A 487,587-nucleotide genomic window follows, 5' to 3' on the forward strand; every position below is an offset into this window, starting at 1 on the left:
TAACCTATAATATTGTGTCTAATTTTAAGTGTCATTAAAATCAAATGTTTTTAACTTAATAATTTTAACATTTCTTAATTTAAAACGAAACATCTTCTATTATATTAAGTTAACAAATTTCGAAAAACGACACCGACCCCGTGACCTCGACACCGTCCTTGAAAAATCTATTTTCAATTATTTTCAAATAAATCAAAATACTTTGCATATATGCTGTTAGAAAATCTTACAAACTATCTTTATGTAACATCTTTTTTCAATTTTAACCCGAAAAAGGTTTATTTTTCAATTTTAACCCGAAAAAGGGTTATTTTGCAATTTTAACCCGAAAAAGGGTTATTTTGCAATTTTAACCCGAAAAGGGTTATTTTGCAATTTTTTAAGAATTTTTTGATTTTTTCAATTTTTTATTATTATTTTTTATTATTTATTGTTGTTTTTTCAATTTTTAGTTAGTAACCTATAATATTTTGTCTAATTTTAATTGTCATTAAAATCAAATGTTTTTAACTTAATAATTTTAACATTTCTTAATTTAAAACGAAACATCTTCTATTATATTAAGTTAACAAATTTCGAAAAACGACACCGACCCCGTGACCTTGACACCGTCCTTGAAAAATCTATTTTCAATTATTTTCAAATGAATCAAAATACTTTGCATATATGCTGTTAGAAAATCTTACAAACTATCTTTATGTAACATCTTTTTTCAATTTTAACCCGAAAAAGGGTTATTTTTCAATTTTAACCCGAAAAAGGGTTTTTTTTCAATTTTTTAAGAATTTTTTGATTTTTTCAATTTTTTATTATTATTTTTTATTATTTATTGTTGTTTTTTCAATTTTTAGTTAGTAACCTATAATATTGTGTCTAATTTTAAGTGTCATTAAAATCAAATGTTTTTAACTTAATAATTTTAACATTTCTTAATTTAAAACGAAACATCTTCTATTATATTAAGTTAACAAATTTCGAAAAACGACACCGACCCCGTGACCTCGACACCGTCCTTGAAAAATCTATTTTCAATTATTTTCAAATAATCAAAATACTTTGCATATATGCTGTTAGAAAATCTTACAAACTATCTTTATGTAACATCTTTTTTCAATTTTAACCCGAAAAAGGGTTTTTTTTCAATTTTTTAAGAATTTTTTGATTTTTTCAATTTTTTATTATTATTTTTTATTATTTATTGTTGTTTTTTCAATTTTTAGTTAGTAACCTATAATATTGTGTCTAATTTTAAGTGTCATTAAAATCAAATGTTTTTAACTTAATAATTTTAACATTTCTTAATTTAAAACGAAACATCTTCTATTATATTAAGTTAACAAATTTCGAAAAACGACACCGACCCCGTGACCTCGACACCGTCCTTGAAAAATCTATTTTCAATTATTTTCAAATAAATCAAAATACTTTGCATATATGCTGTTAGAAAATCTTACAAACTATCTTTATGTAACATCTTTTTTCAATTTTAACCCGAAAAAGGTTTATTTTTCAATTTTAACCCGAAAAAGGGTTATTTTGCAATTTTAACCCGAAAAAGGGTTATTTTGCAATTTTAACCCGAAAAGGGTTATTTTGCAATTTTTTAAGAATTTTTTGATTTTTTCAATTTTTTATTATTATTTTTTATTATTTATTGTTGTTTTTTCAATTTTTAGTTAGTAACCTATAATATTTTGTCTAATTTTAATTGTCATTAAAATCAAATGTTTTTAACTTAATAATTTTAACATTTCTTAATTTAAAACGAAACATCTTCTATTATATTAAGTTAACAAATTTCGAAAAACGACACCGACCCCGTGACCTTGACACCGTCCTTGAAAAATCTATTTTCAATTATTTTCAAATGAATCAAAATACTTTGCATATATGCTGTTAGAAAATCTTACAAACTATCTTTATGTAACATCTTTTTTCAATTTTAACCCGAAAAAGGGTTATTTTTCAATTTTAACCCGAAAAAGGGTTTTTTTTCAATTTTTTAAGAATTTTTTGATTTTTTCAATTTTTTATTATTTATTGTTGTTTTTTCAATTTTTAGTTAGTAACCTATAATATTGTGTCTAATTTTAAGTGTCATTAAAATCAAATGTTTTTAACTTAATAATTTTAACATTTCTTAATTTAAAACGAAACATCTTCTATTATATTAAGTTAACAAATTTCGAAAAACGACACCGACCCCGTGACCTCGACACTGTCCTTGAAAAATCTATTTTCAATTATTTTCAAATAAATCAAAATACTTTGCATATATGCTGTTAGAAAATCTTACAAACTATCTTTATGTAACATCTTTTTTCAATTTTAACCCGAAAAAGGGTTATTTTGCAATTTTTTAAGAATTTTTTGATTTTTTCAATTTTTTATTATTATTTTTTATTATTTATTGTTGTTTTTTCAATTTTTAGTTAGTAACCTATAATATTGTGTCTAATTTTAAGTGTCATTAAAATCAAATGTTTTTAACTTAATAATTTTAACATTTCTTAATTTAATACGAAACATCTTCTATTATATTAAGTTAACAAATTTCGAAAAACGACACCGACCCCGTGACCTCGACACCGTCCTTGAAAAATCTATTTTCAATTATTTTCAAATGAATCAAAATACTTTGCATATATGCTGTTAGAAAATCTTACAAACTATCTTTATGTAACATCTTTTTTCAATTTTAACCCGAAAAAGGGTTTTTTTTCAATTTTTTAAGAATTTTTTGATTTTTTCAATTTTTTATTATTATTTTTTATTATTTATTGTTGTTTTTTCAATTTTTAGTTAGTAACCTATAATATTGTGTCTAATTTTAAGTGTCATTAAAATCAAATGTTTTTAACTTAATAATTTTAACATTTCTTAATTTAAAACGAAACATCTTCTATTATATTAAGTTAACAAATTTCGAAAAACGACACCGACCCCGTGACCTCGACACCGTCCTTGAAAAATCTATTTTCAATTATTTTCAAATAAATCAAAATACTTTGCATATATGCTGTTAGAAAATCTTACAAACTATCTTTATGTAACATCTTTTTTCAATTTTAACCCGAAAAAGGTTTATTTTTCAATTTTAACCCGAAAAAGGGTTATTTTGCAATTTTAACCCGAAAAAGGGTTATTTTGCAATTTTAACCCGAAAAGGGTTATTTTGCAATTTTTTAAGAATTTTTTGATTTTTTCAATTTTTTATTATTATTTTTTATTATTTATTGTTGTTTTTTCAATTTTTAGTTAGTAACCTATAATATTTTGTCTAATTTTAATTGTCATTAAAATCAAATGTTTTTAACTTAATAATTTTAACATTTCTTAATTTAAAACGAAACATCTTCTATTATATTAAGTTAACAAATTTCGAAAAACGACACCGACCCCGTGACCTTGACACCGTCCTTGAAAAATCTATTTTCAATTATTTTCAAATGAATCAAAATACTTTGCATATATGCTGTTAGAAAATCTTACAAACTATCTTTATGTAACATCTTTTTTCAATTTTAACCCGAAAAAGGGTTTTTTTTCAATTTTTTAAGAATTTTTTGATTTTTTCAATTTTTTATTATTATTTTTTATTATTTATTGTTGTTTTTTCAATTTTTAGTTAGTAACCTATAATATTGTGTCTAATTTTAAGTGTCATTAAAATCAAATGTTTTTAACTTAATAATTTTAACATTTCTTAATTTAAAACGAAACATCTTCTATTATATTAAGTTAACAAATTTCGAAAAACGACACCGACCCCGTGACCTCGACACCGTCCTTGAAAAATCTATTTTCAATTATTTTCAAATAAATCAAAATACTTTGCATATATGCTGTTAGAAAATCTTACAAACTATCTTTATGTAACATCTTTTTTCAATTTTAACCCGAAAAAGGGTTATTTTGCAATTTTTTAAGAATTTTTTGATTTTTTCAATTTTTTATTATTATTTTTTATTATTTATTGTTGTTTTTTCAATTTTTAGTTAGTAACCTATAATATTGTGTCTAATTTTAAGTGTCATTAAAATCAAATGTTTTTAACTTAATAACATTTAATTTCAAATCATTTTCTTTTTAATTTCTAAACGTAACATCTTCTATTATATGTAAGTTAATTTCAAATTGTCCTGAAAAAACTGATATACAGAACACTGCACGGCGCGCCGTGCTTCATACAAGTGCCAGCAATACTTGACCTAACACAATGCTTTTCCTATGATTTAGAAACGGAACATGCAAAGTTATTTATGTCAAATCTGATCTTTTAATTAGAAACAAATTTCTTTGAACAAAAAAAGTGTTGAAATTTTAATGCGTTTTTCTCAAAATGACATTTTCCAAGTCGTGACCACGATTACTCGAATACATTAAACGATTTTTTAAATTTAGTGTGCTTCATTTACAATATATCTAGTTCGTGATCGAAATTTTTTTTTTTAATCAAAACTTTTTTTTATAGCTGAAAATCGACGTATTTTTTTAACGAAAATCATACTTTTGACTTGACAGGTCGCCATTTTGTCAAATTTTTTTTTTTTTTAAATCCTTCGATCACGAACTAGATAATCTTATAATAAATGTAAATCAATTTCATTTTTGTATTTCAGACGAAGTATACTTGCAGAATGCTGTCACCGCAATTCGCCTTTTTTCTTAAGACCCACTTCAATGGCTTATATCTCCAAAAGTTTTTTTAAAAAAATTTTTTTTTCTTTTAAATTACAGCTTTTTACATTATTTTAATTATTAATTAGTATTCTTTAAAGATTCATTGTTCTTTTGAAAATATTCTTGAAAAAAGCATTATTTTTTGAGTTAATCAAATGTTTTTAACTTAATAATTTTAACATTTCTTAATTTAAAACGAAACATCTTCTATTATATTAAGTTAACAAATTTCGAAAAACGACACCGACCCCGCGACCTCGACACCGTCCTTGAAAAATCTATTTTCAATTATTTTCAAATGAATCAAAATACTTTGCTTATATGCTGTTAGAAAATCTTACAAACTATCTTTATGTAACATCTTTTTTCAATTTTAACCCGAAAAAGGGTTTTTTTTCAATTTTTTAAGAATTTTTTGATTTTTTCAATTTTTTATTATTATTTTTTATTATTTATTGTTGTTTTTTCAATTTTTAGTTAGTAACCTATAATATTGTGTCTAATTTTAAGTGTCATTAAAATCAAATGTTTTTAACTTAATAATTTTAACATTTCTTAATTTAAAACGAAACATCTTCTATTATATTAAGTTAACAAATTTCGAAAAACGACACCGACCCCGTGACCTCGACACCGTCCTTGAAAAATCTATTTTCAATTATTTTCAAATAAATCAAAATACTTTGCATATATGCTGTTAGAAAATCTTACAAACTATCTTTATGTAACATCTTTTTTCAATTTTAACCCGAAAAAGGTTTATTTTTCAATTTTAACCCGAAAAAGGGTTATTTTGCAATTTTAACCCGAAAAAGGGTTATTTTGCAATTTTAACCCGAAAAGGGTTATTTTGCAATTTTTTAAGAATTTTTTGATTTTTTCAATTTTTTATTATTATTTTTTATTATTTATTGTTGTTTTTTCAATTTTTAGTTAGTAACCTATAATATTTTGTCTAATTTTAATTGTCATTAAAATCAAATGTTTTTAACTTAATAATTTTAACATTTCTTAATTTAAAACGAAACATCTTCTATTATATTAAGTTAACAAATTTCGAAAAACGACACCGACCCCGTGACCTTGACACCGTCCTTGAAAAATCTATTTTCAATTATTTTCAAATGAATCAAAATACTTTGCATATATGCTGTTAGAAAATCTTACAAACTATCTTTATGTAACATCTTTTTTCAATTTTAACCCGAAAAAGGTTTATTTTTCAATTTTAACCCGAAAAAGGGTTATTTTGCAATTTTAACCCGAAAAAGGGTTATTTTGCAATTTTAACCCGAAAAGGGTTATTTTGCAATTTTTTAAGAATTTTTTGATTTTTTCAATTTTTTATTATTATTTTTTATTATTTATTGTTGTTTTTTCAATTTTTAGTTAGTAACCTATAATATTGTGTCTAATTTTAAGTGTCATTAAAATCAAATGTTTTTAACTTAATAATTTTAACATTTCTTAATTTAAAACGAAACATCTTCTATTATATTAAGTTAACAAATTTCGAAAAACGACACCGACCCCGTGACCTCGACACCGTCCTTGAAAAATCTATTTTCAATTATTTTCAAATAAATCAAAATACTTTGCATATATGCTGTTAGAAAATCTTACAAACTATCTTTATGTAACATCTTTTTTCAATTTTAACCCGAAAAAGGGTTATTTTGCAATTTTTTAAGAATTTTTTGATTTTTTCAATTTTTTATTATTATTTTTTATTATTTATTGTTGTTTTTTCAATTTTTAGTTAGTAACCTATAATATTGTGTCTAATTTTAAGTGTCATTAAAATCAAATGTTTTTAACTTAATAATTTTAACATTTCTTAATTTAAAACGAAACATCTTCTATTATATTAAGTTAACAAATTTCGAAAAACGACACCGACCCCGTGACCTCGACACCGTCCTTGAAAAATCTATTTTCAATTATTTTCAAATAAATCAAAATACTTTGCATATATGCTGTTAGAAAATCTTACAAACTATCTTTATGTAACATCTTTTTTCAATTTTAACCCGAAAAAGGGTTTTTTTTCAATTTTTTAAGAATTTTTTGATTTTTTCAATTTTTTATTATTATTTTTTATTATTTATTGTTGTTTTTTCAATTTTTAGTTAGTAACCTATAATATTGTGTCTAATTTTAAGTGTCATTAAAATCAAATGTTTTTAACTTAATAATTTTAACATTTCTTAATTTAAAACGAAACATCTTCTATTATATTAAGTTAACAAATTTCGAAAAACGACACCGACCCCGTGACCTCGACACCGTCCTTGAAAAATCTATTTTCAATTATTTTCAAATAAATCAAAATACTTTGCATATATGCTGTTAGAAAATCTTACAAACTATCTTTATGTAACATCTTTTTTCAATTTTAACCCGAAAAAGGTTTATTTTTCAATTTTAACCCGAAAAAGGGTTATTTTGCAATTTTAACCCGAAAAAGGGTTATTTTGCAATTTTAACCCGAAAAGGGTTATTTTGCAATTTTTTAAGAATTTTTTGATTTTTTCAATTTTTTATTATTATTTTTTATTATTTATTGTTGTTTTTTCAATTTTTAGTTAGTAACCTATAATATTTTGTCTAATTTTAATTGTCATTAAAATCAAATGTTTTTAACTTAATAATTTTAACATTTCTTAATTTAAAACGAAACATCTTCTATTATATTAAGTTAACAAATTTCGAAAAACGACACCGACCCCGTGACCTTGACACCGTCCTTGAAAAATCTATTTTCAATTATTTTCAAATGAATCAAAATACTTTGCATATATGCTGTTAGAAAATCTTACAAACTATCTTTATGTAACATCTTTTTTCAATTTTAACCCGAAAAAGGGTTATTTTTCAATTTTAACCCGAAAAAGGGTTTTTTTTCAATTTTTTAAGAATTTTTTGATTTTTTCAATTTTTTATTATTATTTTTTATTATTTATTGTTGTTTTTTCAATTTTTAGTTAGTAACCTATAATATTGTGTCTAATTTTAAGTGTCATTAAAATCAAATGTTTTTAACTTAATAATTTTAACATTTCTTAATTTAAAACGAAACATCTTCTATTATATTAAGTTAACAAATTTCGAAAAACGACACCGACCCCGTGACCTCGACACCGTCCTTGAAAAATCTATTTTCAATTATTTTCAAATAAATCAAAATACTTTGCATATATGCTGTTAGAAAATCTTACAAACTATCTTTATGTAACATCTTTTTTCAATTTTAACCCGAAAAAGGGTTTTTTTTCAATTTTTTAAGAATTTTTTGATTTTTTCAATTTTTTATTATTATTTTTTATTATTTATTGTTGTTTTTTCAATTTTTAGTTAGTAACCTATAATATTGTGTCTAATTTTAAGTGTCATTAAAATCAAATGTTTTTAACTTAATAATTTTAACATTTCTTAATTTAAAACGAAACATCTTCTATTATATTAAGTTAACAAATTTCGAAAAACGACACCGACCCCGTGACCTCGACACCGTCCTTGAAAAATCTATTTTCAATTATTTTCAAATAAATCAAAATACTTTGCATATATGCTGTTAGAAAATCTTACAAACTATCTTTATGTAACATCTTTTTTCAATTTTAACCCGAAAAAGGTTTATTTTTCAATTTTAACCCGAAAAAGGGTTATTTTGCAATTTTAACCCGAAAAGGGTTATTTTGCAATTTTTTAAGAATTTTTTGATTTTTTCAATTTTTTATTATTATTTTTTATTATTTATTGTTGTTTTTTCAATTTTTAGTTAGTAACCTATAATATTGTGTCTAATTTTAAGTGTCATTAAAATCAAATGTTTTTAACTTAATAATTTTAACATTTCTTAATTTAAAACGAAACATCTTCTATTATATTAAGTTAACAAATTTCGAAAAACGACACCGACCCCGTGACCTCGACACCGTCCTTGAAAAATCTATTTTCAATTATTTTCAAATGAATCAAAATACTTTGCATATATGCTGTTAGAAAATCTTACAAACTATCTTTATGTAACATCTTTTTTCAATTTTAACCCGAAAAAGGGTTATTTTTCAATTTTAACCCGAAAAAGGGTTTTTTTTCAATTTTTTAAGAATTTTTTGATTTTTTCAATTTTTTATTATTATTTTTTATTATTTATTGTTGTTTTTTCAATTTTTAGTTAGTAACCTATAATATTGTGTCTAATTTTAAGTGTCATTAAAATCAAATGTTTTTAACTTAATAATTTTAACATTTCTTAATTTAAAACGAAACATCTTCTATTATATTAAGTTAACAAATTTCGAAAAACGACACCGACCCCGTGACCTCGACACCGTCCTTGAAAAATCTATTTTCAATTATTTTCAAATAAATCAAAATACTTTGCATATATGCTGTTAGAAAATCTTACAAACTATCTTTATGTAACATCTTTTTTCAATTTTAACCCGAAAAAGGGTTTTTTTTCAATTTTTTAAGAATTTTTTGATTTTTTCAATTTTTTATTATTATTTTTTATTATTTATTGTTGTTTTTTCAATTTTTAGTTAGTAACCTATAATATTGTGTCTAATTTTAAGTGTCATTAAAATCAAATGTTTTTAACTTAATAATTTTAACATTTCTTAATTTAAAACGAAACATCTTCTATTATATTAAGTTAACAAATTTCGAAAAACGACACCGACCCCGTGACCTCGACACCGTCCTTGAAAAATCTATTTTCAATTATTTTCAAATAAATCAAAATACTTTGCATATATGCTGTTAGAAAATCTTACAAACTATCTTTATGTAACATCTTTTTTCAATTTTAACCCGAAAAAGGTTTATTTTTCAATTTTAACCCGAAAAAGGGTTATTTTGCAATTTTAACCCGAAAAAGGGTTATTTTGCAATTTTAACCCGAAAAGGGTTATTTTGCAATTTTTTAAGAATTTTTTGATTTTTTCAATTTTTTATTATTATTTTTTATTATTTATTGTTGTTTTTTCAATTTTTAGTTAGTAACCTATAATATTGTGTCTAATTTTAAGTGTCATTAAAATCAAATGTTTTTAACTTAATAATTTTAACATTTCTTAATTTAAAACGAAACATCTTCTATTATATTAAGTTAACAAATTTCGAAAAACGACACCGACCCCGTGACCTCGACACCGTCCTTGAAAAATCTATTTTCAATTATTTTCAAATGAATCAAAATACTTTGCATATATGCTGTTAGAAAATCTTACAAACTATCTTTATGTAACATCTTTTTTCAATTTTAACCCGAAAAAGGGTTTTTTTTCAATTTTTTAAGAATTTTTTGATTTTTTCAATTTTTTATTATTATTTTTTATTATTTATTGTTGTTTTTTCAATTTTTAGTTAGTAACCTATAATATTGTGTCTAATTTTAAGTGTCATTAAAATCAAATGTTTTTAACTTAATAATTTTAACATTTCTTAATTTAAAACGAAACATCTTCTATTATATTAAGTTAACAAATTTCGAAAAACGACACCGACCCCGTGACCTCGACACCGTCCTTGAAAAATCTATTTTCAATTATTTTCAAATAAATCAAAATACTTTGCATATATGCTGTTAGAAAATCTTACAAACTATCTTTATGTAACATCTTTTTTCAATTTTAACCCGAAAAAGGTTTATTTTTCAATTTTAACCCGAAAAAGGGTTATTTTGCAATTTTAACCCGAAAAAGGGTTATTTTGCAATTTTAACCCGAAAAGGGTTATTTTGCAATTTTTTAAGAATTTTTTGATTTTTTCAATTTTTTATTATTATTTTTTATTATTTATTGTTGTTTTTTCAATTTTTAGTTAGTAACCTATAATATTGTGTCTAATTTTAAGTGTCATTAAAATCAAATGTTTTTAACTTAATAATTTTAACATTTCTTAATTTAAAACGAAACATCTTCTATTATATTAAGTTAACAAATTTCGAAAAACGACACCGACCCCGTGACCTCGACACCGTCCTTGAAAAATCTATTTTCAATTATTTTCAAATGAATCAAAATACTTTGCATATATGCTGTTAGAAAATCTTACAAACTATTTTTATGTAACATCTTTTTTCAATTTTAACCCGAAAAAGGGTTATTTTTCAATTTTAACCCGAAAAAGGGTTTTTTTTCAATTTTTTAAGAATTTTTTGATTTTTTCAATTTTTTATTATTTATTGTTGTTTTTTCAATTTTTAGTTAGTAACCTATAATATTGTGTCTAATTTTAAGTGTCATTAAAATCAAATGTTTTTAACTTAATAATTTTAACATTTCTTAATTTAAAACGAAACATCTTCTATTATATTAAGTTAACAAATTTCGAAAAACGACACCGACCCCGTGACCTCGACACCGTCCTTGAAAAATCTATTTTCAATTATTTTCAAATAAATCAAAATACTTTGCATATATGCTGTTAGAAAATCTTACAAACTATCTTTATGTAACATCTTTTTTCAATTTTAACCCGAAAAAGGGTTATTTTGCAATTTTTTAAGAATTTTTTGATTTTTTCAATTTTTTATTATTATTTTTTATTATTTATTGTTGTTTTTTCAATTTTTAGTTAGTAACCTATAATATTGTGTCTAATTTTAAGTGTCATTAAAATCAAATGTTTTTAACTTAATAATTTTAACATTTCTTAATTTAAAACGAAACATCTTCTATTATATTAAGTTAACAAATTTCGAAAAACGACACCGACCCCGTGACCTCGACACCGTCCTTGAAAAATCTATTTTCAATTATTTTCAAATAAATCAAAATACTTTGCATATATGCTGTTAGAAAATCTTACAAACTATCTTTATGTAACATCTTTTTTCAATTTTAACCCGAAAAAGGGTTTTTTTTCAATTTTTTAAGAATTTTTTGATTTTTTCAATTTTTTATTATTATTTTTTATTATTTATTGTTGTTTTTTCAATTTTTAGTTAGTAACCTATAATATTGTGTCTAATTTTAAGTGTCATTAAAATCAAATGTTTTTAACTTAATAATTTTAACATTTCTTAATTTAAAACGAAACATCTTCTATTATATTAAGTTAACAAATTTCGAAAAACGACACCGACCCCGTGACCTCGACACCGTCCTTGAAAAATCTATTTTCAATTATTTTCAAATAAATCAAAATACTTTGCATATATGCTGTTAGAAAATCTTACAAACTATCTTTATGTAACATCTTTTTTCAATTTTAACCCGAAAAAGGTTTATTTTTCAATTTTAACCCGAAAAAGGGTTATTTTGCAATTTTAACCCGAAAAAGGGTTATTTTGCAATTTTAACCCGAAAAGGGTTATTTTGCAATTTTTTAAGAATTTTTTGATTTTTTCAATTTTTTATTATTATTTTTTATTATTTATTGTTGTTTTTTCAATTTTTAGTTAGTAACCTATAATATTGTGTCTAATTTTAAGTGTCATTAAAATCAAATGTTTTTAACTTAATAATTTTAACATTTCTTAATTTAAAACGAAACATCTTCTATTATATTAAGTTAACAAATTTCGAAAAACGACACCGACCCCGTGACCTCGACACCGTCCTTGAAAAATCTATTTTCAATTATTTTCAAATAAATCAAAATACTTTGCATATATGCTGTTAGAAAATCTTACAAACTATCTTTATGTAACATCTTTTTTCAATTTTAACCCGAAATAGGGTTATTTTTCAATTTTAACCCGAAAAAGGGTTTTTTTTCAATTTTTTAAGAATTTTTTGATTTTTTCAATTTTTTATTATTATTTTTTATTATTTATTGTTGTTTTTTCAATTTTTAGTTAGTAACCTATAATATTGTGTCTAATTTTAAGTGTCATTAAAATCAAATGTTTTTAACTTAATAATTTTAACATTTCTTAATTTAAAACGAAACATCTTCTATTATATTAAGTTAACAAATTTCGAAAAACGACACCGACCCCGTGACCTCGACACCGTCCTTGAAAAATCTATTTTCAATTATTTTCAAATAAATCAAAATACTTTGCATATATGCTGTTAGAAAATCTTACAAACTATCTTTATGTAACATCTTTTTTCAATTTTAACCCGAAAAAGGGTTATTTTGCAATTTTTTAAGAATTTTTTGATTTTTTCAATTTTTTATTATTATTTTTTATTATTTATTGTTGTTTTTTCAATTTTTAGTTAGTAACCTATAATATTGTGTCTAATTTTAAGTGTCATTAAAATCAAATGTTTTTAACTTAATAATTTTAACATTTCTTAATTTAAAACGAAACATCTTCTATTATATTAAGTTAACAAATTTCGAAAAACGACACCGACCCCGTGACCTCGACACCGTCCTTGAAAAATCTATTTTCAATTATTTTCAAATGAATCAAAATACTTTGCATATATGCTGTTAGAAAATCTTACAAACTATCTTTATGTAACATCTTTTTTCAATTTTAACCCGAAAAAGGGTTTTTTTTCAATTTTTTAAGAATTTTTTGATTTTTTCAATTTTTTATTATTATTTTTTATTATTTATTGTTGTTTTTTCAATTTTTAGTTAGTAACCTATAATATTGTGTCTAATTTTAAGTGTCATTAAAATCAAATGTTTTTAACTTAATAATTTTAACATTTCTTAATTTAAAACGAAACATCTTCTATTATATTAAGTTAACAAATTTCGAAAAACGACACCGACCCCGTGACCTCGACACCGTCCTTGAAAAATCTATTTTCAATTATTTTCAAATAAATCAAAATACTTTGCATATATGCTGTTAGAAAATCTTACAAACTATCTTTATGTAACATCTTTTTTCAATTTTAACCCGAAAAAGGTTTATTTTTCAATTTTAACCCGAAAAAGGGTTATTTTGCAATTTTAACCCGAAAAAGGGTTATTTTGCAATTTTAACCCGAAAAGGGTTATTTTGCAATTTTTTAAGAATTTTTTGATTTTTTCAATTTTTTATTATTATTTTTTATTATTTATTGTTGTTTTTTCAATTTTTAGTTAGTAACCTATAATATTTTGTCTAATTTTAAGTGTCATTAAAATCAAATGTTTTTAACTTAATAATTTTAACATTTCTTAATTTAAAACGAAACATCTTCTATTATATTAAGTTAACAAATTTCGAAAAACGACACCGACCCCGTGACCTCGACACCGTCCTTGAAAAATCTATTTTCAATTATTTTCAAATGAATCAAAATACTTTGCATATATGCTGTTAGAAAATCTTACAAACTATCTTTATGTAACATCTTTTTTCAATTTTAACCCGAAAAAGGTTTATTTTTCAATTTTAACCCGAAAAAGGGTTATTTTGCAATTTTAACCCGAAAAAGGGTTATTTTGCAATTTTAACCCGAAAAGGGTTATTTTGCAATTTTTTAAGAATTTTTTGATTTTTTCAATTTTTTATTATTATTTTTTATTATTTATTGTTGTTTTTTCAATTTTTAGTTAGTAACCTATAATATTGTGTCTAATTTTAAGTGTCATTAAAATCAAATGTTTTTAACTTAATAATTTTAACATTTCTTAATTTAAAACGAAACATCTTCTATTATATTAAGTTAACAAATTTCGAAAAACGACACCGACCCCGTGACCTCGACACCGTCCTTGAAAAATCTATTTTCAATTATTTTCAAATAAATCAAAATACTTTGCATATATGCTGTTAGAAAATCTTACAAACTATCTTTATGTAACATCTTTTTTCAATTTTAACCCGAAAAAGGGTTATTTTGCAATTTTTTAAGAATTTTTTGATTTTTTCAATTTTTTATTATTATTTTTTATTATTTATTGTTGTTTTTTCAATTTTTAGTTAGTAACCTATAATATTGTGTCTAATTTTAAGTGTCATTAAAATCAAATGTTTTTAACTTAATAATTTTAACATTTCTTAATTTAAAACGAAACATCTTCTATTATATTAAGTTAACAAATTTCGAAAAACGACACCGACCCCGTGACCTCGACACCGTCCTTGAAAAATCTATTTTCAATTATTTTCAAATAAATCAAAATACTTTGCATATATGCTGTTAGAAAATCTTACAAACTATCTTTATGTAACATCTTTTTTCAATTTTAACCCGAAAAAGGGTTTTTTTTCAATTTTTTAAGAATTTTTTGATTTTTTCAATTTTTTATTATTATTTTTTATTATTTATTGTTGTTTTTTCAATTTTTAGTTAGTAACCTATAATATTGTGTCTAATTTTAAGTGTCATTAAAATCAAATGTTTTTAACTTAATAATTTTAACATTTCTTAATTTAAAACGAAACATCTTCTATTATATTAAGTTAACAAATTTCGAAAAACGACACCGACCCCGTGACCTCGACACCGTCCTTGAAAAATCTATTTTCAATTATTTTCAAATAAATCAAAATACTTTGCATATATGCTGTTAGAAAATCTTACAAACTATCTTTATGTAACATCTTTTTTCAATTTTAACCCGAAAAAGGTTTATTTTTCAATTTTAACCCGAAAAAGGGTTATTTTGCAATTTTAACCCGAAAAAGGGTTATTTTGCAATTTTAACCCGAAAAGGGTTATTTTGCAATTTTTTAAGAATTTTTTGATTTTTTCAATTTTTTATTATTATTTTTTATTATTTATTGTTGTTTTTTCAATTTTTAGTTAGTAACCTATAATATTGTGTCTAATTTTAATTGTCATTAAAATCAAATGTTTTTAACTTAATAATTTTAACATTTCTTAATTTAAAACGAAACATCTTCTATTATATTAAGTTAACAAATTTCGAAAAACGACACCGACCCCGTGACCTCGACACCGTCCTTGAAAAATCTATTTTCAATTATTTTCAAATGAATCAAAATACTTTGCATATATGCTGTTAGAAAATCTTACAAACTATCTTTATGTAACATCTTTTTTCAATTTTAACCCGAAAAAGGGTTATTTTTCAATTTTAACCCGAAAAAGGGTTTTTTTTCAATTTTTTAAGAATTTTTTGATTTTTTCAATTTTTTATTATTATTTTTTATTATTTATTGTTGTTTTTTCAATTTTTAGTTAGTAACCTATAATATTGTGTCTAATTTTAAGTGTCATTAAAATCAAATGTTTTTAACTTAATAATTTTAACATTTCTTAATTTAAAACGAAACATCTTCTATTATATTAAGTTAACAAATTTCGAAAAACGACACCGACCCCGTGACCTCGACACCGTCCTTGAAAAATCTATTTTCAATTATTTTCAAATGAATCAAAATACTTTGCATATATGCTGTTAGAAAATCTTACAAACTATCTTTATGTAACATCTTTTTTCAATTTTAACCCGAAAAAGGGTTTTTTTTCAATTTTTTAAGAATTTTTTGATTTTTTCAATTTTTTATTATTATTTTTTATTATTTATTGTTGTTTTTTCAATTTTTAGTTAGTAACCTATAATATTGTGTCTAATTTTAAGTGTCATTAAAATCAAATGTTTTTAACTTAATAATTTTAACATTTCTTAATTTAAAACGAAACATCTTCTATTATATTAAGTTAACAAATTTCGAAAAACGACACCGACCCCGTGACCTCGACACCGTCCTTGAAAAATCTATTTTCAATTATTTTCAAATAAATCAAAATACTTTGCATATATGCTGTTAGAAAATCTTACAAACTATCTTTATGTAACATCTTTTTTCAATTTTAACCCGAAAAAGGTTTATTTTTCAATTTTAACCCGAAAAAGGGTTATTTTGCAATTTTAACCCGAAAAAGGGTTATTTTGCAATTTTAACCCGAAAAGGGTTATTTTGCAATTTTTTAAGAATTTTTTGATTTTTTCAATTTTTTATTATTATTTTTTATTATTTATTGTTGTTTTTTCAATTTTTAGTTAGTAACCTATAATATTTTGTCTAATTTTAATTGTCATTAAAATCAAATGTTTTTAACTTAATAATTTTAACATTTCTTAATTTAAAACGAAACATCTTCTATTATATTAAGTTAACAAATTTCGAAAAACGACACCGACCCCGTGACCTTGACACCGTCCTTGAAAAATCTATTTTCAATTATTTTCAAATGAATCAAAATACTTTGCATATATGCTGTTAGAAAATCTTACAAACTATCTTTATGTAACATCTTTTTTCAATTTTAACCCGAAAAAGGGTTTTTTTTCAATTTTTTAAGAATTTTTTGATTTTTTCAATTTTTTATTATTATTTTTTATTATTTATTGTTGTTTTTTCAATTTTTAGTTAGTAACCTATAATATTGTGTCTAATTTTAAGTGTCATTAAAATCAAATGTTTTTAACTTAATAATTTTAACATTTCTTAATTTAAAACGAAACATCTTCTATTATATTAAGTTAACAAATTTCGAAAAACGACACCGACCCCGTGACCTCGACACCGTCCTTGAAAAATCTATTTTCAATTATTTTCAAATAAATCAAAATACTTTGCATATATGCTGTTAGAAAATCTTACAAACTATCTTTATGTAACATCTTTTTTCAATTTTAACCCGAAAAAGGTTTATTTTTCAATTTTAACCCGAAAAAGGGTTATTTTGCAATTTTAACCCGAAAAAGGGTTATTTTGCAATTTTAACCCGAAAAGGGTTATTTTGCAATTTTTTAAGAATTTTTTGATTTTTTCAATTTTTTATTATTATTTTTTATTATTTATTGTTGTTTTTTCAATTTTTAGTTAGTAACCTATAATATTTTGTCTAATTTTAAGTGTCATTAAAATCAAATGTTTTTAACTTAATAATTTTAACATTTCTTAATTTAAAACGAAACATCTTCTATTATATTAAGTTAACAAATTTCGAAAAACGACACCGACCCCGTGACCTTGACACCGTCCTTGAAAAATCTATTTTCAATTATTTTCAAATGAATCAAAATACTTTGCATATATGCTGTTAGAAAATCTTACAAACTATCTTTATGTAACATCTTTTTTCAATTTTAACCCGAAAAAGGGTTATTTTTCAATTTTAACCCGAAAAAGGGTTTTTTTTCAATTTTTTAAGAATTTTTTGATTTTTTCAATTTTTTATTATTTATTGTTGTTTTTTCAATTTTTAGTTAGTAACCTATAATATTGTGTCTAATTTTAAGTGTCATTAAAATCAAATGTTTTTAACTTAATAATTTTAACATTTCTTAATTTAAAACGAAACATCTTCTATTATATTAAGTTAACAAATTTCGAAAAACGACACCGACCCCGTGACCTCGACACCGTACTTGAAAAATCTATTTTCAATTATTTTCAAATAAATCAAAATACTTTGCATATATGCTGTTAGAAAATCTTACAAACTATCTTTATGTAACATCTTTTTTCAATTTTAACCCGAAAAAGGGTTATTTTGCAATTTTTTAAGAATTTTTTGATTTTTTCAATTTTTTATTATTATTTTTTATTATTTATTGTTGTTTTTTCAATTTTTAGTTAGTAACCTATAATATTGTGTCTAATTTTAAGTGTCATTAAAATCAAATGTTTTTAACTTAATAATTTTAACATTTCTTAATTTAATACGAAACATCTTCTATTATATTAAGTTAACAAATTTCGAAAAACGACACCGACCCCGTGACCTCGACACCGTCCTTGAAAAATCTATTTTCAATTATTTTCAAATGAATCAAAATACTTTGCATATATGCTGTTAGAAAATCTTACAAACTATCTTTATGTAACATCTTTTTTCAATTTTAACCCGAAAAAGGGTTTTTTTTCAATTTTTTAAGAATTTTTTGATTTTTTCAATTTTTTATTATTATTTTTTATTATTTATTGTTGTTTTTTCAATTTTTAGTTAGTAACCTATAATATTGTGTCTAATTTTAAGTGTCATTAAAATCAAATGTTTTTAACTTAATAATTTTAACATTTCTTAATTTAAAACGAAACATCTTCTATTATATTAAGTTAACAAATTTCGAAAAACGACACCGACCCCGTGACCTCGACACCGTCCTTGAAAAATCTATTTTCAATTATTTTCAAATAAATCAAAATACTTTGCATATATGCTGTTAGAAAATCTTACAAACTATCTTTATGTAACATCTTTTTTCAATTTTAACCCGAAAAAGGTTTATTTTTCAATTTTAACCCGAAAAAGGGTTATTTTGCAATTTTAACCCGAAAAAGGGTTATTTTGCAATTTTAACCCGAAAAGGGTTATTTTGCAATTTTTTAAGAATTTTTTGATTTTTTCAATTTTTTATTATTATTTTTTATTATTTATTGTTGTTTTTTCAATTTTTAGTTAGTAACCTATAATATTTTGTCTAATTTTAATTGTCATTAAAATCAAATGTTTTTAACTTAATAATTTTAACATTTCTTAATTTAAAACGAAACATCTTCTATTATATTAAGTTAACAAATTTCGAAAAACGACACCGACCCCGTGACCTTGACACCGTCCTTGAAAAATCTATTTTCAATTATTTTCAAATGAATCAAAATACTTTGCATATATGCTGTTAGAAAATCTTACAAACTATCTTTATGTAACATCTTTTTTCAATTTTAACCCGAAAAAGGGTTATTTTTCAATTTTAACCCGAAAAAGGGTTTTTTTTCAATTTTTTAAGAATTTTTTGATTTTTTCAATTTTTTATTATTATTTTTTATTATTTATTGTTGTTTTTTCAATTTTTAGTTAGTAACCTATAATATTGTGTCTAATTTTAAGTGTCATTAAAATCAAATGTTTTTAACTTAATAATTTTAACATTTCTTAATTTAAAACGAAACATCTTCTATTATATTAAGTTAACAAATTTCGAAAAACGACACCGACCCCGCGACCTCGACACCGTCCTTGAAAAATCTATTTTCAATTATTTTCAAATGAATCAAAATACTTTGCATATATGCTGTTAGAAAATCTTACAAACTATCTTTATGTAACATCTTTTTTCAATTTTAACCCGAAAAAGGGTTATTTTGCAATTTTTTAAGAATTTTTTGATTTTTTCAATTTTTTATTATTATTTTTTATTATTTATTGTTGTTTTTTCAATTTTTAGTTAGTAACCTATAATATTGTGTCTAATTTTAAGTGTCATTAAAATCAAATGTTTTTAACTTAATAATTTTAACATTTCTTAATTTAATACGAAACATCTTCTATTATATTAAGTTAACAAATTTCGAAAAACGACACCGACCCCGCGACCTCGACACCGTCCTTGAAAAATCTATTTTCAATTATTTTCAAATGAATCAAAATACTTTGCATATATGCTGTTAGAAAATCTTACAAACTATCTTTATGTAACATCTTTTTTCAATTTTAACCCGAAAAAGGGTTTTTTTTCAATTTTTTAAGAATTTTTTGATTTTTTCAATTTTTTATTATTATTTTTTATTATTTATTGTTGTTTTTTCAATTTTTAGTTAGTAACCTATAATATTGTGTCTAATTTTAAGTGTCATTAAAATCAAATGTTTTTAACTAAATAATTTTAACATTTCTTAATTTAAAACGAAACATCTTCTATTATATTAAGTTAACAAATTTCGAAAAACGACACCGACCCCGTGACCTCGAAACCGTCCTTGAAAAATCTATTTTCAATTATTTTCAAATAAATCAAAATACTTTGCATATATGCTGTTAGAAAATCTTACAAACTATCTTTATGTAACATCTTTTTTCAATTTTAACCCGAAAAAGGTTTATTTTTCAATTTTAACCCGAAAAAGGGTTATTTTGCAATTTTAACCCGAAAAAGGGTTTTTTTCAATTTTTTAAGAATTTTTTGATTTTTTCAATTTTTTATTATTATTTTTTATTATTTATTGTTGTTTTTTCAATTTTTAGTTAGTAACCTATAATATTGTGTCTAATTTTAAGTGTCATTAAAATCAAATGTTTTTAACTTAATAATTTTAACATTTCTTAATTTAAAACGAAACATCTTCTATTATATTAAGTTAACAAATTTCGAAAAACGACACCGACCCCGTGACCTCGACACTGTCCTTGAAAAATCTATTTTCAATTATTTTCAAATAAATCAAAATACTTTGCATATATGCTGTTAGAAAATCTTACAAACTATCTTTATGTAACATCTTTTTTCAATTTTAACCCGAAAAAGGGTTATTTTGCAATTTTTTAAGAATTTTTTGATTTTTTCAATTTTTTATTATTATTTTTTATTATTTATTGTTGTTTTTTCAATTTTTAGTTAGTAACCTATAATATTGTGTCTAATTTTAAGTGTCATTAAAATCAAATGTTTTTAACTTAATAATTTTAACATTTCTTAATTTAATACGAAACATCTTCTATTATATTAAGTTAACAAATTTCGAAAAACGACACCGACCCCGCCAGGGATGCCAATATAATTTCAATAATGGCATCCACTAATGGACCATTAATGGTAAAGTCATGGGCAGTCCACGCCGATGCCAATGATTGGCAACCATCATTGGCAAATTATTGGCAACCAATAATTAGCCAATATTAAAAATTTTAATATGTAATAATTTAAAAAATCAATTATTTAAAATAAATTTTTTTTATTTTTATTATTTTTTAATAGTTATTTATTTATTTATTTATGTAACATATTTACGGTTAGTACCCTTTCGTACAGTTTTACTCATAATAGAAGATTTGAAAATTAACAAAGTATAAGTATATTTCATTTTTAATCTTCTATTATATTAAGTTAACAAATTTCGAAAAACGACACCGACCCCGTCACCTCGACACCGTCCTTGAAAAATCTATTTTCAATTATTTTCAAATAAATCAAAATACTTTGCATATATGCTGTTAGAAAATCTTACAAACTATCTTTATGTAACATCTTTTTTCAATTTTAACCCGAAAAAGGTTTATTTTTCAATTTTAACCCGAAAAAGGGTTATTTTGCAATTTTAACCCGAAAAAGGGTTATTTTGCAATTTTAACCCGAAAAGGGTTATTTTGCAATTTTTTAAGAATTTTTTGATTTTTTCAATTTTTTATTATTATTTTTTATTATTTATTGTTGTTTTTTCAATTTTTAGTTAGTAACCTATAATATTGTGTCTAATTTTAATTGTCATTAAAATCAAATGTTTTTAACTTAATAATTTTAACATTTCTTAATTTAAAACGAAACATCTTCTATTATATTAAGTTAACAAATTTCGAAAAACGACACCGACCACGTGACCTTGACACCGTCCTTGAAAAATCTATTTTCAATTATTTTCAAATGAATCTAAATACTTTGCATATATGCTGTTAGAAAATCTTACAAACTATCTTTATGTAACATCTTTTTTCAATTTTAACCCGAAAAAGGGTTTTTTTTCAATTTTTTAAGAATTTTTTGATTTTTTCAATTTTTTATTATTATTTTTTATTATTTATTGTTGTTTTTTCAATTTTTAGTTAGTAACCTATAATATTGTGTCTAATTTTAAGTGTCATTAAAATCAAATGTTTTTAACTTAATAATTTTAACATTTCTTAATTTAAAACGAAACATCTTCTATTATATTAAGTTAACAAATTTCGAAAAACGACACCGACCCCGTGACCTCGACACTGTCCTTGAAAAATCTATTTTCAATTATTTTCAAATAAATCAAAATACTTTGCATATATGCTGTTAGAAAATCTTACAAACTATCTTTATGTAACATCTTTTTTCAATTTTAACCCGAAAAAGGGTTATTTTGCAATTTTTTAAGAATTTTTTGATTTTTTCAATTTTTTATTATTATTTTTTATTATTTATTGTTGTTTTTTCAATTTTTAGTTAGTAACCTATAATATTGTGTCTAATTTTAAGTGTCATTAAAATCAAATGTTTTTAACTTAATAATTTTAACATTTTTTAATTTAATACGAAACATCTTCTATTATATTAAGTTAACAAATTTCGAAAAACGACACCGATCCCGTGACCTCGACACTGTCCTTGAAAAATCTATTTTCAATTATTTTCAAATAAGTCAAAATACTTTGCATATATGCTGTTAGAAAATCTTACAAACTATCTTTATGTAACATCTTTTTTCAATTTTAACCCGAAAAAGGGTTTTTTTTCAATTTTTTAAGAATTTTTTGATTTTTTCAATTTTTTATTATTATTTTTTATTATTTATTGTTGTTTTTTTAATTTTTAGTTAGTAACCTATAATATTGTGTCTAATTTTAAGTGTCATTAAAATCAAATGTTTTTAACTTAATAATTTTAACATTTCTTAATTTAAAACGAAACATCTTCTATTATATTAAGTTAACAAATTTCGAAAAATGACACCGACCCCGTGACCTCGACACCGTACTTGAAAAATCTATTTTCAATTATTTTCAAATAAATCAAAATACTTTGCATATATGCTGTTAGAAAATCTTACAAACTATTTTTATGTAACATCTTTTTTCAATTTTAACCCGAAAAAGGGTTATTTTGCAATTTTTTAAGAATTTTTTGATTTTTTCAATTTTTTATTATTATTTTTTATTATTTATTGTTGTTTTATCAATTTTTAGTTAGTAACCTATAATATTGTGTCTAATTTTAGGTGTCATTAAAATCAAATGTTTTTAACTTAATAATTTTAACATTTCTTAATTTAAAACGAAACATCTTCTACTATATTAAGTTAACAAATTTTGAAAAACGACACCGACCCCGTGACCTCGACACCGTCCTTGAAAAATCTATTTTCAATTATTTTCAAATAAATCAAAATACTTTGCATATATGCTGTTAGAAAATCTTACAAACTATTTTTATGTAACATCTTTTTTCAATTTTAACCCGAAAAAGGGTTATTTTGCAATTTTTTAAGAATTTTTTGATTTTTTTAATTTTTTATTATTATTTTTTATTATTTATTGTTGTTTTATCAATTTTTAGTTAGTAACCTATAATATTGTGTCTAATTTTAGGTGTCATTAAAATCAAATGTTTTTAACTTAATAATTTTAACATTTCTTAATTTAAAACGAAACATCTTCTATTATATTAAGTTAACAAATTTTGAAAAACGACACCGACCCCGTGACCTCGACACCGTCCTTGAAAAATCTATTTTCAATTATTTTCAAATAAATCAAAATACTTTGCATATATGCTGTTAGAAAATCTTACAAACTATTTTTATGTAACATCTTTTTTCAATTTTAACCCGAAAAAGGGTTATTTTGCAATTTTTTAAGAATTTTTTGATTTTTTCAATTTTTTATTATTATTTTTTATTATTTATTGTTGTTTTTTCAATTTTTAGTTAGTAACCTATAATATTGTGTCTAATTTTAAGTGTCATTAAAATCAAATGTTTTTAACTTAATAATTTTAACATTTTTTAATTTAATACGAAACATCTTCTATTATATTAAGTTAACAAATTTCGAAAAACGACACCGATCCCGTGACCTCGACACTGTCCTTGAAAAATCTATTTTCAATTATTTTCAAATAAGTCAAAATACTTTGCATATATGCTGTTAGAAAATCTTACAAACTATCTTTATGTAACATCTTTTTTCAATTTTAACCCGAAAAAGGGTTTTTTTTCAATTTTTTAAGAATTTTTTGATTTTTTCAATTTTTTATTATTATTTTTTATTATTTATTGTTGTTTTTTTAATTTTTAGTTAGTAACCTATAATATTGTGTCTAATTTTAAGTGTCATTAAAATCAAATGTTTTTAACTTAATAATTTTAACATTTCTTAATTTAAAACGAAACATCTTCTATTATATTAAGTTAACAAATTTCGAAAAATGACACCGACCCCGTGACCTCGACACCGTACTTGAAAAATCTATTTTCAATTATTTTCAAATAAATCAAAATACTTTGCATATATGCTGTTAGAAAATCTTACAAACTATTTTTATGTAACATCTTTTTTCAATTTTAACCCGAAAAAGGGTTATTTTGCAATTTTTTAAGAATTTTTTGATTTTTTCAATTTTTTATTATTATTTTTTATTATTTATTGTTGTTTTATCAATTTTTAGTTAGTAACCTATAATATTGTGTCTAATTTTAGGTGTCATTAAAATCAAATGTTTTTAACTTAATAATTTTAACATTTCTTAATTTAAAACGAAACATCTTCTACTATATTAAGTTAACAAATTTTGAAAAACGACACCGACCCCGTGACCTCGACACCGTCCTTGAAAAATCTATTTTCAATTATTTTCAAATAAATCAAAATACTTTGCATATATGCTGTTAGAAAATCTTACAAACTATTTTTATGTAACATCTTTTTTCAATTTTAACCCGAAAAAGGGTTATTTTGCAATTTTTTAAGAATTTTTTGATTTTTTTAATTTTTTATTATTATTTTTTATTATTTATTGTTGTTTTATCAATTTTTAGTTAGTAACCTATAATATTGTGTCTAATTTTAGGTGTCATTAAAATCAAATGTTTTTAACTTAATAATTTTAACATTTCTTAATTTAAAACGAAACATCTTCTATTATATTAAGTTAACAAATTTTGAAAAACGACACCGACCCCGTGACCTCGACACCGTCCTTGAAAAATCTATTTTCAATTATTTTCAAATAAATCAAAATACTTTGCATATATGCTGTTAGAAAATCTTACAAACTATTTTTATGTAACATCTTTTTTCAATTTTAACCCGAAAAAGGGTTATTTTGCAATTTTTTAAGAATTTTTTGATTTTTTCAATTTTTTATTATTATTTTTTATTATTTATTGTTGTTTTATCAATTTTTAGTTAGTAACCTATAATATTGTGTCTAATTTTAAGTGTCATTAAAATCAAATGTTTTTAACTTAATAATTTTAACATTTCTTAATTTAATACGAAACATCTTCTATTATATTAAGTTAACAAATTTCGAAAAACGACACCGACCCCGTGACCTCGACACTGTCCTTGAAAAATCTATTTTCAATTATTTTCAAATAAATCAAAATACTTTGCATATATGCTGTTAGAAAATCTTACAAACTATTTTTATGTAACATCTTTTTTCAATTTTAACCCGAAAAAGGGTTATTTTGCAATTTTTTAAGAATTTTTTGATTTTTTCAATTTTTTATTATTATTTTTTATTATTTATTGTTGTTTTATCAATTTTTAGTTAGTAACCTATAATATTGTGTCTAATTTTAGGTGTCATTAAAATCAAATGTTTTTAACTTAATAATTTTAACATTTCTTAATTTAAAACGAAACATCTTCTATTATATTAAGTTAACAAATTTTGAAAAACGACACCGACCCCGTGACCTCGACACCGTCCTTGAAAAATCTATTTTCAATTATTTTCAAATAAATCAAAATACTTTGCATATATGCTGTTAGAAAATCTTACAAACTATTTTTATGTAACATCTTTTTTCAATTTTAACCCGAAAAAGGGTTATTTTGCAATTTTTTAAGAATTTTTTGATTTTTTCAATTTTTTATTATTATTTTTTATTATTTATTGTTGTTTTATCAATTTTTAGTTAGTAACCTATAATATTGTGTCTAATTTTAGGTGTCATTAAAATCAAATGTTTTTAACTTAATAATTTTAACATTTCTTAATTTAAAACGAAACATCTTCTATTATATTAAGTTAACAAATTTTGAAAAACGACACCGACCCCGTGACCTCGACACCGTCCTTGAAAAATCTATTTTCAATTATTTTCAAATAAATCAAAATACTTTGCATATATGCTGTTAGAAAATCTTACAAACTATTTTTATGTAACATCTTTTTTCAATTTTAACCCGAAAAAGGGTTATTTTGCAATTTTTTAAGAATTTTTTGATTTTTTCAATTTTTTATTATTATTTTTTATTATTTATTGTTGTTTTATCAATTTTTAGTTAGTAACCTATAATATTGTGTCTAATTTTAGGTGTCATTAAAATCAAATGTTTTTAAGTTAATAATTTTAACATTTCTTAATTTAAAACGAAACATCTTCTACTATATTAAGTTAACAAATTTTGAAAAACGACACCGACCCCGTGACCTCGACACCGTCTTTGAAAAATCTATTTTCAATTATTTTCAAATAAATCAAAATACTTTGCATATATGCTGTTAGAAAATCTTACAAACTATTTTTATGTAACATCTTTTTTCAATTTTAACCCGAAAAAGGGTTATTTTGCAATTTTTTAAGAATTTTTTGATTTTTTCAATTTTTTATTATTATTTTTCATTATTTATTGTTGTTTTATCAATTTTTAGTTAGTAACCTATAATATTGTGTCTAATTTTAGGTGTCATTAAAATCAAATGTTTTTAACTTAATAATTTTAACATTTCTTAATTTAAAACGAAATATCTTCTATTATATTAAGTTAACAAATTTTGAAAAACGACACCGACCCCGTGACCTCGACACCGTCTTTGAAAAATCTATTTTCAATTATTTTCAAATAAATCAAAATACTTTGCATATATGCTGTTAGAAAATCTTACAAACTATTTTTATGTAACATCTTTTTTCAATTTTAACCCGAAAAAGGGTTATTTTGCAATTTTTTAAGAATTTTTTGATTTTTTCAATTTTTTATTATTATTTTTTATTATTTATTGTTGTTTTATCAATTTTTAGTTAGTAACCTATAATATTGTGTCTAATTTTAGGTGTCATTAAAATCAAATGTTTTTAACTTAATAATTTTAACATTTCTTAATTTAAAACGAAACATCTTCTATTATATTAAGTTAACAAATTTTGAAAAACGACACCGACCCTGTGACCTCGACACCGTCCTTAAAAAATCTATTTTCAATTATTTTCAAATAAATCAAAATACTTTGCATATATGCTGTTAGAAAATCTTACAAACTATTTTTTTTTTATAAGTCCAAAAAAATTAGGGATTTAGAAAAATATTGATTTTTTTATTTTTAATACTTAATTTTCATTTACAATAATGTAAAGTTATAATATGTTTTAACTTATTCATCGCATCCATTCTGCAATTTTCGTGAGTTGTTTTATTTCTTATTAATTTTTAATTTAATTTTTTATAATTTAGTTTTATATGAGTGATGTTATTAATAAATTATTATAATTTATTATATTATTTTCTTTATGTTACGCAGCCGTTACTACTCAGCGCAGCCAGTTTACAGTTTTTGTTATTACTTGATTAAATTTTATATATTTTTGTTAATGAGGGAGCATGTTTTATATATTTTTTTCTTTTAAATGGTTTTTTAATCCTTTCTATGCGATATGATCAGTATAATAATAATTATAATATTTTTTTATGGCGCTGACGTTACAGTTCAGCGCATCCATTTCCAATTCAATGAATTAATTTATTTATAAAGTAGAGTTAGTAGATTTCTTCGTAGTCGATTTTTTTTAAAACATTTGTTAAATATTATTATAATATTTCTTGGTAAACAATGTTTCTTACATAAATTTCTTTTTCATTGCCTATCTTTTTTTTATTCCTTTTTCGCTATGTGTAATACTTGAATTTTTATATAATAATACTTTAAGATTATATTTTGAAGTTACTCTTGATAAAGCAACATATAATTGTCACGGACTAAAAACATGTGAAGGAAGGTATATGCCTACTTTTTGGAAAGATTGGCCTTGAGATTTGTTGATTGTTAAAGCAAATCCAAGCCTTATTGGAAATTGCTTTCTTGACATTTGAAATGGTATTTCTTCGTTAGACGGTGACAATGTAATTCGTGGCAAAATTACAATCTCATTTTTCTAATTTCCCGTTATTACTTGTGCATGAATAGAAAATCTACCCATTTTAATAACTTTTAGTCTTGTTCCATTACAAAGACCTCTTTCTAAATTAATATTCCTTAAAAGTATCACAATTGCACCAATCTTTAATATTAATTTGTGAGGAGGAAGTCCATTTGGAGTTAAACTATTTAATACTTCAATTGGTATTAAGTTAGTTATTGTGTCACACTAGTAATATACAAACTAGTAATATATGTAAAATCAAACAAGAATCTCTTTATAACGGTTTACTATAGATAATAAAAATAAAAACCGATATTTTAAAAAGTATTTCGATTTATTACGAATATTTTTCTCAAAAATTTGCAAAATCTACATGTGTTTGTGGGACAATTTACATCAATATAATATAATATAATATAATTTAAGATAAAAAAAATATCTTATAATATAATATAATTAATATTGTTGTCATAATTATAATAAAAAAATCTAATATTTAACAATTGTCATTTCATCCTTCAATGAAACTGATCAAAATTAAGATAAATTTTATACAATATTAATAAGATATTAATTTAAAACATAAATTATATCTACCTATATTACAAAAAGATATCGCCGCCAACGCCGCCGCCGCCGCCGACGCCGCTGTTCCAAGACTCTGAATATAGCCGCAAGTAAAGAGAAGGGGGGTAGAAGAGAAGGGAGGGGAGGGGACTTGCGGCTATATTCAGAGTCTTAAAACGATATTAACCTCTAAATTTAGGGTGGGGGGAGGAGAAAAGGAGGGGAAGAGAGGAGGGGGAGGGGGGTGGGGGCGCGAAGCCGCTGCCGCCGCTGTTCTAAGACTCTGAATATAGCCGCAAGTCAAGAGAAGGGGGGTAGAAGAAAAGGGAGGGGGGACTTACGGCTATATTCAGAGTCTTGAAACGATCTTAACCTTTACATTTAGGGTGGGGAGAGGGGAAGAGAGGAGGGGGGATGGGGGTTGGCGCGCGAAGCGCGCAGGGGGCATAGACCCCTAGTATATAATATACATAAACTACAATAAGTAAACAACAATAAGTACAATTTTAACCGAGCGTGCGTTAGCGAGCGAGGAATACATCGCTAGTAATTAAATTAAAATAAAAAAATGGTCATCACAGTATTAGTGAAACCACCCGTGGAGAAGTTTCCCTAAGTTTCCTTATCGAAAACTAAATTTGGTAAGTTTCTGATAGGGAAAAATGCAGAATTCTGGTTAGGTCCTGACGTTTTTGGTGACGCTTGTTTTTCTCAAAAATTAGTTTTAATAGTTAATAGTGAGAAGAATAACAAGAACCCTACGATTACCCTATGAGAACTTTCTATTTAACTTTTATTTAACTTTCAATTTTTGATTAATTATAATTTCAGGTTATATTATTAGGTTATTATAGGTTATTATTCTTTATAAAAAATATAATTAAACTGTAAAAAGAAAATTTGTAGTTTATATAATTCATTAGAAAATATAATGAATTTAAATTATTAAGAATGTGAAAATTATTTTTAAATATGTAGCAATCAATTCGAAGATATTAAAAAATAAAAATGTCTTATTTAATGGTAAAATCTCCTTGAACTTTGAGAAATTATTTTGTATGATGTTTTTGTAATACAAAAATTATTTTATTAAACGTTAATATATTACCAAATAGGGTATAAATGCTCCAGTCATTGACACTTTCTCAGTGGTTGGCACCCTGCTTGTTTTTTTAAATAAAAAGTAGTACTTATTTCAATACTCGATTTTTGTAATAAATGTTGTAAAATTTAATAATCGTCTGCAAAATATGCTAGTTTTTTCGTATTGCTTAATATTATAGAAGGCCGCCAATGACTGAGGCAATTACCTTATATTAAAGTAATTACTTTTCAAAAAATGATAAATTACAAACTTTTAATGAAAACAGGTAAGCTCGATGATACATGCTAATTTAAGGCTACATAAAAAATACACAGTTTTGAAAGAGAAAAAATTTATTAAATAACTAACTTTTTAACAAGCAAAAGAAGATTTAATTTAATATTATTTATTTACTTGGTTTATACACCTGTGCTCAGTCTTACATACATACAATAATCGACAGTGCACATTAATATACCTCGACGTCAAACCTCCCGCTTGATATATTACGAAAGTAGTGAGAAAACACCGGGCTATAGCGAGAATCGAAGCGCGGTCACCAAGTACTAACCTTGTAGTCTGGGCTACTTAACCTCTACGATCGCAAGCCACGGACTCTCACCACCGCGATATACCATCGGTTTTAATTGAATATTATAAAATACAAGTAAAAGTAATTTTAAGTGACAGTTGCAAAAATGATAAGAAAAATTGACTTGAATATTGAACCGAGAGTAATAAATTTTTTCAATGTAAAAATGGAATGACAAACAATTCTTCTTGTTCTTTTGCTACAAATGATAATTGCAATCTGACAAGTTTTTGAGAAATTGAAGTAATCGGGATTGTTAAGAATTTATTTAATGGATTTATGTTCAAATTCCAAATATTAAATTTTTCGGAACTACTGGGATATAGATACACCACATCCTTTTTTTTCCAACTTTGGCATTTAAGCATTAGATTGTCATCATCATCCATGTACATTTCCTTTATGCTAAGTATATTATTTTTCAACAGAACCATGTTATTTGGTGAATATTTTGTAAGAGTGTAGTCCTTGTATTTAATTTTTTCTATTCCACTGTTAGCAGACGAAGACAAAATTTCTAAAGTAAGTGGTATTGTTGCTTTATGGTTGATCTTTGCTGTTCGATCTTCATACAGCCTTCTGCATACTTGAGCCAAGGGTCTATTCGGAGTGCTTAGTTTTCTTTTCAATTTTCCTAAATAACTTTCAAATTCAAAAGCCGAAATTTTATTTAAATCACAATTCATATTTGTAACATCATCACTAACATGAATTAAATGATGTGCATTCAAAGTTTGAAATTCTGGACCATATAATTCTTTTAATCCTGAAAAATAATTTCTCAAATAAACTTTTGCATGTGCATTATACTTTTGACACAATTTTTCAGAATACAAAATCCTTGCAGCTACGTGCAGTAATAAAAAATGGTTGTACAACTTTTCATTTAAAAGATGCTTCAAGACAATTGGTCCAGCGTAAAGAAGGAAGAATCTTAGTTCTGTTGCTTTCCACTTGGCTATGGTCGCTGTTGCTCTAGTTTTCCTTTGAAATTCGAGAGGTACTTGCGATGTTAAATGCTCCATGCGTCTATCCAAATCTTTTCTAAAAGTCACGCTAAGTCTTACTTTTTTGTTTCCGTTTCTCCAATTATCAATTAAGTTCTTTGCCGCTCCTTCCAAAAAAAGATGCATGGGATCCAAAACAAAGATGTTGATCATATTAACAGGAGGACTTATTTTTAATATTGATGAAGGCCCATGATGATGTCTAGCTTGTCGAAATTCTCTAAATGATTCATCCGTTCTTTTAGCTTCATTCATCGATGGAAAAACAGTTCTACGCTCTACAGTTTCACCAACAATTTCACATCTTTCGCAGGATTCTTTACCTTTATGCCCTAGAGTATTTTTCAGAAAAGCTCTGGCTGGTGTATCACATATAAAACACATCAATTTCACATCTAAATGTACTCCACAAATAGTTATTCCACTCCCAAGAAGTTGATTTATTTCTGTAATGAATTCTTCTAGGTATTCATCAGCGCTTTTCGGTTTTGAAGGACCAAAGTATATTGCAACTGCAAATACCTCATATATATTAGGTTCCAAAAGAACTTTAGCTGTCAGAGGCCAAAAATGAGTGTTATTTGACTTGCTTAATGGTAATCCATCCACACTAATTTGCAAGCAGATTTTTTTATCTTTGTGCAAATCAGGATTAATATAAGCTTCCAATCCTTTTTTTAGACCCAAGTAAACAAATTGACCAGTTTTGCCATTAGCATCCTCCATTTCAATTATATTATATTGCGCATCTATTGTTCTTAAAAATGTTTTTGAAGATTTTGGCAGTGCAGGAAGCAAATTCGGTCTTAAAATACAAAGTAAAGCATCCAAATCTTTTTGGTTTATCCTTCGTCCAAATTCACGAAGTTCTTCATATTCAACAGGAGCATTGAAACTTGGAACGTCTACGTCATCCAATTCATTTTCAGAATTATTCGAGGAACCTGAAGAATAATCAATCGAAGAATTTGAATCGCTATAGTCTTCATTTTTTTCTTCCAAGTTCAAATCAACAGAAGTATCATCTAAAATCGGAGTAAATTCGTAATATTACTTTTCGTAAAATAAACACTTATTAATTTCATCTTTAACCCTAACAGCAATGGATATTACAGGATATCCTAAGGACGTTCTAATCATATCCGGGAATTAGGATATCTCTAGGGTATCCTTAAGATAACTCAGACCGTTCCTGGAACATCCAAATATTAAGGATATCCCGTGAACGTTCAGAATATCTGGATGCTCTTAGAGCAATATTAATTAATCAAGATGTAATTATAATAAAATTAATAAAATTATTTGAAAGCTGTAGTGAGCATTTTATAAGCAGGCTTCGAACTCAATAATTAATTTTTAAAAAGTAGTAAAAAGTATCCTTAAGAATAAAAAAAGTAGTAACAAAGTAATTGCCGAAAAATTGAATATAAATTAAATTAATTAATAAATTTCTGCAGTTCCTTGATTTTTTCCTTATTACCATAACAAATTTTATTTCTTAGCCTCGTAATAACATCAATTTTAACACTTGTTTTTGATGGTTTCAATCAGAACTTTTAAAATTTTTAATATTTTTAATTGAAAGAACGATTAATTATTTCTAAAAAATTTTTAAATAATTATATTTTTTGTGGAATCATTTTAAAACTGTATAAAAAAATAATTGAATCTTTTTTAATCATTTCATTAAAATTTGAAAGAATAATAAAATTATTTAGAATAAATTTATTAAAATCGTAGAATTAAAAAAATTTGAATTCTATGGTTTAATGTTATTATTTTAAAAAATAATTTAATTTTTATAAACAAATTTTATCAAAATTTTTGAAAATAATTAATTTCTTTGAAAATTTTTTTTAAAAAATTATATTTTCAATAATTGAATTCCAGTGAAAATTCTATTATTCATGAAATTAATTTAATTTTTGTAAATAATTTTATTACAATTTTTTAGAAATAATTAAATTCTTTCGAATAATTTTATTAAAATAGAAGATATTAAATATAAATCAATTTCATTATTTATGAAAATAATGAGTGCGAAGCCTGTAAGTCGAATTATATCAGTTAATTTTTTATTTGCTTATAACAATAATACCTTCATAATCATCCACATCACACATTGTTTCAAAATTGAAAACTTTAGATGCACTCGATAAAACTGAGAAATCTCCATATTTAAATAAATCTCTTGTTTCTTTCGATTTTTGGCTGATGATTGAGGAAGTAGAAAAATCATCTAGGATGATCAATTGAATTATTAATGATTGATTATTGATTATCAATCCTTAGGATTGATAAAGTTTAAAAGAATAAATTTTTTGATAAAAATTTTTTAAGGGAAAGAATTGATAAAGAGCAATTAAGACTATCGTCAATATTAAAATATTCTGTAAAATCTACTCAAAAATTATTTAATTTATTATTTTTATTATTATTTAATAATAATTATTATTATTTATGATTATTTAATTTATATTATACCACCAGTTTTATTAGAATCGCCAAAATTTTCGATATCTTTTTTTATTTCAGATTTCAAGATTTTCATTTCGCGATATTTTTTAGTTCTTATCCGCGTCTGTTCACTAATTTCCATTTTTCTTTTGCTCATCACAAATTGTTTTCTAAATCATTTATTTATTTAGAAAAATTGTCAATGTCATGAATGTCATGAAACTTTTGCAGTTCAAATGCTAAGTTCGGAGTGAACAATTTCTACATAATAAAAGAGAGTCAATTTTTTTAAAAAAAAGAAAAGTCTTGACAGTGAATGAAAAATCAAAAGTGCATGCCAGTCTAAAACTTTCAAAACAGTTCAGTAATTATTTTCAATAAATAACGAGGTAAGTTTCTTAATATTTATAATTTTTATATTCTTTTTGTTATTCTCTGTTCACCTATAATAATCTATAATAAATAAATTAAATATAATAAAAATATATAAAAGTTAACCTGAAATAAAATTCGACACATTTAATAACATTTTATTTCTTTAGGCATATTATTTAATATCTACAGAGATGTGTGCAAAAAAATTAACTGTCAAAAAGAAATTAAAAGAATATCATATATTTGAATTTTTATACCCTGACGACAACGAATCAAAAACTAAAGAAATTGAAATTTCTCCAAATAGTTGGATCAGTTTCAATGCAGAAGAAGGACAGCTGTACGTTAAATTTATGCCTCCACCATATAATTTAAAATCCCGAAAGGTCTTGAAACAATTAATTTTGTTGAAAGCCGATGCTCCACAAGAATGGCCTAAATATCAAATAAATTTACTTGGGCATGCTGGTAAATATAAAATTTTGAAATTGAACGTTGCAACGAATATTTTTTATAAAGAAATAATTTTATTAAGATTTATTTTTATTATTTATTTATTATATTTATATATTTATTTTTTTTATTTATTTTAAATTTTATCAATCCTAGATGATTCTTCCATATATATATTATTATTATTATTATATTTATATACTTATTTATTATTATGCATGATAAAAAATATTTTGATTACTTAAACAAATTAAATATAATATAAATATCATATTTAATATAATTGAAACCAATTTGTTCAACACTAAATATAGAATTGTATTGCATAAAGAAATTTCTTGTAGAAACGTATGAGGAAGCTTTAAAAGCAGTAAAAAAGCTTTCAAGAGAGGAGTATGCTTACTCTACAGCGGATGAGTATACGCCACAGGAGAAAGCGGAGGAAATTAAATGTTTAATTGCAAAAAAATCTTCTGAACACGTGGACGTTTTAATTGTTCCAACAATGGATGAGGAAATTGAGGACCCGGATACAGTAACCAATTCTCGCTCATCAATTATAGTTCCAGAAACAAGTAGGAAATCAAATTTTAATTTGCCTTAAAAATTTTTTTAATAATTTTCTTAAAAATTAAATTTAACTCAACTTTATAGCAATATCTTTTGATGCGTTTAAAATACCTCATGATGAAGAGAATGACTTGGACAACAATTTCAATGAAAACAACAGAGAAATTGATCAAAAAGAAGCTTCTTATCCAAGTATACATTTTTTAATTTATTTATTGACTAATTTATTTCAATAAGTGATAAAAAAAACTTTGATTTATCTTTGCAGGTCCATTTTTTAATAATATTTTTGCTGGTGATGAAGAAATCGATAATAATTTTAATCATTTTAAAATTGGAAATGAACAAAAAATTGTTCATGAACCAGATAATTGTTCAAGTAAAATTTAATATTTTTATGTTGCAAATAACGTATTAGAAACCTATATAATTTTCTAAAAAATTTTCTGAAAGTAATATCAATTTTGGAATAAAGTTTTTAACGTTGACATTGGAATTGGGATCTGAAATACTGCGATACGCCATCTGGTGACGACCTCGTTGTGTCAGCCATTTTTCGTTTCATCCTTTTTAAAATATATGTAGAAGAAAGAGATAAAAAATCAAGATGGCTGACCCAACGAGGTCAGTTTCCCCATAATTCCCTATGATTTCAGATCCCAATTATCGCAAGAATTTTAATAATAAAATTAAAATACTTAATTTGAATTTTTTATAAATTTAATTTCATCATTTCATGTAATTTAGTATTTGTTTATATTCATGAAATTCATATTGGCAGATCAGTCTTTTAATACTTTTAAAGTACCTATTAATAAAAATCATGAAGTGAGTAATTTTGATTTGGCCAAAGGTACAGGCATGGATCTAAGTAATCGAATAATTACAGAAAGAATACAAACTAAAAAGAGAAATTATCCAAGTAATGATGTCAATGTGATTAAATACTGAAATATGTTTTTTTCATTTTTATTAAGTACAAAAATTTAAATATTGACAATAAATCTGTGATTATAGAGTTCTATTGTTTCAGCTATTCGAAGCGTTCAAAATTTGGAGAGTAAAAAAATTAAACTTATTTCGAAAGAAAAATCTAACCCTGGTAATAGACATTATTTATAAATTATTAGTATTATTTAACAAATTTTTTACTGTTTTTAACTTTAATAATAATATAAATTCTAATTAAAATTTTAACCTTAAATTCACTTAGTTAATTAAATCAAATAATTACATTTTATTTAAATCATTCAAAGATTTAACATCAACAGTTTCTTGTGAAAAAACACCTGCAATAGAAAATTTAAATAATTCTTTGGAAGTGAAAATTGGTTAGTAAAATTAAATTAGATAAAACATTAGTAATTTATTTAATGAAATTAGTATACTTAAAAAAACTTTAACGCTTTGTAAATTAATTTTCTTTAGATAAACTATTAAATATTATTACAACTATAAACGTAAATGTAAAAGAAATCAGAAAAGAGTTGAAGATTCAAGGCAATAAAATAGATTATTTATATAAAAAGTTGTGTATACCAATCCCTGAAACACAACAATTTTTTGAGAAAAATAATTTAAACTTGCCAATTAAAGATTTGATAGAGTTTGATCAATTTGAAGTTAAATTAATGGATATTAATTTCAGAAACAAATTCGTAATTATATAATCAAAATTTTTTAAATATACAATAGAATATAATGAAATTTTTATTTATAACAAATTGTTTTCTAGACATCAGCTTTAAATATTTACTTTGATCCGAATTTAAATGTGCGAAAGAGTATTACGAATATATTGAAAAAACTTATATGTAAAAATGTTGCGCTTCAATTTGTAACATCAAAAAAAAAAGATGACAAAAAAATTTTCAAAGATACTTTACTATACTCTTGTCTTCTTTGTAAGGATAATTGTAATTTATATAATTTAAATGCTTTAGCCACAAAATTTTAACAAATTATGTATTAATAACTTTGATTAGTTCTACCCACAAGGAAGAAAATACTGCTGTGACAGAGAAATCATTTTTGAAAGAATTAAGCGCCGTTCTCCCAAATGCTAAAGATTGGGATGGGGGACGTAGCAGTCGAAATAATAAAAATATTCCAAGAGATGTAACAGAGCGTGATATTGACGAACGGAACGTTTTTGAAGGACATGAAAATATTTGAAAATAATACATTATTTCGTTAAATTAAAATATTCATTTTCAATTACTGTTTTTTTACTTTATTGCTCCGTTTTTTAATTAAGTTGTTCTTATTGAAATTCCATGAATAAATCGATTTTCCAAAGCTGTAATTATTCTATTTATTACATACATCTATTAAATCTACTTATTTAACATTACTAATAATAAAATTAAAAAACCATATTATATATTCAAAATAACTGCTTTTAAAAAATACATTAAAATCATGCTAGTATATATATATATTCTTTAAAAATTATCGTTATCATTATTATTGTTAATTATCTTAACGATATTCCCAAAGAAAATGTTGTTTTGTACAACTGTTAACAGTAATGATTTTAATCATTTAATTAATTAAATTTATTATTTAAATAAATAGTTAAAAAGTACTTAGTGAAATAAAGTAAAAATTAAATATGTCGGCGAAGTTCACAACGTTTTTTATAAATGATTAAAAGAAAAAAAAATATTTTTCTTGACAAAAACAATAAAATATTTTGTTTATAATTTTCTCTTTTACAAATTATTGATCGAAAAATTAAGTAAAATAGTTTTTATGCAAAAATATGTAAACATTTAAATAGAAAAATATTTGTTCTTCTAAATCGTTGATTAGAAACGTTGTGAATCTCACTAAAGTAATTTATTAATTATTAGACTAACTATTTGATTTCAGCACATTCACAAAATAACAATATTTCTGGTAGCACAATATAAAAATCTTAATTGTAAGTTTCCTGTTAAAATGATACTGGTCCAAATTTTCTACTATTTATAATAAATAATATAACCTTAAATTATCATTCAATAAAAATGATAGTAAGTTGAAAGTAATCGAAAGACGGTCGTAGGGTTCTCATTATTGGGTACTATGATTCATTTTTATAAAAAATCAAGCGTCACAAGAATCCTCTGGGCCTAATCAGAAATCCGCATTTTTCCTCATCAGAATCATACAAGTAATAGGGAAATATTACAAGGCCCTTACGATTTCCCTATTTAAATTTTCGATCACTGCTTATATACCAATGTAATGGCACATCAACTGCGAGAAACAGTTATGATGTTCGCCCTCCTTGTGGCGTTGAGCGAAATAAAGTTCAGAGCTGAGCCATCAGCGCAGCGCGGGAACATTTGAAAAATTCGATTTGATTAGATATTTTATTTTATTTTAAATATGACAAACAATTAATTTAATGTATAATTATTAATAACATAATGTCAGACTTAATAATTAGTTAATTAATTTTTTTCAACGAAAATTTGCCAAAAAAAATTTGTGGCCAAAATAAATATTACGATAAAGAAAATAATTTTTTTGTTAAATTTTCGTAGTAAAAATAATTTTTTCAAGACAATTATTTGTGGCCTAAAAAAATTTCACGATGAGAATATAATTAATAAAAAATATTAATCGTAGCACAAAAAAAATTTTACGATTAGAAAATAATTTTTTTAAATTTTCTTTGTAAAAAAATTATTGGTAGCTCAAAAAAAATATCACGATGAGAAATAATTTTTTTTGTCAAAATTTCTCTGTAAAAAAATTAATTAACTAATTAGCTTAATAATTAGTTAATTAATTATTTTTACTACGAAAATTTAACAAAAAAATTATTTTCTTTATCGTAATATTTATTTTGGCCACAATTTTTTTTGGCAAATTTTCGTTGAAAAAAATTAATTAACTAATTATTAAGTATGACATTATGTTATTAATAATTATATATTAAATAAATTATTTGTCATATTTAAAATAAAATAAAATATCTAATAAAATCGAATTTTTCAAATGTTCCCGCGCTGCGCTGATGGCTCAGCTCTGAACTTTAGTTCGCTCAACACTACAGGGAGGGCAAACATCATAACTGTTTCTCGCAGTTGATGTGTTATTACATTGGTATATGGCTCATTTCATTTAAATGGTTTAATAGTTTACAGAAAACTTCATGATATACTAATAAACAAATCTCTCACTCAAAGTTCTTCCGATTCAAAAGTTCCATGCATATTTTTTGTCGCTGAAGTTGAGAATCCCTAATTATTGACATGTGTCAACTTTTATTAAAAAATAATTAAACAACTAATTTTTTTTTTTAATTATTTTATCAGCTTCTATGGACCCAAATACGTTAGTACACAAAATCTCATTTAATTTCATAAAGATTTGTTCAAGATAGGACGATTTATGTTTTAAATTTCAATGAAATTGATAATGAAAAAAATTTCAGTTTTTCTTTATTCCTATTAAAAATAATAATCCTACAAAAAAATGTCAAAGACAAAAAAGTTGCGCATTTTAGTCCTCTACATGGTAGTGCGTTTAAAAATTTAAATTTCCAATTTTTTTTTACTTATGAACGGTCTTGACTACCATTGGACCGTGCCTCCGAGCGTCAGTCTAGTTATTTGATCGGGACCCTCAATTGGTTTTCCAGGTTCGTGCTATCAGAACTTTTTTACAGAGTAGTAAATCATAAGCGATTTTCGAAAAATTCGCCAGCCATATTCCATCCGCCATTTTGAATTTTAAAAAACAAACGTCTGATTCGTAATCTGAAACCGTGCAAACAGCCGAGTAACTATTTTCAGATGAATAAATTAAGTTTTTTCAAAAGTTGTCTGACATATTGGATCAGACATTTTTAATTTCTAAAAACTGACATCGGAATCTTAATCAGCGACCCCGAAGATATTTTATAAGAGTAATGTTATAATTATTTCCACATTAGTAATCTACAAATATTCAAAATTACTAACCTAGTATGAATTTTCCGCTAAACACTTGAAAAATAATATTATTCACAATATGAACTGTCATTCTCACAAAAAGACATGACATACGAATGAGAATTTAGTACTATGATGTGTATTTTAAGCAAAAAATATTTTTTCTTATCGGCATCTTTTTAATGCTCCAATTAAATCCAGTAAAAATTCCCTCATTTCTAGAATCAACCATACATTTCGTATAGAAAAGTCTCTTCTTCTAATCTTTCTATAACAACCCAAATAACAAAATGCTTGAATAGTGCAAACATAAGGAGTCGCATACGTGCTAATTAATTCGCACTCAATGATCTCATAGTTGCATACTGATGCATCATCCATGGACGATCCTATGCGTCTCTTACATGAGTTCGCATTCAAGCGAGTTAAATGCGATCCTTGTGCTAGTATATTTGAGGTTAGAAACATCAATTGATCGTTTAATACTTGTTATATAATACAATAAATATTATATTTCTGTTAACATTTCTTACTACTCTAGTTTTTTATTAAAGTGAAGAGACATATTTATATTTTTCTTCTTCTAAGCCAAACTCAAAAAATAACCTAAAATTATACATGCACATGACCACCACTGTTATCGAGGCCACGATTGGATCCTTAATCTTATCAATAAATGTTGATTAATCGAACTTACCTCTATAGATCACAACACAAAGATATAAACACATTAAATTATAAATACGCACGATTTATATAAAAATATGATATTATTCTTACCGTTTCTTATCTTATGAATTAGTTGACATAGTCATTTTCCGGCTGTCAGCTGACTCAAGTGCATTACGCGCCACCTACATTCGGAAACGTGAATCAGACGCGGGAATTTTAATCTATTCAATGAATTAAAAATATCTAATTGGAAAGGAGGCATCAATTACTTAATTGATGAAATCGACATAGGCCGAAATTGATTTCTGATACCACTCAAAACGATTGCTACTGGAATTTTATATATTCAAAGAATATACAAAATTTTTCACGGACTTTCATCACAGGAATTTTAATAAAAATATATAAATTCATAAGTTTGTTATAAAATTCTCATATTTTTAAAAGTCCATTTCATATAAATCTGATCAACAAACTTTATTATTATTTTTTTACTAATGAAAAAACTAAATGATTTAGTAACAATTTAACTAACATTTAGTGAAATTTTACTAATTGTTAGTAGAATTTGACTAAAGAATTAGTCATTCCGCCTTATTAACAGTCAATAAAACAGTTTGACTAATTTATTTAGTCAGTCAGATGACTAGTGATTAGTGAAATAATACTAAAAAATTAGTGAATATTTACTAAAAATTAGTTATATTTAACTAACAAAAAGGCGAAAAGTCATATATTAGTCAAATTTTACTATTTGTTAGTAGTATTTCACTAATTCAGATTTAGAGAGTAATAATTACTTTCTTATTAACTTTTATTAATTATGTTTTCAAGAGAGAATTTTCATCTTAACATAATATTACGCATGTTTTAAGCTATTTAAATTAAATAATTTTTATTGTAATTCGCATACTGTGTGAGTTCATTGAAGGCGCATTTCAAATGCATTGTAGGAAATCGCATACGTGAAGGCATTAAGAGAACTTCTTGCTAGCATGAATGCGACTGTAAGCGCATGCGTCGCATCAGCATACTGCTTTTGCATGCACCATAGGAGAATCACTAAGTGCGATCTTAAATGCGCGCATTATTGTTATCTGGAGAATTGAAATCTGTCAGACAGAAGTGCACTTAAAGTGCGCCAAAATCTGCGGACTCTAGTACGAATGTCCGAATTGTGACTCAGACAATTTAGCTTAGAGCTGGATTTATTGTTAATTTCTTTTAATTAATTATAAAATAACTAATCTCTTATTAAATAAATTAGATTGGAAAATTAAATAATTCCCGTTAAAATTAATTTTCTTACAATATACTGGTTTTACTGCAGGTTTGCATGAATTACACGTGGTTTTAATACCGAGGTTTCCCTCTAGAGGCGCAAGTGTAATTAGATTGGTGAAAACTTGAGAACTGTGAATACCGAAAACAGGGCTACATTCCGTTAGAACCGGCCATAGGTGATATGTCTCCTTATACTACCCTATTGAAAAAAAACACGTATAATTATACGTATAATAATACGTATAATTATACGTATAATTGTACGTATAATTATACGTATAATTGTACGTATTATTATACGTACAATTATACGTATAATAAGACATACGAATTTGAAACAAGAATTATACGTATAATAATACGTATAATTAATTATACGTATAATAATACGTATAATTATACGTATTATTATACGTATAATTATAATTCTATTAAAAATAGAATAATAGAATAGAATAGATTAATTAGTAGCAAAATTGCGCTGAAAATTTTAAAAAATTTTAAAATGCAAATTAAATTTCACGAAAAAAAATATCGTCGAATGTCAATTCAAGCAGTCACCCATCCAAGTACTAACCGCGTCCAACGTTGCTTAACTTCTGTGATCTGATGAGAACTTGTTCCTTCGCCTTGGTGTTTCCGCTGTCTTGTCTTGATTAATAACTTTGTCGTATAAGTATCACTAAAAGTGAGGTTAGGTGCGATACAATACTTATACGACAAAGTTATTAATCAAGACAAGACAGCGGAAACACCAAGGCGAAGGAACAAGTTCTCATCAGATCACGGAAGTTAAGCAACGTTGGACGCGGTTAGTACTTGGATGGGTGACTGCTTGAATTGACATTCGACGATATTTTTTTTTCGTGAAATTTAATTTGCATTTTAAAATTTCTAAAAATTTTCAGCGTTATTTTGCTACTAATTAATCTATTCTATTATTCTAGTTTTAATAGAATTATAATTATACGTATAATAATACGTATAATTATACGTATTATTATACGTATAATTAATTATACGTATTATTATACGTATAATTATACGTATAATTCTTGTTTCAAATTCGTATGTCTTATTATACGTATAATTATACGTATAATAATACATATAATTATACGTATAATAATACGTATAATTATGCGTATAATTATACGTATAATTATACGTATAATAATACGTATAATTATACGTATTATTATACGTACAATTATACGTGTTTTTTTTCAATAGGGTACTTCGTGGCTAAAAGCGATGAATTAGAGGTAATGCTTTAATTACTGAGTTAGGTTAAATTGAAACTTGAATATAATTAATTTAATAAAATTTGAAATGGGCATCTTTAGTGAATGTAATATCAAATAACATTTGGATTAATTTTTAAAGTCATATTGTAACAGTTTTATATTCTCAAATAGTAATAGTTTTACTAATTTTATAGAAACCGCAGTAATTGGGCATGTGCAGTAATTGATACATTTACCCATTTAACATGGGATCATTTCTTTCAGTGTAAGGTTGTGGTAAGCTTGCTGTAAAGTTACTGAAGTCAAAACGAAATTCGAAAACACTTTTATTTTAATTCTAATTAAGATATCGGAATAAGAAGTCAAGTTTGTTCAGTTTTGATTTCGAAATCAGAATCAAAAGTCAGTTTTGATTCTGGTTCATTTAAGTTTTGATTCCGAAATCAGAATCAAAAGTTAACTTAGTTTCGATTTAGTTTAGTGAACGAAACGAATGTAGAATGTACTTTTGATTTCGTTTTTTAAAGGAAACAAAAGTTTGTCAGATTTTTTTTCGGTTTCTTTCAGTTCTCTAACTGAATCAAGTCATATGTCTTAAGTGTTACGTTTTAAGTCTCAAGTTTAGAGTAACATAGCGATGGATACTATCGGAATCAAAAGTCAACATTATATTTTTCTTTCGATTTATTAAACCAAATCAAAAGTACCTTTTTTACTTTCATTTTGTTTACCAAACCGGATCAAAAGTCAGCCATTGACAACTACTGCGCATACATATTAATTTTTATTTATTAATAAAATTATAGTTTACAGTATTTAATAATTTCTTGCTTTTTTCCTTAAAGAATTATTTTTTTTTCCAAAAAAGCCTTGAATTACTAAAAGGAATGATAATTACGTACACACAAACATATTATGAATTGAATTATAGTAAATTTTTATTACTATAATCCTTCACATAAATTTATTTCTCGATTTTTATCAATATATTCTATTTAAATATTTTTATACCATTTTCATCTTAACGTAAACCTTCATTGTTAATATAAACAGATCTCTCTAAATACTCTTCTTTTTGACATTCAGAGATTTAGCAAAATTATGCGTGTTGATTCGTAAAGTGGTTTATAATGAATGAAATGTTGGACACTTCATGACATAGTAGATGTATGTTGCTTAATGAGTAAAAAAAAGTGAATGTCAGGACGAAGCGTTTCAGTCTCTTAGTAACTCCATCTGATGCGTCGTATAAGTTAAAAATCATTTTTATTTTTATTTGATTGTATAAACATAAAATAAACAATATAAAATATAATTTCAAAAAACTTGAAATAAAGTTAGTTATTTCATAAGAGCCAAATTAGTTTTGAAGAAATTTAATTATTATACAAATTTATTTCAATACTTGTGTGTCACGTGAAAATATAAAGACGTAAGTTTAATAATTGTGATGAATAGTGAGCTCAGTAGAATGAATCAGGATAAATACACATGCCTTTTTAAATCTGTGATCACGTAAGAATATGTATTTTGAATTAAAAAATATGCTTTAATATTTAAAATAAATTTTGATAAATTGGATGTTTGGTCACAAATAATATGTTACTATTTATAGAAATTTTTAATTTGAACAAAATTATGTATCTCCAATTTAAATTAAATTAATTATATATTATTATAATTATATAATAAATATATTTTTTTATAAATAATTATAACTATTATATTTATTATTATATTATTTGTTTACCTTTCAAAACATTAAATAAAAGTTACCTGATGTAATGAGTTACAAATCGTAAACATTCATGAAATAGAAAATATAACCGTTTTTTTATTATTTCTAAAAAAAACTTTAGAAATTTGTTAAAAAAAATTGTGCAAAAAATATAGAAAATAATTAAATTTTTTTCTTTTACTTTTACAATAAAATTTTTTTTGAAAAAATATGATTGTTAATTAGAAACCATGAAATTTTTTCCCTTCATATTTCCAAAAAACTTCAGAAATTTTATAAAAAAAAATTGAGCTGGTATTTTTTTTTATTTTTCAATTATAATATTTTGAAAAGATTCTGTTTTTTTAGAAATGAAGGATGAAAAAATTTAGCTTATTTTGTATTTCTCTATCATAAGTTTCCTCAAAACAAATTAAGCTTAAATTTTATTTAACATTACTTTTTTCTTAAAAAGTGGACGCTTTTTTAAAAAATCGACCAACATACTAAGCATCCTTGTCTTTTAAATTTTTAAAATCCGAAAGATATTTTTTTCATTAAAAAAAACAATTATGATGGAGAAATATTATAATTATTTCAAATGTGGATATTTATAAAATTATTATTAAATAATATTTAAGGAGGAATACTATATTATATTATTTTTTTAAGATTTTTTTTAATTGGTTAAAAAAATAACTTAGACCTCCGGGCATTTTGGAATAATTTTGTATATATTTGAAGTATTTTGAAAAAAATGTTGACAAAAAATATTTTTAAAAAATAGACAAGTTAAAATTAATTGAGCACCGGATATTAAAACGACACATATTTCTACAGCGGTATTCGATGGCTCCTGGCACTTTAAAAATCAATTTTTCCAAATTACTATATTTTAGGAAATTTCCTGGAGCATCTTTTTCTTCTTATAAACTTTTTTGTATTTGTAATCATTTTTGAGAAAAAAGCACATTAAAAATGTTTAAGAAAAAAGTGTTTTAAATCATTTTCGTTCATCAGTGAATAAAATGTATATTTAATAGTCATAGAAAAAAGTGAATATAATATTTACATAGCAGTTTTTGTACTATTTTAAAATTCCAATGTAATTTCAAACATATCTTAACAACGATAAAAAAATTTTATGTTATCAAAATATAGCAGTGATGTAAGCAGGTTAAGACACGTTCGGACATGCAGGTTGAGACGCAGAGAGTCACTAGACTTTAAAACAAAATTTTCTAAAACAAAATTTTTTATAAAATTCCATAAATACTAGAAATCTCGTAGAATATATTACAATTACTATCAACCCTAAAAGTATTAAAATCAACTGTTAACGATCATCCCCAACTAAACATTTCAATTAATTGTCAATAACTATGAGACAAATAAACCAAAAATTTTTATAAGCTCTGAGAACATTAGAAATTTTCAAGAATACTTTCCAATTACTATCAACCCCAAAAGGATCAGATTCACCCACTAACAATCATTCTCCAATGAACATTTAGATAAAATATAAGTAATTGTAAGAAAAAAAACGAAAAAATGACAATAGGTTTTACTAAACATTTGAATAAATGTAGGACAAATAAACTAAAATTTTTTTATAAGCTCCGATGATATTAGACATTTTCAAAACAAAATAGTGACTCAAATTGCCAATTCTGACAAAAATTAATAAACTTTTAAACTTTTTTATTCTTCAATACCTTCAACGTAAATAGATAAATAAATAAGAAACTTTTAAAAAATGATGTGATTATTTATTTTCTTTTAATTATTTCACAATTACTAGGTGTGTCTAAATCTACATGTCAAATTATCTTTTGAACAGAAATACCATATTCGGAAAATTAGACGTAAATTTCTTATTTCTGAAAAAATTACTACTTTCTTAGGCAATGTTGTAGCCCTGGATAGTACTTTTTGAACTGCATATAAAACTTTTTGTTAAATGTTTTTTGTTTCAAAATTTTCCTTAAAATCAAAACCTGTCTAAACCAGCATACATCATTCCTACAATTAGTTACCATGAGAGTCCAACACAAACTTAAAATAGCTTCAACGTTTGGAAACCCTGGCGGATTGTATGAATGCAAATTCTCCACGAAATTCGCGGAGCATTCGTGGAACACGAGGATGAGATTGAAATTTTGTCTAAAATGTATTAAAAATGATGAAATTGATAATTTAATTTTTAAAATCAATAAGTTTTATGCATTTTAAGATAATTATTGTTAAATATTTATAAAAATTTAATGTTTTTATTAATTTTAATTTATCACAGTTTATTATCAACATTTGTCGATAAAATCAATACAGCCGCGCTTTTTAGCAGGTAGATGGCAGCACTCTTTTTTTCTTTCTTTAAATTTTTTTTGTATTTTTTTATCAATAGCAAAATTATAATTTGTTAAACGGAAATATTTGTAAAAAAATGTATTATTTTATCAAAAAAATTATTTTTTAATAAAAAAAAATAGTGGTGAAAAATGAATATTTTTATTAAAAAAAAAAAGTTGAAAAAAATGAATTATAAACGGAAATAATGATGAAAAAAATGTACTATTTTATAAAAAAAAATTAGGTCAGAAATATTGGTAAAAAACAATTTTTTTGTCATAAATATTATTGAAAAAAATTAATTTTAAACGGAAATATGGGTGAAAAAAAATTTATTATTTAATCAAAAATAATAGTGACAAAAATTAATTTTTGGGTGAATTGCGTAAACTGCTACTGTGGATTTTTGTCGAAAAATAACCACTTTTGGTAAAAAATGCATACAACAAAAAATGTGTATTTTTTTGAGACCTACAACTTTTATTTATAACATTTTTCGAAATTTTGCATTTTTTACGCGATAATCGTAAAAAACCACGATTTTATGGCGTTTTTTATGATTTTTACCATGATAATTACATTTGCGCCAATTTTTACTATCATTTTCGTAATCAGGGCACCAAAATAGGTTAGTATACCAAGTTTCATTAAGATCGGAGGTGAGACGCTTTCGGAACTATATCCTAATTTTTTTAACAAAAAAAAATTTGAAAAAAATTAATTATAAACGTAAATAATGATCAAAAAATTAATTATTTTATTAAAAAAATTAATATATGATCCAAAAAAAAAAATATATATATATTGGTACGTGTTCATTTATGTCTTTTAAATTAAAAACTTTAAAGGCTGCGTAGTAGTTTTCTTAAGCCTTTAAAGCTGCGCAATAATTTTTAGCATTTCACTTTTTCTGATAAAAAATCATTTTTTTCAACAAAATTTTTTATAAAAATAATTCATTTTTTTAACAATATTTTTTATAGAAAAAATTAATTCTTTCAACCTTTAAAATTATTTCATTCCTCTAAAACTTAATTTTTTATACCAATATTTCCGTTTAAAATTAATTTTTTTCAACAATATTTATGATAAAACAAATTGTTTTTTTACTCATATTTTTGATAAAATAATACATTTTTTCACCATTATTTCCGTTTAAAATTCATTTCATTTCATAAAGCATTTCATGAGATATTTTCTTTTTTCCGAATGATGATTTTTTACATACAAATTAAGTAACAATTTATTCACCAAAAGACATCGTAAAGCTGAGTTTCCTGAATTGGAAGAATGCTTGTTGACATGGTTTCAGCAGTGTCGTGACAATAACATTAGTGTTAGTGGGTCAATCCTTCGCGAAAATGCAGAATCATTTTCGAAATCATTGGGACATAATTCTTTTCGAGCCAGTAATGGTTGGTTGGGGAAATTTAAAAAGCGCCATGAACTTGTTTTTAAAAAAATTTGCGGCGAAAGTGCAAGTGTAAGTGATAAAATATGCAACGATTGGAAGATTGAACTGCACAGTTTATTAAAAGATTATGAACCGAAGTATATCTTTAATGCCAACGAGACTGGACTTTTTTTTAAATGTTTACCTGACAAAACCCTTATTTTTAAAAATGAAAAATGCTATGGAGGTAAGCACAGTAAAGAGCGACTTACCCTATTGCTAGCTACAAATATAATAGGTTCCGTATAAACGTGCTACATGCGGTTAGATTTATAGACAAATCTTGGAGAAATGTAACTTTTATTACAATTTCTAACTATTTCAAAAAATGTGGTTTTGTTGTGCTTTCCGAAGAAGCAGTAGAAGTCACTTTTGATCGAGACGTGAACTTAGAAGCTGATTGGAACAGACTTGAAAATGTAGACGTTCAATTTGAGGATTTTGTGTCATGTGATGATGGACTAGCGACTACTGGAACACTATCTGATTCTGAAATCCTTAACGGAGTACATCAAACTGAAGAGGATGACAACATTGATGACGACGATTCATTAGATAATGAACCGCAAGTATATCGAATAGACAGGCCAAACAAGCTCTGCACATACTGCGAAGCAACATTGAAAAATGTTCTAATTTTAAAGATCATGTATTCGGTTCATTGTTTGATTTAGAAAAGATATTGATAAAGAATTTCTTAATTCTGTGACGCAAAAAAATAACTAATTTTTTAAAACTTTTTTTTATCTCATTATTATTCTGCTTAACTTTATTTTTCTTGCTTAAATTTTTTTTAAGCATTCTAACTTAAATTATTATTAACTTTTTATATCTCTTAATTATTACTTTAAGACATTTAAGTCGAATTTATATTTCATATTACTCTACGAATCGAAAAATAGACATAATAATTATGCCTTTGTAAGTCGAAGTTGTGGTCAATAAATCCTTTATATCTCGAAATCCTCGTTAAGTTGAAAACTCGTTAGCTCAAAGTTTTTAGCGTTCCCCTTGAAGTTCGAGTTATCGAGGTTCCACTGCATATATTTAAATTAACAACACTGTTTTTAAAATGATTCACTAAAATTGTATATTTACAAGGTTACCTAGGACCGAAATTTGTATGCATTTATCAAAATTCTTCCTGTGAAAAATTCCAAACAAATTATTATTTATTATTAACAAATTTTATTACAAATTATGTAAAAAACAAAATGAATATTAACAAAAAGAACTGAGTGATTTGCAATTGTCCAAAAAAATATATTAAAAGTAAGATCTAATTTTAAATACAAAATCAGTATTTTTATGTTATAAACGAATTGCAGACGTTGCGTCTCTTACCCGTTTCGTTGTCTTTATCAAATATATTTTTGATTAAGTAACCAAAACGAAAATTAACGTGTAAGCCTTTGAATAACACTAATTTATCTTATTAATTTATAATAATCGATTGAACTATAATTGAAATAAACATTAGCTGTACAAACTATTTTCATGTTAATACTGATGCGCCATGTTGATTTTCTGATACCAGCTGATCAACATAGTCGTGGCAGGGCTGAGCTATCTTGGCGAGTAAGCTTTGAAATACCCAGTAAAAAAAATTGGGAGTAAGCTAAAAGAATTGGTGGTAACTTAAGCTGAATTCGGTTTGCCGAAAAAACCGAACTGGAACGTTACGGTGAATTATTTTTTTCTTACCGTGAATTCTTTTTTCTTGAACAGTTAAATTGACGTTTGTTTATTCGAGTTTGCATTATAAATGAATAGAATAAATGTTTCGAAGTGTAAAAAAGCGGATTTGGAATAAGTAATATATAACATTTTTAGCATACTCTGAGAACATTTTAAGAACGTTTTTTTTTACATTTCGGGGATATTTTTAGGACATTTTGGGAACCTTCTGAAGACGCATTTAAGGCATTTTGGGGACAATTTCAGGACATTCTTAAGACGTTCTAGAGAGTGTTCTAGGGAAGACATAGAATATACTTTGGGCGTTTTAAAGTCGTCTTTTTCATATCTTTGAAACATTGGCACAATATCTTACGACACTTTAAAAGATAACTGTCGAAAAATTAATTTCCTTCGTTGTTGAGGTAGAGGATGAATGCTTGAGCGTGTTTTCTTTATGCGTTAGTAATACCTGTTTAAAGAAGTGAAACATTTTTTAAATCTTCTAATTTGACTTTCAGTCAAAGTCGAAAGTCTAATAATTTTTTTACAATAACAGTCAAAAACTTTAACTTGCTTTGTTGTGTAATATTTGATCATTTTAGCTTCCGAAATCTTCATTCCTCTCGGTTTTTGTAAAACTTTTAGATAAACCTTGAAAACTTTTTTGTAGTCTTGCATCAATTCTGCAACATTTTCTACAAGCGGAGAGAAAGTGAGAGTAGGCACGTAATGGAAATGAGTTGTTCCAATAGAGCGCTGCCTCCTCGCGGCAAGAAACGGTACTTAGGGATGAAATTTTGAATTCTTGTCGTTCGCGCCGTGAGTTCCTCCCTAAGTCAGTGAGACGCACACATATGCAGAACGCCGAACTCGACCGAATATGCTCGGAAATTCTCGGGCGCATTCGTGTTGACTTCGACCACTAAATCCAATGCGAGCTGAATCGAACTTTTTACGCGATCAAGAATTTTGGTAGCGGCCGGGTCAATAGATTGAAAACATTTACATTTTATTAAATTAAAAATTATTATATTAATATTGTTCTTACTATTTTATTTTATTTAAAAAACGAATAAATTAAAAATTAAATTGTTTAATATTTTACATATTTTCCATATTTTACGTAGATTTTTAAGAATGAAATTGTTGAGAATAATGACAAAATTGTACATAATTAACATTAATTATGTAATAATTATACTTATAATTATATAATAATATAATATTATTATTAATAATAATAATAATAATATATTATTATTATTATCATTATTATTATTATATTATTATGTTTTATTAACATTTCATTAACAAATAATATCAACAATTATTGAGACTAAAAAAATTTGTTAACCAAAAATAATTTTTAAATACTTCATTCTTTAAAAAAATGCCTTTTTTTGCTTTTAAACTCGGTACATTGAATTTTTAGAATTCTTAGTAAACTAATTTGACAAATATGTAGGAAAAAATTTTTATTCAAATAATCAATTGGCTATTTTATTTTATTTTAAATAAAAAATTTTAATATTTTATTATTAATAAAAATATTTTATTTATTTGCTTTGAATATAGTTTACTTTTCAAAGAAACATTATTTGATTAAGTTAATATTTGCTTGATAATAGCCAAATAACCGATTATTTTGAATGAAATAAATTTTTTAAACGCGGAAAAAAAATTTCGTCTACTTATAAAAAATATAAAAATACGCATTCCTGTTTTTATTCAAAAATAAAAAAGAAAATTTTTCACCGAATTTAAAATGTGGATTACAATATTTTTCGTGGAATCGAACACAAATTAATAACCTTTTTTTATTTTTGATGATTTTATTATTTTCTTTTATGTAAAATAAAAAAATATCTTTTTAATCTTGAAAATTTTGACATGAGTCGATAAGTCAGATCTTTATTTTTATCCATTAATCTGCCGTCGAATTCGCGATCGCTTTTTGTTTCAAGAAAGCAGTGTGCATAGAAAATTGTTTCATTTGCACTTTGCTACACGTGATATATATGATTTGGATTCCTTTTTGTAAGCAATGAAATATATAATATTTTGGGAAAATTCATCAACCATTGTAAAACTTTTTTGATACTTTTTTTCAAAAAAGGCGTGAGTGCCGTATGATCGTAAAATTGAGAAAAGACTCATTGAATACATTTACGATTTACTGGACACGTTTTCTTGTGGCGAAATTGTGTTAGTGTATATTTTTTTGAAGTGATCAGTGTATTCGTGCTGGAAAAGTAAAGAAAATTAGTGCCTTCAAAATGTAAATCTGAGATAGGACTCAATTGCGATATTGACAAATACATTAGAAACTGTATGCGTTTTTATAGAAATTGACAACGATTCATATATATGTGCTTTACCGAATTTAAAATTATATTAAATCATTGGCTATCCATAATTAACAACTTAAGCGTCATGGCGTGACAGTAGCATTAAATATTCATAAAGGGCGGTCCTACTTATATTCATTTTGTAAAGTCTGTGGACATAGTTATATGTGACCGTCCACGACAAAACAAGGCTTAGCTCCCAAAAAATCAATTTTGAGTTTTTGATGCTAATCGATAGATTTTAAATTGCTCTTTCACATGCAAAGTCAGAAATTGTTTATGTCAATTACTTTTGACACTATAACGTTCTAAAGATGGGCATGTCAAGCGTGTTCCTTGTTTCTGCTTCTACTTCAATCGCTTGCCCTGTGAAATTTACTTTTGGGAGCTAAGCCTTGTTTTGTCGTGGACGGTCACATATAACCAAAACGTATTTTTCATATTTTTTGAGATCAAGGAAGAAGAATATGCAACAAAAAATTATTTTTTTAAACATTCAAATGGTTTTATTGAATTTTAAAGTCGAATGAATGAATCATGTGCTGTACGGATTCCTTGATCTCAAAAAATATGAAATATACGTTTTGGTTTTTTAAATATGTCTACAGACTTTACAAATTGAATACAAGTAGGAAAGCCATTTATGTACTTTTGACGTTTCTATCACCGCCACTAGCGATGCCAATTAGAACGCCATGACGCTCAAGTAGGGGAGAGTGGGGCAAAACCGGGTACCTTTTTGGAATTCTTGGTTAACAAAGAATCTGTCAAATAAATTAAATCAAATCTCGTTGAAAATTCTTTCTTGAACATTAGAGAATGAGAAAATAAGGTCGATGGCATGAAAAAACATTTTTTGATCAATTTAAACCAGGTTTTTCAAAGAAATGCAAAGTACCCGATGGTGGGGCAAAACCGGGTTCTATCAGGAAAGTATATAAATCATGGAATATTCTTTAACTTTTTTTCCAATTATTATTATATATCACTTACATCATAGAAAATAATTAATATTCAATAAATTTAATCAAAATATCCCCCACAGCACCGAAAATTTCCTGAAAATTTCCTAAAGATTTATTTGTAAACTTCGGAAACTTTAATTGCAAAGTTTAGAGAAAATTGTATAAAGATTTAAATGTCCAAAATGAGTAAATGTTTGGCGTAAAACTTGACGGAAGATTTAAATTAAATTTTCCAGAAATTTTCGACGCGAAAATTGAGTGAAGATTTAAATTAAAGTTTCGTGAAATGTTTGGCGTAAAAGTTGACTAAAAATTTAAATTAAATATTTATTAAAAATTTATACCGAAAGTTGAGTGAAAATGTAATTTAAATATTCAGTCAATTTTTGTGACGAACATTTCCTAAAAATTTAAATTAAATTTTCAGAAAAGGTTGGACGAAAATATTTGTAAAAAATACAAAAATAATATTTAAGAAGTATTAATATTATTATTAATAATAATAATAGATAGATAGATCTTTATTATTATTATTATTATTATCAATAAAAAAAATTTACTATCTGGGATTAACAATAAAATAAATAATATACAAACATTGTTGCTCTGCTTTGATTCACATTGAATCAAGCACTGCATGCTTGTTGAGCAAGAACTTTTGAAAACAAATTATGGGGTGCTGGGGATTGAACCTACATTCGCCGCGCGATAGCTAAAGACCCTAACCACTACACTACAGATATCTGGCTGAAAAAAAAAATCTTCCACACACTCTACAACTTTATATTATCGACTTTTGAGTCGATAAGTAGGATCACTTGTCTATCAGTAAGTTGTATAGAGTGTGTGGAAGATTTTTTTTTTCAGCCAGATATCTGTAGTGTAGTGGTTAGGGTCTTTAGCTATCGCGCGGCGAATGTAGGTTCAATCCCCAGCACCCCATAATTTGTTTTCAAAAGTTCTTGCTCAACAAGCATGCAGTGCTTGATTCAATGTGAATCAAAGCAGAGCAACAATGTTTGTATATTATTTATTTTATTGTTAATCCCAGATAGTAAATTTTTTTTATTGATAATAATAATAATAATAATAATAATAATAAAGATCTATCTATCTATTATTATTATTAATAATAATATTAATACTTCTTAAATATTATTTTTGTATTTTTTACAAATATTTTCGTCCAACCTTTTCTGAAAATTTAATTTAATTTTTTAGGAAATGTTCGTCACAAAAATTGACTGAATATTTAAATTACATTTTCACTCAACTTTCGGTATAAATTTTTAATAAATATTTAATTTAAATTTTTAGTCAACTTTTACGCCAAACATTTCACGAAACTTTAATTTAAATCTTCACTCAATTTTCGCGTCGAAAATTTCTGGAAAATTTAATTTAAATCTTCCGTCAAGTTTTACGCCAAACATTTACTCATTTTGGACATTTAAATCTTTATACAATTTTCTCTAAACTTTGCAATTAAAGTTTCCGAAGTTTGCAAATAAATCTTTAGGAAATTTTCAGGAAATTTTCGGTGCTGTGGGGGATATTATATTAATAATGAATAACAGCAGTTAAATCTTTTAAAACGAAATTTTTAATATTTTTATTAATTTTATATCGTTTATTCATCGATATGGTAAAAAATTGATATATCGAAAGTTAAACATCGTTCTCGAAACATACATGTCGATTTTTTTGAGATAAAATTTTAATATGAATAGTGTAATGTATTTAAATATATCCGGTTTTGCCCCACCGTTTGGTACCCGGTTTTGCACCGCACTGCATTTTTTTAACAAAATGTAAAATTCTCAGCTTATTGTTAATAATTTAACAATTACTTTTAAGGAAAATTACTCGTAAATAAAGGCTGAAAAAGATGTTATACTTGCCGAAACGAATATATCGACACAAAAAGATTTATAAGTGATTTACTTTCGATAAAAAATTGATTTTCTTTTGATCTAAAGTTTAAAAGGCGCATAAAATATAATAAATGGGTCATTCCATTTTATTTCACCTATAGTCGTTGCGGCCTATTTTTAGAAAAATTTGATATTTCGTATTAATGACTTTGAATATCCGTACAATTCATTTTTGACAATTATTTTATAAAAATTTTTTTTATTTACGTAAAAATTTAGTTTTTAACTTGAGTTGCATGGAAAATAGGTTAGTTTGACAGCTTTGGAAATTTTATAAAAAAGGACAGAAATAATTTAGTTAGTAAATTTTTTTTCATTGATATTTGTTGAAAATAGTCTAATTTACCAATGTTAATTGATAATTGTGTAAAAAAGGCCAAAATACTACGTGAAAATTAATATTAAAACTTACCTGTAAAATGTCAAAGTTTGTCACATTTTATTTATATTTTCCAAGAAAGTTTATCAATATTTTAAAATTTATTACTACCTTGCAGTAAGTACTTTCCATGTACTTTCACATGATATGTTGGTTTTTTATTTTTATAATATAGAAATGTTAGAAATTTTACCTTGAATGTTGAACTTTTCAGGATTTTAGCTGATTTTGAACAATTACATCTTCGCAGGCGATTAATAAAAAAATCCCATTTAGGTTTTAAAATTTAATTTAAATCTTCTTTATTCATCTTATCAAAATTGGGTGATGGAGAACGAGCTCCTTTTCATTTTTATTCACTTTAAAAAATCCACCTTAAAATACGAATTTGAAGGTTAAAAAACAAGTAATTAACTATAATAATCTTTGAATTCATTCCGTCCATTCATTCATTCCGTCCGGACCCCTGCTGGGTTTTCGGTGACAGAGAAAAGAACAAGTTATGGAGAGAGAAAGATATATCTTTATTTTGCAAATGAGGGTTCACTTGACCTGCAATCTTTTAAAGAGGATTAATTAATAACTCTGAGGACCCAGGTAATAATTTCTTTCTGTCTTTATCACGTAAAAAAACTATAAAGAAAGTCTAAAACTAAATAGGTAACGCATACCTTTCTTTCTTACACCAAGGAATATAACATAAGTACTTCTTCGTTTAACATTGCGTTTCTCTATCTAGACAATTCAAAATGGCATAAGAATATCTTCGTCTAAAATCTTAATCTTCTTCCTTTTTGTTTTGAAAATAAAAATAAATATATATCTATATATATATATATGTGTGCATACCTGTATTAGAGTCCCTGAAAATTTTAATAAAAAAATTTAAAAATTATTACCTAAGTTCTCAGAGTTAATTCTTATCAACAAAGGTTCTATTGTCTAAGGGTATTTTTCCATGTAATAAATGGGAGAAAAGAAATTATTACCTGGGTCCTCAGAGTTAATTCTCATTGATTATTTAACAAAGGTTCTATTGTCCAAGGGTTGGTTTTTTGTGGTAATTAATCCGGGGTTTTAATACAAGTGTATATATATGTATATATGGTATCTGTAATGAACTACTGATTAATCATATAAGAGTGTCCTTTTGCACTTATTGGCTGATCAGTAGTTACTCATTCATAGTTCTCTCATTCTATTGGATATTGGTAGTTGTATTGGATAAAAGGCAAAATTTGTTATATTGAATTAAAGGCAAAATTGGTTATATTTAATAAATGGCAAAATTTGTTATATTGGAGAGAGTGAGCGAGAGGATTAAAGATATTTAGATTTTCATGAATCAAAAATAAAATTAAACGAAGTATACTATGGCCAACATAAAAGAGTATGTTATTTTGAGTGATGAAGATTTAAAAATTGTTAAAAATAGAAATAAATTGTTAAATGACATGCATATGTACAAATTTGAAGATTTATTAAAAAAAGATTCCAATTCTTTTTTCAATATGCAAAGTACTTATACTTTTATAGCCTTAATGAGGGGTGTTTAAATGTGCATCAAATGAAATATTTAATTAGATTGTTCCCTTTTAAACCAACAGTAGTTTTTGTAGTTGTTGATCAACAACCTTTTGGTAGTGTTGAGTGTGGAGTATATGCAATAGCATTTGCAACATCTATATTTTTTAACGTAATGTCAAACAGCGTAAATTATGAAACTGATAATAACAGAATGAGAAACCATTTAAAGTCAATGTTTGAAAATAATCGCTTAAATCATTTTCCGTCAATAAGAACGTCTCACAATAGGAATTCGATAATAGAGAATGATTGGAACCGTCTTTTCATAAATCGAGCTCAGGAACTTAAAAATAATATTTTGAACCCTTGTTCTGTTTTAATACTTTTCCCAGAAATAATATTAACAGAGTTCTATTAACACAATATTTAGAAATTAAACATTCTCTAAATGACACTAGTGAAGAGAAAATAATTCGTACAACTAATAATAATATGAACAAAATTTCACCACTTGAATATTCAGAAATGAAGTATTTTCTGAGTGAAGAAATTGATAAAAAGATAATTCTAGGAATTAAAGAAAAGGGAAGGCAACGCGCGAAGTTACATATGAACAGAAAATAATTAGACAAGAGAATGGTAGATTGAGAAAACGTAATCGTAATGAAACAGAAACAGAAATACAAAAGAAAGAGCGCAAAAAAAATTTGACATGCAAAAAAAGAAATTATCTATAGAAACTAAAGATGAAAAGAAAATACACAAGGATAAAAATTTGGCATGTAGGAAAGAAAAATATCAATGGAAACTCAAGATGAAAAGAAAGTGCGTCAAGAAAATAATTTGTCATGTAAGAAGAACAAATTTTCTACGGAAACGGAAGATGAAAAGAAAGTGCGTCAAGAAAAGAATTTGGCATGTGAAAACGATAACCGAAATAAAAAAGTGTAGGAGATGCAATAATGTCTTAAAGTTTTCAATGAAAGTAAGGTTCCTCAGAATTATTTAGGTTTGATGAATGTAGAATGTAAGTTTTGTTATGCGTTACATTTTCTGTGTGAGAGACCGTCACATAGATTATTTAGTAGTTGCTGTCATAAGGGAAAAGTAAAGTTAAGCGCCCAAGTAGTACGGAATATTGGTTGAATCTAACATTGATATCAAGTGGGAATATTCCTGTGACATTCAGGCGATATCATAATGTCTTCACGGGGACATTCCTCGGTGATATTCACGTGTGATTCGTATGATATTGAGGGAATATTCCCGTGAAATTTGTGTGATATTGAGTGAATTATTCCTCTGATATTGAGGGAATATTCCAGTGATATTAATAAGATAATTTATAAAATTCTAACAAAATTTCAATTTTTTTTCATTGATTTATTTGTTTAATTAAATATTCAAAATAAACAACATTTTAGAATTTTCTAAATTACAGGAATATTGTCTCAATATCACAGGGATATTCCCTTAATATCCCAGGAATATTTTCTTAATATTGCGTGAATTTCACGGGAATATTCCCTCAGTACCATACAAATATCACGCGAATTTCACAAGAATATCACCGTAGAATGTCCCCATGAAGCGGACATTATGATATCGCCTGAATGTCACAAAAATATTCCCGCTTGATATCTCCTTGACATTCAAGCAATATTCCGTGCTCCTTGGATGGTAGATTTAATATGAAGAAATTTTTTTTAAATTTCTAATATTAAATTTTTTGAAAAAAAAGAAGTGAATAAAGATATGGTTAATGCACACGAGCAACGTAGTCGGCCGCTTGCGGACAACAAAGTTGCTAGTTTTATAAATAAAATTCATACAAATAAATCTATATTGAGAAAACCAACTTCAGTTTTATAAAATTACTTGTTAGGGTTCCGTACTCGGTTCGGAACCCTATTAATATCGGTTTTTTTGAAATCGTGTACCCCCCCCCCCTAGCGGCAACACAAATTTATCTGGAGGGCTGAAAATTAGTACACATATGTATTTTCGCGTGTAGATTACAGGAAAAATATAGCGAACTTGATTGGAATTGATTAACATAGCGTTGTCAAGGAAAAACCATGAATTTTTACGAAAAATGCCTAAAAATGACTATGTACCCCCCCCCCTAGCGGCCACATCTTTTGACATAAAGAGCTCAAATTTGGTACACTTACGTATTTTTACGTGAAAATTACAGGAAAAATATAGCGAACTTGATTCCGATCAATTTACATAGCGTTGTCAAGGAAAAATCAAAAATTTCGAAAAAAAATGATTTATTCTCCCTAGCGCACACAATATTCTACCCAGACAGTTCATATTTAGTATACAAATGTATTTTTACGGGAAAAATACAGGGGAAAAAAAGCGGTCACGATTAGAGTTGATGATTAACTTTTTATCAAGTTTTTCAAGAAAAAATGACAATTTTAGGAAAAAAATGTATTTTTCCACCAAAAACGAACAAAATTTTATTTAAAGGAAATTAAATTTACATATTTTAACGTATTTTTACGTGTAGATTACAAAAAAAATATAGCGAGCATGATTGGAGTTGATTATCATAGCGTTGTCAAGGAAAAACCATGAATTTTTACGAAAAATACCTAAAAATGACTATGTACCCCCCCCCCCTAGCAGCCACATCTTTTGACATAAAGAGCTCAAATTTGGTACACTCACGTATTTTTACGTGAAAATTACAGGAAAAATATAGCGAACTTGATTCCGATCAATTTACATAGCGTTGTCAAGGAAAAATCAAAAATTTCGAAAAAAATGATTTATTCTCCCTAGCGCACACAATATTCAACCCAAATTGTTCACATTTGCTGTAAAACTGTATTTTTGCGTGAAAAATACAGGGAAAAAATGTAAACGCGATTGGAGTTGATGATCAATTTTTATCAAATTTTTGAAGAAAAATGATAAATTTAATAAAAAAATGTATTTTTCCGCAAAAAACGAAAAAAATCGGACAAGTGCGAGTTACACTCGCACTGAAATCGAGGGTTCCGTACTCGAAGCGAACTTATATATGTGATACAAAAATGAAAAATTTTTAAAAAAAAATTTTTCATTTTTGTATCACATATATTATTTAATACACAACACATATTTTTTAAACATTTGTTTTTATACCAAATAAGTTCGCTTCGAGTACGGAACCCTCGATTTCAGTGCGAGTGTAACTCGCACTTGTCCGATTTTTTAACCTTCAAATTCGTATTTTAAGGTGGATTTTTTAAAGTGGATAAAAATGAAAAGGAGCTCGTTCTCCATCACCAAATTTTGATAAGATGAATAAAGAAGATTTAAATTAAATTTTAAAACCTAAATGGGATTTTTTTATTAATCGCCTGCGAAGATGTAATTGTTCAAAATCAGATAAAATCCTGAAAAGTTCAACATTCAAGGTAAAATTTCTAATATTTCTATATTATAAAAATAAAAATCCAACATATCATGTGAAAGTACATAGAAAGTACTTACTGTAAGGTAGTAATAAATTTTAAAATATTGATAAACTTTCTTGGAAAATATAAATAAAATGTGACAAATGACATTTTACAGGTAAGTTTTAATATTAATTTTCACGTAGTATTTTGGCCTTTTTTACACAATTAGCAATTAACATTGGTAAATTAGACTATTTTCAACAAATATCAACGAAAAAAATTTTACTAACTAAATTATTTCTGTCCTTTTTTATAAAATTTCCAAAGCTGTCAAACTAACCTATTTTCCCCATGCAACTCAACTTAAAAACTAAATTTTTACGTAAATAAAAAAAATTTTTATAAAATAATTGTCAAAAATGAATTGTACGGATATTCAAAGTCATTAATACGAAATATCAAATTTTTCTAAAAATAGGCCGCAACGACTATAGGTGAAATAAAATGGAATGACCCAAATAAATTTTTATATAGCTGTTATATCATTAAAATGATGTTGGTTGTAATATAAAAGATATATGTAATGGGTGACACAAATGGAAATACTTATCATTGAAAACTGGGGGTACCCCATTTGACCCGCCTACCCGGTTTTGCCCCACTCTCCTCTAGATAACTACTTTGCTGACAAAGCAAAGCATATGGCAAATGACGTTTCAAGTTGAAAAAGTAAAAATTTCAGTTCTAACATTCAAACCAATTTTTAAGAGTGTAAACAATTTTGATTTACCACAACAAAATAATTCTATATTTTACAAGTTAATAAAATCGAATCGAAGTATTGTTAAGATTTTTCAAAAACTGTAAGATAGTTTTTTGAAAAATTTAAACAGTGAATTTTTGAAGACTTGTTATTTTTAAACAGAAAGATGAAATAAAACTTGACCTATATCTTTTCCAAAGGTATTTTTGTGCTCTTTCGATTGGTGAAAAAATGTTCAAAATTTTACCTTATTTTTAAAAATCAAAATTTTTTTGCCTTTATTTCAAAATCGGTCTTTTTTTATTTTTCAAATTTTTTTAGAAAGTTTAAAACTTAAACTTTCAACAAAAAAAAATAGGGAAATGTCCTTTTTCGCTGCCTTTGAGATATTAATTAATTAATCCTAATAAAAAATTATATATTTCATAAACAAATAAAGTTATCGTAATTCTGACGTTACTAAATGAAAGTTGACAGAATTCCGCATTCAACGAGTCCTATATAAAGTACTTTGGATTAGTGGATTGTTAATAAACAATTGGCTAACATTACAATTGTTTATAAAAAATCTTCTAATCTTCTAATAAAATAGTTTAATTTTCAAAAAAATGGTCAAATTTTGAATTTTTAAAAAAATTTTACACCATTCGAAAGAGCAGGAAAAACCCTTTTGAAAACATATAGGTTAAGTTTTTTTTCATCTTTCTGTTTAAAAGTTAAAAGTCGTCAAAAATTCACTGTTTAAATTTTTCAAAGAAATTCAACCTATGTGCAAGTTACGGCCCGATCCTATCAACTTTTTTTTCACTTAGTACACTACAGGAATTTTACCCCATAAATATATATAAATTGACAATTTAATACGATTTTAAGCATGGCGTTAAACTTTAACGTTAAAAAATCATTTAAAACAACAAATAACAAAATTATTATTGCATAATCATTTTCCTTGACCCCTAAACAATAAATATATAGTGTGTTATGATAAATTAAAACTGATTAAAAATGGATTTAATTTTTAAACGTCATTTTCATTTTTTTGTCAATTGTGTCAAAGCAACGTAGAACGTAGAAATCGATGCGGATTTATTTCAGAAGAAGGTTACAAACCGCCAAACGGATTTCACTAGAAATTCGGGTATAATTATATTTACCTGGGTATGCCCTTTCTAGAGATTTTTTCAAGCAGGGATCCTTATAAACTAAAAAAAAATTATATTTTTGTAAATTCGTTTTAGTTCAAACGAGCTGTTCTTATTGTATTAGCGTTCCAGCATCGTCTGTGCTTATAATTTTGTAACGCTTATATTAATGTTGGAAAGAAATATAATTATTCTAATAGAATTTTTTTAAATTAAAAACTCAACGAAAACGTTAATAAATCTATTTTAAAAATATACAGCTTTTGTATAATTACTTCTCTTTTAAATTTGAGAAAAATTTACGACTCTTCTCAACATTGGTCTTAAAAATTTCCAAGATATCAATTACAATATTAAAAGTGTTAATAAATTATCAAAATTATTAAAAATATATATATATATATGATATAAAAAAATTTCCACTATTCTTTTTGTTTCCTACGTATTTTCCTATTAGGATCCAACGTAGTTTCCTACGTAGGATACTATCCCAAATCCCTAAGTAGTTTCCTACCTAGGATCCTACGCTGATTCCTATATAGTTTCCTGAGTAGTTTCCGCATTAGGTTCTTATTACTTTCCTATTAGGATCTGACGCAGGATCCAATGTAGTAGGATTTTTTAATAGGGATATAGTTTACTTTTCAAAGAAACATTATTTATTATTAAATATCAAAATTTTTCCTGGAGTGAATTAATAGCAATAAAATTTCTAATAAAATAATATAATATAATTTCATAGTATTATGAAAAATTAATTGGAGAATTATTAATTTATGAATAATTTATCATATGTAAATAATTGTTTAATTTATTTCAAGTCGTATTATTTACTAAATGAATTCACTATACATTTAGGCTTTGGACTATTTTTAATTTTACAGAATTCAGTTTCTATGGAAGTTTTATAAATTCAAATAAAGTCATTTCGGTTGAAAAAGAACAGAAAAATGCAACCTTGTATTAAATATATTTATTAAGCTCTCCATTATTTATTAAAATTAAAGGGAAAATAAAATTGGAAAAAAATATTGCCATTTTGTTTTATAAATTATTTACCATGTGGTATCTTACTAAAAATTAATTATTCAAAAGTGAAATTACAACGAAAAATAAGTTTCAATTTGTGATTTATATTTCTTTTTTTATTTCTTTCTTCATGAATTAATTAAAAGTGCAAATTGAAATTTTGAAAATATTTGTATATTAAAAACACAAAGAAATCGTTTTTTTGGGTTGGCATAAGTCAAATAAAAATATGTTTCTTCAGAGTCTAATAATTATTTATTTTAAATTAAAAAATTATTTAGTGCAAAAGAAATTTTTATATAAGCCATATAAATTTTATCTGAAATAAATGAATATTGATTAGGCGCTTATATATTTTGTTTTGGTAAACCTTTGAAGATTTCATGAAAAATAATAGATATCTATTTTTTACCTTATTGATGAATCACATTTCTTAACTTTCGGCAATGATTAATAGGTGTTTTGAACATTGAATGTTTTCTTCCTCTAGATCTTTGATTGTTTTCCCGAGTTTGAGCATGCACTTTAATCATATACAAATAATTTAAGGCCTCTGTACGATGTTTCGCACAAATTCCGTTGCTTTCATCGAACCATTCCGGACAATATTGTTTCGTAAATTTTATGCCCTCTTCAGTTAAATTTTTTAATATTTGAAGAGAAGACCAATACTGGTGACAGTGCTTTGAAAATGCAACGAGTTGAAGTGCAATCACTTTGCTGAATGTGACTTTCGTTCTCGTGAGCTTCTTAACACCCTCTTTGCTTCCATCTTTGCTTGGATATTCGCGAAGTTCAAGGTAATATTCGTTATCACTCAAAGGTTCTGATTCTTCCTTAATCAGTGACAGTCTGCAATCATTGCACTTACATTTTTTTTAACATGTCGGGCAATAACTCCCGCAAAATAAGTTATTGCATTGCTTTCGTAAATACCCATCTCATCATTAAGGATTATTTTAATTCGATCCATTTCAATTGTTTCTCTCTCCTCATAATCGTTTTTATTAAATTCCAAATCGGTTGAGATTTCTTGATCCTGACTTTGACCGATTTCCATCGCATCTTCGCAATTCTCTAGTAAATCCACCAGTTGATCAATTTCATCGATTTCAAAATTTTGCTGTTTAATTCTGCCTGAGCTGTTCGCGATCTCTGCATCCGAAATTTCGGATTCGTTAACTTCTTGATCAATCCGGGCGTTTGCCAGTGCCTGCGACACGATGGTGACTGGAGAAATCAAAGAAGGTGAGGATTCACAACGAACATTAGCCCTATCGCTGGCCTGTATTATTCCGCAGCCGAGTATATGCGTCAGATTTAACCTGAATGATCGCGCGGAGGGATTTAGGTTAAATCCTCCTCGTTGTCGAATTTTTGAAAAAAAATGTTCTAATGAATCCTGATTCGCGAGACCACAAGCCAATTCAAAGTTGGGAAATTCTTCTCTTGTTTTTTTTATAAACTGCAGTGAGCCCTTTCACAGTCATTGGTAGACCTTGGAAACATGGTGGCCGCGACATTTTTGGTCCTAGATTTTTTTTTGGTCTTCCTCGTGTTCTCTTAGCTGGCTGAGAAACTTCGGCTTCAGCATTGGGTTCCTCGTAAGGCTTTACACTCCATTTTGAAGACCATTCCACGAAATCAGTTAAAATTATTTCTACTTCCGGATTTTTTGGAGACAACGGTTTTTTTCGCGATTCCCCGTACTGCAAATGATATGCATTGCAGCAATCAATCACTGTATCCAATTTTTCAGCGAATTCTGCTGAATTGTCCCACGTTGAACTCTTGATTCCATTTGGATCCCGACCTGCAAGTCTAATAGCAGACGCAAATCTCCTGCTGAAAACCTGCATTGGTCGCAAAACGTTCATACTCTCAAAAGCATTTGGGTTGAGATGAGCATCAGTAATGTGTGACAGCAATCTTGATGAACTCATTGTTCTATCGAAATTTAGTGCATCGATAAAATCCTGAAAGCAGACAATCACTTGTGTTCCAATGTAGATTTTTCCATGAGTTTTTAACATCGCAAATAATCGTTTAATTAAATGGGGAAAATCAGCCAATCCTCAATACAATTTTCCATCCACTTCGAACCATGGATCACTTTCACTAATGCCTAATAACTTGAAAGCACTTTGATTGTTCGTACCTTGATCAGATGTTAAGATTTTGACATCGGCACCAAGTTCTGTCAGTTTTTTCAAACATAATACGACAATTGATTTCAATTGCTCGCCATTCATCCCACTTTTTCCTGGAAGAAAATAAGACAGAGTCTGTCGCCATCTTTTGTTTGAATTTAGGCTATCAAGACAAAGAACGAAAGCAAATTTCGCTCTTTCTTCTGTCCTTCCGAGAGGTCCAAGATCTACCAAGCCTTCAACGCAATCTAATCCTTTTGAATACTCTTCATAATCTTTGATGTGCATTTCGTCCATTTTCAATGCACAAATGCGTTCTTCGCTTGGAAGTTTAACTATACATTCTCTGACTTTATCAAACATTTTTTCGCAAAATCCAGGTTTAATATCGACGACACTTAATCATTTTCCTACTGTTCTTTCGTGAGGTAAAGAACAACCAGCTTTTCGAAGTTGTTTGTAACCAGCTGTTGAATGGTATAACATGTGTTTTGCTAGTTCTTTTTCCGCATCTGAGTAAGGCTTGAATTTTTTATGTAATTGAAGATGAATCATGGTTCTTGATACTTTATTTTTACAATTTTGCCGATCTAAAAATTCATCAACAGTTTCCTTCTTCAGATTTTTTAACTGATCACCATAAGAATTTCTTTGAACTGTAGTTAATTTCAATTTTCGGTCCATTGATTTCAATGCTTGTTTCAAGCGACAAATTTCTTTTTTCAATGAATTTTCTCTTGATACCATTCTTTCTTTTTCCGTGTAAACTTCAAAAACGTCAAAAATTTCCTTATTTACTGTAGGCGGTTCAATTGTCATCCACTCCATTTCCTCATCATCGTCAAGAAACTCAATCGACGGTTTTGGATAAACTCGAACATTTGGAACATCATTCTTATTTGATGATTCAGATTCCATTTGTTGATCATTTTGAATTCTTGATTCGCACTCCATTTGTTGATCATTTTGATTTCTTAATTCGCACTCCATTTGTTGATCATTTGGAATTCTTGATTCGCACTCCACTTCTCGATCATTTGGAGTTTTTGATGTAAAATTTCTTAATTCGTCATTCTCAACCAAAGGTAAAAATGCTTCCGGCACAGCATCCATTTTTAACCTAAGATAAGATTTTTTACATTTTGTTTCCGAATTGAACATTTCTGACTTAAAGTGATCTCCGCATAATCCTGCTTTGCGCATACTGGAGTCTGCCCATTTTTGAAGAGCTTCCTTCCTTCCTATATTGAAAAATTTGCTTTATCAACTAAATGCTTAATTTTTAAATTAGTTTAATTTTATATAGAAATGCTAAAAAAACGAAGTTTTATTTTGTTCTTTTTTATAAGCATAAATATTACTGTAGTTCAGAAAATCGATAATAAAGCTTCTGCAAAATTTATTTATTAATATCTAATTTATGTCCTCTAAAACTAAATGAGTAAAAATCTGCAGATTTTTCAGTCACACATTTTTACGATTTAAAAAGTGAAATTTGATTAAAAATCAGTAAATATGACTCAGTTTTCAGCAATTTTTCACTGATCAGCAAGATAAAACTGTTTAATATTAATTATTAAAATTGTTAGTAATTTTTAACTGATAAATTAGTGAAAATTTTCGATTTTTTTTATTGATGGAAAACAATCTGCAGACTGTCCTGCGTTGATTCATGCGTTTGTCACATTTTTTTCGTAATTATATATGAGTAATAATTTTATTTTTAAATTTTTATTAGGATGTGAGCATGCAGACGTCCATATTTAATTATAATTACAGGTTTTATTTTGCTGAATTTATTATAATTTTATTAAATATTTTTTGCGAAAGTCAATACTATTTAATTGACTCAAATAAAAATTGTTTGATTCAAGTAAATATTTATTAGAAAAAAATTAAAGTAAAAGTAAAAAAAAAATTTAACCGATTATTTCAATAAAATATATTTAAATAAAAACATAATTTACCGCATCTTTGCAACCACTCTTCATGTCGTGGTGTACCTCGCGGTGGAAAAAAATACAGATGACAAGGTTCTTTACCATACCGATTATTTGTGCAATTTCTATATTGACAACCATCAAAAAATGATGGATATTTCTTTCTTTCATTAGTTGATGTCATTTCGGGGGCTTAAATAACCTGAAACAAACAAAATAAACGCCTCCCCAAACTCCCCCGAGAAAATGCGCCGGCAACACGTGGCCACGCGCACCTTCAAGAATAATTATAACTTTAAAATTGTAAATAAAATTGAGTCCTATCTCAGATTTACATTTTGAAGGCACTAATTTTCTTTACTTTTCCAGCACGAATACACTGATCACTTCAAAAAAAATATACACTAACACAATTTCGCCACAAGAAAGCGTGTCCAGTAAATCGTAAATGTATTCAATGAGTCTTTTCTCAATTTTACGATCATACGGCACTCACGCCTTTTTTGAAAAAAAGTATCAAAAAAGTTTTACAATGGTTGATGAATTTTCCCAAAATATTATATATTTCATTGCTTACAAAAAGGAATCCAAATCATATATATCACGTGTAGCAAAGTGCAAATGAAACAATTTTCTATGCACACTGCTTTCTTGAAACAAAAAGCGATCGCGAATTCGACGGCAGATTAATGGATAAAAATAAAGATCTGACTTATCGACTCATGTCAAAATTTTCAAGATTAAAAAGATATTTTTTTATTTTACATAAAAGAAAATAATAAAATCATCAAAAATAAAAAAAGGTTATTAATTTGTGTTCGATTCCACGAAAAATATTGTAATCCACATTTTAAATTCGGTGAAAAATTTTCTTCTTTATTTTTGAATAAAAACAGGAATGCGTATTTTTATATTTTTTATAAGTAGACGAAATTTTTTTTCCGCGTTTAAAAAATTTATTTCATTCAAAATAATCGGTTATTTGGCTATTATCAAGCAAATATTAACTTAATCAAATAATGTTTCTTTGAAAAGTAAACTATATTCAAAGCAAATAAATAAAATATTTTTATTAACAAAATTAATATTTAATAAATACTGATAAATATTAATTTAATTATTTTTATTAATAATAAAATATTAAAATTTTTTATTTAAAATAAAATAAAATAGCCAATTGATTATTTGAATAAAAATTTTTTCCTACATATTTGTCAAATTAGTTTACTAAGAATTCTAAAAATTCAATGTACCGAGTTTAAAAGCAAAAAAAGGCATTTTTTTTAAAGAATGAAGTATTTAAAAATTATTTTTGGTTAACAAATTTTTTTAGTCTCAATAATTGTTGATATTATTTGTTAATGAAATGTTAATAAAACATAATAATATAATAATAATAATAATTACATATAATAATCGTGAATATCTTTCGTTCATTCTGTCCACACCTGAAGTTAGTATTTGTTATAGGTTTTTTGTTTTTTTTAAATGTGTTGTTTGACATTATTTTATGTTGGTTAAAATTTTTCAATGTTTTGACATTGTCATTTGTGCGGTCGTATTTTAATTATTAAAAATTATAAAATTGTTAGAATCGTGCAAAAAATTTGTAAGGATTGTGAGAAAAATTGATTCGATTGCTGTTAGAGTAAGCTGTATAAGTTGATGGTAAGTTTAATTTAAAACATATAATAATTTTATCAAATTTCAAAAATTTATTTAATTAATCACGATAATTTAATTAATTTTAAAAATAATAAAAAAAATTTTATATTATTTATTTATTTATATTATATTTATTATTTATATTATATATTACAAATTAAATGTTTTTTTTCACAAAATATTTATTTATTTTTGTTATTATAATTAAAAAAATTTATATTATATATACATATAAATTTTTAATTTTGACTAAATATTAATTTTTTTTAATAATTTTTATTTTTAAATATTAACTTAATATAAAATTTTTTAAAATAATTTTTATTTAAAATAAAATTTAAATTATTATATATTATATATATTTATATATGTTACATTAATTAATTAATTAGGAATATTGAATAATATATATTAAATATTAAATTTAAATTAAATAATTTATAAATTATTTATTTATTAATTTAAATTTATTAATAATAATAATTATTATTTATTATTATATAATAATAAAAAATAAAAAATTCCATTTAATAACAAATATTTTTATTATTTTTTGGTTATAATTTTTTTTGCAAAATATTTTTTTTTATTATAGGCAATTGAAAATTTATATATTTCATATAATAGATTAATAAAAATTATTATTATTTATTATTATATAATAAAAAATAAAAAATTTTATTTAATGATAAATATTTTGATGATACGAAATTTTTACAAGACCTTTACCGATATATGTTATATTAAAAATTATCAATTTAAATTTTAAATCGGAAATTTTCTTGAAGAATTTCTGAAAAATTATCGACAGATGTTTAAATATAAATTTTTATTAATTTTTAAAAAAAAGCAAATCACGCGTGCATGATTTTAGACGGTATTTTTGTTCCAAAATAATAAAATTATTTTAATTAATAAACATTCTGCCAGACATACAATAAGACTTAAAAATTTTCAATCAGATCATTAATGATTAAGATAAAATCATTTTTTCTACCTTTAATGTAATAAAACTTAATAAATAAAAATTATTATAAAAAAATTTATTTTCTTAAAGTTTTTAAAAATTAAATTTTTTAGAATCTTTGATAAAATAATTTCCTCGATATCATGTTTGAAAAATTATGGATTTATAAAAAAATAATTGAATTTATATATTTAAATATGTAAAATTTTGATTAAAAATAAAGTTGTTTTTCTACAGATCCTCCTTATATTTCGATCAACGATGTCAGCGACATTAAAAAACTGGAAAAAAATGTGGACAATGAATATTTGCGCAAGGGAATTGAGAGAGTTAAAAAAATGAAGAAAAAGAAGATGATTCAGAAAAAAAATTAAATTAAATTTAAAAAAAATTGATGTTGTTAAATATTTAAATAGAATTTAATTTAAGAAGCTGAAGTATACAACGTTTATCAAGAAATTTTTTTTAAAAGTTGTATATTAAGCCTAAATTACATATTAAAGCATTCTTCAAATAATTATTCCGCCTATGTTAAATATATGTAATTTAGACGTAATATTTAACTCTTTTAAAAAAATGTTTTTATTGATAAATGTTGCGTACTTCAGCTTCGTCTCAATTCTATTAAATATTAATTATATAAAAATATAATTTTCATTATTATTATTAACAATGTAATAATATTATAATAAATTGAAAATATTATTGATAATATTAATTTTAATTTCTTTATAATAAACAATTAAATCCCTAATTTCGCGCGCTTGCGCGCGTTTAATTTTGCTAGTATTAATAATAATATTATATTATTATATAATTATAAGTATAATTATTACATAATTAATGTTAATTATGTACAATTTTGTCATTATTCTCAACAATTTCATTTTTAAAAATTTATGTAAAATATGGAAAATATAAAAGAATTTAATTTTTAATTTATTCGTTTTTTAAATAAAATAAAATAGTAAGAACAATATTAATATAATAATTTTTAATTTAATTAAATGTAAATGTTTTCAATCTATTGACCCGGCCGCTACCAAAATTCTTGATCGCGTAAAAAGTTCGATTCAGCTCGCATTGGATTTAGTGGTCGAAGTCAACACGAATGCGCCCGAGAATTTCCGAGCATATTCGGTCGAGTTCGGCGTTCTGCATATGTGTGCGTCTCACTGACTTAGGGAGGAACTCACGGCGCGAACGACGAGAATTCAAAATTTCATCCCTAAGTACCGTTTCTTGCCGCGAGGAGGCAGCGCTCTATTGGAACAACTCATTTCCATTACGTGCCTACTCTCAATTTCTCTCTGCTACAAGGTTGAAGAGAGGATTTCGTGCATGTCTATAATTAAATAAAAATATTTTTTTGCTATATATATATGGTATCCAAAAATCCCTTTTTTAAAAAATGTCGTTCCGCGCGTGTGTGTGTGGGTGTGTGTATATATATACACTACATTTTCTTAAATATCTCGAATACTATAAGATCTAAAGGGATACATTTTTTTTTAAATTGTAGGTCTGACTGGCGGACAAATAATAAGAGTACTTTGAGAAATATTAATGAAAATTAACTATTATTTATTTTCATTTGAAAATTTTTAAAAAATGGTTTTTTGCCCATAACTTTAAAAAAATATTGAAACACCTATGAATATCTTTCTTTAATTTTGTAGAGTTTTTTAAGACGCATCTTTTGAGATGTTAGCGAACATTCTACTGATATTCTATCAAAAGTTATTGAATTGCTTCCTCGTAGGAAGCTTTATATTGATGACAATTTTCGAACTTCCTAAAATCAATTATTTTAATAAATTTTTAACTAATATAGTTATATTTCGACATGAGGAAAAAATGTCCGGATGTATGTGTGTGTATGGCACCGCAAAGTTGTGTACAAATTATCTCAAACAAATTTTGACGGATAGCCCTGAAATTTTGCATGCTAATTCTACTTACTAATACCAAAAATGGGACACAAGGATTTCCAAAAATATCCACACAATTTTTTTGGGACCATTTTTTCAAAAAGTTAAAAATACATTTTTTGATAAAAAAGCTTTTTATTATAAAAATTTCACTTTATTTATTTTAAAAACGTATTCTTTGCGTTAAAACTAATTTTTTAACCTATATTAAGTTTATATTTTACCTAAATTTATAGATGAAATCATTATTTTTTTTTTCAAAAAATTTAAATTTTTTATTTTTTCAAAAAAATTTTTGTTTTTGTTAAAAATTTTTAAAAATTTTACGCAAAATTGCATTCCTTACATAGAAACTAATTGATTGACCTATATATTTTACCTTTTATAAAATTAATCGTTATTTTTAACGTCAAAAAACGTTAATAAAGTCGAAATAAATTATTCGAAAGAACTTAAGAAAAAGAAAAATTTAAGAATTAACAAAAACTTCTTCAGGAAATGCAAAATCGAAATTGAAATAAATTAAACTAAAAGTATTAAAAAAATTTTTTTTAATGTTAATTAAATTATATATTTTCTGCGAGGAAGCATAATGTTCGTGAAATGAACATCACATTTATGTAATATAAATGTCCACTCCTTCTTGTTTTTAATAATTAAAAGAAAAACGTTTTTTGCCCATAACTTAAAAAAATGTTTTGAAACCAATAGATATTTATCTCTACTTTTGTAGAGTTTTTCAAGACGTATCTTTTGACCTATTAGAGAATATCCTACTGTTATTTTGTCCAGAGTTATTAACATTTTGAAATTGACAAATTTTGAAAATTTTGAACACCAATTCCATTAATATTGAGCATAATAAAAGAAGATATACCGCATTTAGTCGAAATTGATGATAATTTTTATTACGTACCATTTCTGAAAAATTTGGAGTATTTATTACGAAATAAAGAAATTTGTGAAAATATTAATCAACAGAATGTGAGTGATGATGTACTTCGAACGGTATTAGGAGTATGGAGTAAACGGAGAATCTCCTTTGTCAGAAATTATTGACGTCACACAATGCATTCCTCAAGATGGAATGCACTTGTTTCCTGATGGTGAATTAGAAGTATCTACTAGGGCTCTTCTTCGACGTTATATTATTGATGATGAATTTTTTTCTGTTGAAGAGCTAAATGAGAAAATCCGAAGTTTCGATTTTGGTCACTTTAAGGACAATAAACCGGGAGAAATTCTTCGTGATCACCTAGAAAGGAACTCAACCTTAAAGCAAACTGCATCTCAAATGTTAGCGCTGGCACACACTCTGCCATTTTTAATTAGTGAATGGATTCCAGAAGATGAGGACAAATTGGAACCACTTTTATGTCACATTCGAATGTTACAAATTGTTAACATCTGCTTTGCTTATGAAATACACACGGATAAAACATACCTCTTAGAAGGAATGATCGAATTGTTCATTATCAAATTCAAATAAGTATATCCCGGATGGATAGTCCCAAAATTTCATTTTATCGTTCATGTACCTCGATATATTAGCTTGTTTGGCCCTGCTCGTCAGCAATGGTGTTTTACATTTGAAAGAAAACATGCATATTTTAAACAATTGGTTCCGGTTATCAAAAATTTTTAAAATATGCCTTTGTCATTATGTTACCGACACCAATCGAGACTTGCGGTGCTTCTAGCCACGTACCCTGGAAACGAATCGAAAAAATTTCTATACCAAGGTCACGAAATACTGTTCGGTCAAAAAGTATTGTTGAACAATTTTGCTCATGTTAATTTATTTCTCAATTTGATCCCAATCGAAGAAAGGGAAACAGTGACAATTGTGCGATGTCTAAGAAACACATAGAACGAAATATCATCCGGATTCAATTATTTTACTAAAATGCAACGAGGATTATCTTCCCACATTTGGAGTTATCGAAGAAATTGTCGTTTTTCAAAATGAAATATATTTTATTTATATGGAATTCGAGACGGTTAACTACGCAGAAACTTTAAATATTTACAAAATCCAGAAACCCATTATTAACTCTCGAAACGTAATTTTATTAACAAATTTATTATTTCCGCATCCAATTCCTCAATTTAACCATGAAGGTGATAAACATGTCATCTTACTATATCATAAACACACTGAATTCATCGCGTAACAATGATTTTTGTAAACATAAATTAATTAGGAATTTTTTTTACGCCTTTCAGGCAATAATTGAATTTAACATCGGTTTTAAATGGAAATAAATAAATTTAGTTAATTGTTATATCTAATTTAAATTTGATTAAATAATTTAATTTTTTTAATCATTTAAATTATTGATGATAATTCATTTCATACTCAATGTTAAATTAAAATTTTTTTAAATATGTAATAAATTGAATTTTTAGACATAATTAAATTAAAAAATTTAATTCTTTTTTTGAATTCGCATTTGAGTATTTTTTTCAAATTCTTAAAAGAAATTAAGTTGTAAAGAAGATTTATCTAAAAATTTAAGTAATTAAATTGGAATAAATTAAAATTTTTAAAAATCTAAATTGCTTAATGATTTTTTCACAAATGTTTAGCAATAATTAAGTTGCCAAAAATTTTTAATAAAAAAAATTTCCCTGATAATTAAATTTTTTAAGAACATTATAGTTTTAGTGTAGTTTCACTTATTGTTAATATAATTTATAATATCAAATTTTAAGTTTGATGAATGAAAAAAAAGGAAAACATTTAAATATGAATAATATGTTACAAAAATATACTTGTAGTTCATGTATGAGTTGTTTATAAATGTTTATTTATAGTTTCAGTAATTTTTTATAATAAATAAACTCAGTATGTTAAAATAAACGAACCATGTCGTTGTGCTTAACATAAAATTTTAGTAATAAAAGAAATTTTTAAATTAAAGACTAACAATACTTATAGAAGTAATCAACTTAACAAAATTACATTTTCAGTCGTAAAAGAGCAATTATTTTTTCCGAGATAATATTTAAAAAACGACGTCATAGTAGTACCTATTAAATAGTTAACTTTTTTGTAGATATTTAGTGTACATCTGAGATTTCTATTAACGCAAAAATTAAATATTATAATTGTAAACTTTAAATAAAATTCTACTAAAATCACATTTATTAATTCGTAACTGCAGCTGATGTATTCGAATTTGACGAATATTCTACGTCACGAATGAATTTTAAAATTCTTTTTTATTTAACAGTTGTCAAAAAAAATACTTTTTGTGCCGTTGGTTCTGGAATGAAAACTCTAGCTCTATCACAAACTACAAAAGCTTCGGCGATCCTTCGTTCTGCTAAATAAAAAACCAATCTCGGAGACGAACCTTCAGCTGTTAATAGATCTTTTGTAGTTTTTCCTGCCTGTTTGAAAAATACAAAATTAATAATATATAAATTTTACTTTCGTATATATAAATAAATAAATATATATATATATATTACCTCTCGAATTATGATTAGCGGTTCATTTATACTCTGAAATTTTGCCAAAGTCAAATTTTCGTGAATATTTTACAAAACATTAACTTTATCCTCTTCAGTTTCTCTTTCAATTTTAAAATGAATAGCACATTTTCTTATGGTATTATCAATAGATTCAAATAAATTTTCCAATGTTTTGTGTTAATGTTGTGATAATTCTTTTTTTCTTTAATAATTATTTTTATCGTATTTTCTATAATTATAATTTATTATGTTTAATTAAATAACAATAAACGAAAATTAAAAAGTGATGGAGATAGAGTTTTCATTCCAGAACCAACGGCACAAAAAGGATTTTTGTACCTGATTGCTGTGTATTATGTGTGGCATCGTATTTTTCCTACAGCTTATCTAAATACTTTACTGTACTTTGACTTTCAAATTCTAGGGTTGACAACAGTTAAATCAAAAAGAATTTTAAAATTCATTCGTGACGTAGAATATTCGTCAAATTCGAATACATCAGCTGCAGTTACGAATTAATAAATGTGATTTTAGTAGAATTTTATTTAAAGTTTACAATTATAATATTTAATTTTTGCGTTAATAGAAATCTCAGATGTACACTAAATATCTACAAAAAAGTTAACTATTTAATAGGTACTACTATGACGTCGTTTTTTAAATATTATCTCGGAAAAAATAATTGCTCTTTTACGACTGAAAATGTAATTTTGTTAAGTTGATTACTTCTATAAGTATTGTTGGTCTTTAATTTAAAAATTTTTTTTATTACTAAAATTTTATGTTAAGCACAACGACATGGTTCGATTATTTTAACATACTGAGTTTATTTATTTTAAAAAATTACTGAAATTATAAATAAACATTTATAAACATTTCATACATGAACTACAAGTTTATTTTTGTAACATATTATTCATATTTAAATGTTTTCCTTTTTTTCATTCATCAAACTTAAAATTTGATATTTTAAATTATATTAAGTGAAACTACACTAAAACTATAATGTTCTTAAAAAATCTAATTACCGTGGATGTACCAGTTACTGTCCATGTCCCAGTTTCCGTCCATTTTACAAATATCTCGTATAGTAATTTAAATTATTTTTTAACAATAATTTATTCCTTTTGGCACACAATCGACTTATTAGTTTAAGTAAACAAATAAAAGAAAATAATTTTTTTATAAATGTTATTTTGAAAATTAAACTGGACGAAAACTAGGTCTTAGGTGGACAGTAACTGGGACATCCACGGTATCAGGGAAATTTTTTTTATTAAAAATTTTTGGCAACTTAATTATTGCTAAACATTTGTTAAAAAATCATTAAGCAATTTAGATTTTTAAAAATTTTAATTTATTCCAATTTAATTACTTAAATTTTTAGATAAATCTTCTTTACAACTTAATTTCTTTCAAGAATTTGAAAAAAATACTCAGAAATTCGAATTCACAAAAGGGATTACAAATTTTTAATTTTCTATTTAATTAAGTCTAAAAATTCTATTTGTTATAACTTAAAAAAATTTTCAATTTATCATTGAGTATGAAATGAATTATCATCAATAATTTAAATGATAAGAAAAATTCAATTATTTAATCAAATTTTAATTAGATATAACAATAAATTAACTAAACTTATTTATTTCCAATTAAATAAAATTCGATAACTCCAAATGTGGGAAGATAATTCTCGTTACATTTTAGTAAAATAATTTATAAATAATTAATACATGATCTATAAGTTTATTTTTGTAACAAATAATTAATATTGAAATGTTTTTTGTTTTTGATTCCTCAAACTTAAAAATAATATTATAAATTACATTAAGTGAAATTACACTAATACTATAATGTTCATATAAAATTTAATTTTCCGGAAAATTTTTTTATTAAACATTTTCGACAACTTAATTATTGCTTAACATTAGTTAAAAAATATTGAACAATTTAGATTTATAAAAATTTTAATTTATTCTAATTATTTTGTGATTGTTAATTTGAGCATCTCTAAAATTAAATTATTTTTAAAGTTGTAACTAAAATACTTTGTTGAATCACTTGTTTAAATAAAATTATAATGTAAAATTCTCTTAACTTAAACTATTGTAAAAAATGTTAATGGTTTGCATTTGAAACTTAAAATAATTTTTATTATGATCATTTTGAAAGTTTAGTTAAACAAAATAACTGTAACTTTAGAGAATCAACCAATTTGTTAAAAAATTCAATCATCTCACTTCAGCATCTTGATGCAATAACTAAACATAGCCCATTAAAATTAAATGCGCTATGTCTGGTTTTTCTATCAAGGTGCTCAATTGTTCTAATGACTTGCTGTACTGACAGTCGTATTTGACAGCTGGTTAACCTAACCTCTTCATCAGAGAAAATTATAACTTTAGTAGAGTGGAAGGGTTACGTTTTTGTTAAATTGCTGTTTCTAAAATTGACCGCTAGTAGTCGCAACGGTCAATAAGTAAATAACTATATGTTTCGGATTGTGTATTTTTCATTTATTGAAAAGGTGGGAATACGACACATGTAATGTCTTACAAAAAGATACTTTTAATGTTTTAAATTTAGATGCTTTAAGTATCTTAAAAGTGGCTACCAAACCATCTTGAAAATGCTACCAAAACATCTTAAAATAAGATACTTGTTTTTGCAGTGTTGATGTTAAAATTCTATCTCTGCAAATACTCAAAAAATACATCTTAACACTTTCTTAAAATTATTATAATACCAAATAAGTTACCATAATTTGATCACAAAAAATCTCCATGGGGAAGCAATGTGTTCATTTTATGAACACAAAAAGTTTATACTTCAACTTGGCAGCGGTTTTTTACTTATCTGAAAGCTTTTGACGAACACAGTTTTGCTCATGATAAAACGATGCAATTGCAGGCTGCAAATAAGTAGCAGCATTATTCTAAAATAAATAGGCTTATCAAATTGACAATATGTAATTAACAATAAGTATTTTTCAGGCAAAAATGTAATTAAATTTAATTCACCTATGATGAGTCCCCACTCGCCATTTGTCATCATTCTCGTCAACTACCGCATCTTGCTCTAGTGATAATTTAGTGACTTTATTGTTATAATTAAAAGGTAGATACCATAAAGTTACTAAATGTTTACTACACAGAAAATTAAAAGGCATTAAAATAAGCTGCATCGCTTATTATTTTAATTCAATTTTGTTAATTATCTGAGCCAATAATGACAGCACGATTCTGATAAAAGATATTAAAACACTTTAATGAAATGAAAAGAAACTTGTTTATTATTAGAAACATTAAAATTAGTATAAAAGCAAAAAGCACTCTCCGTGCGCACTCGTCACGAGACAACTAGTTTTTATAGATAAAACAATCGTAGTACAGAAACTACTTAGCGACGACAGCGCCATTGGCTGTTCAGTAAACTGATTCAAACAAATGTCAAAATACTAAATTGCATCTTTTTCAACACTCCGCCTCAATTTAGTAGAGATAAAATCAAATATGTCCACATAATAATGATAAAGTATTACAAAGAAAATTTAACCATATTTAACTTTCACACAAACACAATTTAGATCGTAGTTTACCAAACTGACTTGCAGGCAAACCTTTTGTTAGAATGTCTGCTACTTGATCCTTCGTTGAGACATACTTCACATCAATTACTTGGTTGTTATACAAATCCCTAACAAAGTTGTACTTAACGTCCATGTGCTTTAACCTACGATGTTCCCACTTGTCAAGCAAATGAATTACCGACTGATTGTCTTCATAAATCACAATAGGCTTTGAAAATTTAATCCCTAAATCAGCAAGCAAATTTTTTAACCACACTAGTTCCATAGAAGCACTGGCTAGAGCTACGTACTCTGCCTCCGTTGAGGACAAAGCTACAGTAGTTTGTTTCCTCGTTGACCAACAAATGACACTACCAAAAACCTTAAAGAAGAATCCCGTCGTTGATTTCCGGTCCTTATCCCCGGCCCAATCCGCATCTGCAAATCCAATTAAGCTTTCTTCAACATTCTTCCGGTAGAGCAATCCCAATTTCAGTGTCCCTTGAATATACCGCAGTATTCGTTTTAGACCAGTCCATTGAGCTTCAGTGGCATTACTTTGAAATCTACTGTAGTAATTAACAGCTGTACTTAAGTCGGGTCTTGTTGTCAACATAACATACATCAGGCAACCAATTAGTTCCCTATAAGGTTTTGTCTCGATGATACAAACACCTGAACAGTCCTCTCGTGCTGGATTGACTTCCAATGGAGTTTTTGAAGGATTACAGTCTTCCATACCAAAGCGTTTCAAGAGATTCCTTAGATAGACATCTTGACTCAGAAGAATTCCTTCCTTGCTCCTTTCAATTTTTATTCCAAGAAAGTAGTGAATATCTTCCAAATCTGTCATAGCAAATTCCTTCATCAGATGCTTCTTAATGATTTTTAATTTTGTTTCGTCGTTTCCCGCTAAAATCATATCGTCGACGTACAAAACAAGATAGATTTTTATGTGTCTTTCCTCATAAACGTAAAGACACTTATCTTCTTCTGATCGAATCATCCCCAAACTTCTGATGTAAGAATCGAATTTCTCGTTCCAAGCTCGAGGTGCCTGCTTTAAACCGTAAATAGTTTTCTTCAATTTGCACACTAAACTTTGATCTCCCTTTAATCCCTCTGGCAATTTCATATATATGTCTTCTTTAAGATTTCCATGCAGGAAAGCACTCTTCACGTCCATTTGGTATGCAATTAGATCTTCTTTGCTAATTATTGCTAGCAGTGTTCTTACCGTCGTCGAACGAGCCACAGGTGAATATGTTTCGTTGTAATCATAACCTTTTTGCTGCGAGCACCCTTTGGCAACTAGTCTTGCCCTGTAGCGATCCACTTCACCTTCTTTATTTAATTTAATCTTGAAAATCCACTTACTATTAATTACCTTTTTACCTTCCGGCAAGTTAGTCAAAGTCCACGTATTATTTTTTTCAAGAGCCTTTATTTCATCGTCCACTGCAGTATACCATTCTTGCTTATCATCTCTTGTGCCAATGTCTTCAAAGTTTTTAGGTACGTCCTCGAGATATGTTTCTGCATTCAGGGCCAAAGTTGTATAATCTTCCAGATATTTAGGTCTAACACTTTCGCGATTACTTCGTCGACAAACTAGAGTTGCCGAATTTTCCGGTTGAACTGTTTCTTTTATTTTTAAATTTTCACTTTCATGATTCTGCAATTCAATTCCATTATTGTCAACTCCGCCTGAAGTTGAGATCCCCGACGACATATCTTCTTCTTCCTCGTCGGAATTTGAATTCTCCATATACTGATTGGCGAACGAAAAACGCGACTCATCAAATACAACATCTCTTCCAGGTAACACTTTCTTCTCTTCCGGACACCACAGACGATATCCATTAGGACAATATCCAACCATAAAACATTTCTTAGATCGAGTATCGAATTTTCCGGAGTTTATTTCCTTCGGAAGATGCAAGAATGCTACACATCCAAAAACTTTGAGTTTTCCGAGATTAGGCTTCTCTCCATACCACACTTCCGCTGGTACTTTATTCTTCAACGCACTTGTAGGACTTCGATTGATGAGATAGACTGCCGTTAACACTGCTTCCGACCAAAACATTTTGCTCAATTTTGAATTTAACAGCATGCATCGAGCTTTCTCAATGATCGTTCTGTTCATCCTCTCAGCAACACCATTTTGCTGAGGGGTGTACCGAATTGTGAGTTCGAACTGAATTCCACGTTCCTCAAAATGATTTTTTATTTCATTCGAGATGTACTCCCCGCCATTGTCACAACGGAAACGACTAATCTTTAAGTTGAAATGAGATGTTACCATAGCTTCATACATTTTAAAATATCGAAACACTTCAGACTTGGCGGATAAAGTATATGCAACTGTAAAATGAGTATAGCCGTCAATAAACGTCAGGACATACCTCTTGCTATCATGCGATTCAACATTGATTGGACCAAATAAATCACTGTGTACTCGTTGAAGCGGACGATGAGTCTTATTTCTTTCCTGTTGGTGAGGCTGCTGTGTCTGTTTTCCTTCAATGCAGTCTTGACAGAATTTTGAGACAGGTTCTTGTACGTTCAGATTAATTCCATCAACTTGATTTCTGAGCTTCTTTAATCCGTTGTTGCTAATGTGTCCCAAAGGTCTATGCCACATTTCAGCTGTTCCAAATGTTGAGCAAACATTTGCTTTTTCGCTTTCTGTAAAAAAATCTAACTCATACAATTTATATTTCCTGTGAGCAATAGCAACGATTTTATTTCCCATAAGAATAGAACCTTTTCCATTTTCGAAAAGAATTTTGAATCCATTCATGTCTAGTTTTCGAATAGACAACAAATTAAACTCCAAATCGGGAACCAACAAAACATTTTTAATAGATATTAGTCTCTTAACATTATCAACAATTGATGATGCTCTAATATCTCCAGTTTTCGTCGATTCAAGAATTTGTCCAGTTTTTGCTACTTTAATTTTCACTGGTTCCTTTAACATTCTTATATTAATCAAAAAATCATCTTTGCTCACCATGTGTTCAGACGCACCTGAATCCAAATACCACGATATAGAATCGGACTGGTTACCTCCCGAAACAGCAGAAAAACAATAATCATCCTCGAGTATAACTGTTTTATTAGGATCCATTGATTCTTCTTTTTTATCGACAACACTAGAAACGTAATTTCGCGCGACTGTCAAAAAAGAAAATTCTTCTTCACTACACTTTTGCCCCACATGCGCAGCAACATTTGCGGACTTAGTATTCTTGCCTTCTTTATTTATTGATCCCTTAGATGTACACTCCGAACGTTTATGGCCACGTTTTCCGCAATTGTAACACTCAAAATTAAACTGTTTTTTAATTCCGTTCTCATGCACTTTATTTTTCCGAAAATTATGATTTTTTGAATTCACTTGATTTGTTGGTGCCACAAAAGCTGTTGACGACTGAATTCCTTGAGAACTTTTCACATTTCCTTTACGTTTCGATTCTTCATCCAGCAGACGATTCTTGACAAATGGCAAAGTCAAATTTTCCTGAGACAAAGTTTCCAGTGCCGTAACCACAACATTGTATTCCACTGGTAATGTCAAGAGCAAATGACACACCACATCCGTTTCTTCCAGAGTTGCCCCCGTTGAACGTAGATTCCGCACCAATTTGTCAAAATTCAAAAAATGTGATTCCATAGTCTGAGATGATGCATTGTACTTCATGGTTAATAATGCTTTCCGAAGTAACAACTGACTCGCAATACCTTTCCGTTCAAAAGTGTTTTTTAGAATATTCCAAATCTCAAACGATGTTTCCTTGTCTTTGACGTATTCCAAGTGACTGTCCGCAATCCTTTGCACTATTTGAGATTTGCACTTTCGATCTTTCTTTCTTAAATTGTCTAATTGTGTTTGCTTTTGTGTTTTCACTTCTTCCGAATCTGTTTCAAGTATTGTAACCGTGCTCGTATAATCTTCTTCCACTAAACTGAGCAAATCACGCTCATCTAGCAACGTTTCCATACGAAATTTCCAGTTACTAAAATTTGTTCCGTCAAAAAGCGGAATTTTATATTTTTCTTCTTCCGCCATTGTGTTTAACCTCACAATGCACATACACAATCAAGCACACACGTGTAAAACAATTTCCTTTTCTACGATTCACGCAACTGGGCCCATAACCTGTTAATTATCTGAGCCAATAATGACAGCACGATTCTGATAAAAGGTATTAAAACACTTTAATGAAATGAAAAGAAACTTCTTTATTATTAGAAACATTAAAATTAGTACAAAAGCAAAAAGCACTCTCCGTGCGCACTCGTCACGAGACAACTAGTTTTTATAGATAAAACAATCGTAGTACAGAAACTACTTAGCGACGACAGCGCCATTGGCTGTTCAGTAAACTGATTCAAATAAATGTCAAAATACTAAATTGCATCTTTTTTAACAAATTTTGCTTATTTTAATCCATTTTGGGATAAAAATAAGCAAAATCGATTTTTTTGGAAATCTAAACCAGAATGTCTCCTTAAAAATATTTTTAATTTTATTCAATTAATTTTTTTTCTTTTCGAATATTAGTTGCTAATTTTCTTTATTGGCACATTTTTTCTACCATTCTGTAAATTGTATGCAAAAATATTAAGAGCATTTGAACCTTCGTGACGTCACAAATCATGGCGCATGACACGCAAACTTCTCAGGTATGTGAAAAGCACAATTTTGAATATTTTTTAAAAAAAACCTTTTGGAAAATGTTCAGAATAACATAGACTCTGTCTGTTATGTGCGAAAAATTCAAAATTTTGCGTTTAAAACGTTTTTGCTTCCTCGTGGAGGAAGCTATGTAGTCCTTTCGTTTATAAACTTTTTAAAAATGGTGAAAACAAATTTTCCTCTATATAGAAACATGTTATATGAGATCCTGATCAATTGTCCGGATGTATGTATGTGTGTGTGTATGTGTGTGTGTGTGTGTGTGTGTATGAGTATGTGGATCGTTTTTGTGAACACGATATCTTTAACAGGTTTTAATGGATTTGGATAAAATTTGGTAGGCTTATTTAACACATTAATCTTTCAAAAATGACGAGAGGATTTTTAAAAATACCCCCAAAAAAAAATTTTATCGTCTTTTTTCCAAAAATTTTTTTTTAATTGAAAAAATTTTTAAATCGAAAAATTTAAGGTAATATATAATATAATCGTCTTCTTTATGTCAAGATGAATCGATTGATATATATAAAGTATAGATTTGATTGAAATTTAAAGAATTAAAGAAAGTTAAAAAATCAAAAATTCTCATTTAAGCTAAAAAATAATGTGTTTATTTAAATTCATGTTTATATATGAAATAATTTTATTCCCTGCATTGAAACGAATTGGTTGGTATATATAAAGTATAGATTTGATTTAAAATTTGAGAATTAATAAAAATTGAAAAATCGAAAATTCATATTTTAGCTAAAAAATTTTGTGTTTTTTTTAAATTCAAGTTGATGAATAAAATAATTGTATTCCTTGCATTAAAACGAATCGATTCGTATATATAAAGTTTATGTTACACTCAAAATTAATTAAAATTTTCTTTATTTTTCAAAAAATTTAATTAGTTTAAAACATTTTTAACTCGAAATTTTTTAAATCAATCAATTGAATTGGACAAATTCATTGCTTCCTTCACGAGGAAGCGAATTTTTTGCTTCACACAATGAGGAAGCATAATGTTTATGAAATAAACATAAAGGACCCCCTCCTTGTTTAAACAATGTTAAGGTCACAAATCATGGCGCATGACACGCAAACTTCTCAGGTATGTGAAAAACACAATTTTGAATATTTTTTAAAAAAACCTTTTGGAAAATGTTCAGAGAAACATAGACTATGTCTGTTATGTGCGAAAAATTCAAAATTTTGCGTATAAAACGTTTTTTAAACAATGTTTAAGTTGGTTGTCACAAGTAAGGAAAAATACACGAATTGCTTATATGTAGGCATTGTTTAAAAAACGTTTTAAACGCAAAATTTTGAATTTTTCGCACATAACAGACAGAGTCTATGTTATTCTGAACATTTTCCAAAAGGTTTTTTTAAAAAATATTCAAAATTGTGCTTTTCACATACCTGAGAAGTTTGTGTGTCATGCGCCATGATTTGTGACCTTAACATTGTTTAAAAAACGTTTTAAACGCAAAATTTTGAATTTTCCGCACATAACAGACAGAGTCTACGTTATTCTGAACATTTTCCAAAAGGTTTTTTTAAAAAATATTCAAAATTGTGCTTTTCACATACCTGAGAAGTTTGCGTGTCATGCGCCATGATTTGTGACGTCACGAAGGTTCAAATGCTCTTAAGAACTTTTCATTTTAGAACGAATTAAAGTAAAAGTTTTAATTAAAAGTGATTTTAAGAAAAATTCCCTACAAGATAGTAATTTGTAAAAAAATATTTTCCAAAATTGAGTTTTAATGTGCCATGGGCCAACGAATACCGCTGTAGAAATTTTATGTGTCATTTTAACCCTATTGAAAAAAACTTGTACAGAATCTTGTGCATGATCGTGAACCGATCTTGCACATGTTCATTCACCAGCCCTGTAATTGAACGATAGTCGTTTTCGAACTGAACCGGCGTTTCTTGAATTCGAGAAAAACAAATTGACGCATAGGACCGATTTCTGAATTCAGAAATTGTGTTTGTCCAATTCGTACAACTTTTTAAGTGTGAAAATAAAGAAAATTAACCTGTAGATAAACATAAATTAATTAAAATTAAAAATAATCATCAAAAAATTTTTAATTGAAACGTGATTCGTATTGAATAATTGATTTATTTTTATTCATTAAATAAATTTATTAAAAATATTTGAATAATTCAAATTAAATTTATAAATATTTAAATTGAATAAAAATTAAATATAAGGTAAAGTTAAAGAATAATTGAATAAATTATAAAAAAAATTGAATATTAAAATAATAAAAAACATAATATAATATTGTTGAATATTGTTACGTAAAATTAATTAAAAATAATAATTCTATTATATCAAAGAAATTAGAAATTTTGAAATTTTTAAAAAATGCTAGTGTTGTAGGTAGAATAAAAAATGCATATATTTTTTATCATAATAATTTCTCTCACATAGGCTCTGTCGGTAAGTAAGCACTTTTTGTTACCTTTAACGTAGATAAAATTTTCTGTCAGCGAATTGGACTTCATCATTTCTCGAATTGGAATCACGTCACATTTTCAACACTTTTGCTTCCTCGTGGAAGAAGCTTTGTAGTCCTTTCGTTTATAAAACTTTTCAAAGTGGCGGAAACAAACTTTTCTTTATAGAAACATGTTATATGAGATCCTGATCAATTGTCCGGATGTATGTATGTGTGTGTGTGTGTGGATCCCTTTTTTGTTTAGAAGATAACTTTAACAGGTTTTAATGGATTTAGATAAAATTTGGTAGACTCATTTATCATATTAATATCTCAAATCTGACCAAAGGATTTTTAAAAATACTCAAAAAAAAATTTTATCGTCTTTTTTCCAAAAATTTTTTTTTAATCGAAAAAATGTTTAAATAGAAAAATTTAAGGTTATATACATATTCCTTACGTCAAGGCGAATCGATCCATATTGATACATGTCACTGATGGGGGTAACGAGAATTCATGAAGAATGCAAAAACTTTGCTACATCTTCATGAATTCTTGTCCTTAGCTGAGTCATTGGTAACGTGTTTTTCTACATTTTTCCAAACATCCTATCGGCGCGCCCCTTTACACTCCACGCTTTCCACTCTTCTCCCTATTCGCTCTCTCCACTTTCGCCTTACGGCCCATCTCTATTCATCCTTGCACCTCCCACTCTCAACGCGACAGGCCCTTTGCTTTCCTCGCGCCACTTCTTTTAACTTTCTGTTCGCCGGATACTTTTCCGAGCCGAATTTTCAATTATTTATTTAAATAAAAGGTTATGTTCGAAGTTTGATGTGTTTTTATATCTTGTAGATCATTTATAGCATAATTTATTATAAATAATTATTGTATCATAATAAATTATTATTAACTAATTATTAATTATAATTGTTATTACAATAATTATAATTTGTTAATTGTTAATGGTGGTTATTATTGTTATAGTGATTTATAATTTATAATGTTATATATATATATGTATATATATATATATATATATATATATATATATGTGTGTGTGTGTGTGTGTGTTTAATACGAATAATATTATATTGTTAACTTATAGTAAATATATATTATGTTACACATACATATCTGTATTTGTAACATATTATATTAATAAACTATATTTTAATATAATAATATTATTATCATATATCACACTTATTAAGTAAGATTAGTTATTAATTAGGTTAATTAGGAATGGTTAAGCAGGGATGTGAGAGAATTTCGGGGATAGAGGTGAATCTCGCGAGAAAACGCGCGACTTGGCTCTTGACTCGCGGTTTTCCGCGGGTCAAAAGTAAGAAGTGCATAGACGGAAGATTTGCCCCTCTCTTGGAAAATTCTCCCACTATTTTCGTCGTTTTGGAAGAGTCGTGGGCTATAAAAGCCGATGCACTGGACCAAAACGTCAGTTCTGTTGCAGAGCTCACTCAGGGTTGGTTGCCTTCCCTGCCTAGCCTACCCTATACTACGCAACAGCTTCCTACTTAGAAAAATTTCGAGTTAGTGGACTTAGAAAAATTTCTACTTATTCGTACTTAGAAATTTTTCCGAGTCTTGGACTTTGAATTTTTCTTCGCCTTTCGAACTTAGAAATATTCTACCCTTGTGGGACTTAGAATTATTTCAACAAAGTGTACTTAATGAAAATAAACGATCACTTGTAAATTGACTTATTTCATTCACCCCCCCCCGGCACTAACTTGAATTTCGATCACCACCATTATTGAGAATAGTTGCTGTTCTCAATAATCGAGGTACTTGCCATAATAGAAGAGTTGCTTTTCTATTGTGGGGTGGTGAATCGACTCACGAATATGATACTTAACCTATAAACTACTTTTGGACTGCATAGTTTCCACACTGTCAGTCGCCATTTTTTTTAGAGCTTTGTATCACCACCATTATTGAGACTAGTTGCTGGTAACAATAATTGAGGTGCTCGTCACAACGGAAAAGTTGCTTTTCTCTTGTGAGGTGGTGACTCTCTCTCTCTCTCTCTCTTCCAAACTTTAATGAAATTAAAGTTACTCGGCCACTATTTTGCTGTACCTTTGAATGCTCCCCATTGGCTATAAAAGTGAAATAGATTTGGCCTTTGGCCCGGTGGCTCCCTCTACAGTGACCGGTGTCAAATTGGCGCCCAACGTGGGGCCCGAAGACTTTCTTTCGTGTCTGAACGGATGTTCGGATGGACCACCCATTAATAAGCGGTCTCACACTCTTTGCTGAGCTAACCAAACCCATGTATCAAATAGTTTACAAAATGAAGTAGACTAACTTTTCAGTTTTCTTCCCATCACTTAAGGGGGGGGGCAGTCTTGTGGGACTGACCCCATTAACCCCACTCAGTTTCAAGAATACACTTCCGGGAGTGTTCACTAAAACCCGGTGGCGCCCAACGCTTCCCCTCTCTCAACTAAAAAGCTTCTCCTCCAGTCGGAAAGGCTTTCACCATTCTCTCAACCCAAAAGCTTACTCTCAAATCAGAAAAGCTTGCACCTCCATCTCAACCAAAAAGCTTCTTTATGAAAAGCTTTCACCTCTTCTCAACCCAAAAAGCTTCTTTATGAAAAGCTTTCACCTCTTCTCAACCCAAAAAGCTTATTCCCAAATCAGAAAAGCTTTCGCCTCTTTCTAAACCAAAAAGCTTACTCTCAAAAATCAGAAAAGCTTTCAACTCCGTCGCAACCAAAAGCTGCTTTAAGAAAAGAGCTTTCGCCTCTTCTCAACCAAAAGCTTATTCTCAAATCAGAAAAGCTTGCATCTCCATCTCAACCAAAAGCTTTTCCCTTTAAAAGCTTTTCCCTTCTATCTGTTACCTCAACTATAATTTATTTTTAAAAATAGCTTATCTATGCACACACTATGTACCCACAGCGCCTTTTGACTAATTGGGATACAGTCAGCTCGAAGCCATACCGACTGATTTCTCTCATACAGGGGGCGCTGCTGAGCAAGACAGTTAGACCATATAGTATCCTAACTCTCGAATCCCAACCTTTTCGTGCACTCAATCCTGACACATTGATGTGCTCAGATGAAGAGTACAAAAATCTTGATCTCTTCACCATGCGTCAAAGAACCCTAGCACTTAAATCTCACATTTTCACACTCTCTTCTCATCATACCTCAACTCAAGTTTCTATACCCAAGCAGGCGGGGGTAACCTTTCTTCTGGTAACCCCATCTCATACGTCTGTGATTGAAAAACTTCGCGCTACCCTGACTAATCATCCTCAAAGGTACCTTTTTCCATCAACTTCGGCAAAAGGGGGATATCGCCTACACGGCTCATGGCCAAGCGAAACAGTCCGATCGGAACTTTTCCTTGCACGCCAGCTTGACGTAGCTATCTCTACTTTTCCGTTGGGCCAAGCATGGTCCATACTTCAATAGGCACAATGAACTGAACAAGTTCGATGACCTATTCACCTACGATGACTGGACACCAGGAGCCGGATAGTTCAATACCAGATAGTTACCAACAATTGAGTCTTCTGCTGACTACATCTTCTTTCTCCGATTTCAAAAAACCGTTACTACGAACGTTCTTATTCTTATTTCCTGAACAAGGAACGGATAGAGAAGGCTTCACTAGTGACATTCAGAACACTAGAACACTTACCATAAAAAGCACAGATCGATCCCACTTCTATAATCTACTAACGAGTTACGAACCTTTCATAAGGTTTCGTCGACGGCCAAATTACCACCATTACGTTGTTACTCCTGCTAGAGTAATTTTCTAAGAGACTCCATCAAAATTGAGGGGGATGACAGATGACCCGGACGGGTATCTAATCATGAGGCTGAACAAGCCTAAGCCGTCAATCCTCACAATTTTCAAGCGCCTCTACTCCTAGTTCTCAGCCTTAGACTGCGGGTCGACCCTTTCCCCCTGTCTAAACCGGGCCAACTCCTGCCCCAGCCAGCGCAGTTGCCCATCACACAACACTAGGATAGAGCAGCTTTCGGTCCCTCGGACGAGGCGACCATTGCAACACATGCAGCTGAACAAGCTCGTTGCACATCTCAAAACAAATTCCATTACCCACCATCATGGAAAAGGCCGAACAACGCTCTCTTGAGGGGGATGACTGCAGCGATACCTGTGGCTGAACAAGCTCAGCTATCCAACAGCCAACCACTCATCATCCATCCAGCGGATGCAGAAAAGGATCAACCACTTTGTAAAATCTTGTACTCATCAAAATCATGTTTTCTAAAAAAAAAATTATTATGTAACATCGACATCACTCGAACTTCGAACAACCTTTAGTAAATTATAGTAACCAATCGTGACCAATGCCTTCCTAAGGGGGGGATTGATACATGTCACTGATGGGGGTAACGAGAATTCATGAAGAATGCAAAAACTTTGCTACATCTTCATGAATTCTTGTCCTTAGCTGAGTCATTGGTAACGTGTTTTTCTACATTTTTCCAAACATCCTATCGGCGCGCCCCTTTACACTCCACGCTTTCCACTCTTCTCCCTATTCGCTCTCTCCACTTTCGCCTTACGGCCCATCTCTATTCATCCTTGCACCTCCCACTCTCAACGCGACAGGCCCTTTGCTTTCCTCGCGCCACTTCTTTTAACTTTCTGTTCGCCGGATACTTTTCCGAGCCGAATTTTCAATTATTTATTTAAATAAAAGGTTATGTTCGAAGTTTGATGTGTTTTTATATCTTGTAGATCATTTATAGCATAATTTATTATAAATAATTATTGTATCATAATAAATTATTATTAACTAATTATTAATTATAATTGTTATTACAATAATTATAATTTGTTAATTGTTAATGGTGGTTATTATTGTTATAGTGATTTATAATTTATAATGTTATATATATATATGTATATATATATATATATATATATATATATATATATGTGTGTGTGTGTGTGTGTTTAATACGAATAATATTATATTGTTAACTTATAGTAAATATATATTATGTTACACATACATATCTGTATTTGTAACATATTATATTAATAAACTATATTTTAATATAATAATATTATTATCATATATCACACTTATTAAGTAAGATTAGTTATTAATTAGGTTAATTAGGAATGGTTAAGCAGGGATGTGAGAGAATTTCGGGGATAGAGGTGAATCTCGCGAGAAAACGCGCGACTTGGCTCTTGACTCGCGGTTTTCCGCGGGTCAAAAGTAAGAAGTGCATAGACGGAAGATTTGCCCCTCTCTTGGAAAATTCTCCCACTATTTTCGTCGTTTTGGAAGAGTCGTGGGCTATAAAAGCCGATGCACTGGACCAAAACGTCAGTTCTGTTGCAGAGCTCACTCAGGGTTGGTTGCCTTCCCTGCCTAGCCTACCCTATACTACGCAACAGCTTCCTACTTAGAAAAATTTCGAGTTAGTGGACTTAGAAAAATTTCTACTTATTCGTACTTAGAAATTTTTCCGAGTCTTGGACTTTGAATTTTTCTTCGCCTTTCGAACTTAGAAATATTCTACCCTTGTGGGACTTAGAATTATTTCAACAAAGTGTACTTAATGAAAATAAACGATCACTTGTAAATTGACTTATTTCATTCACCCCCCCCCCGGCACTAACTTGAATTTCGATCACCACCATTATTGAGAATAGTTGCTGTTCTCAATAATCGAGGTACTTGCCATAATAGAAGAGTTGCTATTCTATTGTGGGGTGGTGAATCGACTCACGAATATGATACTTAACCTATAAACTACTTTTGGACTGCATAGTTTCCACACTGTCAGTCGCCATTTTTTTTAGAGCTTTGTATCACCACCATTATTGAGACTAGTTGCTGGTAACAATAATTGAGGTGCTCGTCACAACGGAAAAGTTGCTTTTCTCTTGTGAGGTGGTGACTCTCTCTCTCTCTCTCTCTCTCTCTCTTCCAAACTTTAATGAAATTAAAGTTACTCGGCCACTATTTTGCTGTACCTTTGAATGCTCCCCATTGGCTATAAAAGTGAAATAGATTTGGCCTTTGGCCCGGTGGCTCCCTCTACAGTGACCGGTGTCAATATATATAAAGTATACATTTGAGGTAAATTTAAAAAATTAATGAAAGTTAAAAAATTAAAAATTCACATTTTGGCAATAAAATTTTGCTTTCTCCACGAGGAAGCAAATTTTTTTGCTTATCGTAAAGAGGAAGCATGTAATGAACATCTGAATTTACAACTTGTTTATTTTATTTATTATTGACAAAATCACTTAACAGACAGTATTCTTCACCTTTATTGGTAACCATTATCACATTTCATTGCTTTTTAGAGCCCTGTACAGGTTAATTTTCTTTATTTTCACACTTAAAAAGTTGTACGAATTGGACTAATACTATTTCCGAAATCAGAAATCGGTCCTATTCGTCAATTTGCTTTTCTCGAATTCAAGAAACGCCGATCCAGTTCGAAAACCACTATCGTCCAAATCTTTTTTTTAACAGGGAGATGTACAAGTACAGCAAGTGAACATGTAAAAAGAATTACAACAACGTTTCTGTACAAGAACACCCTAATATTGGATAATTTGGATAATTGGATATCCTTTGGATAACCCATGGATATCTGAGGATATCTTCTGGATATCTCTATAGACTTTCATAAATGTCCTCCAGATATCCCATAGATATCGTCAGGATATCCCACAGATATTTTTAGGATATTCTCAGTATATCTTCTGGATGTCAAGAAGATATTCTCAGGATACTGTTTTTAAAGTCATTATGAGACTACAAGTGAGAATATTCTGTGAATTAAATTTTATATAAATAAAATAAAATGCTACTTGTTTTTCGAGAAAGTTGTTTAATTTGAAAAACTATTAACTAATTTTTTTCTCATTCGTGATTCATTCCTTTATTCATATGCTTAATATTGTCAGAAAATAAATTGGCTATAAACAATATAAATTCTTCCCCGCAAATAATGAAAAACTATTAATATTAATTATACATTAAGTGCATGAGTTTATTTAAAAACTTTGAAAAATGCGTTTCAAATCTTCATTTAAAATAAATTAGAAGCTCATAAGATTTTTGTTTTTATTATGTTATTCATTATATTAGACAGACCGGCGGTTTGGATATCCTAGCGATATCCCAAGATATCCTGGGACCATTCTAGGATATCAACCATTGATATGGATATCTTAGGGATATTGTTGAAGGATTATAATTTTAAGCCGAGTTTTATTGCTTAAAAAATTTGTAAATTTAATAACTCAACTTTAAAAAATATATATTGAGATTCGTTAATATTCCCAGGTTATGAATATCTAAAATTTATCAAAAAATAATTACATTTAAAAAAGTTATAATTTATCTCGTATACCTTACGTTTGATAAAAAAATGGACATGTTTGTATGTGTAATTTTTGTTAGTATGCGAACATATATATGTAAGTTAGGTTAGGTTTTGAAAGATTTTTTCTCCAAAAAATTTCCCATTTCCCATTGTGTTTAAGTGCAGAATAGAATAATTTGTTTTTGGTAAGTTCCAATATCTACTAACGAACGTCAGTTGACTGACCCTATTGTACTGCTTAATACAGACTTTACTAATAGTAATTTATAATAAAACTAAGGTTTTTTTTATTTGTAGCTGATTTAGTTTGGAGTCAAGTATTGTTATAACATACAACCAATAAATATTCAACTTGATAAAGAAGACATCAACTGTTTTGAAATATGAAGACAAGATATAATCTTTTACACATACAGTGGTATGTACTTTTTCAACTTCCCTTCCTTCAAGGTAAGTGCTCATAATTTCTTAAATAGTAGACACGATCTAGTATAAAAAAACTTCTACTATATGTTCAAAAGCCAAGTTTAACTCCTAGTGGCTTAGGCCGTTCCCGAAATGAGCATAATTGCATACATTATTTTGCATATTATACTTGCGAAGTATACACTTAACCATCCTTGTTCAATGCATGTCCCGGCTGAAAAAACTTGTACAAGAAAATGTAGAAGTTCTTGTACATGTTCATTAATGAACTTGTACATTTTCTTGTACATGTTCAAGTAATGTTCTTGAACAAGTTCAGCATCCGGAATTGAGACATGTTTTTGTACCAGAACTTGTACAAGATCCTGGACAAGAAAATGTACATGTTCTTGTGCATAATTTTTTGTGCAGGTTTCATGTACATTTTCTTGTACCAGATGTGGAACAAGTTCTTGTACATGTTCATTTATGTCTTTTAAATTAAAAATTAAAAACTTTAAAGGCTGCGCAGTAGTTTTCTGAAGCCTTTACAACTGCCTAATAATTTTTAGCATGCATAAGTGAAGAGTTTTAATAATTATAACTTATTAAAATTTCAAATTTTTTTAAAAAAACATTTTTAAACCAATGTTCTTGTACAAGAACATAAACTTGTTCATGTAAAAGTACTTGTACATGAAACCTGCACAAAAAATATGTAGGGTAAGTCCGGGGGAGTTGGCCATGCGGGAGAGATGGCCAATTCAAATATTTTATAGAATTTGCTGCTAAGTATCGTTTATTAAAGATTAGTTCGCTTTATTTTGTGGCAAAGCACAATTAAAAGAAAAAACTTCACGAAAAATATTGAAAAAATAAGTAAAAAACTGATTTGTTATTTTGACTAGTTCTGATAAAAAGTGATGAGTTTACGTTTCACACTGGTGTTATGTTCTTTTATAGAATAATTTTGAATTTAATTTTTTTATGTAAAGTACATGACCCAAGCTTTGTCATAATTTTATATTTATTCAAAAATTTTATTTATTTATTTAAATTTTAGTTGTGTCAATTTGTCTCCTGACATTAGGAGAGATGGCCATGTTTTTTCGAGGTGAGATGGCAAATGACATTTTACATGACATATATTGCAACAAGACACTCCAAAAAAGATTTTCAAATTTAAATATGATCAAATAAAATAATCCCTATTGTGTAATTAAATCTTAAAAACGTTTATAAACAATCATAACACAGGTCTACAAAATAAGACTTTTTTATATAGATATCAGAGTGGTTTTCAATGTATTTTTATGTGCTGAACACGATCCCGGGTTCCAAAATTGCGTATCACGTCTGGATTTTGAGTAAAGTGGGGGTAAAGTCTCCAAGAACCGTGTTTTTGAGTGTTTTCAGTATTTTTTTTCTTAACCTGACGTGATTGAGACTTTTATATAGGCTTAAATTAAAGCTCATATCTTACACTTTAAGACACATAGGTATGCGCAAGATAAAAAAATTTTGAAATTTTGATTAAATTGGGGAATGACCCCAAAAATCTTTTTAAGTGACTTGAACCTAATTTTTTCAAAATTTCAGTTTTTTTTTATCTTGCGCATACCTATGTGTCTTAAAGTGTAAGATATGAGCTTTAATTTAAGCCTATATAAAAGTCTCAATCACGTCAGGTTAAGAAAAAAAATACTGAAAAGACTCGAAAACACAGTTCTTGGAGACTTTACCCCCACTTTACTCAAAATCCAGACGTGATACGCAATTTTGGAACCCGGAATCGTGTTCAGGACACAAAAATAAGTTGGAAACCAATCTGATATCTCAAAAAAATTCCTTGTAGCCTGGTTGTGTTAGTGAGACAATGATTAGTTCGAAATGTAGTCAGAACAAGAAAAAAAGACTTTAATCCCTTTAAATTAAAAATTTTGATAAAGCGAAAAGCTAAAGATCCTTCCTCCCACAACTGCAAGAGCACTTTTATTTTACCATAATTAATTAACTCCTTCCTCCCACAACTGCATGCCCCAAAAATGCCTTCTTAATGCTCCCTACTTTTTTTCCTTCCTCCTTGAAACAAAACACACTTATTGTCTTAATTAAGAGTAAAAATTGAGCCCTCTGCTTCAACTAAATTCACTGCTTGTCCCAATTAATAGTACAATTCACCCCACCTTCCTAATAAGGACGTTTCTTGTTCAAATTAAAAGTACAAGCACTGCAAGAATCAAGATATATAAACAAAGTTATTCCTTTCCCGTTTTCCAAGTTCAAAACTCAGTGTCACATTCCTTTTTTTCCAACGGTATTGAACATGTTGAAAGACAAAAGAACCCAATTTCCATTGTCCAACGATTTTCCACATGTTAAAAGACAAAGAGAACCTCATTCCCCTTTTTCCAACGTTATTCAACATGTTTAAGAGATTAAACGAACCCCATTTCCCTTTTTCCAATGGTATTCAACGTGAATTAATAGAGAAAAAACACACGCTATTCCCGTTTTCCAATGCTATTTAACCTAAAACAATTTCAAGCGTCTAAAATGATTTTTAAACACTTTTTCTGAATCACCCTGTATGCAATGCAAACTTGCAATTTGGCATTGCAAACTTGCTGCATACATTTGTGCTATATGAGAGTGACAACTGTCGCATTTAGCTTTACTTGACTTTTTGTAGAAGCTGCTTAATGAGTCCTTTACAGGCGTTATAGAGACATCCCTATTATGCAGCCAGTTTTTATTCCGTCTATCTTTTAACATATGTTTAATCAAGATGGCTACCGCAAGTGAGTTATTCTGACCATGATTCCCTATAATTTCTGATCTCAATTGAAAATTTCTGTTTAAGATTTTGAACAGAGATTTTTAATAATAGGGATGGACTTCAAATAGGGCAAAAAGATATCTTGACTGTATCTGAATTTATTGGTTATAGTGCTACAATGTGAAAATTTGTAACAAATAAAATCGTGTGCTATCCCTATTGAAAATTTACACGTGTAATTACACGTGTAAATACGCGTGTATTTACACGTGTTTTTACACGTATCGATTTGGACATGGATATACACGTGGATATACACGTGTATAGGGGCATTATTACTTTCAAAGATATTTTGCCAGACTCTCTACGTGGAGATACACGTGTATTTGGGACTTAATTTTTTAACAGAGATTTCCACTCTTCCTCCACGTGTATATATACATGTGTTTTCATGACATAATTTTTTTTTAAAGATATTTTTCCATATTCTCCACGTGTATTCGGGAATTTATTTTTTAACTTATATTTCGACCATACCTCCACGTGTATATACATGTGTTATCATGACTTAATTTTTTTAGATATTTTTCCATATTCTCCACGTGTACTCGTGACTAAATTTTAATAAAAGATATTTCGACCATATCTCGACGTGTATATACATGTGTTTTCATGACTTAATTTTTTTTAAAGGTATTTTTTCATATTCTCCACGTGCCTGTACACGTGTACTGGGGACTCAATTTTAATAAAAGATATTTCGACTATATCTCCACGTGTATATACATGTGTATTTAGGACTTAATTTTTTAGATATTTTTCCATATTTTCCACGTGTATGTACACGTGTACTGGGGACTCAATTTTAATAAAAGATATTTCGACCATACCTCCACGTGTATATACACGTGTATTTACATGTGTTATCAGGACTTAATTTTTTTAAAAGATATTTTGCCATATTCTCCACGTGTATATACACGTGTACTCGTGACTCAATTTTAATAAAAGATAGTTTGACCATACCTCCACGGGTATATACACGTGGAGAATGTGGAAAAATATCTTTAAAAAATTAAGTCTTGAAAACACATGTATATACACGTGGAGGAAGAGTGGAAATCTCTGTTTAAAATTAGAAAAAAATTACACGTGTAATTTATACTTTGTTATTTTTCAAAAAATTACACGTGTAATTACTTTGTTATTTTTCGAATATGTTTCAAAAAATTACACGTGTAATTTATACTTTGATATTTTTCGAATATTTTTCAAAAAATTACACGTGTAATTTATACTTGAAATTTGAAAATTATTTTCAAAAAAATTACACGTGTAATTTCATGTTGCCTAATCTACACGTGTAATTACACGTGTAATTTATACTTTGATATTTTTCCAATATTTTTCAAAAAATTACACGTGTAATATATACTTTGATATTTTTTAAATATTTTTCAAAAATTACGCGTGTAATATATACTTTGATATTTTTCAAAAATTTACACGTAAAATTTCACGTGTAATTTATACTTTGATATTTTTCGGATATTTTATAAACTGTAACATGTATAATTACATAATGTTTTACCGGTTTTTTTACACTTCGAAACATTTATTCTATTCATTTATGATGCAAACTCCAATAAACAAACGTCAAATCAAATGTTGAAGAGAAAATGATTCACGGTAAGAAAAAAATAATTCACCGTAACGCTCCAATTCGGTTTTTTTGCCAAACCGAATTCAGCTTAAGTTACCATCAAGTCTTTTCGCTTACTCACAATTCTTTTTTTTACTGGGTAAAGAACAATATTTAAATTGCATAAAAAATTATAATTATTTATAAATAATGGGAAATAAAAATATAGAGCGCGTATTAGGATAAAAAACTGTTAAATATGATGTTAGTCACAACTCCCCATTTTCTACATTTTTAAAATAGTCATAGAATAATTAACACATCGAAAGTTTATGAGAATTTTTTTTATTTGTACGTCGAAAGTTATTAATGACAGCTAATTTTTATGTATTAAACATTGTGATCACTTTTAAAAAATTAGTGGAAATGGCCTAAACATAAAGAGCCCAGTAAAAAGAAAAAGATAAAAGAACCGCGGATTCCGGTTACAAGCTCAATATCTGGTAAACGAATCCATGAGAATCTCGGATACCAGCACTTTTCGGTATCTATTTCAAAAGCAATCCAAAATTATTTAATTAAAAGGGAGAAAAAAATTGAAATGAGTACTGTATTATTAAGTTTAATAATAATATTGTGATTATTTTAAATTGATTCTGCAATAAGAAAATAGAAAGAAACCTCGTTAAATTAATATCCAACGTCGGTAAGGTAGAAAAGAATATTTTCCGAATAGCAAGCTAAAATTACCAACATTAATTTTTTTTTTAATGCAGAGGTTAGAATAAGTAAGAATAATTGTTTTTTGTTTAAATGTACGTTTCTTTAATAAATTATCATTTATTTTTGCTTCTAATTTAATTTCCCATCGTTTCTGCATCCATTTAATTGCTTTTTCTTGATTAAAAGACCTACAAAAGTTGTCCGTTTCAGTTAGTTTACAAGCTTATATGAGCATTTCGGATACCGAAAAGTGCTGGTATCCGAGATTCTCATGGATTCGTTTACCAGATATTGAGCTTGTAACCGGAATCCGCGGTTCTTTTATCTTTTTCTTTTTACTGGGCTCTTTATGTTTAGGCCATTTCCACTAATTTTTTAAAAGTGATCACAATGTTTAATACATAAAAATTAGCTGTCATTAATAACTTTCGACGTACAAATAAAAAAAATTCTCATAAACTTTCGATGTGTTAATTATTCTATGACTATTTTAAAAATGTAGAAAATGGGGAGTTGTGACTAACATCATATTTAACAGTTTTTTATCCTAATACGCGCTCTATATTTTTATTTCCCATTATTTATAAATAATTATAATTTTTTATGCAATTTAAATATTGTTCTTTACCCAGTAAAAAAAAGAATTGTGAGTAAGCGAAAAGACTTGATGGTAACTTAAGCTGAATTCGGTTTGGCAAAAAAACCGAATTGGAGCGTTACGGTGAATTATTTTTTTCTTACCGTGAATCATTTTCTCTTCAACATTTGATTTGACGTTTGTTTATTGGAGTTTGCATCATAAATGAATAGAATAAATGTTTCGAAGTGTAAAAAAACCGGTAAAACATTATGTAATTATACATGTTACAGTTTATAAAATATCCGAAAAATATCAAAGTATAAATTACACGTGAAATTTTACGTGTAAATTTTTGAAAAATATCAAAGTATATATTACACGCGTAATTTTTGAAAAATATTTAAAAAATATCAAAGTATATATTACACGTGTAATTTTTTGAAAAATATTGGAAAAATATCAAAGTATAAATTACACGTGTAATTACACGTGTATATACACGTGGAGGTATGGTCGAAATATCTTTTATTAAAATTGAGTCCCCAGTACACGTGTACATACACGTGGAAAATATGGAAAAATATCTAAAAAATTAAGTCCTAAATACACACGTGGAGATATAGTCGAAATATCTTTTATTAAAATTGAGTCCCCAGTACACGTGTACAGGCACGTGGAGAATATGAAAAAATACCTTTAAAAAAAATTAAGTCATGAAAACACATGTATATACACGTCGAGATATGGTCGAAATATCTTTTATTAAAATTTAGTCACGAGTACACGTGGAGAATATGGAAAAATATCTAAAAAAATTAAGTCATGATAACACATGTATATACACGTGGAGATATGGTCGAAATATAAGTTAAAAAACAAATTCCCGAATACACGTGTATATACACGTGGAGAATATGGAAAAATATCTAAAAAATTAAGTCCTAAATACACATGTATATACACGTGGAGATATAGTCGAAATATCTTTTATTAAAATTGAGTCCCCAGTACACGTGTACATACACGTGGAGAATATGAAAAAATACCTTTAAAAAAAATTAATTCATGAAAACACATGTATATGAGAGATTCTTTTTCAATCGCCCCAGCCCAAAAAGTCAATGTTCTGGGATTGGCTTCATACTTTGGTAAATTGTTCTCCTATATGATAGTAATAAATCCCTAAAATATAAACTCTTAAAAAAAATATTTGTAGAAAGTAGAGGGGGTTGAAGTTTTGACGTTAAGGGTAACATTGTCATTTTCAAATCCGTATAACTATGACAAAAGTTTAAGGATTTTAAATTATCAATAATGAATTTTAATGCATTTTTCACGTACTTTTCAAAAATGTATACGAAATTTAAAAAAAAAAATTTTTGACCTCTTTTTTTCAAAATCAACCCTTATTTTTCGATTTTCACCCCTTCGGGAATTTTTTTTTTTTTTTTTTTTATTTTCATTGGAAAGCTGAGGTTTTTTCCGATGAGCTATGTAAATATGAAAATGGGACAACAATAATTTTGTGAGAAACAGAATATTAAAGTAGGCGGTGCCGATAAGGGTGCCGTTAAGGGTAACATTGTCATTTTCAAATCTGTATAACTATGACAAAAGTTAATGGATTTTAATTTATCAATAATGAATTTTAATGCATTTTTCACGTACTTTTCAAAAATGTTTACGAAATTTAAAAAAAAAAATTTTTTGACCCCTTTTTTTCAAAATCAACCCTTATTTTTCGATTTTCACCCCTTCGGGAATTTTTTTTTTTTATTTTCATTGGAAAGCTGAGGTTTTTTCCCATGAGCTATGTAAATACGAAAGTGGGACAACAATAATTTTGTAAGAAACATAATATTAAATTAGGCGGTGCCTACTTAAATCCTCAAAGATGATCTCCAGGTATACCCCTTATCGGCACCGCCTACTTTAATATTCTGTTTCTCACAAAATTATTGTTGTCCCATTTTCATATTTACATAGCTCATCGGAAAAAACCTCAGCTTTCCAATGAAAATAAAAAAAAAAAAAAAAATACCCGAAGGGGTGAAAATCGAAAAATAAGGGTTGATTTTGAAAAAAAGGGGTCAAAAAATTTTTTTTTTAAATTTCGTATACATTTTTGAAAAGTACGTGAAAAATGCATTAAAATTCATTATTGATAATTTAAAATCCTTAAACTTTTGTCATAGTTATACGGATTTGAAAATGACAATGTTACCCTTAACGTCAAAACTTCAACCCCCTCTACTTTCTACAAATATTTTTTTAATGAGTTTATATTTTAGGGATTTATTACTATCATATAGGAGAACAATTTACCAAAGTATGAAGCCAATCCCAGAACATTGACTTTTTGGGCTGGGGCGATTGAAAAAGAATCTCTCATATACATGTGGAGGAAGAGTGGAAATCTCTGTTAAAAAATTAAGTCCCAAATACACGTGTATCTCCACGTAGAGAGTCTGGCAAAATATCTTTAAAAGTAATAATGCCCCTATACACGTGTATATCCACGTGTATATCCATGTCCAAATCGATACGTGTAAAAACACGTGTAAATACACGTGTATTTACACGTGTAATTACACGTGTAAATTTTCAATAGGGTATGCATTGGATAGAAAATTACATTTATTAGTTATAAATTTTCACCTTCAAATATATTGAGCGGTAATATCTAGGTATTAATATTAAATATCAATCTTTCTCCGTAAAATACTAATACACTCAATGAATTTCGCTCTGTGAATTCTTAGAAGCGTCACTCATTTAAATAATAAATTTTAGAACAAATACGTAATAATAAAAGTTAAACTTATAACTTATTAATATAAGTTTAACTTTCAGAAATTTTATCGACAACGTGCATAACACCTCTTCAACAATCAGGAGAGTGTGTTCAGATAAGAAATTGTCCAAGTCTCTTAAATATTTTACGAACCAAAGGAGAAGCTGCTGGAGATTTCTTACGTAGATCCGTATGTCAATACGAAGGAAAAAATCCTATAGTATGTTGCCCTGCAAAATTTAACGACAATAATAATAATGGAAACATAAATCCTGATACTAATAAGGAAACACAGCATCTTTTTGACAAATATAATTCTTTACATCCTCCACAATGTGGTTTCAGTAATATCAGTTACTCAAGAGTAGTTGGAGGAGTTCCTGCAGAAGTAGGTAAATATAACAATAAGTATTTAACCAAAAAGCAATTAAGGGGTTGCCTAATCGCTTCAATGAAAGCAAAAAGAGACATTTTTCGGTACAGGTTTCTCAAAAACTATTTAACTTATCGTTTCGGGTCTTGTTGCATTCAATTACAGATATGGTCAAGAATTCAATCAAATATTTACAAAACTTCAGGGTAACAGAAAATGTTTTTATAAGTGCTCTTCTGTAAAATAAGATTTTTTTGAACTTTCGGTACATGTCTCTTTTAAACCAATGAACCGATTTCAAAAATTTTTGTTTTTTTAGTAAGGTTTCAAAATACTAAACAAATAGTTTGACATGATTCTGATTTGTTTTGAAAAATAAATACATATAAACATGAGAAAAAGTCGCAGTAATTTTTTTTATCAGTGGGTTTAATAAGGTTAATATGGTTTCTTTTTGCATTGATTTAAGGTGATTAGGCATCCTCTTAAATTTGCAAGTTTAATTAAAAATGTATGTTTTACCTTTTTTCATCCCCGTTAAGAAACAACGAATGTACAAATATTGCAAATTTACAAAATTGTTTACAAATATTAAACAAAAGTTGATAGTTTTTAATTCTTCTGAATACACGAATTTACATTTTTACCCGATTCCCCACTGAACATTAAGATACGAAAAAAAATAGATTCTATTCTCAGTAGGGATAAAGTAAATAGAAAATAATCAGACATCTTATATTCCACAATGCACAAGTTTTAGTTAAATAAAATTCAATTTAAATGAAATTTAAAACAAATTGGAGAAAATAGAAAAAATATATCATTCGCAGTCGCATTCATTTATTGACGTTTATTTGACATACTTGCGTTAACGCATTGTAGTTACCTTGTACAGTATGCCTATTCAACAAAATGTTGTAGTCGTTACAATAAATTTTTATCAATGCCCAGACAGCATAAAAACTTGCAACACCCTTGCAGCAACGCGTTTTGAACGGAATAGCGTTGAAACACCGTTGGGAACACAACGGTCACTAAAAATGTTATTTAAACAATAAAATATAATAAAGTATTTATTGGTATTTGTAGAAAAAGTGTTCACGAGTAATTTAAGAGCATTTGAACCTTCGTGACGTCACAAATCATGGCGCATGGCACGCAAACTTCTCAGGTATGTGAAAAGCACAATTTTGAATATTTTTTAAAAAAACCTTTTGGAAAATGTTCAGAATAACATAGACTCTGTCTGTTATGTGCGGAAAATTCAAAATTTTGCGTTTAAAACGTTTTTTAAACAATGTTAAGGTCACAAATCATGGCGCATGACACGCAAACTTCTCAGGTATGTGAAAAACACAATTTTGAATATTTTTTAAAAAAACCTTTTGGAAAATGTTCAGAGAAACATAGACTATGTCTGTTATGTGCGAAAAATTCAAAATTTTGCGTTTAAAACGTTTTTTAAACAATGCCTACATATAAGCAATTCGCGTATTTTTCCTTAGTTGTGACAACCAACTTAAACGTTGTTTAAAAAACGTTTTATACGCAAAATTTTGAATTTTTCGCACATAACAGACATAGTCTATGTTATTCTGAACATTTTCCAAAAGGTTTTTTTAAAAAATATTCAAAATTGTGCTTTTCACATACCTGAGAAGTTTGCGTGTCATGCGCCATGATTTGTGACGTCACGAAGGTTCAAATGCTCTTAAGACCTTATTTGTATCAATTTAATAGAAAATAAGTGAAATAAAAGATCAAATATGGAGCACTGTTATATTAGGGTATTCTGTCAAATTTTTATATAATTCAATGAAAAGTATGTTAGATATGATTTTTTAATAAAAAAAACAGTGAAAAAGTATTAATTTATTATTTCAAAGCATTTGAAAGGGTAATAAATAGTAAAAATTAAACACTAATCGAATTCTCTAAAAGCTCGTTACTCGGGGTTTTTTTCCGGTCACTGATTACGAAACTGATATTAGATTCTCAAAATTCAAAATATCGGGTTCGTTACCTAGGGGTTTTTGGTGTCGCTGATTCCGAATCTAATATTATATTCTCAAAATTCAAAATTGCAGATCAAAAAAATTAAATATTAATCGAATTCTCTAAAAGCTCGTCACTGGGTGTCTTTTTCCGGTTCCTGTTAACGAAACTGATATTAGATTCTTAAAATTCAAAATAGCGAATCAAAAAAATTGAATATTAATTGAATTCTCTGAAAGTTCGTTACTTGGGGGTTTTTAGGGTCGCCGATTACGAATCTGATATTAGATTCTCAAAATTCAAAATGGCGGATCAAAACAATTAAACAATAATCGAATTCTCTCAAAGCTCGTTACTTGGCGTGTTTTTTTTGGTCACTGATTACGAATCTGATACTAGATTTTCAAAATTCAAAATGTCGGGTTAATAAAATTAAACACTAATCGAATTCTCTGAAAGTTCGTTACTTGGAGGTTTTTAGGGTCGCTGATTACGAATCTGATATTAGATTCTCAAAATTCAAAATGGCGGATAAATACAATTAAACAATAATCAAATTCTCTCAAAGTTCGTTACTTGTGGTGTTTTTTTGTCACTGATTCCGAATCTGATATTAAATTCTCAAAATTCAAAATTGTGGATCAAAAAAATTAAATATTAGTCGAATTCTCTGAAAGCTCATTACTCAGGGTGTTTTTGCGGTCACTGATTACGAATCTGATACTAGAATTGCAAAATTCAAAATGGCCGATCAAAAAAATTAAACACTAAACGAATTTTCTGAAACCTCGTTACTTGGAGTATTTTTCCGGTCACTGATTAGGAATCTGATATTAGATTTTCAAAATTCAAAATGTCGGGTTAATAAAATTAAACACTAATCGAATTCTCTGAAAGTTCGTTACTTGGAGGTTTTTAGGGTCGCTGATTACGAATCTGATATTAGATTCTCAAAATTCAAAATGGCGGATAAAAACAATTAAACAATAATCGAATTCTCTCAAAGCAATTAAAGTAAGACACTTCAAGCATCGCTTACCAACAGTCTTTAACAATTTAGAAGATTTTTTTTCTTTATTTACTGCATTTAAATTTCCTTGTTTTGATCTAATTTCATTACACAAAGTACACTCACATTCTTTACCTGACTCTGATCCACGGGTTTTTATTTTAAAATGATACTTTGAGTAGTCCGGCATTTGAATTGAGCTTTTCAAACTTACATTTGAATTAGCCCTCAAAATTTTGTGCCTACAAGCACAACAAACAACAGCAGGTAACCGTAAATCCTTTTCATTAAAATCAGGAAATAGCACTTTGATTTCAGATTCTATTTTACCTGTAGTTTTAAAATACTAATTTTTCGGTTTCTTTTTGCATATCAAGCACATATTGTGACGATTCTGTTCATGGGTTCTGGCAGATTTACCTTGAAACTCCATCTTTAATGATTGCTATTGCAAAATGAAGATATGATATAATAGGTTAAATAAACATTTTTAAAGGAAGGTAATAGTTGATATTCCGCTAATTATACTTACACAGCCTTTGAATAATTTTTTATAATCGATTTATGTGTGTTAAATACATTATTTTTTCATTAAGTATTTTGATGTAAAAAAACTATACGTCGTTTCACAAACTAGAATGGTTAATCAAGATTATTTTACAATGACAGATGTATTCTCAAAACTGTAAAAAGCACCGACTTCAGAGTAAACAACTATTTGATCACTACTATAATATATATATTTATATGTAGAATTAAAATATAATTAATAATTCTATGATTTATTATAGTTTTTATACATTAAATAAATTTTGGTTCCTCATAAAACACTATTTTTGCAATTAAACTAATTTTTTTTAAATCCGGCACGTAAACTGATTTTAAAACCTATTAAAACATGTTTTTTATAAATCGAATTATCATAATCAACAAGAATTTTTGAGTGCCATTTAACTTTTATTTAAACCCCCTTCGGGCGCACCATGGATCATTAGGCCCACTCCAAAACTTATTGCAAAATTTTATTCTTATTTTCATGTGTGTAAAAATAAAAAAAAATCACGCCTAAATTTAAAAAAATTTAATTTGTTTATGAAAAATCGCTGTTTTTTATAAACAAATTCAAATTTTTTTTTGTTAAGTTATTTTGAAAGTCGATAAAAAACTGAAACTTTTTTGTATGTTGGTCATAATTCCTAAATTCAATACTTTTAGAGTTACATGTCATTGAAATTAGGTGTATTTCAAAAAAACTTGAAAAAATCAGATTTTTAAAAATTCATAACTCGTAAATTTGAGCACTTATAAAGAAATAAAAAAAAATACGTAAACCTTTTTTTTCTACAAAGAATAAGAAAAAAATATATTTAGATGAATTTAAGGCCAGGTCCAAGTGAGGCAGCGCCATCTACATTGATACTAAAATTTTGGAAAATTTTCAACAGTCTTTTCTTGAAAACAAGATGGTAAAATGCTTTTTCCTTTATAGATAATTGATTATTGACAAGATATACACCAGCTAAAACTTTTTTTGAGTTAAAATAATAAAAAAAAATTCATGTCAATAAATTAAATATGAGCACTTTTTTCACAAAAACTGTAACAGTACTTTCTCAGAAATTACAATCAAAAATGCAATTTCCATTAGGAAAATTAATAAACGCTAAAAAATACACGACCTAAGATTTACCAATCAAGAAAATAAGAAAAAAAAATTTAATAAATATTTAACATATTGATACTGATTTACTGATTGTGACAGCCCTTTGGTAGATTATGTATTTCAGGTGGTTACCAACAGCGCCAATCTCCTCCTTTCGGCAAAACTGCGAAACGTCTGGTGACATATATAACCTGCCAAACGGCTGTCATAATGAGTAAAATATGTTATGTTAAAATACTTTTTTTTTTGTTATTTTCGTGATTGGTAAATCTTAGGTGGTGTATTTTTTAGCGTTTATTAATTTTCCAAATGGAAATTGCATTTTTGATTGTAATTTCTGAGAAAGTACTGTTACAGTTTTTGTGAAAAAAGTGCTCATATTTAATTTATTGACATGAAATTTTTTTTATTATTTTAACTCAAAAAAAGTTTTAGCTGGTGTATATCTTGCCAATAATCAATTATCTATAAAGGAAAAAGCATTTTACCATCTTGTTTTCAAGAAAAGGCTGTTAAAAATTTTCCAAAATTTTAGTTTCAATGTAGATGGCGCTGCCTCACTTGGACCTGGCCTTAAAAGGTCATAAGTAAATCTCACGTGGAATCGCCCATATATATTTGTGACTTCGAAAAATCATAAAACATTATAGAAAATAATTATTAGCATGGTTGCTAAATTTTTCATTAGAACATTTTATAAAACTTCTAAGAAAACATTTTCAACATTTTTTGAATTATTTTTTTTCAATATTAAAAACATCACAAAACTTCGAAACTTTGGTAATTTTTAAATTCAATTTTAATGACATTTTAAAAACCTCATTAACATCACAGGAAAATTTCAGCCTCATAGGAACCTTGTAGAACACATTGACAACTGTAAGTGCTTTTTTTTATTTGACCCCTTAAGAACCTACAAGTAACACTACCCAAGTGCCAATCGCCGATTGACTTGAGTCTTTGCGCATTTTTTAGAGGAGCTAAAAATATTTGATACGTACATTTTTATATCGGCAATGAAGATGTTTTAAGGGTGGAAAACAGGGGTTGAAAAGTCATATTTTGAGTGGCAAAATATACATATCATGATCATTAAAGAAAGTTTAATTAAAATCATTATTTCATTATTTAAAAAATGTTTGACACTTCTTTCTTGATTTCCTAAAAGATACTGCTCGGTAGAAATTACCGTTATAAACCTTTTTGAATGGGGTGAGTGAAACCTTTAACCCTTTAAGAACCAAATATACAAAATTTTTGCATGATTTCACAACCAATTTTTCAAAGTGATTTGAATCGCTTGAAACTTGTTACTCGGGGGTTTTCGGGGTCGCTGATTACGAATTCGATGTCAGTTTTTCAAAATTCAAAATGGCGGATCCAATATGGCGGAAGACATTTTGAAAATCAACTGCAATTTGATTGAAACTTGTTACTCGGGGGTTTTCGGGGTCGCTGATTACGAATTCGATGTCAGTTTTTCAAAATTCAAAATGGCGGATACAATATGGCGGAAGACATATTGAAAATCAACTGCAATTTGATTGGAACTTGTTACTCGGGGGTTTTCGGGGTTGCTGATTACGAATTCGATGTCAGTTTTTCAAAATTCAAAATGGCGGATCCAATATGGCGGAAGACATATTGAAAATCAACTGCAATTTGATTGAAACTTGTTACTCGGGGGTTTTCGGGGTTGCTGATTACGAATTCGATGTCAGTTTTTCAAAATTCAAAATGGCGGATCCAATATGGCGGAAGACATATTGAAAATCAACTGCAATTTGATTGAAACTTGTTACTCGGGGGTTTTCGGGGTTGCTGATTACGAATTCGATGTCAGTTTTTCAAAATTCAAAATGGCGGATCCAATATGGCGGAAGACATTTTGAAAATCAACTGCAATTTGATTGAAACTTGTTACTCGGGGGTTTTCGGGGTCGCTGATTACGAATTCGATGTCAGTTTTTCAAAATTCAAAAATGGCGGATCCAATATGGCGGTAGACATTTTGAAAATCAACTGCAATTTGATTGAAACTTGTTACTCGGGGGTTTTCGGGGTCGCTGATTATGAATTCGATTAAAAATTGGAAAATTGAAAATGTCGGATTTAATATGGTGGGCGAAAAATTGGGAAAGGGGTGATTAAAATTTCGTAACGAAACTCATGTAGAATAGATAAAAAATAAATTATCTGTGAATTTTTAAGGTTCCTAATTAGGATTCTAAAACCAATTTTCAAAAAAAACTGACATCGAATTCGTAATCAGCAACCCCGAAAACCCCCGAGTAACAAGTTTCAATCAAATTGCAGTTGATTTTCAAAATGTCTTCCGCCATATTAGATCCGCCATTTTGAATTTTGAGAAACTGACATCGAATTCGTAATCAGCGACCCCGAAAACCCCCGAGTAACAAGTTTCAAGCGATTCAAATCACTTTGAAAAATTGGTTGTGAAATCATGCAAAAATTTTGTATATTTGGTTATTAAAGGGTTAAAGGTTTTACTCACCCCATTCAAAAAGGTTTATAACGGTAATTTCTACCGAGCAGTATCTTTTAGGAAATCAAGAAAGAAGTGTCAAACATTTTTTAAATAATGAAATAATGATTTTAATTAAACTTTCTTTAATGATCATGATATGTATATTTTGCCACTCAAAATATGACTTTTCAACCCCTGTTTTCAACCCTTACAACATCTTCATTGCCGATATAAAAATGTACGTATCAAATATTTTTAGCTCCTCTAAAAAATGCGCAAAGACTCAAGTCAATCGGCGATTGGCACTTGGGTAGTGTTACTTGCTAGTTGAACCTTGTTAATTTCTCATTGAAACAAAAACCAATTAAAAAGATACTAGAACCTACTTCACAGTCAATTGTGTTTCTACTTTTTTAATGACTTTAATGAGGCTTTTTACCAGGGCAGAAACCTTTGAGTAACAAGTTTCAAGCGAAGTTGATTGAGTTTTAACTTTCAGTCCACCATATTTTATCCGCCAATTTGAATTTTGAAAATCTAATGCCACATTCGTAATCAGCGACCCCAAAAACTTCCAAATAACGATTTTGGAGCGAATCCGTTAAAATTTTAATATTTCGAACGTCGCATATTGGATTCGCTATTTCGAATTTTTAAAAACCAACAGAAAATTTGTAATCAGCGACCTCAAAAATCCATAAGTGACGATTTTCAATCGGATCTGATCAATTTTTAAAAATAATGTCTGCCATATTGGATCCGCCATTTTGAATTTTTAAAAACCATTAACGGAGTCGTAATCAGCGACCTTGAGAACCCCCAAGTGATGATTTTCAGGCGAATTTTTTAACTTTTTCGACTTTTGGCCAAAAATCGGTGTTTCTGGCCCACTGTGCGTTTTAAAGACACCCAAAGTATGTTCTATGTCTTCTCCAGGACCGTTTCTAGAACGATTTGAGAATGTTCAGATGATGAAAACTATGATTTAAGGAAGTGTCTCGCCACTACCGACGTTCTTTTGTGTCGGTAGTCGCGGGACATTACTATAAATCGTTAATTAATCGTTCTTTTAAAGACCTGTGGTATCTATAAATTAAATTTAGATATATTTTATATAGAAATACTATATTTATCGCTGATTAAGAATTTTGAAAATTACGAAATTGAAGAATTCGACTTTATCAGCAAAGTGACATCTATTAGATGTCATTAAAACTCCTTGGTTCAGAGTTAGGTGTTTCATGTGATAATTATATCGATATGATTTGTCGACAAATAATTATCAATTTTTGAATTAATTTTGATCTGAAAAAATAAGCTGCGTGCTCGAGTACACTGTGCATCTGTGAGGACTCGAACCTCCTTAGTTGCTGCCTAACGCGGGACTTCTGCCGACTAATGCACCATGCCAACACAGCCTGAACGACCAAGCCTCTTATATTCTCAGATCAAGCCCATAACTAGTCAAGAGCTATAAATTAAATTTGTAATAAAAAGTCCTACCTGTCCGCCGATAAAGATACAGAGATGATATTCTTAAAAATATGATTCCTACACAAAAAAAACAAAGCGTGTACCGCGATTACCGACTCTTCCCTATTATTTTATTTTTATTATTTTCAGGTGATTGGCCATGGATAGCTGCTCTTGGATATCAGTTTAAAAAATCTAGTGAAAATATTAAATGGCTTTGTGGTGGTTCTTTAGTTTCTTCAAAACACGTTTTAACTGCAGGACATTGTGTCTATAATCGTCCAGATTTAATATTAGTGCGCTTGGGAGACTTAGATTTATTCTCAAATACTGACAACGTTCAACCACTTGATGTTCTTATTGAAAAATATATTTTACATCCTGAATACAGTGCAACTACCTATACAAATGACATTGCTATTTTAAAATTAAAGGATAATATACCCTTCTCAGGTAAGAATACATAGTGCAATGGTTTAAAATATACCATAAAATACACTATCTGTAAAGATTTAGAAATAAATTATACCATTCACTTTGAATAATAGTGAACTTAAAAAAAATATCACGCACTACTTAACTGATAAGCAAACATCATAAATTTTACATTTTTATAATTTATTAATTATAACTTATTTTATAACAAATATTGTGAAAATATATTATGAATGAATAATTCCACTGTTCATTCTAATAGTTTATTTAAACCATTTTTATCGATTTAATACAATATATTGGCGCGCCACGAAATTGACACAAATTCTTTGCATATTCGTTTCATGACATTAGCCAATTCAAACAGTAATGTAAAATAATATTGTTCTGTAACAATAATTTGAAACTGTTACAAATATTACATTTCTGTACGTAACAAAGATTGTACAAATAATAAAATTCTTATTATTCACAATCAATACTAACGTCTTACATCGGTCTTCAAGAAAAAAGATATGCAACTGAAATGGATAAAAAATTCGTTTGACTAAGAAGATTTTGTTGTGCAAACATGTAGCAAATTTGGTGCAAGCAACAAAATGTCCTCTTGTGGCAAGGTATTTAAGCAAGCTTGCAGCAAACTTGCAAAAAACTTGCTATAAGCTTGTATAATACTTGTTGGAAATATAGCGAATAATATGAGCCTAAATATTTCTCCCTGAATGAATCATCCTCAATGTCATATTTCCCTAAACACATTAATATAGTCAGTCGTCTCTTGACCACACAAGAGGTCTGTCGCGTGAATTGTATCTACCACTTATAGTAATAGAATTAAAGTTACTTTTGTTAATAGAAATAAACTCCTTTTTTATTTCACCAAATCCCAACAATACTAAAAAAAATATTTCGAAACAATTTGCTACCAAATAAACATAAAGGGCACCTTGCTTTAGAGGTTAAGAAATTTATTGCGCAGCCGTAAGAGCTTCCGTTTACAACTGCGCATCGTATTAAGTTTTGCAAACTTACAGCAAGCTTGCCACAAGAGGACATTTTGTTGCTTGCACCAAATTTGCTACATGTTTTCACTCGAATCTTGCACATCTTCCAAGGCAAGCTTCTTGCAAGTTTGCTACAAGTTTTCGTGTTGATTGGGATAATACAAAAACTTTATATCCAAACGGATTTTAGACCTATTTTAGTCGAATTTCTTTTTGTTTTAGACCGGTGAGATGTAATTGTAGGACTTAATAAGCTTGTAAGTACTGAATCAAATTCTAAGTGTTTTATTTTATGAATTAATGAATAGAAAATTTAAGAATATAACTTTTATTTTTCAGCTTTAATTCATCCAATATGTCTTCCATTAGCAGACGACATTCGAAAGCGAGATTTTGCCCGCACCTTTCCTTTTATTGCAGGATGGGGCTCTATTTATTTTAGTAAGTATATAATATTATTTTCAATTCAGGAAACTAAAAATTCCTATACATAATCCTAAAAGTATCCCTAGAGGTTCCTACATAGGTTCCTTAAAGATTCTCTGCTGGATCCTGTTAAGAATCCTACGCGCGATCCCACTAGGATTCGTTGTAGGATATTGGTACAGGGATCCTGTACAAAATCCTGTGTAGGGACATTAGTTTCTAAGGTTCCTTTACAGATTACAGAAAATGTATAAAAATAATTTCATGCTAAGGTTCCTACACAGGAACACTCGCTTGATCCTGTAAAGAAAAATATTTCACTTTCTTTTCATGCTAAGGAACATTTGTAGGAACCATTAAAGGATCCCAAGTAGGATTCAAGGAGGATTTTTTTAAATACAATAAAAAAATTTTAATCTTGTGATTAATGCATATTGATGCACTTATTTAAAAAAAATTCTTTGCGCAGATGTTCGAACCATAAAAACTTACTGCGCAGCAAGTAAAGTTGTTAACATTCAGAAACAAAGGTTCCTGCATGGTATCCTGTGAAGGTTCATGTACAGGAATTTTTATTTAAAAATTTATTTTAAACTTTTATGGAGCATTTACTCCTTTGATAAAAAAAAATTTTTTACTTTGATTTTCCGAAATGCAAAAATCTGATTGGTTGTCCATTATCAATCAGATTGTGAACAACCAATCAGGTTTGTGTATTTCGGAAAATGACAAATAAAAACAAATTACCAAACGTGTAAATGCTCCATCAGACAAAGGAACCTGCAAAGGAACCTTAGGTAACTAATTCTCCTGCACAGATTCTTCTACAGGATCCCTGTTCCAATATCCTGCGTAGGATTCTTAACAGCATCCCTCAGGGAACCTTTAAAGATCCTACACGGAGAAAAAAAGAGTAATAATTGTAACATTTTCTATTAAAAATTACTACTTTCAAATAGTAATTTGGGAACTGCTCAAGAAATAATAACATTTATTAAAAGCTGAGTAATATTTAAAATGTCCCGAGAAATTAATACTAGGAGGGAAGCAACTTTTATTATGAATCGGAGCAGTTATTACTATTTCCTTAAGATTTTTACTAGAAAAAGTATTAATCCGTACCACTTCAACGACGCGCCTCACACCGACGGGAGGAGGGAATGCCGACGCGTGTGCAGCTGCGCGCCTGCACGTTTGTCACTAAAAACGTTTATAAAAAGAACTATATATTTTCTTGATTTATTTTAATAAATTAAAAATATCATTATGCAACATAATCTTTAAGATCTCAATTTTATTTTTCATTTTTGAAACTTAAAAAATGTTTTATGGTTCCTAAAATATGTTAAAAAAGGTCCGAGCACGTTAATCGTACCGACAATTTCCGACGGTACCCAAATAGCACGGAAACTTGCAGCAAGTTTGCAGTGCAAAGTTTGAAAGGTAAGTTTGCAGCAAACTTGTGGCAAATATTGAAATGTCCTCCCTTGGCAAGTTTGCAGCAGAAACTTTCTGCAAACATGCTAAGCAAAATTGTCGAAAAGTTTCAAGAACAATTTGTAGCAAAATTGCGCTGAAAATTTTTAAAAGTTTAAAATGCAAATTAAATTTCACGAAAAAAAATATCGTCGAATGTCAATTCAAGCAGTCACCCATCCAAGTACTAACCGCGTCCAACGTTGCTTAACTTCCGTGATCTGATGAGAACTTGTTCCTTCGCCTTGGTGTTTCCGCTGTCTTGTCTTGATTAATAACTTTGTCGTATAAGTATTGTAACCGATTCTCAATAATTAAAAGAATTATATGCTTGGATAAGAGATGTATATGACATGAAATATTTTTTTGGGGGGTTTCATAGACAAGCTCACATTCATTCCCACGAGAAATTTCTCGTGGGAATGAATGCTGATAGGATGTTTGTGCACCAGCCATCATCCATCTTGGCTTTCCCCCACCCAACTTGAATAACCTTATAGAATTAGAATAGTTAATAATAATCTAAATAAATGGCGGGAAAATTTGAATATTTAAATAAATAAAATAATATTAGGTTAATGAAGATTTTTAACTCAAATTAAACTGGAATATTACAGAAACACTTCATCAGCAATTGCAACATTTTCTAATAAAAGAATAGAAAAATTTGGAAGTAATCGATTTAAGAGATAAAACAAAATGCGTAAAAAGAAGAAATAACAAGCTAAAAAATTATGAAATAAAACGTAAAATGACAGTTGATTTGACAAAAAATAGGGAGAAAATCTATTTTTAAAAATAGATTTAGAGAAAATGCGAATATTAATGGCGTAAAAAAGTGTAGATGTTTACCATAAAAAACGAGAGAAATTACACGACAAATGCATTGATTTTCGCGTAAACACGTCTCATGATTGGTGAGGACGGAACTGAAAGGGTAAAAAGTAAGAATGTCATTAGAAAATAGAATAGAAGAAAGGGAAAAAGGGACTTTTGACATAAGTGGGAAATGTCTTTATAAGCAAAAATCAAGAGGTAGGGACCAGATTTTTGGCGAGATATTAAATTCAATTTGCGTAATTGATCTCTATAGAATTTTCTTAAAATTGTGAAAGTGGGACTTAGAGTAATTCGAGAAATAAAACTATAATTATTTTTCGAGTAAAACCTTAAATAAAAAGGGTAATGTGAAAGGGACACTAAACACTAAAAATTCAATCAATAAAACAAATAAAATTATTGAAATGTTGAGTTGATAAAATTAATTAATCATAATTAATATTGTTAATTATCGAGACTCAATTATTCAATTTAACTTGAATAAATATTAATATATATATATATTGACAGTGTTTTATTGAATTAATTAACCTTTAATAAATAAGTGAAATAAATAATAAAATTAAAAACAAGTAAATCCTTTCTAGCACGCTTGCTTAGGCTTGCCCATAGGCGCTTCCGTAGCATTCGCATCATACATTCCGCCAGGGATACTTTGACGCCGGGCTACGAATACGCCCCCCTCCTCTTATATTTTAATGTTAAATATAATATAAAAAATTAATTGTGTCTAATAAAATTTAGGGTACACTGAAAAAACAAAAAAAAATTGTATGTATTGCTTCCTCATGGAGGTAGCCTTGTAACACCGACATTTTTCGAACTTGATTTTTTATGTATCTTTATGTTTTTCGACCACAGGTATCCAAAAGTTCCTTTTTTAAAAAATGTCGTTCCGTGTGTGTGTGTGTGTGTGGGTGTATATATACACTACATTTTCTTAAATATCTCGAATACTGTAAGATCTAAAGGGATAATTTTTTTTTTAAATTTTAGGTCTGACTGGCGGACAAATAATAAGAGTACTTTGCGAAATATTAATGATTAACTATTATTTATTTTCATTTTAAAATTTTTGAAAAATGGGTTTTTGCCCATAACTTTAAAAAAAATGTTAGGACACCTATGAATATTTTTCTTTAATTTTGTAGAGTTTTTTAAGACGCATCTTTTGAGATGTTAGCGAACATTCTACTGATATTCAATCCAAAGTTATTGAATTTTTAATAATTAAAGAAAAACGTTTTTTGCCTATAACTTAAAAAAATGTTTTGATACCAACAGATATTTATCTCTGGTTTTGTAGAGATTTTCAAGACGTATCTTTTGACCTATTAGCGAATATCCTACTGTTATTTTGTCCAGAGTTATTAACATTTTGAAATTGAAAATTTTTGAAAAACCTGTTTTTTTGCCTTATTTATTAAAAAATATATATTTATGCATCTTTAAAAGTATTATGAACAACTTGGAGCATATTTAAAAACAAATCAGTTGACCTATTATTGAACCTTTTATTGTGAAATATTACGAAGTTATTGATGTTAAAATTCTATCTCTGCAAATACCCAAAAAATACAACTTAACATCTTCTTAAAATTATTATAATACCAAATAAATTACCATAATTTGGCAGCGTTATTTACTTATCTGAAAGCTTTTGACGAACACAGTTTTGCTCATGATAAAACGATGCAATTGCAGGCTGCAAATAAGTAGCAGCATTATTCTAAAATAAATAGGCTTATCAAATTGACAATATGTAATTAACAATAAGTATTTTTCAAGCAAAAATGTAATTAAATTTAATTCACCTCTGATGAGTCCCCACACGCCATTTGTCATCATTCTCGTCAACTACCGCATCTTGCTCTAGTGATAATTTAGTGACTTTATTGTTATAATTAAAAGGTAGATACTATAAAGTTACTAAATGTTCACTAGAGCAGCGTGCCGCAGTTGACGAGAATTATGACAAATAGCCAATCGGTAAGAAAAATTAGAAAAGCTGTTAAAAAAATGTAAAAAAAATTTTTGCATCATGAAAATTTTGGCGCCCCGGTCTGTTGCCCGGCCGTTTGACCGCTCCTGTACGGATTACTACTTTTTCTAGTAAAAAGTTTGATCTGGAATAGTAAAAGTTCTTTCTTGCAGAAGCAATTTTTATAATTCGCAGTATTACTTATTAGAATTTTTACGCCCTGGCGGAATAAAATCACTCAACGTCCACTTTGTAAAGTAGACATTGAGTGGACATTGGGTAGAAACTTGGTAATTCGAAAAAATAAATGTTAAAATGACAAAATATGAAAAAATTTGAATTGCAAAAGGTAAATAAATATCCAGAGACTCAATTCTAGTAATAATTGCGTTAAATAAAGCATTAAATATTAAAAAATTAATATAAATTGTGCAAAGTAACTTGTCGCATGGTTACATTCTATTGGTTTTTTTAATATTTCCAATAAATTAATGTAAAATGACGTAGAATTTTACACGTAATTTTAAAAAATGGTTAAATTCATCAAATTGATGTATTTTTGAGGTTAATTAATTAATAAAAATAAAAATTATATTTAATCTCAATAGTGTTGTGAAATACTATAGAAATTGTATTACCGACCACATGTGATAATAAAAAGTTCGATTTCACGGTAAGTAAAGTTATAGTTATGCATAAATACGTGGTTAAATTACTCATTCCTAGGGCTAAACTATGTGCAAATTACAGCCCGATCCGATCAACTTTTTTTTCACTTAGTTTGCTACAGGAATTTTACCCCATTTATAATATATAGTCGCGTCCTGGCATCAACTTAAAATAACGGTCATCATGTCATATTCAATTCAAAATCTATATTCCAGCAGAAGCATATTCAAGGTGACTATAGTGACATCTAAGTATTTATGCATAACTATAACTTTACTTAAAGTGAAATCGAACTTTTTATTATCACATGTGGTCGGTAATACAATTTCTATAGTATTTCACAATACTATTGAGATTAAATATAATTATTATTATTATTAATTAATTAACCTCAAAAATACATCAATTTGATAAATTTAACCATTTTTTAAAATTATGTGTAAAGTTCTACGTCATTTTACATTAATTTATTAGAAATATTAAAAAAACCAATAGAATGTAACCATGCGACAAGTTACTTTGTACAATTTATATTAATTTTTTAATATTTAATGCTTTATTTAACGCAATTATTACTAGAATTGAGTCTCTGGATATTTATTTACCTTTTGCAACTCAAATTTTTTCATATTTTGTCATTTTAACATTTATTTTTGCGAATTACCAAGTTTCTACCCAATGTCCACTCAATGTCTACTTTACAAAGTGGACGTTGAGTGATTTTATTCCGCCAGGGCGACTAATATTTAAAAAGTGTCGAATGTAAAAAGTAACCCTGGCGGATCTCGAAATCGGAATGTACGCTGAATTCGTTGTGTTAAGTATTTTTGAATTCTAGTGCAAGTGGCGCCTTTTTTGTTTTATCATGCGATTGAAGCGCCATCTTTATCAAGTACATTTTTGCGTCATTTTGACTATCTTTTTCAGTACGCTCTGAGAATTCATATCGAGCATTTTAATTCAGTTTGTAACAATATATTTTCAGTGTTCTCGTATATTGTGTTTTATTTTCCTCAATCTACTTAACAGGTTATGGGCCCAGAGCTCTCGGGTATAACCGTGAATTATGTGTAGATGAATTTTGTGAAGTAAAATACATGTGAAATACGAACGAAAAGAAAACTGACTCGAGACGCCATGGAACAGGCGAGTGGAAGTACGCTACGCATTCCCATTTTATCGAAAACTAATTATGACACGTGGAAATTGCGGATGCGTGCCGTAATGGTAAAAAATAAGACATGGGGTTATGCTAGTGGAGATAAAGTGAAACCTGCAGCGGAAGAAGTGAATAATCTGGAAACTTGGCTTGAAAACGACGAAAAAGCCAAGGCGGATTTATTCTTATCAATCGACGACGCGGAACTAAAACAAGTGAAAGACTGTAACACTTCTCGCGAAATTTGGTTGAAACTTGAATCGATCTTTGAATCGAAGGGGCCAGCCAGGAAAGCATCATTATGGAAACGTTTAATGAGCCACAAACTTCAGGAAAACGGCGACGTTAAACAACATGTGGACAGCTTTTTCGATATAGTCGGTAAACTCTCTGAATTGCAAATTCAAGTGAGTGAGGAACTACAATCAATCATGCTCCTTCATAGTTTACCCGATAGCTTCGACAACTTTCGTTGTGCTATCGAGTCTAGAGACAACTTGCCGGAACCCGAATCCTTGAAAATTAAAATCCTGGATGAAAATACGACAAGGAAACAACGAAATCAGGAAGACGACAGTGCCATGCTTGCGCGGAAAAAGTGGGAAGGTAAACCGAAGTGGAAATATACCGATAAAACAGGAATGAGAGATAAATCGGAAACCGACAATGTTGACAGAAGTTTTAAGTTTAGATGTCATCGATGTAGGGAACTAGGGCACAAGGCCGCCGTGTGTCCAAACAAGAAACTAAGTACAGCGATCGCCGAGGATGTGTCATTTTTAACGACAGATAATTTTTCTTTTCAAGCGGAAAATTCTGGAAGAAAAAACAACTGGTGTTTGGACAGTGGAAGTACGTCCCATTTATGCAACGATAAATCGATTTTTGATAAAATTTGTAAATCGGAAAGTGTCAAAGTGAATTTAGCGAGTGATGCATGCACGGAAGTGAAGGGAAAGGGAAGTGTCAAAATTTTAGGGACAAACGGAAAAGAGAGTCGTTGTATACATTTAGAAAACACTCTCCACGTGCCTAATTTGAGGAGCAATTTAGTTTCGGTTTCAAAAATTGCTGACGCCGGGAACAGTGTCACCTTCACGAAAAATCAAGCTACTATCAAAAACGACAAAGGAGACGTCATTTTAATCGCTGATAGGATCGGAAATCTTTACTTCCTTCGAGAAATCATTGAGGCAAATGCTTGCACAACGTCAAGCGAAAAGTTCAAGTTGCCGATAACAATTTGGCACGAAAGACTTGGACATCTGAATCGCGAAGATCTTGTAAAAATGGACAAGAAAGAAATTGTACGTGATTTTGCTCTCGGAGACAACAATTTACCCCCTTGCGAAGTTTGTTCAAGTGCCAAACTGACAGCATCACCCTTTCACAACACACATCGTAGGAGTGAAGAACCCTTGGAAATCGTACACATGGATGTTTTTGGACCTACAAAAGTGGAATCAAGAGGAAAAGCAAGATATTTTGTCAGTTTTATCGACGATCATTCTAGATGGACGGAAGTACGATTTTTACGAAAGAAAAGTGAAGTGATTCAAGTGTTCAAAGAATTTAAAGCGTATGCGGAAAAACAAACCGGTAGGAAATTAAAGTGTATTCAATCAGACAACGGTGGTGAATTCTGCAATAATGAGTTGGATAAATTGTTAAAAGAGGAAGGAATCACTCGTCGATTAACCGTGCCACACACCCCTCAGCAAAACGGCGTAGCGGAGAGGAAGAATAGGACTCTCGTGGAAGGTGCTCGGTGTTTACTCATACAATCAGGTTTTCCAACTTCTTTCTGGGCGGAAGCTGTTTCGACGTCCAATTATGTTCGAAATCGTTGCGTTTCTAGTATATTGAATGACAAGACACCTTTCGAATTATGGCGAGGTGAACGCCCAAGTGTCAAACATCTTCGTGTTTTCGGAGAAATCGCGTACGCGTTGAACAAGGATCCAAAAAAGGACAAATTCGATCCACGCGGAATTAAGTGCAATTTTTTGGGATACGATGAATCGTCCAAAGCTTATCGAGTGTGGGTACCAAATCAACAGAAAGTGATTGTGTCTCGCGATGTAAAGTTTCTAAATTATTTCGAGAAAGTTGAAAAATGTTCGAATTCGAATTCAATGAAAAACAATGCGGAAATTCTTCAGGAAAGTGTTGTGTCAACAAAAGCTAAAGAAATTCTCGTCGAATTGGAAATTTCAGAAGATAACAGTGAATTTATCGAAAGGCAAGATAACCAAGTCGAGGATGCACCACAGGAGCCAGCGAACACAAGAGGCCCTGGAAGACCACACTTCGAACGAACAGGAAAACCCGGACGTCGTAGAAAAATATACGCACTTAGAAAGCAGAACGCAAACGATGCGGAAATCAACGAAACGATCGAAGAGAATGATATCAACGAAGCAATCGAGGAAGATGATAACGAAACAATCGAGGAACAAGATATCAACCATGCAAACAACGAGGAATCATCAAACGAAGTTGAACCCGAAATTGAAATCGCAAATTTAGCTGAAACTCCTTGGAAGCAAGCAATGGAAGGAGAAGAGTCCGAAGAGTGGATGGATGCAATCAGCGAGGAATTTGTATCCTTGATCAAAAACGACACATGGAAAATCGTCAATCGACCAAAACAACGAGATGTCATCAGTTGCAGAACAGTTTTGCGGAACAAATTCAACGCCGACGGAAGTGTCGAACGTAGAAAAGCCAGAGTCGTTGCTCATGGATTCAAGCAAAGAATTGGAATCGACTATCACGAAACATTTGCACCAGTCGCTCGCCTGAGCTCCATTCGCCTCTTACTAGCTCTTGCCGTGAAACACGATTTAAAAATACGTCAACTCGACATTGCTACTGCGTATTTAAATGGATCAATTGAAGAGAAGGTCTATATGGAATTACCTAAATTGCTCAGGGAATCGCTTCAAAGGATCATTCAACGAGAAGAAGAACAAAATGTGATCAAGACTCGTGCATCGAACATGTTGAGAGATTTGGAATCTGGTGATAAAGTCTGCCTTCTACAAAAATCTCTTTACGGTCTGAAACAGGCGGGTCATCAATGGAATAAAAAGATCACTGAAATTTTGAGAAATCTGGGATTTATTCCAAATGAAGCTGATCCATGTGTATATCATCGCATTCGAGGAAAGAATTACTTGATTATTTTGGTGTACGTGGACGACATCCTTGTCTTCTACCGGATCGAAGCTGACTTGAAATATCTTCTTTTGGGACTTTCGAAGGAACTTGATGTCAAGGACCTTGGAGCTGCTGCGTACTGTGTCTGACTCGAAATCTGCAAAGAAGCTGATCGCATAACTATCTCACAATCTGGTTATGTACGCGACATTCTGAAACGATTTGGAATGGATGATGCAAAAAGCGTCTCTACCCCCATCGAAGCTGGAACCAAGTTTACGAAGGACGACATCAACGAAGACAACGAATCGAAAAGAAAACCTTATCGGGAATTGATTGGAGCGTTAAATTATCTCGCAGTCGCTACACGCCCCGATATATCCCATGTCGTGAGCTGCTTAAGCCAATTCAACGATTGTCATCAAGAACAGCATTGGAAATCAGCAAAAAGGGTGCTCCGTTATTTGAAGGGAACGTCGAATCTCGGAATCATCTACGAGAGGAATGGATCACGACTTTTTGGCTATGTCGACGCTGACTGGGCTGGATGCCCCATCGATCGACGGTCCTTCACTGGATTCGTTTTTCTGTTAAGTGGTGGACCCGTGACCTGGGAATCAAGAAAACAACGAACGGTTGCATTGTCATGTACAGAATCAGAATACATGGGATTGACCGAAGCCGCCAAAGACGCCTTGTATCTGAAAAAGTTTTTATCAAGTTTGAATTTCGACGATGCTCAAATAGTGAAAATAAAAAATGACAACCAGGGAGCTCAGCAATTAGCAAAAAATCAGGTGTTTCACGCCAGAAGTAAACACATTGACGTGAAACACCATTTCATCAGAGAAGCCTTGAAATCCAATCACATCGAGATCGAATATGTGCCTACAGAAATAATGGGAGCCGACATCCTCACCAAGGGTTTACTGAAGGGAAAACACCAACGATGCCTGCAGATACTCGGAGTGCAACCAGTGTAAATTTTTCTGAATGACGCTTCAGTCGAGGGGGAGTGTTAAGTATTTTTGAATTCTAGTGCAAGTGGCGCCTTTTTTGTTTTATCATGCGATTGAAGCGCCATCTTTATCAAGTACATTTTTGCGTCATTTTGACTATCTTTTTCAGTACGCTCTGAGAATTCATATCGAGCATTTTAATTCAGTTTGTAACAATATATTTTCAGTGTTCTCGTATATTGTGTTTTATTTTCCTCAATCTACTTAACACGTTGTACAATCGTTACACATTGGTTAAACATTTAGTTGGAGTGAAAATTGTGTAGAAACCCAAGAAGCACGTAATATATCCTCTATATCAAGGTAATATTACACGTGAGATTCGTAATATAACGCTGTAATATTACAGTAATCTTACAGTGATCTTAAAATGTCCACCTCAAGGTAATATTACCGGGAATATTACTGTAATATTAACGGTAATATTACAGTAATATTGCAGACTGATTTGAGTTATTCATAAAGCATAAAAAACGTAAATATATTATAAGTCAATTTGGCTTGTTGGTAAAACTCTGGACTTGTGTGCTTTGAGTTCGGGATTCGATTCCCTGGATGGGTAGATTTTTTTCGTAAATAAATGTTCCCATAATATTACTGTAATATTCTCTTGTAATATTACCTTAATATTACGGTATAATATTACTGCAATATTACTGTAATATTACCTTAATATTAGCGCGTAATATTACAGTAACATTACCGGTAATATTACCTTGAGTTGGACATTTTAAGATCACTGTAAGATTACTGTAATATTACAACGTTATATTACGAATCTTACATGTAATATTACCTTGATATTGAGGTTATATTACGTGCTTCTTGGGAACTGAGTGGAAACTGTGGAAAAGTGTAATTGAATTGAATAATAAAAGTATTTAGTGATAGATTTGTGCTGTATTTGTGATAAATTAACGTGTTATTATTAAATAAATAAAGTTTAAAGTGTAAAATGTTCGCGTAAGTGAGTTTGACAGGCTAGGGAAATTTCTAGTGACATCCAACTTGATAGTCGATAAAGAAGTTGAGCCGCCGACTTTGCACGGTAGGTGGCAGCATTCATACTTTCGCCTTTTTAAAAATTCTCTTTTTCAATTGTAAATAGAAAAATTAATTAATTAATAAGATATATAGTTTCTATGTTGTCATTTTTTTTAACAATTGAATTTTTGAAGATTGTTTAATGAGATAAATTAAACTTGTATAATAATCGATGCAAATTGTTGTTTTTTAATTAAATTCAATTAAATTAATTTAATCATAATTTTAATAACGAAAACTTTTTTTATCTTTCTTTATTTTATTATTATTTATTTTTAATATAAATGTAATTAAAAGAAAAGATTTATTTAAAAGTATTTTAAAAACAACAATTTGCATCGATTATACAAGTTTAATTGATCTCATTAAACAATCTTCAAAAATTCAATTGTTAAAAAAATGACAACATAGAAACTATATAACTTATTAATTAATTTTTCTATTTACACTTGAAAAAGAGAATTTTCAAAAAGGCGACAGTATAAATGCTGCCACCTACCGTGCAAAGTCGGCGGCTCAACTTCTTTATCGACTATCAAGTTGGATGTCACTAGAAAATTCCCTAGCCTGTCAAACTCACTTACGCGATCATTTTACACTTTAAACTTTATTTATTTAATAATAACACGTTAATTTATCACAAATACAGCAGAAATCTATTACTAAATACTTTTATTATTCAATTCAATTACACTTTTCCACAGTTTCTACACAATTTTCACTCCAACTAAATGTTTAACCAATGTGTAACGAATGTACAACGAATTCAGCGTACATTCCTATTTCGAGATCCGCCAGGTAATACAAAATTTAATAAAATTTACAATGGCGTTATAAAATTTAAAAATCCTAAAGCAATTTCTATTACATCTGTAGCAATTTTTAAAAGTGACCACTGTAATAATTACTATTAGTAATTTTTACTACCAGAAATAGTATTATTTACTTATGCGAAGTACATTTTACAGCAATTAATAGTAATTTTTAGTAGAAAAGTTTAATTATTACTATTCCATAGGAATTTTTACTAGAACCTCAGCACCATTTTTCTCCGTGTATGTAGTAACTTCTAGGGATCATTTAAGGATATTGTACAGGAATTTTTAGCTGGTTAAGCTTTAAAAACTTCTCGCGTTCTTTTTGATTGTCTTGTTATCTATGTCAGACGGAATCAAACTTCTTCTGCTGCTGACAGTAGAGATGCTTGAAGCGTTTTCATGGGGGAACTTAAATCTTAAGAAACTGAGAGCCCCACTGTAAACGTCTTTACTTAAGAGCATTTGAACCTTCGTGACGTCACAAATCATGGCGCATGACACGCAAACTTCTCAGGTATGTGAAAAGCACAATTTTGAATATTTTTTAAAAAAACCTTTTGGAAAATGTTCAGAATAACATAGACTCTGTCTGTTATGTGCGGAAAATTCAAAATTTTGCGATTAAAACGTTTTTTAAACAATGTTAAGGTCACAAATCATGGCGCATGACACGCAAACTTCTCAGGTATGTGAAAAACACAATTTTGAATATTTTTTAAAAAAACCTTTTGCAAAATGTTCAGAGAAACATAGACTATGTCTGTTATGTGCGAAAAATTCAAAATTTTGCGTATAAAACGTTTTTTAAACAATGTTTAAGTTGGTTGTCACAAGTAAGGAAAAATACACGAATTGCTTATATGTAGGCATTGTTTAAAAAACGTTTTAAACGCAAAATTTTGAATTTTTCGCACATAACAGACATAGTCTATGTTTCTCTGAACATTTTCCAAAAGGTTTTTTTAAAAAATATTCAAAATTGTGTTTTTCACATACCTGAGAAGTTTGCGTGTCATGCGCCATGATTTGTGACCTTAACATTGTTTAAAAAACGTTTTAAACGCAAAATTTTGAATTTTCCGCACATAACAGACAGAGTCTATGTTATTCTGAACATTTTCCAAAAGGTTTTTTTAAAAAATATTCAAAATTGTGCTTTTCACATACCTGAGAAGTTTGCGTGTCATGCGCCATGATTTGTGACGTCACGAAGGTTCAAATGCTCTTAAACATTTGCTTTCTATATCTCTTTTCCCCCTTACCTTACATTTTGGTTTTTGGATATCCTTTAGTGAAAAGCCCCACCACCACGACAATGTCTACCAAGAATAGAGGTTTATCAATGGAGGTCCACTACCAAGAATTTTCTAACTTCTTGGTAGTGGACCACTACACTATGCGACAAAAAAATGTTTAACTTAATTTTTTTGTTTTTTTCGCTAAAACTAATTAAAATAAGAATACCATTTACTGGATTTCTTGATATTACAACCCTTTTACTTTTTTATGCGTTTATAGGTCTCAAAAACATGTATATTAGCATATTTCAAAGTTTTAGAACTATACATACTACAAAAGATTTTTTCGTGTTTTATATTAATTTTTTCATCTTTTATATCTGTTAATCAGATTCTGTAAATAAGTTTGTGTATTAGTCTTTTATGTTCATTGCTACACAACATTTTCCCTATCCTTTAATGGAGAAAAGCGGTTTCTCAGAAATAAAATTGTTCACGTGATACTCACCAAATTGAATGAGAGTCCAAAAATTTCATAGAACTATGAAAGAAAAGCAATTCTTTTCAAATCGGCAAAGTTTTGACTCTAAGGGTGTAAATTTTTAAAAATTTAAAGTGGCGGATCTAATATGGCTAATAAAAAAATTTTTTGGTTGATATACTACTATCTAGTTTACTCTATACAGTTTATTACCATACTTTATTAACAAACATCAATTCTTTAATAGATGGTCCTTCAAGCAGTCATCTTCAAGAACTTCAAATTCCCATAGTTGACACGTATCAATGTCAAAAAGCTTTTAAGCAATTTAAAACATCAACAATTGATGAACGAACAATTTGTGCTGGTTACGCAAGAGGTGGAAAAGATGCATGTCAAGTAAGATTTTTTCAAAAAACTTACATTATTACTATAGAAAAATATAATATGTATTTATTTAACTATACACTAAATTGAAAACAATCCCAGATAACAATCGTGCGACGAACGTTAAGCACTTGACGTGCGAGTCAGTTAATGCGTGTCATAACGCACGCATGTCGCATTCACATAGTGATGGCTGCACTAGTGCATGTGCAGTAATTAATATTTGGGTTTCACTCATGCGAGTGGGTTCTCGCACGTGTGAAGGTATCATGTGGCTACGTAAAATAATACATAGACATTTCTCAAAGTTGTTTTATACTAGTTGGTTTGTATACACAGTATAGGCGGGTCTAGATATTTCATACAAGTCACCCCGTAAAATCTCCCGTGTTGAAAGTGTCAAGAATCTTGACTAAGCGCCGATGGTGGCACTGGTTGTTCTCTAGGCCGATGTATATAGAAAATACATTGAGCACATGGCTTCTTTACTAATAATAGTTGTTTTTTATTATTAAAATAATGGTGGAAGTTAATTTTTAATAATCTAATTACACTATTGCGTTTCGTGAGTTAAATTATAAATAAAATGGTGTATAAGTGCATATGCGTTGACTGCAAATCCGGATATAAGTCTTGCTCCGAGAAAACTCATTTTTTCTCTGTTCCAAAGGACAAAAAAAGTATCAAACAATGGCAAATTTCTATATTAAGGGATGACATAAAACTTAAAGGAGGTGAAGTGGTTTGCGAAAAGCACTTTCACCCTGAAGACATACTTTGGGAACGTAAACTCTACGGACCTGATGGTGTCACAATTGTAGGAATAGTAAGTACATGAATTCTAATTTGTGTTAATGTGTTTTGAATAAACGACTTTCCAAAAGGACAGCAATATTTCAAATAAAGAAAACAATACAATAATAAAATAACGAAATAGAATACGAAACATAAGCAGTAGAATGTAAATAAATGAAGTAAATTACAAAATAAAATATAAAACGAATTAAAAAATAAAATAAAATTTTTTCAAATATTACTTGTTTAAACAAATATAACATGTAAGATAAAATTTTTAAAAATACATTAAAAAAGTTTGTGCTATTTATCTTTAAATCCAATGTATATTTAATTTCTAAAAATGAATCTTTATTTTTTAGAGCCCTTACAAAAAACCTACACTTCGAAATGGTGCCTTGCCCTCTCTGCTATTAGGCAAACCAGAGAACCCGAAAAGCAGTATAAAGCGGAAAAACAGAACTGAGAACCCAGTAATTCCAAACAAAAAACAGAAAATAGATGAACCAGATAGCATAAATAAATTTGATGAGACTCAAAGTGATTTAAATTTTTCGAAAGAGCCATTTAATAGTTCCGAGAAACCAAATCAATCGGAGGATTTGGAGAATTCGGAAAGTATGGAGAATTTATTTAACCGTATTTATGAAAGTGAAAATAAAAGTTTTTCTTTGCCGATGTCTTGGGGAAAAACTAATTTTTCTTGGGGCAAAGATAATGAAAAGGCTATTTCATTTCACAAATTAATTGGCCGAAAAACTAATCAAATCGAGTCTCTTAGTGAAAGAGAGATAACAATAAATAAAAATATGACGTTTCTTTTAAAATTAAATGGTCGAAATATTGAGCCTGAAGTCTTTGGAATTGAAAATAATAATATCACGTCAATTGATATGTTGCAAGAGATAATAAAAAAATTAGATGAACGTAAAATTTATGAAGGTTGTTCAGAGGTCACAAGAAATTCCTCGACCAAGTACCTTTTGGATTCTTTTACCTCCATTGATAAATTAGATATTTTGCGACATAATGAGTGTTCTTTTGTAATGACGGTCGAAAGTGGTAAAAACGTTTCTTGTAAATGTTGTAAATCTGTTAAAAATTTATTAAAGAGGAAAATTATCCGTAGGCAACATGCTAAAGGAAAAAATTACTTAAAATTACAATACTTAAGTCCGAGAAGGCAGGAAAAAATTTTAAAATTAAAAAAACAAATGCTGTCTCAATCAAGAGCTAAGCAGCGGTCACAAATAAAAAACCGTTTGCTAAAACAAACTGTGGCTAAATGTCAAGATGAAATGGCAAATTTGACGGAACATTCACTCGGGATTTTGCTTGATAAGCATGAAAAATTTAGTACAAACGAGAAAACAACGATTAAAGAAATTTTGAAAGCTTCAAAAGCGAAAGGTCCAAGTGGTAGGCGATACTCCGACAATTGGCTTGTCTTATGCCTACTTTTACATATGCGTTCACCAGCTACGTACCGTTTAATTAGAGACTTAGAGATATTGCCTCTTCCCTGCGAAGGAACAATTCGAAAGTAATTATTCATTACAAAATATTGTATCTTAACATTATTTTATTTAACAAAATTTATTCTCGAACTGATTTTTTATATAATTTATTTTTAGGTATTTGTCTCAAATGGATTGTTCGTCTGGATTTGATCCTAAGTTTTTCGAAATTATCAAGGAATATTTTTCAAAAAAGAGCGGAAAAGAACTCCATGGTGTGTTGTTGCTAGACGAAATGTCAGTTAGAAAAAGTTTACTGCTTGATAAGAAATCAATGACATTTAAGGGAGTCGAAGATCTCGGAGACAATAGTTCTGAAAATACAGACATGAAATTGGCAGATCATGGCTTGGTCTTAATTTTCCAGTCATTATATGAGGATTTTTCACAGCCAATCGCAGTATTTGCGTCCAGCGGTCCTACAAAAGGTGACGAATTAGCCAAAATTGTATTGGAGGCAATAATTTTGCTGGAAAATTCTGGAGACAAAATTCACGGTGTTGTTTCCGATGGAGGTACTCCGAACAGGAAAATGTGGACCGTATTAGGCTGCAGTGGAAAATTTAATGAATTTAATAATTTTTTTCTACACCCTTTAAACGAAAAAAGGAAAGTCTTTTTTTCTGGGATACTCCTCACTTGCTGAAATGTATCCGAAATCGCTTGGCAAGTTCTGGGCAACTAAAAGTAAATTTCAATTATTTTTAAAAATGAAATGTTATTCTCTCTTAAAGATAAAAATAATAATAATATAATTATTTATAGATTTTTCCATCTGAGGATCCAATAAAGTGGGAATATTTTGCACTTTTATATGAATTAGATAAATGGCAACCAGCAAGTGTAAGATTATGTCCAAAGATTACTGATAATCATATTAATATATCAAAAAAACCTTTTCTAAAAATGAGAGTGTCTTTAGCTGTTCAAGTAAGTATTATTGTTATGGATAGTTTACGCATTGAAAAAGAAATAAAACTGTTGACTAATTTATGCAATGGATTTGTGGTCGTATAGTTGTAATATATAACTATTTTTTTATTAATAATAATAATTGTTAATGATTAAAGGTTTTCAGTAAATCAGTTGCCAGGGGTTTAAGATTTTATAAACCTTATGAATCAAGGCTTGATCACAGCGAAAGCACGGCACAATTTTGTGAAAAAATTAATGATATGTTCGACGCTCTAAATAGAACGTGGAAGAATAGCAAGACAGGACTTATACTTGATTGTGAAGATATGAAGGTGTATATTTTATTTCTAAAATTTTTTATTTATATAAGTTACATAAAAATCACACAGTTCCATCCTGCTCAGTTATATTTTGGCAGGTTTTAGAGAATTCTTTAGCATGGCTGAATGCTTGGGAAGCACGAGTTACTGACGGTCTCCTAAATCCTGAAGACTTCCTAACAACTGACACTGCCGAGGGACTTAGAATGACTTTGAGCTCTACGATAGATATTTCAAAATATTTAATTAAGGATTTTGAAGTGGATGTAATTTTTACAGGACGAATAAACCAGGATTCTCTGGAGGTACATTCATGAATATACGTAAATAATGTTTAAAGAAGTCAATTTGTATATATAAGAAAGTTGTGTGCTCAAATCGTAAAGAAAATTCATCAGTGATCGTCACTGAATTAATTATCGTCATTTTAAAAAACTATTTTCTGCAAAATATTTTTTATTAAAAAAATAAAATAAAATCAGTTAACTATATATGAGTAAAAATAGTACTTAGAATAAAATGTTTATATCTATTAAAAATTAAAATTGATTGTCATGATTTTAAGTTAATATTTTAATAACAACAATATATTGTTGTATACATAATCAATTTTTATTTATATCTACTAAATATTTTTTATTTTCATAAAACAAATTGGAAAAAAATTATATTTTGTATCAATGGATTTTTATGAGTTTTACTCGATGAATACTGATAACGATAAATATATTTATAAATGTAATTTTTATAAGTTCTCCATTACTTTTTAATAAAAATATAAATTTTTACAAAAGATATAGTTGCTTAATATAATCATGGTCATTTTCCTAATCCTTTTCTGGAATATTCCTGTCTTTTGTAGAGATTTTTTGGGACGATACGATTCGCTGCTGGGACAAATGATCATCCGGCTACTCCAACTTTTCTTCAAATTTATAAAATTTCGACGTTCTTTAGCATCTTAAAACCTCCGAAATACGGAAATTGCTCAGTTCAAAATATCAAAGCCTCGGAACCGTTGATTTCTATGAATAAAATCAAAGAAATTTTTTTTTCAAAATCAAAAAAAAACAACTTTTATTGAAGAAATAAAAAACAAGCTTAATATAGTCATTAGCAATGAAGACGGAGATTTTCATGATTTTACCAACGCTGTAGATCATGATTATGATTTACCGCCTGTTATTGAATGCTTAATGTATTTTGTGACTGGAAAAGTTTGCAAAAACATTTTAGAATTCACAAAATGTGAGGTATGCCGAAGAGGTTTTTTTTATTCGGAAGAGCAATCAATTCAAATTGAAAATTATCCGTTTGCCAAAATTGTGACTCTGAACCATGAAGTAGAAAATGACAACGGAATTTTGCACCCTAATCGACGATTATTTTATTTTTTAACAAAGATCGAAGCTTCATTTACGACTCACTGCAAAGGGAACCATGTTTTTGAATTAGTAATAAATGATATAACCGGAAAACAATTAGAACATCCTTGTTCAGAACATGCTGAAGAAATTTACGCTTATATCATTTATTTTTACTTAGAAAATAGAATGCGACAGTTTGCAAAATCTTCTATGATTGAACTAGAAAAATCTAAATCAAATATTTCAAAGAAAAAAGCAGCTAGACTGACAAATTTGTGACCTTTTGTTTATTAGTTTCGTGATTATAGGTATTATTATGATGTTGTACATGATAAGTATTATAATACCAAAGAATATTTTAAGAAATTATAAATATAAGTATTATAGTACCAAATAAGTAATATAATACCAATGAATATTTTATAAAATTAAATTATTTAAATGTTTTGCATTAACATAAAAATGTTTATAACTGTTTGTTTAAAATAACACTTAGAAAAGTTTTCTAAATATATATAAGATAAAAGAAATATATATATATATAACATATAAAATATAAAAAATATACATATATATAAAAAGTCTTAATTTCTTATATTTCTTTTGATTACCAATACAGACACTTCACTACTTAATTTAAATACAAAATTATCAATTTTTACTTTAAAAACGATTTACATACAATTTAATATTTAAATTTCTAATTGATTTTTGAGGTTTACAATAACTTAGATATTTCTTATGACCTGTAAATATATGAATAATGAATAATTTATATAAATTTTAAATCGCATATATACATTTTTCTGTATTATATAAAATTAAAATATTTAACATCATTTTTCATCAGAAATTGTATTTAAGTTTTTAATTAAAAGTCAATAATTTCCTCTGTTTTAATAATATAAATTAATTATAAATATTTCTAATACCTTAAAAAATTATTAGTTGTTTAATGCATTAAATAAAAATCATTTCATTACAAAAATATTCAAATTCTATAAATTTTCTCTATATAATAATTTAGGCCTAGAGAACACTCAGCGCCACCTGGAGTCTTTAGTCAACTTTCATGACACTACAACCCATGCAAAAGTACAGGAGATTTTACGGGGTGATACAAGTGCAAAAGAATTTGATAAATGTTGTCTATTCAAATGGGGTAACAGTAAGACGTCTTTTTGTGAAAAATGTTGTAAAATTAATTATCAAAACAATACAATATTAGTCATTTAGTATAAACATTTTCATTTTCCGTTTAATGTCAAAACATAACCTCAAAATTTCATCATTGAAAACTTTATTTATTTTTTGTAAAATCATTAAATTTTACTAAGATTACTAACCCAAGTAGCACTTAATATTAAAATGTCCGCCTCATGTTAATATTACCGGATAATGTTACTGTAATATTACACTATTACAGTAACATTACAGTAATATTATACCTTAATATTAAGGTAATAATACGCGAAAATATTGCAGTAATATTAGAAAAATATTATTCCACGAAAAAAATATACCTAACCGGGGAATTGAACCCCGAAGTCAAGGCACACAAGTCCAGAGTTTTACCAACAAGCCACACTGACTTACAATATATAAATGATTGTGATGCTTTATGAGTAACTGAAATCAATCTGTAATATTACTGTAACATTACCATAATATTACAGTAATATTACTCCGTAATATCACCATCAGGCGGACATTTGAATATCACTGTAATATGCCAGTAATATTACCGTATAATGTTACTGTAATATTACAGTAATATTACGTGCTATAGTAGGGAATTAAAAGTATCGCACGATAACAAATATAAATTGCTTAAATGACAGACTGACTTTAACCAAATTTAAATCAAAGTTTGTGTTTTTTCCAAAACAAGTTATTTGTAGAATTCGCGTATATGGCACCGAAACTATTGTGGAATGCGCAGAAAATTTTTCCATGTAGGTAACATTAATCTTATACAAATTCTTGTATAAGTTACTGCGGTCAAAACGCGTTTTTTATTTAGAAATCTGTAACTGTTTTATAGTTGACAGTTTAAAGTTTACACTAAAAGTATAATATTAAGTCTAATAGTCGAGTTTAACGACAATTTCTAGATTTCAGCATTACGTAATATATAATACTTGTTTTAACTTAAATTAGTAATAGAATATGATCTAGACTTATTTTACCATCATGCATGCGACTCTCATGCGTCGCATATGAGGACGCATCTGTTTGGTCCAGTGAGAGCAACATGTGCGAGCTACATGTCTGACACTGTGGCGCATTTTGCTATCTGGGATTGAAAATAAATTTTCAGTAAAATAAATCATGTCTCTTAATCATGTTACCTAGATCGAAAATTGTTTGACTTTGCGCTAAATGTTTTGTTTAAGTAGGCAGGTTAGACATATTGAAGAAGAGATGTCAATTTAGAAAGAAATATTTTTAAAATGCGTAGGTGTGCGTGTTTTTAGAATTTACGGGTTACAGACGGTATATAGACGGAAGAAGTTGGTAGTGGAAAAAAAGATTTTTTAAATTTCAGATTTTTTCTTTAATTTTTTTTACAAAAATATTATATTCCAGTACATTTATCATCTATATGTTATTTTTATAATTTTTAGCACGAAATTTACTCAACAACCCGGCTGAAAAAACTTGTACAAGAAAATGTACAAGTTCTTGTACATGTTCAAGTAATGTTCTTGAACAAGTTCAGCATCCGAAATTGAGACATGTTCTTGTATCAGAACTTGTACAAGATCCTGGACAAGAAAATATACATGTTCTTGTACATATTTTTTGTGTGCAGGGGTGCAATTATGTAATTTCATTTTGACATTCACATCGACATTGACTTTCATAATCACTTTCAATTTCATTTTCACTTTTACTAAAATTTAATTTTTATTTCAAAAAATGTGGTGTGTGGATTTCACTGTTTTATTTGTCCATCTAAGATGCTAAGTCGGAAATTATATGAGAAATTATGTAGGAAATTATATAGGAAATTATATAGGAAATTATATAGGAAATTATATGGGATATTCCAATTTAGATGTAGATCATCATAGTTCCACTCTTACGCCGCCAGATGGTGATATTTTTTTTTCTCACAGTTGAGATCAGTCTTGAATACTATAAAAGCTGACAATGAGAGTCTAACTCAGAAGGTGTATTGCAAAGCACAATTTTTTTTCTTTTCAGATGAATTGCAGTAATATTATTTGATTTTTAATTAAATAATTTTTATAAATTGCCGTCTGCCTACTGAAAATTCCTATATGAAATCCTATATTGTTTTCTTTATATAATTCTATGTGAAATCTTAGATATAGATATTTCAGAATCTACATGAAATCCTATATGATTTCTTATGTTCAAATCAATCATATATATGATCCCACGTGAGTATTTTTAATATGATTTTATGGCAGATTTTTTGTAATAATTTTTTATTCAAGAATCGAATAAAGATTTGATGTATGATTTGATATAGGAAAATTTCTGGTTAAGGATTGAGCAATGAATTTTAGTAATTTTTTTTAATGAGAAAACACGAAGGAAATTGACTTAAGAAATTGAAGGAAAAAATGGGACTAGAAAAAATTGTAGGATTTCACATAGGAATTTATATAATTTATTACTTAAGAATACGTTTATAAGAATTTACATCGAATCCCACTTCAAATCATGTCTCAATTTCCTATATGATTTTTCATAAGATTTTAATATATGAATTTATGTTAGATCCTATATAAGATCCTACATGAGAATTTTCAGTAGGGTATAAATTCATTTATTCCGAATTTCAATCAATTCAAAATTAAAATATTTCGAATTTTATCAAATTAAAAATTTAATTATTCGAATTTTAATAAATTTACAATTTAATTATTAAATTCTAGTAAATTAAATATATAATTAGAAATTGAGTTGTGTCTGGGCTGTCGAGCCGAACGGACGTGTTGTATAATTGTTCCCTATTGCTTTGAAAGTTTTGTTTACATTTATAGTTTCAATAGTATCTACATTTAATCAGTGCGAGAATTATAATATTTCTAATTTCGTGTCACTAACGTGAACTGTGAAAATGACCACTAACGACGATTTGAAATCTTTGTTAATTGATATTAAAAAAGAGCTTAGTGGTAAACTTGACACAGTTGAAAGTGAAATAAAAGTGCTGGTGAAGGAAAATGCTGCCCGTACTCTGGAGATCTCACTCATGGTTAAGAAGGTCAACAAACTCGAGACAAGAAATGATTTTTTGGAAAATAAAATTCTTAACTGCGAATCAAAAATCGACTCCCTCCTTAACAGAGAGAGGGCTAAAAATGTCATTTTGTTCAAGGTTAAAGACACGATTGCTGAAAACGAAAATCTGCTCAAGACGGTTCGAGATATTTTCCATACCGCTAAAGTTACTTTGGAAATGAGGGACATTGTGGCTGCAAGGAGACTGGGTAAAGTTGCTGGTGCTAGACATATCCTAGTTACTTTGACTAACCAGGAATTCAAATCGATGATCTTCCAAAAAGCTGTAAACTTTGGTAAAAATAATATTGGACTCTCGAATGATCTTCCTAAGGAGATCAGAGAAAAAAGGAGGAAAGAACATAGAGAGCTTCTGGATTATAAACAACTCTTGGAAAAACAGGAAAAAGTGATCTCTATCAAAGGCAGATACTTGGTAATGGATAACAAATTCTATGATGCAGTTACGGTCTCGGAATATTTATCCTCAACTAGTGAAGATACCATTGTAAACGAAGAGGATCAACAAGTGAGAGTGTCTAGTGAGAGTGACGATTCCACCCATGATTCCACCCCCAACCTCAATAACAAAAGATCTAGAACACAAACAAACAAAAAGAATGGTGATAATAAGAAAATTAAAAGTCAACCGGTTCGAGATACCAGAGAAAAAATTTCTTCCTATCTTAGTAAGCCGATGCGAAATAAAAACAAGAATGAGTCAGAGGTGTCATAGCGGTCAGTGAACCCGACGAGGATTGTATTTTGGAATGCCAGGGGATTGCGAAACTTGCCAGATATACTACCAACGATTAATAAGGCGGATATTGTATGTATCAACGAGACTTAGGCAGACTACGATCCAACTTACTACATGGCATCTTACCTCAAGGGTTTTAATGTTATTTACAGCTTGGCAACAAGAACAGCACTAAGAGGGAGAGCGAAGGGAGGACTCATCGTCGCCTTTCATAATAGTAAATATGTCGCCGAAAAACGTTATTCTACAGATGATTGTATTTTTATTAAATTTGTAAATAAGAATTTTAAATTTATAGTAGGTTTTGTATATGTTGGCCCTAATGCTGATTTTGCTAATTTTTTAAATGCTCTTGACGATCAAATTAATATTGATATATCTCAATTCCCGAATCTGCCATTGTACATAGGAGGAGATTTTAATTCTAGAGTGGGGAGATTGAATCAATTACCACATGAGTTTTTATCGAAAAATTTATTTATTGATCACGAAAGAGATAGTTTAGATATAAAACATAATAAAAGGGGAGTTAATTTAGTTACTGGTATGGAAAATAGTGGCCTCAGTCTTGTTAATGGCAGATCCCGGAGTGACAACCCAGCAAATTTTACATTTGTCAGCGGTGTTGGTAGATCTATAATTGACCTGGTATGGTCGAACCTTAATGGTTTGGACTTCATAGTTGATTTGCAAGTGATCACTATTGTTTCGAATTCGGATCATTTCCCAGTTGTTATTAGTCTCTGTAATAAAGTCAAGCTATCGTCCTCAACCTCTGGCCTCAAGTGGAATAATAATCTTTTAGATGAGTTTTCCGAGCTTATGCAGTCTTGGAAATACCAATCGGCTGATGTCGATATAGGCTCAAAAGATATTGATTTTATTGATGAATAGGGAAATAATTTAATTAATGTAATTACTGTAAATGCCAGAAAATTGGGAATGGTTAAAAGGGTGCATGGGTTCGGATTTAATTCAAAGCCATGGTTTGATGACGAGTGCTTCACTAAGAAAAAATTACTAAAAAATACTCTTAATATGTGTAAAAATAATGAGTTCAAGGTGATAGAGGAAGTGCGGAGGTACTGTGGACTGAAAAGGGAATTTAAAAAGCTTATAGAATTAAAAAAAGATGATTACAATAACTCCATATTAGCTCAGCTCTCAGTAGTAAAAAACTCAGCTTCTTTTTGGGAAATAATAAACAGGAATAGATTCAAGCCTCCACTAGTGGAACATATTGATTTAAAAACTTGGCAAGAATATTTTCAAAAAGAGCTTTCAAATCATTCTCATACTGCGTCATTGATACGCAATGAACTTTTTGCTTGTGTCAGTGTCGGTGACCCACTCCTTGAAGCACCCATCACAAAGTGGGATGTCATTCGCAGTCTCAATAAATGCAAAAACCATAAAGCTCCTGGGTTGGACGGTGTCTCTTTTGAATTCTTAAAGAACCTGCCTGATAATGGTATTGAATATTTAACTTTGTTATTTAATCGGGTCATGGAATCGGAAAGGGTCCCGACCTCTTGGTCAAAAGTTTTATTAAAAATGATTTTCAAAAAAGGCGATTTAAAAGATCCAAATAATTATCGGCCCATTGCTCTAGTAAATCACGTAACTAAAGCTTTTACACAGGTTTTGCTAAGTAGAGTTAATGAATTGGCTGAAAATAATTCACTCATACCGGAGTATCAGGCGGGTTTTCGAAAGAATAGGAGTTGTGTTGATCACATATTTACGCTAAATGCGATCATTCAGAAACGGTTAGATATGCCTCGAGGAAAGTTATTCGTCCTGTTCGTGGATTTCAGGGGCGCCTTCCCGTCGGTCTCTCACGACTTGCTGTGCAAAAAGCTTTATAATTTAGGACTAGGTAAAAAAATTACAGGAATATTAAAAGATCTTTATTCTAAGGCTACCATAGCGGTTGGGGGATCGGCGGGGATCTAGGGGCCGGTGAGATTCACGAGGGGTGTCCTCCAGGGCGAGGTTATGAGCCCGATTTTGTTTACTCTTTTCATCGCGGACATCGAGGAATTCTTAAGGAAAGAGGGTATCAGGGGTGTGTCGCTGAATCACTTAACTCAGATTATCCTTTTGGCCTTTGTAGATGATATAGCCCTGCTCGCGGATTCAGCTATTGAAATGAAAAAAATTTTGAGAGCTCTTCATAAATATTGTCAATTAAATAATTTGAATATTAACATTAGCAAGACCAACATAGTAATCTTCAAAAAAAGAGGACACGGTCATGACAAAAAATATGACTCGTTTTTTATTGAAAAAGATAAAAAAAAATTCAGATAGCCTCGAGCTATGTATATTTAGGTATTCCCTTTTCGAATTCTGCAGTATTTCTGAACGCCAGTAACAATGCGGTATCCAAGACTAAATTAGCACTGAGTACAACGACCTCGTTGATCGAAAAATTAAAATTAAAAAACTGGTACCCAGTCAGAAAACTTTTTATCAGTTTGGTCATTAGTGTTTTAATGTATGGGGCATTTATATGGACGTACGATTGATTTTTCGACACATGAATTTATTATAAATGTAAACTATTGTAATGTCGAACAGCCCGCAGAAGTCGTTCAGCATAATCCGGGTGATTTGGTGACCCTTTACTCATTTCCCAAGAAGACTTCAAGAAATCAAAATGGACCGATTCTATAGCCGGCTCGCTAAAAAAACCGAGTCCTTTGTCAGCATATTCACAAAACTGCTGGACATGAATTATTATTTGCTTGCTATGCTCAACATGAAATTACATATGGAAGTCCTGCCTTCAAAGACAATTCGTGTAAAAATCTGTTGGACCTTTTACGTAGATGAAACAATTTAGAAATACCGAAATACGTACAAGTTTTCCAGGATTTTAAAAATGTTGTTTCTGCATGTTTTAGGTCATACCTTGATTGTAATTATAAAGCATATTCATCAAATTTTCTAAAAAGTTAAACAATTTTTGATGTTGGAATAACGCCTAAGATTCATGCAGTAATATTTCATGTCCAACAGTTTTGTGAATATGCTGACAAAGGTCTCGGTTTTTTTTTAGCGAGCCGGCTATAGAATCGGTCCATTTTGATTTCTTGAAGTCTTCTTGGGAAATAAGTAAAGTGGCACCGAATCACCCGGAATATGCTGAACGACTTCTTCGGGCTGTTCAACAATACAATAGTTTACATTCATAATAAATTCGAGTGTTGAAAAATCAATCATACGTACTATATCCTGCAATTGAAAATTTATATGTATATTACCCTACACTTAATTCCCATATGAGATCCTGTATAAGGTCGCTTATGGTTTATTATGTGAGATTCTATACGAAATTTTATAAGGATATCTCGTAAGAAGAATCTCATCAGTGTCCATACAGGATTCCATATAGGATGCCATACGGGGTCCAAATTTGAAAAATAAAATTTGTAAATATCTCAAAAACGGTGAGAAATACGCAAAATCGGACAAAATTTTGAGTTCATTTTATATAAAGCAAAAATATTTTGTGTTTAAAACCTAAAATATGTCTCATAATTTATTAAAAAATAACTACTACATATGAGATTTATCTCATGAGTTTCCATATAGGATTATCGTAATATCTCATGTAGTATCTCATATGAGAAACCATAAGTGATCTTATATGGGAATTTACAGTAAGGTACTATCAATACTAAAGCTACCCTATATTACTTTGTTGAGTAAATTTCGTGCTAAAAATTATAAAAATTGCATATAGATGATAAATGTACTAGAATATAATATTTTTGTAAAAAAAATCAAAGAAAAATTCAAAATTTAAAAAATCTTTTTTCCAAAAATCCCTAGATGAAGGATTTTTATTTTTGGTTTTATATGATCAAACAAAAGGATATCCCTAGGATATCCATAGGATATTCATATCAATGGTCGATATCCTAGAATGGTCCCCAGGATATCTTGGGATATCCCTAGGATATCCAAACCGCCGGTTTGTGGGACATCAACAGGACATCCATAGGATATCCACAGGATATCCCTAAGACATCCACAAAATATCTATTGGATATTATATCGCAGGATATCAATGGGATGTCCGTGGGATATTCTTAGGATATTCACGGGATATTTAATATATCAACATACATTTTTAAAGGTTAAAATTGTTAAGCTAATATAATGAATAATAATATAATAAAAACAAAAATCTTATGAGCTTCTAATTTATTTTAAATCAAGATTTGAAACGCATTTTTCAAAGTTTTTAAATAAACTCATGCACTTAATGTATAATTAATATTAATAGTTATTCGTTATTTGCGGGGGAGAATTTATATTGTTTAAAGCCAATTTATTTTCTGACAATATTAAGCATATGAATAAAGGAATGAATCACGAATGAGAAAAAAATTAGTTAATAATTTTTCAAATTAAACAACTTTCTCGAAAAACAAGTTGCATTTTATTTTATTTATATAAAATTCAATTCACAGAATATTCTCACTCGTAGTCTCATAATGACTTTAAAAACAGTATCCTGAGAATATCTTCTTGACATCCAGAAGATATACTGAGAATATCCTGACGATATCTATGGGATATCTGGAGAACATTTATCAAAGTCTATAGAGATATCCAGAAGATATCCTGTGGATATCCTCAGATATCCAAAGGATATCCAAACCGCTGATTTTTTGGATATCCTTAAGAGATCCTTTTGATATCCATAGGACATCCCTAGGATATCTGCGGGATATTATCAATATATCCCAAGATATCTTGTGTTATTAGGGTGAGTTCAAATAATCTTCTTTTGAAAAATTGAAAATCAACACCAATGGAAAGCTTCCTCGAAGAAGCAAAAGTGTATTAAAGTAATTAAAAAAATTAATTTAGCGAAGAATTTTAAATAAAATTTTTAAAAATAATTGATTTAAAAATTGAAATTGAAATTTTGTAAAAATTATATGAATAAAAATTTAATTTTAAAGAATTAATAATTAAAAGAAGTTTTATGCAATTGAATTTTTGAAAAACTTGATTAAAAGTTGTAAGAAATAATTAATTCAAAAAGAAAATGAAGTTATAAATTTTGGAGTAATAGTTAAAATTTTTGGAACTAATTGAATTTCACAAGATTGTAAATTAAAATTTTCGTAAATTGGAATTTCTGAAGATATTTTATAAGCTTTAACCCAATAATAAATTAAACTTTAGAGAATTTTGAATTGGAAAATGTTTTAAATAATTGAATTTTCGAAAATCTTCTCTAAATTAATTCTAACAATTTTTATGAAATTTTTCACAAATTTAATTATCTTAAACTATTTTTCAATTAAAAATTTTATAAACGTTAATAATTCTTTAAAATTTTTTAAAATTAGCAATTAAAATGACTAAAAAATTTAATTCAAATTCGCCTTGAAATTCAGTTATTTTCAAAAATTTCAATTTAAAATCATCTAAAAGTTACCCAACTTTTTTTTTAAATTTTCCATCTAAAACTTTCTGAAATTTAATATAATTTTAACTATTAACTCTTCCAAAACTCAATTGTTTTTAATGATTTTCAAAATAGTCTTCGAAAATTAAATTATCTGAAAGCATTTTTCAATTAAAAACTTTGAAAGTTCAATTTTTGTATGTAATTTCTAATAAATTTTTCAGCAACAGAAATCACTTGAAATTTAAACAAAAATCACTTCAAGTTCAATTAATTTCAGAAATCAGAATAGACCTTTTCATTTCAATTCGGCAGTTGATTTTGCGCATGTCTGTTTTTCACTTTTTTCGGCATCTGTCTTCTTTGCTCTTCTACTTAGAGCCAAAACTTTTGGCATCTGCACACTAAAAAGTAATTGAAATAAAAATGTCTATTGTAAATTTTCAAAAAATTCAATTTTTTTAAACGGTTATCTGAAATTATTTGATAAATTTTTTTCAATTCTGTAAAATTTAATTATTGTCTGAAATTTAACAAAATCTTTTGAAATTCAATAATATCCCAAGACATCTTGTGTTATTAGGGAAAAACAATATATATTTTAAGAATTTAGCAAGAAATTTCAAGTGTGACAACTTTTTATTTAATTTCGTTCAAGACCACCGAGGTAAACCTAAGCAATGTCGGATATACATATTTGTCAAAAAAAAAAACAAATTGGAATAAAAAAGTAAACAAGGAGGGGGTCCGAGGGGGTCCTTTATGTTTATTTCGTAAACATTTTGCTTCCTCATTGTGTGAAGCAAAAAATTTGCTTCCTCGTGGAGGAAGCTATGAATTTCTCTAATTCAATTAATTGATTTAAAACATTTCGAGTTAAAAACTGATTTAAATTCATTAAATTTTTTGGAAAATTAAGAAAATTGTAATTCATTTTGGGTGTAACATATACTTTATATATGAGAGATTCTTTTTCAATTGCCCCAGCCCAAAAAGTCAATGTTCTGGGATTGGCTTCATACTTTGGTAAATTGTTCTCCTATATGATAGTAATAAATCCCTAAAATATAAACTCATTAAAAAAATATTTGTAGAAAGTAGAGGGGGTTGAAGTTTTGACGTTAAGGGTAACATTGTCATTTTCAAATCCGTATAACTATGACAAAAGTTAATGGATTTTAATTTATCCATAATGAATTTTATTGCATTTTTCACGTACTTTTCAAAAATGTATACGAAATTAAAAAAAAAAAATTTTTAACCCCTTTTTTTCAAAATCAACCCTTATTTTTCGATTTTCACCCCTTCGGGAATTTTTTTTTGTTTTTTTTTTATTTTCATTGGAAAGCTGAGGTTTTTTCCCATGAGCTATGTAAATATGAAAATGGGACAACAATAATTTTGTGAGAAACATAATATTAAATTAGGCGGTGCCTATCTAAATCCTCAAAGATGATCTCCAGGTACACCCCTTATCGGCACCGCCTACTTTAATATTCTGTTACTCACAAAATTATTGTTGTCCCATTTTCATATTTACATAGCTCATCGGAAAAAACCTCAGCTTTCCAATGAAAATAAAAAAAAAAAAAAAAATACCCGAAGGGGTGAAAATCGAAAAATAAGGGTTGATTTTGAAAAAAAGGGGTCAAAAAATTTTTTTTTTAAATTTCGTATACATTTTTGAAAAGTACGTGAAAAATGCAATAAAATTCATTATAGATAAATTAAAATCCATTAACTTTTGTCATAGTTAAACGGATTTGAAAATGACAATGTTACCCTTAACGTCAAAACTTCAACCCCCTCTACTTTCTACAAATATTTTTTTAATGAGTTTATATTTTAGGGATTTATTACTATCATATAGGAGAACAATTTACCAAAGTATGAAGCCAATCCCAGAACATTGACTTTTTGGGCTGGGGCGATTGAAAAAGAATCTCTCATATACGAATCGATTCGTTTTAATGCAAGGAATTCAATTATTTTATGTATTAACTTGAATTTAAAAAAACACAAAATTTTTTAGCTAAAATATGAATTTTTGATTTTTCAATTTTTATTAATTCTTAAAATTTAATTCAAGTCTGTACTTTATATCCTATACTAATCGATTCGTTTTAATGCAGGGAATTCAATAATTTTAGGTATTAACTTGAATTTTAATAAACACAACATTTTTTAGCTAAAATGTGAATTTTTTATTAACTTTCATTAATTCTTTAAATTTCAATCAAATCTATACTTTATATATACTAATCGATTCGTCTTGATGTAAAGAAGATGATTATATTATACATTATATCCTTCGATATAATATCCAATAGATATTTTGTGGATGTCTTAGGGATATCCTGCGGATATCCTATGGATGTCCTAATGATGTCCCACAGACCGGCGGTTTGGATATCCCAAGGTATCCTGGGGACCATTCTAGGATATCGACCATTGATATGGATATCCTATGGATATCCTAGGGATATCATTTTGTTATGAGGGAATTATGACGTCAAAATCAAATCAAAAAATGAATTTCTCGAATTAAATTTGACTTTGACTTCAAAATAAATTTGAATTTTACGTCAGAATTAAATCAAATTACATAATCGACACCCATCAGGATCTATCGATTGGTTGGTTCGTTTTGTTTGTTAGCCTCTTGTCTCCAAAGCCGAAGCCGAATAGTCATTTTTCCTTATATAGAAATTTTAATTAATTGTTATCATTATGAGTCAGATAAATGGTCATAAAATGAACAACTTGTTTTAACACTACAATTATATGTTCAAGGGAATTTTCATATATTTCATAATTGTATATTATGTATTTTACAATTATTGATAATAAAGAAATATAAAAAAAAAACTCGGTTAGTTAGGTATTGCGTTAGCGTACGCTCCCCGGTCCCGTTAAATTTATTTTAAAAATTAATTTCGTTGTTAAAAAACGAAATGATTTCTAAAAAATTATTTGGTCGAATACAAGTCCCAAAATTTAAGAAATTAATTTCTTTCATTTTTGAAAAATTAAATTTCTTAAATCAATTTATTTATTAAACTGCGATTCAATTTCAAAAATATAATTACCTTTATTATTATTAGGTATTATTATTATTATATTATTTTATTTTAGTTATCTTTCTCTATTTTTTATTGATGATCTTATAAAAGCATAATACATAAAATAAATTAAGAATTTTATTTTTAGGGAGACAGTGGAGGACCTTTAATGTTTCCTAAAGAAACAACATTTTATCTGATTGGCATTGTATCATTTGGATTTCGATGTGCAGAACCTGGATTTCCTGGAGTATACACTCGAATAACGGCTTTTTTGGATTTTATACAAACGAATATGACATAAATGTACTCTCAATGTTTAACCCTATTGTCATGGTATAATGACAATTCGTCGATATAATTATATATAAGTTCAATTGCTTAATATAAAAACAAGAAAATAATAACACTTTTTTTGAATTTAAGGGATTTAAGTGATTGAAATCATGTTTTACATTTTTTATTTTTTAAACGTTAATAACGTTGGATAAAATAATTCTTAAAATATTCGTCAATAGATCGGTCTCAAAAAACTTTACAAAATGAAAGAAAAACATTTATAAATGTGAAAAACACTCATTGCAAATCAGCTTATTGCATAAATTTACACCGTCCGTCGATAACCACGCTATCTACTTTTCCGATTGACGATAAATAGCTTGGAATTCTGTATTATAATAATAGTTTGATTCCTTAATTGAGGCCCCGGCGCCTCTTCTTTAAAATAAAATAATTAAAAAGTTGACTTTTTTAATCTAAAAATTGTAGGTAATAGAGAGATTTAGAGATGAAGAAAATTACAAATTCAAATGCGAAAATTTTAATTTAATTTCTCTTTTTACATAGTTTATCAGATCATGTACAATTAAATGTTTATTTTGAACAACCTTTATTTTTAAATGACTAATGAATCCTTTGGTTTTAGCATTTGCTTATAACAAAAAGATAATAACATATAATATATCAAACTTAATTAATGATATTTGAACCTTTGTTCACACAAAAAATTATTATAATAGACATTTTTGTTTTGTCAGTAAATTTGTCGTCACAGATTAAAAAAATAGATCATTTTACAAAATTTTTAAATTCATCTTAAGTTAAAACTTTTATGATTTAAGAATGAATTATATTTAACGTTAATCATTTATTCATAGCATTTAACTTTGAAATTTTTCATTCAAGATTCATTCATGAATTTTAAATGTTAAATTTAGTGATGGTCATTTTAAAGACAAAACGTAATGTCTCTATTTTTAAAATATTCACTAAAACAAAGCAATTTTAAACAATTTTTAATAATGAAAAAAATATTAACCAATATACTGATTCGCATTAAATGATATATATGTATATATTTCATAAATTTCTCTAAACAAAAACTCTGTTGGTAGAAAGGCGATTACAACTTCCTTTACATTATAAAATGTTTTACATGTTTTGTACTTTTTGTGCAATACTCATACATTAGCAATTGTTACTATCCATATTAATCAAAAGACTTTTTTTTTCTTCTTTTTTCGAATTTTGAGATGTGTTCCTTAATTTCGGCTCAAAACATGGCTAAAACATAAACAGGTTTTAAGATCAATATTGAACATCCAACATCTTTTTAACTTAATTTTTCTATTCAACTTTATTGTTATAAACATTTTTTTGCTAATTTAATATTAATTTTTTTCTATTGATCTATACACAATAAATTAATTATTTTATAATTTGTATTTGTAATTTCATAATTTATAATTCTTCAACAGTTTCAATGGAATTCTTTTTAAAAATTCAATTATTTTCAAAGTTTTCAATCAAATTTTACGAAACTTCAATTACTTACAATTTTGTTAATTCAATATATTAAAAAATCCAATTATTTTCAAAAATATAATTTAAATTATTATTATTTAAAAAAAACTTAATTTATTCATAATTTTGAATAAATTCTTTGATAATTGAATTATTTTTGGAATTTTTAGTTTCAAATCTTTTAAAAATGTAAAAAGTCAAAACTTATAATTGCAACTCTTTCACTACTGAATTATTTCTATTGAATCTAATTGTTATTTATAAAAAAAAAAGTTAACTTGAACTTTTTTCAAATTTTATCATTTTCAAAAAATTCAATAAACTTCTGCAATAATTTAATTATTTAAGCAATTACGAAATTAAAATTATTGCTTTTAACACATTAATTTTAATTTTCTCAAAAACTTATTTATTTGTAAAAAAGTTATTATTATAAATTTTTGAAAAATTTTGTTATATTATTAAACCTTGATTACAGCTCTTCGAGATGTCAATTATTTTCAAACATTAAAATTTAATTTTTTAACAAATTTGCATCTATAAAGTTTTTCAAACTTCTAAATATTTTTCAGATTTTTAATTTTATAAAAATTTTTAAATCTTTTTTTTTTAATTTTCAAAATATGACTTCAAATTTGTAAATTTTGAATTTTTTATCTGTTTATATTACTCGCGGGTTTTTAGAGTCGCTAATAACAAATCCGAAATCAGTTTTTTAAAATTCAAAATGGCGGACTTTTTTTTAAATTTGATCAAATTCGCCTGAAACTTATTACTTGAAGGTTTTCGGGGTCGCTGATGATGAATCCTATGTCAGTTTCTTAAAATTTTAAACTTTGTTAAACTTTACAATAAACAAATAAAAAATTTAAAAATAGGGTTCGACAAATCTCTTCAAAATTTTATAATCTTCAATTCAAAAAAAAAATTTGAATTAAATTGGTTCAAAAATGTAGGCTATAGACTTTTTTTGAACAGTTAATTCCATTTTCCTCTCACTGTGCGCCGTCTCATGTTCATACAATACTTATTGAAATGCTTATGTAATATTCCTATTTAAGATTTAATAAAGCCAATAAAATGCAAGCAATAATTAGTTTTTTATTTAAAGAAAAAATAGAACTTACTGTTTCACAGATATTCATGTTACAACAATTTTCTATTGTAATTTCGCATTGAGTATTCGAAATTTGTGGTCTACTAGTTAAAGGAGTTGTTCCTTCTTTGCTCACTATAAATCGCTTTCTTATTCTTGGTCTGCGTCGTAATTTGCTTATATAGTAGAATAATATAACTACTAATATTAGCAGTAATACAACAACTGACGATAGAATAGGAATAGCATTATCACAATTGAATACTCCGTTAATTGACGATAGTTCTTCATAAGTAAGGTTTGTGCCCAAACATCTGCAGAAAAAATGAAAATTTTTTAATACATCGACAATGAAAGTTGATTATAAAAAGTTAGAATTCATTATTTAATAATATTTTAAATACAATATTAATGCATCATAACTTACTTAAAAGTATTAAATTCTATGTTATTTACATTAGGTTCTATAATCCTTTGGCTGGATGAATAATTTTTAAAATTTTCTAACTCGCATCGACTGCCCTTGAAGGTTTTACAATCACAGATTGGCATTCCATCTTTTATTGTACATTCTCCATCATTCAGACAATAATTGTAGCAGACATTTCGTTCACATCTTAAGCCATTAAATGTACTATGGCACTGACATGTAGGTAGACCTTTGGAACTAATTGTGCAAATTCCTTTGAGACAGTAATTATGGCATACAGAAGTTTCACAAGTTGTACCCTTAAATCTTCATAGAAATTAAAAATTCTTCATTAATTTTAGTGCAAAATAAATTAGTTGACTAATTTTTGTAATAAAATTATCTACTTACCCTGGTTTACAGTAACAAGATTTCTCTATTTCATTGTACAGTCCATTATTAAGGCAGTGTATAATATTAATTCGATTTAAGTCATTTTCCTCTATGCTGGCAGTAAGATTATTAAATGATGTAAGGGAAGTTACATTTGCTATGGGAAATTGTGATTTTTTTTCAGCAAAAACGCTGCAATTAATTATTCCACTATTATCACGAGTTATGACGCTAACTGCATAAACATCCTTAGATGATTCATGGTAAGATTTAAATTTTATTGGGATGTTTCCAGACTTTTTATTTTTATTTATCATCCAGGCTGCATTGTAAACCCAATCTATCCAGTAAATTCTATTAAAATCAACTGAAATATGAACAGGCTGCTGATGTTCACCATGAAAAATTAATTCACGATTCAATCCATCAAGATCACTTCTTTCAATTTTATAATGAATACCCTCCTCATCATCAATCCAATACAATTTTCCACTTGTGTGATCTACAGTTACTGCTACTGGCTCATAAAGATTTTCTTTAATTATTGTCGTTTTATTACTACCATCGAAATTTGATCGTTCTATGCTTTTTGTATTCGTATTCCCCCAATAAAGATATCTAAAGTCAAAAGTTGGTAATAATATATCAACAACAATTTTAAACATATAATATTGTTAAATATGGGACATTCTCTGTCAACGGGAGACCGCCTCCTGCCAAAAATTGGTTCAAGTATTTTAAGACATATGTATATAGAAATAAAAGCTAATTAACCTTACTTTCAAATGCCGTATGGCCTTTTTGAAAAAACCAATATGGCGGACCAATATGGCGGTTATAAGTGCTATAGGTCACTCAAAAAAGTAGTTTATCGTGTTTTAAAATTAAAATAGTCATCCTAGAACATCGGGAAAAGCATATTTTCGTGTAAGTTTTATCGATAAACACGATTGTAATATTTATTTTACCTGAAAAAATTATCTGTCGTCCCTAACCTCAAAAAAAAACGAAAAATGCAGTTTATTGTGTTTCACGATTAAAAAAGTCATCCTAAAACATCGGAAATAGCATATTTTCGTGTAACTTTTATCGATGAACACGAATCTAATATTTATTTTAACGGAAAAAATTATGTGTCGTCCCTAACCTCAAAAAAAACACAAAAAAGACGTTTATTGTGTTTCACGCTTATAAAAATTCATCCTAAAACATCGGAAACAAGTTGTAAATTCAGATGTTCATTACATGAACATTTTGCTTCCTCTTTACGATCAGCAAAAAAATTTGCTTCCTCGTGGAGAAAGCAAAATTTTATAGCCAAAATGTAAATTTTTGATTTTTTAACTTTCATTAATTCTTTAAATTTACCTCAAATGAATACTTTATATATATCGATCGATTCGTCTTGACGTAAAGAATACGATTTTATTATATATAACCTTAAATTTTTCTATTTAAAAATTTTTTCGATTAAAAAAAAATTTTGGAAAAAAGACGATAAAATTTTTTTTTTAGGTATTTTTCAAAATCCTTTGGTCAGATTTGAGATATTAATATGATAAATGAGCCTACCAAATTTTATCTCAATCCATTAAAACCTGTTAAAGTTATCTTCTAAACAAAAAAGGGATCCACACGCACACACACACACACATACATACATCCGGACAATTGATCAGGATCTCATAAAACACATTTCTATAAAGAAAAAAATTCGTTTCCGACACTTTGAAAAGTTTTATAAACGAAAGGACTACAAAGCATCCTCCACGAGGAAGCAAAAGCATACTTTCGTGTAACTTTTATCGATGAACACGAATCTAATATTTATTTTAACGGAAAAAATTATGTGTCGTCCCTAACCTAAAAACACAAACAAGCCGTTTATTGTGTTTCACGATTAAAAAAGTCATCCTAAAACATCGTAAAAAGCATATTTTCGTGTAACTTTTATCGATGAACATAAATTTGATATTTATTTTGCCGGAAAAAATTATGCGTTGTTCCTAACCTAAAAAAAACATGGATTAATCAGTTTATCGTGTTGCATGCTTAGCAAAGTCATTACGAAACATTATGAATAGCATAATATCATAAAAGTTTTATTGATTAACATCATTTTGAGATTGGTATCAAATTGAGTAAATAACAATCTTCAAGTTACTCCATTTGAGACCGCCTTAATTTCAAATTTTTAGGTTGGTATTGAAATGGTATTTTAATAGTCAAAAGTTTAATTATAAAATTGTTATAAATTATTTGGAAAATTATAAATTAATAAATATTAAAAATAAAATTATATTGAGAAATAAAATTAAAAGTATATACCTAAATTGAATTTCTGGAAATAATAGAAAAAGAAGTTAGATATAAATTCGAATTAAAAAAATTATGAAATTAATTTAATTTAATGAATTTGAAATAATAAAGAATAAATAAAGATTATTTTATTGCTGAAATTAATAATAATATAATAAAAAATTTAAATCATTTAATTAATTTTTTCTAATATTTGAATAATATTAAATAGATTCTTAACATCAGTGCGAATATTTAATATTTTTCAAGAGAAAATGACAAATAAGCTTTCCAGAAACTCGGGTGAATATGAGACGCGAAAAACCCCTTCTTGGTTGTTTTTTGAAGATCTGGCCAACACGTACCATTTTCCTGATGAAGAAATAACAAATTCGTCTTCACTGATAAAAGTTAAGCGAAAATATGATTTTTCCGATATTTTATTATGACTTTGTTAGGCATAAAACACGATAAACTTTCTTTTTTGTATTTTCTTAGGTTAGGGACGACACATAATTTTTTCCGATAAAATAAATATTAAATTCATGTTCATCGATAAGAATTACACGAAAATATGATTTTCCCATTGTTTTATGATGATTGTGTCAGGTGTGAAACACGATAAACTGCCGTTTTTCATGTTTTTTTAAGGTTAGGAACAAAGCATAATTTTTACGGCAAAATAAATATCAAATTTATGTTCATCGATAAAAGTTACACGAAAATATGCTTTTTCCGATGATTTATGATGACTTTTTTAAGCGTGAAACACAATAAACGGCTTTTTTGTGTTTTTTTAGGTTAGGGACGACACATAATTTTTTCCGTTAAAATAAATATTAGATTCGTGTTCATTGATAAAAGTTACACGCAAATATGATTTTTCCGATGTTTTAGGATGACTTTTTTAAGCGTAAAACACAATAAACTGCATTTTTCGTGTTTTTTTTGAGGTTAGGGACGACAGATAATTTTTTCCGGTAAAATAAATGTTACAATCGTGTTTATCGATAAAAATTACACGAAAATATGCTTTTCCCGATGTTCTAGGATGACTTTTTTAATTTTAAAACACGATAAACTACTTTTTTTGAGTGACCTATAGCACTTATAACCGCCATATTGGTCCGCCATATTGGTTTTTTCAAAAAAGCCATACGGCATTTGAAAGTAGGGTTGATAAGCTTTTATTTCTATATACATATGTCTTAAAATACTTGAACCAATTTTGGGCAGGGGGGGTCTCCCGCTGACAGAGAATGTCCCATATTTTTATTAACTAATATTTAATAATTTTGAAGACTTTAGAGATCTGTTAAATTACAAATTCTGTTAAAAATAAATTTAATTAAATAAAATACTGTTAAGTGAATATTCGGATAAATAATTCGATTAAAGATTAATTTTGTTGAATTAAAATTCTGTTATTGCGAAAATTTAAATAAATATAAATTCTCTTATACGAAAATCTGCTTTATAAAAGTTTGGCTAAATCAAAATTCTACGATATAAAAATTCGGTTTAATTTATAGTTTAATTCTGTTAAATATAAATTTGATAATTTTGAATTGCCGCAAAAATTTTTATAAGTTCAATGTACCTATTACAGGAATCAATAGCGATGGTTCGTGGCCTATTTCCTCTAAGGTCAACAACGTTTTCTCTATTTCCAGGGGGTTTAATCAAAGGAATATGCATTTTCATTATAATTTGTTTTACGGCGTCAAGCCAAAAAAGTGTACGAGATATAGAATCAAAAGTTAAACCTACAACGTAAGTTCCATTGGTAGCTAAAAATAAAAATAAATGATTATATTCTTCAAAAGGACCCATCTAAAATGTTAAAGTATAAATATAATTTAATAGCCAGATTATTATTAATCAGACACTCGATCAGACATTTAATTTCATCGTAAACATTCCCAGACAGCACAATTCTTTCCTGGAAGTTTCCAGGAAACTACCGCTGGTAAGTTCGGAAGTTACCACGGGTAACTTCCCGGAAGCTTCCTGGAAACTTCCCTGAACTTGAAAATGTCTTAGGTTCGGTAGTTTCCCTTGGTAACTTCCTCGGGTAACTTCCAGGAAATTTCCCGGCAAAGTCCAGAGGAAAGTTCATAGCATTTTAAATTGGTAGTTTCCAGGAAGTTTCTCTAAAATTATTTTATGAGAAAAAAATTTTTAAAAAAATATTTATTTCATTCTTGCCTTGCCTTCTGCTTATGTATTTCCAACATTAACGGAGAAATTTTCGGAAATAAAATTGGAGGGACTGGGGATCGAACCCGGGTTCGCCTCGCGCTAGCTAAATACCCTGACCACTATACTATCCAACCTGACTGAGAATCAATGACTTTTTCATCCTCTTGAGGTGCAAGTGATTTCATTGATTGGCACATGGTTGACATAAATGGCGGGGAAATTCAAAAATGGTTTCAATAAAACATTTAAATATTCAATTATCATATAATCTCTAATAATTAAAATTTCATTCAAATAAATTTTTTTAGAATTATATTAAACTACACTTTAATTTATTTTTTAAAATAAATAATAATAAGTGTATTTAGCTAGCGCGCGGCGAACCCGGGTTCGATCCCCAGTCCCTCCAAATTTATTTCCGAAAATTTCTCCGTTAATGATGGAAATACATAAGCAGAAGGCAAGGCAAGAATGAAATAAATATTTTTTTAAAAATTTTTTTCTTATAAAATAATTTTAGAGAAACTTCCTGGAAACTACCAATTTAAAATGCTATGAACTTTCCTCTGGACTTTGCCGGGACATTTCCTCCGACAATTTCCTGGAAGTTACCAGGAAGTTACCAAGGGAAATTACCGAACCTAAGACATTTTCAAGTTCAGGGAAGTTTCCAGGAAGCATCCGGGAAGTTACCCGTGGTAACTTCCGAACTTACCAGCGGTAGTTTCCTGGAAACTTCCAGGAAAGAATTGTGCTGTCTGGGTTGTCTGTTTTTACTTTTTTTACTTCTATTATATAATCATTACATTAGTTTTAAAACAATAATAATATATCTTACCCTTAAATAAACATTCTGGTTTGATGTTTTTATCTAGAGTATTTATTCTGAATATAGAACCATTATTATTTTGATTATCACTGAAAAATAGTGTATGAGTGATATCATCATAGGCAACTCCCTTTAAACTTTTAACTTCAGGAATTTTTATTTCTCCAATTAAAGTCCCATTTTTAGTTAGAAAATCAATTCCGTCACCAACTGCTATCGCCATATCTGTGTAAAACAAAAATTTTTTTTGTAGGAATATTTTTTTTAAATGCGACTTTTATCGTCTTCTTTTAATAAATTGCTAATTTTTCGATTTATTTTATAAAATAAAATAAAATTTAATTAATTAAATCAAAAGTAAATTAACTAAGACTTTTTTCAGTATAAAGTGTAGCTTTTTCCAAAATTCAATCATTTTGAAAATTTATACATCTAAAAAGTCATTTATTTCATCATATTCCATTAATTTATTACAATATTTTACCTCGGACCAAACTGGACTGAGTTTGGATTGAACTCAGTCCACACAATACGCCAGAAATTTTTAAAAATTCTCTTGAACTCGATTATTTGCATAAAATTTCTTTGCAAATATCTCTATTAATTAAAATTTATGAAATTTTCAATTCAAAATCTTCTGAAATTTAATTTATTCTAAAAATCTGAACTGCAATTGCAATTCAATTGTTATTATTATTATTTATTTAATATTTTCTAAAATTAATGGAGGGATTTTTTGAAATAAATTTTGGAGGGACTGGAGATTGAACATGGGTTCGCGCGCAAAAAGAAATAACCTAACCAACTATCAGAAAGGAAACTCAGTTTCGGATCCTAATAAGCTGCAAGTGATCTGATTGGTTGACACGTGGTTGATGACATAAATGGCGGGCTAATTTGAAATCGGATCAAAAGAAATATTCTAATATATGCTTTAAAAAGGGAATCTAATAATTTAAAGTTCATTCAAATAATTATTTGAACACTGACTTTTTTTAAAACAATTATAAAAAGATTATAATATTAAAAAATTTTTATAAAATATTTTTATATAAACTTATTTAATAATTAATAAAATCAAATAAAAAATTTATCATAATAATTATTGAATTAAATATTAACTAAACTAATTAAATTAGTTCATTTAATTATTTATTTTTATTTTATTTAAATATTTCTGCTATATAAAAATTATAATTTTTGTCGCCAATGTTCATTATAATAAATTATTTTAATAATTTTTTTTTTGGTTTATTTTTAATAAAAATTGTTATAATAATTTACCTTACAATTGTTTAAATCAGTAACAAAATGTTGGTCAAGATTAAAAATTGCGCTAATCATCTATTTGCAAATTTAATTTGAAGTAATAAAAAAAATCTATCAAATCATTCAAGAATTGACCATTGCAGAAGATTTTTAAAAGTAAATTTCCATTTCGAACGTCATTACATCTGAAAGTAAATATATATTTCAGCAGAATTCTAACAATTTATATTAAAACTGCAGAAGCATTAAGTAAATTTAAAAAGACTATCCAGGGCGAGAAAAAATAGTGATAGGAGTATAATGAGTGTCAATAAATGGAAAATTAAAGAAGAATCATATAGACTAATAAGATTTTAATAAGGATAAAATTAAAATTGAGAACAGCATCAGTGGAAATGGCGCATGAAATAAAAGGAAATGAACGAGAATTTCGAAAGTCCAGTCTTCTAATATGTGGAAGCATGCAGATAAAAACAGGTTTAATAGTAAGCAGTGTCTGATTCATAATGATCTATGAAGATGGTTAAAATTATTAAGCCAGAAACTTCACTGGAAAATTACCCTTATGCTCCAAAAAAAAACTTTTGTGAATTTCAGTTGTAACGAGAGAATCTCAAGACAACTTCCTTAACATACTACAGAAATTCTTGAATAATTTTTGTAATTTTCTGTAAGTTTTGTAGAATTTTTCTCATATCCTCAGTTCTTGAACAAATTCAGAAATGATTCTTAAATCTGAATTTTAAAAATTTTTACCGTAGATCGAACAAATTACGATTAAATTATGGACAAAAACTTTCAAAACGCCAAATGAATTCTTATAGGAATTTATAACATGAATTCTAAAAGGAATTTTCGTGCGAATTATTTCCACCTGGGCATAGTTTATCAAATGAATAAACAAATTTTTTTAATCATGTTATTAAGTCAAAGAAATAAAAGTAAAATCTTAAAGGATTTAAATTTAAATTCCACCTACTCACAAAAAAAAGGACTTTAAATAATGGCCTTAAAAAGACAAGATAAAGAATAGATTCAGATAACTAAAGCAAGATTCAAACTGCACCTATTCACAAAAGGCAAAAATTTAATAACATAGCACTAAAAGATAAAATGGAGAATAGAATCTGCCAATGAAAATCGACATCAACAGTTCCAAAAACAAGTTTCAAACTTCACCTGTACTCATAGAAGTTGAAGCGCATGATTATTCCATGAAACAAAAAAATTTTTGGTAACTTTTATTTATCAAAATTTTTATTTTACAAAATTTCTTTTTATTAAAATTTTGTTTATTTAAAAAAATTCTAATTTAATTTGATTTTAATTTAGCATAATTAGCTTAACAATTTTAACCTTTAAAAATATATGTTGAGATATTAAATATCCCGTGAATATCCTAAGAATATCCCACGGACAACCTGAGGATATCCCGTGGATATCCTGCGATATAATATCCAATAGATATTTTGTGAATGTCTTAGGGATATCCTGTGGATATCCTATGGATGTCCTGTTGATGTCCCACAGACCGGCGGTTTGGATATCCCACGATATCCTGGGGACCATTCTAGGATATCGACCATTGATATGGATATCCTAGGGATATCCTTTTGTTATGAGGGTTAAGATTCTAATATCCTTATCAAATCAATTAATTAGTTAAGCAATGTGTGATTTTCAATAATTAATTCGATTTTTTGAATATCAGAAAATAATACAATATAAGTTAATTGTAATATATTTTAAAAGATATATTAATATGATTCTTAAAAAATATTATTTTAAAATTATTGTTATTATTATTATAAAATAATTAATTTTACAGTAATTGCCCTGGCGAATTGTATGGATTTAATTTGGACTGAATTCGGTCCACACAATCTTGTTTTTTAAAAAATAAAATTTGAAGAAACTTTATATTAGAAGTTATATAAAAAATTTTATTATAAAATTATCCAAAAAGAAATTTTTTAATTTTTATTAGTTATTTTATATGTGTACGAAACTCCTTTAGTATTTGCATTTTGCAATAAGACAAGTGAAAATAAAGAATATATATATATACGTTTTTAAATACATAGTTTTGACAAAGGTTTCGTTAATATGTTAAAGCTTCAAAAAGTCATGTTTTAACAAATTTTTAATTTCCAAAAGGTGAGATTAGACGAAATGTAAAAAATATAGTAAATATAAATTTTTTTTATAATTTGATATATTTAACTGTTAAAAATTGTTATTTCAAATAATTTTTTAATTTGTCTATTAATAAAATGTTAATGAAAAACTAGGTTCTTCATCTCCTATGTAAAATTTAATTATCGCTGATAATTAAAGATAGTTCAACACAACCCTAATAACACAAGATATCTTGGGATATATTGATAATATCCCGCAGATATCCTAGGGATGTCCTATGGATATCAAAAGGATCTCTTAAGGATATCCAAAAAATCGGCGGTTTGGATATCCTTTGGATATCTGAGGATATCCACAGGATATCTTCTGGATATCTCTATAGACTTTGATAAATGTTCTCCAGATATCCCATAGATATCGTCAGGATATTCTCAGTATATCTTCTGGATGTCAAGAAGATATTCTCAGGATACTGTTTTTAAAGTCATTATGAGACTACGAGTGAGAATATTCTGTGAATTAAATTTTATATAAATAAAATAAAATGCAACTTGTTTTTCGAGAAAGTTGTTTAATTTGAAAAATTATTAACTAATTTTTTTCTCATTCGTGATTAATTCCTTTATTCATATGCTTAATATTGTCAGAAAATAAATTGGCTTTAAACAATATAAATTCTTTCCCGTAAATAACGAATAACTATTAATATTAATTATACATTAAGTGCATGAGTTTATTTAAAAACTTTGAAAAATGCGTTTCAAATCTTGATTTAAAATAAATTAGAAGCTCATAAGATTTTTGTTTTTATTATATTATTATTCATTATATTAGCTTAACAATTTTAACCTTTAAAAATATATGTTGAGATATTATATATCCTGGGGACCATTCTAGGATATCGACGATTGATATGGATATCCTAGGGATATCCTTTTGTTATGAGGGAAGTGTACACCTTAATTCACAAGTTATTTCCCCTCGTATTTCGCATACATTTCTGAATATAAAACTGTTGAGAAAAAAAATAACATTCAATTAGAAAAAACTTATTTAATAATAATTATTTATTTCTAGGTATAATAATTCAATAATAAAAATAATTTAAAAAAAAATATAAATTATAAATAATAATGTTTATTTATAATAAGTTAAACGCTACTCGTATATCATTTTCAATAAAGAATTTATTATATCATTATATCTATATAAATAATTAATATATATTGTTTCTGTTTCATTTGAATAAGATTTTTTTAATTGGGTGTCAGTTTTTTTTCAACGAATTTATTCTTGAAAATCTTTATGCGATGTAAAATACTTTAAAAATTTTTCTTAACACATCTATGCTCCCATATTTTTTGCATGTTTTCATATTAATTAGATGTTTACAACCATGAAACCACATCTTGTCTTCGTTTACTACATACATCTCAGTCACGTTTTCTCAAATGTTTAATTAATTATAAACTTTTTTTTTGTTTATAAATTGTCCAATTAAATATTGACATTTTTTTTATGTAACCACAAAAAAATTATTTTCTTTTTCACAGTTATTTTCAATAATTTAAAACAAATTCTTCGAAAATTACATGACTTAAAATAGTTTTCAATTGGAAATTCACTAAAATTCAATTATTGTCTTAAGTTTTTAAATAAATTTCACTAATTCAAAATAAAAGTTTCAATTAATAATCTCATGAAATTCAATTATTATTTCTAAAAAATTTTACTCGAACTATTCTAAAATACAATTATATCTAAATTTCTAAATTCTAAATTTATCAAAAATTCTTTGTTAAATAATTTAATTTTACTAATTTTAATCAAGATTTTTGAAAATTAAATTATTTAAAAGATTTTCCAATTCAAAATTCTCAAAAGTTTAATTATTGTTTAAAGCTTATAAAATATCTACATAAATTCCAATTTACAAAAATTTTAATTAACAATCTCCTAAAATTCAATCAGTTCCAAAAATTTTAACTATTGTTCTTTAAATTTTAACTTCAATTATCTCCAACACTCATCGATGGATTGTCTTGAAATTTTGTAGGCTTATTGCAGTCATCAATATTTAAAATCATGCACAAGGATTTCCAAAAATAATTCAAGTTTATTAAAATTTTAATTGAAAATTTCAAAAATCGAAAAATCCAATTTTTTGAAACATTTTTCAATCGCAAATTCACTAAAATTCTCAAGAATTCAATTATTTCTAAAAAATTTAAAATTCTTTGCTAAATTAATTTATTTAATTACTTTAATAGTTTCTTAAGAGCATTTGAACCTTCGTGACGTCACAAATCATGGCGCATGACACGCAAACTTCTCAGGTATGTGAAAAACACAATTTTGAATATTTTTTAAAAAAACCTTTTGGAAAATGTTCAGAGAAACATAGACTATGTCTGTTATGTACGGAAAATTCAAAATTTTGCGTTTAAAACGTTTTTTAAACAATGCCTACATATAAGCAATTCGTGTATTTTTCCTTACTTGTGACAACCAACTTAAACATTGTTTAAAAAACGTTTTAAACGCAAAATTTTGAATTTTCCGCACATAACAGACAAAGTCTATGTTATTCTGAACATTTTCCAAAAGGTTTTTTTAAAAAATATTTAAAATTGTGCTTTTCACATACCTGAGAAGTTTGCGTGTCATGCGCCATAATTTGTGACCTTAACATTGTTTAAAAAACGTTTTAAACGCAAAATTTTGAATTTTCCGCACATAACAGACAGAGTCTATGTTATTCTGAACATTTTCCAAAAGGTTTTTTTAAAAAATATTCAAAATTGTGCTTTTCACATACCTGAGAAGTTTGCGTGTCATGCGCCATGATTTGTGACGTCACGAAGGTTCAAATGCTCTTAACGATTCAGGAAAAAAAAAAGTTTTTTAATTAAAAATACTCTAAAATTATATTATTCTTTAAAGTTTCTAAAAAAAATTTTACCAACTAAAAAATTAAATAATAATTAATTAATCAATTAAAATTTATAAAAATTTAAATTAAAAAACTTCTGAAATTTATTTCCTTCAAAAAAATTTTTAATTTGAACTCTTCCAAATTCAATTAGTAATAGAATAATTAATTGAATGTTAATTCAATTAAAAATTTTTTTCCAAATTTGTATCTACATAATTCTTTGTCTAATTAATTATTTTAACAGTATTAATTCAATTTTTCTAAAATTCAATTATTTAAAAATCGTATTTTAATTAATGTTTATATTTACAACAAAATTATAATTTTTGAAATCTCAAAAAATACAAATTTCTTAAAATCGTAACTGTAACTCCACCAAAAATCAATTATTTAGAAGTTATTTCAGTTGAAAATTCTCTAACATTCAATTATTGGCAGAAATCTGTAAAAAAAAAATTTCATTAATTTAAATTTATAAAATTTTCAATTAAAAATCTCCTTAAATTCAATTATTTTTAAAAATTTTAATTAAAAGTCTTCTGAAATTCAATTATTTCACAATTTTCATTCAGAATTAATTTTTTTTAAATAATATTTTAATGAAATTCTTGGAAAATTTAAGTATTTAAAACATTTTCTGAAATTCTGGATTCGAATAATGTGCATAAATCAGACTTTAAAAATTATTTTTTTTCTATAATGTAACTTTAAATTATTTTTGAAAATTTGTTCTGAAACTGAATCGAAATCTTGAAAATTTGTCTCAGTTTAATTCGGTGGTTTAAAAAGAAAAATTCTTGAAAATATTTCTGTGAAACAGTCTTTTTAAGGAATTAATATATTTGATTTAATTTCTAATAAAAAATTGTTAATAATTATAAAATATTTATCAACTAATATTAAACATATTGAAAATAAAAAAATGGACTGTTTAGACTTTTCTTGTAATGTAAATCAACTAAAATGACTTTTTTAAAACAATTTCGATCTGAGGCCTACAATTATAACCCTAAAAACACAAGATATCTTGGGATATATTGATAATATCCCGCAGATATCCTAGGTATGTCCTATGGATATTAAAAGGATCTCTTAAGGATATCCAAAAAATCGGCGGTTTGGATATCCTTTGGATATGCCATGGATATCTGAGGATATTCACAGGATATCTTCTGGATATCTCTATAGACTTTCATAAATGTCCTCCAGATATCCCATAGATATCGTCAGGATATCCCACAGATATCATCAGGATATCCCACAGATATTTTCAGGATATTCTCAGTATATCTTCTGGATGTCAAGAAGATATTCTCAGGATACTGTTTTTAAAGTCATTATGAGACTACGAGTGAGAATATTCTGTGAATTGAATTTTATATAAATAAAATAAAATGCAACTTGTTTTTCGAGAAAGTTGTTTAATTTGAAAAATTATTAACTAATTTTTTTCTCATTCGTGATTCATTCCTTTATTCATATGCTTAATATTGTCAGAAAATAAATTGGCTTTAAACAATATAAATTCTCCCCCGCAAATAACGAATAACTATTAATATTAATTATACATTAAGTGCATGAGTTTATTTAAAAACTTTGAAAAATGCGTTTCAAATCTTCATTTAAAATAAATTAGAAGCTCATAAGATTTTTCTTTTTATTATATTATTATTCATTATATTAGCTTAACAATTTTAACCTTTAAAAATATATGTTGAGATATTAAATATCCCGTGAATATCCTGAGAATATCCCACGGACAACCTGAGGATATCCCGTGGATATCCTGCGATATAATATCCAATAGATATTTTGTGAATGTCTTAGGGATATCCTGTGGATATCCTATGGATGTCCTGTTGATGTCCCACAGACCGGCGGTTTGAATATCCTAGGGATATCCCAAGATATCCTGGGGACCATTCTAGGATATCGACCATTGATATGGATATCCTAGGTATATCCTTTTGTTATGAGGGAAAAATGTTAGACAATAATTTTTAGAAGCAAAAGTTTGAATTGAAAATTTAAAAAATTATAATTTTAGTAGAATTTTTGTACTTTTCATAAAATTCCCTGACTTTTCTCTGATTTCCCTCCGCAAACCGTTAGTATAACTCTACTTAAAATTTCAGTTGTTAATAACTAGAAGTAAAAGAATAATATATATCATTGAAAATTTATTTTTTTATTTTTAGGTTATCTGTTAAAAAAATTTTGACTAATTTTTCTTAATAACAGGAGTCATTTCTCAACATTGAAGAAGTAAAAATTAAACTTTCTCTGTACTTAATTCTATTTTCTTCTATTTTCACAAAAATTAAATTTCTAAATGCACTTTAAAATAACACATCAGCGGAAATAGTATCTGCATATTTTCAAGGCTAAAGATGTTTTTTACTACAAACACAAAAAATACTATTTTTTAAAATAAGAAAAAAATTTATAACGTCTTGGCTTTAAGTAAAGAAAATTTTCTTAATTTTAAAAAGAAATCTTTTTTAAAAAAAAGTAAAAAAGAAGAACATTTTATTTTTATGTGTATCTTTTTTGGTTTTTTAAAGTGATAACTTCAAAACATTTGTTTCTATTTCAATTTAGTAAATTTCCTATTGTAAATTATTATTCAGTCAACAAAATTTAATAGTTTTTGAGAAAAAAAATGCTAGAAATAAGTAGAAAATCGGATGATAAAAGATGTTTCATTTGATCATAAATATTGAAATAATTTAAAAAAATGGTTGTTTTCCTATTTAAAAAAATGTGTTTCTTAAAAGAATTAAGAAAATGTTAATTTTTATATTATGACATAATAAATAATTAAAATAATAAATATTAAACAAATTTTTCAATAAAAATTTTTGCACTTTGTTAAATATGTTGGATTTATTCATTAAAAATTATTGCGCAGTCGTTGATACAAAACTGCGAATGAATATTTACTTTTATGCACATAATGCGGTGTAATATTACTTGAATATTAGAGTAAAATTACAATGAGGCGGACATTTTTATATAATTATAAGATCATCAAAACGTTGAAGTATATTGAAGTATAATATATTAATTATACATACAGGGTGATTTTTATATTCCAGACCCGTTAAAAATTTTATTTTAATTCAACTTTTTTTTTGTTTAAAAAAACCAAAAAAATGATATAAAAAAAATTTAGGGATCCTGCATATTATAATAAATATATTTTGCATTTATGTATTGTATTGGCTTTAGGATCCAAGAATATAAAAATCCAAGAACTTAAAAAAAATTTATTTAATTAATGATTATTATTAAATAAATATTTCTAATAATAGAAATAATATTAAAAAATAAATAAATAAAAATAATAATATTAATATTTATAATAAATTGTAGGTAATCAAAACATTAATTCATTTTAAACAAATAATATTTAGTTGACATAAATAATAATTACTTAATAGAAATAAGTATTTATTTAATAATTGAATATTTATTTAATGCACTGAAAAAATTTATTAAATTCAAATAATCAGTTACTCGATTATTGTCAAACAAATATATTTTGTATTAAATAATTACAGGCCTCGGATCGACTTAAAGGCACAAAAAAAGTCATTTTAGTCGATTTATATTCCAAAAAAAGTCGAGAAAGTCGATTTTTTTTATTTTAACAAAAATATTTTACAGAATTTTAAATAAAAATTTTTTTTTCAAATAATAATACTTTTGGAATAGTTAAAGTTGAAATTTTTAGAAAAAATTGAATTTTAAAAGATTTTGTTAATTTTCAGACAATAATTAAATTTTACAGAACTAAAAATAATTTATCAAATAATTTCAGATAACATTTTTTAAATGTAATTGAATTTTCAAAGATTTACAATTGAGATTTTTAAAATTAATTGAATTTCAAGTGATTTTTAATTAAAAATTTTTGATGATTTCACTAAAAAATTTATTAGAAGTTGCGGACAAAAATACAATAATTTGAAAAACATTTTTCATTGAGAAATGGTTTCAGATAGTTGAATTTTCAAAGAAAATTATAAAAACAGTTAAAAATAATTTAATTTCCTTAGAGTTATAATAATTGAAATTGTTAAATTTCAAAAAATTTTCAATGGAAAATTTTAGAAATAATTAAATTTTAGAAGCTTTTAAATTCAAATTTTTGAAAATAATTGAATTATAATTGAAATTTTTGATAATAATTCAATTTTAGTTGATTTTTTATTGAAAATTTTGATAATAATTAAATTCTAGAAGCTTTTAAGTTCAAATTTTTGAAAATAATTGAATTATAATTGAAATTTTGGATAATAATTAAATTTTAGTTGATTTTTGATTGAAAATTTTGATAATAATTAATTTTGAATTGAAATTTTGGATAATTATTTATTTATTTATTTATACATATTTCCCTGCGGTCATATTCATATTATTCATATTATTGAATTTTAATTGATTTTGAATTGAAATTTTGGGTAATAATTAAATTTTATCTGATTTTAAATTGAAAATTTGGAAAATAATTTAATTTTAAAAGATTTTGAATTGAAAATTTTGAAAATAATTGAATTTTCTTTGATTTTGAATTGAAATTTTGGGTAATAATTGAATTTTCTTTGATTTTGAATTGAAATTTTGGGTAATAATTGAATTTTAGTTGATTTTGAATTGAAATTTTTGAAAATAATTGAATTTTATTTGATTTTAAATTGATTTATGATTTTGAATTAAAATTTTTTGGTAATTTTATTTTTGTTATTTTTTTAAATTATAAACAATTGTTAAATTTTATAAAAATTTTAATTGAAAAATAATTTGAAATAATTAAATTTGTGATGAATTTCATTAAAATTATTAAAAATAATTAATTTAGTAAAGAATTTTTGTTAAATAATTGAAATAAGGAAAATATGAAGAAGATCTGCATTTTATACTAAAAAAAAATATATTTTTTTAAAAAATTTTTTAAAAAATATAAAAAAAGTCGAAATAGTCACATTTTATTAAAATAAGTCGAAAAAAGTCGTATTTTTGAAAAAAAGTTGGAAATAGTCGAAAAAGTCGTATAATCTGAGGCCTGTAATTATTATTTCAGTCAATTTGATTTTTTTAAATGTTCCAACAGTTTATATTACTTTATTATCAAATAAATTTTTTTTTTTTATTGAATTTTTATTATTTGAACCAATTAAATTTGTTTTGAATTGAATTAATTTCTGCGCTTGAAATACAGAAACCGTTGGTTCGAATATTCATATTGCTTATTTAAATTAAATATTACTTACATAGTTCAATTAAATATTTATATTTGATAATAAAGTAACTAATTATTTAAATCAAATTAATTTTTTGTTTTAAATTTAAAAATGTTTATCATGTCAAAACACGTGTTTATTTTCCGTATTAATGATAACAAAAATTTTAGGTATATTATATATTGAGAATAATTTTTATGAAATATATTAATTAGAAAATCAAATATTTATTTATTTACTTCTACTGTCAGAAAAAAAAATTATAAAATTCTATTAATCTTATAATATTTTTAAAAAATTTTATTTATAAATAATTATTGCATAAAATTGTTTTCAGATAACCTTAAGATAAACTTTTGAATATTTTTTTTGAATTGTCATGTAATAAAATTAATATAAAATACCGGAACTTTTAGATACATTTGGCGTACGTGACATAATATACTTCATAAATGGAGCCAACATATACAATATATATGTATACACTGACATTAAAAATTAAGGCACCGGGTTAATTTATCGAGAGCTTACCCCACGTTCTGCCGCTTATAAATGTAAAAAAAACTGTAAATAATACAGTTGACGCGAGAAATCGCAAATCAGAAGACATTATGATCTTCCTTCATTGATAAATATTTGAAATTGTCATGTTCTCAAAAAGCAAGACACGCGGGTTATATGGTTACAAGTGAGACTACACTCAATGTGCACGCAACCTATCTTCCACAATACTAATACAAAGATGATTTTCTGTATGTGCATCAAGTGAGAACTAAGTTCAGTAGTATAGCAATAGGTAGGAAATCGAGTTTGCGCAATATAGTTTCTGACAATACGAAAGACATGCTGCGCTTCATTTGAAATATGTACATAATATACGTATACATAAAAGAACAAAATTTATTTTATTTTTTTTCTAAACTTTATTTTTTTACAAATATATAAGTAATAAAGTTAAAGTGTTCTTAATTTTATTATTATTTGTCAATAATTTAATAATCATTAAAATATTATTGTAAATTATAAATTCAAAAATAATATTAAATTCCGCACAGCATGTATAAGTGTACCACGTGGTCTAATTGAGGTTATAAGATTATATTAAACTCAGGATTGCCACGGGTCAGAGAAATCACGGAAAAGTCAGGGAAAGTGAGATTTGTCAGGGAACTTTATAAAAAGTACTGGAAAAAATATCAAATTTCTAAAAATGCTTCTAAAATTATCATTTTTCAATTCAAACTTTTGCTTCTAATAATTATTTTCATACATTTTTATACATATTTATTCTAGATGAAAATGAGTTCAAATATAATCTTCTTTTGAAAAATTGAAAATCGACACCAATGAAAAGCTTCCTCGAAGAAGCAAAACTGTATTAAAGTAATTAAAAAAATTAATTTAGCGAAGAATTTTAAATAAAATTTTTAAAAATAATTGAATTAAAAATTGAAATTTTGTAAAAATTATATGAATAAAAATTTAATTTTAAAGAATTATATAATAATAAAATGCTTGGTCTGTACTTTCTGTCCTAACTTGAAGTTAGCCTTTTCTGATTTCACGTGTTTTTTTGAATAGTAATGTTATAACGTGTCAAATTTTGACAATTCTTTTTCTCATTTTTGCCAAAGTTGTATAATTGTGTTTCCAAATTTCCAAATAAGTTTCTTTAAAATTCCAAATTCGAAAATTCAATTCACGAAGCTGAAGTACACAACGTTTACCAACGAAATTTTTTTTAAAGTTGTATATTGATTCAAAAATTGTATACAAATACAAAAAATTTATGATGCGCCAGGAAATTTAATACAAGATAGTAATTTGAAAAAAATTTATTTTTAAGGGTCATTCCATTTTATTTCACCTATAGTCGTTGCGGCCTATTTTTAGAAAAATTTGGTATTTTGTATTAATGACTTTTAATATCCGTACAATTCATTTTTGACAATTATTTTATGAAATTTTTTTTTATTTACGTTGAAATTAAGTTTTTAAGTTGAGTTGAACGGAAAATAGGTTAGTTTGACAGCTTTGGAAATTTTATAAAAAAGAACAGAAATAATTCAGTTAGTAAATTTTTTTTCATTGATATTTGTTTGAAATAGTCTAATTTACCAATGTTAATTCATAATTGTGTAAAAAAAGCCAAAATACTAAGTGAAAATTAATATTCAAACTTACCTGTAAAATGTCAAAATTTGTCACATTTTATTTATACTTTCACAGAAAGTTTATAAATATTATAAAATTTATTACTACGTAACAATAAGTACTTTTCATGTACTTTTACATGATATATTGGCTTTTTATTTTTATAATATAGAAATATGTGAAATTTTACCTTGAATGTTGAACTTTTCAGGATTTTATCTGATTTTGAACACTTATATCTTCGCAGGCGATAAATGAAAAAATCCCATTTTGGTTTTAAAATTTAAGTTAAATCTTCTTTATTCATCTTATCAAAATTTGGTGATGGAGAACGAGCTACTTTTTATTTTTATTCACTTTAAAAAATTCACCGTAAAATACGAATTTGAAGGTTAAAAAACAAGTATTTTTATAAATAAAATTCATACAAATAAATCTATATTGAGAAAACCAACTTCAGTTTTATAAAATTACTTGTTTTTTAACCTTTAAATTTGTATTTTACGGTGAATTTTTTAAAGTGAATAAAAATAAAAAGTAGCTCGTTCTCCATCACCAAATTTTGATAAGAAGAATAAAGATGATTTAACTTAAATTTTAAAACCAAAATGGGATTTTTTCATTAATCGCCTGCGAAGATATAAGTGTTCAAAATCAGATAAAATCCTGAAAAGTTCAACATTCAAGGTAAAATTTCACATATTTCTATATTATAAAAATAAAAAGCCAACATATCATGTGAAAGTACTTGGAAAGTACTTATTGTTAGGTAGTAATAAATTTTATAATATTTATAAACTTTCTTGGAAAATATAAATAAAATGTGACAAATTTTGACATTTTACAGGTAAGTTTGAATATTAATTTTCACTTAGTATTTTGATCTTTTTTACACAATTATCAATTAACATTGGTAAATTAGACTATTTTCAACAAATATCAATGAAAAAAAATTTAATAACTAAATGATTTCTGTTCTTTTTTGTAAAATTTCCAAAGCTTTCAAACTAACCTATTTTCCGTGCAACTCAACTTTAAAACTAAATTTCAACGTAAATAAAAAAAAATTTCATAAAATAATTGTCAAAAATGAATTGTAAGGATATTCAAAGTCATTAATACGAAATATCAAATTTTTTTAAAAATAGGCCGCAACGACTATAGGTGAAATAAAATGGAATGACCCTTAAAAATTTATTTTTAAGGTACCAAGGGCCAACGAATACCTATTAAATATTAATTATAAAAACACAGGCCTCGAATCAACTTAAAGACACAAAAAAGTCGTTTTAGTCGATTTATATTCCAAAAAACAAGTGGATTTGTTTTTTATTTTAACAAAAATATTTTACAGAATTTTAAATAAAAATTTTTTTTTAATAATAATCCTTTTCGAAGGGTTAAAGTTGAAATTTTTAGAAATAATTAAATTTCAAAAGATATTGTTAATTTCCAAACAATTATTAAATTTTACAGAACTAAAAATAATTTATCAAACAATTTTTGGAAAACATTTTTTAAATTTAATTGAATTTTCAAAGATTTAAAATTAAGATTTTTGAAATTAATTGAAACTTTAAGTGTTTTGTAATTAAAATTTTAGATGATTTCACTAAAAATTTATTAGAAAATGCGGACAAAATACAATAATTTGAAAATCATTTTTAATTGAAAAATGGTTTCAGATAGTTGAATTTTCAAAAATTATTATTAAAATAGTTAAAAATAATTGAATTTCCTTAGAGCTATAATTGAAATTATTAAATTTCAAAAAAAAAACTTTCGATGGAAAATTTTAAAAATAATTAAATTTTAGATGCTTTTAAATTCAAATTATTGAAAATTCAATTAATTTTGAATTCAAATTTTTGAGAATAATTAAATTTTATTTGATTTTAAATTGAAAATTTTTGAAAATAATTGAATTTTAATTGAAATTTTGGATAATTTAATTTTAGTTGATTTTAAATTGAAAATTTGAAAAATAATTGAACTTTAGTAAATTTTAAATAGAAATTTTGAAAAATAATTGAATTTCAAATTAAATTTTTTGAAAATTATTGAATTCCACTTGAAATTTAAGAAAATATTTATTTTGAATAGAATGCTTGGAAAATAATTGAATTTTAGTTGATTTTGAATTGAAATTTCAATACACTGTCAATTGAAATTCAATTATATAGAAAAGTTTCAATTCTAAATCACTAGAATTCAATTATTTTCCAAAATTTCAATTCACAGTAAACTACAATTCAATTATTTTCCAAATTTCAATTGAAATTCAATTATTTAAAAAATTTTCTATTCAAAATCAACTGAAATTCAATTATTTTCAAAATTTTCAATCCTAAATCAACTAAAATTCAATTCTTTTAAAAAATTAAAACAATAATTTAAAATAAACTGAAAATCAACTATTTTCAAAAATTTAAATTTGAAATTCAATTATTTTTCAAAATTTTAATTAAAATTCAATTATTTTTAAAAATTTAAGTACAATTCAGTGAAAATTACAATTTTCAAGAATTTTAATACGAATTTGTAAAAAACGGACAAAAATTTTAATTATTTTCAAAGATTTTGGTTCAAATTTTTCATAAATTTTATTATTTCTAAAAAATAGTTTATTTCCTTTTAAAAATACCATTATTTTCTGAAAAATTCAATAAAAGCTCAAAGATTCAATTATTTTTCAATATTTAAATTATAATTTGTGAAAAAATTATTTTTTAAAAAAATTTCAATAAAAAATAGGCAAAAATTCAATTATTTTCCAAAATGGCATTTGAAATTCAATTATTTAAAATGTTTTAAATCAAAAATCAACTAAAATTCAATTATTTTCAAAAATTTCAATTTAAAAGCTTCTAAAATTTAATTATTTCTAAAATTTCCCATATCAAATTTTTTGAAATTTAATAATTCCAATTATAACTCTCCTGAAATTCAATTATTTTTAATTTATTCTTCGGCAAATTCAACTATCATAAACCGTTTTTCGCTTAAAAAGTTTTCAATTTATTGTATTTTTGTCCGCAATTTCTAATAAATTTTTTAGTGAAATCATCAAAAATTGTAAATTACAAATCACTGGAAGTTTAATTAATTTAAAAAATCAAAATCACTGAAAAAAATTTAGGAATATTTTAATTAAAAATTTCGTAAAATTCAATTAGTTCAAAAAATTTTAATTATTGCTTATTCTAAACTCAATTATTTCTAAAAACTTTAACTTCAATTTCTTTTTCAATTAATTATATCGAATTAACGTATTTTTTTCTGTTTCAAGACAGTAATTTTTATTATTGTTATTTTTGGATTAATTTTACAAAGTAGGTATTTTCAATTTAAAATAATTGGATTTTTAATAGATATTTAAATTGAAAATATAATTGAAAATAATTAATTTTTTGTGATTTTTATATGAAAATTTTGGAAAATAATTGAATTGAGAATAATGAAATTTTATTTGATTTTAAATTGAAAATTTTTTGGAAATAATTGAATTTTAATTGAAATTTTGGATAATAATTTAATTTAAGTTCATTTTTGATTGAAAATTTGGATAATTAATTTTGAATAGAAATTTTAGAAAATAATTGAATTTTATTTCATTTTAAATTGAAAACTTGGTAAATAATTAAATTTTAAATTGAAAATTTTGGATAATTATTGGATTTTTAATTGATTTTGAATTAAAATTTCGGGTAATATTTGAATTTTAGTTTATTTGGAATTGAAATTTTTGAAAAATAATTCAGTCGTATTTTTGAAAAAAGTCGGAAAAAGTCGTATAATCCGAGGCCTGTAAACATATAATTTTCATTATTATCATTTAATGTGTAATAATATTGTAATAAATTAAATTATAATTGATAATATTAATCTTCAATTTCTTTATAACAAACAATTAAATACTCAATTTGGCACGGTTGCGCGCGTTTAATTTTGCTAGTTAATAATTAAAAGAAGTTTTATGCAATTGAATTTTTGAAAAAATTGATTAAAAGTTGTAAGAAATAATTAATTCAAAAAGAAAATGAAGTTATAAATTTTGGAGTAATAGTTAAAATTTTTGGAACTTATTGAATTTCACAAGATTGTAAATTAAAATTTTCGTAAATTGGAATTTCTGAAGATATTTTATAAGCTTTAAATCAATAATAAATTAAACTTTAGAGAATTTTGAATTGGAAAATGTTTTAAATAATTGAATTTTCGAAAATTTTCTCTAAATTAATTCCAACAATTTGATTCCTCGTGGAGGAAGCTTTGTAGTCCTTTCATTTATAAAACTTTTCAAAGTGGCGGAAACAAATTTTTTTCTTTATAGAAACATGTTATATGAGATCCTGATCAATTGTCCGGATGTATGTATGTGTGTGTGTGTGTGTGTGGATCCCTTTTTTGTTTAGAAGATAACTTTAACAGGTTTTAATGGATTTAGATAAAATTTGGTAGGCTCATTTATCATATTAATATCTCAAATCTGACCAAAGGATTTTGAAAAATATCCCAAAAAAAAATTTTATCGTCTTTTTTCCAAAAATTTTTTTTTAATCGAAAAAATTTTTAAATAGAAAAATTTAAGGTTATATATAATAAAATCGTTTTCCTTACGTCAAGACGAATCGATCGATATATATAAAGTATACATTTAAGGTAAATTTAAAGAATTAATGAAAGTAAAAAATCAAAATTTCACATTTAGGCTATAAAATTTTGTGATTTTTTAAATTGAAGTTTATATATGAAATAATTGTATTCCTTACGTCAAGACGAATCGATCGATATATATAAAGTATACATTTGAAGTAAATTTAAAGAATTAATGAAAGTTAAAAAATCAAAAATTGACATTTTGGCAATAAAATTTTGCTTTCTCCACGAGGAAGCAAATTTTTTTGCTGATCGTAAAGAGGAAGCAAAATGTTCATGTAATGAACATCTGAATTTACAACTTGTTTATGAAATTTTTCACAAATTTAATTATCTTAAACTATTTTTCAATTAAAAATTTTATAAACTTCAATAATTCTTTAAAATTTTTTTAAAATCAGCAATTAAAATGACTAAAAATTTTAATTCAAATTCCCTTGAAATTCAGTTATTTTCAAAAATTTCAATTTAAAATCATCTAAAAGTTACCCAACTTTTTTTTTAAATTTTCCATCTAAAACTTTCTGAAGTTTAATATAATTTTAACTATTAACTCTTCCAAAATTCAATTGTTTTTAATGATTTTCAAAATAGTCTTCGAAAATTAAATTATCTGAAAGCATTTTTCAATTAAAAACTTTGAAAGTTCAATTTTTGTATGTTATTTCTAATAAATTTTTCAGCAACAGAAATCACTTGAAATTTAAACAAAAATCGCTTCAAGTTCAATTAATTTCAGAAATCTGAATAGACCTTTTCATTTCAATTCGGAAGTTGATTTTGCGCATGTCTGTTTTTCACTTTTTTCGGCATCTGTCTTATCTTTGCTCTTCTATTTAGAGCCAAAACTTTTGGCATCTGCACATTAAAAAGTAATTGAAATAAAAATGTCTATTGTAAATTTTCAAAAATTCAATATTTTTAAACGATTATCTGAAATTATTTGATAAATTTTTTTCAATTCTGTAAAATTTAATTATTGTCTGAAATTTAACAAAATCTTTTGAAATTCAATAATTTCTAAAAATTGCAAATGAACCTCTTCTAAAATTAAATTATTTTTAATATTTCTTTAAAAATTTAATTATTTAATAAAGTTTCAAATAAAAACTCTAAAACTGAATTGTTGTCAGAAATTAAAAAAAAAAACTACAGCAGTTTTAATTTGCAGATTTATTTCAAATTAAAAATCTTAAAATGAATTCAATATCTAATTTTTAACCAAAAATTTTTTACACTGTAAATATAATTTTTTTGTCAAAAAACCTGAATTCTCGCATTAAAACAAATTGATTAAACTATATAAAGTCTATATTTTACTTAAAACCTATAAATTATATCATTTTTTAATTTTTGGAAATAAAATTTTTTTCGTATTTTTTGAAATAACTTTCATTTTCATGAAAATTTTTAATAAATTTTGTCAAAACCGTATTCCTGTCATGAAAACGAATCGATTGATGTACATAAAGTTTAAATTTTACCAATATTTGTAAAATTGATCGCTATTTTAGTTGTAATCCTTCTTTTAATCTTAAATATAAGTGTATCATGATGAGGAAGCTAAATGGTCATGAATTGATCACCTTGTTTTTATTGCATTTATAGACAGCAAAAATTCAAATAGTAGGCGTTGTCAGGGAAAACTGATAAAATGGACCCAAAATTTCAAAAAAGTCAAAAAAATTTTTGGGGATATTTTACTAACAGGTAGGACAACAATTTCCCCAAGTTTCACTTTTTTTTGAGAAATCAATTTTTCAACTTAGGACATTACACGTTAAATGCCTTAAAATTAATCCGAGGCTTGTTAATGTTAAAAAATGGAACAAAAATTTTAATTTGTAACGTAATTACGATTACTTACATATTTGGAGGATTTCACGTAAAGTAATCAAATGGGAAAAATGTGTCTTTTTTTCTTGTAATAATTTTTTTTCTCTTTCTCATTTTGTAGACCTGTGTTATCAATGTTTAAACATTCTTGTCCCACTTTTTCAACTATATTTTTTTTATAAGAAAAAACCTCAGCTTTCAATTAAAAAAAAATTTGTTAAAATTTCTAAAAACAATTTTTTAGTAGACTACGACAATCGAAGGCTTATGAAAAAATGTATAAGAATCATATCTGAAAAATTTTTTTTAATCTTTTTGATTAAGGGTAACTCTAAGTTGTAAAATGTAAACAAACATGAAAATGTAATCAACTATTGATTAATTTGTGACAGCATATTTTTAACACAAAATAAAAATTTTTCTTTCTCTTTGTTAAAATGGAAAATTGATATATAAAATTATAAAGTGGCACTTTATTTGAGTAATAACATGAAAAAATAAGTATAATTATAATCAAATGAAAAATACACTGAAACAGCAATTTTTTCAAGGTTACAAAAAATTTAACCACCTCCTATTCCGCTATAATTCATAAAATTAAAAAATACTTGTCTGATAAATTACTAACGTATTGGACAAGTCATAAAGAAATTAAAGATAGATTGGACCATATTTTTTTTGACGTAAAATACATAAAATTGTATTTTATTCTCTCAATCTAATAAAAAAATGTTATTTTTGAAAGATTTTTTAAAAGTAACAATAATCAAGAAATTACTTATTTTGGGTTTATTTTTATATGGATAATACTAATAATCTTCTATTATATTAAAATCATAATTCTGAAATTTTGTCGGAATTTTCAAATTTTTGTTTTTTTTTCTCTATTTTTTAACCGTTTCTTTTTATATCGCTATGTCTCATAGATTTCAAGAAAATCTATCAGAAAAATCGTCATAATACTGGTTTTTTATCCTAATACGTTTTTTATTCGAATTTCACAGTTTTCGTGGACAATTTCGAAATACAAAACAAATATTTTAATATAATAGATGATATTTGAAAAATTTTGAAATAACGATAACTTTTAAAAAAGTTGTAAATTCAGATGTTCATTACATGAACATTTTGCTTCCTCTTTACGATCAGCAAATAAATTTGCTTCCTCGTGGAGAAAGCATTAACATTCAAATAAACATACATAAATAATATAATAATATAAACATTTGAGTACCTATACATTTGAGTTAAATTAAAAGAATTAATGGAAGTTAAAAACCAAAAATTCACATTTTAGCTGATATTTCTAAAAATTAATGAAAAATAATATATAATTTATAATTATTTACAATTATATCGATTTGTTTCAATGCAAGGAACACTATTATTTTATATTTAAACTTGAATTTAAATAAATACAAAAATTTTCAGCTAAAATGTGAATTTTTTATTTTTTAACTTTCATTAATTTATTAAATTTACCTCAAATGTAAACTTTATATATACTAATCGATTCGTTTTCATGCAAGGAATACAATTAATTATTTTCAATACCAAAATTCAGAAGGCAGCGCTACAAATAATCAGCAGCGCCTTTCAAGTAACATATTATTTGTAAAAAGTAATTAATATCACAAATCATATTTTTATTTAATGTAAATATTTTTAATAAACAAACAAAGGGAGACAAAAAATTATAACAGCATATTTATAATATAATATAATAATAAAATATCTATTATTATGTTATTATTATATAAAAACAAACATCGGTTGTAAATATTTTTTACATTTTTATATTTATTTCTTAACCGTTACATTAAACGTAGAAACGTAACGAAATTTTATAAATTCAGTACGTATCATATGGTTAAACTTGGCCCGAGCGAGCGAGGAATACGTCGCTAGTTTGTAATTAATTTTTTGATTACGGGTATCAATAAAAAAAGTAGTTCTCAAAATAATTAAATGTCAAATAATGACATATTTAATAAAAATGTTTAGAAAATTTTAATAGCAATTAATAAATGTTAATAACAATTAATAATTTTGCTACTATATAATAAAAACTTTTATAAAATTAATAAATATGACATACGGTATAAAGTAAACAAAGTTTCTTCTATCTATAAATCTGATTGTACTTTTTTTAAGAAAGATAAACATATAGTATGTACAATAACATATATATATATATATATATATAATGCAGATAGTTAATTTTTTAAAAATATACAGCAAATAATGTGTTAAAAATCGTGAATGAATTCCGTGAAGACATATAAGGGGAAAAGGGTGTATAAAAAATGCTTACATGCGGGAAGTGCAGAGAAGAATTTCTTACGTATAAGAATATACGGACGAAGAGCGTGGTCAAAATCGCTACGTTTACATAAATGAGGGATCACACGTGAAATGCTAAAGTTTCAAAATTTTTTTTCTCCGATCACGCTTAAACTCGGGGCATTTGTAGTACTCATAGATGTTAATCTTTGGTAAAAATATTTTTTCATTTAGTCCAATAGTTTCCGAGGGGGAGGGGATGAAAGTTTTTGGGTTTTACGTTACACCGCATGTTTTAAAAATTTTTTGTCTTAAATATCAAAATAAAATTTTTTTATCTATATCAGTTTCGAAAGCTTCTTTGAAGCTCTTTCGGTTGGTATGCATTTTTTTAAAAAAAAATTTTTGTCAAAAAAATTGAAATTCAAAAATAAATTTCACTTTTTTTGGGTAAATGGTACAATTTTTTTTAATTGAAAGCTGAGGTTTTTTCCTACAAGAATGTTTAAATATTGATAATTAAAATTTTTTGCTTTTTTTTACTATTTTTCATAATTTTTTACTATTTTCCCAAATTTTTGTTGGACTGAAACAATTTTTTTCGAATTCTATATAAGAAAAAAAGGTGTTTTTTATTTGGTGAAAATTACAAAAGTTATGATTTTTTTCAAGTTTGCCATTTCAGAAGTAGGTGACTTTTGAAACGCATTTTTCTCTTTTTTACTTGAAGATTAAAAATAAAATAATATATGAAAATTATTCTTTTTTTCTTGAACATTTCAAATATGTAATTAAAAAATAACGTTAATTAAAGGGAAACATTTGAAAAATTAAAATTTAGTCTAAAAAGTGAATTTTCTCAAAACCGAAGTAATCGATTTTCGATTTTTTTCTTTTATTAAATTCATTGACAAATAAGGAACATGGAAAGAAGATTCAACAACGAAAGACTGTGCCAGATCTTACACTTTGAAACAGTCTGCCGATGCACAGTGAAAAGCAGTGTAGACACAGGATTTTACTGTGTCGGCATAGAGAATTACAGTGTCATTATAACGAAATACAGTGACACTACAATAATTCAGTGTGCCTCGCACTGTCAAATTGGTCGGTACCTATTGCAGCACCTTGATTTCATGTGTCTACAGTCTTTCATTGTTGAATCTTCTTTTTGTGAAACTTTTCTCGATTATGCGAAAGTGGCATTCTTTAGAGTTTAAATGATGTTGAAAATTGTTTTAGTCGTTGCACATAATTTACATTGTTACGTCTCAAATAGAGAAATAACTAACGAAATATTACTTTATTTTATTTATGGCCGCTCGGTGATTCAGTGAATTCCTGTTTCATTTACAGAGCAGAAGGCTCTGAACTAAGGGTACAGGAAAGAAAAAGAATAGTGATTAATTTTATAATTAGGTTACAATTTATTTAGACAAGTATTTTTAGTTACAACAATTCGTTCTTATGAGAGAGAGGGAATCTCGAACCAACCAATCCAGGAAATAGAGTTCAGCATTCAACTGAAATAAGGAATGCAATGGTTACTACAAATAAACGACAAGTTTAGAAAAGTTAGGAGTGAGAATATAAAACACTTACCTTAAAAGTCAGTAGTAGGTGTGTTGAAAGAAAAAGGACCACTGCTGTGTCCTTTGTTGGTACCACCGTGAGTTTATAACGTCAGGTAGGTTGACGGGCCCAGGTATAACCGCAGGTCCGGAGTTCTATTAGGCGTGATGAAACTCCCAATAATGAGTCTCTTCCAAATAAAGGAAGAATGGATAATTGCCCAATATAATGAGAAGTAAAGATCCTCGTTTAATGTAGAGGGTTTTCACACTTGATTTTAACTTTCGTATAAGAAAATTATGCACTTGAACTAGAAGACGTCAACTGGTACCAAAAATGAGCTTGATGATATACGTATGAAGATGATTTCAGAACTGATCTCTCCGTGAAAATGTAGTCCTTTTATACTGATTTTTCGTAAGAGAATAGTTAAAATTTTATTGTCGTACTATATATTTTTCACCCTTATTTTGGAAGCCAAAGTTGAGTCGTAAAAAAGGGGGGTGTGAACCATTCTAATACAAGATAGAAAGAGTACGACTACGGTTATTCGCAGCTGTAGAAGAGTGTTTATGGTCTTTTAATGTGGCGATACCACAGGGGTTTGTCACATAGGAAAATTAGAAAGAGAGCATTTATTACATCGTCTAATTTTAGCACATAGGGAAAATTAGAAAGAGAGCATTTTGTTTTGTGGGGGTGTGAGCTGTTCTAGTGTCATAAAAGATTTCTCGCTTCTATTTGCATGTTTTAGAAATATAGTATATAGACGTAGAAGGATACAAAACGCAGGGGTCTTTTATATATAAAAGAAAGATGTTTAGTTGCGCGAAAAAAGGGTGGAAATTTAACATTTAAGAGAAAAGTATTTAGATGCGTAACAAAAACACGGGTGTTTGTTGCAAGAAAAACGCAACTCGGTATAGATTTAAGAATTCTTATAATATGAATATTAAAGTTACGGTGACGTGACAACATAATGAAATTAAGAATTAAAATTTCATTAATATGGCATTTGTTTTGTTTTGTAATTAAAGATTATTTTTTTAACAAGTATAAAATGAAAATTCGCAAATTTTTATTATTTAAACTCGATTACTTCAACACAATTTTTCTATTGCTGTTGCAATCCTTTTAAATTATGTTACAAAAAATTGATGTGCGATAAATGACCAACTATTTAATAAACTTTCGACAATAAATTAAAGATATATTTTGGTTAATAAATCGAAAACATGTTATGATTGTAGAACAAAAATTAGATTTTATGAAATGTTTTCAATTTATACAGGACAGTAGTTATTATTTGATTGCCCCATTTTAAAATTTTTTTTCTATTCGCATTTACTTTTCGACTTTAGCGAAACTAATTTAATTAAAAATATAATTTATATAATAATAATAAATATATTTTTTAACGCAAGTGAACATACTAAACTTATTTAATTAGAAATTTTATTAGCGTAAGAGATACGCAAAATCGGACAAAATTTTGAGTTCATTTTATATAAAGCAAAAATATTTTGTGTTTAAAACCTAAAATATGTCTCATATTTTAAAAAAAATAACTACTACATATTCCCATGTGGGTCTAGAATAAACCTTTATGATGAGATTCCCGTTTGAATTTTGAATTTTAATATTACTCGTTGTCCGGAATCAAGTGCACCAAAAAAGAGGTACCTTTTGAAGACGCCACCCACAGCTACGAAATTGAACTATACACACTAAAACATATATTTTTTAATTTTCTCTACGTAATGTTCAACAATGTCCAAAAAAAAATTATTGCAATTTCATTAATACTTTTCTTACAATAAAAGTTTTAGAACGTGTCTTTTTTGTCAATTCTAAACCAGAAAATCCCCTTCAAAACATTTTGTTAAATTTAATAGAATATTTTTATAAAATAATTTAAATTATATCATTTCATTATTGTTAAATCATCTGGTTACTTAATTTTCTAATATTTTATGTAATAATAGTTGAATAACACAGCCCTGCAAATTTGGACTTTTTTTGCGCAAATAAGATGGCTCCATGTGTTTCCGAAGGCATTTTGCGCGCTGAACACGAATCTGGGTCGATGATAATATTCGTGTTTTGTATGAGATGAAATTTTCTCAACAATATTTAAGGGCAAATATGCAAAAAATTTCATTGAGTAATTCAGAGAGGGAAACGGTGCTTCTACCGGTACATTTCGTATTGAAAGTGTTCCGCCAATTACAATTTCAATAAAATAAATATTTATTAGGCTCTGAGACAAATACATCATTTCTCTGGGTGTGTGTATATTACATATGCAAATAAATAATTAAATAAATGAAATCAAACATAAAATTGTATGTTAATAATTCTGCAAATAGTACAGAAATAAATATTTCAATATTATAAAAAATTTGTTTGTTGCTATTTTCAATTAAAATTTGTCCACTTCATAATTCCTTACATTTGTAATAAAGGCCCTATTGAAAATCCCTGTACAAGGAAATGTACATGTTCAGCAGCTGAACTTGTACCTGTTCTGGTGAGAACATGTACACGATCTTGTACAATTTCGGCACCAGAATTTGGAACAAGTTCTTGTACGAGAACTTCCCTTATGAAAATTCCTTATTAGAAAATAATGTTAAAGCTGAAATGTTTTCAGTATAATATTTTCGCGATTATAGGTAATTTTTTATAAGAAATTCATTATAAAATTTTTTTTCTCAAATAATTATAAAAATATAATTATTAGAGACTCTGTAATGAAATCATTACAATTTTATAATTATGAAAATGTAATTATAGAAAATAAAATTTTTCACGTGCAAAAATTAAAATATTATAAAATTAAAATTATAAAAATTTAATTACAGAAATTAATTAATTTTGTATTTTACTGATAACTATATATATTTATCAGTAAAATACAAAATTACAAAACAAATATATTTAATATTTGTATACAAGAAAATGTATACTTTTCTACAAAAAATTACAATTATTACAAGAATTACACGTGTACGAAAATAGCGGATGGAATTAAAAATTTTATTAATTATATTCTATTCACATTAAAATATTTTGTCAACATTAGCTAATACTTTTTTTGTTACGATCCATCTATACAAACACACGTGTTTTGGAGAAAACGGATCTCAATATTCCATTAAATAAATAATTTTTTAAAAATGGTTATCTACAACACATTTTTATTGAGAATCGTGCGATTGCAATTATTCAAATTTGCAATGTGGAAAAAATACTGGAAATTTTACTAAAGAATAATTTTTCAATTGTCAATGGTCAATTTGAAATTTTCAAATTTTTTATAGGTTTGAAAAATGTGTTCTAAAAATTTCCTTTCGATATCTATAAGTAATTAATAACAAAATATTTGTCTAAAAATTCAAATATTTACGACTACTTTTATAATATAAAAGGCAATGTCGATTGTGACATATTTAGATATAAAATTCAGTTACCTAGAAGTCGTCGAAAAGTGTGTACCCAAAAAAATAATCTATTCAAAATAACATAGAAAAAATTTCTGCATATAAAAGTTTTTTCACTTTTAATCAAAAAGGTATGTTTTAATTTATTTTTTGTAAATCTAAAATTTTTTAAATTAATATTTAAGAAAAATAATAAAATTGCTCAAAATCTACTAAATTAAAAATAATTTTTAATTTAGTAGAATTGGAGTAATTTATAGTTAATAAAATGCAAAACACAGATTTCACAGTGGTCCTTAACACACTTTAATCCATAAGTTTCACTGTAAAATTTATTTCATATTTTGAATCTGGACACTTTTCTGAGTATCACTATTATCCCAAATAAAAATATGAAGACAGCTTGAATAGTTTTTTAACCTAAAAAATCAATTTTTTCAAAAACGGCTCGATAAAAGATATTTAATTTTTTTGCAAAATACTCAGAAAAGTGTCCAGATTCAATATATGAAAAAAATTTTACAGTGAAAGAACTTTTGGGTTAAAGTGTGTTATGGACCACCGTGATTTTAGATATTTAAATTTTAAAAAACGTTTATTTAACAGATTTATGAATTTATAAATTAAAAAATGGAGATGACAAATTTTACGACACCTATGCAAGCTGTGCAAACAATTTCAATGTTCAGTTATTTAACAACTCTCAGCGATTTTTTAGTGGGGAAAAATTTATTAAATATTAATAATCAATATCAACCAATTCCAGTGGTAAATAGTTTATATCATTATTTTCTCTACAATACTGGCAGAAAACAAAAAAATGTTATTGAAGAACGAAAAATACGTTTGGCTCGCAAATTAATAAGAGGCACAGATCTTTATGGTGCAAAAGAAAATGAAATTCCAGATCCAATTTTTGTTGATTCACTATTTAGACATATAATTACAACACTTGTGTTTGAAAAATATAAAAATATTTATGGATTTCTCGTAGAAATTGTTCGCAATTCCAAGGATTTAGAAATAAAGACAATAAACGAAAATATTTTTACCACATTAACAGAAGAAATATTTCTTAATGAAAATGGAGAATATTCAAAATTAGAAATAATTTCAATATTTAAAATTCAACAAGATTTTATTTACCCCCTGTTTCCAAAAATAACAACTAACATTAATTTACTATCAATTGATTATATTTATGCTCAAGCTGGTGCAATGTTTCATTTGTCACAAAATCCATCACCGTTAATTGTACCAACAGTATACAATCATAAGGATCTAATTAATCCTAGTGCTAAATTTAATGAATTTGTAACCATAGCACATGCTATAGAACAATTAGTAATCGCTGGAAAACTGGAAATCAAAGTTATGGCAATTTTTACACTTCCTTCACTCTTTTTTTACATTTCCACTCAAAAAGAGGTGCTTAAAAATGTAAGTACGGAAAAAATTATGATGAATTCGACCTTAGGTGCCGAAGCCTACAATATGTTATTTACATATCTAAATAATAAATTTGAAGAATTGAAAAACGCTAAAAAAAATGACTATCGATATCAATTTTATTTGGCTAGAGCAAATTTTAAAAATCGTACAACACTTGCTAGAGAAATTATTAGAAGTAGATGTCTCTTGATTAAAAAAGAAGATTTGGAAGATGAGGTCACAAATTACAAAAACAATCCTGATGCTTATCAATGTAATACTGGAATATGGACAAAGAAGATTCAAATATTAGCTGATTTAAATCTTCTTTACCAAGAAGAAGTGAATAAAATAACAAATAAATACTTTATTTACCAAAAGAAATCAATTATAGATGCTTTTGGTGAAGATTTTATAAAATCAATGAACAATCAAAAAGTTAAAATCTACAGAGGATTAATTGACGATTATTTAGAAGGTTATACGGTAAGACAAATACAATATGTTAAGAAAAGTGATGATTTTTTTAAATTCTACTTTCCTGAAACTAATACCACTGTTTTTTATGCTTTAATTCGTGATGATAAGAAATTTACAGCAATTCAACAAGCTAACGATAAAATTAGTTTTACTTGTAATCCTTCTACTAATACTTCGAATACTAATGATACAGTTAGTGTTAATTCTACACCAAATAAAATCGTAATTCCACAATGTTCGGTTATACAGTGTACTGCTAATGATTTTCGTCAAAAATTAGGAATGCCAACTACGATGATATTTCCAGATTATCTAATGACAAGCGTAGAAAAAGAAGTACAGGAAAATTTTGATGATTTTATAATTAAAATCGCTAAGGAAAGAGCTGGGAATTTTAATAAAAGTCTTAGAAACGAGGGATATGATGAGACAAAACAGGAATGGTGGGAAGATTTTGGATTATCACTCATCCCATTTTACACATGTGTTGATGGATTTCAAACGAATAATGACAATGAATTATCATCATGTCTACTTGATGTGGTATCAATGATACCATTTATAGGCGACCTAGAGCTAATTCTCGAAAAATTTACAACAGTTACAACGAGATCTTTGCTATCAATAGCAGGTACTACATTTGCTTCATTTACACTCAGAGAAAGTATGCGTACAACTTTAGAAAAAATTGGTGAAGTTATAGCAAACGAGGCAGTAAATTTTTCCGAATTATTTACTAAGGAAACATTTAAAGGTTTTGGTATTTCACTATTTCGTTACGTTGATCCGGGGTTTGAACTTATTTACGACATTGGCCGAGGAGGAGTGAGGGTGATGAGAAATTTAATAACGGAACTAAGAAAATATTCCCTCTCGTTCGACTCATTGAGGACAATGTTACGAAAATGTGAGGAAAAAATTTTGAATACATTTACTAAAATTAATAACAAATTCTCCGAAATGGATGTCTATGTAAATTCTTTGTCGAAAAAAAATTCTGGCTATGGTTATAAATACATTGAGTATACTGATGAACGAGTTCTTCAGATTAGGCAAATTGAGGAAGAGGGAAATAGGGAAATGGTGGTTCAACTAATTTCCGGTGAGAGGAATCTTTGTATGGCTTTGGATATGAAAAAGGGTAAAATAAGAAAAAAGGTGCTGCATGTTAAAAACGAGCATATGGAGAATGAAAATTCTGAATTTGTAATAAATAGTTTTCATGATAGTGAGCAGTGTGGAAAGCGGATTCGAAGAACTCCGACGGAATATCTTTGTATGAGAAATACTCTAAAGGATAAACGGGAAAAAATTGAGAAAGCGGCATTAGATTACGTTCGAGAATATGGAGTACTTTCGGAAGATGTTGTACTAAAGGAACTAAGAAAGTATGTATTTCCAGGTACAGGTGAGAAACAATTGCAATTCGTTAAGGATTGGAGAGAAATGATCCAAAATGGTCACACGGGTTTACCAGCTTGGAGTAAGGAATACAAAATACAGGATCATAATTATTTTCAACACATAATATACTCGGATAGTATGGACAAGAAACAAACAACTTACAATGAAGCATACGAGAGATTGAAATCAATTTATTTCCAAGAATATCCAGCGACTGGGACATCAGTTTTGCTACATACTTTCGAAGCACAAAAAGCCTATGAATCCGTAACTTTTGAGGATTTTGCTGCAATACACAATTACATGGGCAGTGGTTACAGTAGAATGGATGAAAATACAATAGAAGCGAGATCAATGCGAGCAGCATTATATCGATTGGCCATTAGACAAGCAGAGGATCCTATTAAAGAATTTGCAAAAATTCTCTATCGTGGTGAAACTAGACCTCAGGAAGTAGTTGACAAATTGTTTCAATCGGGTAAAGAACTAGAATTAAATCGATTTACATCTGCAACGACAATGAGACACATTGCATACAGATTTCAGTACAGTTCAATGGAGAATGTTAAAATTTTATATGAAATGAAATTTTCCGAACCATATCTAAGAGCAAAATTGGAACCAATGGATAGATACAATCATGAAAGGGAAACTGTTCTTCTACCGGGTAGTAAATTTCTCATTGATGAGGTGAAAATAGATAAAAATAATTGGAAAGAAATGTTAGTGGTTAAAATGACTTTTCTTCATGATAAATTTCCAAAACACAAATGTTACAAGAAGTATATGAACGAATTGGAGAAACTAAAGGAAAAAGATGCTACTTTATTAGAAACTCATTTCCGTTAAATTTGTTCACTTCCAAATTCATTAATAATTGAATACCCGGATCAAATAACTCGACCGACGCTCGGACGCACGCTCTAATGGTAGTCGGGTAGCAGTGAGCCACCCACAGGCTGTCACTGCTACTTGACTGGTAATAGAGCGTTCGTCCGAGCGTCGGTCGACTTATTTGATCCGGGTATTCAATTTTTCTCCAGAAATATAGTAAAATTTACTATTTCCAGAATAATTTTTACTATTTCAGTAGTAAATTTTACTAGTTTTGGAGTAAAGTTTACTATTTCTGGAGTAAAAATTGACAGAAATGCGCAGAAACTGCGGACAGTTTCTGTTTTACTTTTAAAGTAGTAAAAGTTACTTTATACCTTTTTCCATTTTTCTCCGTGTGTAATTTGAAATTTTGTAATAAAGAATACACAGAATAAAAATGAGTGTAAAATAAATTTCATTAGAATAATTATTTCTCTTCTTTAATGCTTAAAAAAAATTTCTTCGTAAAACAAATTTTAATTATAATAAAAATTTGAGAGATAATGATAACGAAAGGAACATTCTTGATATGAATATGTATAAAATTTCTGAAAAAAGTAAAAAATTAGGCTGATAATTTTTATATATCTTTGAACAAATGCTTAGTTCTTACAGTAAGTCTTTGAAAAAGTATACATAAAAATATGTATATTTTGTGAAATATTTGTATTAAATAAAAACGAAATAGGTATCTTCATTATACACTATTGGATGAAAAAGTCCTTTATAGCATTTTTTTAAATAAAGTATTTCATAGAAAATCGTTCCAGAAGGCTATATAATACAACTTCATCCAAAAAAATGTAACAATTTGAATTTCTGATATATCATAAAAAATTATATGGAACGAAATTGAAAAAAAATATATATAGACGTTAATCTGAATTTTTAAATGTGAAAATACAATTTAACACTATATTTTTTAATAAGAAAAATAAAAATTATAATAATCACAGTACAACAAAAAAACACTATGCGATAAAAAAATGTTTAAGTTAATTTTTTTGTTTTTTTCGCTTAAAGTATAATTAAAATAAGAATACCATTTAATGAATTTGTTGATATTACTACCCTTTTATTTTTTGTATGCGTTTTAAGGTCTCAAAAACACGTATTTTAGCATATTTCAAAGTCTTAGAACTACATACTATAAAAGATTTTTTCGTTTTTTTAATTATTTTTTTCATTTTTTATATCTGTTAATCAGATTCTGTAAATAAGTTTGTGAATTAGTCTTTTATGTTCATTGCTACACAACATTTTCCCTATCCTTTAATGGCGAAAAGCGGTTTCTCAGAAATAAAACTGTTCACGTGATACTCACTAAATTGAATGAAAGTCCAAAAATGTCATAGAACTATAAAAGAAAAGCAATTTTTTTAAATCGGCAAAGTTTCGACTCTAAGGGTGGAAGTTACACTTTTAGAGGGGGAAGAAGGCTAAAAATAAAATTTTTTAAAAACTAATAAATTCCCTTGAGATTTGCTACACAAGGGTTTTAGGGCTCGCTGATTTCGAATCCGAAGTCAGTTTTTCAAAATTTAAAGTGGCAGATCTAATATGGCTAATAAAAAAATTTTTTGGTTGACATACTGAATCCGCTGTTTTGAATTTTCAAAATTATACTTTATTTTCGTAATCAGCAACCCTAAAATCCCCGAGTAGCAAATTTCAAGCGAATTCAAATAAAAAATTATGTTTAAATTAATTAATTTTATTATTCGTAAACTAATAGCTGAAACCTATTAATTAAACACCAAAAACTGCAAAAATCACAAAACTTTACATTAAACAAAAACGCTTATAAGCGTTTTTGTTTAATGTAAAGTTTAATAATGTAGATAATGATATGGATTTTTTGGCATATTTTATGTAGGTTTAAGGAAAACAATCAAGAAAGTCACTTAAACAAAACTTTTTTAAAATTTTGTCGCATAGCCCTGGCGGATTGGTTCAAGCGTATTTTGAGCGATTTCGCTTAGAAATCGCTTAACTTCGCTTAAATTCGCTTAGAGTGAAAATTTATCGATAAATTGTTAAAAAAATGATATAAAAGTGAAAAACAAAAAGATAAATAATAATTTTTGTCAATAAATTATTACTTATAATATTAATTGTAGTAATTTTCGCCCTTATTTAGTGTTAAAAAAGCTTATAATTGTTTAATTTTTCATAGTGTATTTTACAATGTGTGATTTTACCGGTTATGTAGCTGTGTTGTGAAATGGGGATCGATATTATCTGCAACACGATTGCCGCGCGAAAGTTCCGATAGATGTCGGGCCACAATTTAGGCCTATAGCTTTATTGATATCAGCATTTAATAAATGATAAATGAATTTTGTACCTAATTAACGCATTATAATTAATAAATAATTTTTAAAAAATTAAAAAACAACTTTTCCGTTTTTTTTTAATTAATAAAGAAAATGTTTTTACCTATTGAAAATTAATGAACTTGCAGAAAATTTTTTTTCAGTAAATAATGATTTTTTAAAATTACAAAATTAAGGATTTTCTTTTTCTTATATAAGAAAAAAAATCCTATCATTATTTGTACAGCCTTTAAAAAATTTTAGGTTATCTTAAATTAATTTGGGTATAAAAGAGTTAAAAAACAATTATTTATATTATGTAAAATATAAAAAATTAAGTATTTATTGTTAACAATATTTTTACATTCTCATCACATGAGAAGGTATTATAATTGGTCGAAAATTGACTTTTACTATTTCCATGAAATCTTTACGTTTTGAGGTGCCCTGAGTCGAAAAAACATGGTCCGGCGAAAGTGTCTGTCTGTGTGTCTGTATGTATGTATGTATGTATGTATGTATGTACGTATGTACGTATGTAGACACAAAATGTTGTTGACACAATAACTTTTGTAAATCGAAACAAATCGTTTTGCAATTTTGCATACACAAAGTTAGTATTAAAATACAGGTTAAGTTCGTTAGCCAGCCTTTTTCATCAAAAAATGCAAAAACTGCGGGATTTTCAAAATTTTGAAATTTAATTTTTTTAAAAAAAAAATTTTTTTCACTACACAGCATTACAGTCCAGGAAAAAGAAAACATTTTTTTTAAATAAAATTTTTTGATTAAATTAAAATTGTAAAAGTTACAGTGGTTTAATTGGCGAAAAACACCTAAAAAACGCCAAAAAAAACTTTTTTTATGAAAAATTTAATTTTATTAATGGGGTGAAAAAAATCAGTCCATAAAATAGACACATTCTCATCATAATAGACTCAGAAAATATGATACAAGTGAAAAAAATATCAATTTAGAAAAAAACCACTCTATATACATATTATTTATATTTTTTTACACAAAAATCAGAATTTCTGATTCAATTATCTTGTAATGTATTTATCTTGGCATAATGACCCCAGAGACTTTTTTCTTCAAAATTTTATCAGCTACAACTTTCCCATTAAACATTATTCTCTATCTCTTTACGTTTTTAAGATTTTAATGAAAAAAGCATTTATTTTTACATTCTCATCACATGAGAAGGTATTATAATTGGTCGAAAATTGACTTTTACTATTTCCATGAAATCTTTACGTTTTGAGGTGCCCTGAGTCGAAAAAACATGGTCCGGCGAAAGTGTCTGTCTGTGTGTCTGTATGTATGTATGTATGTATGTACGTACGTATATAGACATAAAATGTTGTTGACAAAATAACTTTTATAAATCGAAACAAATAGTTTTGCAATTTTGCACACACAACAGTCACAAAGTCGCAAACAAATACACTTGCATGTACCTGTAAAGGTTCATGTACTTTGTTCCAATTCTTTTTACAGGTTTGTTTTCTGCTCTTGTACAAGATCACGCGAATGTGCAAGTACTTGAACTTGAACAAAAAAATGTACATGATATTGTACAAGATTTTTCAACTGGGAATAGTATATATAACCCTTACTTTTATGTATAACAAGCTTGAAGTAAATAAAATAAATTGTTTAATTAAAAAAACTATTTGAAAAAAATAATGGAGATGAGATACTAACCCCTTAAATGTATTCGTTTGCTCAAATGTTTCATATATTTAAATAATAAAAAATCCAAATACTCAAAAACACTTCTAATTCCGCATCATACATTCGAGCGTGAAACGCGAGTGCCATGATGAGAATGTTCTCCTTAAAGTCGAAGAACTTTAAGAAAATTAATCCTATATAATAATAATAAAATTATTGTATATAATTTTTATATTAAAATATTATAATATAATATTAAATGTAGAGTCAGCATAACATTTGGAGCGCGTAGCGCGACGGAGTGCTCTTCGCGCCCCAAGGCGCGCTCAAACCCGCGAGCGCAGCGAGCCCCCCCGCGCGAAGCGCGGATGAGAATGTGTCCGCTACCCCGAAGGGGGAGCGCGCAGATTTTTTTGTATTACTTTAAATGATTAATAATTGTTAAATAATAATTTATTGTCATTTGTTTAAATTATTTTAATAACAATTTTGATATTATAGCTACTTGCAAAGAAAATGTATGAAGTCTACGAACATATTTTCAAATCTAAATAATATTAAAAAAAACAAGTTTCCATTCTAAAGTAAAAAATATTGTCCAATCATTTTTTGAAAAAGATGAGAACTCTGCTCCGGCATCAGGGAAGAAAGAAACAATCAAGAAATCTGGTAAGATAATGCGAAAAAGATATTTGCAAGATACGGTAGATAGTTTATACTCAAAATTTGTAACAGATATATCCATAAAAATTTCACGTTCAACCTTTTATAAACTACATCTTTTCTGGGTTGTTAAACGCAAAATGTCAGGGCGTGATACTTGTTTGTGCAAAACACATGCCAATTTTGATTTTATGTTACAAAAGTTAGCTTCTTTGAAAATTTTGCCAACATCAAGCTCACAAAATTTCACAAGTTCTGTTATTTGTAACTCAAAATCAAAGACATATAGACAATGTAATGATTGTAAAGATAAACATGTTTTGTTACCTGGTAATCATTCACTAACAACGTTTTATTATCAATGGCCTAATAAGACTGTACATCGACCTGGAGAAAAAAATTTAACTTACCACGTAAAAATAACTTCTAAAGAAAAAGTCGAATGTAGCGTTAAAGAGTTAGTTCAGGAATGTAATTTACAAACTCCAGTATACTTAAGACATGTCTATGACACTGGACATCAATACAGAGCTATTGAAAACATTAAAAACAATTTGCATTCAAATGACAGGGCTCGGATCGACTTTAAGACTCAAAAAAAGTCGCTTTAGTCTCATAAATTTACAAAAAAAAGTCGCAAAAAGTTGCATGGAATTTCAGAAAAAGTCGCAAAAAAGTCGCATGAAATTTTAGAAAAAAATTACAAAAAGAGGCATAAAACTGTAAAAATGGTAAAAAAAAGAACAAAATTTTAATGAGGTATTATTATAATTAAGTGTAGAATGCAACAAATTATTTTTATAAAAATTATTTTATGTAATATCTTTGAAAAAACAAATGTAGTGATAATAATAATTTTTTAATGTAACACAATACTTCAAGAAATATAGAATAGTTGGTTTAATACTGTCAGTATAAATAATCACAGTTCTCTATGGCATATAGGTTAATTTGTTATAATCATTCTAGTTTTAACAAATAAAATCTTTATGGAAGATAAAGTTAATAAGTTATTTTTTTCATTTTCTAACTTCTTCATAATCGCAAATAAACTCGACAGTCGAACAAATAATTGACGATGGAACGTAGTTTTTTATTTTGTGATGAAACACAAAAATAATTTTTAATCGCAATTATTTTTTAACGCATAGAATTATCGGTTTAAAACTGACAATATAAATAATCACATTTAGAACACATACGTTAATTTTAATAAATTAAATCTTTATGGAAGATAAAATTAAATTATTTTTTCGTTTTTCTCTTGTCAACATTAATAAAATCGACTCTTGAACGAATAATTGCCCATAGAACGTACTTTTTTTGATTTGCAATGAGTCACAAAAACAATATTTATTCTAATAATTATTTTTTAATGTAACAAAATACTTATATGAATTTAAAATAATCGGTTTAATACTGTCAGTATAAATAATTGCACGAGAACACATACGTGACTTTGTTAAAACAATCTTTGGTTTTAATTAATTAATTGATTAATTAACTAATTTTTATAAAAGTTCTGAAGTAGTTAAGTTTTTTTTAACTACTTTGGCAACATGAGTGAAAACTACATCTGAACGAATAACTGAAGGTAAAACAGCATTTGCTGTAGTATTTTTTTTTAAACAATAAATTGAAAGATTCAACTGTAGTCAATTTAGTCGAATTTTCGTTTTTCTCTATTTGTTGCGACACTATCTTTCTTTCCTTGTCCAGATTTCTTTCTTCTTCCCTTTTTTCTTCGCTGCTTCCATCATTGCCTGTGCGACGTGTATAGCGTTAAAATCTTGTTTTTTAAGTGCTTCTTTCAACTCAGAACTAGCTTTCATCATAAGCACATCCGAACTTTCTTTCTTAGCATCCTTTTCTTTTTCAATTTTTTTTAAATTTTCCTCTAATCCTTTAATGTCTTTTTTCATGCGATCTAATTTCTTCAAATTTTCTTTTTCCTCTTCAAGACGTTTTCGATCTTCTTCTTCTAATTTAGCTTTTTCTTCCTGTTTTCGTTTCTCATTTTCCAAGTACGTAACGTATGACTTATTAGCATTTCTACCTTTTGAAATTAATTCTTTCGTTATGGGAATGAGATGAACGTTTCCTTTAAATTGTTTCGTAGCTTCGTAGACTGTCAGGCGAGCATTAAGTGTTCTTTCTTTCATGGAAGTCTTATCATCCGTCAAAATAAGTTTGGATTTCGAAAAACCTCTTTCGACATCTGCATTTCCATGTGATATAGTTAAGGTCAATTTAATAACCCTATTAATTAGAGGATACTTTGGATTGCCATTCGAATTTTTCGTTTAAAACACATTTTTTTGCCAATAGTGATCAATACGTTCTTCTTTTTCCAAAGCAAGTAATTCTTCCAACTGCAGAACTCTCTACTCATCCGAAAGCAACAATTCGGAAATCTTTGGAATGAGCAAATGGTCTGCAACTTTTAATATATCTTGGAGACTTTTTTTATGGCGAATGCGTTGTGGTTTCAAGCACCTGCAGGCGTACAAAAAATCGGAATGGGGGTACGCTTGTAAAGATTTTTTCAAAATGTGCAATCCTCCCTCTTTATAATGATCGCGAACGCGTTTTAAAAATTGTAATTTTTCAAGTTCAGTAAACTTTTCATTTGATTGGCAAGATTATTATCGAGTGTTATCCGTTCGACACTCTTCAAATGATTTGCACTGAAAAGTTCCTTTGTTTCAAGTTCTTTTTGAATTTTTTTATGCTTTCGGGTTCAATGATACGTCCCGCCAAAGTCAAAACGAGGAATTCAATCTTGTCATATAAAACATGAATCAAGGGTTCATTTTTTTGAAATTCCAAAGAAAATTGTTCAAATAAAATAGCACTTGAAACGACGAAATGCATTTTGGCCAAAATATCAATTCTTTTCAAATAACTGCATATTGACGCGTACTTTCTTGTTAGTAAAAGGTTTTTACTAGCTGAATCTTTAGCTAGAAAATTTAAGAAATATTCCTTCAATCCAGGCCATTGTTCAAGAATACGCAAACAACAATCTTTTAATGATAGCCACCGAGTTGAAGACTGTTCCAAAAATTTGTATTCTGGAAGTTTTAATTTTTCTTGGATCAGTTCGTAACTTTCCCAACGAGATGGCCACAGATGAAAAAAATTATATACATCTACCGCAAAGTCACTGACCTCTGAACCGAATATTTTAAGAGATTGAACAAATGCATTATGGAAAATATGCAAGTTACAGGTACCAATATTAAGAAGTCCTTTTTGACGAATATCTAAAACCTTGGAGTTTATTATCTACCAAACAGTTTTATTGACATTTGGACCATCTGATGCAAGCTTAATTAATTTTTTCAAGCTAAAATTTTTCTTGTTGCTTTTCCCAAAAAGCAAGTTTCAAGATGACTGTCAACGACTTCATCACGCATTTCCGAAAAATACTTGATACGCACTTGTAATTCCTTTTTATTCTTCGAGTTCGTCGTTTCATCAAATGAAATTGTATAACCATTGCTTCGATTAACATCATCTACAAGCATAGAATTTTTTTAAAATTTACTATCTGCACGGAAAGAATATATATATATATATATATATATATATATATATATATATATATATATATATGTGAAGACAATTAATTTTGATAATACTTCTCACTTCATAAAAATTATTCACTATTCACATTCAATGACTTTTAATTAATTTATAACATAAATATTGATATGGAAACATATAAAACAAAAAGACAAAACTGTGTTAAAAATAAAATTTATTTTTAATTTATAAAAAGAAATAAATCTCTCATATAAGGGAAAATCTCTGGAACTTTTAACTATTATGTCCCTCGCGTATATTTTGTTAATTCCAATGAAATTTTACCTGGTTTTTGTTGGAAAAATCAATACTTGATACGAGCAATCATTTCCAACAGGTTTCACATTAATTTATTAAATAAATAAATAATTATTTAATTTTCAATGCACGATTTTCAACAATTTCTACTTGTCCCTAACCATACTTTGTAGTGCTTTAAACGATAAAACTTTATTATTAAAAAAAATTACCAGTTCTAAGATACGTCATTTTAAAGTTAATTAAACGATGAACACATTTTCGCAAGAAAATTAACATTTTGTAAATTGTAAAAAAAGTTATAAGCTTTTAAAAGTTGTCCCTCACTTTTAACCTTTTTGACTGCAATCCTCTTATTTAGCATTTTTCTTTGATAAGACAATTGGCACACCAAAATAACTTATGAGAAATTAAAGTTCAAGTCATTAGAATTATTTTGAGACATATTAAATTGATGTGCCTCGTGTCTTAAAAAAATTATTGTAATTTTAATAACAGAAAACACGTGTGTACAAAATGAGAATTTTATTTTAAATAAATGTTGAAATTATTAACCAAATTTTATCATTTTTAAAAAATTGTAACTTCACAGTAATTTCCTTTCCATTGTTTTTCATTCCAAAATCAACCACCTGTTGAATACTTTTCTGTTTTAGGTTAACAATAATTTGCAATTTTAAATAATTAATAACTTTTTTAAGACAAAAAATTTTATCTGTCCACTTATATAATTTGAAATCTTCGTACTTGAAGTTTATGTTGACAGAGTTTCAATACTGTGCTCGAAAAAAAGAATTTTTTTTTTCCTTTATTGAAAAGTTAAAAGTTCCAGAGATATGCCCATAAATATTAAAATATGTATTTTATGTACAAGAATTTTATTCTATAATTTTATAACACAGTTAGATATTTTTAAAATGTAATTGATTTTGTTTTAATAAATTTTAAGGCTGCGTTTAGTAGTCCGTCTAGACGGATGAATTTAAATTGTCCGTCTATAGACGGATAATATAAATTGTCCGTCTAGTGCCAGTATTTACTGGCACAGTAGACGGATGAAATATTTTTTGTTAAAACTGTCCGTCTACCCGTATATATTTATATAAATATACATACATATAAACATTCAGCGCGAAATTCAAACTCTTTAAAGTTTAAATCGAAATTTTTTTTCAAATGATATTACATACCATTAAATTTTGAAGTTATAAAGATGAAAAGTCATTTTTCTTAATTGACGTACTGATCGATTTTTTCAAAAAAACTACTTCCTTTTATGAAAATTTTAAGCCTAGTCTGATTGTGGGCAAACAATTTTTACAATATTTTCGTAATTTTTCAAAATTTTTTGAATATTTTTAAAATATTTTTGGTTTTTATACTACGTACTTTTATGTATTTTGATGCGCTGATTACTAAAATCTTAGTGACAATACCCGAAAATTTGATTTTTATGGTGAAAACCATAAAAAATGTCCTAAAGTTTATGGTTTTTTCCTTTATTGGGTAAAATATACAAAAAATTTAAAAAAATTCATAAGATATAAAAAAAGTATTTTAATAAGATCTATACCTTTTGTCGGGTAAGGATACTACTAAGATTTTCGTAATCAGCGAATCAAAATACCTAGTCTTAGTCCACGATCAGACTAGGCTTAAAATTTTCGTAAAAGGAAGTAATTTTTTTGAAAATTTTTGAAAAAAATCTATCACTACGTCAATTAAGAAAAATGACTTTTTATCTTTATAACTTCAAAATTTAATAGTAATATTATTTGAAAAAAATTTCCATTTTTTTTAAAGTACGTTTAAAAACATACATTTTGAAAAAAAACTTTTAAAATTGATGCATTTTTAAAGAAGTTATGAGCATTCAAAAATTAAAAGTCATGAAAATTCTGCAATTTTGAAAATTTCATAACTCAAAAATGGCTAGCTAAAAAAGATTTTTAAAAATATAAAAAAAAAATTTTAAAAGCTTCTATAGATTTTGAATTACAAAATAAGAAAAAAATTTGGTTTTTTGTTTTAAGTCAAAAACTGAAAAAGATTTTCTACCGGCCTTACACTTCTGCATAAAAAAGGGTTTTTGTAGATCGACTGTCTTTGTCGCAATTTTAATTGTTTTACCTTATGAAAATAATTTTTTAATGTATTAAAATTAAATTTTAATATGTACTTAAAAATAATATATAATTGATTTTTTAATTCTGTTCTTGAAAAAAAATCTTAAAAATGGGTCTGATTTTCGGTCTTTACAGTGGTCTAACCCCTTAATATTTTAATTAGTAAAATATTCAATTTAATGTATATAGTTTTGATTTTTTATAATAAAATTACCTTTAACGGTTAGCAGTAACTGTTTCTTATGAATATTTCTTTTTTTATTTTGAATCCAATTGGATGAGTTTTTTACAGGCGCGTGGCAGGACCTTGTTAGTTGGATCGTGACTTATTATTAATAATTATTTTCTTAAGAGTAGACGGACAAATTTTAATCCATTTATTTCATCCGGATACTGTCTGATACTTTTAACAGTAATGCCAGTATAATAGACGGACAAAAATATTTATCCGTCTAGACGGACGACTAGCAGTAATTTCGTATCCGTCTAGACGGACGACTAGCCACTTCGTAAAATTTTAAATTTGTTTTAAACAACTTTTAGTGCACTCTTATGTGCTATTACAATATATATTTTACTTTGAATTTATCTGTACCTAATATACGAATTTAATCAACAATGAATTTAAAAATAAAAGTAAATACATTTAAATGTATTAAAAAAAAGTGAATACAAATTTATCAAAATATTTTTAATTTTCTTATATTATTAATATCATCCGTAACAATGTTTATTTCAATAAGAATTTGATTCTTAATTACTTAAAGTAAGGTACTTTTAATGGAAAAAAATCACTTTTGACACTTCTAAATAGCATCTATAGTTAACATAACCTAAAAAACGCGTGACACACGCAAACGCACGATCCTCATGCGAACGAAACTTCTCTTGTCTTGACTTATGCACATGAGACGTGCATTTTTTCGAGACAAGTGATATCCCCCACTTTCATACATCTGTTCGCACGATTTCTGTATATCAGGTGACTGGGACTAGAAGTACATGTCATGCGCGGTAAGCGACATAGCAGACGTCTCGAAATTCTTTCCGTGTGGGAATAAAAATAAAATAAATAATATACAAACATTGTTGCTCTGCTTTAATGCTTTGTTTCATATTAAATCAAGCACTGCATGGTTGATTGAGCAAGAACTTTTGAAAACAAATTTTGGGGTGCTGGGGATTGAACCTACGTCTCCGCGCGCTAGCTAAATACCCTAACCACTACACTACAGATATCTGGCAGAAAAAAAAATCTTCCACAGGCTCTACAACTTGCTGATAGACAATTAATCCTACTTATCGACCTAAAAGGGCGGGCTCATTTGAAAATGTTTTTCACGGAGATATTTGAATATTCTGAATATTCACATTGCAGGTGAATATAAAAATTAAAAGTGTATCGAAATAATGCTGTAAAACCATGACTGAAGGTCATGTGAAAAGGTTTTAATAAAATTAATTATTTTTTTAAATATTATCTATTAATTAAAAATTCACAAATTTGCGAAAATTAATTTAAAAATTTTTTTTTATTAATAAACAATTATATTAGTATTGTTAAAGACAAGAAAAAGCGTTTTAAAAATAATTAAGAAAATAATTTCAATATATTAAAATAAGAAATGAAAGTGAACACACAAATTCTATTTTTTAAACATTTAAATCAAAATTATTATTCAAAAATTATTTATTATAATTAAAAATGTATTAATTAATGAAAAATTAATTTTTAAATATGTATTTTATTTTTTGTAAAAGATTGCGGCCTTTACAAAATGGTTTTTAAAGTTGAAATAAAATTTTTTTTAAATTAATATTTCGATTCGAAATAAAATTGACTAAATAGACAGAAAAAAATGCTTGTAATATATTTATTTGTGACAATTTGTAAAATTTAATTATTTTCAAAATGTTGAATTACAATTCTTTAAAAATTCGTTTTTTTTAAATTTTACTAAAATTAATTAAAAATTAATTATTTTTGAAAATTCAATTATTTTGAAAAACATTGAATCAAGGCGCTCTCACACCTTTTTGGCTGCCTGCAGGTTACCATGGCAACGCATGAGAGTGAGTGCGACAGAAAATTTAAAAATTTGAATATTCAAATTTTCTGTCTCACTCACACTCGTGCGTTGCCATGGTAACCTGCAGGCAGGCAGGCAGCCAAAGAAGGTGTGAGTGCGCCATTAAAATATTTTTTAAAATCTAATTTTTTTAAATACATACTTTAAATAAAAAAATTTTAAATACATACAAAAAAATTATATTAATTAGAAATAGGATAAGTAAATTAAACAATTAATATAAACAAATTTATTATAAAATTTAAGTAAACACAAAAACATATAATATAATTATAAATGATGAAATAAATAATGAAATAAATGATATCTCAAGTTCAGGTCACCAGAAAAATGAAATTCGACCAGATTATTAAAAAATAAGCTTGTCTTTATTGATATGAGCTAGAATTTTGTACATAGGATAAAAATAAAAAAAAATGTCTGACTTTTCATTTTTGACATTTTTTAAAAATCTTTATAGTTAAAAAAGTAGACGAAATGTTAAGAAATAATTATCTACTTTTTTTTAGCACTAAATACATATTTTTAAAAAATGTCAAAAATGAAAAAAGTCAGCCATTTCTTTTATTTTCATCATATGTACAAAATTCTAATCAATAACAATAGAGACAAGCTTACTTTTTAATAATCTGGTCGAATTTTATTTTTCTGATGTCCTGAACATGAGATATCATGTCCACCACCCAGATAACAGAGGTCTCCGGCCCGCCCGGCACGCTGCGGCCGAGACACCGAGTGTAAGCTGTGACGCTGCGATTTAACTAGCACTTGCTGGCGCACTTGTTGTAGATCAAGCGGGCTAGCAGTGGGCTGGAGAATTCGCTTACACATTATCTAGACCGTGAGCTCGCTGAGAGCCAGCAAATGGCTAGATTTTATTAATCCCAATTTATTAATTAAATTATATGTACTTACAAATAAAATAAATATATAATAGGAAATAAAGTTAAAATAATAAAATTTCAATGTTCACATAAAAATGCGTTAGTCAAAGAAATGTTTTGTATTTGTTCTAGAATTTTTATTATAAAAGAATTTTTTTCGTTATGAAACACACTATACAAAAATAATTATTGTTTAAAAAATTTTTTGCTTTTAATAATTTTTCAAATTGATTATTTATAAAATGTTAATATAAAATTATATTCCTTATGTCCCATCAAAAATTAAAAATTTGTTTAATATTTCACGTACATTTTTAAGTATAAAACACCCAAGAAAAAATCTCACTGAATAAGAAATAGATTATTATTAACAGAAATTACTTATCTCTAAAATTTTATAATTATTATTAATATTAATAAGTACGCAAATTAGAGGTTTAAGGTTAAACGCTATAATTATGCACAATTTTAAAAAATAAAATTAATTATTATTTTATATTCAAATGTTATTGTATATAATTAAATAATTAATATTGCTATTAAATTTCTTTCTTAATCAGTGGAATTTTTTTTCTCAACGGTTTTATACTTAGAAATGTATGTGAAATATAAAACATTTTTTAAATTTTTGATTGGACATAAAAAAACGAATGCATGAAAATGTACGTTGCTAATATAAACATAAACATTTTATAAAAATTAAATTGGTAATCGTTCTCAGTTTTCCGAATGTATTGTGCGTTAACCTTAGGAAGTGTGAATTGGAAAATATTGTGTGCTGACCTTTATTTGTTTTCACGACACGCGCACGCGCCATTGTTCATGGTGTACAAACGGCTCGATCAGGTGAAACGCGACCATTGACCAATATCATTGATTGTATCCATTGCTTGCAATGAATGTTTTTGGCCTCGTGGTGGAGTAAAGGTGATAAATATGTGTGTGTGTGTGTATGTCACCAATTCCTTGTTTTCAAAATATCTCAAACACGTTTTGAGGGATCAGCCTGAAATTTTGTAGGGTTATTGCACTCACCAATATCTAAAATCAGACACAAGGATTTCCAAAAATATCCATGCAATTTTTTTTATGCCTTTTTTTCGAAAATCGAAAAATAAATTTTTTTAAAAAAATTTTTTTTCTCTTGTCCAATCAATTTTTTTACTGAAAAACGTATTCCTTGCATTGAAATGAATTGATTAACTTATAAAAAGTCCATATTTTACCTAAATCTAGAGATTAAATGATTTTTTTTAATTTTTGAAAAAAATCATTTTTCATATTTTTAAAAATAACTTCTTTCTCGATTAAAATTTTGAGAAATTTTTGTGAAAATTGTATTCCTTGCAGGAAAACGAATCGATTCATGTATATAAAGTATGTATTTTATCAGAATTTATGAAATTATTTGCTACTTTAATTTAAAAAAAAATCGTTTTTCTTATTTTTTGGAATAACTTTTTCTGTATAAAATTTTTAATATAATGTTGTCAGAATTGTATTTCTTGCATGAAGTAAAAAATATTCATGAAATGAACATAATTTTCTGCTTTTTTAATTTTTGAAAAAAATTATTTTCGTATTTTTCAAAATATTTCCATTGAGATTATTATTTCCATTTATGAATAACGAATTTACGAATGATCAGTGATTTCTTTGAAACTTTCTTTGAAAAAGAAATAAATTCTTTTGATTACAGATGATAAATATTGTTTTTTTCTCATTTTACCTATTTTCATTTAAAAGAATTATATTTTAATACGTTCGAATAATGTCGACATCAAGGGTGTGCAGCCTGCCGGCACGCGGGTGCCTGTCACACGGGGCGAGCCATATGGCTGACAATGGCGCGCACAAAACGCTGCGTTTCGGCCTACACCCCGGTCCTATCAATCGGACCCCGGGCTAGAGCAGGGCTAGGCATTAGCCTTACATTTTGTTATCTGGGTACATTGTGTCAACAAGGCGTGCAATAACTAATTACCCATTCTGGTGGGGATTGTTTCTGCTCAATTGTGCGACGAGCTATGGAAAACCAGTTTCTGTCGATTAATCACAGGATTAACAGTTTTCGCGTGTTTCTAAATCTGTGTTGAAAGTTGTTGTATTCAGCGCGAATGTTTAAGAAATATGCCATGCAATCCTCAAAACATTGAAGATTTAAAAGAAATTCCACAAAAATATCAAGAAACTCTGGCAGGTGATACATTTCTATTATACGATTCATTTCAAGATGCGAATTTGATTTACGTTGCGGTCGAATTCTAATATTTTGCAGTAAAGACAATTTAAGAGCCCTTGCCACATCAGAAGTGTGGTATGCCGATGGAACATTTCAAACATCTCCTGTGATTTTTTATCAATTATTTGTGATAATGGGATCGGTAAATCATGTACAGCAAGGCATACAAGAAACTGTTGCTCTCCCATTTGTTTACGCTCTTCTCGAAAGTAAATCGCAGGAAGCATACACCAAGTGTTTGAAGTTGTAAATGCATCTTTTCAAAAGTTTGAAATTAACTTCACTTTTCCACAATTTATTATGACCGATTTTGAAGTTGCTATTATAAATGCTGTAATTGCAATTTTTGGTAATATTGTGCACTGTTGTTTATTTCATCTATGTCAAAGTGTATTCCGACGAGTACAATTTGAAGGGTTGCAAGGGCAATACAATAACGAAAATGATCGCAGTATAAAAGCAGCCACTCAGATGTTGTGCGCATTAGCATTTGTGCCACACGAGAACGTATCCGAACACTTTGATACATTAATGGAGGACATTCCTGATGATTTTATCTGTGTAGCTGATTATTTTGAGGTACGACATGTAAAATGGAATTCAATATATAAAAACATATCTCTTTTAAAAGATTATTTACAAATTCTTATTTACAGGTTACCTACGTTCGAGGGAAACCCGCTCGAGGAAGACGGAAAGCAGTTGCTCCACGTTACTCCCCTGAAATTTGAAACCAGTACGATGCTGTTCTTGGAAATATGGCCCGAACTAATATAATAACGCGTCTGAAGGATGGAACAACCGTTTTCGAATTATTTTTTTTTGCGGATGAAAATCAATTAGAAGTCCGGTTTATATAAAAACTCATTCAAATAGTAATTCAAATAATTAAATTGTTTTATAATTGTTTCACTTCTTTTCAGATGCGAGCCGAGTGGAATGGAACAAAGAATTGACGACTTCAATTATAAACGTTTATTCAACACTCTCCGTAAATAATAAAAACTTAAATGGTGACAAATTTTGGAAAAAAAATTAGCAATGTTTTTAAAGAAAATGGTATTTCAATACCTCACTATAAATGCAAGTCAAAATGGGATGCGTTACAACGTACATATAAAACTAATTTAAAAAAAGTTAATGAAACCGGATCAAGTCCAGTTAAATGGCCGTACTTCGAAGAAATGCATTCCGTCATGTATTCCAAGCCGAACATAATTCCACTGGCTGTTGCTTCAAGTATTAAAGGGTATAAAAAAAGGATTGCCCCAAAAAGTGTCGTCCAAGATAATTTGCCTAAAAGACAAAAAAAAAGGAAGAAAAAAAAACATGTAACAAAAGAAGAGATTCTTGAAAAGTAAGTGAAAGGTTGGACAAGTTTGATGAAAGATATGAAAGAAAGATGAAGAAGGACGACACACTGATCGACGCTGTAAAACTTTTAACAAATATATTGGCGAAAAAAAATTAGATTCTCGATGCCGGATTATCAGATCGATAATTTTTGTTGTTGATAATTTTGAATTTAATTATAAACTTTTTTAATCACTGCCTTTTTAAGAACCTTTTAAGGAGTTAACTTTTTTTACGTACTGTCTTTTAAGTATTATTACTTTTTAAGTAATAAACAATAATATTAATAGTGAGAAAATTACCGAGTTCTCTGATAATAATAACAACAATAACAAAACGAGGAAACATTTTTAAATTCGAAAACTTGTTAATTAATCAACGGCTATAATGCGCATATAATATTTATCCTTTGATTCGCCAGGAATCATTATTTGTACCTATTGATTTGTCTAAAAATTTAAAAATAGCGATACTGTGATAAAGTGGAATCACTTAGGTCAATTTAGATTTAAGATGAACGTGATAATTCAATAATGATAATCTCAGTATTACTAGTAAAATTATTATTTACAAAATAAGCAGACATGGAATATAATAAATATACTAATGACAGCGTGAGTGACGTTGGTCACTTGGCTGATTTTTTCTTTTATTGCGCTAGCGATACAAGCAAAAGAAAAAAATTTTTTTCAAATATGGCGATGACAATCAATTTGTAATAAAAATTTTTTAAAAGAATTTGATAAACCTTGAATATGGTTCGAAAAATTCTCTTTCACACAAACGTATGACTGGATTTATTGGTGAAATTATAATTTGTTTATTAGATTTAGTCTTTTAAGAAAACAATTGCAATTTACTTTTTCTTTATTTTGTTCCGGGGAATAAATGCAATACAAAAAAGAGTATTTTCATTTTGCAATTTTAATACTAGTCATTTCCCTAAAGATTAGAATTGTTTTCTTAAGAATATTTATTTTTAATCCTCTTTTTGAGATACATAATATATATATATTAAAAGTCGAAGATTCATAAAACTTCAAGAATTTTTATGACTTATTTTCATAATTTAACTCGTTTACGAACCAGATTATAGAACGATTTATGTTTTTTCGATTAGTTAAAATATTTTAAGCGAAATAAAATTGAAAAAAAACATTTTCTCCTCTTGCAGTTTTGCAGCAATTAAAAATTTTGCTTCTTTGAAGTTTGGCTTTACTTACGCAAACTGACAAAAAAAGAAATGATTCGACTTCAAGAAATAAAAAATTTCGATGATTTGCAGATATTTTGCTACATTTTTTTTCTAATTTTATTGATATTTTTTTTATCCTCAGCGAATCGTTTTTGCATTTATGAAAACGTGTAAAATAAAATTAAACGTTAAACTACAAATTTTTCCTTAAAGACCCAATCGAAGACTGTAACTTAAAAAAAATGAATTTAAACTTTGGATGAATTAATTTTAATACCTAATTAATAATTATTGAAATTTGGACCCATTGAATTTGAGGTTAATTAAAATTTAGATCGTTTTACATTTGGATGAATTAAATTTAGAGTCGATTAAAATTTTAATTAATAAATGTTTTGATTAATAAATATTGAGATTTAGTGGAATTTGAATCGAATTAATTTGAAGTTGATCGGAATTATAAGAATTAGAAATTTATATAGTTTAAATTCTTGAAAATAAGTTTAATTTAAAAATAAATTTTTTAAAATTATTTAAAATTATTGTTTGATTAAAATTTGAAATTGACTTTTTAATTAAAATTTAAATTAATTAAAATTTTAACTAATTACCTAAAGTCTGAACTAATTTAATTGTTAATCGATTAAAACTTGAAACTTTTAGTTAATTAAAATGTGGAATAATTGAATTTTTATTTAATTCACTTAAATTTGAATAAATGAATTTTTAATTAATTAAAATGTGGATTAATTAAATTTTTTAGAGATTAACGTTCAGAGTAACTAAATTTTAAATTGATTAAAATTAGGAATAATCGAATTTTTAATTGATTGGAATTTAGAATAATTGCATTTTTTAATAGATTGGAATGTGGATTAATTGAATTTTTAATTGATTAACGTTCGAAATAATTGAAACTTCAATTAATTAAAATTTGAAATTGAATTTTTATTTATTGATTAAAATTTAAATTAATTGAAATTTCAATTGTTTATCTAAAGTTTGTAATAATTGAAATTTTAATTGATTGGAATTTGGAATAATTAATTTTTTAATTGATTGGAATGTAAAAGAATTAAATTTTTTAATACATTAAAATGAGGAATCTACAATAATTGAGATTTTAATTGATTGAAATTTGGAATAAGTGATTTTTCAATTGATTGAAATGTGGATTCATTGACTTACTAATTGATTAACATTTGGAATAATTAAAAGTTAAATTCTGGTTAAAATGTCGAATAAATGAATTTTAATTGATTAGAATGTTAGGATAATTGAATTTTTAATTTAAAAAAAAAATAAATAAAAAATTTTTATTTTTGTATTAATACAGAGGTGTGCAAAAGCTCTATTTTTGCATGGGCTCGCGGTTCGAATAATATTCGATTCGAGCCCATATTAATTCTTATGGAGCGACTCGAATTCTGAAAATTTGCAGACCTCTAATTAATATTAAAAAAATTCCCTGACTTTTGATTAAATTCCCTGACTTTCCCTGACTTCACTGACCGCCGGACACCCTGATTCCAGGAAACTTCCACGAGGGAAAAAGATTGTTTAATCTATTTATAATTATTGCACTAATCTCAAATTGTACAAATTGTAATTAAAACAAAGTTTTTTGCCTACATAAAACATTTGATAAAAATTTTATCTAACTATAATGGAATTTATAAGAATTATTATACTTATGAACATAATTTTGTTCAAACATAAATAAAAATAAAATCAAATTTTTACAATTTATAGAGTGCTCAGTTAATTTAAAAAAATGTATGGCCTTTAGAACGGTTTTTAAGGTTTAAAATAAATTTTTTAAAGAATTAATATTTCGATTAACTCTAAAATTAAAATAAATACACAGAAAAAATGTAATATATTTATTTGTGAATAACTTCAATTGAGACTCTTTATAAAATTCAATTATTTTCAATATTTTTAATTAAAAATCTTAAAAAACTCGATTGTTTTAAAAAATTGTAATAAAAGTCTTTAAAATATTTAATTCTTTTCAATACAATTTCACGAAATTCGAATCATTTAAAAATTTTTAATTAATTATTTTCGAAAATTCAATTATCTTGAAAAAATTGAATTAACATTTTTAAGAAACCTAATTTTTTTAAATACCTACACTGAGAGACCTTTTACACCGTAACAGACTTTCGACAGACGGCTGCGGAGCATTCTAGCGGTCAGCTATGAAACTACGTTTTTGGTCTGCGGCCGAACAATTTTTGGAGCGTAGCTGTCCAAAAAATTGACGGCCGAAAGGTTCATTTTCATTTTTGGGCAGTCACGATACAAAATTTAGAATGCAGCGCACAAAAACCTATAGTGGCGCTGCAGTCACACACGAAGTTTTGATGCGGTGCAAAAGGTCTCTCAGTGTATGTATTTGAATAAAATTCTTCAAAACTTCAATTATTTTTTTAAATATTTCATTTTAAATCTTTTCTAGTGCTGCCCACGATACCGAGACTGGTCTCGGTCTCGTCTCGTCTCGGTTTTTCGAGACGAGACCCATCTTGGATAAAACGAGACGATACCGATACTAAATTTCACGAGACCGAGACTCTCGACGATATTTTTAAAAAATTAAAGAATAAATTAAAATATTATTATGAGACTTTATATATTATTTTTAATTTAATTGATTAATTTCTATAATTCATTAACAGACAAATATCTTTTAACTAAACATTTTTATATTATATTTTTTATTTAATAGTTTTCTTGAATTTAAATGTTACGCCAAAAACTAGTAATCAATGTACTCACGTTTCCAGTGGCGCTACTGTCACAGATTACCGCTCAGCTCAGCTGTGCTGTTTCAGTTTTTAATAAAAACTAAGTAAACACGTCAATATCGATTATATTTTGATTACAAATATTTTACTGTTTTTCGTATAAATTCTTATTATTCGCATTGCTTGAAAAGTAGTTCTTTCTGCTTAAAATGGCTGAAAAAGAATCTGGTTGTTCGACAAATCCTCGAAAAAGAAAGTGTACAAATTCGGCATCAGAACATAACCTCCGTGATTCGAACGAAAATAACGCTTTATCGAATGAATGTTCTACTACAGCTCCTGTTTCTTCATCGAAATTTGCGAAATATTATAGATTCGAAATGCGTAAAAATGAACCGGTAGGTATTTGCCTTGAGTGTGAGAAAGAAAAAAGACCTGAGAAAGTTGTCAAAAGAACTGGAGGAAACACATCAGGAATGAAAAAACACCTGCAAAATATGCATCCAAAAGTATATGGTGAAAATAACAATGTCAAAATTTCTGGTCAAAAAACTATTGATCAAATGTTGCAAACTAATGTAAGTACGAATTAAATTAGTTAATCAATTTTAATTAACTACAAATATACAAAAAAAACTTTTGATTGCCAATGGGATGTAAATGTTATATTTAATTTATTGTAGTTTTCGTAAAGAAATTTTTTAATAAAGTTGAATATTTTTATTGTATAACTAAAAAAATAAAACAAATTTTACTTTATATTTATTTTCTTCTTTTAGAATGTAAATCATATTTTAATTCTAAACAATATAGTTTTCCACATACAAAAAAATTGATCATTTTGAGGTTAAAGTATTATATTTTTAAATTTTTTAGAAAAACTTTACACAGGAAGTTTGGGATTCTCATATTGTAAAGTGGATGGCATTCAAGAAATTGCCTTTTAATTTCTTTGACGATGAAAAAACACAACGTTTTTTTAATTATTTAAATCCAAACGTCAAAATGCCATTACGTACAGCAGCTCGAAGGAAAACAATTAATGCATATAAAGAAACCAAAGCAAATTTAAAGCAACTTTTAAATGATCACGACGCTAAGGTGTCCTTCACAATCGATGGCTGGACTAGTATCAATTCTAAATCTTATTATGCTATTACAATCCATTTGATTACATCCGATTGGAAACTCCATTCTCTTGCTTTAGATTTCATTCCAGCATGTGGAGAACATACAGGCCTCTCAATAGCAAAAATATTTTTTGACTGTCTTAAAGAATTTAATTTGTTAAGCAAAATTCAAGGCATTACCGTTGATAATGTTGCCTCAAACACTACGTTTGTAAAAGAATTTCAAAAAATTATGTTACATAATGGGTATGTATTTGACTCAGAGAATCAGCGCTTCAGGTGCTTTGCTCACATTTTGAACTTGGGTGTTCAGGATATTTTAAAAATGATGAGAGTGAAGGAAACGGACGACGAATCTGAGGATTTTGAAAATGAAAATAACTGTGGCACAGATGATTTGGGTGATGCCGAAGTAGAAGTTGATCCATCAGTTAACAATGCGTGTGAATTATCAGAGGATGATGATGATGAAATGTCTGAAGATGATACCTACACGAAAGACGATCTCCATCCTGGCAATGTTATTACCAAATTAAGAAATACGATTATTAAATTACGCCGCTCAGAAGACAAGCAAATAACATTAAAGAATCTTTGCTCTGCTTCAAGAATACCGTACATTAAACCAATTTTGGATACCAGTACTCGTTGGAATTCTACCGATAATATGATAGAAGTTGCTATTAAAATGAAAGTAGCCCTAAATTTGCTTTGGCAAACTTGTCCTGAAGTTTCTCATTTAAAACTTACTGAAGATGAATGGTCACTAATAACTAGAATTCATCAATTTCTCAAGAATTTTAAAATTGTATCTACCATTCTTGGGGGTGATAAATATATTACCCTTCCTCTCGTTATTCTTGCATTTAATCTTTTATTAAGTAAAATTGAATCAACTATTTTTAGTTTAGATGATAAACCTGAAAGAACTGCAGTTGATGAAATGTTATTATTAGCGTTTCAAGCGGGACGTGACAAAATGCTTAAGCATTATTATAAAACGAATTGGCTTTACTTCGCATCTTTAATTTTGGATCCTCGACACAAGACGGAAACATTTTCGCTGACAGATTGGGGACGAGAGATGCAAGATATGTCTATAAATTTTTTTGAAAAAATGTACAAAAAGGAGTACTATGAACCTATGTTAAAGGAGACAAACAATGCAAGTAAAGAAGAAGACCAAGCAGACAATCCCGATGATTTGGATTTAAGCTCTCTTTTTGAAAATTCATACCGTTTTAAAGACTGGAAAGACGAGTTAAATACCTATTTAACAATGAAAAGAGCTGATAAAAACCAAAATATTCTAGACTGGTGGAGAATACATCAACCACAGTTTCCTACTCTAGCGAAGATGGCAAGGGATATTTTTTCAATAATGGCTACGTCTGTCCCTGTGGAAAGGTTGTTTTCCTTGGCAGGATTAGTGATAACTAATCGAAGGAATTCGCTGGCTGACAACTCAATTCGGGCGCAGTTATGTTTAAGTTCCTGGACGAAATGTAGTTTGAAAAAAAATTGGGTCTAGCATAAACCTAATTAAGCATAATACTGTCTTTTATGAATATTAATCATTAAGTTTTTGTTAATTACATTTTTAATATTTAATTTAAAAATAATTATTAAAGTGATTAATAAATTAAACAAAATTTACATAATAATAAATACTATTTTATGCACATTTTGTATAACAAGTAAACAACAAAAATAAAATTTAATAAAACTGACATACAATTTTTAATTTTTATTTGAAGCTAGTTAAATAAAAAATTTATAATTTAATTTTTCTTTTTTAACTTTTGATACTTTCTATATCATTTTCTTTAACTTAACTCTGAATTATTCGCATTACGGCAAGTAGATGGATACATCTACTTGCGAGACCGAGATCGAAATCATGTTTTCCGAAACTGCTGAAAATTCAACGAGACCGAGACCGAGACCGAGACCACACCTTCCGAGACCGAGAACGAGACCTGAAATTTTAATATTTAACGAGACCGAGACGATACTATGTGAAATCTCGTATCGTCTCGTCTCGTGGGCAGCACTAATCTTTTCACATTTAACTAATTTCAAAAATTATAATTGTAACTTTTCCAAAATTCAAGTATTTTTAGAGACAATTAGAATTTTTTGATAATGCTTTTAATCCTAAAAATGTAAAATTCAATTATTTATCAATTTTTAAATTGAAATTCTTAAAAAATTCGATTATTTTTAAAAACTTTAATATAAAAATCTTTAAAGATTCTATAATTATATATATATATAATATATAATCTTTTTAATTTTTTATAATTATTAATCTGTTGACTAAATAATTTTTTATAATTTTTTAACCTTTATATACTTAATAATTAATAATCATTATCAAGTTTTTAAATGTAGTTTGAAAAGACAAATTGAATTGAAAAACAATATAATTGAAATTGTATAAAATATTCATTTACTAAGTTAATTTACGAATTTTTTATAAACATATTAGTATTCTAGGTTATCAAAATCAAAATACATGTATATTAAAATACGTACCAATTTAATTATGTAGAAGAAATGTATTGTATTATATATTTATATATTATTTATATATTGTATTATATATTTCTTGTTAAAAACAAATTACATTCAAAAGGAATATGTATTTTAAAGACTATTTGGAATAAGAATTGTCTTGCACTAACCTTTGAATAAGCATCATATTGCTCGCTAACTTCAGTAAGTATTTTATTGCACGCGATTTTAAATAAGAATTGTTTTGCACTGTCATTTGGATAGGAATGATATTGCACGCAAATCGGAATAAGAATTGTCTTGTTTTTTGAATAAGCATTGTATGAACGGGAGGCGTCGATATGAAAATTTCCATTAAAAATTTCCTAAAATTCAATTATTTTTAACAATTGTAACTGCAATCATTTAAAAATTTAATAATTTTTCAAATTTTTAACTGAAAATCTTTGTTAAATTATTTATTTCTGATAACTTTAATCAAATTCTTCAAAAATTCCATTAATAAACACTTTTCTCAATTAAATTTTTTTGTTAAATTCAATTATCTTCTGAAATCAAAAAATCCAAAAAAAATTTCCTCAATTCAAATTTACCAAAAATTTTTTTGTATATTTCATCAAATTTTAATTATTTCAAAAGACTTAAATATATCTTTTCAAAAGTTGTATCTAAAATTCTCCGCTAAATTAATTATTTAAATCAGTTTAATTCAATTTTTCAAAAATTCAAAATTTTTTTGTTAAAAATTCTGAAAAATTTAATTACTACAATATTTAAAATTTTGTCAATAATTTTCAGTAATACAAATTTACAACAATTTCAATTAATGAATTAATTTTTTAAAAATAATATTTCAATCAATTTCTCTGAAAACTTTATTATTTAAAACATTTGCCTGAATTAGATCTAAACTGATTGCTTTTTTAAGATCGATAAAAGATTCTTGGTTGTACGAGGTCCACTCCTACTTCCATTTTGTCAGATAAATCTGATGAACCTCCTTCATATATTAGGAGATTTTTGATTCTCTATTGAACTCATCCTTTAATGATGTGACGAAGTGGTCGTCAAGCATCCCCCGTTTAAAATGACGCGCTCGAATCTCGGGCCCGGGAGGTGGCGCCGCCGATCGGAAGAAGGAGTGACTAGCCGCCGGGACGCCGAAAATCACATGTTCGCGTCGAGAGACTTAGCGTTGAGACATTGTGTAGTACGAGTGTTGCTTATATATTGGGAGTATTTGGGAGTAAGATTTTTGGTCGAGAGTTCGACAGTTTTTTTTTGTAAAGAATTGGATTTTGTTAAGCAATTGGTCGAGTGACCAAGAGTGGCTTACCTTTGTTAAATTGGTGGAGAATAAAGGAAAAGTTGACGAGAATATTGATCGATTTATTTAATTTGACCCGACGAGGATCCTTGATTTGATCGATTTGTGACGAGAGCTGTGGGTAAGTGGAAATTTGTTGTTTCTGTCGTATCTCAGAAGGTCTTTTCCCTTTTTTTCTGGATGGTCTTGACGGAATCTCCTTTGAGATTATTTTTGCGGAATTATGACGAGGTTTGTGTATTGAAAATTAATAAAGATTAACATTTATGATTGGTTTGTCCATTCCACACTGAGAAAAATAATATCGTAATAATAAGAAAATAATTTAGTTAAGCATTTTTAGTTGGCCTTACTAAAGTATGGTTGGCACAACAGAAAAGAAAGTGGCAATCAATCGAAAAATTTAGTTTGCTCTACCAAAAAATATTTTTGAAGGTTTCATGTCTACGAACCAAACAGTTTGGTTCTCCGTACTAAATCGCTGGCACGCAGAATTGCGCACGCGCTGTTCTCGTAAATGTGGCGTCAGTCGTGGACCTCTTCCGCGTTATGCTTATCCGTTCATTTATGTCATGTGTTTTTATTGTTCGGCTGGTCTATTATCGTAGCAGTGTCATTAAAGTTTTATAAATATTTATTTTTTAAAAGTGTACTGAAAGTGTTTCTTTTATTTCGAAAGAATGGCTGACGATGTGACAAAACGTTTGCTAAGAGAATGGGGGTTAGAATGCCTCGTGGCAACATTTAACATATGTTAAATCAGTATTTATTTAAATTTTTTTGGAAAATGGATTTATGTATCAACTTTTGAAAACTTGCTCCTCAATTTTATGCGATATCATTTTGAGATATTTCATGAAACGCGCGTAGTGTGTACTTACGGGAAGATAAATTATTTTTGTAATGTCTAAGCATAATGAATTTAATAAAGTTATATTATTAATTTCATCTCTCTTGAATTAAAATACCTTATTTTTTATGCAAAATCGTAAAAATGACCAAAGAAACTATTTTAGATAAAATAAATTATTAAGTTATTTCTACAAAAAATTTTTTTTTAATCAACGAAAACAGTAAGTTGAAATAACTAAATTTTATTTACGTCAAGAGAACATTTTTTTTCATTCTAATAAATGTATTTATTACGTAGACTAAATTATTTGGTTACACCTACTAAATAATTCAATTGAGCGAAATTTAACGGTTGGACAAAAAAATTTAGTACTCCCAACCAAACGGTTTAGTTGCACATATATCAAATAAAAAATTTGGTAGGGAAAACCAAACTTTGATACATGATACCAAACAGTTTTCTCAGTGCAATAAAGATTGACTGGCGTCTAACGATTCACGTTTGGGTTTTCTTTTTATAACACATGAAAAGGGGAGGTTAATTAATAAAATTTTGATTATTCCAATATTAACGTTATAATGATTATAAAAGTATATTTATTGTTGGATCTCATGATCTAATTAGGGATTTATCAGGTTCCAGTTAATATATTCCTTCTATAAATATTGATTTTTCAGTTAAGCTTACTGATATTATGATTGCGGATTGATGCGAACTGTATGGTATATTATCTGCGTTAAGGTATGTTAGATCAACTCAATTAAGCAAGGTCATTATTATCTCTGCTTTTAGACTTTCGTTGAGTAGTTTAAAGGATAAATTTTCGATTACTAATTCCCATCCTATTATTTTTAAGATTGTTAAAATTGTTTTTGGTTTAATTGATGAGGGTCGCATCGTTCAGTTTTTTGGGTTTCCATCACATAGAGGTATCTGTGGAAATGAAAGGGCTGATAAATTGGCTAAAGGGGCTTTTAAGGTGACCATTGAAAATTTTTTTGGTGCTCCTGTAAGAGATATTTTTACCTTATTATAGTCTGATTTGAGGTCTTTGTTAATTAAATTGTGGCCTTTTTTAATTATATTATGTGCGATTCCAAGTGAGATTTTGACTTTTTCGGAGTAGGTTAACCGATTGCAATGAAACTTTGGAATTTTGTTATATATAGTAAGACTAATCTTTAACGTAAATTGCAACTAAAAATATTTGTTAGTTTACGAGATTTGCAATAATAACAAAAAATTTAAAACTGCTATATCTTCCGTTCTAATAAACGGATTGAGGTCTACTTTTTTTTAAAATGTCAAGGAAAATGAGAGGAATAAATCTCTTTCAGAACATTTTTTTATAATTTTACAACTAAAAAAATTATTAAATAATAATTGAATAACTTTCGCGCGACTAACTAAAATTCAATCACTTAAACGCTAAAATGATCTTACCTGTGTTTTCTTTAATGTTCCAAAGGATTTTTATTGTAAATGTAAGTTTAACTTAAGAAATTTTATTAATTTATTAGTATAAACAATTGAGATTTCTGCTAGTTGACGTGCAGACGACATTGCGCACGCAGCATTCTCACATAGCTAATTTAGTCCACGAATCACGTCAGTTGGCTATGTGAGAATGCTGCGTGCGCAATGTCGTCTGCACGTCAACTAGCAGAAATCTCAATTGTTTATACTAATAAATTAATAAAATTTCTTAAGTTAAACTTACATTTACAATAAAAATCCTTTGGAACATTAAAGAAAACACAGGTAAGATCATTTTAGCGTTTAAGTGATTGAATTTTAGTTAGTCGCGCGAAAGTTATTCAATTATTATTTAATAATTTTTTTAGTTGTAAAATTATAAAAAAATGTTCTGAAAGAGATTTATTCCTCTCATTTTCCTTGACATTTTAAAAAAAAGTAGACCTCAATCCGTTTATTAGAACGGAAGATATAGCAGTTTTAAATTTTTTGTTATTATTGCAAATCTCGTAAACTAACAAATATTTTTAGTTGCAATTTACGTTAAAGATTAGTCTTACTATATATAACAAAATTCCAAAGTTTCATTGCAATCGGTTAACCTACTCCGAAAAAGTCAAAATCTCACTTGGAATCGCACTTATATAAATGAACAGCTTATTTAAAAAATAAATTATTTTAATTTTGATATTCAATTGTATTAATACTTACCATCATCAACACTTTCATCGATAAAATTATCGAAAATGGAACATATTTTTATCTCTTATCTGCTTGAATAAAACCATAGTTTAATTTATAGGAATAAGTTTATTTTATTATTTAATAAATTACCTATTATAATCAGAGATATGTAATAATATCGGTTCAATTATATTTACAACGTACATAATTAACATTGGAAAACAAAATAGTAGGTATATAAAATCGAAATTTAATTTATTTTAAATATTGTAAAACAAAATATTTTAAATATTTATTAGTAGAATATAAAAATTATACTATGATTCTTGATTATCTTTGAATCCAATTTGGGATAAATGTTTCACAATATCCACCCAATTCCAACCTCGAGGATTTTCACTCTTTCCATCCGAACGATTCCATAACTTTTTCTTTTGTGATTTTGTTAATTGTTGTTTTGGCTTCTTTCCAATCTCACTCTGTGGAATATAAATTATAATTACAAGATATTACAATACCATCATAGGTTATACTTTTGTTTGTTCGGAAAAAAACTCGATATCATATCAATCTTCGATTCAAAATCCTGTTTTTCCTCACATTGAAAAGACACCATATTAAACTTAGTATAATAATGTATTAGGGTCAACCGGGGTAAATCTGAATGCTTTTAGTAAGTTTCAACAATAACATAAATTTTTTCTTTAAAAAAAAATACTTCCGGTATTCTGGTGCATGAAGTTGTTACTTTACTTCCATAGAACAATTTTATGGGGTAGCAAAAATTTTTGATAAATTACAATCGCAGGAAACTTAGCGTTTGTATTTACCTCGATACTTTGCAACTTTCCTAAAATACCGGGGTAAATACGAACGCCACTGTATTTCAGTAAAATCTTAGGGAAAATAAATTTAAAGTATTGCAATTGTTAAACTTATATAAAAACTCAAAAAAAATACGATAATAAACCTATTATATAATAATGCATCATATATAAATACAAAAATCAAACAGGTTAAAAAATTAAAATGCATTACACAATTAAAACCTTCAATAACTTTATCAAATCATAACGGATTTTTGCAAAACTTGCTACAGAAAGTATTTTGGAGTGATTGAATGTAAATACAAAAATAAAAGTCAAATTTTTTAAATTCAAAATGGCGGACTTTCCTAAAACTTATTTTTAAAAATGATGAAATTTGCTAACTCCAAATTCGTAATCAGCAACCCTGAAACCCCCCGAGTAACAATTTTCGAGCGAATCCAATGAATTTTTTAATTCTCGTCCGCCATTTTGAATTTTGAAAAACTGACTGCAAATTGGTAATTAGCGACCCCAAAAACCGTAGAATACCAAATTTTATTAAGATCCTGAAAAACTTTTTTCAACAAACCATTTGGCAAAAAAATTGAAACACTCCTTCGAGAGAACAGAGATTAAGTTTCTGCTTATTAATTACTAACGAGGATACGTATAGAAGGAAAAACTTTTTTCTATGTACTTTTATAATGTTAAAATAATAGTGTAATGAAATAAAAACAATTTTGTGTGGCTCTGATGTAAAAAAAATTATTGAAAATACCGTTCGGATTTACCCCGGTTTTCCAATTTTCCTGGGTAAATACGAACGGTCTGATATTATTAATAAAATTTTACAGAAGGCAAAAATCAAAAATAGTTTCTGTTCTAGTATTCATAACAAACAATTATAAATAATAAAATAAATTTTTAGCTTCTTTTTCTTCAAATACGAGACACAATACTGAAAGAGTGTCATCTTTGATTTTCAATCTTTTTTGCAATACTCGTTATCTTTGTTTATGCTGTTGCTAATTAACAAACGAAAAATGGGATAATACTTAGAATCTCTTGAAGAGGATCTGAGGTAAAAATTCTCATATCGAACTTATTTTTAAAAATTTTAATTAAGCTGAAATAATTAGCGTTCGGATTTACCCCGGCTGACCCTATAATTAATTTTTTGTAAATTAATTTTGTATTTTTGTAAAACTTCGTTTCCGATTCCTGTTCCTATTTCCTGAGTCGACGTGGGATATTATTGACTAAATTAATGGAGCGCCGTGAAGCTAGCGACCCGGCAGCAGTCCGTTCTGTATTAATCGTTTCAAATCACCCTGCTACCTACAATATTTCAAACAAATGTTATTTGTTTGAAATCACACAAATTTTGCGTTAAAATTTCTACATTTTTTAACAAATTGTTTATTCATTAACAAGCTTATTATAAACAAATTCTTCAACTCTTTGCGTTATATTGGGTCTCTCAAAGAATGACTTATATTAATCTCGTTTTAAAATTTACCAATTGATCGGATTCGCTTGAAACTAGTTACTCGGGGGTTTTCAGGGTCGCTGATTACGAAAATGACATCAGTTTCTCAAAATTCAAAATGGCGGATCCAATATGGCGGACGACAAAATTAAATTTGATCGGATTCGCTTGAAACTAGTTACTCGGGAGGTTTTCAGGGTCGCTGATTACGAAAATGACATCAGTTTCTCAAAATTCAAAATGGCGGATCCAATAAGCCGGAAGACAAAATTAAATTTGATCGGATTCGCTTGAAACTAGTTACTCGGGAGGTTTTCAGGGTCGCTGATTACGAAAATGACATCAGTTTCTCAAAATTCAAAATGGCGGATCCAATAAGCCGGAAGACAAAATTAAATTTGATCGGATTCGCTTTTAGCTAGTTACTCGGGGGTTTTTAGGGTCGCTGATTACGAATATGACATCAGTTTTTCAAAATTCAAAAAAGGTTTTTGAGTATTTAACATCTACTTCGAAAAATCCATTTTTTGAACTTATTTTTTCAACTTTTGAAAACGCACTAACCAAATACATTCAACGAAAGAATAAACGTGTAATTGATAACATTGAAATTGATTTTGACCAAAATGTAAGGGAGTGCGTTATTCATGTTTTCAATAAAATGACATTAATTGAGTACTTAGAATTAATGTGGTTAAAAATACACACAAAAAATGTTAATATCCTCATCACATTTGATGATGTAACTATTGTCCATAGTTGTTCATCTCGTTTGATTTATGTTGCTCAAAAAAATATATCAAGAGAAAATTACAAAAAAAAGTTAGCATTTGAAAAGAATAAATTTTTACAAAGACAGAGAAATAATGGAATTTGAACTGCAACTGCACATTGTATAATGCCCAATTGCGCCAAGTATAAATTTCGATTTGATAATAAAGAATCAAAAGATAGTACAATTAATATTAACATTTATGGAATAGGAGAAATTTCACATAACAGTGTAAATGTAGATGGCAGTTTAACTGATTTAGATAAAATTGATGATAAAAATGGATATTTCTTTCTGGAAGTTGATTATTCATATATTCGGAATTAAACGCGACACTAATAATGCAGTTGAAAATTGGATGGGTTTTGTTAAAAATATTGAATTTGGAAAAAAGTTGAGAAATCTCATTCCGCGATTCATCCAAAGGCATGAGTTGACCATAAATGGACGATATAAGGAGGTAATCTATGGATTGGTAACTACAAGACAAATTACTAAACGTAAAAGAAAAATAGACCCAAATATTGATATCAATTTTGAAGAAAATACAAGTGCAATACATTAAAAAATAATTGTTGACTCTGTCAACAATATAGCTCCTTCAACATCGTCCGAAAAAAAGTCTGTCCAAAAAAGTGCAAAACCGTGGATCGGTACTGAATTTAATAATTATTTAAAAAAAAAGGAAATAACAATAAATAGCATTATACTTGACAGTATAAGTCTTGAGAGCCTTTTATCTCATCAGTGTATGGACAATTTTGTAATTGATGCCTATCTATCAATCTTGGCCCATAAATACCATACATGAATTTTGAATTTCCAACAGACTTGGTAAAAATTATAACAAATCCAGCAGAAAATGATTCTATACTAGTCAAATACACGATAATAAACAGTATGGAGCTGGTCACTATTATTAACAGTATTCGACCAAAGTACTATTGTTTATTTCGATAGCTTACATGGCACACCTAACAACTACTGGATTGTACGAATATGTTCATTGGTGAAAAAATTAATGAATAAAAAAATAAATTTAAATTGGCCTGAATGGAAATTATATGCACCAGATGACATTCCAAGCCAGGGAACAGTAAAAGGAAGTTCAAATAATTGTGGCGGACATTTAAGTTCATAGGGATACACAATTCATTCCGGAGAAAATGTACAATTTCAAGAAAAAGAAATGAATCAAATCCGTTTATGGATAATGAGTACAATATTGAATACAAAGAATTCAAACAACAACAACAACAACGGATTTACAACAACCAATAGTGACCAAGAAATTGTTTTGGAAAATGTTAATATATCCAAAATAACTATCAGTAGAGAACCTCCAAATTTTTTTACAAACACATTCGAATATGCGTCATCTATTCAGGCGATGCTATAAAAAAATACAAAAATGATTACAATTTATTTTAATTGTTGAGATATGGCAACTCTGTAATTGAATGAGCATTGAAGGGATGAGTAGTATGAGTGTTGAGTCTTTGGTGAATCGCCCTCATGGCTGGATAGTTTTAGTATTGTTTAATAAATCTTTTATATCATTTTATTACACGCGAAACCTTTAGTTGTTTACTTTCCCATACTGCTATTTTATCAGGTTATGGGCCCCTTACATGAATAACCACTTAAATATGAACTGTTGAAATCGTTTTCGTGATTCGGTAATAGTTTACGCTGTGTAGATGCGTGGCGAAAAATGGCTGACGGTGAGAAGTATAAAATTCCGTTATTCGACGGTACGAACTTTGGAAATTGGAAGTTCCGGATGGAAACACTTCTCAGCGAGCTGGAATTAACAGAATATACTGAAAAATCACATACGGAAATGGTTGTGATTTTGGACACTGATTCAGCTATGGAGAGGGCGATAAAACAAACGCAAATCGAAACACATTTGAAGGCAGATAGAAAATATCGTTCGCAGATCGTACAACGTATAGCAGATAGTCATCTGGAATATGTAAAAGATAGTGATAGTGCGTTTGCGGCATGGAGCGCTTTACTCGCTAACTTTGAACGGAAAGGAATTGCTGGCCAACTACTTCTCAAGAAAAGACTCTTATTGATGAAATTTAATTCGTCAAAGGTGAGTTTAGCTGAACATTTTCTAAATTTCGACAAAGCGATTCGAGGGTTACGTTCAACAGGTGCGAAATTAGAAGAGATTTGGTGTGTCATCTTTTGCTTACAATGCCGGAAGAATACGATCACGTGGTCACAGCGATAGAGACACTTTCTGGGGACGCATTGACAGTGGCCTTTGTCAAAAACAGACTGATGGACGAAGAAGCAAAACGTGATGACGTAGGGAGAAAGAAACATTCGTCGTCGAAACAACCTACTGCTTTTTCAGCACATCCAAACAAAGGTGGTCCGTCTGGAAATAATAATAAAGGCGGAGCAAAAAAATTTGGATTTCGGTGCTACAACTGTGGTGGAATAGGACATAGGCGGAAGGAATGTAAAAAGAAAAACATGCAATCCAACAGTGCGAATCATGGAAATGTGGCTGTGAGCGTGGACGAGGATTCCAACGATCTTACTGCTTTCTGCTTTATTGCGAGTGGTCGGGGTGATACTTCGGTTGATTTGGTGCTGGATTCTGGCGCCACGGAACATCTCGTAAGTGACAAGTTACCAGTGAAAAATGTGACAACTCTGAAGACTGTCACAAGGATTAAAGTGGCAAAAAGTGGAGTAGTGACAACAATCGTGAGAGGAAAAGCGGTCCGTATACTTGTCAAAGATGTATTGATCGTATCCGAACTGGAATACAATTTGCTTTCGGTACGAAAACTGGAAAAAATCGGCTTTCGCGTAGTGTTTGAAAATGGAATTTGTCGAATCGAGAAAGATGGTGTTGTCGCAGCCGAGGCGAAGTTGAACGAAAGACAGTTATATGTGTTAAATGTTTCAACCAACGAAACGTGTGCTTTGTTATCGTTTGAAGCTGAACTGTGGCATAAAAGGTTGAAACATATGAACCCAGCTATGATTAATCAGCTGACAAATTTGACTGATGGGGTGAAAGTGAACTCGAAAAATGCTCCGCAAGGTGTATGTCGTGTGTGTGTGTTGAGGGTAAACAAACAAGGCTGCCATTTAAGCAAACGCGTGTTCGTGCTACAAGACCACTACAGCTTATGCACAGTAACGTGTTTGGTCCGATTTCCCCTGTGTCTTATGACGAAGGGAAATATGTGGTAACCTTCATTGACGATTTTACACATTTTACGGTAACGTACGTGATGAAAACTAAGTCGGAGGTATTTCATTACTTTAAAATTTTCGAGGCAATGGCTACATCTCATTTTAATTGTAAGCTGAGCAGATTCTGGTGCGATAACGGAAAAGAGTATCTTTCCAATGAGATGAGGGAACATTTCGAGGAAAAAGGTATTGTATTCGAATTTACTATGAGATACACACCCGAACATAATGGTGTTTCCGAGCGTATGAATCGAAGTATATTCGAGAAAGCAAGGTGTTTACTTCTAGGCTCGGAAATACCAAAACAATTCTGGTCAGATGCAGTCAGAACTTCAGTCTATTTGATTAATCGCACTCTAACAAGTGCGTTGAAAGGTAGTGTTCCTGCAACTGAGTGGTACGGTATCAAACCCGATTTAGGAAAACTAAAAGTGTTTGGCTGTTTGTCATATTTGTGTGTACCAAAGCAACTCGTGAGTGACAAATTTAGTACCAGGACAATACAATGTTTGTTGATCGGCTATTGTGTCAATGGGTATAAATTGTGGAGTCCGGAAGAGGGTCGTGTGTTTTATGGCAGAGACTTCAAATTTGATGAAACGAAATTTAAAATTTATTCGTCGGAAACAAGTTCGTGGCTCCCGGAAGAAGTGTCAAACAATCAGGAGAGTGTGAAAATCGATGAATCAAAGTCGAATGATTCAGATTCTGACGACCTTGAATTTAAGGACTCGGAATCGGTCCCTGATGTTCCAAAAATTACTTTGGAGGAAAATTTGGTTGAAACACCAAGGCGAAGTACTCGAGAACGGAAGAAACCAAAGTGGTTGGACGACTATGGTGTCATCGCATTCAGTGCAGAAACGTACCTGTGAAATTCGAGGATATTGCTCAACGTGGCGATAAAGAAGAGTGGATGGAAGCCGTCGAGGAAGAATTAAGTGCACTAAGAGATAATAATACGTGGTCTGTGTGTGATTTGACGGAAGGTAAAAAGCCAATTGGAAATATGTGGGTTTTTACAGTGAAAAACGACGAGAATGGTGAAATCGTGCGACGTAAAGCGAGACTTGTTGTGAAAGGTTATTTACAAAAACACGGGTTTGACTATACGGAAACGTACGCACCTGTCGCGCGGCTAACGACGTTAAAAGTATTGTTATCGGTGATCAACGAGAAAAATTTGTGCGCTTCTCAGATGGATGTAAAGAATGCATTTCTTCACAGCGAGCTAAAGGAGGAGGTGTACATGAAGGTATCTAAAGGTGTTTTAGCGGGAGAAAATAAGGTTTGTAAATTAAATAAAACGTTATATGGCTTAAAACAAACACCAAGGGAGTGGAATAAAACCTTTGATGCCTTCATGGGATTTCTTGGTTTGAAAAGCTCTGCATCTGATCGTTGTCTGTATAAGGGTTTGCAAGAAGGTTGTATGGTGTATTTGTTACTGTATGTAGATGATATTATTGTTGCATGCGAAAAGAAATAAGTTGTCGAGAAAATAAAAGCTGCCTTACACGAGAAATTTAGTATGAAAGATTTGGGAAATTTAAATACATTTCTGGGAATAAAAATTTCGCGGGAGAATGGAAAAATGTTTTTCAGTCAGCGAGTGTATCTAGAAAAATTGTTAAATCGTTTCAGTATGAATGAATGTAAATCGTCAACAACACCCATGGAAACTAAATTCATTTCTGAGTCAAGCAATGATTTGTTTGATAAGCCTTATCGCGAGCTCATAGGGTGTTTAATGTACCTCACTCAGACTACGAGACCCGATCTGAGTTTCTCCGTCAATTTCTTTAGTAGATTCCAAAGTAATCCTAAAGAAGAACATTGGTCGGGACTTAAAAGAATTTTACGATATATACAGGGAACGAAGGATTTTGGTTTATTGTTCGTGAAGGGAAATGTCGAAGAACCTCTGATTGCATTTGCGGATGCTGACTGGGGGAATAGCGAGGATCGAAAATCAACTTCAGGTTACTTGTTTAATTTGTTTGGAAACACAGTGTGTTGGCAAACGAAGAGACAACATACTGTAGCGCAATCCTCCACAGAAGCAGAGTTTTTTTCTCTTGCTATGTGTGCGAGCGAATTTTTGTAGTTGAAAAATCTTTTATCCGAATTTAAAATTGTTAACGCGGATACTGTTACGATTTTTGAAGATAACCAGTCATGTATTCATTCGCTAAAACGCTGGGAACATAAACGCATGAAACACATTGATATCAAATATAATTTTCTACGCGATTTGGTCGATCGAGATATACTTCGAGTCAAGTATGTGAGAACTGATGAGCAGATTGCTGACATTCTTACAAAATCATTGAATGCAAGTAAGTTTGTGTATTTGCGAAAAAAACTCGGCGTTGTGCAGAGTTGTATGGCTGTTTAAAGTAAAATAAAATTGTCGAGTTGAGGCGGAGTGTTGAGATATGGCAACTCTGTAATTGAATGAGCATTGAAGGGATGAGTGGTATAAGTGTTGAGTCTTTGGTGAATCGCCCTCATGGCTGTATAGTTTTAGTATTGTTTAATAAATCTTTTATATCATTTTATTACACGCGAAACCTTTAGTTGTTTACTTTCTCATTCTGCTATTTTATCATTAATTAATAGTTTTTATGATTTATTTAGTTGAAAGGAATAGTCATCAGACTGACATGAAATTCACCAGTCAATGTTTCCTATCTAGATAGCTATTTTAAACTTGTTTAATTTAAGTCGTTCTTTGAGAGACCCAGTATGACGCAAAGGGTTGAAGAATTTGTTTATAATAAGCTTATGGATGGATAAACAATTTTTTAAAAAATGTAGAAATTTGAACGTAAAATTTGTGTGATTTCAAACAAATAACAGTCCGTTTTTGAAAAAAAAACAATTTATTCCCGAGAAACCAGTTATTTAAAAAAAATCGGATACTTCCATACAGCTGGTTATTCCAAAATAACCAGAAAACGGTTAACAGTTTGTTAAAAAATTTCATAACCGGTTATGGGAATAACCGGATTTATACCCGATTAACCCCACAAGCCTAATTTTTTACGGAAAAATAAGGTTTCCAAGCAGCACCTTTTAATATTGTATAATCGACAAAATGCATATTAATTTTTTTTATTTGTAGTCTAATTCCATCAGTACGGAAAGAATATTCGAAATTATTTTTGTAATTCATTATTAAGAAATTAATTGTGTTTTCTTTATGCGCTTTGTCTTAGAAAGTGCACTGAAAAAATGGTTTGGTATTGAAAAGCAAACGTTTGGTTGGTATTAAAGCAACCAACATTTTTTTGTTGAATCAACAAAATTTTAATTGTCTCAACCAAAATTTGTTTGACACAACCAAAATTAGAAAAAAGGATTTTTGTTGTTCTAACTAAAGTTTTATTGGGACAACCAAAATTTTGTTGATTCAACAAAAAAATTTTGGCTGCTTAAATACCAACCAAACGTTTGGTTGTGAATACCAAACTCTTTTTTCAGTGTGAATTAATGCAATGCACCTTTAGTATTTCTATAAAAATGCGTAACTATATCAAACGAAAAAACTTCCATATATATATAAATTACCTTTATAACAACTGGAACATTGAGATTAGACGTTGAAGGTTCCAGTCGAGTTATAGCAATAGGTTGGTCAATTAGTAATTCCGGAAGATTCTCTTGTACTGATTGAAAAAGAGTGTAAGTCATAGCACTTCCTAACCACTGTTCAGCTTCGAACTCAATATGTTTTACTATTTTATCCTTAACTTCTTGAACTCTGTAAATTAGAAATATTCAATTTTAATTCATATCTTACATTTAAGGATAATAATTTATTCTAACAAAGTTTTTAAAAAATAAATAGTAATTTAAAAAAAATAAAAGTATCTGTGTAGCTAATAAATATGTTCTGAGTGTAATTGTATTATGTTTAAATCCCGTCAAACGAAACGTCCTGAACTAAATATGGTAATCATGCCCGGATTTTAATTAATCTTAATAAATTTATGAATATATTGAAATTTAATATAATTATTTATATCTTAATTATTAAATGAGTTATTCCAATAGAGAATCGTCACTTGAAATTATTAGAAGCACATTGAAGAGTTATTCCAATAGTCAAAAGATTAAATATATTTAAATGCATATAAAGAAAAATATAGAGTATCATATAATTTCAAAAATATAACGTTTTATTTTGGTATATATATACATAGGTAAAGGGAAATATAAGAAAGGAAAATACTGTTTTCATGAGTACACTTGCACTCAGGAGAACGAGTATATATATATGTTACGGTTAAAGTGCGAAGTCCGGCGAATGTGCACATTAACCGGTCAATATGCACATTCACCGGGCATTTTGGTAAAAGTGAGAAATCGGACATTTGGGGAAGATATTATGTACATTTACCAAGTAAATTGGTGATTGTACACATTGACCAGCCTTGGTTGGTAAATGTGAAAATTTGAAATGAGTGAATTGTTAAATAATTTTTTTATGCAAATAAAATGTGAAAATGTAATGAATATTATTATTAATAAATTAATAAGTTAATATTAAATATAAATTGTATTAAAGGAATAGAATTAGAATAAATGACAATGAAAATTATAAACAGAAGTAGGAAGACAAATATAAATAGAAGTTCAAATGTAAATAAATATATTAATTGATATGTCAATTGTATATGAATCAAACTTTTACAAATAAGATAGATTTGTAAGCGTTAGAAGTGTCATGGAAGTGGCCCCTGCAAAAATAAATAAATATATTCTTCCTACATAGCTATATTTAAAGTTAAAATTTTTTAATCCCAAAAAATCTGTATATTATTGAAAGTTCAACATTTTCTAAAATACTTTATACTTTAAAAATAGCAAAAAAAATGTCAAATTAAACAAAATTTCATGGAAGTCGCCCCTACAAAAATAAATAAATATATTTTTCGTACGCAGCAAAATTTATTTTGATCAAAACGATTTGGGTGAATGTGTACATTTACCGGTTAAAGTAGCAAAACATCAATACTATAATATTTATTTTTAACTTTAACCAAAATGATTTGGTGAATGTGTACATTTACCGGTTAAAGTGCACAAAACAAAGAAATTCGTATGCTATTCTCACAATCACCTACCTACTGATGCCCAATTTGGTCAATGTGCACATTGACCGGTTAATGTGCACATTCACCAACTTCGCACTTTAACCGTAACATATATATATATATATATATATATATATATATATGTGTGTGTGTGTGTGTGTGTGTGTATATGAATGTCTAAATTATACACTAATATAGAAATTCTAAAAATGTAAAAGTGCATAGGAATAATAAATTTAATGTTTAAATACTATAAAGGAATATTAAATAATTAATAATATATAAATAAAATATCCTTTAACATTAATTTAAATATTGATAAATAAAATAATAAAAATTATTTTATTTTGTAAAATTTTTATAAAAATAATCAATTATTTAAAAGAAAAGTTATAAATTATTTATAAAAATCAAAGAAAAATAATATTAAGAAATAAATTTAAATCTAGAGAAATAGAATGTCAGAAATAATAAAAAGAGATAAGGGGCCATCCATAAAGCATGTGATGCTTTAGGGGGTAGGGGGGGGGGTCAGAAAAATATCACACTACATGTTAATCGTAAATGAAAAAGCATCACAAGGGGGAGGGGGGGGGGGTTAAAATTTCGGAAAAATGTATCACATGCTTTATGGATGACACCATAGAAGACATTCATAGATAACACTATAGAGAAACATACATAAATAATAGTAAGAGAAGAAAGATATAGTTTCGAATAAAAGGAAATTATTAATTCAATATAAATATAAATATTTATTTTTTTATTAACAATATTAAAAATAAATATAAACTATAATTAAATTAATTAACCATATTTTTCATTTTTTTTATAAAATAATGCAAATTATTTTATTTAATTGCTTAAATTAATTATAATAAGTAAAAATTATATGTCATATAATAGTAAAAATTATTTAAAAATTAATGGTAAATGTAAAATCATTGTCAAATTATTATTTTTTAAGATATCAAAGATTTAAAGAAATTATATTAATAATAGAAAAATGATTGACAGCTGGACAATGGCATTGTTCTCTGTATACGTTACAACGGAATTAGAAAGAGAGGAATCGCTCTGTCCTTACCAAAATAATTTAAATACTATTGGCTAAGAAAATAGGACGCCGCGAAAAATGTGATTAGAGGGAAAATTTGGCGGTAAGAAATATACAGTAAAAGTATACGAAGAAAGGTAGAAAGGAAAACCGCGGATTTTCAAGCAATCAGCCGTCAGAATATCACTTACACACTTACTAAATTTAAACCTACACGGGATAGAGAGAAATTTGGGGGATGAAGCGTCTTCTCGAGTTAATAAATAGAGAAGGAGACCCAAATTCGGGCATTCTCTGAAATTTACTCAGGCTGATTGCCTATATCTACATATATATATATATATATATACATTTCAATTTTGTCAGATAGTTTTTGTGGATTGTGGTTAAATTATTTTGTGATTGGATTTTACAATATTAAAGTAAATTGTAAACAATAGAAGAACAAGTGCTCAATACAATTTTTTCTTATTATTTAAAATATTAAATTTTTTTGTTATTTACATTTTTTTTATCTTTTTATATAATCTTATATAATGTCTGAGAGGCTGGTGTAACAACTGTTCCAACTCAGAATTATATAAGAAATAAACGTTTTAAACAAATTATAAAATTAATATTTAAAGTCAAGATTAGGCAAGTAGAAGAAATAAAAAGTGAATAGTCACTTTAACTTAAACTACAAAATTCTCTAAAGTCAAGCCATGGTGAAAGACTTAAGGGTTTTCTGGTAACTCGGAGTACCACCTTATTATCTGGATCCTTAAGTGGTAACAAAAGCAAATCGTAAGTCTCTTGAAGATACATATATCTCAAATTCTTTGCAATAGGCGATCAATTTGTTAATGTGTAAGATTCAATTGATTATGAATCCCTGCCCTCCAAGTAATCAGTTAATTTAGGAAATAAATAATTTACTTAAGTTATTTATTTATTTTGATTTTCAGAGAAGTAAATGAATTTTTCATTTATTTGCTACTAAGAAATTGAGCATTTTAATATGTTGTAAAATAAATAACATATTAAATAAATCAAAGTCTAAGGGAGAAACTTGTCAAATTAATTTACTTATGATAGATTAATTAATTTAGGGAATAGATAACTTGACCTTGGTAGTTGATAGGCATTGACAGATTTCTTTTATTTCTTTAAAATTTTATTTTATATAGATAAGCTTATGAGCAATTTTTGAAATTCAAATATAAATAAGATTTCTTAAATTATTCTCATATCCTCAGTTCTTGAACAAATTTAGGAATGATTCTTGCACAAAGTTTTTCCGTGTGGGAATATGTCAGACATATGAATTAAAATTTTTATTTTTAAGGTGAAAAATTGAAAAAAAGTTTAAAAAAGATCTAATTAATGTAATTTATACTTACATATGTTTATTGTAAAAAGTATTCATGTTGATAATTGGATTTTCTGTAGGATAATTAGTACTCCATGAAATTTCGAGTAAAAAAGATTGGTGATCATTATCTTCTCCATACTAAAAAAAATGTTAAACACTTATAATATTTAATTATACCAAAATTAGCTGTTATTAGTTATATAATATTATAGAATAGTGAATCTCCCAAAAATACTACTTTTGCATGTGATTAAGTTAAAAATAATTAAATACGAATTATTCAAAATGTAAATTAAGTCATATAACATTGATTGCGACAATCAAATTTAGATCATTTGAAATTTGAATAAAATTTATACGCCTCAAAAATTTAAAGTTATTAATTCAGAATAGACACAAAAATGTTAGTTTGTTTTTCTCTGATTTTTCCTTGATTTCCAGTCAAAATTAAAAATTTTACCCTGACCCTAATGAAAATATTTCAAAAGGTTTTCAATAACAGGCCTCGGATTGCACAACTTTTTCGACTTTTTTTTATTTTTTAAAATTAAATTATTAAAAAATATGTTAACTTGAATTGTTTGAAAAATCAATTATTTTCAATAATTTAAAACAAATTCTTCTGAAATTGCATGACTTAAAACAATTTTTAATCAAAAATTCACTAAAATTCAATTACTGTCTAAAGTTTTTAAAAAAATTTCACCAATTCAAAATGAAAGTATCAATTAATAATTTCATGAAATTCAATTATTATTTCTAAAAATTTTAACTTCAAATCTTCTAGAATACAATTATTTCTCAATTTTATATCTAAAATTCTTTCTTGAATAATAATTATTGAAAATCTTAATTAAAATTATTGTTGGAATTTAAATTTATATTTTTTTTCCTCCATCCAGTACGACAGCGCCATCTGCATTCTGTCGCGCACAACGCCCCACAGTGGGCCAGATTGCAAAAAACCTAGTCAAAACCCCTAGATGTGTTTATACCTGCCTGAAATTTGTTACTTGGGAGTTTTTTGGGTCACTGATTACGAATCTGAACTTAGTTTTTCAAAATTCAAAATGGCGGATCCAATATGGCGGACGACTATATTAAAAATTGATCTAATTGCTCTAAAAAAAGTATCAGACAGTATCCGGATGAAATAATTTGCTTCATATTTGTCCGTCTACTTTTAAGAAAAAAATTAAGGGGGTCATCCCGTGTGATGGGTTCAAAAAATCTATTATTTTTTTTGCATAAATGAAAAGTTTTCTTTTTATACGACAAAATAGACACAAAAAATCGTGATTTTTTGAAAAAAAAATTTCAAAACCGCATAAAAATTTCATTTTTAATATTTTCAAATAATCCTAGTTCAGGCGATAGCTACAGCCCTACAGATTAAAATGCTATTTTACTTTTTGATTTTCGATCAGTCCATCAGCCGGAACTGTCAAAAAATCAAAGTTACTTTCTTGTATTATAAATCGAAAAGATTAAAGTATTTTTACTTGAAATAATTTGTACTTGTTGTTGAAATGTCATTAAATGTCCAGTAAAAAATTTTAAGTTCTATGTTTTCATAGTTTTCAAAAGAAAATCACAAAAAATGACAAAAAAAATTTGTTATATAATAATAATAGAAATTGTATAATATTAAAATATAAAAGTTTCAATTAAAACAATTACTTATGACAAATAATCGAATATTTGATTCAAGAAAATTTTTAGTTGTTTCAAGAAAAATATTTTATTAATGCAAATAAATATTTATTTGAATCAAAAAACATGCAGTATTGAATGAAATAATTTTCATAATTGATTCAAATAATTATTTATTAGCTTTGAATATTCCATTTATTTGATTTGAATATTTTGTATTTGATTCAAATAACTATTTATTTGATACGATAAAATAAAATACTTATGTCTAGTAAATATTTATTTGAGTGGAATAATTTTCATAATTGATTCAAATAATTATTTATTAGCTTTGAATATTCCATTTATTTGATTTGAATATTTTGTATTTGATTCAAATAACTATTTATTTGATACGATAAAATAAAATACTTAGGTTTAGTAAATGTGTATTTGGTTCAAATACATATTTATTGGATAATAGACAAGTAAATGATGTATTTGGATCAAATACTTTTTATTTGATCCAAATAAATTTTTTTTTCAGTGTAGTACAATAGATTAAAAAATGTCCCAAAAACACTTCCATCGTTGACGTTAAATTTCAAAAAATCATAACTTCCTTCATTTTTACCAAATAAAAAAATACGTATACCTATCCTTATTTTTCATATAGATTTCGAAAAAAAATGTTTCGGGGAAAAAAAAATTTTCAATGAAAATCTCCCGTGGAATTTAAAAAGAGCTTCTTTACACACACTTTTCGGTGTGTAAAATTTAACATTAGAGGTTACTGATGCAAAAATACATTATTAAGGTCTAAAATTTAAAAATTAAAAAAAATTTCTTGGTTGTACAGTAGAAACTTTTTATCTTTATAAAAAATACATGATCTTATTTTCAAAATAAAATATAAATCTATTTATGAATTTATAATTTTGTTGTACAATTCGAAAGTAAAAATTATATTTAAAACGTGTGTACAGTGACATTTATAAGTAAATGGAAAAACTGAATAAAAATAAAAATAAAAATTTTAAGGTTAAAACAATAATTAGATAAAATATTATACCTTGTATTGATACGTAGTTGCATTTAATTGTTTAAATGCTGAATCTCCATCATATATTGATAACAAAGCTTCTCGTTCCTCTTCTTGAGCTTCAGCATCACTCATTTTTACAGAAATATTTTATCTACTTCAAAATTTTCACAGTAGCATGTCAAGATCAAAGATAAGAAAAACATAAACAGAACAAGGTGGATACTTTTCAGCAGGGATGTGAACGTAACATACTTGAAGCTGATTCTTCAACAACTTTTTTTCATAAACGTGATCAAGTTTGGTGGAGGAAATCAAATATGGCCGTTTACTGGTGAACAACTTAAAATTAGCTCTTATGTACGGAAGCTTCTACGCGCCACCTCGTAACGAGACAAAATCAACTTATGCTCGTTTCATATATATATATATGTTACGGTAAAAGCGCGAAGTTGGTAAATGTGCACATTTACTGGTTAATGTGCACAATTACCAATGCAGTTGGTAAAAGTGGGAATTGTCTGTTTTAAATTAAAAATTTCGTACATTTACCAAGTAAATTGGTAATTGTGCACAATCACCAACAGAAATTGGAAAATGTACGAAATGTCTAAATTGAATCAAAGATTTCTCACTCGTACCAACTACCTTGGTAAATGTTATTATTGACATTTACAAAAAAATAAATTGGAAAAGTTTTATTTATTTATTTATATTGTTATCACGTCATATCGACGCAAACGTCGAAAATCAGCACTCGTTTTCTTTTTTATTTTTAATTTCGCATCACACACTTCTTTCAACACCTTATTATACTCTACTTCCGACAAATAAACAGAATTATTTTTTTTCCCTTCTATAATCTTTGTTGCAATTTCATAAAAATTTTTTTTCACTTCGGAAATTACAATTTCTTCACTCATTTTTACAGGCAAAATTTAAAATATACTCGCAATTTCACTGTCGAAAGCGAACTAAACGAAATACTGAGGTTAGCAGAATAAACATTCTATTCTAATTATTCTGTTTCCTTTATAGGCATTTGATTACTATTTAATTGAAATATAAACAAAACAAACTATCTACATTTACCAAGGTAGTTGGTACGAGTGAGAAATCTTTGATTCAATTTAGACATTTCGTACATTTTCCAATTTCTGTTGGTGATTGTGCACAATTACCAATTTACTTGGTAAATGTACGAAATTTTTAATTTAAAACAGACAATTCCCACTTTTACCAACTGCATTGGTAATTGTGCACATTAACCAGTAAATGTACACATTTACCAACTTCGGGCTTTTACCGTAACATATATAGCATACAGAACATCGATGTTTCAATTAAGGTACGATCACACTATCTCATGCATGCACTGTGCATGCATGCAGAAACATTTGGCCGGTCACACTTCAACAAAATCTAGTAAATGTTTAGTAACTTTCTAGTTACAACCGAAATTTTTAGAAAATTACTAGAAAGTTACTAAAGATTCACTAGATTTCGTTGAAGTGTGACCGGCCAAATGTTTCTGCATGCATGCATGAGATAGTGTGACCGTACCCTTAGGCTGTGACAGTTCATCGAGATATTTCGAGTTCAAAATATGACGTCAGAGGCCTGGATGGAGCTTCTACAATAGGTCCGAGAGGCAAGTCCAAGTGGCTCGGACTTTGTTGCGCGCGCATCGTGTTGACTTTTATTTTTGTAAGATATTTGATAATAAATAGTAATTAATTAATAATTTAACAATTAATTAATTAATAATGAGTAATTACCATCAATTATCTTAAAAAAATAAAAATTACACGTTTCGCGCGCAACAAAGTCCGAGCCACTCGGATTTGTACTTGCACTTTACTTTCGGACCTATTGTAGAAGCTCCAGGAGGGACACCGGATGATGCAGCGGTCACACCTCGCCTGCAGGAGCAGTTGCCAATGGCAACCGTGTAAGAGTAAGAGAGATGGAAAATCTTCTATTTCTCTTACTCTTACACGGTTGCCATGGGCAACTGCTCCTGCAGCCGAGGTGTGACCGCTCCATGACACGACCATTAGTTTTCTGTATACTATGTATCATGAGTTTTAAAAATGACCACCAGTTGGCGCGCATAGTAACTTTCTCCTACTCTAGTCTTATACATATAAAAGATGCAAAGAAAAAAAAGTATAAAACAATTATGAAATAAATTTTTAAACGTAATCTTGATTTTTATTTAATAACTAATTAATAAATATTATATTTTAATATCCTATTACATTGAATTATTGTTTATATATTATTTATTTTTAAAAAAGAGATAAAATAATTTGTATAATTATTAATAATAAATCAATTAATTAATCAATTATTAAATTAATAATAATTAATTAATTAATAATTTCTTTTTTATGGTAATTTTTAATTAACACAATTATTAATTAAATAATCATATATTGTTAATTATATTTCAGACTACTTACTTCTTTTATAATTTAATCTACACAAATTTAAAAAAATTGCATTTTACATAAATAAATTATATTATAAATTAAATTATTATATTTATAAATTATATTATTACCTTTTACACCTTATTTATAAATAAGGTGTAAAAGGTAATTTTTTTTAAATTTGTATAGATTAAATTAGATAAAAAATAATTAAAAATAATAATAAATAATTAATAAAATTAAATAGTTATTATATTATATTCCTTAAATTGAAAGCATTAATTTTAAATTTTATTTTTTCTCTTTAAGTATATTTTGCAAAATAAAGTAAAAAATTATTTAAGTTTTATTTAAAAGTTTCATTAAAATCTAATTTATTATTTAACCTGAAAATTAATTTCGATAAATTATTATTATAATACAGGAATTATTGTTTATTACATTTAAAAATTAATAATAAAAACATTTTTGAATAAATAATTAATTTTTTACTTAATATATTTATTGTGAATTACTAAAGACTATTTCTACATTTTAAATTTCCCGCGCCAAAAACCAATCGACCGCCGGTAAATGCATGCATAGTAATAGTATCTAGCGAATAGAGGAAAACGAAAAAGAGGCTCATATACAGGAAATGTATGTGCATGTGTTAGTGTGCGGATAAAAACATCACACTGGCCGAGTTGCACTTTTCGCAATTCCTTTTTTTCATCTTTTCACAAATCTGCCCTGTTATAAAATACATAAGACAATCCACTACGTATGGAAGATCATAATCGTGATCGACAGCATCTGTAAAATCAGAAAAGTCGCCATCCTCATTCATAATTACATCATTTAATTTACTTTCTACTATTTTTAAAAAGTCTTCTTTCTTTTTCGTTTTATAGATCGTCTTTCAAGACACTATAAAATGTTAGGATTTTATATATCTGAAGGAAAGTAGGAGTAGCAGGATTGTCATTGGTTCCATCAGCTAACCGAATCGTTCCAAAAAACCTCTGTTCACAAAAATAGGACAAACACAACACAAAAAGTTAACGATTAGTAACACATAGAATTTGTAAGAAAATTATAAGGTGAAAGACCTGTGAAATTTCAACCTATCAAAATTCATATTACACGTAATTAAAGGTGTCAATATTTTATCTGACAATATTGAGTATTTAAAATTAAATAATAAAAAATAAAAACAATTAGTTATTATTATTAATTATTATTATTATTAATTAGTTATTTTTTAAATAAAAGTCGAAATTCTGTAAAAAAAAATTTGGACTTCTATCCCAAGTTTTATTTTTCATTCTAGAATTTTTTATATGCTTTTTTCATAATTCTCAACAATCAATCGTATCCCTCATAACAAAAGGATATTCCTAGGATATCCATATCAATGGTCGATATCCTAGAATGGTCCCCAGGATATCTTGGGATATCCCTAGAATATCCAAACCGTCGGTCTGTGGGACATCAACAGGATATCCATAGGACATCCACAGGATATCCCTAAGACATCCACAAAATATCTATTGGATATTATATCGCATGATATCCATGGGATATCCTCAGGATATCCGTGGGATATTCTTAGGATATTCACGGAAAATTTAATATCTCAACATATAGTTTTAAAGATTAAAATTGTTAAGCTAATATAATGAATAATAATATATTAAAAACAAAAACCTTATGAGCTTCTAATTTATTTTAAATGAAGATTTGAAACGCATTTTTCAAAGTTTTTAAATAAACTCATGCACTTAATGTATAATTAATATTAATAGTTATTCGTTATTTGCGGGGAAGAATTTATATTGTTTAAAGCCAATTTATTTTCTGACAATATTAAGCATATGAATAAAGGAATGAATCACGAATGAGAAAAAAATTAGTTAATAATTTTTCAAATTAAACAACTTTAAAAACAGTATCCTGAGAATATCTTCTTGACATCCAGAAGATATACTGAGAATATCCTGAAAATATCTGTGGGATATCCTGACGATATCTATGGGATATCTGGAGGACATTTATGAATGTCTATATAGATATCCAGAAGATATCCATGGGATATCCAAAGGATATTCAAACCGCCGCTTTTTTGGATATCCTTAAGAGATCCTTTTGATATCCATAGGACATCCCTAGGATATCTGCGGGATATTATCAATATATCCCAAGATATCTTGTGTTATTAGGGATGAATTTAGAAAAATTTTAATTTTTTTGAAAAATATAATTTTGAAAATGGTCAAAAAGAATTTTCTATTTAATTTTAATAATATAGAATTATTTTATATCCCAAATAATGCTAGAAGAAAATTGGCACATGTCAAAAACGTAAAAATCGAAGGGTTGAAACAAGGAAGTCTTCTTGGGTTGAAATTACACTGCTCCCTTTTCTTAAATATTTTATTCTAAAATAATAACGTCCTTTTAAGAGAAATGGAAAATAGGAATGTTAAAATTATTAGTCCATTAATGGAAAAAAGTATGATTTAGGAATAAAAATTTTGAAATAATGAGTCTTTCTTATTTTGATAATTCTTAACATTTTACATGCGTCAGTAATTTATTATTTATTATTATTACTTACAACTTTTTTTATGTCCCTAAAGTTCTGAACGTTCAAATGAACGAAATATTTTTTCTGTTTAAATATTTTATAAAATTACTATTCTAAAATAAAAAATAAAATAAATGAAATATTTATTAAGCATAGAATTTATCTTTTTTATATCCATAACAATATTTTGTAATAAAATTGAAACTTAAAGAAGTACCAAAAAAATCGTCGTTCATTTGAACGTTCAAAACTTTAGGGACATCTTTTTTTGAAAATTTGCTTATATGAATAACTGATTTTACTTTCTCATAGTTTAAATATTTAGAAATAGGAAGATGATTATGAGATAGCATTTTTTAATTTTTTTACTGTACTTTTAAACAATAGTTTTAAGGGTGTAGTCTGGTGTTTAGGCCTTTTTTTAGGAGCTTATTTCAGAATTTATTTTTATTATTAAATAAAATATAATCACACCAAATCTTTTTACATCGCTTTATTCTCCTTTTGAAGTGTTGAAAAAAATTATAATCGATTATTTTTTACTAGACATTGTTATTTATATTTAATATTAATGTTTATATCAAAAAAATGCTGGCGCAGGTGACTTACAAAAATTTGTTCGACCGATTGCTTCAATTTTTTTTTAGCTTATTTTACACAAGTATGGCTGTGGCCCGTACTAGAATTACGCAATTTTAATGATAACTTTTTTTTATTTTTAACTTTTTGTCAATAAAAAAGAGACAATTTTTGAATCTTTTTGCTTATATAGTCCGCTATTTTGTTATTTATTAACAAAAATGTTTTATTCTAGTACGGGCCAGAGCCATGCTTGTGTAGAATAAGCTGTAAAAAAATTGGAGCAATCGGTCGGATAGATTTTTGTAAATCATTTGTGCCAGCATTTTTTTGTTATAAACATTAATATTAAATATAAATAACAAAATCTAGTAAAAAATAATCGATTATAATTTTTTTCAACACTTCATGATAAGAATAAAACGAAGTAAAAAGATTTGGTGTGATTATATTTTATTTTATAATAAAAAAAATCCTGAAATAAGCTCCCAAAAAGGCATCGAAACACCAGACTACCCCCTTAATAATTGAATGAATGTAAATGAAAATTTATGAAGGTTTTGAACATTGGATAGAAACTTTTGTTTATCTTCGATAACGATTAAACATATATATACATATATCACAAATCGAAAGTTTTTTTTAAAACGAATTATGATTTTGTAAAATTAAAATTTTTTGCGCATAATTGATGCAGAGTTTTTTAATTACATGATTCCATATAATCGAGCATAAATTTTTAGTGCTTAATTACTGGGTATCAAAATGCATAATTTGTACTATCTGTATAAATATTTTATCAAAAGTTGTTAATTTGGTTTTTTGTTTTAGTACTTTTACGTTTCGGGAAATGATAGGTACATTAAAACTGGCCGACAAAACTACGAATTTCTTGGCTATTTTTAAATTTCGTTAAAGATTATTATCAAAAGTAAATTTGTTTCTTTATATATAATGTTTGCAGAAATTTTACAAGATATTACAAAATTTGAGGTTCTATAATAATAAATTTAAACAAATAAATATAAAAAATAAACATTTGAAGAATTATTTAAAAAGTTAATAAACTTTTCTAACAATTCGAAAATTAAATTAAATTTAGTTGAAATAATACCAAATAAATGAATACCCAGGAGAAAGCAATTTTGTCGGTAGTTTTATACTTACCTCTAGAGGATCTTGATTAATTCTACCAGTCAATACTTCCTTGTATTTTTTTACTTTTAGCAGATAATTTGCCAATGATATTGTAGAATAAATTGTCATTCGAATACCATTAGCTGTACTGTCAATTAACATGTATTGAGAATCAATTTCATTATTTTCAACACTTATCTCCCTGCTGGAAGTAAAGAGATAGAAAACTGATCTCTTTTTATATCTTTTTATCTCTAAGATAGAAAGTGATAGAAAAATTGTATAATTTTAAATCTCTGGTCTATATTCTTCTATTGCCTCCTATCTCTATTCTAATCAACTTGATGTTTTTCGTTTTTAATAATCCCTTCTCTATCCCTTTCAATATCCCGTCTTTACCCATCTATCGCTTTCTATCTCCATTCTAATTAACAAGATGATTTTCGCTTTTAATATCCTTTTCTTTATCTCTTTCAATATCATTATATCGCTTTCTATCTCTATTCTTATCAACAAGATGTCTTTCGCTTTGAATAACCTTTTCTTTATCTCTTTTAATCTCTAATCTATACAATGTATCTTAATTCAATTTGCTTAGAAATTACTTTAGAAAACTTTATCAAAAAATATAAGTAAGTTCTTACATATACCCACAACGTTAAAATTTTAAGTCACTACTTCTTTTACTCAGGCTCCTAACTATTTAAACTTTACTGTCTAATTTAATTTTTATTTATTATAATTAATTTAATACGTGACAATTTTATTTTATAAAATTTCACTTAATTTTTTTAATGCTTTTTCAAAAACTAGTTTTTAATAACTGCACTAAATATAAATTATGCTTATTTTTATTTCAAGTTTTGTGGATGTATGAATTCAAAAATAATTTATTTCATAATTTTCTATGTATGATAAACAAATATAAGAATTGTAACAATTATTATTATAAATATAATAATTTTATTATAATATTGCGAAGGTCACAAATATAAACTTCATAACCTATCTTATAAATCTTATGACAAGATTTCTAATAAAACAATAATAATGATACAAGACAAAATTTAAATTTTGATAATATAAAAAAAAAAAAATTCAAAAGTATAAGCTGAGAAGAATTAGAATTATTCTGAGAATTATTTATTTGTCGATATACAAAATGTTTAAATTTAAATGTAAATATTTTATGATAAATTTTATGTATTCATAATCTGAAAATATTAACGAATCTCAATAATTATATATTTTTATATTATCCCGTGTGGAAAAGTGATGTGGGCCCCCAGTGGGGGCCCTTATGGATCGCCCTCATGCCATGAGGGGCGCATATGGATGATCCATAGGGGCCCCTCATGGAAACGACATGCTCATCGATGAGGGCGCCCTTATGGGCCCTCACGTTTCCCCTCAAGTTTGCCATAATGTTTTTTAATCAATAATATTAATAATAAAAGTTAATTAATAATAAATAAGCTTAAGTTATGAATAAATAACATATTTATTTAATAATTATTCAATTTTAAATTAAATTCTTACTCAAATTGAATTTATTAATTAACGTTCTAATTAATTAACTGTCCGATATAATTAAAAGTAATAATAAATTAATTAATTAAAAAATTAAAAAATATGTAATTTATGCATACTATTAACGGATATTTTCATTTTTCAATTAATTCATACATAGAATTAATGATTAAACGCAAACCTGAGAAATAAATAAATCTAACGCATGGGGGGAATCGAACCTACGACCTACAGACTATGAGTCTAACGCTTTACCAACTACGCTACGCACGCTACTTCAAAACGAATGCTAACTTCTTGATGCTATTTAAACTTAAAAAATACCTAACAAAGAAAAGTGCTTAACATCATTTAGTTAAAGTTAAGATATTAAATTATATTTTCCAATCAAATGCAATTTATAAAATATAATTAATTATATGCTTTATGATTATTATCATGAATCATCTCAGGTGAATTTTCAAAAAAAGTGTAAATATATTTTTATTAAAAACGCGTTTTTCGTTGTTTTGAATCATTGGAAACATTCATTTTTTGTTGACGAAAAAATATTTGAATTTTGGACTTAGAAAATTTTGCTAATCGATCATGAGGGCGATCCATGCGGGGCCCCTACGTTGCCCCTCATGGATTCGCCATATGGAGCAGCCCTCATGGGCTCCCGCCGGGGGCCCCGAACTCTTGAGGGCCAGATCGTGGCTTTTTCCACACGGGATTACAAATTTTAATAATTTTTATTTTTTTTTACTAATAGTTCAAAAGATGCATTTTAAAAAACTCTACAAAACTAGAGATAAATATCTATAGGTGTCAATAAATTTTTTTAAATTATGGTCAGAAAACGTTTTTTTTTTAATTTTTAAAAATTTAATAACTTTGGATAGAATAACAGTATAATGTTCGTTAATAGCTAAAAAAATGCGTCTTAAAATACTCTACAAAATTAAAACAAAAAAAATATTCATAGGTGTCCTAACATTTTTTATGTTTTGGACAAAAAACGATTTTTCAAAAAGTTTTAAAATGCAAAAAAAAATTAGTTAATCTTTATTAATATGGCTCAAAGACTCTCATTATTTGTCCGCCAGTGAGACCTACAATTTAAAAAAATTTATCCTTAACTCTTATAGTATTCAAGGTGTTTTAAAAAATGCAAGTAAATCCGCTTAACATTATTATTTTATTAAATAATAAAAAATTATTATTCATTAATAAGATTTTTTTCAGTTGTATGTGAAAAGGAGTGTGAGTGGTAAAAAAATGGAAACAATCTTCATTTTTACAGCTGTTAAACGTTAACCGTTCAAGAATAAAGATTCATTTTAAAAAATTGACTTTATTGGATACTAATAATAATAATTATATAAATAAACATTATATATCAAAAAATTTATATTCATCTTATATGAATTTTCATAAGTGAGAAGTGTGTGTAAATTGGACATAATTTTGTCTAATTAAAAATTTTTTTACATTAAAAACAATGAAAATTTCAATTAAACTTTCATAAAAAAATGTTCTTTTTCCTATTCTCTTTTGGATTTAGAAAAGAAAACTTAGTTTCTAAGTTTGTTTGTTACACCTAATTTTATAAATTTAAATTAGTCAATTAATTAATTAATTAATCGACTAATAAGTTATTAAAAGAAATTTTATTCACCATTTGAGAAAAAATAATAATGAAAAAAATAAAATAATCGCAATCCTAACCCGCGATCAAAGTAAGACGTATTATTATTTTATCGTCCATAAAAATATAAATCAAATAATTATAACATTTTAATATTATTCGAATAAATAATAAAATTTCATTGAAAATAAAAGAGAATTGCAATTAAAATAAAACAATTTCCTTTCATAAAATTTTAGTTTGTTATCTGGTTTTCTATATATTTTTCTTAATTTTAAAATATATATGTTTCTTCTTAATAAAATATCTATGAATATCATCAAAACTGAGAAATAAAAAAATCGTCCTACTTACACTCACTTCCCATCAGCTTTCAATGCTTTCATTGAATTTGAAAAATTTTTCAACAGTTTACAACTTTGTTTTATATTACTCCTTCACAATGATGATTTGAAAGACAAAAAATTGAGAATAAAAGAAAATGTTATACAGATGTTAAGATAAGTTGATAGAAATTATTTCACAAAAAAATACTGTTCTATCCATTATTAACATAGAAAATAAACTATTATTTTTGTCGGATTATTTTTAGCTTCACCTCTTCAACAAAGGGGGATAAATATATTTGCTAAAAGTAAATCGAATTCTGATTAAATATTCAGATTATTATAATATATTACATTAAATGTTTGTGTGTTCAATGGATTGAAGTCTAGTTAATAACTTCTACGTGATTAGCAGGAAATAGACCGTATGTTCCATCTGGACCGAGTCCTTGCCACCAGCCTTCGTCAATAGCGTCAATATGTGTAATAATATCACCCGGATCAAAAGTAATTTCAGTATCATCGGCAGCTTGATAATCATAAAGAGCTCTCGCTTTCATTCCTTCATTATTAGGATCTAGATACAAATATTCTCCTTCTAATTGACTATATAATTGATTTTCTGCTTCTTCGACAGTAGTTGACGATTCTTCATTTTGTAATTTTGAAACATTTGTTCCTTTCTTTATCTGACTTTCTATTTCACTTTGAGGATTAACAGTTTCTCCATGACTTTGTTCTGAATTAAAACATTCATTTTTCTTTAATTCTTCATTATTTATTTGTGGTTGACTTAAACTACTTGAAAGTTCTTTAGATTCTTCTTTTCGTTCACTATCTTCAGTACTTTTAGTAGTAGCAGTAGTAGTACTAGTAGTATTTCTTGATATGTCTACATTGTTGCTTTTTTGTTCTACTGGATAATAAGTACAAGGTGTTTTTAATTGACCAGCACATGTGTTCTGTTCAAATATAGCTCGTGCATTTATTGTTCTTTGAGCAATTAATTTCTGAGCTTCATTATTTCGCTGTTGACGCAATTCTTCACTTCGAGATTTTGTATCAACTTCAGAGATACTGTTCTGAGAGTTTTGAATTGTTTGTTGATTTCGAATATTTTTTAATTCTTCAGAACAGTGTTCCACAGTTCGTTGGCTTGTAGTTTTCTTCACAATAATCTGAAACAGATGCAACTTTATTTTATTAGGTATAATAAAATGAGTCCTATAGGACTCAATAGTATTGATCTACATTGATTTTCTCAATTAATAATATATTCTCATACATTTTCCTGCCTATTATTAGATATTAATTCAATATTAAACTTTATTTAAGGACATGTGATGGAGAATGACGTGACTGGCATAGAAAAATTTGGTCAATATAAAACGGGTTTCTTACGAGAATCATTAACTCAAAATCATGATAGCTCTTTGAACTTTGGTCAATTTGTTAAAAAGTGGACTATACTGGATTGCATAAAGATTTATAGGAAGCCTGGACATAATTGATTCCAAAAACTTATATGAAAATGTCCCTTATCTTTTTAAAAGAAAAAAACATCTGTTTATTTAAAAAATCATGTTCTTTCTTTTTATTCACCGACTCATAATGTATCTGTTTTTTCTCTTGTTTTCTTTTTGAGCAAATAATGAAACGTGTAACCTTAACTGGTCAACATATACAGAATGCACTTTTTCCAAAAATCTTAGAAACCGAAACATTCGTAAACAATAAAGTTACAAAATACAACCATAAAAAATTTTCTGTACTCTACAAGTGCATCCTCCAGATGTCGACCGCTGGGGTCCTTTTCCTTTCATTTTCGTTTTTCTTACGACAGGTCCGAGAGTCCCTGTCGCCAAGATTTCCTTCTGTTTGTAATAAAATTTGTCTAGGTTCCGAAAATATATATTATACTAAAATTCACACACACATATATAGTATGAATGAATGTATAAAATATTTTACAAATTTGTTAAAATTAACAATAATTATAGAAAATTATAAATAAATTAAATCTAAGAAATGAATTATTCTTAAAAATCGTCGTAGAACCAAAATTCAAAAAAGGTTATGTAAATTAAGTCAAATAATAATTGTTAATAACAAATTATAATAAAAACTATTATTGTTTATAACAAAAATTTAATCTAATTGTAAAAAGATGCAAAATATAAAAGATCTCCCTTTCTTTGAGATTTTATCCCTACTTTTTGGAAATCTGTTTCTTTAAGGGACAACCCACAAAAAGTCTAAATTTCCTCTTAAAAACGCATGTTTGCGTAAGTCAGTAACTCATTCAAAAATTTTACAGTCATTCAAAAACTTATTTTCAACATTCAAATTTCTACATACAAACTCAAAAGAGTCATTCGAAAGTCATTTTCCACCTTCAAATTCACATACACTAATTCAAATCAAAATTCTAAAAAGTTATTCATTTATTCCAAATTCTAAATTTATTCAAATTTTATATTTTCAAGTTTCAAAAGTTTAGTGATTTTTCTACAATTATTACCGAATCAGAAATTATCAAGGAAGGACGATTAATCTAATATATTTTGCATCTTCAGGGAAAATTATCTTTGATAAATAAAAAAGTAAGCTTTAAAATTATAATTACTATCTTTACTTTATTTCTTTTTGAAAACTTCTTTCACATTCTAAAAATCTTTCACAATTTCCCAATTTCAAAGAATACTGCCGTATTAAAGCTGGCGGTTATTCTTTAAAATTGTATAATTTTACCTATGTGATTCCAAATTATTTTAACCTTTGATTCCAAAATTTGTTAACGTTACTTTATATAGTTGTGACTAACAAATTTTACTCCTTATATTATGTATTTCCTTAATTTTTCATATATCTATAAAAAATTCAATAGAAATAAAATAATCAAAATCAATTCCCAAGCTAATGGATGAGAATCCAGGCTTAAAATTGTAATAAATTTTTATAACTATAATTTTAATTTAAAATATAAATATTAAATTATTATTATTTGTTATGAAAATTTATAAAATATTATTTATGTTACATTACGTAACAATAAATATGATTGATTTGAACATAAGAAATCATATAGGATTTCATGTAGATTCTGAAATATCTATATCTAAGATTTCACATAGAATTATATAAAGGAAACAATATAGGATTTCATATAGGAATTTTCAGTTGGCAGACGTCAGTTTATAAAAATTAAAAATTATTTAATTAAAAATCAAATAATATTACTCCAATTCATCTGAAAAGAAAAAAAATTGTGCTTTGCAATACACCTTCTGAATTAGAGTCTCAGCTTTTATAAAGTATTTAAGACTGATCTCAACTGTGAGAAAAAAAATTATCACCATCTGGCGGCGTAAGAGTGGAACTATGATTATCTACATCTATATTGGAATTTCCCATATAATTTCCTATATAATTTCCTACATAATATCTCATATAATTTCAAACTTGGTATCTTAGATGGACATTTTTTTTATTAAATTCATTACTACTGTTTTTTTATAATCCTTGAAAAATGATATTTTAGAAGTTTTAAAAGGTGAAAAAATTTCCGATTATTCTTTAATGAAAAATTAACAAATGTTTTGAAAGGCATAGTAAAATCTTCGAATATTTTTGTACTGAACCGAAGCGTCATAATCTTTTAAGAAAAAAATAATATGTGGAAATGGAAATGTATTTCATGAAAAATTCATTGGTAATGAAATTTTAATTGTACCTGAAGCGATGAAAGGAATGTATATTCCCTTACGAAAAACATGTCACGCGAAGGTGGTTTTCGTTAAATTACTCAAAAACTACATTTCTAAAAATCTGCAAAAAATATATGTTAAAGGGGACATTATAAGATGTTTTAAAAAAAATTAAGAGTGGCCACTTTACAACACCCCCGCCCAAAAAAAAAGTTTGAGAATTGCTTTAACTTTATTTATAACATATCCAAAGCATATTAAAATCGGTTCAGTAGTTTTCGAGAAAAATAGATTTTTTGATTTTCCTTTCCCCCTTCATAACTCTCCCAAAAATGCGTTTTAAGGATTCATACTTGTAGAATTTTTTGTTCATTGGGTTACCAATAAATGGTATTTTAGGATCAGCCTGTTTCTAAAAGTACGATTTTTCTTCTTTTTAATTTCTACATCTAAAAACAACATTTAAGTCGAGCTTATGACTCAAGGTGTTACAATAAACATATTTCTAAATAAAATTTGTGCTATAAATACCTTTTCTTCTCGAATTTGATTTTCTTTTTCTTCGCGCATTCTAATTTCTTTCTCTAATTTTTGTCGGTTTTGTTCACTTTTAATGCGTTCTTGTTCCAATCGTTCCTTCTCTTCTATTTCTTCCTTTTGCCAAAATTTATCGCGTTCAGTAGCATTAATTTCTTGCTCTGGATTCACTCTAAATTATATTTAACATTAATATTATTTTAGAATTTTTCATATATAAATAAAAAAAATAAAAGGTATTAACTTTTGTTATTCATTTAATTTACCTTCGATAAGTAGTACCAACAGGATTCTTATGACTTCCATTCTCACCTCGTCGTTCATTAAATTTATATGCAGATCCTGTAGCACGAGCAAGTTTTTCCATTATTAAATCGACTTCAACTTCTTCTTCTGATCGTGCAGTTATTGTAATATGCACCCCTTTTAGTAGGCGTTCTATATCTCGTATATGATTTGCACATGTTCCCTTTCTTACGATAGGTGCACCATCCCCTTGCTAGAATTAAGAAAAAGTTATAATTGAGGCTCCCAATTCAAGTACCGGTCGGACTCTCGGGCTGGCCGCCATAAAGCCATTCAGCGCACAAAAATTTCAATAAAATTTAAAATCAAAATTCGTTGACTGGCTTTATAATGGTCAGCCCTCGCGTGCGACCGGTTCTTGAATTGGGAGCCTCAATTATAGCATTGGAACATTTCACGAATTATTTCTGCTCGTGTAAGATTATTCTAATTTTCAAATTTTTGTTTTCATTTCTGAAGTTAAGGTTTTGTATAAAATTGAAATAGTGAAAAACTTTTAAGTAATTATTTTAATCCAGAAATAAAAACAAAAATTCAATGAAAATTAGGGTAACTTTATATAATTATAGTATTATTAATTACAATTAATTATATTATTAATTTACATATTTTAGTAAAATAAGATTATAATTTCAATAATCACTAAACTCTAAAGGTTTTTGAAGATTTTACTTTTCTCGATAAAAGATATTCGAATAAGAAGGTCAATTTAGCACTTTAACTGAGTTTTCGCAGTCGTTGTAAAATGGGTTATGCAACATATTCAATTTCTTAAATAAGGCTTTCTTGTAATTTTAATGTAATTGACAGATATTCCTAAAGTGACTGTTACGGAGTAACAAAATTTCAATGTAAAAGAGAAATCTGTTTGAAATTTATTTGATTTTTTTTGTGACAAAAATTTGAGAAATATTGAAATTCTTTTGTAAATAAAATACTTTACGACTAGGTATCGATGTAGAGATTTTAAAACCAGATAGTATTTTTTGGACTCGACAATTTTGTCAAATATGTTTAGGTTTTTGTACTTCTATATACTTGAATTTTGTCGCGTTTTTGAAGATTTTATGATTTAGCAGATGTCCCTAATCCTACCGTCCCAAGTTTATTACTTTATGACGTCAAGCCTCGATCCTTTTACCTGCATTATCTCCATTACCAAACCTAATGAAAACAATTTACCTAACCTTCATCTTTTCCAAAAATCCATAGTTGCCAGATATCTTAAATAATTTAAATACAATGTTGCCAAATTTTCACGAACTACAATGTACCTACGATGTCTATCTTGTAACAGAATCAAGGTAACAGTTTTGAGAAATATCACAATAAATAATTAAGTTTGTTAATATTTTAATTATTTTTCAAATTTATTTCTTTTCCTGCACCATCATAATTCTAAACAGACGTCACTTTGATAGGAGATAACTTTAAAATCACTTAATATTTTTAACTTTTCTTTTTTTTAAATTCAAGTTTAATATATGTACTTTTAAATAATAAATCGATATTTTGAAAAAATTTAATGGTGTTGGAGAAAAAAATTCATAAAAAAGGTCTGTTTTTGGCGCTACAACTGCGAGTGCCCCTTAAATTCAAGTTTATACATAAAATAATTTTATTTCTTACAATGAAATGAATCGATTGATATATACATATAAATTATATGTTTTACCCAAAATTAATTCAAATTCTAATTTTTAATTTTTCAAAAAATTAATTTTGATTAATTTAAAACATTATTAAACTCGAAATGTTCTAAATAAAACAATTAAAATCAATCAAATAAATTAAAGAAATATATTGATTTCTCCACGCGGAAATAAAATTTTTGCTTTACATAATAAAGAAGCAAAATGTTCATGAAATTAACAAAAAGGACCCCCACCTGTTTTCTTGATATTGTCTGTAGGATGCTTGACTATAATTATATGCCCAAAAAGAAAAAAAACGCTCAAGCCGTTTTTGATAAACCTCATTTTTTTGAAAATTTTAGTTAACTTTTTTTAAATGAATAAAAATATGCATTTTATTGACTTAAGTTATTTAAATTGTCATTAAAAAAGGCTGAAAATATTCTTCACAACTTAATTTTTTGCATATTACTCACCCTCGGTATATATAACTCCATAAATATGTACACAAAAGCTAAAGCCTATAAAATTCTCTGCAAATTAAAAGACGGTATGCACTTCAGAAGGTGATGACTAAAATATGCTTTTAAAACAGCTCTAAAATCCACGAATGCCTTCACATACTTCAAACATCCTATGTATGCACGTAATAAATCGAATTTTTTCAGCAGTTGCTTACACGAATTTCCTTTAAATCCTGAAGCTCCATGCGTTGTTCCACGTTGAACGTTGCATGACTCGGCCCATCGATTAGCTTCAGTATCGAATTCAATTAACAATTTTGAGGAGAAGGTATTTACAACACCCAGTAGTAGATGTAATTCTGGTGAAGGGTTAAATTTTAGAAATGATTTGTCCTCTTTCAATATGTAAAAGTGTCAGGTGAATGAAATTATAATATTGTTTGGCTGTTTTTTCTGAGACCCTGCTTCACACTAATTCATGTAAATTTTTGGAAAGATGTCCCACGTTCATGGAGATTGACTTTTAACGCATAACACCAAGTACACGGATATGAGCTGCTGTGTGGCATTATGCTTACAATGATATTTTAAAGTTTTAGACAGCTGCAATAGTGCTCTTAAAGTTATGAATTTGCATTGAAGACTAAAGAAGTGATACATTCTGGTAATTTTCTTAAGTACACTGTGCTAATGATAAGACAAGCAACTTGTTAACATTAGTCTTTAAAGCGTTTAGCGGAAATTTCCTGTCTTTCAGTAGTTTGGATAGACAGGCAAACTTTCAAGAAACCTCCTTCTCCATGAATTTCAAATTTTTAATAGTATTTAGATACTTGCTACTTTTCTTTAATAAACTTTATTAAACCCTCTAGATCGGTGCAATAAACAACTGTTTTGAGCTTTTTCGAAGACCTCATTAGATTTAACTTTGTCAAAATCAAACTTTGTGGTATAAAAATATTGATCAACACAATGGATTTGAACCGATAACTTTTTCTATAGATAAGGTTTAACAATTTTTTTTATTCTTTGTACCGACACAAATAGCCACAGCGATCCCAATAATTTTGTTTTTACTTAAATGAAAATTATTTTGATTTTTCAGAAAATCTTCTGCATTCAGAACTAACTCCCTTAATGCATTTTTAGTTGTATCTTGGCTGACAGTGATGTGAAGTTTCTGACTACCCCGAGGTTGAATCAGTAAATGTCTTGTAATTTTTCCTTCTTCTTTATCTAATTTTCGTCCTAAGAGCGATGATGTAACTTGTTCTGTAACTTTTTCACCATATTCTTCTATAGACAGTCAGATTTTATAATCGAGTAGTGAAATTGCATTTATAACAATTTCTTAATTAGCATTCTAGTTTGATGAAAAATAGTTTAAAGAATTACTGAATTACTTGAAGTTTGTATATTCAAAACAAAAATGGAAATTATAGACATTAGACACTCTTACTACTTAATCTCATCCTCCTTAGGGATTTAATATTTGAAAAACTTGGTAACTGAACGATATTTCTGGAATTGTCTTCTAAAGTTCTATATATATCTTTTACGTGTAGAGCGTAATGCATTGGCTAACCTGACATCATCGGTATCGTATTCGACAATATTCTTTACATTAACTTCCAGCTTATCTTCTATGGTAACCATTTTCTTTGCTTTCACAAAACATAACAATCATAACTTATAAAATTTTTGAGACAAAAGGTTCGATTTTTTATGATTTGCAGAGAATTTTATAGTAACTTTAACTTTTGTGTACATAAGTATGAAATTACATTTACTGAGAGTGAGTAATATGCAAATAACTGAATAATGAAAAACTTTTTTTAGTTTTCAAAGAATTTTTGCAGGTTTGAGTAGACGTAAGAAATTTAGTACTTATAGCCTCTTTTTGATGCCAATTTAAATAACTTAATTTAAATAAATTGATTAATTGTGTAAAATTTAACTGATTTATTTGAAACATTTTAAGATTAAAAATTATTTAATTAATTCAAAATAATTTTTTGAAAACTTAAAAATTAATATTTTAATTAACTTCGGGTAAAACACATAATTTATATGTATATGTCAATCAATTCGTTTCATTGCAAGGAATACAATTATATTATGTATAAACTTAAATTTAAATAAAGACAAATTTTTTTAGCTAAAACGTGAATCTTTTATTTGCTAAATTTTCATTAATTATTTAAATTTTGCTATTACAAATTTTGTTTTATTAAAAACAATTTTTTGCAAAAAAAACTATAAATTTTTTTTAGTATTTATTGAAATCCTTGTGTCCATTAAAACCCGTTAAAATTATCGTGTTTACAAAAAACGGGATCCACATACATACATCCGGGAATTTGATGAGGGACTTATATATTATATTTATGTTCAACCCCATTTTCACATAAGGCACACGCGATATTTGAGATGAAAGATTTTGACTTTCCCCGCGGAATCATAGTGAATTCACCAATTATGTAGAATGCTCTTCAATTTTATTTAAATGACTTTCGTCGCGTAATCATAATGTATTCGGCATTTTTTAAGTTGTACAATAATAGAATTTCTTTTATTAGTTTATATGAAAATAATAACAGGGATGCGGGAAATATATCTTACGAAACAGCAAACAGTTTTGCTCAATGATTATTACATCTTGACACAAGCAATGAAGCCCTCACATTGACAGTAAGATTACCGATAAATAAAACACCAGCAGTAAATCGTATGAAATTAGAAATTTTAAATAAAATAAATCCCATTAATGATGAAAAAAAAATTAGAATGCAAAAAATTTATATTCGCTATCTGTAAGTTTAATTTAATGAAAGTTAACTAAAATTTAATTTATTTAAAACCTCCATAGATATCTCTTCATTATAAACAATATTTAATTTAGGAAACAAGAATACGTTATCACTGCAACAAGGCGTGGGGATGGAATAATTAAACTGGACCAACTAAACCATAGCTCTCAGTCACCTTCACGATCTGGGTCACCAGCAGACTCTCGGTCACATTCACACTTTAGGTCACTAGCACGCTCTGGGTCACATTCAAGATCTTAGTCACCAGCACCAAAAAGGAAACGAAGGAGACGAAGGTGTGAAAATTATAAGCAAGAAATAAAGTTGCATAGTCTGGTATGGGCCGTACACAGTAATGATCTCAAATTGGCACGAATTGTGCAATAGAAAGGATCATCAAAAAAGAAATCTTCGGTTAAATTCTTCAAAAATGAAAATTTTAGTGATAATTAAAATCTTTATGTCTATTTTGAGATATTAATGTGATAAATACGCCTACTAAATTTTCACACAAATCCATTAAAACCCGTTAAAATTATCGTGTTCACAAAAAACGGGGTCCACACACATACATACATCCGGACATTTGAACAGGGACTTAAATATTATATTTATAAATACAAAAAAATTTGTTTTATGCATTTTAAAAAATATTTCAACTTTAAGGCCTACATAGCTTTCTCTATGCGGAAGCAAAAACTTGAACTTAATTCACACTCACCGTGGCATCATTCAATAAAATCGTATTATGTATTTTATAATATATTATATACATAGTCTGTTGTGGGATAAATTAAATAAAATGAGGGTGGGAAGTTAAATTATTAATATATTAATAAATCTATAGTCTAAGGCAAGTATGGCTGTGAAGGGATTCTCTGGTATCTCAGACTACACTAAGGTTACACGAGGAGTATTGCAGGGTGAGGTTTTGAGCCCTTTACTTTTTTCATGTTTTATTGCAGATTTTGAAGATTTTTTAAAAGCGGAAGGAATTAGGGGAGTCTCATTAAGTCACATTACGGAAATATTATTATTTGCTTATGCGGATGATATTGCAATCCTTGCCGACTCTTACGTAAATATGAAAAAAATTATAAAAGCTTTAAAAAAATATTGTGTTGCAAATAATTTAGAAATAAATATAAATAAAACCCAGATAGTAATATTTAGAAAGGGTGGACATTCACATAATAAAAAATTTGGAGCCTTTATATATGATGATAAGCAAGAAATTGAAATTGTATCAAATTACGATTATTTAGGAGTTACATTTTCTAACTCGGCAACTTTTTTAAATGAAACAAATAATGCAATCCGCAAGACAAACATGGCTCTTGGAGCTACAATCGCATTAATTAACCGTCTAGATTTAAAGAATTGGAACTCTGTTAATAAACTTTTTAATAGCCTTACAGTAAGCAACTTGATGTATGCGATACATACATGGGGAATAAGATATTTAGAAGATATTGAAAAAATTCAAATGTCATTTTATAAAAAACTTTTACGTTTACCAGAAAATACTCCTGGCTATGCGGTGAGATTAGAAGTGGGGGTGCCAAAATTAGCAGTATTAATTTTCAAGTCTACTCTGAACCTTATTGAAAAAATTTTGTTAATGGAAAATGACCGATACCCGAAATTATGTTTTTTGCGATTGAAAGGTTTATCCCAGAATAATTATTGCAATCATAAGTTTAATTGGTGTAAACAAATAGGAGCTATATTTGATTTTATAGACGAAAAAACGGAGTGGGAGAACCTCGATTTAATTCAATTACAAACAAAAAAAAAGATGTGGACTGATAAGTATGAAGGTTATTTATATGCAGAAGACTTAATAAGAATGAGAGATTCCCGTTCACTGCAGATTCTTCCTCACTTAACACTGCTTGTAGGACCGCAAAAATATTTTCAATATAAAATTTCTCTAAATTACATTAGAATTATGTGTCAAGTACGTCTTTTAAATAAAATAGTAATCAGATTTTCAATTAAAAAGAAATTCTATAAGATGAATGTGAGTGGGACCTGTGGTGGATGCGGAGAAAATACTTTAGAAATGTTTTACCATCTTTTAGTTGAATGCCCTTTTCTAACGGAAGAAAGAAAAAAATATATTTGTAAGGATCAAAACGAATTTACTATAAAGTGCGCCTTTCTGGATATGCTAGAGAAACCTCAAAACAAAATTATGATGAATTTGTATTGTTACATTAGAGATTTAAGTGAAAAAATGAAGACAAGATAAAGAAATAAAATTGTTAACGGCGGCAACCCTTTGTATTGGCTTTGGTCATAAAACAAATAAATTATCTATCTATCTAATATATTATATTGGGTGTATTGTATATTGTATTGTTTGCTTCATTATTATAAAAAATAATTTTGGAAAATGATTTTCAGGAAGTTATTAAAAACTTTTTTAAAAAAATTATTAATTTATTTAAAGAAAACTGATTCAATTTATAAAAGTAATTAAGCGTAAAGTTTCATTAAATGAAAATTATTAAATTAATCGCTTAAATTACATAAAATATAATTTTTACTTTATAAAAACAGGATTTCGACATACCGAGTAACACCGAGACATCAACTAACCTGGCTGCCTAACCATGCGTCGAAAATCCGACGATTACAGTAGTGTCATGTGGCACACGAACTAAGTCCCTGTTGTGCTGAATCGAAGGCTGCTCCGAGGTCCACCAGCTACTCTGAGCATTCACATCCTGAACAGACGAGAAGGTTGACGAGACTTGACTCTGAGTATTGTTACCTAAAAATAGGTGAACGAAGTTGGCCTATCCCTCATTGAAAACTCATGCAAAAATGTCGACAACAAAGGAAAATAGTTCCAAAACGTCACCAAACCCCTCCGGGTTCCTAGACAACTCTGCCATATGCCGGTCCCAAGCCCGGAAACATACTACAGTATGAAAGAGGAGGGTAGCGTCCCAAAAACCAAAATGGTGTCAAAGTGAAGAAGCCAAACTGGTATAATGGTAATGGAAGTTCTACTTCTCAGCGACCGTGGTGCACTGATTGGTAAATGTGTGGGTTGAGCGTGAAGTGTTGGGATTGTTGTCACCTAACCGGATCTAGAGGGTACCCTTCAAAAAGCAGGAGCTCCCCTTCGGATGAGGGGGGCAGTGCAAGCCTGCGCCGCGTAATAGTACCAGGGCCCGAGGCAGATTAGCCACCTGCACTTGGCTGCCCTGTAGCAGTGCGTGAAAAATATGTCTGTTGTCCTGCCGCTTGCGGTACACCTCAGAGTGGCTTCTGAATGGGGGGTCGATAGGAAACGGCAAATGCTGATTTAAGGCCACTGGAACTGGAAGGGTGGCAACACATGATCCGGACGCAGAACGCGAAATGTCACTTATCAATGGTTAATACTCGAACATACAAAACACCACAAAACAAAAACTATGAATTATGTCTAAAATACAAAAATATGATCAAGTTGCACAAAAACTAGGTTCCTTAACCAAAAGCAAAACTCTAAAAAGTAAATTAAGTAATAGGGATAAGACCGATCCCAAAAAGAAACACTCAACTACAGCTTCAACCGATTCAATATATAAAGGGAGTTAGGATTTAAAACAGTCTGAGAAACCGAATGAGAAGGAGTCGGGTAAATTTTGCAAAGCGCCTGTAAAGAAAGATGCTGAGGGATATGAAATTGAAATTGAACAAACCCCTCAAAAACGAAAGCACGAAGTAAAGACACCAAATACATCTCCGATCTCTAAAAAGGAAAAATTAACTGAAGAGCCAAAGGACTTACAATTAGTATTAACTGTGGAAGATTCCCCCACAGTTCAGAAAGGTCCAAACTTTAATAAGATTCCGAAATATATACAAGAAGATCTTAAGATTATTAGAAAAGCAATTAAAGATAATGAGGAAGCAGAGGATAGCCTAGACGCCCTCGCTTCTGTGCTCTACCAATTTCAAGGTAGAGTACATCATTTATCTGGAAAATTGGAGGAGAGAAGAATGAAGACTGCGACGTCTTCTTCTTACGCAGCTGCTGCTGCGGCAATTCCTCCGCAAAAACTGTCCGCTCCAAAAATGCTTAAACAAGCGGCCATTAGGCCACCACAAAACGTTGTCTTCGTTAAATCGAAGACAGCAGACGAAACAACAGACGAGACAAAAATAAATTTGATGAAGTGCTTCAACCCACAAAGGGAAAAAGTACAAATCAAAAATATTAGAAAAACCAGAAATGGCTTACTAATAGAAACCACAACACAAGAAGGACTGAAAATACTTGAAAATCACACTGCACTAAATGAAAAATTTAACATTCAAAGACCGAAAAAGAGAAACCCTAGGATCATTATTTATGATGTCCCGAAGGATCTCTCAGAAGAACAGCTCACTGAAGCTGTTCTAAATCAAAACCCAGACATAACGAATAAACCTGACGAAACATTCACGCCTCGATTCAAAACGGGGAAAAGAAAAACAGACACAGTAAACTGGGTCGTTGAGGTTTCTCCGGAAATTCGAAACGGACTCCTGAAACTTAGCCGTGTGTACGTGGGATGGCTTGCATGTAAACTGCACAACTTCATCCTTGTGACGAGGTGCTTTAAATGCCAAGGCTTTGGCCACATTTCCAAGCACTGTGAAAAGGAGTTATTCTGCTCCTCCTGTGCCGAAAGTGGTCATAAACACGATGACTGCCCAAACAAAGAAAAGCCTAAAAAGTGCATTAATTGTAATAGACGTAATATAGATCACAATCGTGATGTGACAGATAAGAAATGTCCTACATATAAAATAGCCTTGGAAAGAACCATAAACTTAACAAATTATGGACCATAAATCGGGCTCTATCAATACACATCAAAACACATAAATAAACGTGGTGCAGCTAAACTGTCGTAGATCAACCAAAGTTCTTCCAGAACTAAGGCAAAAAGCGGTGGAAAATGGCATTGACATAATGCTATTGCATGAACCGTACTCAAGCGATAACAAACTTATAGGCTTAGGAATGGGAACAAGAATAATAAAAGATGACTCAGAGCATCCATGGGCCGCAATTGCTGTCCTTAACCCAGAGCTTCAAGTTCTAAAACTTTCACACTTGTGCTCCCCGCACATCGCGGTTGCACAAGTGAGTAATGGATCATGCAATTTCTACATTGCAAGTGCTTACTTCCAACTAAGCCACGATATAGAACCACACATTGAGAACCTTGAGCAAGTGCTCATAAGCCTGGGCGGAAGGAATACAATTGTTGGCATTGACTCCAATGCTAAATATCCATTCTGGGGAGCTAGAAAAAGAGATAAAAAAGGGAAGACTATTAGAAGACTTTATAGCAGAATGGAGTCTTATCGTTGTAAATAACAATAATGACCTACCAACAACCTGCAGTGAAGTAGGCGAAGGAGATGTCGATGTAACACTAACAACAGCAAGTATTACAAGCAAATGCTTTAACTGGAAGGTCAGGGATGGATAGACTTCCAGTGATCACAGAGCCATAACTTTTGAAATAAAAAGCACAAATAAGCACAAACTTGCATCAAAAACATCTGAAAATCGACTAAAGTCCTACGCAACATCAAAAGCCAACTGGGATCTCTTTGATAGCAAGCTATTGGAGTCTTGGAATGGCCAAGAACATTACATAAATTCAAGGAATGACGTTATCCTAAGAGTGAGACAATTGAATCAGTGCCTACGAAAAGCGTGCAGTGCAGCAATGCCACGAAAACACAATGCACCAAAAACAGTTCCATGGTGGGATGGTAATCTTTCCAACTGACAGAAAAAGGCATATAAAACAAGGCGGGCCTTTCAACGAGAAAAGGACCTAGCCAAACGACAAGAATAGCAATCATAAACAAAATGAAGCCTGGAAAAGCCCCTGTGCCTGACAGCTTCACACTAAGCATAATAAAGAGAGCATTTTCAGTACTCCATACTGGACTTCTAGATATTTATAACAATTGCCTAAAATACTCAGTCTTTCCCAATGAATGGAAAATTGGTAAAGTAGTAACAATCTTAAAAGGGGAAGACAAGGATCCTACGGACCCTAAATTATTTTGACCAATCTGTCTCCTACCCATCTTGGGAAAAATGCTGGAAGCACTGATAATGAAAAAGCTTAATCAACAACTAGAACCGGCACTTTCACCAAGGCAATATGGCTTCAGACGTGGAAAATCCACTGAAGATGCCATCACAGAATTCAGAAAGCATATAAACAACTCTAAAGCAAAATATGTTATTGCAATCTTTCTAGATATAGAAAAAGCCATCAGGGATGGCTGCCATGAAATAAGCAAAAAAGTAAATAAAAGATGTCCCCAAGGTTCGGTCATGGGTCCTGCTCTCTGGAATATAATCTTCGATCCGAATTTAAGAGCACTTGAAAATCTGGACTGCCAAGCGTTTGCATATGCAGATGATGAGGTGATACTGATAGAGGGTGACTCTAAGAAAGAACTAGAAACAAAGGGACAACTTGCAATCAATACAATAACTAAGTGGTGCGATACAAATAAACTAGCGCTTGTCCTAGCAAATGCGTACAGCTAATGGTAAAGGGCTTTCTAAATAAGAAAGCACCACCCATAATCAAAATAAACGATAGAAAAATTGGAAGAGTTGAGAAATTCAAATACCTTGGCATTACATTTGGATCAGCCGGAATAAACGGCATTACTGTAACACATCATATCGAGGATGTAGACCAGAGAACAAGGAAACTATTTAATAATTTATCTAGACAAGCCAGAGACGAATGGGGACCATTAACGAACAAGACTTGCCCTTGGAAGGAGGAAAAAGCTTACCAAGAAAGAGTCGAAGATTCTCACAAGCCCTGGGAAGGTTAAATCTCAGGCTTCAGAAACACTCAAGCCATCCGTGAAGGACGACTTGGCTTCTTCGGTTTCCCTTGAAAGGGAAACCGTCGAAGCAATGTCGAAAGTTGAGAGGAAGGAGCAGAGCCAAAGGTTGAAGGCGAAATCAACCAAAACGGCCCTCCTTAACCTTTTGAAAGAGTCTTCTGAAGTCTCGAAAGACGTCAGCTGCCAGGTGATGGAGCACGTAGAAGTGCTCTCTAACATCATCAACAAGCTGATGTGTGAGAATAACTACCTAAGGAGAGTGTTTGTCGGAAAAACGACAAACAGTGAACTGATGACCGAGGTTGCCGTCAAGAAAGCTCTTGAAAATGCAACCCCGATGAAGAAAACTTATGCCGGAGCAGTTAGTAGCGTTAAACCCGCGAAAGCTAAACCGGTATAGAACTTGAGTGGTGGTGTCAGGAAGGCACCACCACAACTCGCCAAGTGAGCGAGTTCTCGAGCTGGTGAACCCAGCCAAAGAAAAGCTTCAAGTTCGAGGGGTACGCATGATGCGTGAGGGAGGAATTGCCGTTGAGGTGGTCACTGACCAAGACCTCAACAAAATTCTATCAAACGCAATGCTGAAGTCTGACGGATACGACGTCAAAAAGGCAGGTCCCGTCAGATGTGAACGAGGACGAAGTTTCTGCTGCCATAATAGAGCAGAACGAATCAACGTCTGCCCTAAACGCAGCACAATTTAAAGAGAACTTTAAATGGAAGTTTAGGATGGGAAAAAAGAGAAGAAGCTCTCACGAATTGGGTTGCAGAGGTGACCCCTGAAATGAGAGGTCTACTCCGTAGTACCAACCGATCTCGAGTGTACATCGGCTGGTCCACCTGCCGGGTAGAAGATTTCACGGCCGCGACACGGTGTTTTAAATGCCAGTGTTACGGCCATGTGCAAAAATTCTGCACGGAGAAAGAGCTTTGTTGTAACTTCTGTTCCAAACAGGGTCACAAAGCAAATGAATGCCCTGATAAGGCTGCAAATAAATCGCCGACTTGCCCTGCGTGCAAGAAGGCGAAGAAAAAGTCTTACCACCGAGCTGGAAGCAAAAACTGTCCAGCTCAAAAGGCTGCAGTACAACGGGAACTAAGCCGAACAGACTATGGCAACACAACCTAATCCTATTTCGATACGTGGCTTGCGTTTGATGCAGATAAATGCTGGCCGTGGCAAGAACACTAGTTCTGCCATACGCCAGTTGTCGGATAAAAATGGAATTCAAATAGCTCTCGTTCAAGAACCTTACTCTGCAAAAGGCAAAGTTTATGGTTTTGGTCTCAATCAAGGCATTATCGAAAGAAGAAGCGAAAGCAGAGAGACTACGACTAAAGGAAATGGCAATTGATATGGCTCACTTGAATCTGGAGGACCCAGAACTAGACAATGCTTTCCAAATTGCATTTATTTCCGAGCCCAGAATATCGGAAGCGGCGCCGGATTTAAATGACAATTTTATTAAAGCACTAGCGATGTATTCCTCGCTCGCTAACGCACGCTCGGTTAAAATTGTACTTATTGTTGTTTACTTATTGTAGTTTATGTATATTATATATATAATTTATGTTTTAAATTAATATCTTATTAATATTGTATAAAATTTATCTTAATTTTGATCAGTTTCATTGAAGGATGAAATGACAATTGTTAAATATTAGATTTTTTTTATTATAATTATGACAACAATATTAATTATATTATATTATAATATATTTTTTTTATCTTAAATTATATTATATTATATTATATTGATGTAAATTGTCCCACAAACACATGTAGATTTTGCAAATTTTTGAGAAAAATATTCGTAATAAATCGAAATACTTTTTAAAATATCGGTTTTTATTTTTATTATCTATAGTAAACCGTTATAAAGAGATTCTTGTTTGATTTTACATATATTACTAGTTCTCCGGAATAATGATGTATTTGAATTAAATAATGATGTTGTTAAACGAATGACGAATCTCTGTAGGTGCTCCTGCGAGAGTATGCGAGTATGACGTCATTTCCAAGAACCTAGAGTACCGTCTTCGCGACTTCTCTGTGGGTGCTCCCGCGAGAGGACGTAGAGACAGGTACTTCCTTTTTCGTTCACCGCCCCAGGTGAGTAGAGGGGCAATCTCTATCACCTGGATGCGAAGCTCAGGGCCGTATCTTTAACTCAGGGTGCCCCCTGGTCTAAGATATTTCCCAGAGATGTTCCTTAATATTCCTAGTTCACGTCAGGCAAGAGTATCAGGTACATACCTGATTCTTCAACCCAATCGTTTCCCTTCTAGTTTTCTCTGGAAACGATTATCTCAGAGTGCACGTTCTAGTTTTTGTTTGCCGTGAATGCTTAACTTACATTTTGGATTAATACGGGATTAACTCCTGGTGAACGCGATCGCGAATATTAAAGGTACCTTTGTATCATTTCAGACAAGAAACTGGCCAGAACAATAAGATAGAGGGCGGTGCTGTCGAGCCACTCGAGAGATCTGGATGATCTACTCATCCTATTTTATTTTGCATTATATCGAGTCATTTTGGATTATTTATTGTTTTATATTCTTTATATATATAGTTTCTTTTGTACTTTTATTTAACTTCCTTTATGTTACAATATATCATTCTTTCGAAAGTTTCAAATAAAGACTCGTTATTGACTACACCTCTCCTCTGAATCATAGTACGCAATAGTTCCATAAAGCTAAATAGATGGCGCTTCACGCCACAAGTAAGAATTAAGTGAACACAAGGACTCGGTCCCCATCTGGGGAGCGAATCCTTTGGCAATTAAAATATAGATCATTACAAGTTCATTCACGAAATGAACCTCTACGTATTAAACGAAATTGACCAGCTGAAAACTTTCTCATCTACAACTGGCGAGAGCAACATTGATATATCAATTTGCACGAGCCAAGTTGTTAGACACGATAAAGAGTGGAGAGTAATTGAAAATTGATGTGAAAGCGATCATCGACCTATTTTTATAGATCTCGTATCTGTAAAGAGGAATGATGATCTTGAACGAGAACACCTAGGAGGCAAAAGGTTTAATACCAATAAAGCTGACTGGGAAAAGTTCACTAAAACACTTCTTGACAACCGTCAAGAGCTCGGCACGAAGTGTGAGAATAGAATGGACGTCATAAATCTTGCAAAGCAAATCAGAAGGATTATCACCCTCGCGGGAAAGTAATCCATGCCAATGCGTAGAGACAAAGGCCCTGGTGTCAGGTGGTGGACACAGGAGCTAACAGATCTTAAGACTGCTACGAACAAGGCTAGAAGGAAATTCCAGAGAACTAAAGAGCCTGAGAGTAGAAATAGACTTAAAATTGAGTACAGGAATACATGGAAAAAGTTGAAATGTAGAATGAAGGAGACCTCGAAAGAGAGTTTTAAAAACTTCATCTCCGAAACGTCGAAGGACCCATGGGGGTTTGCCTACAAACTTTCTTGTGGGAAACTCAGAACACAAAGTGCGATGAATACAATCAGAACAGTATCCGGCGAAACCCAGGACTGGAAAGAAACAGCTGAAGTTCTTCTTGATAATCTCTTTTGTTATGATACGGAAGAAGGAGAGTATGAACTTCAAAGTCTTAATAGGAGCAGAATGCGTGAACCGAGTGAACTCTCGGGGATCCAGGACGCTCCTTTTACAGGCAATGAAGTGTATAGAGCAATAAAGAAACTGAAAAACGGAAAAGCTCCCGGTTGGAACGCCATTGAAGTTGTAATGATGAAGAACTCATGGTCCGTGTTGAACGAACAGCTAATTGCTCTATACAACGGCTGTCTAAAACATGGAATATTCCCTAATGAGTGGAAGAGTGCAAACGTTGAAACTCTACTCAAATCGAACGATAAAGATCCGATGGATGCCGCATCCTACCGACCAGTATGTCTTCTTCCTATAATGGGAAAAATACTGGAAAGCCTTACGTTAGAAAGACTAAAAAAGGTTGTGGAACCTAAGCTACCCGAAATGCAGTTTGGTTTTAGGCCAAACCGATGCACGAAGGATGCTATTCGATCGTTTTTGCGCCTTAACAGCGAAGTGGTTGAAAAGCACGCCGGCGCTATCTTCATTGATATTGTCGGTGCATTTAACAACCTGTGGTGTCCTGATGTTATTCATGAATTAAAGGAAAAAGACTGTCCTCCGGGAGTGCTTGGATTCATTCAAAATTTCTTAAATGGCAGGAGAGTCAAATTCCAGACCAGAAATGGTCACGTTGAACGTGTAGTGAATAAAGGTGCAGCACAAGGTTCAGTGCTAGCTGGCATGCTGTGGTACACTGTGTTTGATGGTTTGATATTAGAGGTCAGAGAAGCGGGCTTTGAAATTGTCGTCTATGCTGACGATGGCGCCGTCCTAATCCACGGAAATACGAGACGAGAAATTGAACGAAAGGGAGAACAAGTGCTCAGTATCATTGAGAAATGGTGCAACGAGCATAAAATGAAACTGTCACTATCGAAGACTGTCATAATGTTGACGAAAGGAAACTTAGACAGGAATCGACCTTCGAGAATTCTCATGTCTGAGAATCCAGTCAAAGCAGTGAAAAACTTCAAGTATCTTAGAGTTACACTAGCTACTGACGAGAAGCGTATCAAAATCGATGAACACATTAATTCCACGGTATTGAAATGTAGAGTTCTATTCTCTCAGCTACGGAGATTGGCGCGGAGAGACTGGGGTATAAAGTTTTCAGCGATGAGAATAATATACAAAGGTCTTTTCGTTGCGATAATCACCTATGGGGCTGCAGCATAGATAGAAATGCTCAATGCTAAGCACTGGAAGCAATTGAAAGCTCTCCAACGATTTATTTTAATCGGTGTCACTGGTGCATGTAGAACGTCACCAACCGAAGTGTTACCAGTGATGGCAGGTGTACTGCCGATAGAACTCGAGATTCAAAAGAAGCACTATTCATACATGATTAGAAAGGGTATGAGCTTCAAATTGAACGAGTTTGAATTTGATCCCGAAATTTTCGTGGACAATTCAGACAGATGGATTCAGCGATTAAAAGCTGCATCCATCAGATCAGTCGTACGAGAACTCGAATTAAACTGGCAGAGGGAGTGGAGGCAATTCCCTAGGGTTGCCAGAAAACTCCTTCCAGATGTCAGCGAGAGACTCAAGTACACTTGGGTACAACCGAATCATTATACGAGCCAGTTCCTCACGGGACATGGCAAATTTGCTCAGAAACTAACTCAATTAGGTTTGAAAGCGGACCCGAGTTGCGAATGCAACGAGCCGGCCGAAACAAGTGAGCACGTATTGATGGAGTGTCCTAAGTGGAACGAACTTAGAACGAACCTCAGACAGATGCATGAGCAACAAGGCCTTAAATGGCCATTTGAAATGAAGCTCCTAATGTATAAAGAGGCGTACGCACTGTTTGAATGTCTGGCAAAGGATATAATCCGAGCCAAAGAGATTGAGGAGTTGCTTGTCAACTAGTTTGCGGGCAACTCCTCAGTTTGCCGTGTAGACATCGGTAGTAGAATAATCCTAACGTTGCCCTCTGCACATGTCGTAGAAGGCGACTAACAAGGAGGAAGGGGCGGTCAGGCTCTAGGATTAGATAGAATCCTCAGACTGATACTCGCACCTGAGTCTAATGGTACCACGGGGATCGGGTGCCCACTTGGACTTGTTTTTTGCTCCGGTAAATTACTTGTCCTTGGCCGGTCATCTGGTGTTGGACTCGTGGGGCCGTCGTTAATAGCTTACATCGCTTAGAGCTAGATGATGGAGAAGAAGCTGAATCAACGTGATCAGATTTCTTTAAAATTGTCGACGTGTGAGTTGTGGTATAACAACTCGGGCAAGAACCTGCATAGTTCCTAGGGATTGGAAAGGTCCCGCCCTTTGTCGGGGGTCCGTGATGTCCTATCTAGACTATCGGAAAACGGCCGCTTTATTTTACAAAGTGAGAGTCAGTGCTTTAGAACGATGACTATGTTGAACGAATGTTTGAACGACGATATACAGTGAGAGTCACGAATCATCCTGCGAATTTCTGAAGAAAGAGATAAGTTGAACGAGGACTAACGTCTATAGGAGTCAAACCGTTGGTAAGTCGAAAGACCAGGTACAACGAACCACCCCAAATTCTTTTTCGGACGAATTTTTATGGATTAACGCAATTCCCGCTGTCCCGGAGGAGGAGGGGTATCAGGGGCAAGCTGATATTTTATTATCTTATGGGTTTGGCGCTCCCAGTACTCCTGAACTGGGTACGAGTAAACGCTGCTCGTATCCTAATACCGTAATCAACAGGTGTACTTCAACGACCACTGTTGGGCGGGGCAGTGGAACGTTGTACATCTGTTGACCGGGGACTTGGCTTAATCGCCTGGTCGCGAGATGGGGACCCTCTATATGGTCCCCCCCAATCCTAAGCTTGAGCCGTGCGGCGAGGGGATGCGTGGTTGAGGGATGTCAATCGTAAGCACGAAAGCTGCGTTTAATGTTTAAAATGTTCATATTTAACCTTCTCCCACTTAAGGGTGGTGCGTTGGTGGGATTGCGTGATGAGTGTGGGAACCTACTTTATTTTATTTTCTTTCTTCTTTTCTATCCTATCCTATTTTATCCTATCATATTCTATCCTTTCCTATTCTATCCTATCATATTCTATCCTAGCCTACCCTATTCTATCCTATTTTCTATCTATTTCTCCTATGCTTGTTCGCAATTCTGTTAACGACAAAACACTGTCTGATGAGTGAGAGGTAAGAACCAGATGATGTCAAGAATTAAAAATAGCCTCGGAAAAAAACAGAAAGCTGAAGAACTGGAGGGAGATGCTACAAGTGATGGTAGTGAAGAAGCGCGTCCTACTTCTCGCTCAGCTTTGCGTAGTCGTAATGATCGGGAGGATCTTGTTGAAAGTGATGCACAGGGAACAGACTGTGAATCCGCGAATGTGAGTCAGTTGAGTAAAAAGGAGATGAAACGGTTGAAGAGTGAGAGAAAAAGAAGAAAGTTTTGACAGAGAACAAGAGAGAATGAGAAAGTTGAGGGATGATGAGTTAGGTAAGGAGGAAACTGAAATGGATGTGGATGTGCCGCAAAGGAATTATGCTGTGATTGTTAGAGGTGCAAATGAAGATCTGAGTGCAAGGGAAGTGAGAAGAAGGATGAATGAGGCAATTGTGGATGAGGTTGATGTTTGTGTTAAAAAGGTAAGACCTGCTAAAGATGGAGTTGTTGTGGAGACGGCGACGGATCGGGACAGGGGAATCCTTACGTCCTGCTCTAATTTTAGAGAGGCTGGTCTGAGAGTTGAAAAACCGAAGACCATGGATCCCCGTGTCTTGATCTTTGTTGTCCCAAATGACATGAGTAATAAAGAGTTCATGAAGAGTATGTATGAAAAGAGTTTAAGAAATGAAATTAAGTTTGATGAATTTAGGAAAAGAAGTAAAGTGGTGAACAGGATGAGTAAAGATGGTAATGAAGTGGGGAATGTAGTTGTTGAGCTGCCTTTGAGATGCTAGGAGAAACTGGTGCGTGATGGACGTGTGTATGTGGGATGGCTGTCATTTAGAGTAAAAGTGTGGGAAAGAGTGCCAAGATGTTTTGGATGTTTGGGATATGGACATAGAGTGACTGAATGTAAGGTTGAGAGAGTGTGCTACAAGTGTGGTAAGCCTGGACATGTTGGAGCATCCTGTAAAGCCCCGGAGGACTGCCCCAACTGCAGAGCGAAGGGACTTGATTCCAGAGGACATCGAGCCACTTCGCCGAGCTGTCCTGAGTATATGTGGCGATTGAATGTGTTGCGTGCAAGATGTAATAATGGCTGAAAATGTAAGAATGAATCGTGTGAATCTGGAGATCCTGCAGCTGAATTGTAATGGTGCGTATGGGGTGATGTGTGATTTGAGTAGGTACGTTCTTGGAGAGTAAAATTTGAAGATGGTGTGTGTGTGTGGATCAAAGGTGCGATTGGTGAAATGTATGTGGTATCTTTGTATTGTAAACCGAATGGTGAAATGAATGAATGTGTTCAGTATCTTAATGATGTGTTGCAAATGGTGAATGGAAAGCGTGTACTGATTGGAATGGATGCAAATGCTGCCTCCGACCTATGGCATAGTAAGGTCCTGGGTCGGAGTTGGAGAACTTTGAACAGGGGTGAACGATTGGCTGACTGGATCTTGTGGAGAGATGTATCTGTGTTGAACATGCCATCGGCCGTCTATTCATTTAGTGGGCCGAATGGCCAGAGTGACATAGATGTATCTCTCTACAAGGGAGATGAATGCTTGTTTGAATGGGATGTATTGGATGATGAAGGGTTGAGTGACCATAATGCGATAAGAATGAAAATGATTGTGAATGAGAGTGAAGCTGAAACGCAGGTGATTGAGTTGAAGAAATGGAATGACAAGAAGTGCGACTGGAGTAAGTATGAGGTCCTAATTGAGTCCTCTGCCTCTGGCTTCGGGTACGATAAGTACCTGTCTCTTGGGGCCGAGGACAAAATGAAGATGATGTATGAATGGATTGAGAATGCGAATGATCAAAGTATGGCTGGCATGAATATGAGAGAAAAGAAGGTTCCTGGAATCCGTGGAACCGAGTGTATAAGTTATGTATGGGTAAGCTTGATAGGTATGGTTTGGCTGGTTTGAAAAGGAATGGTAGGAATACGAGAACATGGGTAGAGAGTGCGAATATGTTGATGAATGATTTCTTCCCACGAGTGACCAGGATGTTGAGACATGTGTTTTTTGCTGTGCCTGAATATATGAAAAGTTTGTTTGATTCCTGTTTGAATGAAGGTGTCTTTCCCAGAGAGTGGAAGAAAGCGAGAGTGGTAGCGTTATTGAAGAATGGAAACAAGCCAAGATCGGACCCGGAATAATACAGACCTATTAGCCTGTTGAGTGGTCTGGGTAAGATCTTGGAAAGGTTGATGGTTGAGAGAATGTTAAGATGCATGGATGGAAAATGTAATGGATGAAGTTGTAAGAATTTGTGAGAGAGGTTGCCCACAGGGGTCCGTCTGTGGACCTTCTGTGTGGAAGTTGGGTATGATTGAATTGTTGAATCTATTGAATGCATTGGGTGTGAAAGTGCTTACGTTTCCGGATGATTTGATGGTGATTGTTGAAGGAGATACTAGAAAGGCTGTGGAAGGAAGAACGAGTATAGTGATGAAACCAGTTTATGGTACTTAAGGGCAGTTTGGAAATGCTGAATAGAAGGATATATGTTGAGGTGAGTGAGGATAAAAAGAGAAAATTAAAGTTTGTGGAGAGTTTTGAATATATGGGTATGTTGATGAGTGTTGATATGAAATTTAGAGTGCATGTGAATAGAAAGAGACAAAAAGTGAATGGTGTTGTTGGTATGCTGCGTCGTGTGCTAAGGAAAGACTGGGGATTAAAAAGGTGTGTCATGAAAACGGTTATGAGTGGGATGATGGTGCCTGCGACTATGTATTGTGCGATTGTATGGTATGAATTGTTGAATCTTAAGACTGTGTGTGTGTAGAATTGAATAGATGTCAGCGTGTTTGTTTGTATGCGTGTACAAGAGTGTGTAGAACGGTCTCCAAGGTGGCGATGCAAGTTATCTATGGATCGCTTCCGTGGGATCTTGAAAGTAAGAAGAGAGCGAATTGGTATAAGGTGAGGAAAAGTATTGAAATGAATGAGATGGATCTGATAAATGATGATGATATGAACGATGATATGAATGTGATTGAGAGAAAGGAGTTGGTAAATGATAGAGCGCATGATGTATGGCAGGAAAGATGGAATGCTAGTGATAAAGGTAAAGTGACGTTTAAATGGATAAGTGATGTTAGATTTGTGGGTAAATGTAAACTGTTTAATCCAGGTCTAAAGGTGACCTACTTGCTGACAGGACATGGGAGTCTTAATGTGTGATTGTAATATGAATGCGAGATTTAGAGATTTGGAGAGTATGAATGTAACTGGAGGACCTGGAGAATGGAATGTGAGTGGTGTGTTGAGTAAGAAAGAGTATTATGATTGTTTGTGTGAATTTGCAGAGCGAGAGCTTGAGTAATTGCAAATGTGTGAATGTGGAGATAAATGTGTGAATGATTCAAGTGTGTATATGTGAGAAAAGCTGTTTGTTCCGTATGTATGAATAATGTGTGTGAATTTAAAGTGTGTGTTGCACTTTGCTGACCGACCGGTGCTGGGAATGGTAAGATTCCCGACCGGGACTCTTACCAGAGTATAAACGGTACCACGGGGACAGGTGCCCGCGGAGACTTGTCTCCGTCCGGTCATGGGTTGGACTCGTGGTGGCCGTGTGGGTATACCTGTATAGGGAGATCCTGCACGTAAAACATTAAAGGCTATGTCCCTATCTACTTCCCCCAGGGTGGGAGGACCTGTCCTCCCTACGGGACCTAGCGCTCCCGGGGTACCCGAGCTGGCAGAGCTGTGCCGCCCCGCGGGCGTTCCAAAAGTCTATAGGTGTCAACAGTGAAGAAACCGAGAGACATAATGGTAATGGACGTTGACTTTGAGGGAACGCCTTTAAGGGTTACCTTCTTAACCCCATGGATTGGGACATGCTCACAGAGAGCCCTGTCGAATCAAACTGGAAATCTGGAATGGTAGAATTTTCTCTTGTCCCAGTGAGGATACAGAGTAGAAACAGGATATGACGTCCCTGGGTGGCGTACAGTATACAGGCCCGGCTTTTCTTATCCGGCTAACCTGGCTGCCTGACCATGAGTCGAAAATCCGACGGTTACAGTAGTGTCGTGTGTCGCACGAAGTAGGTCCCTGCTATTCTGAATCGGGGGGCTGCTCCGAGGTACACCGGCTACTTTGAGCATTCACATCCTGAACAGACGTGAAGGTTGACAAGACTTGACTCTGAGTTTTCTTACCTTGAAATGGGTGAACGAAGTTGGCCCATCCCTCATTTGAAAACTCATGCACAATGACGACTACTAAGAACGACTTGACTTCTTCGGTTTCCCTTGAAAAGGAAACCGAGGAAGCAATGTCGAAAGTAGAGAAGAAGGAGCAGAGCCAAAGGTTGAAGGCGAAATCAACCAAAACGGCCCTCCTTAACCTCTTGAAACAGTCGCCTGAGGTCTCGAAAGACGTCAGCTGCCAGGTGATGGAGCACGTGGAAGTGCTCTCTAACATCGTCAACAAGCTGATGTGTGAGAACAGCTACTTAAGGGGAGTGATACCAACCGATCTCGAGTCTACATCGGGTGGTCCGCCTGCCGAGTAGAAGATTTCACGGCCGCGACACGGTGTTTTAAATGACAGTGTTACGGCCACGTGCAAAAATTCTGCACGGAGAAAGAGCTCAGCTGTAACTTCTGTTCTAAACAGGGTCACAAAGCGAGCGAATGCTCTGATAAGGCAGCAAACAAATCGCCGACTTGCCCTGCGTGCAAGAAGGCGAAGAAAAAGTCTGATCATAGAGCTGGAAGTAAAAGCTGTCCAGCTCAAAAAGCGGCCGTACAACGAGTACTAAGCCGAACAGACTATGGTAACACAACCTAGTCCGATTTCGATACGTGGCTTGCGTTTGATGCAGTTTAATGCTGGCCAAGGCAAGAACACTACTTCAGCCATAGGCCAGCTGTTAGACAAAAATGGAATTTAAATCGGTCTCGTTCAAAAACCTTACTCTGCAGAAGGCAAATTTTTTAATTTAATTGGTTCGAAGAACGACGAGCAACTACGGTCTGCAATAGTTCTATTTGACAAGAAACTGACTGTCATGACGCTATGCCAAGTCAGCATCAGTCTGACGTGTACGTGGTATCTGCAATACTGGCGAGAGCAATATTGATATATCAATTTGCACGAGCCAAGTTGTTAGATTCATTAAAGAGTGGAAAGTAATCGAGAACTGGTGTGAAAGCGATCATCGACCCATAATTATAGATCTCGAATCTATAAAAAGGCGCGATGATCTTGAACGAGTACTCCTGGGAGGCAAAATGTTTAATACCCATAAAGCCGAATGGGAAAAGTTCAATTAACACTTCTTGACAATCGTCAAGAACTCGATGCAAAGTGTGAGAATAGAATAGATGTCGTGAATCTCGCAAAGCAAATTTGAAGGATTATTACCCTCGCTGGTAGAAAATCCATGCTCATTCGTAGAGACAGAGGCCCTAAAGACTAACAAAAAAACTAAACATGACTATACTTATAGGTCCAATGAATACCGGCAAATATGTATGAGAGAAAATGTCCGCCCACTGTTATTTCTTGACATTAATGCCGAACACGTAACCTTTCATGTTCCGGACGAAGAGGATGTCGCTGCTATGCAGCGAGTTCGGAAGAGAGAGGAAAATTCCACCTAGGACAGTTGGAAGTCGATTGCAAGATAAGGCCGTCGCAGGCGACGAAATATGATTCACAATTTACTTCGCAACACCGGCGACGAACACGCCAGACTCCGCCTCGTCACAGCTAAAACCAAAGCCGCACACCGCGAAAACCCACAAAGTGCCCACCAGGAGAATCACCCTTCCATAGTTTTTTGCTAATTCTACCGCCGCAAATTGTTGCTCACCGTCTGGTAAGGAGTGAATATTCCCTGACAAATGCAGGGAGTATTAAGTCGAACGTCAGACGGACAGACATAGTTTGGGTAATTGTCAGAAAGCAAACGAATGGAGAGAAAATAACCGAGGTTACGTTAAGGAAGTTCTTAAAACGCAACCACGATGAAATCATATGCTAGTGTGACTATTAGGGCGAATAAATTAATAAAACCTTTCGCTCCTTTTAATTGTCAAAACTATATTAGATAATCGCAACTCGGAGCTCAGTTTAATATATAAAATTACTCGAAATATTAATAACACTCAATATAAAAAAGTGCGATTTAAACGATCGCAATACTGAGTAACAAAATTTACAAAGAAAGACCAGAAAAATTTGCAATTAAAAGTCAAGTTATTTTATGGAAAATAACTAAACCAGGAAAAAGTTAAATGAGGGCTCCCATACAATAAGGGGACGATCGCTCGGCGAGTTACTTTTTTGCCAGTCAAAGGTATGAAAATGTTCATAAAATTAAAATTTGAAATTTTGATTTTTGAAAAATACTACCTTATAGTAAATAAGAAGGCGCATCTTTTTTTCCTTTAACATTTTTTTGTAGAACGAATATTTTATTTAATAAAGTTAAAAAACTGTAAATATTTTATTTACAAATTTCATTGAATTTTAAAACATAAATTGTCGTATCTTCGACAATAATTAAGGAATCGTTTTGGAATATTATAAATATAGAAATGTCTGCTACGACGTTTTCTTGTCTTTGCCGAAAGAAAGTCTGCGGGGATGTTTAAAGTTAAAAGAACTTCCAGTGAGTCACTTGTTTATTGGTATATAAGGAAGTTTTTTTTAAAATTGCAGAAAGATTCCTTGTTTAGTTTTTGAAATATATTAGTTTAAACAAATAGCGCGCGGCGCGTTGAAATGGTATTTCAATAGTATATTGAATAATAAACTAATATTAATCTAATAATTCTATAATTTTTTATGTTAACGTCTTGAGATAAATAAAGTCTAAAAATTGAAATCTAAATAATTTATTTAAAATTAAAATTATTTACGTTAAAATGTTTCGAGTGGGAATTCACCAAATTTTTTGGAAAGCTTTTGAATTGTATTTATATTTATTTGCATTAATATTTATTTACGCGTTTTTATGCATGATTATTTTTTATAAAATAGTAGTGTACAAACTGTCACTTAGTTGATTCAATTCTGTTTCGTGATCATTAAAACAAATCGTGTTTATGATTAACTAAATTTTGAGGTATGCTACAGTGATATAACATATCATAAAATTAGTATTATCATAATTATTATTGATTAGAATAAAATAACCTTAAATTAGTAAAATATGCATGCATTAATAAAAATTCTACATATTTTTTTTATAGCCAAAAGAAAACTTTTTTTTATTTTTTTTTCTATAGATGGCATTAATTATAAAAAAAATTAGGCGACGAGCACTGTGTGCGATGGCGCAACAGAAGAGGCAGGCCCTCTATCCATCTCTGCCAGCGACTATCAAATCATAATCATAAATAAAATAATAACAACTGAAGTAGCCAATAAGGCTACACAAACCAAAAAAGAAAAAATAACAACAACAACAAAATTTGATAAAAAAAATAAACATATATAGAAAAACAACATCTTCCATATAATTTATAAATTTTTAATAATCCCTAAATTTACACTCAATATAGCACTTAGCGATATATGTCCACCGCGCCGTGAGATTTGGGAGTCTGGAACTAATTCCAGATTCCAAGCCTTCATAAAAGATATGGCGGTAGATTTCCATATAAAAAAATTCGTTAATAATCATTATGTGGGATGGGCGAAAATAAATCAACTGTACTCACTTGACGATTGGTTATTAGAAAAAGAACTAGCCGTAATTAAATCAGACTCATATGAATTATTCTTGAATCACGATGAGGTAGAAGAAGATTATGAGGACGAATTTGAGGATTTTGAGCCCCAGGAGCATAATAGCTCAGCATTGTAAATATCATAAATAAATTTTTTTTCTCTTTATGATCGAATAAATTTATTCATAGATTAAGAAATTCATTCGTTTAGAGGGGCATTTTGGAGTCAAATTTTGCAATTTTTCTTTAAAAAAAAAAAAAAAAATTTCTTTCTCTCCTTTTGCCAATTCAAATTAATTTTTTTTTAAAACAAATAAAATTCTTTTTATGTTAAAAAAAATTCATTTGTTTAAGGGGGCATTGAAATGGTATTTCAATAGTCAAAAATTGTATTATAAAATAATCATAAATTTTTATTAATTATAATATGAAATATAAATGTTTCTTACATATCTTTAGCAAATTTAAATATGGGAAATGTACTTCAAACATCTGAAGGAAATACATATATGGATAACGATAATGACATCAATGTAATGCAACAAACTATTATTTTTTTAAATGACACTACTGAATTAAATATACAAACAGGTAATCTCTATATATAATATTATTAAATTATTTATAACTATTTTATTAAAGTAAAGTTTACGATATACAATTATTTAATTTTAAATAATTTTTAAAATATTATATGGTACTCAATATTGTGAAAGAATAGATGATCAAGAATTATCGGAAATGAATAATATGAATGTCGTCGAAACTACACAAATAAATTTATCACAAAAAATTAATTTCTCATTAAAGGACATGGAAGAATTAAATCTGGTGACAGGTAAAATTTATATTTCATTTAATTAATTAATGTATTAGTAATATGAAAAATTTTTATTTATGACAATGTACAATATAATATAAATTTTATTAAAAAACATTTAGAAAATTCTTAACAATATGAGGGAACTGACAGTCAAACATCTGGTGACACAGTTATTATGAATGTTGTAGAAGAGAATACTTTCAATTTAAAGCAAGCAACAACTGTTTCCCTGAATGATAAAAGTGAATTAACAATAGAAAATGGTAAAATTGATATCATTAATTATTCAATTAATTTATGTTACATATATTTAATTTAATAACATGTAATATAATAATCATTTCTTTAATAAAAATTAGCACTTACAAAGCAATCTCAAATAAGAGACGATCAACAGTTAGAGGAAACAACAAATATTGAGGAAAATCTAACAATAAAAGAAACAAATAATACATCATTATCAATTGGAAAGGAACTGACATTAGGAAATGGTAATTATATTATAAAAATTGTATAATTAATGTAACAATATTGAATAATGCAATAACAATATATTTAATGTTATGAATTAATAAATAATTATATTAATAATCAACAGATACAATGACGGTTATACATTTTGATATTAATGAAGACAATTGCAATGAAGGAAGTAATGTCGAACAAAATGTAGATGATTCTGCCACAACCGTAACACCTGCACAAGAACATGATGATTCCCAATCAAGTAATAAACAGTCATTTTTTAAATTTAATATTAATATAATTTAAAAATAAATTTCATTGTACATATTTAACGTTTTGCTAATGTTCATAACAATCAACTATTCTATAAATTTCAATAAATAAATAAATTACCCCCATTATGACTTCAATTATGACTTTATAGTTTAAAAAGTATAAGTTATATTTCATTTAATTCATTTTTGTATTACAAATATTAAAAATTTTCATATATCATAAAGCAGAATATAATATAAAATTTATTAACAAAAATTTAGAAAGTACAAAACCATGTGAGGTTACGGGTAGCCAAAAATCAGAGGAAACTGGGATTATTAATGTAGTGGAAGAAAACGCATTAAACTTAACCCAAGCAACAATTGTATCTCTAACTGAAAATACTGAATTGACTATACAAAATGGTAAAATTTATATGATTTATCATTAATTATTCAATTATTATATCTTCCATATATTCAATTTCATAACATGTAATATAATAATAATTTGTTTAATAAAAATTAGCAATTACAAAAGAATCTGAAATAAGGGATCATCAGCAATTAGAGGAAATAACAAATATTCAGGAAAATGTTACAATACAAGAAAAAAATACTACATCCTTAACAATTGGGAAGGAAATGACATTAGGAAATGGTAATTATATTATAAAAATTGTGAAATTAATGTAACAATATTTAATATTGCAATGACAATATCTTTAATGTTATGAATTAATAAATAATTATATTTAAAACCATCAGATACAATGACGGTTATACATACTCGCACATTTTGAATTTTACTTACCCCAGAAAATTAAAAATAGGGACGCAACTATATAAGCCAAGTAAATGCGTGTTCCTGTCTCTTTTATCTGAACAGTTTTAAACTGGTAAGAAAAAGGATCCTTTTTTATTTTAATATAAGGAAATTTCAGAACAACAAAATCTTCTAAGCCAAGTCTTTTAAACTTGAGAAGTGCAGATTGTTGGGGGCTTTCTAACGGTCTCTACCTAAACGATCTGCATCTCTGGGCGAGAAAGATAAAAAAGATTAAATCGTAATTAAAAATTAAATTTATTTAAAAATTGTTAATTTTGGGAGACCAATTGTTAGGCGCTCTCTAACGATTTCTACCAATACGATTGGTCCTTCTTAAATTAACAATAAAAAATTGGCGAAGAGGAAAGCCTGTTGTCAGGAGCTTTCGAAAGATTTCTACCAACACGACTGACATTCCAAATCTGCAATAAAATAAATTATTATTTAACAAAACAACAAAATAATACCAACAAACAAATCTTCAAAGTCAAGCCACGGAAAATCAATGGTCAGGGGCTTTCTAACGATCTCTACCAACACTGTTGATTGTCCAAGAGTGGTAAAAAAGATTAAATCGTAATTCTTGTTTAATATTCTTATATGCCATGTGCATTGCTGATTTTGTTATTTGATTTTTCTAAGATTTAAAGTAACATAAATTAAGTTTCTGAATCAAGTCATTTTGCATTAAAGTTTGAATCCAATTTCGTCCAAGTTAGTAATTTTGATAATTAGTATTATTTGTTGTTTGTTATAATAAAATTTAAAAATCAAGTTTTAGGGTAATTTTAGAATCGAGAAAAATACGTTACAATTTGGCGCCCAACGTGGGGCAACACGTTTTACATCCCTGATAAGAGAGTTCAAATTTTGTGTAAAAATCTTTATATTCAAGTTCAAAAGTATTTTGTTGAAAGTTCTTACTTAAGGGGTTAGGGGTAGTCAGAGGCACGAAAAAATGAGAATTTTCAGTATTTTTTTTGCTATTAAATAATTTTATTTTACAAAAGTAGTAATATGGTATTATTAAACAATGTTTTGACTTGAAGTCACGAAAATTTAAAAAAAAAAAAATTTTTATTTCCGAAGTTACAGCTGTTTGTGTTAACCCAGTTCCAAAAAAAGGTCCTTGCGGTGACAATCATAAGTCCTTGGAGATTAATCAGAAATCAATCGGATAAAAAAAATTAGTTTTATAAATAAATAATCCTGGGCCTGATCGAAGGATTTTTTTTTTTTCAAAAATTAACAAAATGGCGGCCTCAGGAAATTTTTGTCTAGATTTTTGGGAAAAAATCAACAGTTAATTGGTCTTAAAAAATCGAAATTTTTCAAAAAAAAAAAAATCCTTCGATCAGGCCCGAGTTTATTATGTATTCTAAAAGCTGTATAAATTTCATTAAAATCGACTGAGCGGTTTTCGAGTTATAGTTGTCACCAGTTCAAAAAACATAGTTTTGAAAAAAACGCGTTTAGTTTCACACTAGATTTACGTACAAAAAAACGAATTATTAAATTACTTACACCGAGTCATCTATTCCTGGGCCATATTAATTTAGGTACTACTACATATACCCAAGTTTAAGTTCATCGATGACAATAGAACCCTAAAAGCCGATTTCTTGCAGCTGACACTAGCTGCAAGCGCTCCCGAGCGCTTTAAAAGGCCCGAGCTCTCTTTGTTATTTGTCGAATAACTTAAAAACGAATTATCGGATTAACTTGAAATTTTCAGAGATTATTTTTAAGATATTTTACTTAACGAAAATGCAAAAAAAAAAATTTGATTTTTTGAAAATTCTGACTACCCCTAACCCCTTAAATGCTACAGTTATTTTGACCTATGGTTTGTATTAATTCCAATTGTTTAGTTAAAATATTATAAAATTTTTGATTGTTTAATCTATAATAGTAAATTGAGTTTCAATTAATAAAAATTCTCTAATCACCTCGTGTGAGAATAATTCGCTACAGAAGGTTGGTTACAGAGAATAAATGTTTAAGGGAATATTAAATTACAGATTATTATTTTTGTTAAAGTTACAGATAATCGTCATCAACTTCCAAATAATTTATTATGAGGAGGTTGATTTCGATTCCAAATACACAAAAGTGTGTTAAGAAACTAAAAATTCGCGAAAGTTAAAAACTTCAAAATTATAGAAATAAAAATTTGTGAATTTGTAAAATAAAAACGAAAAATTATTGAGAATTGATAAGTGTGAAATTAAAAATTTTAAGTTAAGGATTTAATAAAATATTTCGAAATATTATTTGCTTTTAATAATTTTATTTCGATAATAACTTGTTGTCATGTTATTGTTCATTTAATTAAATTTTATTTTCAGCTTAAATACAAGTCAATATTATGGATAATACCATTGTTCCCTAAAATTCTAATTTAATTATTTGTTTTGAAAGACAGTATTTCTCAATTTTCAACAATGCACAGTGGCCGATTTCTCGAAAAACCTGGCCAAAAATCGAAAAATGATATGATTTCAACCAAAATTGGTATACCCATGTTTTTTGGGCTTCTCAATTCAAATTTTACATTGGTTGTGTCAAATTCAAAATGGCGGATCCAAAATGGCCGTTTAGATTTTAAAAAACTTTGATGAAAATCGAAAAATGATACGATTTCAACCAAAATTGGTATACCCATGTTTTTAGGGCTTCTGAATTCAAATTTTACATTGGTTGTGTCAAATTCAAAATGGCGGATCCAAAATGGCCGTTTAGATTTTAAAAAACTTTGCTGAAAATCGAAAAATGATACGATTTCAATCAAAATTGGTATATCCATGTTTTTTGGGCTTCTGAATTCAAATTTTACATTGGTTGTGTCAAATTCAAAATGGCGGATCCAAAATGGCCGTTTAGATTTTAAAAAACTTTGCTGAAAATCGAAAAATGATACGATTTCAACCAAAATTGGTATACCCATGTTTTTTGGGCTTCTGAATTCAAATTTTACATTGGTTGTGTCAAATTCAAAATGGCGGATCTAAACTGGCCGTTTAGATTTTAAAAAACTTTGCTAAAAATTAAAAAATTGTACGATTTTAACCAAACTTAGTATACTTACGTTTACTAGGTTTCTGAAATCAAATTTTACATTTGTTTTATCAAATTCAATATGGCGGATCCAAAATATTTGCTGGTATTATAAAATTGCGTAAATGTGTTAGAGCTTATTTTTTTAAAATTACAGACAGTACTTAAATTTTAGTTTAAAGCGAATGCGAATGAAGAAAAAGTCAGTCTTTCACGTTCAGTTGCACCGCCGGCCGGTGCAACGAGCTGTCGGTAAACCGCGCTTAGTGAAATAAAAAGTGATACCAAAACTGCAGGGGCAGCTTGGGGCAACTGATTTCAATTAAAATGAATTAAAAATATATTCTAGTTTATGATAATACCAGGTAGAGCGCGGATATCGGTAGATTTCACAACTCTTTTCATGATTTACGTTGATAAAACAATACAAAAATCGTCGCCATGAATAGCGATGTTTAATGTCATTTTTTAAAAACTGTACGTTTTAAATGTGATTATAAATACATTCAACATATTTCATACACCTTTGTTAATAATTCCCAAAAAAAGATATTCAAAAATCTGCTGTATATTAGTATATTTTCACTATTTTAACTGTGACGAAAATTTATAGTTATGAAACGTTCTGAGTAAATCTCTGGCAAAGATCACTTTTACTTGTTCACATAATAAATTGGTGATAAAAAAAGTGTAATTTTTTTTCGCAAAATTATGCAGTGAACCCTCCTTTATAATATTCAACAATAAAAAGTATAAATTTCTAAAAAAAATTTTTTGACTTTTGGCCAGGTTTTTCGGGAAATCGGCCACTGTGCAATGGAGTTGATTAAAATTCACTATTTCTGTCAATCAAAATTTTAATTTTGCCTTTTCGTAAATATAAATGTTGCTTTCCAAGGTTAATTGGATTTTGTTTTTCTTTGGAAATATTGACTTCTATTTTCGAAATATTAATTTTCTTTCATCGGTGGGGAAATGAGTAAGGGCCACCTCCTTATCTATTTTCCCCACTTATGCTAATTTTGGGGGAAATTGATTAGGTGGGAAAATCGCCCCTACAATGAAGAGCCTAGCTCCGTGAAGACGCTTGACCATCTGATCATTTGTTTCCTGGATTTCTTTTGAATCGGTCTAACCATCATAAGTTTTCAGCAAATATTTTCGTTCAACTTTGATTAATTCATTGTAGTGCATTCATTGTGAATTTTTTTTTGTAAAATTTTTTCTTTTCCGTTGTTCTCTTTGGCTACAGAACCTGTGCAGTGGTGGATACAGATTTATTTTCTTTTTTTTTGTGAAAACTTTGACTTTCTGGTTGTGTTGCTTGGAGGATTTGGTTCTCCCTATTGTGCACAATTGGTAAGTCGATAATTAATTGATTTATTATCTGATTGTTCTATTTCGTAATATTATTTAAAGTGTAATTTATTATTTCATTTCTTTTTAATTTTCCTCGCCATGTGCCTTTAATTTATATGTGTGAGTAATACTCATCGGTTGTAGATTCACGTAGATAGTTACAGTGTATTAGTGTGCGTAATACATTATAATATATTCCCCTTTTTCCAGTGGATTTACCCCTCACGCGGTCATATTAGTCTCTCGCTCGTACATATAGCGCGTTCTCGATCCTTGCGCGTCTCTCCTTTGTGCGGATCTTCGCCTAACCGTAGCAGTGTACAAGTGATATACTCTCTTCGTTTAACGCATTACTCTCTCTCGCTCTAACTCAAGCAATACGTTTTCTTCGTTCGACACACTGTTCTCTCTCGCTCAGGAAGTGATCGCGAAGATGCAGCTGAAGCGCAATCTGTTAAATCAGAATTTTCTGATATTCCGGGACTCGGACCATTGTTACAGGATTGGGAATTTCCCAAATCAACGCAAGTTACAGAAAATTCACGCGAGTTACAGCACCAAAATACAGGAACTATAAAGAAAAATCCGTTACACTGCAATAATAATAGCCGCTCGCAGTCAAATGGTGATTTCGAATCCACTCGACACCCAAATGTTAATCATTGTCGCGGTAATTATGAGTTTAACAATCAAAAGGAGCGTCAAGATGATAATCGTCGCGTTATCGCACCAAATCCGGAAGACTATCAACCCGGTATGCGCAATCGTTACAGTTAATCAACTAATTATAACACTCGAAATAACTATCAATCGGGTAGATACGCAGACGCGGATGCAAGAACATCCTTACCTTTAAGTCCTCACGCGTTATTACAAACAGTGCAACGATGGAATTTACAATTTAGTGGTACCAGGGGGGAAGACGTGGAAAATTATATAAATAGAATTGATGAAGGTCGCGCATTATTGGTCATACGTGAAAGTGATTTACTAAAAGTTATACCTTTTACATTAAATGATGCTGCTCTAACATGGTATAGAGGGCGTGTTAATTATTTCAGATGTTGGCAAGACGTAAAAATTGCCTTAAGTTCGCGATATGCAGATCCAGATTATCAATTAGCCTTGCGTGAAGAAATCGCTAATCGCACGCAAGCTAATAACGAACCCGTCAGTGATTATCTCGCATGCATGAATGGTCTTTTTGCCCGTACTGACCCAAGTTGGTCACAATATGAATGTGTCCGATATGTTCATCGAAACATGTTACCGACATTTAAGTTAGTGATCCCCTTCCATAGAAACCTTTCTATGGAAGAATTAGAAAATTACGCGTCTCGTCAGGAAAGAGCATTTAATAGTTTAAATCAGTACCGTGCACCCCCACTACCTGAAGATTCTATGTGCCCAGCATATGCTTTCACAGGACCTCGTAAACCAACAAATCAAACATCGCGACCGTTGCGCCCTCTAATGAAACCCGATCAATTACATGCCTTGAGCGATAATTCTATGCCAACGGAAAATATTTAAGATAGTTACAGTGATTTACCTACAGATTTATTAGACGCTTTGTTAATGAGACAACAAAATAACCGATCAAATAATTATAAATCATCAGTGCCCGAAAATTGTCCGAAAGCTTCAAACAATTCCAAAGTTACAGAAAGTTCAGAAACCAAACCACCTACAGTAACGACAACAAAATTAGAGCGTAATAATGAATTTCGATGTTGGAATTGCGAAAAGGTGGGACATCGCCACATGTTGTGCCCAGAACCGAGAAGACGATTCTGTTACGGCTGCCGCGCTTCGGGCGTAACCAAACGCGAGTGCCCACATTGTAATAAGGGAAACGCTTAAAAGTGAACACTAATCCGGCAAGTGTATCACTTACGAAAAAAGAGTCGGAAATTCCCTTACAATCATTATTACAGTTTATGAAACGCGAAAATTTACAGAATACGGAAAATTCGTTACAGTTTAAAGAACAAGCTACAGAATTACAGGAAAAATCGGAAGTGTTTGATTTCGCAAATTTGTTAACTAACTTAAATGACCATTCAAAACAAGTAGCGTTCTTTGTCAATTTTACTATTGCGGGTCAAAAAATAAAAGCCTTAATCGATCGGGTGCATCGAAATCATTTCTAGGTCCAAACGGAATCCAATTGTTAAATAATTTAGGATTAACAACGAAACAAGTTCCTACTCGAAGAGTAATTGTTGCCAACGGTGACGAATTTCGGATTGAAAACGCGATAGAAACAACAATAGTGCTAGAAAATCGCAAACATATTGTTAATTTATACCTGATGCCAGTGTTAGCACAACCTTGTGTTTTGGGGTTAGATTTCCTCTAAGCCGCAGGTTTAATAATCGATTTTGCAGCAAACAGCTGGTATTATAGGGATGATCCAGATTCTAAATTCGTGTTTACACCGGAAAACGTTACAGACCATGTTACAGAGTGTTACGGGATACAATTATTAGATGAAGAACAATCAGCTATCTTAAAGGAATTTTTGGACAAAAGAATCTTACCACAACCAAAAAAACTACCGATCACACCATTGACCTTCCATGATATTGATGTTGGAGATAGTGAACCAATCCGACAAAAGGCATACCAAATGACACCTATAAAACTGGAAGCATTATGGACAGAAACAGACGAATGGTTAAGGCAAGATATCATAGAACCATCTCAAGCAGATTGGTCAAGCCCACCTGTATTAATCAAAAAGGCTAATGGAAAATGGCGACCGTGCATAGATTTCCGAAAGGTCAACTCCTGCACCAAAAAAGACGCTTATCCGCTTCCGAATATGATGGGGATTTTGGATCAGCTTAGGCAGTCTAATTACATTACGACCTTGGACCTCACTTCGGCTTATTTACATGTACCATTAACGGAAAGAGCGAAACCGATCACCGCATTCACTGTGCCCGGTAGAGGTTTGTTCCAATTCAAGAGAATGGCTTTCGGCCTAACCAACGCACCTGCCACCTTCCAGAGACTAATTGACAAAATAATCGGTCCAGAAATGTTTCCCCACGCCTTTGTTTATTTGGATGACATCATCATTGTAACAAAAACCTTCGAAGAGCATCTTTATTGGCTTGACAAAGTGTTAACAAAAATTAGAGAGGCTAATTTGGTAATTAACAAAGAAAAGAGCCAATTTTGCTGTGCCGAGTTGTGTTATCTTGGATTCCGTGTCAATAGTGAAGGGCTACAAATCGATTCCGACAAAATTTCAGCGGTAATAGATTACCCCCCACCACGGACAGTAAAACAACTGCAACGCTTCTTAGGAATGGCATCCTGGTACAGAAGATTCGTTCCAGACTTTGCTAAATTGGCTGCGCCGCTTTACAAACTGGTTAAGAAAAATCAACCTTGGGAGTGGAATGAAGCTCAAGTAAATTCCTTCGAAACAATGAAGATACAATTGACTACCGCTCCGACATTAGCATGTCCAGATTTCAGTTTACCATTTACATTACAGACAGATGCAAGCTCAGTAGGAATTGGAGCTGTACTCACTCAAAATATCGATGGTTCAGAAAGAGTTATCGCCTACGCCAGCCGCGCACTGACCGATGCAGAAAAGAATTATTCAGTGACTGAACTCGAGTGTCTCGCCGTGATCTGGGCAATAAAAAAGTTTCGATGCTACCTTGAAGGATACACTTTTACCGTCATCACAGATCACAGTAGTTTACGCTGGTTACATAACATGAAGAACCCGACTGGCAGACTCGCGAGATGGAGTTTAGAACTTCTTGAATATAATTTCACAATTATCCATCGAAAGGGTGCGCTCCACCATGTTCCAGATGCTCTGTCGCGTATACCTGAACATGCTATTGACCACATCAACCAAATTGATGTAATCGAGGACCGCTGGTATCTTAGACGCTTCCGAGAAGTGGAAAACTATCCTGACAAATTTCCGAATTGGCGAATTGAGAACAATCGACTTTATTATCACAAACCAGAAAACTTTCCAGAAACAGAAGTCACGGATTTAAATGCCTGGAAATTAGTGCTGTGCCGAGAATCTCGTCTACGTGTGTTACAAGAAAACCATTCAACACCACAGTCCGGACATCTTGGAGTTGACAAGACACACCGACGAACCGCTCTCCAGTACTATTGACCTAACATGTTTAAGGATGTAGTCTCTTTTGTTCGACACTGCGAAACGTGCCAACGAACCAAGGTGGAACAAACACGTTCTGCAGGATTCATGGGAAAGAAAACAGTCGAAGAACCTTGGACAGTAGTAGCTACGGATATTATGGGACCACTCACGCCAAGCTCCAGAGGTCACGCCTATGTCTTAGTCATTCAAGACCTCTATACCAAATGGATCGAGATACAGCCACTGCAGAAAGCTACAGGCCTAACAATATCAACAGCGTTACAGGATTTAGTTATCAATCGTTGGGGGGCCCCAAAAGTGTTACTTACAGATAATGGTACAGAATTCATTAACAATAACATGAAAGCTCTAGCGAATAAAGTAGGATTTAGACACATGACAACGCCACCTTACCGACCGCAGGCAGACCCTTTTGAAAGAGTGAATCGCGTAATTTTGACAATGATGGTAGCCTTTATACAAAATAGTCACCGCGAATGGGATCTACACCTCCCAGAATTGCGATTCGCCCACAATACCGCTCATCACACCTCAATTCAAAACACGCCAGCATTCCTTAATTACGGTCGCGAACCAACAGCTGCGATATCCTTGCGTCGAGAACTAGAAGCTAATATAGAAATAGTACACCAGCCAATACCTACCTGGACCGAACGTATGCGACGAATAAACGAATTAAGGAATAGTATAGTTCATGCCCTAGATAGCGCGTTCCGCAAACAATCCCAATATTACAATGGTAAAAGGAGAGATCAGCGCTACGCGGCTGGAGAACTAGTGTGGAAAAAACAACGCGTATTGTCCTCCGCGGAAAGACACTATATGGCTAAACTGGCCGATGCGTATCATGGGCCATTTGTCATCACAAAACGTATTTCAAACGTGATGGTCAATTTCTAATAATCAAACACAAGTTACAGTCTTATAAAATTACAGTATAAGATGGAGGCAGACAGCACCACACCGCCGGAGGAGGACTTTAACATCGAAGTCCTCAATGTCTCAGAGTCGGAAGAGGAGTGTCACGATGTGGAGGAATGGTAGGATATCCTGCTGGCGGATCCTGACGATGAAGTCCAAGTCCCCGCTAGTCCCAGCCCCTCGACCAGCTCAAGCTCCTCAAGCATTGAGATACTTGACTGGCCGGAAGCTGTAAACGGGGATATGGACATTGAGGAGGCACCTCGAGCACCGTCACCATCCGAATCAGAGGCCGAAACAGTGGAGATGGAAGATCCACGGATCCCCACACCTCCACCGTGGAACCCGCCACCACCAGAACAGAATGGACCTGGAGGAATTCCTGGACCACCGGAGGAAGTTCAGGTGAGGCTGGAGGAGGACCCATTCTGGGACCCGATCCGGCCGTTCATTCCTTTGCTGGTCTGATTGGAACAGTACCGTCCTGGCCTCTTCAGGGCGATTCATGAGATGGTGGCTCCCTACAGCCATCGCGACAACCAGGAGTGTCCGATCCGGTGGAGGACTGATCTCGCGGGACGCTCGGCCCTACCGACCGAGATTCTGGAGTGGCCACTGGCAGAGCCGACGATGGTGGACCAGGACATACAGACGGAGTTCGTTGCCATTGAGCGGTCAACTCAAACGACTTCCCTGACTCCCGCACCAACAGCACCACCATCGCCAGCACCAACATCGCCGGAAGCAACTCAAGAGCCCCCGGCCTTGATGGAATTGGATCCAGTGTCCTCGGCTTCGGAGGATACACCGGAAACGGTGGATCCGTTCGGACCCTTCCCGAAGCCTAAGGTCCGACCAGAAGAACCCCAGTGGTGGTCAAGTCACTCCGAGGAGAGCTACCACCACGAGCGATGCTATCGGAGACCAAGCCGCCGAAGCAGGAGTCGCGACGGCAGACTCAAACCCACACCTGGGACGAGTCGCAGCCGTCCAGAGGAGCCGACCTGCTTCGTCCGTTGGGTTGATGACAGTTCCGAAGACGAAGCACCGGGAATGTCATCGCACCCTGCTCCCCCGCAACGTCTGTGCTGGAACTGTCATCAAGAGGGGCACACGTTCAGTAGCTGCACACAATCCAGGCGGAGGTTCTGCCAAATGTGTGGGAGGCACGGGCACACCACCAGAACGTGCCCACGCTGCAGCAACAGATGGGAAGCGATGGGACCGTACGTCCCCAGATACGGCACAAACGTTCCTCGGGACCACGACCACCATCGCCATCACCCTTACTGAAGACAGCGGCGATCGCCACTACGTAAATATTTTCACCTTATTTTTACCTTATTATCACTTCATTTATTTTCACTTATATCTTCACTTATGTTCACTTATTTTCACTTATAAAATTCACTTTATATTAATTTATTTTGACTTTATATTAACTTAATTTCACTTATTTTCACTTTATAATTCACCTTATAATTCACTTTATATTTCACTTAATTTCACTTACTTTACTTATGTTTAACTTTTATGTCACTTATTATTAATTTATAATTTCACCTAATTTTTCGAAATATTTCACGTAAATATTATTCACTTAATTTCTTATTAAACTAATGGTTGTTGATTGTCGACGATTTTAAACCAAAAACGTCATTGTCATTCACTAAAAATGCCAATTTATGCGCATAATGGCATGGGGCTGGTACCCTAACGGTTTTACTCGTGTTATAGTACAAGTGGGTTAATCGGAAGGAATCGGTTCATAACAATATCATTTTTAATCTATCACAACATTTCTTGAATATCACTTTTACTAGACACAGGAATATATTTTCACTCCCTTAATTTTTTTGTGTTAATTGAACCGTAAATCGTTGAATCATCTCAGGCCTTAATTTATTTAATTTTTCACTTCGTTATATTTTTTTTAACAACTTTCATTTTTACCACCCTTCAATCAATAACCCTTAACTTTTCACTCCATTTCATTAGTCTTCACCCATTCTATTTTTGAATAAAATCTTAGTTGGAAAGTTTCCCATTCAGTTTTAAATAACCAGTTAAGAGTTTAGTCAATAATTTCTAGATCAGTCTTAGGTCTTTCGAAACATCACTTCCCTTGTTGGTAAGAGTTTAAAATTTTGTTTATCTCCAGAGCACTAGCTCGGTATCGGGAGTACACCTTGTATAATAGTCACGATTAATAGTTTTTTGAAAAATATTTTGGCATTTTTGGTTAAAGTTCAGTTAGTTGGTGTCCCGATTTTAGAGAAATAAAGTAAATAACATTTTTTTTGTATCTTCAGTAATCTTTTTTGGTTGGGGCGAGTTGTGACGTTATTTTTTGTGATTGACGTCACAATTGCACCACTCGCATTTAAAATTTTGAATCATTCTATTTTTGAGTTTTGTTATAAATAAAATTTGATGTTTACTGCATTTAAAAATTTCCTATACTTGACACAAGTCCAGTTGAAATACTGGCGCTCCATTTTTAAGGAATTCTGCATTAATTTAGTTTAAGTTAGTTTTAGGTTGGCAGGCTTTGTCGAATTTCCGGTATGACAGGTTCCAATATTCAAGTTATCGCGGGCTTGGGTATTGGAAAAGTCACTTAGTAGTATTAGGAACTCAGAATTCTGGGAGAAGTAAGGTAGGAAAAGGTTTTGATTGGTTTAATTTAAAGAAAATCGTTGCGTCATCTAGTGTCAATTTAGAGTGTATTGAGAATTTTTAGTTTTTAAAAACACTCTCTTGCCATCAAACCCCCATCGCGTCAACATGTTTAAGTTTCAATAGTTTTCGATCATGTTTTTTTTAAGTTACAGTCGGTTGTGGTTACAGTTACATTAATAAATTTTGAATTAATTCTAATAAAACATTATCAAGGTTTAATAACAATAAGTTCAATTTACTTCAAATTATTTGCAATAACTCGTTTTTCTACCATGGGTCCAACCAGCATCATGCAACATAACTGTAAGTCAAATTTTATATAATTGTTTAGTGAGAATCTTCATTACTCGATTAAATTGTTATTACCATTGTTATAAAATAATAAATAAAATTTCGCAAGAGTAATTTAAATTGTTGTAAGGAAGTTAATTAATGATAATGTTAATGTCAACGGTTTATTTAATAAAACGTAACATTTCTTTTATTTTTAATTTTGTTTATGAATTATTTATTGTTATAAGGAACTCTCTTATTATAAAAACCCATCCCTCTCTCCACGACCTGCATAACTGACTAGCACCGGCACGTGCAGAAGACTTATTTAATAATTATTATTGGTCGATCTTAATTAATATGTTATTAGTTATAAGTTTAAGATTTGTTTATTTGAGATTTGGTTTATAGTTTAGTCCGGTTGACAATACCGGCGATAAAAAAGTTGTCTGGCGCCCTTCCATACCGGGGATCGTCCATAAGAATAAAAGTTAAGTCGCACAGTAACGTTTTGCTTATTTTGTTATTTGATTTTTCTAAGATTTAAAGTAACATAAATTAAGTTTCAGAATCAAGTCATTTTGCATTAAAGTTTGAATCCAATTTTGTCCAAGTTAATAATTCTGATAATTAGTATTATTTGTTGTTTGTTATAATAAAATTTAAAAATCAAGTTTTAGGGTAATTTTAGAATCGAGAAAAATACGTTACAATATATATATTATAATTAACTAATAATATACCTGAATATTCTCAAGGTATTGATTCTCGGAAAATTCCCTAGAAAATCCCGGATTAGTATCGGAAAAATGGATTCCCGAGTAATTTTCGTAAAGTTTCTTGCGAATATTTTTATATAGAATTGAATGTCACAAATATTACTTTTCCGATTTTTCATATACTAAATTTGCTGCTTTGTAATAATGAATATGATTTTAATTTCGCAAGCTTATGACATAATTCTTCAACAAAATCTTTAGAAGAAATTGAGTATTTTAATCAATTTGCATCAACTTTAACTGGTATTTACACAAGACATTATTCTGCTATTAATGTCGCTTTCATAAAATTCAATACAATTTCATACTGTTGCATTCGTTGATTATTGGCGTATCTTAGTATTATTTTTGCTAAAATCCTTTTGCATTCATTTACTTCAGACTCGTAATCAGCGACCCCAAAAATCCCCGAGTAACAAGTTTCAAGCATCTCCAGGCACTTTTTAAAAAATTGTCAGCCATATTGGATACGCCATATTGGATACGCCATATTGAATTTTGAAATTCTGACTTCAGATTCGTAATCAGCGACCCTAAAAACCCCCGAGTAACAAGTTTCAAGCATCTCCAGGCACTTTTTAAAAAATTGTCAACCATATTGGATACGCCATATTGAATTTTGAAATTCTGACTTCAGATTCGTAATCAGCGACCCCAAAAACCCCCGAGTAACAAGTTTCAAGCGAATTAAATTAATTTTTGAAAATTCGCCCGCCATATTTCAGCCGCCATTTTGAAATTTCAAAAAGTGCCATTCGGCATTTAAAAGTATTCCTTTTTAGCTAAATTTTAAGCCTATGCCCGATAATTTAAACATAAACCATTTTTGGAGAGCAGGGGGGTCCCGTTGACGAAGAATGCCTCTGATGCATACCACTGAAACTATTAATCGTTCGAAAATTACTACCAAAACAAAATTTTATTCAAAGCAATAATAAATAAACAATTATCCGGTTCCTTTTTCCATCATTACAAATTATAAACAATGATTTTGAATATAATTTGTAATTATTGATTAGAATTGATTATTCTATCAGACTGTTTGGTTTTAAAAGTGTAAACGTGAAAAGTTTAGACGTTTTATAATTGTGATAAAATTTTAACGAAATTTTATTAGAATTATGGAGTTCGAAAAAGGTCGAAAAAGGCTTCGAAATATTGATAAATAGAAAAGAAATATGAGGATATATTCTAGAAACAAGGTAGTTAATGTTATTTAATTTTAAACCAGTTTTAGTACAAATAAAAAATTTTAAATTAGAATTTTTATATTACTCTAAATTCTTAAGTAAAAAGATTAATTTACAATTAATTATTAAAAACAAATGGAATAAAATTTTATATTCCAGACGGTAATGTAATGTTTTTATACTATTAATACTAAAAAAAATTATACCTATTAATAATTCTATAATTTTTCATGTTAACGTCTTGAAATAAATAAAGTCTAAAAATTGAAATCTAAATAATTTATTTAAAATTAAAATTATTTACGTTAAAATGTTTCGAGTGGGAATTCACCAAATTTTTTGGAAAGCTTTTGAATTTTTTATATTTATTTGCATTAATATTTATTTACGCGTTTTTGTGCATGATTATTTTTTAATAAAATTTAATAAAAAAACTAACTTAATTTTATTACAATTGAATTATAAAAAATCGGAATGGAAAAAGTAATTTGTTTTCAACAATTTTATAAGTTTTCATTAAAAATATAATTGTGTTTTTTATACAGTAAAATAAATTTTTTAGCGACTAGAATATACTTCTGAATCCGGGAAAATAATTCATCAAAAGATCTTTACATCTGTAGAATCTTGTTGCGAACGCCTGTGTTACTTGAAAATGGAAGCATTCGAGCAGCAAAAATTGCATGACCATTTTTGGAACATAGGAGATTATTTAGCTGGCAATGTTTTATTAAGTTCATTATTAAACATGCGTCATCCGAGTAATAATAATACAACAGTAACAAGATGGTTATATCACTTTAAAAAACCAGTGAGAGGATTGATGTCTGTAAAACGTTCTTTTGTAATGTATTCAATATAGGGAAGCGAAGAGTTGAGACGGTTCAAAAAAAATTATTATCGAATTCTCCGTTACATGACAATCGAGGGAAACATAATAATCATGCCGTTAAGTTAAATAGTGAAGTTAAAACTCTTATTAAACTACACTTCTTTCAAAATGCCACAGACAGACGTATGTAATGTGTGCTCGGGGGCCCAACGATTCGGACGAATCACTCCAAGGAAGACCGGCCAGCACGCAATCTTACGTTTCTCCGCGACGGAGACCGCAAAGGAATGTAAGATCCAATTTCCTGGTGACCGAAGACATCCTAGTCCCTCGCGAAGGAAACAACGGGGTGCTTCCAAATAGAACAATTATTAACAGTATGGAGATTGGCGACATAGTGTGGGGAAGTTTGGCTGGCCAAAGCAACCGGCGCTTCCCGCACTCCTCAGTCGTCAGCCGCGGTCGAGCCGGGAAAAATATCGTGTCTGCTTCTTTTCGAGTAGTGACATTACTGTGGATTCAGCAAAATGGTCGGTGTTTAAATGCTATCCCTTTTTGTACTACCGAATTGTACATGAAAATTTAATTGTAGGAAACAAACGACTCATTGAATTTGTGGAATATTGCACAAATTTAAAGACATCTTTGGAAAACGAAAATTCCTGGGTGGCAATAACTCTACCGGCAACGCACATTTAGTAAGAAACATGCTTCACTACTACCATAAATTGGGATGTAACATGAGCATTAAAGTTCATTACCTTCACAGTCATTCAAATGAGTTTCATCGCAATATAGCTGATTTAAGTGAAGAACAAGGGGAGCGTTTTCATCAAGACTTAAAAGTTATGGAACAGAGATACCAGGGTCATTGGGATGAACATATGATGGCGGATTTTTGTTGGAATCTCATGCGTGATTGTCCAACGATATGGCATTCAAGAAAAAATTATAAACGAAAGTTTGTAGATACTGATTTTAACTCTTAGAATTTTATTTTTTGTTGAAATATTTAGTTAAATAAATACAATTAATTAAAAGAAATTAAACCAAATAAATTGAATAAATTTAATTTAAACAAACAGTAGAGTTTTTTGACGCAAAAATTTAAGTCTCGTAATTTTTTATATTTTTGCGTAAAAATGTATTTTTATAATCTTTAGACATATTAAACCTTAAAGGGCTCTAATATTTGGTTTGGATGTCGGACACCCAGAGTGCGGTTTAAGGGTTATAATACAAAATGGTATCTTTGAGGTTAAGGTGTTGGAATTTAATTTTCAGAGATTTTAGTTTAAAAATTAAACTTTATTTTAAGCCCAAATAAAAGGTTCTATAACCTTCTTTCTTTGCTAGAGGTACGCGCTCAAACTTTTACAAAATTAATGTTTGCGAATCAAAAATGGATTATAAATGCCTTTAAGGTTATGGTGCAAAAAAGGTGATTTTTGGGGATTTTAGTAGAAACATAAAGCTTCAATTTAAGCCCAAGTGGAAGGTTCTACGACCTTCTGTTTCAGTGCTAGAGGTACTCAAAGTTAGCCAGAAACGCGATTTTTGGACATTTTAAACACATTTTACTCAAAAACTAGAGCTGATAGGAACTTTTCGTTTACGGATTCATGTTCAGCATGAAAAACCTATCAGAAACAGGTCTGACATTTGCCGCACCAAAAAAATTTGATAATTTTGTTGGCCTGTGTAAGCTCTATAATTTCCAAAATATTCCGATGAAATATTTATGCAACGTAACGCAGAAATATTTCTTATATGCGGATATTTCTCTGATTTTAACAATATTTCAAGTACTTCCCATAAAATCACAACTTAGTTCTTTCGACACTTCGGCCGACTCTTTTAACAGATCGAGCATTAACTCGATAAGCAATTTAATTGCTTTCACCAGCGACTGCTTTTTCTTGTCCTCTTTCAACATAGCTTTTTAAGCTTCCTTTTTAAGAGAAGCTGCTTAGCTGCATTATCCACTTTCGTGTGGATAGATAGATAACTTCAAATCTCAATGTTCGATTGTCGAATAAAATTATTTCATACCATTACAACTCATCATTCTTTGAAATAATTGTTGTTTTAGCAGTAAGACCAAAACCATAAACTTTGCCTTTTGCAGAGTAAGGTTCTTGAACGAGGGCTATTTGTATTCCACTTTCGTCCGACAAATGGCGTATGGATGAACTAGTGTTCTTGCCTCGGCCCGCGTTAATCTGCATCAGACATAAGCCACGTGTCGAAATAGGATTAGGTTGTGTTACCATAGTGAGTTCGGCTTAGTACTCGCTGTGCAGTAGCCTTTTGAGCTGGACAGCTTCTGTTGCCAGCTCTATGATCTGACATCTTTTTCGCCTTCTTGCACGCAGGGCAAGTCGGCGATTTATGTGCAGCCTCAGGGCATTCGCTCGCTTTATGTCCCGGTTTGGAACAATAATTGCAGCAGAGCTCCTTTTCCTTGCAGAATCTTTGCACGTGTCCGTAACACTCGCATTTAAATCATCGTGTCGCGGCTGTGAAATCTTCGTCTCAGCCAACGGACCAGCCGATGTAAACTCGAGACTTTTGGGTACTTCAGAGTAAGCCTCTCATTTCTGGAGTTACTTCTGCAACCCGTTAGTGAGAATTTGGAGTCTTTTTCACATTCTAAACTTCAGTTTAAAGCTTTCTTTAAACTGAGCTACGCTCAGGTCGAACTTTATTTCGTTCTGCTCCAAAATGGCAGCAGAAACTTCATTCTCGTTCAATTAGGACAGGACTTCATAGAGAAGAATTCTCGGCTTTGTAGCTCCTGCATTCTTAACGTCATATCCCTCTGATTGCAGCATTGAGTTCGAAAGGATCTTGTTGAGGTATTGGTCTGTGACCACCTCAACAACGATTCCTCCTCCACTCATCATTATAAATCCTCGAACCTGAAGCATTTCTTTAGCTGTGTTTACCAGCTGAAGTACTCGCTTCTCAGTTTTTCACTTTTCTCGCCGTTATTGACTATTAGGGTTTCTTATGAGAGCCACCTTGGCGAGCTGTGATGGCGCCTTCTTGGCACTACTACGCAAGCTGGTCGTCGTTACTGGTTAGGGTTTCGCGGTTTTAGCGCTACTAGCCACACTAGCATAAGATTTCATCTAGGTTGTATTCTTAAGAACTTTCATGACCGTAACCTCGGCAATTCTTTCACTATTCGTTGTCTACTCTACAATTACTCCCCTTAAGGAATTTTTCCCGCACATCAGTTTGTTCATGAAGTTATACCACACTTCTACGTGCTCCATCACTTGATAGCTTTCGTCTTTCGAGACTTCGGAAGACTCTTTCAAGCGGTTGAGCAGTGCCCTTTTGGTTGCTTTCACCTGCAACCTATGACTCTGCTCTTTCTTCTCGACCTTCGACATAACTTCTGCAGTTTCCTTCTCAAAGGAAGATGCTTCAGCCAAGTCGTCCTTTTAATCGGGCGGCTTTAGAGTCTCTAAAGTTTGAGAAACATCTTTCACAGGGTTTGTTATTGTCTTCGACACTTTCTTCGAATGTCGCTTTCTCCTACTCGACGTAGTAAGTTCGAATCCGTCGGTATCAAACGTTAACCCTGACTAGTCGACGCTTGATCTGTAGGTCGAGGGAATATTCATCTTCTTCTTTTCACTTCGAGATTTCATCCCGATTTCATTTGGGTCTAGGAACAAATCTCAGAGTCAAATCTGTTCAACTTTCTTGTCGGATTTTCGACGTATGGTCAGGCACATGACCGGACGCAGAAGGTAACGTTGGAATTATTCTCCCACCGATGTCCACACGGCTACACCAGTAACACCTCAATTTCCTGGGCTCAAATTGTAACCCATGTCAAGCATTCAAACAGTATGTACGCCTTTTTGTACATCAGCAACTTTAATGCACTTTCATGCATCTACCTGTGTTTCGTTTTAAGTTCTCCACTCAAGACAAACTATTAACACGTGTTCACTTGTCTTGGTCGGCTTGTTGCATTTACAACTCAGACCCGATGTCGATCCTAACTGAGTTAGTTTTTGTAAAAACTTGCCACGTCTGGTGAGGAATTGGCTCCTGTAATGTTTGGGTTTTACCCAAGTGTACTTGAGCCTCTTGCTGACATCTGCAAGAAGTTTTCTGATTATTTTAGTGGGTCTCATCCACTCCTTCTGATCCCGAAATTGTCGTGGACAATTTAGACCAAACGCTTCAGGGTTTAAAAGCTGTCAGATAAGTCGTACGAGAACTTGAAACAAACTGGCAGAAGGAGTGGAGGAGATTCACTAGGATAACCAGAAAACTCCTTCCAGATGTCAGCGAGAGACTCAAGTACACTTGGGTAAAACCGAATCATTACAGGAGCCAATTCCTCACCGGACGTGGCAAGTTTTCACAGAAACAAACTCAGTTAGGATTGGTAGCGGGTCTGAGTTTTAAATGCAACGAGCCGACCAAGACAAGTGAACACGTGTTAATAGTTTGTCTTGAGTGGAACGAACTTAGAACGAACCTCAGATAAATGCATGAGCAAGAAGGCCTTAATTGGCCACTTGAATTAAAGTTGCTGATGTACAAACAGGCGTACGTACTGTTTGAATACTTGGCAAGGGTTACAATTTGAGCCCAGGAAATTGAGGTGTTACATGCATACTAGTTCACTACATACTCGTAAGTTAGCCGTGTAGACATCGGTGGGAGAAAAATCCCAACTTTGCCGTCTGCGCGTTGTAAGAGACGACTAAAAAGGAGGTAGGGTCGGTCAGGTTCGTGGTTAGGATAGAATCCTCAAACTGGTACTCGCACTTGAGTCTAATGCAAGCCCACTTGGACTTGTGTTTGCTCCGGCAAATACTTGTCATTGTTCCGATCATCTGGTGTTGGACTCGTGGTGGAAGTGGTTAAAAGCTCACATCGCTTAGAGCGAAACATTAAAGAAGAAACTGATCCAAAAGTGGTCAGATTTCTTTCAAACTGTCGATGTGTGAGTTGCGGCATAACAACTTGGGCAGGAACCTGCCTATTTCCTAGGGATTGGAAAGGTTCCGTCCTAAGTCGAGGGTCCGTGGTGTCCTATCATGACCGTCGAAAAACAACCACTTTAATTTAAAGTGAGTAACTATGTTCCGCGTATACAAAAAAACGTCGGTAGCGCGAAGGTTAAAAGTAGGTGAATAAAATTGGCTCATCTTTCAATTGAGAAACAATACGTAATGACGAAAACCAAGGAAAACAGTTCTAAAACATCACCCAACTCATCAGGGTTCCTTAACCCAAATGAAATCGTAATTAAAGGTCGTTCAGAAAAGAGGAAACTAAGTACTCCATTTGCAAGACAATCGAGCGCCGACTCGTTAGGCATAACATGTGACACTAACGGCTTCGAAGTCGCAGCATCGAGAAGGAAGAAGCACACAAAGAAAGTGTCGAAGAATTACAAAGTAATTCTTTTTTTAATTCTTTTCCGAAGCCAGAGAAGGCTGTTTTTCAGGCTTCGGATACTCTTGAGTCGTCCATGAAAATGGACGACTTAGCTGAAGCATCTTTCCATAAAAAGGAAGCTGAAGAAGCATTGTCGAAGGTCTAGAAGAAAGAGCAGAGTCACAGATTGAGGGCGAAAGCAACTAAAACGGCTCTGTTTGATCTCTTTAAAGAGTCTCCCGACGTTTCGAAAGACTTGAGCTGTGAAGTGATGAGACACGTAGAAGTGCTTTCCATTATTATTAACAAGCTCATGTTCAAGAAAAACTACTTGAGGGAAGTAATTGTCGAAAGGCAAACGAATGGAGAGAAAATAACCGAGGTTGCGTTAAGGAAGTTCTTAAAAACGAAACCCTGATGAAATCATATGCTAGTATGACTAGTAGGGCAAAAACTGCGAAACCCAAACCAGTGACGTTCAGCGTGAGTGGTGTTTTTGACAAGAAGGCACAACCACAGCTCGCCAAGGTGGCTCTTATAAGAGCCTCTGAAAGTTGAAAGGGCGATGCAAGCGTGGAATCGAATATGAGAGTTTTGAGGCTAGTAAATCCAGCTAAGTAAGAGCTTCAATTAGGAGGGGTGAGGACAATGAGGAAGGGAGGTATTGCCATGGAAGTGGTCACTGACCAGGATTTCGAGAAAATCCTGTCGAGCGCGCAGCTGAAATCTGGCGGATATGACGTCTCGTCAGAGTTGAACGAAAACGAAATTGCTCCAGAATTGAAAAACGTCCTCCAAAGTATCAATAGATGTCGCATCTATATTGGTTCGTCCGCCTGCAGAGTGGAGGATTTTTTCGGTTGCCACACTGTGTTTCAAATGCCAGTGTTACGGCCACGTACAAAAATTATGCAAGGAGAAGGAGCTTTGCTGCAACTACTTTTCCAGCTCAAAAGGCTGCTGTACAACAAGTACTAAGCATAACCGGATATGGAAACACAACCTAGTCCAATTCAAACAGGTGGTTTACGTCTGATGCAGATTAACGCTTTGCGGGGCAAGAACACTAGTTCAATCATATGCCAACGGTCAACAACAGCAACACAGCAACTTCTCTTCTCGGTGTTAATGAGATCAATTAACATTCAATAATATAATATCCGCGACCCATAATCGATACGTGGCCGTCGGTAACGCAACTTCCTACACTATCCGATGTTAAATTCGTCTTCCTAATGTTCTTGAATATTCGGGACTCACATCCGAATATATACACCAGGAAGCTCTTCCCTTGATGACTTTCAATTTCAATATCCTCAACGCCTTTGTAATCCGTCTGAGAATCCTAAATACCTCGCAAGAATTTTCATAATAGAACGAAAGGACAAATCAGAGCCGATTTTATTAATTACGACAAAATTCCGCGTTACAATTCATCAAATTGTAAAAGGCGTTTGTTTTAATATTTTTGCACTAAATAAATTCAGTTCAACATAAAACGATATTTTTGCATTCAAACTGAACTTTTTTTAAATTAGCCACATAAAATGATTTTTAAAATCTACTTAAAAATACAATGGAACCTCGATTATCCGAACTAATCTAGGCAAGGCCGGGTTCGGATAATCGAAAATTCGGATAATAGAGATTTTAATTTTTTTTATAATTAAAGTAAAAAAATGGACAGTTGAACTATATATTTAACTTAATACATATGTTTTTAAATATACATAAGTATATACATATATGTAAATATATATTAATTAATAATATATTAAAAACTCAGAAAATTCGGAAATTTTTAAGATTTTATTGGCATAAATTTGGTTATTTTGCTTTGAAAGATAGCATCTATTCGTTTTTTAGATGCCAAATCACGCATTCTTCTCAGAAATGAATGAATAATAAAATAAATAGAGAAAATAAAATTTAAAATTCGGGAGACCAAAAAATAGTTCGGATAATAGAAGTTCGGATAAAATGTTTTTCGGTTCGGATAATAGAGGGTTCGGATAATCGAGGTTCCACTGTACTTTTTATTCATCTAATAACAACATATAAAGCTGGAGATTAACTTGGACACTCGATTCAGACAGAATTAAGATTAATTAATGATTAAATTGTGACTAATTAATTAATTTCATGAGTTAATTGAATTAAATCATTGTCCAACTATTGGGTACGATATATATTTATAAGCAGCAAGTTAATTTGGTCACCAATTTTAGAGAAATTGTATTATATACATATTCTTTTGGTCCTACACTGTAAAAAATTTTGGGAATTATCACCAACTTTTTTTGGTGAATATTTCATATTTTTGGGGAAAATGTTTTCCCCAAAAAAATTAGTTATTTTTTCTCTAAAGTTTTGTGAAAATTTCCTAAAATTCTAATGTATATATTTTCCCTAAAAAAAGTTGGTGAAAATTTCTCAAAATTCCAATGAATATATTTTTCCCCAAAAACAAGTGGTGAAAATTCCTCAATTTTTTTGAAATCCTTCTTCAAAAAAGTTAAACTTTAAACTTACTTAAGTTACAAAAAGTTATTTGTAACTTGTAATATAATTTATTCATTTCATAGATAAGTTAATTATAACTTAACTAAATAAGTATTTTTAAGTAGACAAAAATTTATATTTCTAAAGAATTAAATTAAAATTTAATCAATATTTGTTTAACAGATCTTATTTTATTTATTATATAACATAAGTCACAACTATTTTCAACGTTTGTTTCCTTTTTTTAAAGTTACAAAGCATGTTTACATAGTTTCATCTTATATATTGAAATTATCATTTTATTTTCATGAGCCTCCGTGGCGTAGTTAGTAAAGCGTTAGACTTCTAAATCTCTCCTAATGACGCTTACGTTCGAGACCTCATGATAATATTTGATAATTTTCAAGAAAACAAATTTTCAACAATAGGTACCAATAAATAATGTAATTAAGATATAAATGCTACATGAATCAAATTTTTAAATTTTTATTTCAATTTTTTAAACTATTGATATTAATTTTTGGGAAAATTCACTAATATTTGTGGAATATTCCCTAAAATTTTAGGGAATTTTCCACAAAATGCCCTGCAAATTTGCGTCACTAGACTTTTGGGGAATTTTAACCAAAAAATTTTTTACAGTGTACGATTAATAAATTTTATTCTGCCTAAAAGCTAATTATCTGAAAAGTATACCAATTTTTTTTACTTAATTTGGAGGCTATTTTAATTTCTTTTTGGTACTATACATCTATTGGATCTAAATTTGGTTTGTCCAGATACTAGTGCTTTTACCTTATTTATTAACCTTTATTAATATTAGTGTAAGCTTATACGAAGCTTATGGTAAGGTTAAAGAAAAGTGTTGCAGAAAAAACAAAAAAGGTCAAAAAGATGACTGATAAAAAGATAGTTAATTTAACTGATGAAAATAACAACACCTAAGAGTTTTTTTGTGTTGGTTGCGTAATATACATTTATGGTTTCTGATATATCACGTAATTTTTTTGAAAGAGAAAATGCAAATAAATAAAAGACAATAGCAATAAATAGAACTTACCCAATTAATAAGCAAACATTTTGGTAAACTTGTTTTATTGTCGATCACACGACAAAAAGCGTACATTATAAGACCACTATTTAATTCTTCTATCATTTCTTCCAAACCTCCTTGACCAGTAGAAACTACTTTTAAATTATTTGTTTGTCCTTCATAACTAAATAAAGCCCTGAAACAAGAATAATTTTTATTTTTATAATTATGGTGATTTAAATTATATCATTGGACTCCTAAATAAAGCATAAAAATAGTAAAGAATAGTTGAAAATTATTTATTAATATTAATCCGGTAAAAAAGAAATAAAAATCCGCTGCCAAGACATTAGAAAACTTAACCCGAAAATTGTACCTGTTTATTTATAGAAGATTCATCCCTTACTAGGGGTAATTTTGTTATGTTTTCAAAAGACTTGTTTTTTAAGGATCAGAAAAAAGGTTTAAATTATTTTAATGTTTTTTATTTGTGTGAGTGTATTTCTAGGACCTCATATTCTAAGTATAAGTGATTTAAAAAATGGCGTATAGAATATGAAGGACTACTTTTTGAAAATTCAATGCAATTCGCTTGAAATTTTTTACTCGGGGGTTTCGCGGTCGCTGATTACGAATGTGAACTTCGTTTTCAAAAATTCAAAATGGCGGACGACTTTTTGAAAATTCAATAAAATTGAATTGTTTTTTACATTGCATCTGATTTACGTAAAACTTGTTACTAGGGGGTTTTCGCGGTCGCTGATTACGAATCTGAACTTCGGTTTTAAAAATTCAAAATGGCGGATCCAGAATGGCAGACGACTTTTTTAAAATTCAATGAAATTCGTTACGTGGGGGTTTTCCGGGTTGCTGATTACCAATCTGAACTTAGTTTTCAAAAATTCAAAATGACATATATTTTATATAAATCTGATAAAATTTAAAAAACATGTCCGACGTTTTGAATTTTTGAAAACTAAGTTCAGATTCGTAATCCGCAACCCCGATAACCCACAAGTAACGAATTTTAAGCAAATTTCATTGAATTTCAAAAAGCCGTCTGCAATTTAGGATCCGCCATTTTGAATTTTTGAAAATGAAGTGCAGATTCATAATCAGCGACCCTGAAAACCCCCGAGTAACAAATTTCAAGCGCATTGCATTGAATTAGCAAAAAATCGTCTGCCATTTTGAATTTTTGAAAACTAACAACGGGTTCGTAATCAGCAACCTCAAAAATCCCCAAGTCGCAAAATTCAGGCAACTTCAATGACATTAGGTCAGTTGGGCACTTATTGACCAAAACTTTCACATTTCATTTTAGATTTGACGCCATATTGAGTCCGACATTTTGAAATTTTTAATTTTACTTTACGTTTCTCGAAAGTATACAATTTTTATGCACCTACAGTTGAGAATAGAATTTTTTTCTCACACTGTTTTAGGGTAAAAAAATTGCCAAACTTAAAAAAATGAATTTTTTCGTTTTTTTAATAATACCGCCATATTTAACGCATTAATGCCTGAATTTTTGGTCTGTTTTCAAACCCTGATATTTCTTTAAAAACTAGACTAGTTTTTTTTATGTATTAATGTGTCCTCTATCCAAATATGTTGTCAAAAAATAAATAAAAAATTGTTTCACAATATTTTTTTGCATATAATTAAAAAATTGCACGATTTTTTCATAACTTTTTATTAAAAATCCTTAAATTTCGATAGCAAAAAATTTATTTAACAGCTGGCATGCCTATAAATCGTGCACTCGATTGCCAGACTATAAAAAAAAATTGCGACTTTTTGAATATGAACTTTTCTTTCTTCAAAATAGCACCTGAAAACTCAAAAAATTATGAAAATATTTAATTCATGGTTCGATACATAATTTTTTTAAAAAGTCTTTAAATTATTTTCTCGGGGATTTTTGGGGTCGCTGCATACGAATATGCTATCAGATTTTTAAAAATTCAAAATGGCGGAAAAAGTTAAATTTCATTCAATGCTTTTGAAAATGCCTACTGGGGGGTGTTCGAGGTCGCTGATTACGAATCTAATATTAGTGTTTCAAAATTCAAAAGGGCGGATCCAATATGACAAACAAAAAAAGTTAAATTTCATTTAATCCTCTTGAAAATTCCTACTCCGGGTTTTCAGGGTCACTGATTGCGAATCTGATGTTAGTTTTTCGAAATGGAAAATGTCTGATCCAATATAGAGAACAACGTAGTTAAATTTAATTGAGTTTTTTGTAATTGATCGTTCGTGTAATAAGATTCTCGTTGATCATCTACCTTCACGCAGTCAGAATTGAAAACATCAGTATAGTAACTGATAGATAAAGATGTTAATAAGAATTAAGAAGATTCGGCAACCTTAAAATCCACGAATGATCAATTTAAAAAAATCAATTAAATTTAACTATGTTGTTCTTCATATTGGATCAGACATTTTAAATTTCGAAAAACAAACATCAGAATCGTAATTAGCGACCCTGAAATCCCCCGTGTAGGCATTTTCAAAGTACTTTCAGTAGTCTACACTCGTGGGATGCGCATTTTAGTTCCTTCAATCCTTAAAAAAAGATTTGATCGTTAATTAATTTTATTTTTTTAGGAATTTCAATATATAATTATAAATAATAAATTAAATTGAAATTCCAAACATTAATATTAAAGAAATATTTTGAAGAATTATTTAAAATTATTTAGGATTCACTAATTCGACGTGTGAGATACTATTTAAAAAAAAAGAAATAAAACAGACTCTGTAACCTGATATTTTTTTTATAGTTTTATGACTAACATATGTAATTTTTGATGGTAGAAACTCTTGGACTTTCGTGGGAAAGTGATAAGATAGGAAAAAGACCCCAGCAGTCAACAGCTGGAAGGATGCACTTTAGAGTTTCTAAAAGATAAAAATGCACCTCTGGCAGTCCTGGGCTGGGGTAACGAACGTCTGGCAAAGGGTTAAACCATCAAAAAAATTGAAAAAGTCAGTCTCATTTCATACCGATTAAAGCCTACACGGAGAGAAAAAAATCTATCATAACTAGATACCCAAGCAGTAACTGCCTGAGTGAACAAAGCAGTAGCATTAAAGCTAACACAACTTGAGTCCCAAGCAGTTTATCAGATAAATTTTATATATTGATAAAATCATTGGAAAATTACACATCATGTTTAATTTTTTCTCTCTATTTTAAATGTGATTTGTGAGGTTTATGATAATATTTATAAATTATTATTGCTAAAAGTAGGGGAGGATGGGGCAAGGATAGTTAGGTAAGACCTTTTCAAATCTAGCGGCCAAACCTAAATATATATCAGCAATCGAATAGTATCTTCAGAAAACCTGGTTATTTGGCTATAATTTTGCTATACATTATTTTGCTGTAGAGTGCAATCCCTACGAGATACGAATGAAAAAGTAAAAAAAAAATTTCAACTATCCTTGCCCCAGTACCGGGGCAAGGATAGTTAAAAGAATCCAAATGCTAAAATTGTCATAGAAAATCAGTAAATTTTCGGTTTCTTTATTTTATTGGATTTAGACTATTTAATATTGATATATCAAGTATTAACAACATGTTTTGAACATTTTCTGAATATCAATTATTGCATTAAAATTCGTCTGAACTAAAATCTGAGGTTTAACCAATTTTCTTCAGATGATCACCAATTTCTTGGTCAATAAGCTTCTTTTTTCGTATATAATTACGTACCATTATGTATATCAACATAAAAAGAACAATTAAACATTTTTTTATAATTTGCAGTCGCATTAGCAGGATTTTATCGAGCCGTAATAGTCCTAACTATCCTTGCCCCATGAGCCCATATTTCAGTTTTTTCTAAATTTTAAGGAACGACGTTAATTAATTTGAAAATAAATACGATATTCGTGTCCAGCAGGAAATTTCACTCCGGAAAACACTTACGAAAATATATATTCGGAAGCACTAATATAGAAAACAGTATGATAAACACTACGTTGACATTTTAGCAAAACAGACTTTTTACAAAAATAAACTCCTGACTTCGCAAATGGTGGCAGATTGACTTCCAATTTTTACTATCATCTATTGGTGTTAAGACGCAAATATACCATGAATGACGCGAATTTTGAGCAAGCCGTCTAAACATAACAGCAACTAACTATCCTTACCCCTTAACTATCCTTGCCCCATCCTCCCCTATATTTTAAGTAATATTAATTATAAAACAGGTGTCGTTCACTGTTTTTAAACAAGCATTTTTAAATTAATAAGAAATATAGTTTCAATAACATATAAAATTTATAATTTTACGCATAGAATTTAAAATTTGAAAACCTAACTTTTTTCTTATATATTTCAAACAAAAGTTTTAAATAAATACGTTTTAATTATAAAAACCAAAAAGGTTTGACTGAAGGTGTCAGTTACTGAACTCGTTACTCTATTTTAACATTTCTTTATTAATCCATTAAGGCCCATAGGTTACACAGCTACTGAACTCGTTACTCTATTTTAAAATTTCTTTATTAATCCATTAAGGCCCATAGGTTACGCAGCGTTCCTAACTTTAAAAATATTTAATATTTTTAACTTTTTTTTTTAAATTCATGTTCAACATATGTACTTTTAAATAATAAATCGATATTTTGAAAAAATTTAATGGTGTAGGAAAAAAAAGTCTATTTTTTGGCGCTACAACTGCGATTGTCCCCTTAAAGTACGTCACTATTACTATATAAGAGTATAACTATTATAGGGTCATTTGGGGTAAATGTAAACGGATTTGCTTAGTTTCGACAATAACGTAAGTTTTTTATTTTAAAAAGCAATACTTCCGGTTTTCTACTGCATGAACTTGTTACTTTACTTCCCTAGAAACATTTTATGAGGTACAAAAAAATATTGATCAACTTGAATCGCTTAAAACTGACTGTTTACATTTACCCCGAGATTTTGAAATTTTCCCGAAATTCGGGGTAAATGTAAACACCCCTGTAGTTTAAAGAGGTTTAAAAAAAAGTTATCCCAAGTATACTACTGTGTAAAGGGATGTAAAAAAACTGAAAAAAAATTCTTGGTAGATGTAAAATAATTGAACCAATTGATTGATATGCAACATATAAAATAAGCAATCATTACCATAACAAAACTAGTAATGCAAAAACTTGAATAACTTCAATAAATAATAGATTTTTATTCAACTTGGTGAAAATAAGTTTTTAAGGTTGCTGAATAAGATTCTAAAATCGAATTTTTAAATTTCAAAATGGCGGATCCAAAATGGCGGACAAACATAAAAATATTGTTAAAAATTGATCAAATTTGCTTGAATCTCGCTACTCGGGGGTTTTTGAGGTCACTGAATACGAATTTGAAGACAAATTTAAAATTTTCAAAATGGCGGATCCAATATGGCGGATGAACCTAAAAATATTTTTAAAAATTGATCAAATTTGCTTAAATCTCGCTACTCAATCATCGAATCAATCCACCAATCAATCACTCAATCAATCAATCCACCAATCAATCACTCAATCAACCAATCTATAATTCAATCAATCACTCAATTAACCAATCTATAAATCAATCATCCAAGCAACCAATCTATCCACCAATCAATCCAATCCACCAATTACTCAATCAACCAATCAATCCATCAATCAATCTATCAATCAATCAACCAATCAATCACTCACTCTTATTCTAGGATTCCTACGTACCTGAGTTTTATTCACCAATCGTGAAGAATCGCTTTCCTATATTTTAAACACGTAAATGCACTATGCAATACTATGCAGGTCTATACCTGCAACTGACTAACACGAAGGAGATATAAAAGAAGATCCAATTTCGTTTTTTATGTAATTTTACAGGGCCAAAATAATGTAATTGTGAAATAGAAGCAAATTTATTCAATTATTTTCTTTTAAAATGCAGCAGAAATTCTGTTTACATTTACCCCGAGTTTTCGAATTCTCGGGGTAAATGTAAACACTTAATTATCTATTAACTGAATTGACGAAATTAAAAAATCAAAGTCAGCTTTTGTTAAGGGATTCATAAGGAATAATTAGAAATTTTAGTTTGAATTTTTAGTTCATTTTTATTCAAATGCGAGACAAAATACTGAAACAGTAAAACTTTGATTTTCAATCTTTCATGCATTAAGCGACAAATTGGAGTATGGCTTTGACAATTGTCGAAAAAAAAATTGGTAATACTCAGAACCTGTTGCAGGTGAGCTGAGGTTAAAATATTGGGGTCGAACTTAATTTTAAATCTGTAAATTAAGCTGCAATATCTGCTGTTTACATTTACCCCTTGTTTACATTTTCCCCAAATGACCCTACTTATTTAGCATGGAAATACTTTACGCTAAAAACACATTATTTCATACTTCGATAGGTAAACGAAGTTACATACTATGAAAGGATAAAGCAGTTTGATGCTAAAATGGTAATTACGTTTTTTCCGTGTAGAGCAAAAATAAAAATGGCATAAAATTACATCGGTGACATTTTAATTTCTGCTCTGGATTTATAGAAAACTATAGCAAAAACAGCAATTACAGCGGTAAAATTTTAATTTCTGGTCTAGTTTTTTTTGTAAAATTAAAATAAAAACGGCACTATTTTAATTTCTGCTCTAGTTTATTGTAAAAATAGGACAGACTTTAATCCTTTAAGGACCAAATGTACAAAAATTTTGCCTAAAGTTTGGCAATTTTTTAAACCAACTAAACGCATTAAGACAAAATTCGCAATATACGTTTGTTATGGTCCAGGAACTGCTCTTTCAAGTGGTGCATCTAAAAAAACCGTAAATTTAAAATTAAACAAATTACAGATAATTATTTATAAAAAAACATGAATTTTCAAGGTTTTTTTTTACTTAAGAATTTTTTTGGGCAATGTACCATTTTAAAATATCTTCCCGAGATACAAATATCGCGTCAAAAATGTTCAAACTTTGACATGGTGGCATAGATTTAAAAAAAATACTAAATGTCTAAATAATATTGTTAATTAAAATTGAGATTTTAATAACAAATACGCAGCTATTGTCAAATAATTTTAAAACTCATCAGATCCACTCGAAAATCGTTACTCGGGGGTTTTCGGGGTCGCTGATTACGAATCTAAAGTCGATTTTCAAAAATTCAAAATGGCGGATCCAATATGGCGGACGAAAAATTAAAAATTCATCGGATTCACTCGAAAAGAGTTACTCGGGGGTTTTTGGGATCGCTGATTAAGAATCTGAAGTTGATTTTCAAAAATTTTATTATTCAAAATGGCAGATCCAATATGGCGGACGAAAAATTAAAAATTAATCGGATTCACTCGAAAAGAGAAACCCCGAGTAACTCTTTTCGAGTGAATCCGATGAATTTTTAATTTTTCGTCCGCCATTTTGAATATTAATAATTAAAATAATAATAATATTAATATTAAACGAATTTTATTGCTTTTTAAAATTATAACCCCTTAGAAAATTTCCTTCAACTGTTTTTTATCCTAAAAAGCAAACACCTGTTGAATATTTTTTTGTTACAGGTTAAAAATAATTCTCAATTTTAAATATTTATAACTTTTTGAAGACAACTTGTTTTATCTGTCCACTTGTATAATTGGAAAGCTTAGTTCTTGAAGTTTATGTAGACAGAGTTTCAATACTGTGCTCAAAAAAAAAATTTTTTTCTTATTGAAAAGTTAAAGGTTTCAAAGATATGCCCATAAATCTAGAGGAGAAATTAAGATATAATTCTAACCATTACGGACGAAGGGGTAGGCCACAGAGTTTGAATTGAAAATTTCAGAAACATTTTTAAAAACTTTAATATTTTTCTAGTACTTTTCAAAAAATTCTGTGACTTTTCTACGATTTCCCTGATCCATGGCAACGCTGTTCACATATTAAGTATTTCTCGTAATATTTTTAGTAATTTCATGGTAAATTTTTATTTTATGTAAAAGTGTTACTTTCATAAAAAGATTATATTCTTTACAATGCCTACATATTTTACCGAATTAATTCATGAGCACCGAAATTTTGTTCTAAAGGGAAAAAAGACATTTTTTTATTTTGATTTTATTAAATATTTAATAGTATCTCATAGCCCTTAAACTTTTTCATGTATTTTAAATGTAAAAAAAACCCTTCGTAAAATTGCTATAAAAAATTTAAAAATCAATATTTTTTGACCGGATATTATTGTTTCTCTTCTCAAAGGTTCAAAGAATGACAATAAAAAAAAATTTTATAAAATTTGTATTGTTCATTATTTTTTAAGACTTCCACAGAATCTCATAATAAAAGCAAAAAATTCACATATATATTTCTTTAAAATCGCTTACATTCTCTTGTTTTTTTTTAACTACAATTTTTAATCCTGATTAAAATAAAAATCAGATATTTTTTATATATTTAAATATTAATTTTCAATTGTTTAAACAATTTATGATTTTTATTGCTCAAATATTTTATAAATCCCTTGAAGGCAAAGTTTATGGTGCGTTGAAAGTTTCGAGAACTAATTGTGCTTTGACTTTTAGTTTGTCTGCAATTCGTAAATAATAATAATAATTATTATATTATTAATATAATAATATAACTAATCATTATAAAAGATATGAATAAGAACTATAAGATTAGAATTCTCTCTGCGCAGGGCTCAGAACATTTGCAGTTGTTATCACATCATGGCGATTTTAAAAAATTGATTAGTTGCTGCAGCTTTATTATTTATTTAAAATTTATAAAATTTACTTAAACAATTGTTTTTTTATTTAATTATTATTTTCTTTTTACACTACCGAACGATAAAAACTTACCAAATTACAACGTAATTTCGTTAAAGGGATTTAGAAATATTTGAGCAATAAAATTATAAATTATTTAAACAATCTAAAACTAATATTTAAATATATAAATAATATCTGATTTTTAATTTAATTAGGATTAAAAATTGCAGTTTAAAAAAAACAGGAGAATGTAAGCGATTTTAAAGAAATACGTCAATTTTTGCTTTTATGAGATTCTGTTGAAGTTTTAAAAAATAATAAACAATAAAAATTTTTATTAATATGTTTTTAACTACCATTCTTTGAATCTTTGAGAAGAGAAACAAAAATATCCGGGCGAAAAATATTGATTTTTAAATTTTTTCAGGGTGTCCAGCGAGAAGTACAAAATAAAATTCCCTGACTTTCTCCTAACGTTTTTCCAACTTTTCTTTAATAAATATTTAATATTAAAAAAATGAAAAGTATCAAATACAGGCCTCGGATTGACTTTAAGACACAAAAAAAGTCGTTTTAGTCGATTTATATTCCAAAATACTATATTATATCACACTATATTATATGAAACTGTTACATTTCAAATATTTTTCTTTTAGGGTACGGTCACAGGACTTTTGGAAAAACCATTTTTGTCATTCTCTCTCCTATGACAGAGGCATAAGTTTGTCTCACTTTGCATTTTTCCGTTTTTGGTAAAAGTAAGAAAATGCAGAATGAGACAAACTTATGCCTCTGTCATAGGAGAGAGAAAGACAAGAATGATTTTTCCAAAAGTCGTGTGACCGTACCTTTATATATGTGTTCATATATTCAACTACTTATACTGTAAAAAAGGTGTATTATGCCGTTAACAAACTAAACTAAACTACAAAAAATCAAAAAAGTAGATTTTTTTTATTTTAACAAAAAAGTTTTACAGATTTTTAAATAATAATAATTTTGGAAGAGTTAATGTTGAAATTTTTAGAAATAATTAAATTTCAAAAGATTTTGTTAATTTTCAGACAATAATTAAATTTTACAGAACTAAAAATAATTTATCAAATAATTTTAGATAAAATTTTTTAAAAGTAATTGAATTTTCAAAGATTTACAATTAAGATTTTTGAAATTAATTGAACTTGCAGTGAGTTTTAATTAAAAATTTTTGATGATTTCACTAAAAAATTTATTAGAAATTGCGGACAAAGATACAATAATTTGAAAACCATTTTTAATTGAAAAATAGTTACAGATAGTTGAATTTTCGAAGAAGATTATAAAAATAGTTAAAAATAATTGAATTTCCGGAAAGATATATCTAATTGAAATGATTAAATTTAAAAAAAATTTAGAAGCATAATTTTAGAAATAATTAAATTTTAGAAGGTTTTAAATTGAAGTTTTTGAAAATAATTGAATTTTAATTGAAATTTTTGATAATAATTTAATTTTAGTTAATTTTGAATTGAAAATTTTGATAATACAGTGAAACCCACGTACACCAAATTTCAAGGGACTGGAAAATAATCCGATGTAAGCGGGAATCCGAATTATGCGAGTCCGATATACGTGAATTTCACTGTAATTAATTTTGAATTGAAATTTTTAATTAAAAAGTTTGAAAATAATTGAATTTTAGATGATTTTGAATTGAAATTTTTGAAAATAATTAAATTTTATTTGATTTTGAATTGAAAATTTGGAAAATAATTGAATTTTTAAGGATTTTGAATTGAAAATTTTGAAAATAATTGAATTTCAATTGAAATTTTTGATAATAATTGAATTTCAATTGAAATTTTGGAAAATAATTGAAGGATTTATTAGAAATTACACACAAAAATTGAACTTAAAAATCTTTTTAATTGCAAAATGCTTTCAGATAATTGAATTTTCGAAGAATATTATAAAAATCATTAAAAATAATTGAAATTTTTGCAAATAATTAAATTTCAAGTAATTTTGAATTTAAATTTTTTGGTAATTTTATTTGCTAATTTTTTTTTAAATTCTAAACAATTATTAAATTTCATAAAAATTTTAATTGTAAAATAGTTTAAAATAATTGAATTTGTGATGAATTTCATTAAAGTTATTAAAAAATAATTAATTAAGTGAAGAATTTTAGTTAAAAATTTGTTAAATAATTGAAATAAAGAAGATCTGAAGAAGATCTGCATTTTATACTAAAAAAAAACGTATTTTGTTTAAAAATTTTGTAAAAAAAAATGAAAAGAAAAGTCGAAAAAGTCGCATTTTATTAAAATAAGTCGAAAAAAGTTGGAAATAGTCGAAAAAGTCGTATAATCCGAGACGTGCAAATATTTAAAGTATTTTTCAGAAATTTAAAATATTTCATTTTATTAGTATTATAAATTTTTTCTTGCACCAAAAAATTTGAAAAATTCATAAAAATGTTCATTTTTTTGCAAATTATTAAAAAGTTCCAAGACTTTTAATTAAATTCCCTGACATTTCCTGATTTTTCACTGACTAAAATATTTCCCTGACTTTCCTGGCCGCTGGACACACTGTTAAACAATCTAAAACTAATATTTAAATATATAAATAATATCTGATTTTTTAAATTTAATTAGGATTAAAAGTTGCAGTTAAAAAAAAAATGTAAGCGATTTTAAAGAAATATGTCAATTTTTGCTTTTATGAGATTCTGTTGAAGTTTTAAAAAATAATAAACAATAAAAATTTTTATAAATGTTTTACTGCTATTCTTTGAACCTTCGAAAAGAGAAAAATAAAAATATCCAGAAGAAAAATATTGATTTTTAAATTCTTTATAGCAATTTTACGAAAAAGGGTTTTTTCCCATTTAAAATACATGGAAAAATTTGAGGCACCATTAAATATTTATTAAAATCAAAATAAAAAAAAATAGCTTACTCTTTTTTTTTTACTGTATACTGTATATACTAAAATGCAATTAATTCTTGACAGTGGTTAAAAAAGCCGATAAACAAAAATTGTATACATTAGGGTATAGATAATTTTGTTAAAAATAAAAAATATTATCCATAAAGAATCAATAATGTAAAACAAAATAATGAAAAACTTTTTTACCAGTTGGTTAATGACTTATCGTCAACAACATTCTTCCATGCCGCGATCAAAGATTCCTCATTTTTCTTAATATTAACAGACATTTTGTGATAAGAAATGATTATCTATACGTTAATTTCATTAAATTATTGAATATTTTTTATATTAAATGTAAGAAAAATATACTTTCACTAATATATTTTTGACAATAAAACACTATACTGTTAACGCCCAATAATTAGTCAATATGTTTTGAACACAGAGTTCTTGTGCTTGTGGATTAGAAATATATTTTTATAATCATAATTTATTTAATATAACTTTGTTTTTACGAAAACAACTTCATATACTTGTATATTTTTCCATGAGAAAATGTTTTATAGAGTTGATTAGAAAGATAGGTACACTCGTGGTCAGATATGCCTATACATTTTTGTTCTTTTCTAACTCATGTGTTATCATGGCAACACGTGTGTTAGAAAAGGACAAAAATGTTTAAGCATATCTGGCCACGAGTGTAAGTCGTCGATTTCCCATCAAATTCGATTCTTGCAAAAAATCGATTCTCGACTCTTGAGAATCGACTTTTTAAAGGTACGGTCACACCTCGGTAGATTAGGCTTGTTGGAGGGACCGCTGAAATTTCAACCTTTTAAAATTGAGGCTGTTTTAGGTTGTCAATTTTTTTTCAATTAATATTGAGTATTTAAAACTCTAATATACTATGGAAAATTGATAAACAATTAATTTATTAATAATTTTTAAAATAAAACTCGATATTTTCAACAAAAAAAAACATTAAACTGTAGTCGCAATTTTTATTATTTTTTATCGGTAATTTTTTTGTAGGCTTCTTTCATGATTCTGAACAATCAATCGTATGGATTTAAAAATTTTTTTTTTGATTTTGATAATTCACAATAATTTTAGATCCAAAATAATGCCAGAAAAAAAATTGACACAAATTGACAACATTAATTTCGATCAGTTGAAATTTCACCAGTCCCTCTCCTTAATATACCGTCGTTGTCCCAGTTATCGTCCATTTTTACAAATATCTCGTATAATACTTTCAATTATTTTTCAACAATATTTTATTCTTTTTAGCATGCAACGGACTTATTAGTTGATGTAAACAAATAAAAGAAAATAATATTTTTATAAATGTTATCTTCAAAATTAAAGTAGACGGAAAAAATACCATGGCATTGTTATGCAATTTAATCGCTGTAAAATTTAGTAGTGTACAATTTAATAAAAGAAAGTTAATTAAAAAAAAAGAATTTTAACAGTGATAAATTTTGATGTATAAGGTTTAAAATAAATATTTCTCATAGAAGTGTTTTACAATTATATTTTAAAATGTACAATTTCCCAGTGTAAAATCTAACCAATAAAATCGCCCCAAGATTTATATAATTTAATCAATTATATATTTTAAAAAAAGCTAAAAATCTTACATTAAAAATTAATAACACATTTCAACAAATTTCTAAAGGAAAAATACACCGTTTTAAACTATTCTTTTCTCGTTTCAGTGCACGTGGTCATTATCACACTTTATAACCTAAATTAATTTTATTTTACTATAGTTGACTGGACAAACATATATATTTATATCAAATGAAAATCTTACTTGTATCTTCCTTGATTAATAAAAGTAAACTAATTTGATATATTTATCGAATGATCATGTTCTGCTTTTTAACAAATAAAAAATAATAATGATAACAATTTTAAATTAGACTTTTTCCAGGTTCTCAACCTGTTTATAAAAGTATAGTTTAGTTTCATTGATTATAACTTTAAATTAAAATTAACATTAAACACTTAATTTTAACATTTCAAAAATTTCAACATTAAACATTAAATTCCATTGGTTCCACTCTATAAATCTCGAATGCTGTCTGCTATTGAAATGAAAGTCGCGAGCCAAGATATATACATATACCAATACATATACATTTTTGTTGCCTTGTCAAGAATTACTGAAACTTGTATAAGGTTATTCAAGTTGGGTGTGGGAAAGCCAAGATGGATGATTGCTGGTGCACAAACATCCGGCCTATCAGCCTATCAGCATTCATTCCCACGAGAAATACGTGGAAATGTGTGCTGATAGACCGGATGTTTGTGCACCAGCTTGGCTTTCCCCCACCCAACTTGAATAACCTTATGTATTGGTATGCGCAGAAGTCTACCGCACACTCTGCCTTTCTCGAAAATCCGCCTACTGCAACTACCAATTTCATACGTATACTTACCATACCCCCACTACCTGAGTTAGACCTCCTTATTCTAGTCTTTTTGCGCTGCGCTCTAATCGCATAAAGGTCAGTTCATAATAATAAAGGTGTTTACATAAAAGAACCAGTGTAAATCGTATTTTTCGTAACTCAGGATAATGATAGAAAAATTATTTAATTATTATTATTTATTATATAAACATTATTTCTGGACCGTGAAAATGCGTGAAAAGTCATTTTCACGGCGGGTATTTTTCAATTGTTTTAAACAAAAAATGTTTTTTTAAGAAATATAATATTAAATAATTGTTTTAATATGTAATAACACTTTCAAATAGTGATAGAAAGATGATTTGATTGAAAAATTTAGCAAATTTTGCTTTAAAACGTTTTCTGCTACAAGAAAGTGTAAAATGACGATGTTTGTGAAATGGTTTGTACAGTGCTTCTTCCTTGTGAGTGTCTCTCAGAGTTTTGTTTATGTTATGTCGGTTCTTTTTAACCTGTAATAAATAATGAGTACTGAAAATAAATCGGTAAGTTGAAATGATTATTAAGTAACTTTAAATTCAATTACTTGATTCGAAAATTAATTATAATTACTTATGAAAATCATAAGTAATTATAAAACTTGATATTTAAAAACACAAAACGTATCTGTATGAATTTGAGGTTAAAAATCAATTTTCCACGCATCTCTCAAATACTTTCTGTATATTAAGTTTCTTTCAGTTATTCGAAACAATTAGTTGAATTTAAATTTATTTGATAAACATTTCAACTTACCGATTTATTTTCAGCACTCATTATTTATTACAAGTTAAAATGAACCGACATAACATAAACAAAACTCTGAGAGACACTCACAAGGAAGAAGCACTGTACAAACCATTTCACAAACATCGTCATTTTACACTTTCTTGTAGCAGAAAACGTTTTAAAGCAAAATTTGCTAAATTTTTCAATCAAATCATCTTTCTATCACTATTTTAAAGTGTTCTAACATATTAAAACAATTATTTAATATTATATTTCTTAAAAAAACATTTTTTGTTTAAAACAATTGAAAAATACCCGCCGTGAAAATGACTTTTCACGCATTTTCACGGTCCAGAAATAATGTTCATCTGATCGAAATTTAAGGTATAAGAGCACCTTTATGTTTCTCAAAATTAGCCTTATGTATAATACACATGTGTGACGCTCCACGAGAAAAGGGACCTAACGCGACAAAAAATTAATTTCCAGTTTTATATGCGAATCAATAGTATTTGAGTTGCTCTTTCATATAGAAATGTCAAAAATAATATTTTTCTAATTACTTTTTTTGTAATAAAGCTTTAAACATGACCATATCAATCGCGTTCCAGCACGGACTACGGAAACCATCCCCACCACCACTACTACTAGTATACTTGTTGTATCCGTGAGACGTAGGAACAATGTAGTAGTAAGATAGTGGGGCTGATATTCGCTGGCGCCTCTCAGCCAATCAGAACGTTCGACTTTAAACGCCTTTCCTGTATAATTCTGTTTTGTCGCGCTAGGTCCCTTTTCACGTGGAGCGTCACATGTAGAGAAAACTCATGTATTATACGTGTATATTACACGTAAAATATCTTGTACTATACTCGAGGTTTCCTACGTACCCATCTCTGCTTTAGGGTACGGTCACACTATCTCATGCATGCACTGTGCATCAGAGATGGGTACGAAGAAAACCTCGAGTATAATACAAGGTATTTTACGTGTAATATACACAGTGATGGGTTGTGACGCGTCACACGAAGTTTTGTACGTATAATACGTTTTCGACGTAATATACGTATAAAATGTATAAAACCATGTAGAAAACCACTGACATTTTGACATCTATATATGATCCTCTGATTTTTGCCATAACGAATTTTTCTTATCATTCTATTTAAATTAAAGTCTTAAAATAAAATAGAAATGGTCAGAAAAAGTAAAAGAAAATCTTTTAAAGAGGGTTTGCCCTGGGAAAGTGTAATGAATGATGTATTTTAATGAAGAATTTAAAATTGCCGCTCTTAAATCACGTGATCAAATGTAATATACATCGTGTAGAAAACTTGGCACGTAATATACGTAGTATTATACACGTAGAAAACCACGTATTATACGTCATGTATTATACGTCATGTATTATACGTACCCATCACTGAATATACACCTATAATACATGAGTTTTCTAATTTTGAGAAACATAACCCTAAATCTGCTTGTTTCGAATTTCCAATTTTCAAAAGTTCTGATATTGGCAAAAATTAATTATCGATGCTTTGATAAAATTTAAATTATATTAGTATTTCTCTTCAAAATTGAGAACGGAAGAACATTTAAAATGTTAAAATTTTTTACGAAATTATTGCAAATAAGAAACTATTATTTAACTCAACTGAAAGTTCTCATTTGACCAATATTTAAATATTTTATATAGTAATTAATACTTATTTATCAACAATAAACCAGAAAGTAAATAACAAAAAGAGGTTATGTTGTCATTGATGCGGCTACAATGTCGAAAACCTGGTTTTCTACAGTATTATACGAATAATACGTCATTTATGTATTATTGGCGATTCAAACAGCTACACTATCGCCACAGTTGAACTAACGTAAGCGTGACTCGCTCTGAAACAGTCTCTGTTTTGACAGTTTATTTCAAATTATTTAATTATTCTGATATTTTTATTCCGTTTGTAAAATAATTTTTAAGCGTTAAATAAAGAAAAATAATTTAGAACACATTGAGTGATACAAAGCAAGTTACGCTTACGTTAGTTCAACTGTGGCGCTAGTGTAGCTGTTTGAATCGCCAATACGTAGAAAACCTTCAGAAAAGCACTTTTACTTCTCTGCTGTGCATGCATGCAGAAAAATTTGGCCAGTCACACTTCAACGAAATCTAGTGAATGTTTAGTAACTTTTTAGTAATTTTCCAAAAAATTTTGGTTGTAACTAGAAAATTACTAAACATTTACTAAATTTTGTTGAAGTGTGACCGGCCAAATTTTTCTGCATGCATGCACAGCGCATGCATAAGATAGTGTGAACGTACCATTATTGTTAAAATTATAAGTTACTATAAAGTTACTAAATTTTTATTAGAGCAAGGTGCAGTAGTTGACGAGAATTATGACAAATGACGAATGGGGATTTTGTCCAGTGAGGACAATGGAAACCAACCAAACATTAAAGGAGGTTCTTTAAAGGAGCTTCTACAATAGCTCCGTTTGGCAACTCCAAGTCCAAGTCGGTTGGAGTTGGTTGCGCACGCATGGTGTTACCAACTGTCGCCGAGTTGAAAATGAAAAAAAAAATTGTGCGTGATCTCGTGCTCACGAAATAGTTGAGGTTATGTACCTTTGAAGCTGTAAACACGCTGTAAAGTTTAATAAATTATTTGTTGTTGTTGCTGTTGATGTTTCCGCCGTCTCATCGTTTTTAAAGGGAAGAAAAATATAAATTAAATTAAATTTTTCTTTTATAAATAACAAAATTTTTTTCCCCGAATAATACACACGCATGCAATGAATTTAATATTTGTAATATATAAATATAGTAATAAAGAAATATGCAATACATGAGATGAACTGTCAATACAAAATTTTTTTTATGTTTTATATTGACATTATAATAACAGTTTTTTATCATTTTGATTTCACAATATATTAAAAAGGTATTGTCATGAACATAACCTTACAATATTTTTTGCTTAAGAGAATGCAGATAATTTTCAAAGTTTAATATTTTATGAATGAATTTTTTCGTCTAAAATTCATTGAATATAATTACTATATGTGATAATTCTTTAAAAAGTTAATTTCTTCATGCGTTGCCATAATATTTTTGTAATCCAATTTCCTGAATTCTCCATTTTTCCATGTAAATAATAACTTTTTCCCTGACATACAGATTTCTTATTAAAAGAAAAAAAAAACATTTAAGACTCTACAAACATTTTAAATACTATAATCTAAATACTCTAATCTGAATTTAATTCTGAAAATTACATTAGAATAATATAGTAAAATAATCTGTTAATGAGAATAATGTAATCTTAAGATAAATTATTTTTAAAAATCGTATTTAATTAAAAATATAATAAATATGTCAACGCACGTTTTCCATTATTTTTCAAATATTTTTAAATTTAATTATTCCATTTTATGATTACGCTCTTCTCATGTGATAAAAAGTAAAAATATTGTAAGGTTATGTTTATGAAAATACCTTTTTAATATATTGTGAAATCAAAATGATGAAAAACTTTTATTATAATGTCAATAAAAAACATAAAAAAAAATTTGTATTGACAGTTCATCTCATGTATTGTATATTTCTTTATTACTATATTTATATATTACAAATATTAAATTCATTGCATGTGTGTATTATTCAGGGAAAAAAATTTTATTATTTATAAAAGAAAAATTTAATTTAATTTATATTTTTCTTCTCTTTAAAAAACGATGAGACGGCGGAAACATCAACAGCAACAACAACAAATAATTTATTAAACTTTACAGCGTGTTTACAGTTTCAAAGGTACATAACCTCAACTATTTCGTGAGCATGAGATCACGCACAATTTTTTTTTTCATTTTCAACTCGGCGACAGTTGACAACACCATGCGTGCGCAACCAACTCCAACCGACTTGGACTTGCCAAACGGAGCTATTGTAGAAGCTCCTTAATATGTGCAAAAGCCAAGTGCAAGTCCATGAAAACCATAATTGCAAGAGAGACTATCTGTCTCTCTTGCACTCATGGGATTTGCCTTTGGACTTGCACTTGCTTTTTGCAGCTATTCTGGAACCGCCTTGGAGTTTAAAGTTGATTCTACAATAAGCGCGTCGGAAGTGGACGCGACGTGAACGTGCTGAAGTCACCCATTTGAATAAAGTCGGTTCTCCAATGGGCACGTTTGTAAGCGAACGTGAACGTGTACGTGCTAACGTCACAATGTTGTGCAAGTGGGTAACGTCAGCACGGTACGTACACGTTCACGTACAAACGTGTCCATTGTAGAACCGTCTTAACATTGTGACGTTAGCACGTTCACGTCCGACGCGCTTATTGTAGAACCAATTTAAGGCCTTTCTCCAATAGGATCCTAAACTCTTGCGTTGCGTATGCATTGCGTCGGTTGCTATTGGCAACCAATGCTAAAATCAACGCGTCAGTTACGCAACGCAAAAGTTTAAGGTGCTTATATACCTCAAATTTCGATCAGATGAACATTATTTCTGGACCGTGAAAATGCGTGAAAAGTCATTTTCACGGCGGGTATTTTTGAATTGTTTTAAACAAAAAATGTTTTTTTTAAGAAATATAATATTAAATAATTGTTTTAATATGTAAGAACACTTTTAAATAGTGATAAAAAGATGATTTGATTGAAAAATTTAGCAAATTTTGCTTTAAAACGTTTCTGCTACAAGAAAGTGTAAAATGACGATGTTTGTGAAATGGTTTGTACAGTGTACATGTGTACATGTTTCTTTCAGTTATTCGAAACAATTAGTTGAATTTAAATTTATTTGATAAACATTTCAACTTACCGATTTATTTTCAGCACTCATTATTTATTATAAGTTAAAAAGAACCGACATAACATAAACAAAACTCTGAGAGATACTAACAAGGAAGAAGCACTGTACAAACCATTTCACAAACATCGTCATTTTACACTTTCTTGTAGCAGAAAACGTTTTAAGGCCAGGTCCAAGTGAGGCAGCGCCATCTACATTGATACTAAAATTTTGGAAAATTTTCAACAGTCTTTTCTTGAAAACAAGATGGTAAAATGCTTTTTCCTTTATAGATAATTGATTATTGGCAAGATATACACCAGCTAAAACTTTTTTTGAGTTAAAATAATAAAAAAAAATTCATGTCAATAAATTAAATATGAGCACTTTTTTCACAAAAACTGTAACAGTACTTTCTCAGAAATTACAATCAAAAATGCAATTTCCATTAGGAAAATTAATAAACGCTAAAAAATACACGACCTAAGATTTACCAATCACGAAAATAAGAAAAAAAAATTTTATTAAATATTTAACATATTGATACTGATTTACTGATTGTGACAGCCCTTTGGTAGATTATGTATTTCAGGTGGTTAGCAACAGCGCCAATCTCCTCCTTTCGGCAAAACTGCGAAACGTCTGGTGACATATATAACCTGCCAAACGGCTGTCATAATGAGTAAAATATGTTATGTTAAAATACTTTTTTTTTTGTTATTTTCGTGATTGGTAAATCTTAGGTGGTGTATTTTTTAGCGTTTATTAATTTTCCAAATGGAAATTGCATTTTTGATTGTAATTTCTGAGAAAGTACTGTTACAGTTTTTGTGAAAAAAGTGCTCATATTTAATTTATTGACATGAAATTTTTTTTATTATTTTAACTCAAAAAAAGTTTTAGCTGGTGTATATCTTGCCAATAATCAATTATCTATAAAGGAAAAAGCATTTTACCATCTTGTTCTCAAGAAAAGGCTGTTAAAAATTTTCCAAAATTTTAGTTTCAATGTAGATGGCGCTGCCTCACTTGGACCTGGCCTTAAAGCAAAATTTGCTAAATTTTTTAATCAAATCATCTCTCTATCATTATTTTAAAGTGTTCTTACATACTAAAACAATTATTTAATATTATATTTCTTAAAAAAACATTTTTTGTATAAAACAATTCAAAAATACCCGCCGTGAAAATGACTTTTCACACATTTTCACGGTCCAGAAATAATGTTCATCTGATCGAAATTTGAGGTATATAAGCACCTTTAGGTTCCTATTGGAGAAAGGCCTTGAAGGGTCATTCACAAATATGACAATTTCGTTGGATCCTGTTGCAGTCTATTTCGTCAGTGCTTTTCATTTAAAGTATAATTTCATTCGGGCAAGTCCGTTTAATGTTTTTGAATAAAAATGAATTTGTTATTTTTTAATTAAAAATACATGTAAAAGATTACATTTCAGTGTAAACAAATGATATTGAGATCTTTATTAATCTTAAATATTCATAAAAATATACTTTTGATTTTAAAAAATAAAATCCTCTTCATGTATTTTAAATTAAAAAATGACAACATAACCAAAAAATCTTATTTTTATTCTAAACTAAGAAAAAACTTCCGCTTAATTCTTAGTGGAATCCTTAGTTTAATAATATGTATATTTACGTTTGGAAGGAGTATTTATGTGTGAACTATAAAAATTTTGTTCGATGACATTTACTAATATGCTAATATTACTAATATCTTAAGGTGCTTTTATACCTCAAATTTCGATCGGATGAACATTATTTCTGGACCGTGAAAATGCGTGAAAAGTCATTTTCACGGCGGGTATTTTTGAATTGTTTTAAACAAAAAATGTTTTTTTAAGAAATATAATATTAAATAATTGTTTTAATATGTAAGAACACTTTAAAATAGTGATAGAAAGATAATTTGATTGAAAAATTTAGCAAATTTTGCTTTAAAACGTTTCTGCTACAAGAAAGTGTAAAATGACGATGTTTGTGAAATGGTTTGCAATGTACATGTGTACATGTTTCTTTCAGTTATTCGAAACAATTAGTTGAATTTAAATTTATTTGATAAACATTTCAACTTACCGATTTATTTTCAGCACTCATTATTTATTACAAGTTAAAAAGAACCGACATAACATAAACAAAACTCTGCGAGACACTCACAAGGAAGAAGCACTGTACAAACCATTTCACAAACATCGTCATTTTACACTTTCTTGTAGCAGAAAACGTTTTAAAGCAAAATTTGCTAAATTTTTTAATCAAATCATCTCTCTATCACTATTTTAAAGTGTTCTTACATATTAAAACAATTATTTAATATTATATTTCTTAAAAAAACATTTTTTGTATAAAACAATTCAAAAATACCCACCGTGAAAATGAATTTTCACGGTCCAGAAATAATGTTCATCTGATCGAAATTTGAGGTATAAAAGCACCTTTATAAAATTCATTTCTTCTTCTTCACATGAAATTGAAATGAAAAGCACTGACGAAATAGACTGCAACAGGATCCAACGAAACTGTCATATTTGTGAATGACCCTTAAAATATCCACTTTTCACAAGTGGCACGGAGTCTGTCCAACAAGTGGCACGAACTAACGAACTTGCCACAAGTTGGACGGACTTCGTGCCACTTGTGGTACGAAACACCGCCACTTGCGTCCGAGACGCTCGTGAGCCGTACAGGCTTCCGTACATTATTGATAAAATGTATACTCGGGAAGTTTGAAGTGTCCTTTTCTTCGCATGGAAAAATAAGAACACTGCCTACTTCCCGAGTATACACTTTATGAAGGCCTTTCTCCAATAGGATCCTAAACTCTTGCGTTGCGTATGCATTGCGTCGGTTGCTATTGGCAACCAATGCTAAAATCAACGCGTCAGTCACGCAACGCAAAAGTTTAGGTTCCTATTGGTACGGAAGCGCCTACGAGTCACCAGCGAACTATCTTGTTCGCGTCACATTTTTAGCTGTGAAACCGAGGAACGCGTTCGATGGTTTCGCTGTTTCCTTGTTTTTGAGTGACGATAAAACACACTATACGGTTCGATAGTTCGATGGTTCTCTGGTTTTACTTAGTTCTATCGTTATCGAAGTCTAAATTTTGTATTAAAAAAATAAATTTAAATTTAAAAACCGAAATATAATAATATATTTAAATTATATATTTGAGATATATCAGATATCTTATAATGTGTGCCTAAAAAATTATTTTATTTAAAAATAATAGTACAAAATATTATTTTGAAGTAAGTTGATTTGTTTGCATTTTATATTTGTACTATACTATTAATATTTTGTACTATTATTTTTAAATAAAATAATTTTTTAGGCACACATTATAAGATATCTGATATATCTCAAATATATAATTTAAATATATTATTATATTTCGGTTTTTAAATTTAAATTTATTTTTTTAATACAAAATTTAGACTTCGATAACGATAGAACTAAGTAAAACCAGAGAACCATCGAACTATCGAATCGTACAGTGTGTTTTATCGTCACTCAAAAACAAGGAAACAGCGAAACCATCGAACGCGTTCCTCGGTTTCACAGCTAAAAATGTGACGCGAACAAGATAGTTCGCTGGTGACTTGTAGGCGCTTCCGTATATTGGAGAAAGGCCTTAAAAATTGTGCCAAATATCCTAATTCGGAAACGGATAAATATATCTGTACTTTTTAGTGTATACATTCCGTTCGTAAACAACTTTCGCAAAGCTATTGTGCGTTGGCCCTAATCACACCCTCACTGAAGGAGTCGATTTCGTAATCGAGTTATCTAGAAGTCGATTGAATCGATTGTTGGAAAGAATTTAAATCGACTTTCCCATCCCCTATATGGTTTAATCACCTGTCAAAAATCAGTCTCTGCATGTATATTTACATTCACTACTGCTGTGTTTTGATTCTAAATTTTGTAAATTAAGAAATTTACAATTTTTGCAAAAGGATTAAATCTCTTACCTGTACATCTAGATAGTTATTAATAATAATGGCTGATCCTAAATATGCTAATCTTCCAGGCATTGTAAGTCAGATTGTTTTTTATACTGATTTTAATGTATTTCTTTAATGTAAACTATGGCCTACTTCTCCCGGTTAACGTTTATTTGTTTTTATAATACACAGAATTGATATGTCTTATAAATAAAAATATATTTTATTCTTTATGACTGTTATGAAAATATTGTATAGGTTAAGGAGCTACAAGGATCACAGAATGTCATCTTTTCACCTTATTTTAAATTTTGTTACCAATTTTTCTAATTTTCAGCCCTCTTTAAATTTCCAGGCCTCGGATTATACGACTTTTTCGACTATTTCCGACTTCTTTCGACTTATTTTAATAAAATGCGACTATTTCGACTTTTTTTACATTTTTTAAAAAAAATTTGTAAATAAAATATATTTTTTTTTAGTATAAATTGCAGATCTTCAGATTTTCTTTATTTCAATTATTTAACAAATTTGTAACTAAAATTTTTCACTAAATTAATTATTATTACATATAATAATCGTGAATATCTTTCGTTCATTCTGTCCACACCTGAAGTTAGTATTTGTTATAGGTCTTTTGTTTTTTTTAAATGTGTTGTTTGACATTATTTTGTGTTGGTTAAAATTTTTTAATGTTTTGACATTGTCATTTGTGCGGTCGTATTTTAATTATTAAAAATTATATAATTTTTAGAATCGTGCAAAAAAATTGTGAGGATTGTGAAAAAAATTGATTCGATTGCTGTTAGAGTAAGCTGCATAAGTTGATAATTTTATCAAATTTCAAAAATTTATTTAATTAAATCACGATAATTTAATTAATTTTAAAAATAATAAAAAAAATTTTATATTATTTATTTATTTATATAATATTTATTATTTATATTATATATTACAAATTAAATTTTTTTTTTATTTTCACAAAATATTTATTTATTTTTGTTATTATAATTAAAAAAATTTATATTACCCGTGTGGAAAAAGCCACGATCTTGCCCTCAAGAGTTCGGGGCCCCCGGCGGGGGCCCATGAGGGCTGATCCATATGGCGAATCCATGAGGGGCAACGTAGGGGCCCCGCATGGATCGCCCTCATGATCGATTAGCAAAATTTTCTAAGTCCAAAATTCAAATATTTTTTCGTCAACAAAAAATGAATGTTTCCAATGATTCAAAACAACGAAAAACGCGTTTTTAATAAAAATATATTTACACTTTTTTTGAAAATTCACCTGAGATGATTCATGATAATAACACAGCCCCACAAAAAAAAAAAAGTGTCATGTACTTTTGACCGGAATACCCTAACCCTATGTATTTTGACGCGCTGAACACGAATCCGAAGTCCGTTTTGCTCCATCACGTCAGGATTTTTTTCTAACCTCAAAAAACATGTCGGATTTTGAGAAGTAGGCGATTTTTTTAAAAATTGATGTATTAACTTCAAACTTGGTATCTGGGGGTTTTTTGTGTCGCTGATTACGAATCTGAAGTTAGATTTTCAAAATTCAAAATGGCGGATCCAATATGGCGGACGAATTTTGAAAAAATTTTAAGATTTACTTCAAACTTGGTATCTGGGGGTTTTTTGGGTCGCTGATTACGAATATGATGTCAGATTTGAAAAATTCAAAATGGCATATCCAACATGGACTTCTATCGGACATATTAGATACGCCATTATCTGTATCTGGGGGTTTTTTGGGTCGCTGATTACGAATATTTTGCGGAAAAACAAAACATACGTGTCAAATTGTTTTTAAAAAACTACAAAACTGCCAAGTTTCAGAAAAATCGTCGTATGGCACTTCCCTAGTGTTACTTGTCAGCAACTTAGAAAACCTGTAGATACCAAATTTCATAATAATCTGACAATTTTTTAAAAACAATTCCTTAATATTGAATCAGACATGTCGAATTTCGGAAATCTGACATCAGATTCGTAATCAGCGACCCAAAAAACCCCTAGATACCAAGTTTGAAGTAAATCTCAAAATTTTTTCAAAATTCGTCCGCCATATTGGATCCGCCATTTTGGATTTTGAAAATCTAACTTCAGATTCGTAATCAGCGACACAAAAAACCCCCAGATACCAAGTTTGAAGTTAATACATCAATTTTTAAAAAAATCGCCTACTTCACAAAATCCGACATGTTTTTTGAGGTTAGAAAAAAATCCTGACGTGATGGAGCAAAACGGACTTCGGATTCGTGTTCAGCGCGTCAAAATACATAGGGTTAGGGTATTCCGGTCAAAAGTACATGATACTTTTTTTTTTTGTGGGGCTGTGTAATCATAAAGCATATAATTAATTATATTTTATAAATTGCATTTGATTGGAAAATATAATTTAATATCTTAACTTTAACTAAATGATGTTAAGCACTTTTCTTTGTTAGGTATTTTTTAAGTTTAAATAGCATCAAGAAGTTAGCATTCGTTTTGAAGTAGCGTGCGTAGCGTAGTTGGTAAAGCGTTAGACTCATAGTCGAGTCGACGACAGCCAGTCGGTGAACTCGGAACTATATCTATTTTCACACTGTGAAAATTGAATTTAGTTATTAATTAGATAGTGTAAAAAGAAAAATTCGGCAAGGAGGCTGGCATTCTTGAAATATTTTGTCAAGAATAGTACTAGTGCTTCTGCAGCCCTATCCAGTTTAATTAGTGATTTGTTGCTCTGATAGTTGAAAGATCATTACATAAGAAAACGTGTTCGTACTAAGTGCTGCGAGATATGAGAGTTTGCTCATTTAACAAAATTTTATTAAAAAGTGAAAAAATAACTAAACAAAAGTGGTAGTGTAGATCACAATAAAAAAGGATTAAGTGTATATGGGAGTGCATAATCAACAACCATCTCGAAATCTCTGGTAAAGGAGGAAGTGAAGTGGAAAGATTATATATATATAGAGGAAAATGGCGGCAAAACTAAATTCAACATCGTCAAAAAAGCTATCCCTACCCACGAAATCTACAAGATGCACCATAAAAAAAGATAGAGCAAAAATATCAAAAAACATTAAAGATTTATCAGCACTATCAGTGGACACAACAATATTAAAAATGATATTAAATAAGCTAGCACCTGAAAATTCGTATAAATTATCGAAACCAGCGTTAATACAATCTAAGGAAAAAGTGACGACTTTCGACCTTCAACAGGCAAAAACAATATCACTGGATACAATACCAATGGAGATGGACAATGGTGAGGAAAGACCAGCACCGAATAATATAAATAAAATATTTGAATCGACAATGCTGACAAGCAACTTGACAACGGATGACACATCCCGAAAAACAAAAACAATTGACGTATCCAACGAAATATTATTAAATGATATAGATGAAAAAAATTCCGAGTTTCACAATCAAAATAGTCAAAGAGATCGAAATAAGTTTAATGAAAAATCTGATAAAAATGGAACAATACAAATAAATAATAATATAGATAAAAATGAGGATCTGAAGCACGATCCAAGAAAAAAGGCATTAAGTGAAAACAAGAAAAATGAAACGGAATCTGCGGACGAGGATAAAGTAGAGTCACCGAGGAAGGAAAATGATAAGAAGAGAAAGAGGGAGGAGGATAATTCTATAGTGGAAGAAGAAGGGGATTTCGGAGCAACGGAGGACGCCATCGAGGAAGATTCGGTCGGAGAGGACGAAATAAACAACGTAACAGCTAAGGGTAAATTCCGCACACAACTACCACCGTTTATAGTGAAGAACAGTAAGTTAAAAACAATAGCAGAAATTTTAACTAAGGTCATTGTAATACAGAATTTTATTTTTAAAAATTTAAGCGAAAACAAACTAGCCTTATACGTAAACTCTTATAAAGATTTTAGAACGGTCTTCGATACTTTAAGAAACAATAAAATCGAATTTCATACAAAGGCTCCGAATGAAGAGAAAGTTTATACTTGGTTATTGAAGGGAATCGCAGAGGGGTTTGAGGGAGAAGATATAGAAAACGAATTAAATCAATTAAAACTGAAAAAAGTAAAAATTTTAAGTATAAAAAAAATTAATTTGAAGGATTTTTTTAAATCAGTCAGGGGGGGTTATGCATTTTTTGTAAAAATAACAGGGGAAAGTAATAACTTGGAATTAACTGCGATTAAGCGTAGAGCGAATCAAATGGTACGTTGGGAAAAAATAGTTCCAAAGAACACAATACAATGCTATAATTGTCAGCGCATCGGCCATGTTTCAAAATATTGTAGTATGAAATACCGCTGTGTTAAATGTAGCGAGGACCATAAGCCGGGAGAGTGCAAGATCCATCAGATTGGCGTTAAACAAAAAGATAGCTTATATTGCGTAAATTGTAAAAGTAAAGGCCACCCTGCGTCCTATAGAGGTTGTCCCGCGTTATTAGAATCTCAACAAAAATACGAGGAGAAAATTAATAATATAAAATTAATTAGAGAAAGAAAAATTAGACATTTGGAAAGGTTAGTAGATCCTTCAAAATCATTCGCATCAGTCGTCAAGAATATTAACAATAGTACTAATCAAAAAATTATACAAATGATACCACAAATCGAAAATCCGTTAAATTTGTTAAATAATAATAATAGTTCAGAAACACATCGAGGAATATTAAATGAGGAAATAGAAAGAGACGCATTGTATAGAGAGCCAGTTGAAAATATAACATCGAAATCCGTGTTACAAAAAGACAATAATAAGATGTTGATAGTATCGAGCGAGATTAGAGAACAAACAAAAAATATAGTAAATAATTATGATACAGAGGAGATAACAGATAATAATAAATCGTTAGCAGGAGATCTAAACGTGATCTTGGATTCGTTTATGAATCAAATGAAAATGTATATGTCCCTCCAGCTAGGCGGAGTCAAAGAGGCCATAAATAAAAATTCCAAAAGAATCGATCTATTGTTCCAGAAACTTGATAATAACAATGGCAGTAAATAATCTAGATAAAAAAATAAAAAAAAACTTTTAAATTAAATAAAATAGGAATAATTTCAATCAATGTCAATTCAATAGTGGCCAATCATAGAAGGTATAGTTTGTTGCACTTTTTAAATTCTAAAAAAGTAGATATTGCTTTATTAAATGAAACTAAATTAAAAGAGATGCACAAACTATACTTTAAAAATTACAATGTTTACAGGAATGATAGAATCGTGGGTAAAGGAGGGGGAACAGCAATATTGACGAGGAAGCAAATAGCAGTCAAACATGTGAATCTGATTTGTCAAACAAAAATGAAAACAATAGAAACCTCAGTATTAAAAATAAAATTACAAAACAAAAATAATTTATTTATAATAAGTGCATATGCACCAGGGAATATAAAAGAAGCTTATATTAATGATCTGAATCTAATCTTTGAAGAACTAAATTTGAATTTGCCTAATAATTATTATATACTGGCAGGGGATTTAAACTCGAGGCATACAGCGTGGTCAGATAGAGTTATAAACAATCGGGAAGCGAACTTATATAAATGGCATTTAGATAGACAAATCCAGTATAGAGCAGTATTAACAGGGCCACAAGCACCCACTTATCCATCAGCTAATTCGCATCTAGATTTGGCATTATATGATTCAAGAATAGAAATACTAAATTTAGTTAATGACAAAATAAAAATACTTCCATATGACAGTGACCATAAGGCCTTATATATGATCGTCAGGATAGAAAATATGGATAGGTTTCTGTTCAGTCAAAATGAAAGTACAGAACATTTAAATTTTAGAAAAACAAATTGGATTAAATTTCAAAAAAATATTGAGAAAATAGATTTAAGAATTCCAATGAACAGAAACTTGTCAAATCAAGAACTTGACGATTATATATCAGGCATAACGGCAAGTATAGTAAACGAATTGAAGAATACAACTCCTTATCATAAGCAAGGAGATTCAATAGAACGCTATCTGAATGCTGAGATAAAAGGATTACAGCTTTTAAAATCTAGACTTCTCTCGTTGTTACACAGATTAAAATATAGAGCATTTTATAACGAAACCTCATTGGATATTCTTAAAGTATTACTTAAAAAAGTAAAAAAACAATTGCAGGATAAATTCAATAAATCAGTGAATGACTACTGGCAAAATAAAATCTCAAAAATAACACCGCACAGTAATGAAAATATGTTTCCGCAGTTAAATTCGATTTTTAAAAAATACAATAATAATAATACATTTTCAAGTTTGTTAGTCCCTATAGACAATGAAATAGTAAAAAAGAATTTAAATTTAAATAATAATAGTCCTATTTATGATAATAAATATATATTGACAAATCTAATAGATAAGGCTAATGCATTAGCCAATTATTTAGCTAATGTAAACAACAGGGAGAGAGTATCTAGTAGAGAAGGCTTAGAAAGAATTGTTATCAAAATAACAAATAAGTTCCGAGAGGAAAAGGGACTGAATGATATTAATTCTCCAGCATTAGTAGAATTCAGCAGGAACAATCTCGCCACAGACCCAAAATTTGACATAGATAAAAACTTTTTTTGCACATACATAAAGTTAAAGACAATCTTAAAAAAATTAAATAATAAAAAATCCTCAGGCATTGATAAAATCCCAAACATAGCGTTAAAGAAGTTACCCTCAAATTTTGTATTAAATCTAGTGTGTGTATTTAATAATTTATTAAATAACAGCTATTTTCCAGAGAAATGGAAAGTGGCGAAAATTGTACCTTGGCTGAAAAAAGATAAGGATCCGAGTTTAGTATCGAGTTATCGTCCTGTCAGTCTACTCCCAAACTTAGGAAAACTATTTGAAAGAATAATAAATATAAAAATCACAGAACATACACTGACAAATCAGATTGTACCGTTCGAGCAATTTGGTTTTCGTAGCAAAAATTCGACGATTCACGCGATAACTAAATTTACTTCTGATATAAGTGAAGCGTTGGCTGAGAAGGAAGTCGTGGCCGCGTGTTTAATAGACCTTGAGAAGGCGTTTGACTCCGTGTGGTTGGAGGGCCTTTTGTTTAGATTGATAATGGAGCACTATCCAGCTCACCTGATTAAAATAATATATAAAATGATAACAGATAAAAAAATGTATGTGCACTTATCAGATGAAGCTGTTAGCGCCGAGCATGTTCTCCTAAATGGTCTTCAACAGGGGGCAGTGAATTCGCCTATCCTATTTAATGTATATATCTGTAAAATTCTTCAAGCTTATGGTCTAAATGTGAGTATAAATGCAAAGGGCATAGGATTCGCCGATGACCTAGTAATTTATATGAGACATAAATGTATGTTTGCCGCTCAAGTAGAACTGCAAAAAATGTTCAATAATTTTTGTAGCTTTTTTAAAGCATGGAAATTAACATGCAATACAGAAAAGTGTGAAACGATACTATTTCGACCATTGACAGAGGAGTGGGATAGGAAATATTTAAAGGTATGGCGCGAGTTTAAAATTGAGGATTCTGGGGGGAATAATGATTCTCTGAAACACAAAAGATTAGTTAAATATCTGGGCCTATATATAGACGATAGACTCAGGTTTAATGAGCACGTGGAGAAGGCACTGCAGGGGGCGCGAGCCGCCTTCTTTAGTCACAGGAGATTGTTCTTCTCCTCAAGATTGGCACCAAGAGTCAAAATAATATGTTATATGTTACTAGTGAGGTCCATTCTGACCTATGGGTGCCAGATATGGTATGGAATATCACCCTCAACTATGGAAAAAGTAAGAAAATTTGAGCGTAGTTGTTTACGGGCCTGTCTCGGAAGGTATAGAAGCGCTGAGTCTGGCTATGAGAGGTATATATCTAACGCAAGGTTGTACGGGATGGCAGATGTAGCTGTAGTCGACGGATTTATTGTTAAGCTCATTCGAAATCATATTTCGAATGCTTGCAAAAATCCGGCTAATCCGCTCATCTCGTCTCCCTATGCGAAGGATATGGGATGTTTAAAAAAGTTAGTCACGGCAGGATATCTGCCACCCGAGACATTTATCTATTTAGATAAAAATGGTTTTATTCTAAACTCGGAAAGGGTACCTATTCTGTATCATGTCTTACCCTGTTGAAAATTCCGACCTCGTTTACGACGTCGTATTCTAAGTAGTTTGCGACGTAGTAAACGACGTAGTAAACGACGTAGTAAACGAAGTAGTAAACGACGTCGTAAATGAAAGCGGAATTTGGGATAGCAAACTACGTCGTTTACTACGTCGTTTACTACGTCGTTTACGATGTCGTTTACTACGTCGTTTACGATGTCGTTTACTACGTCGTTTACTACGTCGTTTACGATGTTGCAAAAATTATTTTAATATTATTTATTTAGTAATTTAGTAAGTCCAATATCCAATATTAAAAATTTTAATAATAATTTAAAAAATCAATAATTTAAAAAAAAATTTATTTTTATTATTTTTTTATAGTTATTATTATTATTTTATTTTTAATATTTAAATTAAAATAAAAAAATGGTCATCAAAATATTAGTGAAACCATTTCTTCCAAAAAAGAATTTGTCTCAAATCCAATAAAGGAGAGACATCGGGCAGAAAAAAATTTCGACAAAAAAAAAATTTTCGATCACTGCTTATATACCAATCTAAAGGCACCTCAACTGCGAGAAACAGTTATGATGTTCGCCCTCCCTGTGGCGTTGAGCGAACTTAAGTCCAGAGCTGAGCCATCAGCGCAGCGCGGAAACATTTGAAAAATTTGATTTTATTAGATATTTTATTTTATTTTAAATATGACAAATAATTAACTTAATAAATAATTAATGTCATAAATAATTATTAATAACATAATGTCATACTTAATAATTCGTTAATTAATTATTTTTAACGAAAATTTGACAAAAACAAAATTTGTTGGCCAAAAAAAATATTACCATTAAAAAATAATTTTTTTGTTAAAATTTCGTAGTAAAAAAAATTTTTTCAAGACAATTATTTGTGACCTAAAAAAATATCACGATGAGAATATAATTAACAAAAAAAATTACTCGTAGCACAGAAAAAATTTCACCATGAGAAAATAATTTTTTTTAAATTTTATTTGTAAAAAATTTATTGGTAGCTCAAAAAAAATATCACGATGAGAAAATAATTTTTTGTCAAATTTTCTCTGTAAATAAATTAATTAACTAAATAACGTACCGTAAAACGGGGTTATTTCGCTCATTGCGGGTAAATTCGCTCACCCACTTTTATGCTTTATTTCAGCTTTAAAATAAAGTTTAATACCTATATTAGCAGGTTAAATTTTCGTAATAAAAAAATTAATTAATTTATTATTAAGCTAACTAGCAAAATTAAACGCGCGCAAGCGCGCCAAATTGAGGATTTAATTATTTGTTATAAAGAAATTAAAGATTAATATTATTAATAATAATTTAATTTATTAGAATATTATAACATATTAAATGATAATAATGAAAATTATATGTTTACAGGCCTCGGATTATACGACTTTTTCCGACTTTTTTCAAAAATACGACTTTTATCAACTTATTTTAATAAAATGCGACTTGTTTTTTACATTTGAAAAGAAAATGTAAATAAAATACATTTTTTTTGGTATAAAATGTAGATCTTCTTCAGATCTTCTTCAATTCAATTATTTAACAAATTTTGAACTAAAATGATTCTTCACTAAATTAATTATTTTTAATAATTTTAATGAAATACATCACAAATTCAATTATATCAAAATTATTTTTCAATTAAAATTTTTATGAAATTTAACAATTGTTTATAATTTAAAAAAAAATATCACAATAAAATTGAATTATTTTTTAAAAATTTCAATTCAAGATAAACTAAAATTCAATTATTACCCGAAATTTTAATTCAAAATCAATTAAAATTCAATAATTATCCAAAATTTTCAATTTAAAATTTAATTATTTACCAAGTTTTCAATTTAAAATGAAATAAAATTCAATTATTTTCTAAAATTTCTATTCAAAATTAATTATCCAAATTTTCAATCAAAAATGAACTTAAATTAAATTATTATAAAAAATTTCAAGTAAAATTCAAGTATTTCCCAAAATTTTTAATTCAAAATGAACTGAAGTACAATTATTTTCCAAATTTAAAATCAAAATTAAATTTCATTATTCTCAAAAATTTTAATTCAAAATTAATTGAATTTTCAATAATTTGAATTTAAAAGCATCTAAAATTTCTAAAATTTTCCATCGAAATTTTTTTTTTTGAAATTTAATAATTTCAATTATAACTCTAAGGAAATTCAATTATTTTTAACTATTTTAATAATATTCTTTGAAAATTCAACTATGTGAAACCATTTTTCAATTAAAAATGATTTTCAAATTATTGTATTTTGTCCGCATTTTCTAATAAATTTTTAGTGAAATCATCTAAAATTTTAATTACAAAACACTTAAAGTTTCAATTAATTTCAAAAATCTCAATTTTAAATCTTTGAAAATTCAATTAAATTTAAAAAATGTTTTCCAAAAATTGTTTGATAAATTATTTTTAGATCTGTAAAATTTAATAATTGTTTGAAAATTAACTATATCTTTTGAAATTTAATTATTTCTAAAAATTTCAACTTTAACCCTTCGAAAAGGATTATTATTAAAAAAAAATTTTTATTTAAAAATCTGTAAAATATTTTTGTTAAAATGAAAAACAAATCCACTTTTTTTTGGAATATAAATCGACTAAAACGACTGTTTTGTGTCTTTAAGTTGATTCGAGGCCTGTGTTTTTATAATTAATATTTAATAGGTAATCGTTGGCCCCTGGTACCTTAAAAATAAATTTTTTTCAAATTACTATCTTGTACGAAATTTCCTGGCGCATCTTTTTTCTCATTATAAATTTTTTGTATTTGTATACAATTTTTGAATCAATATATAACTTTAAAAAAATTTTCGTTGGTAAACGTTGTGTACTTCAGCTTCGTGAATTGAATTTTCGAATTTGGAATTTTAAAGAAACTTATTCCGAAATTTGGAAACACAATTATACAACTTTGGCAAAAATGAGAAAAAGAATTGTCAAAATTTGACACGTCATAAGATTACTATATTCAAAAAAATACGTGAAATCAGAAAAGGCCAACTTCAAGTTAGGACAGAAAGACAGACCAAACATTTTATTATTATATAATTATTTAATTAATTTTTTTTACAGAGAAATTTTGACAAATAAAATTATTTTCTCATCGTGATATTTTATTTGGGCCACAAATAATTTTTTTATTGAGAAAATTTTAAAATAAGTAAATTTCTCATCGTAATATTTTTTTGTGCTACGTATAATTTTTTTGTTAAATTTTTTTACAGAGAAATTTTTACAACAAAATTATTTTTCATCGTGATTTTTTTTAAAAACACGAATTTTTTTTTTCAAAGGAAATTTGAAAAAAAATTATTATTTTATCATTGTGATATTCTTTTGTGCTACGAATAAATTTTTGGTAAATTTTTGTAGTAAAAAAAATTAACGATTTATTACGGTATTTAGTGAATTAATTGTTTTTAAGAGAAAATTTGACAAAAAAGTTATTTTCTTATCGTGATATAATTTTTTTAGGCCACAAAATATTTTTTTTACAGAGAAAATTTAAAGATAATTAAATTTCTCATCTTGATATTATTTTTGTTCTACAAATATTTTTTTGTTACATTTTCGTAGTAAAAAATTAAGTAACTATAATAATTACCGTAAAACAGGGATATTTCGCTCAGTGCGGGTAAAGTCGCTCACCCATTTTTTTGCTTTAAATTTGATTAAAAACTAAAATTTAGTATTTCTATTAACAAATTTAACATTTTTACCTGCTAATATAGGTATTAAACTTTATTTTAAAGCTGAAATAAAGCATAAAAGTGGGTGAGCGAATTTACCCGCAATGAGCGAAATAACCCCGTTTTACGGTACGTTATTTAGTTAATTAATTTATTTACAGAGAAAATTTGACAAAAAATTATTTTCTCATCGTGATATTTTTTTTGAGCTACCAATAAATTTTTTACAAATAAAATTTAAAAAAAATTATTTTCTCATGGTGAAATTTTTTCTGTGCTACGAGTAATTTTTTTTGTTAATTATATTCTCATCGTGATATTTTTTTAGGTCACAAATAATTGTCTTGAAAAAATTTTTTTTACTACGAAATTTTAACAAAAAAATTATTTTTTAATGGTAATATTTTTTTTGGCCAACAAATTTTGTTTTTGTCAAATTTTCGTTAAAAATAATTAATTAACGAATTATTAAGTATGACATTATGTTATTAATAATTATTTATGACATTAATTATTTATTAAGTTAATTATTTGTCATATTTAAAATAAAATAAAATATCTAATAAAATCAAATTTTTCAAATGTTTCCGCGCTGCGCTGATGGCTCAGCTCTGGACTTAAGTTCGCTCAACGCCACAGGGAGGGCGAACATCATAACTGTTTCTCGCAGTTGAGGTGCCTTTAGATTGGTATATAAGCAGTGATCGAAAATTTTTTTTTTGTCGAAATTTTTTTCTGCCCGATGTCTCTCCTTTATTGGATTTGAGACAAATTCTTTTTTGGAAGAAATGGTTTCACTAATATTTTGATGACCATTTTTTTATTTTAATTTAAATATTAAAAATAAAATAATAATAATAACTATAAAAAAATAATAAAAATAAATTTTTTTTTAAATTATTGATTTTTTAAATTATTATTAAAATTTTTAATATTGGATATTGGACTTACTAAATTACTAAATAAATAATATTAAAATAATTTTTGCAACATCGTAAACGACGTAGTAAACGACGTAGTAAACGACGTAGTAAACGACATCGTAAACGACGTAGTAAACGACATCGTAAACGACGTAGTAAACGACGTAGTAAACGACGTAGTAAACGACGTAGTTTGCTATCCCAAATTCCGCTTTCATTTACGACGTCGTTTACTACTTCGTTTACTACGTCGTTTACTACGTCGCAAACTACTTAGAATACGACGTCGTAAACGAGGTCGGAATTTTCAACAGGGTAAGGCACTCATGGGACAGAAAAATTATATATAATGAAAAGGACGTGCAGGAAAATCCTGACATTTTAAAATATTCGGTAGTTAAGCCAAAGAAAAATTATTTTGTTAATAAAAATTCTAAGAAGTACGATTATTGGTGGCTAGGCTAGTGCTCAGTAACGGCGAAAGTGAGAACTATGAAATTTTGTTCTGTAATTGCTATTCTCTCGTGTTAAAATGTTATCGGAGTTTTTGTCGAAGCATTCTTCTTCTTTCTCTCCGAATGATTATATTACTGTATAAGGAAGGCACGTTGTTATGTGATTTAAAATTTAATAAAGACTGATTTAAGAGTTAAAAAAAAAAATCCAGGTAGTCGACGAGTATCATTGACTTCGGTCCGTTGCGACAACGAATGTTTTGTTAATTGTAAGAAGTTTTATTTTTGTTTGTACGTATAATGTATTATAATTGTTCCAAATAAACGAAAAAAAAAAAAAAATTAGACTCATAGTCTGTAGGTCGTAGGTTCGATTCCCCCCATGCGTTAGATTTATTTATTTCTCAGGTTTGCGTTTAATCATTAATTCTATGTATGAATTAATTGAAAAATGAAAATATCCGTTAATAGTATGCATAAATTACATATTTTTAAATTTTTTAATTAATTAATTTATTATTACTTTTAATTATATCGGACAGTTGATTAATTAGAACGTTAATTAATAAATTCAATTTGAGTAAGAATTTAATTTAAAATTGAATAATTATTAAATAAATATGTTATTTATTCATAACTTAAGCTTATTTATTATTAATTAACTTTTATTATTAATATTATTGATTAAAAAACATTATGGCAAACTTGAGGGCAAGATGAGGGCAAACGTGAGGGCCCGTAGGGGCACCCTCATGGATCGCCCATGCGGGCGCCCTCATCGATGAGCATGTCGTTTCCATGAGTGGCCCCTATGGATCATCCATATGCGCCCCTCATGGCATGAGGGCGATCCATAAGGGCCCCCACTGGGGGCCCACATCACTTTTCCACACGGGTATATATACATATAAATTTTTAATTTTGACTAAATATTAATTTTTTTTAATAATTTTTATTTTTAAATATTAACTTAATATAAAATTTTTTAAAATAATTTTTATTTAAAATAAAATTTAAGTTATTATATTTTATATATATTTATATATGTTACATTAATTAATTAGGAATATTGAATAATATATATTAAATATTAAATTTAAATAATTTATAAATTATTTATTTATTAATTTAAATTTATTAATAATAATAATAATAATTTATTATTATATAATAATAAAAAATAAAAAATTTTATTTAATGATATATATTTTGATGATAAGAAATTTTTACAAGACCTTTACCGATATATGTTATATTAAAAATTATCAATTTAAATTTTAAATCGAAAATTTTCTTGAATAATTTCTGAAAAATGATCGACAGATAATCAAAAAAAATCAATAAATATTTTTTTTTATTTGATAAAAATTAAGGAATTATTATTAACAATGTAATAATATTATAATAAATTAAAAATATTATTGATAATATTAATTTCTTTATAATAAACAATTACATCCCTAATTTCGCGCGTTTAATTTTGCTAGTTAACTATAATAATTTCCGTATTCATTCACTCATTCATTCCGTCTGTCCACACTTGAAGTTAGTCGTATTTTGTTTCTTTTGTTTTTTCTAAAATTTTGACAATTCTTGATTTCGTAATATTTTATGGTTAACGCGACGGATATTTTTATTCATCGTCATTAATTAAGTCATATTGGGATCTGAAATACTACGATACGCCATCTGGTGACGACCTCGTTGTGTCAGCCATTTTTCGTTTCATCCTTTTTAAAATATATGTAGAAGAAAGAGATAAAAAATCAAGATGGCTGACGCAACGAGGTCAGTTTCCCCATAATTCCCTATGATTTCAGATCCCAATACTAAGTGACAGTTTAAAGTAAAAAAAAAATATTGTTCATTGTGTGCAGCACCAGTTTATTTCCTACTTGGAATTTATAGAAAAAAAAGTTTCAATTATTATTATATAATTTTTATTATTATTTATAAATTTATTATATTATATATACATTTTTTTATATAATAATTATTACAGATAATTAGAACATTTTAACTTATAATTATTATTTCTTTCATTATTTTTTCATTATTCATTATTATTTATTTTATATTATTATTCATAAATTTATTAATATTAATTTGTTTTTATTATTAATTATTAAATTGTTATATTTTTTTATCTGTAAACAATATAAAAATAGTTTGCTTTTTTAAAAAATTTTTAATTTGATTTTAATTTTTAATTTAAGTTTAAAGTTTAAAACATTACAAAGTATTTTTAGGTTTTATTTTTTCAAAATTCTTAAATATTTTTTAATTGCTTAATACTTTTTAAAATACAATTCATAATTTTCAGTTAATTTAATTTTCTTTTTGATTACATAATTTTTTAATATTTAATATTTATTAATTATCAGTTAATTAAATTTTTTGAAAAAAAACATAAATTTAAAATTTTCATTTGCAACAAAATATTTATAGAAAATACAAAAAAATATTTAGCAAAACTAATTTTTTATAATTTCAAAGATTATAAAAAATCATCAAACATTGTCTAAATTACATATATTTAACATAGGCGGAATAGTTATTTGAAGAATGCTTTAATATATAATTTAGGCTTAATATACAACTTTTAAAAAAAATTTCTTGGTAAACGTTGTGTACTTCAGCTTCTTGAATTAAATTCTATTTAAATATTTATCATAATCAATTTTTTTTTTAATTTAATTTAATTTTTTTTTCTGAATCATCTTCTTTTTCTTGATTTTTATTTATTTTTTTAACTCTCTCAATTCCCTTGCGCAAATATTCATTGTCCACATTTTTTTCCAGTTTTTTAATGTCGCTGACATCGTTGATCGAAATATAAGGAGGATCTGTAGAAAAACAACTTTATTTTTAATCAAAATTTTACATATTTAAATATATAAATTCAATTATTTTTTTATAAATCCATAATTTTTCAAACATGATATCGAGGAAATTATTTTATCAAAGATTCTAAAAAATTTAATTTTTAAAACTTTAAGAAAATAAATTTTTTTCTAATCATTTTTATTTATTAAGTTTTATTACATTAAAGGTAGAAAAAATGATTTTATCTTAATAATTAATTATTTATAAAAAAACGTTTGTTGATCTTTTTGAAAGATTATAAATAAATATTTGTATGTGATTTTAAAAAAAAACAATTTATGCTCTCACGATATTTTGTTTAAAAATAATAAAATTAATAATGCAATGTTTAAAAATTCTGTCAGTCATAAGTTAAGATTAGTCAATTTTTAGTCGGATTAATAAAAAAAACATTCAAAAAATGGTCAAATATCAAATTAAAAAATTTGATGTTACGGAGTGAAGTTTTAATACTAGTTTTCATTCAATTTTCTTTAATGATCTGATTGAAAATTTTTAAGTCTTATTGTATGTCTGTCAGAATGTTTATTAATTAAAATAATTTTATTATTTTAGAACAAAAATACCGTCTAAAATTATGCACGCGTGATTTGCTCTTTTTAAAAAATTAATAAAAATTTATATTTAAATATCTGTCGATAATTTTTCAGAAATTCTTCAAGAAAATTTTCGATTTAAAATTTAAATTGATAATTTTTAATATAACATATATCAGTAAAGGTCTTGTAAAAATATCTTATCATCAAAATATTTATCATTAAATAAAATTTTTTATTTTTTATTATATAATAATAAATAATAATAATAATTATTAATCTATTATATGAAATATATAAATTTTCAATTGCCTATAATAAAAAAAAATATTTTGCAAAAAAAAATTATAACCAAAAAATAATAAAAATATTTGTTATTAAATGAAATTTTTTATTTCTTATTATTATATAATAATAAATAATAATTATTATTAATAAATTTAAATTAATAAATAAATAATTTATAAATTATTTAATTTAAATTTAATATTTAATATATATTATTCAATATTCCTAATTAATTAATTAATGTAACATAGGTATATAAAATATAATAATTTAAATTTTATTTTAAATAAAAATTATTTTAAAAAATTTTATATTAAGTTAATATTTAAAAATTAAAATTATTAAAAAAAATTAATATTTAGTCAAAATTAAAAATTTATATGTATATATAATATAAATTTTTTTAATTATAATAACAAAAATAACTTTTAAATATTTTGTGAAAAAAAAATTTAATTTGTAATATATAATATAAATAATAAATATAATATAAATAAATAAATAACATAAAATTTTTTTTATTATTTTTAAAATTAATTAAATTATCGTGATTAATTAAATAAATTTTTGAAATTTGATAAAATGATTATATATTTTAAAATAAACTTACCATCAACTTATGCAGCTTTATCTAACAGCAATCGAATCAATTTTTCTCACAATCCTCACAATTTTTTTGCACGATTCTAACAATTTTATAATTTTTAATAATTAAAATACGACCGCACAAATGACAATGTCAAAACATTGAAAAATTTTAACCAACATAAAATAATGTCAAACAACACATTTAAAAAAAACAAAAGACCTATAACAAATACTAACTTCAGATGTGGACAGAATGAACGAAAGATATTCACGATTATTATATGTAATTATTATTTTAAAACAACCATTGAATCCAAAGTTGGACGCGCGCTTGCGTACATGTAATTTTGCTAGTTTTTAATAATTTTAATGAAATTCATCACAAATTCAATTATTTCAAATCATTTTCAATTAAAATTTTTATGAAATTTAACAACCCGTGTGGAAAAGTGATGTGGGCCCCCAGTGGGGGCCCTTATGGATCGCCCTCATGCCATGAGGGGCGCATATGGATGATCCATAGGGGCCCCTCATGGAAACGACATGCTCATCGATGAGGGCGCCCGCATGGGCGATCCATGAGGGCGCCCCTACGGGTGCCCTTATGGGCCCTCACATTTGCCCTCAAGTTTGCCATAATGTTTTTTAATCAATAATATTAATAATAAAAGTTAATTAATAATAAATAAGCTTAAGTTATGAATAAATAACATATTTATTTAATAATTATTCAATTTTAAATTAAATTCTTACTCAAATTGAATTTATTAATTAACGTTCTAATTAATTAACTGTCGGATATAATTAAAAGTAATAATAAAATAATTAATTAAAAAATTAAAAAATATGTAATTTATGCATACTATTAACGGATATTTTCATTTTTCAATTAATTCATACATAGAATTAATGATTAAACGCAAACCTGAGAAATAAATAAATCTAACGCATGGGGGGAATCGAACCTACGACCTACGGACTATGAGTCTAACGCTTTACCAACTACGCTACGCACGCTACTTCAAAACGAATGCTAACTTCTTGATGCTATTTAAACTTCAAAAATACCTAACAAAGAAAAGTGCTTAACATCATTTAGTTAAAGTTAAGATATTAAATTATATTTTCCAATCAAATGCAATTTATAAAATATAATTAATTATATGCTTTATGATTATTATCATGAATCATCTCAGGTGAATTTTCAAAAAAAGTGTAAATATATTTTTATTAAAAACGCGTTTTTCGTTGTTCTGAATCATTATAAACATTAATTTTTTGGTGATAAAAAAATATTTGATTTTTGGACTTAGAAAATTTTGCTAATCGATCATGAGGGCGATCCATGCGGGCCCCTACGATGGCCCTCATCTATATTGCCATAAGTGTGAGTGTTATTTTCAAAAAAGTGTAAATATATTTTTATTAAAAACGCGTTTTTCGTTGTTCTGAATCATTATAAACATTAATTTTTTGAAATATTTGATTTTTGGACTTAGAAAATTTTGCAAATCGATCATGAGGGCGATCCATGCGGGCCCCTACGATGGCCCTCATCTATATTCAGAGATGTGAAGTTACGCGCAACTTCAAGTTTTCTACGTATAATACGTATTCTACGTATAATACGTAGAAAACTGTATAAAACCCAGTTTTATACATGTTTATGGTTAAAGTGTCAACATAACCTGCTCACAGCATTTGACAGCATATTAAACGTACATAAACTTAGCGAAACAACTTCAAAAACCAAAAGTCTTATATAGACCAAAATTTGCCGCTTTTTAGTCGCTAATTAGTTGTGAAAAAAAAAATTTTGTCGCTCTTCAATTTTTTTTAAAATAGGGTGCTTTGCTAAGTTTACATAAAGTTAGCGAAGCACCCATTCTAACTCCGTTGTTTACAAAGATTCACAAAATTCTTCTTGACAGAAATTTGCCGTTTTTTTGCCGTAACAAGACCAAATAATTCATTTTCCAAAAACCCAAAAAATTAATTAAAAAAATTTAAAAAAAAAAATTTTTTAATTTCAAAAAAAAATTTTTTTAACTTTAAAAATTAAATTAAGAAAAAAATTTTTATACGAACTGTAAATGAATGTAAATTAAACAACTGCAGATGAATCACATAAGTACAGTAAAAAAAATGTAATTCATATAGAAAAAGAAAAACTTATTTGTTAAATTTTACATTAAACTAAATTAAATTATTTCATAAAAATTTAAAATCTATGCAAGAGAAAATACATAATCATAAATTATAAAAAAAAATTAATCAACTACTCATACGAAGAACTACTCAAACAAAAAAAAATATTCTTAAAAAAAATTAATTTCATTACCTCATTTCACTTACATATAACTAACTACAAAACTTTCATTAAAAATGTTAATTGTTATTAAAAATCAATTTTTTACTTCATTTTTGACGTTAACTTTTTTAAAACAGTATTTATCAATTTTAATTTGTCACGACAAAATCGAAACCAAATGAAATGATCTTAATAGTCAAAGCGACAAATTCCCCAAGTAAAATTTGAATTAAAAAAGTTAATTGATATTAAAAATCACATTTTCAATTTCGTTTCCGACTTAAAATTTTTTTAATCACTATTTATCAATTTTAATTTGTCACGACAAAATCGAAACCTACTTGAATACACTTAATAGTCAAAGCGACAAATTCCCCAATTAAAATTTTCATTAAAAAATATTAATTGTTATTAAAAATCACATTTTCAATTTCGTTTTCGACTCAAAATATGTTTAATCATTATTGATCAGGTTTAATTTGTCACGACAAAATCGAAACATAATTGAATACACTTAAAAGTCAAAGCGACAAATTCCCCAAGTAAAATTTTCATTATAAAAGATTAATTGTTAATAAAAATCACATTTTCAATTTCGTTTTCGACTTAAAATTTGTTTAATCAATATTTATCAATTCTAATTTGTCACGACAAAATCGAAACCTACTTGAATACACTTAATAGTCAAAGCGACAAATTCCCCAATTAAAATTTTCATTAAAAAATATTAATTGTTAATAAAAATCACATTTTCAATTTCGTTTTCGTCTTAAAATTTGATTAATCCATATTTATCAATTCTAATTTGTCACGACAAAATCGAAACCTACTTGAATACACTTAAAAGTCAAAGCGACAAATTCCCCAAGTAAAATTTTCATTAAGAAAAATTAATTGTTATTAAAAATCACATTTTCAATTTCGTTTTCGACTTAAAATTTTTTTAATCCATATTTATCAATTTTAATTTGTCACGACAAAATCGAAAACTACTTGAATACACTTAATAGTCAAAGCGACAAATTCCCCAAGTAAAATTTTCATTATAAAAGATTAATTGTTAATAAAAATCACATTTTCAATTTCGTTTTCGACTTAAAATTTGTTTAATCAATATTTATCAATTCTAATTTGTCACGACAAAATCGAAACCTACTTGAATACACTTAATAGTCAAAGCGACAAATTCCCCAATTAAAATTTTCATTAAGAAAAATTAATTGTTATTAAAAATCACAATTTCAATTTCGTTTTCGACTTAAAATTTTTTTAATTCGTATTTATCAATTTTAATTTGTCACGACAAAATCGAAACCTACTTGAATACACTTAATAGTCAAAGCGACAAATTCCCCAATTAAAATTTTCATTAAAAAATATTAATTGTTAATAAAAATCACATTTTCAATTTCGTTTTCGTCTTAAAATTTGATTAATCCATATTTATCAATTCTAATTTGTCACGACAAAATCGAAACCTACTTGAATACACTTAAAAGTCAAAGCGACAAATTCCCCAAGTAAAATTTTCATTAAGAAAAATTAATTGTTATTAAAAATCACATTTTCAATTTCGTTTTCGTCTTAAAATTTGATTAATCAATATTTATCAATTCTAATTTGTCACGACAAAATCGAAACCTACTTGAATACACTTAAAAGTCAAAGCGACAAATTCCCCAAGTAAAATTTTCATTAAGAAAAATTAATTGTTATTAAAAATCACATTTTCAATTTCGTTTTCGTCTTAAAATTTGATTAATCAATATTTATCAATTCTAATTTGTCACGACAAAATCGAAACCTACTTGAATACACTTAATAGTCAAAGCGACAAATTCCCCAATTAAAATTTTCATTAAGAAAAATTAATTGTTATTAAAAATCACAATTTCAATTTCGTTTTCGACTTAAAATTTTTTTAATTCGTATTTATCAATTTTAATTTGTCACGACAAAATCGAAACCTACTTGAATACACTTAATAGTCAAAGCGACAAATTCCCCAATTAAAATTTTCATTAAAAAATATTAATTGTTATTAAAAATCACATTTTCAATTTCGTTTTCGACTTAAAATTTTTTTAATCACTATTTATCAATTTTAATTTGTCACGACAAAATCGAAAACTACTTGAATACACTTAATAGTCAAAGCGACAAATTCCCCAAGTAAAATTTTCATTAAGAAAAATTAATTGTTATTAAAAATCACATTTTCAATTTCGTTTTCGACTTAAAATTTTTTTAATTCGTATTTATCAATTTTAATTTGTCACGACAAAATCGAAACCTAATTGAATACACTTCCCAGACAGCACATAACATTGCGGCAATGTTTTGGCAATATTGCTGGGCATGTTTCGCAATATTGCCGTGTAACATTACAGCAATGTTGCCACAACATTAAAATGTCCCACCCTGCTCAATATTGCACAGTATGCTTGCCACAATTTATGTCAAAGTTGCACCACAAGCTTGCTGCAATGTTGCACGGTTACATTGCCGCAAGATTGCTCGGCAAGTTTGCATCGTAAGCTTGCTGTAAGATTCATGTAAGGTCGAATAGTAAGCTAGCTGCAAACTTAATGCTACAGAAAATTCTCGCCGAAGGTACTTTTCTTACATTTATTGTCAGTTTTTTGGCTATATAATATTTGAACGTCACTTCAAAAAAGGAAATATCCATAATTTAAATTTTATTTTAGTTAATTGTTCAATTAAAAAAAATTAAAGATAGGATAAAAAATGGAATTAAAACATTTAAATCTAGCTATTTTTTAATGGAAGAAAAAATTATTTTAATGGCCTACGGCGAGAATTTTCTGTAGCATCAAGTTTGCAGCTAGCTTACTATTCGACCTTACACCAATCTTACGATGCAAACTTGCCGAGCAATCTTGTGGCAATGTTACCGTGCAACATTGCTGCAAGCTTGTGGTGCAACCTTGACATAACCTTGTGGCAAGCTTACTGTGCAATATTGAGCAAGGTGGGACATTTTAATGTTGTGGCAACATTGCTGTAATGTTACAAGGCAATATTGCGAAATTTGCCCACCAATATTGCCGCAACATTGCCGCAATGTTATGTGCTGTCTGGGTTAAAAGTCTAAGCGACAAATTCCCCAAGTAAAATTTTCATTAAAAAATATTAATTGTTATTTTTTTTTAATGAAAATTTTACTTCGGGAATTTGTCGCTTAGACTTTTAAGTGTATTCAAGTAGGTTTCGATTTTGTCGTGACAAATTAAAATTGATAAATACGAATTAAAAAAATTTTAAGTCGAAAACGAAATTGAAAATGTGATTTTTAATAACAATTAATATTTTTTAATGAAAATTTTAATTGGGGAATTTGTCGCTTTGACTATTAAGTGTATTCAAGTAGGTTTCGATTTTGTCGTGACAAATTAAAATTGATAAATACGAATTAAAAAAATTTTAAGTCGAAAACGAAATTGAAAATGTGATTTTTATTAACAATTAATATTTTTTAATGAAAATTTTAATTGGGGAATTTGTCGCTTTGACTTTTAAGTGTATTCAAGTAGGTTTCGATTTTGTCGTGACAAATTAGAATTGATAAATATTGATTAATCAAATTTTAAGACGAAAACGAAATTGAAAATGTGATTTTTAATAACAATTAATTTTTCTTAATGAAATTTTATGAATTATGAATTATGAAAATTTTACTTGGGGAATTTGTCGCTTTGACTTTTAAGTGTATTCAAGTAGGTTTCGATTTTGTCGTGACAAATTAGAATTGATAAATATGGATTAATCAAATTTTAAGACGAAAACGAAATTGAAAATGTGATTTTTATTAACAATTAATATTTTTTAATGAAAATTTTAATTGGGGAATTTGTCGCTTTGACTTTTAAGTGTATTCAAGTAGGTTTCGATTTTGTCGTGACAAATTAGAATTGATAAATATTGATTAATCAAATTTTAAGACGAAAACGAAATTGAAAATGTGATTTTTAATAACAATTAATTTTTCTTAATGAAATTTTATGAATTATGAATTATGAAAATTTTACTTGGGGAATTTGTCGCTTTGACTTTTAAGTGTATTCAAGTAGGTTTCGATTTTGTCGTGACAAATTAGAATTGATAAATATTGATTAAACAAATTTTAAGTCGAAAACGAAATTGAAAATGTGATTTTTATTAACAATTAATATTTTTTAATGAAAATTTTAATTGGGGAATTTGTCGCTTTGACTATTAAGTGTATTCAAGTAGGTTTCGATTTTGTCGTGACAAATTAGAATTGATAAATATTGATTAATCAAATTTTAAGACGAAAACGAAATTGAAAATGTGATTTTTAATAACAATTAATTTTTCTTAATGAAAATTTTACTTGGGGAATTTGTCGCTTTGACTTTTAAGTGTATTCAAGTAGGTTTCGATTTTGTCGTGACAAATTAGAATTGATAAATATGGATTAATCAAATTTTAAGACGAAAACGAAATTGAAAATGTGATTTTTATTAACAATTAATATTTTTTAATGAAAATTTTAATTGGGGAATTTGTCGCTTTGACTTTTAAGTGTATTCAAGTAGGTTTCGATTTTGTCGTGACAAATTAGAATTGATAAATATTGATTAATCAAATTTTAAGACGAAAACGAAATTGAAAATGTGATTTTTAATAACAATTAATTTTTCTTAATGAAAATTTTACTTGGGGAATTTGTCGCTTTGACTTTTAAGTGTATTCAAGTAGGTTTCGATTTTGTCGTGACAAATTAGAATTGATAAATATGGATTAATCAAATTTTAAGACGAAAACGAAATTGAAAATGTGATTTTTATTAACAATTAATATTTTTTAATAAAAATTTTAATTGGGGAATTTGTCGCTTTGACTATTAAGTGTATTCAAGTAGGTTTCGATTTTGTCGTGACAAATTAGAATTGATAAATATTGATTAAACAAATTTTAAGTCGAAAACGAAATTGAAAATGTGTTTTTTATTAACAATTAATCTTTTATAATGAAAATTTTACTTGGGGAATTTGTCGCTTTGACTTTTAAGTGTATTCAATTATGTTTCGATTTTGTCGTGACAAATTAAACCTGATCAATAATGATTAAACATATTTTGAGTCGAAAACGAAATTGAAAATGTGATTTTTAATAACAATTAATATTTTTTAATGAAAATTTTAATTGGGGAATTTGTCGCTTTGACTATTAAGTGTATTCAAGTAGGTTTCGATTTTGTCGTGACAAATTAAAATTGATAAATATGGATTAAAAAAATTTTAAGTCGAAAACGAAATTGAAAATGTGATTTTTAATAACAATTAATTTTTCTTAATGAAAATTTTACTTGGGGAATTTGTCGCTTTGACTTTTAAGTGTATTCAAGTAGGTTTCGATTTTGTCGTGACAAATTAGAATTGATAAATATGGATTAATCAAATTTTAAGACGAAAACGAAATTGAAAATGTGATTTTTATTAACAATTAATATTTTTTAATGAAAATTTTAATTGGGGAATTTGTCGCTTTGACTATTAAGTGTATTCAAGTAGGTTTCGATTTTGTCGTGACAAATTAAAATTGATAAATAGTGATTAAAAAAATTTTAAGTCGGAAACGAAATTGAAAATGTGATTTTTAATATCAATTAACTTTTTTAATTCAAATTTTACTTGGGGAATTTGTCGCTTTGACTATTAAGATCATTTCATTTGGTTTCGATTTTGTCGTGACAAATTAAAATTGATAAATACTGTTTTAAAAAAGTTAACGTCAAAAATGAAGTAAAAAATTGATTTTTAATAACAATTAACATTTTTAATGAAAGTTTTGTAGTTAGTTATATGTAAGTGAAATGAGGTAATGAAATTAATTTTTTTTAAGAATATTTTTTTTTGTTTGAGTAGTTCTTCGTATGAGTAGTTGATTAATTTTTTTTTATAATTTATGATTATGTATTTTCTCTTGCATAGATTTTAAATTTTTATGAAATAATTTAATTTAGTTTAATGTAAAATTTAACAAATAAGTTTTTCTTTTTCTATATGAATTACATTTTTTTTACTGTACTTATGTGATTCATCTGCAGTTGTTTAATTTACATTCATTTACAGTTCGTATAAAAATTTTTTTCTTAATTTTATTTTTAAATTTAAAAAAATTTTTTTTTGAAATTAAAAAATTTTTTTTTTTAAATTTTTTTAATTAATTTTTTGGGTTTTTGGAAAATGAATTATTTGGTCTTGTTACGGCAAAAAAACGGCAAATTTCTGTCAAGAAGAATTTTGTGAATCTTTGTAAACAACGGAGTTAGAATGGGTGCTTCGCTAACTTTATGTAAACTTAGCAAAGCACCCTATTTTAAAAAAAAATGGAAGAGCGACAAAATTTTTTTTTTCACAACTAATTAGCGACTAAAAAGCGGCAAATTTTGGTCTATATAAGACTTTTGGTTTTTGAAGTTGTTTCGCTAAGTTTATGTACGTGCATATTAAACAGTTATAAAAAAGTGAAAAAATCATAATGAAAAGAAAATCTACTTTTAAACGAAAAGAAATACCATGGATCGATTTAAATTTTGAAAAACAAATAATTGACACGAAAGCTGTTTCAAAGTGCTTGCAGTGTAATGAGATTTTAAAAAACACAAGTTATGATCGACTTGTAGGACACCGGTAAATATACATTTAATATCTGAGTAATATTTTTAAATTTATTTTTATAAAGTGTGTTGATAGAAAATGTTCCTCAAGTTTTAAATGTTCAAATGAACGAATTTTCTGTTGCTCTTTTCTGAGTTTGAATTTTAATACAAAATATTATTTTTGCACATTAAAAATGAATTATTTACTTGATAATTGTCGAATTTCTTTTTTATTTCTCATTCGAGTACAGTAATTTTGGAAAATATCTAATCGAAAAAAATTTTGTTTTAATGAAAATATAAATTTTAAGTAAGCAGTAAAGCATATTTAAAGTTTTTCAAAACAAAATTTTAATTTAGTTTTTTCTAATTTAAAAAATCAAGAGAATAGGTTTTTTATTGAAAATTCTAAAGGACACACATATATTTACATATAATCCAGAAAAACTATCAGAATATAAAATTTTTTTCTGGAAATTACACTTTCAATTACTTATTTTCTTTTGTTCTAAATCCTACTTTGAATTTCCACATGGGATTCCGCATAGGATCTTATATGGTTTCCTATACAAGATCCTGTTTAAGATCTTTCATAAACTTCTCATGAGACAACTTTTATGATTATTTATATGGGATTCTATATAAGATCTCATATAGACTTCCATATAGGATCAAAATTTAAAAATATTTTAAAATAAAGAAGTTAAAAATTAGAATTTTCTTTAAAATTTGTTTGTTTGACATTATTTCTGACATTTTTTTAAAATAAATATAACTATTGCAAATTCCTATATAGGATTCTATATAAGATACCATATAGAGTCCCATATAAACACTCATAGGATTTGTCTCATAGGAAATTTATAAAAGATCTTATATAGGATCTCGTATAGGAAACAATATAAGATCCTATACGGGATCCCATGCGAGAATTTACAGTAAGGAATGAATTAGTTTTCTAAATATATATTATATTTTATAGTCTTTGAATATTAATGGTTTTTTCTGTTTTTATTTCAGAAATATTTGCATATTAAGGGGGGAACACCAGTTGTAACTTTCGAAATATCGATTTTTTTTTTGGTGCATTTTCTTAAAGTATACATATTTAGAAATGTGTCTGTAAATTTCAAAGTTGATCCGGTGAAAAATAAATGAGATATACAGAACACTGCAGCGGCGCGTCCCGTGGCTTCATACAAGGTGGCCAGCCATACCTGACCCTAACGACAGATGGCCTTTTCCTATGATTTAGAAACGGCAACCACTGCGGAAGAGTTATTATATGGTCCAGGAATCGATGACTCTTTGTAACTTAGAAACAAAATTTCTTCTGAACAAAAAAAAGTAAGTTGAAACTTTTAATGCGTTTTTCTCAAAATGACATTTTCCAAGTCGGTGACCACGATTACTCGAATACCATTAAACCGATTTATTTAAAATTTAGTGTGCTTCATTTACACATATAAGTCTAGTTCGTGATCGAAGGATTTTTTTTTTTAATCAAAACTTTTTTTTATATAGCTGAAAATCGACCGTATTTTTTTAACGAAAATCATACTTTTGACTTTGACAGGTCGCCATTTTGTCAAATTTTTTTTTTTTTTTAAATCCTTCGATCACGAACTAGATAATCTTATAATAAATGTAAATCAATTTCATTTTTGTATTTCAGACGAAGTATACTTGCAGAATGCTGGTCACCGCAATTCGCCTTTTTTCTTAAGACGCCACTTCAATGGCTCATATCTCCAAAAGTTTTTGTTAAAAAAATTTTTTTTTTCTTTTAAATTACAGCTTTTTACATGTACTTTTAACTAATAAATAGTATTCTTTAAAAAGATTCATTGTTCTTTTGGAAAATATTCTTGAAAAAAGCATTATTTTTTGAGTTACAACTGGTGTTCCCCCCTTAAGAAATAAGGACAATGTAAATGTGCCAACATTAGATAATGAGAAATCATCTAAACCAGAAGTTCCTTCAAAAAGGCAAAAGAAAAATATAGAATCCGCCATTAATGATAAAGATTTTCAAGAAATTGATGAATTGTTAGGAAAATTTATTTTTGGCTGTAACATACCATTTGTAGTTGTTGAATCAGTGCACTTTCAAAAGTTCGTCAGTGGATTAAATCCAAATTACAAACTTCCTTCTAGGTCTACTTTAAGTGGATCAATTTTGAATAAAGTGCATTCAAATTTAATTCAAGAAAATGCAAAATTAATTGATAAACATAGCGTTTTATTGATAGACGGATGGAAAAATAAAAGTTCAAATGAAAAATATGTTGTAAGTATGATTCACAATGCAAATGGTGAAAGAATATTTTTAAATTCTAAAGATTACACTGAAAAAAGTGAAACGGCTTTGGCTTTAGAAGATACAGTGGGCAATGCAATTATTGAGGCTAGAGAAAATTATAGAACTGAAGTTTTTGCAGTAGTTTCTGATAATGTTTCCAGCATGGTTTCGATGGGTAAGAAGATTGATAGTTGGCATTCAACTTGTAACAGTCATAGTGGAAACTTACTGGCAAATTCTTTAGTCAATTCTTTCACTGATTGTAAGAAAATAATCACTGTTTTAAAAGAATTTAAGTCACCATTTTTAGAAAGACAACTTGTAAAAAAAGGAGGAATAAAAATTTGTTTGCCTGGTGATACTAGATGGTGCAGTTATCGAAACAGCTTTAGATGTTACATGCGAAATCTGGAACTAATGCGAGAAGAGGTGAACAAAAACGTTTCTCAAGTTACTGATGAGGTTGCCGCTATTATTCGTGATAGAAATATTGAAGATCAAGTAACACACTTCACAATCGTTCTAGATTCAATATGTGAATTAATTAATAAATTTCAAAGTGATAAATGCAATATAGCTGATGCAGTGGAAGAATGGTTAAAATTACAATTCCCAATTCATAATGATAATTATGAAAAACTTCTTGAGGCCCGCCTTAAAAAAGTTGTGAAACCAATAGCTTTAGCAGCAAATATTTTGCATCCGAGATACAAAGGAAAGATTTTCGAAAACGATCGTACATATAATGAAATGGCGGAGACTTTTCTAATTGAAAATTTGGATTTAAGTGGACAAGAAAATTTAAATGTTTATCTGAAAGAAGAGGGTATTTTTAAAACTCTAAAGGACAAAGGAATTGAAGATCCAATCATTTTTTGGTCCTTTGCAGAAACAAGTTATCAGAGTTTATCTGGATTAGCTAAAAAATTATTTAAAATACCGAGTTCTACACCTGCAATCGAGAGATTGTTTTCTCAATGGAAGCATGTCCACAGTAAAATAAGAAACCGATTAACCATAGAAACGTCAACAAAACTGATTTACGTTTATTATACTTTACGAATAAGAGATTCTAATCTTGAAAGCGACGAATATTAATAACTTTTGTTTATAATAAGTTGAAATTCTACAAACAAGGATCACAGTGGCATTTTCACTTAAAAATAGAGGAAAAGGGGGATTTTTCAAAACAAAAAGAGAATTTTTTTAAGGGGAATTTTGAAAAGAAAGCAGCAAAAAAGTAGCTTTTAGAGTGAAAAAGTAATAAAAAAAAGTAGTTATCGAAAAATTAAATTTGACTAAAAAAACTACTTTCAGATAATTCACAAAAATTTGATTCTGTATTTTATTTCCTTGACTTTATCCTAATTTTCATCAAAAATATTTACTTTTCTTCCTAATCTGCTAATAATTTCAATTCTAAATTCTGGCAAAAATCAACTATTTTCTAAATTGGAATTTAAAATTCTTTAAGAATACAATTATATATTTAAAAATAATTTTTTAAAATAAACAAATAAAATTCTTTAAAATATTAAATAATTTCAATTCCATTTGACAAAATTTCCAAATAATTGGAAATTGAAATAAATTTTTTAAAATTATTTACAAGAATTTAAGTATCTTTAAAAAATTTAAATTATTTATCAAGATTAATTTTTTCAAAAAATTTCTAAATTAAATTACATTCAAAAGTTAAATTATTTTTGTTAAATAAATATTTGAATATTTATTTTTTCACAGTAATAAAACAATTTTAAATGATTTTAATGTAAAACATTTTTGAAATTTAATTATTACTAAAAATGAAAACTGTAATTCTTCAAAAATTCAATCATTTCTTTGTTGAAATTTTTAAAACAAAATTATTCGAAACATAATCTATTTTTTATAACAATAATAAATTGATAATTTTTAAAAATAAAATTTTTAATAATTTTTAATATTATTACAGTTTTGCAACAAATAATATTTTCAATGATTTCGATTTAAAAATCTTTTAAAATTTAATTCTTTCCAAAAATGCATACTATAACGCTTCTAATATTAAAATAAATAAAATTTTAACTGAAATTCATTTTTAAATTAAATTCTTAATAGAAGATTTATGTAAATTCAATTATTTACATACAAAAATAAATAAATGATTGTATGTCTTTTAAAGTTAAATTCTTATAAAGAATTTCATCATAAATTTCTAAAATTATTATATTCTTTAAAAAAATTTTAATAAAACTTTTAATTTTTTTAATTCATTTAAAATTGTATATTTTAAAAATTGAAATCCTGCGATGAATGAATTTTTAAAAAATTTTTAAAAATAATTGAATTCCTGAAAAGAAATTTATTATTTATGAAAATAATTGAATTCTTGGGATGAAAAATAATTTTTAAGTAATTGATTTTTTTGGAAAAATTATATGAAAATTGTATGAAACTTGCTTAAAAACACTTATTAAAAAAATAAATTACAATTTTTACGTTTACAAAAAAATTACATTTCCTGAAAAGAAGGAAAAGGGGAGAAAATTCCTGAAAAAGGGGGAAAGGGGAAAATTTTTATTTAAGGGGAAAAAGGGGATGAACTGTGATCCCTGTAAAAATTGTAATTGTTTGAACATAAAATTTTAATATAGAATTCACCTATTTGAAAAATCTTTTAAGTAATCATTTTTTGTATACTGAAATAAAAAAACCACTTTATTGTTTTATTAATATTTAATTATCCTTAATTCTGTTTTGAAAAATTTTTAATTTTAAAAAATTCGTTTTACAAGAAAATTTATTAATTTAATAACCAATGAATAAATAAATAACTTAAATTTACAAAACATATTTTTATTTTCATAAATACTGTTTACAACAGTAACTTAAAAATAAAGTTAATCTTTGTTGATTTACATTGAGATCATGATGAAGCTAAATTAACGAATGTTAAACACGTATAAAAAACTTATTTTTAATAAACACTTATTCTTATATTTAAAATATTATTTTGTACATGTTAAGATAGTATTGCTACCAAAAACATTGGTTTATATTTATGTAAAATCGTTTTTAAAAGCGATTGGTTTGCATCGAATCTCGAAATCTTAATTCGTAATACAAATTAACATGTTTCATCAATTGTTCATTAGAAGTATATTTTCCTTTAACGAAGTGACATTTTAAATCAACAGCTGATGCTGGAATACTTATTATTTTCTTTGCCATTTTTGCTAACTCGGGATAATCCATTTCAACTAAATTCCAGAAAGTTTGAGAAGAATTAATCTTTTTTTCAAATATTTTGGAAAACGCTCCCTTTTTTTCTTTATAAAAAATCAATTGATTTAAACCGTTCTCGTCTAAATTATCTATTAAAAATCCATTTATTTCTTGCATTTGTGCTACAGTCAAATTTTGACCTCTGTATTTATGACTTAAAAAGTTCGCTGTTAGAGCAAGAGGCTTAAATATATCTTCCTCAAATACACCAAGACTTACTAGAAGATTATTATCCGAAGTACTGGTAAATAAAATTCTCCATTCTTCTATGGCATCTCCTATAAAGCAGTCATTTTTCTCAAACTTTTTAATCAATTGTACTATTATTTCAAGTGTATTTATGCGATTATTGACTTCTATTTCAAAAGAGTCGTCTATTAAAAGCGAAGTAATTTCTTGCGGAAATTTAAATTTACTGACAATGAATAGGTGTTTTAATTTGTCTAAATACTTCGCATAAAATAAATACACATTATAGTGAGCCATCCATTTTTTTAAACTTTGTTCTATAATTTCTTTTTCATCAAATTTAAGTAAGAGTTGCAAGTTTTTATTTCGTTTGCACTCTACTACAATCGAATTTGCCTTTTCATAAACTTCATCGCTCAAAAGAGAATCAGCAACAAAATGAGCGTGTTCTACATTACATAACGAAAACAACACATTGCAATTAATGTTTAAACAAATTGTAGATTCTTTCGAGACAATTGCATAAACATCTAAATTATAAACATTTCTTGCTTCATTAAGAGAAGTCAATACATTTTCATTTAATTCACGATCATATTCTTCTCCAAGTCTGGCTGTTTGCATTAAAGATGACCTGAGAAATGCAATTTCAAAATTCCAGTGGCGAATTAAAGTTATAACACATTTAGAATGATCTTCATTTACAATCAGGATATACAATATTCCAGGACTATTGTTAAAATCTTTTTTTTGTTTTTCGAAATTTTCGTAACATTTATTTAAGTGTCGTCGATATTTCCTCGCATGTAGGCGAAACGTAACCAGGACGCAGTAACTTAATGCAGTGCTTAAAATAATCTGAATCAGCGACTTTTGGATCCACATTACATCCAAAAAAAAGGTTTGCAAATGCTTCGTTTAATTCAATTTTTTCTTTTTCACTTACCACATCCAGGAAAGATTTTATGCGTGGTTGATATTGACGTGGCTGTTTCATTTTTGAAATGGAACTATTGCAATTTTTATTGCATTCAATTATCTGAAGATAAATAAGTTTTATAATTACTTGAACAGACACTAATGAACATTATTATATAAACGAACTAAAAAAGTTGCAAGCAAACTCTCTAAATATAAATAAGTGAAACTTAACTTATTAAAAGTTATGTCGCTTTCTTGTTCAATAAGTGTAAATGCACTTCAAGTAAGTGACTTTTTCTCTTATTTCGAGTGAAATTTCACTTATTGAAAATGCATATATACTTATTGAACGAGAAAGCGAATTATAACTTTTAATAAGTGGAATTTCACTTATAAAGATTTAGTGAGTACAGAAACGAATTTGAATTTTTAAAATAAAATTTAATATAATAAAAAAAAAGGTTTGTAAAAAAGCAAAACTTACAGAATTATTGTTTTCCATTTCAATATCAATTGTCTCAATCGCTGATAGCTGACTTTCGCTTAAACTCATTTTAGATGTTTCCAAACAGACATTTTGATTATTTCTATCATTTAGATCTTCGTTTACAGTGTCCAACAAGATACATGTTCTTCTAAAAGTGGAATAAAACTTTTTTAATAACAAATAATTTACAATTACATTAATAATTTGAAATTGCTTCAAAGTATAAAAAGTGCTTATTACCTGTGACTTTTTAACCTGTCAATTGCTGTATTTTGCAAGATCTTGTTGCATATAGCACATAAAGCAACATTTTTCCCATTGACATCATTTTTGGGAAAGAAACACAATTCATCCCAAGCATTATGCTTTGGTCGACCACCTTTTCTACTCATATTTTTATTAAAAAATGTTTCACAACAATCACTAAGTCATTTGCTATTTACATTTATGCAGATACATAACCTATAAATCTGACCAGAACACCGGTCTGCCCAGAACAGTTCGAATCTCGATTATATTTTACATTTTCAAAACATCATAAATTTTAACAAATTTTTTGACATTGATTAATAAATTGTTAAGTAGGCATTACTACAAAATGTTAGGAAATATATTATTAAAATAACATGTTTCTATTTAAAAAATTTTAAAATCCCGCGCGTCACGCAATCAATGTATAATACATAACGTACGTAGAAAACAGAAGAAGTATAATACTATGTATTATACGTGTAGAAAACTATGTATAATACATCATGTATTATACGTGCCCATCTCTGTCTATATTGCCATAAGTGTGAGTGTTATTTTCAAAAAAGTGTAAATATATTTTTATTAAAAACGCGTTTTTCGTTGTTCTGAATCATTATAAACATTAATTTTTTGGTGATAAAAAAATATTTGATTTTTGGACTTAGAAAATTTTGTTAATCGATCATGAGGGCGATCCATGCGGGGCCCCTACGTTGCCCCTCATGGATTCGCCATATGGATCAGCCCTCATGGGCCCCCGCCGGGGGCCCCGAACTCTTGAGGGCAAGATCGTGGCTTTTTCCACACGGGAATTGTTTATAATTTTAAAAAAATATCAGATAAAATTACCAAAAATTTTTAATTCAAAATCATAAATCAATTCAATATCAAATAAAATTCAATTATTTTTAAAAATTTTAATTTAAAATTAATTATTATCAAAATTTTCAATAAAAAATCAATTAAAATTAAATTATTATACAAAATTTTCAATAAAAAATCAATTAAAATTAAATTATTATCCAAAATTTCAATTAAAATTCAATTATTTCCCAAAATAATTGGAAAAATTCAATTATTTTCAAAATTTTAAATTCAAAATCAACTAAAATTGAATTTTTTTTAAAATTTTTAATTTAAAATCAAATATAATTCAATTATTTTTAAAAATTTCAATTCAAAATTAATTATGTATTATCAAAATTTTAAATTTAATTGACCAAATTTCAATCTTAATTTTCATTAGTCAAAACATTTGTTGACTGAAACTGTAAGTTATTTCTAAGTTTAATGTATTGAACATTTTACACGATCTAAATAATTAAATTTTATTTTAATCAAACTTAAATTCATACTATCAAGTTTACATTTAGTAAACTAAAAAAATAAATATGTGTCGAATTAACAAAAAATTAATATATTTGACTTTATAACATGATAATTAAGTCAATAAATGATGTATTCCACGCCAAAATGAAAGTCCATGTGCAATTATATCTCTAATTTTTTTGAGATTTATTTTCCTTTTAGTACTAATTGAGACCAGCTTTCATGAATTTTTTCAAATTTTTTTTAGCAAGCCGTTGTTGAGTTATGGAATTTTGAAAATTAGAGTTTTTAAATGTGTGTTTTTAAACGTACTTTTCAAAAAAAAGTCGAGAATTTTTTAAAAATTATATTACTATTAAATTTTGAACTTTTTAATGATAAAATGTCATTTTTCTCATTTGACGTACTGATCGATTTTTTCAAAATTTTTTTCAAAAAAAGTACTTTTTTTACGAAACTTTTAAGCCTAGGCCGGTAATGGAAAAAACTATTTTTACAATATTTTCGGAATTTTTCAAAATTTTTTGAATTTTGAATTTTTTGAAAATATTTTTGGTTTTTTTCTATACTACTAGGGGTTGTCCAGCGGTCAGAAAAGTCATGGAAAAGTCAGGGAAATATTTTAGTCACTGAAAAGTAAGAGAGTTTAATTAAAAGTCAGGGAACTTTTTAATAATTTTGCTAAAAATGAACAATTTTATGAATTTTTCAAATTTTTTGGTGCAAGAAAAAATTTATAATGCTAATAAATGAAATATTTTAAATTTCTGAAAAATACTTTAAATATTTGCACGTCTCGGATTATACGACTTTTTCGACTATTTCCGACTTCTTTCGACTTATTTTAATAAAATGCGACTTTTTCGAATTTTCTTTTCATTTTTTTTTACAAAATTTTTAAACAAAATACGTTTTTTTAGTATAAAATCTTAGTATAAGATCTTCTTTATTTATTTCTTTCTTTATTTCCTCGCTCGCTCGATTATAGTTGTACTTATTGTTGTTTACTTATTGTAGTTTATGTATATTATATATATAATTTATGTTTTAAATTAATATATTATTCATATTGTATAAAATTTATCTTAATTTTGATCAGTATCATTGAAGGATGAAATGACAATTGTTAAATATTTTTTTTTTATTATAATTATAACAACAATATTAATTATATTATATTATAATATACCTATTATATTATAATATATTTTTTTAATCTTATATTATATTATATTATATTGCTGTAAATTGACCCACAAACACATGGAGATTTTGCAAATTTTTGAGAAAAATGTTCATAATAAATCGAAAAACCTTTTAAAATATCGGTTTTTATTTTTCTTATCCAAAGTAAACCTTTATAAAGAGGTTCTTGTTTGAATTTACATATATTACTAGTTGTCCGGAATCAAGTGCACCAAAAAAGGTTCCTTTTGGAAGACGTCAACTATACCTACAAAATTAAACTAAATACTCTCCAACAGTTTTATAAAGAATTTTCTACATAATGTGCAACAATGTTTAAAAGAATTTTTAAATTTTTATTTTTTTGGCACAATTACAATATGACAGATGATTGTAGTCAATGTAAAAGTTTTAATTGTGCTATGCGATACAGGATGCAGGTGTCCATCTAAGTTTTGAGAATAATTTCAATTCTATGAAAAGTCTAAAAAATGATAAAATATTTAAATGAAAAACAGTTGATTTGAATAACGTTTAATATTAGATACAATTTTATATGTTTCTAACCAAAAATTTACAATACAATAATAAATAAAAAAAAAATCCTTAAAAAATTGATAAAAAAAAATATTAAAAAATTTTTCAAAAAATTGTTTTTGAGTAACTTTTCAAAAGAAGAGTAATTTTATAGGTATATAATCAAAAATACGAGAAAAATTTGCTTCACAACTTTTATTACAGAATTGTCTGCCCTAATTTTCAACGATAATAATAACAAAGCAGCCGTTTTTGTACATAATATATAATGTATCTTTCTATTGATATCGCCTATAATAGGAAAAAAAAACACATTTAAAAGAAGAAAATATATAAAATATGATCTAGCAATAACAAAAATTGTATACTGGCTGCGCTGAATAGTAACGGTTGCGTCATATAAAAAAAATAATATAATAAATAATAATAATTTATTAATAACGTCGCTCATAGAAAACTAAATTAAAAAATTTTAATTTAAAAATTAATAAAAAATAAAACAACTTACAAAAATTGCAGAATGGATGCGATGAATAAGTTAAAACATATTATGATATTGTAAAATTATTGTAAAATTATTAAGTTAAAAACAATTGATTTCAATGACACTTAAAATTAGGCACAATATTATAGGTTCCTAACTAAAAATTTAAAAAACAACAATAAATAATAAGAAAAACCATAAAAAATTGGTAAAAATTGTTTATAAGTAACTTTTTAAAAATAGAGTAATTTTAAAGGTACATATCCAAAAATTCGTAAAAAATTGCATAAAATTGCAAAATAACTCTTTTTTGGGATGAAAATTTTCTTCTTTTAAATGTGTTTTTTCCTATTATAGGCGATATCAATAGTAAGATACATTATATATTATGTACAAAAACGGCTGCTTTGTTATTATTATCGTTGAAAACTAGGGCAGACAATTCTGTAATAAAAGTTGTGAAGCAAATTTTTCTCGTATTTTTGATTATATACCTATAAAATTACTCTTCTTTTAAAAAGTTACTCAAAAACAATTTTTTTAAAAATTTTTTAATATTTTTTTTATCAATTTTTTAAGGATTTTTTTTTATTTATTATTGTTTTGTAAATTTTTGGTTAGAAACATATTTCAATTAAAATTCAATTACTTTCAAAATCATTTAAAATTCAATTATTCCCAAAAATATCAATTCAAAATTAATTATTATCAAAATTTTTAATCCAAAATCAACTAAAATTAAGTTTTTATCCAAAATTTCAATTGAAATTCAATTATTTTAAAAAATTTAAATTCAAAATCATCTAAAATTAAATTATTTTCAAAATTATCAATTCAAAATTAACTAAAAGTCAATTATTCACAATAATTTCAATTCAAAATTAATTACAGTGAAACCCACTTATATGGGACCCGCATAATTCGGATTCCCGCTTACATCGGATTATTTTCCGGTCCCTTAAAATCTGATATACAGTATTATACTGTTTCACAGTATTATCAAAATTTTCAATTCAAAATTAACTTAAAATTAATTTAATATCAAAAATTTCAATTTAAAAGCTTCTAAAATTTAATTATTTCTAAAATTATTCTTCTAAAATTTTTTGAAGTTTATTAATTTCAATTATTTCTTTCCTGAAATTCAATTATTTTTAACTATTTTTATAATCTTCTTTAAAAATTCAACTATCTGTAACCATTTTTCAATTAAAAATGGTTTTGAAATTATTGTATTTTTGTCCGAAATTTGTTATAATTTTTTTAGTGAAATCATCAAAAATTTTTAATTAAAAATCACTGGAAGTTCAATTAATTTCAAAAATCTCAGTTGTAAATCTTTGAAAATTCAATTACTTTTAAAAAATATTTTTTCGTGCGAGGTAAATTCGTGCCTCTACTTTCTCATCTATTTTTAATGTCTAAATATTTTTTTAAAAATTTGATGATCATTTATGCTAATATCTTAAATAGAAAATTTGCTAAGATAGAGTCAATTGTTCATAGTGTAAAAATCTAACGTTTTTTAACGGTCATTTTCGGGCATCAAATTTTTTTTTTTAAATCCTGCGGCACTTGTCATCGGTAATATAGGTAAAATAAGGTTTAAGAGTAAAATGCTACCTTCAAATGAATTTTTTTTAGGTTCCCGTATTCTTACATCAGAATACGAGTTTGAGACCGATTCATTAAAAATTAAACAAATTATTAAACATTAATAATTTTGATAATAATTTTGATCACGAAGAAAACAATCAATACACATTTCACATATCACTCGTAAATCCCAAAGACACGAACAATTCTTCATCCATGAGAAAACCATATAACAACATTATAAAATATTTCTTTGCAAAACTATAAACTAATAGATTGAAAATATAAATATATAAAATATTTTTTCAGGCTTATGATCAAGTAGATGTTTACGAAACAACAGATTTACCTGAATCCGAACAATCGGCAGATCTTTCCAAGGTAATATTATTCTCACTTCATTATTTAATTTGTCATTATAAGTCTTTTGACTCGTGGATTCGCTCGGTGCATTGCCAAGATTCTTTATTTCTTAAGAAAAGAATTATCAAGTCTTGCCTTCTTGTTGAGTTTATTTCATTATTTATTAAATTTCAATTAAATTTAATTAAAATTTTTTTTATTTTTCTTAGTTAAGTTCTGGCATCTTCATTAAAAATTCTTCGACTTATCCTTATGATATTTTACTCTAAATGCAAACTCATAAAAAGTGCTGAATATTTAAATTTTTAAAAATTAAACTTTTCATGAGTTCTGCTTACCCTGTAAAATGGCTTGAATTAAAAAGAATAAAAACTACAAGCATATATCAAAAGATTTTGATTTATTTGAAAATAAATTTTTCAAGGTTAGTGTTTTTTCTGCTTATAGCTTTTAAAAAATATTAAATTTTTTAATACATTTTAATTTTTGATTGTGCAAGGTTTTTTAATTCTTTGATGAATTATAAAAGCAGTTTTTATTTAATGCTTTTTAATACTCTGTAGTAAAATGAAAAAAAAGTATTAAATGTTATTAAATTTGTAAATAATTTGTCATTAAAAAGTATTTGTAATTGTAGAAGTGTAGAAAGTGTAGTTGTCTGCTACTAAAAGTCTAGTAAATTCTTGGTAGATCTTGTTGTGGTGGTAGGGGTTTTCACTAAAGGAATTCTAAAAACCAAGATGTATAGTGGGGAGAAATATATATATATATATATGGAAAGTAAAGAATTGAATAAGGACGTTTACGGTGCAAGGGAGGGATACCCCAGTGCCGGCGCTGCTGAAGGTGAGCAAGTTGGCTTCCCAGCGTCGAAATCCAGTGATAACAGTGCTGCAGTATTGGATATCTTGGGTTCTGCAGCATTTAATGCCACAAGGAAGATGGACCATGGAGGATCCAGTATCTTAAGCTCCCCCATGTCCGTTTGGAAAGACTTGAAAGTAAAAGAGGAAGTGCTTCAAGCGTTTCTAATGTCAAGAGCGGAAGAAGTTTAATTCCGTCTGACCTAGACAACGAAGCCATAAACGAGGAACGCGAAATATGCGTCAGTTTTAGGAAGGAAGAATCTGGGTTCCTTCTAAGGATCGAAGAGGAGGTCGTCAAGATGATGAAATCTTGCGACATCCAGAAGACCGTTAATCGAACAATCAAGAATGGATTAAAGGTGCTTCAGTACCTTGTAAATTTGGCTAAGCAGAAGCACGCAGAAGCTTGACATTGCCCACACGAGAGTCTTGGTGGCAAGGCCCAATAAAAAGGGACTCCTCTTGATCAGGGTTGGAGGTGAGTCGGACATGGTAGCTTTTACCGCCGAGGTGATTAAGGCTGTTAGCAGCATGGGTAAGGTGCAGACGGTTGAACGGAAAGTTACACTCGGATCCGCGACCTGGATTTCCTTACCCATGAAACAAAGGTCCAGGAAGCGCTGGAACGAGAGCTCGAAAAGCCAGGAAGCAGGAAGGTGACGGTCTTAGGACCCAACAAGCGAGGGATGAAGCTCGCAGTTGTTGTCACCGACCAAGAAGAGGCTGCCAGACTGGAGGAATTGTGGCGCATAAAGATTGGCTTTATGTGCTGTCAAATAAGAAACAGAGTCATGGTCGTCCGATGTCACCAATGCCTGGGTTACGGACATCTAGCAAAAAGCTGTAATAAAGCCCTATTGAAAAAAAACACGTATAATTATACGTATAATAATATGTAAAATAATATGTATAATAATACGTATAATTATATGTATTATTATATGTATTATTATACGTATAATTATACGTATTATTATACGTATAATTATACGTATAATAAGACATACGAATTTGAAACAAGAATTATACGTATAATTATACGTATAATAATACGTATAATAATACGTATAATTTTTTTTTTTTTTTTTTTTCAATAGGGATATATTTTTGTTTATTAATATATACCTAAATATTATAAAATATAGACACGTATAATTATATGTATTATTATATGTATAATTATACGTATAATTATACGTATAATAATACGTATAATTATACGTATAATAATACATATAATAATACATATAATTATACGTATTATTATACGTATAATTATAATTCTATTAAAAATAGAATAATAGAATAGAATAATTAGTAGCAAAATTGCGCTGGAAATTTTTAGAAATTTTAAAATGCAAATTAAATTTCACGAAAAAAAATATCGTCGAATGTCAATTCAAGCAGTCACCCATCCAAGTACTAACCGCGTCCAACGTTGCTTAACTTCCGTGATCTGATGAGAACTTGTTCTTTCGCCTTGGTGTTTCCGCTGTCTTGTCTTGATTAATAACTTTGTCGTATAAGTATTGTATCGCACCTCACTTTTAGTGATACTTATACGACAAAGTTATTAATCAAGACAAGACAGCGGAAACACCAAGGCGAAGGAACAAGTTCTCATCAGATCACGGAAGTTAAGCAACGTTGGACGCGGTTAGTACTTGGATGGGTGACTGCTTGAATTGACATTAGACGATATTTTTTTTCGTGAAATTTAATTTGCATTTTAAAATTTCTAAAAATTTTCAGCGCAATTTTGCTACTAATTATTCTATTATTATTCTATTCTATTATTCTATTTTTAATAGAATTATAATTATACGTATAATAATACGTATAATTATACGTATTATTATACGTATAATTAATTATACGTATTATTATACGTATAATTATACGTATAATTCTTGTTTCAAATTCGTATGTCTTATTATACGTATAATTATACGTATAATTATGCGTATAATTATACGTATAATTATACGTATAATAATACGTATAATTACACGTATAATAATACGTATTATTATACGTACAATTATACGTGTTTTTTTTCAATAGGGAGCAGACAGATCGGCTGCGTGCTTTAACTGCGGGGTAGCCGATCATGCAGGGTTTTCAGGTCAGACCTCGAGGAAGCCAAAAAGACTCGCAAGAACCAATGCCAAGTAGGCCAGTAAGATTGGCAACGGTAAGCGTTGCGATAGCGAGATCCCAGGGACCTTCACCTACGAAGTTTAAAGCTTAACAGCAGTTCCATAGTGTGAGGATTAGTCCAGCCAAAGGGTGTGGTTTTTAGTGGGTCGATAAGAACAAGAACTTATGAGACTAATTTTTCCTTAGACTCTCATGTAAGCATAGGGTAATGGATAGCGTGTTAGATATAATTACTAATTTATGTTATTCGTATAACAAATTTTTATATTTTATTTTTTATTGGTCGGCAAAAATTTTAATGCCAAGGTTGGACCAACCTGGGCAGCCCTAGTTGGCCCGACTAATAAACTTTTGGTCGGCCAACCTTTGGCAGCCATAGTTGGGCCAACTGAGTCGACCATAGGTCGGTTGACGTTATTAATTCGCTAGTTGGCCCGACCTTTGGCTGTCAAAGATGGGCCGACAATCTTTGCCATAGTTGGCCCAACTATGGCTACCGACCGTCGCCCCAACAGTCGGCACAACTAGGGCAGCCACAGTTGTCCCGACTATATAAATATTTATGACATACATGCATTTCAAAGGTATTATAAATAAATTTTGTTTTATTTATCACAGCTTCTCATATTTAAACAAGGTAGCCCCTCTTGAAAATAACAAAATATTTGATTTAAATTCAAAATAATAGTAACTATAGTAATTAATATTTTCTATTTACATACACTGAAAAACAATTTATTTGATTCAAATACTCTATTATTGGACTAAATATTATCAAATAAATATTTATTTGTATTAAATAATTATTATTTGAGTTATTTAAATAGTATTTGTTTTAAGTACAGAAATTATTGGTTTAAATACAATTTATTTTATTCAAAAAAATTATTTGTTAAAAGAAACATTTATTTTATAACAAACAAGTAATAAAGTATTTGAATCAAATAAATTTTTTTCACTGTATCAGTGTGGATACACCCTTTGTGAATGGATTTGATAATTATTTTAATAAATCTTTCTATTAAAAATTGTTTGTGGGATGAACAAAACATCCATTCAAAGTTCATTTTCCATAAAAATTCCTGCAAGTTCTTACAAAGATTTCTTTGGAAACACATCTGAGGCAATTTTCTGACAATATATTGTGTACACCTGAGATATCCTCTTTCAAAGCATGTATTTTTCATTAAGTGTGTGTGTTACAATATTATTTTCAGTTCCAAAGAAATCTTTGTTGCAGAAATAGCAACCTTGGGTATTTGCCGTTGACAGTAGTTTTCGTGCAAAAACTACTTCATTGGCTTTATGGGTCGTAAAGCTGCATTGGCTCATTTTTAGGGACTGGTGGAGGATGTTCTTTTTCATCATTTTCGTATTGAAATCCATTATTGTCCTGATCCTCAAACTTCAAAAATGATGTAATAGCAGCTAACATTTTCGCTGAGTTAGATTTGCAATTCGCATCAACTGAATGTTTTGATGTTTGTTTGAATGATCTAAGTGTTTATAATAAATAAATATTCTATAAGCATTTAAATCCTTCGCTGTTTATTTGATTTTTAATCGTTTTTAAGCGACTTTAGCAAGGTGGTCCACTCATGGATACAAATTTTTTTTGTCAAAATAAATATCAATTTAAAAAAAATTTTTTAAATAATCGAATATTAGGAAATCTACAATAATTATAAGATTGATAGAAATAAGTAAATTTCATGTGATTTGAAATTGAAAATTTTGAAAATATTTTAATGAATGAAAAACCTAATACAAATGTAACGGGTTTAACATCCGTTCCTAGGACTAAATAAGTTTGTAAAGAATTTTAATTTGAAATTTTTAGAAAAAATTGATATTTCGAAGAGTTGCAATCAAAGTTTTTTTAAAAAAAGGAAATTTTTGTTAAATTTATGATAAAATTTGCAAAAAGTTTTAGTCAAATTTTTTTATAAATGTAATAATTACAGAATTTAATAGAAGTAATTCAATCGTTTGTGCATGAAGTACTTAAAATAGTTAACAAAATTTTAATAAGTTTTTCGAATACTGAAACAAGATTTCCTATTTTAGGATTAGCTTTTAAAATGTAACTACATCCTTTGGACATTTTAATTCGATTTCTGTCTATAAAAATATATCTAGTTTGGCATTCAAGTTAAAAATTTGAATTCTTAATAATGCAAGCCTTCTTACCTAGTGGGTAACCACAGAGTTGTTATGAATTTTATGACATAATTTTAAAAAAGAAACTTTATATTGCATATTTTGGTCATTGCGGTTGGTGAAGATTTTTGAGGTAATATTTAAATTTATTCTAATATGTTTTATTAGGAGGAGAGTGATTCTGTTGAAGTGCTACACTGTAATTCAAATGAAGCATTCAAGAAATTTAAAGGTAAATATGTTCTAAGCGAGAATGTTGACTTTTCGGACAGAGTATCTCAGAAGCTTAGAACAGGCTATAACGTTGGGTAAGCTATGGAATCAGTGTAACTTACTAGTTGTAATTTTTTATCAAATTTGTAAAAATGTTTTCAGTTTTATATTTATTTTAATTAAATACACTACCATCGAAAATTGTGCGATCTCTGCTTTTTCAACGACTATTAAACGGTATAAATCTACAAAAATATTCAAACTAAAATTTTTCCCTTTTTATTTTATAAAAGTTAATAAAATTCTGAAAGAAATGACACCTTGATAAAGAGAATATGTTAATTTTTCAATTAGATATCTAAGAAAAACCCAATTTTCAATGTTTTTTCTACTTTTTTTACTTCTGTCAAAAAATAATATTTTTAAATGTTCTTGGGCTTTTTGGAACGGTATTTTGTTATATAATTCAAATTATTAAAAACAATTCATGTCTACATTCTTCCCTAGCCAGGGCCGGATTTATATGTAAGCAAAATAAGCAGTTGCTTAGGGCCCCGGCTTGCCGTGGGTTCCCAAATTTTTTTAAAATCTAAATTTTTTTTCAAATGTTTTTTAATAAAAAATTAATGAATGTTTATAAACAAATTATAATTCTAACGAAATAAAATAACATATAATGTATTCCACACCAAAGTGAAAGTCCATCTGCAACTACGAATTTTTTTGAGATTTTTTTTCTATTAGTACTAATTGAGACTAACTTCCATGAATTTTTTCAAATTTTTTTAGCAAGCCGTTTTCGAGTTATAGAATTCTGAAAATTGGAGAATTTTCATGACTTATCTGAATGCTCATAACTTCCTTAAAAATGCATCAATTTTAAAAGTTTTTTTTCAAAATGTGTGTTTTAAACGTACTTTTAAAAAAAATCGAAATTTTTTTTAAACGATATTACTATCAAAATTTTTGAGTTTTAATGATGAAAAGTCATTTTTCTCATTTGACGTACTGATCGATTTTTTTCAAATTATTTTTCCCGATAATGGGCAAACAGTGTTTCTCAGTTAAATGCTTCTCGCTTTAAATCATCTTTAATGTAATAAATAAATTATTATTCTTACAACAACAATTAAATCATATGTTAAATTTAATAGATTTAATATGTTTCAGAAAATTTTGTGAATATTTAATTTAATTAAATTTGACATTTAATCAAGTATTAATTGATAAATTTTTTTAATGGAATTAATTATTATTGGTTAAAAGAACATTTGTTTTAATTTATTGTTAATAATGAATTTTCTTTTTCAAACATGTATTTTTCATAAATTAATTTTATATACATATAAACAGTAATAAATAATATATTAGGTACACGGAGAGAAAAAGCATGCGTTTTTAGTATGAAAGTGGTTCATACTAGGATAGTATGAACCGTTCCTACGTAAGAATTCATGCGTTTCTAGTATGAGAGTATTGCATAGTTTAACTGTATGCCGTACATAGTCCAGTTGTATGAGCTTCATACTCTCTCGGTATGATAGCTATACAACTGACGATTAAGCCACGCCTTCTTTCAGCTTGCTCATTTCCTATTGAGAGAGTATCTTGTGAATTTGTTCCTGATCCCCGCATAATTTATTATTATAAATTATTGTTATAATAATAATAATTATTATTATAAATTTGTGAAAATATATTATTTGGTGAAGTGACAAATTAAAAAAATAAAGAAGTGTTTCCTGCTACATTTACATTTTACATTTATTAATAATTTTTTATAATTTCATAAATATTAATAACAATACATAACATATTCATCTTAACTTCATCTTTGAAATATAATAAAAAATTATTTAAATAAATCAAAACTGAGCAAAGAATTGAAAGCGGGCAGGTGATTCAGAAATATGCAAACTGAAAGTGGGCGTGGCTTAATAGTCTGTTCTATGAGTATCATACTGAGAGAGTATGAAGCTCATACACTCGTAGTATGTTTGTATTACATACGTTTGGCGTATGGACTTCTTACTGCGAAACTATGAATGTCATACAGTATTCGCATGAGAAAGTTCCATACATTAAACGTATGCCTCTTCATACTAAAAACGCATGGTTTTTCTCTCCGTGTAGGCGTTTTAAAAATATATTTTAATAAAAATAGCGTTATTTATTTATGAGTTTACAAAATTTTCATTTTACTGTATTTAAAAATGAATAGTTTTAAATTTCAGAAAAAAGATTACATTTCGACATAAATTATTTTTATTTTTACATTTAAATTTTAAAATGAAATTATTCTATTAAGTTAATGTTACATGATAGAAGAAAATGTTATTTGTTTTAAATACAAAAATAAATCGGTATGAATACAGTTAATTTATTATAATAGTTAATAATTGGTTAAAATAAATAATCACTTAATTCAAATTCACAAAATTTTCTGAAACATATTAAATCTTTTAAATTTAACATATGATTTAATTGTTGTTATAAGAATACTAATTTACTTTTTATATTAACAATGATTTAAAGCAAGAAGCATTTAACTGAGAAACACTCACTTCCCCTATGCGCAGAGTCATTGAAGGGGGCACGTCGCGTTGTGTCGGATCTCCAAAAGGTTTAAGTGTGGAACGCGCATAACTGTCGGGTGCCTTTCTCCTACTTTTTGCGTGCGCATCAAAAACCAGCGCCGTATAAAAACGTTTTTAAATATGGGCATTAATAAAATAAAAAAAATGTTTTTAATTATAAATTTGAAGTAGGTAAATTTAATTTTAATCTAATTATATATTAAATTATTATTTAATCTTTTATATCCGAGAAGAATTATACATTATAGATTAATAAGCATTGGAAGACATCGTGATACGGCACTGTCTGCCGCCCCACCACAACTCAAGGGGCAATCCGACACTTACCGAAATTGTACTGTATTTTCACGCGTAGATTACAGGAAAAATATAGAAAGATCGATTAAATTTGATGGCTACGAGCTAGAAAGGAAAGAGATCGGTTTTTTTTCGAAAATATTGCATCAAATGACCCTGTCCAGTTATTTATAATTTATTTCTATTCAAAAAAGAGGTTATTGTTGTCGGTGTATGGGACCCTCCAATTAGTGCGAGTGCAACTCACACTTGTCCGATTTTTGGAATTTTCCTTGACAACATTAACATTTTAATCATATAAAGATAATTAAATCACAAATTATAATTAATAATTGAAATTTTAGTAATTCCTTAGACTGAAAAATATAAATTTTATATAAAGAAATGTTTGTTTACTTTAATTTCTAATTGGTAAAGTTTTAAATCAGTTCTTTTATTGTATATCTGCTTTATGAATAAAAATATTATAATAAAAATATTAAAATAGTAATTATTATTTATAATTTATAATTAATACAATTAACTTTTGTAATAATTTTGTTTATATAAATTATTTTTACTATTAATTATTGAAAATCGAAATAAAATACTGAAATGAACAAAATTGTTAACCCTTTCATTTAAGTTAGTAAATTATTATTTTTTCAAACAAAATGAGATTATAGAGGATACAATATATAAACGAAAAAAAGTAACACAACAGAAATGAACTTTAAAAATCTAACTTCATCCTCATCTTGCGTCCTCCTTCCCAATCTTCTGCATTGTTAAACGCAATTGGGAAGAGGCCTTGAACGCTGTCTTCGCTCAAGTTGAATTTTTCCATCAGTACATCTGGAATAATTAAAAAAATTCGAAATTTTAATAAATAAATAAATATCGATTAAATTTTAATAAAATAAAATGTTATATGTTTATATAATTACTTATTAGAATTATTTTTTTAATGATAAAATTAAAAAGTTTCAACAATTTGTAATTTAAAAAATGTTAAATACTTCCCTGCTAAAAATAAAATCACAAAACGTCAAAAAATTAGTCAGGATCTCTGACGTTTTGAGACTGTTTTTGTTACGATTGCAGTCACAGAACACCACAATAAGTGAGGTTTAGTCAAAGAATCGTCAATAGTAGTCAGATTTTTTATGAGGGTCGGAGACCCTTTTTTTTGCCATACCATAAATCATTAAACCCTGTGACTATTTGTGATGTTAAATGACATTTCTTTCTATAAAATAGTTTTGAAGATTCCTGACTTACTTCTCATGAATTCTGACTACAAATATTTAAAAATTAAAAAAAATCAATATTTTATCATTAAAAAAATAAATTATCGTACAACATTTTTTTATCTTTACGTTACACATTCTTAATTATTATTTTTACAATTTATTATATTTATTTACTCCTATCGAAGAAAATCTCGCAAACGCAGGGAATCGAACTCACAACCTAACGAACGCAAACCGAATACCTAACCCCTGAGCTAAACTAACCTAACTGAGATCTTAAAAATAGAATACGGTTTTATGAAAATAGAAGATCTTATTACTTTTTTTCAATTTTATCAACATATTTTGTTGATAATTATTATTATTATTTTTAAAAAATTTTATAATTTTTAAAAATTAACAAGTAAAGTTAAAATAGTAATAGGTATATTGTTATATTGATCAAAAAACATTTGTAGTCCAATTATCATATATTAATGTATTCAATTAATAAAATTTGCTTCAGCAAATATTTAATTAAACAAAAAATTCGTATGTAAATATTATTTGAATTCGAACTTAAAAGAATATGTGTAATATACAAATAAAATAGTCTAGAATAATAAGATACTGCCGGATTGTCTCAAGTAAACTCTGAGCGAATTTTATCAGGTTTTTCGCTCACGTTTTAGCACATTCATCACTATTATAATTAATTATAATGATAAGAATTAATTAATATGCATATATTAATTACTATATTATTAAAATTCAATTTAACATAATTCTTCCACAAATCAACTAAATAATTACTAATTTTAATTTCTCTTTTAGCATACTGCACTATAATTAGATGTAATATTTGGTTCAAATCAAATTTATATTTAGTGGAAACTGGATCAAATTCGCTCAGAGATTGATTGAGCGATCAATTCATATATTCTATTTTACAAGAGACCAGAATGTTTTTGCTCATCTATAGTTGTAAAAAAATAAACTTTTATGTGAAATAGCCAGCGATTTCTAATTTTTTTCAAATATATATATATATAGAGTTAACACAATGGTAAGAATAGGTTTTCAACATATGTTGCTTTCTTATAACTAAATGTAAGGAAACTAGCTTACTGTAAAATAATAAATACAAATTTGAAGTAGGGACTTTAAAAGTATAGTCGTAGTCATTGACGCCTTCCCTTTTCTGTCCTTGTCTTACAAACTTGATTCCATATATATTATATGTACGTTAGAAAAGGACAAAAAGAAAAGTATAGGCCAGAAGGATCTTTTATGGTTTTATGGCTTTTCATTGCAAAATTAAAAATTGTTGCATTTGAAAAAAATGATTTTTAAATATTATATTCGTAATGTACATGTTAATACAATTACAACGATATAAAATTTTTTGCAAATATTTTTAAATTATTGAGAATTAATTTTAATTAATGGAGTATTTATTGTATAATCATTATGTAATTTTAGAGTTTTTACATAATGTTTTATATCATTGGAATCGTTAAAATCTATAAATTACAAATATAACATTTAAAAAAATATTTATTTAAATTTAAATAATTTTTTATTTTGCATTAAAATGTCATAAAACCTGATGGACCCTCGAAAGGACCCTTCTGTTGGAAAAAGGGAATATATAATATAATAGAGTTATATGGTGGGTTTGAGTGGCCTTGGTACCTCTCTTGGAACCCTTTTTATAAAAAAAATAAAACGTAGTGAGAAATCGTCACTTTTTAGAAAACGTCAGGCCCATAAAAACTATTTAAGTCAGAATTAGTCAGCAGCATCACAGAACATCAAAATAGTCTCAAAACGTCAGGATTTCTGACGTTTTGAGACTGATTTCTGATTTTATTTTTAGCAGGGTTAAGCAATATTAATTTCAGAAATATAATACAAATTTAAAGCTTTTTGAAATATTTTATTTAAAAATTAAATAATTTTGTTTCGTTTAAAAATAACTTTTTGCAACATTTCAAAAGGTATCATTAACCTAAAGAGAAATAATTTCAAGAAACATGTTTTAAAAAATAAATAATTTTTTGCAGTCATAGAAATGGGCCGCATAGATAATTTTGGTGTAATTTAACTTTGCAACATGATATTTAGATAAAGAAAAATTATAGAAGTTTCTAAAATTAATTGTTAGAAAATCTTAATTAAAAATATTTACTTACTTTCTTTAGTGTTTTGCATTAAATTTTTAAGTCCTTTTATAAATCGATATCTCCTCACTCTTTTTGTACTTTTTTCCTTTGCCATTTTATTGTAACACATTTTTTTGTTTTTAAACATTCAGGAAAGACATTCACTGACAATCTGACATTTATTTTTATTACTTGAATGTGGTCATTAAAAAAAGAAATACCAAAGACTTCATTTATTACTTTTATTTAAAAATGTTTTTTGTAATCTAGGGCTCTATCAGGTCCCGGTAAATCCCCGATCAGACTATAATGATTCAACCCTTATCAGGGCCAGATAGCAAATAGGATTTAACTAGATCAATTTCTACACGGGTATGTGTACCAAATTTCAGCCCTCTAGATAATTTCGTGAGGCCGCTAGGGGGGGGGGGGTACATGGCTTGCTTCACTAGTCTCATTAATAGAGTTCCCCCTTTGGGTACGAAACCCTAAAAAACCAAAAATATTTTTTAAAAAATTAAAAACTCAAAAATTTTTGAAAAATTCCGAATATATTGTAAAAATCGTTTGCCTATTATCGGGCTACGCTTAAAAGTTTCGTAAAAAGTAGTTTTCTTTTAAATTTGAAAAAATCGATCAAAACGTCAAATGAGAAAAATAACTTTTTATCATTAAAACTCAAAAATTTGATAGTAATATCGTTTAAAAAAAATTTCGATTTTTTTTTGAAAAGTAAGTATAAAAACACACATTTTGAAAAAAAGACCTTTAAAATTGATGCATTTTTAAGGAAGTTATGAGCATTTAAAAATTAAAAGTCATTAAAATTCTCCAATTTTAAAAATTCCATAACTCGAAAACGGCTTGCTAAAAAAATTTGAAAAAATTCATGGAAGCTAGTCTCAATTAGTAATAAAAGAAAAAAAATCGGAAATGCAATTGCAGATGGACTTTCACTTAAGGTCCCTTTTTCGGTAACTCCTGTCTAATGCTTAGGGCCCCCGCGGGTCTAAATTCGGCCCTATCCCTAGCTTAAGCAAACCGTGAAAGTGAAATTTACTTACATAAATCAGAGAATTTTAATATGATCTATTTACTTGATTTGTAAACATGATAGTTTGTTGTAAACATGAATTTTAATTTTTTAACTTTTTTTGAGCCAAATTTCACGGTTTGCATACGCTAGGGAAGAATTTGAATTGAATAATAAAATAATAATAATAATAATACAGTATAACAGAATTTATCACTCGGTAAAATATTAATACATATATAGGAATATATCAATCCTCCAAGTCAAATAAATAAATTTAAAATCCTTTTTTAACGTATCGACGGTACAACCGCCCTCTTCAGAAACTGAAAATTTTTTTATTATAAAACTTAAATACAAATCATTATTTTACATTTTTCTTTTTGTACGGTTAATTAAAATATAAAAGTATAAAAATTATTTACCGTAAAAACGAGTGTCAGAAAGAATTTGATTACGTGACATTACATCGACGTCAACTGACAAACTAACTGGGAAACAACAGTCTTAGACGAAAAAGAAAACAGGTGTACATTTTTAGGTCAATGAACCCATGGTAGGTGTATATAAAATAATAACATTTTGATACATTTGATAGTGAAGACTAGTTTCTGAAATTGATTCAATATTTCCATTTAAATTATTTAGTAAGAAATATAACTAAAAATTAAAAAAAAATTTATTTATATGAATAAACAAAATTTTCCCCTTATAACAACTTTTTTTCAAATTTTTTTTGAAAAGAAATTAATATAATTTTTATTTAAATTTTTAATATCTTCTTTTTTGTTTAGTGGTTTCTTTTGTAAACCAATATGTATCATTTCAGAAATTAGTCTTTTTCGCCAAACTGGTTCATTGTCTAAAATCGATATGTCATTCCAATCAAATTCATGATTTCGTACTTGTCTATGTAGAGCTATGACATTTGTTTTTGATTTTTTATGTTCCTCAATTCTCACTCCAAGCATTCTTTTTGACTCTCCCACATAACTCGCAAGACAATCCTTACATTTTAATTTATATACGCAATTTGTTTTTTTAATTTTTTTGGTTACGTCTTTACCTATTTTTACATAACTGTTGTTATTGTTTATTTTCGGAATCGTTAAAATATTTAGATCTTGTAATAAATTAGATGTTTTGTAAAAAATATCTTCCGAAAAAGGTAAAACAATTTTTTTAGCACGACGATACTGTGTTTCCATGCTAGGTTTATTTTGGTTTGCATTAATAACATGGAGTCGTTTCTTAATATGTTTCTTAACAAAGTTAAGGGGATAGCCATTTTCTAACAATAATCTTTTAACAATCTCAATATTTTTATCATGGAAAATGACATTGGAAAGTTTAATTGCCCTATCAATTAAATTATAAACAATAGCAATTTTTTGTGAAATCGGGTGATGAGATCGAAAGTTTAAGAAGCGTCCTGAAAATGTAGGTTTAGTACAAACCACTAAAACAAAAAAGAAGATATTAAAAATTTAAATAAAAATTATATTAATTTCTTTTCTAAAAATTTGAAAAAAAGTTGTTATAAGGGGAAAATTTTGTTTATTCATATAAATAAAATTTTTTTTAATTTTTAGTTATATTTCTTACTAAATAATTTAAATGGAAATATTGAATCAATTTCAGAAACTAGTCTTCACTATCAAATGTATCAAAATGTTATTATTTTATATACACCTACCATGGGTTCATTGACCTAAAAATGTACACCTGTTTTCTTTTTCGTCTAAGACTGTTGTATCCCAGTTAGTTTGTCAGTTGACGTCGTTGTAATGTCACGTAATCAAATTCTTTCTGACACTCGTTTTTACGGTAAATAATTTTTATACTTTTATATTTTAATTAACCGTACAAAAAGAAAAATGTAAAATAATGATTTGTATTTAAGTTTTATAATAAAAAAATTTTCAGTTTCTGAAGAGGGCGGTTGTACCGTCAAAACGTTAAAAAAGGATTTTAAATTTATTTATTTGACTTTGAGGATTGATATATTCCTATATATGTATGTAATAATAATAATAATTCCAATGATCCCATGAACGTTGAAAAATATTAATTTTTGACAGAGAAACAAAAAAAATATTTAAAAAATTGAAAATTGTGTTTTTCTTTGATATCTAATTGAATTTTATTAGTTTTTATAAAATGAAAGGAGAAAAATTTTAGTTTTAATATTTTTGAAGATTTAAACCGTGTTATAGTCATCGAAAAACCAGAGTTCTGAAATAATTTATATTTATACTTTAAAAATCACACAGAATAGAAAGGAATAGAATAACAAGAATATTTTTTCAAAATTGATATAAATAAAATTTAAAATAATTAAAGTTTAGTTATTAAAGCTAATTACTGCTTACTTTGTTTTAGATATGGTGAATGGCAAGCTCTTGGCGAAAAAGAAACGCCGTGGAAAAAATTTGAAAGATTGCAAGAAGAAATTAAAGAACTAACGGATGAAATAAATGAATTAAAGGTACTTAAAAAGACAGGAGACGTATTATATTTAGTTTTTATATATAATACATACAGTACCGTCGGAAATTGTCGGTACGATTGACGTGCGCGGGATGAAATGTTGATGTCGCACTTAAATTAAGATATTTTAAGTTTGAGAAAAGCTAGAGACTTGAAACTTAGATCACCTGAAAGCTGATAAAATTCTGCTTCTGAATATATACCTATAATTTTTTTTGATTTTCTGGAGCGATTATAACACTGGAAAGATTTCGAAAAAAACGTCTAATTTTCCCAATTTCGTACCCAGTTTTTGATTCCCTGCATAATCTAGGAAAATGCAAGGAAAAATTTGTAACTCCTACAACATAATCTTTAAGATCTTAGCTTTAAAAGTAATTTTTAAGACTTAAAAAATATTGTTTCGTTTTTGAGATAAGTTGAAAAATGTTAGAGCATGTTTTTACACAACTCAGCGTCAAAGATTAGTTCTTGCATCCTCGCTGCTTCTCCCGTTCCTTGCGCCAGGGCCGAATATGCGTTTGGGGCCCCTGCTTGAAACCCGTCTTGTATTTTCTTATATTGACAGTTATTGATTATTATAAATGTTATAAATATTTTATTATTATTAATATTAATTATTATTATATATTATATTATATTATACAATATATAATTTAGTGTACATAAGAAAGTTCTTTTTTTCAGAAAATGCACTTTCTGCCCTTTTAATCCAGACTAATTTTTGTATCTACATTCAAACTTTTCGTTAAATTTTACTTATAATATTGTCAATAGCTTGAAAAGTTTTGGAATCTTATGTTAAATATGAGAATAATATTTCGACAATTTCTAATAAGCAAAGAAAAACAATGATTCATTGAATTTTGCAAACAAAAGCTTATAGAATCTATTGATAAATTAGACAGTACTTGTTCAAACTTCACACTTGAAAGTTCTATTTTAAAATAAATTTAATGCAAAATTTGTGAGAGTGACTTTTGTTCTAAATACATATTAATATTATTGTGAAGGCCTTAATTTTGTGTCAGTGATTTTTAATTTTAAAAAATTTAAGAATCATTATCACGCAGGTTTAAAAAAAATAAAAATTCATGAGTTTTTCTTCAAAATTAATTACAAATTTTAAACAAAAAATTTTAAAGTTCTGAAAAAGAAGAACATTTTTCCAAATTGGTAAATTGTAAGTACAATATTAAAAAGTATTTGTTAAACTTTTAATTAACTAATAATAATAACATTTTTTAAATAAATTAATTAATATTCTAATAATCAATAACTGTAAATATAAGAAAATACAAGACGGGTTTCAAGCAGAGGCCCGCACGCATATTCGGCCCTGGCGCAAGGAACGGGAGAAGTAGCGAGGATGCAAGAACTAATCTTTGACGCTGAGTTGTGTAAAAACATGCTCTGACATTTTTCAACTTATCTCAAAGACGAAACAATATTTTTTAAGTCTTAAAAATTACTTTTAAAGCTAAGATCTTAAAGATTATGTTGTAGGAGTTACAAATTTTTCCTTGCATTTTCCTAGATTATGCAGGGAATCAAAAACTGGGTACGAAATTGGGAAAATTAGACGTTTTTTTTCGAAATCTTTCCAGTGTTATAATCGCTCCAGAAAATCAAAAAAAAATTATAGGTATATATTCAGAAGCAGAATTTTATCAGCTTTCAGGTGATCTAAGTTTCAAGTCTCTAGCTTTTCTCAAACTTAAAATATCTTAATTTAAGTGCGACATCAACATTTCATCTCGCGCACGTCAATCGTACCGACAATTTCCGACGGTACTGTAAATATATCCTTTTAGGCATTAAAAATAATTATATTTAGTCTTGTTTTAAATTAAATTCAACATAGTGTTGTAGATATTGCTGGCTTAATTATAAATATATAAACATTACAGGAAAAGCCTAAAGACGATACAGAATTAAAATTTGCTGTAGATATTATGGTTCAACTTGAAAATGTTGGAAAACAATTAGATGATTTAAAACTGCATGAAACACTTGGCAATGAATTGGACTTTTTATCAGATACACAAGGCTCTTGTTTTAAGTAATTATTACAAAAATTATTACTCATACAATTTATATATTATATATGAAACTGATGAATGAATTTTTTTTTAATGTGCGATGTTTAAATTTAGGCAATTGGTATCACAAATAGAATTGTTTAAACAATTAAAGGATATCAATAATATCAATAAATGCAGTGATACAACTTTAGATATAGAAAAAGATAAATGCGGAATGCTTAAATATCAGATGATGTATCTTCCTGAGAAAGCTAAATTACAAGAAATGGCACGCATTGGACAACTTGAACAAAGACTTGGTTATTTAGAAAATATTCTTGGTACTAAAAACACAAAGCTGTCCACATTTCCTCAGGTAAGTTTAGAATTTTAAATTAAATTATTGTATTTATCATTTTACTTGTTTATGAATAAATTACACGGGAATTTTGTCACATAAAAATTGGTCATGAAATTTTGATAATTTTACAGTTACTCAAATGCCAAGGGGTTTTGGAATCTATTCATCAATTGGGAGCAAAATCTGCTCTTTTGGATAGTTCACAACTGGATGTAGTTGAAAGTAGAATTTCTACTTTAATATCTAAAATGGACTCTATAGCACAAAGAAAATCGGTCGCAGGACAAGATTCTAACAGAGAACAAAAGGTTAATTTATATCTTCTTCAAAATATCAAAAATGTTAAACATTTTCATTCACCATATTGGTCTCCATTTTTGATATGTTATCTGGAATTTATAAAAAACCTTTCGCACTATTATCATGTTTGAACTTTTTTGACACGATATTTAAAGGTTTTAAGCATTTCTTGATACCTATTAACTTCCAATAAAAAATTTATTAAAAAATTTTTTTTTAAATAGCATTTTTTTCAAAAACATGGCTATATCTTTTTTAAAATTTTTATATTAAATTTTTTTTCAATTTCAATTGCGGATTCTGAAAGCGTCCCATAAAAAAAGTTTAAAAATTAAAAATAAACTTTAATTTTTAAATAAATAAAATTAAAAAAATTTTAATTTATTTTTTTTGAACTTTAATATTTTCCAAACAAAAAACGTTAAAGAAACTTTTTTCTAGGACTAAAAGTGGAAAATTTGTGAGTAATTGAAAAAAAGTAATAATTTTTTTAATGCAAATATCTCGAAAAATAATTAATATTTTTTTCTCAAAAATTTAAATGCTCACTTAGACTCCTTACCCCTACCCGAAAACGTAGTATGGAAGAAATCGGAGAGTAGACCCCTCAATCTCATATGGAATTACTCAAATATTCTAGAAAATTTTTAAATTTAAAAGTTTTTTTTGTTTAAACTTAAATAATAAATAAATTTCAATAAAGAATAAATAAAGATTTTTCAATAAAGATAAATTTACTCGCGTGTTTTATATTCGAGTAAAATTTAAATAAAAATATTCATTTGTTTCAGATAACTGAAATGTATGACATTGTAAAGAAAGTAGAAGCTGTATCATCCATTTTGCCGCAAACACTAAATCGTATGATAACATTAAATTCAATTCATCAACAAGGTAATTTAAAAAATATATATTCTTTATAAATAATTCTGTGTTACAACAAAAGTTAAAGATTTTTTTTTTATTTTGAAGAAGGCTTTTCACCTCTAATAAAAGTTTTTGTTATTATTAAATTGTACTACAGCAGCTAAGTTGTAAAAAACATAAAAATGTCATTTTTTGAATTATAATTTTTAGAATACTTCATTTGTATAATATTTGGAAAATTCGTTTTCTTATGAGTTTATTTTTTTTTCAGCTGCCGAATTTAGTAAATCACTAGGACAACTAGAAGAGTTGCAGAATCAAATATTTTTAGGACTTCAAAATAATAAAATTTTCTTGAAAGGAGTACAAGATAGTTTTACAACGAATTTAAATATTATACAAAATAACATAACAGCGTTAGATCAACGTATAAATAATCTTTACAAATAATTTGTGCATCACTAATGTAAATTTAAAAAATATATATATATTTAAGACAGTCGCTTATGAAAATCTTAAAATTTTTAATACTTTTAATTCGTTTCATAAGATTAAAAGTTTATTTTTTGGGTCAGACTTTGCCAAATGAATCTGCTAAAATTAGAAATGTTTTTTTCAATATGGCTATCAAACCTTAGATTAGAAGTGTAATGATCTATATTTTAATTGCCAAAGGATTCGCTCGCCAGATGGGGACCGAGTCCTTGTGTTCACTTAATTCTTACTTGTGGCGTGAAGCGCCATCTATTTGTCTTCATTTGCGTACTATGATCTAGAGGAGAGGTATAGTCAATAACGAGTCTTAGTTTAAACCTTCGAAAGAAAGATATATTAAAAATAAAGATATAGAAGTTAAATAATGAATACAAAATATAAGATAATATAAAACAATGAGTAATAAAACAATGACTCGATACAATGCAAAATAACTTGTGGTTGAGTGAGTCAACCTGATCTTTTGAGTTGCTCGACGGCACCGCCCTCTATGTGATTGTTTTGTCCAGTTACTTGTCTGAAATTAAACAAAGGTACCTTTAATATTCGCTATCGCGTTCACCAGGAATCCCGTAATTTATCCATAATGTAAGTTAAGCTATCACGGCAAACGAAAACTAGAACGTGCACTCTGAGATAATCGTCTCCAGGGAAAACTAGAAGGGAAACGATTGGGTTGAAGAATCAGGTATGTACCTGATACTCTTGCCTGACGTGAACTAGGAACATTAAGGTACGTCTCTGGGAAATATCTTAGACCAGGGGGAACCCTGAGTTAAAGATACGGCCCTGAGCTTCGCATCCAGGTGATAGAGATTGACCCTCTACTCACCTGGGGCGGTGAACGAGAAAGGAAAACTACATTATATTTATATGTTGTACCCAATAGTTGTACAAATATTTGTTTAATTAATTGAATTAATATAATTAGTTTAATTATATTTTAATTAAATTATTTAGTTTATTGAATAATCAAAATAAATAAACAAATAATCATTTAATTTACTTATTTAATATCCAACTACTGGACCTTATCATGTACATGTACAACTACTTTTGCAAGTACCGTGTCCAACATTTGCTGCAAATGAGCAATTTCATTATTTTAATTTAATTAAAACATTGTTACGTAATGTAACATAAATAATATTTTATAAATTTTTCCCTGCTAAAAATAAAATCAGAAATCAGTCTCAAAACGTCAGAAATCCTGACGTTTTGAGACTATTTTGATGTTCTGTGATGCTGCTGACTAATTCTGACTTAAATAGTTTTTATGGGCCTGACGTTTTCTAAAAAGTGACGATTTCTCACTACGTTTTATTTTTTTTTGTAAAAAGGGTTCCAAGAGAGGTACCAAGGCCACTCAAACCCACCATATAACTCTATTATATTATATATTCCCTTTTTCCAACAGAAGGGTCCTTACGAGGGTCCATCAGGTTTTATGACTTTTTAATGCAAAATAAAAAATTATTTAAATTTAAATAAATATTTTTTTAAATGTTATATTTGTAATTTATAGATTTTAACGATTCCAATGATATAAAACATTATGTAACAACTCTAAAATTACATAATGATTATACAATAAATACTCCATTAATTAAAATTAATTCTCAATAATTTAAAAATATTTGCAAAAAATTTTATATCGTTGTAATTGTATTAACATGTACATTACGAATATAATATTTAAAAATCATTTTTTTCAAATGCAACAATTTTTATAATATAAGAAGATGATATCGATCATTCCGAGTCAAGGATTAAATAAAAGATAAAAACATTATTCTTTACGTTTCAATGGCACAGCCATCCTCTTCAGAAACTTAAAAAAAATGAAAACATTATTCAAAAAAAAAACTTTTTTTGACTAAGTAAATTTAAAAGTGATTAAACGTCTCAATTGACACGATTGCTAATAGATGTCTATTAGACATATTGCTAGATTGTCTATTAGCAATGGTGTCAATTGAGACGTTTAATCACTTTTAAATTTACTTAGTCAAAAAAAGTTTTTTTTTTGAATAATGTTTTCATTTTTTTTAGTTTCTGAAGAGGATGGCTGTGCCATTGAAACGTAAAGAATAATGTTTTTATCTTTTATTTAATCCTTGACTCGGAATGATCGATATCATCTTCTTATATTATTAAATACTACCGAGTGAGAGAATCAAAATTTTATTATTGCAACAATTTTTAATTTTGCAATGAAAAGCCATAAAACCATAAAAGATCCTTCTGGCCTATACTTTTCTTTTTGTCCTTTTCTAACGTACATATAATATATATGGAATCACGTTTGTAAGACAAGGACAGAAAAGGGAAGGCTTCAATGACTACGACTATACTTTTAAAGTCTCTACTTCAAATTTGTATTTATTATTTTACAGTAAGCTAGTTTCCTTACATTTAGTTATAAGAAAGCAACATATGTTGAAAACCTATTCTTACCATTGTGTTAACTCTATATATATATATATATATATATATTTGAAAAAAATTAGAAATCGCTGGCTATTTCACATAAAAGTTTATTTTTTTACAACTAGATGAGCAAAAACATTCCGGTCTCTTGTAAAATAGAATATATGAATTGATCGCTCAATCAATCTCTGAGCGAATTTGATCCAGTTTTCACTAAATGTAAATTTGATTTGAACTAAATATTACATCTAATTATAGTGCAGTATGCTAAAAAGAGAAATTAAAATTAGTAATTATTTAGTTGATTTGTGGAAGAATTATGTTAAATTGAATTTTAATAATATAGTAATTAATATATGCATATTAATTAATTCTTATCATTATAATTAATTATAATAGTAATGAATGTGCTAAAACGTGAGCGAAAAACCTGATAAAATTCGCTCAGAGTTTACTTGAGACAATCCGACAGTATCTTATTATTCTAGACTATTTTATTTGTATATTACACATATTCTTTTAAGTTCGAATTCAAATAATATTTACATACGAATTTTTTGTTTAATTAAATATTTGCTGAAGCAAATTTTATTAATTGAATACATTAATATATGATAATTGGACTACAAATGTTTTTTGATCAATATAACAGTATACCTATTTTAACTTTACTTGTTAATTTTTAAAAATTATAAAATTTTTTTAAAATAATAATAATAATTATCAACAAAATATGTTGATAAAATTGAAAAAAAGTAATAAGATCTTCTATTTTCATAAAACCGTATTCTATTTTTAAGATCTCAGTTAGGTTAGTTTAGCTCAGGGGTTAGGTATTCGGTTTGCGTTCGTTAGGTTGTGAGTTCGATTCCCTGCGTTTGCGAGATTTTCTTCGATAGGAGTAAATAAATATAATAAATTGTAAAAATAATAATTAAGAATGTGTAACGTAAAGATAAAAAAATGTTGTACGATAATTTATTTTTTTAATGATAAAATATTGATTTTTTTTAATTTTTAAATATTTGTAGTCAGAATTCATGAGAAGTAAGTCAGGAATCTTCAAAACTATTTTATAGAAAGAAATGTCATTTAAAATCACAAATAGTCACAGGGTTTAATGATTTATGGTATGGCAAAAAAAAGGGTCTCCGACCCTCATAAAAAATCTGACTACTATTGACGATTCTTTGACTAAACCTCACTTATTGTGGTGTTCTGTGACTGCAATCGTAACAAAAACAGTCTCAAAACGTCAGAGATCCTGACTAATTTTTTGACGTTTTGTGATTTTATTTTTAGCAGGGTTGTAACAAATAATAATAATTTAATATTTATATTTTCAATTAAAATTATAGTTATAAAAATTTTATTACAATTTTGAGCCTGGATTCTCATCCAATAGTTTGGGAATTGATTTTGATTATTTTATTTCTATTGAATTTTCTTATAGATAATTGAAAAATTAAGGAAATACATAATATAAGGAGTAAAATTTGTTAGTCATAACTATATAAAGTGACGTTAACAAATTTTGGAATCACAGGTAAAATTATAAAATTTTAAAGAATAACCGCCAGCTTTAATACTGCAGTATTCTTTGGAATTGGGAAATTGTGAAAGATTTTTAGAAAGTGAAAAAAGTTTTCAAAAAGAAATAAAGAAAAGATAGTAATTATAATTTTAAAACTTACTTTTTTATTTATCAAAGATAATTTTCCCTGAAGATGCAAAATATATTCGATTAATCGTCCTTCCTTGATAATTTCTGATTCGGTAATAATTGTAGAAAAATCACTAAACTTTTAAAACTTGAAAATATAAAATTTGAATAAATTTAGAATTTGGAATAAATGAATAACTTTTTAGAATTTTCATTTGAATTAGTGTATGTGAAGTTGAATGTGGAAAATGACTTTTGAATGACTCTTTTGAGTTTGTATGTAGAAATTTGAATGTTGAAATAACTTTTTGAATGACTGTAAAAAATTTTTAAGAATAATTGAGCGTCTACATGCAATAATTGGTCGAGCGCTCGGCTGAACGCTGTAATGCCAGTCAGACGGGTCAAAAAGTAAAAAAAAAAGAAAATGAAACTTTTGATTTTTAAAAAATAGTACCATGCAGAAAATGAAGAGACGCATCTTTTTTTCCTTTGAGATTTTTTTATAGGACGAAAATTTAATTTAATAAATCCAAAAAACTGAAAAATTTTTTTTCACTATTTTCATTATATTTTTAAACATAAATCGTCGTAACTTCCACAAATATTAATGAAATCGATTAAAATTCGGTATACAAACGCATTAGGGTCTAGAGAATACGATAAATTAATAAAAAAATTTATAATCATTAATTATTCAATAAATTATTATTATTATTAATCGTGTCGATAATCACGATTTCTTACCTTCGCCGAGAAAAAGTCTGTGAGGAACTTTCGAGTTGAAAGAACTTCCAGTGAGACATTTGTTTATTAATATATAAAGAAGTTTTTTGGAAATTTTCGAGTCAATTCATTCACAACTTTCAAAAATATGTGTTTTTTGAAAAAGCGGGTGGCGCGCTAGCGAGTCGCCGCGTGGAGAGTTTCGTCTGCTAGAATAATAGGCGATAGTGTTTTGTTTTCGTACATATTTTTTATTTATTTTCGTATATAAGCAAGCATGTCCGGCAATGTTCTCTAGACCCTAATGCGTTTGTATACCGAATTTTAATCGATTTCATTAATATTTGTGGAAGTTACGACGATTTATGTTTAAAAATATAATGAAAATAGTGAAAAAAAAATTTTCAGTTTTTTGGATTTATTAAATTAAATTTTCGTCCTATAAAAAAATCTCAAAGGAAAAAAAGATGCGTCTCTTCATGTTCTGCATGGTACTATTTTTTAAAAATCAAAATTTTCATTTTCTTTTTTTTTTTACTTTTTGACCCGTCTGACTGGCATTACAGCGTTCAGCCGAGTGCTCGACCGATTATTGCATGTAGACGCTCAATTCATTTCTTAGATTTAATTTATTTATAATTTTCTATAATTATTGTTAATTTTAACTAATTTGTATAATAACTTAACCTAACCTACAAATTATAGTTGTACCCTGCTAAAAATAAAATCACAAAACGTCAAAAAATTAGTCAGGATCTCTGATGTTTTGAGACTGTTTTTGTTACGATTGCAGTCACAGAACACCACAATAAGTGAGGTTTAGTCAAAGAATCGTCAATAGTAGTCAGATTTTTTATGAGGGTCAGAGACCCTTTTTTTTTGCCATACCATAAATCATTAAACCCTGTGACTATTTGTGATGTTAAATGACATTTCTTTCTATAAAATAGTTTTGAAGATTCCTGACTTACTTCTCATGAATTCTGACTACAAATATTTAAAAATTAAAAGAAATCAATATTTTATCATTAAAAAAATAAATTATCGTACAACATTTTTTTATCTTTACGTTACACATTCTTAATTATTATTTTTACAATTTATTATATTTATTTACTCCTATCGAAGAAAATCTCGCAAACGCAGGGAATCGAACTCACAACCTAACGAACGCAAACCGAATACCTAACCTCTGAGCTAAACTAACCTAACTGAGATCTTAAAAATAGAATACGGTTTTATGAAAATAGAAGATCTTATTACTTTTTTTCAATTTTATCAACATATTTTGTTGATAATTATTATTATTATTTTAAAAAAATTTTATAATTTTTAAAAATTAACAAGTAAAGTTAAAATAGGTATATTGTTATATTGATCAAAAAACATTTGTAGTCCAATTATCATATATTAATGTATTCAATTAATAAAATTTGCTTCAGCAAATATTTAATTAAACAAAAAATTCGTATGTAAATATTATTTGAATTCGAACTTAAAAGAATATGTGTAATATACAAATAAAATAGTCTAGAATAATAAGATACTGTCGGATTGTCTCAAGTAAACTCTGAGCGAATTTTATCAGGTTTTTCGCTCACGTTTTAGCACATTCATTACTATTATAATTAATTATAATGATAAGAATTAATTAATATGCATATATTAATTACTATATTATTAAAATTCAATTTAACATAATTCTTCCACAAATCAACTAAATAATTACTAATTTTAATTTCTCTTTTTAGAATACTGCACTATAATTAGATGTAATATTTGGTTCAAATCAAATTTATATTTAGTGAAAACTGGATCAAATTCGCTCAGAGATTGATTGAGCGATCAATTCATATATTCTATTTTACAAGAGACCAGAATGTTTTTGCTCATCTAGTTGTAAAAAAATAAACTTTTATGTGAAATAGCCAGCGATTTCTAATTTTTTTCAAATATATATATAGAGTTAACACAATGGTAAGAATAGGTTTTCAACATATGCTGCTTTCTTATAACTAAATGTAAGGAAACTAGCTTACTGTAAAATAATAAATACAAATTTGAAGTAGGGACTTTAAAAGTATAGTCGTAGTCATTGACGCCTTCCCTTTTCTGTCCTTGCGTCTTACAAACGTGATTCCATATATATTATATGTACGTTAGAAAAGGACGAAAAGAAAAGTATAGGCCAGAAGGATCTTTTATGGTTTTATGGCTTTTCATTGCAAAATTAAAAATTGTTGCATTTGAAAAAAATGATTTTTAAATATTATATTCGTAATGTACATGTCAATACAATTACAACGATATAAAATTTTTTGCAAATATTTTTAATTATTGAGAATTAATTTTAATTAATGGAGTATTTATTGTATAATCATTATGTAATTTTAGAGTTTTTACATAATGTTTTATATCATTGGAATCGTTAAAATCTATAAATTACAAATATAACATTTAAAAAAATATTTATTTAAATTTAAATAATTTTTTATTTTGCATTAAAAAGTCATAAAACCTGATGGACCCTCGAAAGGACCCTTCTGTTGGAAAAAGGGAATATATAATATAATAGAGTTATATGGTGGGTTTGAGTGGCCTTGGTACCTCTCTTGGAACCCTTTTTACAAAAAAAAAAATAAAACGTAGTGAGAAATCGTCACTTTTTAGAAAACGTCAGGCCCATAAAAACTATTTAAGTCAGAATTAGTCAGCAGCATCACAGAACATCAAAATAGTCTCAAAACGTCAGGATTTCTGACGTTTTGAGACTGATTTCTGATTTTATTTTTAGCAGGGTAATTATTTAAAATTTTAATTATTTATAATTATTTATTGTCAAATATCAATATAATTTAATTATTGTTAAATTGTATTAAATTTTAATTGTTTATTTATTAATTTTATATTTTTATAATTTTTATTATTAATTTTACTTATATTAATAATTTTAAACAATAATTAATTATAAATTTTGACAATTACTAGTTTTTATTAAAATTTAATATAAATTGTTGAAAAATAACATTTTAATTATTTATTAATAATGATAATGAAATTAATTATTAAAGTTAATTGTTATTATAAATTTATATTATTTCTAAAATATTTTATACATTCATTCATTCTATATAAGTGTGTGTGAATTTTAGTATAATATATTTTTTTGGAACCTATACAAATTTTATTACAAACAGAAGGAAATCTTGGCGGCAGGGACTCTCGGACCTGTCGTAAGAAAAACGAAAATGAAAGGAAAAGAACCCCAGCGGTCGACATCTGGAGGATGCACTTGTAGAGTTCCGAAAAGATTTTATGGTTGTATTTTGTAATTTTATTGCTTACGAATGTTTCGGTTTCTAAGATTTTTGGAAAAAGTGCACTCTGTATATATTGACCACTTAGGTTTTACGTTTTATTATCTGCTCAAAAACGAAACAAGAGAAAAAACAATTATGAGTCGGTGAATAAAAAGAAAGAACACGATTTTTTTAAATAAACAGATGTTGTTTTTCTTAAGAAGATAAGAAACGTGGAAAAAAAATTAAATATAGAGAAAAAATAAAGTTGAAAAAATGACCAGATGTAACAACATCTATTATGATTAATTTCGTCTAATTGGTATCTTTCAAATGTAAATAAAATGAAAATACAAACATTTTATCAATTATATTGAATTATCTTAGTACAAAACACCGATAAATTTTTGAGACTCCTTCAATAGCGTCCAGATACTGGAGCTTTTATCTTACATTCAATTGGATATTCATAAGCAGTTTAAACAATTTACCAATTCATATAAAAAAGTGTAAGTTATCAATTACATTTTCAAAATAAGAATACCAAATTTAAGTGCAGAATCATAAAAAATATTTAAATATAACGTTTCATAAATCTGAAAATAGTATTTGAAATTATGCCATTATACAAATTCAGGGTTGCAACAGAAGTCTGTTTTTAACATGGTTATTTTCTAATACGTATAACTTTCTAAAAAACTTTATAGATTTTAATTTATCATGAGGATTTTTTTTGCCTAAAAAGTTTTTTCAAAATTAATCCTTATTTTTAATTTTCAACCTCTTTTCCCCCCTTAAAAATTTCTTTTGTTAACATTTTGGTGTGTTCATTGAACCTTTGATATAATATGTATATTTTAAAAAAATTTTGCATGAAGGTTCTTGGAATAAAGAAGAAGAAAAATTCTTTTATTTAAGACGTTTCAACATCAGATGTGTGCATTCATCAGTGAATATTTATTGTTGTATCTGGAATTGAATTTAAAGTACAAATGTATAATATGTTACTAATTTACCCAAATAGCACGGAAACTTGCAGCAAGTTTGCAGTGCAAGGTTTGAAAGTTTATAAGGTAAGTTTGCAGCAAACTTGTGACAAATATTGAAATGTCCTCCCTTTGCAAGTTTGCAACAAAATTTTTCTGCAAACATGCTAAGCAAAATTGTTGAAAAGTTTCAAGAACAATTTGTAGCAAAATTGCGCGGAAAATTTTTAGAAATTTTAAAATGCAATTTTTAGTAAAATAAATATTTAATAGTTTTATGGAAAATTATTTTGTCAATTTATTTTGAATTTAAATAATTAAATCACAGAATAGAAAAGGAGAAATAGCGAAACAATTTTTTAAAAGAAAATTTTTTAAATTTATTCTCAGTGACGTTATACATTTGGACACATTTTTAAAATGGGAGTACAATTTATTAGCCACAATGTTAGTAACTTGTATCGCTATTTCTCTTTTTCTATTCTGTGATTTAATTATTTAAATTCAAAATAAATTGACAAAATAATTTTCCATAAAACTATTAAATATTTATTTTACTAAAAATTGCATTTTGGGGTCCCAAGTAAATTCATATTTAAGTCTACCAGGACGAAGCGAAGAAATTCCTCTAAAAAATCTTTTTACTTTCCCATCATTGTTAATTGCTTGGCCTGAAATCAAAGAGATTGCTGATCGCGTACAGTTTAAGGTGCTAAAAGAAGAACCTTTTTCGAATTGTGTTAGAAACATTAACAATTCGGAAACTGAAGGTTCAAACGCGCTAATATTGTTTAGGTGAGTAAAACTCCACCATTTTTTTAGAGCAACATCGTAATTGCGTATCGAAGAATCGCTAATGAATGCGAACGTGATTTGCAAACTTTCTTCTGGTGTTCCCTTTTGAGTCAAAGCTTGCCGGATAATCTGCCTGCCACCAGGGTAAGGTGCTTCCATAATGGGTGTCGAGATCTGTCGGATGAAATCAAAAGATTATGACAAGGCTTAAAATAAATTGGTTTTTCAGTTAACAACGAGTGGAAAACGGGATACCAAGGCTGCGTTGGCCAGTCTCGAACCACTACACTGTCTTCGGATTTTTCATTAATAATTTTGTTTAAAACTTTCAAAATGATAGAAAAAGGTGGAAACGCGTAAAAGTAATTAAATTTCCAAGATATCGTAAATGCGTCAATAGCAAACGATTCAGGATCTTTTTTCCAGGAAACGAATGATTTGCATTTTTTGTTCGATCTGCTTGCAAATAAGTCAACTTTCGGCTGACCAAAGTATTTGACTATTTTTGAAAAAGCGTAATTCGCAAGTTCATATTCCGTCTCCTGAAATAATCGACGAGATTCTAAATCAGCTTCGGAATTTTTCTTAGAACTGATGTAAGAAGCGAAAATGTAAATTTTTCGAAACTCGCACCATTCCTAAATATTTTTTGCTATGTCATTCAAATGAGTGTGTTGGATACCACCCATTTTATTGACATAGCAAATGGCCTTATTATTGTCTATTCGTAAAAGAATATTGCAATTGTTTAGTTTTTCAGCATTGCATTTGAGGCTAAAAAACGCAGCCATTAATTCTAATTCATTAATATGGCGTTTTTTCTCTTCCAGGGTCCAAAAACCTGGCTGTCTATACCTTCTTCGCGGGAATTTTCTTGAAGTCCTTCTTGAATGGTTTCGATTGAAATTGTGGAGGTCGATAATTCTTCTGTTTCCGTCGATACTTCTGGAATGGTTTTCGATTGCCTGACCCCGTTTGATTCCTGGTTGGATAACGGGGCAGGCTCTTGAAGTTTTTTTGAGTTCCGAAATTTTTATTAGGTTTTAGATCTTTAGCTGTCCGTTCTACGGATTTTATATTTTTCAAAATTGTGACGAGTTCTTTACCGAACAAAAAATTCATCCGAAGTGATGCTACTTAATGCTTCCTTCAGGGGTGACTGATAATTTGAAAAAATTAATCCCCTGCTAATAGCAGTTTCGTCATGCTGAATGTCACACAAGATTCTGCAGGAGTCGCATAATGACTCGAAAATTGGTAAATCAGTTACTGATTCTTATGTCAACAAATGAGATATGATCTTTATATTCGCTGCGATACAAGCGAATTTTTTCCTGACGAGAAAAAATTTTGCTATCTCGAAGAGCAACTGCTTCTTGAATCGAGCTTTTGAATTCAGCATTCAATTTCGGGGATCTATTTCGATACAATTAATTAATTAAATTAATTCCAACGAATTACGAAATCATTATGAATTTCTGAAGCTAATATCCTTTCTGCATCCAAGCGTTTCCCAAATACGATTAACACTGTGGGAACCAATGTTTTTTCTTGAAGTGTTGTTTCAAGTTGTGAGTGGGATGTTTCTGTCTTTTGGTGGTCTTATTTTTTGAGGTATCAATATGTTGTAGAGGAGAACTTGATTTGTTACGAGAGTTTGATCTTTGACGAGATTTTGATCTGCAATAAGAATCGGATTCTTGCCGAGAGTCGGACCGTTGACGGGAGTCGTGTCTTTGTGGAGACTCGGATCTTTGACGAGAGCGTGATTTGTTATGATAATATTCTTCAATAACTGAAGGTGAACGAATTGCACGGTCGTGTGATCGAGAATCATAACCTGTAAATAATGTATTTTTATTTATATGTAATAACAAAAATTACATCAAAAAAAGACGCTTAAGCAAGTATAAATTGAAAAAAGGATTGGGGTCCAATAAATTAATATAGCAAAATTATTAGTTATTTTCAGGTTATTTTGAAATGTTCACAAAATTTTTGTTTTTTTATCAGTTTAAATTATAAAAAAATTTTACATTCAAAACTTTATTCAATGGCTTGGAGCCCTGTAATAATAATTATTATTATTATTATGGGTTGGTGTCCAATAATTAATAGTCTCAAATGTTGAAACAATTTTTTGGTCCGTGGGACCTGAACTTTTTAGGTTGTGAACCACAAGCTGATATTTGTTTTTTCTTTTTAAACAGATTGGAGTCAGTAAAAACACCGGAAAGTAACCCGTGTAGAAATTTGTCGGGGCAATCCTTGTGTGATTCAAATGCTAGACAGTTTTTATCGTGGAAAATGATTCTCAAATATCTGTCCTGGCCCCGGAAAATTAATGTTCAGTTTTTGTACAGTATTCCCTTTATTTTCTTTGATATGAGGCCTGCCAAGGATTTACTATGTTGCTGTCTAGGATACCGACATGGAAAGTTAGTACAAGTCCGTCAAGTATGTGTCACTAATTTGATACAGTTACTTGCTAGCAGACAGAATCAGTGATTGACGCGATATTATTGTATTATTGTTTGTTAGGGAAAATGTTTTTAAACTTAAAAATGATTTAATAATACATTTTTTTACAAAGTTAACTATAATAAAGAGATTTTTAAGATCCTATATATTTTTTTAATACGTATTAATTTGAATTTTCTTGAAAAATAGATTTATCATGTTTTGAAAAGTTGCTCATTTTTTGCTTAATGAAAATAAAAATTGAACTTTTGAAACCCTCATGTTTTTTTTTAATAAAAAATTAAAGAAAAATAATGTATAAATTTATTCATTTTTTTAAAAACTTTGTTAAATTAAATTGCTTTTTTTGAAATTTAATAATAATATAGTTAATTTCTAAATTTATTTACTGAGGAAACCTTCTTGATAAGTTTTAGGTTATGTTATTAACAAAAATTTCCTGCGTCATTTTCTAATATTCAAAAATGTTTAAAAAAATCATGACTTAATAATTACATGTATTTTCAGTCAAAATATCTGAGGATACCTTTGTCGATAGGCGAAAGCTCATAAATAAAATAATTTAACTAATAATTAATGAATTTTTATAAGCACAATAGAATCAAACTAAAATTATAAATCCAAACAAAATAATATCTCAATATAATATTCATAACTTTATTTATAATAGAAATTTTGTAATTTATTTGTAAATAAATTTTAATTAATAATTTATATGTACATAAAAAAATAATAATAGAACTTTGTTATAAAGTTTAATTCAATTATTTCAAATAAGCGCGCGCTATTAGGACCGGGCGGTTGGTAGCACTGATCTCTGTTGGTAGTATTTATCAGAGCAGACAGGAACAGGCAAGTCTGGGGATGACTGCAAAGCATGGTCGCGAAAGTTTTTTTATCTGGATTTTATAGTGGATGCAGTTATTTATAAAAACGCAGTTCTTTTTACTGGTGGACAAGAAAAATAAGACGAACAGATTCAGGTAAGAATAAAACTGATTAAAATAGTCATAAATTTTCGTTGTTACGAATCAACGTTTGTAAACATTAAGCAACGCCAAGCGTCGATTTCGTTTGGTTTTCGAGTTGAGATTTACCAAATATTTCCTGTAATAAATTATATTCCTAACCAACGTCTTCATTTTCAAGTTCGATTTTATCTTTGGTTATATTTATACAGTTTATTAAAATTAAAATTATTAAGATTATTTCTAAAAACCAGTTTTCGCGATGGCAAACATAACCTTAAATTAGCACGTGCAAGGCCACTTTACATGCTGATTTTAATTTGATTTTTGATTTTATTAATAGAATAAAGTTGCTAGCTGAAAACAAGAAATTCACCGACAAGGCTTATTACCGAGAGTTGGGAAAAGTGTTGTCAAATTCAAAGGACTGGGAAGGACACCGGCAGTTGAGAAAGAAAGTGATTCTGGAACTCAACGTGCCCGTTCTTAACCCAGAAGATCTGGTCGATCCTCTTGGAGAAGCTGTACCCGACGTTGAGTATTATTATTATTAAGAAAAAGCTACTATTTAATTGTTTGTTTCAAAGAAAGCACCCAAAAATGTTACAATTTTAAAAATAAGTTTTAAAGAAATTGTGATATTAAATAACAATGATGCTGTAATTTAGTTGGTTTAATAAATAAAAATTGAAAATATTTGTTTATTATTTACGTATATTAGTTATACCATCTAGGAAGAAACTGTAAATTTTAATTTCGTGGAACTGGCCAGGATCATTGAATTTTGCTGGACAAGGACTTGACAAGAGGCCTAGATAGAAACTTGAGACTCCAAGCGTTACATACCCTGCCCGATTCTGTAACATTTTCCCTTAAAGTTGCTAGACTGAATCTAGTCCTACTGTAAAGTTTCCCATACACTTCCACGATAAATTTCTACACGGGAATAAATACCAAAAAAACAAATTTATAAACTTACTTGAAGTATAATTACTTCCGGAATCCGTACTTGAATGTCATCGTTTATACTTTTTTCGCTTTGATTTTTTAACCTTTTTTAGTTTCTTGATACGTTTAAGTAATTGTTTGGTATCACTGTCGCATTCCGAATCAGATTCGGATTCTCTTGATGACGAATGTCGTCTTTTTTTATTATTTCCCATAATAATTTTTCTTTAGATAATATTTGCACGTGTTTACATACTGGCACAAAGAAAAGGAATGATAATTATCATTCCTTTTGGAGATCTGACACGACGCGACGTGCCCCCTTCAGTGACTCAGCGCATAGGGGAAGTGAGTGTTTCTCAGTTAAATGCTTCTCGCTTTAAATCATCGTTAATATAAAAAGTAAATTAGTATTCTTATAACAACAATTAAATCATAATATGTTAAATTTAAAAGATTTAATATGTTTCAGAAAATTTTGTGAATTTGAATTAAGTGATTATTTATTTTAACCAATTATTAACTATTATAATAAATTAACTGTATTCATACCGATTTATTTTTGTATTTAAAACAAATAACATTCTCTTCTATCATGTAACATTAACTTAATAGAATAATTTCATTTTAAAATTTAAATGTAAAAATAAAAATAATTTATGTCGAAATGTAATCTTTTTTCTGAAATTTAAAACTATTCATTTTTAAATACAGTAAAATGAAAATTTCGTAAAATCATAAATAAATAACGGTATTTTTATTAAAATATATTTTTAAAACGCCTACCTAATATATTATTTATTACTGTTTATATGTATATAAAATTAATTTATGAAAAATACATGTTTAAAAAAGAAAATTCATTATTAACAATAAATTAAAACAAATGTCCTTTTAACCAATAATAATTAATTCCATTAAAAAATTTATCAATTAATACTTGATTAAATGTCAAATTTAATTGAATTAAATATTCACAAAATTTTCTGAAACATAATAAATCTATTAAATTTAACATATGATTTAATTGTTGTTATAAGAATAATAATTTATTTATTGTATTAAAGATGATTTAAAGCGAGAAGCATTTAACTGAGAAACACTCACTTCCCCTACGCGCAGAGTCACTGGAGAGGGCACGTCGCGTCGGATCTCCAAAAGGTTTAAGTGTGGAACGCGCATAAAATGGCACGTGACCCGGAAGTTGGAGGCAAGCGCAGCGCCACCATTTTTCTTTTTCATTTGCTTTTAAGATTGTGCTAATACTGGCGTAAAGTGGACTACTACATGTGATCTAGAGGAGGAAGCGCGAAATACAATTACTTCTTATTTTTGTTTCGTTTCTCGGCACAAAATATAATTACCTCTTATTTTTGTTCCGTTTCCTCGGCACGAAATATAATTATCTCTTATTTTGTATCGTGCCGGAACACAAAATAAATTCCTTAAGTAATTTAGTTTCATGCCTCTGGCACGGAACGGAACAAAATTATAATTCAATTTAGTTCCGTTTCTGGACATATCCCTGTTAACCGTATTTATTTTAAGAAAAAAAAGTATGTTTTTCTCCCTGACACTACTTGTTCTAGCTGTAATCTGGAAGACGAAGATCTTTTACATATTTTAACCTCTTGCCCAGCTTGCGAACACTTGTTCGAAAGTTTTGTTTCCGATTTTTCTAACAATCTTTCTCCATCTGAGAATTGGCTAAATGTTTCATCTTCTGATAACCGTGCTTTAATTAAAAGTTTCGTGAAAAGTCTCATTTTTGTACTCGACGACCGTTTGTGTGTGTCAGAATGACAGAAAGAAGCCCGCATCATTTACATGGGAATTTTGGGTCCGGTGAAATTTTCTGCAACTATTGTAATTTTGTCGTTTTTGACCTCCTGAACAAAAAATGTAAATGGAAAAATTCCAAAAAATGGACAGATTTTTTAAAAATTGAGGTTTAAGTTTAAAAAATAGTGTTAAAAGTCGGTCATTTTGGATCCGACATTTTGGATTTTCAAAAATTGACATCGAATTCGTAAGCAGCGACCCCGAAAACCCCTGAGTAACGAGTTATAAGAAAGTTTATTTAGTTCTTTTGGTTTTACTCATTTTTGAATTTTTTTCGCTTTTAACACTATTTTTTGAACTTAAACCTCAATTTTTAAAAAATCTGTCCATTTTTTGGAATTTTGTTATTTACATTTTTTGTTCAGGAGGTCAAAAACGACAAAATTACAAAGTTGCAGAAAATTTCACCGGACACCAAATTCCCATGTAAATGGTGCGGGGTTCGTATCACAGACAAGTGTAATAAATAAATAAATTATAAATAATAAATATTTATATACAAAAAAAATTTCATTAATTCTTTATAAAGTTTCAATTGAAAACTCCTGAAATTCAGTTATTTCTAAAAATTTTAAATCACACTATTCCAAATTCCATTAATTTTAAAATTTTAATTAAAAATCTTCTTAAATCAGACTTCAAAAAAAATTTTTTTTTTAATATAACTTAATTTAATTTTTGAAAATTTGTCTCAGTTTAAATAGATGGTTTAAAAAAAATTCTTGGAAATATTTCTGTGAACCATTCTTATTAAGAAAATAATAAATTTTATTTAATTTCTAAAAACAAATTGTTAATAATAATAAAATATTTATTAACTAATTAAAATTGAAAATGAAAAAATGGAGTTTTTAGATTTTTCTTGTAATGTAAATCGACTAAACTGACTTATTTTTCTTTCAAATGTCGATCCGAGGCGAGGCCTTCAGTTATAAAAATGTAAGACAATAATTTTTAGAAGCAAAAGTTTAAATGGAAAATTTCAAAAATTATTCATTTAGTAGCATTTTTGGAAATTTTGTATTTTTCCAGTACTTTTCATAAAATTCCCTGACTTTTCCATGATTTCCCTGATTTGTAGCTTAAAACTTAAGAACATAAGACACTTAAGCATAAAACTTAAGATTTAATCATAAGAATTAAGACTTAAAACTTGGGCATAAAACTTAAGACTCAAGCTTAAGACTTGAGACTTATGTATAAGACTTAATACTGTAGATTGAAGACTAAAATTTGTAATTTTTTTTCGATGAAATTTGTGACTTCAATTATTGATTCTAGGTCATAAAATTGTATGGTTCATTTCATTTAAATTGTCATATTCAGCCTCCAAAAAAGTTAAGCGCTAAACTTTAGACATTCCACTCATTTGTACATTAAAAATGACTTCGAGGTCGCATTATACTTTTGACATTTTGCCTGCATTTTTTCTGCCATTATTATAAAAATCATTTTTGTATTTTTGTAAGTTAAATAATTATTTTAAAAAAACTGTATTTTACGACTTAATCTTATAAAAATTAATCAAACTTAGGACAAAAATTTTTTTGTTTGACAAAGGACACTAATATGACAATTTAAATGAATATTATTTTATAATAATATTATTTCAAAGTAACAAAAAAATAAAGGTTAAACATTATAAAATACTCCAGCGATATAATATAAATAAAACACATTTTTAAAATCTGAAGTGGGTGAAATGTTAATTATGTTCGACAAAATTACCTTTTTTTCTTGATTTGTCAGCTGCAAATTTTTAGGTTATCTGGGATGTCAATATTTTCTCTTTTTTAAATAAACAGTCACAAAATTTTCAAAGTACTTTACGTGATGTTACTCCTTAAAATATTTTCACTTTATCTGGTCGAAACGCCAGAAAAAATTATTTTACAATTAACAATTTTTTAATTACATTATTTACTGACTATTAAATAATTACAGACAAATATACATATATAACTTTGAAACATACAATGCTTGTTTATTTTTTTTCATTTCGTTTTGCATCATTTAATTGTTTCTGTAAATTATCGTAAATTTTTTTAAGAAATTCTTCTGAATTAAGTTTAAATTTTTGTGGATCTGACATTATTTGTCCTGCAGCTTTACTTCCTTTCATTCGATAAAAAAGAACAATTGATAATTGAGCAATTCTTCTAAAGAATTTAGATTCAGCAAGTTTATTAACAATATATTCATTGTGAATTAAATTGCGTATAAAATGTCTTAAAACCATTTTGAATTTTGGAATATTTAACTTTTATAGTTTGAATAATTAAATTTTAAACATATCAAAACTGCACATATTACGATATTTTAGCAGAAGTTCCCTCTTTAGCTTTAATTGATTTCGTAGATTTTCTAAATTTTGAAGTTGGTCTTCTTTACTGTATTCAACTCCTTGTAGTTTCTTAACCTAGAAATAATATAATATTTATTTAGTTATTTATTATTCATATTTATCACATGATAATATGGATAATATTGTACTTCATCAATTTATTTATTCTTATATTTTTAATTTTATACTTTTGTAATGATCTGACTTTTATTGCCAAAGGATTTGCTCGCCGGATGGAGTTCGGGTACCTATTTTGACTAGTTACTTTAAATCTCGGTAGATGGCGTGAAGCGCCATCTATGTTTCGATTAAGTTCGGAACTATTTCTTACTATGATGTAGAGGAGAGGCGTAGTCATTGACAAGTCTTTATTTAAACCTTCGAAAGAGAATATATTGTTTAAATAAAAGAATAATAAAATATACAAAAATGAATTATTACATAAAATAATATAAGAACGAAAGAATCTATACAATGCAAATAAAATACTAATCTTTAGAAAATATAACGATGAAAGAACTAGCTATTCTAGTGGAGCGTTCGCTGCGACTCCGATCGCGCTTGTCATTAATCCAGAATAAAACGGATTTAAACATATTTACCACGTTCGCGAAGATGTTGATTAGGACGACGCATATTACTTTCACATGGGGTACTTTCTAGAATTTACCCCTTAGACGACGGTACGTACGGATACTAGGGTCGTGCACGCTAGGTCGATTATTATTCGTAATCGGGAAGAAGCTAGATATTGGAATCGGTTCCAATATTCATGCCCGACGCGAAGCTAGTGCAAAGTAATATTCACTAGGTGTCTCCTCCACCCGAGAAGCGCCTTGAGATGGGGAATCGACCTAGTGCATCATCTTTGTCAAGAGAGGAGCGACTCTACTCGACAAGGACGGTCCTGGTGGAAGTGAGTGAGTAACCTGGTTCACCAGGAGGAAGGAAGGCGAAGGGTGTTACTGTTCCGCAGGAGCGCCTACAGGAACAAGTACAGCTCCTTCTAGGAAGTAAGGAAGGCTCCGGTGTTCAGAGAGACGCACCTCTACTGAGCACCAGGTAGCCAGGAGTGAGTCGCTTCCAATCGTCAGAGAAGCACATCTAGACGAGTCGGAAGAAGACTGAGGAAAAGGTGCGAGACGAAAGGTATATCACTAGCAGCTAGGTGACAGCGAGTGGTGGGGGAAAAGAGTGACACTACTACTTACGCTGTCTACTTTCTCTCTTTTCGCCGCGCCACTATACTACGATACTCTATCGTTACAATGTTGCCTTGTGTTATTTCTATAGCATGGAGAGTATTGTGAACTTGTACGTGAAACCGAAACTCAAACACTGTACAAGTAAATTGAATTCCAATAAAGCGGAAATAATTTGTAATTTAATAAAATATTTTTAATGGTTCTTAAAAAGTCTATTTCTTACCTGCCCTCTTGCAGAATCTAACTTCTTTTGTAAATCGACAATTTTATAACTGGTGTCTTGAGATTCTTTAACTTTCTGATTGGAATCGTATGGATCCTTTTCTACACTAGAAATTCGAAGTTCATATATTAGTAATTTAACAATTTGAATTCAACATGAGACAATAGTTATTTTCGTAACAATACGAGTAAAAACTAAAAGTACGGAAGGGCATGCAGATATTATCAGGGCCGGATTTACACCCACGAAGGCCCCAAAGCACTAGACAGGAGTTACCGAAAAAGGAGCCTTATGCACTCAGCCCTTTTGAAATTTGAGATAAAAAATTAGACAACTCAAATAAATTTTAATATATATGATGTACTCCACGCCAAAGTGAAAATCCATCTGCAATTGCAATTCCGATTTTTTTTCTTTTAGTACTAATTGAGACTAGCAGGCCTCGGATCAACTTAAAGGCACAAAAAAAGTCGTTTTAGTCGATTTATATTCTAAAAAAAGTCGAAATAGTCGATTTTTTTTATTTTAACAAAAATATTTTACAGATTTTAAATAATTTTTTTTTTTTGAAATAATAATACTTTTGGAAGGGTTAAAGTTGAAATTTTTAGAAATAATTGAATTTCAAAAGATTTTGTTAATTTTCAGACAATAATTAAATTTTACAGAACTAAAAATAATTTATCAAATAATTTAAGATAACATTTTTTAAATGTAATTAAATTTTCAAAGATTTACAATTGAGATTTTTGAAATTAATTGAACTTCAAGTTATTTTTAATTAAAATTTTTTTTTTTAACTAAAAAATTTATTAGAAACTGCAGACAAAAATACAATAATTTGAAAACCATTTTTAATTGAAAAATGGTTTCAGATAGTTGAATTTTCAAAGAATATTATAAAAATAGTTAAAAATAATTGAATTGGCTTAGAGTTATAATTGAAATAGTTAAATGTCAAAAAATTTTAGAAGCTGTTAAATTCAAATTTCTGAAAATAATTGAATTATAATTGAAAGTTTTGATAATAATTCAATTTTAGTTGTTTTTTGATTGAAAATTTTAATAATAAATAATTTTGAGTTGAAATTTTTGAGAATAATTGAATTTTAGTCGATTTTAAATTGAAAATTTTGAAAATAATTGAATTTTCTTTGATGTTGAATAGAAATTTTGGGAAATAATTGAATTTTAATTGAAATTTTGATAATAATTAATTTTAAATTGAAAATTTGGATAATTATTGAATTTTACTTGATTTTAAATTGAAAATTTGGAAAATAATTGAATATGAAAAGATTTTGAATTGAAATTTTGGAAAATAATTGAATTTCAATTGAAATGTTGGATAATAATTTAATTTTAGTTGATTTTTTATTGAAAATTTTGATAACAATTAATTTTGAATTTAAATTTTGGGTAATAATTGAATTTTAGCTGATTTTTAATTTATTTATTTATTTACATATATATACGGGCAATGCCCTTTCGTACAAGAGTACTAAAGTATAAAAAAAAGAACATAAGAAAAATGACAGTGCGAAACAATGTTTTGTTATTTCTCAAGCAGTATCAAAAATTTCAGAGCGTAGCTTACATACAAATTTACTTAGAGAAATACCATAAAAATCTAGGTTGTTATGGTACTCATTAGCTTCTTTTGTTATCCTATTTATAACAGAATTTATTACACTAAAACGTCAATCGAGAACACATCAATCGAAAACAGAGCAAGGGAACACTTGAGGGGAAGTAGGGAAGCGGGTAGAATTTAGGTTATGACTGACGCCAAAGTCGTACTTGTAATTTTTAAATTTAAGGTGGATTCAGTGCCCAATAGTGAAAATCCCCTAGATAAAATTCACATTGTTGCGTAAGGCACTTCATACGGCCCTGAGTGTTTTTATTTTCGAGCGATAAAAATCGCGTCAATCGAGAACAGCACTGCACATTCGTCTGTTCTCGATTGACGTTTTAGTGTACATAGTTTGTTCTTTGAAAAGACTGTCTGAACAGAGTTGGATTTCTGGTTGGTCTAAAAGGAACAGCAAAATTTAGCAAAGATAAGAGTGGAGGGCAGTTAATAATGCCGTTGATAATTTTAAACATAAATAGTAAATCAGTAATTAAGAATATGTTTCTTAATAAAGGAATACCCAGAATCCTTCTCAGTTCAGTATAGTCATGACTAAATCTATCAAATGGTATCCCCGTCTGCCTAGCAACAAAACGCATAAATTTATTTTGCACCCGTTCCAGTGCCATCAATAAGTATTCTTGGTAAGGTGACCAAATCAATGAAGCAAATTCGAGTATTCTGCCGTCCCAACAAGAGTAGCAGTAACTACATTTTGGATAAGTCACTTATTGGTGGCAGTGGCAGTGGCAAGTAGGTGACTCATCCTAAATGCAGATACGGTTATTCTTGTTGGGGCGGCAGTATTGGTCGAACTAAAGAAAAATATAAGACCTTTAACGCTATTATATTCTTAAACCGCGATGCATTTCTAGTGACAAAGCCCAACACTCTAGTCGCGTTATTGACAACATTTAAAATATGTTTTCCAAAATCCAATTCTGAGTCTAGTGTTACTCCCAGGTCACGCACCACTGATGCTCTAGAGAGAACATCAATACCAATATTGTATTGATACTCTTTAATTAGCTGAAGTTTACTGAAAGTAATTATACTGCATTTTTTAATGTTGAGAAAAAGTTTGTTATTTATTGACCATTTTGTTAATTCATTCAGATCTGATTGGAGATCAAGAGCATCTTGATCACATGTTATTGCTTTGTATAATTTAAGGTCATCAGCAAACAAGAGGAATAAACTATGTTTAAATATAGTGTTTGTGTCGTTTATAAAAAGCAGAAAAAATAAAGGCCCAAGATTCGATCCCTGGGGAACACCAGAAGTTGCTAGGAAAACAATTGAAAATTCATGTTCAATACGCACTGACAAATATCTGTCAGTAAGATAGCTTTTTATCCAACTAATTAAATTACAAGAAAAACCAAAAGATACAAGCTTTCCCACTAGAATAGCATGATCAACCTTATCGAAGGCTTTAGAAAAGTCAGTGTAAACAGTATCAACTTGTATTCCCCTTTCAAGATTCGATGATATAAAATTAGTAAATAAAACTAAGTTTAATTATTTAATTGAAATTTTTTGAAAATAATTCAATTTTATTTGATTTTGAATTTATTTATGATTTTGAATTAAAAATTTTTGGTAATTTTATTTGATATTTTTTTTAAATTATAAATAATTGTTAAATTTTATAAAAATTTTAATAGAAAAATAATTGAAATAATTGCATTTGTGATGAATTTCATTAAAATTATTAAAAATAATAAATTTAGTGAAGAATTTTAGTTAAAAATTTGTTAAATAATTGAAATAAAGAAGAGCTGAAGAATATCTGCATTTTATACTAAAAAAAAATATATTTTATTTGAAAAACTTTTTTAAAAATGTAAAAAAATTCGAAATAGTCGCATTTTATTAAAATAAGTCAAAAAAAGTAGTATTTTTGAAAAAAAGTTGGAAATAGTCGAAAAAGTCGTATAATCCGAGGCCTGGACTAGCTTCCATGAATTTTTTCAAATTTTTTTAGCAAGCCGTTTTCGAGTTATGGAATTTTGAAAATTGGAGAATTTGCATGACTTTTAATTTTTGAATGCTCATAACTTCCTTAAAAATGCATCAATTTTAAAAGTTTTTTTTTCAAAATGTGTGTTTTAAACGTACTTTTCAAAAAAAAATCGAAATTTTTTTTAAACGATATTACTATCAAATTTTTGAATTTTAATGATAAAAAGTCATTTTTCTCATTTGACGTTCTGATCGATTATTTCAAATTTCAAAAAACAACTACTTCTTTTTACGAAACTTTTAAGCTTAGCCCTATAATAGGCAAACGATTTTTACAATATTTTCGGAATTTTTCAAAAATTTTTGAGTTCTGAATTTTTTAAAAATATTTTTTGTTTTTTAGGGTTCCGTACCCGAAGGGTGAACTCTATCAATGAGACTAGCAGGGATGGGTAAGTAACATACTTCATGTATGTTACGTATGTTACCTACGTATGTTACTCGATTGGTTATTTTACGTTTGAATTCTGTTTTTAAAATAAATCGGGGTGGAAGGCCCCTTAATATTCAATGTTAATCGAAAAATATTCGTATTGAAAATACTTTATTAGGGTATCCAGCAAGAAGTAGAAAAATATTTCCTTGACTTTATACCCTAACCTTCTTCCCACTTTTCTTTAATAAATATTTAATATTTAAAAAATAGAAAATATCAAATATTAAAGTATTGTTAAAATTATAAAAACATTTTATTTATTAGCATTGTAACCTTTGCCTTGCACCGACAAATTTTTAAAATTCATAAAAATGTTCATTTTTTGCAAATTTTTAAAAAGTTCCCTGACTTTTAATTAAATTCCCTGACTAAAACGTAAGGTTATGATATTTCTTTGACGTTTGTAACATTTGCTACAATTTGTTACGTATATTACATCATTTAGGTAACATACGTAGAAAATGTAGATTACAGGAAAAATATAGCGAATCTCATAGGAATTGATTATCATTGCGTTGTCAAGGAAAAATAAAAAATTTAAAAAAAATCGTTTAATCCTCCTAGCACACACACTATTTGACCAAGACAGTTTATATCTGGTGTACATGCATATTTTTGAGTATAAATTACAAGAAAATTATAGCGAGCACGATTGGAGTTGATGACAGGCTTCGCACTCTTCGACTAAAAGCTACTATTTACTACTTTTTTGATGGTTGGCTACTTTTTTCAACCTTAGGCTACTAAAAGCTACTTTTCCACTACTTAGACAACTTTTTGTTACTTTTTTGCCGACTAATGAGTTCAAAACCTATATATGGTTTTAAGTAATTTTAAATAGCAGACAAAAATTGGATCTATAAAGTGCTGAATACACTGCAAAAACTGGTAACTCACAAATGTTTCAAAATGAGATACTTAAGTGTTTCAAATCATTGAGATAGGAAATGTGTTTTAAAATAAGACATTTAATTTTACTTCGTGTTGCATTTTAAAACATTAAAAGTGACTCGATACATCTAAAACACTTATAACGTTTTATTTTACATGTAAACGTTTTAAAATGAGACACATATCCGTTTCAAATATGTGGACACAAAACATCTTACGTGTTTCAAATATGGGGACAAAACGTCTCAAAATGAGACACTTGTTTTTGCAGTGTATATTGCGGTTACTTTAACCCATTTAAATTTATGAAAAACTGTGAAAAATTGGTATTAAATCAGTTCTTTAAATTTCAAATATGCCTAAATAAATATTAATTAAAAACTTAAAGATTTTAAAATTTTCTAGAAATTAGAAGAAAATAAAAAAACTAGATAAAAATAAATATCTAAATAAAAATAAACTAGATAAATAAAAAACTAGAAATTAAGAAAATAGAGTGATTTATCCCCACCACCGAAATATACATAGATAACCGGCTATTTTTCACAGTTTTACATAAATGTTAATGCGCTACACTGTTAGAAAAATCTGTATTAGATTTAATATACATGCGTATGAAGCGAATATGCACTACAGGTATTGAAATCTAAGATACATGTATATTAAATTTAAAGTGACAACATGGCGGCTATAGATGCCTATTTCACCAAACGGTCATTATTTCCTTGATATTGAAAATTTATTTGAAATTGAAACAACAGTGCGTAATTCTTTAACTATTGTGTTGTTTATGTCCAAATAATGTTTTATAAGGGGAAAATTTTTCAAAAAAAACATTCTAAATACAAGAATTTTAATACTTATATGTGACATTTAGGTTAAGTACTATAAATGTCAAATTATATGCATTTTTACAATGTAAATTGATTTAAACTTGCATTTACATGAAAGAAATTACATTGCTTTATTAATAAAAACCTTATTTTGTACACAAGAACATGTATAAATTGAGTAAAATGCAATTTTTTTATTTGAATTTTTTTCAGTGACAAAATTTAATATACTTTGTATATGAATTACACTCTAATATACCACTCTCTAAATTTGAATCAGCGATAAGTATACCACTGGTACCAATCAGCGGATATACGCTGAAAAATCAGTGAAATTTCACTAATTCATCAGTGCATATAAGCTGATTGGAATCAGTGGTATACTTATAGCTGAGAATCAGCGAGATTCCGCTGATTCAAATTTAGAGAGCAGTTTCTTAAATTTAAGTACTTTATGTATATTAAAACTACAAACATTTTTATCAGTGTAGGTTAAAGTAACCGCAAGATATTTAGCACCTTGTAGATCCAATTTTTGTGTCATTTTTGTGTGCTGTTTAAACTTACTTACTTTCACAGACCAACTTTGAAAACATATTTTATCTATTATTTTCATTTTTTTACTTAATTAACAAATCCCCACAAAAAAAATTTTGTCCGGCAAAATAGACTAGTCATTCTTACGTATTTTGGGTCGCTGAATCCGAATTGGCTCTTATTTTTGAGATAAACTCAAAAAACTGCTTAAAAAAGAAAAAAAATCAAAAAGTGAAAAAATTTTTGTATGACACTGCTATAGTGTAATTCCATGTATTTTTAGCCACTGATTCCGAATCCAAAGTTACACGGAGAAAAAGAAAAAGTAATTTTTACTACTTTCAGAGTAAAACTGGACCAACTCGAAGTTTCTGCGCATCTCTGGCAATTTTTACTCCAAAAATAGTAAAATTTATTATTTCTGTAGTAAATTTTACTGTTTCCGTAGTAAGTTTTACTATTTCTAGAGTAAATTTTACTATTTTTGGAGTAAAAATTGCCAGAGATGCGCAGAAACTTCGAGTTGGTCCAGTTTTACTCTGAAAGTAGTAAAAGTTACTTTATAAAAGAAATCTTTTTTCTCCGTGTAGAATTGTTAGATTTGCTGAAATGTTTTGAGATAATTGCAAAAAAACTCAATAAACAAAAAATTCAAAAAAAAACTCAAAATCAGTTTTTTGGCATTATCTCCAAAATTTAAGCTAATCTCTCAATTCTGACTTTGAATTCGAATTCAGTGGAAAAAAGTACAATGTACATGGAAATACAATATCGTAGTGTTTCGGCAAAAAATTATCTTTGTCCCTAATTCAGGATTTTTATCAGATTTTTGCGATTATCTCTAAGAACTAACAATAAGACGTAAGAATGACTAGTCTATTTCGCCGGACAAAATTAATTTTTTTTCTGAGGCTGTGTAATCAATAAAAGATAATAAATTAATTAATTCTCAACAAGAGTCAGTAATACATTGTACATTTTAAAAGAGTTGTCTATATTTTTAATAATCTTTCTAATTGCTGAAAAAGTGAGTTTTCCATATCTTCTCCATTTTAAACTCATATTTCAAGGTAAATAATAAAAATTTTGACTTAATTGTTTTTATTTCGTTCTCTAAATATCATCCAGAATCATTTCGGAAAGTATCTATTTTTTAAAAAATTAGGCCTTAACGACTTTTGATATAAAATATAATGGATTGAGCCAAAAATTTGTAATTACCTCTATTGCCATTTAAATGTTCGAAAATTCTTTACTTTTATGGTATAATTTTAATTTTAATACCCTAAAAACTAAGTATTATGCAAATAATTATGTAAATTAAGTGTTGCAATTTAATTTTTTAAAATTAAATACAATTTAATATATAAACTACACATATTTTTTATTTTTTTCCGTAGGCTACTTTTTTCTACTTTTTTTACTTTTCAGGCTACTCTTTGCTATTTTTTTTACTGACTAATGAGAGCGAAGCCTGTAATGATCATATTGTTTTTAAGGAAAATTTTTTTTTTCGATAAAAATCATGAATTTTCTTCAAAAAACGAAGAAAATTTTATCTAAAGGGTTTCAAATTTATACATTTTTACAGGTTTTTACGTGTAGATTACAAAAAAATTAAACGAGAACGATTGGAGTTAATTATCATAGCGTTTTCAAGGAAAAACTGATAATTTTCGATCTATGTGACTATGTGTCTACACTCTAAATCTGAATCAGTGAAAATTTCACTGAATTCAAATCAGTGGCTCAGTTTTCTTTAATTCATCAGTGGAATTTCACTGAGAATCAGTGGTTTTTACTGATTCCCAGTGAAATTCCACTGGTGAATTAAAGAAAACTGAGCCACTGATTTGAATTAATAGAAATTTTCACTGATTCAGATTTAGAGTGTATCTATGTGTTTTTATGCTCATATTACAGGAAAAATTAAGAAAAATTGGAATTTTTCCACCTGCCTTCACACTTTAGCCCCCTCAAGTTTTAGGTTTAAGGGTACGGAACCCTCGGTTTTAATGCGAGTGTAACTCGCACTTGTCCGATTTTTTTATATTACGTACTTTTATGTATTTTAATGCGCTGATTACGAAAATCATAGTGACAGTACCCGAAAATTTGATTTTTATGGTGAAAACCGTAAAAAAGTTCCAAAATTTATGGTTTTTTTCGTTTCTTGGGTAAAATATGCAACATTAAAAAAAAAACTTTCAAACAAAAGTTATATATCTTATTAAAATACATTTATTATATATGATGCATTTTTTTTTAATTTTGCATATTTTACCCAATAAACGAAAAAAAAAATAAATTTTTGAACTTTTTTATGGTTTTCACCATAAAAATCAAAATTTTGGGTATTATCACTATGATTTGCGTAATCCGCTCATCAAAATACATAAAAGTACGTAGTATAAAAAAAACCAAAAACATTTTTGAAAAATTCAAAGCTCAAAAAATTTTTAAAATTCCGAAAATATTATAAAAATTGTTTGCCCATTATCGGGAAAAATAATTTTAAAAAAATCGATCAGTACGTCAAATGAGAAAAATGACTTTTCATCATTAAAACTCAAAAATTTGATAGTCATATCGTTTAAAATAACTTTCGATTTTTTTTTTTTGAAAAGTATGTTTAAAACACACATTTTGAAAAAAAACCCAAGTAGAAATGTGCCACTGGCATAGTACTGACCCAACACTGCCAGTCAGTATAATAGTACTGACTGCCGTACTGGGCCAGTAGTGGACCAACCCTGGCTGGTAACGCTGTCCAGTACTGATTTTGTCCCGCTCACCAGTACTAACGTGGTACTAGAATAATACTGGCATAATACTGGCAAAGTACTCATCCGGACTTAAAATCTCACTTTTTTACAAAATGCTAAAACACGCTTTCCAATGCAAATTTCATCCTTATTAGCTTATTACTCCCATTTTTACCACGAACAGGTAATGTGAAGCCAATAATAGTTAATGTTATTTATAATATATAAAATATTATTAACAATAAATAATTAAAATAATAATTATCATTTATATTAATTAAATTATTTTATTTTTAATAAATTATTTTACAAAAAATAATTTGTGTTGTAAATTTTTTTATTTTTTTAAATTCATAATATTTAATTTTTTTTACTTTGCACTTATACTTAATTTAATAATTATTTAATAATTGATATTACACATGAACAAATATTGTACTTATAACACTTAAAACTAAGAACGAAAAATCTCGCACGCATGGGGGATCGAACCCTAAACCCTTAGAACGCAAGTCAGATACGCATACCGCACAGCCGCGCTGGCTTGAAGTGCTGACTTGAAGTAGTTCACCTAATACAAAAGTTTTGATTTCAAAGTTTGTATTATCTATTGATCACGAAAATAAAATGAATTTATTCTTAAATTTTTTAAACTCACAAAATTTTTTCAATTTTTACAAAGATTTAATGAAATAAAACTGGATATCAATTTCAGTTAAATATTTTTAATAAATTATTTTTACCGTAAATAATATTAAAACAGACAAAAATGATTGATGAATTACATAATTAAAAATAAGTTAATAAAAGACGACTGTAAAATATGAATGGTAAAAAATTTTTTAAATTTAATATTTAATTATTAATAATACTTAAAAATTACAGTGAAAAAATTACATTTGCTTTATTTTTAAAACTATTAGAAAAAAATTCTCAACTTATTGTTATTGTATGCATGATAAATAACTTAATGCACATATTTCAATGAGTACTAAAATAACTAAAAAAACATAAATATATTTTATATAGGTATATAATAATAATACATTACAATTACATCCAAAATTTTGAGGGAAAGTATTCGAAAGAAATTAATATACATTTTTTTAAATAAAAAATCATCGTTTTCTACCTATTGGAATAATTTAAAGACTTTTTCATTTAATGTTTTTTATCACCGACATAGTACTGATTCGGTGTGAATGACAGTGTACTGCCAGTACTGGTTTTAATATTTTTTTACCTCCGACATAGTACTGATTCGGTGTATTAGTCAGTACACTGCCAGTACTGAAAGTCAATACCGACAGCCAGTATTGGATCAGTACCATGCCGGTGTAACGTCCCGTGTATATTTTGAGCATATAAATGTTCAAATAAGATTAGTTTAGGTAAAATTAGAATTTTAAGTGTTTCTCACACTTCGTCGCTGTTTTGAACGTTTATTTCTAAACAAACTACAAGTGTAAATAATCTTAAATTAAATAAAAGATATCAGAACGTTCTCTTCAAGAAAACAATTATTTCTAAAACGTCTAAAATTCTCAAAACCTTAAGCTCAAAATCAACAGTTCCGAAAATTAAAATAGAGAAGAATTGTATTTTGAAGATATCATTCTGATATCTCCTGTAAATAAAGTCAGCATAGTTGAATAATCTAGCGTAACTATCTAAATATCCCGAGCACCGATGCACTCTTGCAAACAACAAGACCTAACTATTTTTTATGTAAAGTATGAGAATGAGTGATTTAATTATAAATAATGAATAATAATTGTTTAAATGTTTAAATTTTATTGTTAATTAACTTTAATTAATTTTGATTTCATTAATTGGATTTAATTATTTAAAATATTTCAAGTTTTTATTATAAATTAATTATTTCACAGATAAATCATTGTGTATAATTGTTTATAAATATTATTTGAACATTTGAATTATTATTACTCATTTTTGATTATTATTAATTTTTAATTCAATTATTTTAAATTACTTTTCAAACGTTTTAGAATAATTTCATTAAATATAAAGAATATTCTATACTTTTATAATAAAAATTAAATTAACAAACAAATTAAACAATTTTAAATAAATTTTAATTATTTTTAATTATTCAAATTAATTTTTAATCATTAATTAACAATTTAAGTATACAAAATTCTTTATATTTTAAAACTTTAATAATTAATTATATTTTATTGTTAAAAATTATTGTTAATAACTTTTTAACTAATAATATTAATATTCATAACGTTTAAATTAATTTTTAATATTAATAATGTGAAAATTATGAAAAACTCAGAAATTGGTTGGAAAACTGAATTTTGGCTCCATCTCTTGAAAACGGTCAAAACTTTAAGCCCCTTCCACTTGAAAACTCCCCTAATTCAAGTACGCCCACGCAACTTCTTATCTCTCAAGGCTGGGCCTGAAGGGCCCAATACCGTCACTGACCTAACCAGTTTTTTCCCCATTTTCTTTCCTTGGATCCAATCCTTGTAATTTCCCAACCTCTTTTTCCTCCACTTTGAGACCCATTATTTTAAAACATAGTTCCATCCCTAAAAATAGGTAGGGACAATGATATAAAAATACGAACCCCGTTGAGAAGTTAGTCACAAAAAAACAGTCACAAAAAACAGTCACAAAAACAGTCACAAGAATTCTAAAAAAACTACTTCTTCCTCAAATTCTTCTTCAAGTTCAAGTTCAAGTTCAAGTTCAAGTTCAAGTTCAAGTTCAATTAATTTTCATTTTTTCTAACAATTTTCCAAGTATTAAATTTAAATTGTATTAAAAATTTCTACGATTCAAGCCAAAAATTCAACGAATTTTCAACCAATTTCCGAGTCTACAAGTGCCAATTTGTTTAAATAAAAGTAAGTTTTATATTAAAATTGCTGTCTAACTTTCATCTAAATCTTTTTCTTGTCATCTCTAAATAATTCCGAAGAATATTAATGCGTTAATCGTGTTCTTATTTCTTCAATTTCCTTGTCGTATTTTTGTATTTACCATAATTTTCATTACCTTACCTAAGGATTTTAATGCGTTTATCGCGTAATTATTCCTTTAATTTCCCCGCGAAAATCCCTATTTACATATATTGATCAATTTGAATCGTTCCCGAGTTAGTGGACGCAAGTCTAGACTCGAAACATAAAATAAGAGAATATTTCCGAATATTCTCTGAAATTTATACTTGCGTTATGCATCCGACGTAACATAGGGTAAATTTTTGGAGGCCCCGGAGGGATAGTTCAAATTGATCTTTATAAAAAAAAACTTCTTCTTTCATCTATTTTCTCTCTAATTATCTCAATTTTTTATATAAAAAGTATCATTTTATTTATTAAAAATTCAGTACAAATGAACGTTACGTTAATAAATATGTTAATTGTGAAATATTCGTATATTCGTATAAAAATTACCGAAATTTAATAAAATTGAAAATTCCCTATAAATTGCTAGAATGTTAAAATGAGAATTTGTCATTATAAATTGAAAAATTAACAATATTTCAAAAATTTTATGTACATTGGTTAATTTGGAAAATTTCCGTAAATTACTAAAATGCTCAAAATCTAGAATTTACCATTACAAAAATGAAAAATCAACAAAATTTAAAAGAATTTGTGTAAAATTGTCACACAAATTGTTATTTAAAAAAATTGGAAATTTCATTTTCTAAAAATTAAGAACTAAATTTTTAAAACTTTGTTTTAAAATAAAACTTAAATAAATTTTCATTTTCAATAAAAACTGAAATTTATAAATAAATTAATAAAATGTCACATTTATTAATTAAAACTTGTGTTAAAATGTGCGTATGCAACATATTAAACTGTTAACATACATAAAAATCCAGTTGCGATTTCGATTTAAAGCACCCCTTTGACAGGCGAACGAATCGATAGGCGCAATCGATATATATATATATCGATTGTCAGAATCGATCCCTTACTCTCGAGAGCATGCCTCTCGCTGTACGTGCCTTTACAGTAGTACCGCACTACGGCTGACTACGCAAGTCGGTCATCGGCCATTACTACTGCGCGCGACGACAGGGGGCCCCGCCAAGCTGCATCGCGCCTCTCGCGGTCTCCCCCCCGCGAATTCCCCCTCCACCTCGCGCTTCATCTCGCGATCGCGAAGTTTTTCGCGGTTTTTAATAGAAAATTTGAATTTTAACTTATATATTGTAACTTCTCTTCTATTATCGCGATTTTGAAAATTCTTTTTTTACCCTTATTCTATTTTTGATTATAAAATGATTATCCCTAATAATAACCTTGTTAATGAATTTTTTAAAAAAAAAGGAAATTACTAAATCAAATTCTAAATCAAAAATTATGAAATAAAGAGTAAATCAAATTCTAAAAAAAGCTCCAAAAGAGAGTTAAAAATTAAACAAAATCTAAATGCTCCAAAAAGAGAGTAAAAATTAATAAAGTCTAAATCCAAAAATTCTAAATCCAAATGTTATGAATCAAAAATTATAAATTAAAAATTCTAAATCCAATTATTCTAAATCCAATTATTCTAAATCTAAAAATTCTAAATCCAATTATTCTAAATCTAAAAATTCTAAATCCAATTATTCTAAATCCAAATGTTCTAAATCCAAATGTTATAAATCAAAAATTAAAAAAATCCAAATTCTAAATCCAAAAATCAAACAAATTCTAAATCAAAATCAAAAATTCTAAATAAAAAAAATTATACAAATACTAAATCCAAAATATTCTAAATAAAAAAAAATACAATTTCTAAATTCAAAATATTCTAAATTTAAATTATAAATTAAAAATACAAAGAAAATTCTTAATTCAAGTTACTAAATAAAAAAAAATTGAACAAAAAAATTAAAAATTCTAACTCTAAAAATATAAAATAAATTTTTCTAAATCCTAAATCTAAATCAAAAATATAAATCAAAATCTATTTTTAAAAATGAATTCCTAAATGAAATTTTAAATACAAATTTTACAAAATTTAAAGCTAATTTTAATTCAAAGTCGAAATTTTTAATCAAAATCTAAGACAAAATTCTGATTTTAATTTTAAGAAATGAACCATTTAATAAAAATTATCAAAATGTGTCAAAAAGTATTAATTTCAAACAAAAACAAAGAAAATTTAACAATTAAAAGTTCAACAAAAATGAAACAAATTATAAAAAAGGGTAATTTAATTAGATAATTAAAATTCAAAACTTCTCTAATGAAAACCTCTAGAATAAAACAACTCAATGTTGTTAATTCCAAATCCTAAACCTTTAAATATCCTAAAACAAGATGTAAAAATTTGATTTTAAAAAAAAACATGTATATGCTTATAATAAGAAAATCCAAAAATTTATATAAAAATAATTTTATATTCAAGATTTTTAATTCCAAATCAAAAATTAAAATCAAACAAACAAAATTCAATTCCATATCAATAATTTTAAATTATAATTATAATTTTTTTTTTATCAGTAAAATCATAATTAAAAAATATCAAATTAAAATGAAAATTTAGAAGTCCAAATCATTAATTCTAAAATTCAAAATTATGTTTTAAAAAAAAAATGATAAAATAATTAGATTTCATTTAATTCAAGTCAAATAAAATAAAAAAAATGTTTAAGAACAAGATCATAGTAAAAAAAAAAATATATATATATATAAAATGTTAAAATAAACATAAGAAATACAATAATTTTTTTTTTGTTTTATTAACTTTAAGATTATTAATTTGTGTTTTATTTGTTACAATCTAATATTTAATAATAAAAACCATTTCATAATTTTTTTTTTATTAATACCAATTTCTAAAGAAAGAGTTTTTTTTTGTATCTGAAATTTATTTACTTTTGATATATATATTAACAATATTTGTTTGATGGATCTATTAGATTAATAGCGGTTTTTGATATTTGCAAATTCACACTCTAATCCTTAAAAAAAAGAAATTATTAATGCCAGAGTAAAGAGTACGCCCTGCTCTAGGTCAAATCCAATTCTATATCCAAAACACAGAGGTGAAATTTTGTAAAACAAATAAACTATAAAATTTGATATATTTATCGATTAATAAAATATTCGTTTAATGTAAAAAAATTATTTTTTTTTTTTTGAGATAAAAATTAAGAAATTCATTTAGAGATTGTGACGATAATTTGATTTTCTTTCTAAAGTGATAATGCAACATACTTATTGAATATAAATAAAATTTTATTAGATAATGAATATATAATCAAGATAATTGTAGATATTGAAAATGCAAACACCGTGGTAGCTTGGTGCATTTATGGAAGTAAATCCTGTAACATTTTAAAATATTGGTATTCATAAATTGAGGTTCGTTTCCTCCTTATCGCGAAGAAATGTTTGTTAAACAATTCTTGTGGTTATTTTGTTATTTTTTGTTATTTTTTTTTTATTTTCAAATTCAATAAGATATTTGTTTTGTGTATAATAATTAATTGTGTAGTTTGTGCATAGGCTAGGTTGCATTTGTTCACGAGTAAAGTTTCGACTACTTTCAGAGGCAAGGTTGCATTCGTTTACAAATAAAGTTTCGACTACTTTCAGACACAACTTAAATCGCAAATTGATTGTTTTTTATATAATCTTTAATTTAAAATCATTTTTTTTTTTTTTTTTTTTTTTTTTTTTCTGAATCAAAAATATTGAAATGGAAAAATATTCAAAGCTTATAAAATAGATATATTGGATTGTAATAATATGAGCTTATAATTGATACATCAAAAAAGAGAATTAAAGAAAAAAGACAAACGTTTATTTTTTTTTTTTTTTATAAAGAAAAGAGTAAATTATTGTATTTTTCAAAAGATCAATTACTTGTAAAATAATAATTTTTTTTTTATGTTACAGATCAAACTATTTTCAAAAATTATTTTTCTTTTTTTTTTTACAAAACAAATCAAACTAAAATTACGCATTACTTACAGTTTCATACAGAGGAAAAATTTTAAATTGTATAGAGTCAAAAAAAATATATATACAAATGTTTGTAAGGATTAAAAGGACAACCATCATCACTACAAAGGAATACAACAACACCAATCACCAAAATTGTATGAATTCATTAAAATTATGTAAAATTTTTAATATTTATTACTGTTAACATTTTCTATATTTCTATAAATTGTAAAAAAGAATTTAATATTTTAATATTAATATTCATTTTAAATTTAACTTATTACTGTGGAAATATTAGGTATAATTCAGAAATAAATTGTATCTATTTTGAAATTGTAAAAAAGGGTAAAAACAAACAAGTTACAGTTGAAAGAGAAATTGTTTATATTTTAAATTTGTATTGGTTAATAGTAAGATCCAAATTGTTTCATTTCAAGAAATTAAGAATTTTCCTGTTGTATCAACAAATTAATAGGAAACATACCTAAAAAATGAAGAGAAGATAAATTTTACGATTATTGAACATCCTATATGTTATCATCACTATAAGAAACAAAATTTATCAACATGATACTTCAACACTACTTCAAGATATGCAAAACTTAATTTATTGTGAAATGGATATAAATTCGGACATCTGAATGAATCCACATTTTAATTCAGCAAATAACTTTATAAACTGTGACAATCATCATTAATCATATCATCTTACAAAGAAAACAATAAAAGGATTATTGTTTAAGAAGTATTCAACCAAGAGTTAATTTACCAGAAGTATCAACAGCTAAAAATTCTATCTATCAATTGTAGAAGAATCATTTTCAACTGTAGATGTCTACTATCTACTAAATTGTTCTGAAAGAAGTGTGAAGAAATTCGTCAACCGAACAATTGCCTACAGTTTCAACAGTAACAAAGGATAATCAAGATTACGAACATCATTTAATAACAATTAATTCTTTCTGAAATAACAAAATGCTATTTATCTTATGAGCAATTCTCAAGCAACTAAAACTTTAAACCTTTTATTTTTTTCGATTAAAATTTTCTATTTCATATTATGTTTATAACAAATCGACATGCATATGATTAAATTTTTGTGTTTCGCTTAGGGCATGATTAATTCACAAGCAACAAAGCCTACCTCAAAACTTTTCATCCGCAAATATAAAATATCTGTACAATTTTTTTTTGTTTGGTCACTTTTCGTCTTTCATCCTCAAGTAACCATTTTACGGCTGGGGTGTAACGTCCCGTGTATATTTTGAGCATATAAATGTTCAAATAAGATTAGTTTAGGTAAAATTAGAATTTTAAGTGTTTCTCACACTTCGTCGCTGTTTTGAACGTTTATTTCTAAACAAACTACAAGTGTAAATAATCTTAAATTAAATAAAAGATATCAGAACGTTCTCTTCAAGAAAACAATTATTTCTAAAACGTCTAAAATTCTCAAAACCTTAAGCTCAAAATCAACAGTTCCGAAAATTAAAATAGAGAAGAATTGTATTTTGAAGATATCATTCTGATATCTCCTGTAAATAAAGTCAGCATAGTTGAATAATCTAGCGTAACTATCTAAATATCCCGAGCACCGATGCACTCTTGCAAACAACAAGACCTAACTATTTTTTATGTAAAGTATGAGAATGAGTGATTTAATTATAAATAATGAATAATAATTGTTTAAATGTTTAAATTTTATTGTTAATTAACTTTAATTAATTTTGATTTCATTAATTGGATTTAATTATTTAAAATATTTCAAGTTTTTATTATAAATTAATTATTTCACAGATAAATCATTGTGTATAATTGTTTATAAATATTATTTGAACATTTGAATTATTATTACTCATTTTTGATTATTATTAATTTTTAATTCAATTATTTTAAATTACTTTTCAAACGTTTTAGAATAATTTCATTAAATATAAAGAATATTCTATACTTTTATAATAAAAATTAAATTAACAAACAAATTAAACAATTTTAAATAAATTTTAATTATTTTTAATTATTCAAATTAATTTTTAATCATTAATTAACAATTTAAGTATACAAAATTCTTTATATTTTAAAACTTTAATAATTAATTATATTTTATTGTTAAAAATTATTGTTAATAACTTTTTAACTAATAATATTAATATTCATAACGTTTAAATTAATTTTTAATATTAATAATGTGAAAATTATGAAAAACTCAGAAATTGGTTGGAAAACTGAATTTTGGCTCCATCTCTTGAAAACGGTCAAAACTTTAAGCCCCTTCCACTTGAAAACTCCCCTAATTCAAGTACGCCCACGCAACTTCTTATCTCTCAAGGCTGGGCCTGAAGGGCCCAATACCGTCACTGACCTAACCAGTTTTTTCCCCATTTTCTTTCCTTGGATCCAATCCTTGTAATTTCCCAACCTCTTTTTCCTCCACTTTGAGACCCATTATTTTAAAACATAGTTCCATCCCTAAAAATAGGTAGGGACAATGATATAAAAATACGAACCCCGTTGAGAAGTTAGTCACAAAAAAACAGTCACAAAAAACAGTCACAAAAACAGTCACAAGAATTCTAAAAAAACTACTTCTTCCTCAAATTCTTCTTCAAGTTCAAGTTCAAGTTCAAGTTCAAGTTCAAGTTCAAGTTCAATTAATTTTCATTTTTTCTAACAATTTTCCAAGTATTAAATTTAAATTGTATTAAAAATTTCTACGATTCAAGCCAAAAATTCAACGAATTTTCAACCAATTTCCGAGTCTACAAGTGCCAATTTGTTTAAATAAAAGTAAGTTTTATATTAAAATTGCTGTCTAACTTTCATCTAAATCTTTTTCTTGTCATCTCTAAATAATTCCGAAGAATATTAATGCGTTAATCGTGTTCTTATTTCTTCAATTTCCTTGTCGTATTTTTGTATTTACCATAATTTTCATTACCTTACCTAAGGATTTTAATGCGTTTATCGCGTAATTATTCCTTTAATTTCCCCGCGAAAATCCCTATTTACATATATTGATCAATTTGAATCGTTCCCGAGTTAGTGGACGCAAGTCTAGACTCGAAACATAAAATAAGAGAATATTTCCGAATATTCTCTGAAATTTATACTTGCGTTATGCATCCGACGTAACACCGGTGTTTAATTACGGCGAGCTACGGATATTTCTACTTGGGAACTTTTAAAATTGATGCATTTTTATGGAAGTTATGAGCATTCAAAAATTAAAAGTCATGAAAATTCTCCAATTTTCAGAATTCTATAACTCGAAAACGGCTTGCTAAAAAAATTTGAAAAAATTCATGGAAGTTAGTCTCAATAAGTACTAATAGAAAAAAAAATCTCAAAAAAATTCGTAGATGCAGTTGCAGATGGACTTTCACTGTGGCGTCGAATACATCATATGTTTTTTAATTTCGTTAGAATTATAATTTGTTATTAAACATGCATTAATTTTTATTAAAAAAACATTTATTTGAAAAAAAATTTAGCCTTTAAAAAAATTTGGGGGCCCCCGGCAATCTGGGGCCCTAAGCAACTTCTTATTTTTTCTTTCTTACATATAAATTCGGCCCTGTAAAAAAAAATTCGCATAAACATTCGATGTATTAATTATTTTATGACTATTTTGAAAATGTAGAAAGTGGGTAGCTGTGCTTCAGCGTTAGTGGGGAGTTTCGCCTCACATCATATTTAGCAGTTTTTAATTTTAATACATACTCTCTATTTTTATTTCGCATTATTTATAAATAATTAGAATGTTTTATGCAATTTAAATATTGTTCTTTAGTGAAATGAGACTTTTTACATCTTTATTCACTGTAAATGCAATTAATTACCTAGTTTAATTCAATTATTTTTAAAATAATTTTATTTTATCTTAATTATCTAAAATTAATCTTTTATTATCGTATCTATTACTTTATTTTATGCAAGTTATCTTACTTATTTATATTTCATAATTTATAATGAATATTCTAAAAGATGTGTTTTTTTGTTCACTTTTCAACGATGGAACACAACTCCCCACTATTTTTGAAAAGTCATAAAACTAGTATTTTTGAAAAGCAAGCCAAATTTCTATTTCCGTTTTGAATTTTTTTCCGAAGGTTTTCGACGTTCTGAATCCTAATCTGGTCTCAGAAGTGACCCTGCACGTGAGGTTTTCGTGATATTGTAACCTTAATGTGCAAAAAAAACTGTTTTTAACTGCATTTGAGGTCATGCAACATCAATAGATAATTTTTTTTCCAAAAAATTAATATTGCATCTGAAAGTACTTCTTGTCCTTTCCCCCCATTATTCTTCCCCTTTAAAATCCATTTTGAAAATTTAAAAAATCTTCATTTGTCTCTGAGTAATCGTTTATTCAATTTTCTGAGTATGGCGAATTCTTCGATATTCCAAAACTGAATAGGAGTAGATAAAACTTCGATAATACAGAAGAATATAAATACAAACTGAACATATATATAACTATATGTATATATATATGTATAACTGAACGCGAATTCGATGTCAGATATTCAAAATTCAAAATGGCGGATCCAATATGACGATTTTTTTGAAAATCGATTGTATTTGCTTGTAATTTGTTACTCGAGAGTTTTTGGGGTCGCTGAATACGAATTCGATGACAGATTTTTAAAATTCATAATGGATTCAATATGGCGGACGATTATTTTTAATTTCAAAGAATTCGCCATACTCATAAAATTGAATGAACGATTACTCAGAGACAAATCAAGATTTTCAAAATTTTTAAAATGGGGTTTAAAGTGGAAGAATAGCACTTTCAGATGCAATATTGACCTTTTGGGAAAAGATTTGTCTCTTGATGTTGCATGTCCTCAAATGTAATTAAAAAACGTTTTATTTGCACTTTAAGATTAGAATAACTCGAAAACCTGACATACATGGTGAATTTTAAGGCCGGATTCGGATTTAGCACATCAAAAACCTTTGGAAAAGTGTTGTCTGATTCTTGGAAAGTAAATTGAATTAAATTTTGTTGTCTGATTCTTGGAAAGTAAATTGAATTAAATTTTGTTGGCCTGTGTTATTTTTCAAAATTTTAACTCAAACTCTTCTAAAATACTATTATTTCTAAATTTTCTATCTAAAATTCTTTGTTGAATATGTAAGTTCATTTTATGGGGTAACATAACCCAAACAATATCAAAAAATCTATAATTTTTCTTTTGCGTAAATGGTCTCTTAGGGTGTTAGAAATAATATCCCTTTAGTTTGTCAAAAAAAAAAAAAATGGAACTATGTATTTTTAAAAAATAATTTTCGGCGGAAAGACACATTGCATATGTAATAAGAAACTTTAATATGATTAAAAAATTAATTCAGAAATTACTACCCTGTGTAGTGATTGTGGTAATCTTAGCTTTACTTTAAAAATTTTGTAGTCCGCAATGTTGGATCCGCCATTTTAAATTTTGAAAATCTGAAGTCATATTCGTAATCAGCGATCCAAAAACCTCCTAGAAACATGTTTCATGTAAATCCGTTAAATTTTTAATTTTGTTGTCCACCATATTGGATCTGCCATCTTGAATATTTAAAAACTAATATCGGATTCGTAATCAGCGCCCCCAAAAATCCCCGAATAGTAATTTTCGTGAGCGAAATTAGATTTTTCAAAATGGGCTGAAGAATAACTCACACAGTTTTTAACGGATTTACTTGAAATTTGAAATGTAGCTTCAGGACACTATTCCTTAGGGGTGTACGTAGGATTTTTTAAATTAGTTGATGCGTTTTCATTCTACAGCTATTTTTTGAGTGAATTTTCTTTGAAAAATTACATTTTTGTCATTAATAACATGCCATTTTGCCAAAAATCGATATTTTTCAAATATCGTACGTACTTCTCTAGAAAATAACATTTTCTTTCATAACTCGTTTGAATTTTTTGTCTAGGTACTCATGTAAAGTAGAAAACCTTCCGCCCGTTAAGGTTGTTTTAAAAAACGTGGTTTTGGTTGAAGTATTGTAAAGGCGCCATTTTGAAAAAAAAAATTTTTTTATGTTTTAATTTAGTTTAATATATGTTTTTTACGTTAAAAAAACCCAACATCATTTTACTATACAGTTTTCTTAATATAAATTATTGAAATAGACTCCATTTTTTAAGTCCTCTGGGTGAATAAATAATAAATAAATAATAAAAATTAAGATTTTCGAAAATTCAATTATTTAAAACATTTTCCAATCCAAAATTTTCCAAAGTTTAATTAGGTATTTTTTAACGCTTATAAAATATTTACAAAAATTCCAATTTACGAAAATTTTAATTAAAAATCTCCTGAAATTCAATTAGTTACAAAAATTTTAACTATTGCTCTTCCAAAACTCAATTCTTTCTAAAAATTTTAACTTCAATTTCTTTTCCAATTAATTATTTCTAATATATACTCTAAAATTCTATTATTCTTTAAAATTTATGAAAGATTCAATTTAAAATCTTCTGAAATTTAATTACTTCCAAAAAAAATTTTAAATAGAACTCTTCCAAATTCAATTAGTAATTGAATAATTAATGGAATGTTAATTCAGGACATTTCCACGAGAACAATTGAATTTTCGTCCCTGCGTCACGATGACTAAAACGACTGTATCTTTTTTTAATTTTCTTATAAAATCCAAAAATCTTTTGGAAACGTTTCTATTTTCTTACCTTTTTTGCATCGAAAAAAAAAGTTTATTTTATAATAATTTAAAAAAAAGTTACAGACAAAATTAGGCATCGTGACGCACGGACAGAATGTCCGCTTTTTCATAGAAATACCCTTCAATAAAAAAAAATTTCCCAAATTTTTATCTATATAATTCTTTGTTTAATTAATTATTTCAACAGTTTTAATTCAATTTCTCAAAAATTCAATTATTTCTAAAAATTTTAAATCAAACTCTTCCAATTTTTTTTAAAAATTTTAATTAAAAATCTTATATAATTTAATTATTATTTCACAAATTTTCATTTAAAATGATTTTTTTTCAATAATATTTTAATCAAATTCTTGGAAAATTTAATTATTTAAAATATTTTCCGATCATATTTGAAAATTTTTTTCTATTTTTTAATGTAACTTTAAATTATTTTTAAAAATTTATTCAAAAACTGAATTGAAATCTTGAAAATTTGTCTCACAAATAAGTAGGAACTTTATCCTTTTTTCAGTTGTATAGTTTAGGCTTACAATATGCAATTGATAAAATGAAAAAAAAATTTCTACTCATTTACGTAAAAATTGCAAAAAACGATTTTTTGGGAGTGGTTTTCACCCCTTATATGTGCGATAGGGCACTTATAAAAATATACGTGTAGAATATTTTTCAAAGAACTAGGGGAGAGTGGGGAGTTGTGCTCCAGGTTTTGTTTTTCGATCAAAACTATTATATAATTTTTTTTTATTATTCTATTGTATAGAACTTTTAGTAAATGGTTAAAGGTTTAAAAAAAGGGAAAGCAGCAGAAGAGGATGGAATTACAATCGAGTTCATTAAAGAATTACCTCAAATTTGGGAGTCAGAATTTCATAAAACAATGAATTGTTTATGGAAAAAAGGCAAACATGGTAGGGGTTGGAATAAAGCGAGAATATTTCCAATACACAAAGGAGGAGAGGAAAATGATACAGGAAATTATAGGGTAAAATTATCTTTACTCGATATTGGGTATAAAATTCTCATTTCACTTCTAAACGGCAGAATAAGGAATTGGATAGAAAAAAAGAATCTACTTAAAGAAAGTCAAGCGGGTTATAGGAGGAGTCGATCAGCAAGAGACCATATTTGGGTTATGAATGCGCTAATTAACAAAAATCTTTAAAAAGATAAAGGAAAATTATATACGATATTCATAAATTTTAAAAAAGCCTCCGCACTGTGAACAGGGAAATACTTGTTAAAAGATTAAAAGAAATAGGTATCAAAGGTAGAATTCTAACGATGATAAAGGAAATATACAGATACACTAAATGAGGTAATATCAGGACAAGGGATCACACAGTGCTTTCTAACATCTAAAGGAGTAAGACAAGGATTTTACTTAAGCCCTACGTTATTTAATGTTTTCATCGAGAAAATGGATTTGGATTTGGAATAATGGTTTTGACGTGCGAGATCTCCCTGTACAGGTATACCCACACGGTCCCCCATGGGACACGGGGTCAAGAGTTAATGCCTGACCAGCACCGATAACGCAGAATTTCTTCCAGTCACCTGCCAATTGACAATGCGACCGACCTAAGTCACGATTGCCACTCTTGGTGAGAGCCGGGACCTTTCCTATCCCTGGAAACTCTGCAGGTTTCCACCCGAGTTGAGTTAATGCAACTCACACACCGAATGCGAAAGACGTGTGCACAACGTGCTAACGCACGCTAACCCCAAGCGATGTGGGCTGTAACCACTGCCACCACGAATCCATACCCAATGCCTGGCGGAGACCTAAGGGTCTCCTGGGCTCCAGACACGTCCCATGGTACCATTCTACTCAGGTATGAGTACCACTTTCCAGTATCCGGGGAACCGGAGGCCATACTGGCGGTCGGTTACCGGTTAAATACGACAACATGCACCACATATATGCCAAGATCTACCGGAAGGTAGTGATTTTCGAAAAACTCGGAACTACTTCAGGTCAAGGCAAGCGGCAACATGTGCCAAAGCCACCATCCTTTACCATTAGCCTATTAGAATATCACGATTGAACCATTCGGCATATTGGGATGCTTATTGACCAATGTTACACAGGTTTGTTAATTGTTGGCAGCGGCGAGATTGATGCCAGAAAAACTCTAAAGCAAACCTCCTCAGACAATAACAGTTACAAGTATAACACAGACCACCGTCCTTTACCATTACCATTACGGGAGTTCACTATCATCACCGTGGCTTTTGGGACGCATTCTCAATTATCCGACTCGCACGGATCGCATTGAGGACGGACGAACAAATATTTGACTTGCATAAACGCCTCTGCACTGCCAGCACCTAGCTGGGACTCCGCTCTCGTTCCAGCAGGGGATATTCTTTAGTCGCCTCTGACGACACGCGGTAACCTACGGGGGCCCTATTCTGATGCCGGGGCCGCCACGGCGGTTGGATTGGGAATAAAGAAATGAAGGAGGTACGGTTATAGGAGGGTTAAAGATTTATGGATTGCAATTTGCAGACGATTTGGCATTAGTATCAGATACAGCCAAAGGTTTAAGGGATTTGATAAAAACTACAAACAAGTATATAAGAAAAAATAAAATGGAAATTAATGTGGACAAATAAAAAATTATGATATTTCGAAAAGCAGGGAGAATAAAAAACGAAATCTTTAAAGTTAACAACGAAATACTAGAAATTGTGGATAGTTATAAATATTTGGGTTTTTGGTTCTCGACGGGAGGAACTTACAAGAAACATTTAAGGAAAATAGTCGAAAAAGCTCAAAGAGCTACAAATGCAGCTTGGGGGGTTATGTTGTTCCACCGTTGAAAAGTGAACAAAAAAACACATCTTTTAGAATATTCTTTATAAATTATGAAATATAAAAAAGTAAGATAACTTGCATAAAATAAAGTGATAGATAAGATAATAAAAGATTAATTTTAGATAATTAAGATAAAATAAAATTATTTTAAAAATAATTGAATTAAACTAGGTAATTAATTGTATTTACAGTGAATACAGATGTGAAATGTCTCAAATCACTAAAGAACAATATTTAAATTGCATAAAACATTCTAATTATTTATAAATAATGCAAAATAAAAATAGAGTGTGTGTATTAAAATTAAAAACTGTTAAATATGATGTGAGGCGAAACTCCCCACTAACGCTGAAGCACAACTACCCACTTTCTACATTTTCAAAATAGTCATAAAATAATTAATACATCGAATGTTTATGCGAATTTTTTTTACAGAGCCGAATTTATATGTAAGCAAAATAAGCAGTTGCTTAGGGCCCCAGATTGCCCCCCCCCTTTTTAAAGGCTAAATTTTTTTTCAAATAAATGTGTTTTTAAATAAAAATTAATGAATGTTTATAAACAAATTAGAATTCTAACGAAATTAAAATACATATGATGTATTCCTTTCTTCAAAATCAACCCTTATTTTTCGATTTTCACTCCTTCAGGTATTTTTTTTTTTAATTTTCATTGGAAAGCTGAGGTTTTTTCCCATGAGCTATGTAAATATGAAAGTGGGACAACAATAATTTTGTGAGAAACATAATTTTAAAGTAGGCGGTGCCGATAACGGGTATACCTGGAGATCATCTTCGAGGATTTAGGTAGGAACCGCCTACTTTAATATTATGTTTCTCACAAAATTATTGTTGTCCCACTTTCATATTTACATAGCTCATGGGAAAAAACCTCAGCTTTCCAATGAAAATAAAAAAAAATACCCGAAGGGGTGAAAATCGAAAATAAGGGTTGATTTTGAAAAAAAGGGGTGAAATTTTTTTTTTTAATTTCGTATACATTTTTGAAAAGTACGTAAAAAATGCATTAAAATTCATTATAGATAAATTAAAATCCATTAACTTTTGTTATAGTTATACGGATTTGAAAATGACAATGTTACCCTTAACGACAAAACTTCAACCTCCTCTATTTTCTACAAATATTTTTTTTAGAAATATTTTTGGTATTTATTACTATCATATAGGACAAGAATTTACCAAAGTATGAAGCCAATCCCAGAACATTGACTTTTTGGGCTGGGGCGATTGAAAAAGAATCTCTCATATGTGTACCAAATTTCAGCCCTATAGATAGGGCTGAAATATATATGTTACGGTTAAAGTGCGAAGTCATTTTGGTAAAAGTGAGAAATCGGTCATTTGGGGAAGATATTATGTACATTTACCAAGTAAATTGGTGATTGTACACATTGACCAGCCTTGGTTGGTAAATGTGAAAATTTGAAATGAGTGATTTGTTAAATAATTTTTTTATGCATATAAAATGTGAAAATGTAATGAATATTATTATTAATAAATTGATAAGTTAATATTAAATATAAATTGTATTAAAGGAATAGAATTAGAATAAATGACAATGAAAATTATAAACAGAAGTAGGAAGACAAATATAAATAGAAGTTCAAATGTAAATAAATATATTAATTGATATGTCAATTGTATATGAATCAAACTTTTACAAATAAGATAGATTTGTAAGCGTTAGAAGTGTCATGGAAGTGGCCCCTGCAAAAATAAATAAATATATTCTTCCTACATAGCTATATTTAAAGTTAAAATTTTTTAATCCCAAAAAATCTGTATATTATTGAAAGTTCAACATTTTCTAAAATACTTTATACTTTAAAAATAGCAAAAAAAATGTCAAATTAAACAAAATTTCATGGAAGTCGCCCCTGCAAAAATAAATAAATATATTTTTCGTACGCAGCAAAATTTATTTTGATCAAAATGATTTGGTGAATGTGTACATTTACCGGTTAAAGTGCACAAAACAAAGAAATTCGTATGCTATTCTCACAGTCACCTACCTACTGATGCCCAATTTGGTCAATGTGCACATTCACCAACTTCGCACTTTAACCGTAACATATATATATTCGTGTGAAATATATTGTATATTGAAATATATATTCGTGTGGCCGCTAGGGGGGGGGGTACATGGCTTGCTTTACTAGTCTGATTCATAGGGTTCCCCCTTCGGGTACGGAACACTAAAAAACAAAAAATATTTTTAAAAAATTCAAAACTCAAAAATTTTTGAAAAATTCCGAAAATATTGTAAAAAACGTTTGCCTATTATCGGGCTAGGCTTAAAAGTTTCGTAAGAAGAAGTAGTTTTAAAAAAAAAATTGAAAAAAATCGATCAGAACGTCAAATGAGAAAAATGACTTTTTATCATTAAAACTAAAAAATTTGATAGTAATATCGCTTAAAAAAAAATTTCGTTTTTTTTAAAAAGTAAGTTTAAAAACACACATTTTGAAAAAAAGACTTTTAAAATTGATGCATTTTTAAGGAAGTTATGAGCATTCAAAAATTAAAAGTCATGAAAATTCTCCAATTTTCAAAATTTCATAACTCGAAAACGGCTTGCTAAAAAGATTTGAAAAAATTCATGGAAGCTAGTCTCAATTAGTACTAAAATAAAAAAATCGGAAATGCAATTGCAGATGGACTTTCACTTAAGGCCCCTTTTTCGGTAACTCCTGTCTAATGCTTAGGGCCCCCGTGGGTCTAAATCCGACCCTGCTTTTTATACGTCGTAAAGTTATTAATGACAGCTAATTTTTATGCATTAAACATTATGATCACTTTTTGAAAAAATTAGTGGAAATGACCTAAACATAAAGAGACAAAATATCTTTTAGAAACAAATTTTAACTCACTATCTGGAAAGACACAAAAACTGCTTTTAAAAATAACGAGTACCACTCAAAAAGTTAGTTTTTAACGAGAAAAGAATATGACAATAATTAAAATTTGTCATATTAATTGCCATATTAAAAATAATAAGGTGGAATACGACTCCCCACGAGGCATAACCCCTCACTCTCCCATACCTACACTGAAAAAAAAATTTATTTGATTCAAATACTTCAAATTATTTAAAAAATATTTAATTGGTTCAAATATTTTTTATTTGGCCCCGTTTGAGACGTTGAGCTGTACAGACGTGTTTTTGTTTTGCTCTTACGAGTCGAATTTTCGTTGCCTTTAAATAACTCTGATAACTTTGACTGTCAGTGTGTGTGTGGTTTTCTGTGACTTTTGTGATTTTTTGACACTTCTTTTTCTTGTTTTTTTTTTTTTTTTTTGACTTTGTGTTTTTAAAACATGGATACCAATCCTAACGAATATCTTAAAAAAATTTCGGAGGATATTAAAACATTAACGGAATCACATAACCAATTGAAGAGTGAAATGCGAGCTTCCTGCAAGGCTTCCTCTGATGCACTGTGTAGCATCAAAGATTTTTCTAAAAAGATTTCAGCCATTAATGGTGAAATTAATTCTTTAAGGCATACTGGAAGACAAAACAATATTTTAATGTTCAATTTAAAAGAAAATCTACAGAATAACTCTGATTTAATTTCTACTGTTTCAAAAATATTTGAAAAGATAAATATTGTTGTCCCTGACCTTGCATTCGCTGATGCTTTTAGAATTGGTAGTACAGAAAATAATCGACCAATTTTGGTGAAATTTATTGCTCCACGTTGGGTTCGAGTTGTTTTTTCAAAAGTTAAAGAATTCCGTAACATTGGTTTGTCTATTTCAAATGACCGCTCACCTCAGGAACGGGAAACTAGAAAAAAGCTCCTTGGCTTTGCTAATATCTTACGAGAAAAAGGCATGGAAATTAAGTTAAAATATGAATCTTTACTGGTTAATAATGAAATGATCCATCTCAATGACCTTGAGGAATATATCACACGTCTTGATAAACCTGTGCAATCACAGAAAACCATAGACAATGATATTTTTAATACTCCTACCTCAATTCAAACTAAGAAACCTGGCCGTCCGAGAAAGTATTTAAATAATAAAAAAGAGGGAAAACGTCTTGATCAGTTCCTGCAGGGTGGGGATTCTCCTAGAACCCCATCACAAGTTCGAGTATCTCAGGAAACATCAAAAGCATAGCAAGAGTCTTCCCGCGCTCCACCTTCCCTTTGTACCCCGTCTGCAGTGACCCTAAAATCATCTTGTGAAGCTGCGCTTGCTGATTGTAGGATTTTTTTCTGGAATGTGCGTGGCAGCTCCAACATTATTGATATGAAGGAACATTATGACTGTAACGACATTCTTTGCATATATGAAACATGGTCTACTTCATCAAATACAATTAGTAGTATTTTTTCTAAGGAATTCATTGTTATTCACTCTGAGGGTGTGAGGGATGCTTCCAGAGGCAGAGCCAAGGGTGGTTTAGCTGTGATTCTAAACAGGAAAGTTTATTCTGCAACACTCTTAACTAAAACACGTGAGATTATTATCGCCAAGGTAAACACACAATTTCTGTCTTTTATACTTTGTACAGTATACATCCCCCCTACTGCAGATTTGTCATTACTTCTTAATTCAATGAGTCATCTCTTCTCTTCAATGCGCGAATCCTTTCCACGACTTCCTTTTTTTCTAGGTGGTGATTTTAATTGTAGGATTGGAAATCTAAATAATTTTATTGTAAATGTTTTTAATAATAATGTTAATCTGTCACATAATAGATGTTCACTAGACAATATTTTCAATAGTAAAGGTCGTCAACTTGTAAACTTTATGGAACAGAACGAATTTTTTGTCTGTAATGGCAGATCCCCCTCGGATTCTCCAGCGAATTTTACGTATAATAGTGTATTGGGTAAAAGTGTAATTGATTTGTTGTGGTGTCCCATAATGTATGCCGATTTAATATGTGACTTCGGAGTTTATGACCTGCCGACGATGTCTGATCATCTTCCTATTTATTTTTCTATCCGCAAGATAATTCCTACTTCCTCTGCTGAGAATTTTTTAAAACTTGATACCAAATTTGTTTTTAATTTTAACGAAATAAATAAATTCAAGGATCATTTAAGATGGAGGGACGAAATTGCATTGGAAGTTTCAGATATTAATATTTTGAGTGAAAACTTGACCTCAGTTATCAAGGACGTAGCTCATGATTTGAATTTTGTAAAGACTTTTTCTGTCAAATCCGGCATTGTCGACAGGAATAAACCATGGTTTGATTCCGATTGTTATTGGGCAAAAAAAAATCTTAAAATTGAATATCTTAACCTCAAGCTGCATAATTTTGACTCTACGCTTGCAGAATCTCATAAAATTTGTTTACGTTCTTTTAAGAAATTATTAAAAAATAAAAAAAATAGTTATGAATCACGTATTGTGGAGTTGTTATCAAATTCAAATAATTCTACAGAATTTTGGAAAATTGTCAATAAATTTCGGAGGAAATCTTTTCAAAATAATGTAATTGATTCTCAATCCTGGTATACGTATTTGACTGAGTGTTTTCCGTGTGTGCTTGCAGTGGACATTTGTATGGTGCGCTCCACCCATCCCTTCCTATATGGTTACATTTCTTATGAAAAGCTTATGTTTAGTTTTAAAAAATGTAAATTATCAAAATCACCGGGACTTGATGGGGTTGATTACAGTTTTTATAAATATCTACCTGAGAACTGGCTAATTTATTTAGAAGACTTATTTAATAAAATATTAACCACTGAAACAGTACCTACTAACTGGGGTCAACTAACTACATGTATGTTGTTTAAGAAAGGTGATCCAGCAAGCGCTGATAACTATAGGCCTATTTCTTTAATAAATTGTATGGCAAAAATTTTTACACAGATTATTTCGGAGCGTTTGACAAGATGGGCTGATTGTAACAATATTTTGCCTGAGTTTCAATCTGGATTTAGGGGTGGGAGGGGGTGCATTGACAATCTGTTCACTCTTGAGGCTTTAATTGAATTGCAGCTTAGACATCCCAGAAGGGTTGTTTACGCTGCATTTATTGACTTTAAGAGTGCATTTCCTTCCGTTGCCCATAACATTCTTTGGTAAAAATTAAATAAGTTGGGAGTTAGTATTAAGCTGATTAATGTTATGAGAGATTTTTATAGTAAAGCGGTCGCATGTGTGAGAAATAATGGAGAATATACGAGGTTTGTTAAAGTCACTAAAGGTGTCTTACAGGGCGAAGTCTTAAGTCCACTTTTATTCTCACTTTTCATTTGTGACCTTGAAAGATTTTTGTTGGACAGTGGTTGTCGCGGTATTTCAGTTAATAGTACTTTGGAAATTTTATTGTTAGCCTACGCCGACGACTTAGTTCTGTTATCGGATACTCCCGTGGAATTAAACAGAAAGTTAAAAGCATTGTGGAAATATTGTAAACAGAATCAACTTACTGTAAACATTAATAAAACTAAGATTGTCATTTTTTATAAGGGTGGGAATAACTCTGTCAATCGCTTTAAATCGTTTCGAGTTGATAACAGTAGAATCGAAGTCGTTAAGGAATATGTTTACCTAGGTGTTAACTTCTCCAACCGTTGTTCTTTTTCGGAAGCGTGCCAGAATTTTGTCAGCTCGGCTAACTCAGCGATTGGTGTGACAATGAGAATAATATATTGTACTAAAGGTGACTCCTGGTCGACTTATATGAAACTTTTAACAAGTTTAGTAAAAAGCTCGATTCAGTATGCGATTGAAATTTGGGGAATTAGTTATTTGGAAGTTCTTGAAAAGATTCTGCAGTCCTTTTTTAAAAGTTTACTATTTTTACCACAAATGACTCCTGGATACGCTGTTCGTCTTGAAACGGGCACGTTGTCTCTCTCTTACCTGATATTAGAGAGGGTTTTGGCATGGATTAATAAAATTAATGCCATGTCTGACTCTCGATATCCCAAGGTATGCCTTCTTCGTCTTATAGAAGTGGCGAGAGTGGACAGCGTTCACTCGTCTTTAAATTGGTTTCATAAGTTAAAATATTTTTTTTGATGAATGCGGACTGAGTGATTTGTGGTCTTCCTCTTCTCTTGTGGATCTTTCAGACAATACAGATGTTATTTTACATACTTATAGTAATCACCTGATGGAAAGGGATTTTCTGGCTAGAGCGCGGTCGAGTAGTCTTCAAGTTTGGCCATTTCTTTCGCTTAATAGTGGAGCTCAATCTTATCTTACTGTTAGGCTTGACTTGGAGACTAAAAGATCTTTTGTTTGCATTCGCCTTTTAAACAATTACTCCAAATTTTTTTATTATCGTAAGAGGAGATATTTATTACCAAATAAAGAACTCTGCTTATTTTGTGATTCGCGGCGTGAGGATTTTAAACATTTTCTTGTTGATTGTCCAAAATATTCACAGACTAAATTGGAGCATTTCCCAGAACTAAATGACAATGAAGACCAGGGGTCATTTTGGTTGGAGGTTTTCTCATCTAATGATGTGAAAACTATTAGGAGTTTTGTTGCGATGTTTGTTAACATGTTGAGTATCCGTAATAATATGGTATGAGTGTGGTTTATATTTATTTCTTGTTTAATGATTTTTATAGTGTGAATGTTTATTTTGTGTAATTTAAATTTATTTTACATTTTATTTTTTGTTATCGTCTCAATCAGGACTTATTCCTTATTTTTGTATGGGCTACTATTGGTCTAATAAAGAATTACTACTACTTTTTATTTGGATCAAAAAAATATGTATTTGATTCAAATAACTTGAATTATTTGAATCGCATTTATTTGAACCAAATACATCGTATTTGGTTCAATTAAATAATTGATTGAATTGAATAAATAAATTTATTTAATACAAATAATGAGTTACTTGAAACTATTCATTCATTTATTTCACTCAAATATTTCGTTTATTTGATACAAATAAAAAGTATTTGACACAATAAATTTATGTAATTGATTCAAATAAACTGAATTATTTAATACAAATAATTCGTTATTTAATCCTAATACACTATTTTATCAAGACAAATAAAAAAATATTTCAATCAATTAAATATTTATTTGAAACGATAATAATGATTTACTTGAAACAATTTATTTATTTATTTCACTCAAATATTTCGTTCTATTGAAACAAATAAAAAGTATTTGATACAATAACTTTATTTAATGGATTCAAGTAAACTAAATTATTTAATACTAATACACTATTTTATCAAGACAAATAAAAAAATAATTCAATCAATTAAATATTCATTTGAAGCGATAATAATGATTTACTTGAAACAATTTATTTATTTATTTCACTCAAATATTTCGTTTTATTGAAACAAATAAAAAGTATTTGATACAATAACTTTATTTAACTGATTCAAGTAAACTAAATTATTTAATACTAATACACTATTTCATCAAAACAAATAAAAAAATATTTTAATCAATTAAATGTTTATTTGAAACGAAAATAATGAGTTACTTGCAACTATTAATTAATTTATTTCACTCAAATATTTCATTTTTTTCATACAAATAAAAAGTATTTTATACAATAACTTTATTAATTCTAATTAATTAAATTATTTAATATAAATAATGTGTTATTTAATGTTAATACACTATTTTATTAAAGGAAAATAAAATATTTTGATCAATTAAATATTTAAGTGTAATGATAATAATGACTTATTTGATACTATTCATTTATTTATATATATTATTTAATATTGTAAGTCCAAAAGTCAAATATTTTTTCATCAACAAAAAATTAATGTTTACAATGATTCAGAACAACGAAAAACGCGTTTTTAATAAAAATATATTTACACTATTTTTGAAAATTCACCTGGGATGTTTCATGATAATAATCATGAAGCATATAATTAATTATATTTTATAAATTGCATTTAATTGGAAAATATAATTTAATATCTTAATTTTAACTAAATGATGTTAAGCGTTTTTCTGAGTTAGGTATTTTGCAAGTTTAAATGACATCAAGAAGTTAACATTCGTTTTCACGTAGCGTAGTTGGTAAAGCGTTATACTCATAATCTGTAGGTCATAGGTTCGTTTCCCCCCATGCGTTAGATTTATTTATTTCTCAGGTTTGCGTTTAATAATTAATTCTATGTAAGAATTAGTTGAAAAATGAAAATATGCGATCATAGTATGCAGAAATTACATATTTTTTAATTTATTTAAGATTTTAATTTAGAAATGGAAGAATTAGTAAATAAATATGTTATTTATTCAATTAAAATTTTGATTTATTTGAATCAAAAAATTCTTACATTTTATGCAAATAAATTATGTATTTGGATCAAATAAAATAATAATTGCCGCAATTAAAGAGGTTTTAGTTTTAATTAAAACAATTACTTATGACAAATAATCGAATATTTGATTCAAGAAAATTTTTAATTGTTTGAAGAAAAATATTTTATTATTGCAAATAAATATTTATTTGAATCAAAAAACATGCAGTATTGAATGAAATAATTTTCATAATTGATTCAAATAATTATTTATTAGCTTTGAATATTCCATTTATTTGATTTGAATATTTTGTATTTGATTCAAATAACTATTTATTTGATACGATAAAATAAAATACTTAGATTTAGTAAGTGTGTATTTGGTCCAAATACATATTTATTGGATAATAGACAAGTAAATGATGTATTTGGATCAAATACTTTTTGTTTGATCCAAATAAATTTTTTTTTCAGTGTACAACATATCACACCTCGGTAGTGTTTCTTATCATTTTAATTCGTTGATTAAAAAGAAAAAAATTCCTAAAAATATTTCTGTGAAACATTCTTATTAAGGAATTAATAAATTTTATTTTATTTTTTATAATAAATTGTTAATAATAATAAAATATTTATCAACTAATTAAATTTATTGAAAATAAAAAATGGACTTTCTATACTTTTTTTGTATTGTGAATCGACTAAACTGACTTATTTTTCTTTGAACAGTCGATCCGAGGCGAGGCCTTCAATTATAAAAATATAAGACAATAATTTTTAGAAGCAAAAGTTTGAATTGTAAGTTTCAAAAATTATAATTTTTGTAGCATTTTTAGAAATTTGATATTTTTCTAATACTTTTCATAAAATTCTCTAAATCTTCCCTGACCCGTGGCAACCTTTTTATACATATTTTTTTTTAATTGAATCTTTTCTATCCCTCAATGTTAAACTTTTCTAACTGCGCAAAACTTGCGTTGTGCAAGTGTTGATGTTGCCAATATGTTGCAATTGTTCATTTCATGAGAAAAAGGACCTTATGGTAAAAGCATTTTAAGTAATATTTGTAATTTCTGAAGTAAAAATACACAAAAAAATATTTGTAATTTCTGAAGTAAAAATACACAAAAAGAAACAACCCTCATAACAAAAGGATATCCATATCAATGGTCGATATCCTAAAATGGTCCCCAGGATATCCAAACCGCCGGTCTGTGGGACATCAACAGGACATCCATAGGATATCCCTAAGACATCCACAAAATATCTATAGGATATTATATCCTCAGGATATCCATGGGATATCCTCAGGATGTCCGTGGGATATTCTTAGGATATTCACGGGATATTTAATATCTCAACATATATTTTTAAAGGTTAAAATTGTTAAGCTAATATAATGAATAATAATATAATAAAAACAAAAATCTTATGAGCTTCTAATTTATTTTAAATGAAGATTTGAAACGCATTTTTCAAAGTTTTTAAATAAACTCATGCACTTAATGTATAATTAATATTAATAGTTATTCGTTATTTGCGGGGAAGAATTTATATTGTTTAAAGCCAATTTATTTTCTGACAATATTAAGCATATGAATAAAGGAATGAATCACGAATGAGAAAAAAATTAGTTAATAATTTTTCAAATTAAACAACTTTCTCGAAAAACAAGTTGCATTTTATTTTATTTATATAAAATTTAATTCACAGAATATTCTCACTCGTAGTCTCATAATGACTTTAAAAACAGTATCCTGAGAATATCTTCTTGACATCCAGAAGATATACTGAGAATATCCTGAAAATATCTGTGGGATATCCTGACGATATCTATGGGATATCTGGAGGACATTTATGAAAGTCTATAGAGATATCCAGAAGATATCCTCAGATATCCAAAGCCTATCCATGGGATATCCAAACCGCCGATTTTTTGGATATCCTTAAGAGATCCTTTTGATATCCCTAGGATATCTGCGGGATATTATCAATATATCCCAAGATATCTTGTGTTATTAGGGAACTGTTAACAAAAAACATTTATGTTAAAGTTTTCAATACATTCAAAAAATTGAATAGAAACCATTTTTTAGATTACTTAATTAATTAGAAATTTTTTATAAAATTAAAACGGTTAAAACTATGACTATAAACATAACCTAAAATTTCTTCATACCATCAGGTCCCTTTGCTAGTTGAGTGTCACATGTAATTGTAAATTTATATTACAAAATTTTTAACTGTGCTAATAAATAATAACAATAATAATGTTTATTTGAAATAATTTTTTTATGTATATATACATTTGTTACATGCTGTTAAATTTCGATATTAAGGTTAAGTTCATTTGCAATTAAATACTCTAAATTTATATATTTTTCTTTTGAATTGGAAATAATTATGTTTATACGAACAAAATTTAGCTAAATTTTATATTCAGTGAAACTTAAATAAATAATACTTTATTTCACTGAGGCGTAAGTATAGCTTTTGCAATTTAAGTTAGTGTTTATAGGTATAGTACACCAGGTAAAATAACTTTTCTAAATATACACTTGTACAGAGTTAATGTCAAATCATTTTAGGTCATAAAGAAAAGTAATTTTGACATTTGTCAGTATTTAATTTCAATAATTTATTTCTTGGTTTTTGTTTTAAACAATGTTATATATTTAAAAAAAAACAATTATTTTAACTTCACAAACCTTCGAATAATTTCATATATTAACGGCAAAATTTCAACTTCTAAGTCATCGACAGTAAATAAACTTGTTCTTTGTGTGTCAAGTATTTGCACAATGTCCATTTTATTTTTAAAACAAAGTTATAACAATTCAGTTTCTTCTTTACCTGCAAATAATCAATGACGTATAAAAATATAAGAAAACAGAGTCCTCTTTTTTTAAGCAATTCCCGATGAGCACAAACATTCGCCACCTAGCGGTCGTTTGAAAAAAAAAACTTATATGAAGTTGTGACGTCTGGCTTCTGCTTCTAGTAATAGAGGTTCTACAATGGGTACAAAACACTGAACTCTATATATCTAGAATGCTGTCTGCCATTGAAAGTCGCGAACCGAGAGAGAGGGCTGATTCTTGTATTCCCCTCTTTGTCGGTACAGTTCCATTAGAAAATATTTAACAGTATGTATACGTGAACATGACATAACACAGTAAAGGCTTAAGCACAACTGCTTCGCGAACGTGAAATTCGTTCCCGAATTGTGAACCTGTTGTGAAGCTTTGGTGAAAAATTGTAAAATAAAACCATTTAAAATGAACAGAGGCGGCAGGCCCAAACACTCATCTTGGGACAATTTGAATTTTCAAATGATTAAAACAAATGGACAATACGAAGCACTTTGCTTAGTATGTCAACAACTATTAAAAAATCCTGTTCAAGACAAACATTTTTCATTTCAGTTTTACAAATTAAACAATTTATCATGGTTTTATTGTCTAATTTTGTGCGCTCAAAGTTCAAGTCCTTGTATAGAATTGAACTTCTTTTTTTGGAACCATTTTAAATTCGTTGTATTTTAATTAATTTATAACAATCACAGGCACTAGGCAGGCCACAAGAATAAACAATAATCAATCCAATAAGAGCAGGCCTGAATAAGGGGTTATGTTTTGCTGCACTCCGCGTGTTTATCAGACGCCATATTTAAAATGTAAATTACCCAAGTTTTTTACAGTTTTCTACGTAAACAACTTCGAGTTACACGTAACTGCACAATCCTGGTCAGACATCATTCCAGATATATAGAGTTCAGTGGTGCAAAAGCCAAGTACAAGTGCAAGTCCAAATGCAAATCCCATGAGTGCAAGAGAGATAGATAGACTACCTATCCCCTTCGCACTCATGAGATTGCCACTTGGACTTGCACTTGTACTTGGCTTTTGCACCTATTCTGGAACCACCTTAAAATTTTCTAGAGAACTCGAAAATAAATGAAATGAGTCGAGAAATTTCAATCGAGATTTAAAAATTTAGACTCATTGTCAGATTTTATCAATTATAAAATTTACTAGCGCCTCTGATGGCCGCAAGCGGCCGTCTTCGTTGCTTCTGTTCCTTTTTCAATTTTCTATTTATTTATTTCATTTAAAAAATGATTTAATTTCTTCTTTTTTTTATTTCATATCAATTCAAAATGTAAAGAAAAAATTTATGAATGTGAAATAAGAGAGAGTGATTTACGCTATATAATCTCTTTTGCGCTAATCATTTTCAAAAAATTTCTTTAAAAACAATATTTTTCACTATCTACACAGTTGCAATTATGTTCATTTTTGTTTTTTATAAATTATTTATTAATAATAAAGGAAAATAATATATTATATTATGTAAGTGTTATATTAAAATGAATTACATATTTTAAAATTATCGCGCGCTAATTATTGCGACCAATTAGGTGGCTTTAACTGAATAGGTTATGTTCATTTCCATAACATAACAGCTATTCTCTAATCTAAAAGGATAATAAAAAACTTAAAGGAAATTCGAAATTTATTTCCGCTTTGTGTAAAATAGTGTTGTAATGATTAATTTTTTGTATATATGCAATTTAAACATTTTCAAAGTTTGTGTTTTTGATAAATAAGATTTATATGTGTAATATAAAATTTAAATATTAGCGCTTATTTTTGACGAAATAAACTTCAGCTCCACCTGTACATTTCTAATCTAGAAATATGTTTCGCCCTTCTATTAAGATTTTACATTTCCCATGCTTTTAATTAAAAGTTCGATTTTTTCGAGAGTTTTCGATATAACCATTCGACCTTTTTATGTCATGTATTTTTTTAGAAAGAAAAAGGATATTTGTTGTTATTTAACAAAAAGAAAATACAAGCTAAATATATATTGAAAAATCTTATAAATATTATTTGATATTGTTTATAATTAGTAAATATTTTTAAATCATGTAAAATTATCGTTAATAATTTTAAATGATATTAAAATGAGCGTAAAAGTATTTTTATAATAATATTAATTATGCGATTAAAATTATATTTATAAAACAATTGTTAATAAATAAACAAAATGTTAAATTATAAATTAAAATTATTGAAAATTGTAATATTTTATTATTTAGGAGTTTTGGTATTAAAATTCAATATGGCGGCGATTTTTCTTCTCAGTGAAGGCCTGAGCAGAATAGAAACGTAACCATAATCGCAATCGCAAACGGAAGAATGTGTTAGAGAAGAATAGTCATATATTGTTGTTCTTCTCTTACTAATTCTTCCGTTTGCGATTACGATTCCGGTTACGTTCTATTGTGCTTATGCCTTAATGCAATGACTCATGCGAGATAATTAGAGATGGGTACGTAGAAAACCTCGAGTATAATACAAGGTATTTTACGTGCAATGTACACGTATTATACATGAGTTTTCTACATGTGTATTATACATAAGGCTAATTTTGAGAAACATAACCCTAAATCTGCTTGTTTCGAATTTAAAATTTTCAAAAGTTCTGATATTGGCAAAAATTAATTATCGATGCTTTGATAAAATTTAAATTATATTAGTGTTTCTCTTCTAACTTGAGAACGGAAGCAAATTTAAAATTTTAACATTTTAAATGTGCTTCCGTTCTCAATTTAGAAGAGGAATACTAACCCAAGTAGCACTGAATATTGCTTGAATGTCAAGGTGATATCAAGCAAGAATATTCTTGTGACATTCAGGCGATATCATAATGTTCACTTCATGGGGACATTCCACGGTGATATTCCTGTGATATTCGTGTAATATTCGTATGATACCGAGGGAATATTCCCGTGAAATTCATGTAATATTGAAGGGATATCCCTGTGATATTGAGCGGAATATTCCTCTGATATTGAGAGAATATTCCTGTTATTTATAAAATTTTAAAATGTTGTTTGTTTTGAATAAATAAATGGAAAAAACTTAGCAAAAATTTTTTCTTTAGAATTTTTTAAATTATCTTATCAATATCACTGGAATATTCCCTCAATATTACAGGGATATCCCCTCAATATTACATGAATTTCACGAGAATATTCCCTCTGTATCAAACGAATATCACGCGAATGTCACAGGAATATCACCGTGGAATGTCCCCATGAAGCGGACATTATGATATCGCCTGAATGTCACAGGAATATTTCCACTTGATATCACCTTGACATTCATGCAATATTCCGTGCTACTTGGGAATATAATTTAAATTTTAGCAAAGCATTGATAATTAATTTTTGCCAATATCAGAACTTTTGAAAATTGGAAATTCGAAACAAGCAGGTTTAAGGTGCTTATATACCTCAAATTTCGATCAGATGAACATTATTTCTGGACCGCGAAAATGCGTGAAAAGTCATTTTCACGGCGGGTATTTTTGAATTGTTTTAAACAAAAAATGTTTTTTTTAAGAAATATAATATTAAATAATTGTTTTAATATGTAAGAACACTTTAAAATAGTGATAAAAAGATGATTTGATTGAAAAATTTAGCAAATTTTGCTTTAAAACGTTTCTGCTACAAGAAAGTGTAAAATGACGATGTTTGTGAAATGGTTTGTACAGTGTACATGTGTACATGTTTCTTTCAGTTATTCGAAACAATTAGTTGAATTTAAATTTATTTGATAAACATTTCAACTTACCGATTTATTTTCAGCACTCATTATTTATTACAAGTTAAAAAGAACCGACATAACATAAACAAAACTCTGAGAGACACTAACAAGGAAGAAGCACTGTACAAACCATTTCACAAACATCGTCATTTTACACTTTCTTGTAGCAGAAAACGTTTTAAAGCAAAATTTGCTAAATTTTTTAATCAAATCATCTCTCTATCACTATTTTAAAGTGTTCTTACATATTAAAACAATTATTTAATATTATATTTCTTAAAAAAACATTTTTTGTTTAAAACAATTCAAAAATACCCGCCGTGAAAATGACTTTTCACGCATTTTCACGGTCCAGAAATAATGTTCATCTGATCGAAATTTGAGGTATATAAGCACCTTTAGGGTTATGTTTCTCAAAATTAGCCTTATGTATAATACACATGTAGAAAACTCATGTATAATACGTGTAAATTTCACGTAAAATACCTTGTATTATAATTGAGGTTTTCTACGTACCCATCTCTGATGACACTGCACATGCGCTCTTGTTCGAGAGTCAATTCCATTTAGCGAACAGGTCACTTATGGTCCAGTCACCCTAGCCGAATTCCGATAATATATACACCATTATAGTTGAGTCTCATTTTACTTCAGGTGCTTATATACCTCAAATTTCGATCAGATGAACATTATTTCTGGACCGTGAAAATGCGTGAAAAGTCATTTTCACGGCGGGTATTTTTGAATTGTTTTAAACAAAAAATGTTTTTTTAAGAAATATAATATTAAATAATTGTTTTAATATGTAAGAACACTTTAAAATAGTGATAGAGAGATGATTTGATTAAAAAATTTAGCAAATTTTGCTTTAAAACGTTTTCTGCTACAAGAAAGTGTAAAATGACGATGTTTGTGAAATGGTTTGTACAGTGTACATGTGTACATGTTTCTTTCAGTTATTCGAAACAATTAGTAGAATTTAAATTTATTTGATAAACATTTCAACTTACCGATTTATTTTCAGCACTCATTATTTATTACAAGTTAAAAAGAAACGACATAACATAAACAAAACTCTGAGAGACACTCACAAGGAAGAAGCACTGTACAAACCATTTCACAAACATCGTCATTTTACACTTTCTTGTAGCAGAAAACGTTTTAAAGCAAAATTTGCTAAATTTTTTAATCAAATCATCTCTCTATCACTATTTTAAAGTGTTCTTACATATTAAAACAATTATTTAATATTATATTTCTTAAAAAAACATTTTTTGTTTAAAACAATTCAAAAATACCCGCCGTGAAAATGACTTTTCACGCATTTTCACGGTCCAGAAATAATGTTCATCTGATCGAAATTTGAGGTATATAAGCACCTTAAGCACCTTTCGTGCTTCCTCCACCCAAATTTTACCACCATGAAGTCGATTCCAAAGAATCGATTGATTATAATCATAGTGGCGAATCGATTCTCGGAATAAAATTTAAATCGACTTACATGCTACTAACCCATCCCTAACTCATCAGTTCAGCCAGTGTAAAATTCTTAAAAGTTGAAAGGTGATATTGTTTTATTACAAAAACAAGATGAAAACAAAATGTCAGTGTGTGAATTATGAAATAAATTTTATTCTTTGCAATTACTAAGAATAACATTGAGTTTTATTTGATTTTTGGGTTGCGTCACTTTATTCAAACAAATCAAATGAAATTGTAAGAATCCGCCCAAGTAGTTATTTGCACGAATGGCGTCAGGATGTTATTAAAAAAAATGTCAAATCCAAACAATCATTTTCCTTTTTCCGTTTTCATAAAGAATTATGAGTGATTTAAGATAATCTATACATGTTGGTGTAAAAATGTTGTACATAACCATGGATTTTATACAACAAAATGCATACAGGCAAAAATACTTCCTATTAAATGTAAGTGTTATTTATATTCCTATACTTTGGAATTTAACTGTCAAAAGATTAAATAAAAAAAAATCAATTTTTTATTTGTTTCGAAAAATGTAGAATAATACTTTAATTTGTTTTCACTTTATATTCTATTTTTATGTTGAATATATTTTTTAATATCGCCTGAAAAACATTTTTAAATTGCTCAACATGTATTGAAATTTTTATCTTTATTTGTTTACATAACTTGATAAATATTATTTCAATAGAGATAAATCCGATTTTTTTTTGACACAATTTGAATAAAATCTATCTACAATTTGTATTTATAGAAAAATCGAAGGTGGATAGTTAGAGAAAAAAAATTTTACAGATTATTTTAAAGTAAAAGTAAACAATATGTAGGGTCATTTGGGATAAATATAAACAGTAAATGTTTGGGATTCATTTTTAGTTTCGTAAGTAATTACACAATTAAAATTTTAAACATATCAAAAATATTGACCTGTATGATATCGACAGGTTTTTTCCTGCTCTTTCGAATGGTGCAAAAAAATTTTTTTTAAAAATTCAAAATTTACCTCTTTTTTTTGAAAATAAAAAATATTTTTTACTTTTTTTTTAATAGCAGACCGTTTTTATATTTTTTTTTACTTCTTAAAACATAGCTTAAAATGTATGCTTTCAATAAATAAATTAAATAAAATGTCGTTTTTTCTGTTTTCGAGATACTAATTAATAGATTCTTAATACACTGAAAAAAAAAATTTATTTGGATCAAATAAAAAGTATTTGATCCAAATACATCATTTACTAAATCTAAGTATTTTATTTTATCGTATCAAATAAATAGTTATTTGAATCAAATACAAAATATTCAAATCAAATAAATGGAATATTCAAAGCTAATAATGTAGAATTTTTTGATTCAAATAAATCAAAATTTGAATTGAATAAATAACATATTTATTTACTAATTCTTCCATTTCTAAATTAAAATTACATATAATAATCGTGAATATCTTTCGTTCATTCTGTCCACACCTGAAGTTAGTATTTGTTTATTTTAATTATTAAAAATTATAAAATTGTTAGAATCGTGCAAAAAAATTGTGAGGATTGTGAGAAAAATTGATTCGATTGCTGTTAGAGTAAGCTGCATAAGTTGATAATTTTATCAAATTTCAAAAATTTATTTAATTAAATCACGATAATTTAATTAATTTTAAAAATAATAAAAAAAATTTTATATTATTTATTTATATTATATATTACAAATTAAATTTTTTTTTATTTTCACAAAACATTTATTTATTTTTGTTATAATTAGAAAAATTTATATTATATATATATTTATATTATATATACATATAAATTTTTAATTTTGACTACCCAGATAGCCAAGCGTACTAAACGTTATTTACGAGTACGGAGTACTGGTATTATACTAGTTTCATACCAGTACAAAATAATTATGTATGTACGTACCAGTGCAGTACTAGTATAATAAAAGTATGTCGTACTGTTAGAATTATAAAATGTGAGTACTCGATAAAAGTATAGTACTAGTACAATGCCAGTACGTCGTACTTCTGAAATAAGAAGCACAGCATACTCGTACGATACAAGTATAATACTGGTACGTCGTACTGCGACTCTTTGATGGTAATGCCAACCTAACCCCACTTTCTTAACAGTTGTCAAATATTGTCAAATATGAACGCGTCACTGAAAACGGTGCAATAAATGTTGGTGAAAAAAGTGGTTTATGATGCAGCAAAAGAGTTTTAACGTGTGTAACTTGTGATTCTGTACTTATCTTGAATATCCGTGATTAAATTTATATTAAATTATCAATTTTTATGAGACTTATGTTGTTTTGCTTTGACATGACGCTTTGTGCCACGGTGTTCTTTCATTGAAAAAAATCTAAATCTTTTCTTTTATAAACTTTTTTATACATTTATATTGAAAAAAATTCGTAAACTTAATCTTGATGGTATTAATATAAATTGAATTGTGTTACTTCGCTATAGTTTTTCTTATACATATAACATATTTATAGGTTAGGATGTGATAATATGTTTCACCCAACATCAAAACAATTTGAAACATCAAGTTTAAAATTCTTTTGAAATAATGTTTAAATGTAAACAAATAATCAATTAATATTTGATAATGTTAAGTAATTAAAATAATATAAAACATCGGATATTTTAAGATAAGTGAGAATACAAGTTACATATTTTATATAATATATGCAAAGACATATATCATATAAATAAAAAAAATTATTGAATAAAAATAAATAAAAATGAATTATTATTATTTCAGTCCTCCCAAAGATTTTCCTTTTTAATAATAAATTAAAATAATTAAAATACTATTGTAGAAGGAGAGAGGGAGGGGGTATAGAATTTTTACTTTATACAGCATACCAGTATTGTACCAGTACAATAACGATACGTTATACTAATTCACAAAAGACTTTCAGTACGCCATACTTTTATCGTACTAGTATTGTACCAGTACAGCGTACCGGTACAACGTACCAGTACAGTACCCAGTACGACGTACTGGCATTGTACTAGTACTATACTTTTATCGAGTACTCACATTTTATAATTCTAACAGTACGACATACTTTTATTATACTAGTACTGCACTGGTACGTACATACATAATTATTTTGTACTGGTATGAAACTAGTATAATACCAGTACTCCGTACTCGTAAATAACGTTTAGTACGCTTGGCTATCTGGGTTAATATAAAATTTTTTAAAATAATTTTTATTTAAAATAAAATTTAAATTATTATATTTTATGTATATTTTTATATGTTACATTAATTAATTAATTAGGAATATTGAATAATATGTATTAAATATTAAATTTAAATAATTTATAAATTATTTATTTATTAATTTAAATTTATTAATAATAATAATTATTATTTATTATTATATAATAATAAAAAATAAAAAATTTCATTTAATAACAAATATTTTTATTATTTTTTGGTTATAATTTTTTTTTGCAAAATCTTTTTTTTATTATAGGCAATTGAAAATTTATATATTTCATATAATAGATTAATAATAATTATTATTATTTATTATTATATAATAAAAAATACAAGACCTTTACCGATATATGTTATATTAAAAATTATCAATTTAAATTTTAAATCGAAAATTTTCTTGAATTTGAAAAATTGCCGACAGATAATCAAAAAAAAAATCAAGAAATATTTTTTTTATTTGATAAAAATTAAGGAATTATTATTAACAATGTAATAATATTATAATAAATTAAAAATATTATTGATAATATTAATTTAGATTTCTTTATAATAAACAATCAAATCCCTAATTTCGCGCGTTTAATTTTGCTATTTATCCAATAAATATGTATTTGAACCAAATACACATTTACTAAATCTAAGTATTTTATTTTATCGTATCAAATAAATAGTTATTTGAATCAAATACAAAATATTCAAATCAAATAAATGGAATATTCAAAGCTAATAAATAATTATTTAAATTAATTAAAACTAAAACCTCTTTAATTGCGGCAATTATTATTTTATTTGATCCAAATACATAATTTATTTGCATAAAATGTAAGAATTTTTTGATTCAAATAAATCAAAATTTTAATTGAATAAATAACATATTTATTTACTAATTCTTCCATTTCTAAATTAAAATCTTAAATAAATTAAAAAATATGTAATTTCTGCATACTATGATCGCATATTTTCATTTTTCAACTAATTCTTACATAGAATTAATTATTAAACGCAAACCTGAGAAATAAATAAATCTAACGCATGGGGGGAAACGAACCTATGACCTACAGATTATGAGTATAACGCTTTACCAACTACGCTACGTGAAAACGAATGTTAACTTCTTGATGTCATTTAAACTTGCAAAATACCTAACTCAGAAAAACGCTTAACATCATTTAGTTAAAATTAAGATATTAAATTATATTTTCCAATTAAATGCAATTTATAAAATATAATTAATTATATGCTTCATGATTATTATCATGAAACATCCCAGGTGAATTTTCAAAAATAGTGTAAATATATTTTTATTAAAAACGCGTTTTTCGTTGTTCTGAATCATTGTAAACATTAATTTTTTGTTGATGAAAAAATATTTGACTTTTGGACTTACAATATTAAATAATATATATAAATAAATGAATAGTATCAAATAAGTCATTATTATCATTACACTTAAATATTTAATTGATCAAAATATTTTATTTTCCTTTAATAAAATAGTGTATTAACATTAAATAACACATTATTTATATTAAATAATTTAATTAATTAGAATTAATAAAGTTATTGTATAAAATACTTTTTATTTGTATGAAAAAAATGAAATATTTGAGTGAAATAAATTAATTAATAGTTGCAAGTAACTCATTATTTTCGTTTCAAATAAACATTTAATTGATTAAAATATTTTTTTATTTGTTTTGATGAAATAGTGTATTAGTATTAAATAATTTAGTTTACTTGAATCAGTTAAATAAAGTTATTGTATCAAATACTTTTTATTTGTTTCAATAAAACGAAATATTTGAGTGAAATAAATAAATAAATTGTTTTAAGTAAATCATTATTATCGTTTCAAATGAATATTTAATTGATTGAATTATTGCTTCCTCGTGGAGGAAGCTATGTAGTCCTTTCGTTTATAAACTTTTTAAAAATGGTGAAAACAAATTTTCCTCTATATAGAAACATGTTATATGAGATCCTGATCAATTGTCCGGATGTATGTATGTGTGTGTGTATGTGTGTGTGTGTGTGTATGTGTGTGTGGATCGTTTTTGTGAACACGATATCTTTAACAGGTTTTAATGGATTTGGATAAAATTTGGTAGGCTTATTTAACACATTAATCTCTCAAAAATGACGAGAGGATTTTTAAAAATACCCCAAAAAAAAAATTTTATCGTCTTTTTTCCAAAAAATTTTTTTTAATTGAAAAAATTTTTAAATCGAAAAATTTAAGGTAATATATATTATAATCGTCTTCTTTATGTCAAGATGAATCGATTGATATATATAAAGTATAGATTTGATTGAAATTTAAAGAATTAAAGAAAGTTAAAAAATAAAAAATTCTCATTTTAGCTAAAAAATGATGTGTTTATTTAAATTCATGTTTATATATGAAATAATTTTATTCCCTGCATTGAAACAAATTGGATGGTATATATAAAGTATAGATTTGATTTAAAATTTGAGAATTAATATATAAAGTTTATGTTAGACTCAAAATTAATTAAAATTTTCTTTATTTTTCAAAAAATTTAATTAATTTAAAACATTTTTAATTCGAAAGTTTTTAAATGAATCAATTGAATTGGACAAATTCATTGCTTCCTTCACGAGGAAGCGAATTTTTTGCTTCACTATGAGGAAGCATAATGTTTATGAAATAAACATAAAGGACCCCCTACTTGTTTTTATTTGTCTTGATAAAATAGTGTATTAGGATGAAATAACGTATTATTTGTATTAAATAATTCAGTTTATTTGAATCAATTACATAAATTTATTGTGTCAAATACTTTTTATTTGTATCAAATACACGAAATATTTGAGTGAAATAAATGAATGAATAGTTTCAAGTAACTCATTATTTGTATTAAATAAATTCATTTATTCAATTCAATTAAATGCGATTCAAATAATTCAAGTTATTTGAATCAAATACATATTTTTTTGATGCAAATAAAAAGTATTTGAACCAATTAAATATTTTTCAAATAATTTGAAGTATTTGAATCAAATAAATTTTTTTTCAGTGTCAACAATTGCAATACTAATTGTTTATTAACAATCTACTTATTTAAAATGCTTAGATAAGATTTCAGAATTACGGAAACTTTATTTGTTTGTAAAATATTTTATTTTTTGTTAACAGAATCAGACAATTATATTTCAAATAAAATTGTTGCGGCTGAATTTTAGAACAAATTTATTTTTTCAGAAATGATTCTGTATAATATCTAGGGAATTGAAATAAAAAGAATTATGTAAGAAAAATTTATTTTTCTTAAAATATGAATTTAAAGTGGAAAAGATACGCAAAAGTGTCACTTTTTTAGCTAATAGAAAATGAATAAAAAAACATAGAAAAATTATTAAAAGTGTAAAAAATATTATGTCAATAAAGTTAGCAGAGCAAAATCAGCAGACACTAACCGGACTATAAGGAGATTTTAAGGCTTTTTAAAGGCTATTTAAGTGCCCTATTCCCAATTTAAATGCTCCCATAGGTTTCGAGAAAACACATGTTCTGCTAAACCTAAAAAAAGTTAGCAGACGATCACATCTAAAATACATAAAACCCAATAAATTCACTGTTTTAAGTAAAGATTATTTAAAGGCTATTTAAAGGCTCCACAAAAAAATTATAACCAACTACTTTAAGCCCTTAATAAGGGTTGAAGCACGAGAACTTCACATCAAAACACTATCAAATCATTTAAAACCTAAAAAATCCAGATTTTTAAGTTTAAATAATTAAAGGCTTATTAAAAGCTCTCAGAACAAACTATAACAAATCACCCTAAGCCCTTATTAAGGGCTAAACTAGCGGCCCTTTCCAGCAGAACACTATCTTTTTACTTAAATTCGAAAAAATCCTAATTTTCAAAGCAGAATAATTAAAAGCTAATTAAAGGCTCCCACAACAAACTATAACAAATCACCCTGAGCCCTTATTAAGGGCTAAACTAGCGGCCCTTTCCTGCAAAACACGAACTTTTTACTTACATTAAAAAAAACCTACTTTTCAAAGCAGAATAATTAAAGGCTTATTAAAGGCCCGTAATAAGGGCTTAGGTTAATTTGTTATAGTTTGTTGTGGGAGCCTTTAATAAGCCTTTAATTATTCTGCTTTGAAAATTAGGTTTTTTTTGAATTTAAGTAAAAAGTTAGTGTTCTGCTGGGAAGGGCTGCTAGTTTAGCCCTTAATAAAGGCTTAGGGTGATTTGTTATAGTTTGATGTGAGAGCCTTTAATTAGCCTTTAATTATTTTGCTGTAAAAATGAGATTTTTTTCGAATTTGAGTAAAAAGTTGGTGTTCTGCTGGGAAGGGCCCCTAGTTTGACCTTTAATAAGGGCTTAGGGTGATTTGTTAGAGTTTTTTCTGAGAGCCTTTAATTAGCCTTTAATTATTCTAGTGTAAAAATTATAATTTTTTCGAATTTGAGTAAAAAGTTGATGTTCTGCTGTGAAGGGCCGCTAGTTTAGCCCTTAATAAGGGCTCAGGGTGATTTGTTATAGTTTGTTGTGGGAGCCTTTAATTAGCTTTTAATTATTCTGCTTTGAAAATTAGGATTTTTTCGAATTTAAGTAAAAAGATAGTGTTCTGCTGGAAAGGGCCGCTAGTTTAGCCCTTAATAAGGGCTTAGGGTGATTTGTTATAGTTTGTTCTGAGAGCTTTTAATAAGCCTTTAATTATTTAAACTTAAAAATCTGGATTTTTTAGGTTTTAAATGATTTGATAGTGTTTTGATGTGAAGTTCTCGTGCTTCAACCCTTATTAAGGGCTTAAAGTAGTTGGTTATAATTTTTTTGTGGAGCCTTTAAATAGCCTTTAAATAATCTTTACTTAAAACAGTGAATTTATTGGGTTTTATGTATTTTAGATGTGATCGTCTGCTAACTTTTTTTAGGTTTAGCAGAACATGTGTTTTCTCGAAACCTATGGGAGCATTTAAATTGGGAATAGGGCACTTAAATAGCCTTTAAAAAGCCTTAAAATCTCCTTATAGTCCGGTTAGTGTCTGCTGATTTTGCTCTGCTAACTTTATTGACATAAAAAATATTGATTCTTGTTTAAAATTGGTTGATAATTTATATTTTAATAATTAAACTACTAAATAAATTAAATTAATAGGTAAAATATGTTTTTAAAGTTGGTTCTTTAAATAACCTAATTTTGCGATTTTTATTAATTAATTTACTAGAAAGCATAAAAATTAAATTAAATAAAAACTCATCGAATATAGAGTATTCTTGATGAAGTTTTAGATTTTCTTAGCATTCCCTGTTGAAAATTCCTATGTGAGAACACATATGGGATCCCATCCAGGATCTCTTGTGAGTTCTTATGTGGGTTCCCATACAGGTTCACACATAAGATCCTGTATGAAAAGGTTCCTGGGATGAACTTGCGTGAGATCAAGCGCACGATCTTATGTCTCTGTAAAAGCAATAACACAGGATCCCATGAGGTTTCCTGTGTAGGTTCCTATATGAACAACACGATAAATAGGAACACACATGGGATCTTATCCGAGATCTTGTATGAGTTCTTACATAGGTTCTCACATATAAGAAGATTAATAGCAGCTTAATAAGATTTTATAGAATGCTTTTATATATATGCTATTAATCTTCTTATATGTGAGAACCTATGTAAGAACTCATACAAGATCTCGGATAAGATCCCATGTGTGTTCCTATTTATCGTGTTGTTCATATAGGAACCTACACAGGAAACCTCATGGGATCCTGTGTTATTGCTTTTACAGAGACATAAGATCGTGCGCTTGATCTCACGCAAGTTCATCCCAGGAACCTTTTCATACAGGATCTTATGTGTGAACCTGTACGGGAACCCACATAAGAACTCACAAGAGATCCTGGATGGGATCCCATATGTGTTCTCACATAGGAATTTTCAACAGGGTTGTAATTAATTTTACTTTAAATATACAATAAATCCCTCATAACAAAAGGATATCCATATCAATGGTCGATATCCTAGAATGGTCCCTAGGATATCTTGGGATATCCATAGGATATCCCTAGGATATCCAAACCGCCGGTCTGTGGGACATCCATAGGATATTCCTAAGACATCTGCAAAATATCTATTGGGTATTATATCGCAGGATATCCGTGGGATATACTCAGGATATCCATGGGATATCCTCATGATGTCCGTGGGATATTCTTAGGATATTCACGGGATATTTAATATCTCAACATATATTTTTAAAGGTTAAAATTGTTAAGCTAATATAATGAATAATAATATAATAAAAACAAAAATCTTATGAGCTTCTAATTTATTTTAAATGAAGATTTGAAACGCATTTTTCAAAGTTTTTAAATAAACTCATGCACTTAATGTATAATTAATATTAATAGTTATTCGTTATTTGCGGGGAAGAATTTATATTGTTTAAAGCCAATTTATTTTCTGACAAGCATATGAATAAAGGAATGAATCACGAATGAGAAAAAAATTAGTTAATAATTTTTCAAATTAAACAACTTTCTCGAAAAACAAGTTGCATTTTATTTTATTTATATAAAATTTAATTCACAGAATATTCTCACTCGTAGTCTCATAATGACTTTAAAAACAGTATCCTGAGAATATCTTCTTGACATCCAGAAGATATACTGAGAATATCCTGAAAATATCTGTGGGATATCCTGACGATATCTATAGGATATCCTGATGATATCTGTGGGATATCCTGACGATGTCTATGGGATATCTGGAGGACATTTATGAAAATCTATAGAGATATCCAGAAGATATCCTGTGGACATCCTAAGATATCCATGGGATATCCAAACCGCCGCTTTTTTGGATATCCTTAAGAGATCCTTTTGATATCCATAGGACATCCCTAGGATATATGCGGGATATTATCAATATATCCCAAGATATCTTGTGTTATTAGGGATATTAAGTTAAAAGTACGCGATCTCCGAATTTTTCCGAACTTTGCAAATTAATATCTCCGTTAAAGAAAAATCAAATAATTTGCCACTTTCACAACTTTTAAATCACACCGAAATTTACACGCACCGAAAGTTTCGTTTTGGTCCCGAATCTAGTTTAAGAGATAAAAGTGTTTAAAATTTTCACTTTTTTCAGGTTAAAACTGTGTATTTTCTTCTAATCGGAACGTGGTTCTTCTAACTTGAAGTTGGGTTTTTCTCGCGAACCGAGAATTTCTATTAGCTAAAAAAGTGACACTTTTGCGTATCTTTTCCACTTTAAATTTGGCCTATGCAGAAAAAAATGTCAATTTTGAGAAATTTCTGTTTTTTATAGTTCGTTTTTACAACTTTTTTTACATTTCTTTTCACTTTATTAAAAAATGAATAGTACCATCGTCTTCCTTTCTAAAAAAACAAAAAAAATTCACTATTCTAAACCTTTTTTTCAATAAAATAGAAACCTTTTACAAATGTTTCAAATCTGTTTTCTATTAGAGAGTAAAATAATCGTATTTCCATGCTAGGGTTAATGATTTTTATAATATTTTTCAAAAATTCAATTATGAAAGCATTTATTAATTAAAAATTTTTAAAGTTTAATTTTCGGCTGTACTTTTTAATAAATTCTTTTGCAACAGAAATTGCTAAAAATTTAAATCAAAAATCACTTGAAATTCAATTATTATTTTCAAAAATCTGAATTGTAAATCTTTGAAATTTCAATTACTTTTAAAAAATGTTATCTAAAATTATTTTATAAATTATTTTTCAATTCTGTAAAATTTAATTATTTTCTGAAATTTAACAAAATTATTTGAAATTCAATATTTTCTAAAAATGTCATATGTTCTTCCAAAATTTTTTTATTTAAAAAAGTTCCAAATAAAAACTCTAAAATTAAATTGTTGTCATAAAGTTAAAAAAAAAAACTATAGCAGTTTAAATTTGCAGAAAATTTATTTCAAATTTAAAATCTTCTACAATTTAATTTAAAAATCTGTAAAATTTAATTATTGTCCGAAACTTTTTTGTCTTAAAATTAGAAACTATGTAAAAAATTTTAATTTGAAAAAATTGCTTGAATCAGACTTCAAGAAATTAAAAAAATTGAATTTGACAATGTTTTAAAAGTTTGAACTACTTAATTAAAATTTTGAAAATTTATCTCAGTTCGATTCTGAAATATTCAAAATAAATTTTCTTGATAATATTCTTTTAGAATTATTTTTATTAAAGAATTAATTAAATGAATTTAATATCTAATAAAATTAGTTATTTAATGTAAAATATTTATTAACTAATTAAATTTAATTTAAACAAAAAAAAAATCGATTTTTGTTAGCTTTTTGGAATGTAAATCGATTAAATAGTTAATTAATCAACTTTTCATTCTTTAGTACCAAAAATTGGCGTGGTATCGGTTGTACACAATTTAGTTGTACATAGATCAACTCTATACAGTTAATTCTATACATAGTTTAACTGTTTATAGCATTAAATAATGTTAAATTCGATACAGTTTAATTGCCCCTAGTTAAATTTTACACAGTTCAACTCTACACGAGTCAATTTTAAAAATAATAATTCGTTCAACTCTACACGGTTTAAATGTACACAGACAATTACGATACATTAAAATTTTTATTTGCGTTTATCTGTATACAGTTTAATGCTAAACAAGCATTTTTAAAAAGAAGATGTTTAACTTTACACAGTTTCATTCGAAAAAGGTATGTTGCACATTGTTTAACTCTACACAAATTATTATTAATAATTACATTATTAAATTAATGACATTAATAATTATTTGTATAGAGTTAAAGAATGTAGAATTTATCTTTTTCGAATTAACTGTGAACACGGAGAAACTTTAGTTTGTAAAATTTAACATTATAATAATTATTTATACAATAAACCAATAGTAAGAGAGGATGAAGTGATAAAAATGACATTATTTTCTACTACTGTATTACAAAATAAATTTATCGGTATCATTTAAAAGTATAGCCTTAAATTATGGCATGGTAGAATTTTAAATATCTCCTTATTTATTTGGGTTTTTAAGCGGGTGGTGCCAGCTTAACGTTAAGGTATCACCAACCGCCTTTAAAAAAAATAAAGAGCGGTAAATTTTTGATTTTGAGAAGTAATTAGTCATAATTGAGCCCTAAATTCTCTTCAAATCCATATGTGACGCTCCACGAAAAGAAGAGACCTATCGTCAAAAAAGTCGATTTTTAATTTTTAATGCCAATCGATAGATTTTTAATTCCTCTTTTATATGCAAAAAACAGAAGTCGTAAAACTTAAATATTATTAATAATACAGAGCATTAAAGATAGGCATGTCAAATGTAATTCGCGACGATTTGTGGTGTCATGAAAACCTGCCCCACCACTTTACTACTACTACCAAACTCACTGTGTAAGTGAGCTCGGCTCGCTTCGCGCATCTTCGGGTCTGTTCAGGGCCGCCTGTAGACGAAATGGCGCCCAGGGCAAATGTAACAGGTGCGGCTCCTGTATAATGGGCTTGAAATTTATGTTTTAAAATTTATTTACTGTTTTATTTACTATTCAATAGTTATAACTATTCAATAGTAAATAAAAGAATAAATACATTTATTTACATTCTCATTAGAATAACTTCACCTGATTGACAGGTTTTTAATTTAATTAAAAAGTAGAGACAGTACGTCAACTTAATTTTAAATTTTCCTGAAAAAAAAAATTAAATAGGTAATGAATAATAATTAGAGAAAATAATTCTATGGACATATAAAAAAGGTAGTTAAAGTTTAACCAATTTGAATCAGTTTCTAATTCTATAAAGTCAATTATTGATTTACGAGTTACTTACAGATAATTTTCAGATTTTGTCATGAGCAACAAATTAAATATTTATAAGAGAATAAGTTTCTGGATATGATTTAATAATTTGTGAAAATTTTTTGGCTAATAATCAATAAAAAATTAAATATTGATATTACACTGTTTTATTTTAGAAAATGAAATCTAAACAAACATTATTTTTTAAAACTAAACTACGAAATTTTATGTGTTTGAATAATACCCAACTGTGAGTAAAGAATAAAATTCTTTTTGCTTTCCATATTTTTAAAAATTATTTTTTACAATATTATTTATGGTTTGATAAATAATAATAATAATAATAATAATAAATTACATAAAAATATATTATTAATATAGTATATCATACACATTTAATTTTTTAAAAATAACAGTTCACTATTATATTAATAGGATTATATTTATTAGTTATCATAGCAAAATTAATTAAATATACGAATTTCTACAAATAATATTGGAAATTAAATTAAATTTTCTAAAATTCGTTTTAATTAATTTAAAATTAATTTTAACGTCATAACTTAATTGATATTAAAATATAACGCACGTATTTTAATAAGTTTTTAAGATATTTGAATCTGAAAGAAAAAAATTTAAGTCATGTATCTATAAAATTGTGAAACAAAATTATATTTTACTATTTAATTAATAATGAGCTAAATGAATATGTCATATACAAGAAAAATATAATATTTTTATTTTTTTTTTGTGAGTAACATATAAAATTACAATATTTATTTTATTCGTGATTTTCTGAACGAAAAATAATTTTTCAGTCACTAATCAACAACTTTGGTTTAATATTTGGAATCAGAACACATAAAAATACATTGTTTAAACAAGGTAATACTCTACTTTTTCATAACTTGACTATTTATTACTCAACTTCAGTAATTCAGTAAAATAATTATTCAGGTTTAACACGATAAACTTGCAATCATATACATTGAATACAACCATCAGGTACTTTTTACAATACATTTTTTAATAGTCTAATTCTTTCTTTAAACATTTTTGTTTAAAAATAAGAAAATTGTACCAATATTCTGAAATTGACATTTTAGTTTATAAGTTGTGAATATTATAACACATTTTGTTGATTTTCATTCAAATAACTTACACACTCGCAATTTTAAATTATAATTAAACATCGTAAGCTTCTTACTTCGGGTTAAAAATTGATTTATGAAAACTAAAATTTAAGTTTAGTATCGCAATTTAGACACCCTGCAGAAACATAAGAAATTTTCTAATTTAACAAAATTTTTAAAATATATTTTAAAAAATGTATACTCGTAACAGCTCTCGAACAAAAAAAGAAGGAAAAGAAACCGGGACACTAAAATCGTATAAAAAATAATTTTTACGCTTCGATACACTTAAAACTTACAATAAAAATTTTCTTTTGCGTTTTAAGTCTTTTTTTTCTTAAACAATCCTGGGTTTCTTTGCTTTTGGAGTTTTCGATTTAGAAGTTTTTGGTTTTTCATCAATGAGATCCTCAAATGATTTTTTTATTTATTTTTGCCCTTGAGCTTTTTGGTTTTTCGACAATGGCATCTTCCGGGGATTTTTGATTTTTTTTTGCCCTTGGCGTTTTTGGTTTTTTATCAGTGACATCTTCGGATGATTTTTTCTTGCCGTTGAAGCTTTCGGGTTTTCATTGATAACATCTTTTGATGATTTTTCAGCGTTCTTTGATAATCTAGTTTTTGGTTTCGATTTTGATATCATTACTTCTGGCATGTTTGGCTGCGGAGCAAGAAGGTCTTTAGAGGATTCTTTATAACAAAGAGGTCTAATTTCCTTGAATAAATACCAGGCTCTTTGCGCTGTTATTCCTTTAGGTTCAATGAAGTTTAATGGCAAGCTTTCTGCATTTTTCGATGTGGCTTTTCGAAGTTCGACTTCTTCAGAATTTGCAAAAAGCTTTCCCTTTATTGAACCGTCTTTGAAGAACTTAAAATGGTGGTATATCGTTATATTCGGTATCGGCTTAAAATATTGTTGTAAATAAATGTCCCACTGAGCCCAAAAAACGTTGCGTATTTTAGTTTGTGGGTCCTTGCTAGGCACAGCAATATTAAATTTATTTGGCGAAGATGCATCAATGACTTCAATGAAGTCTTCATGACAATCAACAATCGATTTTCCAAATTTTGTTTTTATAATTCCGAAATTTCGATCAAGCGAAAATTTGGTATGATTGGTAAGCAAAAAAATTCAACTCAATTGATTGGTTCTTTTCTTCCATAACTCTCCAGAGGAGATAATGGAGAAGTGCGTTGTTCTTGTTTTGTCCAACGCAGTTATCAGCAAACAAAATAAGATTTTCTGTAGGATTATTATTAAAAAAATAATCTAACATGCTGATGACTGCATTCGCACCTTTCCCCATTATATCCTCTTTGTCTATTGTAATATTTGTTTGAATGTGTGTTGCCTCGTTATTTATCCCAAATAAACCGCATTTTCGGTTCACCTTAAAATACGATGAACCTACTTGCTGCGGACTACTGGGATAAGAAACGTTCTGTGCAGCTAAATTAAGATATTTTAAGTTTGAGAAAAGCTAGAGACTTTAAACTTAGATCACCTGAAAGCTGATAAAATTCTGCTTCTGAATATATAACTATAATATTTTTTTCGACTTTCTGGACCGATTATAACACTGGAAAGATTTCGAAAAAAAACGTCTAATTTTCCCAATTTCGTACTCAGTTTTTGATTCCCTGCATAATCTAGGAAAATGCAAGGAAAAATTTGTAACTCCTACAACATAATCTTTAAGATCTTAGCTTTAAAAGTAATTTTTAAGACTTAAAAAATATTGTTTCGTCTTTGAGATAAGTTGAAAAATGTCAGAGCATGTTTTTACACAACTCAGCGTCAAAGATTAGTTCTTGCATCCTCGCTACTTCTCCCGTTCCTTGCGCCAGGGCCGAATATGCGTGCGGGCCTCTGCTTGAAACCCGTCTTGTATTTTCTTATATTTACAGTTATTGATTATTATAAATGTTATAAATATTTTATTACTAAAAAGTAACACCGTAATATCAAATATTGCTACAAAGTTTCTTTCCGTGTGGACTGGTACTAATGATTTCACCCAACTTTGTCCGTAGAATACTTTAGGCCATATCTAAACCACCCCGCCAAGGTTTCTTTAAAATATAAACAGAGCAGTAACTTACGCGGCTGAAGGGCGCGTTCATCAGGTTACGTGAAATACTGCTGTGGATATCACCCGACTTTGTCCGTACTATTTTTTTATCATTTTTTATGTTATTTATGGTTTTTTGGATTTTTCTCGAAAAATTATCACTTTTGGTAAAAAATGTATAGGAGATAAAATGTGTGTTTTTTAAGACCTACAACTTTTGTCTAAAACATTTTTTGAAATTTTGCTTTTTTTACGAGATCATCGCAAAAAACCATGACTTTATGGTGTTTTTTTATGGTTTTTACCATGATAATTAAATTTACCCCATTTTTCACTATCATTCTCGTAATTAGCGCATCAAAATACGATAAGTATACTTACAAGTACCAAATTTCTCTATAGTTATGATGTGCATTCTCTCTAAATTTGAATCAGCGACTATTCGCTTATTCGTAGCTGCATACTATGGGCTGATTAAAATAGCGACTATTCGCTAGTAATAAGCGAATTTTCAATGAGTGATTATTCACTTATTCCCAGCTGCATAGTCTGCGCTAGGAATAAGCGAATAGTCGCTAATTCAGATTTAGAGAGTTTGTTCTCCATCATTTGTTATGATTTTTGTTGTTTTTTGGATTTTTCTCGAAAAAGTATTCACTTTTGGTAAAAAAATGTTTAGAACATAAAATGTGTGGTTTTTTGAGATCTACAACTTTTATCTAAAACATTTTTCGTAATTTTACGTTTTTTATAAGTTAATCGAAAAAACCATGATTTTATGGGTTTTTTTTATGGTTTTTACCATGATAATCAAATTTGCGCAAATTTTCACTATCATTTTCGTAATCAGCGCACCAAAATACGTTAGTATACCAAGCTTTATTAAAATTGGGGGTACCTCTACTTCGGAAGTATATCCTTCGATTTTTTGAATAAATCGCCGTAATCTCTCCTTAATGAAAATTACAGTATAATATGGTTTTCAGGGATCACGAATTTCATGTCAAATTTAAAATTTGATAATTAAAAGCTGTAAAATTAACTGTCAAGGTTTTAAAAAAGTTAGTTTTTTATAATGAACTGTCATTTTCGTTAAGACAAATAAACTGATATTTCTATCTGCTCTGTACAAATGCAGGAGGGTACGTCAGACCCTGGTTTCCCGTTATCGTTCGAAAAATAGATTGCCTGTTTGCGAGTTAATTAAATAAGATTGTAAATGTTAAATGTTCTACAAATATATTTACATCATTGCATTTTAATAAACATATTTTAATTTTATAAAACAGATTTCGCAAATGGAGTAGATGATCTTGCTCTGCTATTAGAGCTTGAAGAGGAAAATGAAAATTGACAAAAAAAAAATCAGGCACACGAAATTGAAGATGATCAAATAACAATAATGAAGAAGGTAATGAATTCAATTTTTTACTACAGTGAAAAATATTTAAAATACACACAGAAAAAAACTATTTTCATTTTTGTTGCAACTCAAAATGAGCCAAAGACATAGACAGAGGCGCCTCCAACCTGGCTCATTTTTGTTGCACTTGAATATATGTAGCGTACGCTATACTCATTTTGAGACCAGGTTTTTTCTGTGTACTTTATAATACGTAAATTTCTTCCACGTTACTAAATAAATATAAACATGGTAATTCTCTCTGTAAAAAAGGTAATTTTTGCTTCATTTTTCATGCTGAAAATGCATATTTTGTTATTAAATATTTATTTTTTACTTTATTAACGCGGTAAATATTGCCTTTTTTACGGAAATGATTTTTTTGCATATACAATCGCAAAGTTTGTCAATGTATTTCTAACGCTTTACATACATTTACAACTTTGATATTAATTATGTTTCTTACGGTACGGGAAACATTTTTCAAACTTTGCAAATAGAAAGAGAATGCTATTAAGAATGTATAGTCATCAAAAACCTTCTATAGAAACACGATGTCGCTTATTTTTTTCCGAGTTTTCTTCCGACTCGTCTAGAGATGCTTCTCTGACGATTGGAAGCGACTCACTCCTGGCTACCTGGTGCTCAGTAGAGGTGCGTCTCTCTGAACACCGTAGCCTTCCTTACTTCCTAGAAGGAGCTGTACTTGTTCCTGTAGGCGCTCCTGCGAAACAGTAACACCCTTTGCCTTCCTTCCTCCTGGGGAACCGGACTTTCTATGGGCGCTTCCATGGAAGACTGGTGAACCAGGTTACTCACTCACTTCCACCAGGACCGTCCTTGTCGAGTAGAGTCGCTCCTCTCTTGACAAAGATGATGCACTAGGTCGATTCCCCATCTCGAGGCGCTTCTCGGGTGGAGGAGACAACTAGTGAATATTACTTTGCACTAGCTTTGCGTCGGGCATGAATATTGGAACCGAATCCAATATCTAGCTTCTTCCCGATTACGAATAATAATAATGGACCTAGCGTGCACGACCTAATCCTAATCAACATCTTCGTGAGCGTGGTAAATATGTTTAAATCCATTTTATTCTGGATTAATGACGAGCGCGATCGGAGCTCAGCGAATGCTCCTCTAGAAAAGCTAGTTCTTTCTTCGTTATGTTTTCTAGAGATTAGTATTTTATTTGCATTGTATAGATTCTTTCGTTCTTATATTATTTTATGTAATAATTCATTTTTGTATATTTTATTATTCTTTTATTTAAACAATATGTTCTCTTTCGAAGGTTTAAATAAAGACTCGTCAATGACTACGCCTCTCCTCTACATCATAGTAAGAAATAGTTCTGAAATTAATCGAAACATAGAAACATAGTCAGATCATTACAAATTAAAACTATCACTTTAAGTAGTAGATTTTACTGCACTATGCAATTCAACAACTTATAATATAATTAAAAGATGAAAAATTTACAAGTCAAAACTTAAAAAGGATAGTTATAGCAACTAATAAAAGTAGTAAAAATGACTACTTTAAATAGTTAAATTACCAATTGGACTACCAGAAAGTAGTCTTCGAGTAGTTTGCAGATTGTCGTAGCGAGCGTGAGTGGTTAGTCGGTTAAGGTATCGGATAGCGAACGTTAGGGTCGAAGGGTTCAATTACCGTCGGTTAGAAATTTTCTCTGTTAGGTACATAATCGTTAGAGCATAAAATAAGCGTCACTATAGGAGAGAGGATAAAAAAGTCAATTCTACTGATAATAAACAATTATAAATAAAAAATAATTTTATTTTCCTATTTTAAGTAGTTAAATCTACTACTTAAAGTAGCAGTTTTAATTAAAAAATATTTATTAATTCTACAAAAAAATGTTCTTAAAGCCTATTGAACCACTTTAACTAGTAAAATCTACTACTTACATCTTGAGTTGTTTTAACATTTTTAAATTGAGTTAATACAATCACAAAATGTCATTCTACCAATTACATTTTTAATCGGTTTAACTATTTTTATATAGTTAATAGAACCGTTTAAATTCAGTTGAGGACCTATTGTTGTACTATTTAGAGTAGTTAAAAAGTGGTAAAACCTACTAGTTTTTTTTCAGTGTATAAAATAAAAAATGTTACATTTAAAACTTTAGGAATAAAGTTATTTTTTCTAAAAACAAAACAATTTAACATGTTTGATTAATTGGTATCAAGTATAAGGGGATATACTTTATTTACGTAACGCTTTTTCTTTGAAAATTGACCCCCCCCCCCTATGTATCAGAATTTTGTATACATTAGCGCAATTTTTTGCTGTGTGCAACAAATAGCTTGACCCCCCACCCTCCCCTATGAAGCGTTACGTAATTAAAGTATGGTCCCTAAAATAAAAACTATCTATTTCCGTAAGTCCTGCTGCTGTTCATCAATAGGCCAGTCAATAAAGCCAAAAAGTGCCATTAAATGTAAACAGGCTGTTCTAAACTGATTTCAGTAGTTTGGGGGGATAGTATGAAGGTCACATTGTTTGCTCTCGATTTCCGGTTGCGGAAAATGTTATAAATAAACATCAAAGTTGGCGAAAGGTGGTGTTTTGATGCTCGTTGCTTTTCTCTACATTTTAGAGGAAAAAGTTGTGATTAAAAAATAACTACAAAATGGTGGGTCCCCAGGTGCGAGTTGGCGGTGGGCCTCAAGTTGGGTCAACCATGTGCTTAGTCGGCCCACCTTGGGCCAACCGTTGGAGACGACGGTCTGCAACAGTCCAACTGTGGCTGCCGAAGATTTTGTTTATTTCGGGAACAAAGATTTAAAATATTCAAGTTTTTTTCGGCATCGGGGACCAACTTTTTCTTCGTTAAAGATATAGGTGTGTGGCACACATAATAATATATTCCGAAATTAGAAAAAATAACTTTATTCCTAAAGTTTTAAATGTAACATTTTTTATTTTATACACTGAAAAAAGCTAGTAGGTTTTACCACTTTTTAACTACTCTGAGTAGTACAACAATAGGTCCTTAACTGAATTTAAACGGTTCTATTAACTATATAAAAATAGTTAAACCGATTAAAAATGTAATTGGTAGAATGACATTTTGTGATTGTATTAACTCAATTTAAAAATGTTAAAACAACTCAAGATGTAAGTAGTAGATTTTACTAGTTAAAGTGCAACAGTCGGCAAAACTAGGGCAGCCACAGTTGGCCCAACTGTGGCTGCCGACCGTCGTCTCCAACGGTTGGCCCAAGGTGGGCCGATTGAGCACATGGTTGGCCCAACTTGGGGCCGACCGCCAACTCCCACCTTCTTCTTCACAACTTTTTCCTCTAAAATGTAGAGAAAAGCAACGAACATCAAAACACCACCTTTCGCCAACTTTGATGTTTATTTATAACATTTTCCGCAACCGGAAATCAAGAGCAAATAATGTGACCTTCATACTATCCCCCCAAACTACCGAAATTGGTTTAGAACAGCTTGTTTACATTTAATGGCACTTTTTGTCTTTATTGAATGGCCTGCAATTGAAGCAATCGATTTTGATATCTCTGAGAGTAGTTTGGCTTTCTTGTCATTAAGTTATTTTTCTTTAGGTTTTACATCATTCATCTTTTTTCTAGCTTCTTCGTTTTCTGCTCTTTCTTGAATTCTCAGTTTCAAATCATCTGCATACCTTCCTCGTGCATTTCTCATACAGAGGATTAATTTTGGTTGATATAACCATGGATCCAAGACTTTCCAGTTTCAAAGAATCATATATTATTATGTGTGCCACTCACCTATCTTTAACGGAGAAAAAGTTGGTCCCCGATGCCGAAAAAAAACTCTTGAATATTTTGAATCTTTGTTCCCTAAATAAACAAAATTTCAAAGATTCAAAATCGTAACCGATCCTCCTACAAGATTTTTATGAATTTATTGTTTTTTTATGCATTATAATGAAAAATTGCTTCATTCGATGTGCAGATCAGTTGAAATTACTAGTACAATTTTGTTATACTTATTAAATGTAAAAATAATAATAACAACAATAATACATTACTATAATTTTTGGGAATAAAAGTTAGATGATCAATATTGTAATTTTAATATGTTAGGATAATATTTTTTTACAATTTACACACATACTCGATAGAAAATTTTGAATTAGCTTTTCTTAATTTTCTATGATGAAAAAAAGTTTCTAAATTACCGTCTCTGCAAAAATTTTTCTACCACATAAGGCACAATTTTTTTTATATTTCAATCATGAAAACACGCGTAATTTAACTTGTAGTAATAAGTCATTTTTAAATAGATTAAAAATAAATCAACTGCATCTACAAAACTTTGAACTAATTTTTTTTTTAATACAAATTGCAATAGCAGTAATTAACGTTGCGTATATTAATAAGAATAAGAAATGATAGAAAATTCGGATAATCTAATGTTCTAAGGAAAAGACTCTCTTATTATTTTTGTTGACAGTACGGATTTAAAATTACAATATTGATCATTTAACTTTTATTCCCAAAAATTATAGTAATGTATTATTGTTATTATTATTTTTACATTTAATAAGTATAAAAAAATTGCACTAGTAATTTCAACTGATCTGCACATCGTAATGAAGCAATTTTTCATTATAATGCATAAAAAACAATAAATTCATAAAAAATCATTCAGGGGAATCGGTTACGATTTTAAATCTTTGAAATTTTGTTTATTTAGGGTACAGAGATTCAAAATATTCAAGATTTTTTTTTGGCATCGGGGACCAACTTTTTCTTCATTAAAGACAGGTGTGTAGGTAGATAAGTTGAAAAATGTCAGAGCATGTTTTTACACAACTCAGCGTAAAAGATTAGTTCTTGCATTCTCGCTGCTTATCCCGTTCCTTGCGCCAGGGCCAAATATGCGTGCGATACATATTTTTACCCTTAAATCATAATTCATTTCTTTTTTTGGCATTGAACTACCTGAAGAGTATATAAAGTAGGAGGGCCCCTAAGGCCTATATTTCACCCCCTTGGGATTTTAATTTAAATGGTTAACCCTTTACCGTGTAACGTTTGTAATCGTAAGAATTAATATTTTAGCTCGCCGAGCTAGGGTTCGTTTTGATTCCACAAAAATAATAACAATAACGGGTTAATTACAAACTGAAACAAATTATTTATTTACAACGGTATTTACAGGTGAAAAATATACAGGCGTACATATAAATCGCAGAAGTCGGTTTCTCGCAACGATTGTCGGCACCTATCGCGATACGTTGAGCCGCGGAATCGAGAATCGGCATCAATCTGGTAACGTCGCATATTTGAGCCGCGCATTAACGAAATCGGCTTCAACTCGCAGCGATGAGCCGTGAAATCAATCGTGATACTGCCTAAAAATTCGCGATATTCTGGTGAACTACGAGTCAAACTCGTGTTCTAATTATACGAAGAGTAAAACTCTAAGTATATCTAAAACGGAGATTAAAAACGGCGAAAAGAACGGAAAATCTGTTTCAAACTGCGGGAATACAATATTTCTTTACTATACATTTGTTACGTTACTTTACATTACGATACATTACTTTACAATTCGTTACTATACACTATTTACACATAAAACACATAAATTTTTAAATATAATTGGGTTTAATTTTCATTTATGTACGGTCTGCAACTTCAGACACTCACGTTCTCACACACGGTACCCTGGAACCAATCTCAACCCTCAACATTCTCCCTTTCAAAAATCACTATTGCAACTTGTTCGGGGTACCTCACTGAATATTTTTCAACAAGAAAAATCAAAATCCGTCGGGCGCTTTTTTTTAATTTCAATTTTTGTGATTTTAGCGCCAAATTAAAAAAACTGGTTTTTATAATTATTTAAAGTAAAATTCAACTTCACATGGTCAAATTTTGTTCCAGAAATTATACAAAATCATAATTCCGGTAGAAATTTTTCTGTAGAATCGAAATCTGACATTGGCTTTCGAATTAAAAGCAGAGGAATCCCAGAAAATCCGGAAAACTGTAAATATTCTAAAAACAATCTCACCGTATCGTCGTTTTTTCCAAATTGTCTGTTAAATTTTATAAAAATAAGAGCAATTTCAAAATTTATCGAAATTTCCCAATAAGTAACAGTTACATTTTCAAATTTACAAAACAAAATATTATAGAATGAACATTTTTTTGACAGTGATTAAAATTTTGAATTTAAAAGTTACCAAAATCTAGGGTATGTTTACGACGTTTCTACTGATTTTAAATTTTCTGATTCAAATTTGCTTTCTGTTATTAAATATGTAAATATATAAACAATTTTTAATTCGTTTCTAGTCTGTTTTTTTCCCAAGAAATTTGCGCCTGCGCCAATTAATCTTGGCTTTTTCACAAAAAACAATTTGTATATTTCGAAAACCAACGCAGCAGTTTTGTGGAATTTACCACTGCTGTTTGTAGATGGCGTAAGGAATTCTGTGTTTAATACGGAAAAAAAATTTCGACACAGAAAACTTGAAAAAAACGACAGTGAGATTGCTTTTAGAATATTTACAGTTTTCCGGATTTTTTGGGATTCCTCTGCTTTAAATTCGAAAGCCAATGTCAGATTTCGATTCTACAGAAAAATTTTTACCGGAATTATGATTTTGTATAATTTCTTGAACAAAATTTGACCATGTGAAGTTGAATTTTACTTTAAATAATTATAAAAACCAGTTTTTTTTAATTTGGCGCTAAAATCACAAAAATTGAAATTAAAAAAAAGCGCCCGACGGATTTTGATTTTTCTTGTTGAAAAATATTCAGTGAGGTACCCCGAACAAGTTGCAACAGGGATTTTTGAAAGGGAGAATGTTGAGGGTTGAGATTGGTTCCAGGGTACCGTGCACACGAAGCTAATTTACTAACACAAGCATATCCACTTTTTCTATTGGCTGTTCCGCCAGAAAGGACTCTAAACGACATTTCGTAACAGATAAGACTTGCACCCCCTATCTCAAACTTTATAAGCAAGAATTATCATATTACAGAATTTCATTTTTTATAATTTATTTTTTTCGAATATCATTAGAAGGTTATTGTATTTTATAATAATTTTGATTTGTTTTAATTATAAATTGAAGATAATAGTATTTAAGATAAGTATATTTTACTAGATAAATAATAATTATTAATTTTTATTTTGCTGTATGCTTTAGCATACATTTAGCAAAATTTCAAAAATTTAAACTTCTACAGTTTTAATTGTAGAAGTTTAAATTTTTGAAATGTTTATTAATAATATTTTTGAAGGTTAAGTAAAATGGAATGAAAGATTTTATTTATTGATGGAATTTTTTTAGTATGGATTTTTATTTACATACTTTATTTATTAGAATTGTAATATATTATTTTATGTAATTATTAGCATTTTTATTCTTCAATATCTTTCTACAATTAATATTATGAAATTTCTGTTCCATTTTTGCTTCCTTATGAGGAAGCTTTGCATTCGTGACGTTTTTCGATTTTTTAAAATTGGGTTATATGGACTCATTTTCATATAGAAATAATATATATGAAGTCCAGATGTATGTGTGTGTATGTCACAAAATATTGTGTACAAATTATCTCAGAAATGTTTTAACGGATTGTCCTGAAATTTTGTATGCTTATTGTAATCATTAATACCTAAAATCTGACACAAGGATTTCCGAATATATTCGTAACATTTTATTTTTTACAATTTTTTTAAAATTAAAAAAAAAATTTTTCAAAATATTTTTTTCTTTGTAAATTTAATTTTGTTTAGTAAAAAAAACTTATTTCTTGCATTAAAACGAGTCGATTAGCCTATATAAAGTTCATATTTTACTGAAATCTATAGATTAAATCATTTTTTTGAATTTTTGAAAATAATCGTTTTTTATGTTTTTTAAAATAACTTTTTCTGATATAAAAATTTTAATTAATTCTTGTCAAAATTGTATTCCTGGCATAAAAACGAATTGATTGAGGTATACAAAGTTAACATTTTACTAATATTTATAAAATTGATCGCTATTTTAGTTGTAATCCTTTTAATCTTGAATATAAGTCTATCATGATGAGGAAGCTAAATGGTCATAAAATGAACACCTAGTTTTGTCGATGATTAAATTTTTTTTTATATTTCATAATTATTATACGCCAATTTTTTTATTTTAATTTCTATATTACTAAATTTTTATTTATCTAAATTAATTTTATGATTATTTTTTGTTGTATTATATTGTTTTAATATTAAATATTAATAGTTAAAAAGTTTAATATTTATCTATTTTTTTTACTTTATTTTTTATGTCAGATAAATTTACTTTTAATGAATTATGATATTTCTTAATGTTCATTTTTTATCATTTTTATAAGCCACAATTTTTTTAAACATAAACTAATGTAGTTATGAATATGTGTTTAATTGAAATCTGAGAAAACAGAATTTTTATATTTCCGAAATTTCTCCGTAGGTAAGAAAATTTTTCGTTTGAAAACCCCCGAGTAAAGATTTTCAAGTCAATTGCATTAGATTTTCAAAAAATAGTCCGCCATTTTGAATTTTGAAAAAATAACATCGGATTCGTTATCAACGACCTCGAAAACCCCCGAGGAACGATTTTTAAGCCAATTAACCAACAATTGGCCAACGTTTTTTGCATATTTTTTTACACTATTTTTGAAAAGAACCCCTAAAATCTAAGGGTTAATTTGACCAAAACACCCCCGTTTCACCTAAAAACAATAAAAACTTACTTTTTCTACCTTAAGTAAAAGACATTAACCATTTAAATTAAAATCCCAAGGGGGGCGAAATATAGGCCTCAGAGCCCCTCCTCCTTTGATAAAAGATGCGAGAGATCCCCCTTTTACAATGATTCATTTCCAGGATAAGGTAATAAATTTTGAACCACTGCTCCAACAACATGTTAATATTTCCAAAGATTTAAAATAAAAAATCATTATAACTAGACACAGAAATAAATGTAAAAATATTATATATTTTGTATTATATGTTATTTTAATATGTAATTTTATTTAATTTAATATGTGTTTATGTTTTATAATAAATGTTCTATGAAGCAGTTTATTGTGGACAACTTAATTTTAATACTCATTTTAACTAATTTATATCAAAAATAATTATAAAGAAACATGAAAAATGTTAACTTTTATATTATATTAATAATATAAAATAATATGTATAATAATAAAAATAATAATATTATATTATATTATTCATTAAGGATCAAAAACAGCAAAATACTCACGCTTTCTTTGTTTGTATATGGATAGAGCTGCAATTACGTCGCGCTGCGCGCTTTGTTAAAAATAGAATAACATTTAAAGTTTACAACAAATCAAAGTAAAAATTTACAAAAAACTTCCTTTATATGTGAGGAACAATAACTTTCTCACTGGAAGTTTTTTCTACTAAAAAATTCCCCACAGACTTTTTAACGACGAAGTTTAAAAAGATTAAAAATCAAATATTCAAATCAAATATTCTGCTCTAGTTTTTTGTAGAAACAGTGCAAAAACGGAGACATTTTAATCTGCTCTAATTTTTCGTAGAAATATAACAAAAACACCGCCATTTTAATTTCTGTCCTAGTTTTAAGGAAAAATAGAGAAAAAACGGCACTATTTTTATTTTTGGCCTATTTTTACGAAAAACTAGAGCAGAAATTAAAATTGCGACGTTAAACTAGAGAATGATTTTGGTAACATTTATAAATTTGTTTTAATGCCTTTAATAATATTTGTATTTTTCTATTTTCAGATATATTCATACGGTAGATCTAAGTTACTTTTTACCTTGTTACTGGCTGCTTTCTTTCTACAAGGAGAGGCGAAAGCGACATTTTGTCCGAACCTGTGCATATGTGATGATGAAACTTTAGAAGTTTCTTGCATTGGTGCAAATCTAGATGTCATTCCGATAGCATTAAATCCAAGTATTCAACGTATAGTTTTGAAAGATAATAGAATAAAAGCTGTTGAAGCTGCAGCATTTCAATTTTATGGGGATTTAAAAGCTGTTGATTTATCAAATAATCATCTTCTTTCCATTCCAAATGGAAGCTTTGAAGCACAAAAGCAACTTATAGAACTGCATCTAAAGCACAATAAACTTTCTTCCATAAATGAGAATACATTTTTAGGCCTAAAGTCACTGACAATTTTAAACTTGCGTGACAATTATCTTGAGACATTGAAGAATGGATTTTTTAGTTCTCTTTCGAAACTTGAAGAAATTGATTTGGGTCAAAATCGAATATCCCACGTTGAATCAAACGCATTTCAAAAATTAGTCATGCTTCGAATTCTTTATTTGGATGATAATCAACTACGAATTATTCCTTCGAATGCTCTTGGACCCCTTAATGCTCTCGCTGAGCTTCATATTGGCCTAAATGCCTTTACTTCTCTAACTGATGATGGATTTAAAGGACTCGATCGACTTACTGTCTTAGATGTATCTCGAGCTGGATTAGATAATATCACTGAAAAAGCATTTAAAGGCCTTAATACACTACGAGTGCTTAAACTTGATGGTAATAAATTGAAGGAAATCCCTACAAAACAATTAAGCTTGTTGATTCGTTTAGAAGAATTAACATTAGGCCAAAATTTGTTTAATGTTTTAAAGACAGCAGTCTTTCAAGGTCTATTTAATTTAAAGAAGCTCGATATTTCTGGAGCCAAAATGCTAACTACTATTCAAAAAGCAGCATTTTCTGATAATCCAAATCTCGAAACACTAATTTTTAATAACAATAAACTTCTTAGTGACATGCAAGATGGAGCATTGGCTGGTTTACCTAATCTAAGACATTTACTATTAAGAAATAATGCTTTTACTGGATTTTCTGAATCCTTGGTGTCATGGAATGAGATCAGACATTTAGACCTAGCTGAGAATTCGTTGGTTTGTGATTGTAGAATTCTCTGGTTAGCTGAAGTTCTTGTATCCAGGAACTCTTCTCCTGTGCTGTGTGTGGAACCTCTGAATATGAAAGGTATGAGTACATTACAATATTTTAATTTCATTTCTTCTCCCTGCATAGCAGGGTTCGAGGATCCAATTACATTGTTCTTATAATCTACTTACAATAAACTTAAAACTAATACAAAAAACCTTAAAACTATCGCAAGAACGCAAAAATTCTCTCTCTCCCTTTCCATTGCCTGGGCTTCCGTTTCCTGTTTTTTTTTAGCACATTTTGGCTTTCTCGAAAATTCCCCTTACAAGAAAAGAAATTTAGATTTTTACGCCCACCCCATATTTAATTTCCCTGCACACTCTTCCTTCTCTCATCCAAATCTTCCATCCATGCCACACCTTGTCCGCTTTCATCCAAAATCGAACTAATTACCTCACCTATTCCCCAATTATCGTTCCAAACATTCATTCCTCTTCCACACCCATTCTAAATCTAACCATCCTACTCCACTTTGACTCCTTTCCTTTGCCATCAAGATACTTTGGCACCCCAACCCGCTTCACCATCTTGTACCATATGCTGTACTTCGACCTTAGTATCCTTTGCTATCTTTCTACCTTATCCATCTCTTTCCAGTTTCCCTCCAAACAATACCAACCCCTACCTTCCCTTCTCGCCTCTTTTAAAACCACTCCTCTCTAAACCTCCCATTTTGACATTTCTTTACTCTCCCTTTCCACTACCATTTTTCTGCATCGTTGAGTCCACTGATTCCCCCTTCCCTGCTTTAACTTCTCCTCAAAACCTCAAGCCCTCCTCCTTTGCCTTACCAACATTTTTTCCCTACCCAGCTCCTCCCTAAGCATATAACCCGGACAACTTCTACTCACTCCCATCGTCCATCTCATATACCTTTCACTCATGCTCTCCACTCTCTTTCTTTCCTTCCATCCCCAAATTTCCACACCATAACATATTATAGACCACACCAGCACATCAAACAACCACATCCTTCTTCTCCAGTCATTCTTAAACCTCCTTTTTCCAATTCCCTATACTTACCCCAAAATCTTACCCGCTTTCTCCAACCTTCTTCTCACATGCAATTCCTGACTCCCATTCCATTTAAACCAATAACCCAAATAGCAAAACTCATCCACCTCTTCCACACTCTTTCCATTCAACTTCCATACTTATTCCTTACCTCCTTTCCTATTCCTAAATCTTAAAACCTTCGTTTTCTCTACATTCACCCACAGATACTTACCCAACACATACTTTTCAAACTCTCTCATTATCAGTCTCATCCCACTCTCACACTCTGCCAGCAACACAATATCGTCCGCATATGCTAACGAGTAAATCCTACCTTTTCCCAGTACCACCCCCCCTTTACCTCTCCCCCTCAGCTTCTCCTCCAGGTCTGCCATCAATAAACTAAAAAGCAATGGACTCAACGGGCAACCTTTCATTAACTAAGTACATTACAATATGTTTGATATTATTAAATTTTACATTGAGTTTTATCATCATTCAATCGGCTATATTTATTAATAACCAAATAAACGTAAGTTCCTACTTTCTTAACCCCTTGGGTGTCGATGACGTGTATACACGTCATGGAATAGGTGGGCTCAAAGTGTCGATGACGTGTATACACACACAAATTTTGAGCCCAATAATAAGACAGAATTGGCCTAAAATTTGTTACTCGGGGGTTTTTGGGGTCGCTGCTTCCGAATTTGATGTCAGATTTACAAAATTCAAAATGGCGGATCCAATATGGCGACCAAAAATTTTGAAAATTGACCATATTCGCTTGAAACTCGTTACTCGGGGGTTTTTGGAGTCGCTGATTCCGAATTTGATGTCAGAATTACAAAATTTCAAAATTCAAAATGGATACAATAATAATCACACCCATTCTATGCTATTTTGAATTTTCAAAATCTGACTTGAATATCGTAAACAGCGACGTTCAAAACCCCTGAGCAACAGATTTTAAGTAATTTTAATTAATTTTTAAATTTTTAGAAAATTATCTGCCACATTGGTAACGCCATTTTGAATTTTTGAAATCTGACTATAGATTCGTAATCAGCGACCCTCAAAACCCCTGAGTATTAATTTTTAAGTATTTTTAAATCATTTTTGCCATTTTTTGAAAAATTGTCCGCCATATTGGCTCGGTCATTTTGAATTTTTGAAATCTGACTTTAGATTCGTAATCAGCGATCCCAAAAACCCCCAAGTAACAATTCTTAAGTATTTTTAAATCATTATTGCCATTTTTTAAAAAAATTGTCCGCCATATTGGCTCCGCCATTTTGAATTTTTGAAATGTGACTTTAGATTCGTAATCAGCGACCCCAAAAACCCGAGAGTAACAATTTTTGAGTATTTTTAAATCATTTTTGCCATTTTTTGAAAAATCGTCCGCCATATTGGCTCCGCCATTTTGAATTTTTAAAATCTGACTTTGGAATCGTAATCAGCGACTTAAATACACATTTGCACAAATTTTGGTCATTCAAAAAGTTACTGACATTTTGGGCCCACTTATGAGATTTTGGCCTCGATTGCGAAGGGGTAAAGGGGTAACATCATCCAGGGCACTTAAAAAATAGAGTCTATATTTCAATAATTTATTTTAAGAAAACGGTACAGTAAAATGATGTTGGGTTTTTTTTATTTAATTTAAAACACATGTATTAAAATAAATTAAAACAAAAAAAAATATTTTAACTACTAGAAATTATTCTTTTACACCTAAATTTTAAGAAATCGTAATCCAAAATCCCAAAACGCTGAGGAAAATTGCTCATAGGGGAAATTGAAATTGTTCACCCATGGGATTCCATGTTAAATCCTATAAGGAATCAAATCAATTTTGAAAATAATAAACAATAGTTATCTCAAATAGATAAGAGATACTCAAAATATGACAAAACTTCCTGATTACACAAGGCTTACTCAATAGAAAAAACATCTCAAGTTTATCAAACTAAACTTTCTTTAAAGATTTCAAAAAATTTGAATTTTTTATCAGCGACCCAAAAAAACTCTAGAGTACAAAATTTCCTATTAATCCATAGAATAAAACAAAATCTGTGTTACATCAGGAGATATAACATAATTAATTTAATAATTGATTAATTTTTAAGTCTAGACTTTCGTCCAATAACTTGGGAATCTTTTCGATTGGATTTTTGTTGAGAAAAAATTTAAGAAGGTTAGGAAATGATTTTAAAAGGAATTGAGAAAATAATTGAGCACTGGTAGCACTAAAATTTCTCGGAAATGTTTTCAATAATTATGAAAAATAAAAATTTATAATTTTGGAATTAGATAAAATATCGCGCACCATAGCACGAAATTTATCGAAATTGAGAGATGGGTAAAATTAAGAATTGAAAAAGAAAGAAATAATAAATTTTAAGTATAAACTTACTTTTTTATTTTCAATTAATAAAATGCAAAATTAGGAGTCGTCCTTCTTAAAATGTAAAGATTGGTTGGTTGGACAGCGCTCAGAACAACAGGAACTCGTAGAATTGGATGTTGAAATTGAAGAATTGAATTTAAACAAGATTTTAAATTCAGAAAATAACTTGACACTGAATGTAAAATTTTATAATTGACTTTTTTCAGAATAACTTTTTAATTAAAGAAATTGAAATTTTATAACTTGTAAAATAACTTTAAATTTTGGAAAATTATAATGTTGAACTTTTTTAGAAGAATTTGAAAATGACTCTTTAGAGTTTGTTGATAGAATTTTTGAATAACTTTTTGAATGACTGCACTGAGAAAAATGCCGTCGTAACTTTACAACGTCCAACGTGACTCGAAAAATGGACCACGTTAGACGTTGCAAAATTACTAACGGTTTGTAAAGATACGATATGTTTCGTACATTAACTACTGTACGTAAAGATACGTTATGTTCGTACAGTTAATAACGGTTTGTAAAAAAACGGTATGTTTTGTAAAGTTACCAACGTTTTATAAAATTGCAGAGACAAATATGAGAATGAGATTTTCAAATAAGAGGTTAGATTTTTTTTATTTATTTTTTATATTCTTAATAATAAAACTCAGATGTTAATAAAATAATTTTTTATTAAAATTATAATTTTTAATTATAATTAACAAGCAACGTATTGATTTTCTTTTCCACGGTACTGAATGGAATTATGATTCTGAAAAAGAAAAATCAATTAAATTTGTAAAAAAACAAAGTGAAAAAATATAGTTATAGGAAGTTTAATACACTGTTATTTAAAAAATATTAAATAGTGGACATGTACTTACCCTATTAATTGTCTATTAATTATTAGAAATCTCCACTGCACAGCATCTTATGATCACACAAAGATGACTATTTTTTTGTCATATGAATTTTACTACCGTGGCGTCGGCTTTCGCTTTTATTTGTCATGCGCGAGTGTTCGTGGGACTCGAACAGCCCTTTATAAATTCTTGTATGAACACGTATTCATACAAGCCATATTGTTTATTTACTAAAGATTAGCTTATTTACAATGAGTTTGCATTTTTACAAACGATTGTCAATTTACGATCGTTTGTAAATTTACAACGTCCAACATGACACGAAAAATGGACTACGTCTAACATTGTAAAGCTACAAAACGGACTGTTTCTGTTCAAAATATTGCAACTTTATAACGTCAGACGTCGCTGTATTCCTAACCTCTGATTTTCTTACGATGTCTAACGTTGTAACTTTACTAAAAAAATCATTTATAACTTTACAAACGGATCGTAACCCAGCGCTGACATTTTTCTCAGTGTGTAAAATTTTTGAATGAGTTCCTGACTTACGCAAACATGCGTTTTTAAGAGTCTATCTCCACTCAAAATTTAGACTTTTTGTGGGTTGTCCCTTAAAAAACAAATTTCCAAAAAGTAGGTATAAAATCTCAAAGAAGGGGAGATCTTTTTTATTTTGCATCTTTTTACAATTAGATTAATTTTTTGTTATAATCAATAATAATTTTTATTATAATTTATTATTATAAATTATTATTTGACTTAATTTAAATGACCTTTTTTGAATTTTGGTTCTACGACGATTTTTAAGAATAATTCATTTCTTAGATTTAATTTATTTATAATTTTTTATAATTATTGTTAATTTTAACTAATTTGTATAATAACTTAACCTAACCTACAAATTATAGTTGTAATTATTTAAAATTTTAATTATTTATAATTATTTATTGTTAAATATAGATATAATTTAATTATTGTTAAATTGTATTAAATTTTAATTGTTTATTTATTAATTTTATATTTTTTATAATTTTTATTATTAATTTTACTTATATTAATAATTTTAAACAATAATTAATTATAAATTTCGACAATTACTAGTTTTTATTAAAATTTAATATAAATTGTTGAAAAATAACATTTTAATTATTTATTAATAATAATAATGAAATTAATTATTAAAGTTAATTGTTATTAAAAATTTATATTATTTCTAAAATACTTTATGCATTCATTCATACTATATAAGTGTGTGTGAATTTTAGTATAATATATATTTTCGGAACCTATACAAATTTTATTACAAACAGAAGGAAATCTTGGCGACAGGGACTCTCGGACCTGTCGTAAGAAAAACGAAAATGAAAGGAAAAGGACCCCAGCGGTCGACATCTGGAGGATGCACTGGTAGAGTTCCGAAAAGATTTTTATGGTTGTATTTTATAATTTTATTGCTTATGGATGTTTCAGTTTCTTAGATTTTTAGAAAAAGTGCATTCTGTATATGTTGACCACTAAGGTTTCACGTTTCATTATCTGCTTAAAAAATGAAATAAGAGAAAAAACAGATACATTATGAGTCGGTGAATAAGAAGAAATAACATTATTGTTTAAATAAACAGATGTTGTTTTTTCTTAAGAAGATAAGAAACGTGGAAAAAATTAAATATAGAGAAAAAAAAGAAAGTCGGAAAAAATGACCAGATGTAACATCTGCCGTATGGGATCTGAATTTTTTAAAATTAACATCGGATTCATAATGAGTGACCCTGAAAACTCCTGAGTGACAAGATTTAATTCAATGAAATTAATTTTTTTTATCCGCCATATTCGATCCGACATTTTGGATTTTTAAAAACTGCCATCGAATTCATAATCAGCGTTCCCAAAAACTTCCAAGTGGTCGTTTTCAAGAGCTTAGCTCAACTTTTTGAAATTTAGTTTAATCTTTGTCAAACATTTTGAATTCGCCATTTTGGATTTTACCCAGTGTTTTGGGATTTTGGATTACGTTTTTTATAAAATTTAGGTGTCAAAGAATAATTTCTAATAGTTAAGAAAAATTGTTCTCGTTAGCAAAAAATTGGATTTTTAACATCCTTCTTTTCTAACAAAAATTATTTTCATGAAATTATCTCATTAAAAACGAAATATATAAAATTCTTACAAGAAGTTTAAAGACATTTTTCAATATTTAAACGCTTTGAGAAAAATTTGGCAATATACATTTCTTAAGACTTTTTGAAGATAGTCGCTCTATCGAATGGCCTGCTCTAAACAACCAAAAATTTATAAATAAACAAATTATGTAACGTTTTTTATAATAAAATGATGATTTTTTAAAGACTTTCTTTTAGTTGATGGACATTTTTCATAGCAAATCGCTTTAGAATATCTCTAAATGTTATAAATATCGCGTCAAAAATCTTTGTCCTATAAGATATAGGAGTTTACTTGGGGGTTTTTTGGGGTCGCTGATTACGAATATAACCTTCGTTTTCAAAAATTAGCAAAGAGGCGAATTTAATATGGTAGACAAAGAATTTAAAAAATTGAGACGGAATAATTTGTTATTAAGAGAAAATATAATAAAATAAGAATAAATAATCAAAGTTAAAATTATTCCTCACCCAGTGCGACCGGGTTCAGAGTTGCTGGGGCTCTATTTGACGATATAAAATAAAATAATAATTTTAGTTGCACGCGGACGCCAGTTAATTTATTAATTAAAATCAACAAAAGACTTAGGTCACAGGGAGGAAAGTTGGTGAACCCAAATACAAAATATAAAAATAAAATATTAGGCGACTTCCAGGAATATAAAATTTATTATAAAAGATCAAATGAAATACATTAACCACTTACTTGTCTGATCAATAATGATCAAATATCGACTCTTTTCTTAAATTTCGTTCAATCAATACGATAATAATTATGGATAACGTCGATCCAAAAGTTCCATACAATTCTAATATTTAATTGATCCAATAATTCAATATAATTTGATATAATACACACAAGGAGATATACTCCCAACACACAATAAGACGTACGGACAAAGAGTGAGGAACGGACCCGACGATTTTCGGCAATGCGCCAATATATTGAACTATTGACGCTTAGATCGATGTAAGGTCACAGGGGCGAGTTACTGGCCTTTTTTCCCTAACCCTTATCCTAAGATATTTGATCATTTATTTCTCAAAATAATTTCAAGAAATATTTTCACGTCACAAAATAATTTAATTCACTTGAAATTGGCTACTCGAACGTTTTCGGGTTCTCTGATTATGAATGTGACCTTGGTAAATTCAAAAATTCAAAATGGTGGATCCAATATGTTGGACAAGAATTATTTAAATTAAATTTAAATATCAAACATTCTTCAGCCATTAACCATCTAGACTGGTGAAAACACCAAAATGGCGTTCCTACTTAAATTTTTATTTTGACTGGAAATCAGGAAAAAGTCAGGGAAAAACAAAAAAAATATTATTAAATAAAAGATCTTAAAGTACTGTTTAGCCTGATGTCTTCTGTATATTTTACGTTAAAAAAATATGACTGCATCCTCATCAGATCTACAAAGATTATTGTTTTGAAAAAATATGGAAATTACAAATTTTGATGTTATTTTTTAATAGAACAATTTTTTACATATCATATTTAGATTATTAAAGAAAATTTAAACGCTCTTGTTCATAAAATTATTAATATAATATTATTGTGTTAACCCTGATCATTTTACCAAACTGTAATTAGGAAAACATTTGTTTATAATAAAAGCATTTATAAGTAATTATTAATTTTCTTTTCAAGGTAAACCTCTGAAGGGTATGCAACCGGACGAGTTAGGATGTGCTTTCTTCGATCCCCGAAAGCAAGCGTTGCTGGCTACACTTTGTGTGGCAGGAATCGCTCTCTCATTTGGACTCGGTCTTATTCTTTACTACAGATTTCGTAGAAGAGTCCGTGATGTTCTCACCGATTACAAGTGGAATCATCGTGCAATATCACGAAAAGAACATGAATATAGAAAAACGTTTTCCGAGGAAGAATACATTGTACGTGCGGCGCATACACATCATCATCATCATCACGAAACACAATCTCAACATTATCTTCAACCGCAATTTTCTGCCCATCAACAATTACCAGCAAGCAATAATCGACCAGTTCCTGTAACGGAACTGTAGCTAGAACTTCGGGCAGCGAGCCCTGGCAATGGCGGTGTTTGGTTTTTGCCGCATGGTGGCACTAGTCTTGCAGATGGTTTCTCTTACATCGACAGAGATATAGTGCGACAAAAACAATTAGGTCCAGGGATGCTGTCCAATTCAGCTACTGTTTGCCATAGTATGGCATGTTCTAATTCATGTTCATCAATTGGCGAATTATCAAGAGCTGGAGAAAATGTTGGAATAGGTGGAAGTACTATTTCCGGTAGGGTACATAGTTCAGATTATTTCGGAAGATATCCACCATCGTCGTCTACAATAATCAATAAGAAAGAAACTATGACAAGATGTCAAAAGTCACCTTCGTCAAAGTACCAACTTATGTATATTCAGGCATCGTGCTCAACAATAAATGGAGAACCCAATAATTTTCATGAACGCGAGAGAAATTGGCTGAAATCAAGTCAAAATCTACAAATTATTCCTCATTGTAGTGAGGAAATTCTCGAACTTGAAATTCATGCAAATAAAAATCAAAGTGACTCTTATCTTTATCGTACATAAAAAGAATTTTAAGAATACTTATATATTGTGACAATTAAGGAACTATAAGAATTTTAATTTTTATGTTCATCACGTGAATTGCAAAGCAGAAAATTGTCAATCTGTATTGATTGAATCAGAGACAATGAGTATTATTTTATAACTATATATATATCATGATTTATTGTAGAATTCAATTTTTTATTGTTTTTATATATTTTAAAAACTTTCATTATTTGCAATACATTACAAATGTAAACGAAAATAAGTGAATAATGGAAAACCATGTGGGAAATGAATAAAGCAATTAAAGCGATTTATTAATTAAAATAACTCTCAATTTAAAAAGAAAGTTTTTTATTTTCCCATATTTCTGTGATGAATATTTAAAATTGTTTTAGTCATTTTATATAAGATGAAAAAACAAAGTCATAAATATGTTTAAATTTTTTAATTTATTGAGATTAAATTTTTTTCAGTTTTAAAATTAGAACTAGAATTTTATAAAAATTTTCTCGTACCAGATATCTGTTCGCTGTTTTAAGTTAGTTGTTTTTGCAGGCCGAATCGAAGTAGCGCGAACTTTTTTGAAATAATTTAATATAATTTTTAAATATTATAAAACTAATATATTGTTTTCGTTAATTTTTATATTTAAAAAAGAAATTTCTGTATTATATATTAATTAAGGGAATAGTTCTGATTGTGGGTTTATGGCTCATAACTTTTAACCAAATGCATATTATGAGACTTGTGTGTATCAGTGGCAATCTAGAGACCTTATGTAACTGTATAAACAAAAACTAAATTGATTCCTTCAATTGGAAAGATTTTATTAAAAATTTAGTGAAGTGATCACTTTTAGTGAAAAAAAGTAGTACCCGGTGGTTGTGGGCACCCTAGGAAAATCTGCGAAAAAATGAAAAAAAATTAAGGAAAACCACCATAATTGAAATGAAAATGATAATTGCTGAATAACACGAGATATTCCAATTACATTCCTGGAATATTCCATTAGAATATTGTGAATATTCTAAAATAATATAATATAAAATAAGCTTGCTAAATACAGACATTGATTAAATTATTTAATATGTTATATAAAGTAATTAATTGAAATATAATTCTATTTTTGAGAATAACAGAGGAATGCATAGAAAATGCTCTAAGTGCAGCATTAGTTCACGCGATATGAAAAAGCATAATGTTTCTCGCAGTTTTTTTTAAAGTACCTAAGGTAAACATAATTTAAAAATTTAGAATATTGTAAAATTATATTAAATTTTTTTTTTATTTTGCTAATTAGTATCATGCTTTGAGAGAAAAGTCTAAAATTTCTTTGGGAATAGATGTATGTATGATTCTGATGTCATTTGTGATGATCACTTCAGACATGAAGATGTTCTTGCATTTTATCAACATAAAATGCCAGATGGAACTATATAGATAATCCCAAAGTCATGAGTTACTTTAAAGCAAAGTGCTATTCCAATACGGGTATGTCAAACAATTAATTTTTTACGTTTTGTTTAAAAATTGCTTATAAATGCTGCTTTATTTTATAATTTTTTTTTAAAGGACAAAGACTGTGAGATTGTTAAAGCTGCTTTGACGAGAAATAATTATATTAGTCCTATTACATTACTGGTTATTATTTTTTTTTAATTATTACACTAAATGATAAGTACACATAAATATATTTTTATTAAAAACTTGAAAAATTTAATATAAACATGGTTATAGATAAATAATTGTAATAATTCTCAATCTTCTGAAGACATGAATTCTGTTGAAGTTACTGAACCTCGTACTGATAATGAAGTCAGTAATAAAAATACAGATTTAACAATTCATCGCGAATCTCGTAGCCGAGAACGAACTCTGATAAAGGATAAGATTTTGGTTAAATCTTGTCAAATTGTAAGTATAATTTTATTAATAATAAAAATTTAAATTTTATTTTTTTTATTATAATAATGAAACAAATTTTTGGCATGATGGAAAAAATGAATATTCCACATTAAATACTTTACAGCGTTACCTTCAAAAAGATGTAATGAATGGTTGGCGTTTAGCGCTGAAATTTCAAGAGAAATTAATATTGGGACAGTGGAATGCAATGTGTCAGAGCCCGAAGAAATTAATAATTGAGAACGACATGACTGCCAAGGTTTATAATGATAACATATACATATAAGAATATTCCAGCTTTAATTAATGCATGAAACAAGCATGTTTTATTTTAATATTCAGGATTTAAAGTATCGCAGGAAGTTAACTATTCACATTTTTTCACGTTTTCAAATATATTTCACCTTTGATATCAATTCCATTTAGTTTCCACATTTTTCAATTACTCCTTTACTTTTTAATTTATGTCACCTACTTTGTTTATTCACAATTTTTTTTATGAAACCTGCAATTTTTCAAAATTTTAATTCACTGCAATTTCAAGAAGTAAAATTTGTCGAAATATTCAATGATTGCAATTCTAATCAATTCCGAATGTAAGTAATAAAAAAATTTAAATACAAATTTCAAAATATTAATATTTATCTAAAAAATCTTTCTTTCTTCTTATATTTATCAATCTCAAATAAAATCAATTTAAATTTTCGTAAATCGTCTGTGTATTTAATTTTTTTTAATTTTTAGGGTTCCGTACACCTTCGGTGTACCGACGGAACCCTTATGAAAAGATTCTTTCGTCCGTCCCAGCTTTGTGTCCCCCCCTTAACTTCTATATTTTTGTATATGAAGAACTGCAATTTAGTACACATACGTATTTTCACGTGTGGATTACAAGAAAAATATAGCGAGACCGGTTGGATTTGATGGAAGTCGGCAAGCAGTCACGGTTGAACTTAGGATAAGTTCGACTGGGATTTGTCAATATGATATTGTTACGTAATGCAACATAAATAAATTTTATTTATTTATTTATTGAAAATATACGGGCAAAGCCCATTCGTACAGAGTACAATAAAGATACATTATGTTTATTGTATATTAATTGGCTGCATTGTTATTATAATCATTGAAAATTAAGATACGCAAGTTTTTAATGAAAGTTGTGAGTGAATTATAGAAAAAATCAATGCTGTTGTTAAACTGATTTGCCTCACTGCTCAGTCTGTTGATCACTGAATTTATAGTGTAATTTTCTTTAATGAAAGGTAATTTAAATAATGGAGGGTTTCTAGGCGATCTTTGCGGAACGTAGAAATCAAATAAAAACAACAGGTCTGAGCAGTTAATTCGACCATTGATGATTTTAAATAAAAAAAGAAGATCAGAAAACAAAAATCTTTCAGACATTGGTGGTATTTTAAGTTTACGTCTAATTTCACTATAATCATGACTATTATAGTCTAACGGCAAACCAGTTTGTCTGGCAGCAAAACGCAAAAATCTGTTTTGAACTCGCTCTATTAAAATAATAAATTCATCTTGGTAAGGTCGCCATAGTATTGATGCAAATTCAAGTATTGGTCTAACCAAAGAGAAGTACAAGCATTTCAAAGCATCAATATTTTTGAAGCGCCTTGAATTTCTGGTGATGAAGCCCAAAACTGGTGGCTTTATTTACTGTATATATAATGTGATTAGTAAACGAAAATTTATAATCAATCAGTATACCGAGATCACGGATAGAAGATACCCTGATAAGCTCATCATTGCCAATAGAGTACTTACAATCTGAAAATTCTACAGATCTGCGAAATGAAATGATACATTTTTTTATTTTAAAAAATAGATTGTTATTTATAGACCACTCACAGAGTCGCTCAAGATCCGACTGTAAGTCCTCCTGGTCATGAGTACAGGATATTACTTTAAATATTTTTAAGTCATCAGCAAATAAAAGAAATTTAGAAAATTTAAAGACTAAATTAATGTCATTTATAAATAATATAAAGAGGAATGGTCCCAGGTTT

At 28.4% G+C, this 487,587-nt stretch overlaps 12 protein-coding genes and 1 long non-coding RNA gene across 22 annotated transcripts; 8 read left to right on the forward strand and 5 right to left on the reverse strand.

Moving 5' to 3' along the window:
* Positions 1-44,839: 44,839 nt before the first annotated feature.
* Positions 44,840-147,462, forward strand: LOC127289487 (venom serine protease Bi-VSP-like). 2 transcript variants are annotated; one of them, XM_051317447.1, is made up of 7 exons: positions 44,840-45,162; positions 94,847-94,999; positions 103,532-103,864; positions 112,624-112,926; positions 114,252-114,353; positions 128,473-128,624; positions 147,191-147,462. In XM_051317447.1, the coding sequence occupies exons 2-7, from the start codon at positions 94,933-94,935 to the stop codon at positions 147,344-147,346; spliced, it is 1,113 nt and encodes a 370-aa protein (XP_051173404.1). In that variant the 5' UTR covers positions 44,840-45,162; positions 94,847-94,932; the 3' UTR covers positions 147,347-147,462. The 2 variants fall into 2 exon arrangements, with proteins under 2 accessions (XP_051173404.1, XP_051173405.1); XM_051317448.1 differs by having other exon boundaries at positions 44,840-45,079.
* A 909-nt stretch (positions 147,463-148,371) lies between these two features.
* LOC127289486 (protein cueball) lies at positions 148,372-168,405 on the reverse strand. Its single transcript, XM_051317445.1, has 7 exons — positions 168,193-168,405; positions 156,082-156,297; positions 154,642-154,831; positions 150,762-151,361; positions 150,369-150,677; positions 149,973-150,255; positions 148,372-148,605 (listed from the first exon to the last, which is right to left on the reverse strand). Exons 1-7 carry the CDS (start codon positions 168,269-168,271, stop codon positions 148,510-148,512), a joined length of 1,773 nt encoding a protein of 590 aa, XP_051173402.1. The 5' UTR covers positions 168,272-168,405; the 3' UTR covers positions 148,372-148,509.
* A 14,979-nt stretch (positions 168,406-183,384) lies between these two features.
* LOC127289458 (uncharacterized) lies at positions 183,385-187,787 on the forward strand. The gene is made up of 2 exons (XM_051317397.1): positions 183,385-183,739; positions 184,215-187,787. Exon 2 carries the CDS (start codon positions 184,239-184,241, stop codon positions 187,770-187,772), a length of 3,534 nt encoding a protein of 1,177 aa, XP_051173354.1. The 5' UTR covers positions 183,385-183,739; positions 184,215-184,238; the 3' UTR covers positions 187,773-187,787.
* Positions 187,788-203,687: 15,900 nt separating this feature from the next.
* On the forward strand, positions 203,688-204,457 carry LOC127289462 (uncharacterized). Its single transcript, XM_051317401.1, has 2 exons — positions 203,688-204,221; positions 204,299-204,457. Exons 1-2 carry the CDS (start codon positions 203,943-203,945, stop codon positions 204,371-204,373), a joined length of 354 nt encoding a protein of 117 aa, XP_051173358.1. The 5' UTR covers positions 203,688-203,942; the 3' UTR covers positions 204,374-204,457.
* Positions 204,458-217,168: 12,711 nt separating this feature from the next.
* LOC127289459 (RWD domain-containing protein 4) lies at positions 217,169-233,648 on the reverse strand. The gene is made up of 4 exons (XM_051317399.1): positions 233,446-233,648; positions 230,770-230,879; positions 226,802-226,994; positions 217,169-217,409 (listed from the first exon to the last, which is right to left on the reverse strand). Exons 1-4 carry the CDS (start codon positions 233,548-233,550, stop codon positions 217,248-217,250), a joined length of 570 nt encoding a protein of 189 aa, XP_051173356.1. The 5' UTR covers positions 233,551-233,648; the 3' UTR covers positions 217,169-217,247.
* A 7,614-nt stretch (positions 233,649-241,262) lies between these two features.
* On the reverse strand, positions 241,263-314,768 carry LOC127289477 (drebrin-like protein). 3 transcript variants are annotated; one of them, XM_051317438.1, is made up of 5 exons: positions 314,466-314,768; positions 301,016-301,184; positions 248,132-248,364; positions 247,860-248,037; positions 241,263-244,799 (listed from the first exon to the last, which is right to left on the reverse strand). In XM_051317438.1, exons 2-5 carry the CDS (start codon positions 301,109-301,111, stop codon positions 244,008-244,010), a joined length of 1,299 nt encoding a protein of 432 aa, XP_051173395.1. In that variant the 5' UTR covers positions 301,112-301,184; positions 314,466-314,768; the 3' UTR covers positions 241,263-244,007. The 3 variants fall into 3 exon arrangements, with proteins under 3 accessions (XP_051173395.1, XP_051173394.1, XP_051173393.1); XM_051317437.1 differs by lacking the exon at positions 314,466-314,768 and adding an exon at positions 314,290-314,307; XM_051317436.1 differs by lacking the exon at positions 314,466-314,768 and adding an exon at positions 312,851-313,267.
* Positions 274,914-276,120, forward strand: LOC127289481 (uncharacterized). Its single transcript, XM_051317441.1, has 4 exons — positions 274,914-274,994; positions 275,125-275,489; positions 275,586-275,717; positions 275,825-276,120. Exons 2-4 carry the CDS (start codon positions 275,402-275,404, stop codon positions 275,995-275,997), a joined length of 393 nt encoding a protein of 130 aa, XP_051173398.1. The 5' UTR covers positions 274,914-274,994; positions 275,125-275,401; the 3' UTR covers positions 275,998-276,120.
* A 9,715-nt stretch (positions 314,769-324,483) lies between the features above and the next one.
* LOC127289479 (dynactin subunit 2) lies at positions 324,484-383,235 on the forward strand. Its single transcript, XM_051317439.1, has 9 exons — positions 324,484-324,693; positions 363,936-364,007; positions 369,344-369,483; positions 379,074-379,179; positions 381,092-381,243; positions 381,338-381,581; positions 381,698-381,874; positions 382,658-382,760; positions 383,005-383,235. Exons 1-9 carry the CDS (start codon positions 324,658-324,660, stop codon positions 383,181-383,183), a joined length of 1,209 nt encoding a protein of 402 aa, XP_051173396.1. The 5' UTR covers positions 324,484-324,657; the 3' UTR covers positions 383,184-383,235.
* Positions 352,104-352,918, forward strand: LOC127289485 (uncharacterized). The gene is made up of 2 exons (XR_007844167.1): positions 352,104-352,424; positions 352,753-352,918. It is a non-coding gene; the product is annotated as an uncharacterized LOC127289485 (long non-coding RNA).
* On the reverse strand, positions 357,593-358,817 carry LOC127289480 (uncharacterized). The gene is made up of 3 exons (XM_051317440.1): positions 358,484-358,817; positions 358,241-358,391; positions 357,593-357,874 (listed from the first exon to the last, which is right to left on the reverse strand). Exons 1-3 carry the CDS (start codon positions 358,633-358,635, stop codon positions 357,611-357,613), a joined length of 567 nt encoding a protein of 188 aa, XP_051173397.1. The 5' UTR covers positions 358,636-358,817; the 3' UTR covers positions 357,593-357,610.
* Positions 383,236-401,325: 18,090 nt separating the features above from the next.
* On the reverse strand, positions 401,326-440,921 carry LOC127289482 (mediator of RNA polymerase II transcription subunit 9). Of its 2 annotated transcripts, none has more exons than XM_051317442.1 (3): positions 440,639-440,847; positions 403,139-403,244; positions 401,326-401,785 (listed from the first exon to the last, which is right to left on the reverse strand). In XM_051317442.1, the coding sequence occupies exons 1-3, from the start codon at positions 440,737-440,739 to the stop codon at positions 401,645-401,647; spliced, it is 348 nt and encodes a 115-aa protein (XP_051173399.1). In that variant the 5' UTR covers positions 440,740-440,847; the 3' UTR covers positions 401,326-401,644. The 2 variants fall into 2 exon arrangements, with proteins under 2 accessions (XP_051173399.1, XP_051173400.1); XM_051317443.1 differs by having other exon boundaries at positions 401,468-401,785; positions 440,784-440,921.
* Positions 440,922-446,046: 5,125 nt separating this feature from the next.
* LOC127289475 (insulin-like growth factor-binding protein complex acid labile subunit) lies at positions 446,047-485,288 on the forward strand. Of its 6 annotated transcripts, XM_051317432.1 has the most exons (7): positions 446,047-446,478; positions 446,787-446,912; positions 459,893-459,959; positions 460,032-460,079; positions 463,569-463,690; positions 473,468-474,707; positions 482,748-485,288. In XM_051317432.1, exons 5-7 carry the CDS (start codon positions 463,682-463,684, stop codon positions 483,122-483,124), a joined length of 1,626 nt encoding a protein of 541 aa, XP_051173389.1. In that variant the 5' UTR covers positions 446,047-446,478; positions 446,787-446,912; positions 459,893-459,959; positions 460,032-460,079; positions 463,569-463,681; the 3' UTR covers positions 483,125-485,288. The 6 variants fall into 6 exon arrangements, 5 of the variants coding, with proteins under 5 accessions (XP_051173389.1, XP_051173390.1, XP_051173391.1 ...); XM_051317433.1 differs by lacking the exon at positions 446,787-446,912; XM_051317434.1 differs by lacking the exons at positions 446,787-446,912; positions 460,032-460,079.
* Positions 485,289-485,400: 112 nt separating this feature from the next.
* Positions 485,401-485,976, forward strand: LOC127289484 (uncharacterized). Its single transcript, XM_051317444.1, has 2 exons — positions 485,401-485,569; positions 485,685-485,976. The coding sequence occupies exons 1-2, from the start codon at positions 485,429-485,431 to the stop codon at positions 485,844-485,846; spliced, it is 303 nt and encodes a 100-aa protein (XP_051173401.1). The 5' UTR covers positions 485,401-485,428; the 3' UTR covers positions 485,847-485,976.
* The last annotated feature ends 1,611 nt before the right edge of the window (positions 485,977-487,587 follow it).

This window comes from Leptopilina boulardi, unplaced genomic scaffold (genome assembly GCF_019393585.1).
Source record: "Leptopilina boulardi isolate dan_hultmark-lab unplaced genomic scaffold, ZJU_Lbou_2.1 LbouV2_41, whole genome shotgun sequence".
In the NCBI taxonomy this organism is placed as follows: Eukaryota; Metazoa; Arthropoda; class Insecta; order Hymenoptera; family Figitidae; genus Leptopilina; species Leptopilina boulardi.

Coding starts and splice junctions, on each gene's coding strand:
- LOC127289487 (XM_051317447.1), top strand. CDS start 94,933: ATGAAGACAAGATATAATCTTTTACACATACAGTGGTATGTACTTTTT. Junction 112,927..114,251: donor GGATAATATACCCTTCTCAG/GTAAGAATACAT, acceptor TTTATTTTTCAG/CTTTAATTCATCCAATATGT. Junction 128,625..147,190: donor GTGGAAAAGATGCATGTCAA/GTAAGATTTTTT, acceptor TTTTATTTTTAG/GGAGACAGTGGAGGACCTTT.
- LOC127289486 (XM_051317445.1), bottom strand. CDS start 168,271: ATGTCTTCTGATTTGCGATTTCTCGCGTCAACTGTATTATTTACAGTT. Junction 151,362..154,641: donor GCTATTGATTCCTGTAATAG/GTACATTGAACT, acceptor TTTTGACTTTAG/ATATCTTTATTGGGGGAATA. Junction 150,256..150,368: donor ATAGAATTTAATACTTTTAA/GTAAGTTATGAT, acceptor TTTTTTCTGCAG/ATGTTTGGGCACAAACCTTA.
- LOC127289458 (XM_051317397.1), top strand. CDS start 184,239: ATGGAGATGACAAATTTTACGACACCTATGCAAGCTGTGCAAACAATT.
- LOC127289462 (XM_051317401.1), top strand. CDS start 203,943: ATGACCGATTTTGAAGTTGCTATTATAAATGCTGTAATTGCAATTTTT. Junction 204,222..204,298: donor GTGTAGCTGATTATTTTGAG/GTACGACATGTA, acceptor TCTTATTTACAG/GTTACCTACGTTCGAGGGAA.
- LOC127289459 (XM_051317399.1), bottom strand. CDS start 233,550: ATGAGTGATGCTGAAGCTCAAGAAGAGGAACGAGAAGCTTTGTTATCA. Junction 230,880..233,445: donor CAACTACGTATCAATACAAG/GTATAATATTTT, acceptor CATTTTTTTTAG/TATGGAGAAGATAATGATCA. Junction 226,995..230,769: donor ACTTTTTACAATAAACATAT/GTAAGTATAAAT, acceptor TCTAATTTACAG/AGTTCAAGAAGTTAAGGATA.
- LOC127289481 (XM_051317441.1), top strand. CDS start 275,402: ATGAATGTTGTAGAAGAGAATACTTTCAATTTAAAGCAAGCAACAACT. Junction 275,490..275,585: donor TGAATTAACAATAGAAAATG/GTAAAATTGATA, acceptor AATAAAAATTAG/CACTTACAAAGCAATCTCAA. Junction 275,718..275,824: donor GGAACTGACATTAGGAAATG/GTAATTATATTA, acceptor AATAATCAACAG/ATACAATGACGGTTATACAT.
- LOC127289477 (XM_051317436.1), bottom strand. CDS start 312,933: ATGTCTGTTAATATTAAGAAAAATGAGGAATCTTTGATCGCGGCATGG. Junction 301,185..312,850: donor GATAAGTCATTAACCAACTG/GTAAAAAAGTTT, acceptor TTCTTGTTTCAG/GGCTTTATTTAGTTATGAAG. Junction 248,365..301,015: donor AATGTTTGCTTATTAATTGG/GTAAGTTCTATT, acceptor TCTTAATTCTAG/CAAGGGGATGGTGCACCTAT.
- LOC127289479 (XM_051317439.1), top strand. CDS start 324,658: ATGGCTGATCCTAAATATGCTAATCTTCCAGGCATT. Junction 324,694..363,935: donor ATGCTAATCTTCCAGGCATT/GTAAGTCAGATT, acceptor ATATTTTTTCAG/GCTTATGATCAAGTAGATGT. Junction 381,875..382,657: donor ATTCTAACAGAGAACAAAAG/GTTAATTTATAT, acceptor CATTTGTTTCAG/ATAACTGAAATGTATGACAT.
- LOC127289480 (XM_051317440.1), bottom strand. CDS start 358,635: ATGAGTAGAAAAGGTGGTCGACCAAAGCATAATGCTTGGGATGAATTG. Junction 358,392..358,483: donor GACAGGTTAAAAAGTCACAG/GTAATAAGCACT, acceptor TTCCACTTTTAG/AAGAACATGTATCTTGTTGG. Junction 357,875..358,240: donor AAATGGAAAACAATAATTCT/GTAAGTTTTGCT, acceptor ATTTATCTTCAG/ATAATTGAATGCAATAAAAA.
- LOC127289482 (XM_051317442.1), bottom strand. CDS start 440,739: ATGGACATTGTGCAAATACTTGACACACAAAGAACAAGTTTATTTACT. Junction 403,245..440,638: donor ATATATGAAATTATTCGAAG/GTTTGTGAAGTT, acceptor TCGAATTTCTAG/TGTAGAAAAGGATCCATACG. Junction 401,786..403,138: donor TAGATTCTGCAAGAGGGCAG/GTAAGAAATAGA, acceptor TATTATTTCTAG/GTTAAGAAACTACAAGGAGT.
- LOC127289475 (XM_051317430.1), top strand. CDS start 446,413: ATGTTGTACATAACCATGGATTTTATACAACAAAATGCATACAGGCAA. Junction 446,479..473,467: donor AAAAATACTTCCTATTAAAT/GTAAGTGTTATT, acceptor TTCTATTTTCAG/ATATATTCATACGGTAGATC. Junction 474,708..482,747: donor GGAACCTCTGAATATGAAAG/GTATGAGTACAT, acceptor TTTCTTTTCAAG/GTAAACCTCTGAAGGGTATG.
- LOC127289484 (XM_051317444.1), top strand. CDS start 485,429: ATGAATTCTGTTGAAGTTACTGAACCTCGTACTGATAATGAAGTCAGT. Junction 485,570..485,684: donor TGGTTAAATCTTGTCAAATT/GTAAGTATAATT, acceptor AATACTTTACAG/CGTTACCTTCAAAAAGATGT.